This window comes from Cydia amplana, chromosome 8, assembly GCF_948474715.1.
Source record: "Cydia amplana chromosome 8, ilCydAmpl1.1, whole genome shotgun sequence".
In the NCBI taxonomy this organism is placed as follows: domain Eukaryota; kingdom Metazoa; phylum Arthropoda; class Insecta; order Lepidoptera; family Tortricidae; genus Cydia; species Cydia amplana.
This window is the reverse complement of record NC_086076.1, coordinates 10,483,984-11,015,187: the sequence shown is the minus strand read 5'-3', so window position 1 is coordinate 11,015,187 and position 531,204 is coordinate 10,483,984. Positions and strand designations below refer to the sequence as shown.

General features: G+C 36.9%; 13 protein-coding genes across 20 annotated transcripts; 10 read left to right on the top strand and 3 right to left on the bottom strand.

Moving 5' to 3' along the window:
- Positions 1 to 83,084: 83,084 nt before the first annotated feature.
- On the top strand, positions 83,085 to 230,156 carry LOC134650321 (protein qui-1). The gene is made up of 31 exons (XM_063505282.1): positions 83,085 to 83,562; positions 147,744 to 147,895; positions 148,817 to 148,896; positions 152,321 to 152,443; positions 157,359 to 157,528; positions 173,201 to 173,355; positions 178,190 to 178,358; positions 180,075 to 180,234; positions 180,581 to 181,325; positions 181,415 to 181,558; positions 182,445 to 182,645; positions 184,049 to 184,227; positions 185,352 to 185,498; positions 188,098 to 188,216; positions 197,074 to 197,252; positions 207,503 to 207,626; positions 210,662 to 210,773; positions 211,942 to 212,220; positions 215,247 to 215,418; positions 215,769 to 215,887; positions 216,568 to 216,828; positions 217,353 to 217,523; positions 222,971 to 223,165; positions 223,678 to 223,876; positions 224,071 to 224,208; positions 226,002 to 226,088; positions 226,875 to 227,019; positions 227,806 to 227,878; positions 228,431 to 228,535; positions 229,361 to 229,436; positions 230,029 to 230,156. Exons 2-31 carry the CDS (start codon positions 147,784 to 147,786, stop codon positions 230,052 to 230,054), a joined length of 4,965 nt encoding a protein of 1,654 aa, XP_063361352.1. The 5' UTR covers positions 83,085 to 83,562; positions 147,744 to 147,783; the 3' UTR covers positions 230,055 to 230,156.
- LOC134650225 (isovaleryl-CoA dehydrogenase, mitochondrial) lies at positions 156,693 to 335,317 on the bottom strand. 2 transcript variants are annotated; one of them, XM_063505171.1, is made up of 10 exons: positions 335,148 to 335,317; positions 332,812 to 332,938; positions 332,353 to 332,431; positions 331,996 to 332,101; positions 331,287 to 331,448; positions 330,795 to 330,953; positions 330,102 to 330,293; positions 328,109 to 328,277; positions 327,418 to 327,587; positions 156,693 to 156,703 (listed from the first exon to the last, which is right to left on the bottom strand). In XM_063505171.1, exons 1-9 carry the CDS (start codon positions 335,268 to 335,270, stop codon positions 327,454 to 327,456), a joined length of 1,251 nt encoding a protein of 416 aa, XP_063361241.1. In that variant the 5' UTR covers positions 335,271 to 335,317; the 3' UTR covers positions 156,693 to 156,703; positions 327,418 to 327,453. The 2 variants fall into 2 exon arrangements, with proteins under 2 accessions (XP_063361241.1, XP_063361240.1); XM_063505170.1 differs by lacking the exon at positions 156,693 to 156,703 and having other exon boundaries at positions 327,408 to 327,587.
- On the top strand, positions 275,144 to 279,561 carry LOC134650554 (27 kDa glycoprotein-like). The gene is made up of 6 exons (XM_063505510.1): positions 275,144 to 275,220; positions 276,730 to 276,824; positions 277,826 to 277,938; positions 278,260 to 278,414; positions 278,947 to 279,080; positions 279,408 to 279,561. Exons 1-6 carry the CDS (start codon positions 275,181 to 275,183, stop codon positions 279,555 to 279,557), a joined length of 687 nt encoding a protein of 228 aa, XP_063361580.1. The 5' UTR covers positions 275,144 to 275,180; the 3' UTR covers positions 279,558 to 279,561.
- On the bottom strand, positions 292,627 to 325,493 carry LOC134650057 (folliculin-interacting protein 2). Its single transcript, XM_063504880.1, has 13 exons — positions 325,238 to 325,493; positions 322,335 to 322,518; positions 317,731 to 317,843; positions 317,261 to 317,430; positions 311,266 to 311,379; positions 310,214 to 310,356; positions 306,265 to 306,374; positions 305,864 to 306,004; positions 303,570 to 303,719; positions 298,194 to 299,554; positions 297,286 to 297,412; positions 294,872 to 294,980; positions 292,627 to 293,020 (listed from the first exon to the last, which is right to left on the bottom strand). The coding sequence occupies exons 1-13, from the start codon at positions 325,309 to 325,311 to the stop codon at positions 292,814 to 292,816; spliced, it is 3,003 nt and encodes a 1,000-aa protein (XP_063360950.1). The 5' UTR covers positions 325,312 to 325,493; the 3' UTR covers positions 292,627 to 292,813.
- On the top strand, positions 325,811 to 327,096 carry LOC134650056 (bifunctional peptidase and arginyl-hydroxylase JMJD5). The gene has a single exon (XM_063504879.1). It carries the CDS (start codon positions 325,904 to 325,906, stop codon positions 327,092 to 327,094), a length of 1,191 nt encoding a protein of 396 aa, XP_063360949.1. The 5' UTR covers positions 325,811 to 325,903; the 3' UTR covers positions 327,095 to 327,096.
- Positions 335,318 to 337,541: 2,224 nt separating the features above from the next.
- LOC134650193 (bifunctional 3'-phosphoadenosine 5'-phosphosulfate synthase) lies at positions 337,542 to 375,107 on the bottom strand. 2 transcript variants are annotated; one of them, XM_063505110.1, is made up of 14 exons: positions 374,930 to 375,107; positions 363,183 to 363,357; positions 360,358 to 360,530; positions 359,274 to 359,411; positions 358,854 to 358,973; positions 356,667 to 356,807; positions 356,158 to 356,220; positions 355,549 to 355,788; positions 354,790 to 354,945; positions 352,831 to 352,936; positions 346,616 to 346,758; positions 345,651 to 345,812; positions 343,897 to 344,005; positions 337,542 to 337,815 (listed from the first exon to the last, which is right to left on the bottom strand). In XM_063505110.1, exons 1-14 carry the CDS (start codon positions 374,966 to 374,968, stop codon positions 337,706 to 337,708), a joined length of 1,875 nt encoding a protein of 624 aa, XP_063361180.1. In that variant the 5' UTR covers positions 374,969 to 375,107; the 3' UTR covers positions 337,542 to 337,705. The 2 variants fall into 2 exon arrangements, with proteins under 2 accessions (XP_063361180.1, XP_063361179.1); XM_063505109.1 differs by lacking the exon at positions 374,930 to 375,107 and adding an exon at positions 370,742 to 370,934.
- A 3,547-nt stretch (positions 375,108 to 378,654) lies between these two features.
- LOC134650553 (G protein pathway suppressor 2) lies at positions 378,655 to 389,962 on the top strand. Of its 3 annotated transcripts, none has more exons than XM_063505507.1 (10): positions 378,655 to 378,686; positions 378,811 to 378,957; positions 379,678 to 379,755; positions 380,991 to 381,129; positions 381,765 to 381,900; positions 382,951 to 383,080; positions 384,237 to 384,287; positions 385,563 to 385,813; positions 388,928 to 389,044; positions 389,815 to 389,962. In XM_063505507.1, coding segments are annotated over exons 1-10 (1,146 nt in total). In that variant the 5' UTR covers positions 378,655 to 378,685; the 3' UTR covers positions 389,911 to 389,962. The 3 variants fall into 3 exon arrangements, with proteins under 3 accessions (XP_063361577.1, XP_063361579.1, XP_063361578.1); XM_063505509.1 differs by having other exon boundaries at positions 378,660 to 378,681; XM_063505508.1 differs by lacking the exon at positions 384,237 to 384,287 and having other exon boundaries at positions 378,660 to 378,681.
- Positions 389,963 to 425,026: 35,064 nt separating this feature from the next.
- Positions 425,027 to 440,882, top strand: LOC134650199 (protein FAM13A-like). 4 transcript variants are annotated; one of them, XM_063505134.1, is made up of 11 exons: positions 425,027 to 425,180; positions 432,137 to 432,794; positions 434,121 to 434,213; positions 434,765 to 435,028; positions 436,069 to 436,237; positions 436,922 to 437,085; positions 437,748 to 438,029; positions 438,540 to 438,767; positions 439,737 to 439,850; positions 440,257 to 440,439; positions 440,644 to 440,882. In XM_063505134.1, the coding sequence occupies exons 3-11, from the start codon at positions 434,190 to 434,192 to the stop codon at positions 440,818 to 440,820; spliced, it is 1,605 nt and encodes a 534-aa protein (XP_063361204.1). In that variant the 5' UTR covers positions 425,027 to 425,180; positions 432,137 to 432,794; positions 434,121 to 434,189; the 3' UTR covers positions 440,821 to 440,882. The 4 variants fall into 4 exon arrangements, with proteins under 4 accessions (XP_063361204.1, XP_063361205.1, XP_063361207.1 ...); XM_063505135.1 differs by having other exon boundaries at positions 434,837 to 435,028; positions 440,644 to 440,881; XM_063505137.1 differs by lacking the exon at positions 434,121 to 434,213 and having other exon boundaries at positions 434,837 to 435,028; positions 440,644 to 440,881.
- A 7,520-nt stretch (positions 440,883 to 448,402) lies between these two features.
- On the top strand, positions 448,403 to 465,110 carry LOC134650248 (27 kDa hemolymph protein-like). Its single transcript, XM_063505202.1, has 7 exons — positions 448,403 to 448,558; positions 458,947 to 459,080; positions 459,333 to 459,445; positions 459,805 to 459,959; positions 460,552 to 460,697; positions 461,616 to 461,747; positions 464,880 to 465,110. Exons 1-7 carry the CDS (start codon positions 448,519 to 448,521, stop codon positions 465,087 to 465,089), a joined length of 930 nt encoding a protein of 309 aa, XP_063361272.1. The 5' UTR covers positions 448,403 to 448,518; the 3' UTR covers positions 465,090 to 465,110.
- A 12,926-nt stretch (positions 465,111 to 478,036) lies between these two features.
- LOC134650441 (27 kDa hemolymph glycoprotein-like) lies at positions 478,037 to 505,100 on the top strand. Its single transcript, XM_063505396.1, has 7 exons — positions 478,037 to 478,186; positions 485,393 to 485,514; positions 487,036 to 487,148; positions 502,695 to 502,849; positions 503,219 to 503,376; positions 503,849 to 503,980; positions 504,966 to 505,100. Exons 1-7 carry the CDS (start codon positions 478,147 to 478,149, stop codon positions 505,098 to 505,100), a joined length of 855 nt encoding a protein of 284 aa, XP_063361466.1. The 5' UTR covers positions 478,037 to 478,146.
- Positions 505,101 to 505,355: 255 nt separating this feature from the next.
- On the top strand, positions 505,356 to 506,889 carry LOC134650440 (27 kDa hemolymph glycoprotein-like). Its single transcript, XM_063505394.1, has 3 exons — positions 505,356 to 505,496; positions 506,280 to 506,392; positions 506,709 to 506,889. The coding sequence occupies exons 1-3, from the start codon at positions 505,356 to 505,358 to the stop codon at positions 506,887 to 506,889; spliced, it is 435 nt and encodes a 144-aa protein (XP_063361464.1).
- A 4,814-nt stretch (positions 506,890 to 511,703) lies between these two features.
- LOC134650269 (27 kDa glycoprotein-like) lies at positions 511,704 to 515,703 on the top strand. Its single transcript, XM_063505227.1, has 6 exons — positions 511,704 to 511,844; positions 512,041 to 512,144; positions 512,789 to 512,901; positions 513,619 to 513,773; positions 514,921 to 515,027; positions 515,467 to 515,703. The coding sequence occupies exons 1-6, from the start codon at positions 511,793 to 511,795 to the stop codon at positions 515,665 to 515,667; spliced, it is 732 nt and encodes a 243-aa protein (XP_063361297.1). The 5' UTR covers positions 511,704 to 511,792; the 3' UTR covers positions 515,668 to 515,703.
- A 10,138-nt stretch (positions 515,704 to 525,841) lies between these two features.
- LOC134650276 (27 kDa hemolymph protein-like) lies at positions 525,842 to 530,890 on the top strand. The gene is made up of 7 exons (XM_063505235.1): positions 525,842 to 525,981; positions 527,642 to 527,751; positions 528,251 to 528,363; positions 528,637 to 528,800; positions 529,059 to 529,180; positions 530,149 to 530,280; positions 530,789 to 530,890. Exons 1-7 carry the CDS (start codon positions 525,945 to 525,947, stop codon positions 530,792 to 530,794), a joined length of 684 nt encoding a protein of 227 aa, XP_063361305.1. The 5' UTR covers positions 525,842 to 525,944; the 3' UTR covers positions 530,795 to 530,890.
- The last annotated feature ends 314 nt before the right edge of the window (positions 530,891 to 531,204 follow it).

The window sequence follows — 531,204 nt, the reverse complement described above, 5'->3', positions numbered from 1 at the left end:
CAATTTATATTAGACTGAGGATGCAAATGACATACTGTAATTAGTACTTCATTATGTATTTGAGACACAATGATCATGTTCAACAACTTTAATTGATATTTTTCTGATACCTAATTGGTCGATAGCACCGTTTTTGACCAATTGTTTTATTAAAGAATAACTTCATAAGTTGTTTATGCTAAAATCATACAATAACCCAATTTAAATAACTATAGGATTCATAACAAAGTGAGTTTATGAGATAAATAATAACCAATGCTCGTGCAAACATGTGTCCAACGTCCACCAATACGCACTGATGAATAACTATACGATAAACGTAGCTTTAACATTTGTGATTGGCTTGAAGTGTCGCTCGACAGACCGTAGCCGGCCGCCGCGGCGGCAGTAGTGTGTAGTGACTACGGCGCACAGCTTCAGTTGGCTTCAGAGCGGCGGTCGCTTTGAGAGCAACTACCAGATAACTTTATGACACTAATTGTAGTTCAAAAGGTGTAATCCTTGTCCTATAATTTACGTTCCGGTTGTGAAAGTATTTCTGCGCAGCATTGCAGCAACGGGAAACGGACGATCTTTCAGTGCAATTCCTTGATACATTGTGCTGCTATCGTTGCTGCATTGCTATTGAGATTAGAACCTTCAACTGCTAACTCATTTTAAAACAGATTGACAGTGATAGTATAGTTTGTAGCTTTCTAGTAGACCCCGAAGGCTTATCCTATTGTCTATTGTTCAGTAAAACCGCACGTGCTACTTACCTGCAAAAAAGGGTCCTAATTATTCTATTTGGCACCTGAGCGCGGGCTAGTCCAACGCTCAAAAAACCAGTGTAGGTGCGCTCTCCGATAACGCGCCTTTGTTACGCATCTCGATGACTCATTTTAGATTGGTTCTGTAGCGTTCGACTCGCCGGCACTCAGTAACCGAAGTACCGATTTTTTATGCAGGTGGTTGTGGCACGTGGCACGAGCGGTTTTTCTTAACAATAGACAATAGGATTAGCCTTCGGGGTCTATTAGAAAGCTACAAACTATACTAGTATACTGCTGTAAGACTGTGCAGCAATGCTTACACATCCGGATATAACTGGTTTGCTTTAAAACAACTACAGAACAATGCAAAGAGACGAATACGACGCCATGGGAAAACGCTATGAGTAGCCCCGCATAAAGGCGCCCCACGCAGTAAAAATAACAAAAAACCCTCGTGGGAGCCCAAAAACTCAAATCGAGGATTTGGCAGACCCCGCTGGCGATGGCGGGATGGACTAGACTCCTTTTTGAAGGAGTGGCCTGACACAGCATTGGAAAGAGATATGTGGAGAAATTGGGGGGAGGCCTTTGCCCAGCAGTGGGACACGTAAGGCTCCAAACAAAAATCTATGGCTTATGTTTCTTATCTTATCTTATTGTTTTCGGGGGCCCTTGCGGATACACTTCGACCCATAGGGATCTTTTGTGCAATTACCCCCTAGGGAAGATCCGTCAATGGCTTATGTTTACTCTCTTTTGTAAACGTGAGTGACAAAAAAGAAATGAAAAGTTAGCTCTGTGTTTATATCCCATAATTATATTAAAATGCTAGTTCGATTGCCAAATTTTGGTTAATTATCTTACGAAATTTGGCTGAACTCGAATCGAACAAAACCCATAGGTTTTGTACCAAAATGACGGTTATATTGGGAAAATTTATAAACTGAACTGTAATTTTAGTATTTAGGATAAAACATACAGTGTAACTCCTTACACATTTATTCAACATTTAAACGATGATTTCCTATTCAGTTTTCTACATACATTTTCTCTGTTGGCTATTTCTATTACGCGTTTTAAATTAACCTTTTGAACTATTATTATGTGTATAACTGTATATTAGAATAATTCTTATAAAGTGACATTCTTATGCCATACTTTATCACCTGAAAGTAAAGGGGTTGAAGTCAATTTGTATAGGGTTGGTAAAGCAATATTTTTAAAAGATACGTCATAGACTAGGAATTTTCTAGACGGAGTTTAGAGCAATTATTTCATGAAACCGATGCTGCCAAAAATACTGGGGTGCGGGGGACGAGGTGAGCGAATCCCGTGCCGTGATTGGTCCGTATCTTTGAACACGTGTTCAAAGACACGGACCAATCGCGGCACGGGATTCTGACACTGACTCGAAGATGGAGTAAAACTCAGGGATCGGATACCGGTATTTTTTGTATGGGAACGGAAACGGTATTTTTTCGTTCTTTGCTAATTACTTCATTTCTAATTGAGCAATCACGAAGTCGTAACCTAAAAACACAACTGAGTCCTACATTTCGAGTATAAAATAATTCGAAAAATATGGTTATTTCTAAGTTTTTGCAAAAAACCGGTTCCGATCCCTGGTAAAACTACCGTATATTTGTGGCAGAGGGGGTAGCGTTACTATGCTCAGTCTAGAGGATGTCTTGTCTGTGAACTACGTATTCAAATAGCCTAGCTCGATATTTTTTATTATTTGGATAAATATATTAAATGGCAGAACAAATTTCTACGTTACAGTGCCACAAAGCCTTACTTATACTGATACTGACTTAAATATAAATATGATTTTACTTGAATAGTTCAAACAAAATAAAAAGTTAGTAGGTATAAATATGATTTGGGACCGTTGTTATAAAAATAACGAGTGTATAAGAAATGTAACTACTTATGCTCTGTTCACTGTAATCTTGATGATATTTATTAAAATCAATTGGAGAACTAAAAATGTAACAGGTGCAGTTTTTAGTAAAAAGTATATCAGTACCTATCACTTTGCTGGCTGCTAGCGGTAATTGAAAATTGCCTTTACTTATATACTAACGAAGTGGTGTCACTGGCAGGCAATAATATTGGAACTTACAACGTGGTCACAAATATCTAAACAAGACTCAATAATAAACATATTAAGTAGAGTTCAGATATTTTTGGACAGATATGTTCTATAGCGGCTGTAGCATATACTATATACATATAAACGACCATAATGAATCATGATACTTTGAACGGACTATAGTTGTTGGATTAAGTATGGGTGATGAAAGTAAACGTTAACTCATTAAATCTTTCAATAATATTTATAGAAAGAATTATTAAGTCGTTTTTAAATAGTGAAATTTTATTTGTAATATAACAAAATATTTATATCAAATGCATTGTAGATAATCAGTGATTATAAAGTGTCTCTCTTAGCGACGACCGCTGTACGTTTGTGTTGCGGGGCCCGCCCCGATAATATCAGTATTTCGACATTGGTAAAGTAGCGTTACTACGTGTACTTAAGGTAACGAAACGCCGCTCGTATCTGTACCGGGCGGCTGGAACACAGACGAAATAAATAATACGACGTTAAATGACTTTTATTTGCCCCAGTTAAGGCACGGCCTAAAAATAAGAAACTTACAGGTGCCTATGCCTTATGGGAAACGGTCGATGAGATAGTTCAGATCCGGAAACCGCTACCAACTTTTAGTATGTTGTTGGGCATGGTATTGGGTCTCCAAAACTGCCGGGAGACAGCGGCGCCGGCCATCTAATTCAGCGGAATGACGTCATCGAAATGACTCCCGCTTCGTTGCGAATATTGCATATTGCACCCAAACTATGCATGGCACATAATCGTGTGGGGTATTGAATGAAAGCCAGTTAAATATGCTATATTTCATTTATACAGTGTGTACCAAAATATACAGCCGTTTAAGAGCCATTTACAAAAGAATCAAAATGATGTAAAAAAATATTCAAATATTTGGGTTTTACAACCAAACCAAAAGTCGGATGTTAAAGCAATGTACTACAAAATTAAAGACGACGTCTGACGCCATACGTTGATATCAATAAAGTCAAAATTGGACCAAATATGTGGAAATTATGCATCAAAATGTAGATATTTGCCCATATAAATGGATTAAAGTTAATAAAATCCAAATTGGTAATTTTCAGGATAATCCGCGTAAGCTTCTAGTATGTTATTAGCAATATGACCTGGGTTCTAAAACTGTCGGGAGACCATCTTTATTGTCCCCCAGTCAGGAATAATGACGTCATACAAATAATCACTGCCAAATTTCGTAAAATGTAAATTATACATTGCTTTAACATCCGACTTTTGGTTTGGTTGTAAAACCCAAATAATTGAATATTTTTTTACATCATTTTGATTCTTTTGTAAATGGCTCTTAAACGGCTGTATATTTTGGTACACACTGTATAAATGAAATATAGCATATTTAACTGGCTTTCATTCAATACCCCACACGATTATGTGCCATGCATAGTTTGGGTGCAATATGCAATATTCGCAACGAAGCGGGAGTCATTTTGATGACGTCATTCCGCTGAAGTAGATGGCCGGCGCCGCTGTCTCCCGGCAGTTTTGGAGACCCAATGCCTTGCTCAACAACATACTAAAAGTTGGTAGCGGTTTCCGGATCTGAACGATATTCCCATAAGGCAGTGCACTAAGGGGCACACTTTAAAAATCAAGTTTTTAAAGTGAGCCCTCGAAAATTCCTCATGGTTTGACGGTCGAGTTCGACCGTTGCACTTAGTTAAGTGCAATGAAACTAAGTAGAACTTTATAATTCCTTGTGTTCGCCCGCTTAGCAACTTCTGCTGCTGACTGTACCTATGTGGTAGTACTAGTAAAGCGCGATAGAGTAAGATGGCGCTACTAGTAACGTAGTAGTATTTCTGTAACATAAAAGAAGAATAGGTAGGTATTGCACTGTAAGGAGAAACCGTGCATACAACGAGACATGAAACTGCCAGAGTCATGTTTAGATATGTTATTTCGAATACCTATAATATAACTCATATTAAACGAGTGTATAAAATTCATTCATAACGTTATTTTTTTTCAATTTATCTAAATTGAAATTGTCGTTGACAGTTTCATGTCTTTAATAAACACGACTTTTGTATATTTTACATTGAATTGCTGAGGAATGCTGGCATTTCACAGCCGATTTTTCACAAATTGGTAAAAGCTTAAACAAGTAAAAGCATTGTACCTTTTCTCTCAGCTCAGTAGAGCGTCGGCATGCCGCTCGCAACGGAATGAAAATATCTTCAGCTTGGATTACACGGACAGAGTATATATTTATTACAAAATCTAGCAGTCTTATTTAAAATATTTTGGATTTGTTCAGTGTTTTTTTTTATTCGTTATATTGGTGAAATTATGATAATACCTGTAGGTACGAGTATTGATTTTGTTGCATTTATAATATAATTTAAATAGGTCACACACGTCAAAAACTTAAACGAAAAAAAAACTCTGCCACCAAAATGCCGTTGGAATGACAAATAATAATATTTTAATATGTAATATATTTGACATCTAAATTAGTAGTATATAAGTATAAATAATATATTTGTCCATTTCGTATCCGTTCGTGAATCCTCGGGCTATGTACTCGTGTAAACCCGGCTTTTAAGCCGAGTAACGAAAGCGTGGAATCACGATTTAGAAAAAAGAATAAAATGAAAAAAAAAAAGATATCCACATTTTGGTAGGAAGCTTATCTGGATTATGTTAAGTATTGACTACGTTTCATGAAGTTTAATGTTAGATATGCTTTTGTTGATATGTTAAAAAAGTACATTCTGGTGATGCTTTCATATACCATTTTGAGCTACGGTTTTTTTAACATCTCACCATGATAAATCGTTCAATCTGTAATGTACTTATTTAATTGTATCATCAATATCATCATCAATCATAAGCGGTCCCCATTAGAAAAAAAAAACTTCCACTGTATTAACGAACAGCTTTTCTGCAGTAAACCGCAATGAAATTGTTTGACAGTTTGAAACTAACAGGGTGAGCCATTTCATTGCACTTGTAGAGCGCCACCAAGTTTTAGGTAGTGTAAGTTTTAGTTCAACGACACAGCGATACCTTATCCGCCCCTCTAAGTCAGATTTCGATACTTCAAATTTGCTCAACAGAGACCAACGGCGGTCATTATCTCGACACAAGAAAATTATATTGAAACGAATTAGTTGGGTTGTGCTTGCTCACTACCAAGCCCACATATGCGAGGACGTGATGAAATAATATACATATTGAATTGGTATTGAATTGGTATTGCATTGGCGTCGATTTTTGTTTCTAAATACCACTCCTGGAAAACTTCTCTTTAAGGCATATTGAAAATATTTCAGAGTAAACGAAATAGCTTTAACATTTCTTGCGTTTTGAGGGCTTCAGTTTTGTAACTGGAATCGAAGGAATTTAATTTTACGCTCATTTTCACTCTCGAGTTATTTAGTTTCTCTTCAAACGAAAATGAAATAGCCACTAAAATATAGGTACGGTACCTAACCAAGCAACGGCGTGACTTCCATTAATTTTAAAATTAAAATGTATTTTCTTCCAAAATACGATAAAAAAAGAAATAAAGTGATACACACAGTCTGATCAATATTCTAAAAGACAGTTTGAGATCAATAATGCATTCGGTATAATTTTATGTTTATAAATAAATTATATAAAAATATTTGGCCCAAATATCTAAGCAACGGCTATACGTATTGAGAATATTATGCAAGAGGTGTGTCGGGATCGTAGCAGGAAATCTGTGACCTATCTGAGAAACCAGCGTGATTATAATATTTATTTGTATGAATGGAAGAAATCTTAATAAGGAATAAAACACAACCTTTTGGTACTCATTTGTATACGTATGTATGTAAAATTATTCTGATTTCTCTGAAGTTCAATTTACTTTTATCTGGAAAAAAGAAGGCAAGTCATTGCCGCTTCTGTTTTACCCCCTTGAAGAATATATTCCGGGATAAAAAGTATTCGATCCCCCGTACCTTCGTTAATATTAAAACTTAACAAACTTTTGTTAAATTCTTTCCGTTCTAAGGGCAGGTAGGTATACGGACTGCAACTCGACTGCAACTTGTATGGGAACTACATGACGACTTTTACGAAAATGTACGTAAATGTCAGCCATCTTGGTTTCCGAAATGGTCACTATTTTAAATTGACGCCCCGAGAACCTAGAAGATCATTCGGTTCATATGTGACTTCTACAATAATTATTTTTAATTAAATTATAAGTTCAGACAATTTATAATTGTGAATATAGGAACCATTTTTTCATTATACCCTCTATGGAAATTCAGACTTGCTTATAGCTTTATCCATAATGAAGTTAGAGGGGGGTCGATAATGCCTTGAATGGTTTCGATAAAAGAGGGTACGGTTGCGCCTGCTTTTTTATTTTGCTCAACTTGGCGGAGGTACTACCGTGCTCCCAGTTTCTTAAAATAGCCGTCTTTACATTCCTATGGGACTTGTCTATGTGATTTTCTGACCTACTCAGAATTCGTCATAAGGAAGTGCTAGGAATTTGAGATTTTAATAATCTAACATCTTAGGAATTTGGATAGCTTAGAAAATGCCCTATTCATTAGCAAACCTATTTAGAATCCGAATTAAATAGAAACTGGCAACCTTAGAGTCGTACTTACTCAGATTAAGGCCTAAACCGCAACTGATTTAATACGAATCTGTCCTGGCCCGCCTAAAGGCTATGGGATTTCCCTTGGAGGATATAATCAAACGGAGACGCCATGTCTGTAATTTTCTGTACAAAACAGTCTGCCGATTTTTGCGGGGGAGGGGAACGTCAAATGTATGCGTAACGTAAAAATAGCCATGTCAGATAAACGTCAGTCCATACATTGTGTATGACCGTTGGCCGCCTATTTTCGACAGAGGGGAAAGCCTGTTAATGGCTACTCCGTTTAGTTGTATCCTCCAAGGGATTTCCATTAAACAAGTGGTAAACATTGAAGTGTCTACGTTTGCAGTAACGTATTGTCATGAATAAACTGTAACATTTATCCACGGATGAAACACACGCTACTCTTTAACCAAAGTACCTAACTCATTATAAAGTTCAATCGATGCTCTTATCTAGTTACCCTTTCAATTGTTTTTCTCAAAGCCACCGAGTAATTGCGTCTTGTTTCATGGTATTTTGAGAAAGTTTTTCAATTTAGCAACCCGCTATCGTGTCTCGTGAACTCATTTTAAAGTTTTTACTTACGGCTGTCAGGCTAGTTTCTGACGTCAAATGCTGGCGAACTGCAGAGTTTTCATCAATATTTTATTTATTTTCCTTTGCTTTGAGTTTTGCAGTACCTAACGTATAATATATGTTCCAATTTCGTTCATTAATTCTAACATTAAAATTATCAATTTAGTAATAACCAATGAAAAGCAAGAAAACAGAAGGCTTAATTTTACCAAACTACCAATTCCAATCCTCATCCCAGGGGCAATCGGTGTAAAAATCATTTCTATTTGTTCCCAGTCCATTCTATACTTGCCCGTGGCGGGGATAAAATTGGAATGATTATTTCCATTTATTTTCTATCATAAACAGGGCTGCAGGGTGTATACCTGTGTGGCCCGTTTATCAAAAGCTTGTAACTTGTAATACAAGCGGAAGTCCCTTTCTAACAAATGCTGTCAAAGTGACATTCGCTTGTATTATAAGTTACAAGCTTTTGATAAACGGCCCACTGGTCTTTATTAAACCTAACGTTACCTATTTAATACGAATGTTAATTACCTAAACCATCTTAAATCTTGAACAAATAAATCTTTGAATCTCTAAAATCTTTAAATTGTTTAAAATTCTGTTAGGCACTTAATAGGACAGTTTGAGTAGGTAATTATTGGCTGCTCCGTCATTTGTAGAAGGTGTAGTATGTAGAAACCCCAGGGTCCTTAGGAATTAGTGTAGCGCCAACTGCCACGATTCCCTAATAATTCTACCCTGCAGAGCCGATTAAAATTCAACGTCCAAAATGGCGAAATGAACGTTCCGACCTAAATCGAGCCGTGGATTTAAATAAAAAGTTGCCTCGAGAATAAAGAGAATTCGAATGAGACTGGGGGACTCAAAGAAATTACTTTTAGATTTTTTACCTTTAAAATAGCGGGGTTGCGAAAAATGAGCGATAGGTATTATTTTGTACATACTTTGCAATTTAAGGTATGTTCGATAAAAGTTACATTCACTGCCGTATTCGAACTTCAAGATATTCACAAGAGACGACACGTACTAGATCCATTCTAGATACGTTATAGTTTAGATTTCAACTAGTTCTCTTTTGCAGCGCAATTCAAGCAACCAATGTCAATTTTACGTTAGATAGAGTTAGATATCTATTAGATGTGAATTGGATCTCTAAGCCATATCTTGTGGAAATCGTTCAAGAGTATCTCCAGAATTGCGCAAATGTAACATTTGACAGGTTAGATCTTAAACATATCGTTATCGTATCTTGGCGATGTCTAAAAGATATCTAACAGATGTCTATTTCAAAATCCGAATCGGGCCATAAGTATTGTCAAGACGGCTATATTTTTTGTTGGTCGTGGTCTTTAACACATTCACCGATGAGCGACGGTCGTAGCGCTACGTCGTAGCCGATAACATGGATTTCCCGATATGTAGCGGAAATGCCTCATAGAGGCAAAACGACAACGCGTCGTGATTAGCATTGAATGGGTTATTCAAGCCATGATTAAGTTAATACCTGATATTCAACTATTAAAATAGTTGTAACTACTTAAGCTGCTTATTATAGCTACCTTGCTGGGTCTCATTCTTAAGAATTAAATATAGCGTCAGCTTTTTGGTAGAGTACCACTGTTTTTCAAGCCTGGCAATGTTTTTTTTATTTTTTAAGCCAGGCAATGTTTGGTATGGTTAGTCAATGTTGAACCAGTTGACGGTATATATTGGAACAGTGGTTTCGGAATATTTGAAAGGCGTGCGCGGAGCCCACAGACAAGGACATCCTCTAGACTGAGCATAGTAACGCTACCCCCTCTGCCATTTATACGGTAGTTTTACTCCATCTTCGAGTCAATCCCGTGCCGTGATTGATCCGTGTCTTTGAACGGACCAATCACGGCACGGGATTCGCTCACCTCGTCCCCCCGCACCCCCGTATTTTTGGCAGCATCGGTTTTATGAAATAATTGCTCTAAACTCCGTCTAGAGGATTCCTAGTCTATGGCGGAGCCTAAGCCATTATGTAGAGTTCCTTTCGACCGTTTAATGAAATGTGAGGGGCACATCGAGTGGTATCAAGGACATGGTCAAGGACTATTGAGAGTTGATTGAAATAAAAAATGTACTAAGCTAAGTATTTGGGTAAAAACGATGTATTAAATACAGGGCTACGTGGGGGTATTATTATTATTATATTGTTAAGTATATTGTAGCATTTAATAATCTCCCATAAAGTTTCCCCTAAAACCAAGAATATCAATCGGTTTTTAATAAATAAAGGAAAAACCAAATGATTCACTGAACACAAGTTGGTGCAAGTATTTTTATCAAAAGCTGAATAAAGACAGTCATTAGTTAGACGTCGTTATTTCGAACCGGTCTCAATTGTCACGAAGTCTAAATTAAAATTTGACGCATCGTGATTCCATTGAATTATATACGGTACTTGTAATAGGCAGCCCATTAAGGCAAATTGTACATTTCCGCCAATTAATCCATTTGCAATAGCGAGCTCGCTTTTATTTCTCAAATTAAACGTAGGCTGGGGCACAATTAGAAGAAGACGAATGAAGCGCTTTATATCCTAGATAGGTAACGGTTTTTTCTATTCCCGTACTTTTATTTGTCATTTAAAGGGTCGTGCACACACCTTTAAACCCCTGTCATAGTTGTCAAGACAAGTCTTTAGTCTATTCCCCAAAAAATTATTTGTGCATACACGCAGTATCTTTTTGGCACTTTTAGGATACTTCGTGTAATCACCACTTAAAAAATATTGTATGAAATACATTGTTGCCAAACTAATTTTAATTGTCATCTCTGACAGATGAGTGAACCATAGACATGTTTTTTTTATTTCATTCATTGCTACTTCTTGAATGAAAAATATTTGTTTTTACAATATTGTTTCAAAGTAAGTGCTTGGTCGTAGAAAAAGTATTGTATGCAACGTTGTTTAACTGAGTCAAAAAATACTCGTGGCGTCTTTATTAACAATTTTCGGCTTCGCCTCAAATTGACAACTCACGCCACTCGCCTTTTTTGACCTCTCTTAAACAACGGTTGCATAAAATACTATAACTTAAATTCAACGAAAGCGAAAGAAATCTTTAACATATACAATTTATATGCAGTTTGGTCAGTGATTCTTGAATGTAGGTAGTAAGTAGATGGGCGTGACGCTAAAAAAGGTATACTTTAAAACGTAATATTATACTACGTCCATAGGTGTCTCATCCACCATGATACGCTTATTTATGCAAAGCATTTCATGTAGGTTAGGTATGGCGATCTGAATAATGATTCATGGTCCTTGGTGTCATAATGAATTCATTAGCGTTGACATTAGCATATATTACCACAATTGGCTGACTTATATTAATATAATTTTAATAGTGATTACATAGCAAAGTCAAAAACTACTATCCCGGTCTTACAAGTAACTGTTGCTCACGAAGTTGAATCCGATTCTCGTGGTATTATCAACCCTATAACCATTGAGGACTACCCAAGGAAAATATCCAACGGCGGTTTATAAAATTGGGACAATCCACCGCTCCGTAACTTCATCCGTGCGACCCCGCGGGCAGCCGCTCAATTATTTTCTCTCTAGGTTGCTATTCTCACCGCTTCCTGAGACGTTTAGACAAACCAGTGTAAGCTCGAGATCCGTAACAACTGTTGGTAATAAGAGAGCGAAATGATTATGGCTGGTTTGAACGTTCAGATCCCTGCATCCTGTTCGCAAATAGAATCACACCCCAGCCCTTTGTGCTCCCCTGTCTCGCAGAAATGTTTTTTTTTTTTATCTTCGTCGTATTATTTTGCCACTGAACTAGTGTTGTGAATAACGCTCATTTTGAGGCTTAAAGACTCGACCCCTTAAGACTCTCGAGGCTTAACGCCTCAAAGGCGGCAAAGACGATTTCTTACATCCATACGCGTAAAATAAATAATTACAATTCTCAAATATAGTCGAGTCTTCAAGACTTACGAGTCTTGAGGGCTCGAGTCTTTAAGCCTAAAAATAAGCGTTATTCACAACACTGCACTGAACCCTTTATCAATTTAGCTTTGCTAAGTGGCGTTTCGGAAAATGAGGATTTATTCGTGGTTGATGAAATTCTAATTGGATTTGGGTTGCGTTAAGTGACCATGTAGATAATTAGTTTGATAATACTTAAGAATTTTTAAGGGTCTGGCCCTCAAGAGATGTTAATGAGCTAACTAAGATATTCATTCCGTAAACGGTTGGTTTTCCGGTTTGTCTGTCAAAAGGTAGTTAGTACATATATCTTAACTATTTCGTGAATATATATTGTGAAATTGTCGCTTGAGAATATATTCCTAGCTGTCGCAACGTTAGTTAAATGGAATTTGTGTTGATCAGTAATCGGGTCAACAAGTTCGAGGCGGAGGACAGGCCGAATCATTCCCATTAGTTGTTAGTTCACGTGAATCGAACTCTAGCCAACCAATCGTGACCTTTAGATTCGTAGCAACTAATGAGATCCACTTTAGAGCCACCAAATACATATCAGAAGTCACATCGTAAAGTCTATGATTCCATATGAATCTATCTAAGTAGTAGGTATATAGTAGTATATTTATTGAACACTAGACTAAAAACAACAAAAGAAAACTAATCGTAAAATATTTTCTCTAAATAACGATCTAAATTCTTATATTAACCTTTTGAACGCCAAACGGCGCATCAATTTGCCGTGCCACTGACGCCACGGGGGTAAAATTTAGTTTTGTGAATAAATAATGCCAACCTAAAAGTGGGGTGTTTTTCAGTAGTTTTTAAAAAAAAACGGTCGACGGCAAATGCCGTCTTTGGCGTTTGGCGCAGATTATAAAGAACTGACATTCTGTATTCATGGACCACACAAAAATTATAAGTCACAGGAAAAAAGTCAAACGTTACAAATGTTGTACATAAAACGTAGATTCATATTTTGTACCTCACTAATGCGCAGTCAACAGGTCTATAATTTTGGTCTTGTACGATTCTAATAAGGTGAAAATTATAAAAAATAGGCATGCTATTCGTCAGGTGACAACCAAAACTCACTAATAAAAAAAACTAATAACACAAAAATCAACCTTGTTTTATTAATAAACGCCGGCAACCGCCCCGGTTTCGCACGAATTAACAAATTATACATAAACCTTCCTCTTGAATCACTCTATCTATTAAAAAAACCCCATCAAAATCCGTTGCGTAGTTTTAAAGATCTAAGCATACAGACAGACAGCGGGAAGCGACTTTGTTTTAAACTATGTAGTGATGCTGTTCACTATTGCTGTGAACTTATAAGTAAGTAATAATTAGTATAGTGGTTGTCACCTGACGGAATATTATTATACCTAATACATTTTTAACCACAAGTGATAAGTATGGAGAAAATTCAGGTAAAATAAGTAGGATAAGTATCTACATAGTTTTATAATAAGTAGTGAGTTGATTTAGACAAAAATAATCATTTATATATTACTTGGGTGGAAGGTCAGGGTCATAGTTATAGAAATGCAAAATAAATGATTTAGTTTTAAAAATATTTAATTAAGGTTACAAATATATATTAAAATAATAAATTTAAAAAATACAAACCGCTTCATGCCCTTCTTGATGCAATGGTGCCCCTGATGCTCGCAGCATTTCCACGCTGGATCACCACGGACAGCGTTTACAAAAGGAACGACTCGGAGCGGGGGCATAAATAAAATTGTCTGTATTAATTTTTCATCTCATTATACTGACTCACTGAAATGACTCATCTGTAAACACGCATATGTACAAAACTTCTTGGAAAAAAGGGCTTCTAATCGACACTTGATTTTTTTGAAGTGTAAACTTCTTTAGCGGCGCTGTGCACTTTTTGAGGTGGGGAAGAAATGTTAAACTCGAGACAGCGTAAGACCGTAAGACGGTCACGTGACCGTAAGACGGACACGTGACCTGATCAAAAAACTGTTACATGTAATGTCATTGAGTTTTTCTTTATTGATTTAAATGCCATCTAGTGAGTTTAGCTCTAACTGGTATTAATATAACTCGAGAACTAACAGCGATGTGCTTAGGGGTTTCAAGTAATTAACGCTAACGCTAGATGGCGTTAACCTCAATTATACATAGTGCATTTTTCACTCGTCATTGAGTTTTCATTTCTGCCCGCACTCCCTGAGTGCAACCCGTTGTTTTTTTCTCAATTTGAAGTGTATGCTGACCTTAAAGAACCCCAAAAGTATAAAATTGAATGGCTCGTAATCGGGTGCGATAGTACTAAATAGATAGCCTTGCCCTTTTCCTCAAACGTTTACATTATACAGACTCAAGCCACTATAATGCGAAAGGGTTTATTCTATCCGGACTAATGCTGAATATCTAATGGCATGTCAACCATTTTAGTAGGTGCAGAGATGTGTAAATAATACAGGCTACTAATGGCAAAGCCACCGACAATGCGCCATAGCCAGTTGCATAACTTGTATTTTGTACTGCGCTTTTATCCTCACACCTACTCATATTAGCATAGGTTGTATTATAGTGTAGCTTACGGTCTGTTTATGCCAACCTAATCACTGAAGTTAGTGTATGCACTAATTTCTATATATGCGACGGCTATCTGATCTCTTAACCCAGAGGGGAAACTATACCCCGTTTTATTAAGATTAGATATTTTTCTCGTAATTAACTTTTTCTTGCGAAATGCTAGGGCTCCTATGATTATCTAATATTGCGGTAGGTACAATAATATCTAAGCGATACTATAATTCAGTGCATAAGTTACTCAGATTTAGTTTTTGAGGTTATAAAAATTCTAATCGTAAAAAACCGGACGTATTAACCTTTAAGACTGATATATAAGACATACAAAATCGGGCACATTTCACCGCTGTCTGATAAATAAGACAAAACTTCGTGTAACTTCGTACCCCCCGGCGACATGAGCACGCTTGATGACGTATTCTATGGCGGTTAAAAGGAGTTCCAAATAAGTTTTTGGCAAAAATTTCATTTTTGGTACACGCTTTTATCGCTGACTGTACTTTTCTTACGACAGACAACTAATACTCATCGAGACAATTCTAAAAACCCCTAACATAATTAGGTTGCGTTGTTTCATCACAGAGTTCCTATGGCCACCTCCTGTCTCCATCATCAGATCAGCTCGATGGTACCATAATATTGCATTGTCACCCGACTTACATGTGTATGCAAAATTTCAGCTCAATCGGAAATCGAGAATTGGATCAAATTTAACTTGCAAGATTCCATTACATTTGGTTACATACAGGTCGACCTAATAAAAGTGTGTTAAAAATAAATGGTACGAGCCGTGGTTGACTGGTCACTCACGGCATTCATTTTGGAAAATGCACACTAACCACATACCTAACTATCGCAGTATTTATGGACTCTTCATACCTATTTGCTCGTCTCTGCTAGATGGTAATATCAGATGAAGCCGCCGGATGGCGGTGGCGTGCCGACGATATTACCGGCCGGAAATTGAAATTGGGCGGCCGCTCGCTCCGTCAAAATATGTTTAACAAAATATGTTCAATATGGATTAGATCGATGAACGGTTTACGGGATACAATATTGACCATCCATCCAATCTGACGTATGTACAAAGTTAGGCTCAACTTTTATGGATGAGATTCAACTAATAATAATAAATGTGAATTTATATGCTGGTTTCCGGCGCGGCCTATTGGGTATTAAGTGGTAAGTAATACAGTCCATCAATAGCCTATCGATATCGATAATATCGATATATCGATGGGTGAATGCAAGACTCATGGTCCTCATGGAAACCAATGTATGTGCGCTAACGGATTACGTATATCTATTATAGAACTGAAATTCACTTTACACTAAAATTTCCCTGAACTCACCAACGTATAGGTACCTAGGTATATAGCCTTATCTCCGTCCAGTTGTCAGCTACCGGACACAACACAACGCTACGTTGATAGGTACAATGGGTACGGGCTCGGAGAGGTACGGGTGTCCTCTCTGTAACTAAAATTAGATATCGATTTCTAACGAATACTAAACGAGTCGGAAATTAGGTTAACCATGTTTAGTTATTTCAATATTTTAGTAAAATATCGAAGATCTGTTAATTAGCAGAAATCTTAGGTAGATTTAGTTTAGTTATATCTAATTACTTAGTTATTGAAGGGTGAATCAACTTGTAGTAAGTATAGGTACTTATTATCTATTGCCTACCTAAGATATTAAAATTTACCAAACAATTTTTGGTTCATAATAATTACGAAGTGTTTTAATTAGATATTCATAGGTATTCCCGCAATAAACCAGTAACGCAAGGGAAAATGCTCATTTTTTTCATAATGTACTAAGCCCGGGGGCAACGTGTGCTTTACATTGAAGTGTTGATTGTCTAACTTACCAACATGTAAGTAGCACTGTAAACAATCTACTCTTTGTATTTCTAAAATTTGATACTTATTGGAACATATAGAAAAATGGTGCGTGTTCTAAAAAATAATTATCCCTAAGCGCTTATCTTAAAATTATTTTCTAAATATATTTACAGAACTAATAAGTACCACATAATGTTTGGAATTTAAATTACTAGGTTTCATTTAAAAACATTTGACTCTCAAATCAAACATTTATAATGTCCTAGACTGGGATTTTATTGGTCCGTGTGCAATAGTCGTTAAAACGAATCAAAACGAGCGATTGTGTATGTGTGTGTGTATAATATGTATACCTCGGCTATAATCACTGAAATTCGCATCGAACAAACAGAAATAGAGTTTTATTCCAATTCAATTACCCGCAGTTAGCTACGTCCACCCACTCGATGAAACTAATATGTCTCTTCGATTGTCCAATAAATTGCGTGTCACTTTACCCTTAAAAATGAGCAGCTTTAGTTTCAATCTTCCATACAATGGCGCTCAACTTTATACTTCGGAAGGTTCTTGACAAATGCGTTTCTACTTAGGTACTTAGACTCATCTCCGAAATTGACACGAATGAGATTGTAGATCGAAATCCATTTCAGTTACTTAAGTAATGCACTTAGCTCAAGCAAGTCCGTTTACAATATAAATTAGGTTAATAAGATGGGCGGGTGAAACGACCTTTTTAGTAAATTAACGTAATTTTCTTGGGACGCTGCGAGTTAAGAATAAAATGTTTTTGTTTACGATTCAACATCGGGATTTATAACGTAGCATAGCTTTTTATGTGATGAAATTGCGTACATATAAAATTAAAACTCAGAAAATGTTGAACAATAGGGTCAATAGGTCATACGCGGCTACTTGCTGTAAAATCTCTCTTAGGAATGCCTCTGAAAACCGACTATACATCTATCAAAATACCCAAAATACGTTAGGACTGACATATAAAAATACCCTTACGCAATAATAACATGATACTTTACATTTCAAAGCGAAACACTAATACATATTAGTCATACAGGTATACATATAATACAAACGCTGGCAGTGGCAGAATAAACGTCAATTTGAAAGCATTTTATTTGCTCTGTCAATAACCCTTGAATTGACGGTAACTTGGTGAAAAACCAACCCAGTTAAATGGAATGGCTTTTAACAAACAAGGCAAACAATGCTGTGCAAAATAATTTCAATAGGGATGATGACACATGTTGAATTTTATAACAAAGTCTAGTAAAATAGATAGCAAACCAAGCAATTTATCACAATAATGTGGATATTAAAATAAAATATTGAAAAATTACAAACATACAGGACCTGAAAGTTTCAAAATTTAAGTTTTTTTTTAACTTCCAAAAACGATAAAAGTAAGGGTACCTACCATTCGATTCCTTACATTTCACCCAAAAAAATATTGTATAGCAACTATATACATAAACGCAATATTTCACCGACAAAAACGCAAGTTTCTTGTTTTGTCCATACTACAAGATGGGCGATGACGTCACGGCCCCAGGCCGTTTTGTATAGGGCGTTTCGCGAGTGAAGTGCGACTGTCGGTCTTTGACTACAATTTCTGACTTTTGTGTTACTTTCATGCAATGGGTCCCATATAGACATTTGATCCTAAAAACAAACCCGATCGATTGATACCATAAATGAAAATTAGTCATGTAGCCTATTACATACGTCAGCGGTTTCGCTGTATGAAAACAAAAGGGAAACTTGATATTTAATTTAATTTATTATTTGCCCTCAAATATACATACAAGGCTAAACAGTAAACGCTGTTATCGACGTGATGAAGACGCGATACCGTAAAATGGGGTGGGTAGGGTTCGCGGGGAAAGTTGGGTTATGAATGGGGAGAGAAGGGATGTAAGGGGGGTGAGATGGAATTTTAAGGCTACTGCTACAAAAATAATATATTCCAATTTAAAATGGAGCTATAGTAATACTCATAATAATAAAAAATCGAATTAAAGGTAAAAACAATGAAATTATATCGCGGTAGACCCGTTTGTGTAATTAAATATGTGTACAAAACGCGAGAGTTTAAAATCGATCCAACAATCTTCCAAAATCACCTTTGTATGAAATCATATCTCACCCCAATTACGAGGGACTACGGGGTGAGGTGGGATTTCCTGTTTATCGTCAAAGTTATGAAATGGAACTACCCAAAATAAAATAAAAACTAAAATACAAACGTCCGGAACACTTATTATATAGACCATTCAGTTTGCATATGTCAAAATAAAATGTTATCGAGGTTTGAATGTCAGTTTTGCCCCTACTCACCCCATTTTACGGTACAGCAAATGTCACATTTTTTAGACCGTGACGTAGTGGGATGCTTTATCTTTTACTATCGCGCCGCCTGCAGCGGTGGCAGAAGAGATAGGAAGGTTCCCCTTTTATCGTCTATCATGTCATGCGTTACTCTCGTAGGTACTTTCTTGTTAAAACAGACGATAATAACGCAACCATCATAAGCCCATTGATCTTTTTTTTTAACATGCTGGAATCTCATTTAAGGCTCTACGGCGAAAAACTAAATTCGAAATATCTTTATTATTAGAATTAAATTTTGATTGAGTTTCTAAATACGCATATAGTGTAGAAGACAGATGACCTAACATTTAGTTAAAACTTATTTAGAGGATCAACCAAATTCTATCTTATCTTCGTATCTTAGAAACTTGGAATACCTAATTTGATGTTCTGATTTTTGAACGTCGAGTAGGTACATACTGGAACGTGGCTCACCCACCACTCGTCGGGGATCCGATGAATCATTTGTATGCGGAGTCAGGTGCAAGTGATCATGCTGCGTCACGCCAGATGCTTAGACCAAACTTGGGAATAACAGGGGATAGTGAAGATTATTCTCCGTAATATGCACCATGCTTAAACAAGCCTAATATTAGGCTTGCTTAGTTAGTGAGATAGGGATTTCCTTAGGATTATACTGCCGTAAAATATGACTACTTTGCTCCAAAATTTGCTTCATTATTCGATATTTAATTTAAATTTAAAGTTGTTTTTTTTTTTAAGTTTAATTTTATCTGATAAGTAAATCATGTGTAATATTTGTTTCATTAATAATAAACATTTAAATTTTAAAATTATTATTTTGTCGTAGGTATGTTGACATATATGCCGATTTAAAGTAGACCATCACTAACTTGTTAGTGGTGGTATGTACTAAGTGGGTAAGTAAGTGCGAAAAGGACGCATGACATTGAGGGGGGCATTTCTATTTTAAGTTGTACCCCGAATTTGCCCCCTTCAATCACAGGATCTTTCGATTTTAACACGAAAAAATTACCGTATAATTTCCAAGAATTGAATTAGTAGATATAAATCAATATTTCAATAATGCCCTTTAAATTATAATATTTGCGCTTAAATCCTCAGGGGAACAACTGTACAAACGCGTTGAATTTGCATTTTAATGTCTAAATAAATCCCGCTGGTACTAATTTCGCTTGTTGATTTAAATTTGAAAGCGTACATATCCATCCCTGCACGGTTTATGTTAGGTTTATTAATGTGCTAATTTTGTTAATACATATTATTATTAAGGTGGTCTCATAAAAACTCAAATGCAAGTTTTTTTTTAATCTTCTAAATCACTCGTAAAAAATAAAAAGAGCATTTACATAAAATTGTGTACACATTGATGTTAGCATTTGTGTTAAGAAACTCATTAATAATTTTGAATATTTACCTATATCAGATTAAGAGTTCGGATTAAGAGAATGGGGGTGTACCGTTTTTCCATGCAAACGTGGTCCTCATTTTCCTCTCGCACGGAAAGACGCGGTTTCGGGGTGGTCGTCCACTTTCGTCTTAATAATAGGTATGTATGCTTTCACCTATTACTAAATATAAAAAAACTAAAAGGTGTTGTTTAAATTTATTTAAGATTTTTAATATTCTTTGAATGCTAACTTGCTAACAAGACAATTTCACACATTTCACGCTACAGAATTACTAAATTCAGAGATGAAAATTCATTCGCGGCGTCAATTGAGATGGAGCATTATCTACTTATCTATTGGTAACACGTGAAGCGAACATGAAAATGAAAACCTACGTTATGTAATGGTTAAAAGGTATATTATCGCTTGTTTTAACGCCAAGGTGATCTGTCGATGATCACAGGAACAGGCATACTCTTTCACAGGAATAGAACGCCGTATGTGAATATGGATGACAATGACACATACGACGATATTCTGCAAGGCCACCCTTGCATACATTATTCATGATCAGTCGGCTTCGGCGCGCAATCAGCTCATGCGATAATACATTTTCGCGGAGGACAAGTTTGAGGTACGACGTACTGCTTATAAATGTTATTAAAATTATGTATCTGTCGTGATCTGTCAAACATACATGGAGGTATATTAAGATAGTAACTTTATAAAACGGTTTTGGATGATCTGTCAGCCGATAACAGGAAATTATATGTGAATAGACCTCTTGGACATTTACCCTAAAGATAGATGAAATCTGTGCACAACCCTTATCAAATGTCAAACGGAACATAGGTGACGAAATAAAAAAGAGAGAATATTAAAAATGTCTACAAGTTATCAGCCAAAAATATGCAGTATTTTTGTTGGTTTTTTATATTTTAAAACTATGAATTAGAATGAAAGTATTTTGTTTTTCTGTACGAATTGAAATGAACTTATTGAAATGCTGGCAATGGTAGGTATAAGATGAACAATGTAAGCATTTTTATTATAAGAGTCAGATAATAATGAATAAATAAAAAATGTGTTTCTCTATTTACTTCGATCAAGTATTTAAATATTCCAGCCGCAACACCTGCCGCCAGCGCCATTTTGTAAACAATTCGGCTGTTACAAGTTTGTTTCGCAACTAATTGTCGTAGCTTCAACTATGCTCGACTTTGAAGAGATAAGAAATTATTAATAGGCTTTCAGGATAAATAAAGAACAAAGTTTTACAGCGGAAGCCGCGTGTCGGTGTTGATTGCTAAAATTCCCCGCTGAGATAAATGCGACTTTAATAAACAAGGAAAGTTAAGACATCTAAAAACCCTGGTTAAAATGACACAGCTATAGCAGGCAAAACTTCGTAATGCCGTTTAGCATGTAAAGTGTCAAGGCCCACTAATATTATAAATGCGAAAATAACTCTGTCTGTCACTGTCTGTTACCTCTTCACACTTAAACCGCTGAACCGATTTAGATGAAATTTCGTGTGGAGATATGTAGTTTGAAGCCCGGGTATATAATTTTATAATTTTCATAATTGTTATTTGGTTATGATGGTATTCATCAATCATCACCGTCGCTCTACGCAAGTTAAGTCGCGGGCAGAAGCTAGTATATATATAGTATACATCATCATCTTATATTCGATACTTAGATTTTCCTAAGGCACGTCCTAGTGGTGTTAGTATGCAAGGATAATATATGTACTAAGCAAATTATTACGTGGCTGTTACTGTCACTTAAATACGGTTTTCTATCATTTAATTTATTCATGATACATTTTTCTAAACTGTAACTTTAAACGTCCTCCATGCTTCTTCAAATATACTTTAATTTATTATTTCAATTCTAACAAATTGAATTCGTTGGAAGTGAAATATTTATCTTCTCTTTGTTTTCTCTTTATTTATTTGCAATTCCACATTGGCTAAAAACGTAACGACATCGTTCACATTCAAATGTAGAAAAACAATAGGACGGCGTTTCGTGGGGACGCAGGTCGTTTGCTATAATGGCATACCCTTTTGGTTTACTCACGCTGTAAACCCCAGCCAAGAAGTTTTTTGTCACGAAATACATATTATAGTTACCTACCTACCGATTACTATCACGTTAACTGTCTACGAGCCACTACTAACCCCCTTGATAAAACTTTACAAGCCACAATTAGTTATTTCATGTTTTATTCCTTTCTTACAAATACATAGTCAAAATGACAGATTAAGGGGCAGTTGCACCAACCACATTTGACAGACTGATCAATGTCATTCAGCAGTGAACTATGAAACTTCCCATACAATAAAATTTAACGAGCGTTTTATCGGTCACAGGCGGTTTGGTGCAACTAACACTAAGACAATTAATAGATAATTGAGGCTTGTAGCCGGTTGTGAATAACGCCATACCATATTTAGGTGTTTTTTTGTCACCCACACGCAAATACTGGTCCAAAAGTAGTACAATTTGTTTAAACGAATATCATTTTACCGATTTCTCCTCCTATATTTTTCTACCGATTTGAAACCTCTTCTCACTGTACGCTACTCGTTCTTAGCTCAGTTAAGCTTTGGTTTCCTCCGAAAGCGGTGCCGTCATATAGCGGCCGTCTCCATACAAATACTACGACATCCATATTATCCGTATTATTTAGTATGGAGACGGCCGCTATATGACGGCACCGCTATCCTAGGAAAACCGATCTTTAGTCACGGATCCGCCATCTGAGCCACTCGCGACTCACGTCACGGACGCGAACACGCTCGCACCAGCTTAAAGTAGGTACCTACCTATTCCACGACGAACCGTTCCGATGCTACAAGCACTTCGGTAACGTACGACCCATTTGCATATATTTATCCACTTTTTATTACGGCTATACATGAGTCAGAGGGGCTTACGTTTGACCCTTGAAGTCCTCGTGTCATCCCTTTTCATACAAGCGTTAAGTACATTCGGAAAGTTTATTTCTAATCATTATACCGAATTACTTATAGTGAATGCTTTACTTTCAATTAGCTGCAATATCATTTCAAGTATACAACTTATTTGGATGAACGATGCAAAGAAGACAAATTGACTTCAATAAAATATGTATAAGAATGTTTCGAGCACGAAGGCTTTCAGTTTGATGAGATTTGTTGGAACAAAGTCTGTTTTATTTTTCACGGGTCTTACGCGGCTTTTATGAATTCTGTGAGGCTGTAAAAGTTGTAAGCTCTTACAATATGTATTCTTTGAGTATATAGCCTAAGGAGATGTGATACACGGGCGACCCCCTCCGGCAAAGTAGGTACATTGGTCAACTGTTCAAACACGTTATATAAAACTACTTGAAGTCGCTTCACCGCCATTTTGCATCGTTCCGTGTCGCGAGACGTTTCTTTTAAAAAATGGTGACTTGTTCAGTATTATCGTGTAAAAGGTGATCTGATAGCTCAAATTCGCAACAAGATTGCGTTTCCTATCATAAATAAGTATTTATACTAACTATTGAATGTATATTGAAGTACAATCTCCATTTAAAGAAAAAACCGTTGCGATACATAAACGACAGAAAAATGTAAACATGAATACAGTGGTACGGGGACGAATCGGTCTTAAGGGATGTGACAAAGTCAAAAAAGCGACTCAACATTTGAATGATTGAATGAATCATTCATTCATTCAATCACTGCAGTTTGTTTAATATAGCTGATCAAGCAAATAATGTCAGTAAAAAAAAAAAGGCGCGAAATTCAAATCTATATATATAAACGTGAAAGACCTGACTGACTGACTTAAATCAACGCCCAGCCCAAACCGCTGGGACTAGAAACTTAGAAAGTCCAAATTTGGCAAGTAGGTTCCTTATAAGGTCTAGGGGTCCACTAAGAAAGGATTTTTCAAAATTCATCCCCTAAAGCACAGAATAACTAATAGTACTACCGTACAGAAAATTCACTCCTTCACAAAAGTCAGATTTAGGTATAAAATTACACCTATATCGCCGCCTGCAAGCAGAATTGAAACTTATAACCGCGCACGAACCGTGAATCTCCTTTGCGCGCCGCAGTTTTATGACCGAGCTGTGAGTGTCGGCACGGGGTTATCACTTGACAAGTTTTTATACCTAAAGTCTATTTTTTTATTCGGTAGACTAAAATGACATTTCGTAGTATGAACATCATGTGTCATTTCATACTATGAAATGTCATTTTAGTCTACCGAATAAAAAAATAGACTTTATACCCACTGATTTATTATTTTTAAGATAAATATGTAGGAATTACAAACGTTAATTATGTAAACATACATTTTTTATCCGGAGATAGTATGTCTGATTCTCAGGGAAGTAAGTTCCGAAGCCATTGTGTATTTTAAATTTTGCGCGAGCGCCACGTGACACGACTATCGTGCACGCCGAGCGGCAGCCCACTGTCATACGCCTGTCCGATGGGCGCGCCGGCCAAATGTACCTAAACTGTGGAGTGACACCCCCCTGCCTAAAGGCGTGAAATGGGGGTCCAAAATTTAAAAAAACTCTCCTGCGCGTGCGAAGCCGCGGGCAAAAGCTAGTTTTCTATAAACCCGGAAAACCCGCGGGCGACAGTTCATTCCACAGTTTAGCTGTGCGTGCGGGCTAAGACACATAGACACATAAATACAGACAACCATACATACAAACAATCATTTTATTGGCTACCTAATATCTTCAATGTACAGAATTTTCACTTTTACAATTTTATATTTAAAGAGTATAAGACAATTCAGTTCATTCATCAAACTGATTTGACTCATTCTTCAGATGTGACCCATCACTATTATATTCGTATGTATGCTGCATAGTTATGTGAAAACTCTGTCTGTGTGCGTGTAATTTTTGATGTGTTGAATTTTATTGTAGTGTGCGTTTGTCGCAACAGCAAAATCTGTGTCTGTTGAGTTACTTATCTTTTGGTGGTGTGCTGTAGGTGTTTACCTTGCCCCCCGCTAAAAGTGGTGAAAAATTTTGTTCGAAGAGTTTACGTTATAACATCTCCTTAGGCTATATACTCAAAGTATGTATTACATTTTAATCGAAAACTGCAGCGTTGGGTTCCTTTACACATATTGATCTTGAGTATATTTAATTTTCCCTCTTTCACAGATCTGACGCCCGTGGCAAGCATTCAATTTACTCTAACCTCGCCCATTAATACAAAATTATAGCTAAGGAAATTTTAATCTAGTAACTGTTGTATTTTTAATTAGGTTGAATTTCATTTGTACAGTCACCACACGGGATTGTTACGCTATTTAGGGTCCTAGCTAAATTGGTTGTTTCATACTTAATGCTATGGAATGTCCAATTCAGCTAGAACCCTAAATGGCGTAACAATCACGGAGCGTGACTGTACATGTTTTAATGAAGCTTAAAATTCCGTTCGAACAGAATGTACATCGTAATATACATTGGGCGGCACAAGGCTAGAGCACTAGACGTGTTCATATTTAATATTTATATATTATACGCCAATATTTACACTGCTGAAGTTTGTGCGAATTATGAAAGGGAAGCTAGCTTTAGGTACATAAGACATTACAACGCTTAGTTTAGTACCTACTCTTTCCTAACCAAAATGTTACTAATTGCAGTAATTGCTAACAACGATTATAATGTGATTTTCGAAAATTCCGAGTGAGCTTAATAAGCTCATATCACTAGATATGAGAATCACAGTACACATAAATGTTTGGTGAATAAATTTTGCAAGAGTGTTAGTGATGATGTGAGTACATAGGTAGTTGTCTCCATCGGCGGGCGCTCGCTGATCGGAGGTGATACGAAACGCGGATGACGCCGCTCTGATGAGTCCTTTCAGGGTACCTCCGCTGTGTAGGTTAGATTCACATCCGTAAACACACAACATCGATACAATATATATTATTTACAATATTTACATATACTATTTCATAAATTTTCGACGAAACCTAATGTCACCTGGGGCATAGTCCCCAGAACACTGGCCGCATTTCCCCGTTGTATGGTTAAGCTCAGCCTTTGGGCAAAATATGAACCTGCTCGTAGGTCGCCAGACACCCCAACAAGTTTTGGGGAAATATCCATTTATGGTGTCTGAGGACCAAGGCCCAAAAGTCTCGACCGCCAGTGCCGCAAAATACATCATACCATCACCCTAAAGACTCTTAGTTAACAAGTGTTTCTCTTGCAAATGCTTGTTTGTTGTATTTATTACTTTGTTAAGGTTAACGTAACGTAGGTAACTATGCAGTACGAAAAGTTGATATAATTATTATATTGCCAATGTTCGATACAAAATGTGTAAGGGAACTTTATTTAAACTTTCACGATTTTTACACATTATTATTATTCGACACCAAGAGGACAATGCCGTCCTCGAAACGTCGAAGGTAATTTTAAAGCTTACGTATAAGCGATTGAGCTCCGTTAAAATAAATTATTATTACGCTGCACAAACTTCTTCAATGATAATATAACTTGTAGTAGGCGCATCATGCCGCCTTCGGCCATGCTATTTAGAGAGAGAAAGTTTTTCTCAAATTCAGACTTCCGAACGCACGTCACGCAACCCACGCGTGACGCTTCTGTCAAACGTCATTGTCGTTTTCATGCAGCCGACGGCCATTACGTGTCCTAAAATAAAAAGTCTTTTTGTTTATAAAAGGACAAGAAATTCCTTAAAATACGTGGAAAATAGGATACAAAGTGACCCAATTGTAAATTGGAAGAATAAGAAGATACAAGAACGTACGCGATCAAGGCTGAATGCGACCTCTCGTCGCCATGGGCCGCTATGCGCGGACGCGGTACATATCGAGATCACGATCTTGGGCCTATTCTAGGTCTGTAATTCTATATCATCAAGATTCCTATCTCCGCCAGCGGCGTCGAGAACTAGATCTCGCTCGGTATCCACAGTAAGCCTCGCTCTCTGAATTAGCATCGAATGCCAGCATTCGAATAGTTACTTTTTTAAAACATGTAACATTCCAAAAAGGAACATAAATGGTAAGTAATAGAGTGGTAGTACCAAATGCTAATTTGTTATTTCTATTTAGTGTTGGTGATGTGGTTTTGGAGTTTTATAACTAGCCAACTCTGGTTGCTGACTGTACTTGGTGGTTGTGCTGTACACATGCATTCTGGAACGCTATTCTAGGCGTATCTGTTTCTAAATGCATAAAATGGCTGTGCTAATCATTTTGGAGTGTTAATTTAGACATCTCTGTTTGATATTCGCACTTGGCAACCTTGGCGTACTACACTAGGTGCGTTCACTGCCAGTAGCCATGGGATATTGTCACATATTCCTTGCCAACAGCACTGAGACATTGCTCATGTCCTACCTGCAAATAGGTAGTGGACCATAAGCCACCTACAAGTCTTGTTAGATAAACTTACCTACTGGGTTTTGTGGCGTGTTACACTCTAGACACAGCTCTTAACCAAATGAGTTAATCATGTGGTATGCCAATACTAGGCCGTCTCTTGATATATACTCATTTTCAAGTAGCTGAATTTAAGTAGGTACTTATTCTAATTCAAGCAAGCGAAGTACTAAGCGAGCGAGCAAATCTTGACCTTGTGGATAAAGGCACCTGAAATTCGAATATTATGGGATTAACCCTTCTAGGACTTTGCTGTTGTTTGTTCGCAGATATATAATTAAGGACATTACAAAACAAGTATGGTCCGGACAAGATTATGAAAAACTACTCCGCGCTGTAAATAATTATTGGTGCTCCGAGGTGAACCCAGAGAATTACGCTGCGGCTGGCGAGATGCTTGTCAGTAGGGAACAAGGCTAAGTATTGAAATTAAACAAAATCAACCTGTTCTCTAACTGTGATGATTTAGCTCTCAATACAATTGTGCACTGTAACAGAACCATAAGTGACTGCTCATTTTTGTGCGATTGTCATCATTAACAATCTTAGCTAAGGTAGCTGTTCAATAATGAATCCCAATAAATGGCATAAGATGTTTTAAAAAATTTTTTAAACATGCTGTTGACAAGTGATGTATGTGATAAAGTGTGCTAGCAAGAATAACTAATGACTTATAAATTATTGTAAGTCCTAAGAAATTTAATCTTACAGGGCTCAACTACCAATCATATTTTTACAATGTATGTTTTTGATGTTACTTATCTTTGTTTCATACAATAAAGTATTTACTACTTACTAGCAACCAGTGTTGGCCGTAATGTGTAATTCTAATTAACAATTAATCATTTCCATTAACCATTAAATCCGCAATTAGTCAATTGCATTACGCATCAATTTAAATTAAGTTAATTAGAATTGAATTTTGAGACGTTTAATTACATTGATTGTCAATCTAAATTAACGTTTAATGCAATTAAATCAATTTTTTCATAAACTAATAATTAATGTTACTATTGCTTAGAAACTTGGAGCTAGGTATTAAAATTAAAAATAAGCATATGAATACAAGCTTCAGTAATTATCAGGTCGTGATATTTTAAAATGAGACAACAAAATGACCCTGAAACCTGGCAGTAGGTACCTACTGGAACTCAGGTTTGGTGCAACATAGACACACGCCGTTTAGGCTATTCGACTCGTCACAATGAGCACTTGGGAGAGCAGTACCCAAGATGGAGCTGATGCTGAACCTTGGCTGTACCTAGTGGAACTCAGGTTTGGTGCAACATAGACACACGCCGTTTTGGTCATCCAACTCGTCTTGATGAGCACTTGGGAGAGCAGTACCCAAGATAGAGCTGATGCTGAACCCTGGCAGTACCTAATGGAACTCAGGTTTGGTGCAACATAGACAAACCCCGTTTTAGTCATCCGACTCGTCTTGATGAGCACTTGGGAGAGCAGTACCCAAGATAGAGCTGATGCTGAACCCTGGCAGTACCTAATGGAACTCAGGTTTGGTGCAACATAGACACACGCCGTTTAGGCTATTCGACTCGTCACAATGAGCACTTGGGAGAGCAGTACCCAAGATGGAGCTGATGCTGAACCTTGGCTGTACCTAGTGGAACTCAGGTTTGGTGCAACATAGACAAACGCCGTTTTGGTCATCCGACTCGTCTTGGTGAGCACTTGGGAGAGCAGTACCCAAGATAGAGCTGATGCTGAACCCTGGCAGTACCTAATGGAACTCAGGTTTGGTGCAACATAGACAAACGCCGTTTTGGTCATCCGACTCGTCTTGATGAGCACTTGGGAGAGCAGTACCCAAGATTGAGCTGATGCTGAACCCTGGCAGTACCTAATGGAACTCAGGTTTGGTGCAACATAGACAAACGCCGTTTTGGTCATCCGACTCGTCTTGATGAGCACTTGGGAGAGCAGTGCCCAAGATAGAGCTGATGCTAAACCCTGGCAGTACCTAATGGAACTCAGGTCTGGTGCAACATAGACAAACGCCGTTTTGGTCATCCGACTCGTCTTGATGAGCACTTGGGAGAGCAGTACCCAAGATAGAGCTGATGCTGAACCCTGGCAGTAGCTAGTGGAACTCAGGTTTGATGCAACATAGACACACGCCGTATTGGTCATCCTACTCGTCTTGATGAGCGCTTGGGAGAGCAGTGCCCAAGATAGAGCTGATGCTAAACCCTGGCAGTACCTAATGGAACTCAGGTCTGGTGCAACATAGACAAACGCCGTTTTGGTCATCCGACTCGTCTTGATGAGCACTTGGGAGAGCAGTACCCAAGATAGAGCTGATGCTGAACCCTGGCAGTACCTAGTGGAACTCAGGTTTGATGCAACATAGACACACGCCGTATTGGTCATCCTACTCGTCTTGATGAGCACTTGGGAGAGCAGTACCCAAGATAGAGCTGATGCTGAACCCTGGCAGTACCTAGTGGAACTCAGGTTTGGTGCAACATAGACACACGCCGTTTTGGTCATCCGACTCGTCTTGATGAGCACTTGGGAGAGCAGTACCCAAGATTGAGCTGATGCTGAACCCTGGCAGTACCTAATGGAACTCAGGTTTGGTGCAACATAGACAAACGCCGTTTTGGTCATCCGACTCGTCTTGATGAGCACTTGGGAGAGCAGTGCCCAAGATAGAGCTGATGCTAAACCCTGGCAGTACCTAATGGAACTCAGGTCTGGTGCAACATAGACAAACGCCGTTTTGGTCATCCGACTCGTCTTGATGAGCACTTGGGAGAGCAGTACCCAAGATAGAGCGGATGCTGAACCCTGGCAGTACCTAATGGAACTCAGGTCTGGTGCAACATAGACAAACGCCGTTTTAGTCATCCGACTCGTCTTGATGAGCACTTGGGAGAGCAGTGCCCAAGATAGAGCTGATGCTAAACCCTGGCAGTACCTAATGGAACTCAGGTCTGGTGCAACATAGACAAACGCCGTTTTGGTAATCCGACTCGTCTTGATGAGCACTTGGGAGAGCAGTACCCAAGATAGAGCTGATGCTGAACCCTGGCAGCACCTAATGGAACTCAAGTCTGGTGCAACATAGACAAACGCCGTTTTGGTCATCCGACTCGTCTTGATGAGCACTTGGGAGAGCAGTGCCCAAGATAGAGCTGATGCTAAACCCTGGCAGTACCTAATGGAACTCAGGTCTGGTGCAACATAGACAAACGCCGTTTTGGTCATCCGACTCGTCTTGATGAGCACTTGGGAGAGCAGTACCCAAGATAGAGCTGATGCTGAACCCTGGCAGTACCTAGTGGAACTCAGGTTTGATGCAACATAGACACACGCCGTATTGGTCATCCTACTCGTCTTGACGAGCACTTGGGAGAGCAGTACCCAAGATAGAGCTGATGCTGAACCCTGGCAGTACCTGCAGGTTCAAGATGTGACGGATGACCTAAATAGCGTGGGCCTATGTTGCACCAAACCTGAGTTCCACTAGGCATAGCCAGGGTTCAGCATCAGCTCTATCTTGGGTACTGCTCTCCTAAGTGCTCATCAAGACGAGTCGGATGACCAAAACGGCGTTTGTCTATGTTGCACCAAACCTGAGGTCCATTAGGTACTGCCAGGGTTCAGCATCAGCTCCATCTTGGGTACTGCTCTCCCAAGTGCTCATCAAGACAAGTCGGATGACCAAAACGACGTGTGTCTATGTTGCACCAAACCTGAGTTCCACTAGGTACAGCCAGGGTTCAGCATCAGCTCTATCTTGGGTACTGCTCTCCCAAGTGCTCATCAAGACGAGTCGGATGACCAAAACGGCGTGTTTCTATGTTGCACCAAACCTGAGTTCCATTAGGTACTGCCAGGGTTCAGCATCAGCTCAATCTTGGGTACTGCTCTCCCAAGTGCTCATCAAGATGAGTCGGATGACCAAAACGGCGTGTGTCTATGTTGCACCAAACCTGAGTTCCATTAGGTACTGCCAGGGTTCAGCATCAGCTCTATCTTGGGTACTGCTCTCCCAAGTGCTCACCAAGACGAGTCGGATGACCAAAACGGCGTTTGTCTATGTTGCACCAAACCTGAGTTCCACTAGGTACAGCCAAGGTTCAGCATCAGCTCCATCTTGGGTACTGCTCTCCCAAGTGCTCATTGTGACGAGTCGAATAGCCTAAACGGCGTGTGTCTATGTTGCACCAAACCTGAGTTCCACTAGGTACAGCCAGGGTTCAGCATCAGCTCTATCTTGGGTACTGCTCTCCCAAGTGCTCACCAAGACGAGTCGGATGACCAAAACGGCGTTTGTCTATGTTGCACCAAACCTGAGTTCCACTAGGTACAGCCAAGGTTCAGCATCAGCTCCATCTTGGGTACTGCTCTCCCAAGTGCTCATTGTGACGAGTCGAATAGCCTAAACGGCGTGTGTCTATGTTGCACCAAACCTGAGTTCCACTAGGTACAGCCAGGGTTCAGCATCAGCTCTATCTTGGGTACTGCTCTCCTAAGTGCTCACCAAGACGAGTCGGATGACCAAAACGGCGTTTGTCTATGTTGCACCAAACCTGAGTTCCATTAGGTACTGCCAGGGTTCAGCATCAGCTCTATCTTGGGTACTGCTCTCCCAAGTGCTCACCAAGACGAGTCGGATGACCAAAACTGCGTTTGTCTATGTTGCACCAAACCTGAGTTCCACTAGGTACAGCCAAGGTTCAGCATCAGCTCCATCTTGGGTACTGCTCTCCCAAGTGCTCATTGTGACGAGTCGAATAGCCTAAACGGCGTGTGTCTATGTTGCACCAAACCTGAGTTCCACTAGGTACAGCCAGGGTTCAGCATCAGCTCCATCTTGAGTACTGCTCTCCCAAGTGCTCATTGTGACGAGTCGAATAGCCTAAACGGCGTGTGTGTATGTTGCACCAAACCTGAATTCCACTAGGTACACCCAGGGTTCAGCATCAGCTCTATCTTGGGTACTGGTCTCCCAAGTGCTCATCAAGACGAGTCGGATGACCAAACGGCGTGTTTCTATGTTGCACCAAACCTGAGGTCCACTAGCTAGATAAAAATTACGGGCGCCTTTATAAAATTACGATATATTTTTGTTAATTGATAATTATCAATAATATTTTTAATTGTCATTAAAAATTGATTTAATTTTTAATGGTTTGTGAAGCATTAACCATTAATTCTTTTTAATTTTTAATGGTTCGAAATAAATTAATATTAATGCAAATTGATGTTAATGCGAATTGACAATTAATTTTCCTTCAATGGTTAATGGTTAATTCGAATTAACCTTTTCAATGGTTAATTTTTAATGGTAATTGGGATTAACGTTCGGCCAACACTGCTAGCAACATACAAAATAGCCTGGTCAAAAGCAGCAATAAGGAAGCGGAGCAACACTATCCTCTCTGCAGGCACAAGGTCGCTCCTAGTCCCAGCGACAGCACGGCCTGGATAAAAGCAGCAATAAGGAAGCGGAGCAACACTATCCTCTCTGCAGGCACAAGGTCGCACCTAGTCCCAGCGACAGCACCAACACAACAGCCTGTGTTCACTTAGAACAAATTTTTATAAAAGCCCTGGTTTAATTAAATTATATACCTTTTTTCATAGCAATGTCATCATACTTGCAAGGATTCTGTCCAGGACATCTCATACAAAACTCCTATCTTATCTGTGCCAGTATTTACAGGTATTCCGAAAAATGGATATTTCTGTAAAATTAACAGTCAAGTACTGGAAAAATATGTGACTTTGATATATGCTGTGTGTACAAAATAATATATGCCTATGATGTTCTTAATGTAGGTACCTACATTTCATACAGCTCAATATTTCGTTAAAATATTTTCTGTATAAAACCCTATGGGAAATAAATACAGATATATTGCTAAGACAAGTAAAATTATTGCATCTAAGCAGTTTTAATACAACAAGAAATTGGAACTGCCATAAAACTAATAACACAAATTGTTACATGGCACTAGCTCCAAGTTGTTTTTACCTGATTCTTGAATTTGGGAAACATCTGTGTTTCATATGGAAATATGAAATTTCAATTTTAATTCCTGTCATTAGACTATTATGTGATTATATATAGATATCTCTCTAGCTATATGTATCGGACCTTTCATGAAGTGTATAAGGTCTAGAGGTCACACTATATCCATTGTTGAAACTCCTTACAATAAATGTTTCTTATACTATGTATGTACCTATACTGTGTCAACCAAATCTTGTCAGTAAATAGGAACAAAAAAAAACTGTACTCATCCTTTTCTTTTGGGTGCTAGTACTAGTGTAAGACAAAGATAATATGATTCTCTCTGTCTATGTTTGAAATCAAACAGACCTTTGACACACTATATACAAGATATATGGAGTCATAATCAAATGGAACTAGCACCTAAATACCTCAGAAAGCTGACTAATATCTAGATTATTTATTTACCCAATATTTTATAAACTGGTTACATTTTTATAAGTTTATAACTTTGTTCATATAAATGGGTTGTTTGTATTTATAGCTATAAGTTTGGCTAAATGAATATGGCATACACATGTATGTTTAAAGAGCTAAATACTGAATTTAATATATTTTAAAGAAATATAATGCCAATAAATATCACCTAGTGTAATATAAATTGATGGCTAAATATTACGCATTTGAATTTGAAGAATGCAAGAAGAGAAAAATTGCCAAGTTTGACGCAGCTCTAAGAATTGCTTCAGAATAATCGGAGCGCGAACGGAACGTCGCTGTCACTGTCAAATCCATGGGTTGTCATTGTCAACTTATCTCTTCAGTAATATGTCGATTGTCGATCGTCTTTATGTTCAAAGACATTCCTTTCAGATTTATCAGTGTGAGATACTACTGAAAGAAGATAATACAGCTATCTCAACTAATTAAAAACCGACTAGGTGAAATGAAATACAGTATGTTTATGTCTAGGATCATTTAGCATAAGATGAGTGAGAGATGATAAACTATTCGATTTTGCTGATAAAAACCTGCCAAATATGCAAGTGAGAATCCTATAGGTATTAGAAATCAATCTGAGATTGTCATACGAGTTTCAATTCAACAGTGGTTACTCAAATGAGTACGTCTGATTGTCTGTCAAGTTAAACCAGTTTGACAGCACTGGCTTACCTCGAGTATCAAGATCTCGGAGATTTAATATAAATTAAACAATGAATATTTTGAAATGTGTTGCAACATTCTGGAACTCCTCTGATCGAGTTATTAATAGTCGTGCAGATGAAATATGTGAACGCTATACATATACTTACCCTAGTGAAGTAATTAATTAACCCAGATGTTTTTCTACATAGATGCTTTCACATTTTCATGGTTATAAAAAATATTTTATCTGTGCTTTCCTTCCATTTGAAATGAAATTCAAGGTATTAAAGTTCTAGGAAAAGCAGAAGGCACGGTCATTGTACCTACTCAGTTTTACAAAATATTTATATGTTACATACATATAATTATATGGATTTGAGCCCTACCTTCTCAATTATAAAAACTTATTCCATTAACCGGTTTCACACCGGGTTAACAAGATTCAACATCGTCTTATCCTGGTTACCCCTGTGTTAACCGGGAAGTGCCTTCAGCCATCACTGAAGGAGCGGAGGAGAGAGGAGGAACTTCCGATTGGCGCGACCAACAGTACGGTGGAGTCCCTTGCGCCCAACACCGTCAACACTGGTGTATGTTTTTGTGGAACAATTAAGCATACTTACATTAATTATTTCATAGCAGCTGTTCGAGAAGTGCTTGCTATTTAATAGAATTATGTAATGAGGAAGCTAGGTATAGAAATATTTTTTTATAAATTGCTCTTATGCCTGTATTGCGGCATAGGCTCTCCTCAAATGATAAGGTGGAACGCTTTATGAAAAACGTTTTTTGACTACACCCACCTCAACCTTAAGTGTGAGCTTGTACCTAATCTAAATCAGTATTTAATTATTTATCAATAATTTCACCATCTAATAAAAATCTTTCATTACAAGATTAAGAAATAGTAAAAAATTACTTATTATTCTGGCTATGGTGATTGCACACAGCGCGCTAAAACCCTATCCTTGATTTTAAATTTGAGAAATGTTGCTATCTTTAACATTTTGTAGGGAAAAAACTACTTAATTTGATATTTAATGAGGTTTGTTCTCAGGCCAAAACATTACCTAGCTGTATGTTACTGATATATAAGAACGAAGAATGTTATTCATTAGTTATTATTTATTGCCGGAAAAATACCTCATCACTTCCCAAACGATTCGTAGATGAATTAAGTCGACTCTTAAAGATACTTTAAGTGGTATTGATATTTCTATTTTTCAACAAACATTCAACCTGTTATGCGTTGGTGTCATATTGATGGAAGAAAAACATTACGTTGGAGTAAGACTTCTGACGATTTTGCCCAATTTCATAATAATAGGGCCATAGTTTCATCCAATGATCTTGTTAGATCCTTAGTTATTCTTTCTTCTATCTAGTTAATAAGAGAATAAGGGTTGCTAAAAGCAGCAACACACTGTTAAGAGACAGTTAAGAGTTGCTTATAGCTATTGAATTCTCTAAAACTTTCATTTTATGCCATCTTTAGATTTTTGATAGTCCTATACTTCATAATTAAGTTTTTTATTTGGTACTAAGTGGTACTAATAAAATACCCTTTAATAAGGAACAATGTATTATTTGTTTCAACTAGGTATCATATGATAAGCAGTTTGATGAAATGATGATCTCACTAGATCTCTAAATAATGTGTAAGAATTAAAATTATATTCATATTGGAAATAGACAGTTACTCATACCGAACTAAAACGGTAGGTATTTTAAAATGAAATCAAAAATCATTGCTTTCATTGTTCCCATACAAAGCCAAATCAAACTTTGAATACTTATCTCTAAACATCTACAAGTTATATTATCATTGAAGAAGTTTGTGCAGCGTAATAATAATTGGAAATTAAACGAACTTACCTGTAAGTGAAGTTCATTTCAATTATATTAGCTGCACAAACTTCGAAATGATAATCCCTCCCGCCCAGTACCCGCGTTATCCTGCGACAACCAGGGATTCTAATAGTGAAAAATCCCTGTCAAAGTTTTAGACAATTTTGGCTTTGCCGAGTTGGCCAAGCTGTTATATCTGTTGGCATATTCACTGCCAGTGCGAGCTACGAGCGAAGCTGATAATATGTGTTTTTCCGCTTTGTAGCGCCAAGCGCCTAAGAAAAGAGAACCCGCCTAGCGGGTCTCTGGCAGTGAAAGTGTTTTGACTTGGCTTGTTACTCTAAACTAAATGACGTTTGACAGAAGCGTCACGCGTGGGTTGCGTGACGTGCGTTCGGAAGTCTGAATTTGAGAAAAACTTTCTCTCTCTAAATAGCATGGCCGAAGGCGGCATGATGCGCCTACTACAAGTTATATTATCATTTCGAAGTTTGTGCAGCTAATATAATTGAAATGAACTTCACTTACAGGTAAGTTCGTTTAATTTCCAATAATAATGTGTATGGGAACTTGTTTATTTTACAAGGACATGTATTGAGCTGCGAGGGAGCTATAGTGCATCCGTGCAATATATGTGGTAAACAGGCATTAAAATTTATACGACTAGTTATAAACAGCCGAGATTGCAACGTCTAGCGGGATTGAACAAAATTCGCCCGTCAGCGCGTCTCTCTCCCCTAAGATATATAACGTCGTATTTTATTTCAAATAACTAAACATAAATCGCCGGTATCATGAAGTTCTAAAATATGATACGTGATTTCAGGAATATTACCTATCGTTCACATGTATGCAACTACGGTTGGTTAGTACAACATATCTATTGGTTGGCTAAAAACTTAAAAGTAGTGATATACTTACCTAATACTTACTGACTTGGGATTTCGCCTACTATAGCCAACTCAGATGCGCTCAGATGGTCATTAGTCATTCGACTAGTCGGCAAAATACATAAAGATTACATTCGGATGGCAACTGCAGCTGCTTTGTTCAAGTTTGGATAAATTTAAAAACAATAATTTCGTCGATATAAGTATATCGAGTTGAGAGAGGGTTGAGTAAGTACTCAACCTCATATCTACAACAATCATTTGATGGAAATGTCGCTTTTCTTTCATTCGGAATACGGGTATTTTTGTCATCAAATGAGTGTTGCAGATACGAGGTTGAGTAAGTATAGCGGCGATTTGGTCCTTGCGTCGCACTAATATTTACTTGATTTTATATTAGAGTACCTATGTTTATATGACTCATATGCATTCAAATTGTTGTTGAATATTAGTATTAATGTATTATATACAGGGATCGGAAATTCGGATGCTTTTATACTAAACTTTGGCCTCAGTACCTACACCGCGTTATTGTTGAGTAGTATGGAGGCGGACTCAATTTAATTTTGCTAATAAATTTACCGGGATTTCCCGCAATACCGGCAATTGGGATACATATACATATACACATACGAATTAAAGTATTTAAATAACATATTTCAGCTGTTTTTTTTTTACAAAATATGCGGTATGCGGTAATTTTTTTGTTACACCCTGTTTGTAGTTAAAACTGTTTACCAACGTGTAGGTATGTTAACAAAATCGCTGAAAATAGTCATAAACTAAATATTTTGACAGTTATCACTATTTCGTGATGTCTTATACGATCCCGGAATCCCGGAGCTTAAATAATTAAAATAATATTTTTAAGAAGCCGACTCCATACTTCGTGAGCTTTTCCGGGAGTTTGCTAAGTTTAGGTATAAAAGCATCCGAATTTCCGATCCCTGATTATAAAGGCTTTCTATGTTAATGCTACGTGGACTCTCCTTACGTATCTCTTATTAATCTTGTGTATTAAGTATTAGTTAATGATCCCTTTCTTTGTTTGTGTGTTGCAAGGTGTGAGTTGAGTCATTGCATGTTATATTATAAAATTCAAGATTATTATTTTTAGCTATAAGTAAGAAGGAAACACAACTTTGGGAACAAATCAAATCAAATTATTTTATAAAATATTTTCATTTGTGTTTTTATGTAATTACACTACTATAAATTATAAACTGAAATAGAGAAGAAAAAAAAACACTGGAGGCCCCGTCACTTTTTCATTAATAATATGACACCTATTTCAGCTTATAACAAGGATGCATACTTTCCCCAGCACTGCTATGAAGGCTCCTTAAGAATATAAAGCTGAAGTGCACTTGGTGCCGTCTTTGTTTGCGCAAGCAATACCAGAATGACTCGGTTTGCTGAGTGTTCTTTAGCCGGATCTCCATTTATGTATCACTTTTTATGGATTTAAGTATATGAGCTTGGATTTAATTTAAAAAAAGATTACCTACAGTTAAAATATTATTTTCATAATTAAATGCGTTCATTATTCATGAATGAATAAGGATATTTTGATTCATATATATAAATAAATAGCTAATATACATGTACACACATATTTTAAACTAAATAACATTTACCTACAGAAGATACAACGGCATTGCTTTGAAATGAACTGATATTAAACTGAAAGTAAGGTTGAGTAGGCACCTATCTATTGTCGACGTCGTAACAATGACATTCTTCGTTACACATTACACACTAATGAATTTTGTGGCAATGTATCGCTGATCTTACATAAGCTTACAATAAAATAAGGTAACGATGGAACGGGGAGCAGTTTCGCTACTAATATAATACATTTGTTGTGCGGCAGTACCTACTACAATACGGCTCACCGATTGGATATAAATAATTCAGGATACCTTTAGTTGTGCCCTGAGTACTGAGCGCGTAGCGATTCCAATCGGGTTCAGCCAAATATATCTAGGTATCAGTAATTATCTTATCATAGAGTTTTTTATAAAACATATTGAACGTACACTTACCTCACTGTACCTTTAATAAAAACCATTGTTCCTCTCCTTCTTATCTACCTCGCTCCTTAAAACGAGCAATATTTTTAATATGGCCTTTTGAAAGTCTTCAAGGATGGCAGAGGGTCGGGTAGCTAAGCGCATCTTTTACTCGGAGCTGGAGGAGGGCAAGCGAAAGCATGGCGGGCAACTTCTCAGATATAAAGATGTGCTTAAGCGCCACATGAAGAACTGCAACATTGACCCGCTTCTGTGGGAGAAGCAGGCGGCCGACCGCCCTGTATGGAGATCTTTTGTCATTAAACAAACTGATGACTTTGAATCCCGTCGACTTATCGAACTAGATATCAGACGGGACGAGCTGAAAGCCCGACCGCCAGCGGCTATTAGGTATACTTACAACAATGGTGTCCTTACCTGCCCGTTGTGTGCACGGGTCTTTGTTAATAAGATCGGCTACGCAAGCCACACGCGGGCACACGAACGTCTTCAGCAGCGAAGTTGAAACAGTCGCCGTGGTCGAAATCGGCCGGGAGAGTATATATATATTTGAAAGTCCACCCGGCATTTTGACATCAAGATGCTGGATGGATGGATGTGCGGCATCTTATACGGCACTAAAAGTATGTAAGTAATTATATTGAACCTTCAGTGTACCTCTGTAAACCTTTAATAGAAATCAGTGTATCTATGCCTAATGGCTCCTCTACACGATGGGCCAGCGCCGGCCACTCCAAGGGACGCATTTATGCGTTAGAGGGAGCAAGTGATATTGCTATCTCATTCTACCGCATGGCTGCGTCCCTTGGAGTGGCCGGCGCTGGCCCATCGTGTAGAGGAGCGATAAAACGAGAAACGCTCATAATAAAGTTCGCCCGCCGATATATTAGTGCGAACGAGATGTATAGAAAATAACTTTCTCAATAGCTTATATGTCAGTTTTGACACTGTCAGTGACTCATGGTACGGGCTCTGGGCTATAACCGCGAAAATCGAAGTTCGCAAATTGTGAGCATTTTTTTCTGTCACTCTAATTACGCCTTTATTGAAGTAAAAGAGAAAAATCCCGGCAATTTGCGAATTTCGGGTTTCGCGGTAGCCCCCCTGACGTCAGAATTAGGGCTTGCAAATATTCGAAACTTTCAGATATTCGAATATTCGACTTTTTCTGACGACGTATTCGAATAATTATTCGAATATTATAAAAAATAAGAAAAGGAACGAGAAATCGGTTTATTATCGTTTTATTCAAAAGCTTTTTTCACATATTGCTAAAACTAAGGATATTTGGCAGAAATCCACTTAATTGACTAGATTTTATCATCCTACTATTTATAAGATGCCCACATTTATAAAAACAAGTAAAACGCCAAAATTAGATGTATTTAATATTTCTTGATAAAACTTATTATAAATGCGTCGTTGCGTGAAATAATATAACTTTAACCATCCAAACACCTAGGTATGTAAGATATTTTTTTAGTAGGTAATTATTTTCCGATTTAAATTAACTTGTCACTCAGAGGCCTGTAAAAAGGCCTTTAATTTCATTGTATTTTGAATCTTTATTGACTTTATTTGTTTTGGCAAGTTATTATTCCTAATGGTCGGCTAATTACATACAGAATGACCCTTTAACTTAAAACTTACGCACCGTAAAAATAACATACTTTTTGATTTCGTTTTCTTTTAAATTGAGTTAGGTTTCACTGTATTCACGAAGTCTATCGAGAGGAATACAGTAAAAATATTATTTCCTTCGTATTGTACCCAAATACCGTACCTCATTCACTGTAAATACCCGTAAAACACACAGAAACTGTAACTACAGTGGATGACATAGATTTTTTTATAGTAATAAAAAATATTCGAATATTCGAAACCTGAGCGGCCGAATATTCGAATATCAAAACAGGTCGAATATTCGACAAATTCGAATATTCGAATATTCGAATTGCAAGCCCTAGTCAGAATGCGTTACTGATACACGCTACCCTGATACTCAGTGATAGTTTTAGCTTTGGGCCACGCCAAAAGGCATTGAGCTGAATTATATGCGTATACGAAGCAGTCCAAACTGTAATTTAACGTGAGATTGTAGGCGTTTTATTAGCTACTTGTGTTCGAAAGCAATATCAATAAACTATTTTGTTTATTTAGCTTCGAAAGATTCGTATCGCAATATTGGTTATTATTTTTACCAGAATTATTGTCATTGTTCAAGATTAGTTTCTGATAGTAAATCTTTGTTTTAGCAAGCGAAAATCGTTAGTTACTACAGAAAAGCCTCAAAATTCCTAATAATAGGTATCTAAAATAGTGCTACGATTTTTCTGCTAGCTGAACCCGCAGCACCAAGAGCGTTGAAAGATTTCGAGACCCCAGCTACCTATAAAATATAATATAATAAATAAAATAAAATATAGCGAATCATTGATAGAAAATGCCAATCGCAACTTAAATAAAGTATGGAAATAGTCACATGACTTTTAGTAGCATCTGTCATCCCGGTACATTTTTCCTTTTAGTTTGACGTTTGTCGATGTACGATTGTCATATTGGCTAGACCCCCAGGAATAACATAATTAATAGGGCACAATATTACTGCGATGAAACTAAGTAAATCAGATTCGCTAAATTTACACAAATGTAAAAAAATAAAAGTACCTAGGTCATGTTTTACAGTCGGTACATGGTACAACTACGTAAATCATATTAACGAAGCTTACTAAATAGAGTAAAATTCCTTGCCTCCACGTGTTGAGTTCGTAATGGCTAAAATTTATCCAATTTGTCGCCTATCGCACGTCTATACGTCGAATAATCGAGTTGCTTTGAGAGCTTTCGCACTTAAGTAAGTGCTTAGTGCAAAATTAGATCATACCACATGCTTCGGAGCACTTAGGCAAAATTAAGGGCTGACCTACAATTTCATATTACGGAGGCTGACCGACAACATCTGCATTAAGGCTCCGCCACATTTTATTTATTAAACGTTATTAAAGGTTTTTAATAGAATACACACTTAAATAAGTGATAGGATAGGATAGAATTTATTGATTGGATAATTTTACAATTTTCACTCATTATAAGTACATATAAATATATATTTTCAAATATGATATGGACAAGGAGTAATTAAAGTAGTCATCAACATCCAGTTCTACGAGTTTAAACCCTAGGGCTGTGAATCAGTCAGCACACAACACTCACAACATCCAGTTTTCTAACCAGCGATATTTGTTGACACTTCACCTACATTTATTAAAAACAGAAATAAATTCAAAAGCAATGTTAAAAATATATTAATAAGAATTTTAATGTAAATATAAAATCAATATCAGTTCGTTTCCTTTATTGTGAGGCGAGTTGTGATAACCATGTCAGTAATTTGAAAAATAAAAAACAATATTGAAAATTTCTCATATATCGGTCTCTGCTCACTTCACCTTAAATATGTGCTACTATCTAAGTAGTTAAGTGCTGCATCTAAAGTGAATGGTCTATGAATAATGTATATAGGTCATCGTAACTAGTTTAATAGGATTTCCTTGTTTAAATTACCTGGAGTAAAAGCGCATCGACATGAAATAAAACGTCATTTTCAAGGCGTATATTTTGTATCTATTTTTACACACGAAACCATTTTAAGATAATTTTATTATATTTGTTTCTGATATAAAAGGTCTTATCTAATATGAAAGATCTCGGAGACGTCTACACTATAGATTAATCTACTAGCAGACCCTCTAGCCACGCAGAGTTCTATTTATAAATAGGCCTCCCATTCCACTTTGTTTTGGATATACATTTTTTGGACAGATTACAATTGCATTTGACTTTAAAAGTTTTGGTTTGAGGGCACATAAATCTTCTAATTACAATACAAGCCTTGCTAATATGTATTTTGCGAAGCTAGACCAATTTGGGCAAGATCATCTCATAATGATTAGGTGTAAATAAATAAATATAAATATATATTATTGCACATGAAACTTAGCCATTAGAACCACACACCCCAGCCGAAGCTTCATCAAGGCAGCCTCCGTAATAAAGCCAATTCAACAGGTCTGTTGTCACTTCGTTAGCACCCGAGACTGCCATGTTTACTCGTAGTCAGGAAATAAAGGAGTCACGGAGATAGTGATACGTTGACAGGTTTGTTTTCATTATTTTATGATGGACGAAATAAATACCTTTTTATCTAGATGGGTAAGTATACTTCGACCGGCCGGCCCGGATCGACCGGGTCCTAAACTGAGCAAAGATTTTAAAATGTATTTGTCTTGAGCTGCTGCCGTTGCGCTGGGAGGTTCCCACGGCACCATGTTCTTAATGACATCATTAGGAGAGCCTTATTGTCAGAGTTACCTAATATCCCATGTATGCTTGAGCCGCCAGGCTTTAGCCGATCGGACGGCATAAAGTCTGACGGCTAGACCCTGGTGCCGTGGGAAAGAGGTAAGTGCTTACTGTGGGACGCCACGTGCGTCAATACTTTTGCCGCCCCGCATCTTAGTCGTACAATGCGGTCGGCAGGAGCGGCTGCTGAGCATGCGGCGTCTCTTAAAAACCGGCCAAGTGCGAGTTGGACTCGCGCACGAAGGGTTCCGTACCATTAGGTACGCAAAAAACGGCAACAAAATCACGTTTGTTGTATGGGAGCTCCACTTAAATATTTATTTTATTTTGTTGTTAGTACTTATTATTCATCTAAATAGACAGACAGACCGACGGACAGCGGAGTCTTAGTAATAGGGTCCCGTTTTTCCTGAAACCCTAAAAAGATAAATACTCGGCGCTGAGCGGGTATTTATTCGTCTCCCTCGGTGTCGAGACTTCGGGATGCTCCGGGAGCTGGGACCTCGCCTGTTTGAAAGGGGCCTTGACCCCCGCTCCGGATTTTTCCTGATGCAAAGACTGTCCATCGCAATCTAAGGCGGTCCTAGTTCCTTGCTACTCGTAAAGTCTGCAGCGATATTGATAGCCCACGCAGTGCAAGTGTTATACTTGGTCAACCAGATCTTGACAGTAGAAAAAGGCGGCAAATTTGAAAAATGTAGGCGCGAAGCACGCGCGAAGGGATATCGTTCCATAGAAAATTTGAATTTCGCGCCTTTTTTTACTGACAAGATTTGGTTGACCAGCTATATTTACCCGTCATAAATTCATAGAAGTTTGACGTTTAAAATGACGCTTGCACTGCGTGGGCTATCAAAATCGCTGCAGACTTTTCTCGGTCTGACTCTATTAACTACTCTATACAGGGTGGTACAAACCTCGATGTCCAAATTTTTATTTATTTTATCACTACGTGGGCTACTATCAATATTTTTTTATATTAAGGCTAGATTTTAGGAAATAAAGTTGTGTATCAAAGAAGTAAAAAATAAAATCCCATCAAAAACATTACATGTAAAAAGGTGCAAGTCTCGCAACGCTTTTACTACAAAAAAGTTTTGAGATGTAATGTGAAACCAAGTCGGTTATTTTAATCAGCGCCAGGGGGTGTTAAAACCGTATCAATAAGATATCTTTAATTTGTAATTACGTATAATGACTTGGCCATCGCACGGCTGCATAATGACAAAAGGATCATCGTCACCTATTAAAAATAATTCTAATTGAACATAACGCTAGCACTAATTGCAGTTTGAGCATTACACATATTTACGAGTACGGTACGAGTAAAGCATTATGTGCGATTGCCAAGTCATTATATGTATTACAAATTAAAGATATCTGATTGATACGGTTTTAACACCCCCTGGCACTGCTTGGTTTCACATTACATCTCAAAACTTTTTTGTAGTAAAAGCGTTGCGAGACTTGCACCTTTTTACATGTAATGTTTTTGATGGGATCTCATCTCTTTTTGTAGGCAGTCCTTCTTTTCAGGTACTCATACCCATACTATGTATACACATATCATAACTAAACATATCTTCATTCATACTCACATGGTACATCGTAGTGTATCTTTACCTACTATTTGTAGGAACTGCAACAGTAACTTTGTAATATCATATATTTATATGGGATTACAAACTTACTTATGCAGTTCTTAGATCTTTAAAACGTGACTGATATTGCAATATTTTTAGGTTTTCTCTTTATGTGGCCATTAAACCCTAACTCTGTACCAAATTTCAGCTCTCTGAGTTTATGGGAAGTACTAGTTCTATTCTGATGATCATGAGTGAGTGAGTGAGTGTCATAAATGCGAAACTTTGCTTTCGCTTAACTTCGGAACTAAATGACCTACAGACTTGAAATTTTGGATTTTAAGTATGTGATTATAGCTTACTGGATGACGAAAATTTCTGCGTTCTGGTCTTATCCAGAGGTTCTCAAATAGGGGCCTAAAAATGCGGCGAAATGGTTCCAGTAAAGGATGGTACGGCAGTGTTTGCTTCGCGCTCGACTTGGCGGGGGCACGGCATTCGGCACCGAAGTCAGGCACCGAACGTCATCTCTGAGAATCGCCTAATAGCCCACGATATGAGGAAACTAAAAAAAAATTTGAACGTTGTGGTATAGACCATCCTGTATAGTTTGAGTGTTGGATTGCAACTAAATTAGTACGACGCTGTCATTTTCTATTACGCGATTACGTCCGATTTTATTTTACCCGAAAAACGAAGTGCATTCTTGTAAGTATAGTTGGTCAAACCAATTTGTCATTAAATAAGAACAATACAAACTATACTCATCCTTTTCTTTTGGGTGCTAGTACTAGTGTAAGACTAAGATAGTATGTCTCTCTCTGTCTATATTTGAAATGAGACAGTGCTTTGACAAACGATATAACCTATTTGTAGTTTCGCATTTTAAATATACTTGGTCAACCAGATCTTGTCAGAGGAAAAAGGCGGCAAATTTGAAAAATGTAGGCGCGAAGGGATATCGTCCCATAGAAAATTTGAATTTCGCGCCTTTTTCTACTGACAAGGTTTGGTTGACCATCTATAGAAAAAAAATCAGCGATGTCAAATCGGCGACATGATAGATTTTCATTGTCAGTCAGGCTAAAAGTACAATGTAATATTAATTTAAAAATTCATTGCGTAACCTATACCTATAGGAAGAAAACAAACAAATAAATTGCATTAAATATATGCAGAACATGAGAACTATGAGAGTATGGATCACTCCATACGCAGAAGTGATTGATGGCTGAACATATATTCTGAAATTCGGCAACGCTATGAAGAAAAAATCCTTGGACGCCTATTCTCCACAGGTGACACGAGAGGAAATATTGTCTGAAAAAAAAACTGCAAGAGCTGATTTTATACGCAGATAAAAAAGGCGTTAGAGTTTATGGAGACATGACAGAAGACGCGGTATGCTGAAGAATATGTTGTCACAAAAGGAGCGACAGTCCGTTTAAATGTAAATATGTTGGAATGACCTTCAACTGGTGTCAGCGAGCTTGCCGTGATACCTTCACGAGCTAATCACAGCGGCGTATGATAAAATCATGGTTCCTACTGTGCGAAACATTTAGGGCGCTTGTACACGGTGCCGCCTCCGCGCCGCTGCCGCGCCGCCGCCGCACCTTCGCGCTATTTACACGAGACGCGTAAAGACCGCTGCCGCGCCGCCGCTGCGCCGCCGCTGCACCTTCGCGCTATGTACACGAGACAAGTATAGTCCGCCGCCGCGCCGCCGCCGCGGGTTTTACCAGAGATGTGAAAAATACTTTATAAAAAGTATTTAAATACAAAATACAAATACTTCCTTGATATACTATTTCAAATACAAAATACAAAATAGTTTTTGAATTTGTATTTAAAATACAAAATACGAAATAGGTATTTTCAAAATACTTTTTAAAAATACAAATACTTTGCGATAAAAGGTACTCTGAATAGTGAATACCTAGTCTGAATTAAAAAGTATTACTCAGAATATCCGAATTGAAAAGACTCTCTTTATTCTTTGAAAACAGTGTGTCAATCAGTCCTCTATCTAAAGTGCAAATTTCTTGTTGTTTGCTCATATTAACCGGAAGGATGGATCCGATGGATGATGGTTTATAACGGACAATTTTTAAAAGCATTAATTTAGATTTGTTATGTTTTACAGCTAGTATAATGCCTCTCGTTAGTGTGATAAAAACGTCTCGTTTGTGTTTCATCAGGGCAGAAAAGTTTGTTCTCTTCTCGTACCTTGAAACCCTCGTAACACTCAAGATTCCCCTTTTTTAACCACTCGCTACACTTGTGATCATGTGCGACGTTACTAAACAGATTCAACAGTTCCATGTTAAAAGAATGAGAGAGTTGCCAGGATTGTAAGATCAGAAGAGGTTGTAACTCCTACCTACATTACCTACTATAAAGTATTTTGTATTTTGAAAATAGAAAATAGGTCACAAAAACTATAAAATACAAAATAGTTTTCTTCAAAAGGTATTTAAATACAAAATACAAAATAGGTATTTTGCATTTTGTATTTGCATTTTAAATACAAGTATTTCAAATAAGTCACATCTCTGGGTTTTACGCGTCTCGTGTACATAGCGCGAAGGTGCGGCGGCGGCGCGGAGGCGGCACCGTGTACACGCGCCCTTATGTGTATGGAATCGAAGCTGTTTCCGGCCTAACTCCAATCTGTGGCTAAATGTTCCGGTGCTTGTACTTTTTAAGTATTCTGAATTAAATACTCTGATTTAAACATAATTAGATTGTTTTTTATTATTATTAATCTCTCTATTTTCACTTTATTGCACGAAACATAGGACGTTTTGCCAAATGGAATTCTCTACCAGTCAGGCGTAAGGCAAACAGAGATTGGTGTTGGTATGTAGGATATAAAAGCGACCGTATGTCGAACAGGTAATCTGGTTGCTGGCATTACATACATCTTTCGTGCCGGTATTTTATACTGTTAAATCGTACCTATGATAAAAAAGTGACGAACTCCAAATGTGACGTCCTCAGAAAGTGGCGTTCTCAGAAAGTGACGTCCTCAGTGCTACATTATATCTTTAATTAAGTACTTTAAGATGTGCCGGCAATCCTTCGCCATGTTGAGTTTGAGGTCGGCGTCTAGGTCGGCACACAAATAGAGTGCCAAGTCTTTGAGGCAAAGGCCTATATAGAGTGCTCAAAGGAGCACTCTATATATGTGCCAAAACTCCTCGTTGGGCATATCAAAAGGGTTCCATGTATCCCTTATGGCACGTCGTTGAATTTTTCTTTGTTGATGCTTTTCTTCCATGGCAGCAGCTGCCAAGAAGAAATGATATCTTTGCCATCCCTACAAATAATGTAATGATATTCTTATATGAATACAAATGGAGTTCAAATAGTATATATTATATTTGAAAAAAAAAACTAATCCGGCCAAGTGCGAGTCCAAAATTTTAGACCCAGTAATTTCGGAGATAAAGGTGGGGGGGAGGGGGTAATTTTTTGGCTATTTTCTTAAATAACTTCTAACCTATTTATTGTACTTAAAAAAATCGCTGGTAGCCTAGCGGTAAGAGCGTGCGACTTGCAATCCAGAGGTCGCGGGTTCAAACCCCGGCTCGTACCAATGAGTCTTTCGGAACTTATGTACGAAATATCATTTGATATTTACCAGTCCCTTTTCGGAGAAGGAAAACATCGTGAGGAAACCGGACTAATCCCAATACGGGCCTAGTTTACCCTCTGGGTTGGAAGGTCAGATGGCAGTCGCTTTCGTAAAAACTAGTGCCCACGCCAGTTCCTGGGATTAGCTGCCAAGCTGCCCAGGCTCCCATGAGCTGTGGCAAAATTCCGGGACAACGCGAGGAAGCCATGTCCGTCTTTGGGTGAGGGGTCACTAATTTACATATGTGTACTAAATTTCAACTTAATTGGTCTAGTCGTTTCCGTGAAAATAGGCTGTGACAGACGGACAGACAGACGCACGAGTGAACCCTAAAAATTGTATTTTTCACCACTTCTATACCATGAGAGCACCTTATCGTGCCCAGTGAGCACCACGATAAATTAATCAAAGGCTAGCCGTCAAAAATCGACTATATGTCTAACTATCCAACAAACGTAGCCATTTACCGTCTATCGCTGTCAAAGTGGACAAAACGGTATGAATGTTATAAAAATGTATAAATCTAGACAAGTGACTTTTATATCATTTAACTTATCCACTTATCAACTAAGTTTAAGTTGGAAAAGTAGACAAGTGACATATTATCCAACGAGCATGTTATGCAGTTAATCGTTTAACGACTATCGCTGTCAAAAGTGGAAAAGACGACAAATCAATAAGAACTGGATAAAATGTCAGTTTTATCATCATTTATACAACTATATCATTTATACAGTCGACCATCATAGCCCTACAGTATTGCAGCGCGACATTACTGCTGACTGCACTGCTGCCGCAAATGTCTAAAATCCGGGCAGCGACATCGATTTTGACATTTGCAGCAGTAATACAGTTGACACTGACAGTAATATCGCGTTACAATACTGAAACGTAAAAAAGGTCATATTATCGAGAAATTTACATCAAATTTGACTGTTGTGGCAGTAATGCAGTTGGAAGAATTTACTGAAAGATAAAGCCCAATTATTAATTATTATAACACGTTGCTCGTAGAGTCTTTTCTTAGAAATTTGTACAACAGAAATGATTTAAGTATTTCCCAAAACTACTGCCGCACCCCTTTATTAGTAATAGGTGACGCATGAATGTGAAACGTAAACATTATACGCTTGGAATAGATTTCCAACACGAACTTGTTGACAGTCAGTGAGCCTGAAATATTATAGTACCTAAATACAAAAGAGACGGGCGCATCGTGCTCATGTTAAACCAACCGATGAGGGAAAGATGCTTTGGTTAAGTATTATAAAGCGCAGCTTATATACTAACACTTACTCGCTGCTTGAGTTATGTTCTTCCTTGTCGTAACCTTGGATGGCTTGTCTCTATAGCCTCATGGTTTGGCACGATTGTGGGCACTCTTCACCAGTGCCCTCTAAGCCGCTCAATCCTGGGCCCAGTGCATGCTAGCCTGCAGTGCACAGTGTGGCGTTTGTCACTGACGAGTTATGTTACGAGTATGTAAACAAATAATAATTTTGATCGATTAGTCCAAGATGGGTCAGGTCGATTGTCGCATAAGTCACTTAGGGATATACAAACATGTGCCTTACAGATCTGAGCGACACATACTTTATACATCACTTGACATCATTAAGATTGAAAAAGTTTGCAGATCGGTTTGTGGCTTGTAAAAATTAACAAGCCACAAGGTATTTAAACGTTGTATTAACACAAAATACTATACTATACTGTGATACTATAAATTATTCGTATTTTCTAAGATTCCTAATTAAGGAGTGAATCGAGGAAACGATGGCCACCGAGTGCAATAAAGAATAATGATATCGCCCGGAGCGGAAAAATAACAATTTGTCATTGTTCTTCTACATCCAGTCTGGGCGAAACATTCTTATTCATTTTTTCTTTCGTAATGGCCTCTAGGGTATTTTTTTACAGAAATATTTTTAGTAAGTACCTTCCTTATGGGTTAGGGTTGTGTTATAAATGTAACGGTTGCTTTTTGTTATCACTACACCTTATAAAAAAAATGAAGTCCGCCGCCACGTCCGTCTGTCTGTATGTCTGTATGTTCGCGAGAAACTCAAAAACGACTAAACGGATTTTCATGCGGTTTTCACCTATCAATGGAGTGATCACTGAGGAAGGTGCAAGTGTATAATTTGTTAAGGTTTTATGTAAATTGGTTGAAATATGACGATGTTTGCTAATGATTTACTAACCATCTTCGCAGGGCGTTAAAAAATAGTTTGTTAAAAAATATTGTGATTTGAAATCGCTGTTTATAAAAAGAAACATGAAAATGACAATAAAAGTTTTTTTGTTAAAACATCAAATGTTTATTTATTATATTGAAAGTAAATTTACAAGATAAATATGAAACATAAAAAAAACCTAAAGTTGCCTGGGGCGTCGTAGTCAGGTTTTGTTCACATTTAAAATATCCTCGCACATACCAACTTTTCCCAACACGCCACCATTTCACAAATTCTTAAAGTAAATAGAATTAAAAAAGGTCACATTGGCCTGTTGCGTACAATGCCATGAAAAATGATGATTTATTATAAAGTTCGCGGAACCCGGGAGGCTAATGGCGTTGCCCGAGTTATTAATGGTTGTTGTACTACGTGACGTAGATCGCTCACTACTATAATAAAGGCTAAATTTGCTCCATTTGTTTTGAGCCTGTAGTAATTAAATTGACTTTGCAAAGGGAACTGTTATATTAATACATTATAATTAGGAATATACGATTCATAGTTATATTATAATAAAGTTTGCGGTCATAAAAAATACGTGGGAGTATACCTACTGCCCAGTTTTCTATTTTAACATAATTCACTGCCACGACCCGCTCGACGGGCGGCGCGATTCGGGAATTGAATTAGAGATTCACTATAAATATGAAATAGTAAAGATATGTGACGTTCCAGGGAAAAGGTACCTTATGGCGGCTGACGCTTACGCTATTATTAACGCCGCTCCAATATTCAGCCGGGGCAATGGTACCTTTTGCAGTGGAACGTCATATATCTTTACTATTTGATATCTAGTGAATCTCTAAATCATTTCCCGAATCGCGCCGGGGATCTCTGTTCGTACAGTTCGTAGTACAAAGCGAAAAAAATGTGTTAGCGACTACGAATTTGCTACGAATGTAACGCGTAGTTTGCGCCAGCCTGTCGACTACGCTGAACCACAGAATAAGTAATAGTATTATCATACAGAACGGACACGCACCGCCCCGCCCCGATTCGGATTACCTCGCCCGCGACAGGCCGCGACATGAATGTATGCGTAAGTCGCTCTACTGAGAGCATGTCAGGATTCCGTCAGAAACTCAATGACGCGTGTACAGACGTGCCGCGCACACATATAAACGCAAATCATTTTTTATATATGGCGTGTCCGCCCTGTGGCTGAACGCTACGGTGGCTATCGAGAACGTAACTTACTTTCTATGTATCTCGCTCGTACTCGCATATTAGTGCGAGCGAGATGTATAGAAAGTAAATTACGTAGACGTTAGCGTACCTATATGTCAGTTTTGACAATGTCAGTCACTCATGATAGTCATGATACGGGAACAGTTCAATTCCTTTCTAAGAGGCAAGTATATCTAAGCGAATTTGATATTTTTATTTAGAAATTAATTTAGAATACTGGCGACAGATAGAGGTTTAAAATATTAATCTTATAAAATTCAATATATGACATTACGTACTCCCATTAAATTTCATTCCGCACGCACCAATAAACACGAATGAAATTCACTGCGAGTAATGTTAAATCAAGCTTAGATAGTTCAAATAGTTTAAAGTTCAAATAAGCCTCACAGAGATGGAACACACTACGTACGTTAGTTTACATACATTCGCTGTTGGGTAATTAATGGGGTGAAGGAATATGTACTCGTAGGTGATAGTATATAGTAAGTAGGTACATAAATCAAGTAAATTTAAAGCATAAATTAAACTTGACTGCGACAGCTATACATTAATACATTTTAGATACGTTTGACTTTTTTCCTTCCTTTTTTGTTCGGTTCTCCACTTTCGTCTTAAGTATATCGCGGATTAGAAAAGAAATATTTTTTCTTATATTAATAAGAAACTTTAGTATTTTGTTTCATGTATGTAGTTGCTACTGCATTCTAGCTAGATTATAAAGTGAGAAGTAAAATATAATAAAATACATAATATGAATTTATTTTATTTTACTAAAAACCTATTATATTATCTAAAAATATATTATATATTATCTAAGATATTATCTAAAAACCTATGCCCCATTCCGGCTGCCACCTGGTCTAAAACTCCAAACGTGCCAAAAATACTAGAGGCGTTTCCACGTTGTAAGTACGGCAAGCGATATTTGCTGGCACGAGTAAGATCCGGAACATATCCGATATTATGTACTATCCTCTATTGTACCTCTAGCAGTTGGGCTTCTAGATAGCTGGAGCCTTAGTACGAAATAATCCGCGGTATTCGGAAAACAAGATCCGTTCTAGAGAAGAGAACGATACGATATGTACTAGATACCTGGTAGTTTAAAACTCAACTAGATATCTTTTGCAGCTCAATTCGGGCAACTAATGACACTTCTACATTAAATTATCGTATTAAGATCGTTTCAAAATCGTTTTGAGATCTAGAAATACATAACGAGACGTTTTAGACATTGTGGAAATCGTAAAAAGTATCTCCAGAATCGCGGAAATGTCAAATTTGACAGACTAGATCTTAAAAATATCATTGTCGTATCTTGGTGATGTCTATTATATTATATCTAGTTCAAAATCCGAATCGGGCCGAATGTGTCTCACACGATCACATACTTACGTATTTTAACTAGGTACATACCTACTTACGAGTATCTCAATAGTAGGTTACTATACCTTTATATTACCTATCGCTAGGGCTTGCAAATATTCGAAACTTTCAGATATTCGAATATTCGACTTTTTCTAACGACGTATTCGAATATTCGAATAATTATTCGAATATTATAAAAAATAAGAAAAGGAACGAGTAATCGGTTTATTATCGTTTTATTCAAAAGCTTTTATCACATATTGCTAAAACTAAGGATATTTGGCAGAAATCCACTTAATTGACTAGATTTTATCATCCTACTATTTATAAGATGCCCACATTTATAAAAACAAGTAAAACGCCAAAATTAGACGTATTTAATATTTCTAGATAAAACTTATTATAAATGCGTCGTTGCGTGAAATAATATAACTTTAACCATCCAAACACCTAGGTATGTAAGATATTTTTTTCAGTAGGTAATTATTTTCCGATTTAAATTAACTTGTAATCACTCAGAGGCCTGTAAAAAGGCCTTTAATTTCATTGTATTTTGAATCGTTATTGACTTTATTTGTTTTGGCAAGTTATTACTCCTAATGGTCGGCTAATTAGGTATATAATATTGGAATATTTAAGGGAAAAAGTTAGTTGAGTACTGGGTGGATTATTCGTCAGCTAAAGGTGCATGGTTAGATTACCAAGTTGGGCAGGTTTGGTATGATTAAATGTGAGAATTGCGATAAGTGGCAAGGTTTAGACTTCAAAAATTCGCTTAACGTACGCTTGTACTGAATAAACAGAATGACCCTTTAACTTAAAACTTACGCACCGTAAAAATAACATACTTTTTGATTTCGTTTTCTTTTAAATTGAGTTAGGTTTCACTGTATTCACGAAGTCTATCGAGAGGAATACAGTAAAAAGATTATTTACTTCGTATTTGGGTACCTACCGTTCCTCATTCACTGTAAATACCCGTAAAACACACAGAAACTGTAACTACAGCGGATGCCATAGATTTTTTTTATAGTAATAAAAAATATTCGAATATTCGAAACCTGAGCGGCCGAATATTCGAATATCAAAACAGGTCGAATATTCGACAAATTCGAATATTCGAATATTCGAATTGCAAGCCCTACCTATCGCCGACACACATTATTATCTTCAAATCCTAGAACGATTTTAATTTATATTCTATGATTTATTTGCATTAATTATACTTAATTTAAAAACAAAATTGTATGTGAGGCACTCAAAATCTCAATATAAAGGCGAAAGCGATGATTGATGAGTCCGTTTTTTTGTTGTTCGGAACACGAAACTCATTTTTCATAAATAAGTGAATGACCTAATAAACATCACTTCGCATTAGGTTTGTCTAGCAGGCTTTTATAAGCCACACCTATAATAAAAGCAGGGTTTCTATTTTTATATACGGTATAGTTTTCGGTGTTTTCTCTTTATGTTTGACCAAAACTCCTCGTCATCTCAATCGCTTTCTTGGGAATTCTAAAGGACCTCAATGTCCGCTTGACAATCTAAGGTCAAGGATAATACTTTACTTAATAAAAAGATAGACAGACAAACAGTCAATTAAAATTTGTCGATTTTTTACAGCGGCTTTTGTGCAAGTATTGATCCGGTTTTCATGTTTGAGTGCCTTAAGAGTGTTTTAACGCGTTTAAGATAAATGTTAAAGTTATGTATGATCATAATCTGTAGTTTCAATCATTTTATTTTATTTTTTACGAAAGCTGGCTATTTACTACATTATTTCATTCATTTATTTCATTTCCACTTGCCCTCAGGCGAGCCGTACGCTTGTGGGCTACCGTAAAGGTAAAAAAATAAAAAAGATACTTCAACATGAAAGTTTCAAATTATATTTAACCGTATTTTGTGTTTTCAATACCTCGTTTCGCTACCGCGACATTTTCTCCGGGGAAGGGCCCTCTTAACATGAACAGTGAAGGGCTGAAGGGGCGTAGAGGGCGCGTATGATTTTCCTACCCAGTGCGTAGCTATGCCGCACTACTCGTATTTGAAGTTTTATGAACATGACGGTTAAGACGGATATAAGTATTTTCCATAATCATCTTCATCTTCCTCGCGTTGTCCTGGCATTTTGCCACGGCTCATGGGAGCCTGGGGTCCGCTTGGCAACTAATCCCAGTAATTGGCGTGGGCACTAGTTTTTACGAAAGCGACTGCCATCTGACCTTCCAACCCAGAGGGTAAACTAAGCCCGTATTGGGATTAGTCCGGTTTCCTCACGATGTTTTCCTTCACCGAAAAGCGACTAGTAAATATCAAATGATATTTCGTACATAAGTTCCGAAAAACTCATTGGTACGAGCCGGGGTTCGAACCCGCGACCTCCGGATTGCAAGTCGCACGCTCTTACCGCTAGGCCACCAGCGCTTTCAAGTGTGTATTTATTAAGTATATTAAAAACCTTTAATAACGTTTAATACATAAAATGTGGCGGAGCCTTAATGCAGATGTTGTCGGTCAGCCTCCGTAATATGAAATTGTAGGTCAAGTATTTTCCATAATATGATAATTTATAGAGAAAAATGGGGACTACGTTTGTACGGAGAAGCGACCGTCCCCTTTCCTCTTAAATTTTATATATTGTTGTCAATTATCTGTCGAGATAAGAAACTTCTATTAGTAGCTTATGCCTAATCGTGACCAGCAGAACAGAACCAGGTGTTGCGCAGAACAAAAAGTCCAAAATTCTCTGTTGTTAATTGAACAGTTGGTGGTATTCATCCCTTTAAAAAAATTACATTTAGATTCTGTGTATAAATTTTATAATTTGGCGGTACGACTGTTATATGTACCTATAGAACTTATTTAGCTTGTTTGAGTGAAGCGAAGTTTTTTACTGCTCGCGTGATTCTACTGCCGCAGTGTACCTGTGTTTACTGAACAAACTCCGAATATTGCGCCTGAAATAAGTAAGGAGCAGTTTTCTGAGCCTTCGTTTTTATATGAATTTGTGAGTGTTTTTCATGTTGAACGAAAAAGGGTCGGCCGTTTATCTAAGGGATCTACAGGTAAAGTGTTAAGTTATTACTTTATAAAGATTGTTTCTGAACCTTTATATAATAATACGGTTGTTATTGCTTATGAGTTTGATCCTTTAATAAAAGCATGACTCATTTTAAGCCTATCAATTTCTTATGTTCTATCACAAATTTGTACAAAAAGTCGTTTTAGATAAAATTCAGTGCTCTGTTTTTAATTGTGCACGAAAACATCAATACTTACAATCCTATAGGTAGTTAAGAATGTTTCTTGTTGTCTTACAATATAATTATGTTGGCACCTAATACCTAGACTTATTGATTTCTAGAGAAAACGAAATATTACTCGTATTATCGTAAAGATATGTGTACCTACCAACAGTATAGGCGTACAATTATTATGCAATGCGTCGTTCGACAGTGTTCTGAAATACCTGTTGATAAGAATGTCGGAAATGTAGGGCGGTATCATTAGTGGCTCGTGTTCGCGCCCCATTCCGGACAACATTCCGTGGGTAGGTGCCGCTTATTGAGGCTTTTCAATGAACGCCTTACAGCCCCGCGGGCTCTTCGCTTCATATTTATTGCAAATCTCATGGATTGAGCACCCAATCATAAATAAACCGTAATTGAACGAAATTTTAATTATTTTTAGGGGACATATGACAGGCGTGAGCGCATTTCGATATAAATAAAAAAAAAACAACGGGTTGCATTCCGGGAGTGCCAGCAGAAGTGAAAACTCAATGACATTGTAACAGTTTTTCGATTAGCTCACGTGACCGTCTTACGAATTTTTAATCTGTCGAATCTGTCGGTCACGTGACCTGTCAGGAGTTTAACATTTTTCCCCACCTCAAAAAGTGCACAGCGCCGCTAAAGAAGTTTTCACTTCAAAAATAGCAAAACAGTTAACCGTTAATGGTAGTAATTTGTGACATAGGTATATGTATTATTTAAACACTGTAAAGCTCCCGTAAGGAAAGAGGGTGCAAACAAAATATAGCAATAGTTAAAATGAGGTCGACCACTGATTTTCTCCAGGGCACTTTATAGATCATGAAAAATATATCATTATAATTTATGTATGCAAGCACTGTCCTTTCCATTACCTCGAATATAATTTGGAAAATAATTTTCTTTAATATCCTCTTCATTAAATAGCTGTGTAGTGGTCTTTTTAATTTTTTCAAGGAAAACTTTACTTTGTTTTTTTTTAGCTTTAATTTATTTCAGATTCCGTTAGCCGGCTACCGGTATTACCTATGCCATTTTATGCGTGGCACATGTATGCCGTTTTGTTCAAATAGTACCTATATAAAAAAAGGAAATAACTACAAAAAAGTTACCTATTTTATTCTTATATAAATATTTATTTTAAAATGCGACACCATATGAACAAAAAACTTGGCGCAATAAAAAGCTTACAAGTTGTGAATACGCGGTGTCGCCCGTAAAACCTAAGATGAATGATATGGGCACGTTCACAATTTGACCGTAAAGAAAAAGCTTTTCAGGTCGCGAGATGGCTGCGAGTATATCAGTTGTGCGTCAAAGTCAAAATATACCGATTATAAACTGTTTTAGACGACAATGGTTTCACTCACTTGAATTTTTAGTCGCTATTGGCAATATGTCTCGGGCCCTTCGGGGGTCCTTCCTCAGGCTCGAGTGCTCGCGGCGGCTGCATGATCTATAAAGTGCACGAATTGCAGTGATTGAAACCGTTGTCGTCTAAACAGTTTAAAATATGTCTCACGAAAATTTAATATCGATTATGTATATTTGTATACAAAAAACAAGCAACAACGGTTGCACTCCGGGAGTGCCGATAGAAGTGAAAACTCACCTCACTATGTTACCGACGCCCGGTAACTCGATACATACGTTTAGCGGAGGTATTCTATTTATTTATTATATATTATTATCATTCTCAAATAAGATCACACTTTTTCATTGACATGTTTATTTACATACTGCCATGACAACGTCAAATTATTTGAACATAGGTAAACAGTCTTGAAAAGGAGTCCGCAACATAAATGTCAAATAACATTGAGTTTTTCTTTATTGGTTTAAATGCCATTTAAATTATGAGTGGCCACCTTACGGGGCTTACGGTCACGTGATCGCCTTACGCCCCTTACGGTCACGTGATCGCCTTACGCTGTCTCGAGTTTATCATTTTTTCCGCACCTCAAAAAGTGCCCAGCGCCGCTAAAGAAGTTTTCACTTCAAAAACAGATGCCCTAATTCAATAAAATGATCATAGGCGGATCACGTAGGCACTTATAGCTGCTTGAACAATGAAAAACGGACGTACAGCCAAAAAATTGCATCGCACTTCATGAATGAATGCATTCATAAGGTGTCCATGCAATTTTGCAGCTCGCTGTAGATATAAAGTAACAAATTGGCCCGTACCAGCAGCAAAGCGGAAATATGGCCGACCGATAGAAAGATAGGCCACCGAGATAGAACAGAGGAAGTTGAAAAAAAAAATTTTTTTGTTGATGTAAATGGTGGCAGATGGTGGATACTCTAAGAAGTGAGAAAAACCAAATTATGACAAACGAAAATGCGGACAAACAATACCATTTTGACTTAAAACTTTTTGGGAAACAATATTTTTAGAGAACCAAAATAAACATGTCGAAGTTTTAAGCATAGCATACAGCGCGATGTAGAGGTTGGCCACCTGGTAGCAGTTTCATTATCTTATTAATTATAAATTTTATTAGTATGTATGCTGCATACGGTGTACCCTGTTTTAAGGAATTTCTCATTTATGAATATGGAAATATAAAATGAAAAAGCTTCAGGCTAATAAATCATTGAGTATTCCTATCAAGGAATATTTAATGACCTCTGGTTACGTGAAGATAAGCATTTATGGGCTTTTATAAATGCGGAGATGCGCAGTGAACATTACGAGAATACGAACCGGTAATAAATATCTGTGTTTAACTGTGGGAAATGTATTCATTCAAAAATAACACACATAGCATTGGTTTACTATTAAACGCGTTTGACTAGAAACACCATGTTTTTTTAATTTGTTTTATTGTCTGTAACTACCCAAATGGAATTTTTCATTACTAGTCATCGTTCCTGTTGTTTCTTATTACCTATAAGAACAAGTGTTGCGATTTGGGAACAAATACCATTAAGGCAAGCGTAGGGCACACCTGCGTTGCCTGCGTTTTTAATCCAATATAAATTGATAAGTGCAATTATTGAAATAAAAATAACAAGTTTTAGCAGGCTAATATTTCGAGAATAAAGTTCATGTAAATTCATTCACTCACTCGTTTGCAAACAAACTTACCCGAGCAAGCAAATATAGCGAGTAACAAAATTTACCCAACCTTTGATGTCAGAATGCCGTCAATGAGTATGTCTGGAGAAATTTGCAAGTGGCTTCGAACGTGAAATGGGATAAAATGAGCTACATAAAGTTACAAATTTCACGTTTGAGCTGATAATGTTTTTATATCAATTTATTTTCTCGCGCCTGTTCGTGTACCTAGCTTTTTATACGTCATCGGTTCCACGATATTTTTTGAGCGTAAATTATTTTTAACCTGGAAAAAAAAATATGTTTCAATCAGAAAATTAACTCTAACTCCAGAGGTAAGTACCTACTTCTTAATACTTAGGTACCCACCTATGCATACCATCGGACTAAAGCATTTCTTTTAGACGCCTAATTGGTTAATAGCAATCTAGACACGATAAAATCATTAATCGGTACTTCTATTAACTTTTTCCACGCCGTGGCAAACACAAGCTGTCACTCAGACGCCACATCATTGAAGTGTCAAAACTGAAGTTGAACTTTATGTATATGCTCTGTGGTCTGTGACCGATTAATCGGTCTTTGGCATTGAACCTACGGGCGTCCAAAAGGTTAAGCGAGGCGTAGACTAGCAAGAACGTGCATGCAATTTACGTGACATTGCCGACTTCTAAAGTAAACTGCATTCAAAAGTTTCATCAGAAACCGCAATGTGTACGTAGAGATCGCTCTTTATAGCGATAAGGCCGCCTGTTGTTTACCTCTGTTTTCATGTATTACTTGTTTTTCCATGTACATTTATTCTGAGCTTCTGCAATAAAGAGAATTTGTATTATACATATTGTATTGTAATGACGAAAATTGCATGCAAGTTCTTGCTAATAGTCTGCATCTCGCTTTAGAACCTTAAGGCTCCTTTAAAGATTTTAGAGCCAAAATGTAAAATTGATAGATTTCGTTGTTGAAATTGTACACATTTTGTTACGTAATATCTAAATAACAAGTATTGGTTTCTATTAGCACGTCTTCTCATCTTGCCTATTAATAATGAGGTCTCGAGCGTGCGTCACCGGCAATATATGACAAGAAGGGGCAGTTTTTAAAAATTCATCAAAAAATTATAGTGGTAAATTATACAAAACGATGTGTAAGAACAGTTTCAGGAAATGTTGTAGATTGTTTAAGTATCAAAATTACGTTGAAATTAAGTCGATTTTCACGAAAAAAATTCACTTGTTTTGAAGTAATTTCTGGTGAAAATTGATTTCATCTAACTTTCATTTACTCTTGTAAATGAAGTTTTTTAACAAAAATGTAGTCTATCAATGTTGGAGTACAGGATATGTGTAATACAAAATTACCATTTTTAGCAGTCCAAACTTTACGAAATTTCCAAATAAGATCGACTAAATCAGTGCTTTGCGCGCGTTTACCTAAACGTCCATCAGAAAAAAAAAACATTACTAATTTAGTGAGTCTGTTTTAAAAAAAAATATCTGTACAAATGCAAGATAAGAAGACGTGCTAATAGATACCAGTACTTGTTATTTCTATTACGTAACAAAAGGTGTACAATTTCATCGACTAAATCTATCAATTTTACATTTTTGCGACTAAAATCGATACCGGCCTCTTAAGAGCTATTCCCTCTGTCTGTTCGTTACCGTGGCACCACCTTGACGGATTTGGGACACAAGATTTTAGACAGAGGACGTCTTCTGTCCCACGCCGTACACATGCCGTACGTTGTTTTCGCTTGCGCATCCTAAAAACATGCATATCCAATAATAATGTACCGAACTAATAGTATTTTATGCAACCGTTGTTTAAGAGAGGTCAAAAAAGGCGAGTAGCGTGAGTAACAATTTGAGGCGAAGCCGAAAATTGTTAATAAAGACGCCACGAGTATTTTTTGACTCAGTTAAACAACGTTGCATACAATACTTTTTTTACGACCAAGCACTTATTTTGAAATAAAATTGTAAATTTACCAAATATTTTTAATTCAAGAAGTAGCAGAAATGGAGGGTACGGGCGGGAAAAGAATGAATGAATGAATGAAATTAAAAAAAAAATGTCTATGGTTCACTTATTTGTCAGAGATGACATTTAAAATAAGGTTGGCAACACTGTATTTCATTCAATATTTTTTAAGTGGTCATTACACGAAGTATCGTAAAATCGCCAAAAAGATACTGCGTGTATGCACAAATTCTTTTTTGGGGAATAGACTAAAGACTTGTCTTGACAACTATAAGGTAGGGTTTTAAAGGTGTGTGCACGACCCTTTAAATGACAAATAAAAGTACGGGAGTAGAAAAAAACTATTTACGTGCCTATAAAACATTTCTTATAAACACAAACGGCGTAAACGGCGATTTTTTGTACGCTAGTAAAGCTGAGCACGTGTGGATCCGATCGGGAAACACGGTAGGGTTTCTTGAAACCAACAATGATGTAGGTTCTAAGAAGCTACAATTTTCTTTGATGCGTTAAATGCACATTGAAAAATGGGAAACTCACACATACGTAGACAATTTTATGTAGTTCTTGTTGAAGAAGTGTTGTGGCGACTCCGTTCGACACTCGTAGGTAAAAGGTCGCGACCAAAATAATCACATTTTCATTTGAGTTTCGTGATTTTTTAAATTAAAAAATACTTAACTTCCCTAACCCGATGCTGACCGAGTACGGAGTACAGTCAGCAGCAGAAGTTACTAAGCTGGCCAGGTGTTCAAAATTATCTTGACGCGACTTTATTGTTAAGAGAATAAGAGCGTGTTAAGGTAATTTTGAACACCCCGCCCGCTTAGCAACTTCTGCTGCTGACTGTACCACATCCATCACAGCTAAAAATCTTCTTCTCGACTCGACTTATGCGATTATTGTCACAAAGGCGATTTCGCGTGGCCATTATTGTTGTCCAATAGCCTCCCCTACGTGCCTCGACTGCGAAAGGCGACTCGGAAATATTATAAAACTTTACTACTATAAGAGGCAAGGTGTGAAATCAATATTTATTATGTTAATCTTCAGGTGTCCGTACCTGAATGTTTCATTTTTATAAAATAAAATTACAATATAATTCTAGGTATGTAATAACCCTGTTTATTAGCGGGTTGTAACATGAATCCTAATAGGTATACCTATTACCGCTATAAGAAACAATTAAATAATAAAAAGACTACTTAGTACCATTACCGAATTATCTCATTAAATATATAATATACCTGCATTTGTTGCAGGTTAAATGCTAAATATACTTTTCCACTTCAATATTTTGGACACCAGCACCTGACACTCGTACTAAGTACTTACCAACGTAGGCCGTAGGTAAATATTTATCCTAACTTATGGACGAAATATCATTTGATTGACGAGTAGCTAAATGGTTAATTACGTGAGGAAGCTTGACCAATTACGATAAAATATAATTAAAATTTTGGGTTGAGAGGCCGTTAAGCTAGTTTCTTTTGCAAAAAATGGTACTCTTGATAGGTACCTAACTATAGGTTACGTATACCAAACAGATGTCAGGCTCCATTGTCGTCACAAAACTGACAGTGGTCAGCTTTTCTTAACAACTCACGCTAATTGAGTACACTATTTTCTGAAAACCCCCTTCTATTTAACTAAACTAAGATCTGTCAATAAATTTGCCACCAAGATGTGAGGCTATTCCATTGAAGGCTGGGCGGAACGTACACTCTATGAAATACTATTCGGTACTTGTTCTGTGATAGAGCGTAGCTGTTATTTTGACGTGATCGTAACCGTGGGTGACTAACGATCGTCCAACAAATTTCCCCCCCGGCCTCGTAAGTCCGCTGACCAAGCATCGCAATTTTACGAAACTGGCAAAGCTCATAGACGTAGCTAACGTGAGTTACGACATACGAGTATAGAATAATATAGCCTAGAAGGTGAGTAGGTACTGTCAATCGTTATGAACAGCATTGTTTGTTACATGGATTCATTATACCTTCTTTTATTTTGCAAAAAGTACTATATTACGTATTACTGTGTCATATTTTTTATTCCATTTAAATAGTTCGGTTTTATGGGTGTAACATTCTAGCCATTAATATCCTAAAGGCTGCGAGGTGTAAATTACCGTTGGGCAGTCGGTAATCAATTAAGTATGTCTAGATACCTATATTGTTCCTTTGCACACATGTTATGCGAGTTTTAAATGTTTTATGTTTACCTAAAAAAACTAAATTGTACCATTTCCAGTCATTGGTTAATTTGTAGAGTGGTCTCTGCTTGCTTTAAGATGAGTTTGAAGGTGTCAAACCTTGAGTTACCGACAATAGGGTAAAAATATGACTTTCAAACGAAAGTTAGAAGATATGAAACGGCGGATTAACACATAATAGGTAGTATATAATAATTATAATATTTATACAGAATCGTCCTATGCGTTCCGGTTTACGAGTATTTTAGAGTTTACTTTATTGCCAATACCCGAAATCAACTACAAATTTTGACGTCACGGCATTTAACGGACGCTCAAAATATCGTTTCCTGCCAACGCTCACTGCATATTCCACTGCTTCTCATTGCATATCGATCAATCTTGCGCACGTATTGGATGTGGCATGCATTAAGCATCTCGTATCATCTGCCTAAGCCAGGGGTTCAAAACATTTTGATCAAATTTTAAAATATCCTTGAAATTAAAAAAATGAGCTTAAAAACTCACAGACTCACTTCGTACATGGTTCTGACCGTCAGGAACCCAAAAAAATATAATCTGTGTTTTTTTCTTTAAATTTGTTATATCTAATCAAATGATTAGTTTTTAAGCGATTGCAGCGCCATCTGCGTTAGCTTTCCATGTTTATCCTCATTTATGTTTTTCCTTTATCTAAATGCTTTGTGAGCCTATTCGTTGGTTTATGTCATTTAAGCATAAAGACAATTACACAACCCTTTTGATGGCACCCCTTATTTTGCTCTGTCTGTCTCCTTAATAGGTAATTATTATTTTAATTGGAAGATGGGACTCGAATGGCCAGATTTCTTGTTTTCTGATTCCGTTTGACAAAAAGGAGGCAGTTTTCGTTTTGCTCTCTTTACGAATGTACTGATTTTATGTTATTGGTGCATGGTTTGCGCGTGTAACTTTTAATACGAAATAGTGAGTCAAGCTTTTTTTTAAGCCTCCTTCACGCTTAATCGTCCTAATTTTCACAAGGTTTGTGGTTCCTGACCTACATTGCGTAATAATAAATAGACTTTCACTGAAATCATAGTACAGCATGTACACACACACACATACACACACAGCGACATGCACAATGAGGGATAAGAAAAATAGTTATATAGATAAGGATTTATTGATGTGTAGATATTTTTCTTAATTGTAATATATTTTGCTAACTTCTCTTAGATCCGTATCCCCTAACATGTATATTTTTCTTGTATTAGGTTATTTTCGTAAAATAAATAAATTGTTATTTAAATTTACTTTAAATTCATTATGCGGACCAAAAACCCAGGTTGCTAAACCCAGACCGGTTCTGATCAGTAGAACGCTCTAGTACAATATCGAGTGTCGTTTGCATATCAAAATGTCACTTTGGTAGACATCTACAAACACGTATATAACAGGGGCTTTATTCAACAGTTTCGATACAGCCAGTTATGCCAGTTATCGACGTCATTCGCACAAATTGACGTCTGTTTCATTTCGTTTATGGTTTTCAGCAGAAAAAATCCTGAAACAGGTTGTTTGGTAAATCGTTTGTTTGAACGTGACAAACGATTTACCAAACAACCTGTTTTCAGGATTTTTTTCACAGATAGTGTCAGTATTTTGCTATCTTCTCATGCCGAGAAAAAAAATTCGCGCTTTTGATAAAAATTGTGTACAAGTACTACATTAAAAAAAATAAGACCACACTCTTACAACGTTACTACAAAATACCTAAAAGCTGTTTCGGAGCTCTAGTATATCTAAACTATTAGCCAATTGGTTTGCTATTTGGGCAGAGTGACTTGAATGTGTGCGCATGGTCGTATGAGGGCCAATTGTATCAAAATGACAACTGATTCCACAAACATGTTGGCAGCGCATTGTGGTTAACCTCATCTATAAAGCCGGTCTACCTGTGTGGTTATTGTTAATATGCCAGTTTAAATAGAAATTGGAGTAAATCCAAACGTGCCATAGTGTCGTACATAAAACTTATGTATGTGCTGACTGTATAGGTATAGGTACCCCAATTAAGTATACGAGTAGAACAAGAGTCAGGTAGAATCTACAATTTTGTAAAACCTTCTTCTGAACGAATGATGTATGAATGAAATGGCACCTATGTAAAATGATGGAGATAAGATTTCTAAATGGCACAGAATGTTTTATACTTATAATATAAACAAATGTTGTTATGTGTGTCGTCTCCCTCAACGATGATACGATGACTTAATATAATACAATATTATATATAAATAAAACCATGGTTCGTGGCAACATAGGTATTTTTATATTGTAGAATTTGTTTGTCTCTGTTGTACCTACATAACCTTTTGAGATTTATATCAAATTCTCCCTAATGTATACGGTTGTGTGTACGTTTGTATATAAACTTTTGTAAGAGCTAATACGAGGGTAAAACTAAAAGTTTTTATTAGTAAATAAGAAAAACGCCGGGCATACAATTTTGGAATTTCCAGTACTTCATTCAATAAAGACTATCATTGCAATGTTTTTCTTAATATAATACAAGTATGTTTTGACCGACATATTATTTATTTAATTTAAAATAATAAAAATAGTTAGATATGGATGACTCTGCTTATAAATAGGTACCTAGTTCTGTAAATACTATCCAAAATTATACCCCAGAAGCCAAAAACTCAACGTGGATGATAATTTTAAAAGCTATTTTGACGTGCCAATTTATTTGTGATCGATACACATCCCAAGCGATTCCATTTGTCGGGAAATTTAATTTCCGAGTAAAACAATCTACCTACCCATCCCATGCAAGGAGCATGGCGGGAGCGTGACGTAAAACATAAACGGTTTTCTATAGGTGTACCGTGTACCGTTTAACTGAGGCAGTCGGTACGAGTAAAGTTGTCCTACAACAGTTTAAATTCGATAAAAAGTTCCTATTGTCAACTATGGACTTGTTGAAGGCTTGCCTGCATGAGATTGATTAGTACATATTATTATGTTAAGTAAGTAAAAATGGAATATTTAAACTAGTTTAAGTCCTATAACTCTGCATCTTCTATACTAGAAAGTTACGCAACTTTTTGCCAACCGCCTGAGATAAGTGGTAAACCTCCATTAGGCTCTCTAAAATCTTGAATTAATTTGATACCCACTGTTTTGACATTATTCGCAAAACATGTGCTTGTTTGTGCACGCGTGATGCGCTGGGGAAGTTTGAAAAGGCCTGCAAACAATTAAACCATCGGTAGGTTACTCTTTCTGCTGTTTTTTTTTTTAATTTTCATAGTATGCACTGTTCAGTTTCAAGCAAATATTATACACTTAACAATAACATGTTAGATGTATGTTTTGTAAACGTTATTTACTTGCCTAGATTAATCCATTTTCTTAAAAATATCACCAATAAAGTTAACGTATTCGTTGATACTGCTCTGGAGTCTAAAATAAAGTAGGTACTAACAAAGGACTTATAATGATTATAGCGTTACCTTTTAACTTTAAATAATTAACAACGTTAAGTTAATTAATACATTATTATTGAGTAATAACTTGTCATTATCCAGAGACAAACCAATATCACATTTCACTAAAAATAATACCGTAATAACGATTCTTATAACGAGTATTACTGAAAAATGAATTCCTTTGATAATAAAAGAAATATAAGTTGGTAAAATGTGAACGGAGAAAAGGACTTTTCATATTGAGGGTCACGTTAATTTCCAATCTTGCTTCCAACTAGACCTTTCTAATAAATGTCTAATCTTTCTATCGACCTTTTTCAATAAACGCCCGCTCGAACGAGAAATCGGTCAAATGTGAAATTATGTCATAAGGCGGCCGTGTGGAGCTTCGTGTAGTTACTGATATTAGTGGGGTCCCTTTTTTAAATTTATTTATGATTAAAAGAGAGGTTACATAATAATTGTTACTTATCTGAATTGACTAATATTAGAAGAATACCCTATTGTCCACGTTATAATTTTCAAAGTAGCATAAAAAACGAAGTAGACGTTCTTTTTTACACGACTACCCAAAAAAAGAGTGTAATGTTTTCAGCGTTCATGTTTATAATATAAACTTTAAGGAAATGCTATCCCATAAGTACATTTGGTACTGGCGTTTACTACGTGTTTGCGTACTGTGTAAAAAATATCAAAACGTAGTAACCAACAAAATGTGGCCTTGTAACAACTTGCGGTTAAATTCATTTAAATGAAATGGAAGTCCAAAAAATTTTGAATGTTGCATCCAATTTTGAGTAAGTTATGTTCATAAACAATTTTTTTTTTCAAAACTCGAAAAGCTTTTCGTCTCTGGTGAACAATTTGGTTTTTGTGGGTTACTACTTGTTTGTTTTCCGGCGTCGATATGTACGTGAGTTTTTCTTTCTGTTTTAACTTAATAATTCCTTATAGCTATATATTTCACGCAATTCGAAACCAGCTCAATGCGCATGGAAAGAAACGTCAATCTTGAAAGCGCTCTTAGTTATAATTTCATGAGTATAAACGTAGATATATAGCAGTCCGAGTTTAGACCCCTGTCACTCTCACCCTGATGTAGGCGTTGGCCGATGCAGCTGAGTGCTTTGCTTATCAGGTTTAGACGATTCCTCGGTACGATGTTACAGATAGTATCATCCACGTAGGCACGTCTCTCTCGTTATTGTTCCGTTCTAATTTGAGCTGTTATGACAGGGAGCGGGGTGGAATTTGTTAATTAACGTACTTGTAAAACGAATAAATGTAAATACATGTAAATGGATTGCAGTAAATAAATGAAAATCAAAATAAATACTAGCTGTACAAGTGTACAGTATTAAAAAACTATTCTTGTAAACAAATTTACATTAAACTTAACGAAGTATATACAGTTTGTTCTGTAGGTACATGTAGTTATAACACATAAAGTACCTACTTATAATATGGGAGTGCACTATTCGCCAACAAAATTAGTAGGTACCTACAAGTAAATATATATTCTAAAAGACACTGCACCTACTTAATCTTTCTGGTTTGACCCATTGGTTGACTGGTAGAGAATGCCTTAAGGCATTAAGTCCGCCATTTGTACCTTCATGTATTGTGCAATAAAGATTAAAATAAATAAATAATAAATAAGTAAGTAAATATTCTTTATTCCACCACAAACAAAACAAATTTAAAAACAGATTTACAATGTATCATAAATAAAAGTAGCAACAGGTGGCCTTATGTAAGCGATTTCTTCCAGACAATTTTAGGGTAGAAGGGTTGTCTTCAGTTTGGCGAAATTATTGTATACCTAGTCTTAAGTTTTTTGAAATAAATTAAATAAAAAATAAAATATTTAACTATCCGCTACAAGCACTTTTACTTAAGAAAACTGTCCCAGGGATTAGCGTCACTCGATCAATTTAGTTTAATATTTACTTTATCAGAACGAATCAGGAGTAAGATTGAAAAAATTGTAACCTCCTTAGTTTAGTAGAATAATCTTAAGGTACATATTATTCGTCATATTCGATGAGCCGATCATGCACAATATGAATAAATAGAAAACCCTACATGTTATAATAGGTATAGCCTTACCTATCACGCGAATGGAACGTCGCGTATCAAATATGCAAATTTTACACGACAGAAGAGTGGCACTTTTACTGTTCAGTTGAGTGCGACTAGTATCTTATATTTATCTGTGTATTCTGCTTACGTAGGTATAGTTATTCATGAACATATAATAATAAACAAAAAAAAATCGCCTTACGCAGCACTTACTAAATTTAATTTGGTCACAATAATTAAAAAGAAATGAATATTATAGACAATTTTACACGGATCGAACGATCTAGTCTCACAATAACGAGACGACAGTATACTCGTACATACATATAATTATTATTAAAGTTACTATTTATAAATATCCATATAAATAGTAATAGTATTTATAAATTTACATATAAATTTATAAATAAATTCCTTAGACAACGTCCCAGAGGACGTCAATCATACAGGTAGTGATAAGCATAATTTGTTTATTTCAATGTCCCCTGCGCTTCTTAGATTAAAGAAAAACAGTCTGAAACATGCATTACGTAGGTGGTACCTGGGCGTTTTCTAAAATAAAGATTGAAAACCCGATTCTCACAGATCCTGGTATTTTTGGGTTCTTTCAACTCAGAATCACTAGCATATTCAATCCTGATGATAAAAAAAATTGCCCCAAAATTTTGTATGAAAATTGTACATTCCACTACGTCACAGTGAACAATTTTCTCATACTAAAAACGTGACGTAATGGAATGGACATTTTGGGACATCTTTTTTTAATGGTAGGATGGAGAGTGCTGTCGATTCTGAGTAGAAATCGGGTTTTCGATATTTATTTTAGAAAAAGCCCACCTACCTAATAGGATTGGGGCTGCGAACTTTGAGGGAAAGTTAGTTTTGACGTGATAAGGGTTACTATTGTTAACTTTACGAGTATGTTTGTCGATAAATAAACCAATTTGGCAAACTAGCCCTCTAATGTATGTAACGCGCGTCATTCGTGATGTTACAAGTACGGCCAGGGGATTTAATTTGTGTGCCTGTTCGTACTGCGCCGTAGTGATAATAATAAGGGATCCCTAGTGGCTTTCATGAATTCATCATCATCAAGGACATCAAGTTACAAAGTGGCACAAAAATTGAAAGTCCTTGACTTTTTAGATAGGCATTTGATGATAATGGTTAGTAATATAAAATCGAAATTAGCTTTAAAGATTTTACCTGATAGGTAACGTTACATTGTAATTTCATACTGAAAATATAATATGTTATTTAAAACGTACGATGTTTATATAGCTACTTTCAAATAGTAATGGCTGTTATTATTTGCTTTACCAGTGTTAATTTATTGTGAGAGTTAATTATTATTTAAATTTATGTGTGTGTACATTCTGCGATGGAAACGGATGGTAAACCCTTTTGAAGCAGGTAGGTACTTGTACCTACACGTAGTTAAGCAGAAGAGTACCTAGTTATGGGCTGAACTAATGTCGAGTTGGCCATATTCCTTCTCAGATCCTTTTGCCTGTCTAATAAGCCATTATTTGTTTAAATTAAAAATGTAGGTAATTTTCCAGAAAATTGATGACTGCTGCTTTTTTTTCTGCATTAAAAGATTCTTAAGAGATAATTTCTTCTTTTAGGAAACTAGTAAAAAATAAGCCTCATTTCCCAAAAAACCTTTTCGATGAAATAATATTTCAGACATTATCTCCATTTCACGTTTATTTGATATTATTAGCCTTAGTCCATGTATTTTGTGATCAAAGTATATAACAATACCAGAAACCGTAATTAACGGTTAATTAAACGAACGCATTTGCTTCCGCTCCTTGCCGCGTTACTTGCATATACTTCGTTCGTATAAATATCTAAAATCATTCATCCCACTGTTGGGTGAAATGTGGTATCCGCCTAAAGCAAAACCCCTGTTTCACGAGGCTCGCCCGGAGATCGATGGGCATCGGGGGACGCTCCATCATCGTTTGTTTGCGCATTCATCGTCCCCAAACGTCAAAACTTGAGGGCGAGCCCTATTTACATTGACTATATTTACCTGCGGGTTGCTACAAATACAGTGTGTTGTTACTCGACCTTTGAAGTGTTCTGGTCACGATTGACGAAAAGAAATACATATTTCATAAAGTTGAAAAAAGCGATTGAGATTTTTTTTTAACCTTATCTTTTGAAAAACCTACTCTAGTAGTGGACGAATTTTTTATATCCAGCTAAAGGCCTAAAACACTTCAGCTGAGAAGATGTAATTTATGAAATAGACGCCATAAAAACTTTTACCTATAAACTTGGGTTGTAAACTAGTAACGGCTATCTCAGGTCAATTTACTTCGTAACCTGTTGAGGCAGTTAAGGATCATGATAAGAAAGCTTGTAAAAGGGATTAGGTACAAGAAGAAAGGGAATGGGCAAAAGTTAAAGGATTACAGTTAGAAAATTAGCGTGGATTTGATTTCACCCTAGAGCCATCGCGAAAGGATCGTCGAGGACCAAAGATCTCGAGGAGGTCAAACAGACTACGCCATCACCAGTAATTATAGTTTAATTCCTTCTAATGGTTTGACCTAATTCCTGATACAGATATTACATGTAGAAATAAATGACTTATTTAAAATAAGATACCGGTAAACAATAACCAAATATACTCGTATCTTGCTCGTATCGTTAAACAAATACTTATCAGGAAACATTGAGAATCGCCCTTACTCTCTTTAGGAGTTGTGTAAACGTTATATTGCCAATGGCCAACTTATTCAGTCAACCAAGCTATCAAAATTAATGCGGTAAGTATTACTTATAGGTAAGTATAGGTACCTAATTTTAACAATGACATGTTTGATAAGAAAAGAAGCTATAACTTTATATAATAGGTAAGTATTCAGCAGCATCTATTATTTTATATCTATGATCAAAGTTTTTACCGTTTTGTGAGAGGCCCATCAAAGGCGGTACTTTTCAAATTATTTTTGTTGGTATACTACAGTAAGAACAAAGAATTCCATAAATAAACGGTATTTCCATACCTTCGTCTTTAAAACAATAATATATTTTTCTTTTCTTTTACATACTATTTATTTATCATTTATTTTGAATACATGTCTAGGAACCTAGGGGCCTAGCTGTTTTACGTATTTATACGCTTAAACAGACATTACGAGCATTCTTTTCTTTATACAGACCTTTGAAAAATCAATGTAGCGTGATATTGTTTTCCAATACAATCCAAAGACGGAAAACGATCTCAATAAAGAGATATAGCACTTGTCTTTTTCCCGTAGTGTTTCCGAAAGCTCTTTATATCCCGGTATAATCTTTCGAGTCTCGAGAACTGGTATGTACGTAGGTAACTCCCTACCTCGATACTACTATTTCGGTATACGTATTACAATGCTTCTGGATTTCGCTTTTCTACTCGTGCAGACAAAAAATATCAATTCTGGGTGAATTATTTGCATCTTGTCTTGTCACAATGACATTGAATTCATTTCCTGACGCCTTTCATACACAACAACAACAATTATTACAACAACAACAACAACAACAACAACAACAACAACAAAAACAACACAACAACAACAACAACAATATTACAACATTATTGGAACAAGTTACAAAGTAGCCCGGAAATCAGTTTGGTTGACGGTAGTACATACATACTTTATATATGTAGATAGGTGTAGGTGTAGGCAACAATTTCGTACGATCAAGAGTCGTTCCCCTACGAACAGCGTTGAGAACTTGCTAACTTTTTGATGGATTGATTAATCTGGGTAAGTGATAAATGACGGTGTGCTGCCGTACATATGCAAGTAGATACAAATTTTGTCAAGAATTGGAAGTCTGTCTTTCTTTATATACATCTATGTATGTTTATCTTTGGTGCTCTTAGGTATTTTAGGAACGCGCAACGAGTAATATTTATCAAATATTGTTCTAAATATAAAAATACCTATCGCAACGTTCCTTATGTTGATTATGTATTTACCATAGTATATACGGACGTTTATTCTACGAGTAACCTTACCACGACTATCTTAGCGAATATGTCAGATATTCGCTAACGTCTGCGTCACTTACTTCCTAATGCATCTCGCTCGTAACTCGCATATTAGTGCGAGCACACACGCTACCGAATATGTCTGTGTTAAACTAGTGGTAGCCGTACAAAACATTTAAATTTTTAACAATTATTTAGAGAAAAGAAACACTATAGATAATAAAAATTCTCTTTTATTTTTTTCGGTAGCATTTTTTATAGGCATCGTAAAACAAGATTACTAAATAGATTTTTTAAATTATTTACTAGTTATTAGGTATCTACTTACATATTTTTTTAATAACGACGGCTTACTCGTATTAAATAAATGAATAGAAAAACAACGGGTTGCACTCCGGGAGTGCCGATAGAAGTGAAAACTCACCTCACTATGTTACCGACGCCCGGCAACACGATACATACGTTTAGCGGAGGTAGGGCGATTGTGCACTACAATGAATTTTGCTGTCCGGCAGTCCGAGTTTTCATGGTCCGATATGGCATGAAAAAAACGGATGATTGGCTTGTGCACTTGTCCGTCTTTTTACTCGCAGGTGCGGCGCAGTGGCATGAAAAAAACGGATGATTGGCTTGTGCACTTGTCCGTCTTTTTACTAAAAGAGAGGTAGCCCGCCCCCGCCCGGCCAAGTCATGAATAATACTAATTCCAGACGCAGTGCACAAGCATAAACACGTTTTTCATAGCTGTCATCTCGGACCGGAAAAAAACTGTCCGGAATGGGGAAAGTAAAATGTCGGACGGTAAAAATACGTCTAGTGCACAAGCTACTATATACATTTAATGGCGTGCCATATCGGACCGTAAAAACTCGGACTGCCAAACAGTAAAATTCATTGTAGTGCACAATCGCCCGTATTCTATTTATTTATTATATATTATTATCATTCTCAAATAAGATCACACTTTTTCATTGACATGTTTATTTACATACGGCCATGACAACGTCAAATTATTTGAACAGTAATTATTTAAAAAGGTAAGTATAGGTTTTGAAAAGGAGTCCGCAACATAAATGTCAAATAACATTGAGTTTTTCTTTATTGATTTAAATGCCATCTAAAATAATCTAAATTATGAGTAGCCACCTTACGGGGCTTACGGTCACGTGATCGCCTTACGCTATCATTTTTTCCCCACCTCAAAAAGTGCCCAGCGCCGCTAAAGAAGTTTTCACTTAAAAAATGAAGGTACTTAATGCGTATCAGTTAGTTTTCGTTTAGTGTATAAATTAGGGCATCGCATAAAAAAAAATATTGCAAAATACGTTAGGGCGCCTTAGGCCAACAACGACTTCTTAGTGAACCGTACAAAACAGCGAAATCGTAAAGTGTAGCTTCAATGGGTGGTCAGGCCGGTGGCAGTAGGTCGAGTATTTCACGGAAACGCTTAGCCGCAAAGGCTTTCAGGGTGTTTCGGAGCAACAAAAGAAACTTGCGGTCGGGTTTCTGGCCGGTGACCAAACTGCAGTTTTATAGTGGATAATCTCAAAATTTGTGGTTTGGTGATAGCATGTAAATGTGAAGTGTTCAAGAATTTGTCGTAGACATGGAGCTCGATTAAGATTTAACAACTTATTACGGTTTTGATCTTATTTATACGACCTTGATGATCGCTCACGCTGATTGGTGCATGCAAATTGAAGGGAAAGGCGTGCGTGAGATGTACGCCAAGACAATCGTCAAGATCGTATCAGCACCAGTTCAAATTCATAACAAATTCGACCTCCTTTTTAGGGTTCCGTACCCAAAGGGTAAAAACGGGACCCTATTACTAAGACTTCGCTGTCCGTCCGTCCGTCCGTCCGTCTGTCACCAGGCTGTATCTCACGAACCGATCAAGCTAGACAGTTGAAATTTTCACAGATGATGTATTTCTGTTGCCGCTATTACAACAAATACTAAAAACAGAATAAAATAAGGATTTAAGTGGGGCTCCCATACAACAAACGTGATTTTTGACCGAAGTTAAGCAACGTCGGGCGGGGTCAGTAGTTGGATGGGTGACGGTTTTCTTGCTTGTTTTTTTTTTGCTTGTTTTGCTCTATTTTTTGTTGATGGTGCGGAACCCTCCGTGCGCGAGTCCGACTCGCACTTGGCCGGTTTTTAAAAATTACATACTTAGGTACAGCACTTAAGTCTCAAAATTGGCTGGATACTCTTAAATTACCAAATAAAAATGGCCCATAACATAACTTCGTAGTGATTTTTTAGTTAATACTGGATTATAATAAGTATGGATTGCGTGTATTAAATATTCGTAACCCGAAATGACGGACACCCTAGCAGTGCAGAATAATGGTTTTAGATTTTTACGTTACAAAAAGGTAAAAGGTTTTGAGAAGTGAGGTGCGGTTTTAAGAGGAAATAGAAGGTTTTTATTCATGAAATATTGTAGGATGAAGAAATAAACCAGGATAAAGTAGGGATCCGTAAAAATCCGACGTACAATAAAGGATGGCTCACCCTAGACCGGGCCGGGCCTGAGGCATCCGACATGTAATTTTTTATGACGGCTGATCGGAGATCACGAAGTGCTTTCCATAGAAAACGAAGCGCCGGAAGCTCCGGCCCGGCCTTGGCCCGGTCTAGCGTAAGTCATCCTTTAAGCTGAGGATAAGAATAAAACGGTGAATAAAATTTGCCACTGAAAAGTTTCCTTTTATTTAACATCCTCCTGAATTTTTAATACTTACAGTGTTTTTATATGAGGTGAGGTTTTATATTATCTATGTATTGTAGTGAGGTGAGCCGGGTCTGATGCGTTATTTAATGGTGGGTGGTGTCACTATTTTGGAATTTAAAATCATATATCGACAATATGACCTTGGTAAAAGTATATCGTACCTATAATCAAAGGCTAGTAAAATTTATAAATAATATTTTATTTCGATTAGAAGAAGTATGCAAATTGATAAAAAATAATTAGGGGAGCGGGGAGCTTGTTGTAACAGTTTTAGGAAAAAGGCCTGTATTGTCTAAAATATGTATAATTTAATGATTCTGAGTATGAGAGTTTGTAAAGTATTTATCTATGCACTAATTTCGATTACAAAATAATTTTAAATGTTTACGCATCTTTACACCAGTCACTTTTTGAAAAACTGGGAATTGTTACAACTTACCCCGTAATTGGAGCTTGTTGTAACAGTTTTAGGAAAAAGGCCTGCATTGTCTAAAATATGTATAATTTTATGACTCTGAGTATGAGGGTTTGTAATCTAAGCACTAATTCCGTTTTTTTTTTTTTAATGTTTACACATCTTTTACACCGCACACTTTTTGAAAAACTGGGAGTTGTTACAACTTACCCCGTAATTTTTTTTCAATACCTGGTCGAAACAGAGTTCGTATGCACATCCACTCGCTTCGATGTCTGGCGGGGCAATGGCGGTGTTTACGTTATTCCTCGAGTTATAAGAAAGTCATTCAGCAAAAAAAAATGTTTTTAATTCCTCGTCAAATTTTAGCGTTACTACTTACCCCTGCTACATTAAGCCCCCGGCTCCCCTACTCTTGTTAATATACCCAAATTGTATCCCTCTGACTAAACCAACAATCAAAGATTGTTAAAATTAAGGAGTAATTAGTAGGCTGGCCCAGTACGGCGCTGCTCGCTGCTCCGACAATGAAGCGGCAGATAAATTACAAGCCTTCTCATTTTTGCTTCTTTTGGCAACAAGATTCGTTAAAGTGGATTGAATTATGTCTGAAGTCTTTGTGATCTTCCTCTACATTGTGAAGGGTTTTTTATTGTTAGTAAAATAGATTTTCCATAATAAGGTTAATACCTCATAAGGAGTTAGTAAATCTCTATTACTAGTGTGTTCGCGAGTCAGTCATTGTCTTTGCTTAGTTCTAAATTTGTACAATGATTGAGTTTTTAAAATATAATTATGAATTAATTACCAACGCAGTACGAGATACAGATAGATACGTATTAAGTATAGCTTATAATTATCTTTTTTTTTCATTGATTCATACTAATTTTGCTCAATCCTATTTTATGTTATAAGATTCTCTATTGTACTGGCTTGTTACTTGTACAATTGTACAGTGTATCGCTGCAAACACGATTCGTTTCGACAGCAGCCATGTGGGACGTGCCATTTTATAAGTAATCTAACTCGACGAGACAGGACGACCCGACTGGCTTGGTTAGATTCTATTGAATCATTTTTCTCTTTATTCAATTTATCACGAAATGAAATACCCGTGAAAGTATATTAAGGGTGACCATAGAGAAATAAGTAAGACAAGAGTGCTCACTCCATACATCAGTTCAGACTATTAATTTCAGTGTTTACATCTAGCATCGAGTAGCGGAACTATCAGTACTGCTACTTGACAATAGATGTAGCACCGACCGGAAAGCTTATCTCAACAGCATAAGACTTAATTTCCGGTCGGTGCTACATCTATTGTCAAGTAGCAGTACTGATAATTCCGCTACTCGATGCTAGATGCTAATAGTCTTTTTGGTACTAAAACTGATGTATGGAGTGAGCACTCTATGTATTTTTTTCTCTATGGGGTGACTCACGTTAGACCGAGCCGATCGGGCCGTGTCCGGGCCGGTGCTTCCGGCGCTTACTTTTCTATGACAGATGACAGGTGGTCACGTGATGTTTTCCATAGAAAACGAAGCTCCTGAAGCTCCGGCCCGGACACGGCCCGGTCTAACGTGAGTCATCCTTTATTTGCTAAGTAGACGTTTTTTAGTATTGTTGTAATGGAATGTTTTCCCAGGTATTGGCTGTTGTAAGTAATTTATACAACTGCGTATTTCCATGCTACCAAATGATGCTACTCTACTGTAAATGCTTTATTAAAATATTAAAAAGCCCCACGAGGCTCACGCGCGGAATAAGTGTTAACGTTTTGAATTCTTATGGTAAGTACTTACAAAGCGAAAACTTTGTCAACATTATTAGGGTTCCACGTGCAAAGGATCACAAAGAAATACCCTAAAATACTAAGCCTTCCGTCCCGTATTCATCTTTCTGTCTATCTGTCCTTCTTGTGTCTAACACTGAATGAAAAGAAATTGGACGTTTTCTTTCGGAAAAGTAAAGCACATAAAAGATGACCGTTATTCGTCCGCGCCAAAAGAAAGCTGGTTCGCACAATGCATGTTTCTTGATTGACGGACGGAGGCTTGGTGGGGTGCTGGGTTTATCATAGTGTGCGAAAGTAAGGGCCCGATTCGGATTTTGAAATAGACATCTATAAGATATCTTTTAGACATCACCAGGGGTCGGACAAAAAGAGCCGATGACGTAAAAATGACGTAATCTTGCACACAGGATGATGTTTGAGTTTGTATTTAAACTTCCGTGTGACATGTAGTAACAAAGTAGTATTAATGAAGTAACAAAATAATCGTAAATAAATCCATGGAATTAATAATACAGGTGGTAGGGTGATGTAGTGAATAAAATAAATTTCTTCGTTGGTATATCTTGATTACAGCAAGAGCAGTATACGTGTTTGTCACGTACCTCCAAAAACGGAAAATTGCCACAATATTCGAGTACAGATGACATTTTAGAGCGTTTTCTTATACATTAGTAAATATACATTTTTGCTAAATATAATCGTGAAGATACAATAGCTAAACAATAACGAAGTCAATTTATTGTTCATCTGATTGACAATGTGTCAGTCAAAAACGTACTTACTCATTTCAAGTGGCGATATCGTTTAATAAAGAGGTTGATAAATGATAAGTGATAATTGTTTATGAAAATCAAAAATACTATTTGAAATCATCCTATAAGTGGTTTGACGTCATCCGCACTTTTTGTCCGACCCCTGGACATCACCAATATACGATAACGATATGTTTAAGATCTAACCTGTCAAATTTGACATTTGCGCGATTCTGGCGATACTCTTGAACGATTTCCACAAGATATGGCTTAGAGATCCAATTCACATCTATTAGACATCTAACTCTATCTAACGTAAAAGCATAGAGAAAAAAATACATAGAGTGCTCACTCCATACATCAGTTTTAGTAGCAAAAAGACTATTAGCATCTAGCATCGAGTAGCGGAACTATCAGTACTGCTACTTGACAATAGATGTAGCCACCGACCGGAAAGTCTTATGCTGTTGAGATAAGACTTTCCGGTCGGTGCTACATCTATTGTCAAGTAGCAGTACTGATAGTTCCGCTACTCGATGCTAGATGTAGACACTGAAATTAATAGTCTGAACTGATGTATGGAGTGAGCACTCTATGTATTTTTTTCTCTATGGTAAAAGTGACATTGGTTGCCCGAATTGCGCTGCAAAAGAGAACTAGTTGAAATCTAAACTATAACGTATTTAAAATAGATCTAGTACGTGTCGTCTCTTGTGAATATCTTGAAGTTCGAATACGGCAGTAGCATTGCTAAAGAACAACTATCTAAGCACATTGTGGGTCTGTAGACTAATCATAATAGGCCTTTTACCATCTGTGTCAGATGTTTAAGGAGCATCCCGGTTACGACACTTATGTTCGTGTAGACTAAATTAACTTTTAAGGGTTCAGCCCTAGTAGCACGGTCGCATTTTTATCGTTTATCACCATGCCTGTCACGTTCTAACAAGTATGTAAGTGCAAAAGTGACGGACATAGTGATAGTCGATAAAAATAGAACCGTGCTGAGCCCGCAGTAGTAGGTACCATGAAAGTAAACAACGACCTTTTAATGGTGTGACTATCTGTCTGTCACATTGCTTAATATCTCATTAACTAGTTACGCCATCAATTTGAAATACAAAATACATTTTGATTTATGAAGGAAAATGTAAACCTAATAATAAAATATTAGGCATAACTAACTACCATGAAAAAGTTGTTACTCGAATGTGATAATATATTATTAAAGGGAACTAGTTTTGAGCGTTCGTGTAAATAATAAACGATGTGGGAATGAACAAAAATCGTTTTCAGTCCCTGGTTTATCGTCAGAGAATAAATAAATTATATCAATATTTGTCTAGATTGTGAATGTATTAATGTTTCTGTTCTGTTTTTTTTTTACCTATACGTTATATAAAGCATACAGCTTGTATTTGAATACAACAGCAAATTGAATCGAGACGTAGGTATCAGTGATATATAATTTTGTTTTAATAGTCATAATAAACAGAGTGCAATGAATTTTTGATCGTAATGTATTGCGTAGAATGTAGACTGAAGTTGCATGACAAATACGACCGTTTCCGAGAAAAAAATGATATATACTACATCTCTAGTTCAATGTAAATCAAATATTCAAAGTAACTTAACTCTCTAACTTAATTCAAAAAACGTCAAGAAGGTAACAAGGAAAGGTTAAACTTTTATATTTATATTCATCAGTACAGCATCTAATCGACCGAGCGAATGAGGTAAGGGTAAAAGTGTACACTTTTTATGTGTGTAAGTTATCTCGCTATTTTAAGTACCGTAAAGTGGGGTGAGTAGGGTCAAAACTGGAATTCAAACCTCGATAACATTTTATTTTTACATATGAAAACTGAATGGTGTAGGTATATAATAAGTGTTCCGGACGTTTGTATTTTAGTTTTTATTTTATTTTGGGTAGTTCCATTCATAACTTTGACGATAAAGAGGCAAACCCACCTCACCCCGTAGGGCCTCGTATTTAGGGTGAGAGGGGTTTTCATACAAAGGTGATTTTGGAAGATTGTTGGATCGATTTTTTTTATTATGCGTATTACTATAGCTCCATTTTAAATTGGAATACATTATTTTTGTGGCAGTAGCCTTAAAATCCCTTCTCACCCCCCTCTCAAACCTTCTCTCCCCATTCATAACCCACCTCTCCCCGCGAAACCTACTCACCCCGTTTTACGGTACCTAGGTAATCTTTAAAAAATATTCATGATATTAACTCACATTTATAGACGGGTCTAACGCGCAATTTATTCAATTACCTTTATTTACCGACGTTTCGACACAGGTTTCACTGGTCGTGGTCGTAATATGTGTACAAAACGCGAAAGTTTTAAATATTATAATGTTCATGATATTTGATAGTTTTGTACTTCATATAACACAAATTCCAAGATGAGTATGATCAGGATCACTAGCATCAGGCTGTAGGTTAAGGAGGTGGAGAGGTATCAAAACGAAATGTTGGTTTTCGCTAATAAATGTATTTTTAGAACAACTAGCAATTCACATAGGTACAAAAGAATAGGGGCCCGATTCGGATTTTGAAGTAGACATCCATTAGATATCTATTAGACATCACCAAGATACGACAACGATATTTTTAAGATCTAGCCTGTCAAATTTGACATTTACGCGATTCTGGAGACACTCTTGAACGATTTCCACAAGATATTACTTAGAGATCTAATTCACATCTACCTAATAGATATCTAACACGATCTATCGTAAAAGTGACATTGCCCGAATTGAGCTGCAAAAGAGATCTAGTTGAAATCTAAACTATAACGTATCTAGAATGGATCTAATACGTGTCGTCTCTTGTGAATATCTTGAAGTTCGAATACGGCAGTAAGTTGAATCGATCTCAACTGAATCACGAGCGCTATTTTGCTTGTCCCATTTTTTTGTTACAAAACTAAACAGATCACAAAGGCCTTACGAGGCCCAACAATATTCAATTTGCTTCTCATATCGGACAGGACCGACCGTAAAGGTTTCGGACGCTCCGTCCATTGCTCAATTTAGTAGTAAGTGTAAATTGAAATCCCATCAAAAACATAAATGTGAAATAAGAGCCAAGTTCAATAATAAGAATATACATAAGTCGTTGTTGACTTCGCCGGAAAAAGAATTGAGATCTAGGTATATGGGTGCCAAGTTCTAGTTCACTTGGGATGTAATTAAAGTTCTGGATTTGTCTTAGCTTGCTAAACTTGTTTGAATTATGATAAATTTCTTAGCAAATGAAATAACATTTAAACCATACTAATCGTTGCCGACATTTCAACGTAAAATTTACGTTCGCCGCCTAGGATCCGTTTTATCCAAAGTTTTGGCACATTTTAAATCCACCTGTAACTCTAATTGCATTCGGTACGAACGTGAACCACTCGAACGTGGCATAACAACCTGGTGCGGTTTACTAATTGCGTCAGGCCACGAGCTGAATTGCACTCAAATAGTCCGATGTGTGGTCGCGGCATAATGCCTTGGGCGGGCGGCAGCGGGCGAGTCGAGCCCCGCACCTTTCCCCCCACTCGCAGGGCAAGGGGGGATTCAGTCTACCTCCGGACGCCGGGCTATCCGCTCCCCCCTTTGCCGGTCCTCACCGCGCTGCCGCGAAAACTGTTACACTAAAACATGAATTAAAACAAACATCTAAAGCTGAAATATTGGTTTCGGTGAGTGCCGTTCGCGTTAGTGCTGTGTTGAATATTTTCTTTTTTTTTTGTTAATTGGTTTGCGAATGGTTTTGTTTCTGTGACAATTCGAACTGATACAACTCAGGATTTTCTTTTTGTTAAATTAAGGTAAGTACAAATTTATTTAAAATATTTCCTGTTTTTAGGCTGCGTCTCCACCAGAGAAGTGCGAGGATGCGTAGCAAGGGACGTGTTTGTTAAGAACTAATAGAATGATTTGACTAGGCGCTGAGCGAGGAAAACAAATGAAGTGATTCTATTCGTTCTTAACAAACACATTCCTCGCTACGCATCCTCGCACATCTCTGGTGGAATCACAGCCTTAAATTTCAATCTTCCTACTCGTAATATTATATTGTTATAACACATGGTTATAATTATTATTTATTTATGATCTAATATTAATAATGTGAACACGTTTTACCCGGACTTTACTGTTAAAGCAACGATATGAAATATAAATTATGAATATTATGATACATGTATTTTGCGTGACCTAAATTTACCAAGACGAACTGTTTGACTGGAAACACTTATCTCTTGTTTACGAAAAATACTCGCTGTCTTGCAAAAGTGTATCATGCTAAGCGTATTATCGGGACGGGCCCATGTGTACGAGCTTATGGTAAAGTAGGCCATGCCAGATATGAAACACGTCAAAAATTTCATACGCGGGTAGTCAGTAGCAATAAACATTTACATGTGGCCGCCGCGATAAGACAAATGTAAAATGAAATTAAATACGTTGTGCTTGTTATAAGCATTTTATCTAGGTGAAAACATACTAATACGAGTAATTATTACAAAATTCTCGTTGATAGTCGATTTAGCAGAATAAATCGCAATTTGTCAGATGCCAAATATCAAAATTGATTTTTCATTAGCGGAGTGTCAAATGTTCGCTTGACGAAGGTATAGCTCTACTTATAAATAAAATATTCTTATTTTCTACCTGCAATCCACACTCACTGTTGTTTTATTTTACCCACTGTAGATGTATGTTTAAAACATGTAATATAGAAACCGTGCAAAGCTTAAAATTCATATTTTCTTAAAAACTTACTAACATTAACATTAAGTTAATGGCTCAATAAAATAATACTCTGAATCTTATTATTGAAATCTTAATATTATTATTTTAAAAGGTTAGATTAAGATAAGATAAGATAAGATAAGATAAGATAATATTTATTCAATAAAACTTATACTAGTTTGATTTTTACAATGGTAATTATGCAATATATACTTAAGTAATAGGACATTCATACATATTATTTTCTAATACACTTTAATAAAGTTAGAACTAAAATACCAACTATAATTTTATTTTCAATTGCTAAATATAGATTATTCGTCAATGGTCCAAAGAAAACAGCAAATTATTTCAATCTTATTATTTTCGTCCTTAGTCTAAACAAATCTTCCTTTCTCAGTTGAATTCCACATTACTGACTAACGTGGCTCTCAAAATGATTTGTGACAATTTGTATGCCGTTTTTACGTAGCTTCACGTTCCGTAGGAAATCATTAACTATGAATTATGGCATCTTGGCATTATTTTCTGTTTCACTTCTATCACGTGTAGAGTGCCGCACGTAGATATATTCTTCAGTTTTTCAAATATAATAAACATTGACACCTAGTAAATAATAGTTGAGAAAGATGCCAGTATCTAAGTACAATATTGTCTTTACCCTACTCAAAGTCTGGCTAAAAACATGCCTAGCAATTCATCGTGGCAGAACAAGCGTAATAAGATAGCCGTGATAGATGACCATTAAAATAAAGAGACATCGTGCAGCGGAGTGTAACGAACGTATTATTTTACTTTACCTTCAACCACTCAACACCTTACAATGTGGAATGGCACTGAAGTGTGAATGAAAACTACCTATAGGTAAGTAAAGTACAATTGAACAAACTGATGTTTTGCTCGACTTGGCGGGGGCACTGCCGTGCCCCCAGATTTGTGACTCGCTATAGAAGTTTTCACAGTAAGTGTCATAATAATTTTATTTTTTAAATCAATGTAATGTCAATGACATATTAATATGAAAAGGTTTCTCAGTGGGTCAGAAATCAAGTTGTTCGTTAGTACCCATAATATTTCCCAGTAACAATGAGATGAATATAAAACCGAATTGTTTAACGAAAACCTATACTTCAAAACCTGGTAACAATTAGCCATGGGCCTAAAAAGTCAAACTAGGATTTTAAAAATCCGCGTTCATCGCGTTGAGGCGCAAAATCGAATCCGCAATCCTAAACCAACAAGCGGATCACGACGGGGCCTTTTATCAACATTAATCCATCATGAATGCCGGAATCTGCTGAAAGAATTTGCGAAATTAGCGAAAAATATTGTGAATACAGATTAACTTCCAGTCAGAGATCGCCATTAAACAATTTTTTATTTACTTAGTTACTTTACACTAAATGTATAACAAACGTGATCTCGTTTTATCCCACAAATATAGGTACATATAGGTGATACATCAATATACATATATTCCAGAAAGTATGTTTCATATATGTAATAGGTACATATACTTGGTCAACCAGATCTTGACAGTAGAAAAAGGCGGCAAATTTGAAAAATGTAGGCGCGAAAGGATTTCGTCCCATAGAAAATTTGAATTTCGCGCCTTTTTTTACTGACTAGATTTGGTTGACCAGCTATATTTAGACGTGTTTAATCCACCGTAACAGTTGGATTGATATTGCACGACACCTTGCAAATTGTGACTGCACTGACACTTGACACAGTAAGGCTGTGTTTCCATCAGAGATGTGCGAGGTAGCTGAGTGAGAGGATGCGTAGCGAGGATGTGGGATCGTTGTGAATGTTTCCACCAGAGATGTGCGAGATAGCTGATCGGTGCGATGATGCGAAGCGAACCCTGGCTTACACACTTTTCAAATAAGGAAGCGGGGTGCAGTGATAGTTTTTCGCTCGCGTCCGTATCTCGCAGCACAACACTTGTTATGTATGTACACACATTCCTCGCAACACAATGTACGAACTAGTATGTACATCAATTTCGCTCCGCTGAGCTGGTGCCACTAGAGTTGCGCTGAGCGAGGATAAGTAGGTAATTGAAGTGTTTCTATTGGTTTATGACAAACACACCCCTCGCTACGCATCCTGGCACATCTCTGGTGCCAACGCAGCCTTAATCTATATAGAGGTCGTTTTGAATGGATTAAGATTAAGATAGATAAGGGGCCAACGAGGGACAACTCGCATTTCGCGTGGGAAGGGGGGAAAAGTTCGACTCCGCCGCGCTTCCTTTGAAACCATATTTTTTTATTCCAAAATCAAACGTAATAACATGTAGCATATCATTTTAGGCTACATTGAAGACGAGGATTAAATTTTACGGACAAAAAAATTGTTTTGAACAAAAAAATGCATAAAATAGAAAAAACTGAAAAACAAATACCTACAAGTATTTTTTTACATTTAACTTTTAATAAGTTTTGAGTTCCTTAAATAAGGGTCAATTCATAACTGTAAAACAAAACTACCACTAAAACCAATGTATTTTTTTTTAATTTTCAAATATAGGTATTTTAGGGGTCGGTGCCACACTTTAAAAATTTGGACCCTACAAAATGTATTTATTTTTACTCGTTCGCCGACGCCGACATATCGGTGGTATGGTATCGTCTCGGACGCCAATATCGAATGGGGTTACGTGAATGAGTTTTTAAGCAGCCCTGTCAGAATTAATGAAAAATTCTAAGGCACCATTCCACTAACCCTGGAGTTACCATGGTAACCATTATAGTACAATTTGATGGGATGGTGCAAGTGGGCCTATGTATTTAAGTTTCCATTAGCATTGTCGGGTTAGCTCTCTTCCCCTTATCTTATCGGTAAACAGTGTCTATTTCCAAATACACAAAACATAATAGCAATGTAAACTTCATCTTAGATAAAATCGGGTAACAAAGGCCTTGTTAATACTTACGCACTTAATTCTAAGCAAGAAGGAATAATCTAAGGACCGAAGTTCAGTCGACTTTGAATGGAATCCGATTATCTTGCTGAATACAATTTGCATCTGAACCATTGAATGTGTTTTCAGTGAGAGGCGATTCTCAGAGTTTTGACCGTATTCTAACAATGCTTATAAGAAGTCACAGCGGTACGATACAAATCAGTCAGTGTCAAAAGTGTCATTTATCAACCAAAAAACGTACCGCTGTGACTTCCTATAAGCATTGTTCGAATCGGGCCCAGAGTTTGAGTGAGCGCTAACTTATATCTGAAGTTAGCAAATCTAATCTTATCCTCTGCTAAATGTTATTTCCTAGGCAACCAGCTTACTGCATAAATGATAAAGCTTGGCTATGCAGATGAATTTACTTGAGGCAACCTAAATTGAGTGAAATATTTTGTTTTTACAAGCTTTTATTTACTTTCACCTGTCCCGTTGTCTGTCAATCTGTAATCAAATCTTGCAAGTTAAATTTGACCCACTTCCCGGTTTCCGATGAAGCTGAAAATTTGCATACGTGTGTAAGTCGGGTGACAATGCAATATTATGGTACAATGGAGCTGATCTGATGATGGAGTCAGGAGGTAGTCTTAGGAACTCTGTGATAAAACAACGGAACCTAATTGTGTTTGGGGTTTTTAGAATTGTCTCGATGAGTATTAGTTGTCTGTGGAAAAAAAAGTACAGTCAGCGATAAAAGCTTGTACCAAAAATGATTTTTTTTGCCAAAAACTTATTTAGAAGTACCTAATACTACATAAATGGGTAACTCTTTTTCGTTACATGTCATGAAGTCAATAAAAAACATTGTGTACCTACCTACAGACCAATTCGAACGTACATTGACATCAGAATGATATGCGTCTCGCTCGCGATAATACATGTACGGACAAGTACCTACGAGTTGGCCTTATAGACACCCAATGTAACGCGCAATTTGCGGAGCCAGCGCTTCCCGATTTAAATAGGTACTCGTATTAAATTTCGAGACATTTGTGCAGATGACTGATGTTACTATATCTTGTAACCATTCCCCTGAATAATCATTATACAAAGAACGTTTTATTTATTTAACAGCAAAATTTGCATCGAGAATCAATCAGGAAACCCTTTGAATTAACATGACAATAGCATAAATCCGCTTTCTTAGTTCAAACGAGTCAGATCTGAAAATGCACGAATAAACTTACTAAACGGAATACTTGATCATTCAGTGGATAAAATTGGTCAGCATTTATTTAGGAAGAGGAAACGATAATCCTTTATAGAGCTATCAAAATTACGCGTTCTATTTCTAAGGATCGATAAACGGATATATTTTATAGCCGTTTTAACCTTTGTGATTACTTACGGCTACCTACTATGCGAAATTATTTGTGCACAATTTTTAATATGTGGTTCAGTATAATTAACAGAATAGATTACCAGTTATTATCACTGATGTAATTAATTATATTTACCTAAATAGATTAAAATCATATTTCAGGAGATATCCAGCCTAATTTGTGGATAAATTGTGTATTTAATAAAATGAGGGTGGGCTAATAGACCCTTATGACCAATAAGGACAAGCGATGTGTCACTAGATAGGTCATTCTAAGTTTAAAAACTTTTACTATGGCAGGTAGTCCCAAATCTTTGTGTGAAAAAAGTTATTGCCACAAAAAGTAGTGTGAGTTGAAACGTACCTAATATAGGTTTTTTTCGATACTAAGTTCCTCTGTGTTTTGCACTTGAACAGAGACTTGACAAGTCTCGCCTTACCAAAAATTGAATATAATAAAAAAAAAACTTTCCGATGGTATGTCGCTTATTATTATTGGTTCCAGGGCCAGGGTCCATAAAAATCTGCCTATCTGCAATAGTATGTGAGAAACACTAAGTATGGCACTAAAATCTCACAACTTATAACTGAACTGTAGGCTTATGTACCTACGTAGAGAGCGAACGTAGTTGAGAACAAACTTGAACAAGTTTTTGTTTTTGTTATTAATGTTCTTGTTAACAACTTAGGCAAGTACTCCTTAAGTTTTGATTTATAGCTTGTCTATTCTGTAATGTTTTAGTATTTTGTAAGATCGTGTTGTTTTATTTAGGTACTTATAGTCTAACTATTTTATTGATTGTTGAAGAACTTTTGAATATTACATTTATGTTTGTATTTACACACTTTCTTTATGGGACACGCAAAATGAAACTGAACCACCTGGTAAAATTATAGCTTATATACGGTATGTTTTTCTTGGATTCCATTAAATTCGATTTATTGACATGCACAATTCATAGAATCGCAACAGCATTTATTGAATGTAATATATATCCTACATTAAAGAAAAATTCGGCACCGGTGGCCGAGGCGGGAATCGGTGGACTTGGTCACTTTTTCTTTAGTCTATGATATCTATTTTAGTTAAAAATGTATACAAAGTAGTCGCGCTACTATAGCTGGTCAAGCAGATCTTGTCAGTAGAAAAAGGCGGCAAATTTGAAAAATGTAGGCGCGGAGGGATATCGTCCCATAGAAAATTTGAATTTCACGCCTTTTTTTAGCTATAGTAGTGCGACTACTTAAAAAAACAAATCAAATAATATTTCATAAAATAATTAGATTTTTTTTCTAGTTAGCATTTATTAAGTTTAAAAATTATAATATAATTTTTAAACTTTATACAATATTATTGTATTAAGATTATACAAAATATCACAGGAATCAATAGAAAGTCTAAGCTAACTTTCAGGAATGCCATGCACTTTTATGGCTGATTGATGGTACCTACTGGACGTTGGGAAATTTTACGATACGGTAATTATACAAGATCCGTAAAACTGATGTGACAAACGAAAAGGAAACTAATTTCATGGTCTAAGAATTGTCGGAATCCAAGAAAAACTCCCTCTATGTTATAATTAACATTTAAAATGAAACCAGCGAAATAGGGTAGCGTAGCACACGCTTAAATAAATAATTTTCGTAGTGGGCCAGCGCAGTTCATTAATAATGTATGGAGGCTCGATAGAAATGTCAACTATTTTTGGCGGATGGTGCCAACAACGAATATTTTGGGTAGATATTGAATTCACAACTGTTTTGAAATTGAGAAATAGAAGTGACTAATATTTCATGCATCATACAATGTTATTTTAGTCTAGTGAATATACCTATTCTAATTCCTTTTAGCAACAATGTTGAAATATTGGATTATATATTCTGGCATCAAGGCTTAAAAAGGTGCACCAAAGGTCAGTCAGGTCATCTAGTTCCGTCTGCCTATTTTTGGAAAAAAGGCTTTTAGTGCCCAAACTCGATGTGGTTACGAATTCCCGTCGGTTTTTTTTGCTACTTGCAGCCTACTACATCATATAATCGCTTTGTTATTGTCGTCAAAATTACATCAAATAGTACCTGCATAAAATTTCACCTGTTTATGACACCAGACACTGTGAAGTTGTTCAAATTTAATTTACACGATCTGAATCAATTAAACATAGAAACAAGATCGGAGTGAAGCTTAGGTATGGACTGAGATCCGTAGCTAACGTTGGAAAATGTTGTACAATTTTGGAAGCAACGTGCTGTCTTCAGTTAGTTTGTTATGCTATTTTTACTACTTGACCCGGGCGTCTGGCAGCTGTATATCAACTATCAGTGGAGGTCAAACAAACAGGCCACCAAAGGGGTTTTTAAAAATTAATTGAAAAACACTGTAGCTTATTTCATCGGCGCCTTAGAGATGAATCGAGTAACACTTCATTCAAAAAATGCCTTGCGTTTTCTTCAAACATTGTGCCATATTAATGTAGTTTAAAATATTGTAGATATGTCACAGTGTTGTTAAATTGTTACCTGAATAGCAATTTCCCGAGATTACCGCAGATCGTAATCCGTAGATAATTGTAAGCTGCTTTATCGGTCCTTTTCAACACTAATCCGCCAATATTTGTGTTAGGTACCGCACAGCCTAATCTGTTAGCCAATGTGTGCTTAGGCAAGAACAAGGAGTTGTTTGATTATTGCTATGGGAACAAAACCATTTGTGATAGCAGTGATATTTGTAATATACCTATCATTTACATCTTTGTGTGAACAACTCTCGCGCTGCTTGGAGCCCCAATACGCTCGGAGTGGCGTTGTAACTTACCCATAAGCCACGAAACGCACACTCAGAATGTCACAGCCCTACCGCGAAATACAAAAAACGAAATGTATTTATATGTGCCTCTCTATCATTCGAATAAATATGTTAGAGCGATAGAGAGAGATTGATTTTCGTATTTTCGCGGTAGGAGAGCGTGCTTTCAGTAGCCGGGGCATTATTGGACATACATGGACAACATCAAATTGGATAAGTAATTGATTCAAAGTAAATTATAGATCATTTACTATCCAAGATTTTTTATTAAGTAGTTACCGAATGATTGAAGTATTGTTAATCCCAAACGCGACCATAAGGCGTGACACGAGGCGGACACCGAAATATTCAGCATTAGTGGGTAACGTGGTACAAGGTTATTTAGTTGAAATTGACAAGCATCCACGACTGTTTTCACCTAAAACTGGATTTAATCTGCAAAGCCATACGAAATCGCACTGATTAAGAAATCAGCCCTTGCTTGGGAGCAGGGATGTTGCGAACATCCGCATCCGCATCCGCAACCGCGGAACATCCGCATTATTTTCAACATCCGCATCCGCATCCGCATCCGCATAAAATCGATGCGGAGCTTATGCGGATGCGGATGTTGAACAAGTCGGTACAGGAACGTCTTAGCGGCGGCATAAGTGCTAGGTAATTTCGTCATTACCTATAACGAAATCGTCTAGATCCAGAAAAGTCGGCGAAGTTACTGTTTATTAAATATAACGCACCTATATTCTTGCTCAAATACTAAACGTTTGGTTTTTTTAATTAAAAAATACTAAAAATGTAATATTTGACGTTTTCTAAGTACCTAATCTTGACATCCGCATCCGCGGATGTGAGCCTTTAAATATCCGCATCCGCATCCGCATCCGCGGATGTCAAAAAATCTGCATCCGCAACATCCCTGCTTGGGAGCCCGAATCTCCGTAAAACCAGGCCATTGTGTCCGCAATTAACTCTTGCTCATTTTTCCGGCTTCCTCATTTTTGTAACGGAGAACTTGAATGACAACAAACAAGTCACTCCTGTTCCAGAAATTTTAATGTAAACAAACCTTAATTTTGGCTAGGATATAAAAACGTTCGTAGGACAAAATTGTTAGTATTTTATGCTTTTTATCTCCATTACTAAGGGAATAAGAAAACTATATTAGCACGTAGGTTACAGTGTGATAAATTATTAATTCCTTACACGCAACATATTCGTAATAAAATGTTAGGGAATAAAATTATGTCTATGCTCAGAAACTGGCCCTAGAATAAAAAAATTATTCAAATTTACTTAACACTGTTTGTCCTTTCACTTGTTTTTTTAAAGCAGGTAATTTCCATGTAAATACAGAGATAACGCAATTCAGCTCTATGTCCTTGGATCAAGCAACTAGGTCAACAGCCGAAAACGAGCTGAGAGTCATTGTCTGTCAACTTTTCGCTTTCTGCGTTGTTTATTGAGCTTTATATTAGGTATATTTTATGACTTAATATGTACCTCAAGTACGTATATTAATAAATGGGCACATCATATAATAAAATGATTCAGTATTGTAGATGGCTCTAGACAAAAACAGCGAAAATTATACAATGAACAAAAATCTTATATGCCATTTCAAATCAGAATTTCACTCTATAGGATTTTTCGTATTTGTGGGTACCTAACCTAACCTATACCAAAGTTTCATGATTCATATTTAAAAGGAATGAAGCTATTTGCCCCTTATTGACTTTGAACATAAAACATAATGTAACATTTTTTCGAAATAATTTACAGTAGGTATCCCACAATATTACAAATTGAAGTTAATCATAAGATCATAACTGATACTAAAACAAAACATACTAAAAACTAAAGACGTATGTAAAATACTTAATAATTTCAATATTGTCTGACTAAACTTAAATTATGTACAGTCACCAGCATAAATATATGACTGTGGGCAGCCGTGCAAAAATATCTGATGCTCCATTGGAGGCATAAGTATATGACGACACTACCTCGGTAAAAATAGGTGAGGGTGGGGAGGGTCGATCCCTAGGGGACACTTGGTAAACTTCATTTTTAATCAAACCAAACGAGATACAATTTTTTGCGCTGGCAACACTCATTCATTCGTTCCTAACTTCACGTTCTGACATGGCACTGTATCGGAAAAGTCAGTGGTTCAAAAATGGCGGACGGTGAAAGATTTTCTGCGTACTATATTAAATTTTCGGTAAGCTTTAACTGGATTTATTTTATAATATGAGATGGAAATGATGTTAGTGAGTGTGCTTATTTTATTTGTTGTTTATTGAAGTGATGATTAACTTGGATTACATTGATATACGCGAACACATATTTCGAGTACGGCACGTTTTATAATCTTACTATGTATGGGGAGACTTTGTCTTTTTCTTCAGGGGAGATATGATCCGGGATCATGTCACCCCCAAAGCGATCAAGTATACATTGTAATAAATTTACTTACAAAATGATTCATAGAGCTATCATAAATATTTTCTTTTCTTTAGTAAATCATGCCGTGAAAGTACGACCAGAGAAACACTGATTTAAACTTTCAAAGTTTTTGACTCATTATTGATTATTAAAACGGAATTTAATGGCGTATAATTCAGTTTTTAATTATACAACCGGTTCCGAAAACGGAATTATCCCCGTGGCCTTTGAAAAGACTGACTAAAGTTGACATCAACATTTTACGAACTACCCGTACTTGGTCTTTTTTATCAAGTTAAACGTTTTACACACAGGGGATGTTACTCGGTCGACAAAAAACACTTATAACGATATTTGGTTTTCAACCGGCGATATTTGTTTTTATGGATGAAATGCTATTTCAATGGCTTTCCGACCTTATGTACTATAGAACCGACGGTCCATAGAAAGGATTTTAGGATTATGCAGCTCAAACACCGTCCTCGAAACGTGAGCAGTAAATTTCTAAACTTATTTATTATAGTAAACAATAACGACCAGTGATGGGTAAAAAAAATAAAATTGCTGTGATTAAAATTAGCTTGTTACAAGAAATGTTATGTTAATAACTTAGATTTTTGTTTTTTTTTGGTACAAAAATTGATTCCCTATTTTATGTTGTTTTATGGATAATACGATTACATTGTTTTTTAAAAGTATAAGACTATGGATTAATATGTGTTTGATATCTTCATATATTAATTTTCTGTAGATAAAGTGAATAAATTAATGTAGGTACTACCCTCGAAATATGACATTGCCACTTAAAATCTTTTTACCAAGTGTCCCCAAATCTGGAAGACTTGATCCCTTCGGCTTAGACATCTGATTACCGGAAATACAACTTCAAAGCATGGAAGATGCAATATATATATGTTTGCTGTGTATTTTACAAATTATAGATGCATTGCTAATAGCGATCCGAGTTATATAATCAATGAGAATCTGGTATGGGGAGACATGGTAAAAATATGTTTACCATGTGTCCCAAGAACCAGGGTCACTTGATCCCCCTAGGATCAAGGCTCCCGACCAGGGGTAAACAAGTCTCCCTTACATAGGGGACACATGGTAAAAGTCAACATTATGGGTTTTTATTAAATAATGATCTAATTTATTGCACAAATCTGTTCTAATTCAAACTATTAATGAAGAGATAAATTCTGAGTCGTATGGTCTATAAAGTTTTTCAATACTACAAATAGTTAAGAAAATGTATGCTAAAAACAAAAGGGGTGATCAACCCTCCCCAGTTTCCCCTATGTGATGCTTTGTGGCCGGCAATAATATCGTTAGTCTGTAGGTATCCGCATAAATATCGGATCGGGTCGCTTAAAAATATTTGATTACTCATAAAAATCTAAATTATCTGATTACTCTCATCTGGCATAAATATCGCCGTGTGCCTGCTATACGGCCACAATTCAAAAATTTTAATTTTCTGGATTATTGCAGATTCGTATTCAAAATTGTTCAATTTACGACCTTATTTCGAGAGCCATAGCAAAAAAGGTCTTTAAGAGCCTTTTTCTCACAAGTGGCCTTATGGATTTGACCATAAATTGTCAGACGATTCCCTGCAATACAGCCACTTGCCAGTCTGCCGTCTGGCGTTCGCACGTGAACTGACGGCCCTTTTGAGTTGTGGCTATATAGCACACGTTTTAAATGAAGCTTTTGAGTTGCGTCCTAGAAAATAATAATTAGTTGAGTGATAATTACGATGAATCACTATAAATATAAAAGAAACAAACGGCAATTGGTTGTGTCACAGCAGTAAGTATTACACTTATTATTACAAAATTACCAGCTCGCCACCGAAACTACCACAACGCAACAAAATGATTAAGCAAATCTCAACTTTGTTTTCTTACAAGTGCGGTTCAATATGGCTCATCAGTGAGGGTCGTGAGCCTAATACATATTTTTACCCGTCTGAAGAAAGATAAGTATTGAGCATGTTTTCGAAGAGTGTGTATGTATTTAACTAACATTTTATTGTATATAATATTATGTGTGTCTAATTCTATAGCACGCTTTACTGCCAATAAATAATATGCAACGGATTTTATTGTGTGAGGTAAATTACTAACTGTGTTCGGGATGGTTGTATTCGGGATGGTGTCATAATATTGGAAATTTGTTAAATATTATAATAACTGCTTTTATTTTGGGGACTTTGGCGCCAAAAATTAAATCACGTGGGAAGTCGTTACTTTAATATATTTACATTTACTTATTTGATAATGGTAAAGGCATTTTCGTGGTAATGACTGTGTTTAATGTTTTTTTCGGTGTGTGTCCTAGCTATTCAATTTATTTCCATTAAAATGCTTTTATGAAGAATGATAGAAACTAGATATAGCTATGTTTTATATGCTAGCTTGTTTTAGATCTAAAATTTCGAGGACTACGAGTAGATCTGCTAACACACGTAATGCCACCTCGGACGGTCTCTCTCGTGTGACACCTTTGTCAAAAGCGAAGGATTCACCAGAAAACAGAATTACCTATGATTAAGTTTAGTGTCCAGTAGTTACGTGTTATTGATGTGTATTGTGTAAGTACTAAATATTGGCCTTTTAAAGGAATATATACAGCAATTTACTACCTTTGTATTTTGTAAGTCTACTTAAAGAAGACTGATTATTACATACGTTGATTCTACTAAAGTAACGAAAACAAAATATTTTGTATATCAACGCTTTTTTTATTAGTGCTAAGTTGAAATACATTGTGATATTCCTTATTTCTTGTACTGATTACTTATAAGAAGTTACCTACTTGTAAGAATTAACTTACTGAATACATTATAATAAATAAATTGCCTGCAATGTTCTTAAAGATGTTGATTTCACAAATTAGCAAGGAATAGTATTGTGTTTTGATTTCTTATTTTGTAATATAGTAGGTATTCTAAATACTTTTTATTATTTTGAATGTTTTAAAAAAGAAGTTTCAAAGTTTTATTTGTTCAAATTTTATAAAGAACCTTTTAAACAATTAATATTATTTGGTAATGACATGGTATAATGTTGCTGATTATAAGCTAGTTACACATAATATCGCGTACAGTGATCTTGTTCCTATCAAAGTTGATAAAATAAAGGGATTTGAACTATTTTGGTGTTTTTATTTATATTTGCATGGTAACCTTTATCCAATAATTTTGTTTAAATTTGGCCGCATCTCAAAATCTTTAAAAAACGTTTCTGCAATACGGCCACAACTCTAAATACCTGTCTTTCGGGCCTTGTGTCTTAAAAAATATACATTTCATTTAAAAAGTGGCGTGGTCATAAGGAGGGTTATATCATTCCGAGTAAAAAAAGCTAAATTTTAAATTCATAGACCTAAAACTAAAGGAGTAAGATCCTATTAAACACCCTGAACTATACTCTCACAACTTTGAGACGCGATTTCTCGAATAACGGTTTTTTGAGATGTGGCAGTGTAGCAGGCACACGGCGATATCTCTCCACTGTGAAAGCAAATACCTACCTACTTTAAAACTTGTTGCAGACATCGTTTCACACAGAGATGTTGTCCTAATCTACAGTTTATTTTATTCTTGTGTACAAGTAATAAATAAAAGTTTTGATTTATGGCTTTCCCCTCCAAAATTAATAAAATAGCTCCAGCAATAAAGGCCAAGGGATTACCTTAATAGAACATTAATTTCAATATTGTCTGACTAAACTTAAATTATGTACAGTCACCAGCATAAATATATGACTGTGGGCAGCCGTGCAAAAATATCTGATGCTCCATTGGAGGCATAAGTATATGACGACACTACCTCGGTAAAAATATGTGATGCTTTGTGGCCGGCAAAAATATCGTTAGTCTGTATCCGCATAAATATCGGATCGGGTCGCTTAAAAATATTTGATTACTCATAAAAATCTAAATTATCTGATTACTCTCATCTGGCATAAATATCTCTCCACTGTGAAAGCAAATACCTACCTACTTTAAAACTTGTTGCAGACATCGTTTCACACAGAGATGTTGTCCTAAACTACAGTTTATTTTATTCTTGTGTACAAGTAATAAATAAAAGTTTTGATTTATGGCTTTCCCCTCCAAAATTAATAAAATAGCTCCAGCAATAAAGGCCAAGGGATTACCTTAATAGAACATTTTCGTCCTTTGATAGACGTCTATTACGTTGAAAAGATTTCCTTTATTCGAAATACGAACTTCAAGACGATGTTAATCTGAACTTCGTCTTTAAGCTCCTATAATTACTTGGAGTTACGATCAATTCTTAAGTGGTTTTTGTCTAGAAGTTTAGGCAGGAATTCCTTGGACCCGTTCTCGGTTGATTGATTATCAAGGGTCAGATAATGTGCAGCACGGCTACGCCATTAAAGTTGGAAGATGCGAAACTCGGCTAAGCAGGACTGCGGTTGTGACCCTTGTTTTCTATAGTTTTTACCCGACGTGTAGGCTTAGGGCGTTATCATTTATTTGCTTCTAGCTCATGTGTTGTTATATAAAGTCTGACGTTAATGGCCGGTTTCAGACGAAGGTCCTTGTGATTTACAACCCTGAAAAACTGTGGGCGGGTACCAACATGAAAAAACTATAGCCATATTATAAATCGTTACAGTTGTTAGTATTGAGTATCTAAATATTTCAATTTAATATTGTTATATATGTATACATATATAAATATATAATTAGTCATATACTTTATTAACTATAGCCGAAATTATATATATCGCTCAGTCTTTTTAACTAAAATTGAGCGGTTGGCTGTTAAAACTTACTTTTTTATTTATTCCTGCAAATATTTTAAATTAAATGATCGCATGAATATAAATTGGTAGCAATTTCGATACGGTCGGTTACATATGCCAGGTATGTGGCAGGTTGACACGGTCACAATAAATTGCTGAAACAAGGGAACATAATATGCCCATTTTTCACGTGTTTATTGCCCTGATGTTTTGCGAAACAATAAAAATACACAGGGGATTTAACATGCTTAATGTACTGACCCGAACCTATGACCGACTAATATGCTAACGAAACTCAGTGCATAACTCGTTAAACATTATTCATTACCTATATAAATAACATAAATGAAGGTTACACGGAAAGAACATGTCTAGTCACTTTTTTCGGAAAATGAGATTTTTATCTCAAAATGAAGAGCTCTTGATGAACTATTAGTTATATCTTTTGCTACCACTGTATAATAAATGTAACACAACTTTATTTTTAGTTAAATAATACCTGGTCACGGAATTACCATACGTTTTGACATTGTTCCAAATTTTAAAACCGCGATTATTCAAAATGTTACTGAAGTGACTAGACATGTTCTTTCCGTGCATCCTTCACCCTCTGGCTATACTGCCACCACGTATGACTTTGAAGTGACAAGTGAATTTGCCCCTAATAAAAATGTCGAATAGGTATTCAGATAAATTCGGGGGAAGAAAATCCTCTGTTATCGCACAGTACTTTTGCACGCGGCCGTTTAGGTTCCAGCGTTTATAAGGATGGACGCTCTGCCGACGGTAAACTTACTTACAGTTCAGCCTCTGTTTATTTTTATTAAATTTGATACGTTTTTGCTGGGTAAATTTACATTTTAGCTTATATTAAATTAACATTATTAACATAACTTACAATTTAAATAACTCATATTAGGTAAATGAACATTATATTTTAATTAATAAATGAAAATGAACAATGTTTTTTGTCAATTTCTTAATGAAATTAATAAGGGAAGAACAATACGGAGAAAAAGAAATATTTTTTTTTTCATGGATGAATAGGATATTTATTAGCTAGCGTCGGCCGTAGAATTCAGCGTCAGCGCCCCTCAGAGTCCTAGCGGTTTAATTTACTCTATCAGAATTCAAGATAAGGCCAACTCGTAGTTTCGATGTCTTCAAATATTGGTATAGGCGTGTTTGGTTTGCGAGCGCAGAATTGGCTTTAATGAAGCTAAACAATTTTGTCTATTGGTTTCATAACGTTGAGTTGGGAATGATGAATTAATAAGGATATGGTTATACCTCACTAACGATTTTTTTAATCTTATAAATAGTCCAATGTGCAAACTATTTTAGGCTTACCATTTTTTTAGTTAGAATAAACTGGTTAAAGTGCTAACAGATCTAATTTTAGTTTTAGGTAGTTTGTATTTGTTAGCAAAAATTGTAAATCCAAATGAAATATTATACAAATGTTAGATTATCTCCAATAATTTTGTAATAGATTTGGAAATATGTATGTAGCTTATGAAATTGGAAATGAATGAAATATATGGTTACCTTTTCTCGGCAATTTTTGGCATGGTTGCTCAAGCCATAGTAGGCCATACTTCTTAAATATTGGATGTCTAAGAGACGGAGGGGAAATGACAGACTGGGCCTTACGTGGTCGGTCGGAGCGGGACAGTTAGGTACGAAAACGAGTTTAGGTAACAGAGCACATTTATCCCGGCAGACGCAATTATCCCGGTTGACCTTACATTTTGTCTTCAGTGGCAAGTTCGGTAGCATTTTACGCAGGCTTGTTCCATTTCAATACCTAAATGCAAATACTCATTTAGTATTAAACAATCCACTGAATCCACTCCCTGCCTTAAAAACGATTTTTAAAAACTATACTCTTAGGCATGAACCTATAATATTACGGACAGAGTTTCGCTTACAACACAACTGTGATTCCAACATCCACCAGTTTCTAAGTATTTACGCGTGACACACACACATTGACAGCCCACATCCACCAGTTTGCCGTCAGACGAATCGAAACGTCATTGAAGTAAACATGTCGAAGAAAAATATAAAATATGCCGGCATGCGTAGCTAAATCCTGCTAGAATTGTACCGACCGAAAGAAAAAAAGTCACGGAATAACTTTTCATACTTAGTTTATCAATTAGTACGTAAAATCACGATAATTAGTTGTTTATAAATTATCAAACTGCAAAACAGGAGTGTGACCAGTAACATGAATAGGGTAATTTCCCGAAAGTAGGGTAATTGATACCCTTCTTATTAAATCATTATGTATAGCCTGACCAGTAATATATGATAATTGTCAAGAGGGCGCTGTTATTCTCATGTATAGGGTGACAATTCAGTGTAGTATGAAAAAATTAGTTCCAGTGAAATTCCGCAACATGGCGCACCCTCAATAGATCCTGGTTCACCTATATTAAGAGATCATTTAGGTAAATGGTTAAATTATTGATTATGCATTTCAAACTAGGTCGGTATGGTAATTTCCCGATACTAAGGAGCGATACTTAACGTTTGTTTGTTATGTATTATATTTTTTTTGTTGAAAACCAGATATGTTTCAAGTTAAATGTATAAATTAAAAAAACATGACGAACTGATTTCATTACGATGCTAAATATCATTAGGTATTGAAAATAATGTTTGCACAAAGTAATTGTGCAATATTGCGCATTTTCAAGACCTATAAAATCAGATACGTACACACCTTTTTTATTGTCTAACGTAAAACTGTCCTCATTTTTTTATTTGAAAACAAGGACGATATTAAAAATAATTGTTTCACCATTAGGGGAGAATTTGTGTTACATGGTAACACTCGTCTACACGCACACATTCAAACCGTCCGCCATTGCAGTGTCACAGTTTGTCTTAGGTGACAGTCCGTCCGTAATATTCTAGGTCCATGCTCTTAGGTCTTAATTAAGTAAATTCAGTATTTATGTACAAGATATCATTTCAACTCTTGTGATAATTTAAATAAGCTGAATAGGTAATTTTTTATTTGCATGTAAGTTATACTCATACGTTATACGAAATACCTTGTTGCATGTGGATTGTGGGGTGATTGCAATAAAATACTTATTACTCTTTTAACTTCTTTAAATCTTCTGCTAATTTTTTTTTTCAAAGTTATGCAATTAATCATTTGTCGCGGACGCTAGCCTCGTAGTCGTACTGTATGTTTTACTGAAATTAATTTGACGCTAATGTACATAGGTACAGGTATCATTAGTAAATTAATTTAAAAATCTACTTGATTTTATAGTACCGTTCTATAATTGAGATACATCTATTAACAACTTACCTATTTATAAAGATTAGCCTTTTATGATCTAAAATTACCAAATAACTAGGTTCCCAGGCACTTTAACAGGACTATTATTCTGTAATGGTTAGGTTAGGTAATAGGTACGTCAATCTAAGCTTATGTTTAGAACATTAAGACGCATTTCCGGGCACTTTGTTCAAAGGTATTCATATCCCACTATACCCACACTTATCGCAGCATTATATCAGCGGAAATAATGACACTTCTTTGTTCCTTTTCCGCTAGTTCTCTTCACGTCTGAGTCGTCTAATGATGTATAAGGAAGAGGAATAACCTCTTGTCGGACTGATTCTATTTAGCTGGTTGGCTTGTGTTCAGTTGGTCGTTATTGTATGTAATCCGTGTCGAAGTATAAGCCTAAGAAATAGAGATAGAAAAGCCTAAAAATATTATAGAAATACTACGAAAAATTATCAACTCACAAAATCATGTGAATAAAATATGAATTTCCTATCAAAAGAAGTCATTCATTTAAATGGCAAATGTTTGAGAGGTCGCTAAACTACGTCACGTCCCATTTGAAGGCTAAATGTTATGTTAAGGGGCCCACTGATTAACAGTCCGCCGGACGGTATCGGCCTGTCAGTTCTTCGGAACTGTCAACATTTTGTTCTAACTGACAGGCCGATTCCGTCCGGCGGACTGTTAATCAGTGGGCTCCTTTACACGTATTATTAGATATTTCGCCAGTAAGCAATATTACTGGTTTGTGGCGGTGTTTAGATCACAATTCTTCTACCACCATGCGTGTATCATCCACATCTAGTAGCAAGTAACATTTTGAATTAAGTATCACAATAGAGTTACAGTGTAATAATAAAGTTTCCTACATAAGGCAGAAAAGCTCTAAATAACTTTGGTTTCCAAATACAAATCACAAAATTCTCCTCACATATACTATGTAGATACCGAAGCTTATTAGGTTAAGTACCAACCAGTAGCACGTAGCTTGCGGCAACGTTCCAATGAGTTCATTGAATCGAAGCCTCGAATGCTATGCCTGATGCCTCTGGGGTTACGATCCATTTGGTTAATTACAGTATAAGAAGTTAGTGAATATTGAATTTGAATACGTTACTAGTAATTTGAAGCCCTTTTGTAGAAATCATCATCTTCCACGCGTTGTGGGAGCCTAGGCTCCATTTGGTAACTAATCCCATAAATTGGCGTAGGCACTAGTTTTTGCGAATGCGGCTGCAATCTGCCCATCCAACCTAGAGGCTAAACTAGGCCTTATTGGGATTAGTCCTGTTTCCTCAAGATGTTTTCATTCACCAAGAAGCGACTGGTAAATGTCAAATGATACACGTACGTTCTTTTGTCGTCTGGTTTTGAAGACTAGTCTGGCCTAGTGGGTATAGTGACCCTGCCTGTGAAGCCGATGGTCCTGGGCCTGGGTTCGAATCCCTGTAAGGGCATTTATTTGTGTGATGACCACAGATATTTGTTCCTGAGTCTTGGGTGTTTTCTATGTATTTGTATATTATATATATTTGTCTGAGTACCCACAACACAAGCCTTCTTATTGAGCTTACTGTGGGAGTTAGTCGATCTGTGTAGGAATGTCCTATAATATTTATTTATTATTTTATTTATTTATTCTAGAAATAAGGAAATAAAAAGAATAAATAAGGAAATAAATACAATTTGAACAAATTCTTCTATCGATAACATCCACGTTTAAATTTTCAATACCTAAAAAATCTTAACTTCACAGGCACTGAAACAGAATTGTTTGCCCAAATATGAAATATAAAAAAATACACATCTAGGACTAACGACAAAACAAATAAGCGCTCAAAGAAATCGAATGCCCTGTTTTCGTTTACAAAACAAACTTTCCTGTTAGGTATATTGGGTAACCTAAACCCGCGTTTATTTGTTCGTCTCTAACCTTTCTTTACGAGAAATAAGAACTAGTCAAATACCAGAGCTCAATACCGAACTTGAAAGTCGAACCGGTGACGAAGTCTTCACGCGCTATTATGAGTTTATAAAGGTACAATTCGAAATATGGCCGCAAATTCTGTTTTCAGTGTCGTAGTCGAGCTTTCGAGTTATTAGTCGAGGATTATTCAGGTTTCTGGTTGAATAAATGTCACTGTTGAGAGCTGACAGATCATACCCATAACATTAAGAAATTACTATCTGAACTATCTGTACATTTAATACATTTCACTCGCGGTGTGGTAGTGTCGCGGTGACAATGTGGTCGGGCCTCATTGCTGCTATGACCGCAGACTGAAAAACTAGGAGCAATATAGAAATGAATATGGTTAGTGCTCATGCCATACATCAGTTCAGTCAGTCAGTATAGGAGTTATGGTAATACGTTTTACCAATAGGTTTATAATTTTCTTAAAACCTAACACTTGAGCTTAATTTTTATTACAACTAAATTTTCGCGTAACTCGCTTAAAACTTATTATAACTTTATCTACGAGTATATATGGAGTGAGTACATATATACTTATTTATTTCTCTACCTATGCCAGGTGGTATACGGCAGCGTGGTAATGCAAAAGAAAATTACGTCCTAAACATATATATATTTAAAATAATTCAACTGTTTCAGTAATGTCCATAAAATATTACTCAGAATTTAGTTAAAAATAGTAGGTATTCTAATGAGTTATGAGTTATGAATTCTCTGATAAAAAAGTCAGACATCTTTTTTGGGCGTGTTTAAAATCAAATTACTAACGCTTGCTTAAGCGAGTAACGCGCCTTTTGTCGAGCTACGCAGTAGATAGCGACAAGCGTTGTAATTTTTAAATTAACACACTAATTCACCCACACACTGTTTTAACTAAAGTTTTAAATTTAAGTTACAGTTAATTTAAAACATGGTTAAAAGAAACATAGATAGACAATAGAAGTCCAAATTTACATAATTCCCTTTACTTTTCATAGAAATGAATACTTACAAGATAAAACCCTAGAAGTATTTTCAATAGCTAACAACTTTCTTGATGTTTTGATATATGTATTAATAATAGAACAAACTCAAGGGCACATGCACCTTAAATTGCTGTAGGTATTCCCTAACAAACACTTCTCTGTTGTTTGAAACTTGTCTCTATTTTTAAACATAATAAACGGACAGCCGCCTCAACTACCGGTTTAATAGAATTACAAAGGCGATGGCTTATTATAAGCATTTTAATCTAGCTTTCAGCTTAAATTGGTTGTGTGTTTTGTGATTATTTGTTTGCCAAATTAATTACCTTCTACAATATCATTATATCAAAATAACGCGAGAATTTCAATTACAATAAATAATGAGTAGATACCTACGATAAGTACCTACACGAATTTAAAAATAAATGAAAACACTTAAATTTATTTAGAACTCTGTTACAGTTGGTAAACCTACCTATAGGTACACTATGTAACCTAATAAATAAAATAATTGTAATTATTTAAATACTTAATGTTATGTTACGCCACAACAATTTTCGGATACACTGATAATTAACACGTCTTTACGGAAACTCGTGTTCGCTTACATAATATAGGTATACTAATGAGGACAAACCTATACAAGGTTCAAATACACGATGGAAATACAAAATCTGTATGGTTACATATTTCATCAGCCAAGCAGAGGAGAATCACTACATACTACATAGTATAAAACAAATCCGCTTCCCGCTGTCTGTCTGTCTGTATGTATGCTTAGATCTTTAAAACTACGCAACGGATTTTGTTGCGGTTTTTTTAATAGATAGAGTGATTCAGGAGGAAGGTTTATGTATAATTTGTTAACCCGTGCGAAGCCGGGGCGGGTTGCTAGTTAAATATCGCTTGATGTTCAGTGAATTATTCTAAATGGGGTAAGCCATCCGTACAGATACTGTGTGTATTGAGTTAGAACAGAGACATTAATTTTGATCGGCATGCTTGATACTGAATTAATTAACAAACGGTAATATAACCAAGACGGGATGTGGTTGGGAGATTAAAGTTTACATTTAAGGTGACGGTAGAGGTGGGTAAATTTTCAGATTCTGTCAATTTACCCCATTTCACACACAATCGCACTTCACGCACACTACCTCACTTTACTGGGACAGGTCACTGACCCATCAAGTTTTTTTTAAGATAGCGTTTTGAGTTTAGTGGCCTCCTTTTAGGAAAAGCGTTCCATTGAAAGAAGAAAGAGAAACAATACATTTAATCTTGCTTTCCTTGTCTGTTCATGTCACACGTGACGTATTTAAATTCTAATAATTCATTTGGTTGTTGACAATTTTCTACATTATGGCTTTGTCGAGATACGCGTTTTCTAAAGTTAAACCGAATAAAACCAGATGTCATTAAGTCAGATGTAAAATTTTATTGACTACTCTATACGACTTTTCATAAGGCTCAAAATCAATTAAATGAGAATTTAAATAAATAAAGTTCCGGCAGGGTGCAAAATTTAATTAAGGCGGACAAAATAAAATTTGAAAATATATGGAAACAGTGTTGGCTAATGTACCCCTAATATCTTACACTACTTACTATTAAATTAATACAATTAAAATAAAAAATATTATACCGGTATTCCACCGGTATTATTTCAGTGCTGAAGCGATTATCTTCGATCGTAGCCTTGATAATGTAGGTGTTGATAGTTACTTACGGCGGTAGGAGCGGCAATGAACCCCGTGCAGAGTAGAACGTGAGGTGCGTTGGGATAAGTGCATATATCTACTTATAATTCTTTGGCTGGTTGGTAACCCTCTATATTTTATTTTTTGTTTTACTGTTATTAGGTTAAGGGAGTTTTAGGGAGTGAAAAAAAAAATGATTTTCGTTTTATGCGCTCGCGTGATTGCCGATGGATTATAATTAGACAAAAGAACTTGTTTTCCACGCATCGAATGTAGATCCCTATGACACTTCCTCCAAGTCTTCTCCAATAAAGTTTATACCGTATTTTAATTACCTACCTTAAATGTTACATTTCTAAATATTTTTTTTGTGCTATACATACTTCAAAAAAATCGCTGGAGGCCTAGCGGTAAGAGCGTGCGAATTGCAATTCCGGCTCGTACCAATGAGTTTTTCGGAACTTATGTACGAAATATCATTTGATATTTACCAGTTGCTTTTCGGTGAAGGAAAACATCGTGAGAAAACCGGACTAATCCCAATAAGAGCCTAGTTTACCCCCTATGGGTTGGAAGGTCAGATGGCAGTCGCTTTCATAAAAATTAGTGCCCACGCCAATTTATGGGATTAATTGCCAAGCGGACCCCAGGCTCCCATGAGCCGTGTCAAAATGCCGGGACAACGCGAGGAAGATGATGATGTGACACATACTTCCAAAAAAATCTACAAATATTTTACGTGACAACTGCTTATAAGTAAATATTATGTAGGTACACTTATAAAGTATAAAGTAGAAAATATCTTATAGGTACATAATATAAAAACCGATCATGTACGAGTAGGATTCACTATGGGTTCCACAGTTACACATTTTTATTGCATATTTTTTGTTTAAGACCAACTCACCTATTATAGGACATAGGTCTTCCATTAATTTTTTGGCGTTGAACTATTTTTTGTATATGTATTTATGTAATACAATTCTGAGTTAGGTTATGGTACATTTTTGCTCACCTACTTATAGTTATGTATTATATCTGATATGTGAGATACCAAACCTGATACCAAAAATCGCCGCAAAGTTAAAAGTTCATTTATTTACGTTACTCATCTTCGGATCACCGACTTACTACTTCCTTACTTGACATATGTGTACTAAATTTCAATTGAACTAGTCCAGTAGTTACGGTGAAAATTGGCTTTAACAAAATGGCAGACACACGAGTGATCTTATAAGGGAGATTATTTTCCTTGAGTGAATGGTATGCATTTACCCCAATGCACCTCACGTTCCACGCGGCGCGGCGTAATCTGGCCCCTATTTCACCACGGTGACAGGTACGACAAAAACATCACTGTTATTGACGCCATAGGCATCCATGGACTACAGTTACCGCTAACACTGATTTAAACTTTCACGATTTTTACACATTATTAAATTGTACAACGGAACCGCAAAACGTTCAAGCGGATAAACAAGACCAAGTGCGGGTAGTTCGAAAAACTCGCGCGGTTAGAAGATGCTGATATCAACTTAAGCCAGTCTTCTCCGAGACCACGGGGACAACGCCGTCCTCGAAACGTCGGAGGTAAATCTTAAAACTTAGATACGCGATTAAGTCCCGTTGTACAATTTAATAATACAGTTACCGCTTACCATCGGGCGGGCCGTATTCGTGTTTGCCACCGTCATTGTACCTATTATTAAAAAAAAACTTTATTATATCGGATAAAACAGACATTTCTCTCGCGAAAAAATCTTGTGACAATTGTCACAAGATTTTTCAAAGAATTTTCGGTAAGTCTTGACAGGAAATGAGTTCTGTGTCGCAATTTCGATACAGTTGCCGTGTTTCTTGTGACAATTGTCATTAGCTTCGCAAAATAAGAATTTTTTAGTGGCAATATAATGGAGTTTATTTATTTATTAAAATGTTGGTGGCAAACAAGCACATCGCCCGTCCGATGGTAAGCGGTTACCGTAGCCTATGGAGGCCTGTGACGTCAGCAACAGTGATGTCGACAACTGTCGCACCTGTCACCGTGGTCGTAGTGAAATAGGGGCCAGTAAGTACCTAATAATCGCAGTGGTCTTAAGTGTCACAGACCCTACTGGCGCTTAAGTCCTTTATGACAATTTCTGCCTATTTTAAATTGTTCAAAAAAAAAAGAAACCGAATAATTATATCGGACTACCGAATTTTCACGAGAATCAGTTGAGAAATGTGATATGCAAAGGAGAAGAATTCGGACATACGAAAGCATTTTTGCCCAAGTTGAAACGGAGACCTTCGCCAACGCTCGGTCAATGATGGTTTAGGTACAGCTAGCTGCAGAGAAAAGGTACCACCCCTGCATACAATTATCTATCTGGTCGTACCTTTTCTCTGCAGCTGACTGTACACCTATAAAAATGGTTGTCCCTGCTGTAATTTTATACCGGTACCGTACTTTGTATTTCAACCGGTATAGTTTTACCTTCAAAACGAACCGGTATTGATAAATAATAACGGTACCATACCGCTTATACCGTAAAGAAAGCATGATGCAGTCTCTGCTTTGCACAATTATTGTGTGGACAAAATTCTTATAATCACCGAAACATACATACCTACGCACATAATGTCATTGAAATAAAACATTGTTATTTTATAGTAAATTTATATAATACTCGATATATACACATAACAATAACCAGACCGCAGCGGTATTAGCCTGTAAGCTTCATCTCTTGTCTCCAAATCCGCAAAAACTAGTTAGTACTAAATGCTGGTCTTGCTGTTATTTTATTCTTGAAGATTATGGCTTGTTTCTTGATTATTGAGAACAGCACGTAATCGCACACATATAGACGGAACGAACGGCAACAAAGTAGGTGTAGACACTAAGACTTTCAGGTATTAAACGAATTACGCTTCGTATTAATAGGTAAGTAATATTTAAATGAATATATAATATTCTCTAACGTAAATACAAGATTACAATTGACATCAAATGTCATTGACGTACAGAAGTCATATACTTTTTTTTAATGACGCAAAATTGATACCAGCATAATGAAAATCAATCCCAATCAGTAAAACGAGTCTTTAAACTTTTTTCATTTTAAGCGGGTTTTGAAGGAACAAGTTACTTAAATTCAATTGTAATCGTATTGTTTTAGGATAGTTTACTGCTGTTTTCGATCGTTACGACCTGTAAATAACAACAAATCAAATTTTAAATAAATTTATTTACCCTGTTTTTTGAAATACAATTTATCTACTGGTATACATTTTCGTATGCGTATATGATGAAATGTCTAAATAATGCCAAAAACGAGCTACGACGACGTACACGTCTGCTTCGATCCAAGGCCAGCGGCCATCTGACTCGAAGAAGAATTTTGAGTGATGTCGTCAATGTATGGAAATTGTACGAAAGTTTACATTTGGTATTGAATTTCTGTGTTGTATTTGTGAGTAAAAATATAAGTAGATAATAATTTGCTAGTTTAGTTATCTAGCTTTCAAAATCACACAACAACTCAATTACTGTTAAAGGCAAAACTGTAATGCGTGTTGCTCAAACGGAACTCCATATTTTGATTTTTGGATACTTTTAGTGTCGATTTGTAGAGAATTACAGCAAATAAAAAATATTATGCCGTGAAGGGCCGGTACACGGCTTCTTCGTGAACAAATTTACGTATAATTTAATGCAGTTATTAAACATTTCTTGAACAAATTGATTGCACAAAGTGAGCTCTAAATCGAAAACGTCATATACCGTCCCCTTAAGTTAGTGATGTCGCCAATTTATGTAAAATATGTTTCCACGGGCTTAACATCGAAGCAAGGAGGCGTGTGTAGGTACATTTAGATAATTAAGTCCATAATATTTTTAATGATGATAATATAAAAGTGTGGTTCCATGTCATTTCATATTTATTTATACAAAATTATTTACTATAAATTCGTAAATAATTTCCAAAAAACCGTTCGTGTAAATTCGTATTGTTATTTAAAATTAGAACACAAAACAAAAATTCAAAGCGAAACAATTACGTCGTAACCTATAACAGCGTTTCCTAGCTATTTTAGACTTTATGACCGTTACATTGGTTGAGCTTTGTTTTGATAAAGAACGTTTTTCTCAGCGAATGCTGACCCAAATTACTGTAGAATGCATGATCACCTTTACGATTGCATAGAGTCCGTCTAAGCTAACTGTGCACTGACTTGAACCGAACAAAGTGTGGGAGTGTCATTATAAACGTCATATTTTCATAAAAGTTTGACATTGCCTCATTTTGTCATTGCAAATGCTATGCAAATTTAGCTTGATCTGGCTGTGGCCGTGGATGAAATGAAATGGTAGAAGATCTTGCATTCCGGACTCGAATGATATTAATTAATGAAAATGTACTGTCCAGAATATATTAACCAATTACTTAAAAAGGTTTTCCTGTAGAGATTTACTTGAGATACTTTTTATAAGGGACCTTCAAAAAAATAACGTCTGTCACGTGCTGCAAGTATTCAGGCAAAAGAGCAAAGTTTGCTATCGATGTGACATAAGTACCTAAAAATATAGTACACCTATATCGTGTTATAATAATTCAATACCCTGTGTTTTTAATTATCCTAGGTAATTATTAATTTCAAAAATTGCGAAACTGTTTGTCGATCTGCGCCTTATCATATCAAAAGAGAACGTTTTAAAATTAATTTAAGTGAAAAACAGTTACAACTCTGCGGGTGGCTCGTGAATTCGTTCTTTAATGTACCTAATTAAACTCGCGTAACATACGCGAAACGTGGTTTGCGGAAAATTTAATATTATTTAAGACATTTTGTATGTGAATATACTATTAGGGTGAGCCTAAAACAAGAACAAATATTTAAACGGGTGACTCCCTAGACCAGGGGTCTCAAAACTTTTTTACCTGAGGGCCGTATTGCGCCTCAGAATTTTCGCGCGGGCTACCGTCGGCGCCGAGGGGGGGGGGGGGGCTTGTTAGACTATTCTCCTTTTCCCCCTCGAATGGTCCCATTGTATTAAATTTTTCTAATGCAGTGAAATGGCATTGTATGAAATATTGCAGTAATTTAGAGTAAGGTATTTAAGGCATTTGCGTACCTATTTAATAGTGGAACTTATGAATAATTTCATTTTAGTTTTAGTTTTTACAAAAAAATAAGACTGTTAATCTCGACTTTGAAATTGATAATTAATATAATTATGTAAATAAAATTAATTGATATTAAATTTAATAATTTCAACAGCCTAGTTTCACCAACAGATTACAAATCAAAGGTAATTGTAACAAACTAACGTTTTACATATTTTATTTTGTTATTTGTTGCAATGAAATCTTGTTTAGAAGATTAAATTATGTTTAAATACATTAGGTACCCGTTTAGGTAACGGGTACCTAATGTATTTAAACATAATTTAATCTTCTAACACAGTATCCTTACGATACAAATGCGAAAAATAGGAAATTCGCAACAAGTGGCGATAAATTAAAACACGACCGAAGAGGCAGAATATACATAAGAGCAAAATCATTAATTGAATGTTCAGATTCGCATGTAAGCTAACCATAGCCGGTGTTCTGCGAAAAGGTGCACGGATTTACAAAATATTATGTAAATCCGCGATGTTGCATATGCCATCCAGACATATGCAGTTATTATGCAGCTTAATGACATGTTAACGTAGTAGTTATGTACACCAACAAAGCGCTTGTATGTCTAGTGTCAATTAGGGGCGGAATTGGGTCATCTGCGGCTTACTCTCTAAATACTGTCTGGTTCCATAAGCTCGCGTGAATAAATTGTGGCTGGAAAGGTCACGCCTGAACTTAGACGTACGAGTATATATATAATGTAGGTCTATCTCGGTTGTGCATGCAGGTGAAAAATATATTTCGGGGTTAGCGGATATTGGGGAGCTTTGCATTTTTAACCGAATTTCTAGTCGCTCAGTACTGTAACAGAGTTAAGATGTATTTGGCACACTTCTGAAACATGGCTTTGAACCTTTGATGCTGGCATTTTACTTCGCCTAATATTTTCAAATATTCGCGGTATAGACAAAAAAAGGAATTTGGGACCGAATGCTGTATATGAGCATTAAAGTAACATACACATACATGCAAATTACTTAGTATCAAAACTAAATCAATTTATAAAATGCAAGTAGTCGCCAAGCCTCCAATCATATAATGTTATAGGTGCTCGTCTCGGCGAGTTCCAGTGGGAGTACCGCTTAAGCTGGAAACGTGGAATTTAATATTAGCTCTCAATGCAGAGAACTACGGATCTTATTGCAACCAAGTCAAATTCAAGTATGCAGGAACTTGAATTTTAAATTCGACTTGGTATTTCGGGACTTGGAGAACATCAGCTTTTAGGAGCTCAGTCGCATTTTCAATTTAATATAACTTTAGCATCGGAATTGTAGCTAATTGATAGTAATGTTTTATTCGTAATTGCGATAAATGTGCTAAATAAACGTGCGCAAATATGAATTAGTGAGAGATTTTTTTTTTAAGTGTCATCATATTAATATCAATAATCATAAATAGGCTAAATACAAGAAAACTGAATTCCTCTTGGATTTACTTGCCCTTAAGGCTAGACTAAGTAAATTTTAAAAACATGTGCCAACGGAAAATACAGGAAAATTATTATGTAAATAAGTATTAAGTAGTAAGTAATACTATTTAACTTACAAGGAAAATAACCCAACAAGGATGCTTTTTTTTCGGAAAATATGAGTTTGAGCCGATATTACAAAACACGAGCTCATTATTCTCTCATGTTCTCAAACGTATAATCAAACCAGTAGTAACTAACGAGCAATTTCCTTGAACAAAACTCTATACAGAAGTTAGATGATTTTGGCACGTTTTTCAGTTCATTAGAGATTGGGTAGCTAAAAAAAATACGTGTCTGTTATTTTAGACCTACTCTCTAACATATATCAAAATAAGTCAAGTAGGTAGGGTCGTATAATTGAGTACCTTTCCGTGTTAGATTAGTAAAGTAGTTTTGCTGTAGTTTAATTTTTGAACTAAATCTAGTACGAACTAAACGTACTTATTTATTATTTACTAACTTATGAAAATAAAACTTCTTATCAACCGCCTCATTTTAAAGGGTTTGATGAGCGTAAAGATCATTTTTAAAGGCTGGGCTACGGAGAAAACAGCCACGAGGCGTAAGCCCGCGTTTTATTTTTGATTCCTTCATCGTGCTGACGAAATTTAGCAGTAACGGTATTTGCTTTTTATTCAATACAATTCTAGATGTATATTTTGGATGTTTTGTTTGCATTTTTAGGGTTCCGTAGCCAAATGGCAAAAAACGGAACCCTTATAGATTCGTCATGTCTGTCTGTCCGTCTGTCCGTCTGTCTGTCCGTCCGTATGTCACAGCCACTTTTCTCCGAAACTATAAGAACTATACTGTTGAAACTTGGTAAGTAGATGTATTCTGTGAACCGCATTAAGATTTTCACACAAAAATAGAAAAAAAACAATAAATTTTTGGGGTTCCCCATACTTCGAACTGAAACTCAAAAATTTTTTTTTCATCAAACCCATACGTGTGGGGTATCTATGGATAGGTCTTCAAAAATGATGTTGAGGTTTCTAATATCATTTTTTTCTAAACTGAATAGTTTGCGCGAGACACACTTCCAAAGTGGTAAAATGTGTGTCCCCCCCCCTGTAACTTCTAAAATAAGAGAATGATAAAACTAAAAAAAATATATGATGTACATTACCATGTAAACTTCCACCGAAAATTGGTTTGAACGAGATCTAGTAAGTAGTTTTTTTTTATACGTCTTAAATCGCCTAAATACGGAACCCTTCATGGGCGAGTCCGACTCGCACTTGGCCGCTTTTTTTAATTATAGGTAGGTTCGTCCTATTTTCGTAATCCATCGAAGATTTTATAGTTACCTAACTATAATTTTAATTAAGTATTCTAACATTACTAACCTTATAAAGGGTACATGATTGTATACATAATTTTGAAAACTTACTATTAATTTATCAAAAGAATAAATTATCACACCTTTAAACACATATTTACTTACTAGTATTTTACTAATCGAGGTTTAGTAAAGTTTTTTTTTATCAAGTTCAGCACTTTGAAAGGATTTTTGCCTGTTTTCGCAGCAGGCAGAGTATTATCTCATCTCTAACTCCAGCCCTCGCATAAAAGACACTTTTACGCCTGTGTTTATATTTCATGTCCCTGACGGATCTTCATAAAATTCATAAATGTTTCTTTGCTCATAGGTACTCGTATACCTACCTACTTATATTATTGCGACATAAAAGGAGAGACCTGCCCTAGTAGCACGGTCGCATTTTTATCGTTTGTCACCATGCCTGTCACATTCTAACAAGTATGTAAGTGCGAAAGTGACGGGCATAGTGATAGTCGATAAAAATGGAACCGTGCTGAGCCCGCAGCAAGACTTCAAAGCAATAGTCTCGGGGTCCCGGTTTAACAGTATATATGTGACATGTTCAAAACAATAATGCTGGTATATTGTTAAGGATGTTACGTTTCTCAGGTGCATCTTATCAAGTTATCAGTAATGCCTGAGGCAAACCACGTTTTGAAAAGACGTTGCTGAAATGTCGCTTTGAAGTAAATACAATAGTTATTTTTGATACAAGTGCGAAAAAGAGGTAATTCGAAACGAGTGGCGATAAATTAAAATACGACCGAAGGGAGTGTTTTAAATCGACACGAGTTGCGAATTACCTATTCGCACGTGTATCGAACAACGTTTTACAGTACATATGGCACTTTAAAGTTTCGACATACGCACGAAAAGTGCTATTTTACGCACTAGTGCGTAAAAGTAGCCCCATATGTACTGTAAAATATATTTTAACGTTGTCTACGTCTATCTTTAATATTTTTTCTGATATTATTTTTTTATTGACTTGTACAATGTGTTCTAAAATTATCTATAGTTTATATATTAACACGTGCGGGAAAGACCGCACACAATCCTTATTAATCCTTAAGGATATCGACTAAGCTAAAAAAGGATAAACAACTAACTATACAACTTATATTACCCCGATTTGTACCCGTAATTTGCTCTAACTTTATTAATAGCGGTGGAATACTTGTTGTAAAGAAATGCTTTAATGAAATAGTTGATACGCTGGATTTAATTTCGTGACAAAACTACTAAGTCGAGTTTTTGAATTAGATAGGTATAATCATAATGTGTGAGCAAATTCGAATATGAACCTTTATTTTGACTAAATTTATTAAGTATTATCATAAAAATAGACCAGTCTTAGGTAATAAGAATTTTGGAGCATGATCTGTGTAGGATTCCATCATTCAAAACTTACTTAAATTGTCCTTTAAATACTTGTAGGAATAGTGTATTAACGTATATTTTCTTTTGAAGGTAATTCGATATTGGCAGGATTTTACATCTACGGCCTAAGACTTTTTCAAGTACAGTCATTAGCAACTAATATCTTTCATCATGTAAAATAAAACTGAACAAAAGTAAGCTTAATCGCAACAATGGAAGTAGTTATGTACGGAGCATAGAGAAAAAAATGTATTTTTTTCTCTATGGTACGGAGTTGCTATTTTTCCTCGCCTCGAGTGGCGTTCGCATACATAAATCTGCAGTAATACGCAGAAACAGGACCGATTTTATTAATCCAGAGTATATATATTATGTTACATGCCTACTAATACTTTCTCATATTTTATTCAGTGTGACAAATTATATCATCATAATATGTAATGTTTACGCGGCAATTACCAACATTTTCTGATAAATTGTCGTGTGTCATTGCTATAAGTATACCATAAAATAGAGTTATAAACGCAGTCTAATAATATGAATATATATATTTCGGCGATCTCGGAAACGGCTCTAACGATTTCGATGAAATTATCCGATTTCGGTGTATGGGGGTTTTTGGGGGCGAAAAATTGATCTAGCTAGGTCTTATCTCTGGGAAAACGCGAATTTTTGAGATTTTATATGTTTTCCGAGCAAAGCTCGGTCTCCCAGATATTTAGTAATTATGTGATAAATGTTATATAGCCATAAAAGCAAGGCTGCTTGCTATGTTAAAGATATGAGCTCAGGCGGCGTAGCACGGTCGCGTTTTTATCGCTTGTCACCATGCCTGTCACGTTCTAACAAGTATGTAAGTGCGAAAGGGACGCGCATAGTGATATGCGATAAAAATGGAACCGTGCTGTGCCCGCTGGACAGGTATTTCCATCGCTTATCTACATATTGCGTACAGTCTCAAGTGAATCAATTGAATTGAACATGATTGATTTCCTAGTCAGACCAAGCTAACTCAGCACCGACTTTTCAGAATGTGGAAGTGCCAACATAAATGTTAAATCCCTTTGATCATATGAAGTTTGTAGTGGCACTCGTACTTTGTTACTTTGAAATAAACATATAGGTAGAGGTAGCTTAAATTGACTCTTTTATACAATCATGAACTCCGGGTCATCTTGTAGTGATTTTTCTTTCTTTTCTTCGCCACTAGATACAAACCTTTTCTTGTGAACGGATTAACACCGGCCGTGTTATCAAAGTTTAAGTTGCGCAGGCTAGCACTAAGTATTATAGGATGAACCGATATAAGTTTGTTACTCAAGATCCCACAGACGTGAGAGATACTGCCGTATTCGAATTTCAAGATATTCACAAGAGACGACACGTACTAGATCCATTCTAGAAGCGTTATAGTTTAGATTTCAACTAGTTCTCTTTTGCAGCGCAATTCGGGCAACCAATGTCACTTTTACGATAGATCGTTTTAGATATCTATTACATGTGAATTAGATCTCTAAGTAATATCTTGTGGAAATCGTTCAAGAGTATCTCCAGAATCGCGGAAATGTCAAATTTGACAGGTTAGATCTTAAACATATCATTATCGTATCTTGGTGATGTCTAAAAGATATCTAATAGATGTCTATTACAAAATCCGAATCGGGCCCCTAGACAATGTATGATCGCTCAGAGAAAACTGTGACTTCAAGGAAAGCCGATTCTGCACGCACACGTATGTAGGTACTCACTTATTCACTGCTCATTTCTCGATTTGTGAATGTCTGCGTGTCGCACTTAAGGTGACGGTAGAGGTGGGTAAATTTTCAGATTCTGTCAATTTACCCCATTTCACACACAAGCGCACTTCACGCACACTACCTCACTTTACTGGGACAGGTCACTGACCCATCAACTTTTTTTTAAGATAGCTGGTTGAGTTTAGTGTTAACCACTGGCCTCCTTTTAGGAAAAGCGTTCCATTGAAAGAAGAAAGAGAAACAATACATTTAATCTTGCTTTCCTTGTCTGTTCATGTCACACGTGACGTATTAAAATTCTAATAATTCATTTGATTGTTGACAATTTTCTACATTATGGCTTTGTCGAGATACGCGTTTTCTAAAGTTAAACCGAATAAAACCAGATGTCATAAAGTCAGATGTAAAATTTTATTTACTACTCTATACTCTATACGACTTTTCATAAAGCGCAAAATCAATTCAATGAGAATTTAAATAAATAAAGTTCCGGCAGGGTGCAAAATTTCATTATGGCGGACAAAAGAAAATTTGAAAATATATGGAAACAGTATTGGCTAATGTACCTCTAATATCTTTACCGATATACTTTTATGTCGTATATTCGCCTTTTGTTTCGCTATTAAATTAATAAAATGAAAATAAAAAATATTATACCGGTATTCCACCGGTATTATTTCAGTGCTGAACCGATTATCTTCGATCGTAGCCTTGATAATGTAGGTGTTGATAGTTACTTACGGAGGTAGGAGCGGCAATGAACCCCGTGCAGAGTAGAACGTGAGGTGCGTTGGGATAAGTGCATATATCTACTTATAATTCTTTGGCTGGTTCAACCTTCAGCGACAGTTCTAATCTCGTATTGTAGCAAATTTAGTCTTCTTTAAAAACGTTTAAGAAAGGTACTATCAAAAACTAGTCCTTTAGGGTTATAATCGCCCAAATCTAAAAGAAAACCGAAATTTTCGCGGTTTTTTCGATTTTTGACAAAGTTGCGTTCGGCGCTCGAGGTCACAAACCTGGATTATTAATTGGGCCAACATCATAAATAAGTCTGCAAAAAATCAGAACTACCGGATTTGACGCAGAAGAGCCACGTTACAAAATTCTACAATTTCACTGGATTAAAAGCGGCCAAGTGCGAGTCGGACTCGCCCATGAAGGGTTCCGTATTTAGGCGATTTAAGACGTATAAAAAAAAACTACTTACTAGATCTCGTTCAAACCAATTTTCGGTGGAAGTTTACATGGTAATGTACATCATATATTTTTTTTAGTTTTATCATTCTCTTATTTTAGAAGTTAAATTTTACCACTTTGGAAGTGTGTCTCGCGCAAACTATTCAGTTTAGAAAAAAATGATATTAGAAACCTCAATATCATTTTTGAAGACCTATCCATAGATACCCCACACGTATGGGTTTGATGAAAAAAAAATTTTTGAGTTTCAGTTCGAAGTATGGGGAACCCCAAAAATTTATTGTTTTTTTTTCTATTTTTGTGTGAAAATCTTAATGCGGTTCACAGAATACATCTACTTACCAAGTTTCAACAGTATAGTTCTTATAGTTTCGGAAAAAAGTGGCTGTGACATACGGACGGACAGACAGACGGACAGACGGACAGACAGACAGACAGACAGACATGACGAATCTATAAGGGTTCCGCAGCGCCTAGTCGTCCCGCAACCCGCTTCTCAGTCGCCGTCAGCGATAGTCAAGAAACGCGCATTTAGCCGTAATAATATGAGCTCATTCGTTCGTTCGCTAGAGTGCATGGATTGGCAGATTTTAGTAAACAAACACCAAAGCGACTGTGAGCTGTTAGCGACTAAAATAATCAATATCTTAACCAATCTACAAGATGTTCATATGCCAGTCAAAACTGTGACCGTACATCACAAAAAAAGCCCGTGGATAGATGCCGAACTCATCGGCTTAAAATTACTTGCTTTCGATTTTATTACCTTAGCTAAAAACGATCCAGGCAACACACAGCTAAATAAAGCCTCCACAAAATTACTCAATACCTACAACCAAAAACTACAGACGAAGAGAACGGGGTACTTTAACTCGATTATTAGCGGTAGCTCAAATAAAAACAAGGCGATGTGGCGAGCTATAAACACGGAAATTGCCAGAATCCCACGCGAGCGGATAGATTATACAGACCTACTTACTGACAGCGACGGAAACCCATTCGCGTCTAAACAACACCTGGTCGATGCACTGAATGAGGAGTTCATATCAGCGGGCGCCGCATGCGGCGCTCCCGCCGCGGATCGCGCGCAGTGTCTGACCTCTTTATCCTCCCGCACTTTACATAGCAACACCTCACTGAGATTAACCCCCTTCAGCCCGGCGGAAATAAATGTTATACTGTCCTCAAAAATAGCAGCCAAAAATACCACCGATGTCTACGGACTGTCCGCGAACCTCCTTAAACAAGCAAGTCCAGCAATTTGCTATGTACTCTCGCAGCTGTTTAACAACTGCATGCAGTATGGTTTGTACCCCACTTGCTTGAAAAAGGTTAAAATCTGCCCCTTATATAAAGGCAAGGGTAACAAAAAAGACGCGAAATCGTACCGACCTATTGCACTAGTACCGGCTCTGAGTAAGTGCTTTGAGGTAGGGTTGAACCTTAGGCTACTGTCGTTCTGGTTCCCAAGGAATGTTTTATCTGATAGCCAGTACGCGTACCGCCAAGGCCGGTCCACTACCGATCTCGTGCGGGAGGTGATCAGCTGTGCACTGCGCGCACGCGAGGCAGGCCGTCACGTAGCCATCGTCTGCTGCGACCTCTCACGCGCATTCGACACCGCTGATCACGCGCTCGTGGCAGACAAACTCGACCACTACGGTGTTCGAGGCCCAGCTCTTAAACTGTTGCTCTCGTTTATGAGTGGGAGGGCGCAAGTAGTCGTTGGTGAACGCGGCAGCGTGGCATCCTCGGAGCGCCACAACTTAATGGGGGTGCCCCAGGGATCCTGCCTCTCAAACACTCTCTTCAGCATACTACTTAACGACTTACCGGCTACAATTACCGGCGCTGATATCTACATGTACGCCGACGACGTCACAGCAGTAGTAAGTACGCCCACGAAAAACCAGCTCGAAACAGCCCTAAATAACGTTGTCCGGCAGCTAAACGAGTGGTTCAAGGCCAACGGACTGGCGCTTAACAAAAATAAAACCTGTTTTATGACAATAAAACTCAACGGCCATCCCAGTGAGAGCCTACAAGTGTGTGCGGACGGTGCCCCTATACAGCACGTGTCCTGCACACGCTTGCTCGGGTTCCACCTCGACAGTGCGCTTACTTGGGAGAGGCACATAGACGAGATGTGTAATCGGCTTGGCCGTGCCTGTTTTGCACTGCGCCGATTGGCGCGCACCGCCGGGAGGGCCACGGTGCGAGAATGCTATTTCGCGACGGTCCACTCCGTGTTGATGTATGGTGTGGAGCTTTGGGCCCGAGCCGCAGATTGGTATCGCGTTTTCTCTATGCAAAAGCGAGCACTCCGCGGTATGGCAGGTAAACCAAACGACGCTCCAGCCCGGGAGTTATTTCTCAAGTTCCAAATTCTACCCTTACCCTGTATACTAATACAGCAGGTAGCGGTGTTCACACACACCAATCGAGATCAATTCAAACGCAGGGGTACGAACTCTAGATATCCACTGCGTAGTAACAAGCACGGAGACCGGCTAGTAGCAGAACGACATACGTTAGCAAAATCGTCGAAGTCAGTCTATTGCTTCGGACCTTCAGTCTATAATCGATTACCTGATTGCATTAGAAATGCAACTTCCACCGAAGGATTCAAATTCAAACTAAAAAAGTGGCTTCTTGAGAAGATGTTCTATGATTACAGTGAGTTTTTTGACATTCCACTAGCGATTTAAGAAATAACATCTGGCTTGAGCGTAACGTTTGTATATTATATAGATTATTCTCATAGTTTAATAATAATTTGGTGTATATTGATAATATAATTTAATGTTGATAATTTTAATATTTAATTTCATATAGACAAATAGCAGTATGTAAAAAAAAAAAAAAAAAAAATGACATGTAACAATTGTTATCAATAAAATTTTCATTTTTCATTTTTTTCATTTTTTTTCCGTTTTTTGCCATTTGGCTACGGAACCCTAAAAATGGCAGACACACGACTGATCTTATAAGGGATATTTTTTTCCTTGAGTGAACGGTATGCACTTACCCCAATGCACTTCACGTTCCATGCCGCCGCCCCTATTTCACCACGGTGACAGGTACGACAATTATAAAACATCACTGTTATTGACGCCATAGGCATCCATGGACTACAGTTACCGCTTACCATCGGGCGGGCCGTATTCGTATTTGCCACCGTCATTGTATTATTTAAAAAAACTTTATTTTATCGGATAAAACAGACATTTCTCTTGCGAAAAAATCTTGTGACAATTGTCACAAGATTTTTCAAAGAGTTTTCAGTAAGTCTTGACAGGAAATGAGTTCTGTGTCGCAATTTCGTGACAATTGTCGTGTTTCTAGTGACAATTGCCATAAAATAAGATTTTTTTAGTGGCAATATAATGGAGTTTATTTATTTATTAAAATGTTGGTGGCAAATAAGCACATCACCCGTCCGATGGTAAGCGGTTACCGTAGCCTTTGGAGGCCTGTGACGTCAGCAACAGTGATGTCGACAATTTTCGCATCTGTCACCGTGGTCGTGGTGAAATAGGGGCCAGTAAGTACCTAATAATCACAATGGTCTTAAGTGTCACAGACCCTACTGGCGCTTAAGTCCTTTATGTCAATTTCTGCCTATTTTAATATGATAGTTATTAATTTAAGTTTTATTTTAAGTTAACCTTAGCTATAAGTTTTAAATTGTTAAGATGTACTAACAAAATATGGACCATGTTTGTCTGAAATAAACGTTTTTTTTTTTAATTATTAAAAAAAAGAAACCGAATAATTATATCGAACTACCGAGTACCGAACCTCCTTACAAATGTTAATCAGAATCAGTTGAGAAATGTGATTTGCAAAGGAGAAGAATTCGGATATACGAAAGCATTTTTGCCCAAGTTGAAACGGAGACCTTCGCTAACGCTCGGTCAATGATGGTTTAGGTACAGCCAGCTGCAGAGGAAAGGTATATACCACCCCTGCATACAATCATCTTTGCAAGGGTGGTACCTTTTCTCTGCAGCTGACTGTACACCTATAAAAATGGTTGTCCCTGCTGTAATTTTATACCGGTACCGTACTTTATATTTCAACCGGTATAGTTTTAACTTCAAAACGAACCGGTATTGATAAATAATAACGGTACCATACCGCTTATACCATAAAGAAAGCATGTCTCTGCTTTGCACAATTATTGTGTGGACAAAATTCTTATAATCATCGAAACATACCTACATACCTACGCACATAATGTCATTGAAATAAAACATTGTTTTTTTATATTAAATTTATATAATACTCGATATATACACATAACAATAACCAGGCCGCTGCGGTATTGGCTTGTAAGCTTCATCTCGGTCTCCAAATCCGCAAAAACTAGTTAGTACTAAATGCTGGTCTTGCCGTTGTTCTTGATTCTTGAAGATTATCAGAACAGCACGTAATCGCATACATATAGACGGAACGAACGGCAACAAAGTAGGTGTAGACACTGTAAGACTTTCAGGTATTAAACGAATTACGCTTCGTATTAATAGGTACGTAATATTTAAATGAATATATAATTCTCTAACGTAAATACAAGATTACAATTGACATCAAAAGTCATTGACGTACAGAAGTCATATACATTTTTTTTAATGACGCAAAATTGATACCAGCGTAATGAAAATCAATCCCAATCAGTAAAACGAGTCTTTAAACTTTTTTCATTTTAAGCGGGTTTTGAAGGAACAAGTTACTTAAATTCGATTGTAATCGTATTGTTTTAGGATAGTTTACTGCTGTTTTCGATCGTTACGACCTGTAAATAACAACAAATCAAATTTTAATTATATTTATTTACCCTATTTTTTGAAATACAATTTATCTACTGGTATACATTTTCGTATGCGTATATGATGAAATGTCCAGAAATGTCTATAATAATGTCAAAAACGAGCTACGACGATGTACACGTCTGCTTCGATCCAAGGCCAGCGGCCATCTGACTCGAAGAAGAATTTTGAGTGATGTCGTCAATGTATGGAAATTGTACGAAAGTTTACATTTGGGATTGAATTTCTGTGTTGTATTTGTGAGTAAAAATATAAGTAGATAATAATTTGCTAGTTTAGTTATCTAGTTTTCAAAATCACACAACAACTCAATTACTGTCAAAGGCAAAACTGTAATGCGTGTTGCTCAAACGGAACTCCATATTTTGATTTTTGGATACTTTTAGTGTCGATTTGTGAAGAATTACAGCAAATAAAAAATATTATGGCGCGAAGAGCCGGTACACGGCTTCTTCGTGAACAAATTTACGTATAATTTAATGCAGTTATTAAACATTTCTTGAACAAATTGATTGCACAAAGTGAGCTCTAAATCGAAAACGTCATATACCGTCCCCTTAACGGCTTGTTTTGAAATCACATTTCTGTCTAGTTCTGACCATAACCCATAATTTAATAATGATTTTACATTATCAGTAATCGTAATTGCTTTGGTTCGCTCGCTGTGATGCTATGTAGGTATATGCCACGGTAATACACAGCAGGGAGAGCGGGTCGATATTAACGACCCTGCAACAGGTGCCCGCGATACGCCCAATACGGAGCGTGGTATTTCGAAGCCTTGATCTGATATGATTTTGGATTACAAACTATGCGGCAGTTATAAAGCACTTTTATTACAACTACATAACTTCATTTTTTATAAAGAATATTTTTGAGTAACCCTTTTTATTAGAAAGAATAGATGGGTCATCAATAGATAAGGTACATGTAAAAAGAGAAATATCCCGATTTTGTATCAATGTTATGACGGTTTAATAAATATAGGTAGTAGAGTAGTATGTGTGTGTGAGTAGTATGTGTTTTTGACATTTATAAGCTTTGTACTTTTGTATGACTTATCTTGAAGGATTGTACATATGCCAACCTTACACTTTTTGAAGGTAGAAAGATAAGACCTGTCTTTAATCACTCCGCCGCGTCTGTCTGTTTGTATGTATGTATGTTCCAGAAAAACCTAAAAATCTATTAAACACATTGTCATGCGAATTTAAAAGTGATGGAAAAAATACTGTCCCGGGTGAGACTTGACTTGTCGGGGGCCGTTTCTGCTTGTTAAAAAATTAAAAACATTTTCATGTGGTTTTCATCTATCACTAGAGTGATTCTTGAGAAAGGTTTAATAGGTGTATAATTTATTAAGGTTTTGTGTAAACCCGTGCGAACCCGGGCCGGGTCGCTAGTATATCATATTCTCAACAATGCCACAATATCTACACAGTATAATGATGTATTTTTATAACACTATAAGTAATAAGCATTTATAGGAACTTACAATATACGAAATCCACTAATTACGTTACAACCAACACCGTACACGTAGTCACGTACATACAAAATACACCCACCATTAACGTACATTAACTACATTAAGATATACCGCATCGGTGTGCAAATCCGGTTTAATTACCGTCTATTATGTGGTATGTAAGATGTATATTTAACGTATATGTCAATACATATACTTAGTAAGAGCGCAATTCAATTAAATAACGAACAATATACATAATTATAATATGCATCGAGTTTAGGCTTTCTTAAACAATTTAATCCATAATTATTTTCTTAGTCTTAAACTTTGACTTCTAGTTTTACGTTTACGTTTGGGTTTACGTTTCAAATTCACGTCGTGAGTTGAAAAACACTATCGTAGTTCATAACTGATGAGGACTCTTTCATATATCTGATCATACTAGTTAGGTATAAGGCTACAAATGTGTTATTTAAGACGTTCTTGCGAGTCTATCTAATTATAATACTACTGTAGTATCGAATTATAATGAATATTATGCGAAATTACTATTATGGCAAGTATATATTTATGCTAAATTATCATTCGACTAAAAGTTTTTTTGCGATACGTGTTATGCGAAGTGTGTTTCTGACAAATACCTTATTTTCTGCCAGATGAGGGTAACCCATCAATGAGAGGTTAAACAACAACTTTGTCCCTTTGCAAAACAAATAATTATTATGGTTGTATTTTGTATTAAACATAAACTTCTTCAGTTTAACATTACTATGCCTATTGCCTATTATGTACTTAGCGAGGTTATAACAGTTCTGCACATACACGAGTCTGTAAATCGCAGGTTGATATATCTTATCAATCCATATCTGTTAGGTAATTGCTATAAACCAATATTAACCATGTAAACATTGTAAACGTGAGTGTCGCTGCACGCTGTTGATATATCACTTACTCAAGTAGTATTTAGTTGAAATGTAAATTACAGTTCAAATACAAAATACTCTGAAGAATCTAAGTATATCGAACAAAATATTCCATTGCGTAAGTATTTTTTGTCGCATTTGCTCATTAACTCGTACACATTTTGTATGTTGTGATAAAATAAACATTTAAAGGAAAATCAGTAAAAACCAGAGTTACCTAGTAGTAAGTAGCCATTTTACTTTTTGTTGGATTAGATTTCTCAAAAGACTCTGATTGTAACAAAGACCTGAGGGAAACCCGATAATCATTAATTTTTCAAAAAAAAAAAAAATCAAAAATGGTTTATTGTTTAACAGTACAAGTTTTACATAAAAGAAATGTCTGGCGGAACCCAAACTAGGCTGAGCCTGTATCATGGGGCCCTTGAGTGCAAACTGCTGCAAAGCAAGTTTGACATTAAGATTATCATTAATAAGGTGATTTGACATTTAAAAGGTGATATTTTACAGCATTACAGCTATAGCGCCAGATAAAAGATATCTGGGCGCCAATGCGCTGTAAACTTAAATAATATGTTATAGTAAAGCCAAAGTAATAAAACTATGGGCCCGATTCGGATTATGAACTAGATATCTATTAGACATCACCAAGATACGACTACAATATTTTTAAGATCTAGCCTGTCAAATTTGACATTTCCGCGATTCTGGAGATACTCTTGAACGATTTCCACAATGTCTAAAACATCTCGTTATGTATTTTTAGATCTCAAAACGATTTTGAAACGATCTTACTACGATAATTTAGCGTAACAATGACATTGGTTGCCCGAATTGAGCTTCAAAAGATATCTAGTTGAAATCTAAACTAGTTGGTATCTAGTACATATCGTATCGTTCTCTTCTCTATACGGATCTTGTTTTCCGAATACCGCGGTACATATATGACGAATATGGCAATAATTAAGCTATAGTAATTATGACTATGTTAAGTTGTACGAATGTAGTACGACCTATAAAAAATACCGTTACATATTTAGTTATTTAAACTGTATTGCAGAAAAGAAAAACTTAAGTAATGTAAAAAATTAACTTATTGCCATCAGTAGACGCATTATCCGCATTATTACGTTAGGATAATGGACGGCTTTGTTAGAAAAATTTCATCAGTTTCCATACATTATTTAAGGCTTTGCTCCCTATCTATTTAAGGAAATTGTAATTTGTTTTACTTTTTATTTCTTTGATAATTGATATTTCAACCATATTAATTATGGAAACCCCATTTGTTTCACGGTTAAACGCCCCAGTTCATACGAATTATGTCATCGGGTCACGCAAGCAAACGTGTGTAGTGTGTACCTACGTACAAATTACGGTGCCATATAAATTATACAACATTTCCTTTATGCGGGCTAGTATTCGATAACGTAGTTTACTGAACGTCTGAATTCATATTTCATCCAATTATGTTTACTGCAGTGTTGAGGGTAGCTGATTGAAATGTGATTAACCTAATGAGGGGAATTTAGTCACGTTTAATTGATAGGAAGGGGTTCTAAAAAGGTTCATTTGTAACATTAAGACGAAGTAACGTAACCGCTTTTCCATACAAACTGAGTTTTTACTGATTGTGATCCCAGTGAGTTATCTTGAGTGATTAAATTAAAGGATTATATATTATTACAGGGACTATAAGAACTACAAAGTTCGTTGTTTAGAGTTCCGTACCCAAAGGGTAAAAAACGGGACCTAATTCCGTCCGTCTGTCTCCAGGCTGTATCTCATGAACCGCGATAGCTAGACAGTTGAAATTTTCACAAATGATGTAGGTATCTCTGTTGCCGCTATAACAACAAATACTAAAAATAAAATAAAATAAATATTTAAGGGGGGCTCCCATACAACAAACATAATTTTTTTGCTCTATTTTTTGTTGATGGTGCGGAACCCTCCGTGCGCGAGTCCGACTCGCACTTGGCCGGTTTTTTTAAATAAAATCATAGAACATAATTAATACGACTCAAAATACGTCAGAAATAAAAGAATGCGTAAATAATTACGTAAATGGTGGAAAATTGTCGTGCACCTTCGGCATATTAAACATGCATTACCAACTCAAATGGATGCTTCATGCAAAATTTACATAAAGATTTTACGTGTACGCGTTCAAACCGGAAGTGGAGTAAGCTAATGTGAGGTTTATACGGTTTCCGAGTAATCTAGTGATGCTTTTTACTGCTAAATTACTGAAATACGTTCTTGACGTGACTATCAAAATCAACGTTATAGGTAACCCCTATGAGGCGACGTTCTTTCAATATCAATTTTATATCACGTTCTTAATATCGCGAAGAAACGCTTTTAATGTATGTAAAGGTTGCGCTGCTTTTTGCGGTGAGCTAGCAACCTCAAATAAGGTATCAAACATGCTGGTCAAACATTTTTGCGCTATTTATTCAATGTAAGCACTGTAGGCAATAATAGATATCCACTTGCGCAAAATAAAAACCATGTTACTTTCAATTCCAACGCACGTAATCCTTGTTACCTATGCCGCCATTTTGGCATCTTATTGGATTATGGGAATATAGACGTCTCACTGTGACAATCTGAAATCCGGCTGAATTAGACCTAGATTACACTGCCTTGCCGCTAAAACTTTCGTCATGCATAAAATATTCGCCCTTTAGCTTGAAACGAAAACTTTCGGTCTGAGATAAAAATTACGTAAATATTTTATAGGGGCCCATGTTAAATGAATATTGGAACACTTACTACCTACATGATGTCTGCCTGTGTTGTGTCTTTCTTATTTCATTAGGATTTTAAAAGGTGATAACCGATAATAAATTATTAATAATCTTTGGTGTTTACGTACAAACCGAAGGTTGTTTATTAAACATATGTAATCTAGTTACAATTTTTTTTACCTTCTCAATTGGATTATTTTCTGTTCACTACTGGGACTAGACGGACCGATGAAAGGAACTATTACTAGTAGTTCGCCCCGAACTGAAAACTCGCGGTTCGCCAAAAAGATCAATTTTATTGAATGCAATGCTACTTAGCAGAGATGGGCATTTCATAATTGATTCCTGATTCAATGATTACTCGAAATTACTTTGTAATCTGATTACCGATTCCCAGATTACATTGTACGTAATCTAATAATACCGAATTACTAAGTATAATTCCATCTGAGGAATCAGGAATCATCTTTTCTAATATTACAATTACTAGTAATTGGAATCAATGTCGATTCCCCATTTCAGGAATGCATTACTTGATTCCTTTCAGATTACATTTCGTACTACTAATATCAAATAGTACATTTTAATACAAGTGTGGATTGTGTGTTATTATTTACGTATCCCGAGATATATTTTATGACATACTGCATGGTCGCCATCTAGGATTCCAAAATGGTCATCATTTTCTAAATCTGCGCCCCCTAAAACCTATAAAACGAGCACTTTCATTTGACACCAAACTCGACCATACTTTCTTGCAATTAAAATGACCAGAATAGCAAGACCCCTCACAAATAGCTTTTTAGTATTTTAAACTCTTCTAGCTCAATAACCTCTTGATCGAGCCTGCTCAAAATTTAATGACTAAAATAGAATGCCCTCAACTATACGTTCACCCAATTTCATTTAAATTAGAACATATTATTTACTTAAGTTATTGTGTATCAAACTATCCTCTGATAGTTCAGCTTAAAAACATCGAAATGCCGGGTTGTCCCCCTAGCCAGCCGTGTGTTCCAATTCCAAGTTGAATGTAAGAACTTCACTTCGCTTCGCTCGCTTGTTCGAAAAGGTACAACTCATCCTTACTGTGTACCTACATGTTCAGTGTCTACCAAAAAGAGTTTCTAAAGTATGGAAAATTTGTACTACCTACAAAGTAAAGTTATAATAGCAGTAAAATAATTAAAGGCAACTTAATGTTACTTTAATAGTTCGGCAACTAAGTACAAATGTCCATTGTTGACGTTGCCATAAACTACCACATTGTACCTAATGATAGAGCCACAACCTACACTTACCGGTTTGCTGATACGGTAAAACGTCCGTGACTCAGTAACTTGGGGCACGCGATCTTACAATTCGTTCGTTTGTATTATTGCAATATTGCATTAACCTTGGGTGAATATTTCACCTCACGAGAGAAGCCTAGTACAATAATAAAACATAAAATCATAATAATAAGGATCAGGCTCATGTTGTCGTGAGGTGAAGTAGGTACCTACGCATGCTGACCGTACAGGGTTACAAACCGGTCTTGTTGAATTATTATATATTATGCATGGTAACTTTACATTTAACTTAACCTAAGAATAGTAGGTATATATATATATACAGTTTGCTCTGTACTCTGTAGGTATAACGCATAAAGTACATACTTATAAAAATAATTGAGAGCGCACTATTCGCCAACAAACTGTCTACAGTTTGGCGAAACTTTTGTATACCTAGACATAAGTATTTTTTGAAAAAAAAAAATGATCTCAATTACGAGCCTAGAGATATATTTATAGCTACGTACCTTACCGATCGGGGAATAATCGTTCCACAGTGTCGATCGACAAAAATATTACAATGAGTACAATAACCTTTTGATAAAAAAAATCTATATTTGGTACCTACATTTTTTAAATAGGTTATTATACAGGGTGTAATCTAAAACGTGATACAAGATAATCAGACCTGAATCTTTTCATGATTTTGAACAACTTTTACTATGGGGTCCACTTTGTAAATTAACAATAAAAAAAATCTTTGCCATACATTTTTGTCTACCTCTCCTTGACCATGTCTATGGAACAGCTCAATTTTTTTTTTATATTACAAAATTGACCCCATAGTAAAAGTTGTTCAAAATCATGAAAAGATTCAGGTTTGATTATCTTGTATCACGTTTTAGATTACACCCTGTATATTATTATTTTTAGTGTAGCAGCTTCCAAACTAAAAGTTTCTGGGAAATATTCTACAGATTATGAGTAGGTATATATTTATTTATACAAGGCATTTATACATATTATGCGAGATAACAAAACGTAAATTATTATTATTACGTATTTCAGCATTGGGCTAACCTGGCAACTGTACTCCAAAACTTTCTATAGGTTCCACTAGAGGCGGTATATGTCCAATAGTTACGTTTAAGTAGATATAGGTTGCTAAATTGTGGGCAGAACTATTTATCTTGCAGTTTATAGTTATCATATTGTTAGCTACAAATTCTGCAAACTGCTGACAACGCAACGCGACCACCCAACGGGACCCCTTCCTCGGGCAGCGAGGACTGAAACTCACGGCCATATTCGAACTTTAAGATACGTCAAATACTAGAGATTGAAACGATATGGAATGGATATGTCAGTGTCAAAAGTGACGTTTCTTCAAACAAACGCGTCACTTTTGACACTTCTTTGACACTGACATATCCAATCCATATCGTTTCAATCTCTAGTATTTGACGTACCTATCTTAAAGTTCGCATATAGCAGTCAGCCTGTTTGGCCGTAGACGCTCGCTCGATTAACATCTTACATCATTAAATACTAGCTCTGAGAATTTTTATTTTAAATTTCATTTAAATTTGAAAATGTGTACTTTAAAATCTTATTTTTATTAAATTGTATTTAATTTTGGTTTCATATATCATTTTCACAAAATAACCGAATAAATTTATTCAAAGTTCTTCCCTAAGAACTAAAAATATACATATTCTTATTATTTCTATGAAGAATTAATACTACAATTTTTTTTAAATTTTATATTCCTACCTAAATTATTCACGAGATACCTATAGTAGCAGGTTGTAATATTTATTCTCTATTTATTTGTTTTTATTTTATTTTAATAATGCATGATATCACTATCACATTAAGGCAACGAGGAACCTTAATCATATAGAACTCATTTATCATTTTATTAAATAATATTTAATATAATGTATGTTACATTGTATTAAATATTATTTTCTGTCGACCCCTTTGCACGAATAAATTAGATACTTGGGATTAAATACAAAATAGACATAGACAGAAAATATTTATTCAACATCACATGAAATGGCAAAGTTAACAGATAGTGTAACACATCAATTTAATTTCAAATTTTTACTGCTCAAAACAGGTTATCTGGACAGATTATTTCTAGAATATTTTATTGGAAACAATGCCATCGCAATGTTTGTAATAAATTAAATTTTAGGTAAGTTAATTGGATCTCGTCGTGGGTTCTGTCGCAAGCACTAATTGAATTCACGAAATATGAAGGCTTCGTCACACAGGCGCGTTTTCAGGGCGGAGCGTGAGCGGGGCGCGCCGCTTTTACATATAAAACGCTCACGCCGCGCTCACGTCCTGAAAACGCGCCTGTGTGACGAAGCCTTAAATGATTGCGATTTGCCTGCCGGGCTAGCACATGATTGGCGCGACAGTATCTCGCGGCGAGATAGACTACCCGTCCCTCTTTTATTAACATATTTAGAAAAAGACGGGTAGTCCATCTCGCCGCGAGATTCTGTCGCGCCAATCATGTGCTAGAGCTAGGTGTTGAACTTTGCCCGCCTCGCTATTTTAGCCTTGGTTCAAGTAAGGATTGCCACTGGGTATTTCCAAATCCGTTGTGTTTTGACAGGTTTCCATGGATTTCCCGCATAGCTCAATTACATATGTAAAAGATTTTTTTTTAAATGATAGGTACCATACTTCCATACGTATGCCTACGGATTTATATTCATGGGAGGATTATGTTTTACAGTAACTATAGTTTGCGTAATAGGAACGGGTTTGACTAATAGTTACTTCGTGTAATTATTAGATTTTTGTTTATTGTTGTATCCACAAATAAATTCTTTCCTATATTGTTACAAAGTATTATATCACTTAATAGTTTTCCCAAATGTCAATATTTTGGCCGCCTACCTAATTCTTGTGTTGTTTTGTGACAGTTTTCATATATAATAATATAACGAAAACGTTAATAATTCAAATATGAAGTTTCTCGCGGCGTTGTATGACGGTTATCACTGATCAGAGTGAATTCATCAAAGCTTATGTTGCAAGTACTAGACGACGATATATTCAAAAGAATACGAAAATACTTAAATACAGTCTTAACCTAGGTAGTTACTAGATGCCACTACGCTAGGGTTGCCATACGTCCCCTTACACCGAGACATGTCCCCGTTTGAAGCTTGGTGTCCCGGTGTCCCCGCTATTAAGCAAAGTGTCCCCATCAATGCTCATAATTGCTCAAGGGTTGCCATACGTCCCCGTTTGCAGCTTGGTGTCCCGGTGATACTCACCTGTCGCTAAATCAAAATGAAATAAAAAACAATAGTCCTACACTTATGGAACCCCACTACGCTAAATAAAACAAGTAATGGAAAGGTACCTTACCTTCTTAATTATAAACAAAGAATTGGCGTCGTCCTTTGCTTCTATCCTGAGCATCCTTCGATAACATTGACACTCTGAATTCCCCGAAATTTGTTAAGATTTTCACAATTTATTTTTAAATAGCTTTGAACTTCTTTAAAGAAAAATATTACTTATTTAATAAGAAACCCATTAGAATATAATGTTTTTTATTTTGAAACGTTAAAATTCATGATAAGAGGATTATTTAATAAAAACAACAACATTTTTTGTTACGGTATTTAAATCCATTACTGAATTACTAAAGCAGGTTAATTTTATTGCTCTAAATACGATGCCTATTAATATTAAGCCAGCTTCAAACAGCTTTGTTCCTTTTTTCAGATTACCAATAATTATTTACGCATTCGATTACAAGATTTGTTATAAAGTGAAGAGCCTATAAAACACGTCTGTTAGAGGATCTTTTACCGTTTCCCTCCAAGCTTTTCGGCAGTATTATTCCGTTTCACACTGCAGGATGTTACCTAATCTTATGGTAGGATTTTTAACTTTAAATTCAGAAATCTCTATCAAAAAGATGTAGGTAAGGTCAATCTGCGGTATTCGGAAAACATGATCCGTTCTAGAGAAGAGAACGATACGATACTCGTATGTACCTACTAGATACGGTAGTTTAGATTTCAACTAGATATCTTTTGAAGCTCAATTCGGGCAACCAATGTCATTGTTACGCTAAATTATCGTAGTAAGATCGTTTCAAAATCGTTTTGAGATCTAAAAATACATAACGAGACGTTTTAGACATTGTGGAAATCGTTCAAGAGTATCTCCAGAATCGCGGAAATGTCAAATTTGACAGGCTAGATCTTAAAAATATTGTTGTCGTATCTTGGTGATGTCTAATAGATATCTAGTTCAAAATCCGAATCGGGCCCAATGTGGCTAATTCCGTAATAGGGATTCTAATTCCGCAATGCCGTCCACGAGCGTATATTTCTCTGATTTTCAATCGTAGGAAAAAAATACCATCTGATTGCTGAAACTAAAAGCAATCGCTGCTTTGTCGGTAAAATTATCAATATTGTTCGTTGTTCGAGAAAAACGCTAGTAGACGAAATAGCCACTATGACGGAATTTGCCACATTGACTTTAACTTAAAACAGTTTTACACAAAAGAATATATTTATTTATTATATATTTCATAAGCTTAATATTGGTGATAGAATACGGTGCCTTGCAGGCAAACACGCTAAAGGAATCTCAAATTATCTCAATCTGAATTAAAATGAACATACATTCCATTAAGGGGTCATAGTTATTAGGCACCCACACTGAACTCTGCTAAGGCTCTAAAGTGTACATTTACAAATCGTCCCCTTCGGAGGGATAATGACGGGTGCGGCTTGTGTGGCTACGGTGGGCGACACAGGTCAGCATTTTTAAGCAGCAGCGCTTCATGCATGAACGAGGAAAAGTGTCGCCGCCGGTTGTATCACCGAAGGTCCTATGTATAACCATAACACCAGTATTTAGAAACAACAGCCCCTTAACCTGGTTCGTGCGGGTGACTACACATAACACGTTTACTGAGTAGATATGCGCTCACTCGGAATTGTGCCGACAGCAAGATTAGGTACCCGGATAGATAATGTGTGCACATTAGACGGATGGAACAAAACTCGATATACTGGGTCAAACAAATCTTGTCAGTAAATAGGAACAAAAAAAAACTATACTCATCCTTTTCTTTTGGGTGCTAGTACTAGTGTTAGACAAAGATAGTATGATTCTCTCTGTCTATGTTTGAAATCAATCAGACCTTTGACACACTATATATATTTTTTTAGGGTTCCGTACCAAAAAGGTACGTAAAGAACCCTTATGGTGCGACTCTGTCTGTCCGTTCGTCCGTCCGTCCGTCTGTCTGTCATATTGCTAAATATCTCGAGAACTACTTAATACACATGGGATGTATATATTTATTTTAAATCTAAATGATTATTAAATAAGAAATATAAATACAAATCAAGTTACAATATTCGGATAGCACGAACCACGGAGCACCGACGTGTTTTAGTCACTCATCATCTCCCATCACTTCGGTTCGGACAAAAGAATACAATACTCACTAGGATACAACGGGCAACTTATTAGATAATTGTCATGATTTGACATAATCTTTGTAAAAACCATACGCAGTGAATAAACAATTTAACCGTGAAATAATACATAATGACTGTAGCATTACTAAATTGATATTAAAAACCGTGATGTGCCAACCGTGCTCGTAGTGAGCGCAATTTCATAATGGCGCAGGTGCGCCTCATCAGTCTCATCACGTATCAGGCGTCCCCTACGCATGCCTGCCTTGCTCCGCTCTCCGCTACAAAAGTTCGCCGAGTGTCCTTTGGGTTATTTCAGTTCTTTATCCTTTTTACTCATTATAAGTTCAAATAGTGGTTTTGTTGGTTATCCCGTTTTGAATGTGACTGGGTAAATTATTTACGTTAGGTACGTAGTACGTCTACGGTCTGCACGTGTAGACCGAATACTTCTTATCGCACATAGATGCAAAATTCCCGCTACATTTAATAAATCATACGTACCTAACCGTAACGTAACCATTCGTATACCTCTCAACTACTGAATTAATACTTATGTGTGGATCGTACATAACCATTACTTTATCGGGCATTCAAGAGCAGAGCTAAATCAGATGAAGAATTGAAACGCTTTTTGAGGCGGAATAATACAGGATACGGGTCAATACGGTGAGAGATAATTTATTCCGCAGGTAGTATAAAAATACCGCATTTCAAATAATAAAATAAACTTATCCCCATTTTTAGGTAACAGAAAAATGTTTTGTAATTAATTGATGGCGTAGCACGGCGTAGCTGTTCGAATTTTAATGTTATTATCATGCAAAGATAAAATATGTCGTTTTAATAAAAATATACCAGATTGACGACTGTCTAAATCGACATTATTATTCGGTATCCTACCTGAATAGTGAATAACATTAGGTTGACTTTGGTCACATGATTTGCTTATTGCAACGAGCGCTATGATCGATTGACTTCATCTCTATATGCACTTCTAGTTGTAATTAGTAGTAGGCGGTTACATGTTTATTATTTCTACCTATATACTTAATTCTATATATTAGAGGTAGTATACAGTCAGTGTTTCCTTCGTATATTAGTGTTACATCATTAGATATGTTCATAACATAACATTATTCTACACTCATAGACAAATATCAAGGAACGCAATTATATTTTAATTAATTACTAATTTTGAAATTACTGTAGGTGCTGTAATCCAGTATTATTAAAAGCTGCTGCGTAGCGTAGCGTAATTAAAGCTTTTACGTGAGCGTAGGTATATTGTTTCTATACGTAAGCAGTCAATATAAAGTTAAAGTTACATTAATTGCACAGTCAAATGTTTCTACACGGGTGAATTATATATCATATTGAATACCCGGCTGCGAATTAACAACTTGATATCTGTTCCTGTTTTTGAGAAAAACCATTTTTTTTATTTTATATTCTATACTACCTAAACAGTAATTTCACACTAGAGATTTTTTGAAGAATGGGCTATGAAGCTTACACGACTACACGGTCAGAATTTCTCCCGACAATAATATTAATTATAGATTTAATGAAAAAAACAATAACTTTGTAAGTTTTTCATGACCGAGAATATCCCACACTGAGAGAAAAGTTTACTATTGTGGTTAATAGTATTTGTTTCGATCATGTTTAATTTATCTGCCTGAGGAACTGCTATATTCGCAGAATAGCAGCATGATATTGGAAACAAACAGCAAATAATGTTCTACACAATTAATGGACACTTCTAGTTTTTTGGCAGTAACTGTACAAGTTATTGAAGAATAACATACTTATTTTTCTCGCAATAATTAAATCAATTTCCAGCATAAAAAGTCAATGAAGTATGCTGTATTTCCAGGCTTCCACAGAGGCCTTGGCTGTTTGACTTGTCAAACTTTGTTTAAGATGTCAAAAAGATATCATTTTGTTATCATTCGCCCAACCGTCTCGCTCGCACCAATACATATTTCATCTAGTACGAGTGAAATGCACGCGCGAATAATATAAAATGACATCTTTTATAACAAAGTTCGAATTAGCATCAAGGTATATTAGGAAAATATACCTTATGACTTATGGCATTGCGTTAAGGTTTAATAATTCAATGCATAAAGTGTCTGTGTTTATGTGAAAAATGATAGGTGTCAATTTTTATATCTATTCACAAAACGTTTAGAATACAGGATGCACAGTCAGATATAAATAGACCCTTGAAGTCTTACAACGATCTATGATACTGGATCTCAAGCTTATTTGGTTAGTAAGTACCGTCCACCAAGTTATACTTCGAATAGCCACCCGGACAAATTCCAAAGCTAATTTCGAATTTTAAAATTTGACAATTCACGAGAAGAGTAACGTAACGTCAAAGGATATGTTTGTCCCTTTTCAACGATCCTGTCATCCGATGCTTGAGTAGAGTGAAACTAAAAGAAGCAAATGTCAGCAATTCGTAACGCTTAGTTTTTGTTAGCGTTAGCGCATCGCGACATGAGAACTAGTATTAGCCTGGCCCTCGATTACGTATAATTGCAAGGAAACTTGGGATCAAGTTATCTTAGTCAATTTAGAGCAGTTGGAAATCAACTCATTGTGAAATTTTTGAACGTTTTCAAATAATTTGTTGGATTAAGTAGTAAAAGTTTTACAGTATGTTATATATTTGTGATCTACTCACAAGGCCCTTTCATTTGGTACCCCACATGGTATGTTTAAAAGAAAAATGGTAAAAACTTTGCGTCATAGCAACTACCCTCACCACTTTCGCGCTTGTCATCTCATATATTTGTGTTCAGGATATTATATAATGAATGCACTGATACCAAATATACTCATATCCGAGACGACATGAGCGTAAATTTTTCTAGAAGACTTTTCGAGAAAAGGCCAGGCTACAATATCTTTACAGGTTGATTGATACTGAGTGTATTAACACCATGTTCACCCATATCCAAGACGATATGAACGAAAAGTAACCTAAAGCCACCCTACCAACATTTTCGTAACAATGAGAGATTATTTCTTGGAAATAATGTTGTAATATAAACTCCTTGTAGAGCACCTACCTGCGAAGAGATCGTGCTGTCAAAGTTGTTAATGATTTAATATAATATTGTTAATTAACTAAAGTTTTATTAATGCATCATTTCATCTTATACACCGCGGGATTTAATAACCCGAATGATTTAAACCACGTATTTTTGACTACAGTACGAGTAAATAATGTTATATCAACATGGGTCCAATTATATATTTTAATTAAACCACTATTTCAGTACAAATTAAATCATATTAATTTACCGCTTCTTTGTGAACAAACCTTTATTCAGAGAGTGAGCGAGTTTAATTAATCTCAAGTAGAGAAACAGAGAGCGAGCATGAGATTTCACGAATCACTCCGATATCATACGATGCACGGCGAATGCAGTGACATGTGTTCCATGACAAGAAGTGTCAAGTTATGTCTAGGATCATGTTTACGTTGAAATTATTTCAATTGATTGGCACCTCAAAATACCACAAATTGTATCAAAACTTTATTAATTACTACAACAGTAGGTACAGTGCAGTTATTATTGTTGAAACTTTGCCATACAATCTTTTCCTTTGAGTGAGGTAACCAAAGCCATTAACCATGATTATATCCGAAAGAATTCATGCCTCTTATTGTTTTAACTCATACTACAGCTGGAAAGGGATGATTACTTTGTTAAAATCAATGAATGACCTTTTGTTAAAATATCGATCATGCTTATCAGTACGTATTTTAAATTCTCGATGTGTTGATTTATACTGAGTAAAGTAAAAAAAACAACTATGTTAAACAATTACGCTTTTTTATTAATTTAATAAATTAGGTTTTCGAAGTGTGTACCACCGTTTTCAGCACAAAGATTTAATTTTAAATGGATTTCATTATTTAGGTTTACAAAAGTGTTCTTTATTTCTTCGGAAGCCGTTCGAATTTTTATTAATAATTCTTCTCCAGAGTTCACTGGTGTTGAGTATTCCTTCCTTATCTTTCAGAGTTCCCCATAGAAAAAAAAACAATGGCGTTAAGTCGGGTGACCGGGCGGGCCAGGTTAGGACGTTGCTGCCACGGCCAATCCACCTCTCAGGGTATTGTTCGTCTAGCCAATTTACGAACTTCTAGGCTGAAGTGGGTCCGTCGTGCCGGAAGCACATAGTTCTTCGGGTTTCCAAATCCATACACAAAGTGAATATCCGCTAAATGAATTTTATTTATTACAGTCAATCAAATTTAAAGATGTTATCTTGCGCATATCTTGCGTGACATATGAAATATGTCATTTTATTGACATCAATTTCGTCATTTTCGTCAAACTATCAGCCAGTTATCGTGAAGGTAAATAGTTTGTACTCTCGTGATTGAGAACAGAACAAAATTTCGGTAGTGAAACCTTTTTGTAGGATAGATACCAAACTTAATTAAGTGAAACTGGCTAATAACCATGTAGTTAGTGCGTCAGCGTGTAAAATTAGTTGGTGGCTACGTCACGCATAAGGTTGTGTTAGAATTGAGATTTTTTAACTTGTGATTTGTTTTAAATAATTTATATCTCTTAAATTAAGGGTTTTTGGACTATGTGTTATATAACTTTATATACTCTAAATAGGCTCTAAAATCGTTGGTTTAAATCTTTCGGGTTATTAAATCCCGCGGTGTATATAACCCTATTACCCTTTGAATGACCTTTTTCACGTTTTCTACAGCAATGCAGTCGACTGCAGCAATTTTGAAGCGCGACATTGCTACCGACTGCATTACTGTGGTAAATGTCAAAATCGAAGTTCCTGTCTGGATTTTGGCGTCCATTAAAAATAAATAATCAAAGGAGGTCATCGATCAAATGACCCGGAGGACAAGCCATCGTTAACTGGTAGAGAATGCCTTATGGCATTAAGTCCGCCTCTTGTACTATAAGGTTTTTCTTTTGTGCAATAAAGATTAACCACTTTATTCATAAACTTTACGGGCCTGATTTAGTTCAATTATGTTTATCCCTTACTTACAAATACATAAGTTAAAGTGACAGATAAGGACAAACGATTATTACTATTATTAGATAATTGAGGTTTGTAGCGCGTTTATGAATAAGGGGTTAAAGAAATAAAATAAATACAGATGATGACAGTAATTATATACGCATTTTATTACGGAAAAAGATTTAATATTGGGTGTAAATGAAACGGGAATTGGAAATATAAAATAAAATGATATTATATTATTCATTTCCGTAAGTCAAACCATCATCTTTATTAGCATTGACATAACGCTCAACTTCGCACAAACCGTATGGTTTTTCACTAAGGAGTGATATATTCTCTTTACGCTAAACTTTATGGTGGGTAGACAAGTCTGTATACTTGTTTGGAACTAACTGCCACAGTCTGTCATAGCCATGTCATAGCCTCATAGCTGACATATGTGACATATAGAAGATACCGCAATGTATGCATGCATTGCGCGTTTTATAGGAGCTTGGCCTGAGGTGTGTTAAGTAAGCGCGCAACGCATACCGATGAAACTGGGTAAGATAGTCATGGGAGAATTAACGGTCGACCGGATCGCGAACTCTCGGCTGTTGAAGCGGAACGATCGTCTGCCGCGAACATTGAAGTGAGACGGAGATATGGAAGTCGATAAAACGTTCTCTACAGTGAATCAGTACCCGCCATTTAGGGTAATTTAAATAGCTTGGATGATTTAATAATGGTTTTATTCCATACAATATTACATATACGTGGGAGATTTTTTGTTGTTACACTAACATGAGAAAGAGATTTGAGAAAGTGAAAAATAAACCCACTGTCCATTTTCTCGAAGCAACGAAAACATTTTCAAAACAAAAATGGTTAATAGTAATTAAATGGATTAATTTACGTGAGAGATTTTTTTGTAGGATATAGTAAATATACAGAGCTTAATTAACATGTAATTGTTATGTACACATAGTTGTTATTTTTATATAAAAAAAATATTTTTAATAAAGAAAATTATTGGGAGCTGGTTTTGGTGTCAAGCTGGGAGAAAATATAAATACATAATGAGTATATGTTTGAGAACTGCATATTAAAAAATCTCGAGTGTCGGATTCATGTTTTGATATATTTTTTCTATTTTAATAATAGTTTGGATTTATTAAAACCATGTGACATATTTTGTGGAGATTTTTTTTTAATATAGTATTTGCAACATAGGTCAAACATCTCAAAAAATCTCTAGTGTGAGAATTCATGTAGAGCTCTCATACATTATGAACTGTGCTGACCCGACTATTGAGGAATTTGAGGATGCTTATTAAGGGGACTCAAAATCTCAGGAGAATATCAAACTTTATACAAAATGAGTATCAGACATATCAGAGTGTGAGAAATCGTTAACTGATGCGAATACGAATACGTATGCGTCACGCATAATGCGTGCGTTACTATGCGAGAGCTACCCTGAAGACTATTGCAAATAGACGCGGAAAAATGATTGAACATTTAATACGATACTATACGATCACTTCTTTAAAACTATTCTTGAGGGGCGGATAGGACGCAAGCAAGGATAGGGTAAAGGAAAACCCAGACGCAGCTTTTTAGAGTAAGTGAAAAAAAAAGTAGGGGTCGTGTCGTGTCGTATCAAAAAGTCAAAGAGCGGGCGCAGGGTAGGGAAAGCTGGAAGATACACCACCGACAAGAGAATAACTCTTAAGAGCCAACAGGAGCTAAGATTTAAATATTTTAGGTAAATATACCCGTCTCGCTAACGGAAGCGGCTCCTAAAACTAGTGCGATAAAGACAAGGCGAAAAATCCTGCGTAAAAATATCAAAAATCGAGGTTTCTTACTCGACTGTTTCCTCCTCCAAAACTTAACCAATCGTAACCAAATTTGAAAATCTAAATGATTATGACATTATCTGTGTCGGACCGTTTTGCTTTTTTGACTAATTGATGTCAGTTTTGAATAGCACGCCTCTCATTGCGGCATAGTCAATTAGGCCGCTTTGGCCATTTTTGAAGGGCTCTAGCGCCTTAAAAAACAAAAAAATCAAAACGGTCCGACACAGATATTGACAATATTAATCTGTGTTGAAAAAATCATTGCTCTAGCTTCAAAACCCACGGAGGAAACAGTCGAGTACGTTTGTATGGAGAAATGACCACTCCTGTTGGCTCTTAAGTTGATGATGATGCTGTACTGTTTTGTCGCATGCCGAAATGTAGCGAGTTATACATTGCTCTAATGGTAGGTGAGTCTAACTTAAAAGCACTAAAAACGTGTGCTAGTAATAAATTCGCTTCCTGCGTGATGCCATTAAAGCCAGCTTTAGTATATTGTATGGCTTATAAATCTCACCGCCTGAATAGTCTCCACAGGCTAGTATAATGGACACTCGGCGTGTCGCCTTTGATTAGACCGCCTTTGTGTAAAACCAGCTGCTCGGAAATGTTATCATTTTAGGATTACTAGTCGATGTATTTTTCAATAAACAAAGGAAATATTTGTGATTTAAGAGTCACACGGTCAATACAATCGATTGTATGGTAACGGCTATTCGGTAGCGGGTTCATGTGACTCTTAATAGGAAATATGTTATATGAATTAGTAATTAATACACAATCGAAGGGATAAGAAAAGTTACAGTATTATGGTATTTATAAACAGATGATGGAATTTTGCAACAGCTACTTAAAATTGCTACACAAATAAAATAAAAACACAAACCAACTAGACATTAAAAATCATGAATAAAACATTAAGTAAAAGTTTATTTAGCCAGTTTTGTAAATTACGCCGAGACAAACCAAAGTAAACTTAGTACTTACGTATTTTTTTGTTTACTTTGGTTTACCGGCGCTATATTTGGAGATTTTAAGAAATTATTTTTAAACACCTTTAAGTAGGTTAACTTATTTTACAGTACCTAATGGTACCTAACTAGTAGTTAGTACTCGTATTTAATGAAAAGCTAGGTGTTTGTTTCACAGCATAATTTAAGGATTAGGTACCTATTGTTATTTCAACAGGTAACAGGTTTAAGGTACCTATAACATATCAATTCGTCGGGATTTGACAACGAATTGCAAATGTTATGCTACAATCATTGCAGCAGGCTGGACCCGCATGTGATTTACATAAATGAGCATGATTTTTAGTTTCGGCCGTATCGTAGAGTTAGAAACGAAGTCGGGCACGGGGCACCAGCTGCCCGTCAGTCCCTTCCATTTGTGAGTGAATCCAATTTATTTTCATTTATGCATTTATGCTTTGTTGCGCAAACGTTAGGCCGCTCAAATAACAAACTTTCAGTTGTTTGGTGTATTTTAGGCAGAATTTGCAGATCGTTCGTAGATTGTTGTAATAATTTTAAGAATTATTTTTCACAACTTGCCCTAGTAGTAGTAGTCAAGAATCATTTCCTGACATTCGATAGGGCAGAAATTTGGTATGGTAAGTGACAATGTTTATTATGTTGAAGAAGTAAGAGATGTTCTTGCCGAAACTAATTGTTTTTTAAATTACACTTAAATAAATAAAATAAAAAGCTTTTATTTCAGGCAGTACCCATATACAAAGTACTTAAGAGTACCTACGTAAGACTTACCTTATAGAAAGTATAAAATTTCAATGTATTTTTTCCCCAAACTATGATACTTACCTACCTTATAGAAAAACTTTGACCTATCCATTTCAGCAAAAAATGTGATGTTGGTACATTTATTATGCATTGAATGAAAGTTTCTACTACAAACTACTAAATGTAATAAGTTACGAAGTTCTGAAACTTTGAAAAATAAACTGAATTCAAATGAGACGATCTTTCAGACTTCGACGGGAACTAATGTATCAAAGAAAAGTTATTACGTTGTTCGGAAAATAAGCAGTTACGCGTGATTGTGAGTTGTGAACGATGATAATCTGAAAGGTTCTCGACACAAAACTTGTCGCATGAGAGATTACGAAACACGGACGTGATCAAGTTGTATATACAGACGTTACGAGGGGTATTCAAAATATTCTCGGTATGAGAATGAAAACAAACAAGTACGAAAAGTTTGATATTTTTATTTTTCAATATACTCCCCCCCTATGTTCATACACTTAAAAGATCGATCAATTATTTTTATTAATCCTGCATAAAAATATTTTTTATCTTTGGTGTAAAAATGCTCCTCCACTGCCGCCTTCAATGCTTCATCATCGGAAAATTTATTTCCACGCAGATCCTTTTTAAGATTGGGGAACAAAAAGAAGTCGCTGGGGGCTAAGTCCGGACTATACGGTGGGTGAGTAACAGTTTCAAACCCACATTCAACAATAGCTGCCTTGGCAATATGAGCAGTATGGACGGGGGCGTTGTCATGCAGAAGCATAACACCTTTGGTTAACTTTCCTCGCCTCTTTTCTTTGATTGCATCCTTTAATTGACGTAGAATGTTAGCGTAGTACTGTCCTGTGATATTTACACCTTTTTCTTTATAATCGATCTGTAATACTCCTTCACAATCCCAAAATATCGTGGCCATGACCTTGCCAGCTGAAGGGATGACCTTGAACTTCTTGGGATGAGCTGAACCCTTAATGTGCCACTGCATGGACTCTTGTTTACTCTCTGGGTCATAATGATGAACCCAGGTTTCATCTCCAGTAACTATTCTTTGCAGCACCTCATCAGGATTTTCACCGCACAGGTCAATAAAATCGGAACAACAAGCTACACGCATGCCTTTTTGAAGCCGAGTCAGCATTCGCGGAACCCATCTTGCACTTACTTTTGACATATTAAGATGGTCATGGATAATATCATGTATGGTACCAATAGAGAGATTGGTTACTTGTGCTATAGATTTTACCTTCACTCGACCATCTTCCAATATAAGTTTTTCCACTTTATCAATATTTTCTTGTGAAGTAGCTACTACAGGCCGGCCAGGTCTAGGGTCGTCTTCAACACTCTCCCTTCCACGTTTAAACTCGCTTGACCACTTTTGAATGGTAGATAAAGAAGGAGCAGACTCACGGTAAACACAATCCATTTCCTCTTTTATGGTTTTTTGATTTTTACCCTGTTTTGTCAAGAATTTTATCACGCATCGATGTTCTAATTTAGTTAACATTGTCAATTCCCACATGATGTTCATGTTTGTTCAGCAATTGCAGAAAAACAAAAGAACATCTCGGTTCGAATTATACTTTTTTTTAATGTCAATGAATAAACCTTAGCGGCCAGTAACGAAAGAAATTTTAGAAGAGGTTGTAAGATATCAATACCGAGAATATTTTGAACGCCCCTCGTATTACATCTCATTTAAGTATCAAAATAATTACTATATTGTATTGCAAACTTTATATTCTAAGAGTATTCCACTATTAAGTATTTCTTGTAATTATTATGTCGTCATGAAATAGGAATAAATAAAAATTGTAAAAAGTTAGGAAAGGGACATATAGGTAAAACCTACCCTTATTAATGTGAGAATTAAGTCCAAAACTTAGTCCAGTTTATATTTACTTAAAAATTTGGAAATCTAAATGATTATGAAATTATCTGTGTCGGACCGTTTTGCTTTTTTGGCTAATTGATATCAGTTTTGAATACCACGCCTCTCATTGCGGCATAGTCAATTAGGCCATTTTAGCAATTTTTGAAGGGCTCTAGCGCCTTAAAAAACAAAAATATCAAAAAAAGCAAAACGGTCCGACACAGATATTGACAATATTAATCTGTGTTGAAAAAATCATGCTCTAGCTTCAAAACCCACGGAGGAAACAGTCGAGTACGTTTGTATGGAGAAATGACCACTCCTGTTGCCTGTGAGATTTAAGTCCAAAACTTAGTCCAATTTATACTTACTTAAACCCATTTATGATTCACAAAGGCTAACTAAGGATATTTGGGCAACAATGGCAAGAACTAAAGCAATGGTAAATGGCTTTGTTCCGGTCTTATGCTCCGTTTTAGTACATTGTTTCTCAGCATAATTTAACTTATTTATGTATTTATGGTAGCAGTTATTTTTTATAATTACCTATTTAGTGAAAACGAGTATCTGGGGAATTATTTTAAGCGGTTAGAACTGTTAATTATACATGATTTTGGTAATCAATTCCGTGGAACTAGGTAACTAAAATATTACGTTTTATAGGTATTCCGTCCTCATTGGCTTTTTCGAACATTCCACAAACATTCTATTCAAAGCGTGTACTTAGTATGTGTTTACTGTGTATGTAAAGGGATTATTAAATCTATATCCTTTCACACATTCCGCTTTGCTTAGTACAGGAAAACAACATATACCTTTCTCTGTCATTTATTTCTCAACAGAAAGGGTCCTGAAGAAGGATAGATTTGATGTAATAATCCCTTAAAAGTAAAGTAAAACTGGTATAACTATGCTAAATAAGAAGGTTCGGTCCAATACGAATTTCTTTACGATATTGAAGTCGTTCATCTGGACGCATTATTTTCTGAGAATATTTCCCCTACTCGGGATTCTATTTGCTACATAAACAGACCCGTCGTGAACTCCGTCGCAGTAATAAGTTACGATTTCTTTCCCAATAAAGAGGACAGATAAAAGACATTTTTTAGAACTGTTATCTTTGTTGTGTGCGTACAGTCAGCATGAAACAGATAGGCCAAATATATCGTAACGCATCTTTGTTACCATAGATTAATAATGTCTTTCATTATAGTTATTTTGCCACTTTGATTGCCCCTTTACAAAAATCAGTTTACGTCGAATTTCAGAGTATTAATGTAAACATATGACTTATATTGTTATTCGCGCTACCCATTTTCGTGCCCTAGGTAATATTTTATAAAATCACTGTATTCATTCACATTATTTTCGGATTTTAAAACAGGACATTTAACTGAAGTGCTGTCAACAGAATGCGGTGGGTCGTCTCAAGCGGCGGGTAGAGCGTCGCGATGAGCGCGCCGGAGCCGGCCGTGTTGCAGGCGCTGCAAGGCCACACGCAGAACTGCGACAAGTGGCCCGGCCCGCGCGCCTGCAAGATATACGTCGCCTCTGTCTACAATGGTACAGTACACTATCTATAGCGCCGAGCCTTGCTACAGCTGCTCACAGGCAGAACTGCGACAAGTGGCCCGACTCGAGCGCCTGCAAGATATATGTCGCCTGTCTACAAAGGTACAGTACACTATCTATAGCGCCGAGCCTTGCTACAGCTGCCCACAGCAGAACTGCGACAAGTGGCCCGACTCGAGCGCCTGCAAGATATACGTCGCCTCTGTCTACAATGGTACAGTACACTATCTATAGCGCCGAGCCTTGCTACAGCTGCTCACAGGCAGAACTGCGACAAGTGGCCCGGCCCGAGCGCCTGCAAGATATACGTCGCTTCTGTCTACAATGGTACAGTACACTATTTATAGCGCTGAGCCTTGCCACAGCTGCCCACAGGCGGAACTGCGCCGCGCGGTCACGCCTTTATTTACCTCTAGACTCTAAAGTATTAAGTACATCACACATCACACACAAGCGCCGCTTGTAAACTTACGCAGGCGCTATCGAATAATGGTAAACTCTTGGTAAAGGTACGGAATATAATTCCTTTTCATTCAATATTATCTCCTCTGTTGTTGGTATTATTACTAAGCGCTTAAGTCATAAACATTATTGTTTTCCCCATCATAACAATATATCGATTGATTTCTGATATGATCATTACACTATTGTCTTTTATCACCCGATAATATATTTATTGAATTGTTGAGTAACATTAAGGGTAATAAATAATACTAGGTACCATTGTACATTCCAGCCATGAGACATTGTAAAATTAGTTTAAACTTGGAATTTATAGCGCGAAACATGAACAAGTCCTCGACTGTCTTTTTACAGTTGTTACCTATATATAGGTAGGTACATGGTGGGGTACAATAGTTGAAGTAACTGCCGTAACCTGGTAAAAATTCTCACATTTTGTTTCTTTTACAGACTTTCGCGAAGAGAGACGTCAGATCTTGGAGATGGTGGGGCCGGAACTGCAAGCAACATACGACGATCGGTACATCGAGGTAGTATTTGCTTACTAATCGTTTGTAATTATGTTACATGAAATTTAAAAAAGTCAACACAACCAGTTTGGGTTTCAAACAACATGCATGTGCGCAGTACGCGCAACATTTACGAGTAAATACAACGCATTCAGATTGAAAAATATATGAAAGGTATCCTATTGTACGTTTCTGAATAAGTCCCTTGAGTAATCCCATCCTTTATTAAATAAATAAATGAATTTTATTATTTCGGATATAAATACTTACATAGTTGTTAGTCAAAAGTCATAATAGTTAGTTGGTAGTAGTTGTTGGATTTAGTCAAAAGTTACAACTAACGTTACGAGTACATGTCTAAAGTTTCCGGATCGTGTTAAGTATGGTAACATTCGGCTGAAAGTTGGCCAGAAAAAGGTTGGGCACAAAAACAGAAGTGTTACATAAATTTATAAGGCTGCCTCCACATTTTAGCAAACTCCCGAGTTGGTTCTATTAAACTACAGTATTTATTTAGACATCAACTAAGCCCGAATAAGTGGCGACCTCCAGAAGGTTTACTTATACAAAGAACTTTGGTTGCGGCCTGCGGGTGTCTTCTGCAAACTTATATGGCGCAAGAGCTTGTAAATACTCACCAAGGATTGTTAAAATATAATGCGAAACTGTTGGATTAAATTTCAGAGTCCTGCTAAATACTTAGGTACATGAACGTAGGTATCTTTTATAGGGTTCCGTAGTCCACTTAGAAACCCTTATAGTTTCGCCTTGTCCGTTTGTCTGTCCGAGGCTTTGCTCCGCGATCGTTAGTGCTAGAAAGCTGCAATTTAGCGTGGATATTATATAAATCAATCATGTCGACAAAGTAGTAGAAATAAAAACCAAAAAATAATTGGGTAGTATACAATCGTGAAAGTAAAATTAAAACTCTACGTTAAGCCGTTTTTGAGTTTTAGTAAAAAGTCTTCCCTTCTTCGTAAGGATACGTACAAAGTGCTGCGAGAACGTAAGCACTTTTGCTCCCTCGTAATGCACATATATGTAACATGATTCTAAAATCTCCCATTCAAGGCAGCCTATTGTGACAGAAGGGTAGCTACAGAACCCAGCACTGAGCAAAGATCATAATAATATTATATTGATTTAAACTAACACGATTCTCACTCATACTTTTAGAACTACCACGGGACTTAATCATATTATTTGTAAAAATAGACCAAAATATATAGGTAGACGCCTATAATGTCTACATCAAGGGACGTCTTAATTTTATTAGACATACCTAAATTAAATATTTTTACTGCCCTACATGGAGTATTTTGTCATTCTACCTTAAATGTTCTAGTTCCCTCACCTCTGGTACAAATATAATAATTATGTAGATAATAATAATTAGAGATGCCACGAATATTCGGCAACTATTCGGTATTCGGCCTATTCGGCCACTTTGCCGAATATTCGGTTTTCGGCCGAATACCGAATATCTGTTGCACCTACTTAAAAAGAAAAATTGCACAATAAAAATAACCAAAAACTTTGTAGGTATATTTAGAATGTGTTCTTAGAAAATTGTTAAATACGAAGACCCGTTTATGAGCATTTGTTGATTAAAAAACATTTTATTTTCATCATGAGTCTGTTTTGTTTGACTCTTTTCATTAATGCTGTTCAACAAAAATATATCTTAGCTAACGTCATCTAACGTTGAGCTTTGTTAGCAATCAGTTTTCATAATAATTGTGACTCAAAATGTTCGCATGTCATGCCGAATATTCGGACGCCGAATATTCGGTATTCGGTATTCGGTTAAAACCACTATTCGGGGCATCTCTAATAATAATGCGTCGAATGACTAAAATCCATTTGTTCTCTATTGTTTCGTCATATAGGTACCAACACGTACAATCAAGTTTATTTGATCTATGTATGTAAAAGTATGACAACGGCTGAAAATAGCCTTTTGTTGCGTGTCAATACGCAGATTAGAGATCACGAGATCTCTGAAAATGCCCGCATCGCGTGCGAGTTGTATTTTCGGGAGCCGAGGACTCGTTTTGTTCGGCTTATAACAGATGTAGTCACGGGATTTAGGTACAGGCAGTATGGCTACTCGTTGGAATTTTTGATTAGTTTATTACAATGCAGTTAATTGGCACTGTTGCACACGCGTTATTAAGTAACATAATTATCATTATTATTATATAATCATGTTTAGTGTATGTCGTTTGCTGACTTATTCTTGTAGTTCAAGTACATTGACAATCGGCTGGATACTCTCATTTACATTTACGTAGAGTAGTAAATTTGATGTATCTAAAATATCTAAATCGAAAGTATTTGGCAAAACTTTAGTTAGACGAAACGTGACATTAGCCATTTCGTCAGAGTACCTCGCGAACTTCGCCAAAATGCATTAAATAAATTAACCCTCCAACACATAAATACTTCAGCAACGCGGCTTCACTCGGAAGCGTCCCAACAACTCCAAACAAAAGTAGTAAAGCATGTGTGTTTCGAGCCTTATTTGCCGACGAAATTCGAAGCGCAGTCACCGGCGACAGATACTGTCGACCGAATTCTGCCAAACTCCGCTTCCGTAAACGGATTGACGCGTTGCGCCGAACACTGCAGTGAATTGCATTCAGTGGCTTCAGTCGAGTGGGGAGGAAGTTTATAGATTATATGTACAGTAAGCTGCAGAGATACTTGACCCCCCTACATAGAAATTTGTTTGAAGGGGGGTCAACTATCTCTGCAGCTGCCTGTTCGTCTGAAATGCGAACAACTTTTAATAATATCGAGATTCTGATTAGTATCTTATGATACAGCAAGTAAAATACGCGAACAGGTTGAGATTAGAGTTATGTTACATTATTGTTAAAGTTTTTACCAATTTGTACCGAAATTCACTGACACTAACTGTAAACTAATCTAATAAATGGCCGTCCAGGGATATGGGTAGTCGGAGATACGTTTAACAGATTATGCATCTATTACATTTGTATACTTAGGTTTGTTATGGTCTTACAAAAAGTTTGCATCATTTATTTGTAAAATTTGTCAAGTTTAGTACTATGACAATAATAGATATCAAGACTATCTTAGGCTTGGAGGATACAACTAAACGGAGTAGCCATTAACAGGCTTTCCCCTCTGTCGAAAATAGGCGGCCAACGGTCATACACAATGTATGGACTGACGTTTATCTGACATGGCTATTTTTACGTTACGCATACATTTGACGTTCCCCTCCCCCGCAAAAATCGGCAGACTGTTTTGTACAGAAAATTACAGACATGGCGTCTCCGTTTGATTATATCCTCCAAGATCTTAGGCGAATCGCCTAGCCGCGATACCTATCTTCTGCATCCATATAAGTACCGTGCTTATAGAGGAATATTGCTATATAACCATGGAGTACCTACAAACGAGCGTCGTGTTCTAGATTGAGTTCCTGGACATGCACTACGGCACGGATGGCGGCGACGAGAACAGCCCAGCGCTGCTACGACACCTTCTCGACGAGATACGCTGTTGTAACAACACTTCCAAGGCTGGCTACTTCCTCGTAAGTTCACATTTTAGATTAAAAACGTTGCTGCGGCGGTAGAACGGTCGCATTTTTATCGCTTGTCACCATTCCTGTCACGTTCTAACAAGTATGTAAGTGCAAAAGTGACGGGCATAGTGACAGGCGATAAAAATAAAATAAATAAAAAATAATTAAAAAATTTAAAATAAACAAAAATAGTTTTTAATTTTAGTTTATAATTTTTCTTTCATATTACATTATTGCATAATAGCAAAATAATAATAATTATACATCAACAATTATTAAATACAACTACAACTACCAAAACAAAAATAAAATAACTTAATATAATATCTTTTTTTAAAAAAGGGAACCACCTTCAAAAAACCAACCCACTGAAAAGTACAAAATAATTTTTATATGGCACCCCTTTACGTGTCCAGTCCCTATCCCGTCGTAAAGCAAAATTTTGTCAAAAAGTAATGAATACCTAATAATAAGAAAATCAATAATCATCCGGGTAATTACTTAGTTTTTGAAGTCGGTGCCAAACCAAAAATTTTGAGAACCGATATTTTAGACAACGAAGAACGCTGCACTTACTTGCATTATAAAGACATACTCAGTTTACTCATTAATTTAGTTCTTGTAGGTACTACGTAATCGTATTTTTTTTCTGATTGGTAGTAAAGACTGTTTTTGTTGGTTTGGCACCGCCTTCAAAAACTAAGTAATTACCCGGATGATTATTAATTTTCTTATTATTAGGTATTCATTACTTTTTGACAAAATTTTGCTTTACGACGGGATAGGGACTGGACACGTAAAGGGGTGCCATATAAAAATTATTTTGTACTTTTCAGTGGGTTGGTTTTTTGAAGGTGGTTCCCTTTTTTAAAAAAAGATATTATATTAAGTTATTTTATTTTTGTTTTGGTAGTTGTAGTTGTATTTAATAATTGTTGATGTATAATTATTATTATTTTGCTATTATGCAATAATGTAATATGAAAGAAAAATTATAAACTAAAATTAAAAACTATTTTTGTTTATTTTAAATTTTTTAATTATTTTTTATTTATTTTATTTTATTTTTTACTTTTTAGTGATAGGTAGGTACTTCATTTATTTTAGGTTTTGGGCTAAAATACTAGTTAGGCTCTCCATTTAGTTTTGGGCTAGTAACTGACTGTTGGTGATGGCCTAACTTGATGATAATCGCGACACAACATAATATGACGTTTTGGTGCTAAACGATATGTATGTATATTGCTCCCGCTCCCACTCCCATTCCCAGTCCCAGTCCGAGTCCGACTCCCACTCCCACTATTTTATCTAAATCGGTTTCAGCAACATAAATTTGTTGGTAGGTATACCGATAGCATCGCCACCTACCAGGTCCAATTGGTTTTTCAAACCAGGGATGTTGCGAATATCCGCATCCGCATCCGCAACCGCGGAACTTCCGCATTATTTTCAACATCCGCATCCGCATCCGCATAAAATCGATGCGGATTTAATGCGGATGCGGATGTGGAACAGTTCGGTACAGGAACGTCTTAGCATCGGCGTAAGTGCTAGACTGCTAGGTAATTTAGTCATTAGCCAATAAAACCTATTAGAAATTAGCAGTCAAGCGTGAGTGGGACTTAATGTACGGAACCCTAGGAACGCGAGTCCGACTCGCACTTGGCCGGTTTTTATAAATAAAAATTACTAAAATGTAATGTTAGACGCTTTTTCTGTACCTATCTTGACATCCGCATCCGCGGATGTGAGCCTTTAAAAATCCGCATCCGCATCCGCGGATGTCAAAACATCGGCATCCGCAACATCCCTGTTTCAAACCATCCATGTACTGTACACTAAAACCTTCTCCAGAATGTAACAAACACTTTTCTGGAAACCGCATCAAAATCGGTTCAGCCAAACGCGAGATAATCACGAACAAACATACACACATACATACGTACATACGGGTCAAACTGAGAACGTCCTTTTTTTAAAGGCAGTTAGAAAAAAGTTCATCGACCCACCTAGTGGAACTCTGCAACATAGGCACAAGACAACAAGTCGGTTAACCAAAACAAAGTGTACCTATGTTGCACCAAACCTAAGTTCCACTAGGTACAGCAAGGGTTCAGCATCAGCGCTATCTTGGGTACTGCTCTCCCAAGTGCTCATCAAGATGTGAAGGATTACCAAAATAGCGTGGGCCTATGTTGCACCAAACCTGAGTTCCACTAGGTACAGCAAGGGTTCAGCATCAGCTCTATCTTGGGTACTGCTCTCCCAAGTGCTCATCAAGATGTGACAGATGACCAAAATAGCGTGGGCCTACGTTGCACCAAACCCGAGTTCCACTAAGTACAGCAAGGGTTCAGCATCAGCTCTATCTTGGGTACTGCTCTCCCAAGTGCTCATCAAGATGTGACAGATGACCAAAATAGCGTGGGCCTATGTTGCACCAAACCTGAGTTCCACTAGGTACAGCAAGGGTTCAGCATCAGCTCTATCTTGGGTACTGCTCTCCCAAGTGCTCATCAAGATGTGACGGATGGCCAAAATAGCGTTGGCCTATGTTGCACCAAACCTGAGTTCCACTAGGTACAGCCAGGGTTCAGCATCAGCTCTATCTTGGGTACTGCTCTCCCAAGTGTTCATCAAGACGTGACGGATGGCCAAAATAGCGTTGGCCTATGTTGCACCAAACCTGAGTTCCACTAGGTACAGCCAGGGTTCAGCATCAGCTCTATCTTGTGTACTGCTCTCCCAAGTGCTCATCAAGATGTGATGGATGACCAAAATAGCGTGGGCCTATGTTGCACCAAACCTGAGTTCCACTAGGTACAGCCAGGGTTCAGCATCAGCTCTATCTTGGGTACTGCTCTCCCAAGTGCTCATCAAGATGTGATGGATGACCAAAATAGCGTGGGCCTATGTTGCACCAAACCTGAGTTCCACTAGGTACATCCCGAGTTCCACTAGGTACATCCAGGGTTCAGCATCAGCTCTATCTTGGGTACTGCTCTCCCAAGTGCTCATCAAGGCGTGTCAGATGACCAAAACAGCGTGAGCCTATGTTGCACCAAACCTGAGTTCCACTAGGTACTGCCAGGGTTCAGCATCAGCTCAGATCTATGTATACTAAAACCTTCTCCGGAATGTAAGAAACACTTTCCTGAAAACCGCATCAAAATCGGTTCAGCCAAACGCGAGATAATCGCGAACAAATATACATACATACATACATACATACATACATACATACATACATACATACATACGGGTCAAACTGAGAACCTCCTTTTTTTTTTGAAGGCGGTTAAAAATGGGACCATGCTGCGCCCGTTGGTATAGGTTTGGGAACTAGAGAACGCGCACACAACAACAAAATCATGTAATGGCGGGGAGTTTTTGAAATTAGTATTCTTTTTTCGTACTGATAACAAGTTGAACCGCCAACTGCAAGACGGACCAACAAGTTTTTTCAAGTTTTTATTTAAGTAATGTTTTAGCTTAACATTGTCCGCTTAAGTCACGTTCACTCATTCATTCGATACGGTTTTTGCGATTATTACTCTGTGTAGCTATGTGTTTGTGTGTAGGTATAGTCAAATCTCCTGCCGATACCTATATAGGCGAACATATAGATTAGGTATCTATCAGAACTGCGTGAGTCTGTGGGGTGGTACGAGGATGTATTTCAATTGATGGGTTTCGGTTGGCGTTCCTTTTGTTTTATTTTCCCTTTGAACCGCTCCGCTATTTCACTCAGCTCTGGTGATTGCTCAACCTAACGACCTAATTCTCCATGCATTGCGATCGATTCGCCGCTGCTCAATACATATAGGATTTCTTACCCTATTTATTCATACCTACTCGTTATGATAAAGATTTTGAAACGACAAAATTGATGCTCGATCACTACATAGTGCATAGTATAAAACAAAGTCGCTTCCCGCTGTCTGTCTGTATGTATGCTTAAATCTTTAAAACTACGCAACGGATTTTGATGCGATTTTTTTTAAATAGAGTGATTCAAGAGGAAGGTTTTTGTATAATTTGTTAACCCGTGCGAAGCCGGGGCGGGTCTCCTAGTATTAGATAATATAACTTTAACACAACGGGGATTCGATATTTTTGTAGCGGTCTATTTACTATAAATGGAAAATTAAACGGATACGGAATAAATGGAAAAGGTGCACATTAAACTGTTAATACTAACTGACCCTGATGCAATAAAAACGGGCCAAATAAATTCAGTTGCCACGATCTCTTTGTGTAAAAAGTCAGCTGAATAAAAATAAATAACACTTAAATTGTATTCTTCCTACTTTTGCCTTATAATAAAATGAAGTCCGCTTTGTTATCTGAGCCGCGTCCCACGAAGATACGATTAATTTAAATGAGCTACACTAAGGGTGGAATCACATCTCTCAGCATCGAGCCGCATTTTGTATATGAGAAATCGCTCGTTAGTATGAAGATGCGTACGCATCGGAAAGCTGAAAGCATGCGTACGCATCTTCATACTAACGAGCGATTTCTCATATATAAAATGCGGCTCGATGCTGACAGATGTGATTCCACCCTAAGCCGAACGACACCATTTTTACTGCTCTTTTTTAGGAAATTAAAGAATAACAAAGCGTTTTTTTTTCAATATTTATAGCAATAGCCAAATAAATCTAAAGTCAGTTTAGCTTTATTTGGCTTAAATCTTCAACCATTTATACAATTCCTTATATACCTAACCGCTAAAAATCTATCTGATATAAAAATAAATCAAGGCTAGACACGGCACATAAAAAAAAAGTTTTATTTTAACACTTCGACTGTTCGAAATTTTATTTATTGGCAGAAAATAATAATTCTAACGATGTATCTATGTTACCTAAAGAATTAATATTTATTTTGTATAATTTATCAGTAAACATTTTTTTCTCAGTGTCTGATTGGCGGCGATGCATCATCCTACCTGCCAGTGCTCCCCTTCTCGGTCAAAGAGGGCACGTTCGAGCAGCTAGTGAAGCCCGGGTGTCCCCAGGCGGCGCTAGTGCAGGCGTGCTACCGGCTCCACGCAGACGGTCTTTATCACCTGGAAGGAGACGATAAATGGTGAGTACCTACCGTAAACTCGGCTTAGGTAGCAGTGGCGGCGCGTCAAACATATCCATAGGCAAGCCGGGGCTAATTTGGCTAACATATTTCCTTTACAACTCTGCTCAAACGTCCAACACAGGTAAGCCGGTGGGAATCGGCTTTTATGGACGCGCCGTCACTGTTAGGTAGTCAGTCCACAACTTACAAATATGGGTAAAATTCAATTTCGTGTAAAATTTGTATACCTCCATACATTATGTTGAGTATGTGATATAGAAAAAGTATTAGGCGGGGGAAGAAAAAATTTTGCTTGCATTAATTCGTACAGTTTCGAAAGCTTTTTCTAATCAATATTTAGGGTTTACAGATGCCCACGATACGATTATCTCCAGTACCGTAATTGAGCTCTTCATGAAATTAATGACCCTAGGGTCAATATCTAGAACACTATACAGACTAAGTCATACAGTCGGGATAATGTATCAATTATATGTCTTAAGTTAGTTCATGATCTGCATGAGCTGTGTACAGTAAGCTCAATATATAGTTTTTTTTTAAATAATCGATATAAATGTAACTTAAAAATTCCTACACAATTCGAAAATTTGATGATTAGGTCATAATATTAATCTCAATTGATATGGAAATTTGCACCACTCGGATACCGTGAGATCTATTTATTATGATTTTTTATTTTTTATTTTATGCTTAAAAAATATGTTTATTCATCCTACACTCGAAAATTTTATATTTCTACAATTATCTGTTTATTTAACACGTGTTATCAAAAAAATATTGGAATAATAACAAGTGCTTTGCGAGAAATCAAAATAAATAACAAATAATTTGAGACCAATACTTTTAAAATTGCTACGCTCAAAATAGCTACGTTCAAATAGCCTAATGACAATACTTTGAAAGTCAATATTAATAAAAAAACGTCACCTTTCTCACTTGTTTGACCCTGACATATCACATCCATACAAGTGTCAAGAGTGACGTTTCTTCAAAAACGTCACTTTTGTCACTTGTTTGACACTGACATAGCCCATCCATATAATGTCAAAAGTGACGTTTCTTTTAAAAAAGTCACTTTTGTCACTGACATATCCCATCCATATAAGTGCCAAGAGTGACGTTCCTACAAAAACGTCACTTTTGTCACTTGTTTGACACTGACATAGCCCATCCATACAAGTGTCAAGAGTAACGTTTCTAAAAAAAAACGTCACTTTAGTCACTTGTTTGACACTGACATATTCCATCCATACAAGTGTCAATAGTGACGTTTCATAAAAAACGTCACTTTTGTCACTTGTTTGACACCGACAATCCCATCCATACAAGTGTATTAGTGACGTTTCTTAAAAAAAATTCAGCTTTCTCACTTGTTTGATTGACCCTGACATATCCCATCCATACAAGTGTCAAGAGTGACGTTTCTTAAAAAACGTCACATTTTCACTTGTTTGACCCTGACATATCCCATCCATACAAGTGTCAAGAGTGACGTTCCTACAAAAACGTCACTTTTGTCACTTGTTTGACACTAACATAGCCCATCCATACATGTTAAAAGTGACGTTTCTTTAAAAAAAAAGTCACTTTTGTCACTTTTTTGACACTGACATATCCCATCCATACAAGTGTCAAGAGTGACGTTTCTTAAAAAAACGTCACATTTTCACTTGTTTGACCCTGACATATCCCATCCATACAAGTGTCAATAGTGACGTTTCATAAAAACGTCACTCTTGTCACTTGTTTGACACTGACATAGCCCATCCATATATGTCAAAAGTGACGTTTCTTTAAAAAAGTCACTTTTGTCACTTGTTTGACACTGACATATCCCATCCATACATGTAAAAGTGACGTTTCTTTAAAAAAAAGTCACTTTTGTCACTTGTTTGACACCGATATATCCCATCCATACAAGTGTCAATAGTGGCGTTTCATAAAAAACGTCACTTTTGTCACTTGTTTGACACTGACATATCCCATCCATACAAGTGTCAATAGTGACGTTTCATAAAAACGTCACTCTTGTCACTTGTTTGACACTGACATAGCCCATCCATATATGTCAAAAGTGACGTTTCTTTAAAAAAGTCACTTTTGTCACTTGTTTGACACTGACATATCCCATCCATACATGTAAAAGTGACGTTTCTTTAAAAAAAAGTCACTTTTGTCACTTGTTTGACACCGATATATCCCATCCATACAAGTGTCAATAGTGGCGTTTCATAAAAAAAGTCACTTTTGTCACTGACATATCCCATCCATACAAGTGCCAAGAGTGACGTTCCTACAAAAACGTCACTTTTGTCACTTGTTTGACACTGACATAGCCCATCCATACAAGTGTCAAGAGTAACGTTTCTAAAAAAAAACGTCACTTTTGTCACTTGTTTGACACCGACAATCCCATCCATACAAGTGTATTAGTGACGTTTCTTAAAAAACTTTCAGCTTTCTCACTTGTTTGACCCTGACATATCCCATCCATACAAGTGTCAATGTCAAGAGTGACGTTTCTTCAAAAACGTCACTTTTGTCACTTGTTTGACACTGACATAGCCCATCCATACATGTCAAAAGTAACGTTTTTGAAGAAACGTCACTTTAGTTACTTATTTGGCACTGACATATCCCATCCATACAAGTGTCAAAAGTGATGTTTTTGTTTGAAGAAACGTCACTTTTGACAGTTAATGAACGACCAAAAATCGTGATATTAAATAAAATTATCAGTTTCGTACGGTAGTTCCCACGCTAGCCCAGTGCGGATTGGGGACTTCACATACACCTTTGAATGTCTTCGCGGTACAGTAGACTTTTTAAACTTAGGTCAGCTAAACGTGGGACACATGTCGTTAGAAATTTCGCAATTTATACATTTTAAACTTAGGTCAGTTGAGATACGTCAAATATTAGTTATAGAAACGATATGGATCGGATATATCAGTGTCAACAAGTGTCAAAAGTGACGATTCTTCAAAAAAAACGTCACTTTTGCCACTTGTTTGACACTGACATAGCCCATCCATACATGTCAAAAGTGACGTTTATTTAAATAAAAAAGTCACTTTTGTCACTTGTTTGACACTGACATATCCCATCCATACATGTCAAAAGTGACGTTTCTTTAAAAAAAGTCACTTTTGTCACTTGTTTGACACCGACATATCCCATCCATACAAGTGTCAAAAGTGACGTTTCTTAAAAACAAACGTCACTTTTCTCACTTGTTTGACCCTGACATATCCCATCCATACAAGTGTCAAGAGTGACGTTTCTTCAAAAACGTCACTTTTGTCACTTGTTTGACACTGACATAGCCCATCCATACATGTCAAAAGTGACGTTTCTTTAAAAAAGTCACTTTTGTCACTTGTTTGACACTGACATATCCCATCCATACATGTAAAAGTGACGTTTCTTTAAAAAAAAAGTCACTTTTGTCACTTGTTTGACACCGATATATCCCATCCATACAAGTGTCAATAGTGGCGTTTCATAAAAAACGTCACTTTTGTCACTTGTTTGACACTGACATATCCCATCCATACAAGTGTCAAGTGACGTTTCTAAAAAAAAACGACACTTTAGTCACTTGTTTGACACTGACATAGCCCATCCATACTTGTCAAAAGTGACGTTTCTTTAAAAAAAAAGTCACTTTTGTCACTTGTTTGACACTGACATATCACATCCATACAAGTGTCAAGAGTGACGTTTCTTAAAAACACGTCACCTTTCTCACTTGTTTGACCCTGACATATCCCATCCATACAAGTGTCAAGTGACGTTTCTAAAAAAAAACGACACTTTAGTCACTTGTTTGACACTGACATATCCCATCCATAAAAGTGTCAAAAGTGACGTTTTTATTTGAAGAAACGTCACTTTTGACAGTTCATGATCGACCAAAAATCGTGATGTTAAATAAAATTATCAGTTTCGTACGGTAGTCCCCACGCTAGCCCAATGCGGATTGGGGACTTCACATACACCTTTGAATTTCTTCGCGGTACGGTAGACTTTTTAAACTTAGGTCAGCTAAACGTGGGACACGTCGTTACAAGTTTCGCAATTTATACATTTTAAACTTAGGTCAACTGGACGTAGGAAAAAAGGTCGTTAGTATTTTCGTGCACTAGCAGACATTTAATTGCTGGTGACTGTACGCGTACGCTCGTATAAAACGCTACTCTGTAACCGCCCTAAGATACCTTCATCCTATCCAATCCGTTGCTTTGCGGCCGTGCGGCCTTGAGGTATCGCCATCGCTTGCCCTCCCGCCCCGCGCCGATCATTTAAATAATTTAACGATAGCCATTTTTACAATTGTGACAAAAGCTCATTGTATTAATAGGAGATTCTTTGACGTTGTGATAACATTAATTACAGGCTGTATGGTGCATTAAAAAAATATACTGTAGAATTAATGCGCGTGGGGTAAAATACGTTATAATTGTTTAAAAAATAGTAAAAATAAAATCCCCTGGTTTTTTATTTTATTATATTGAGTAGAATAATTGGCGAAACAATATAGTGGAAAATCACCAAGTGTTTAATTAATGTTGTATTGTAATTATTTATTTCAAACATTTTTATTGCTCGTGACGTATGCACCACTAAACAAGTGGTGCATATTTTACTTACAGTGTAAAATATTTAGTTATGCCTTTTGAACAAAAAATCGCTACTGTAGAATTTGATGTTTACATCTTTTTAAAACTAAATTTTTAAAAAAATTTTTTCCAAAAATCTCAATATATTTTTTAGAGATTACTTTACACATACATTCACAAAATAGTGTTCTATTATATTCCAAACACAAATATACTGTAGGATATAATGTGATGCTCTCGAACAATTTAAAGTTTAGTAACCGGCCTATATTAGTAAGTACATATATCTAAGCTAGATAAATTTCCTGTCGAGTATAATTCAAGTAGGCTATAGTCAATAATAAACGTCAAAAATTGGACCATAGTTGTAGTTTAGGACTATAGTGTTTCATTTTAATACTAACTTAAAAATGGCTATCTTAGTAGTCTTCGGCAACACAAAGTTAGCATTTATGAGAGATCTAAACTAATTAATATTAATATTAGCGAAACAGAGATATATTATAGGCAAATAGGTAACTTTTATTCTACCCTTTGAGTTATTAATATAAGTTTTGATATTGATACTATTTAATAAGATCATGGTTGTCCGAAATTACGAAGTACCTAATGAAGGTAAATGGGTTCGTTTACATTATTTGCAAAATTTTCTATTGAACTCTAATTGGGTGGGTTAAAGGCAGCTGTTAAAACTTTTCGCTCTTAAATATTTGCCGAGTGTGAATTCCTCGAAAACAAGTTGTTAGGTAGGTACAGTTACAGATAGAAATTATGAGTAAGTACATATCGAATATCAACACAGCTTTTTTTATGAAGCTCAAATGTTAATGGGACCAGGGTTCAAAGCAGTACAAAGCCAGAAATAAGTGTCATACTTAGTCGTACATTTCTATAGAGAGTTCAAAACACATATGTACATCACACTGATTTTTATTAAACGAAATGAATGTTTGGAAAATACCTAAGTAAATTTTGAGCATTCAAGCATAAATTGAGTTTAAGTATGTTTCTTTATCAAAGTACCTAATTATTACCAGAATTTAACTAAGTATTTAAGTAATTTAATTTTTCAATTCTAACAAATAGCTATAAATTACGAACCGTTGTGAATTGTGATACTGTAGTTTTTTAGGGTTCCGTAGCCAAATAGCAAAAAACGGAACCCTTATAGATTCATCATGTCTGTCCGTCTGTCTGTCCGTCTGTCTGTCCGTCCGTATGTCACCCACTCACTTCACTTTTCTCCGAAACTATAAGAACTATACTGTTGAAACTTGGTAAGTAGATGTATTCTGTGAACCGCATTAAGATTTTCACACAAAAATAGAAAAAAAACAATAAATTTTGGGGTTCCCCATACTTCGAACTGAAACTCAAAATTTTTTTTTTCATCAAACCCATACGTGTGGGGGTGTGTATGGATAGGTCTTCAAAAATGATATTGAGGTTTCTAATATCATTTTTTTCTAAACTGAATAGTTTGCGCGAGAGACACTTCCAAAGTGGTAAAATGTGTGTCCCCCCCCCCCCTAACTTCTAAAATAAGAGAATGATAAAACTAAAAAAAATATATGATGTACATTACCATGTAAACTTCCACCGAAAATTGGTTTGAACGAGATCTAGCAAGTAGTTTTTTTTAATACGTCATAAATCGCCTAAATACGGAACCCTTCATGGGCGAGTCCGACTCGCACTTGGCCGCTTTTTTAAATATTCAATAATTTGTAAAAATGCAAAAATCAAGTGATAGGTACTTATAAAAACTTTTTTACCGACACCATGAAATTATTAAAAAGTACCTCACAATAAGTACTTGACAGACTAAAATACCACTGCGGCAGAGGCCTACGTCGAAATTCACGTTGAATACTATGAAAGTCGGTGGTTAAACTTATCATAATTTAAAATTTGAGGCAAGAGAGCATAATAGGAGCTATTCGCTTGGGGGTGGTTAGAAACCCATTGTGCTAAAACTATTCAGAACTTTGGCAGCGAGCGGTGACACTGAGAGTAACTCTGATAACAAACTCCTTCTAGTCCCTGGAGGGTAATAGAGTGAATATATCTCTAGTGATTTTAATCGTGAAACATTCGATAATATAAAATAATAATCGTAAAAATTTCATCAATATTTTAAAAGGCCATGAGGAGGCTTATTTGAACTTACGAGTAAAACATATCTCTTGTGCTTATTGCTAAGCGGAAAAACACGTGCCGGCACTATGAATAGTCGGAGACACCCGGGAAAATAGGTAGTAAATCGCATTTAGTCGTTTTCTCGCTATCGATTGGGTACCTGGAGGTCGATTCTAATTTAACAATGCGTTATGATTTTGAATTGGTTTTGGTATTGGCGCGTATATCACTCACGATTTTTACTTCAATTCGAATACACCAATTAGCAAGCGATCTTCAAGGTCGTATCAAAATAAGATCAAATCCGTAACTACATAATAAAATTGTTAAATCATAATCTGGCACCTGGCTAAGCGAAGACACGGTGCTAGTAACCGCGGCCCGTGCGAACCCCATATAAGGTCTAAATAACCCACAATGTTCATATAGGCAATTTATTAGGATAAGGATAAGGACCTCAGTAAAAGGGCCATCGAGTATTTGAAGAGTGCAAACATCAATCTCTAGAATAATAATTAATTTAAATCCAGTAACTTTAATGCCATACGGTAAATAAAACAATAGGATTAAATTAAACCCTATTTGAACCCTATTAGAGTTCAACTCGACTTGGGTGGATTTGTTTTTTGGACATATATTATATGGTTCACTCTTTATAATCATTTGATTTTTAACACTACCTCTTCGTTGACGGAAAACATCATGTGGAAACCTGCATACTTCCGCGAAGAAATTCAAAGGTGCATGTGAAGTACCCAACCCGCATTGGGCCAGCGTGTGGACTATAAGCCCAAACTCTCTCGCGCATGCCTAACAGTGAGACGTATATAGGCTGATTTATTATTTTATTAACTAAAGAATTAATAACTAGGTGCAACCTTGTAATACTTTATTTTAAACTAAGGGTCCTGAAGGGGATAAGACAAACAACCCGATAGTGGACAGGTACAATTTATTTGCCAGCCTGGTTAAGTTTACACTTTTGAGCTTAAACACTACTTAACGACTTATTGGTAGTAAACTAGATTTATATTTATCTAACCGGGTTTTAATTATTTTTTCTACTCCAGCACTTAAATGTGTCAATTAAATGACTGACAGTGATATCTAAAGCAATGTCATTTGAATGCTTTGTCTATAGGCTCATAAGATGACTGCTAGCAGTCATCTTATGAGTATAATACAACTGCTTTATTTTTTTTAAAGATACAAGTTCCGATCATCTTGATTGAAAGAGGTATGTTTTCATTTACAATAATAACTCTTTTTTTTTTTAAATAATAACTCTTTTTTTTTTTAAATAATAACTCAATTTTTTTTAAATAATAACTCTTTTTTTTTAATAATAACTCTTTTTTTTAATAATAACTCTTTTTTTTAATAATAACTCTTTTTTTTTAATAATAACTTTTTTTTTTTTTTTTTGCTGCAGCTGTCATAGAAAAAGTAATGTATGCAACAGCTCATAATTGGTTCTTAAAATTCTCGGGTATTTTTTTACAAAACTCGACTACGTCTCGTTTTGTAACTTCGACCCTTGAATTTTAAGAACCCTTATTATATCACTGTTGCATAAACTACTAGTTGGTGATACTTGGTCGATTGCGCTATTGGATAGTTAATACTAAAAGGTGAATAGTCCAAAATCGCAGTTTAGGAAAAAGTAGTGAAAGGCTTAGCTGCACTGTAGCGACAGTCGACGGCTCTCTCTCGACCAGATGGCCGGAGGTTCCAATAGCTCCGACTCTGGCGGGGCCAGCTGCACAGGTCGACTCGCACAGAATCTGGCCTACCAAAGGCCGCGCCCCTAGTAGACACCTCCTGTCGGAGGAAAATCGTCTTGCCGGGGTTTATGAGTGATCGAATATCAACTCCGAAGTGCCCAGGACGCTCCTGGTTCGCCCTTTCGGGAAACGGTTAACCTCAAGGCACACCTGAGGGCAGGCAAAGATGAGAACGTTGTCCCAATTATTTAATATAAAGCCGACCCCGGTTAGGTCGGGTCGGGAAAGAAAAAATCCAAGTCCCCAAAATGGCGGAATCACTCCCTCGGGGCCTCCTCTTCGATGTTGCCAGGGTTACAATCCCAAGGCATTTAACAAAACTGACGTGAAATTCTAAATACGGAAATTAGACCAGAGCGTGGTAAACGCTGCTGGACAAGCACGGTATGATATTTTTTAAGAAAGGGAAAGGAAGACTCGACAATCTATACATTCCTACCCGTTCATCGAGAATGATAATAATTATTTTGGTAAGAACTAGTTGTCGACCGAACTGGTGTCGAAGGGATTCAGACCTATCTCCCTGGCAACACGGAATCGCTGCCAACTTGACAGTTCATCGACACTATTCGAGACACAGATTTAATCGCCCGTCCGGCTTCATAGAAGTATTTTGTTATCTAAATATTTTTCCATTACAACCTGCGTTCCCAACATCTTAAACAAGTTCCAACGACCTGGCAATAAAATACCTTGTTTCTCTACTCTGAAGGATATATCCCTTGAGTGCTTAAGGAAAACCTTTACACTTCTCTATCTAGGCTATGACAATTTATGGCTGTTTCCTTGAAACGGGATCCGGACACTCAGTAGGATCGTAAAATAAATAATTTAGCGGATGGAAAGAGGCTACCTCGCACATAAATATTGCTACATCTAAAAGGACCAGCAGGTTATCATTTACGAGATCGGCCTCTAAGGGAATTGATGGAATGAGTAGGTAAATCGATTCAATCTATTTACATTATTGTAAACGATATTTGGGATCGTTTTTTGGCAGATTTGTAAAGACTCAGAAGGGCAAGTGTTTCACGATATTCTACAGACAGTCAGTCAGCCAGTTTTTTTTTTATTATTGTAATCTACAATTGCTTGTCACGAAGGAAATTAATTTTAAATTGCTGCGTACGCTAAATTACATAATTTTATTAAATTGTTTGCGCTACCACAAACTTTTTAACTGATTAAAAATATTAATTAGATGGAAAATAAAGGAAACTTAATTACGTTAATTAATTAATCCGAAGTTTTATTCAATAAGGGCCCATTTAGACGATGCGAGAACTCACATGCGAGTTTCATTACATTGCGGGTTTTGATGATCGGTCGGTCGAATTGGACGTAACCTGTTGGTTGCGGACTGTTGTCCGCAATGAAACTAAAATCGCATACGAGTTCGCTCGCCGTCTAAATCAGCCCTTAAACGGCACGGCAGTGGCAGTCTACTATTAATGGATCACAATATCGTTACTTCTTAGTCTCCTTATACTCGTATTTACATACTCGTATAACTTGATAGATTAGTTACTTAGAATTGTATCTACTTTGTTTATTCCTTTTTGCATAATATATTATCAACTTAAATATTTTGTGTTAATTTTAAAAATATAGAAAAGAAAAAGAAAAGAAAAGAAAATTGGGAGACCGAGCTTTGCTCGGAAAACATTATAAAGACTCAAAAAGATGCGTTTTCCCAGAGATCAGACTTAGCTAGATCGATTTTTCGCCCTCGAAAACCCCCATATAGTAAATTTCATCGAAATAGAACCGTTTCCGAGATCCCCGAAATATAAATATAAATAAATGAATAAATAAACAAGAATTGCTCGTCTAATGGTATTAGATTATCTATATATATAAATGCAAGTGTCCTGACTGACTGACTGACTGACTGACTGACTGACTGATTCATCAACGCAGAGCCGAAACTACAAAAGATAGAAAGTTGAAATTTGCACACTAGGTTGCATTTATAAAGTGTACAAGAGATAAGAAGCGATTTTGAAAAATTCAACCCCTAAGGGGGTTAAAAAGGGGATGAAAGGTTGTATGGGGAACAAGTTTTATTTTAAGCTAAGAATTTGAAACTTTGTACAAATGTATTATATTAAAAAACAAGAAAACTAATTTCAGCGTTTTTGAAAATTCATCCCCCAAGGTGGTGAAAAAGGGGTTAAAAGTTTGTATGGTGATCAAATATTTTTGTGAGTGTGGGACTTGAAACTTTGCATATGGGGATATTATTATAAGACAGGAAAAGTAATTTCAGCGTTTTTGAAAATTCATCCCCTAACAGGGTTAAAAAGGGGTTGAAAGTTTGAATCCATTACAAATGCTTTGAAACTTCTTAGAAAGGCATAATAGCCGATTACAAAAAAAAATTAATTGCAACGTTTTTGGAAACTCAACCCCTAAGGGGGTTAAAAAGGGGATGAAAGTTCGTCTTGGGGTGCAAATTTTATTTTGATCTAGAAACTTGAAACTTTGCAAAAAGGTATTAAATTAAAATACAAGAAAACAAATTTCATCGTTTTTGAAAATTCATCCCCCAAGGTGGTGAAAAAGGGGTTGAAAATTTGTATGGATATCAAATATTTTTTCGAGCGCGGGACTTGAATCTTTGCATTTGGGGATATTATTAGAAGACAGGAAAAGCAATTTCAGCGTTTTGTAAAATTCATCCCCTAACAGGGTTAAAAAGGGGTTGAAAGTTTGTACGGGTTTCAAATTTTATTTTAAGCTAGGAACTTGAAACTTCGTAAAAAGGTATTAAATTAAAATACAAGAAAACTAATTTCAGCGTTTTTGAAAATTCATCCTGTAAGGTGGTGAAAAAGGGGTTGAAATTTTGTATTGATACCAAACAGTTTTTCGAGCACGGGACTTGAATCTTTGGATTTGGGGATATTATTAGAAGACAGGAAAAGTAATTTCAGCGTTTTGTAAAATTCATCCCCTAATAGGGTTTAAAAGGGGTTGAAGTTCGTATAGCGTTCAAATTTTATTTTAAGCTAGGAACTTGAAACTTTGTTAAAAGTTATTAAATTAAAACTGCAAAAAATTTGTATTGATATCAAACATTTTTTCGAGCGCGGGACTTGAATCTTTGGATTTGGGGATATTATTAGAAGACAGGAAATAGTTATTTTCGATACAAGTGCGAAAAAGAGGAAATTCGAAACGAGTGGCGATAAATTAAAACACGACCGAAGGGAGTGTTTTAAATTGACACGAGTTGCGAATTACCTATTCGCACGTGTATCGAACAACGTTTTACAGTACATATGGCACTTTAAAGTTTCGACATACGCACGAAAAGTGCTATTTTACGCACTAGTGCGGAAAAGTAGCCCCATATGTACTGTAAAGTAATTTTAGCGTTTTGTAAAATTCATCCCCTAACAGGGTTAAAAAGGGGTTGAAAGTTTGTACGGGTTTCAAATTTTATTTTAAGCTAGGAACTTGAAACTTCGTAAAAAGGTATTAAATTAAAACTGCAAAAAATTTATTTCAGCGTTTTTGAAAATTCATATTTCAAGGTGGTGAAAAAGGGGTTGAAAGTTTGTATGGAGATCAGATATTTTTGTGAGTGCGGGGCTTGAATTTTTGTACAGAGGCATTTATTAGAATACAAGAAAAGTAATTTCAACGTTTTTAAAAGTACATCCCTTAAAAGGGTTAAAAAGGGGTTGAAAGTTTTTATGGGGTTCAAATTTTATTTTAAGCTAGGAACTCGAGACTTCTTAAAAGGGTATTTTATTAAAAGAGAAGAAAACTTATTTCAGCGTTTTTGAAAATTCATCTCTCAAAGTGGTGAAAAAGGGTAAAAAGTTTGTATGGAGATCAAACATTTTTGTGAGTCTTTGTAAAATGGCATTTTATTAAAATACGCGAAAAGTAAATTCAGCGTTTTTAAAATTCATCTCTTAAAGGGTCGAAAGGGGGTTGAAAGTTTGTAAAGTTGCAAACAAACTTGAAACTTCGTAAAAAGGTATTTCATCAAAAGAGAAGAAAACAAATTTCAGAGTTTTTGATAATTCATCCCCATGGTGGTGAAAAAGGGGTTGAAGATTTGTATAGAGGTCAAACATTCATTTGAGTGCGGGACTTTAATCGTTGTAAACTTTGTATATGGGCATATTATTAAAATACAAGAAAAGTAATTTTAGCGTTTGTAAAAATTCATCCCCTAAAATGGTTAAAAAGGGGTTGAAAGTTTGTATAGGGTTCAAATTTTATTTAAAGCTAGGAACTTCAAACTTCGTAAATAGGTAGTTAAGTAGTAGGTTTTATTAAATAGAGGACATGAAAATCTTCTGGTTGAGAGGGATTATATCGAGAACAATTTTATTCAGTTAGGGGCTTGAAGCTTCGTAGGTTGTGAAAGACAAGTATCATAGTCATAGTCATAGTCATATATTTATTCAATAAAACAATACAGGTATTGTGTTTGAAATACATACATGCCTTAAAACTAAAATTATTAAAAACTTAATAATATGTAGGTAATATCTAATATTAGGTAGGCTATAATTTTCCTAAATCTTAAAGATTATCAAACATTTCATCTACGGTGTAAAAGCAACCTCTCAATAAAAATCTTTTCAATTCCCTATGAAACAGCGAGTGATCTGTAATGATTTTCAGTTCAGTAGGCAATCTGTTATAAAGGGTTATGGCTTGATGACTAGCGGAATGCGCCGCAACCTCGAGTCTAGGACAAAACTTAACTTTCATATTTTTGGTGCGCGTCAGTAAGCGTTCATATTGCTCTTCACAAGACTCGTTCTTAAGAAGCTTTGTGAGCAGCACCAAGACATACAAACTGGGTACCGTGAGAATTCCTAAGTCTTTGAAAAAATGCCTACATGAAACCCATGGAGGTATGCGAACCATTGTACGAACTGCTCTCTTTTGTATTATAAGAGCCCTGTTAATATTATACTGGTAGCTGTTTCCCCAGAGTTTAATGCTATATCTTAGCTTAGATTCTATCAAAGCGTAATAGACTGTCTTGAGCTGATCTATTCCCATGACCTCCCTAAGACACCGTAAGGCATAACATGCTGATGCAATAGAGCTCTCGACAACCTCCAGCTCAGGTTTCCAATTTAGATGGGAGTCAATGCGTACACCGAGACATTTTATCTGGTCTACTACATCTATGACAGCTCCATTCATTGATACTTCAAGTTTGTCTGTCTTTTTCGAGTTATATTTAAATAATATTAATTTAGTCTTATCAGGGTTTACACGTAAATTATTTTTGGAAAACCAGTCACTAAAGGTTAAGATAGCATCATTCGTAATTTTATTTAGCTCATCAATACTATCAGCACAAACAGTTGCATTTGTATCGTCTGCATAAACCGTCAACTTACAATTTTTAACTGTACTATTAATATGGTTTATGAGGTCGTTAGTAAACACGAGAAATAGTAAAGGACCGAGAATGGACCCCTGAGGGACACCTCGTTTAACATCCACTACGTTAGAAGTAATACATTTTTCGTGATAGTTCTGAACGTTCTTTATTTCTACATATTGTTTCCTATTCTCAAGATAATTTAACAGGAGCCGGTATGCATTGCCTCTGATTCCATAGAAATCGAGCTTTTTCATAAGAATCGCATGATCGACTAAATCAAAAGCGGAACTTAGGTCAATAAAAAGACTCGCCACTCTTTTTCCTTTGTTAAGCTCTTTCACAATATCATTTACAAGAGAGTCAATGGCGTCAGTGGTCCCTATGTTTTTTTGGAATCCAAATTGCTGAGGGCTGATGATATCATACACTATGAAATGGTCTAAAAGGCGTGATTTGATCAGTTTCTCAAAAATTTTAGATAGGACTGGAAGTAGCGATATCGGCCGATAATTTTTAAGGTCAGTTTGTGATCCTTTTTTATAAATGGGTAGGATCTTAGCCACTTTTAACTGATCAGGAAATACTGCAAAATCGAAGCATTTATTAAAGAGAAAAGCCAATGGTTCCGCCAGCAAGTCTATACAATCATGCGTTGTAATATTAATAATTAACAAATGATTAACCGTCTTACTGCGATCTTTTGCTGCATAATGTTCTAAGCTAATGTAGAATATATAACCACCAATATACAAATCCACGCGTACGAAGTCGCGGGCAACAGCTAGTATACTATAGTTCGTTTTTTTAGCATTAGAAAGAACTCCACAGAAGCAAGCGTGCAGTTTTTATCAGGCTCTTTAATTGTTAATAATTATTGAATTATCTAATTGACCGAAGCGTAGCGAAGGTCTACGTTTTGACTCGGGCATTTTGTTTTTGTATGTCCGGATGTTCTCCTCTACAGGTCGCAATTCTTACCCGATTTTCGTGAAATTTTGTGACCGAATTCTATGACTAAATAAAAATTTTTTGTCGATCCGGTTTTTGGAAATTTTTCAAAATGGCGGAGTCGTGATAGCTCCCGCCTAAACAAATAGTCGTATCGGTATCATAAGAGTTTTTTCTTTTTGAGATATGTTTATAGATTAAATGGCCAAAAATTCAGAAAATTTGTATCGCTGGTTTTGGCGGTATTTAGATATTTAGTTTTTACTTGAGAATGAGTAGCTAAATTTCATCAGATTTAGTAAGAACTATAACGGCGTATTTTGCAAACGTTCGCTTTTTTTGTTTGCATCGGCAGGTCCCTGGTTCCATCCCCAGTAATTGTATACTGCTACATACATAACTTTTTGTATTTTTTTTATACTTAAATTTCGTATAGTTGTTTTTTATTTTATTTTTTATTTTGAAAAAATGAAAAATTTCGTATTTTTTATTTATCAAGCGCGGGTTAAGCGTATTCGTTTAATTTTTGTTTGTAGCTTTAGGTAGTTTTTAATTTTTTGTTTATATTACATGTACTATACCTACATTTTAATAAATATTTTTGCCATACATTTATTCAGTTTTAAGCTCTGCTCGCGAGGTCTACAGCTCACAGAGCCACTAGTGTAGTATGGTCAATACATATAATTTACTTCAAATTTTTACCGCTAAAAGTGCCGGATTTGGAACCACAAGTTTGCTTCTGCGATGTTCTTTCTAATGCTAAGAAAAACGAACTATAAGCATGCATTTATTTTTTGTCGGTCAGGTTCAGCAACTTGGTGGACAGAGAAGAGCAGCGCGGTCGGCTGGCCGAGGTGCAGAAAGCGTTCAACTCGTTAGTGTTAGAAGCGCACGCTGGAGGCGCTGACGTCACTCACCTTCTGCGCAGTCCTGTCGAGATCCAATGCGAATTAGCTTTAGGTAAGTACGACCTTAGATATAAATAGACCTTAGAACATTTAGTTGCTGAAGCCACGACTGCCGAAAACCAGGGATAGATAACGCCGCATATTACGTTGTAACGCTACAATTAGTGGATATTATACTATTATTCATGTTTTAATAATGATATTATCGATACACTCGTACTAATTACGCGGATACTTGCAGATACTAATTGCAACTAGGTACATGTCATCGTAATTAGTACGAGTGTGAACTAGGGTACCTATATATATTATAGTATGTTGATTTCGAGTCACGAGAGCTTTTACTTAAAGAATACCTTTTACTTAAAGGTACCTACGCGTTTATAAGTATAGGTCGTTAAATTTGCAGTATAGGAGAGAGAGGATACATTTGTGAAAAAAAAAATTGTTCAGCATAAATCGAGAATCGCAAAAAATGGCACAGCGTTAACCTGAGTTTATTAATGCGCTGAGAAACAAAGTTTTCTTTTGAACTACCTACTTGATATTCGCTGTGCTAAAGTATGCTCAGAAATTATGATCTATTAATTCAACAATAATACGTGTAGGTAATATCCTTCAGTTTTATAGCGTAATAGTAAAACTTTAGTGAAACTGGAAATTCCGCCTTTTATTATGTTCTAGCGTAGAAAAATGTAACGACCTATAAATTCCTCGCTTGTTAGCATAAGGTAGTTACCATAACTTTGACCTATTAAAAGTTTTCTAACGCGCTTCCTTCGCCTCATCACGTGATTCTCTTTCAATATCCAAGTGTACCTTTTGTCATACAATTTCCTCGCGGAAACTTTGTAATTATCCTTTTTTGATGAGTTGCAAATTGTTCAAGAGATATTAAAAGGTTGACGTTTCCAGAGAAAAAATACGACGATGGATTTCTAATTGTATTTTTATGGCAGTAACGCCTTACTGACTTTGGACACTTACCTTACGAAATCTGTAAATATTTTCATAAAATAACATTATTTAGGTAGGTACTTTTTGGCCACCATTTTGGTTGATTAATAATGTTACACGATTAGGTATACGCATTGTGAAAGTGTCACTTGTTTGCTACTTGAGCACTGAGGCAGTTGAACGACGTCCACGTGGGGAAAGCCGCGGGCTGAGGCTAGTCAACATTAAATCAATGACAGTAATAATAAATATTATAATTGACAGTAATGAAGTTTCGAATTCTTATAAGATAATGCTTTTTGATTTTCTTTTAAATATAATATTTTTAGCTTGGGTGCGGTGACAGCTGCTATTTCCATACAATTTATAACCCTAAAACGAAAAATATGTATGGAAGAACCGTTGAATGTGCACTGTCTACTCGTATGTATCTAGTTTCAATACCGACCCATGAAAGGATTAATAGTGGCTGGTACAAAATGAGGTTAAAATGGAGCTACATTATGGCAATATTATGTGATAAATGAGGAAGCTCTACCGCCGTCGTACTTATTTTTAATGAAGGAAGAAAATAGGTAATGTCCGTTGGGTCAGGGCTAATAAAAAGCATATTAAGAAGGATAGTAACACGTGGGTTAAATTCATTGTGCAAGCTAAATATACTTTTAGAATATAGCTATAAGTATATTCTTATATTACCTAAAAAATATTTGAGATGCGTAAGTCATAATCCAAATATGTATATTTTTACATTCCTTAAATTTGTACTTATACAGAAAATTGTTACCTATCTTTAAAAATACTTACAATCTTTTTGAGCACATTAAGTAACATTGTCGGATCGTGCCTCCCCATAGCTGTGCCGTTAAAAGTGCATAAAATTTCGATGTAATATCACTAAACATTTTGTGGGATCATTCATCGCACAAGAACCCCAAGTACCCTTCATTTGTAGTAAAAATTTAAATCGTTCTTTCATTATTGTTTTGATTGGAATATCAGAAATTACGGATATAAAGGAAAATGTATGCACATTATTTAAAACCACGTAAGTTGTGAGTTATTCATAGTTCCTAATTTCCTAAGGTAGTTCTACTCCTAGTAGTATTATTTCCTAAGTTAGAAGCATCTAATTAAGTCAGCGACGGGAGAAAGAGATTGTCTTGTATATTTTATCACTTTCCCTTTACAAATTGTTTCACCTAGGTATGTACATTACGGATAAACTATGTAGTGTAGCACGTAGCTGTGGATGAATTAATTAATGAATGCCTTGTTACCAAGTCATAATTTAAGAAAACAAATCATAATTTAGTATCCATTTACTCGTACTAGTCGAAAATGTTCGTTTACGGTCATGGGATTGTAAATATTTAATCGTTGTCATTGGTATAAAGAAGTCTGTGTTGTACGGAATTGAGTAATGTTTTCAAAATGACGGGCGTTTTTCCGAGCCCTGCTTGTTTGTTACTAAAAGTTTATTTTAAGGCCTCCGAAAGATTAAAATTCAAGCATATTACAATATAGGGGAAACTGGGGAGGGTTGATCACCCCTTTTGTTTTTAGCATACATTTTCTTAACTATTTGTAGTATTGAAAAACTTTATAGACCATACGATTCAGAATTTATCTCTTCATTAATAGTTTGAATTAGAACAGATTTGTGCAATAAATTAGACCATTATTTAATGAAAACCCATACTGTTGACTTTTACCATGTGTCCCCTATGTAAGGGAGACTTGTTTACCCCTGGTCGGGAGCCTTGATCCTAGGGGGATCAAGTGACCCTGGTTCTTGGGACACATGGTAAACAGATTTTTACCATGTCTCCCCATACCAGATTCTCGTTGATTATATAACTTGGATCGCTATTAGCAATGCATCTATAATTTGTAAAATACACAGCAAACATATATATATTGCATCTTCCATGCTTTGAAGTTGTATTTCCGGTAATCAGATGTCTAAGCCGAAGGGATCAAGTCTTCCAGATTTGGGGACACTTGGTAAAAAGATTTTAAGCGGCAATGTCATATTTCGAGGGTAGTATCTACATTAATTTATTCACTTTATCTACAGAAAATTAATATATGAAGATATCAAACACATATTAATCCATAATCTTATACTTTTAAAAAACAATGTAATCGTATTATCCATAAAACAACATAAAATAGGGAATCAATTTATGAACCAAAAAAAAGTTAAAAAAAAAACAAAAATCTAAGTTATTAACATAAAATTTCTTGTAACAAGCTACATTTTTTAAAGTTATTATGAAGGTACCCATCTCTGGTCGTTATTGTTTACTATAATGAATAAGTTTAGAAATTTACTGCTCACGTTTCGAGGACGGTGTTTGAGCTGTATAATCCTAAAATCCTTTCTATGGACCGTCGGTTCTATAGTACATAAGGTCAGAAAGCCATTGAAATAGCATTTCATCCATAAAAACAAATATCGCCGGTTGAAAACCAAATAAGTTATAAGTGTTGTTTGTCGACCGAGTAACATCCCCTGTGTGTAAAACGTTTAACTTGATAAACAAGACCAAGTGCGGGTAGTTCGTAAAATGTTGATGTCAACTTTAGTTAGTCTTTTCAAAAGCCACGGGGATAATTCCGTTTTCGGAGTCGGTTGTATAATTAAAAACTGAATTATACGCCATTAAATCCCGTTTTAGTAAACAATAATGAGTCAAAAACCTTGAAAGTTTAAATCAGTGTTTCTCTGGTCGTACTTTTGCGGCATGATTTACTAAAGAAAAGAAAATATTTATGATAGCACTATGAATCATTTTGTAAGTAAATTTATTACAATGTATACTTGATCGCTTTGGGGGTGACATGATCCCGGAATCATATCTCCCCTGAATAAAAAGACAAAGTATCCCCATACATAGTAAGATTATAAAACGTGCCGTACTCGAAACGTGTGTTCGCGTATATCAATGTAATCCAAAATAATCATCACTTCAATAAACAACAAATAAAATAAGCACACTCACTAACATCATTTCCATCTCATATTATAAAATAAATCCAGTTAAAGCTTACCGAAAATTTAATATAGTACGCAGAAAATCTTTCACCGTCCGCCATTTTTGAACCACTGACTTTTCCGATACAGTGCCATGACAGAACGTGAAGTTAGGAACGAATGAATGAGTGTTACCAGTGCAAAAAAATGTATCTCGTTTGGTTTGATTAAAAATGAAGTTTACCAAGTGTCCCCTAGGGATCGACCCTCCCCACCCTCACCTACACGTCGAAGCTTCATGTTTACGTATACACCATGTGCAGTCGCTTGCATTGCCAACTTCTGTGCTTGTGGTGAGAAGTTTGACGTTTAAGCGAAGTGTCGGGTGCTGGAAATCCGAGTTTTAGAGCTATGTGCGGCGCTAGTGTATTGGAATAGGTTGCCAAATAGGCATAGGCACATATTATTTTCTTTAGCGAAAAGTGTGTGATATAAAGTATTGTATGACACAGAATCATTTAAGTTTAATGTATATTTATTTATGGTATTTTCCTCCTCCTAGTAATGGTTTTCGTTGCAAATACAACGGATTTTATGGTTAGAAGTTGTAATACTAAAGTCTATTTTTTTATTCGGTAGACTAAAATGACATTTCATAGTATGAAATGACACATGATGTTCATACTATGAAATGTAATTTTAGTCTACCGAATAAAAAAATAGACTTTAGTAAATGTGCTAGTATCGTATGAGACATTTCAAACTTAAAACTGTGCAAGGAATACCTACTTATATGTATAGCTGGTATTGTTTTTAACAGTAAAATGAATATTTATTTTTCTATTTATAAGAAATACCTTTTGTAAATATGTAACTATTTCTAATGCTCTTGTCTTTACATGTTTCGGTAAGTACTTCTAGATTATTCAATCCATTATATTTTTCACAGACCTTCTATCAACCGGTAACCATCCTAAGGGCGTAATAGCAGTCTTCAGAGACTGCCCGGCGCTGGAGGCGGATGACTCGAAGATCGCAGTTCTAGCGCATTCTAGGTTAAAAGCACTAAAAAGAAAATTAGAAGATACTTTACCTGAGAATCATATCATTAGGCTTGAGTAAGTGAATTTTTAATATGTAACTCGTACTTATAATAGTCGAACCGCGATAGTATACTACCACTACTTTTCCAATAATCCTGGTACCTAGATATACTTGCTTGGTATCTGTTACATTATAGGTACTAAATGGTATTTTATTAGTCGCTGTTAGACCGCGAAAACAGAATTGGTGTCTGACTATAAGACTACAAATCAGAATCTTATTATTAAATCAAAGAGCCGATACTACTACTACTTTAGTTCTGGATAATGTAGCTAAAGTGTCATTCAATAGAACTTGCTAACTATGTAAACAAAAGTTACTAGTAATTTGACATTCAGTGTCAATTTTAGTATGGCGGTTTGTTTACATAGTTAGCAAGTCCTATTGAATGACACTTTACATTCGTAAGTCTAAGCAACTCACTTGTACTACGAGGTCACTTGCTGGAGCTAGGGCGGTTGTACTACGAGGTCACTTGCTGGAGCTAGGGCGGTTGGAGGAGGGCCATTTTTACGTGTCCGGGGTAAAAATTTATTGAATTTACTGTTCAATAAATCTGAATTAATTCAGGCATGATCTCCAGCATATATTCTGTCTGGGACACTATCAAACTAATTATTTATTATTTATATAATACATGAAAAAAATATCCAAATGCGAAAAATGATGGTCGGTGGGCGTGTCCCGCACCCAGATTTTTTGAAACAAAAAATTATTACTCAAGGTGGGGCATTATATCGGAGTTATTATCGGTATTCACGCATAAGGTATTAGTTAACTGATCATATTCTTTATACCAAAATAATGTGTTAGCTCAACACATTGAATAAAACTAAATTTGTGTAAAAGTGCCCTTGTGGCCTATTTGCTGAATAAATGTTGATGTTTGATGTTTGAATAGGTGATTAGATCTTTAAGAATTAGTCAACAGATTCAAATAGTTTTAAATTGAGGGAATACACGCTTTAAAACTCTGTCATTCAAAAATGCTACATATTTTTAAGTCTAGCAAAATACTTGTTTTCCGTATTGTTTACATTGTTTTATAAGTGCATTAAATATTTTTGAGCATTGAACACCACTCAAAAGTATCTTGTTTATCGGGTGTAGGTAACATAAGTTTCTTTTTGATGAGTGTGCCGTTGGATTGTGTGAAACAAACATTTTCTTCTTTATGGCACTTAAGTATGTGCGAATTTGTGGTCGACATGTCTGCAACTCGTTTCGGGACCATACTTCGCCCTATTGTATGAGGATAATCAATTAGTGTGGGATATCTTCTAGAGATGTTGTTTCATAAGCCGCAACTTGGTTATTTTAAAATCTTGAGTAAACAAAGGTACTATATATATTAAATTTATGTAAGCTATGCGATATAATTAGCCTCGCCTCGCTACATCACTTATCATCAAATAATAATGAAAAATATGAATAGATTATAATATAATTTAGATATAAAATTGAAGTATGATTTCTGTGTAAGCATTTTTGAATTCGGTGAGGCAAATTGATTTCAGTGCCTGCACATGATTTCGGTGTTTTTTTAAATCTCAAATATCATAAAAACTATAAGGTTTTAATGGAGGCCTCCGCTACCAATATTTTTTATACTAAGGCTAGATTTTAGAAAATGAAGTTGTGTATCAAATAAGTAAAAAATAAAATTCGGCACCGAAGTCAGGCACCGAACGTCATCTCTGAGAATCGTCCATAGATGTTGTATATTCCAGGTCGTCATCAGCAGAGTCGTCTCGGACGGACGCTGCATCCGACAACGAGGAGAGACTGGCGCCGCTGCGGGAGGCGGTGCAGGCGTGCGTGAGCGCGCTGCTCGACGACAGCCTCAGCACTGAGCCCGACCAGGGCAAGGGAAGGAAAAAGACTGTCCAGGTAAAATACCCTCTAATAACACCGTTATTTCCCTGTCCAAGTAACTTAACACACTCTTTTTTAGCTGGCAATCAAAACGGCTTAGTATCAGTTATAGAAGTTAAAGGAAACTAATCCCGTGAAATATATTATTAATTACAGTCTTTACCGCATTGGCGAATTAATTTGGTTAAATTCTTCAACCTAACTCGGTTTAATTCCTATTGAACAAAAAAATTATTACCGCCAAACGTAAACTAATTGATAAAGTTCGAGTAAAATTCAATCAAGTCAATTTGAAGTTCTTTGAAAGGCCGTCGATTTAATTTATCAATAACTTCACTTCGTCCCGTCCCTCTTGTTTCAGGAAGTTTTCTTGGAACACATCACTCATCTTAGAATATGTATAGAACATAGGCGTCAGTATAAGGTAAATGTTAAGCAAATCGAGGATGCAGCGAAGAGTATACTAAGCAACGCAACAGAAAACTACGAAAACCGGACGCGACATCCTCCAGTGTTAATATATGGGCCGGATGCATCTGGGAAAAGTACTTTATTGACACATTTGTACTATAAATGTGAGGAAGTTTTTCCCAAGCCTGTTCTAAGAATAATAAGGTTCTCGGCTTCCACTCCGAGATCGGCCTACAATTTGGAACTTTTGAGAGTTATGTGCCAACAGATATCTATTATCTTGAACATTCCGGAAGGCTACTTGCCAAAAGACGCCAGTTTTGATCCTTTGTATATTAATAATTGGTTTCAAAGTTTATTGAGAAGATGCGAGGACATGGAGAATGAGATTTTGCTTATATTTATTGACAACGTGCATAGGGTAAATCCGCTGGAGTGTGACATAGTGACAGGGTTGTCATGGCTACCGATGTCTTTACCTCGGAACGTGTTTCTGGTGTGCACGAGTGCAGTCCCGCTCGAGCAGCTGCAACTGACACCTGCGCAGAAGGAGAAGTTCAAGGTGCAGCAAAGCTACCATCTCCTCGATGCCATCGCCGAGACACCAGAGAACAACAGCTACGGAGACTACATCGACAGTGCCTTTGATAAATTAGAAGCCGTCTTCGGATCTAAAGCCTTTAGTAAATTAGCAGGTACATAAACTAATCTACATACCACTGTACTTACGCATACTCGTGTTCCTAATTTGTTAAGATGCAATTAATTCTGGTCGTGATTTTAGGTTATATAACTTGTTCGGAGTTCGGTCTCACGGAACTCGAGTTGCTGGAACTTCTCATGCCAACGAGTAACAGCGACGCGGTTATTACTCTGAAGGATGCCAACTTTAACTTTTCTACTTTGTGTGTCGCCAAATATATGATGAGTAAGTGACAATCTGACGTTAACTTTCCTAAGAATCTTGGAAATACTTATTCTGTATCTTCTACATTAAAAGTTTTGGGATACTGTATCAGTTTATGAAATGTTTAACGAGGATACTTTGAAGCGACAAGATGGAGAATATACGAATTAACTTATATCTAATTTTGCAGCTTTGGCATATTTAGCATGGTTCATTTAAATGTAGTTGAGCATAAGCTCAACTAGTAGCTGAGCATAAATTTGCAAGCGGCATCTGTTCCAATTAGTGGATTTAGGTATTCCGCGACGCACGCGTTGCCGCAATATATGATAAATTAATTTCGAGGGAAGGAAATTTCACAAACAAGTTTCATCGCTTACACAAATAAATACATACAGTATCTTACCAATATAGTTACTAAGTATAACTCTTTGATCTTGCCGCTATCTAGCTTATAGAAAATAAAACAAATGAATGTAGTTTATTAACGAGTCAATGTTGATTTATTTCCGAACCTATAAATTATTTAACTGTGCTAAGCTGTAAAATAAAAGATTGTAACATATTTATATCTGCTTTATAAGTATTATCACGATTTGGTTGCCATACTGCGACTGGTACCTACCTACTAAAGGTAGGTATGTCCGCGGTCATTCAAATAAAAAAGCTGTCAATATCAACCATTGAATATGTATTGTAGCTTATCCCAGTACGCATTAGGAGACGGTGCTAGTAATAAATTAAATGAATTTCCGAAAATTACATACGGTTGTTGTTCGTAGTGGCCCATTACTAGTGGAGCAGAATACTTATTAGGTACCATATAGTACCATAAAGCGTAAATAATATTATATTTATAATTTAAATAATTAGGTAGTGTCACTTTACAACACCATTTCTTTGTCAGAGCCTCTCATAGCAGAGAACGTAGTGTCGGGTAGAAGCACGTGGCGCTGGCGTGCCGCGGCGGCGGGCGCGCGCGCGCGCAGGCGCTACGTGCGCGTGCAGAGCGCGCTCAGAGACGCGCACTCCGACCTGGCGGCGTTGCACTTTGCGAATTTCCTGCAAGACCCCGACGACACGGATACTTCGGAAACTCAAGAGCCGGGTAAGCTGTTGTTCTTAACACGACCCGTATATGGGTCACGGCAAGCCTCTATTACAAAGCCGTAAGGTTAACAATCCAGATTGGGACACTGAAGGTGTTAACTCGGGTGTCCAAGATGTAGTCGTGGCTCGGCTACGTGTAAGTAGACAAAGCTTGCAATAACAAAACAAATTAAATGATAACCATATATCCTAAGGGAATTATACTATGCCTTCTTTTTTGTCGATATATTGTGAGTCAAGTTACATTCATTATACACCGGTCGGGTGACTCGGGTGGATAACTACTGTAGATCGTGTTTAATTGCGCTTCCATAATTACAAAGGTACGTTAAGCTGTTAATCCCGGTGGTAGGCAGCCCACACCAATTAAAAATGGATTAAGGCTCGGTAGAAAATTATTTAAAAAAAATCATTATAATTTTGATTTCTTTCCCGTGAGGGTTTAGCCCTGAATAACCATACATCAAAATACCATATATTAATAAGTTTTTACTATAAAACATCATAATAAATTACATTGCACAATTTACCTGCACGGTCTCATTGCTCCCGGGCAAAAGTTGCAACGTAAATTTAAAATGTCGTTTGAACATCCGTAACTAAAGCTCCTTTGAGTCACATGATACCCGATCCCGAGAGTCGTAGTGAGAGACGTAGAGTGGCAGTCGAGTAAATCCGATATCGGTAAATTGTTCTTCATTTTTGCAACGCAATTGCAAATTGAATTAGTTGCTCGAGATAGCGTTCCAGCGTTTCAAGCTCAACTTTCCAAACTATCTACGTATTACATGATCTCGATGAATTTATGCAGCAACGTGTTCTTTAGCCGCTGGAATGTTTTACGTAAAGCAAACGTGTTTTAGTATTTCGTGGAAGTACAGTTCATAAATTATGAAATTACAAGATTTCTGGTGTATAACCAGGGCTAGAACTTGTATTTTAATTAAAACATTTTTAATTTCGTACTTCACTTGTATACGATTTTTTGATAGCGGATGTAACTAAATTCTGTGTTAAAAAAAGGTTTACAAGACTTAGTTTATCTCTAGTTTTTAAATTGATTTTATAAATTGTATTAAGTACGTAAAATTGTAGAAATGTTCAAAAATGTTTTGCAGATCCTCATAATAGTTATGATCCGTTAGTGCTTCTGCCTGTGTGCCTGTGGCCAACTAGCCAGGTACCTATTTTTGTTGACAGAGTGGTAAAATGCGTTACGAATTCTCTGGCCTGGGGAGCCATTGGGGAGGGACTCCCTCCTGCTGCCGTCCTCTCCTATTGAGAGGGGTGAGGAGATATACCCACTAAAAGCCACTCCGGCGTCATCCTTCTTACCGTTTTGAAGGAGCCTTGAGAACCAACTATAACATACATTATTCATCCTACTTCTACTTGTGTCAGGTTGCGCAGACGAGGACGACGCGCTGCTGGACTCGACGCCATTCCACTCGGGCACCCGGACAGCGGCCGCGTTCACGCAACGCCACGTCGAGGAGTCCTGGCTGCATCTGCTGCTAGCTGGCGACTTCTCTAAGCTGAAGGATCTAACTGTCTGCAATTTCGACTTTCTATTGGCAGCGGTAAGTGTCTGAAAGATAAAAATATCCTGTAGTTTCTCAGTACGCTAATCCCTACTAATATTATAAATAGTAATCTCTCTGTCTGTTACACATTAATTTAAATGAAATTCGGTGTGGAGATAATTTTCTCTGTCTGTTACAAATTAATTTAAATAGAATTCTGTGTGAAGATAATTTGAGGCCCGGGAAAGGACATAAAATAGTTTAGATCAATCGTTTTAAAGTTTACTTTAAATTTTATAGGCAGGAATGTTTTAATTAGACTAACAATTAGTTTATAGGTATAGTTTAAGTAATACATACTAACAATGGAATTATAAATCTGAATTAAATAAATCGTTTTTATTTTGCTTTTTTAGGCACCTTTTGAGTAGAAATCCTAATGAGCAACAACAAAAACAAGAGTATATATTTTTTGCTGCCATAGGTAACTCTGTCTAGGGCTCAATTAGGCTTAAACATTAAGACAAAGAGCTCGCTAAGATTGGACTCTCTAGAGGCAAGTCAGCAATGTCACATCTTTGAAGTAAATTTCATTAAGCTATGCAAAGCTAGGTTTTGCTACGCTCTAACCAGTTCGCTCGTAAATTGCCGACGTGGACCCCCAGGGGCATTCGATGGCACTCAATACGTTAAAGAAAGAAAAAGGTGCAAACAATCTAACAAATTAATCAGTTTTATCATGTACCTAATAGTAGTTTGTGTTACAAGGGATCAAAATGATATATTTCCGTCAAGGGCGTACGTTGTATTCTGAATGAAGCGATGGATTCTACAATAATAATTAAAAGGATTCTAAAGTAGAATCCTGAGCGTAATGAGGGATTCAAGTGTTAACGCCCAAGACGAAATAATTTTGAGATACCGTGTGACACATACTGCTTTTCACATCAACTATGAGGAAAATAAAAAATCTTAGTGAAGACACAATCTGATGCTTAAACAGATTATTTAAGCTAAGAAAATAATGTGCAAAAAAATGTAAAAATAGTGTACTAGAACAGTGTTACTTTGATCCCTCCTAGCAGGGAGGAAAAGTGCCACTTTGATCCTTCCTAGCAGGGAAGAAAAAGCTCTTTTCTGAATAGGAGGTGTGAAAACCATATTATTCTGTCCTTACGCAGGTACAAACCGTGACTGTGTCCTATCTCCGATGCATTTTGGAACACGTTCGCTGCTACATCCTCGACCGGGACGTGGAGCTAGTCTACGGCGCGGTCAAGAAGTCAAGCGATATCCTTACTCGCGATCCCATGCAGTTAGGAGCCCAGGTAAACCCTTACTGAACCGAGAAATATGTATTTTTTATAAAGGAAATATTTCCTAACAGCAGCCTATTTAACTTAAAGGTATAAAAAAAAACATTCGGTTTCATCCTACTTAGGCGTGAAATGTGATGTCGTCAGCTTTGTTACCTACGTTCTGATTGATAAATTCTGCGTTTGTGACGGCATTTCACGCAAGCCAAATTCACGCGGTTGACGGGAACTGAATACATACGTACATATCTCTCGCTTTTCTCGCGTGACTGAAGAAAATATCGTCATCGATTTATATATGTACATTATAATAGTACCTATGTTTCATTTTTAAAACTCGTACGTATAAAGTATCTCTACTAAATATAACAGACAGTAAATACATACAAGTAAAATATTATATATTCTTATAAACACGAATTACCCAATGTCCTATAACTAGCTCAGAATATATATATATCATTACAAGATCTGTATCTTTAGAACATGTTATCTTCGTGGGATGGGCCTTTTTTGATAAAATATTTTCTGTCCTTAATAAAGGACCCTGGGCATTTCAAGTATGAACAACAATTTTTGTATAATTAACAAAAATATTATTCCTGTTTTAATGGTTATGATTATCACAGTTTCTCCCAAGTTGCCGTCCGAAGAGACCGTCAAAATTATTTCTTCACTAATTTAATATCCTGTATAAAGAATGTTGCCCCTCAAAAAGTTATGATTCTTACCCCCAACCGTCCTTATTCCGTACCTTTTTAAACACGTAAATCTAATTTACCGAGAAATAAACTCTTAATTAACTTCCATACAAACTCAAATATCAATCAGCATAGAAAGGGTTGACGTTAACAAAGACATTAATTCCATCAAAACGGGCTCGCCGAAAGGAAAACTTTTGGAGCTGTCAAAATTAGGTTTTAGGAAAGCCGCCGGCTATAACAAAATATTGATAATAGCTTTATGCAGTTAATTTGGTATATAAAACCACGTAACTTCAGCATTTATTTAATTTACAAATTACATAATGAAAACTTGCCCGCCTCAAACCTATCGTCTTCTATATGTCTTCGGCGGGCAACCCCTTTTGTCCCGGCCTCTGTAGTAATGTACTATTTCTACCTTCGAAACTAAGCCCGTATATTTATTTAACATAATATGTACACGTATATATTAAGCTTTTAACCGCCAGCAATTTTTGATCGAGCGTGCTCGTGTCGCCACCGACAGTAATTGTACCACGCAGAGTAAGCTTGGCATAGTTACGGGAGTTATAAATGTGCTGTAAAAACCAAATCAGATCTTTGTCTTATTTATCAGACTGTGGCGAAATGAGCTGGATATGTAATGTCTTATATATCAGACTCTGGCGGGTAAAGGGTTAATTTGATCGAAATCGCTTGAGGTGCTTCCGAGATAATATACGAATACTTTTTTATTTAATAATAGGAAAACGTAGAAAAAAAATGTTAAGGACGGTTTAAGATATTTAAATTTATTTATTGTTAAATACAAAAGTGGTCCATGGTTTAAGTATATCTAATAATATTAAAAAAATTAACTTTTCATGTAGGTTAGGAGAAATTAAATCTTTTTTGAATATCACAAGTGCATTGATAAAACTTTAACTCAAAGATTTTAATGCTGGAGCTTTCAAGATGTAAATCTTTTTTAAATGTACTAACACCTACTTTTATGTTGTCACGTAAAAGGTAAATAAAGAAACATAATATATGTGCACATCGTGCACGCTCGCGCACTGATATAAGACGCTACTTTATTTCAGTCGAGGAAAACAAACATCTCTCTAAAGCTCGGTGGAGTGTAAAAAGAACTGTCTTTACAACACTTTATTCATACCAAGCTGTATATCATATCCAATTTCGGGTGAAAAAGGGAAATAAATGCAGTACTTACATGTTCAGCTTTAGAATGCGATTTATATACACAATATAAAATTATTGTGTTAAAATCTGAACACGACACAATTTTACTAATTTATACAAACATATCGCTTTATTATTTTTACTACATTGGTATTAATTTTACACCATTCAAAATATTGTCAAGAAGTTTAGAAGAACGCACATTAAACTAATTCTAAAACAATAGTAGTTTAAACATCTATTAGACGTTGATGAATTAATTTAGGTTTAAAGAACTTAATTTTCTCAAAGAATTGTCGCTTAATGAGAAAAATTACATATAATACAAGTATATTTATATTTGTTTAGGACTGACTAATCTTTTTCGGCAAACATAAGATGGGCGTTTTTGTTTTTTGTTATCCCCTACACTTTTTTTTCAAATTTGGGATTTTTTATGTTATTTCTACTCAGAATCACGAGCTCTTTCTATCCTAATAGGAGAAAAAAAGTGATCTTTCCATTCCGCGACCGCCATACAAAGTCTATGAAAAACGGTGACGTAATGGAAATAAAAACCTTAGGACACTTTTTTTCTCCTATTAGGATAGAAAGAGCTCGTGATTTTGAGTAGAAATAACATAAAAAATCCCAAATTTGAAAAAAAAGTGTAGGGGACAACAAAAAAAATGCCGAGATACAAATGATATAAACCAGGAACCAGCTATTTCATATTGTTTGTTCAGATCATAGCCTGGCTGCGCCCGGCGGTGGCGCGGCGCGGTGTGCTAGCGACGCTCGTCACCGCCGCGATGGCGTGGTGCGATGGTTATGACAAGCCGCTGCTAGTCCCACTCAACGGATGGTAAGGACACTTTTGACATTCGTCACTGTATACCTACAGTAGCCATTTTACTACTTCTATCTTACGTACAAAATATGATGAAACTTGTATCGATGAGATAAGAAAACTAAACTAAACATTGGCGATACGTATTTTATGTTGACTATTTCAACGGAACGGAATTTTGTTTATTTGTGATGACGTCTGCAAAGTAATTTTACATACTTGTTAGCAAGAAGAATAGGTACACAAGAGTTCAGTATCTGTGTGATAAATGAAGAATATAACGTCACGTTATATGTATAAAAGTACTAAATAGATAATTCAAAGCGTACGCGATCCGAGTTAGATATTTTACATGAAAATAATGTACGAGAATTGAAAAAGTATGTAAAAGAGAGCATACTTATCGCGGATAAATTGTTAAAGCCGGTTGGTTTTATTTTTATCTGTAAGGGAGATTGATAAAGATAGATGAAGTAACTAAATTAAAACCTAATGGGTGTCTACTTTGTAACTTTGTGTACTCGTAGGTACTTAGACGAATTTTCTTTTAACTTTAGGTACAGTTGTTTTCAACTTTCGACAGTTTAAAAAACTTCGTTTTACAAGTTTAGTCATTAAAGTTGTTGGTTAGCAATTGAGTCATAGAATACTAGCGCTATTATTAAACCTGCAGCCGTCTGTCTGTCTATCCTAGTTTTAAGAAATAACTCTTTTGAACCTTAATAGGTAGGTCATTTGCGTTTGCGTCGTAACGTGTTCGAAAAAAATAATGAAATTGAAAAAAATATATGCTTGGCGGTTAGAAACGGTTTTCATCTTTGAATTACGTGTTATGTTATTATACTCACAATCTTTCTTAGGCAACTTTAAGTTCCGCTCGATCGATATTTTCACAACGACGACTAAGACGCAATTGTTATAAGCGGATTAACGCGCGTAAAGGTTTGATATAAGGATACCTCTGTCTAATTCCACGTACCAGTTTATTCAATTAGCTGCCAAGAGCACACCGCCCCGGGCCCCGATACACAACACACCGTAAACGGGTTACCCTGTACCTATTGTGTGCCTAGGAAATGCAATCACAGCTTCACGGATGTGTTTTACGTTCGTTTGGGGTAAAATCGCTTTTGGAATTGGTTTTAGGTTACGACTCGGTTACGGGAACTTCATGACTTAACCGGTTCTTCTGGCTTGTGGCTGGATTTCTGGCGCTTTACGAGTAAATACGAGATACCTACCAGGGATCGGATACCGGTATTTTTTGTATGGGAACGGAAACGGTATTTTTTCGTTCTTTGCTAATTACTTAATTTCTAATTGGGCAATCAAATAATACGAAGTCGTTACCTAAACACACAACTGAGTCCTACATTTCGAGTATAAAATAATTCGAAAAATATGGTTATTTCGATGTTTTTGCAAAAAACCGGTTCTGATCCCTGATACCTATACAACGCTACATCGTATAGTTAATGAAAAAAACTACTACGTCATTATGAAATTTCTTTGTTTTAAATGTCTTTATTTATTTATATTATGTTTACGATTTTCAAGTTGATAAAGCGTTGGTAGCCTAGCGCTAAAGAGCGTGCGACTTTCAAACCCCGGCACGTGCCAATGAGTTTTTCGGAACTTATGAACCTACGGTATATAATTTGATATGTGCTTGATATTTACCAGTCGCTTTTCGCTTAAGGAAAAAATAGTGAGGAAAGCTGACTACTAGCATACAAAACTAAGATTAGGGTAAATGTAGATTAAAATCCACGTAGAATGACAATAATGTTATCTTATTTTATGCTGTCGTAAATCGTTTTTCATACGTTTAGTTATACCATACAACGTTGCACTATGTTCGCCAATGTCTTCTAACGTCCATAAATTTATCGCAGGCATTATGTAAGATACAAAAAGAAATGAGAAATAAAAGGATAACAAGCACAGAAACGGGCGAGATTGCGTACACAGAATTTAGTGTTCATTAGTCGGCCGTATCCCGTGTACTGATCGTTGTGTTTATCTACCCCATTAACTTCCTGACTATATATTATTGCGAAGTTTCGAGACCCTACACCGCTGGGTCCCGACAAATGTTATCTCTAATGAGGAAATCCGACAAATGTGCCAACTAATTTGGCTTTCGTATCTTTTCACTACAACCTTTGTGATGTTAAACCAACTGTTATGATTAATTAGCAAATAATAAGACATACGATAATTATTTAACTGCTTTTATACCGTACTTGGCTTGGACAGGTATTTGACCTTTAAAAAAATGTTGTGGATATGTATGAGCACAGAACAAGTTAGAATGGCGATGCGAGCAGGGTACGTGTCGCCGCCGGTTTTGAGCAAACGCTCGCATGCTACTCGCCCGCGCTGACCGAAAACGAAGCAAACATGCCTTTTTGCGCCACAATAACCTTCAGATTAAGAAGCCAGACATCAAATCTGTCTAAAGGAGGCGTATCCATTCACCAGGCACACAAGTGTTTACTACCGTTGCGCGAGTGTTAGTAAATGTGGAGAGGAACGAGCGGCGACACTGGTTCCGATACTAACTGCGCGCGATAGCCATTCAACCTCTTTAATAATGTTCTGTGTGTATGAGCATTCAATTATTCGTTCGAATCGGTCTCCAGTTCAATGCCTACGTAATATTATTACTACTATTTAAGTAGGAAAACGCTGCCGCTACGAGCTACACAACGTAGCGCACGTCCCTATGTGGTTCTTTTTTTTTAATTAACTCATTTAGTGCTAATAAGCCACGTTCGTGGTGCTACGTCGGTAAGAGTCTCTAATTCATAACCTATTATTAAAATCAGAATACTTACGCCTTTCTGTCTCCGTAGTATGGATGTAGCTAATATACTTCGTAGAGGTTGTAGTGTATAGAACTATACATGCTTATATACGTGTATTTCAATGCTATATAATCAATGATCTTATGAATAAAGAGTAGTCTTATTTAGAATCTGGTTGTGTCAATACACCTCCCGACATCCATCCTCATATGGCGATCCTGCCATCGCAGCGCTTTGCGCGCTGCCTATCGCGACGTCCGCGACCGTGACTACCGCGCGCGAAAGTGTTACATTTATTTATCAAGGACTAAATCTTTGGCTGTGAAAAACAAAATTAAAGACGGTGCTCGACATGGGACTCATTGCAAATATGAAATTATAAGTGTGGAACGAAGATGGGGTCTTCGCAAACAAAAGAAGAGGTCGTTATAGCCCAGACTGCTGCCGGGGGCTCCAGCAACAGCGCCGAGGTGGTTAAGAGTATAAATACCACAAATATTCTGCTCGTCGTGGTGGTATGCATCTTTGGTATCATATGCTTGGGTGCTGCATACTACTTTTATAGAAGATGCCACAAAAGGTGGATACGTGAGGAGATTCGCGGGCACGCATTGAGGAGCTCGATTTTTCGCCGGACGCCGAAATCGGAAAACGAGGTTTAACTACGTGCGTGTTTGAACTTTTGTAGCGGAATACGGACTATATACAGCTCAATGAACAAAAGCGTCGAAATAAAAAGTGCAGTGTAAAGTGTAGTGCGCGTTGTAACCGTCTGTGCCATGTGTAGCCGTCTGTACCTACTCACCGGACAATGAGTAAGATTAGAACTTAATTGGTTTATAATTAGCATATCACGTAGCAATAGCTTAAGGCGAATATATGTTTTAATTTTAATTATGAATTAGTATGGCAGATGAATTATTAGATTTAATTAAGCAGTTAACTGTTATAAGACAATATTTAATTAAAATCGGTCCTAAGAGAAGAGTAGGACAAATTGTTAAAAATAAGTTGATTGAAGCACAAGCTGTGCATGCTGATTATTCTACTTTTTTGGATAGTTTAGAAGAAATTGAGGAGAGCATAAAAAACGACGATCTTATAACTATAAAGAAATTTTGTAGCCAGTTTGATGCATTGTATGCAGAAATTTTAGAATTGTGTAGTGATACTAATATGTCCGAGATGGAGAAGTTTAACTTAAAAACGGCTTTGAGTTTATTACCAGTAATGAAAGATGATATTAATGAAATTCAGAATTTAATTGACGGTATTGAGTATTATCAATCACTTCTCGATAACGATTCAAAAATGAAACTGGTAACCTTCGTCTTAAAAAGTAGGCTTTCTCAGTCAGCTAAACTAAAGCTGCTACCAGAATATACTACCGTTGACGCTTTAATCACGGATATGAAAAATGAGCTTTTACCAAAAAAGTCAGTGCCATGTTTACAAAAACAACTCTTAAGTTTAAAACAAAACGAAATGTCTATCGATGACTATGGTAAACAATTAGCAGAAATGTTTGTCGATCTTACTTTGTCGCAGGCGGGTGATAATGCCGATAATTATAAGGTATTGCGACCCTTAAATGAACGCCAGGCTATTCAGAGCTTCGCTGATGGGCTGCGAAATCGCAGACTCAGCACTATAATCGCTGCGCGGAATTTTACCACCCTAAAAGATGCAGTTCAAGCTGCCATAGATTACGACCGGTCCACTCCAAGTACGTCTGAAGGGATTTTGACAATGGCACGTAATCATAATTATAATTCGAGATATTTCAGAGGCCCATCATCCTCATACTCTAGGGGACACCGTGGAAGGTCGTACTCAACACGCGGCCATCAACCGGCAAGGTACGGGTTCAGTAGCCGACAGCGAGGCACGGGACGTGGCTTCCAACCTGCGGCTGCCCGAGGAGCAACGAGGCCTTACCAGCAGAATAGAGGTAGGTCCCAATTCTATTCCAACAGAGCTAGGAACAATGGGATACGCAGTCAACAGCAAGTACATGTAATGACGGATAGTAACGTGTCGAATAGTAACGAGAATCAGTTTTTTCGTGACTGAAGAATATATTTTAATTAACAGCAATAAGAAACATAGTTATGTAGAATTATCTTTTGGTAACGGTATTTCGACTCAATATTTAATTGATACGGGTTCTACCATATGTGCTATAAAATATAAGTACATACATAATCAGAATATTCCAATCCATAACGATAATGTAGTAGTCAGCGGATTGGGCGGCAAAGTCCAACCTATCGGATATGTTTACTTAGACCTTAATTATGGAGATCATAGCCTTAATCAAAAGTTTTATGTTTTCAATTCTTTGCCATGTACGGCTGGCGGCATCTTAGGACATGACTTTTTCAGAAAGTACACGTCAACTATAGACTACTATGATAGCACTTTGACTTTAAGGAATGGCTTAGATTGTAAAATAATATTACCGCTATTTATAGAGGATAGCAACCGTTTGACGGTACCGGCTAGGTCGGAATCTATACGTTACATAAAGACGAATATGGAAGAGGAATGTGTGGTGTGCGCGAATGAGATTCAACCCGGATTGTTTATGGCTAGTGCATTAGTGAAACCTAACAATGGAAAGATACCTATTCGTTTGCTTAATACGACTGAAAATGATTTGACTATTAACAAATTAAACCCGACTATTCACAAAGCAAGTGATTACGATGTATGTATGTTTGGCGAAACGCATAAAAATGCGGAACGGGTTAAAAATATGTTTTCTTATTTAAAAATTAGTCACTTAAATAGAGAGGAACAAATTTCTATTGAGAAATTGTGTGCTAAATACTGCGATATTTTTTATTTGCCAGGGGACAAATTAACGACAACGAACATTTATAAGCATAAAATTACTTTAAAACAGGATGTACAACCAGTGTACTCTAAACCGTATAGGCTGCCATATTCCCAACAAGGTGAAGTACAAAGACAGTTAGATAGTATGTTGGATCAAGGTATTATAGAGCCGTGTAGAAGCGAGTGGTCAAGCCCAATATTACTAGTGCCTAAAAAATCGGATAGCAGTGGAAACAAGAAATGGCGATTAGTAGTGGACTACCGTAAACTTAATGATTGTATTACAGATGATAAATTCCCGCTTCCCAATATTACAGAGATTTTAGATTCGTTAGCCGGTAGTATTTACTTTACCCATTTAGACTTAAATCAGGGTTATTACAACGTTGAGTTAGAGCCAGACAGTAGAAAATATACAGCTTTCTGTGGGGGTAGATGGCAAATGACTCGCATGCCTCAAGGGTGTAAAACTAGTCCGAATTCATTTTCCAGGATGATGACCATGGCAATGGCTGGATTAACTTATCAAAAATGTTTTGTTTACCTAGATGATCTCATAATTTTCGGCCGCAATTTAAATGAACACAACAAAAATTTACAGGATGTTTTTGAAAGACTTAGAAGCGTAAATTTAAAATATATACCGATCATAAACCTCTCGTGTACTTATTCAATATGAAAGATCCCTCGAGTAGATTATTAAAATTTAGAATGGCATTAGAAGAGTACGATTACGTGGTTGAATATGTGAAAGGCAAGGACAACGTGGCTGCAGACGCATTGTCCCGGATACGCATTACGTCAGAGGAATTGAAAGAAATGAATGAACATGTAATTAACGTGATGACTAGAGCGCAGAAAAGAAGGATGGATGCGGTATCCCCGGTTGATATGGTTTCTACTGACGACAGGTCTGATCAACCAAGAGTTGTAGCAACACATAGCAAACCGAAGGATTCCGTAGAGTTGAGATTTCTAGATATAAAAAGTATAGATAGGTTAAAAAGAGAAAAACGAATTAATCACGAGAGTAAAACATTATGTTATAGCCAGGAAAGAAAGACAATTTATATTAAACAAGTATCTCAATCACAACTGACGCGAGCCGCTTTTGTGAGAGAACTTAGTGAGTTATGTAAGAAAATAAAAGTTGATGACATATATTTCATTAAAAATAAATATAATAATATATTTGTCGAGAAATTAGTTAGCGAAATACAAAATATGGTGGATTGGTCCGGACCACAACTACATATATTAAATGAAGTAAAGCGAATATATGACAAAGACGATAAAAGAGTCATACTTAATGATTTTCACCTTTTACCCACGAGTGGCCACGCGGGTATAAGGAGAATGTATAACAATTTGAAAAAGTACTATTACTGGCCTGGCCTTGAAAACGATATTAAAGAATTCGTAAGTAAGTGTGAAAAGTGCCAGCGCCAAAAATATACGGTTCAGATAAAAGAACCTATGGTCGTGACGTCAACAGCGCACTCTGCGTTTGAAAAAATATTCTTAGACATAGTGGGCCCTCTAGATAAGGATAATTATAATCATTCATATATTCTAACTTTACAATGCGAACTATCCAAATACGTTTGTGCATATCCCCTTGTTTCTAAAACTTCTACAGAGGTTGCAAAATGTTTTGTAAACAATTTCATACTTCAACATGGCATACCAAACACCATAGCGACTGACAGAGGCACAGAATTTATCTCCACAACTATGAAAGAGGTATGTAAAATTTTAAATATTAATCAAATTAACTCTACCGCTTATCATCACCAATCTATTGGATCTCTGGAAAATTCACACAAACATTTAGGTGCATTTCTACGCATACAGACCGACAATCACCCCGAGGCTTGGAGTGAATGGCTTCCCTTTTGGAGTTTCGCTTATAATACGTCAGTGCACTCGGAAACGCAGTTCACCCCTTTCGAATTGGTCTACGGTAAGCAATGTAATTTACCAAATAACTTAGTCATATCCATAGACCCGCTTTATAACTATGATGATTATCCAAAAGAACTAAAGTATCGTTTACAAGTTACACAGAGAGAGGCACGTGACAACTTATATTCTAGTAAATTACAGCGTAAATTCAGGTACGACTCCTATATAAATCCAGTTACTTATAAACCCAACGATCAAATTTTAATAAAAAACGAGACTGGTAATAAACTCCAAAGCTTATATTCAGGACCATATATTGTAGTAAAAGACATTCCACCCAATGTAAAAATAATTAAAAATGGTAAATATGATCTAATTCACAAAAACAGAACTAAGCCTTTCATACCATGATGCAATGTTAGCATACTGTCTATTTTTGTTTTACTGTGGTTGATGCATTAAATGTATTTGTAATTCGATCTGCATTGTCTGTATTATTGTAAACAAGAGTTGTAACTCTTAACATACTAATTAGTTTTAAGTAATGATAAGATCAGATAGGTAATTTCATTGTTAAAGCATGATAATTTCAACAAAAAAAAAAACTTGTACTTAATTTTTTTTTTTCCCCTCCGTGGGAGATGTAGTGTATAGAACTATACATGCTTATATACGTGTATTTCAATGCTATATAATCAATGATCTTATGAATAAAGAGTAGTCTTATTTAGAATCTGGTTGTGTCAATACACCTCCCGACATCCATCCTCATAAGGTTTAGAATGATATTATACAAACTATACGCCTGTTAATTCATCCTCATCATTATCATCACAATTTAAAAGCATGGCTCTTGTGGAGTACACGCCAGTTTTAGCGGTCCTCGGCCCAGTTCTTTAGATCTCTGTAAGGCACGATATTTGTTTTTCCTTTTAGTTGCTGTTTTAGCCTGTTCGTGGTTTTCCTCTTCTTCTTTTGCCTGCTAATATAGTTGTAGAGAAAGTTTCGTGTCACTCGTGTCTTATCAAGCGACCTATCATTTTGCCTCGTCTATTCTCTATGGTCCACAGTAGGTTTCTCTTCTTTCCAACTATTCGTAGCACTTCCTCGTTCGTTTTTTTCTGCGTCCAACTCATTGAGATTGAGATTGAGATTGAGATATTTATTTATAATAAGTAATTTTACACGTCACAAAGCTATATCTCCATTCTTTTCCACAAACATTGTTTTCTAAACAAACACAAATTTGATATCCATATTATTGTCCGCCACTGTACTTTATCTATTAAAAAGTTATCATTTCCCGTTGCGGCCAGGCTCCAACCGCCGATAGCGTCGACGGTGCGGGTGCTGTCCGTGGGGGCGACGAGCCCCGGCGCGGGCGCGCGTCTGCTGCAACTGGCACCATCCGGACAGCATCTGGTGCTGGCGCCCGCCGCCGGCGACCCGCAGCTGTGGCACGTCATGTCCAACTCTAAAGTACATACGTTTAAAGGTTAGTTTCGCTTGTAAGATATTGTGTAGAGTTAGTTATATAGTGAACTGTGTTGTGAATTTGGTTTGCTGAAATGTAACCGTGCGATATTGCGTTTTTGGAGCCTGAAATTGAAATTGGAATTGATAGTATAGGTACTTGTGAATGGTTAACTCGTTTCTATGCATAGTACGATTTATGGTGTCACCCTATTTCACAGACAGAAATTTCATAGAATATCGTTTCTCAGAAATTATTTCATATATTATTTGGTTCATATACTTTCAGTTTCAATATTATTGTTTCATAGACTATTTACTTGGTTGAAACATATTTCACAGAAATTCAGTTGAATGAATATTACTATCAAACTTTTTAAATTTAGAAACTTATCAAACAGTAGAATTATGTTTCGTGTATTCTTGTTTCGTAGACACAGATTTCATAGATTGTTATTTCATAGGAACTGTTTAATATAACATTTAATTATTTTCTTTTCAAATATTATTATTTCAGAACTTATTCACTTCATTAAAATTTATTGAAAAGAAACTCAATGCAAAGAATTGTAATATTAGAACTGCGACCCCCGCAGAAACAAATTGTTGCTAGAAAAGTAGGTTAGGTTAGAACTGCGACCCCTGCGGAAACAAACTGTTGCCAGAAAAGTAGGTTAGGTTAGGTTAGAACTGCGACCCCCGCAAAAACAAACTGTTGCTAGAAAAGTAGGTTAGGTTAGAACTGCGCGCCCTGCGGAAACAAATTGCTGCCAGAAAAGTAGGTTAGGTTAGGTTAGAACTGCGACCCCTGCGGAAACAAACTGTTGCCAGAAAAGTAGGTTAGGTTAGGTTAGAACTGCGACCCCCACAGAAACAAACTTTTGCTAGAAAAGTAGGTTAGGTTAGGTTAGAACTGCGACCCCTGCGGAAACAAACTGTTGCCAGAAAAGTAGGTAAGGTTAGGTTAGAACTGCGACCCCCGCAGAAACAAACTGTTGCTAGAAAAGTAGGTTAGGTTAGGTTAGAATTGCGACCCCTGCGGAAACAAACTGTTGCCAGAAAAGTAGGTTAGGTTAGGTTAGAACTGCGTGCCCCGCAGAAACAAACTGTTGCTAGAAAAGTAGGTTAGGTTAGGTTAGAACTGCGACCCCTGCGGAAACAAACTGTTGCCAGGAAAGTAGGTTAGGTTAAGTTAGAACTGCGACCCCCGCAGAAACAAACTGTTGCTAGAAAAGTAGGTTAGGTTAGGTTAGAACTGCGACCCCTGCGGAAACAAACTGTTGCCAGAAAAGTAGGTTAGGTTAGGTTAGAACTGCGATCACCGCAGAAACAAACTGTTGCCAGAAAAGTAGATTAGGTTAGGTTAGGTTAGAAAATTAAAATATTAAGTTTAATAAAATGAGAAACACAATTCTATGAATATGCAGGCTTGGAAACAAGTTTTATATAAACTTAATATTATAAGGAATAATAATATATGACCTGAAATTTCATAAAATGAATTTCGAAACATTAATTTTCTAAACTATAAAAAATATACAAATAGATCTTCTACAATGTATGTGCACTGGAAGTTGATCATTCTATGAAATGATAATATGAGAAACATTTTCTATGAAGCGCAATTCTACGAAAATGTAGTATATGAAACAACGTACAACCACGATTTATCAACCACACACGCGCCAAAAGTATTTTAAATTAAGCATTCCGATTTAAGGTTCAAATTAGATTGCATTTTCGGGAAATGTGACTTGTCTTTAAATTAATCACCAAAGTTGGATTACTTATTTGTTTGGATGTAAAATTTGTTTTTCTCTTTTGAGAAAATATTATAGGTTTGTACGGCGTGGAAAAGGGTTAACTTTTACGAATTATATACGCTTAGAATTCCAGTCTACAAACGATCATTCCGATAACAAATTGCCAGTTTTCATAATTATAGCTTATTTGTATCTAAATAAAGACAATCCAATTTTAGTAATCACGTAGCATGAAAGTAACATTTGCATGCATATGCAATTTCATTATTACTTGCCTAAACCAAAACAATATAGAGTGTTTCCATCATAATAGTTAACACTGTATGCGGTGAGTGTTTACTTAGTTACACCGAATTTCATCGGAGTTTGTTTTCAAAGATATATTTAAAGTATGATACTGTGGTTGTACGTTGTTTCATATACTACATTTTCGTAGAATTGCGCTTCATAGAAAATGTTTCTCATATTATCATTTCATAGAATGATCAACTTCCAGTGCACATACATTGTAGAAGATCTATTTGTATATTTTTTATAGTTTAGAAAATTAATGTTTCGAAATTCATTTTATGAAATTTCAGGTCATATATTATTATTCCTTATAATATTAAGTTTATATAAAACTTGTTTCCAAGCCTGCATATTCATAGAATTGTGTTTCTCATTTTATTAAACTTAATATTTTAATTTTCTAACCTAACCTAACCTAATCTACTTTTCTGGCAACAGTTTGTTTCTGCGGTGATCGCAGTTCTAACCTAACCTAACCTACTTTTCTGGCAACAGTTTGTTTCCGCAGGGGTCGCAGTTCTAACCTAACCTAACCTACTTTTCTAGCAACAGTTTGTTTCTGCGGGGGTCGCAGTTCTAACTTAACCTAACCTACTTTCCTGGCAACAGTTTGTTTCCGCAGGGGTCGCAGTTCTAACCTAACCTAACCTACTTTTCTAGCAACAGTTTGTTTCTGCGGGGCACGCAGTTCTAACCTAACCTAACCTACTTTTCTGGCAACAGTTTGTTTCCGCAGGGGTCGCAATTCTAACCTAACCTAACCTACTTTTCTAGCAACAGTTTGTTTCTGCGGGGGTCGCAGTTCTAACCTAACCTTACCTACTTTTCTGGCAACAGTTTGTTTCCGCAGGGGTCGCAGTTCTAACCTAACCTAACCTACTTTTCTAGCAAAAGTTTGTTTCTGTGGGGGTCGCAGTTCTAACCTAACCTAACCTACTTTTCTGGCAACAGTTTGTTTCCGCAGGGGTCGCAGTTCTAACCTAACCTAACCTACTTTTCTGGCAGCAATTTGTTTCCGCAGGGCGCGCAGTTCTAACCTAACCTACTTTTCTAGCAACAGTTTGTTTTTGCGGGGGTCGCAGTTCTAACCTAACCTAACCTACTTTTCTGGCAACAGTTTGTTTCCGCAGGGGTCGCAGTTCTAACCTAACCTACTTTTCTAGCAACAATTTGTTTCTGCGGGGGTCGCAGTTCTAATATTACAATTCTTTGCATTGAGTTTCTTTTCAATAAATTTTAATGAAGTGAATAAGTTCTGAAATAATAATATTTGAAAAGAAAATAATTAAATGTTATATTAAACAGTTCCTATGAAATAACAATCTATGAAATCTGTGTCTACGAAACAAGAATACACGAAACATAATTCTACTGTTTGATAAGTTTCTAAATTTAAAAAGTTTGATAGTAATATTCATTCAACTGAATTTCTGTGAAATATGTTTCAACCAAGTAAATAGTCTATGAAACAATAATATTGAAACTGAAAGTATATGAACCAAATAATATATGAAATAATTTCTGAGAAACGATATTCTATGAAATTTCTGTCTGTGAAATAGGGTGACACCATGATACTGTATTTATATAATGTAATAATGACTCCATTGCCATCGAGTTCTTATAATCCAGTACAGTACCAATATAACAAAATACCTTAGTGGATAAGGTTTTGATCCAGTATCACTGAATAATAACAAATAATATTTTTCTCTCTGTTATCCTAGAAACGGATATTATGTTAGCAATCACCTGCGCACGTAGGTAGATCGATAGGCATTTTATGGGAGAGCTCGATTGGCGTTTAACGACCGTGCCCTTATAACCCCGCTATCACTTATTTACTAACCCGGAGATAATAAAACTGATTCTTTATGAAGGGTTTACGATATTTTTCTTATGTGTTGATTACGTTCATGTGGCCGGCTAAAGCTTAATTAAATAAATAAGCTTACATCCCACGAGTACTTATCTGGAGGGCTAGGTACCTATTCTATGATAATTTGATGTGTTTTAAAAGGATTCATAGTATGTAAAATGCAATATTTGAATGCACTTGTTTAGGCATTAGTGGTTGTGACAAAAAAGCACACACAACGGGTTTATGTGTCCTTTAGTAAAAACATTTTTGCTTGAATTGGAGCAACTGTTTCAGTAATGTGTCAGAATTCTAAAGTTTGTAGTTTGTAAACATTATCCCTTTTGTTTTATAAGTAAAGAGTATTTTATTTTGTTACTCTTTTAATCAATTTCACACTGATTGATGATCGGAACGTGCCCTGAATCCCCACGCTACATTTTTGATTACCCCGTTGAAGCGTTATTTGTTTATAGTATAATGGTTTCTCGATCAACAATGATTCTTCGCAAAATGAAACAATATCCCTCATGGCAACATTCATCGCTCATATTTTAATGAAAGTCCTATTGAAAAAGGAAACGCTAAACAATTTTCAGTGCTAAGAGCTTCGGCATTATTTTACTACGACAAAAGATCAACACAGGCTGTCATTTCGTCTGCAGTAAAAGTAGCGACAAAGCGTTCGTTCAGGGTTTGTAGATTATGTTCGTACACGTTTCTCTGGCTCTTTTCACGTTTCTTTTTTTTTTCATTTCTTATGTTAGATTGTCCCTTATTTTAAGATTTTCTAAAAATTAATAATGCATACCCCCTATTGGTCTTTTTTATTATTAAATAAATTTGAGGTGCTTCCTGTAACTGTAACCCGTGCCAACTTTCAAGCGATTTTCCCATACAATGTATGAAAATTACCAAAAAGGTTTATTTTTATTTTTCGTATGGAAGGTACACTTTTCGTATGGATTTTGTATAATACTGCCTTATAAACATTTTTTAACAAAACAATCTCGATGCAAACACAAAACCAATGAAAAATTATCAAATTACTGTCTGACACATTTCTCCATAGTCATTTGTATGGGAATTTCAGTTGCACGGGTTCCTGTTACAGGAATGCCCTGATTTTTTTTCGGGGTGTTTTGGGGTAGAATCGTTTTATTTAGAGAGTATGCATTAATAAAGGACACCCTACTTAAGTATTGTCTACTAAAATGAGATAGGTACCTATTTCACAATTAAGTACCTAAGTGCAATAAATGACTAGCCTTATATTACCTTTATTACGTGTATGAGATTGAATGCAGGATGATGATTTTTCCGTTTAATTTAAACTTGTTTAGCTTCCGCTTCACTCGGAAGAATGTTAAGACGTACCTAACCATTAAAAACAGATAAATATAATTTATTCCGATCGATTAACATCTCAATTAATATATAATTTTAAACTTATTATTTATTACATAATTACACCATAACAGTTATAAACTAAAGCACTATACAATTCAAAATATAATTAGAGAAAAAACAAAATATTTCATAAAATAATTTTATTCATGTATAAAACACCTTTTTTATGATATTTAAAAGTTTGTTATGTTTGCCTATCTGCATAAAAAGTTAGTCATGTTGGGTAGGCTGGCATGTTCAGGTAGCAGGTATTAAAATATGTGTGTTTTAATTAACCTATTAGATATAAAATAAATGCATTCTATTTTAGGGAAAATCAATAACTACTTTTACCGTTTTTAAATCGCTGTTTGTATTAATAGAATTTTTGTTTTTTACTCTTATATAAGTAGTACAGTTTCGTGTTACGGGAATACCTTCATACTAACAACATTAAGATTCCAGCAGTGGATCCAATGCGCATGATTTATGTTTCCATCGCGATCCTCTGATGTTGATTAATGATTCATCTCGCCAGCATTGAGTTGGGTTAGTATTAGCTTGATTGCCTAATTTCATCAAATATCAGGAAATTATAATTATTTACTACGTATTTAAATAATATATTGTTTTATAAAGTTAGGAAAAGCAATCGGAGCTTGGATAAATAGGTTTCATATAGGTATTTACAATTTGTCTTATATTACATAAAGTTCGTTTTGTCATTATTGATTCGGCTAAGAAACTTGATGAATCCTGTCCATTCATTATTTAGTTTTCATGAAACAGAAACAGTTGTCAAATTCAAGTAGGTAAATTATTTCATGCGTTTTTAAAAACTGTAAACACTATGCAATAGGGGTATTGGTTAAGTTTTTTACCTTCAAATTACTTTTTTAATATGTACCAATAAGAATTTTAGTACTATTGAAATATCTACGTTGGAAAACCGCCATATATCGGTAATCGGGAAACTTATTCAATTTTTTAAATGCCAAATTAAAACTGATTTTCCAATGACTGCTAGGGCGTTATTTCCCTCGTAGTTCCGAAACACAAAGTATTTCCACTTTTTGCCTTCTAACTAATATTTATGCAGATAAAGCCAGAGTTCGTGAAAACTTCTTTATATTCAACGAAATGGGAGAACACAAGAGGAAATGCAAATTGTGCGAATGTCTAAGTGGATAGAGGATAAATTTCGTATCTGTGTTTGCAGTTTATTGTAACGTGAAACTTTGATTGGTTTAGTTCCCGTTTAACTACGAGCCATTTGCGTAGTGGTGGCGCAATTTAATTTGGAGATCAACTTTTGCTGTAAATTGTCTTCGGTACCGGATGTTCCGGAACTGTTTGCATAGGGGGGTTAGGTACCTATTCCGGTTAATTACTACAGACTAGTTGATAAATAAGGTTCCATGAAATTCTCTCTCGATTCTCAGTTGCGACTACCTACTTAAAATTCTGCTGTAATTCGAAATATCCCTCAAAGAGGTATTTGTGTGAGTTTGTTGTCAGACTGCTAGCGATGTGCAACACACTGTAAGACTGTGTTTGACTCTAAACCTGTGTAGTTCAAGCACATTTAGGTATTTATTATGATTTATGATACATACTTTTACCTTAGGTAAGTATATAATTTTCAAATTAAAAGCAATAAAAAAATAGAAGAAATATTCCAATATAATCATTATAAGCGTTTATTGGAAAACGGTTATTTGATTCGACTGACTGTCGATTTAAAAAGGAAAAAGTGTCCCGAAAAAAGTCATTTTTGTTTCCTGACCTGGCAACCAAAATTGGTATGAAAAACTGGAGACACTTTTTTTCTTTCTTTTAATCAATAGTCCTAGTGATTAAGAGTGAGTCGATATAACTGAAGAGGTTTTCGAAGAAAAGTGCACGATACACTTTTTTCTGAAAAATTGAGAGGAATATATGATACTGGCTATTCGTACAGATTCCTGCTCCAACACAAAAGCTGCAGTAAGTGGTAATTGCTGCAATTAAGTAATGGAATCGGATTCGTATTGCTGATTGGATTTCCTCGTATTCTCTAGTTATTGTTTTCCAATAAACTGTTCTTGTTGAAGTTGCCGTATTCGAAATACCTATATCATTGAATAAATTTGGTTGTTGTTGTTGTTTGTTATACAATAAAAGTTTATTTGTTTGTTATTTTCAAGTGTTTCTATATTATAAAACGATTTGTGTTGTTTTTTGATATAAACAAATATCGTCCCGTTATTGAAGCTAATCTACATTTTTCACGTCACTTAAGTTATTAGTAGACTTGCCGAATCACTGTAACAAGTGTCAATTTCAGTTGCGCCGGTCATTTCAATAAAGAAAATTAATTTTACCATTAAATATGAAAATCCATCAAAATAATGAAACACTCGAATAAAAAGCAGTTCACGTGAATTGAACAGAATTTGTAACGTCATTAGATCGGTAGCATATGAAGGGTCCACGGAAAGAACATGTCTAGTGGCAGAGGGGAAGCTTTACTATGCTCAGTCTAGAGGATGTCTTGTCTGTGATGTCTAGTCACACTAGTGACATTCTGAGTAATCGCGGTTTTAAAATTTGGAACAATGTCAAAATGTATGGTAATTCCGTGACCAGGTATTATTTAACTAAAAATAAAGTTGTGTTACATTTATTATACAGTGGTAGCAAAAGATATAACTAATAGTTCATTAAGATCTCTTTATTTTGAGATAAAAATCTAATTTTCCGAAAAATGTTTCCGTGGACCCTTCATATGCTACCGATCTAATCACGTTACAAATTCTGTGCAGTATCAATTATAAGTACCTATGTACTTGTATATACAAGTACATAGGTACTGTCAATTTGAATTGCATGATAAAGAAAATGAATAAATATATGTTGTATAGCTCTAATTATTTTATGCTAGAAAGCCAGTGGCGGATTTCCCATAAGGCACAGTAGGCACGAGCCTAGGGCGGCGAGATATTAGGGGCGGCAAATTGTGACAAAAAATTCGCTGATTATAACAAGAAATAACTCAAAATTACGCCAGGTAACGAATTCTCAAAAAAGGTACCTATACATAGAGGGAAATGCTTGGAACACAATTTTTGACTTCGTAACTTTGTTTGAACTAGTTAGGAGGTGAACATATCAAAAATTTTAAGTCCCCGGCCGTATCCCTTGAGTCAGGGGTAGAGGGGGGTTTGAAGGTCCCATTTATCAGTTTTTCGCTTATATCTCGGAAACTATGCGTTCTAACGACATGATCATTATACAAAATGAAAGTTGATTAAATTTGCTATAAGTTTTTCGATATCTTGAGGGCCCTCCACACTTGTGCGCGAATCGCGGCGCGAAGCCGTCGACGCCGTGGCGTCGATTTCGCAGAATGTTCACGCCTTGTTAGCCGTCTTTTGTCGGTTTTTCGGCCCGCGTCAAAGGAAGCGCGAACTTGCAAGACTCCACATTACACACTATTTTGGCTCATCAGTTGCATTGCAAGATAAATATTAATTAGGTACTTATACCTATTATATATAGCGGCTATATTTTACGGTTTACAACAAAACAAAATGAAAAAATAGCTACAGCAAGTATGATGCCATAGATAACTAAATGACGTTAAACTTGATCAGCTGATGCTATTCAGCCATCTTGGCGCGAACTAAACTGCGAAATCACCGTGAAGTTTGCGAGTGTGGAGTCATACGTCAACGTCGCGATATGTTCGCTCCGCGAAGTCGCGCCTCGATTCACATAGTTTAGAGAGGGGCTTGTATAGTTTTCGAGATATCCGCTCTTAAAAAATGTAATTTTGCATTGGTTTTGCTTTAATAATATTCACGGTGCTTACGAAGAAAGGAACCAGAAAGATTTTAACAGCTTATTACTGATCATATTTAAAGACTAAAATGTCCTTTCAAAGAGGGAACAAATGTTAGATATTCTTGTTTCTTATTAAAAAAAACTTGAATGTTTTTGTACATAAAAAGTAAATTTTATGTATGTATATGTATGTATGTATGTATGTATAAACTTTTTATTGTACAAAACACAAATTTAATTTGTTATTGGTAAAACTGTCACTTAAAATGAATAAGTAAGTAGTTGTTTTTTTTTTTTAAAACCTATTTTTTTGCAAAGCGTTACTAGGTACATTCTGACATTTATCAATAAGGATAATATAGCTTGTCAAGCATATCTTGTCACTAAAAAAAGGCGCGAAATTCAAATTGTCTATGGGACGGTATCCCTTCACGCCTACATTTTTCAAATTTGCCGCCTTTTTCTATTGACAAGATCTGCTTGACCAAGTATATGTACCTACACTACGCTACGTCGCAAAGTGGCAACATCGCTATCGTAAATGCGTTTTAGACGTTTTGTTTTTTAATTGATAATAACTGGTTAAAATCTCATAGCACGGTAAATACATATATACCTATATTATGTATTGAAGTAAATTGAATGCAAAATTACAGACATATAACGATCATGTCACAAGGACGCATAGTTGCTGAGATATAATAAGCGAAAGACCGAAAAAATGGGACCTTCAAACCAAACCCCCTTAACCCCCCCGCTTAAGGGCTACGGCCGGGGACTTTTAATATGTTCACCTCCTAACGAGTCCAAATAAAGTTACTAAATTAATAAAGGGGGCCCAAGCATTTCCCTCTATATCTTTTCGTTGCATGACCTAAATGTACTTAGTCAATATGATGGGGGCTGATGCTGAGAAAGGGGGAAAGAGGGGCGGCTACAAGGCCTGGAGCCTAGGGCGGCAAAGACTGCAAATCCGCCACTGTAGAAAGCTTTCAAAATAACCAAAACGCACAAGCGCGTACACAAAGAAAAATAAATTAATATTTCTAACGTCTCACACATAGGACATATTAACACGATCCATCATGGCGACGTTTCATTAGACGTTAGGTGAAATAATGAATATGTATGAGGGCAATTTTCCAGGTCACTCGGGCAGGATCCTTTGCATGTGCGTCACGAGGGAGTCGCAATACCTACTCACGGGCTCCGAAGACACCAGCGTCATCGTCTGGGACCTTCACACGCTGGCGGTGAAGGCCAAAATGACGTGAGTTACCTATACATTTTTATTGGCTATTGCTGTTGAGGAGGCCAACTTTTGAACGCAATTAGAAGGTATGGAAAAGTTGCATATGTGTATTTGTAAAGCAGCTCTTTCTTATGCTCGCGTGTAATTAATCGTGTCACTTATTATCAAATTTAAATCTAAATCTCTAAATATACGAGTATTTACGATGTTATTGTTTTTCATATTTTCAAAATTAAACTTTTCATTACATTCAATAAAGTAATCTAGGAACCTAATACATTCTTTGTTTCACAGTATTTACAGAAAAAATACATAATATATTACGGTCTTTTATTTATAAAATAAAATCAAATGTTAATGAGCCCTTGTATAAACTTTGTGAAAAACTCTTAACAAAAAAGTTTCGCTCATCTGATGAATATAACTGGCAACAAGTGTTTTGGTAGAAAAACGCATCATTCAAAGCGTTTATAAACATTCATAATACGTTTTCAAAATTCTATCATTATCGTTCTAGTTAATCTTAATGTTTGTTTACCAAGAACCAGGGATCGGATACCGGTATTTTTTGTATGGGAACGGAAACGGTATTTTTTCGTTCTTTGCTAATTACTTCATTTCTAATTGGGCAATCTAATAATACGAAGTCGTAACCTAAACACACAACTGAGTCCTACATTTCGAGTATAAAATAATTCGAAAAATATGGTTATTTCTAAGTTTTTGCAAAAAACCGGTTCCGATCCCTGCCAAGAACTACTGAAGCAAGCAAACACACTACCGTACCAAGTTACTAAATGATGTTTACATAAAATGTCTATTTGGGGTACCTACATTAAGTCTACGAAACTGTAATTAATTTCCGATTACATTTAGTTTTTGTGTACATTGTGATAACCGTCCATTCCGCCTTTTATCTGTTTGGAAGGATTATATTTAACAATAATAAATATTTTAAACTGAAATAAAAAGTGTCCAAGTCCACCGGTGGCCGAGGCGGCAATCGAACGTTTTCAGACTATAAAAACAAATCAAAAAATATTTCAGAAAAAAATTGGATTCCGTGCAACATCTGTTTTCACATAATCTGGATTCCACAGTTAACGCTATTACTTTAACAGAATATTACATAACACAACTAATTGTTAACAACTGTTAAACATTATTCGGTTAACGGCATTTATGGCGGTTTACTAATGAATGGGCCAAAAACGTTTCCCAAAGTATCACATCCCAAACTATGTTTCCCAAATTATCATTTCCCAAAAAAATGTTTGGCAAAACAACTTATCGCAATTTTTCAGTTAGCAATAGTCTTTTTTGGCAAGTTATTGTTTAGCAAATAATTACTTGGTCAAGTTTCATTTTACCAAGTATTATTTAGTCAAATGTATCATTAAGCATAACTTACATGTCCCATAATATTACATGGCATACAATTTACATACCAATAGAGGGCCTGCAGTATTTTTATTTTTGCTTTCATTTGAAATACTTTATCATTTTGGTTATGTTTTACGCAAACGGATGTAATTTGTTGAACCATGAACACATCTGCAATAATATTTTAGAATTATATAAGGACCTAAAATAAAAACCGGCCAAGTGCGAGTCGGACTCGCGCACGGAGGGTTCCACACCATCAACAAAAAATAGAGCAAAACAAGCAAAAAAACGGTCACCCATCCAAGTACTGACCCCGCCCGACGTTGCTTAACTTCGGTCAAAAATCATGTTTGTTGTATGGGAACCCCACATAAATCTTTATCTTATTTTGTTATTAGTATTTGTTGTTATAGCGGCAACAGAAATACATCATCTGTGAAAATTTCAACTGTCTAGCTATCACGGTTCGTGAGCTACAGCCTGGTGACAGACGGACGGACGGACGGACAGCGGAGTCTTGTAATAGGGTCCCGTTTTTACCCTTTGGGTACGGAACCCTAAAAATTAAGTAATTCAGATTCGGTAATCAATGGGATTGGCTGGTCAAAGTATTTAGCAGATGGCGCCAGCATAGATTGCTCTGTCAATCCTTAGAATTGTGTCAAATTCTTGTTTTTTATATAGAATTTTATGCCCTAGATGCCAGCCCTTTAAGCTAAATTTCATAGAACTCAACTAGAGAAGGGGCAAGCCCCGGTGGCAAGCTATGATGGTGCCATCTATGCAAACCATTGACAGTTGCCAATCCCATTCAGTGTAGTGTAACTGGTAAAGCGGTATCCAGACGGGATGATCAAATCGATCGATTTGATCAGAAATGAAATTGACTTGATTTTGAGATTTTGATGATTAAAAATTTAATAAACATAGGAATTTTTTTGGTACTGCATTGTACCTACTATAACTTAATTTATGAAGATTTACCCCCAATCTGCATTACACAGAACTGTGATTTTTTGTATTATTTCCATTATTGTCAGAATCACGAGCTCTTTCGACCCTAATACGAGTAAAAAGTGGCCCCATACAAATGCATACAAATGCACCAAAAACTTGTGGATATTTTTTCTCAGTAAGAATGGAGAAAGCTACTGATCCTGAGTAGAAATATTATATAAATTCAAAATTCTAACAGAACGAATTTAGGTTCAAATTTAAATAGAGATGCCTATTTGCCAAATTTGCGAAGTGACAATTTGAGCAAACATCTTTTTGGAATATAATATTAGCCAATAAAAAACGTTTGCTAAATAAGTTTTTGTCCTAATAACATTTGACAAAGTAAAATCATGCCAAATGATAATTTGACCAAATAAGTTATATGCGAAGTGTAACTTTGCTAAAGGTTCCTTTGGGAAATGAAACTATTGCGATAAGTTTGTTGGGAAGTGAAATTTGGCGAAATGTATTTGGGCCAAACGGAAGTACACCATTTATGGCCATTAGTATAACAAGCCAAACGTAACAAAATCTAGTCTGATAATTAAAGGTTCCCCTTTCAGAACACGTCTACTTTTGGTTGTAAATGTTACGTTTTATGTCAGTCTATTTTAGGAGTCTGGCAGTAAAGTGAAGCTATTTGGACGTGATTGTATGCTTGGACGCAGGGAACACATCGCACCTGTACTGTGCGTGGCAGCTGTCGTGAATCGATCGCTGGTGATCAGCGGCGGGGAGGACTCGGCTGTCATCGTTGCTTCGTTGGTTGACGGCTCACTTGTACGTACTTTATTGTATACAATTTTATTGTCACTAAAGGTGACAGTCCATTTCCAACCGCAGCTGCACTACTGTTCATTTTACTATGAAAATTGACAGTAACAGCGGCACGTTCAGTACCAGTAGTGCAGCTGCGGTCAGAAATGGAACGTTACCCTTATCATGCGAATGTACATATAAGCATAGGTTATACAATACTATCCCACATATATTTAAGAGATGGTGACGAAGTGGTTCAGCTGTACGACTTTCAATCCAGAGTTTCGGATTCAATGAGTTGTTCGGAACCAGAATGTCATTAAACTAACAAACAGTCAGCAGCAATAGTTGCTAAGCGGGCGAGGTGTTCAAAATGATCTTGACGCGACTTTATTCTTAAGAGAATAAGAGCGCGTCAAGGTAATTTTCTGTACCTACCCGTATGACCCGTATAGTGCTGTAAAAGTAAAATACGAAAAAGTTCTCAGAGAAAAATGAAAGCTAAACCCATTTCAAGGAAAACACGGCATAATACAGCTATGACAAAGCAAACCCCATTTTTGCTGACCTGAGTCTCTGTGGACCGATTTCAATTTAGTACGTTTTCCGCTCTCACAAAATTCACTGAAAATGTGGGTAGCGGTTAAAATTAAGGGAGACCAGCTTTTGTGTCTTACTTTAAATTTGTGCTAATAATTGTTAATTTGTTCTTTGTCGAAGTTTAACTTCAAAGAATATTTTTCTTTATGATAATAAAGCCCGCATTCGAAAGTACTGGATAACCGCATTTAACAAAGAGTTTATGTATTTATTGCATTTGCTACAGTTCTTGTGTTTACTTCTGATAAAATTATATTAATTTATGCATTGCAAATGGAGAACTTATAAGTTGTTATAGTTTTGTTTAGGTACTTTCTAATAACCGCATAACCGTCCTTTTACTCGTACAGCTGATTTTGATTATATTATTGAGATTTGTGTAATGAAAGAATAGTAAACTTTACTTTCTCATTGTTTGTCTATTTCTAATAAAAAGTGAACTTCGTATAATAAGTAGATATCCAGTGTCACCAAATTTGCTGTACGCGAGATGTAATACCGTAATGACTGAGTGTGTCTTTTATTAAAATTTATCATAAATACCTAATCTGTTGAAAGTATTTTGAAATGAATGAATGAAATGATTTAGGTGACAAAACTTGACCACCACCGGGGCTCCGTCACGGGCGTGAAGGTTCTCCAAGACGGCGAGATCGTGGTCACGTGCTCCCAAGACGGGACTATCTGCACGTGGAACGTGGACAACTTCACGTTGCTCAGCACCGTCACGGCTGGCATGCCCGTGCATGCAATGGAGATCACGGATGACAACGTGTTCCTCGTTACCCTGCAGGGAGAAAACGAGCTGCATGTCCGGACGTTCATCACTGGGACGTACCTGCATATGTTGAAGAGGCATAAAACTAAGGTTAGTTTCGTAATGTCTAGAATGTGGGGTAGAAATTTATGCCTTTCTAGCAGAGAGGCTGCCCACTGCCTGAGGGCCTACCGCGAACCACGTTCGACGTGTTATACACTTTACGTACGAATTTACAAGTGCGACAGAGAGGCAACACGTCGAACGTGGGTCGCGGTAGGCGCTCAGAGCGCCTACCGCTTCAATGAGCTAATTGAGTGCAACAGCGTAAAGAATCACATGCAACCGTCGTCGTTGTGATGTTTTAATACTGTTAATAGTGAGAAACTTCTGCGAAGTTTCAGATGAAAGAGTTCGGTATCTTTTATATAAATATGTAAAACAAAGCATAATCCACTAATCCGTATCTTACTTATCGTAAAAATAACATTATAAATGCCCAGTTCATACTTAGAATCCATCACTTCTCATGCATATCAAACATTGTACAAAGGTACATACTGAGCAATTACAATTACCTTGAGATTGAAGATAATCTTCTCCGGGTGGACCAGTAGAAGAAGCTCAAAACAATTTATAATTTCTGTTCCGCTGTGTAATCGCTGCACGGGCGGTAAAATAATTGTTTTATCTCGCGCACCACGGCTTATTTGATTAAATTGCAAACCTGCTTTTGTGAACCCAAAATGCTTTGTTTGAAAATTCTGCTCGGATCATGAATTCTGTTCATACCATGCTAATTAATTACTCAAATCTGAACGACTATTATGCAACGCATAACAATAGTTAAAATTTTAATTGAAAAAAAAAATCGTTTATTTACGTGTCAAAATGACTTGAGGGTTTTTTACATAAGCATATTTTTTATTAAATTACACTTCACTCTTTCGAGGTATATATGTATTTCGTATATCTTCATGTTATACCAATACCTAAATATAAACCTTAGAATAAGTAATATTATTAGTTAAAGTGTCATTCAATAGAACTTGCTAACTATGTAAACAAACCGCCATACTAAAATTGACACTGAATGTCAAATTACTAGTAACTTTTGTTTACATAGTTCGCAAGTTCAATTGAATGACACTTTATGTAGTACAGAATATTCATTAACCTTTCTTATTGTTGAGAGTTAGGTATTGCTTTGTTAATGGTTATATGTGACGTTATCTATGAAAAAGGATCTTATTGTTGATGGCGCTTACGCCATTATTAAAGATGCTCCGATATAAACACAATGCCGCGCGACGCTGTGCGGCGTAAGCGCCATCGACAATAAGGTCCCTTTTCATAGATAATGCCCCATATGCTTGTCGAATGCACTAGGCTAGGATTGTCGCTATGTTACGGATAATCCCCAGTTACAATTAAATTAATGTTGTTGTTACTTGTGATTTATTGAAGTAATGAAAATGTATTATAATAAATAATTAGTTATTAGATACTTTCTATAAATATAATCATTGAATTAATATATGTATCTAATATGATAGATTCTGAACTCAACAGTAATTCGAACCACATAAAGTATACAACTAAAAACTTTGAGAAAGGACCATCCTTCCTCTCTAACTTTATCTGGAAACACTGCCGAACAATTACCCCTAAACTTGCCTCGGCTCGTTAAGTATTCTCTGCACTGCACGACTAACTTTAGAATTAAATGCATCCGCACAAAAGGCACATTAATTAACTGACCGTAGTAACCAGATAGCGTAACACTTCGCGACAATTTCCAACTAAAATGTTGCTTATTCAGGTTAATAGCCGGTATTGCTTTCTTTGCGAGTTGTCTACAGAGATAATGTTGAAAATCTATAAATTTATCATAATTTCAAGATAAGTTAAGTAGAATGTTAATCTGTGTATTTTTATTTACTTATTCCAGAAGTAATTGTTATTTTGATTTAAAAACATCACACCAAAAATCAACATTATATCAATTGCAGAACGATTTACTCGTACTAGTATTTCGGTGACAACATGCTATATGCTGTTATCATATAAAATATTATAATTAATACATAACGAACAGAACTTTTAGTAAAAATATTTTTTCAATCAAGGCTTCTCTTCAATCATGTTTTAATACTCAAAACTTATACTTCAAAAGACTAATACAGGGCCAGGCTTTAATCAAATGGGTATATCAATTCAACCAACCCTTCAACTCTTCAGTGTGGCTGAAAGGGCCAACCTTCAACCGCTATAGGGCTGTATCACGTATCTTACTCCAACTTCTCCGGGCGAGGTAATTGAGGGTCTCTAAATTGCTTTAGCCTTTAGTTATTCTCGACTAGTGGAAATAAAATACAGCTGATTTGTTGTAAGTGGCTCTCGAGCTCTGCCTTATTGCATTACTGGCAACGTCGTGCTAACTGCTCACGTTTACAGACCTATCCATCTATTGGGTACGTGTGAAGTGGTGTGTAGATTTTTTGTTTTAGTTTAGGGCATAGGCGTAATATATGTACAATAAATAATTACAGTTCAACGTTTTTTATGGACAATTATTTTAGATATATGATGTTATTAATATTCAGTAAGTTTAGAACAATTGCTCCCCGACAGAATCTCGCGCGCAAGACTCAAGAAGTTCCTCTCAAATTGTTCATTTAGTTAAAAAAAACCGGCCAAGTGCGAGTCGGACTCGCGCACGGAGGGTTCCGCACCATCAACAAAAAATAGAGCAAAACAAGCAAAAAAACGGTCACCCATCCAAGTCCTGACCCCGCCCGACGTTGCTTAACTTCGGTCAAAAATCACGTTTGTTGTATGGGAGCCTCACTTAAATCTTTATTTTATTCTGTTTTTAGTATTTGTTGTTATAGCGGCAACAGAAATACATCATCTGTGAAAATTTCAACTGTCTAGCTATCACGGTTCGTGAGATACAGCCTGGTGACAGACGGACGGACGGACGGACGGACGGACGGACAGCGGAGTCTTAGTAATAGTGTCCCGTTTTTACCCTTTGGGTACGGAACCCTAAAAACGACCGGTAGTCTATCTTGCGCACGAGATGCTGTGCTAAGCCTGCTGTGATCTTTATATTTGTTCCTTTCCCAAAACAGTTAAAGTGTTTCTGCGTGGCGCATGACTCGTCGCGCGCTGCCGTGGGATGCTCGGACCAGCGCGTTTACGTGTACAGTTTACACACGGCGCAACTCCTGCGTACTATCGCCGTAGCCCATGATCTGTCAGCGCTGGCGGTGGCGGACAGGGATCACTTCCTACTGGCTGCTGGTGAGATATTATGACGACAATCCGGCTAACCAAAATCTTCACATGAAGATTGAATAGCACAAATAGCGTGCAGGATTCAATCATCTCTCATAAACTACATGGGAGAGCCCAGCGAACATCTTTAATCCACATAAACTTAACATTATTATAACAACCAAAGTAAAAAGGCGACATTACTTAATATATTGATAATGTTTTTTTAAATCGCTATACACATAATAATCCGTGACGTACCTTTAGTTTTATTATGTAAAGTTTTCGCCATACGCATCTCAGATTTTGAATTGCTAAATACTTAAATATTATGCAAATCGATACTTAACACATTTAATACCTTTCTTTATTTGCAGGTGGAAATAGAGTAACAATATACTCATTTCATACAGAAGATAATTTAACAAATTTCCGCCCAACGAAACAACTAAAACGACGACAGACGAAATCAAAAACTAACATCAGCTTATTACAAGTAAGTTTTATAGGTATAGGTAGATAGGTAGGCGTATTACACTTTTAACAAAAATCACGACTCAGCAAATCTACTTATGAAGCTCCTTTTAACCAGTTTACTTACTACTAAAATCTTATTTTCATGTTAATTGTACGACATTGAACCATATTAGGTATAGCTCTTCTTCTAAAATGATTATGTCTCTAGAAATGGGGCACAATTTAAATGTGATTATAAACAGACCTAACCCTCACAGACATGCTACATCGCCAGCTGCTTTCAATCCTTTTACTAAGCCCGTTTTATGTCTGAAGCACCAAATTAACTGTCAGCAGAATTTCCACCATACCGAGCACGCCTTTGCGTTGACTAAGTCACCTCTGATCTAATTTTTGCATTTCACTTTTTACATTATATGTAAATTTAATGATTTCGTTATTTTATCGGCCGCTAATCGGATAATTTCAATACAAGAAATCAAGTGTTTGGTACAAATTGGTCACAATCTACTTTAAAGCATCGGGCAACGTTATATCTCTCCACAAACAATGTTTAGTCATGATTAAGGTAGGTAGTTTATTGGAGAATATTTACGTACAGCTGCGCTCTGTCTAAATTATAACACATTATACTGCATACAAACTGAAATAAGCATCAACTACGTATCTCTAAACTACTCTACTACCTTACCTTACCAGGCAGAACAAAGTGAGTTGATCCCGATCAGTTGCCTCGAAGTGTCCCGAGACGGGCAACTGGCGGCGAGCGGGTGCGCGCGCGGGCTCGTGCGCGTCTGGCAGCTGTCCACCCACCGGCTGCAGACCACGCTCAACGGCCACATGGGGCACGTGACGTGCGTCACGTTCTCGCCCAACAACCTGCTGGTGCTGAGTGGCTCTGAGGATAGGACTGTAGTCGTTTGGCAGCTGGCGGACAACTCCCCTACGTTGACCTATAAGGTAATCATTTTTATTATTCTCGCTACGAGTAAATCATCTCTTCAGTTTGAGCTCGAAATTGTTATAAACTTCTAGAAAATTGACCATTGCAAATAGCTCATTTGGAGCATTTAGATACATAATTAAAAACGAATGGAGCGACATTCAAATTTCCATATAAATGTAATTCATTTGATCATCTCTAACGCATCTCGCTTGTACCAATATATAAGCACGAACGAGAGGCATAGTAAAATAAGATCAAAATATACAAATATATTTTTTTATGTACAAACAAGATATATACAGTGTATTAATAAAAGAAATTAAAAACTAGCTTAAATCTAAAGTAGGCCCTTGAGGCATTGTACCAAATATACAAATGTTGCTCAAGGACTTTTGAACGAAATTTTATGAATACAGCCCTATTCAAGGTGCCTACTTAAGTTTCAAAATTATATGCATTAATTACCAAAACACTAGATTATTTATATTAGATAGTTTATTTCCGATGGGACAATCAACACAAAATATGTATTTGATAGGGTCATTCAGCCGCTCTGCAGTCCTTACTGATGATGTCTGACAACCGGCGCGCGATGTCGGGCGACCGGGCGCGGAACGTGCACGTGTGGCTAGTTGACTCCGGCATCGTTCTACATTCCACCACAGGACCCTCGGCGAGTCTTGAAGTCACTCTTAATATGAAGTTTGCTGTAAGTATTGATGACATAGTCTAATTGGTTGTTTGGTTACAACGCACTAAATGTTTTGGGTCATGAACTCATAAAGTCATTCAGTATTTGACCAAATCAATAGGTATAATGAACCTTTTAAAAATAAAAAACATAAAACAAATGTAGAAATGTGTTTAAATCTCTATTTTCCTCTCTACTTATCATCTAATTAAAAATGTATTACAGTTCTAATTTCCAAAACACCTCAACTGCTGTAACCTCCCACTACCAACTTACTTACTTACTTAACTAACCATGATATAAACACCCTCTTTAGACCTACCCCTAGAATATGGCCATGTGATTTAGTCGTGATCGTCTAGTCTAGCGTTAGGACCCCTCGAAGTGAACCGCGGTACCCTAAGTTCTTTAATGAATATCAGCTATATTTTGGACTCTGATTTAATATACAATTACCTGGACTTTAGGATAAATATATTATGAAATTGGAAGCACGTTTATTATGATGTTAACGAATAACTTACTAGAAAAATTTATTAAAATACTAGAATTTAGCACCTAAAGTCAATAGATTTTATTAGTGTAATGCCAATGGCGTTATATTTTACTTCAAATGATATTATTTAGGTAAATGCAGCATATATGATAATACCAATATAAAAGAAATATATTTGATAAAATGAGTTTAAAAATGGGGTTGGTAAAAGCCTGCTACAATCTATTAAGCCTCCGGGATAACATATGAGTAGCACTCCTGGGGTAAGCCCATTGACATCTAGCATTTCAAGTTAATATTATTAACTATCAGCTTCTATACGAAATATGCTACCCATACGCTCGATGCAGGATTGGGGGCTCCTAGTCCAATCAGCAAGGTCAATTGGAACTCCTACCCTACCTTTTAGCCAGACGGGCTATGACCAACACTTCCGAACCTATGCGTACCTAGATGGCTATGGAAAGAAGTGTCAAAGTATCCATCAGTCATCAAAATTACTATTCTTTTTTATTTCAAAAACTAGGGATGCGAATCCCATTTCCATTCCCCAGAACTAAAATATAAACTGTATTTCTAGTATTTTAGAAGTATAAACGAAGTACTAAGTTTATTTGTTAAAAATATATTATATTTTACGAGACTGAAATATCAAGATGAGCATTATTTCACTCAAATTATCCTTTGGATTACTCTTGCCTGCCAAAGGTTCCCTAAAACAGCTAGACGTCGATTTTCTATCTCCGAATAGACTGTGTTCCTAATCCCAACTTGATATTTAAGATTTAATTGTGTAAATACCTTAGAAACATGATTGTAATACTCAGTACCTCGTCTTTACACCAGAAAACCAGAATTTCATAAATAAAAATGGAGATAAGATTTTACATTAATTATTTTCCCCAAATAAATGAAAATATTGGAAGATTTTAGCAGTTGAAACCCTTTACCTATTAACGCACAATTTTAGTATAGTGAAACCGTAGTTGAAGTCCCTTAAAAAGAAGAAATATATCAGTTTTACAGACCAAGACTAAAACGAACCCTAAATTCCGAATAATTAGTGTGTGATTTTACCCTAAACCTACCCTTGTCCCTACTCTAGTATAACCAAAGCACAGTTCGTACTTACCATCGACCTGGTACTTTGGAATATACGCAAGTGTATCCCTACTAAGAAGCTGTAAGAGTTCGGCGAGCGATTCCGAGAATGCAACCTAACAGCTCGTGGACTTGTCTCCCCCCATGGCGGGTTGCACAAAGGCAGGGTGGCAACATGGGTAAGACAGGGCCCTATTATGTATATAAGTGGTATAAATAAATATATTTAATATACGAAGCCTCCAAATACTGTAGATTTCAAATGGGCCCAGATTACTCCGGATGATGCGCACGTGACATCCCCATTATTCATCTAACAGCTGGACATTGGAGAGCTAAGGAGGGAGACGTTTTTCACCTTCTATGTTGGTAAAGAGAAGGTGCCAAGATAACCCTCATCTTGGAGCAAAAAGACTCCTAGACAGCTCACATTTAACACCGCAAGGGGTGAGCGGTCCAGTCGGACAAACAGTCAGTCCAAACAATGATCTGGTTTTAAACTATATAGCAAAAGACCCCATAGTAAAACACTAAAAATAACTAGGTTCAATTTTTACGAACCAAACTACTCACAAAATCAAACTAACTAAACACAGAAGTGAAATTCCCTTAAACACCGCTATCTAAGTTCAGTTTTATGACGATATTGTCCCCACAAAACCAAACACAGACACGCTTTCCAAGCCCCTGTTATGCAACGATATTGTCCCTGCATAACGTGACGGCACTTAGAAAACACAGTGTAGAAAACTTCACTATAACAACACACAGCAGCAAAGAATCCCCGCAATAGCCTGAGTTCAGTTTTACGACGATATTGTCCCCGTAAAACTAAACACAGACACGCTTTCCAAGTCCCTGCTATGCAACGATATTGTCCCTGCATAACGTGGCGGCACTTAGAAAATCACTGCGTAGGAAACTTCACTATATTTAAATCCCGTACACGGTAACAAAGAATCTCCACAAAAGTCTAAGATCAGCTTTACGACGATATTGTCCCCGTAAAACCAAACACAGACACCATTTCCACGTTTAAATTCACCAGGATAATTCCCGGCAAAAACAAACATAGTAACAGTAGTAGAGGAACTTTGCTCACCGAATATTTAAACGCCCGAGAACCAGAGTCACTGCTAGCCGATGGTTGAAGAATGAATGAAATCCCGGCGGTCCGCTCCTGCCTTTTATACTCTTTTACTGGCGACATACTGGCGACATAATGGCGACATACTGGCGACATACTGGCGACATAACGGCGACATAATGGCGACATAATGGCGACATAATGGCGACATAATGGCGACACAACGGCGACATAATGGCGACACAACGGCGACATAATGGCGACATACTGGCGACATAATGGCGACATACTGGCGACATACTGGCGACATAACGGCGACATAACGGCGACATAACGGCGACATAACGGCGACATAATGGCGACATAATCGCGACATACTGGTGACATAATGGCGACATACTGGCGACATAATGGCGACACAATGGCGACATAATGGCGACACAATGGCGACATAATGGCGACATAATGGCGACTGGCGACATACTGGCGACTGGTGACATAACGGCGACACAATGGCGACATACTGGCGACACAACGGCGACATACTGGCGACATAATGGCGACATAACGGCGACATACTGGCGACATAACGGCGACATAACGGCGACATACTGGCGACCTAATGGCGACATAATGGCGACATACTGGCGACATAACGGCGACACAACGGCGACATAATGGCGACATAACGGCGACATAACGGCGACATAACGGCGACATACTGGCGACATAATGGCGACATAATGGCGACATACTGGCGACACAATGGCGACATACTGGCGACATACTGCCGACTGGCGACATACTGGCGACTGGCGACACAATGGCGACATAATGGCGACATAATGGCGACATAACGGCGACATACTGGCGACACAATGGCGACATAATGGCGACACAATGGCGACATACTGGCGACATAACGGCGACATACTGGCGACATAACGGCGACATAATGGCGACATACTGGCGACTGGCGACATACTGGCGACTGGCGACATACTGGCGACATACTGGCGACTGGCGACATAATGGCGACATAACGGCGACATAACGGCGACACAATGGCGACACAATGGCGACACAATGGCGACATAACGGCGACATAATGGCGACATACTGGCGACATAATGGCGACATACTGGCGACACAATGGCGACATACTGGCGACATAACGGCGACATAACGGCGACGTAATGGCGACACAATGGCGACACAACGGCGACATACTGGCGACATAATGGCGACATACTGGCGACATAACGGCGACATAATGGCGACATACTGGCGACTGGCGACATAACGGCGACATAATGGCGACATACTGGCGACATAACGGCGACACAATGGCGACATAACGGCGACATAACGGCGACATAATGGCGACATAATGAGACAAACATTAATCAGAAAGTACCAGGATACCATGACTGAGGAAGAGGTCATTTGCCCCGTACCTATTAGCGATATGCAACCGACGACCAGTGATTTATTAAGACAAATGTTTACCAAAAGTACCAGGCTACCATAACCGAGGAAGAGGTCAAAAGTCGTAAAGTTCGATGCTACCCAGATCTATCCCTTTCACGCTTGCGTCTTAGAGAAAGACGGAGATATTCTCAATGACGTCTACGCACACATTCACAGGCAATAATCGGGTAGTCAGTTTGAGTAGACTAAATTGTAATAAAAAGGAACACTTTATGGCCCCTCTACACGCACGAACCTGCAAGCATTATTTTACTTTGGGATACTTTTAGTCTCTTTCCGAAAAACACTCCTGTGTGGAAGTATTCTACGTTCACCAGTAGCAAACATACTCAAAACATAGCGGGAAGTTTAAAATCTTAGGAGTTTTGGACTGTTTGTATTAACGCTGTACTAGGAGTTCAGACTTCAATACGACCGAACGTCACGCTGTCAATGTCACTGTCATTCTAATGCCAAAAGTTCACATATTTGGGTTAGTTTCAACTTGTAATGGTTATTTTACGCAAGTTATTAATCTAAATAGCAAAAAATTTATAGTGGGTTATATATTTAATGAAACCACAAGTGGTGAAATACGAAACGTGCACTTCAAGTTGTAATTGTGACATTATTCATTGGAATCATGCATGAAATACGCGACTGAAAGGGATTTTAGTATTCAAGGTATTTCTTTCTAGTTTGTGTGTTTTGTAATGAACAAATTAGGTTAATACTAGGTATGTAATAGGCATACGACCAGTCACACTGCAACCCTCGTGAATCTTTTACGAAATAACCTACATTATTTTAGATGGATTAAAAAGTAATAAATACCGATTAACCGACCCATAAGTGGAAAACTAAATCAAAACTTTCATTGACAAACACGTAATACTACTTAAACTAGTGAAACATTGCCCAGAAGTTTTGTCATTGAATCCAACTTGGCTTTTAAAACTTTTGACATGTCTTTTTTGTGGCTGATGCCAAACATGAGAGACACAGATATTTAATTGGTTCTCAAGATAACAAAAGTAATTGTAAGAGGTGTTTCACTTGCCAATTGCCAAGAAATGTGTGGCCATAGTAACTTGTAGACCTACCTACCACACGTAATTATTCCGTCTTTTATACGTATGGTATGAAGGTTCCCGGCGGTAATGTGATATGATGCGTGTATATGACTGTTCCAACAAGCTTCTATACTTTTTCTCAATTTTCTTTTTAAAATCTTGATATATTAAATTTACTTTCCTAGGAATGAGAAGATAAATTTGTTTTAGGAATACACAGACATATTTTCCTAACCAGGTGCTGTCGGATGGTGATAACTCAGTCCGCATTTGGGCGCTGACGGGCGGTGAGGGCAGCGACGAACGGCGCACGGTCTCCCACGCTGAGCGCGTCACATGCTTCGCGGTCACCGCGGACTTGCAACATGTCGTCACTGGCTCCATGGATATGTCGCTTAAAGTGTGGAAGCTGGACGGCGGGAAACTCTCCCAGGTTGGTTTATTTCAGGCGTGCCAGTTTGCTGTGTGGCGATTACAACTCGGTCCGCATCTGGACTGCTCTCTGGACTGGACTCTGCTGGGATCTGGAGGTTGTGAAGTATACACAAAGTTAAAAATATTATACCGAAGGTCTGATCGTTTACATATGTACTATACGTACCTATACAATGTAACATTTATGGCAACAATTTTTATAGTTTAACAAGGTTGATAGAAATATGACATTGCACTTCAGAGATAACTTACAGAAATATGACATTCAGAGATAACTTACAGTTCATACGTCTAGCGTACTGAGGTTAAAAAAGTCGCTTGGTTATTCCAGTATCATTTTACTGGTTTTTGAGTTTCATATAAAACTGAATTCAACATGTGATTATTCATCTTCCCAAAATTATTTTTTTACATATATTTTTCTGGCGTGGCATTTTAATGCACGATAAATTGTAAATTCTTTTGAAACTATTTTATCCTTCTTTATACTAATAAGTTCTTCTTGTTTAGGTCCTAGTCGGTCACTCGGACATCGTGACCTGCGTAGCGGTTGCCATCACGAACAAGACACAAGTCGTGTCCGGCTCTTGGGACTGCAACCTCATCGTGTGGGATATGAACACCGGCTCCGACCTGCACCTGCTGTCCGGACATTTGGGGAAAGTCACGTGCGTCAAGGTCACTGGGGACGGGTCTATTGCTGTATCTAGTGAGTATTGTCTTCCTACTTATTTAGCTTTAGTGGTTAGGGTTTATGTGTTTATTTGGCTGTTTTTTTTTAGTAATTTGTATATGTATAGTTTTAAAATTATGAACAGACAATAATACAATAGGATATTTTACCAAAGCATGTTGGGAAGTACCTAATTCTAATACTATATATCGATTTGTTTTGTTTGTAAGGCGCCGAAGACAAAACGTTGATAATCTGGGAGACAAAGCGCGGGCTCGCTCTGACGTCCCTCGCTCTGCACGTTCCAGTCCTTGGATTGCAGATCACAAGCGATTGCTCTCGCATCGTCATACACCTTCTAGACAGAGGTATTTGTACTTCATTTTTATCTTACACTTTTTATAACTATTTAAAACTATTTCATACCTTTTTTGCAGCGGCATTCAAAAATTAAACTATATAATTAAGTATCTCATAAATCGACATTTACTCGTAGTTTGAGCTCGGCCAATATGAACATTATTTTGTACTATAGAAGGCATATAGGACCGTTAATTGTCACATTATTAGAAAAACTGTTTTAGTGAAGATAAAATAATAGGCTACATGACTAATTTTTTTTTATGGTATCAATCGACCGGGTTTGTTTTTAGGATCAAATGTCTATATGGGACCCATTGCATTAAAGTAACACAAAAGTCAGAAATTGTAGTCAAAGTCCGACAGTCGCACTTCACTCGCGAAACGCCCTATACAAAACGGCCAGAGGCCGTGACGTCATCGCCCATCTTGTAGTATGGACAAAACAAGAAAATTGCGTTTTTGTCGGTGAAATTTTGCGTTTATGTATATAGTTGCTATACAAAATTTTTTTTGATGAAATGTAAGGAATCGAATAGTACCTTTACTTTTATCGTTTTTGGAAATTAAAAAAAACTTAAATTTTTTAACTTTCAGGTCCTGTAATTTTGTAATTTTTCAATATTTTATTTTAATATCCACATTATTGTGATAAATTGCTCGTTTGCTATCTATTGTACTAGATTTTGTTATAAAATTCAACATGTGTCATCATCCCTATTGCACCTAAAAATGTTAATTTGTTTTTTTCGAAACTGACGAGAACTCTTAACTGCCTCGTGAGAAGATATATCATTTCTTCGTCTAAACTCATAAGTACTTAGTTAAGAGTTGTTTTGTGTTCTTGTCTAAATAAGTACAATTTCTTAACAAAGCAAAGTTTATTCTTCGCTGGCAGTCTTACAACGCAACGTAATGTTAAACTTGAGTTATCATAATTAATATTTTATTCAGTGATATTCCTCCTCGCTTTTTGTTTGATTTGTACAGGCAATAGGTGCCTGTTTATTTTAAATATCACTTTTAAAAAAATATTAGAGTCTGGCTAGCCAAAAATTGTTGACAGATATTTCGTTGTTGTATCACCAATTGTCTATGATTTAAAAAAAAGCTAAAAGTCTCTTGTCAATTTATTTATGTCATTCATTCAAATTGTTCGCGGTTTATAAGGGGTTTATTTTAAATAATATTAATAATGTCTATACTGAGTGAAGTCCGCAAACTATTACATATATAAGCCTGTAAATAATTACGACAATGTGCGAAGTCGACGTGTAGCGTTGTATAACGAAAAACTGCAATGTTTACAAGTTCTAACTAAACAAATGTGAACAAATTAGGAGGTTGGTGCTCTATCAATATTTTGATACTTAGCATTTAGCATATTTGGCATAGTACTTATGTAATTTTTTTGGTGATGGATTAATATTACGTTATTATCGAGCTAGGTCTTATTTACACTACATTTTATTTTTCGCCTGGTTACAATGGTATATGGTGACAAAGTGTAAACATATGTGTTTATCGTTGACTGTATTTTACATAGTGGTAGAAATTATGTGAGCTGACTTTGAGTGCACGTCAACGTATATTTAACTTACTTATATCCTTAGGTACCTTACGTGTGCACAGAAAATCAAAAATATTTTCTAGTATCATAACTATAATTCCTACTACACAAAGTGTGACCAGCCCAAGATTTTTTTAATTTCCCGCCAAACATTTGTGTAATATTTTAGTAGCCAGTCTTCTACCGATTCTTACATTGGAGACCTATATAACATGGATGTGACTTCAACAGGTTGTCTCCCAATTATTTGTCTACATAATACACCGGCAACGTACGTGAAGATTCCAACGTATGCAGCCCCAACGAAGAATGCCGATGGTATGAAAAAAAAAATTATCTCCTGCAATAATTTAACATACCATAGGGCATAGACCATTTTTAGTAAAGATTGCGTCAAAACAAGTATACAATTACCAATTGAAAAAAAAACTACATGGTATCAATTTACATGTAAGGAATCTCACGAAATTATAACAATTCAATAACATACTAAGCACCCTAAGCTAAAAGTTTTTAAATATAAACCCAGGCTTTTGGTCTTTGCATAAACATTACACATAATGGTATAATTGCAAAGTAAGAGGTACTGTTAGCCTGGTAGGACATAGCAAATATACTAACATTAAATTTACATATTAAAGTGGACTTTATGTACTGAGTGCTTCTGCTGATTAGTGATGGGTAGGACACCAATTTAAAAAGAGTTTGTATGAGTACCTCATTTTCTAAAATGAGGTGTTACAATGTCTTACTTCAAATGAGGAGAGGTACTAGCATATTTTCAGCGTCGCCTATTCCATTAATTCCAACGGCGACAAATATATTTAATGTATATACATATTTATGTATTCATCACTTTCTCTATAAATAAATAAATAGTAACATTTAATTGGAGTGCAATTCTGGAGGTTAAGAATAGAACTTTTAGGAGAAAGATAATTTTAGAATCAAGTAAAATTAATAGAGGAGTGAAGTAAGACATTTTTGCGGTACGAAGTACTGCGACAAATTAACAAAATGAGTGGTACAAATGAGGTGACTCACGAGTGAGCGACTCAACACTACTGCTGATTTGGTTAGTTTACACCATCGTTGTTTGTACAGAATTAAGACCATTGGCTCCAAAGCGGCCGATGAGAAGACTGCTCAAGAAAGAGGTGTCTTTAGACACCTACACGTGGCAGAAAAAGTACGGACATCTCACGTCGGCGGCTATGATGGCGCAAGTAGACGAGCGACTCAAAAGAAGGCGAGATAACTTTAATTTTTGTACAATGAATTCTTTTCTTGAGCAGAAATTTTATATTTTATAAGTAATCATATTTAAAATTTTAAATTTCATGTGTATTTCTGTATATATCATTAACCTTGGAGTATCTTTGATTTAATTGATGATTTAATATAAGTATTAAATTTTTTAATTATTTGTCGAATTTGCACCAAATATTTATTTTCATAATCTGTTTCACTTTTACTATATCGATTTTCTACTATATCGACACTAATTTACGATTACGTCAAAAACTAATTAACATTGTATCAGAGATTGTAACACTGAAATTTACAGTAAACTTAATTATTAAGATAAGTTTTGTTTTCGAAGAAAGGCTTGATTATTTTTGTTGAAATTTAATTAGTTTTACTCGTAACAAGAGATAAGTGAAAAGTTGATAAATGCTGGAGATTACAGATTATTTTATGTAAAGTCTATTTTTTTATTCGGTAGACTAAAATGACATTTCATAGTATGATATGACACACGATGTTCATACTATGAAATGTCATTTTAGTCTACCGAATAAAAAAATAGACTTTAGGTATGTTTCAGCAATAAAATATAAATTGCGCTGTTTAATTATAAAACTTTATAATTGAACATTTATTAATATACAAATTATTTACACATGTAATGAACTTTTATTTTATTAAACTATAATTAAACTATAAATTGATAAGTTAAAATGTTGAGATTTGCTTTATAGCCATTTGCTTAAAATTATCTTGAATAAATGAAAACTGACTTACTTATTTCTAGGTTTTCCGTATCCGCTTCCATGGAGGAAATCTCAAAAATACAAGAAGCGAAAAACAAAGACTTGGGCTCACAGGTAAACATTTAGTAAAATATTACCTAATTATATGAATCTCTTGTAACTCTACTACTTGTCCTACTTCTTATGCGCCGCGAAATAGTTTTTATTATTATACTAGCGACCCGCCCGCTTTGCACGGGTTAACAAATTATACATAAACCTTCCTCTAGAATCACTCAAAAACCGCATCTAAAACCGTTGCGTAGTTTAGAAGATCTAAGCATACATACAGACAGACAGACAGACAGACAGCGGGAAGCGACTTTGTTTTATACTATGTAGTGATAGTGATACGTCATTTTTTAGGCTTGTCTCGAATATTTATTTTTAAAAAATTGGGGTTTTTAACTACAATGCTGCTAGAATTATTAAAGAGTTGTACCGACTTACTTTGAGAGAAATGTATGTAAATAAAAGAGCTGACATTCAGCTAAGAAAATATTGACGAATAAACCGACAGACACTAACGGTTGTACAAGTTTGAACCTCTTTGTAGGAACACATTAAAAAAAATATACCAATATGTATATATATTCTCGCAAATTCAGCCATAATTCTAAATTATAGGTAAGCCTGGGGCCCGAGGAGGCGGCGATCGCACAGTCGCAGCACTTCGACCAACTCGAGGCACTCTGGAACAAGGTGTCGCCGCCGCGGCGGCGCTCGAACAAGGTACCTATCTAAATTTTTTTGTTATCTAAACTAGACTCCGTTAGTAAAACTTTAATTACAGCAACGAGTGGTTGACAATACTGTCCTCATAGATAAAAGAACGCCGCGAAGTTATTTCACTTGGCGCCATGGCGAAAAGTGTGCTTTGCAGCATGTTCCAGAAAAATACCGAAGCGAGAAGTTTAAACAATCAAGGAATAGGTACTAAAGTAAAACATGGTAAAACTAAAGAACGTAAAAGTTAGGTTGATTAATTATATAATGTAAATTTATAGGTTATAGGTGCAAACTGTACCACAAGACATTCCCTCGAGGCAAGAGGCACTTTGTCAAAACTAAATTAATCCAGCTGGGCAATTAATGTAATTTAATGTAAATGATGGTGAAATACTCTAGAAATTACAATAATACCAACTGGGCTATACGCTATACATAAATTATATACCCATATTTCACTTATTTCTATTCCACTTTGCAGTTTGATAAAAACTAAAAATATGAACTTTACCTATTTCAAGACTCAGTCGTATTTTCTCGTTAATATAAGTTAGTAAATTTTTCATTAGACGCGCCAGAGTTAATTTTCTACTCTTCCAACAGAACCTTAGTGTCCTTTGAGGATTACAAGCTCCTTGCAGTATTCTGACTTTTCTAAGCTGATAATATTAGCTAGCCTTGATAATTTTCATTTTTAAAGAATGATGAACGTACCTATACTTACGACATTGAGTAACTTGCAAAACGATTTACCGTTGTTGATTTTATTATTCGTAAGGTCGTAGGTAAGTAAATACTTAATTCAATTATTGAATATGATTTTCGCAGTCATTATCAAAACAGAGCTCCCTGATAGAGAGGTTAGACTCTTCCGACGAAGAACACACGCCTGTTGAAGAACAAGGTTTGTCGTAGAAATCTGTCAATTTTTATTTCGTGATTTTGAGGTTCATCCCTTAGTATAAGTGGTTTAGAACCACTGTTAAATACCTAGCAGCCATGAAACTAACAGTTGAAAAATACACTGAAATTAAATGTTTTTTTTTTATTTGCATTTGCTATTTTTTTGTCAGTTGCATGGCTTTGATTTTATTGAAAATTTAAGTTATTGAACTTACCTACCTTCTACTTTGGCGCTACATACACGACGCAGCGATTTTTTATCAGCTTTTGCAAGGCAAATCGGTTTTAACTTACAGGCGTATTCTGATTTTAATAAAAAGTTAAGAACTAAATCTGGATTAGATCAGGATCTGAAATGTCAGTGTCAAAAGTGAAGTTTTTGGTTGAAGTAATGTCACTTTTGACACTGACAAATTAGATCCATATCCATATCTAATCCAGATCTAATTCGTAACCAGTTATTGAAATCAGAACACACCTGTTACTCCAACTAACCCTACAAATCTCTGAACTAAGTAGCATTTAACTAGCATTGATTTTACTCGTATTTTTGTGACATAAACAATATTATTAAATTTTATTTGTTTGTGTAGTTCGTTTCCGGAAAGCCACAAATTAACCAGAGCATATTCCCACAGAGCATATGGTGGAATGAAGAAGAGGTGCACAGGCTTAAATCTACCTTCTAGTCATCTTTAGCACAAAAATTACGTTACGTTACTTTACTGATTTGTTCAATTATAGTTTTAGTTCCTTACCTATTTAAAGGAGCTGGTCTCCTATACAAAAATATTGTGTTTTAACATATTTTAAGCAAATTATTGTTTTTGCAGTATTATATGAAGAGTTTATCCTATATTTATTTATTACACGTAGCTATTTAGCGTTATTTGAAAGATAACTTGATAAACATAGTTAGATAAGTACCTATTTAGTACGTAGAACTCCTGCCTCTTGCAATGTGATCTTCTAGGTGTAGCTTCTATTATTTCTGGACCAGTTTCTATTGTACATCGAATTATAAACATACGTAGGTAACTTTACCGGTATGCCTGTTTTGTAAGTATACATATACACTTAAAAGCGCACTACACACACACTAAAAAGAATAAGTACCTACATTTAGTAAAACATTCAATGCGCTAATTTTCTGATGAAAATTTCTAGCAAGAAATGATACAAAATGTTTTATGTTTTTCATCAAGTGATCATAGCCAAACTATGCCTTCTTTTTTAATTTGTTAGCTGATTAACACGCAACCGCAATCTCAAGTCTCAATTCTCATTATAAATATCTTAGATTCGTGACGAAGTTTGTATTAATGGTAATCCTTATTAATTCCAAATCTTAATGAGAAACTGGTCCATATTAAAATAAGTCTAACGTAAATTTAACATAATATTATATATTAAAACCGAACGCAGTGTGTTGCGCTTCGTGTCTTTTAAGGGTAGAATTCATTTCACGTTGTGATATTTTCTGTTGTTAATGTATAACGTAAAAATTATATCAATTTAGTGGTGTAGAAATAACTTATCGAAACATTTAGAAAATTTTGTAATACCTACTTATAATATAGGTAACTTTTCACGTATAAAAGCAATTAATTTTGTTAAATGAAAATCGAAAAGATAAGATGCACAGTATTGTTGGTATTACTGTTTTTTTCAACAAACCTACACATACCTACTCAAAGCCATATGTTAAGATATTGTTGTAATTAAAAATTAGCTTTTTAGAGTAAAGATTATACCCTTCAATTAAACGATCCTTGATCGAAGGAAATTATAGCAACGCCATTAAATTAACGTATGAATAATTTACAAAATGTTATTTAACTACCTGTTAATTTCATCTAAAAAATGGAACGTTTGAAGCTGGTTAAATTCGTTCTAATATCCCAAACATATGTGCTATAATTTCCTCTATCAATGTAGAACTAGTGTTTTCCAAGCTGTGATCCCTTATAAAGACTTCTACATAAGTACACATTATATTCAACATACAATAGATATATTTAAAGTGTATGAAATTAAAAGTAAGAAGAAAATATCCACTTATCTGGAGCGCTGAAAGCTAGCTTAACTCGTCTTACAGTGACTTCGGTTGCCGCGATAGTTACACATGAAATAAAATTATTAAAACGAATTATATCGCGTATAAGTAATCCGTTTAAATAGTTTTATTTCGTCTTACAGTGCTTTTTACACGCCCCTGCAGGTATAGCTGTCTGTGTGACTACACCTTTTAGAACTAGCGCCGTGCTTGTACTACACCAAATACTGGCGAGTAGACCTAAATACAATTTGCGATGTTAAAGCTAGAAATTCAAAGTGGATTTGCGTCAGCACTACCCAGTGACGCAAGGCGTTTATGTTAAAGTTTACAAGATCTTATTTTACCATCAGAACATACACGTGTATTTAAAAAAAATGGTAACAATTTATTGAATAAAATATGTTAGGTTAGGTTAGTAATTTCCCCTCTTACTAACCTAACCTTAATAGGTGGTTAATACCAATTTTTTTCACAGCTCCTTTTAAAGGGTCTCATTATTGAAATTACAGTAACTTATTCCAGGCTTTTGTTTAAACATAGAACAGACTAAGACCAGAACACATAAAGGTAATATAACGGACGCTCATAACTTTCAGACCATGTAATTTTGCTGCGACAAAACTCTGAGCTAGAATGGCTGAAATTTAAATATATCTAGCAAATGGTCTGAAAATTGTAATTTACACGTGGGACGAATGTTGAGTACCGACAGTTGGTTTGTAGAGATACATGTCAGCTCTTAGTGCTTTATTTATGCTTTTTATAAAACCTGACTGGAAATACAATAAAATTTGTGGTGGTGGGTGTTTTAATGAAAAAAATATAGGTACCGTCAAAAAAATCATATGAATATGAATTACGTGGATATTTATTCCGTTACGTTCTGGCCAACAAAGCATACTACCTTCCATAACTTGTGACAAATCTTTGGCAGTGAATCTTCACATTAGAATAAATTAAAAATAGACTTAGTTGCATTTACATAAATGTGTAGTGGTTAATAGTATTTCTACAGTTAATTAGAAAATGCAATAATATCTAATAAGTAGTTGCACTTATTTGTAGAAACAAAACTTAGACTTTCTACTTTAAGAACCGAATTCTTCATAAATTTTCAAATGGATACAAATTGTAGGATTGCTGCTAACGCACATTAATTTGATTTAATTGAAAACGTTTTAAAACCCTTCTGATGTACAGTCAGCATCAAATGTAGCGGAATAGACTACGCGTCAAAAGTATTATCTAATAGCGAAATAGCTTAGCAATAAAATGTATCTGTGTATGCAGAACATTTAGATTACTTTTACTTAATTGCGACCGCAGAGATAAATCTATATTTGGAAAAGTATTCCAGAGGGGCTACCGCGAAAACCGAAAATAGCAAATTGCGGGGATCTTTCTCATTTACTCCAATGAAGGCGTAATTGGAGTGACAGAGAAAAATGTCCGCAATTTGCGAACTTCGATTTTCGCGGTTATAGCTCAGGGTGGCAGATACGTTTGGTGCGTTGTGTCATCCGCTACTATTGATGCTGACTGTACCATATGTATACATGTACCTACCTAGCATTCTAATGTAGTAAATTATTGTTTATTGTATCAAGTCAAGTGAACCTAATAAAATGAGGAAATCGACGGCAACGTGGCAGCAGTAATATTTTAGCAAGTTTTTTTTTATCTGCAAGAATAATCTCTGATGTGCCCTACGCAATAATGTAATAATTATAAAGATCGTTTGACACTTTCACCTTGTTGACTAATTGTATGTAAAATTTTATATATTTATTGTTTCTTATTCCTCCTATATGAATTTTATTTTTGACCTGTCGTGGTGTTATATCTGAAAATATATTCTCTGTGTTTCTAAAATGCATTTTCATTAAATAATAATAATACCTACAGCAATATACAAAAGTGTTCGATAAAACTACCGTCATCTTGGATTTCTACAATTTTCGCCGATCCTAATATTGGTAGGTAAATGATATCTGAGGATTTGAGAGGTTTTTTAACATAAATCTGACATTAAAATAGTAAAAAATATATAAAACGTCTTATATTGTGTGTTAAACGATATCTGAAACTTCTAGAATTGGCCCATCAAATTAGATAATAAAAAAAATGATATTAGAAACCTCAATATCATTTTTGAAGACCTATCCATTGATACCCCACACGTATGGGTTTGATGAAAAAAAAAATTTTGAGTTTCAGTTCGAAGTATGGCGAACCCCAAAAATTTATTGTTTTTTTTTTCTATTTTTGTGTGAAAATCTTAATGCGGTTCACAGAATACATCTACTTACCAAGTTTCAACAGTATAGTTCTTATAGTTTCGGAGAAAAGTGGCTGTGACATACGGACGGACAGACAGACGGACAGACAGACAGACATGACGAATCTATAAGGGTTCCGTTTTTTGCCATTTGGCTACGGAACCCTAAAAAAGCGTTTTGAGGAATTAATTCCCAGCAAGCTGAAAATCGTTTTAATACCTTCATTTGGTCCTAAATGCGTGTAATCCGAGTTTCCTCAATCCCAGGTGGTGTGCATACATTTTTGCTATTTTTCAGATTTTTGCTTGTAGCCCGAAAACAGGACGTCCGACGGAAAATTGGCTGTAAACATGATAAAAATTTATACCTATTATCGTCGTCGTGTAATCAGTTCACACGTTTAGGACCAAATGTAGGTATTAAAGTAATTTCCAGCTTGCTGGGAATCAGTTCTTCGAAAAAATCTTATTTGATTGGCCTAGAAGCCAAGCCTAAAGAGGCTTAGGAGGGAGGTTTATATAAAGATATATATTTTTTGAATACGTACGTATTTAAACTTGTTGTCTATTCATAATATGTGTCCTATAACTTTATTGGACTTTATTATCTTAGATTTCCATAAATTGCGATACACTACTAAGTAGGTATGTCTAGTTTATTGTTAAGATAATAATGACTATACTAATTGATAAATACTCGTACCTACTATCGAAAATAATATTATGAACCTATAACTCAAGTATATCCCTCCTAATGAAATAGCTAATCTTATCACTACATGATAAATTATACAGCTATCAACCAATTGCTTTTTATATAAAACTAGCTGTGCCCGCGGCTCCGCCCGCGTGGAATTCGGTCTGTGTCAGTAAGCTAATTCATCCCTAATTTCTCTTTCTCTCCCCTGGAGGCGGAAATTGAAGTAAAGTTGACAGATGGATACGATTAGCGGACTGAAGTCCAGATAAAATATTTTACAATTAGGTAGGTACCTACCACTAAACAAAACTACACTCCAAAACCAATAGTTTTTTTTTCGCCCTTATTCCAATATTAGACGTGATTTAAACGACACAGAGTAGTAGGTGTATAACGGACAATACATTACTACTTTTGTATTTTTACGTCCTTGACTGTATATACCTATCCAAATCATGTCCATGGCAAATATCACCCAATTCTGTCCTCCAGTCAAATCAGTCTAAGCATGAAAAGTTAAGAAATATACACATAGAAATTCGTACTTCCTAACAAACTTTCGAATTTAGGTCCAATATTATTTAATAAATAACACTTAAATTAAAAACTTATAATTAAAAAATTTGGCCTAAGTCGTAGTCGCTTGGTAGGGTGCCCAGAATGCCATCTTTATCAAAGTAGGCTTAATCCTTAAAATCGTATAAAAAACGCGAGCGCAGCGAGCGCGAAATTTTTTTTGATAGAAAAATAAGTCAGATCAGCCGCAATGGTTTACGTGAAATTTTGGTGTGGATATCTAATGCGAAAGCCGAAGGCCGAGCTCCATGTAGGGCCGAAGGCCCGAAGCATCCAGACTGTCAGTGCTTAAAAACAAAACAATAGTATAAGTGTTTAAAAAATGCGAAGGCCGAAGGCCGAGCTTCGCGTAGGGTCGAAGGCCCGAAGCGTCCAGGATGTCAGTGCTTAATCACAGAACAATGGTATCAGTGTCTAAATGCGAAAGCCGAAGGCTGAGCTCCGCTTAGGGCCGAAGGCCCGAAGCGTCCAGGATGTCAGTTCTTAAGTCGTAGTAGTAGTCGCTCGGTAGGGTGCCCAGAATGCCACCTTTATCAAAGTAGGCTTAATATTAAAAGTAAAAAACGCGAGCGTAGCGAGCGCGAATTTTTTTGATAGAAAATAATTGAAAGGCTATGTCAGGGACACAGCCGTAATGGTTTACGTGAAATTTTGGCGTGGATATCTAATGCGAAAGCCGAAGGCCGAGCTCCATGTAGGGCCGAAGGCCCGAAGCGTCCAAGCTGTCAGTGCTTAAACACAGAACAATAGTATGTGTCTAAATGCGAAGGCCGAAAGCCGAGCTTCGCGTAGGGTCGAAGGGCCGAAGCGTCCAGGCTGTCAGTTCTTAAGTTGTAGTAGTAGTCGCTCGGTAGGATTCCCAGAATGCCACCTTTATCAAATTAGGCTTAACCTTTAAAATCCTATTAAAAACGCGAGCGTAGCGAGCGCGAAATTTTTTTGATAAAAAAAAATGTAGAGAAGCTATGTCAGGGGCACAGCCGCAATGGTTTACGTGAAATTTTGGTGCGGATATATAACGCGAAAGCCGAAGGCCGAGCTCCATGTAGGGCCGAAGGCCCGAAGCGTCCAGGCTGTCAGTCAGTGTCAGTGCTTAAACACAGGACAATAGAATAAATTACAAGTTCCAAATTGTTTGACATTTACAAAGACATATAATATTTAAAAGCTTTCGCGTTTTGAACACATATCAACTCACATTTATAGACGGGCCTATCTCGAAATTTATTTTATTACCTTTATTTACCGACGTTTCGACTTCGACACAGGTTTCACTGGTCGTGGTCGCGGCTAACTGATGTCCCAACAAAATGTCAAAACAGAGATTTGTGCAACTACCCGACGAAAAGTGTATGAAAAAGTTTGGGGTAGACATCATATTTTCAAACCACCTACTTCGCATAATGTTAATTATTGTCAATAGACCCGCGCTGGACCCGTCTATAAATGTGATTTAATATGTATTTGTAAAGACGTTTGACATTTACTAAGAAAAATTTTGTTTTTTTTACAAAGTACATACACAAAAAAAAAGTTTGCACCACTTTCTTAAGTTAGCGCCATAAGATTCAGGTGCAAACATAACTTAATTGAGTGTAGTGGCCACCCCCCCTGTTAGGGGTTGAATTTTTCTAGCCTAAAATAGGGCCAGGGATTTTCTTGACAGATTAGTAAAGTTTGCATCAAAATCCATTCAGCCGTTTTCACGTGATGCGCGGTCAAATAAACAGATAAACAGACAAACAGATAAACAGACAAACAGACAAAAATTCTAAAAACTGTTGGAACGTGTTCTGTTATCGATTCTAAGTATCCCCAACCAACTTTTTTTCGAATATCTTCCATGTACAGACTTTCGACCCTCTTCAGCTTTATTATATGTATAGATTATGGCGAGGAACGTCAAAAACAGAGCAGTTCATAAAATGTGTTGTTACTGTTCAGGAACACAATCATACATAGTACACGTGATAAGTGAATAATTATGAACATAAACAGCTTAGAAGACTGGCAGAAATATATGAAAAAAAGAAAATTTGTCTTACGACAGTGACAAGGAAAATATCGAAGTGGCGTTACTGAGTGAGCTGAACAATGCAGACGTATTTTTCAGGAACTTGAGTATGTGGGATTTAGACCAAGGGCAAGTCATATATGCTCCAGAGAATGAAACGACCGTTGTCACCGTTGTAACACTAGTGGCCAGTAGTTTGGGGATTGGATTATCAGCCACTGCCCTAGTGCTGTTGTTCCTTACTGCCCTGCTCTTTCCAGAATGGAGACATTCACACAAGAACCAAGTTCTGATTCAGTTTATTATAGCTCGATTTATCTACGTTCTTTTGAGATATTTCAACAATGTGCGCAATGTTTTTGGACTCTTAGCGATAGACGACGAAGATTTTTATTTGCGTCGGCAGATGACAATGTCGTATATATTCATGTACACAGAAATGTCGTTCATCATCTGGATGACGATGTTTAGTAAGCAGATATATGAAAGCATGGTCAAAGTATTTCATACTCGCAAGGGCAGTATTTGGAAGACAATTTTACTAGGCTGGGGAGTCCCCATTTTGTCGGCGTTTATATTCAACTTTGCAGTATTTTTTTTCAAGAATTCGTACATGGAAGTGCATCTAGCGTATTATGTTTTCATGAAGTGGCCTATTTTATTTGCCAACGCTGTACTTTTGTATATCAGTTTACGAACAGTGTTAAAAACAAATGTAAGGGTTAGAAATAATCGCAGAATAACTATTGTAATGGTTTGGTTGATATATGTGTTTTCTATTCAATTATTGTTCATGGACATATATAGGATCATTCATATTACGCTTCATCAAAGGCAGTTGAGGGCCCCGGCCGTTGTACAAGGAGCATACGTAGCATCTAATATTGCCTCTCTTTATCAGTTCGCGTTTTCTGCGTCATTTTGGGTATTTGGAAATGCCAAGACGAGGCAATATTGGAGGTTCGCTCCAAAGAACGAAAGAGTTATAAGTCAAATAAGTGCTCGTTTTAATAGTAGAACATCAACAAAATTATGAAAAATCATGTCATCATGCATATACTTATCCAATAAAATATTACACTTAGATACTTTTGTTTGTTTTATCTTTTATCAGCCCTACAATTAAATGATAACGCCAAAATACGTGATGGCTGAGGTGAAATTATAAGTTTCAATACCTGGGTGGCCAGAAACCTGAATAACGATAGATTCCCATGCTTAATTACCTATATTCCAAAAATATATTATAACATATCTCGAGTTTAATTCATGCTTATCAATCGAATGTCGTAGAATTTTCAGTGTCAGTACTGTAGTGTTGTATTATTACAAAAAACTACGGAACAAAATAAAAATGTTTGTTTAAGAAAAATAGTAGGTAAGTTATGAAATTCGAGATAAGATAACTGTTGTAAGAACAACCGGCTTATATTGTTTAAAATGAGTTGCCGAGGAGGATGTATACTTAGGAAACATAAGGAGGCCAATTTTTTTTATTGTTTTTTTTTTATATTTTGTTTAGATACGAATTTTAGTCGTGTATCAATATTAGCAGCTCACGCTGTCTGGTGCTTGCGAAGCGCGACAAAGAGTCGTCTTGCTATTTTTGGTGCGAGTGAGATGCCTAATGATACGACTCAAGGTTGTACCTATTTAACAAACTTGAAAGCGCTAAGTACCGTAAAATGGGGTGAGTAGGCAAAACTGACTTTCAAACCTCGATAACATTTTATTTTTACATATGCAAACTAAATGGTGTATATGTGTTCCGGACGTTTGTATTTTAGTTTTTATTTCATTTTGGGTAGTTCCATTTCATAACTTTGACGATAAAAAGGAAATCCCACCTCACCCCGTAGTCCCTCGTAATTGGGGTGACATGGAATTTCATATAAAGGTGATTTCGGAAGGTTGTTGGATCGATTTTTTTTATTATGAGTATTACTATAGCTCCATTTTAAATTGGAATACATTATTTTTGTAGCAGTAGCCTTAAAATCCCACCTCACCCCCTTTTCATCCCTTTTCTCCCCATTCATAACCCAACTCTCCCCGCGAACCCTACTCACCACAGTTTACGGTATCGAATTGTTACAAAGTAAAATTAGCCTCCATATTTTTTAGTTAAAGGGTTATTCAGGTCAAATCAGGTCCTTCCTGTGTACTAAAGCACACTAAATTTATTTAGAATAATTTCAGTGTGCATCCTAATTATTTAAAACATTAGCTTACATTATACATAACTAGCTGTTGCCCGCGACTTCGTACGCGTGGATTTGTATATTGGTGGTTATATATTCTAATTGCATTTTGCTTGAATAAATTGAAATTGAATTCTACATTAGCTTAGAACATTATGCAGCAAGAGATTGCGGTAGGACGGTTAATCATTTCTTAATTATTAATATTATACAACGCATGAGACTTGTCTTTCACAACCTACGAAGGTTCAAGCCCCTAACTGAATAAAATTGTCCTCGATGTAATCCCTCTAAACCCCCTTAGAAGATTTTCATGTCCTCTATTCAATAAAACCTACTACCTAACTACCTATTTACGAAGTTTAAAGTTCCTAGCTTTAAATAAAATTTGAACCCTATACAAACTTTCAAACCCTTTTTAACCATTTTAGGGGATGAATTTTTTAAAAGCTGAAATTATTTTTCTTGTATTCTAATAATATGCCTTTATACAACGATTCAAGTCCCGCACTCAAAAAAATGTTTGGCCTCCATACAAATTTTCAACCCCTTTTTCACCACCTCGGGGGATGAATTATCAAAATCACTGAAATTAGTTTTCTTCTCTTTTGATAAAATACATTTTTACGAAGTTTCAAGTTTGTAGCTTTAAATAAAATTTTAACCCTATACAAACTTTCAACCCCCTTTCGACCCTTTAAGAGACGAATTTTTATAAACGCTGAATATACCATTTTACAAATATTCAGTTTTTGTATCTTTGTGTTTTTTTTTCAATACTATTGTTATTGCGTTTTTTGTAATTCGACATTTAGAGGCTTTATACATCTCTATGTTAGTTTGATTTGATATTTACGGCTTAGTTGTATTTTTTTTTTGCTGTATGTAAATTCCATATTGACGTGTAAAAGTGCCCTTGTGGCCTATTTGCTGAATAAATGTTGATATTTGATATTTGATATTCAAGCCTCGCACTTACAAAAAATGTTTGATCTCCATACAAAATTTTAACCCATTTTCACCACCTTGAGGGATGAATTTTCAAAAACACTGAATTAGTTTTCTTCTCTTTTAATAAAATACCTTTTTGCGAAGTCTCGAGTTCCTAGCTTAAAATAAAATTTGAACCCCATACAAATTTTCAACCCCGTTTTTACCCTTTTAAAGGATGAATTTTTAAAAACGCTGAAATTAATTTATTGCCCGTTTAAAATAACACCTTTTTACGAAGTTTCAAGTTCCTAGCTTAAAATAAAATTGGAACCCCATACACACTTACAACCCCTTTTTAACCCTGTTAGGGGATGAATTTTATAAAACGCTGAAATCACTTTTCTTGTATTCTTATAATATACCCTTATACAAAGATTCAAGTCGCGCGTTCGAAAAAATGTTTGATATCCATACAAACTTTCAACCCTTTTTCACCACCTTAGGGGATGAATTTTCAAAAACGCTGAAATTCGTTTTCTTGTATCTTAATTTAATACCTTTTTGCAAAGTTTCAAGTTTGCACCCTAAGACGAACTTTCATCCCCTTTTAACCCCCTTAGGGGTTGAATTTCCAAAAACGTTGCAATTACTTTTTTTTGTAATCGTCTATTGTGCCTTTCTAAGAAGTTTCAAAGCATTTGTAATGGATTCAAACTTTCAACCCCTTTTTAACCCTGTTAGGGGATGAATTTTACAAAACGCTGAAATTACTTTTCCTGTATTTTAATAATATCCCGAAATACAAAGATTCAAGTCCCGCGTTCGAAAAAATGTTTGATATCCATACAAACTTTCAACCCCTTTTTCACCACCTTATGGGATGAATATTCAAAAACGCTGAAATTAGTTTTCCTGTATTTTAATAATATCCCGAAATACAAAGATTCAAGTCCCGCGTTCGAAAAAATGTTTGATATCCATACAAACTTTCAACCCCTTTTTCACCACCTTATGGGATGAATATTCAAAAACGCTGAAATTAGTTTTCTTGTATTTTAATAACATATATCTTTACGAAGTTTCAAAGTCCTAGTTTAAAATAAAATTTGCACCCCAGGACATAGTTTCGTCCCCTTTTTTACCCCCTTAGGGGTTGAATTACCTAAAACGTCCCAAATTACTTTTTTTTGTTTTCGGCTGTTATGCCTTTCTAAGAAGTTTCAAAGCATTTGTAATGGATTCAAACTTTCAACCCCTTTTTAACCCTGTTAGGGGATGAATTTTCAAAAACACTGAAATTACTTTTCCCGTCTTATAATAATATCCCCATACACAAAGTTTCAAGTCCAACACTCACAAAAATATTTGATCTCCATACAAACTTTCAACCCCTTTTTCACCACCTTGGGGGATGAATTTTCGAAAACGCAGAAATTAGTTTTCTTGTTTTTTAATATAGTACATTTTTACAAAGTTTCAAATTCCTAGCTTAAAATAAAACTTGCACCCCATACAACCTTTCATCCCCTTTTTAACCCCCTTAGGGGTTGAATTTTTCAAAATCGCTTCTTATCTCTTGTACACTTTATAAATTCAACCTAGTGTGCAAATTTCAACTTTCTAGCTTTTGTAGTTTCGGCTCTGCGTTGATGAATCAGTCAGTCAGTCAGTCAGTCAGGACACTTGCATTTATATATATAGATAAGGTTGGGCTCAAATACGAGAGAAAACTGTTATGCTAATAGAAAAAGATGTAAGGCCGATTCTGATTAAACAATGTGTTATTATTGTTGACCTTGTTATGATACGACCTTAACACGGCTCGCTGTGTGTATGTGAAATGACACGCGCGCGCGGGGTCCAATGCTGAATGCCACGGTGCTAGTGAGCGATTGTCACGATCATATCAAAACAAGATTAATACCTTAACAAACTGGTAAATCAGAATCGGCCTCTGCGTCTACATAATCTGGCGGATGAATGTGCTCAACTCTCCGAAGGTTGCTGCGGCTCGTCACGTCTGATTGCTCAAAGGCTCATTACACGCCTTCATCCTATACTTCAACATTTATTTTTCACTTTGCCTTTACAAGTAATATCGACGACTTTTGCGCCAAAATGAGGAGCCCTTTTGCTAACTTTTATACATTATTGAATGTTAGTGAATTTACTTCTTTTGAGTCTTAACATTTTTAATATGAACTGAAATAGATGTCATATATTAAAGAAAAAGTGACTAAGCCCTCCAGTGGTGAAGGCCGGAAAAAAAACACATATCGAAATATGTAATAAATAATTTGATTTGTTCCCACAGTGGTGTATTTTTAATATGGTATTTCATTTAAACTGATATTTGTTACAAATACATTATTTGCGAATTGCTACGCTCTAACAGTTTCCATTAGAATAATACCTTTTTACCAGATCCTGGTATCGGACCTGTGGATGCAATAAACGCTATGACTATGGTTTATATATTATTATACATAAGCAGTATTCCATCGGCGACTAACGTCCTGCGATAAGTGTCGACAACCATGTCAAACAAAGTGGTTCGACTTAGCAAAGCGAAAGGAAAATGGCAATGTTACTTGGACAGCCAAGTGTCGCATGACATGACTTATCAATAACAGTAGGTTCCCGTACCACGAGTCACTAACAGTGTACCTACAGTTCATAAAATCGTGATCAAGTGATCATAATACATATACCTACCAGTTTTTTTCAGCGATATTGTTACAATGTTGCTCGTATTAAAATTAATATCTGGGAAACCGAGCTAAGCTCAGAAAATATAAAAATCCGCATTTTCCCAGAGATAAGACCTAGCTGGATCGACTTTTCGCCCCCGAAAACCCTCATATAGCAAATTTAATCGAAATCGTTAGAGCAGTTTATGTTAGCCGTTTAATCGGAATAATATCTGGGTGACCGAGCTTCGATCGGAAAACATATAATAACTCGGAAATGCGCGTTTTCCCAGAGATAAGATCTAGCTAGATCGATTTTTCGCCCCCGAAAACCCCTATATACCAAATTTCATCGAAATCGTTAGAGCCGTTTCCGAGATCCCCGAATATATATAAATAAATAAATAAACAAGAATTGCTCGTTTAAAGGTATTAGATACATATAAATAAATAAATATACAAGAATTTCTCGTTTAAAGGTATAAGATTTTATATCATATTTGCTCCACTTAAGTACCATGTATACTTTTATGGGAAAAATATTCTTCATAGAATAGTAATAAGAGAGTAAATGGTACAGATGAGCGCCATGAATACTTTTATAGCGCTATGGTTGAAGTTCTCTTAAAGAACCATCGACGCTGGATTATGGCTCGTAAAAATAATGATAGGGCATAAAAAGCATAGGAACAATAAAAACGGGTTACAGTTTTTTTTATTGGTCGTAGATTTTGTGACATGGAATAGTGTCTTTACGCTAATTGTTTAAAAGGACATTAAATAAATATAGGTTTAATTATGGAATATAGCCCGAGTGCATAGGTGTGATTGGACTTATTGTAGGTATTGACCATTTATCTAAAGAATATTTGACTGAATTTTTAAAAGCAGTGGTTTCTGAAATAGTTTTTATAATACATATTTAGATACTTCCTAAAATGTCCTTAAGAGGGAAAGGAGTGTCTCATTTCAAACATAGACAGAGAGAATCATACTATCTATCTATCTATCTATCTTTGTCTTACAGTTACACTAAGTAGTACTAGCACCCAAAAGAAAAGGATGAGTTTGTTTTCCTGGTTCTTACTGACTGACAAATTGGTGTGACCAACTATTATATATCAGTTTGACATTGCTAAGGCAATCGTGGTAAGGCAACTGGTAAAAACATTCCAGTCAATATTTGACTTTGTGATTTTGATTTCGGATCTCTCGTGGCGCCCACTCGTGTCAAGCTGGCGCGTGGAGGATGACGTTGATTGGAGATTACGACGAGTTTGGCCGAGGATTACGCGGTTTTAATAGGTTTCCGACTTCGTTAACGTTAAGTATCCGCGTTTGATTGACTAATAATGCCAACGAACGATTATTTGACTCGAAGTATTCGAAAACTAACTTACCTATATACCTACTTTTTACTGAAACTTTTCAATGTTTACATGCGATTTATAGTAGTAGATTGTGTCGCAACTCACGAGAGAGCAAAATGACATATTTACGGCGAGAGCGTAACATAGCGAAGGAGTCTATAATAGAATAGGATTCAAATGTTATAACGCCCAAGGTGGAAATAATTTTGCTACTAGGTGTGACACGTTACGTTACGTCACCTATTAGGAAATTATTATGCTTCAAAATATTATGATGAAAAAACTGAAATAGATATCATAAGTACACTAAAGAAAATGTGACCAAATCCATCGGTGACCGAGGCGGGAATCAAACACGCGTCTTCAGCTTACGAGGCTAATAATCACTAGACCACCCGACCACGGCGGCCGGAAATAGGTATGCGCGTTATTGGCCCTTTGTGGAAATGTTGGATACAGCTGCTCGTGTAAAAAGTTTGACAATATGCCCGGAAGAGCTTTATACTTTTTCTTTTAAGTTTGACAATATACCCGAAAGAGCTTCATACTTTTTCTTTTAAGTTTGACAATATGCCCGGAAGAGCTTTATACTTTTTCTTTTAAGTTTGGCATTGACAATATGCCCGGAAGAGCTTTATACTTATAGTTCGTTTTTTTTAGCATTAGAAAAAAGGTAAACAAACTTGATGTGTGTTTTAATTGAAAAACATGTTTTAAAAATAAGTCACGGCAAATATGTAACAATTATGAATCTAATACGATCATTTATATTCTTCTGCTTTCATAAGTATAAGTTACTGATTTTTGAAATTTTTGAAAACGCGTTTTTCAATTAAAAGACATGTCAAGATCGCTTACCTTCTTTCTAATGCTAAAAAGCGGCCAAGTGCGAGTCGGACTCGCCATTGAAGGGTTCCGTAGCAGCAAGTAATTGAATGAAAGGTAAATTGCGGTTTACGATTTATGACGTATTAAAAAAAACTACTTACCTACTACTAGATTTTCTTCAAACCAATTTTCAGTGGAAGTTTGCATGGTAATGTACATCATATATATTTTTTAGTTTTATCATTCTCTTATTTTAGAAGTTACGGGGGGGGGGGGGCGGGACACACACATTTTTTTACCACTTTGGAAGTGTCTCTCGCGCAAACCAGTTTAGAAAAAATATCATTTTTGAAGACCTATCCATAGATACACCACACGTACGGCTTTGATGAATAAATTTTTTTTGAGATTCAGTTCTAAGTATGGGGAAAAAAACTACTTACTAGATCTCGTTCAAACCAATTTTCGGTGGAAGTTTACATAGTAATGTACATCATATATTTTTTTTAGTTTTTTCATTCTATTATTTTAGAAGTTACAGGGGGGGGGACACATTTTACCACTTTGGAAGTGTCTCTCGTGCAAACTATTCAGTTTAGAAAAAAATGATATTAGAAACCTCAATATCATTTAAGAGAATTAAGAATACATCTACTTACCAAGTTTCAACAGTATAGTTCTTAGAGTTTCGGAAAAAAGTGGCTGTGACATACGGACGGACAGACAGACAGACATGACGAATCCATAACGTTTCCGTTTTTTGCCATTTGGCTACGGAACCCTAAAAACGAACTATTAGGGCAGTCAGGGGCATTATAAAAAAGAATTAAGAGAATAAATAAGTAACTGATATTTGACATTTATTGTTTTTTTTTGTAATGAAAGGTGTGTAAGAATATATTTACATAAAATGCTTTTAAAACTTCCTGTGGCTTTTAAATAATGTACGTGACCTACTTTCTGACCTACCTAAATAAAGGTTAGCTTGGATCTCACGACTCTCGAGGGATACGTAAAATATTTTTTTACTCGAAAAAGCATGAGTTTTGCGTAACGCAAAACGTTATACAGGATGCTTCCTATAACAGGAGCAATAAATTAAACTGTAGGCTGTATACTGACTAATATCTGTTCAGCAACTTTTAAAAATAACTTAATATGTTTTCATTTTTATTACACTTTAAAGTTTATTCTAAGACGCAATGTATTGCAAATTTTGTTATGTTTGAAGCGTGACAAGCAACGTCAAACACACTGATGTCAGCGTACATTGAAGGTAATATTTATTTTGTATGAAAAAGAGGAAGTCGGAAGAATTCATAATTTTAAATAAAAGTAGTTTAACAAAAGTTTGATAGTTTGAGGAGTATAATATATGTTTTAATTATTTGCTCGTGTTACAGGCAACAGCCTGTATAAGGATCCCATTGATATTTAAACAAAAGCAAGCCAAGTCTCGAGAGACGCGTATGAAAATATACCTAGCGTACCGCTATCATGCATATAGGTATCGCCACATAATTATAAAATCAAAGATGAATCGATCCCTCATTGCTCTTGATTAAATTAAAAATGATGGTGTATTAAAGTTGAATAGTAGAAATAGCTTTCATCATCAAAATCATACCGGTTGATCACTACCGTGTCCGCTTACCGTCTCATCCAGTCTTACTACACAGGTACATGATCTAGACTGTAGTCAACCAAAAGATATAGTTCCTCCTTCCACACTCATATATAATTATATTTTAAATTTATTCCCGTTTTAATCACATAAAAGAACCCTAAAACGGTAATAAATATAAAATATAAGAGATAAATAATACTTATATAATAATATAAGTGATTTGTGCATGATATCACTATCGACAGCTTTTTCACAGAGGCAAGAATCTTGCGGAAGCAATCGCTTTACTTTAGCAACTTGATGGCTAGAAGTTTCAAGTTAACCAAAGGTCAGACGACCAGTATCCAGTATCAACAACTTAGCTCCCAAAGTAAGGCAACGCTCAATTATTAAGACTGTGGACTCTATGTCGGTTTGCTATGCACATCGAGGGCAGGCTAGATAATATTTGAGTAATATAGGAATTATAATATGTGTATATGTATATTTTTTTTAATAAGTATATTTATTTTTTTCTAATTAGTAGATTGACATACATAGTTGCTTTTTTCCTATTATTGTAACATATTAGTTTTGAATTTTTGACATTACCTAGGCTAGTCGTATATCTTAAATATTTTTATAATTATTTTGGACATTTTTATTTTTTATATTCTTAATTAATTTGACTGATTTTTACTTTACTGTATACTCATTACTATTTTATAGAAAGTGGTCGTTTTATATTATATTACTGTTTTATTTTTTAGATTATTATTCTATTAATTATTTTTATTGATATTGTGTTGTGACGATCTTTTTTGTGAATGCATTTTATTTTGACATGTAAAATTTAATGTACATTTTCAATAAGAAATAAATGAATCTAATCTAATCTAATCTATAGGAAAGGGGCATATTAAAACCATAGAGAAATATAGTAAGACAAGACTTATAGGAGTATGTTGTTGAGCATAAGACTTTCCGGTCGGTGCTACATCTATTCTCAAGTAGCAGTACTGATAATTCCGCTACTCGATGCTAGACGTGGACACTAAATTAATAGTCTTTTTGGCACCAAAACTGATGTAAGGAGTGAGCAATCTATGTATTTTTTTCTCTATGGTAAAACTGGCTTCCATGTGACTTCGAACGTGCACCTGACATCACTGATATGATTCCAATATCATTTAAATATCGGTTTGATGACAGGTGCACGTTCGAATTGGCATGGAAGTTAAAAATGTATAATTATAACTAGCTATACTGACAAGATAGTGTTGTTAGAGTTAAACCAAGAGAAGACTGCAAAGATTTTGATAGCACACGCAGTGCAAGTGTTATTTATATTCAATTCAATTCAATTCAATTCAATTATTTATTCATAAAATTTACATTTTATACGTCATATACGTCACTAGCGTACGTGATTATCACTACATAGTATAAAACAAAGTCGCCTCCCTCTGTCTGTCTGTCCCTATGTATGCTAGATCTTTAAAACTACGCAACGGATTTTGATGCGATTTTTTTAATAGATAGAGTGATTCAAGAGGAAGGTTAATGTATAATTTGGGTCGCTAGTTTCATACAAGTGTGACGTTAATCAATTTCATTGCGTTGGAGGTTACATTTTTAAATTATTCATAACTTATTAATAATTACCTAGGTAAGTACCTACTTAATCTCAATGTCACTGATAATGATGTTTATTACATGTACTTATCACTAGAGTTGACATAAATAAATCGTAGCGTAATTATTTGCATTCTGTATTTCCCAGAAAACAACAAAACATGTTACAAAATAATAATTCCAGGAATCGCACTGAGGCCAATTCGAACTTCCATTCTGATATCAAAATTAGGTTATCATTCGTGCATTCGCTCGTTGTACGTCCGACGTTGACATGTACTCGTATTAGCACGAGTGACATGTACGATCTATTGATAACAAAATGACATTATTTTGATATCGGAACGTAAGTTTGTATTGGCCTCACGGTGTATCTCCGATATGTCTTTGAGTGGATAGATTTTTTAAGACACCTAATAAAAATACTCTTGCGAGACTTGTAGAGTTCAGATGTCCTTAAGCGAATTTTAATATCATTGACTTTGTCGGGGAATGTTCCAAAACGACGGACTTCGTGTAACATAAAATCTCAAACTCTACGTTTTAAATTCCGATAAATAAGTATAAGATAAGTATAAGAAATACATTTTTTGACAACACGACATGCGTTTAATTTAAACACTAAATACTACAATAGTATAATAACAACAAAATCGGTTCATTTCTTTATTAAGAGCCTACTAATGTTCAGTTATTTTTTTAACCGACTTCCAAATCTAAAAGGAGGAGGTTATCAATTCGGTTGTATGTTTTTTTTTTTTTTTATGTTTGTTACTCCATATCTCCGTCATTACTGGACTGATTTTGAAAATTATTTTTTTGATTGTATGTATATGCATACAGATTGGTCCCGTTTTTGTCAAAACCCAGTTCTGATGATGGGATCCATGAGGAATCGAGGGAACTCCTCAAATCTTAAAGGCACACATATAGTGATTTTTGTATTTTTATCAACAAATCAAGCATATACATTCAAAAAAGTGACATTTGATGAAGTGGAACTGCTGATGATGATCAGAACGGAACTCTTCAACGATGCATAGCACACGTCTGACGATTTGTCCTCTTCGTTATGTTTGTTAAGCAAGTTAAGTTTTTAAGCTACATTTTTGTCAAGCTCGAGTGCTGATGATGGGATCCATGAGGAATCGAGGGAACTCCTCAAATCTTAAAGGCATGCGTATAGAGATTTTTGTATTTTCATCAACAAATCAAGCATATACATAAAAAAAGTGACATTTGATGAAGTGGAACTGCTGATGATGATCAGAACAGAACTCTTCAACGACGCATAGTTCACGTTTGGCGATTTGTCCTCTTCGTTATGTTTGTTAAGCAAGTTAAGTTTTTAAGCCACAATTTTGTCAAGCTCGAGTTCTGATGATGGGATCCACGAGGAATCGAGGGAACTCCTCCAATCTTAAAGGCATGCGTATAGAGATTTTTGTATTTTCATCAGAAAATCGAGCATTTTCATTAAAAACTGTCGCATTTGATGAAGTGGAACTGCTGATGATGATCATAATGGAACTCTTCAACGACGCATAGCTCGCATTTGGCGATTTGTCCTTTTCGTTATGTTTGTTAAGCAAGTTAGGTTTTTAGGCACATTTATGTCAATCTCAAGTCCTGAACATGGTATCCATGAGGAATCGAGGGAACTTCTCAAATCTTAAAGGCATCCGTGTAGAATTTTATATATTTTCATCAGAAAATCAAGCATTTACATTAAAAACTGTGGCATTTGATGAAGTGGAACTGCTGATGATGATCAGAACAGAACTCCTCAACGACGCATAGTACACGTTTTGTGATTTTCAATTTCGATTTTGACTTGGATTGGGCCCCGGACTCCGGACTCGGGCCCGTACTCGGACTCGGACCCAAACCCGGACCTTGACCCGGAAAACCACTATGATACCTAAACTAAATCAACCACTATGATTACCATAAAATGTATACATATTACCAAATAAAGTATAAGCACCGTTAAGTGGGTTAGGCTAGTAGTTAGAGAAGTCGGTTTTTTTCTATTAAAGATTATTTAATCAACCAATACTAATGTCGCCTAAAATAAAGTTCATAATTATACCTACTCGTAGGTATCTACATCAATAGAAAAACCAACCTTACCATCAACCAATAAGTTCGGCTAATTAGTTTTTTCAGTGTATAGGTGTGTATCTTTGACTGTGCCGTATAATATTTTGTTTATATTGAATAGTACCTACTTTAAATTCAGATAGATATCACACACAGACTTCGTACTACAGAATTATGATATTTCTTGTTAGGCTCTTTACTTAAGTACCTATATTCCTATACATAGATACGTCAAACCATTTACAGTTCACGCCGCGCCGCATTCAGCTTCCAATATAGAGCGGAAATAGGTACGCCTATACAATACAATGCTTTGAAGCACAAACTTATGTACAAATATCTATTATTGAAAGTAGGTATGCATAAATGAAAATGGATGAAAAAAAATCATTATAAGTACATGAAACACCCGCTAGGTGCGAGTTGGGCCAAATATGAAGGTAGTGGACGGTTTGCTAGCTTCATGCAATACAATTAAAGCAACCAACAAGAAAACTGTAATAGAAAAAAGGCGATCGATCCTGGACAATTCGTCGCACTTTTATTAAAATATGTTATTAGGAAAAGAGGAAGTGTGGCGCGTTTTTTTTTTTCAAAAATATTTACTTACTTAATAAAACTTCATAAGCTGACAATTATTCTTAAAGGCCTATGGAATAATGGGCCTCGCGTTGTCTTATACATAAATTATATGTAGCTAAAACGTTTTGACATTTTCTTAAGGTCCATACGGATAAGTCTGACGTTCGATCAACACGGGCTTCCGACAGGTCGGAAGGGATAGGCCCAAGCGATATCTTGACATTCAAATCATTCTGCCATTTTTCGCGGGGGGGAACGTGCACACAGTCGCACTTCTCACACACTTGCATACAAAATCCAATCTGTAATGACGACAGAAATACATAGAAAATGACACCCTACACAGACAAATCTTGCACACCTCGATCTGTTTTTGTGTACGGACGAGTCACAAGTGTCACAACACGCACACTAACACATTTTCGTCAAGAGATGAGAAGTCGGATTTGTTGCTCGACCGATCCGCAATTTGTACTGGGCGAGAAAAATCGATAAATCCAGCAATTACATGAGACTAAAATATAACAATTGTGTTTAAATATAATTAAACGTATGACATGTAAAAAAAATATTACGTGTGAAATATAACACCTTTTTGTAAATTTGATGTCCCCGACCTCTTTTTACAACAAAAAACCGAGCAATTAGGCATTTTTTCTGCTGCTGTGTTCACTCGCGCGTCTGGACTCGGTCTAGTTAAAAATCCGAGCGCAACTAGTTTTATTACCCGCGCTAGATCAGTTGATCTTGTACCTAGGCAGAGGGGAAATAGTGCGAATGCCGCATCCCTTCCGTGTTGATCGAAGAGTCTGACATACGGATAAGTGTGGCTAACCTTCACATTGGGGTCTGTTTCCACTAAACATAAGTAGCAAGTAGCAAATGTATGTTCTCGTAATAAACACTAATTAATGTGAAGGGCCCATTGTGAAGGTCAGCCACACTTCACCATACAACACACTTATCGTTACTTCTACCTTACATGTATAGAGTTATTAGAGTTAGAGTTGTATATGTAGATTTATAACCATATAGGGGAACCATGTAGTTTCATTTTCAGTACAGTGTCAGTACCCCACGTGACCCACGTCAGTAACAGCGCGCAGTCCGTAGACTCGTTTTGGTCTTGTTGCACTGGCCGGATATTCTCATTGGTATCACAACCGTAGGTGAGTCGCGTTCTTGGGGTAAACCAGTATAGCACGCTCCAGAATTATATAGTAACCAATATACTTAATCAGACAGCGCACTTAGGACTAAATAGCGGGTATTACTGCAATGTTCTGCCGCCAGAGAGCAGCATAAACCATAGAGTAACTTATACATACTGCGCCTTAAACTGTTTTTTGACAAGTTTTCACAGGCAATAACATATGATATGACATTGATACATCAAGGCGGTTTGTTTACAAATGGTCTACCGGGAAACGCGAAAATCGAAACACAGCTATCTGCCTCTTTATCGCTCGAATATGCAAAAGTAATAGAGAGGTTAGATAACAAAATTTCGAGGCTCTCGTTTGCGGTAGACCCTTAGATTGTGACGATTGTGGTAGTGGCGCCCCCTACGCAGAGTTTCGCGTAATATTCCCTTGTCTAATCTATCTATCTATCTATCTAATACCTTTAAACGAGCAATTCTTGTTTATTTATATATATATATAGGTATATATTTCGGGGATCTCGAAAACGGCTCTAACGATTTCGATGAAATTTGCTATATGGGGGTTTTCGGGGGCGAAAAATCGATCTAGCTAGGAAAACGCTTTTATCTCTGGGAAAACGCGCATTTTCGAGTTTTTATATGTTTTCCGAGCGAAGCTCGGTCACCCAGATATTTTATATGAAACGTCATATTTATATGTAAGTGTTTGGAACAACACCACAACACGCCCGCACATGGTTGACGGCTGGACGTTTCCCCGACAGTAGCCATTTTGTACAGATTGCATCGCCGTCAAATGGCGGAAAAAAGCTGCTCCCGGTGTTGCTCGTTTGTAAATAGTTGAAGTATTAAATTTTAGCTACGCCTGAATAATTAAAAACCTGGTACCCGATTCAACCTAAACAATTAGTTGTGGTTTTGATCTTATTTTGATACGATCTTGAAGATCGCTCACATGGACACAATAAAAAGATGTTTAACACAAAAAGGGTCAGCAACCCGCGTGGTGTTACCACTAGAGTTGCATTGCAAGCGCCCATATAGGCTGCGGTGCCTGCCTACATAACATTTGGCGGTCTACACGTTTGTATAAAAAAAAACAGCGTCGCCGTCGTAGTAAAAAATAAATAATCAGGTAAAGTAGGTACATTTTCAAATTATCCGATTTACAAATGTGTGTCAATTTTATAGGAGAACCTTACGAGCCAATCGAACCTGTTTGTATAGGTGTTTGTGCTTCTTGGGGTGGTCTTGACTAGTGAGGCAAGGTTGCATTATTATTATTAGTCACAATATCCATTTTCAATATCTCTTAAGTCGCCCACTGATTAACAGTCCGCCGGACGATATCGGCCTGTCAGTTGTTCGGAGCTGTCATTTTTTAGGGTTCCGTACCCAAAGGGTAAAAACGGGACCCTATTACTAAGACTCCGCTGTCCGTCCGTCCGTCCGTCCGTCTGTCACCAGGCAGATGATGTATTTCTGTTGCCGCTATAACAACAAATACTAAAAACAGAATAAAATAAAGATTTAAGTGGGTCTCCCATACAACAAACGTGATTTTTGACCGAAGTTAAGCAACGTCGGGCGGGGTCAATACTTGGATGGGTGACCGTTTTTTTTTTGCTTGTTTTGCTCTATTTTTTGTTGATGGTGCGGAACCCTCCGTGCGCGAGTCCGACTCGCACTTGGCCGCTTTTTTTGTTCTAACTGTCAGGCCGATATCGTCCGGCGGACTGGTGATCAGTGGGCTCCCTAATCAGTGTGTTCAGTTGTGTTCTTCGCTCGTCATTAGCATACTTTGCGCCTCAATCCTCAGTCTGTAAACTTATTTTTAAAACTCGATAAAAATGCTAACGGGAGATAAAACCTCTTTAATAAATGTAACTTACAAAGGATTCTTTTATGAAGTTTATTAATTTGTTGAGCTCGTCTAGAGAGATAATCTGAGTGCAGTGCTGAAGGAAATGAGAAAAGTTCGTAATTACCGTGTAAGCACCCACGGTGGTCGTCGAAGTTTTAATTGATCAGGTCCTTATTAACAGAATCAGTGGAGGTGGAACAGCAGGGTAGAGCAAGCCGTCTAATCGCACCAGCATTCTCGAGCTTATTTACCTACCTTTATGATTTCATCGTAACGATAACGAGGTTGATCGTGAAGGCGTATTTAGGTGTTTGTCACGTAATAATGAGATGATTAACTGCCGTATTCGAACTTCAAGATATTCACAAGAGACGACACGTACTAGATCCATTCTAGATACGTTATAGTTTTGATTTCAACTAGTTCTCTTTTGCAGTGCAATTCGGGCAACCAATGTCACTTTTACGATAGATCGTGTTAGATATCTATTAGATGTGAATTAGATCTCTAAGTAATTCTTGTGGAAATCGTTCAAGAGTATCTCCAGAATCGCGGAAATGTCAAATTTGACAGGTTAGATCTTAAACATATCGTTATCGTATCTTGGCGATGTCTACAAGATGTCTAATAGATGTCTATTACAAAATCCGAATCGGGCCCAAAGTGTCATATAATTATTGTCTTGCAATCGAACAATGCTTGCTTCAACTTGTCGTTATCACGCTAAGTATATGTCGTTGTTCACTTATAAGTGACAAATTGATAAATACTGCTTCATAGACAATAAAATTGATTGATGAAAGGAATGCTAGAAGAAATCAGTGGGCAAGATCGTCCACTGATTTCTCACATTCCTTTTCATTACATACCTTCCGCAATAGGTAACCATGTCGATGTAAGGCTGTATGATGAAAGTAATTTATTTCCATTCTCGCCAAGACATGTTCCACTGTCCACAGAGTGGAGGTAAATCGGGTCCCCGGGCGCACCAGTGTAAGTGTAAACGTGAAATGTGTGACCTCTAGTATACGTCCTAGAACCTGCTTACTGGTTTTCTTGACCTGTCTTCTCTAGCTTTAATAATAACACCTTTGGTAAGGGGATCGAAACGTTTTCCTTTATGAATGTTCCTTTGTTAGATAATGCAAGTCAGTCTCTATTCAGCGACCGGACCCTAGGAATGGGAGCGGTAAATGATAGGTATCACAAAAAAAACTGAGGAAAAATATATCGGTATTTTTGCAAGAATTCACGGATGTGGCATTTCATAAGATATGAATTTGTAAAACCCAACAAATATATAAGATTGCGTTTCAGAGATCAAATATATTCCATACAATATCAATATTACATAATATGTGTTTATTTGGCAGTTTATTATGTTTGCTATTTATTTATTATACCTATGTAGTTTTTCAGTATTTGAGACTTAATAAGAAAAACGTAACGCCGGTGTAGGAATACGTAAGTAGTACAATACATAATTTTATATATTTAATCTAATGGAAAGATACGATGAACGAGTTCAGTAGATACAATAAAATGTTTATGAATGACCCATACGTAATTAGTTTTTTATTATGTTTTGATTAAATTACTGCAATCGTCGTTGTTCAGAAGGCATTTTCTGTCATCAACTATCCGGGGCACTTTTTGACAGCTTTTGTAGTTTTGTTAGAAACGGACATCCGCTTGTATTACAAGTTACAAAGTTTGTAAGCTTTTGAGAAACGGGCTCCCTGGCCAAATATACACTTACAATAGTTATTTGTTTTAAAAGGGGGCAAAGTTGTTGTTAAGCCCCTCGGGCCTCGTTAGTATTGATACCCTGGTCGTTGTGAGGGTTTCACGGCACTAGGATTAAACAAACATTGCCACCGAGTGAAACAGAAAAAAATTCACCACCCCAATCAAAAATCCAAATGAACGCTATTTAATACCTATTTAGATATCATTCAAAATCATCACTTGATCAATTTTGCCTTAGGAAACAACTCAAAATTTGCATCGAATTAGTATGCCACTCTTGTGGATAAAGTGCAACCATTGAACTATGACTACGTATTATTATTTCTATTGAACCAGTACAGAGAACCAGTATTTTGCGCCATGAGTTGTTGGTGTTTTGACAACAAACCATAGAAGCGGAGCGTGAATCTCGCGACCTAAACGCGTAAGCGTCATGAATTTTACGGCACTTACGTCGTTTTGGTCGCTGGTACAGGTTGCGATTGCGACAATTACATTGTTTGGTCAAGTTTGGTATGGCTGCTCTATAATACTATGATCAATCAATGAGTACAACTTTCTCATTCGTTTTTAATAAATAAAGAATGCCTTTACGAGCTGGTGTGGTGAAAAACATTTTGTTTTAGGTATTTGAGTCAGAAGAGGTGTAATATATAGGTATCGTTAATCAATAAACACTTCCCAGCTACATGCACTAAGTCAGTGGTTCCTAACCTGGGGCCACCTGGGGGTAATTACCCCCGTGGGGGTAAAACTGGTATTTTACGGGGGTAAATAAGCTAACCTAATATAACAATACAACAAACAAACGTACACGTTTTATTTTTTATTACCATTGGGAGGAGGGGTAAAATCAGGTTCCCTAGTTAGTCATAGGGGTGACCGGACTGAAAAGGTTAGGAACCACTGCACTAAGTGCTCCTCGTTGCAATAAAATTGCTCAAGTGGCCCGACATGTGAAGTTGTGAACCCTTTTACCTCGTCGCCACAGTAAATATTCTGCTCCCGTATCAACTTTAATAAAAAGATAATTAGTAGAGTTACTGGAATTAGGCTAAAACAATTACTTCTATAAACAGGAGGAAGTCAGATGTTATTGACATTTATTTGCACTACTTATAGTTCAATTGAATATTTTTCTTTTTGTCGTCGATTTCCTGATGGACTTTACTCGCGTTTGTAATATTCTTAGCCTCCGAGTTAATACATTTGCGAAAAAAATATCACAAAGTTAATTACAACAAAAATGATAAACAACGGTCCGCTATTTTAATAATTCTTAACGGGTTATTCCCACTAGTTACCACCAAGTTGTTACCAATGGTAACTACTGGGATTTTTTTTTTCTAATTAAAATTTTTTTTTAAAGTAAACCACTGGTAACAACTTGGTGGTAACTACTGGGAATCCTTCTTAACAAGAGACAAGCAAGCCAAAGACCCACTCTGCCTCTGCAAAAATATTGCCAGTAGTTACCACTGGTAACAACTTGGTGGTAACTAGTGGGAATAACCCTTCTTAACAAGAGACAAGCAAGCCAAAGACCCACTCTGCCCCACGCACGCGAATACAGTAAAATAATCGGATGAATTTCCCTATGGTTCCCTACGGCCAAAGGGAGGGGTGGCAGAGTTATCGTTCCGTCATGAGCAACGTCATAACTACCAATGGTGTAAAGTACCTACGTCAAAGTGCTTTTCTTGTTCAGTGACCTATTTGCGAATCTTGCAGAGCTTCTGCTACGTACTTCAACTCTATATCTACACTGTACTAGAAAACCGTAAGACTCTTAAAAGCTTTTATCGCATCGCGCTAGAGCGACAGAGTGCTAGGTTTGTAAATAATGTTTTTTTTGTATATTTCTCATTCATAATTTTTTGTAGAGTGTACTTAGGTACCTTAATTTCACACATAAGTAACTAAAACTTTTACGAGACGTGTCTAATGAGTCAAAACTTAATGCAGACATAATGTTTTTTTTTTGTTATCGATTATCGAAAAGCAAACAAATAAAATAACCGTATTTGACTCCGCTTACCTAAATTATTTTTAAAGATAAGTTTGTATAGACGAGAACTTAAAAACATATGTAAATGGTACCAAATTAGGTCTACCAACCAGATTAGTGGTGGTATATAGTTAGACAGACCAAGTTAACTTTGACTTGACTGACCGGCTAGAACAGAACAAAGTGAAAGAGTGTCATTATTAACGTCACGTTTTCATAGAAATTTTACATTGATTATGACATTACCACACTTTGTCAAATCATTACAAATGGTATGCAGAGTTAAGTTTGTCCTACTCTAGTAATGGTAGTATACTGGGTCAACCAAATCTTGTCAGTAAATAGAAACAAAAAAACTATACTCATCCTTTTCTTTTGGGTGCTAGTACTAGTGTAAGACAAAGAAAGTATGATTTTCTCTGTATATGTTTGAAATCAAACAGACCTTTGACACACTATAATATAGTAGGTATCATTTGCATGCAAATGATAGCAAAAAGTTGCAAAATTTTTTGGAAAAATCCTACAAAGGAAAATGCTTTCAATATTTTATTTCCACATGAGAAAAACGATTGTTGTCCTCGGCCCAATTTAATTATAAAACGATGGATAAGTATAATTAGCATCTAAATTGGGTGTCATGAACAACTCAAAGCAGAACAATCCTGCGTTAAACATTCAAGCCCCATTCAACAATCTTTGCTTCCGATCTGAGTAAATTACAAACTTCGCCCATAACGGTACATAACACCGAAATCACGAACTGAAATATCTCGGATGAGAGTTGCAAATGATCTGTATTTTATTTTAAGACGAAACAGGAGCTGAGATTTAAATATTTTTGGTAAATATACCCGTCTCGCTAACGGAAGCTACTCCTAAAACTAGTGCGATAAGGACAATGCGAAAAATCCTGCGTAAAAATCTCAAAAATCGAGGTTTCGTACTCGACTGTTTCCTCCTCCAAAACTTACCCAATCGTAACCAAATTTGGAAATCTAAATTATTATGAAATTATCTGTGTCGGACCGTTTTGATTTTTTGGCTAATTGATATCAGTTTTGAATACCACGCCTCTCATTGCGGCTTAGTCAATTAGGCCATTTTGGCCATTTTTGAAGGGCTCTAGCGCCTTAAAAAACAAAAATATCAAAAAAAGCAAAACGGTCCAACATAGATATTGATAATATTAATCTGTGTTGAAAAAATCATTGCTCTAGCTTCAAAACCCACGGAGGAAACAGTCGAGTACGTTTGTATGGAGAAATGACCATTCCTGTTGGCTCTTAAGCATTCGGTCGATACCGTAAAATGGGGTGAGTAGGCTTCGCGGGGACAGTTGGGTTATGAATGGGGAGAGAAGGTTTGAAAGGGGGGTGAGATGGTTTTTTAAGGCTACTGCCACAAAAACAATGCATTCCAATTTAAATTGGAGCTATAGTAATACTTATAATAAAAAAAAATCGATCCAACAATCTTCCAAAATAACCTTTGTATGAAAACCCAACTCACCCCAAATACGAGGGACTACGGGGTGAGGTGGGTTTTCCTGTTTATCGTCAAAGTTATGAAATGGAACTACCCAAAATAAAATAAAAACGAAAATACAAACTTCCGGAACACTTATTATATACACCATTCAGTTTGCATATATAAAAATAAAATGTTATCGAGGTTTGAATGTCAGTTTTGCACCTACTCACCCCATTTTACGGTACTAGTGGAAGCGAGTGGCCCTGTCACATTCTTTTTTAGTTAAATTTACAAAACTTTGGAAAATTTTATTTCTAGAAATACTTAATGTTATTTTGGTGTGCCACTCTAAACGTTTTAAAATATGGATGTGCCGTGTCCAGATCATAGATTTTGACCATTTCATAAAATGCCATATTGTGACACTTCTTGATACGGTTAAGTTAGGATTGACTTTTTCATGATGTGGCCAAACTGATCATCAGTAGGTACATGAAATGAAAGCCACATAATTAAATGGTCAGTTCTAAGATAGCCACGACATATTTACTTTAAACAGCAAAATACTGGTTAGGTAACTAACGTAAGGTAACTAATAACTAATGTACAGGCAGCTGCAGAGGTGCCTGTGTATAAAATTTTATATACTTACAGGTGGGGTTAAGTATCTCTGTATAGCTGACTGCATACCTACCTATTTCATAAATATCGAGAATTTTGTTTAAATTCATTGTCGTCTCTAAAGCAGTATTTGCCATGAGTGAAAATGTCTTAATTGTCCGCCATTTCTCCGGCGCGTCACCGTCGCGTCCACCTGCGTCGAAGATACGGCCCCTTTGATTGGGACCCGTAATTAGTATAATAAATTCCACTAATTTGCAATCAGTGTCGACTCGGCAACGATTCTCAGTGATTAAGGCCTCCAATTGCCTTCGTGTTTGCTAGCAAAACGCACGGGCGGTTAACACGTTCCGCACAATTTTGAACAACGTTAACTGCGTCTAATTGGAGCCGTAAATTACTATTGTTACTTTATTGCCAGTAAATTAACGCTATTAAATAAAATTATCTGGTTGATAACATTTCTGCTATTAAAGTTGTGGGTCTGTACGAATTTCTACGAGTGCAGGATAATTGACTTTGTTCATATATTATACCTATAGTATAGGTACCTATTTATGTGGTTATTTATTAGTATTAAGGTTGCGCTATACCTCTAAATGAAAACAGCGAACGAAAGGTCGAAAAGAACCTGAAGAACGAGTATGTCCTGCAGTGGACGTTTTTGGTTATTATGATGATCCGATACGACAATGCTTATAGATTGTAACATCTTTAAAATAAAGTAGGCACCTACCTACAAATGTATAAAAAACGTACTCTTTTTGGTAGTCAAATTATGTTGGTCGTGAATTTACTGTGTTACTCATACATATAACAGTAAAGTTTGCAAATGCTGCAATGTTCAAAAATTGCCTCAATATTGCCTCAAATTGTAAGCGTAATCCTATTGGAGGCTTAGAAGCGTGCAAGTTGCCAGGTTTATTACTGCATAGGTCGGTATCTCCCCAATATGTCCACACAGGCCAACGACGTAGTGTGACACGATATAACGCGAACGAAGTACTCTTACACTGGTGCCATGTCACAGAATAATAAATAGTATTATCATGCAGAACGGACACGCACCGCCCCGCCCCGACTCGGATTACCTCGCCCCGCGACTGGCCGCGACATGAATGTGTGCGTAAGTCGCTCTACTGAGAGCATGCCAGAAGTCCGTCAGACACACAATGACGCGTGTACAGACGTGCCGCGCACACATATAAACGCAAATCATTTTTGATGTATGGCGTGTCCGCCATGTGGCCATGTTTTGTGTCTCATTTATGTCAATTAAATTTTTTAATATTTTGATTTATTTGTAAGGGCAATAAATACGAGCGATCTTATATACTCATTTCACACTTTTATTACTCATATAACACGGTATTGTATGATTTTAAATGTTGTGTGTCATCATTATTTAATTTAGTTTTACTGATCATGTAAATACTCTGAATAGTGTTAGATGGGGTAATATTCTATAAGTTGATAAGTTAATTTACGTTTGCTTCAAGTCTAAAAAACATAAACTTATGGCTACTAATCGACCACATGCAAACGGAAACTAGCCATGTTTCCCCTTCCTCTAATATAGTTCAGCCCGCTTCCTTAAGGGCATTTAAGACTTTTCTTCAATAGAGTTACAACTTATCTATAATCATTCTGGACAACAAAGGCGACTTTATTTTGAGGTGCAACGCAACGGTACCTCTCTCGCCAGCGACGTCATCCGGCAAATGGGGCAATGGCAATACGTCATCTGTGCGGTTAATTAAATCTGGAGGTGCGCGCTGCGAGCGCGGCAAATTAAGGGAGCCAAGCAATCAATATAATATATAAACACGCTACAGGTAAGGTACACACAAAATACTTCAGTCCTTTCAAGGTAATTAGAGTTTTAGTTAAATGTATACTATATAGGTACATCATAATCAACATACTTACGTACCTGGGGCCTGGGTTTAAAGTATGTCGGCTTGACTTTTTCCAAATCTAATTTAAAACTATAGCACTAAGTATAAACAGGGCTACTCAAACCAAGTACAGTCTACTCCTATATTACAAAGGAGTAGACCGGTGCAAAAGTGTTAACATATTTTTGACTTCACATTACTTTACAATAGACGAAGCTCCGGCCCGGACACGGCCCGGTCTAACGTGAGTCATCCTTTAGTTGCAATCCAACACTCAAAGAGTGCAGTCGTCTTTTCAGCCTTAAACTACATATATAGAGTAGTTAGTACCACCATAACTAATAGGTAAATATTTAATTTCATATTAAAATATGTGCCTGGTATACAGCTATACCAGTCACATATTTTAATATGTTATTGGTGTAGTTGTAATATCAGTAAGTATATACGACTATGCATAATTTTCGCTTAAAGTACTGTGACGTTCTGTTTTCAAATTCTTATTCTATTTTATTTAGATTATGACAGAGGGTCAAATCGCAATACAGGGTGGTTCAAATATAGACGTCCAAATTTTTTTTTTTAGATTCCTCACACCGTACTATCAGAATATACCCCATGTATGTTAGCCGATTTTTTGTAGTTATCGAGTTATGAATTTTTAAACTTTTAACTTTTGTGAAGAAATTACCGGGCGAACCAATTAATTTATTAAAAAAAAAACTATTGAACTTTTTTTATTGTTTCTTTTTTAACATAATCCTTTACAAACGGCGCAGTTCCTAAAAAAAATCAGCGTCCTCACTTGGCTGCGAGTTGGAAAAAGGAATGAGGAATCTAAAAAAAATTTTGGACGTCTATGTTTGGACCATCCTGTATAGTCATCAACTGAATATTAACCTTTTGGACGCCAATGACCGATATATACGCACCGCAGGTCCAACGCCAAAGACGTATTAATCGTTCATAGACCACAGAGCAACATAGACCTAGCTAGGTGCATATGCATAAAGTTCAATTTCAGTTTTGACACTTCGGTGACGTGGCGTCTGAGAGACAGCTTTTGTGTTTGACACGGCGTGGAAAAGGTTAAGCATAATGTCATTTAATGGCTTATTTTACATTTGAGACAATAGGTACCCTTAACTTTTTGCGGTAAGTTTAAAACTTTTTGTGAGTTAATAAGAAAGCAGCACAGCAGTATCACCTACGCGTGTATGTATCTTTCTAAAATCCGAAGGTCATTCTGAGAGTTAACGTACATAGTGTTGAGTCGCTCACTCGCGAGGCACCTCTTTTGTACCGCTCATTATGTTAAATTGTCGCAGTACTTCACACCGCAAAAATGTCTTACTTCACTCCTCCATTCATTTTACTCATTTACTCGCGCGCATCACATACACCTCTTGCCACACAAATCATTCACACACTTCAAATTTCAATAAACTCTTATCCTTTCAAATTCACTCGCGGGCCTCATAGCTTACACGCCCCTCACAACCAACTCTGGCGCGAGCCGCTAGGTGCTCGCCGGCTCACTGACACTCAAATTAAGAAACGAGTAACCGTCCACACTGTGAACTGCCGAACTACAAACCTTATTGCAATGGCAAAAGGTCCACCGAGAAATGCGTTGAGTTTGTACCATTCACCGCGTCACTGTGACATTGACATGAACACTTCAAATTCTTCAAAAAGAAACAATGAATTAGAAATACCAAAAGAGGGAGTGAGACAGTCGAGACAGACACTTCAATATCACGCTTCACCACCGAAAATACGTTAAAAATTAAACACGAAAGACAACAAGCGTAAGTGCTCATAAGTGCTGCACGCTTTCATACATCTTACGTCTTTTTGATCCTAACTCACTTGTCAAAATGGCCGAATGGCGCGGGAAATCTAAGTCATCAGAACGAAGTTCGACATGTTGTTTCTCTGTCGCACTTGTAAATTCGTACGTAAGTGTGACAGGGCGGCAAGACGTCGAACGTGGTTCGCCTCTGACTGAGCATGTGACGTGAGCATTTACGAAGCATGCTTAGAAACAGTAAAGGATTACTGAACAAAATATTATTTAAATTATTGCAATATAATACGGTGAATACGGTCGGTGGTTTACACAAAATGTCACAATTTACGTTAGTGTAGTAATTAAATAGTAAGTATAATTTACTAAGTGTAATAAACATGTACTTTACGTAATGATTTGAATTTGTATTACTTTTTGTTACCGTTCTTCGTAAACAACGTTGAAATAAGTGGTATCCAGACAAGACAATTTTTCGCCAATCTGATGAAATTCTCCGATCGAATCGGCAGGTGCGGACACATATAGCTGGTCAACCAAATCTTGTTAGTAAAAAATTCGCGCAAAATTCAAATTTTCTATGGGACGATATCCTTTCGCGCCTACATTTTTCAAATTTGCCGCCTTTTTCTACTGTCAAGATCTGGTTGACCAAGTATAAATGCCAATTTTCATAGACTGTTTCATAGTAATTATCTATGGAATGCAAATTTCCTGTTATTCTATTTCTTCACTCGACAATCTCAACAATCAACACATTCCGAGAATCAACCTTGGAGGATACAACTAAACGGAGTAGCCATTAACAGGCTTTCCCCTCTGTCGAAAATAGGCGGCCAACGGTCATACACAATGTATGGACTGACGTTTATCTGACATGGCTATTTTTACGTTACGCATACATTTGACGTTCCCCTCCCCCGCAAAAATCGGCAGACTGTTTTGTACAGAAAATTACAGACATGGCGTCTCCGTTTGATTATATCCTCCAAGGAATCAACATGATAAAAGTAAGACTGAATTCGCAAAAAATAGTGCGAAATGAAACGCAATTCATAGGCAGCTGACACTGACAGTAGTGACAGTGACGGAACAAAGAAAAGTATGAGTGTTTGCAACTTTGCAACAATTCTTCGTTTAGTTTTGTCTTAATAGTGATAATACTAATATATATAACACCGAAATATCTAAACTCTCGGCTCGTGGCTCTACCTTACCTTGGTGTCTTTTGCATGCGAAAATGTAGTCAAAAATATTGCCGCCTGCGTTACCGGCGGCGCGAATGTTTTTACTATCACATTACTGTTAAATGATCTGAGTAAGTTAGTTATTTTTATCTATAATGATACCTAATTAGAAGAAAATATGGAATTTGTTCTCCTTACTTTGCTAAAAAACAGTCGTGCAGTTTTAAGGCTACTATTCTTATTGAAATATATTATTATTAAACCGTAAATAATATCAAGTAGCAAGGATTGAAATTGAATTGAACAATCCATAAAACAGCTAAATTAGAACAAGTTTCATAAAAGCATCAAAGTTTCTATGTAGGATGTGGGTCACTAGGTCCTTGGTTTGATTCTGAGTTCTTAAATTGATCTGTCTTCTGTTGTTCAAGTTCTTTTCTTCACCTCGAGAATTGCATTCAAATTAAATATTTATGTGTAAAGGATAATAGGAGTATAATTATATTATATGGTTTGGCCCAGGACTATCTCATACCAAACAGAGAGAATCATATATATCATACTGTCTATAACTCTATCTTTTCTAGTACTAGCACCCAAAAGAATGGGATGAGTATAACTTTCCTGGTTCTTACTGACTGACATGTTGTGTTTGACTAAAAATTCGGTTTAACTAGTTTTTGTTGCCGATAACTCCGATAAGAACATCGGAGAAAATAGCCGATGCTGATGCTGAAAATATGAAAATATGCCAGTACCTCACCTCATTTGAAGTAAGACATTGTAACACCTCATTTTTGAAAAAGAGGTACTCATACAAACTCATTTTAAATTGATGTCCTGCCCATCACTAAACGTACATGGCCATAGCAATTGTATTGGAGCGGCGTTGATAATAGCGTAGGCGCCAACCGCCATAAGGTACCTTTACCCGTGGGACGTCACATATTATTATAAGCTTCGTCACTTCGTCGCTGTCGGACCCGCCGGCTTATCTGTTGAATGTTGATTGTCCTGTCAGATGAGATTTCTACGTTAAAGCTAATATTATACAACGTTACATTGTACACCCGTTACTATGATTATTCCTGCATATAATATAAGGCTTACAATGTTGTAAATATGTACTCGTACTGTTAATAGTTATTATTTAGTAATTAGTAACTCTGAGTGTAAATAAGTAGGTAAGTATATAAGGTATCGGCCTCAAATGTCATTGCGGTTTGCTTAAGATCTGCGGAGGTATTTAAATTTCTACATATATATATGTCGGAGCGAGACGCCAGAAAGACGTATTGCAGCATTACAGTTCATAGTTGGACGCCTGTATAAAGTCGATTAGCAATGTTTGGCTACGTATTATTTGCTTGTAACGAAATAATAAAGTTGCGTAGTGAATAACGCCACCATCTATTGGCGTATTCTTGAACTAAGATGACAGGTAGAAGGCTTTGGAACGTCAAGAGGTGTATCTTGAGTGAACGTAGGCACGAACTGGCATTTTTGTCGTTATGTTGGTAGACTGGTCAGGCAGGTTTGCCAACTTGATTTGGAGGCGGGAGCAGTTGGCTCCGCCGCGGGGACTTTCTTCCTTCTTCTTGATCGGACCGCGCTAGAGATCGGACGTTAGCCAAGCTCGTGCCTAATTCGCTACGTTCCTGAAGGCTTATACCTGAAGGATTATTCTGAAAGCTTATAGATTCTCACGTTCTTTAACCGTTTAGCTAAGTGTTTTATTCCAAGTGTTATTTTGATTTCTTATGTGCCATTAGAAGCTTACTTTTGTAAAATAAATAAACTATGTGTTGTTTTGAAAAGATGTGTCCCGCCGAGTTTGTTGCCGGGTTAAATCTTCTCGGGTCAGAGGTGTAGGGTTGGAGCCGGTGTAGTTTGACTTAAATAAAGAATTGAACGATTTCATGTGATCTTTTTATTTTAAATCAAATCCAAATAGTGATTGGTCGTTTTGATTATTTAGTACTGAAATATAGTAGGCACTAGTATGGTTAATGAGTCCGAATGTTTATTTCATGCGTTGGTAGCATACCTGCTATTTTGGCTGTGAAGTAATACATCGAGGTACCATGCCCACCACCCGCTATCAATAGCCCCTATCAATAGCCCTCTCCCTCTTCGACATATAATGTGTGAGATGAGCAATTGTAGGTATATATACGTATACCTATATATATACGTACACCTCATACACACATCATATATCATATGTATATTGCTCATCTCACACATTATATGTCGAAGAGGGAGAGGGCTATTGATAGCGGGTGGTGGGCATGGTACCTCGATGTATTACTTCACTTCACTTCATATAATGTGTGAGATGAGCAATTGTAGGTATATATATATATATTTGCTCTTCTCACACATTATTATCATCAAATAGGAATCTATTTTTGCTTTTGAAAATCAAATTAACTTTTGTAGGAAGGTACATACTAATCCGTAATATGGGTTATGTCAAACATCACACGCCATGTTTTCGTGAAATATTTAATTCGACTTGTCCCATTTTCCGGGACGGTGGAATAAGCAAAATACCAAAACCGCTTTGTATCGCTGCAAGCATGTTTAATGCTAATATTTGTTTGGGACACAATAGAAAATGACTTCAGCAAAAAGCCATCTTCGTGCCGTCTCGCGGCCGTATAAATAAACTCCTTTGAAGACGAATTTTGTAACTTTATTGGGGAACCGCGTAATTGTGAAAATATATAATATACTTAGCAATGTTTGACTTATGTATTCTCAAAGAAGAACTTGGTATGGTCATCATTTTAATTTTTCGTGGCGGCGTTGACAAAAACATTTGTGATTATATAGTTAGAAGTACCTAATACGTTAGGTTGAATGAATAAATTATGTAGGTAGGTACCTAATACCTACATTAAGAAAGAGTGAGTTCATAATTAAAACTAACACGAGACTTAATCGCGTAAAACCCCCATATTAGTTTTAAAAGTATGAGTGAAAGTCGTGTTAGTTTAAATCAATATAAGAGTAATCACTCATTAGAAGGTGGACCCAAGTATGATTATTTTAAACAAGGTACATAACTAACATACTACTTACATATGTATAAAGGACGATTCACACTAGAACGGTCTGGGTCCAAGCCGCTATCCAAAACTTCGTTTTTTAGGGTTCCGTAGCCAAATGGCAAAAAACGGAACCCTTATAGATTCGTCATGTCTGTCTGTCTGTCTGTCTGTCTGTCTGTCTGTCTGTCCATCCGTCCATATGTCACAGCCACTTTTTTCCGAAACTATAAGACCTATACTGTTGAAACTTGGTAAGTAGATGTATTCTGTGAACCCCATTAAGATTTTCACACAGAAATAGAAAAAAAAAAAAATTATGGGGTTCCCCATACTTAGAACTGAAACTCAAAAAAAATTTTTTCATCAAATCCATACGTGTGGGGTATCTATGAATAGGTCTTCAAAAATGATATTGAGGTTTCTAATATCATTTTTTTCTAAACTGAATAGTTTGCGCGAGAGACACTTCCAAAGTGGTAAAATGTGTGTCGTCCCCCCTGTAACTTCTAAAATATGAGAATGATAAAACTAAAAAAAATATATGATGTACATTACCATGCAAACTTCCACCGAAAATTGGTTTGAACGAGATCTAGTAAGTAGTTTTTTTTTAATACGTCATAAATCCCCTAAATACGGAACCCTTCATGGGCCAGTCCGATTCGCACTTGGCCGCTTTTTATAGAAAGTCTCACGTGATCACCGATCACCCGTCATAGGAAATGACGTGTCGGACGCCTCGGCCCGGACCCGGAACGTTCTAGCGTGAATCATCCTTTGTAAACATAAAGGATGACGGATGAGAGTAAACACTCTAAAATATTTTTTTTTTTGTGTTAAGTAAATAAGCCCTTCTCAAGTATTAGGATGGGACACTCTACAAAGAGACACTTGACAATAAATGGATCACAGAAGATTATAATTGGATGTAACGGTTAGACTAACTACCTCGCTATTGGATGAAAAACCGAAAGTCTACACTGCCTAATAAAACAATCACAGAACATAAAAGAGGTTAGAATGGCTATCGCGCGCAGTTAGTATCGGAACCGGTGTCGCCGCACGTTCTTCTCCACATTTACTAACACTCGCGCAACGGTAGTAAAAACTTGTTTGCGTGGTGAATGGATACGCCTCCTTTAGACAGATTTGATGTCTGGCTTCTTAATCTGAACGTTATTGTGGCGCAAAAGGCATGTTTACTTCGTTTTTCGGTCAGCGCGGGCGAGTAGCATGCGAGCGTTTGCTCAAATCCGGTGGCGACACGTACCCTGCTCGCATCGCCATTCTATAACTTGTTCTGTGAAAACAATATTAAATTTGCCCTGATCAATATTGGCTTCTACAAAAATCTACGTCAAATATGATTCAACAGTACATACTGTAGTGTCACTGTGTTAAATATTTAGCCAAGTTGTTTATTTATATTTTCGCATCTACGCTCAATAACTCAGTTCTTACGACTCCATTACACATTAACCGTCAATGAGTAAGCAATAATCAGTGAGCTACGTTAAAGTTTCAGTAGGGTCGCTTCTAAGGGTGGTATTCCACGTGTCCAAGATTTTTGTCCAATGTGTATTTGCGTCTCACATTTTGCTTCAAAAAATGTGAGTCGCAATGCATATTGAACAAAGATCTTGGACATGTGAAATACCACCCTGTTGCAAGGGGAAAATCGCCTTGAGCTATAAGGTTATAGGTAAAATACATCGCTAGGCAAGTGTTATTACCATAGTAATGGCCGTTACCTGGGAAATTGCGATTCCCGTCGAGTTAACACCTATTTTAGTGACACTTAACTTAATCACATACCCTAGAATAATCGCCTCCGAGTGCTGCTTGTAAAACCTTAAACCTAGGCTGACCGTAGTTAGCGCAGACTATTTATTACTATGTAAAGACGTATAGTGGTAGTACTATTAGTTATTCTGTGCCTTCGTTTCTTCCAACAAAGTAAACATGATGTATATTTTTAACTTTATAAGGGTCAAGGCAGCAAAATTTAGTTTTCAGCCAAATCTAAAATCTTTATTTGCTAAGTTTTTCTTTGCTTGTTCGAATGCTTGCATTACTGAGATCTATAGAATCATCGAGTTAAAGTACAGTCAGCAAAGTTATTAGCTTAGCATCTCTGCATACAAAATATGTATACTTAGGTACAAATAGGCTAAGACCTAACACAAAAACAAGATGAAAAGCTCCTCCTATTTGAAGTAAGCTGTTAAGATCTGCTCCGACGCTATCGGTTCGGATAACTCAAGTTGCCAAAATTCCAAAAACCCTTATTGACATGTCCGAGAGACATGGATGTAACAACGATTTTGCGGCTAAAATACTTTACTATCTATGTCTCCATAGTGTATGCACCTCGCAAATAGATAAAGATACATAATGCGGTCGAAGTCAAGTCAAGGCAGATAATAAATATGTACAAATTTTGCACAGTAATACATTTCGTGTACAGTTTTTTTGATGTCTAGTTGTTTAGTAACACTTATTGAAATTCTGTAATATAGAGTCACTACGGAGGCCGACATGTCTCATTGATAAAGGCTTCTTTTAAATATGTAGATTAAAAAAAATTGCACAATTCGATATAGTCACACTGTAAGTTCGATGAAGCGTCATATTGCTGTCATATTGTGTTGTGCTTATAGTAGGTACAGTAGTAAATTCACTAAAAAGTACTTACTCACATTTTAACTGCGGCTGGTGTAAAAATATACATACTCGTACATATGTTACGTGGTTGAATTTGAGAAGTACAATCTTACATATTTTGGTTCTGCAGTGTTTCCGCATGATAACCTAGTGTGTCATGTGAACTTGCGAGCGAGCACTTACGCATGCCTAACTGATAAAAGTGATAATTAGGGTTCCGTACCCAAAGGGTAAAAACGGGACCCTATTACTAAGACTCCGCTGTCCGTCCGTCTGTCACCAGGCTGTATCTCACGAACCGTGATAGCTAGACAGTTGAAATTTTCACAGATGATGTAATTCTGGTGCCGCTATAACAACAAATAAATACTAAAAACAGAATAAAATAAAGATTTAAGTTGGGCTCCCATACAACAAAGGTGATTTTTGACCGAAGTTAAGCAACGTCGGGCGGGGTCAGTACTTGGATGGATGACCGTTTTTTTGCTTGTTTTTTGTTTTGCTCTATTTTTTGTTGATGGTGCGGAACCCTCCGTGCGCGAGTCCGACTTGCACTTGGCCGGTTTTTTAAATTGACATATTTATGATACAGATAGGTAAAATAATTTAATAAAGGCCATAGGAACTCTGTGATAAAACAACGCAACCTAATTGTGTTGAGTTTTTTAGAATTGGCTCGATGAGTACATATTAGTTGCCTGTTGCCTGTTGAAATAAAAGTAAAGTATCAAAAATTGAATTTTGGACAGCAAACTTATGTATTCTTAAAACACTTCACGGTTGGAAACTGATATTAACTTAAAACTTATAAAAGGTCCTGGCATTACGTTAACACTTTGAAAGTAGAAGTGAAGCGATGCTCTACTCTAAGCTTTGAGAGAGCCCGCGTTGTCCCTAAAGTTTCCTTGCTTTAGAGACAAGCATTCGAGAGCGGTGTTGAAACTGATTACTCGAACCTATAGCTACCTGCTGGGGTAGCTATAGGTTCGACAAGCGAGGTGCGACATCGTGTTGAACTCCCATTAAATTGGAACAATCCTGTGTCAAAATTTGACATTAGCAATCCACAGGGTGACAATGACAACCAAACCAAACCATTATAAACCTTAAAGTAGTAATACCACAAAGTAGATTTTTGTTGAATTATTTGTTGTACCAAATGATCCGCAGTTGATGAACATGCGATTCAATCATAAGAAAATTGTTTCAATTAAGATAACTTAATTATTAATTAGGTCTTTAATATTATATCCTCCAAGATGGTATCTAGGATCCTAATAGATGTGGTATACGCGTGCGTTCGTGAGGGACAAAACATAGGCAATGCGACACTATGATTGGTCGAATTTATTTGTTGCCCACCATAATCTACTTATACTAATTTATGACGGGAAATAAAAAAAAAAGTGAGACTGTAACAAGGACAAACAATAATAGCGCTTTCGCTGCTAGGTACTCCTACTGAAAGATACATAAGACTATCCCGTTCGGTCATTTCCCCCCACCCCTCATAATTGGTCCAGTTAAAATACTAGCTAGATTCATGTATTCAATCAACTGTTGAATTGTGGACGCGAAATCTGACAGTGGTAGGTACATATCGAATAGGGGCCCTAAACCACAGAATAACTAATAGTACTACCGTACAGAAAATTCACTCCTTCACAAAAGTCAGGTTTAGGTATAAAATTACACCTATATCGCCGCCTGCAAGCAAAATTGAAACTTATAACCGCGCAAGAACCGTGAATCTCCTTTGCGCGCCGCAGTTTTATGACCGAGCTGTGAGTGTCGGCACGGGGTTATCACTTGACAAGTTTTTATACCTATACCCACTGATTTATTGTTTTTAAGATAAATATGTAGGAATTACAAACGTTGATTATGTAAACATACATCTTTTATCCGAAGATAGCATGTCTGATACTCGCGGAAGTAAGTTTCGAAGCCATTGTGTATTTTCGATTTTGCGCGAGCGCCACGTGACACGACTATCGTGCGCGCCGAGCGGCAGCCCACTGCCATGCACCTGTCCGCTGGGCACGCCGGCCAAATGTACCTAAACTGCGGAGTGACACCCCCCTGCCTAAACTGAATCGCTAAAGGACGGAGCTATATAATCAGGATTGCTTCGTGCATGACTGCGCCGCTGCACCGACGGACGTGGGACACAGACAGTTGGCAGCTAGCAAATAATAGTAGTTTATGCAACAATGATATAATAATAAGTCTTTTTTTACAAAACTCGACTACGTCTCGTTTTGTAACTTCGACCCTTGAATTTTAAGAACCAATTATGAGCTGTTGCATACATTACTTTTTCTATGACAGCTGCAGCAAAAAAAAAGAGTTATTATTAAAAAAAAAAGAGTTATTATTTAAAAAAAATTGAGTTATTATTTAAAAAAAAAAGAGTTATTATTGTAAATGAAAACATACCTCTTTCAATCAAGATGATCGGAACTTGTATCTTTAAAAAAAATAAAGCAGTTGTATTATACTCATAAGATGACTGCTAGCAGTCATCTTATGAGCCTATAGACAAATCATTCAAATGACATTGCTTTAGATATCACTGTCAGTCATTTAATTGACACATTTAAGTGCTGGAGTAGAAAAATAGTATCAAGATGTCGTCCCATGAAAGTCCACACTTTTCCCACGACATTGCCATTAGTCAAGTACCTATATACCCCCATATCAGTAATAGACATAGACCATGCTTAAAAGGAAAGGGGACGGCCGTTTCTCCATACAAATGCAGTCCCCATTTTCCTGTCATTTCATACATTGACATTTTGGAAAATATTTTTACGTAGGTAATTTATTATGATAACTTATTGTCAGTCCAGCATACGCGAGAACTCGCTCAAAAGTTCACACTAGGTTATCATGAGGAAAGATCACACAGTAGCAAAAACGTATTTTAGAACTCGGACACAACATTCTATAATAACTAAGTACTTATACCGGGGTGGCCTATAATACGAGCAAAAGAATAAACTGTAGGCTGTACTCCTAAATCTGACCAACATTTGTTCAGCGATATAATAATTACAAATAATATTAAAGTTGGTGCCTTAGTTATTATGAGAGAGCCTAACTCTCCCCCCATGACATAGCCCATGGCCAGAATTGTTCAAGTATAACCTGGTGATGATGATAAGGTGCGCGTTGTAGACCTCTTGGCCAAGAAAGTTTGTATGAAACATTCCTTTTTTGTTACCAAATGTGTAAGGAAATCTGGTAACAAAAAAGGATGTTTCATACAAACTTTCTTGGACATTTTGGGAAATATGGTGGAAATTGTTCAGCTTCATGTACTTTACCAGCATACCAATTTTTATAGAAATACCTATAAGATGTGTTCGAAATGTACAAATTATTTGAGAAATGCTCACAAATTAATTTAAACAAATATTACAGTTTTTGTTACACGTTAGACGTATATTTTAAAAGATTAATGATGGATTTTTTTTTCTTCATTGCAATATTACTATATATTTTTTTATACTACATCGGTGGCAAACAAGCATACGGGCCGCCTGATATGGACGCCTGCAACTCCAGACGTGTTACATGCGCGTTGCCGACCGTTTCAACATAATAAACAATTTAAATTATAAAATATATATATAATTTAATTTTAATTTCAATTTTTTTGATAATTAACATATATTTTACCTAGTAACTGATATAAACAATATGTTTAAATATAAAGCGCGAGATTACGAAGAAATAATAAACATGAATTGGTTTGTTTATATATTATTATTTGTATTTTCTATTGAACTCTACTGGTAGGTAAATCCCTTATTGATTCGTCTTTGTTAAACTAGGGCCTAATCGCTAACCTATTTGTTCTTTCGTTCATCTTCAATATATATGACATCGTAAGATTGTGAACCCGTTAGTTTATAATCTAACGTAGGTTAGGTTAGGTTAGATTATAATCTCCCTACCGTCAGTTTATAATGTAACTAGCGAGATTATAATATGACGAGTGTTTACAATTTTACGGTGACATATATAAATATTAAGTAAATATTATTAGTGGGTCTGTGAGCTGTAGACCTCACGAACCCCTATGGCTCTGCCACTGCAATCCCTTTCGAAACCATAACAAATAACATTGAAAATATTAATATTTTAGCCTTCTATTTTTCGTATTTTTTTTTTACTTTATTTAATCTTTTAAAGTCTATTTTTTTATTCGGTAGACTGAAATGACAGTTAATAGTATGAACATGAAATGTCATTTCATACTATTAACTGTCATTTCAGTCCACCGAATAAAAAAATAGACTTTACATCCCATCAATTATACTCGTGTAAAACTGAATCTGACAATAATCAAAATCTATCCCTAAATAAACTCGATTCAACCGTTTGTGTGGGAACATAGGGATTAGGGACATGCATTTATAATTAGAAATTGGGTAAGCATATATCCTTTATTTTTTTTGTTTCACCGCAGTCAGTCTACAGAGTAGGTAGGTAGGTAGGTAATAATTAAACGATATCGCAGCACTTGCCCCGCAGGGGCCGCAGGTCAAATTACGCACAGTAGTCTGTATATAAGCTGTCAATAAGCGAATTCTTTCGTAGTTGTCGTTTATTTTTGCTTAAATACTTAAGTATATTATTTTAAACTTATTTAGATTCGTGTGACGATATGTTGGTGAAACTCGTTCTCGCCGCCGTAATGGCAGTTGGTAAGTTCTATTTTTCTAGTAAAATACAGCTGACCAAGGTCTAATCATCAACAAACCACACCTACCACTTTCTGCTTTCATTTTGAATTTCTTGCAAATATTATATTAGAAACTAAAAGTTTTCTAAAATGGGGAAGTGCGGGGCATGCATTTATTAGGTACTTTAAATTTTTTTTATGTTAAAATATATTTATTCTAAAAGCTTTGTTCCTATATGACGGAAAGGTTATCATCGGTATTGTTTGGCGATTTTGTGTCCCAGCAAAAACCGTAGGTAGGTACCTATTGTGTCTTAATCTCAGAAAACATAAGAAAAATAAAATCTAGGGACCTAAAATTAAAAAAAGCGCTAAATAACATTCGTGCGTTTCTTTGATACGTAAACTATATTATAATACTGTAATTACTAGGTATTAATTCCTTTGTCTAAATTAAATTATGTACTTATGTCTAATTCTCGTTTAAATTTTATATAATATTTGGTCGATGGGCCCATAGTAAGCTCAGTAAGGCTTGTGTTGTGGGTTATATTTACATACATATAATACAAAACTTTTATTGCACACCCCTCACAGTTTACACTTAAGAGGCAACAGGAGTGGTAATTTCTCCATACAAACGTACTCGACTGTTTCCTCCGTGGGTTTTGAAGCTAGAGCAATGATTTTTTCAACACAGATTAATATTGTCAATATCTGTGTCGGACCGTTTTGCTTTTTTTGATATTTTTGTTTTTTAAGGCGCTAGAGCCCTTCAAAAATGGCCGAAATGGCCTAACTGACTATGCCGCAATGAGAGGCGTGGTATTCAAAACTGATATCAATTAGCCAAAAAAACAAAACGGTCCGACACAGATAATTTCATCATCATTTATATTTCCAAATTTGGTTACGATAGGTTAAGTTTTGGAGGAGGAAACAGTCGATTACAAAACCTCGATTTTTGAGATTTTTACGCAGGATTTTTCGCCTTGTCCTTATCGCACTAGTTTTAGGAACCGCTTCCGTTAGCGAGACGGGTGTATTTACCTAAAATATTTAAATCTCAGCTCCTGTTTCGTCTACTTACATGGAAAAAAATGCATTAGTCAGGAACAAATTGTCAGGTGACAAGCAAAAGTCACTAATTACTAAAAAATATTTAAACAAAAATCAACCTTCTTTTCGTACTAATATGGTTCACTATAGCTATGAACTTGTGGTGGTACTTTGCTTGAGTGTTTTTTGCTTGTCACCTAATGAAATATTTATGATACCACAAAATAAATGCCTTCGTAGTCAAGGTCGCTAACTCGCTACCGACTACGCTAGGACTCCTATTAGCCTAGGAGGCCATTTAAAAAAGGCATTTCGCATACCTAATCATTCACATTTTTTAAATAGTTACCTACTGACTGAATTATGCATGATTTTGATCTTACGATGACTAGTATTGCTTTAATTAATTATTTACCTTAATAAAATAATAATATATCGTACCTATTGCAAATTGTTATTTCAACTTCAACAGTAGTTCTGGGGCACACAGTTCCTGAGGAGGACAAATGGATTACTGCGATCATCACGACTGACTTTTGCGAAAGTGGCAAATTCCAACAAGTGCAGGTAAACCGTAACGTAGACGAATTGCAAAATATTAAGTTATTTTTTTACAATTTACAACACAACACAATCAGCTTACTTTCGCCCATCCCATGTACAGGGTGTTTCCTGTAACAGGAGCAATAAATTAAAAAGTAGGCTATACTCCTCAAACTGGCCAACATTTGTTCAGCAACTTTTAATAATAACTTATGTTTTGATTTTTATAACACTTTAAAGTTTATTCTAAGACGCAATGTATTGCAAATTTTGTTGTGTTTAAAGCGTGACAAGCAACGTCAAACACACTGATATCAGCGTACATTGCAGGCAATATTTATTTTGTATGAAAAAGAGGAAGTCTAAAGGATTCCTAATTTTTAAAAGTTGTTTAACAAAGGTTTTATAGTTTGAGGAGTATAATATATATGTTTTAATTATTTGCTCGTGTGACAGGCAACACCCTGTATAACTAGGTAGGTACTAAAATTACATTACGATTAAATATTTTAGTATGTATTGGGTTTTAGTATAAAATCAAGGATAAAGACCTGTGCTCACCGCATGTGCGTGCGTTGACGTGCACGTGCACGTTGTAATTTACATTGATAGGTTCTGTATATATATGTAGAATTATCTAATCTAATACCTTTAAACGAGCAATGCTTGTATATTTATTTATATATATATTTCGGGGATCTCGGAAACGGCTCTAACGATTTCGATGAAATTTGCTCTATAGGGGGTTTTTGGGGGCAAAAAATCGATCTAGCTAGGCCTTATATCTGGGAAACGCGCGTTTTTGAATCTTTATATGTTTTCCGAGCAAAGCTCGGTCGCCCATATCAGATCCTAATGAGAGACGGCACACCGCTTGTGTGATGTTTGCGTGCACAGCTCCAACATTTTAGCGCACACGCATGTGCACGTCTACGCACAGTACACGTAACCGGTTTAGGGAAGCTAATGGTATATATATACTAGTATTAAATATAATATAGTCATATTATTTTTATCTTTTCCAGGCTTCCATGTCAACATTCAAGCAATGTATTACAGACGTGTATTCTGACGAGAATTTCAGGGATGAGGTTAGAGTGGCGAAATACTTCGAAAACCAGGAAAAAATTGTTAAGGCGTAAGTACTTATAGTATAGTTATATCAAGTGTTGATATAATGTCTCATACCTACTTCCTTATACCTATATTATAACCAGTGATAAAAACTCTCTCTAAAATAAATATAATATAGCTAAACCTAACTTGAAGAAAAAAACTAAAATCTACCCTTCAACCCTTGGCCTCTCGGCAAGGTGCCCATCTCGCAGGCAGCATTCCCGCGCTGTAGCTTAGTCTTTGCGTGAGAAAGTGTGAGGGTGTTGCATCCCTAATCGTCTCCCGAGGTCCTTGTGGAGCCTATGCCGAGACAGCTATAAAGTATTAAAATGTATTTCTGTAGGTTCTGCGACAGATCAGCACAGGTGAAGGCCTGCGTACGACCACTTGTTACAAGCATGACGCCGTGTTTCACGGCTAGTGGGTTACGCACTACACAAAAAGAGTTTGATAAAGTAATCGACTTCTTCTGCCTTAACGATGGAGCTAACACAAACTGTAAGTATGAGTTTCACGGTAAAAAGACTATCTAATAGGAGTAATAGGTTCCTTGCCTTTTAGTAGTATGGTTGAGAACCACTACATTAAGGATGACTCACGCTAGACCGGGCCGAGCTCGGGCCGACGCGTCCGGCATGTCATTTTCTATGATGGCTGATCGGTGATCACGTGGTGCTTTCCATAGAAAACGAAGCGCTGGAAGCTCCGACCCGGCCCGGCCGGTGAGTCATCCTTTATCTAGTACCACGGTACATGCCACTGAAAAAGAAAAGTAATACTATAAGGGTTCCGTTTTTTCCTTTTGAGGTACGGAACCCTAAAAATATATCCGAATGACAGATTCAACGAAAAGTCACGTGATCATTTCCATACATTTTTCACTTTTGATTGGTGTTTTCTATCAACGAATGTCACTTGGCTAATAGGTCCCCTGAGCGCTTGTTTTGTGGCCCTCAGATGAAAATTGACTCGAGTCTTCTATTTCTTTCGACTGTTAAAGATTATCATACTTTTTTCACGTATGTTACAGCGTTCATAAAGGAAGGTGGTTCAGAGTGTCTGGAACAGAAGCGAGTAGATTTCGCATTCTGCAAAAATAACAAGACACCCGAGATCACTCGGCTCATTGGTGTATATGGAAGTGGGCCGGCAATTCCTGAAAAGGTGAGTGTGCTAGTATGATAATACTATTACTTATTCTGTGGTGCTAGCTAAAATAAATAGGGCACTGGTAGCTTCCTCAATGTATCAGTATGATAATACTATTACTTATTCTGTGGTATCAGTCTAAGCTTACTTCATCCATGCTACTCTTAAGGGGCCCACTGAAATATAACAGTTCGCCGGACGGTATTGGCCTGTCAGTTGTTCGGAACTGTCAAATTTTTGTTCTAACTGACAGACCGATACCTACCGTCCGGCGGACTGTTAATCAGTGGACCCCTTTATTGCCTATCTCTTTCAATGCAAGTTTTAATTTTTTTTTTACAGGAGAGATGCAAACTAGACAAACAAGAAAACGAATGCGAGTTTACCGCAGTGAAAGCCTGCGGGAAACCCAAAGTCGAGAAACTTTTGCGAGAGCTGCTTAATTCTATCGATTTGAACTGCGAAGAATGTAAGTGGGGTTATGAATTTTAAGAAGTAACTAACGATTTTTACTGAGAATTTCTGGAAACAATATCTAATAAATTATTCAGTTGAGAACTTTTTTTGTATTATAATATATTATTTTGATGGCAACATTTTCATAAATTCTCACTAAACTTCTATTACCACATGTATCTAGGTATATCATGAACCTTACTATATATCAAATAACAAACAAATTTTCCATAATCGTTACAGCAATACCTACATAAAAATAAATCAAACAAACCAACATTATTACCTATTGGTAAAGTGGAACTGCTCATGAAGACCATCCAATGATGGCATTTTGAACTGAAGTTGTGACAACGACTATTTTTTTCTTAATTGTTACATCGTCATCAATAAATAATGCTGATACAATTTTTATAGCTAATTTTATTTTTTTACAGAAATTAACAAACACCTAACAGGAACCGGCGTGGACTAGAAGAAAAGAAGCAAAATTTCCCTTTTAATGAAAATTTCCATTAAACGTGTCCCATATTCACTGTTCTTGAATGTACGTTAGTTCTAGTTATAAATGAACTTACCTACCTAACTTTACAGATCGAATAAGTAAAATTGGAATTGGCCAGGGTCAACTCTCAACAGTCTCAACCTTGCCTAGGATAATAGAGTAAACCAGGAGGCAAATGCCAACATACGTTGTGACTTTTTCGAGTTGTTCGTTAGGTGCTTGGTGTTTTAATATCGCGGTTTGATGTCAGTACATGTTCGAATTAACCTGTTTGTCACTGCACATCCACATGCCATGCAAAGTTAGCTTGGTCCGACTCTTATTTGTTCAGATCACTAAGACTTTTATTATAAGTCTGTGGGAATGCAAGAATTTCGTAAAAATCAATTCCCGATAAAACACCTATCGAGGTATTAAATCTAATAACAGTCAAGCTGAAAAGCTTCGATAAGATGAATAACATTACGTGTAGAGCAGTAAGTTAAAACTATGATAAAATGACAGTCAATTCTTCCAAGTTTCGTTACTTACTATAAGATCCTTTAGGCAAAAATTAAATACCGTAAAAGGGTGAGTAGGGTCAAAACTGAAATTCAAACCTCGATAACATTTTATTTTTACATATGAAAACTGAATGGTGTATATAATAAGTGTTCCGGACGTTTGTATTTTATTTTGGGTAGTTCCATTTCATAACTTTGACGATAAAGAGGAAAACCCACCTCACCCCGTAGTGCCTCGTACCTATTTGGGGTGAGAGGGGTTTTCATACAAAGGTGATTTTGAAAGATTGTTGGATCGATTTTTTTCTATTGTGCGTATTACTATAGCTCCATTTTAAATTGGAATATAGTAACGGCACCAGTCATGGGACATTTAAGAGGAAATTTGGAGTATTTGTGATATTTCCCTGATACATGTAAAAGTTCTACCGCTTAGCTTGTTAAAGATGAATATCCTATCCTTCTTTCATGTTTCAGGCGTGTTGTATCAAAGATACTGCAGTTAGTTTCCACATAATTAATAAATTAAAAGTATGTTTTTTTTCTCCAGTCATGGACACCAAAGCTCCAGTAATGGAACCCCGGTAATGGACGTGGATCCAGTAATGGGCCCCCTATAATGGGCATACCCTATCAGTATAAGATATTGGAATAGGGAATAAGTTTCTGGCAAAAAACTAGTTATTAGTCATTTTTGTCACCCGATTGCATTGTCATCCGATTTGCATACGTATCCAAAATTTCAACTCAATCGGAAATCCGAAAGTGGCTCAAATGCCATTTCCAAGATTTGAACCACACTAACTAATACAGGGTGGATTTTCTTTTTGGGTCAGTGAGGGCAGCTACCAGATCCCGTGCTGCTACGAGAAAACGGTCTTAGAAGACCTTCCCTCGATTTTAAATTAATGAAGATTGGCTTTTACAGATTTTGGAAAAAACATACAGGGTGCGAGGAAAAGGTAATTTTTGACAAACTTTTTTTTTGATGCCAATCGATCCCATTCCTATTGAGGATCAAAAGCTTGTATGGAACAAAAAAAAATTCCGGCTAGAAAAGCCACAAATCGAGGAAAACATTTCCCATACAATTTGTATGAAAATTAAAACTTATATTTTTCACATGCTATTTTTGTATGCCAATCGATTCCATTCCTATCCAGTATCAATAGTTTTTTTGGGGTCAAAATTAAATTTCACATTTTCTCCATAGTAAATGTACCTATGGAAAAAGTTTTTATTAATTTGTGGCTTTTTAGTACATTATCGTAAACTGACCCCAAAGAAACTATTGATACTAGATAAAAATGGAATCAATTGGCATAGAAAAATAGCATGTGAAAAATAAAAGTTTTGATTTTCATACAAATTGTTTGGGAAAAGTTTTCCTCGATTTGTGGCTTTTCTAGCCGGAAATTTTTTTTAGTTCCATACAAGCTTTTGATCCTCAATAGGAATGGGATCGATTGGCATCAAAAAAAAGATTGTCAAAAATTACCTTTTTCTCGCATCCTGTATGTTTTTTCCAAAATCTGTAAAATCCAATCTTCATTAATTTGAAATCGAGGGAAGGTTTTCTAAGACCGTTTTCTCGTCGCAGCACGGGATCTGGTAGCTGCCCTCACTGACCCAAAAAGAAAATCCACCCTGTATACAAACTAACAGGGCAAGTTAAATAAAATTTTGTAAAAACGATATTAATTTATCCGAAGTCCGAGAAGACCTCCTGACATAGTTCGTACGAGTAACTACATTATACTTCTGTATTGTTTAAACATGAAATTACGCCATGGCAAGCATCATTATGTAAATTATCCCATCATAGGAGGTATGCAGTTTTACAGCTCCTATAATGGGATTGGGTAAAATACCACTATTTTTTATACATCTCTAGAGTCACAACATAATGTGTTGTATACCTTATCTCATGGTAAATGCAATTAACAAAACACATTCTAGTTTACACCAAGTAATAATTAATTACAATTTAATATATGAACTCACCTCTCTTAGCGAAGTTGTTAAGAATTCTTACTGGTTATTTTTTCCAGTGACACGACAACTTTTGGGTTGGCGCCAATTTCTTAAAAATTAACCGAAATTAATAAAAAGTCAAACTTAAACAGCTCAATGACTCTTATTTATGGTAAAATATTGCCAGTGTTTATAAACTACTTTTACGTACTTATTTTAGAGGATTTGTGGTTTTATATCCCATTACCGGTTCCACGTCCATTATAGGGTCCATTACGTTACATTATTTTTGTAGCAGTAGCCTTAAAATCCCTTCTCACCCCCCTCTCAAACCTTCTCTCCCCATTCATAACCCACCTCTCCCCGCGAAACCTTCTCACCCCGTTTTACGGTAACACACCCAGTACACCCACACAACATTAACTTGAAATGCCCGTTTATTCATATCAAGGGAGAGAACTCCAAAGGAGTTTTAATTAATTTACGTAGTTAATGGCGGGCGTGCGTGACAAAGATAAGCATAAAAACTCTGAAGCGCCAAATTACCACGCTCTATCTATGCATATTAACTTCTCTATTCCTCTTATTGTTAGTCCATGGGAAATGTAAGTTTACAAACAAGCTGGCAATAACGAAATAAAGTTATCAATGACTTGCACACTAAAACGGTAATGACCTGGCGATAGTGGCACACAAACATTATAGCCTATTATTAGCCTAGCAACTTTTATAAATTTTCTATAATACAGAATTTTATACAGGAAAAATTCACCACCTCCGGTAAGACTCAAACTTGCGCTTGCGACCTCTTGGAACTTTTCAATTTTTCCTTTAATACACCTAAAAATTTGAAGTATCGCTCGCAGACGTTTCTGCTTGATAAAACATAATTCTGTATAAGATGAGGATATAATGAGTTTACTCGTAAGGAACGAATGCAGGTCTTAGATATAACGAATATTAAAATGCGAATCATTAATAATTATATTAAAAAAAATTATGTCACTCCATTCCAATTTAATAGAACAATATCATAAGAATTAATAGGGTATATGTATGAAAACAGAATATGAAAAGGAGGATGAGTGAGAAGACCATATGATTGACGATAGTATATATGTTTTTACTATTATTTTGGTGCAAGTTTCATGTTTTCTTCCAAATATAACTAAATATTTTAAGGCGTTATCCTAGCCTGGAGTGAATTGATTCGTGTCCATGGGTTGCGTCTCCTGCGTGTTCAGGTTGCTTTAATACCTGTAACATTAATTAATTAACATTACGGATTAAACACTTAAATTACTAATACAATATGTTAAAATACGCTGTGTACGTATGGTTAGGAAATTCCAATTCAAAGATGTATATATTCAATCACCTACAATAATTTTATGCAACAGTGATATAATAAGGGTTCTTAAAATTCAAGGGTCGAAGTTACAAAACGAGACGTAGTCGAGTTTTGTAAAAAAAGACCCGAGAATTTTAAGAACCAATTATGAGCTGTTGCATACATTACTTTTTCTATGACAGCTGCAGCAAAAAAAAAAAAAAAAAAAGAGTTATTATTAAAAAAAAAAGAGTTATTATTTAAAAAAAATTGAGTTATAATTAAAAAAAAAAAGAGTTATTATTGTAAATGAAAACATACCTCTTTCAATCAAGATGATCGGAACTTGTATCTTTAAAAAAAATAAAGCAGTTGTATTATACTCATAAGATGACTGCTAGCAGTCATCTTATGAGCCTATAGACAAAGCATTCAAATGACATTGCTTTAGATATCACTGTCAGTCATTTAATTGACACATTTAAGTGCTGGAGTAGAAAAAGAATATAACACGCTCTTATGGTTATGGCTCTACAAATTGTGCTAGATATTCTACTCGATTCGCTGAGCAAGATATCAGTATAATGTAATGTAAACATAGCTCACAGGAGATGATAAGCAAATACACTAATATGTGGTTACTGACACGGTAGCATGTCAATATCAATACTGTTTCTATTTTAAGTTCTATAACGAAAATAATTCTCTCAAACGCAAACCCAAAAATGACTGATGGTAAAAGTTGTTCATTAAATCATTATGACCCAATATATATTCACATCGCAAAATATTGCAGATTATTAAATAAAACACCTATATAAATTCCAAGCAATTCGTGCCGCAGCAGGTACTTATTTATTACCTACTGTGGAAGTCGATATCGACGCTATATAACGCCCTGTACGGCTACCATCAGTTTGGCACTGACATAAACGCCGTCGAGAACGTAATTTACTTTGTATAGGTACATCTCGCTCGTACTCGCATATTTGTGCAAACGAGATGTATAGAAAGTAAATTACGTTCTCGATAGCGTAAATGTCAGTTTTGACACTGTCAGCGACTCATGGTACGGGCTCTGGATTGTTTTGACAACCCTTTGGGGCTCAACTTAAATTATATAGGGCACATATAACTTTGTATTACGTTGTGTAAGTAACAGTGTAATAAATAAACTATAGTTTTAGTTCCAAAACTCGGCTACCTTCCATAAGAAAATTACTGCGCACTTTCTTGACCTATTTACCAATCGCCTGAGATACCTAAATTGTCGACCTATAAAAATGACTACCAAAAGATGTGACTCGTACAATGCATGCATGTCTGAGTATGATAAAATATTGTAGGCACTTAACAACAAAAACATTCGTTGTTTATGTACACAACACACAACAGTGTGTTATCTGTTATTTTGGCCAAAGCAACAAAAATATACTAGAAGCTGACATAAGACTCGACCTCAAGCCATTTCATGGACTTATTTATCATCACACCACACCGCCTCAAATGTAATACTCGTCTGCCACTTAAATAGCTTTTGGATGAGATTGGCCCAAGAGGTAAAAATCAACAAAAATAAAATAAAATTACTGCTGCAGCATTTGCAGCACTGCTGTGACAAGAATTCTATAAGAAATTAAATAGATTAGAGTGTCAAAGAAATGCTAGGTACTAAATGCTACTACAAATACATATTTTTCTACTCCAGCACTTAAATGTGTCAATTAAATGACTGACAGTGATATCTAAAGCAATGTCATTTGAATGCTTTGTCTATAGGCTCATAAGATGACTGCTAGCAGTCATCTTATGAGTATAATACAACTGCTTTATTTTTTTTAAAGATACAAGTTCCGATCATCTTGATTGAAAGAGGTATGTTTTCATTTACAATAATAACTCTTTTTTTTTTTTAAATAATAACTCTTTTTTTTTTAAATAATAACTCAATTTTTTTTAAATAATAACTCTTTTTTTTAATAATTTTTTTTTTTTTTTTTTTTTTTTTTTTTTTTTTTTTTTTTTTTTTTTTTTTTTTTTTTTTGCTGCAGCTGTCATAGAAAAAGTAATGTATGCAACAGCTCATAATTGGTTCTTAAAATTCTCGGGTCTTTTTTTACAAAACTCGACTACGTCTCGTTTTGTAACTTCGACCCTTGAATTTTAAGAACCCTTATTATATCACTGTTGCATAAACTACTATTACATGGCATGCTTAATTATTTCATGGATAACGTTCTATTACTACCTGCCTACTACAATCAGTATACTCATCAGTATACCAAGTAATAGACACAACAATTGCACGAATTTTAGATTTGTAAATAAATAATCTAGATAAGTTTTTTTAAAGCTAACCTTGGGAAATAACTACTTTAGCGGGCGATCGCATTAAGTATATAAATATTACATTATTGTGTATGTTAATCTTTAAAGGTACTTGTAATTAGAGATGCCACGAATATTCGGCAACTATTCGGTATTCGGCCTATTCGGCCACTTTGCCGAATATTCGGTATTCGGCCGCATATTGCCTACTATTCGGCCGAATACCGAATATCTGTTGTACCTACTTAAAAAGAAAAATTGCACAATAAAAATAACCAAAAACTATGTAAGTATATATTTAGAATGTGTTCTTGGAAAGTTGTTAAATACGAAGACCCTTTTTTGACCATTTGTTTATTAAAAACATTTTATTTTTATCATGAGTCTGTTTTGTTTGACTCTATTCGTTAATGCTGTTCAACAAAAATATATCTTAGCTAACGTCATCTAACGTTGAGCTTTGTTAGCGATCAGTTTTCATAATAATTTTGACTCAAAATGTTCGCATGTCATGCCGAATATTCGGTATTCGGCCGAGAGAGGGGCCGAATATTCGGTATTCGGTATTCGGCCAAAACCACTATTCGGGGCATCTTTACTTGTAATATCGGCCTTGTTGCCTGATCGAAATTTTAAATAAGTACCTACTACCTAAAATTGTAAATGGGAATACCACTTAAGTTCGACCAAGTGTTTGGCGTACTATCGTACAATCACGTGAAGTTTACGTGAAAACTATACTCATCAAATTAAATGGGTCGTGTTATTCGCGAAATGTATTCGTAACAACAGCTGCGAAACTTCACCCGGCTCGACTGAAGCCCAGCCGCATTCAACTTTTGAGAAACCAAACAAAGGCAAACTTTTAACGACAGTTAAAAAACGAATAACAAATAAAGTTGCGTCCTGCGTATAATGGACATAACTGTTGCCTTAACAATATCTATATCTATATCATATAGATGATCTCTGATTACATAGAGATTAGGTACACGTATTTTAAGGTTCAACGTATACTAGCTACCCTAAACTTAGTGCGGGGAAAACAGAAACAGGTATTTTCCCTCGATGTGCAGAGGCTACTAGGCATAAACTAAAGTGACTAAAGAGTAAGTATTATTCTGTAAGTACCTATTGGCAATGTGCAAGCTGTACCTACAGTGTGGGGTAATATTAACGATTGCACCGTAACATCTAGAAATAAATTAATAGTATGGATAACATCTACTCTTGTCCAACCAAGTCGCAAGTGTGGGGGAGCACGGAACTCTAATATGTAGCTGTATTACGCTGGCTGTGTGCTACGACAACGTAACACGTCTCGCCGCGTACGTAGCATGCTTTAAACAACTTTCTCATACGTAGGAAATTGGCAAAATCGAACGTACGTTTTAATATCTAAATTTTAATTCTAAATGATGTCATTTACTTTTAATTGGATTATTTTGACGTCGAAATGTAAGTTTTAATTGGCCTCCTATTTGAAGTAGGTATAAAAATCTCACTTTAGTTTGTAGCACACACCTAGGTACATCTCGCTCGCACAAAGAGATAAGTAAGTACATAAATATCCTGAGTATTCAATATGATAAATTATTACTTGCTTGCAGTATTTATTAATTTTTCCCGGACAATGGGTCTGCAAAAGCCGTTTTTCCTTAGCCCTCGTTACCTGAGCTTCGTTAAAAATTCAATATCCACCGGCAAGGACCTACGCTCGTTGAATATTATGAAACCACAGACCCTAGGATTAAAACGCGCTCATCATAAATTTAGAGCGGTAGCGTACATTTTCAGACGCATTTTATTAAATAGCTGGCCGTATTATAATTAATTAATTTCGAACAAGAAATATTTCTAGTTGCTCAGTGAAGGCCATGAAAATATTGATATAGGAGTTGTATTTTTTTATTCGTTACACTAAGCTTATATTTCTGGAACATTATTTGTTATTATTAAGACATATTATTTATCTTCATATTTAAATACATCTAACGTAGGTAATGTTTCGTTTATAACTCCTTAGTTCGCAGTAGGTATGTACATAAGTAGCACTTTAATTTACAGCCATTGTTATAAGAAACAAAGTCGTCTTCTACAAGTAGGCAGACATCTTGACGCGGCCGAATTAAACAATGTCCTCTAGTTAATTAAGTAATTAAGGTCGGACGAATTTATTCTTTTCGCTAAACAATTGTCTCTTATCGCCTGCCTCGTTGAGCACGAAGGCCTCCACGACTCACGACGAGGGGTGAGGAATCTTGTGTTAGTGGGAAACTGCTACTTGTATACCACCATACTTTTGATATCCTTAATAAAAGGCAACCTCTACGTAGCCACCTGAGTTATTTCTACAATTTTTGCAATGCTTTTACTTGACTTTACGGGCATAGCCGGCAGAGGACGTCTACTGTAAATTGTCATGTCAATTGACCTTCCGTTTATATTTAAATATTAAGGTATTATAACAATAACTTAAGTTTAAAAGAAAATCTCGCGTTTTATAGCTGAAAACCATTTTGTGGCCCCACCTATTATTAGGTCTGTAAGTATAGGTAAGTACCTACGTTACTGGAAGTTTGCAGGTCAAACAATTTCTGCAACCACGCTGTAGGTACTCCACAACTTCATGGACAAATAGTTTCAGATCGACTACGTTATTCAGTTAAAGCTTAACTCAGTCTATTGAAACATTCAGTAGAATATAGTTGAAAACTATGTATATTATATCATAAGAAGTATGACAGTAGTAAACCATATATATTATGTAAGTATCTAGGTGTAGTACCTTACCTAGACGAGTAACGAAGCTGTAAAAGTGCTATAAACTTACCTCATCCACGCTTTTAGTATTTAATGGCTCGAACACTGAGCTTAAATATACCTACGTATCACATACATTACATAGACTGACATTATATGTTCCTAGGTATAGTCCTAAAAAGATTAAATATAAAAGAAATTATAACTGATTTTGTCAACAAAAAATAGTTATTTGTACAACAAGAGATCAAAGTTTGATATTCCTTCGAGTGCTTATTTTGAGTCCCGTGCAAGCGAAAGATTCTATAATAGATTCACGAGCGTAGCGAGTGATGAAAAATTAGATATCTGAAGGTGCCAATCATGATAGCACACTTATCTAGCATAGGTTTTCCTGTCAGTCGTAAAAAAGGGTCATATTCATTAAAGGCAAATCGCATAGAACCAAACTAGAGACAGGTAAAACCTATGATAGCGCCATCTATAAAAACCTTTGACAATTGCCAACTCCATTGACAATGACATCGCTCATCGCTCGTTTCCCGCTGCGCCGCTTTCACAACCGGGCTGTAACTGTAACCTTGTAGCCTTTCCGTAATTAGGTGTCTGAGAGAGTCCATTAGTGGGATTAAGCAGGTCACGCCCTCTAGCCGGATAAATAATGCACAGAAATATGATCTACATGTGCTAACCCTCAGGAACTATAATAGGTAGCAGTAAAGATTTATCTACGAAGTTAATAATAGAATACGCTTACATGCTGGTGGTATTAACACATTTTTTTTATATGAACCAACAACTAATCCATATAGCATGCAAATTTCGTCTGCTAAAATTATCAACAGCAACTTTGTCAACGTACTCGTTTACATATTTTTGAGACATCTGCATTGAACCGTATGCATTTGGATGTGTTTGCTAATTTTAGAAAATATCGCAGATTCCACGAGATTTGGTACTGTATAGAAGTCAGTTTTCTTTTTTATAGTATGCATGAATAGACCAATGCGTAAACGTTACCTTTTCCCATTTTTTACAATACTTACCTAACGCTTTTCGGTGAAGGAAAACATCGTGAGGAAACCGGACTAATCCCAATACGGGCCTAGTTTACCCTCTGGGTTGGAAGGTCAGATGGCAGTCGCTTTCGTAAAAACTAGTGCCCACGTCAATTACTGGGATTAGTTGCCAAGCGGACCCCAGGCTCCCATGAGCCGTGGCAAAATGCCGGGACAACGCGAGGAAGATGATGATGACTTACCTAACGCTAAACTGCAGTTACACCAATCTAGGTACAAAACCAAAATATATATTCCAAATAGTTAAGTTTTATTACTTTTATTATTAAGTCCCCAACCCATTTTGGGCTAGCGTGCGTACTGTATCCCAAACCTCTTGTCCGGCAGAGGAGGCATGTATCCAGCAGTGGTACAAATATAGGGTAAAATATTATAAATTATATTTTAATGTTTTGCGCAACCGTACCTTCGATGAGGATTTCATGTACAGTCAGCGTCAAATAGATAGTGAAGGCCAAAGTGGTCATTAATATAACGGGACTCATCCTTATTTCTATGGTAAAACAGGTGTATATGAGTATAAAGTCTTTTAACCTTTTAACCGCCAGACGGCGAAGGAATATGCCGTGCTCCCGACGCATCTATTTAAGCGAAATTGAACTTTACGGAGTCCCGCGTAAATCCCTATTACATTGGCGAAATTGTCGGCTGTACCCATCGTTGGCGTCCGTGGCAAGACTTCGATGACGGCCACAGCCGACTGTGGCGGTCAATGGGTTAATAAAAATAATCACTGACCATGAGAGAAATAATTTATTAAGGTATAAAAAAAGCATTACATTTGGATACGAAAATGGCCTCGGAACATGATTGGGCGTTTTTTTTTTAAAGTTGTCCCCTACACTTTTTTTTCACATTTGGGATTTTTTATGTTATTTCTACTCAGAATCACGAGCTCTTTCTATCCCAAATTTGAAAAAAAAGTGTAGGGGACAACTTTAAAAAAAACGCCCGATTATGATTATGACTTGAAATACAAAGTCAGGAAGAGCAAGTTAAACATAGTACATAAATAAACCGACTCATGTCAAAACGTTTATTGATTATTTTAGATGGTTATTTTTCACAACCCGGTCCCAACCCAACGCGTCTCTGCCTTGATAGTAACTTGATATCCAACTATCATATTCATGTCATAGTTATACAAAAAAAAAAACAAATAAAAGTAGGTACATATTTATCTTGCTAACCTGACTTTACACTTCGTCTTGTTTTGTAACAATTATAATTATAACATTAACTATAAAAAAATAACATGACTAAGCCTGACGGGACACGACACATGTGACAAAAATTATATAGGTAGTATACATTTAAATGTTTAACATTTTTAAATTTCATAGTCATATAAAAGCTGATAATATCTCAATTTTATTTTAAGACTAGGCATTTTGAAAATGCTAATAAATAATTTCCTAACATGAAGCTTAGCTACACGTTTTGCATACTTATACATAATATATTTTGCATGATTACTGTAAATAGTTTTTATGGAATTATCTCGTAAAATTCAGTGATAATAATATAATAGACCTTTGATTTTCACAGGAATATAACTGTGATGCTAGCAGCGTTGTGATGTAGGAGTTAAATAGTTAATTGATAAACGATCTTAAGTGTTTTAATTGAACTAATTAATTTTCATAATTTGGGTTGCTAACATTTTCATCAACAACATTGTGAGTTAGTGTCACTTATCTTTCTAGGCCTTCCATGATTTAATTACAATAACATATACATATATCCGTTTTATATACAAAAATAAACTTTAATAATCACAGATCCCATCCACCGCATTCACCTCGGTTTTTATTTCTTATTTCAAAAGTTGATAGAACAGTCTTAATAGTATTTAATCCAACATATGAACATACCTTCTCTACTACTTAACTCAGACGATCTGTGAAACCGAACTGAGCGAACTGAACTAACCGTCTGGGTCGAGCGGTCGAGCGGTTATAATACACATTCTAATTTCCTACAAAAAGATCAAATTTGAATTTTCGAAATCGCTGGAAGTCATCCCAAAGAAGGCTCACTATTAAAACGTCTTTTCAGTCTTAAACAAACCCATTATAATTTTTTTCTACTCCCGTACTTTTATTTGTCATTTAAAGGGTCGTGCACACACCTTTAAAACCCTACCTTATAGTTGTCAAGACAAGTCTTTAGTCTATGCTCCAAAAAAAATTTGGGCATACACCCAGTATCTTTTTGGCGATTTTACGATACTTCGTGTAATGACCACTTAAAAAATATTGAATGAAATACAGTGTTGCCAACCTTATTTTAAATGTCATCTCTGACAAATAAGTGAACCATAAACATGTTTTTTTTTTTTTAATTTCATTCATTTATTCATTCTTTTGCCGCCCGTACCCTCTATTTTTGCTACTTCTTGAATTAAAAATATTTGTTAAATTTACAATTTTCTTTATAAGTAAGTGCTTGGTCGTAGAAAAACTATTGTATGCAACGTTCTTTAACTGAGTCAAAAATACTCGTGGCGTCTTTATTAACAATTTTCGGCTTCGCCTCAAATTGTTACTCACGCCACTCGCCTTTTTTGACCTCTCTTAAAGAACGGTTGCATAAAATACTATAATAGTGAGACCTCTTTTTAAATGAAGCTTATACTAAATATTTAGGCAGCCTTGTAGCATATTAGATATGAATTTAATGACAAGACAGTATTTAAACATCGAGCGAAATCGAGTTCTATATCATCACAACACTTAGTATAATCGGCCACATAGCAGCTTACTGAAAATTGAGCTCTATAGTAATCAGACACGTTCCTATTTCGCTTGCTACCTGTAACTGATGCCGTATCTGGCGGCGACTTGGGGTGTGTGCGTGGTGGCGATGGCGAGCAGCAGCGGCACGTCGTTGACGTCGATGTTGAGGGTCTTGGTGAGCGTGGCTATGTCGCAGAAATCCGTCGACATGAGAATGTCGGCGAGCGTCTTGGACAGTACGCAGAACTCGCGCAACTTACCCTCTAGATATGATAGGCACTGAAACGAAATAAGTTTCATATATAGATGGTCAACCAGATCTTGACAGTAGAAAAAGGCGGCAAATTTGAAAAATGTAGGCGCGAAGGGACATCGTCCCATAGAAAATTTGAATTTCGCGCCTTTTTTTACTGACAAGATTTGGTTGACCAGCTTTAGTAACTAATTTTCATAATATAACAGTATATGTCATAGGTCAGTTTCTAAAACAGTCAGTTCCAGTTACAAAATGCTATAAAATGATACATCTCAAAAATGACTTCTATGCGATGTCCAACAACCATGAATCTAGTATTAAACTGGATTGGGCATGAGTGGTGGGGATAACTGACAGAACGGGATAGTTTTATGTATCTTTCAGTAGGAGTAGCAGCGAAAGCGCTATTATTGTTTGTCCTTGTCACAGCCTCACATTTTTTTTTATTCCCCACCATAAATTATGGTGGGCATTGCGTATGTTTTGTCCCTCACGGAGGCACGCGTAGACCACTTCTATAGGATGCTACCTTCTATGCCAACAACAGACATCGGATATTACAGACGGTAAATTTCCCTTCATTTCTATCCATACATCCAGCCTTAAGTCTACAATTATTACAATAATCGAGTGAGAGAAGGAATGGCTAAGTTTAAATGGGCTACGGACGCCCGGACATATTGAATGATAACGTGAGAATGTTCCGTCGGAGCCTAAAGGCCTTTATCATATCGAATACGCTGACAGATGTGTTGCATGTGTATTTCATTTAGATAGGAAGTCTCTTTGCTATTCGTTTAACCCTTAAATGCATGGTGTACGATGCAGCGTACACAACATAAACATCAAATTTTATGCATAATTAGACAAATTCTATTTGTTCCTGTATATTATTTCAATAGTTAATCTAATCGATTTTCTGAATTTTTACTTAAATTTACGGAATATTTTAATTTATAAAAATTACATTTGTTTTAAGACGAAATGTGGGAAAACTTGGAAAAACCGAAAGTTGATGATTTTTTAGTGTGTGATTTAGGGCCGATTTTTCGGGGTTTGTAATTATTTTATATTTAAAAACTTTATCATAGGAATATCACAAATAGTGTACCTTTCTGATGGCAGTAAGATTTTTCCTATATATCTTACTAATAATTATATATTTACATAAATATGATTTAGCCTATGCAACTTCTAACACTGATTTCGCAGCGAAAATCGATGTAATATTTTTTTTACTATTTTTCCTAGAACTAGCAAAGAATTATATGATACATATATTAATTTCGGGCAAAAAGACAAAATCATGCATTTAAGGGTTCAGATTTCGTCACACCGCAGCGGGAATGCGAGAACGCCGCACCACGCGATAGTGCGAGTGTGACTGACGATTCGGCCGCGACAGTCGGCGTCCATCGAACGTGCACGCTCGGAATGTTCCGTGGCCCTCAGTGTTGACACCGACCAGTCGCGACTGGCGATAGAATTTTCCCCCGGCTGGATTTATATCTGAATCCCTAAAGTCTTTTTTCCTATCTTTGCATTCCCTAATATTGTTTGTCATAATGATCAGTTGTCTTAACACTAAAAATCCTAATTTTGGTTTCCCTAATTATTGATTACTTATCCTAATGTTATTAAGCATAATGTGAAAATTAATCAAAAATAACAGATTTCTTCGTAGGCTCAGAAATAAATATGGAAGTATTTTTTGTGCTCCTCATGTATGAGTATAACCTATCTATGATTATATAATATCATTGTACGTCAATTGATCGTTAGGGCATTGTGTCCATTAGAACAAACCAGTTAGGGCAAGTGACTTTAGGACAAACGTTGTTAGGAATTCAGATTGACCCCCCCCCCCGGCTCACCTGTGCGGCGGGTACCCTGGCGCGGCGCATGGCGGGCAGCGCGTCCAGCATGGCGCCAACCAGCGCCGACATACCGCCGCCCGCCAGGCGACCCACCACGCGCACTTCCCTGCCCAACACAACACTAACATTTATACAAACATACTTTTTCTCAATAAAACCGGCCAAGTGCGAGTCGTACTCGCGCACGGAGGGTTCCACACCATCAACAAAAAATAGAGCAAAACAAGCAAAAAAACGGTCACCCATCCAAGTACTGACCTCGCCCGACGTTGCTTAACTTCGGTCAAAAATCACGTTTGTTGTATGGGAGCCCCACTAAAATCTTTATTTTATTCTGTTTTTAGTATTTGTTGTTATAGCGGCAACAGAAATACATCATCTGTGAAAATTTCAACTGTCTAGATATCGCGGTTCGTGAGATACAGCCTGGTGACAGACGGACGGACGGACGGACGGACGGACGGACGGACGGACGGACGGACAGCGGAGTCTTAGTAATAGGGTTCCGTTTTTACCCTTTGGGTACGGAACCCTAAAAATAGACGGCAAAGTCGACGTTGCCGGTTAAAAAATAGAAAATAGGTCGCGAAGTGCGTAGTTTATGGTCATTCAAAAAATTAAAAAGTTAAAAACATTGCAGTCTCGATTTCGGGACTGCAATGTCGCATACAAATTCCATTATTTAACGAGTTCCAAACTTTTTAAAACTTCAAATGGCCATATCAAATGAAGGCATAGGTCCCTTAAACAGCCAAACAGATGATCAGCACTTATTATTATAAAGCCTATAACAGACTATCGCACCGCACCGCGACCTTGGAGCGTCGCACCCATAAGTGAGAGCGAGAAACAGATATCTCTTTCTCGCTCTCACTTATGGGTGCGACGCTCCAAGGTCGCGGTGCGGTGCGATAGTCTGTTACAGGCTTAATGTTGGTACCGCGATTATTTAGGTGTCTCAAATAGGTTGGCGTATTTTCAGCAGAAAAATACACTTCTTTTTTTTTTAAAGGCGGCAAGCTAATTTTTTTAATGATTGTATTTTTTTCTGTGAAAATTAATGGAAAATTAGAACGTTGCTTCTGTAAGTTCTGTAAAATATTTCTATTTCTTGCACCATTTTTGAGAAAAGCACTATATATGACTCGGCTGGAAGGCTACTTGCTGGCTTCGGATTCAATTAAACGGACTCCCAAGGTCGTCCGTTTAAAACGAATCCTCAGCCTGCAAGTAGCTACTTCCGAACCTCGACAATAATGTAGTATTACATCAGACTCTAACCGATTCGGTGCGGATGGCACGACAGGCGTGTCATCAATGTTTTTAACGTGTGGCGTATGACACGATAGGCGTGCCATCATATTCTATGGCGTAAGGCGCGCCTGTCGTGTCATGAAATAATTGTTCGAAAGGAAAGCCAAAAGTTTTCGAAAATGGAACACGCAACGAAACGGTTAAAATACAGATTCTAACAGTTGGAAGCCCCTCGGCAAAGAAGGGTCAGTACTGTGTGTTATTGATGTACGTAACATTTAACAAGCGAGTTTTAACATTGCGGACTATTGAGGTTATATCACAAAGGATATAAATCTAAATTGTCCTTTACTTTATCTAAAAGTTAATTAACTTATAACGATATTAATATTGTTAAATGTATCCTTTGTGTGGTGAAAATAAATATATTTTATTTATTATATTGAATTCAGCCAACTGATCAAATACCGCAATGCAATGTAATTAAATAGCGAGTTTCAATTTGCATGCGAATTCTCGCACTCATATTTCCTGGGAATGGGATCTTGATCAAATTATCGGTATACATTATTGAGGGCCTTCGGCCATAGGCTCTACGAGCAATATGCCGTTGTACCCCGCTCCCTAGTCACTTAAACCTGACACTTGACGTCAAAAGGGTAGGTTGTAGCTATTCTAAATAAGGGCTCATTTAGACGATGCTAGAACCCGCATGCGAGTTTCATTACATTGCAGGTTTTGATCGGTCGGTTGAATTGGACGTAACCAACAGTCCGCAATGTAGGTAACTAAAATCGCATGCGAGTTCGCGCGCCGTCTAAATCAGCCTTAAGGAATCCTCCGAACGGTCATAGAGAAAAAAATACATAGAGTGCTCACTCCATACATCAGTTTTAGTACCGAAAAGACTATTAGCGTCTAGCATCGAGTAGCGGAACTATCAGTACTGCTACTTGACAATAGATGTAGCACCGACCGGAAAGTCTTATGCTGTTGAGATAAGACTTTCCGGTCGGTGCTACATCTATTGTCAAGTAGCAGTACTGATAGTTCCGCTACTCGATGCTAGATGTAGACACTGAAATTAATAGTCTGAACTGATGTATGGAGTGAGCACTCTTGTCTTACTATATTTCTCTATGGAACGGTAAACTTACCAAGCGTCAGTATCCCCCACGATAGCGACCGGCATAGCGCCCGCGTCGCTGCCCTTGCTGAGGTACGACGCCAAATCCAGATCGCGCCGTAAGTCCGTCTCCCACGTTTGAGGTTTCGATATTGTTCCTAGAATGACAAATATATACTTAAAAAAAAAAGTATTTACATTCTACAATATACAGGGTGGATTTTCTTTTTGGGTCAGTGAGGGCAGCTACCAGATCCCGTGCTGCTACGAGAAAACGGTCTTAGAAGACCTTCCCTCGATTTCAAATTAATGAAGATTGGCTTTTAAAGATTTTGGAAAAAACATACAGGGTGCGGGAAAAGGGTCATTTTTGACAACCTTTTTTTTTTGATGACAACTATTTTCTTTCATAACTATTGTATATTGTTAATCCAAATAGATAATATCTCAATTTTTAAATAAAAGATACCTGCTCTACAAGACGTAATAGAAGTTTATTTAATGTCATAGGTTTAGGAGGACGATATGTATTTTACTTTCCTTCTTCTGTCAAAATGAAAATTATAGTGTTCAACTCTGGTAACAGTGAAATCACCGATTTCACCCTTAGAGTATTAAAATATTTCGAATATGTAGGTACTTCAACTGGGTCATTTACAACCCTTGTACTATATTAAGATCTGTGTAGGTCACTGACAATCCAACCTCTAGACTGAGCTTAGGCCAATTATTTGATGAAACCGATGCTGCCAAAAATACGGGGGTGCGGGGGGACGAGGTGAGCGAATCCTGTGCCGTGATTGGTCCGTTCAAAGACACGGACCAATCACGGCACGGGATTGACTCGAAGATAGAGTAACGCTACCGTATGTGTGGCAGAGGGGGTAGCGCGACTATGCTATGTCTAGAGGTTGGATTGTCTGTGGTGTAGGTACTAACCTTGTAAAACTAAATCAGGTACATAATGGTTGGTCACCCCGCAGAGTAGAGAGCTGTCGAGGCCGGCCGCCAGCGCCGGCCGCCGCACCAGCCGCGGCACAGAAAACTCGATCACCTGCCGCACCTCGCCTCTGTCCCGCTCGCTCCCGCCCCCACACCCATCTACCCTGCTCACTTCCACCGACACACTAGGTTTAACGTTCACTACTAAAGTCGCCTCCTTTTTTCTCCTAACAAAAGTCTTGGGGGACACTTGAACGCTATCGCTCACTGTAGACTCCTTCGCGTACTGAGGATCGGACTGCCGCGGTACGTCGTTCATGTATTCCAACTCGGAAGCGTTCGTGGGAGTCTGAAGCATAGATTCCATCATCTGACACTTGTAACACGCCTCGCAACGCTCCTCTTGTATCGGGGGGACGATCGTCGGATCGAACTGGAAATTGTCAAGCTTCAGATTTCCCGGTTTCCCGATATAATGCCTATCTAATATTTCTAAGTTCTTGCTTTTCATATAATTAGTGACTATCTGAGGGTATTTATCGAACTCGAACTTAAAGCCGGAATGTTTTATTGGTTTGGAATGTTGAAGTGTTTGCGCGCAGCATTTGGACGGGCTGTCGGGGCTCCGGGAGCATTTCTGCTCGCAGGGCTTCTGGTCGCATGCTTTCTCTTCCTCGTCGCCAGCTTTCTCTATCGCGTCTAGATTCAGCGGCTCGTGTTGTATTTTGGAGGACCGTTTTACGCTTTTTCCGCCGTTCGATTTGTTCTTCAGCCCGACTAGCCTCTCATCGTCGCCGAGGACGAAAACGACCTTCCTTTCCACTTCTTCCTCGGACGCGGTGGAATCGAGACTGGAATCGGAAGACTTGGCCGCGAGCATCATAGTGGGGTTCCTTCTGATCCCGCTGGACCTGCACCGTTCGAAATCTACACTAGTAGAGAGCTGCCGATTTAGATTGGCGAGGGTCGTCGACCGCCCGAAGCCGCGACTCGGAGCGGGCGTCGCATCGTCCTTGGCACTATCGCACTTGGCCGGCGCGGTCCGTTTGAGCGTCACCGTTTCACTTTCCCTAAGAACACTGTCATCGAACTCGAAGTCGTTGCGGACGACTTCACCGCAGCGCACGAAGTACGTGAGGACGAGTAGGAGCTTGTTGACGAAGACGGTTTCGGCGCCGCTGATGATGGTCTTGGCCTGGCGGACGGGGAAGCCGACGGCGCCGTGCAGGTCGGCGAGCTGCGCCCACAGCGCGTTGTGCGGCCGACGCACCGGCGGCGCGGGGCCCTCGTACGGGCTCACCGTGCTGACCCAGCCCAGGTGGTACGTCAGCACGTGCGTCAGTAGCGTGCTGATGAAGCTGGAAATATATGATAACCATAAGGACCTCAGTAATTTTTCACTGCCTTTACAAGCCGAGTTTCTCTCTCTCTATAAGAGCAACAAAACTTAATCCAAACGGATTATGACTTGACCTAATATTGGCTGGTAATATAACTGGCAGGTTAACTTGTCATATCCCATGGCTCATATATGAGCCGCAACGCTTATGGGTGACGTCACACGTGGGAATTGACAGGTTAAGGCAGAAAACGTCATTTGTTCAAGCCGATTCCGCATTTCGAAAAATCGATAATTCTCAAAGTACCTATTCGAAGATAGAAGGCGTCATTTCACTTATTATACACTTATGTATTAACATAATTATTGAAGAAGGCAAATAGAAACTTTTTAAGGTCATAATTGCGATACGCACGATTATAAGTAGGTAGTGTAACCATTTCTACGTTATTTCTGCTCAAACAAATCCTTTTTTAGGATGTCTAATTTTAAAAGCACCCCCACGTCACTGAAACTAGTAAATATATAAGGGACATCCTAAACAGTAAACGCTAAACAGATAAATTAAGTCATTCATTAGTTGCACAACCGCTCTGCTTTGTAAACATCGATCGAAAATAACAAAATCACGTGAAATACCTACGCAAATAATTATTGTTCGCGAAAATAGAGTAAACGACTCTCACCTACGATACAGTGACTATGCCAAAACATAGAGAAAAATACATAGATTGCTCACTCCATACATCAGTTTTGGTACCAAAAAGACTATTAATTTCAGTGTCTGCATCTAGCATCGAGTAGCGGAACTATCAGTACTGCTACTTGACAATAGATGTAGCACCGACCGGAAAGTCTTATGTCTTATTAGACTTTCCGGTCGGTGCTACATCTATTGTCAAGTAGCAGTACTGATAGTTCCGCTACTCGATGCTAGATGTAGACACTGAAATTAATAGTGTTTTTGGTACCAAAACTGATGTATGGAAGGAGCACTCTTGTCTTACTATATTTCTCTATGGCCAAAAAACAATATTGTCATGAAGAAAGTGATTCATTTAATATAGGGATTTTATGGGCCTTTGAGTGTCGCATCGACCCGGCATTGATCTTATGATCCATTTATTGATCCCTTTAAAGTTCATTACTAATGCCTGTTGCATCCAGAAAATTACATATTCTTTGGCCCGTAATGTTCTGTACCTAATAGGGTTGCAATACCTGCCGCCCTAAGTAGGTACTTCTTTTTGACATTAATGGTCCACACGAACAGACAATGTGCATTGCAGTCTCAAAGCAAGAAAGTGATGGTTACGTAACATACTGAAATTACTCGGTAAATAATTATTGTATTTAACCCGCATCATAGTTGCAAGAATAAGAGTTTTTCGGAACTTATGTACGAAATATCAATATAATTTGATATTTACCAGTCGCTTTTCGGTGAAGGAAAACATCGTGAGGAAACCAGACTAATCCCAATACGGGCCTAGTTTACCCTCTGCGTTGGAAGGTCAGATGGCAGTGGCTTTCGTAAAAACTAGTGCCCACGCCAATTACTGGGATTAGTTGCCAAGCGGACCCCAGGCTCCCATGAGCCGTGGAAAAATGCCGGGACAACGCGAGGAAGATGATAGTTGCAATAATAACAACAACACCCAAAAGTCCTGTCCATAGGTTCCAAGAAGGTCCAGCCGCGAGAATAGGCCAATAATTATTGTTTTTCACCTCGCATCGTAGTTTCAAGAATGACATCACCTAAAAGTCCTGAAGGGGCCCACTGAGCCACTGATTAACAGTCCGCCGGCCGGTATCGGCCTGTCAGTTGTTCGGAACTGACAAATTTTTGTTCTAACTGACAGGCCGATACCGGCCGGCGGACTGTTAATCAGTGGGCCCCTTTACAGTCCATAAGTCACAGAGCAACGAGAACAGAAGACAGCTCGTCACTCACACGTCCCAGGTAATTATCGGTCAAACGCTAACGAGCCAAAACGTGTATTTACTAACAGATCACTTTCCGTAAACATTCCATCCAGAATTAGATAGTTAACTGACGTTTGCGGGGGTGTAATTTGGGAGCGTTGTATATTAAAATTTTAAATCGTATATTTTTAGATTAACCGATTATTACATTTTAGGCATTAGGCAAGCATGGAATGGACCAACTTTTTAATAAGGCAAGATATTACAGTTAGATTATAACAAAAGTTTTCATTGGATATAACAAAAAAATAATTCAATGTTAATTGTCCGTGCGCAATTTAACTTGCGCAATTAAACTGTGAATATTATCTATCAATTATTTCTTATCACAAATACATAACAGTTGAGGGTATTATATTTCTTATGCCGTAGTGGGTGCAATGAAGTAGTGAATCTGGCAGCGTAATTTTTGACAAGTATAAAAGAGTATGAGTGGTGGCCGCGAGTCTATGTAAACGTCTCATAATGCGGAGTCTAAGGTAAATGATCCACATTTTTCTAAGTCATCAACCGGAGCTGCATGGAACTTGGATCAACTCCAGGTGACGGTCTATTTGTAAAGCTCTCAATATATTATCACAGAATTAACGGACTATAATTTTATACTCGCTAGATAAGATAAATGTCTGGTCGACGACATCCACATCCACTGAAAGTTCTTGAAAAATCATGTGATTATAATCTTTGGCAAATTAAACAACAATACGTTGCACAACTGGGGACTAGCAAGAACCTTGCGTTATGGTAACAGGGTGTATATTCGAATGGCAAGATTTCTGGGCAGTATTTCGAGTGTACGGCCATAAATTTAATTTTAACTGCGAGCACGCATTAGCATGCTGACGTCTAAATGAACCGCTAAAAATTACGGGGATGTTAAATTATTGTTGTACTACTATGTGCAGAGTATAAACGGTAAAATAATAGAATTTTTTTTATAACTTAATCCCCTTTCAAAACAGATATAAATTACGTGTAAGCATCCGACAAACAGGTATTTGTACAAGACTAATTTTACTTTTAATGTATTCGAGACAAGCTGTACTTTCCTACTTGTACAATGTACACAGTAATAAGACGCATACAGCCAACAGCAAATAAAACACTAATCGTTATTATACCATTTAGGTAAATTAGTGCAAAAAATATATAACAGCACTCATTAACTGATTATACAGTATCCAATGCCAAACATGTTATTGTATCACGTGAGTAGAACAATGTCAGGACATTAAATTGTTACGATATTATATAGTTTGACTTTTCGAGGTGAGATGTCTATTCATTTAGAGATTGAGAGACCAAATATTGGCGTCTGTTCAAACGATTAAAGACGCCCATGATATTTTCTTTGTGTGTCGTTCTTTTAAATAATTGACAAACATTCGTTACAGCAAAGCCGTAAATTTTTTCACGGTGTCTTCCGCGTTACGAATGTCATGAATAACTAATACGTAACGAAAATAAAACATATGTCTGTGAGAGTCAATTAGGAGTAAATGTTATGGTGCTCGTTAAACTACGATATTAATCATCTATTAATCAAACTTAAGAAGTGCTTTTTAGTTTCGCTCGATGGTTTTGAATAGGCTACATGACAAATCTTCATTTATGGTATCAATCGATCGGGTTTGTCTTTAGGATCAAATGTCTATATGGGACCCATTGCATTAAAGCAACACAAAAGTCAGAAATTACAGTCAAAGTCCGACAGTCGCACTCCACTCGCGAAACGCCCCTCACAAAAGGATAAGTGAACGTGACGTCAAGGTCACTGAGATCCCTTGTAGTATGGACAAAACAAGAAAATTACGTTTTTGTCCGTGAAATATTGCGTTTATGTATATAGTTGCTATACAATATTTTTTTGGATAAGATGTGAGGAATCGAATGGTACCCTTACTTTTATCGTTTTAGGAAGTTAAAAAAAACTTAAATTTTGAAACCTTCAGGTCCTGTAATAATTGCTCATTTGCTATCTATTTTACTAGATTTTGTTATAAAATTCAACATGTGTCATCATGCCTATTATACGAAAGCACACTCACAAGTTGGTGTCCTTGGTGTCGGCGTGGGCCAGCACGGCGCACAAGTCCGCGAGCAAAGAGTCGGCGAGCTTGTGCGAGCGCGGAGGCTCGCTGGATACGAGGCGGAGCCATGCTGGTTGGAGTCGTGGCCCGGACAGCAGTTGAGATAGCCTGCAAATGTCATCATCATCAAACTATAATCTACGCATAGACAATGTTTAGACAGTCTTTGAGTAATAACAGTTGAACTCGTACATGTCAGATATTAAAATTAATATGAGCGACATATATCAAAAGATGTAACTTGCTGCATAATGTACCAATAGAGGTACATTATGCAGCAAGATAAGAAACATGTTTAAATTTTTTCACAATAAATCGCGGTATATAAACTGCCACCTAACATTATTAAAATACATTATATTTGATTATTTATTTTTAATACATTATATTTAATTATTTATTTTTAGTGGCAGTAGATCTGAGGTTCGATGTCAATTGCTACAGTTTATTTATGTAAATCAAAGCACAGATCTAAATGCTGATTATTAATAGTAGTGATATTTACAAAATATCAACCGCCATAGTGGCCAGCCGAGACACCATGCTCTGCAATAGGGGGAACATCACCATTTCTGTAAGGGGGCGCTACGGATAGGGAATTATCAATTATGTAGTTACCATCCAGCAGCGTCATGTGCGGCCTGATGCAACGTTGCGACGAACTTGCCGCCGGCGCCGGCCGTCATAGTGGCCAGGCGTAGCCGACACACCATGCTCTGCAATAGGGGGTACATCACCATTTCTGTAAGGGGGCGCTACGGCTAGGGATAATTGTAGTTACCATCCAGCAGCGTCATGTGCGGCCTGATGCAACGTAGCGACGAACTTGCCGCCGGCGCCGGCCGTCATAGTGGCCAGGCGTAGCCGACACACCATGCTCTGCAATAGGGGGTACATCACCATTTCTGTAAGGGGGCGCTACGGCTAGGGATAATTGTAGTTACCATCCAGCAGCGTCATGTGCGGCCTGATGCAACGTTGCGACGAACTTGCCGCCGGCGCCGGCCGTCATAGTGGCCAGGCGTAGCCGACACACCATGCTCTGCAATAGGGGGTACATCACCATTTCTGTAAGGGGGCGCTACGGCTAGGGATAATTGTAGTTACCATCCAGCAGCGTCATGTGCGGCCTAATGCAACGTTGCGACGAACTTGCCGCCAGCGCCGGCCGTCATAGTGGCCAGGCGTAGCCGACACACCATGCTCTGCAATAGGGGGTACATCACCATTTCTGTAAGGGGGCGCTACGGCTAGCGATAATTGTAGTTACCATCCAGCAGCGTCATGTGCGGCTTGATGCAACGTAGCGACGAACTTGCCTCCGGCGCCGGCCGTCATAGTGGCCAGGCGTAGCCGACACACCATGCTCTGCAATAAGGGGTACATCACCATTTCTGTAAGGGGGCGCTACGGCTAGGGTTAATTGTAGTTACCATCCAGCAGCGTCATGTGCGGCCTGATGCAACGTTGCGACGAACTTGCCGCCGGCGCCGGCCGTCAGTGGCCAGGCGTAGCCGACACACCATGCTCTGCAATAGGGGGTACATCACCATTTCTGTAAGGGGGCGCTACGGCTAGGGATAATTGTAGTTACCATCCAGCTGCGTCATGTGCGGCCTGATGCAACGTTGCGACGAACTTGCCGCCGGCGCCGGCCGTCATAGTGGCCAGGCGTAGCCGACACACCATGCTCTGCAATAGGGAGTACATCACCATTTCTGTAAGGGGGCGCTACGGCTAGGGATAATTGTAGTTACCATCCAGCAGCGTCATGTGCGGCCTGATGCAACGTAGCGACGAACTTGCCGCCGGCGCCGGCCGTCATAGTGGCCAGGCGTAGCCGACACACCATGCTCTGCAATAGGGGGAACATCACCATTTCTGTAAGGGGGCGCTACGGATAGGGAATTATCAATTATGTAGTTACCATCCAGCAGCGTCATGTGCGGCCTGATGCAACGTAGCGAGAACTTGCCGCCGGCGCCGGCCGTCATAGTGGCCAGGCGTAGCCGACACACCATGCTCTGCAATAGGGGGTACATCACCATTTCTGTAAGGGGGCGCTACGGCTAAGCTTAATTGTAGTTACCATCCAGCTGCGTCATGTGCGGCCTGATGCAACGTTGCGACGAACTTGCCGCCGGCGCCGGCCGTCATAGTGGCCAGGCGTAGCCGACACACCATGCTCTGCAATAGGGGGTACATCACCATTTCTGTAAGGGGGCGCTACGGCTAAGCTTAATTGTAGTTACCATCCAGCTGCGTCATGTGCGGCCTGATGCAACGTTGCGACGAACTTGCCGCCGGCGCCGGCCGTCATAGTGGCCAGGCGTAGCCGACACACCATGCTCTGCAGCTGAGGGGACATCTCCACGCATCGCCGGATGAAGTCTCTGCAAGGGGGCGCTGCGGTTAGGGTTATGGTAGGAGCCTAGTGCGACGCATGGAACGCACGCATTGTTTCTATTGTTCGTCATATTCATATTGTTGGTTTTGTGTCGTAATTTAGTTGTCATCGACTGACTGTCATACTCACAATATAAACGGAAGCGAAGGTAAGATGTATTGAGGCACTCGGACAGGTTTTTGAAATAGTTAAAAGTATTATTCGTGATTGTTTAATTTTATATACTGGTCAAAGCATTATACTCACTTCTCAGCAGCATCAGGGACACTGATGAGCAGTGCCAACCCCAGCTTGTTTTTTTTCAACGCCGCGCAACTACTCGCCAGACTGTCGCTCGTCGAGCTAGTGCTGTATACCTGTAACAACATGCTTCGATATAGACAACTAGAGACCGAGATAGAAGGCTATAGACCACGTGGTACAACGCGCCGGGTCGCTAGCTATCTTGAGAACCAATATTGCTGTACGCCGATCCGTCGCGCGGATCAAAGGCGGCTGTATGGGCTGCTAGTGTCACATACACCAATTGTATTCTGTTGGTTGCTTGACATAATGATAACTCACAATATAGCCGAAATTAAACACTTTATTGATAACTAACTATAAAAGCGCGACATTATGAATGATAGTGCAAATGAGGACACGCGTGATAGGTTCTAATGCTGAACGTGTACTGACTCGTATTATATTGCTTTACGCAATTGTAAGTAATTTCGCTGAGATGGCAATGTGCGGTATGTGGACCGTACAGCGGCCCTTCCAATCCCACCCGAGAAAAGTATGGACCGTGACAGCAACAGTAGCCACAGTGGCGTAGCTTGAACAAATCTATCCGTGGGCGAAGTCGCATCTACGAGGTCTTTTCCTTCAATGTGTATTCCAAAGGTAATAAAGTACGAGCTACGTCACTGAGTCCATAAAAGTTAAGTTTTGGCCCCGATGAATTTATCAAACGTAACCCTCGAGGTAATAATATTAACGTAACTTCAATTATAGCGCAATTATCAGACTTCAGCCCTAACATACACTGATTAATATGTTTGTTTGTTTGGAATTACTAATTACATAAATAATGTGTAGCTACATTATTTACCCCAGTGTTATACTCCAAAGAAAACTAAGACTTAATAGCTTTGAACCACTAGGTATGGGGATCAAGACCGGGATTAAATAGTGACACTAAACCAGGTACGCTGCTCGGTTATATTGCTATTTCATAACCTGCGGGCTCAGCACGGTTCCATTTTTATCGACTATCACTATGCCCGTCACTTTCGCACTTACATACTTGTTAGAACGTGACAAGCATGGTGATAAACGATAAAAATGCGACCGTGCTACTAGGGCTGCTGTCAAATAGTAATTTAGCGACACAAGAAAGGATATTTCTAAAGGTCATTCGCATTGAGACTGTGAGAAACAATGCATCTATTCATTCAAATGGTCATTCGCATTGAGACAGTGAGAAACAATGCATTAGCATGTATTCATTCAAACGACCGGCAATTTAGAAGGCTGCAATCACGGTTCGAAACTAGCGGTACTTACTCAATCTCTCATACCGTGCAAACCTAGCGGTCTATCACAAGACAGTGACTCACAATAAACCTGTGGCATAATGAGCCGTCACTTATCGGGTTACTTGAGAATTTATGTTAATAGCAGCTATTTGTCATCACCTATAACAAGTCATATGACTGAACGATAGCCGCGGTCACTCATATCATGTGACGGATCACGCGTTTGTCGATAAACTGTGCACAAACAGTGCATGAACTGATTTGTGTGCCTTCTGGCTTTCACCAACTCTTACCGGGCGAGATAATGTGCGAAGCGCCGATCGAATCCGCCGTTATGTACTAACATTTAGTATCGTATACCTTTTGCTACATGTAAATACAAATGCTACGTCGTTTTTTTAGGGTTCCGTACCCAAAGGGTAAAAACGGGACCCTATTACTAAGACTCCGCTGTCCGTCCGTCCGTCCGTCTGTCACCAGGCTGTATCTCACGAACTGTGATAGCTAGACAGTTGAAATTTTCACAGATGATGTATTTCTGTTGCCGCTATAACAACAAATACTAAAAACAGAATAAAATAAAGATTTAAGTGGGGCTCCCATACAACAAACGTGATTTTTGACCGAAGTTAAGCAACGTCGGGCGGGGTCAGTACTTGGATGGGTGACCGTTTTTCTGCTTGTTTTGCTCTATTTTTTGTTGATGGTGCGGAACCCTCCGTGCGCGAGTCCGACTCGCACTTGGCCGGTTTTTAATGTTAGATCTAAGCAACATTATAATAGGTAGGTACATGCGAGGTAGGTACATCTTGTCGCGTGTCAGGTGTCATCTGTGCCTAATCAATTCCGTATGTTACTGTCACATTTTTGTTCCGGTGTATTTTTAGACGAAGGCTGAAATATAATTATGCCATGGTCAATGCTATTATGTTGAACAGAAAATTATTGTGAGATTTGGACTTTATCAACGGGTCACTCAGGTTGTTTAAGTCTAATGTACCTAGTTCGACATGTTTCTGTCCCTCTAATATATTTAATGTATTCTATATTTTGTCAGGCACCTTGTCTACATATTGTTTATATTGTACCAATAAGCATAAAACCGTGGTGAGGTCACATGGCCTAACCTTCTCTGTACATATATGGCGACAACATGACGACGATTATCCGATAGATAAAGCGAGCGTTGACACGTAAACAAAACGATTGGGCAAAAAAAAACATTATCTACCTAACGATTTTGTACGGATTATTAAGATAAAGGAAATAAAAAACTTAAAATTAACGCATAAACAAATATAGGCAAGGTGTTTTTGTCGATATTCAGCCGCTGAGACAAAATGCTACGGACGCCTAGTAAGTTTTTTGGCAATAAATTTCCTATAGATGATATTTTCGTACAAACTTTGTAAACACATAAACATTTTACAAAACTACCTACCTACCTTACAATTTACTAAATTAGCGATGCGAGGAGCAACAAAAACACCTTTAGATATATAGTTTTAATAAGATACATGTACAAAGTTAGTTACAAAAGTACATATTAGTTTCTCATCACATGACTAGATTGGCTGGTAATCTTCACATCACAATAAAACCGCATATAATGAAGACCCATTGTATTCTTAAGATGACCTCCTAAAGGTCAACCAGTGTGTCAGTGTCCGATGAGGCATGTACTTGACTTTTAGACGAGACGGAAAGTACTGGATGCAACAACGGGTCAAGGGCACACTGACCTTAAAAGTGCAGTTGCATATTGCTTCATGATTTTAACTCTCAGACAACATCGAATATATACTGAATATAATAGTTGCCTAAACAGTATCGAAATGAATATTATAGTTGAGTTGGGGTCCCATAGTGAAAAAAGTATGCGATTTCACTTTGGTATACGAAGTCTTAATTCAAGCATTGCAGTCGACGAGTAGAAAAAAAACATATTAACAAGTTACATGTGCACATGGAGGCCAAAACTAATCACTACATAGTATAAAACATAGTCGCTTCCCGCTGTCTGTCTGTCCCTATGTATGCTTAGATCTTTAAAACTACGCAACGGATTTTGATGCGGTTTTTTTAATACATAAAGTGATTCAAGAGGAAGGTTTATATATAATTTGTTAACCCGTGCGAAGCCGTGGCGGGTCGCTAGTAATTTATAAACGGGTTTTCAATTTTTACTTCTATGCACAGGACCCCTGTTTATTGGCGAGAAGTGTGAATGTCAAGTTCAAGGATCAGATTTATGGCACAAGATGGCAAAGCCACCAAGTAAGGGAGTGCGTGTGTAAGCAGCAGCAGTTATCGATTTAGGCTAAAAGATGGCAGACCCTGCTATGCGCACGGTTCTTATATTTATATTGTAGTGTTATTACACTGAGAGTCGCTGTAAAACCGCTGGCACGGTCAGCAGGTTCGAGCTGTTGCCGTGAAACGCGACACTAGATTTCAGAACGTGCGCCGCTGCCAGCTGTCATTGCTTAAAGCCTGATGGGGCCACGATAAGTTAACATGTGACGTTATCTATGAAAAGGGACCTTATTGTCGATGCCGCATACGCCATATAAATACTCCGATATAAATACAATGCCGCGCGACGCTGTGTGGCGTAAGCGCCATCGACAATAAGGTCCCTTTTCATAGATAATGCCCCACACATTGTACTGTACCTGAGAGTCGGTGGTAGTGGAACCGCTGGGTACGGCCAGCAGGTTCGGGCTGTTGCCGAGGTCGAAGCGCGTCGCCAGATTTCTGAACGTACGGCGCTGCCAACTGCCGTTACTCGACGTGCTTAGCTTGCGGCCTGGTGGGGCTGGACCGAGAATAAAATAATAAATAAATAATAAATAAATACTATAGGACATTTTTACACAAATTGACTAAGTCCCACAGTAAGCTCAAGAAGGCTTGTGTTGTGGGTACTCAGACAACGATAGATATAATATACAAATACTTAAATACATAGAAAACAACAATGACTCAGGAACAAATATCTGTGCTCATCACACAAATAAATGCCCTTACTGGGATTCGAACCCAGGACCGCGGCTTCACAGGCAGGGTCACTACCCACTAGGCCAGACCGGTCGTCGAGAAACATACGTTAACTGGAAGGTGTGGTGGTGTTAGGTGTGGTTGGTTTAACTGTGTTTGACTGGTTTGAGTAATGGTCAGCAATCTTCTGCTAGAAAATCATCACGAAACTTCCAAAAGGATCGTCTAAATCCCTCTATTTTTATTAAAGCTAGTCTCCTGACAAATTGGTATAGAGTATCTGTTTCTAGGTTTATATAGGTATTTATGTTCATAGCAGAACGTAATTATCTAACATTAATCGGGATAAGTGGCGTACTAGAAGAGAGGCCTATGCTCAGCAGTGGGCGATAAAGGGCTGAGATGATGATGATGTATCGTAGTCCACTACCGACAACATGAGACAAGCTTAAGCTTACTGTGGAACGTCGATTTGTGTCATGCATGTTTCCCTAATATTTATTTACATATTAACTCGTGGTGAAGAAGGCGTGATAATCCGGATACATCCGAAAACTATAGACAGAAGATTGAGACAGAGACGTGGAAATTCAGGAGAGTAGCATTTGCCTGTGAAATATCTCTTGAGGACTACTTTCAGAATATTTTTTTGCATTGTTGCCCAGCAGTGGGGCACTTAAACATGCTAATAAAGAAATCATGAACAGAAATATGAAAGTAAACTTACTGTGAAAAGAGAACATGTCGTCCTGAGTATTGCTGCCGTCCCAAACGTCAAACATAGAGAAATAATCGTAAGTAGATCCAATGCTGCTGTGCGGCGTTTGATCCCCGTAAAAACCTGCAGGATGAAATAAAATTGCATTAATTACTTAATGATTATACATTAATTTTATATTTTACTTAGACAAAAAGGCTGATAAATGGGCATTTCTATTTAAAGTTGTACCATGACTCAATTGACGAGTTGAAAATATATTTTGCATTATTTGGTACTTTTTCATGTAATTCTATGAGTAAATATATTCTAGTTTACCAAACACCAAAGAGAATCGTCATATTTTTAGGATAAACCAGTTAAAATTAATATTTAATAGGATGAGGGAGGTTTTTTGTGGTCCGTTTGGTTACAAATGGTTTTTGATGTAGTAAATAAACGACATACTTGAAGCAAATGTTTTTATGTTCAAAGCTTAGAACTGTTAATAAACAAACTAAAAACAATCATCGTTGACCGATTAAGAACCAACATTTTTCATAAAAGGGAACTTTAGGTGGTTTGGTTACGAGGTGACCCCAAATCGTACCTTATTTTTAGGTTTATTAAATAGTTATTGGTGTTACTGCCGTGTGACGAATAACAATCATTAGAATTAACAAAACATGTGATTATTGTCAAAAAAATTAAATATTTTAGCTTTTAAACGTTAAATAAACAATAAAAATACTTTTGAAAACAAGGGGACATTTCCAAATGGACACCCATGTAACTTAATGGATAAAGTAAAGACGAGATCACAATAATCAAAAATTTACACAAATACTCAGTGAATAAAAAAAGGACTACAATATATGTACTAAAATCAGTAGATAGAGTTTTAAACATAAAAAAACTTAATATTACTTCATAAAATATTACTTATTAATTGCACATGAATAAAATAAGTACAGACAAAGTCACGGTAAAAACTACATATACTCAATGTGCGTGCGACTTTACCGTGTCCGTTTGGTTACATTTTTCTAGTCCGGCTATATGTTACGCTTCAAATTGTTACCAAACGGACGTAACGATTTGTCTGGGCCAGAATTAAATATATTCAAAATAATACAAAACTAACCACAATATTCAACTTATTTGCTTGACAAATAACTGTATGAGACATAGTTTTATTTAATATAAACAGTATTTCAGTTACTTAAGGTTTAAGCTGCATAAACTCTTGAACAAAACGGACAAAATATTGAGTAAAATTACATGTCAACAACAGCAGGTCACTATGGTCGCGATTTTGACCGTTTCAAATCAAATTTAACGTTTAAATAAGCTTTATCTGTGGTCACAGGTTTGCCAGGATAAAATAAAACCTAAAATGTTGGTAAAAAATATTTCGCTACTTGGCGAAAACTGCGTAACCAACCCGGACTATGTCCGATTCGCGATTTCGGCGGGACAACGGTTTTATCGAATTTAGACCCTATTATTGATGTTTTTAGAGCTGTTTTTCATCAATTACACATTTTTCAACATTTAAACTATGCCAGGAATGCATTACTTGGTGTTGCCTTCATAGAAAAAATATGTGTAAAAGTCCATCAAAAGTTGAAGTCGGTGAAGGGGACAGTACTACGGGGTGATTTTATCATATCTAAAAACCCGATTTTAAGTAAGAAAAAAGTGATTTATTGAGCAATCAACTTAATAAATGATGTGTCCATATAATATATTTCAATAAAAAACATCATTTGTCCAGTTAAAAAATTCGTCTTAAGAGTAAATCGCAAAAAATGCAAGGGGACATGCGAAAAACTCAAGGGTACAACTTTAAATAGAAATGCCCAAGTGATAAATATACTATTTGCTTTTTCATCTAGTCTAGTCAAACGCGTCAGGATTATACCTAAAAGCGAACATCGAAATCTAGATTCGTCAATCTCCTTCCCCATCATTCATTCATTCATTTCATTTAAACTTTATTGCACAGTAAAAAAATGTACAAAAGGCGAACTTAATGCCTGAAGGCATTCTCTACCAGTTAACCCTCGGGCCAAACAGAGAGCAAGCAGTAATAGGTGCAAGAAAAATTTAAAGTACGAACAGTTTAATATTAAACATAATTTTTATGTTGTACAACATACTATTTCAAATATACATATTATTATTGCTATAATATACTTACTTATACATACATGTATATATACAAATATTATATAAATAAATATATACCTGCTTTAAGATTTTTATGAGACTTAGCTAAGAGACTTTTCTAAAAGATGTCTGCGCAACTTGATTTTAAACAGAGTTTTGGTCTGACTTTGCCTTATCTCGAGAGGGAGGGAATTCCAAAGACGAATCGCATGTGCAGTGAAGGAGTTGGTCATGGATCCGGAGCGATACAATGGAACTGACAAAGTGAGTTTTCGGGAGGAACGTAGCTCACGGCCTGGCTGTGCGGTAACAAACTGGAATTTAGACCGCAGGTACTCCGGTATCGCTGGATCGTTTAATATGCTGTAGAGCATGGTCTAATAAAACATGGTCTTCTCTTCCCAGAGTGTCACTTGCCTACGTCACAATAACATTGCCACTTTATTTCAACATAACATGTTACATGGGTACATTATATCTATGGTTAATAAGTTAATTTACTTCTTTATAATTTAATAATTTTCATTTATATGTATTTTATCTTAAATTTTACAATAACACGTCATTTTTAATTATTCGTTAGCAATATCTTCCGATTCACGAAAGAAATTTCAGACGTTCGGGTAATTCTGTTTACACTACTGGCAACACAGGATAGCGCTGTCACATTTGACAATCCGCCATTTTGTCCCTGACTGACCGTCCTTGTCGAACGCGTGTTAATTGTTATTTCCTTCTCGCTCAGTGTCAGCAGTCGCAGTGTTTTCCAAACTTTTCACGTCGTAAGCTTCGTAATTAATGTTTTGTTACGAAAATGGTTGGCTGCTCTATTCGGAACTGTAAGAGTAGGAGTGAAAAGTGCAGTATAGATTTGTTTTATTTTACTATGTTTCTACATGAATAACTTAAAATTAATGCCGTTAAAATAATTTTCACTGTTGGTTAAAATTCTCCCACATTTTAAAGTTTGAGAACCTGTAAACAGCATGATGACGTAGGCAAGTGCCAGTTAGGTCATTCGCGAATCTCGGAAGAGAGTACCAGGCGGAGTATATTATTATACCATGGCTGTAGAGCATACACAAAACCCTGAGACACCTGCGTTCCCGTACACGAAGCCAATTAAGTTTCCGTCGAAAGGCAGAGACATGGTCGTACTTGCGGAGGCCGAAGATAAATCTAATACAGCTGTTTAAGAGTCTATCCAGTCTGTCTAAGAGTCCTTGTGAAAGGTTGGTAAGGCACACATCACTATAATCTATCGAATATGCAAAAGCATAAATAGAAGAAACTATTTTTAAGGTCCGTAGGTACAAGGATGGCACGCAAAAACAAGGTCGTTCGATGCGCATAGGAAAATAAATACAAAAATTGCGGACCGATGATTGCATTCGGTGACGTCGTATTCCATCCGAACGGGCGGAGTCGGAACGCATTTAAAATTTGTACGGGCGCAAGCCAATCGGCGTCCGCAAGGAGACGTCCGCATCCGCGAGGACGCCATCGCTTTTGCCATACATAATATATATTAAGCACATTGAAAATGTGCCACACTCAAGCCGATCGGTGAGATTCGTACAAGTGAGGAATATTTTCCTTATAAATATGTGCCGTCTTGCCAAGTGTTTAACTAGAGACACTTCACTGCGATTATGGGGGCGAATTCGCATGTTTCTAAAATAGCTTCTAACAAGACACAAGCCTATTCACGTGATCGACAAGAACATTTCGCAATGCGGACCGAACCGTAAACGGAACCTCGTCTGGCGGGTTTACGTCACGTGGTTTGGTTTGTTTACATTCAATAACAACGCCGAGAGGTATATCCGTATCCGCAAACAAATGAACTAACATACCTACGCCAATACGAATCACTAGATCTTGAAGTGTCCCTCATATTATTATGTAAGTAGGTATATACCTATGAAATACATATTCTGAAAATGTTATAGTCGTATGCAAGATGTATTGAATATGCAAGATTTGCTACTATGTCATATTATAATAAGTTGTATCTGATCGCTAATAGCGTTTCTCGGCAAAACAAATTACAATCAAATGCAATGATCATTATGACTACAATGTGTCATTCGACTCAAGACGTCTATTTATGTTGTATTTCACTGCAAAAGTGGTCGTGTGTTTAGTTCGAATTGGCAACAAGAGGTATCAAAATACTTACTAGTTTCTAAAGTGTAGGTAGTATGTTTCACTGGTTTTGAAAACTTATGTTGATCGTTACTGCGCAATTTTGTTTAATTCGCAGCAACGCGTCAGTTTAATGCAATAACAGAACTAATAAGATGTAAAGTGCAATGTTGGCGTTATTCACTTCAATCAGTATCAATACATCGATACCCCTAATAGTTGATAATTTAATGAGCAAAGCGTTTTCCTGTGATAACAGAGGCAAGATAAGGCGTATAGTAGCAACGGACGGGACGGGGGAATACTTTTTACACTTTAGTGACCAAATTTGAACTCTATTGCAATGCCATAAGACTTAAATGCATCGGTTGTGCAATATTAGTATAGAAGTGTCTAGTGTCGTACTGGTCGCGCTCTATTTACTTCCCCAGTATGTATCTTATATAATTAGGACATTTACTATACTTCGTTTTTTTAGCATTAGAAATTTGGTAAACAATCTTGATGTGTCTTTTAATTGAAAAACACATTTTAAAAATAAGTTACGGTAAATATGTAACAATTATGAATCTAATACGATCTTTTATAGTCTTCTGCTTTCATAAGGAATAGTTATTGATTTTTAAAAAGTGTTTTTAAATTAAAAGACATGTCAAAATCGCTTACCTACTTTCAAGTTCTTTCTAATGCTAAAAAAAACGAACTATAGATAGAGGGCAATGTCAGATGTAACTAATCAAATACAAAACTGATACATATTCGACGGCTCTAGCTACATAGTTTATTTTTCTCCTTTTTTTTCACCTCTGCCCGCAACACACTTTGATGTGTTATTTGCGCTAATCTGGACGCGTCACTTTCGTTTGCGCTATTTATGAAAAATATACACAAGTGTTCAAGAAAAATTCCTGCTAGACGTAAATAGTCATTAGGAGACATCAACGCAGTGTTCTAACAATTAAGAAAGCTGCAGACTTTCCGCAGTCATTAAGCCTCATTAACCACTCCCACGGTTCTCGAGCTAAAAATAGTATAACAATGAATTGACCTTCCTTTACGAATAATGACTTAAAATGTGTGTACACTTCTGTGACATAAGTATGAAATTTCATCTTACTGAGTTGAGTAAATGACACCTAACGAGCGATTTCAAGGCAATATGGAACGGCATTTAGTTTTACTGTTTCTGGATTCGTATTTGCTTAATGTGCACATATCGGCCTTTGTATATACTGATATAAGTCACATTAGGATAATTATATCTGTAACATTTAGCAAAGCATTCTAAAAAAAATCTGGCGAGGCCAATATGGCAATAAATTTATTTTTATCCTTGATGACATCAAGCTCAGTCTGTGATCAGTCTGGCAAAATAATCAACACAGAGTAGCGAGTTACAGTACCCAAATTCACCTGACTTGAGCACAGAATATGTCGGGATATCCGTCACATTCGGCAGAACGTACGCGAGTAATTTATCTAAATGGAAGCTAATTGTTTTATCCTCCTAAGGCCCAAGGTCCTACCTATAGTACCTATTCAGTTCGATGTAATTTAAACCATGTTCAATTGGAACAGTGTCACTTTTGCTTTGTTTCGTTTAATTTTCAAACAACACAAAATCAACTGTATTTCCTACAATTTAGGTTCAAATTTCAGTGGCAAATTTTGGATGTTTCAGAATTAATGATTGAGTACGACGAACCTGAGTCTCCCCTGTCGATGGAAAAGCTCAGCGAGACCTCTTCTTTCTGCAGCGGCACGTTGAGAGGTTTGGAACGCTCCCTGAGCTCAACAGAGCTCGGCTCAGCTTTGCGCTCAACTCTGCTTATGCGCCGCGATGTTGGCACGCAGAACACTTTCGTACACATTAACCTGGACAAATAAAGACATTTCTTTTTTAATAAGCAATGAAATTCATTTACCAATCCAATCCACTCCAAATCCAATGAACTGCACTTATTGAAATAAAATGCGTACAGTATAATGTAGCTAAGCTAATAATGGCGTAGTTTTCATGAAATCGTACTGAAAGTGACAGAGTCGGACTACGCTAAGTTTCATGCAAAGTGCTAGGTCAAGTATGGTTCTTATAGATATATGTATATATTTGCCGAGTTTGTGCTAAGTTAGCGTAGTCTGATTTTATTTTACAGTAGATATGTATGTGTTTACCTTTTAGGTTCATCCATGATGTGAATCTTCAATGAGACGCCTTTGCAGCTCATTGCAACTGCGCCGAATATCATCTCACCGAGTACGCTCGCATCTGCCGCTGGACCTTTATACTGGGCAAAACAAACAATTACTAAACAAGAGCAATTAATAGAAACTAAAAACTATTATTCTCGTAATCATACAATGTAGTACATTATCAACTATACAACGTAGTAGTAGCTCCTTGCTGCTCATATATAACAGAAACTAAAATAACATTATACATCCAAGAGATTCCATAATCATTTCCGTACGCGAAGGCGCCAAAAATCTGTCCATCTAGTAAAGAACACGACATTTTTCCGTAAAAAAAATTTGAATACAAATGATAGCTTGTCATAAAGTCATTGAGTCATTTGTTTACAGAAATAAATTCGTTGGTCAGACAGAAACAAAGAGTTAGTGGTTGTAGAAGAGTAGTAAGGTCTAAAAGCCTCGAGTTTGACAGGTGAAGTAGTGTGTGATATACTGGGGCAAATGATTTGCGGTACCTGGGGCCTAGCCAAGATGACAAACGTTGATAGAAAACAAACGGAAATCGAAACTCAAGCAATGTATGAAAATATTCACGTGACTTTACGTAGGTAGGTATCATCTGCCATCCCGATACCTGCATTTTTTCTTTTGGTTTTCCAACTTGGCTCGGCTGGCCCCGTAGACAACATGCCAATCGCTATAGCTACGTAGCGAACGAAACGCAACTGTCATACAAATATGGAAGAGTGATAGAGAAACACAAAACGATTCGATCAATTCGATGGCGAAGCGCAAGCGTTCGTCACCTTGGCTAGACCTGCCTGGACCGTCAACTTTTAACGAAACGTCAACTTTTAACGATTCGTAGCGCAAATTTTTCTTAGCCTTTACAACTCTTTTAGAATGAATTACTCCTTGGCCAGAGCTGTCCAAGTCGTCCAACGTGGCACAGATAGCCACCTAACAGATTTCCTTATAATAAATCGTTATTGTCTTGGCATCAGAGTATAACGTTTATGCTACACAAATATTTGGAAAAGTAATGTTAACAGTGGCATAACGACTATTTTTAGTATTCACGTGTCCCGTGTGGTAATCAATTGCGTAAAGAAGTCCATAAAGGTGATGTTTTCGTGAATTTCGAGTAAGTCAATATTTAAAATTTGATTGAGTATGTTAAAAGAGTTATCTAACAAACGAGTTGTGGGTCGAAGTGGCTGCTAATTTTATAAGTATTCTTGGTACCCAAAGATCAATATTTGTCACTTTGCATTACTTTGCGCTTTTAAAAGCATTTTGATATTTTTATTAATTTTCATTTAAATTAAAGAACGCGCGTACCCTAAAAAATACATACATAGGCATGGATAATAACTATGAAACGTGTATATGAAATATGAAAGATATGCGTAATTCCGTACTATTTTCATCACATGGAAAAGTGTCGCATTGGCGTTTCACTTTCACCTTTCACAGCGAAACGCTTTCCTTATTTACACTAAAGTGTCAATAACATTATCAACTTTACATTGACGTCAATGAAATCAAGTCAAGCTTGTACAAAACAAATATACTTTTGAGTGGCGCACATGCATTAGTATTCTTAAAGCATATTAGTACTTACCTACGAACAAAGAGTTCACGTGGTCCGCGTTCCGTGATGCGAGACGGACTTTTATCAAGGAAAACAAACCAGTTCCTCATGCCAGCAGGGCTGCCAGATCGTAGAATTGGATACGAAATTCGTATAATGAATTTTTTTTCGTATCCATTACGTATAGGTGGTCAATCGGTATAATTGGATAAGAAAAAAACCACCGATGTCAAACGACTGACAATACTTACTTCAAAAAACTGTGTCAATACTGTTATACAATTTAACGGAACCGTACGTCAACGTCAGGGTTATAATTGCGAAAATCGTAGATCGCAAATTGCGGGCGTCCCTCTCTGTCACTCTTATTACGCCTTCATAGGAGTAAATTAGTAAAAGATAAAGTGTCCTCGTATAATGCAATCGAATTTCGTATATGTAATTGCAGGCACTGGATCGTATAATAAAGATTATGTACTGGCAGCCCTGCATACCAGCTTACATGCACATTATCAAGGATTAACTACGTTATCAAACTCATGGGTGTGCCATTTGTATAAGATAAAGATTGCAGATATTAACATCACGTGCAACAATATTTGCACGCACAATCAAAAAAAAAATATTTGCTCGTTAATTCTGTAGATAATGAAAACTAATCTAAGTTTAAGAAGGAGAATTTTCAAGTAAACTAACCATAAAGTTTGTTGTTGTCCTGAAATAGTTAAAGGACAGAATGCAATGAAAATAAAACGGGTTATTTTTAGCGAATAATGTGCTATCGGCGCAATTATTAATTATTAAATATAGAACGACTTAATTGATCCATCACGAACATGTGCTGTTCGTAATTGCAACCAGTCTAAAATTACAGTATCCCACGATGTAGTTCGTTAGTCCCACTTAGAGCAGCGGCTTTAATCAAAAAGGCTAACAACGGAGTCGTTCCATAAATAGAAGCCGTAAGTGAGAATAAACCCAGTCTAATTGAAGTCTCGTGACGCCATATCGACCAATTGTAATGTTATTTTTATATCGGTGTAAGCCATTCATACGAAGTCGCATGCGCTATTTCGGACGGATAGAGTATTATATGGTCCAATCGGCCAAAGATCGCACGTGTGGCAGGCGAATCCATATCGCTCGGCATATAAACTTGGGCCAAAGCGCACGTACTTACGTAGGACTACGTAAACACGCATAACTAAGGGGGTATGTCCTACGTCATGCAATTTTTAGGCTTAGCTTACCCAAGTGGATGCTTCCTTCTGATACAAGCATGAATCAAGGTTATTTGATGAAAGCGCGACCATAGACGTATTAGTGTCCTATTGATGCGCCCAAGCAAAGCACAAACTAGTTAACCCACATACCAATAAACCTAAATGTCCTGTCACAACCGGCTCGGCTGTACTCATCCGTATATAATCTTGTTATGCAAATAGATCGTCTCGTGATACAGCCACGTGACGGTAGTATTCGAGCAGATTAGCATAATTCAGTTACAGTTGCGGCTTAAATATTACGTAACGGTTCGACTGCCTACGCTACGAGTCGTGAATTATTAATTTCCTGTGGAAAACATTTGTACGTAAACGACTACCGTACCGATAAAATAGTAGGCAATTTATAGGTCCGTGCCGCCAGGCGGGGGTAAAGGAATTTGTGCGTGACAGTATTAAATCCAACATAAACATTTATCTTTTATTTTATTTGATTAACTTGTCACAAGAGTAGTATTTTAGTAAACCTATAGTAAGTCTAGTATCTAATAGTTTCTGTCCCTAATGCAACTGAGAAAAAGCAACTAAAAACCAACGAAGAACCGCCAACAACAAGCATGCAAAAACTAAAGCTATGTCATAATCACACTTAATGCAGTAGCACAGAATAAATAATAGTACTAAGTAGGCAGTAGGCGGGTGACGACAAAATTGCACAATACTTGACGCATGTCATATAAGAGACAGCCTAGTAACTACCTATACTAAAACAAAAGAGAAAACGATTTAATCTCCGATTCCAACGTTATATGCGTAAGCAAGAAAAAAATATCAATATTTTCATCATAAGCTGCAGGATTTTATGAATCATACGGAGTGATGTGTTATATTCCAACAGTTTTCTGATTCTAAAATTTTACTGATATTACTCGTCGTTATGTTACCAATTGTCGCATTAATTTATTTTGTATGTAGAATTTAAATGCTAAAATATCCTTTGTAATTGTAAAATTTGCATACTGTTTAATGTCTAAAACGGTCGGAAAAGCTGAAACATACTTATTTATTACACTAACACATGTAATCTTTACCCTTTTTCTGCGAATAAATTATTGTTTGTCTGTTTGTTTGTTATTTAGTTGAGTGACAATAAGATAAAAGTCAAGTATCGATATCGGTTATCTGCAGAGATTGTCAAAATGATTAATTATGACAAAATAATAATTGAAATCATACTCTATGCACGACGTCATTTTTGCGTCAACGGCATGAAAAGTACGGGCCCTGATGATGATGATATATGATCGGATCTCTGTCATTGGTCTTCGTTTAATCAATACTGAACGCGGCATCCTGTATTGAATGGCAACTAACAATTATTTTACAAGCCTTTATTTATCTCACAACCAGATAGAACCGTTCCCGATGTCTGATCGGCCCCAAATGTTGTTGTTTACGTGACCTATACTCTGATACCGATTTCTATAGGATTATATACATTTACGTAAGTATATGTATATCTCAGGACGTGACTTGCGGGCAGTGAAAATGGTACTAGTTCAACGGTGCCACTCACGAATTCGAGCCAATCGTACAGTGTAACGCAACTAATTGCGACACACGCGCGCGTAATGCGAACTCATCAACCAATCGCGTTATAGCGCTGTCACACCGCTGTACTGGTCCCATTCATGCCCCATTCTTATTGCCCGTAAGGCCAGTCTTGAGATATACGTCAATGATTCTATAGTTGTCACATTATAACTTACCACATAAGCGAATCCTTCTGCGACTTCCACGACGCACGGAAACGTATTGGTCTGCTTCGCGTCTGCATCTTTGCCAGCTGGAACTTTCTCTATAGTCGAAGAATCAAACAGGAGTTTCCTCCCTCGCCAGTCGCACTCCTTGAACAGAAGCAATCGCACTTGCTTCGGCGTTATCTGGCAAGACCTGTTGACATGTTACATTTAAAATTAAATTATTTCGAAGATATCGTGAACATCGAAAATGATATTTCGTTATCTATCTCTCTATCGCTCTTGCATATTCGGGCGATAGAGGCTTAAATATAACGAAATTCTTGTGTTTGAATATTAGCGGTAGGCCATCAAAGAGTAAATACGCTTCATTCATTCATTCATACAATTACAGTAAATACAGTAAGTACAGTTAGTGTTGTGGATAACGCTCATTTCAAGGCTTAAAGACTCGAACCCTTAAGACTCGAGGCTTTAACGCCTCAAAGGCGGCAAAGACGATTTCTTACATCTATACGCGTAAAATAAATAAATACAATTCTCAAATATAGTCGAGTCTTCAAGACTTGCGAGTCTTGAGGGCTCGAGTCTTTAAGCCTAAAAATAAGCCTTATTCACAACACTGAGTACCTACAGTAAATGGTGTTGCTTTCGCATATTATATGTTAATAAAATCCGAAGTGTCCCAAGTAAATCATCGATTTGTATTGTGGTGTACAATTCCATAATCAATCGAAGATCTAGGTGCATATGTTATATACAATTTAATTATCTTATAATTCTTTAATGACGTAAATATAAAACAACACTTATACTTTCTTATCTTGTTGATTTGAGTTTATGTTTAACTTCAACTTCTTCATTTAATTAACCCCTTGCGTATCACGGACGCGATATCGCGTCAACCCACAATTAAAATCAAAATTTAAATAAGTAATTAAGGTCGTTTTTTGGTTAGCAAATTTAGAGACCTGGAATTTTAAAAATAAGAATAAGATTTATCTATGGTTAATTGGTGTAAGTAATGTAATCAGTATACTTTTCATTAATAAAAACCAAGTTCATTATAAGATAACCTAATGAACATGTGAGTTGGTTGCTAGGTACTGATAATTGATAATTGTTATCCTACTAATATTATAATCTTAATTGCAAAAGTAACTCTGTCTGTGTGTGTCTTAATTTTCACACTTTTATGCTGAATATAGGTAGAATTTAGTAAGATAGTTTAAAATCCAGGAAATGACAAAAGTTTTAATCACAAAAATGTCTTAAAGGTCCATATGGGGTGAAATTTACAATGGAAATGGGATATAGAAGTACTTTTTATGCAGACTAAGTCACATGATGCAGAAGCTAGTAATTTAATATGCAGTATACTATTATGTATAACAAACTCTAAAAATTATTCTAATAATATTCTGACTTATGCAAAACTTAAAACATAAATCTGATTTGACTGACTTATTTATAATTTATTGTTTAGTAGATTTTGTTCAGTATTGGTATGTATTTGGATAACATACGTATTTGTTAATTAGAATCCTATAAGAAATGTTACCACTACTTGTAACTAACATTCGGAATCTTTAACCGTAACATTACATATCAATACCTAATCTTATTCAGACATTATAAACTTTCTAAATATTTAAATCAAAAATTACACTATGCGGAACCGTGATTCACTTTTATATATCAAGGTCATGGCTACACCTGATTGTAAGAAAGTTCATTATCAAAAACATATTCATGTCAGATCTTAAGCAGAGCACGCATTTAATATACTTTTTTGGTGACGGGAATAAAAATATTCATTAGACACTATACAACTGACTGACATTGTAGAAGAGATGGTTTTAAATATTTTTTTTAAGTTTTTTTCTCGCGGAGCCCCACCCCAGAGGCTTTGCAGAGCCCCTGAGCTCCGCGAAGCACACTTTGAGAATGGCTGCCCTAGAAGATTTTTAACAAGCATTCGTGTAAGTTTTTTTTTTGACATGTTTAATGAAAGCAAACATGTTTTCAACCATATCACTTTAAGCATACTGTCAAGAGTGTCAAGCATTAGAGATGATAGTGAATGATAAAAATATGCTAATATTTAGCATTAGATTGATAAATATTAGCATATTTTTATCATTCACTTACTAAACATTCATATGGCACAACCACTCACACATGTAAAAAGATTTGAACTACATAGTTTTAACCAAAAACTAGCCAGGATATAACACCAGATCATATTAGAAAGCAACCGTTATTGCGATCCTGTATCCAAATGACAATAAAATAAAAGCAAGCTCACACTGCCTCAGACTACTCCAGCACAATGGCAAGACAAACATTCCTCTTATTCCAGACCTAACCAGATTGGCAGCCTGTTAAGAACTAATCAAAACAACACAAGTAGGTAATCAAATTACCTAATTTTCATTTTATTTCATAGTCGCTTGTTATATGAGCTCACTTCTGTACAAGCAACAACTGTTATCACTCAACAAACAATGTATCACATTCACTGAAAGAAATGCAATTTTGGCATAGATTTCACTTTAAATGCAGATCGTAACGTAAATGACGAGAGGCGATCGACCGCGCCGAGTGGAATGTGGTGGTGTACTAAGTCGGCATGTAAACAATGATCTAGTGTCGGCGTTGCCCCTCCCGGCGGTGACGCGGCGGCCTGCCCGCGCGCCCCGCACAGTCGGCGGTGTCACATGCTCGCTGATGCCGCTCTGCCAGCTTCGCGTGCGTCAGCCGAGCCTCCCGCACTACGCGCGAAGGTCCACAAAGTGCCCTCCGCGTCCGCGCGACCGGCAGCGGTCCGCGCTCCGTGCGTCAAACAAATCCGCATGCCACGATACTCAGAAATAGATTTACATGAATGAAAAGCATTCACTCTGACGTACCTGCCCCAGTCTCGTGATTCACGGTGGCCGTCGAGTTTTCTCTTTGTAGAAAAGAGTTTTTTGAACAATGCCATTGCGTCACATGCAACTTTTATACATCACGGTGACATCGTGACTCGATGCACCTGACATCTTGCGTATCAAATAACTCGTTTTACGGAAACATAATGGATTAATTTTATCTTTTTTATAACACTTTCGCAAAGTAAATAGAATAATCTGACAGATCACGTGCGAAAGTCATATGATTAACCATAGACAAACTAGTTTCATTTTGCAAAAAGGTCAAGGTCAATATGAAAAGTTGTTTCTCGAGAAGTTCACGGATTATTGCAGCGTTTTTGACTTAACAGGATTATTTTAAACGAATCGTGTTAAATCATATATTTATTGTTACACTTTATTGCGTATTCATTGCAACAAAACGGGTCCAAATTAACCATAGCCTATAGAATATACCTTAAGATTCCTCATTTCGGGGTAGTTTTTTTATTGATCTTGAACAGCTCCAGCCAGAAAATGTCACTGTCAAAACTGACACTGACAATCTCAACAAAAAACAGCAGAACAGCAGTGTGGTTTTTAGTCAGTTTGTTGTGTATTTATTAAAATATTACCGCTAAACTTCATATTTTGTGGAATGTTCTACTTTTGACTGAGACTACAATGGCACTGTTAAAGGATGTTCTGCAAAAACTCGACGACTTCAAGGTAAATATATCAATAAGTGAGCTTCAAGAGCTAAGTTTAGCTTGTAGGGCAACATTAAAAGATTTACTTAATGATACCAAGGCAATAGAAAAGTCAGATGTGATACAAATTCAAGCAATACTTGACTACATGCATGAGCAAATAAACGTCGGAAATTGGAAAGATGTAAAGCCATTCTTACGAAGAACTATAACAATAGCATCATATTTAAAGCTCCTAGCCCATATCAAGTTCTCAGATGAACTTACAGAAAATGTACTTAGAGAATCCTTAAAAATAATAGATCATGGTATAATTTTTGGCTGTCCGTTGGAGAAAGAACCAAAGTTACTTCATAACTGTGCATCGTATCTAAATGAAATATACACACAATCACATACAATCAAAGATATTAAATTACCAAGTAGTCCTCAGATCTCAGTAAAAGAATATAATGCTAGTTCATTAGATATATTAGACCGCCCAAGCATGGAACACTTTTTTAAAAACCATATCTTAGCAGAGAAGCCTGTTATTTTAGACAACTGCATAAGTCATTGGCCTGCATTGACAAAATGGCAAGATCAAACCTATCTGATTAAGCTAGCTGGGCTGAGAACAGTTGCAATAGAAATTGGTAAAGAATACACAGAATCTGATTGGACACAAAAACTCATGACAGTTGAAGAATTTATAAACAACCACATATATAATTCAAATGGGAGTACAGGCTACTTGGCTCAATATCAGCTGTTTGATCAAGTTCCAGAGCTAAAGAATGATATAACCGAACCAGAATACTGTTGCTTTTCTGATACCAATGACCCTGTAGACATTATGGCTTGGTACGGCCCTAAAGGAACTGTGTCTCCTCTTCACCATGACCCTAAAAGAAACCTGTTAGCGCAAGTTGTGGGTGAAAAGCAGATCTTCTTATTTTCACCTGAAGATTCAGAATTCTTGTACCCTCATGAACATGAATTACTCAGTAATACAGCAACTGTGGACCCTAGAAAGCCTGATTTGGAAAGTTATCCTAAATACAAAGATGCTAAGCCCTATTATTGCATATTGCGGCCTGGGCAGTTATTGTATATCCCACCAAAGTGGTGGCATTTTGTGGAGTCACTATCTGTAAGTTTTTCAGTTAGCTTTTGGTGGACATAACTTTAGCATACCTACCAGTGTTGGCCGAACGTTAATTGCAATTGACCATTAACCAGTACAAATAGAACCGTAAACCTTAATGGACGATTACAGTTTACGGTTCAATTTATACTGGTTAATGGTCAATAATAGTCAATCGCATTAACATTTTGGCCAACACTGATACCTACAAGACCTACCCTACAGTGTTAGTAAGTGACATTCTTTTTCAACATAATTTACATTGTTGTTCACATTGTATATGGCTGTGACAATTTATTTTATAAATACTGTTAAATAACTCCATTCACCAAATTAAGTATTGTACAAAGTTAAAACTCAACATTTTAATATAAAATTTATTAATAACAAAACAGCGTTTATTTATATTCATTGTTCAAAGCTCGCCCAATCAACATTCTTCTGATTTCCGAAGTCCCAGCACCAATTTCATAAAGCTTGGCGTCCCTTAGAATCCTTCCAGTTGGGTAATCATTAATGTACCCATTGCCACCTGAACAATTAAAAGTATACCATTTAGTTATTGGGTTAAAATGCATTTTTTTTGTATGCCTGAAACTTATTATTTACCTATTTAATTTATTACAGCATACATATAGACAATTAAACAAGTCTATTCAATCATGAATTGCGTTTTTAACCGACTTCCAAATCTCAAAGAAGGAGGTTATCAATTCGGTTGTATGTTTTTTTTATATAGTAAGTACTATCCATTTTACAATCTTCGTATGTGAGCCCAAGAATTTGACAAAGTTAGAGATTGCTCCTCTTAGTCCTCTTTAGTGTAAGGCCTGAGTGGACGCTCGAGTTGGGCGTGCAGCGGGGCGGTGCGTGCGGCGTGCATGTTAAACAAATGCAAACGTATAGGAGCGGCCTTAGTGCACGCTGCTCAAATCACTTGCGAGCCCGACGCCACGCTGCACGCCCCGCCGAACGCTCTGCACTCAGGCCTTACACTTAGAGGCAGATGCCAGTTGGTAGATCTTATTTTGTTGCAATAAGATTCAAACTCACCGAGTATCTGAATAGCGTCTAGCGCAACTTGCGTCGCCTTCTCTGCACAATAAAGGATGACCCCGGCGCAGTCCTTGCTGTTCACGTGGCCCGCGTCGCAAGCACGGGCGACGCTGTACAGGTAGCTGCGGCACGCGCTTAGCGTCGTATACATATCAGCCATTTTGCCCTGAAACATTTATAAATTGGTCCCCTTCTTTGCTTCTGTTGATAAAAAAAATTGAATATAATTCTGATGATGATGATGATGATGCTTTCCTGTTATCCCTCATTAAGGACATAGGGCTTGCAGAAGAATCCTCCATTTGTCGCGATCTTGAGCGGCGACCTCCAGCTCTTTCCAAAATTCTTTTAGAAAGGTTTATTGATACGATTGTCCACCTCCTACTACATACTTCTTGTGTACAATATCAGGTCCACTCTTTCACAGTTACCTTCATTGCTATCACATCTATTAGTCATCCTTAACTAATCCCTCTTCGGCCGTGTACGTAACCGACCTTTCGTAACTGGTAACGAAGGAAGAAAAAATGATCTTTGTACGATACTGGTTTCGAATAAAGATTATTTTTTCCTCGTACGTAATCAGTCACCATCTTTCGAAGGTGGTTCGTAACCAGTTACATAGTAAGAATTAATTTTCTTAATACGATCCTTCGCCTAGACTAAGCGAGCGATATAAACATGCATCAATACGTGCACATTATTGTTTACGTGTTAGTGTATACATAAATTTGTAACATTGGGCGTATACTCGGCACTGTCACCTTATTTGGACATATATTATAGTAACCAAATATGGCTACAAACTTAAATGGATACATAATTTTGTAACTTCCAGGCGTATACATATCTTTGTACTCGACTGTACAACCAGTACGTGTAAATTTTGAAACAGAACATGTACAAGACATTGTCAATATTATGAAATTATTTTGTTACATGATAAAAACTGTTTTTCATGTGTATAAACTTGTTTATTAGTGTTAAATTTAGAAATAGAATAAATAAAAGAAACAATACATATTATTTTCTAGTTTAATTTTTAGGATACCTAAGTGAACCATTAAACATAAGTAAGGGCTCTCTAGTCCAACAACAAAACCAATCAAGTAAAATAAAATCTATTATAAACATTCTACTTTGCCATTTACAGGCATGTGTCGAAGAATAAAATATGAATATTTATACGTTGCGTAGCACATATTTACCCGGAACATTTTGGGCATATACTGGAAGGATAGGGTCACGAACGAGAGGGTGCTTGAGATTTCTCAGCTGCCCATCAGCCTCTTTGCGCTGCTAAAGCAAAAACGCTTATGCTGGACCATGTGCATCGAATGCAACCACAATGGAACCTTCTCGAGTTTGAAGAGGTTTCATATCAGTATGTTACCTACGCTCAATGATGATTAAAACATTTTGACTCAGTTACGTATGAGGAATAGATGGAAATAATACCTACTAAATTAAATTAACTAAAAATATCTACCTATAGATAGATAGTCTTTTTTCGTAATTTCAAATAGAAAATTTCTTCTCTCGTAACTATGGTTACGTACGAAGAAAAAATAATCTTTATTAGAAACCAGTATCGTACAAAGATCATTTTTTCTTCCTTCGTTACCAGTTACGAAAGGTCGGTTACGTACACGGCCGAAGGGACTAATCCATAAAATAAGATTACGTATGTATGTTAATCAACAGTGATATCCGTGTGAACTTTGGTGTTCTCCTACCGATATCACAGAATAAATAATAGTACTAAGTACAGAAGACTCACTCTCTAACAAAACGCGTCTGTTACGATCAGCACAGATATGGCCGCTAGGTGGCGACAGCGCCACGCGCGGCTTATGGCTTTCCCCAAAATTGGGGCCGAACGGATGTACTTTTAGCTGCCTGTAGCAAAGCGACGAAATCGCGGAGTGAGACACGCCTGCCGATATCTTAATTTAGGAGTTGGAAAACTAATAATTCTTATAAATCTCACCTGCATCAACTGAAACTCGCCAATATTCCGTCCGAACTGTTTCCTAGTGTGCGCGTATTCGAAAGCCGCGTCAATAGCAGCCTGCATTAGCCCGACGGGCCCAGCGGCCAGCACCAAGCGCTCCAGGTCTAGCCCAGACATGAGCACGTATACGCCTTTGTTCAGCTCGCCAAGAATATTCGTGGTTGGGACCTATAAAACGAGCAAACCAAACGTGTCAGTCTGATGCGGATTCACTAAATCCACTTGCAATCGTGCATGCCTACGGATACGGATATCATGGGATATGCACGTAGGTATTGCACGTACCTAAGTACTCGTATATAGCGATGTGAGCGATGTTCCGCTGGCGCACTGGAGCGTCGTGTGGATACGTGTGTGCATGTACCTTATGTGTGCAATTGTGTACATTTCATGGCTTCTAAGAACTGGTCACATACATACGATCAGTTTTTACTGACAGAATTCACTAAACAGTTTTCACCGTCGGTTAAGTCTGACCATGGGAAAGATAAAAACTATCAGGGATAAAAGCTTTCGAAATTATAGTTTAAACTTATCGCAAGGCGCCCATTATTTACTCTTTAAGTAAGTAACCTATGGCGTCGTTCGGTAAGAACTGGGGCCTGAGATGATGATCATATAAAACTTTATATTTACACAGCTGAATAAAATGTGTGTTAAATTTTTCACCTTGCAGTCTTCAAACACCAGCTCGCATGTATTGGAGCCTCTCATCCCTAATTTGTCCAGTTTTTGGGCAGTTGTAAATCCGGGGAAGTCCTTTTCTATTAAAAATGCCGTTATGCCGTGCTGCGGTTTGGCTGTAGTTGTGTCGGTTTTAGCATATACCTGGAAAGAGAAAATATGTAGATGAAAATAAAGGCAAAAAAGTAGATAGGTTAGTATAAGAAGTTAGTTACAATACAAGTGCGGAAAAGTGGAAATTCGAAACGAGTGGCGATAAATTAAACACGACCAAAGGGAGTGTTTTAAATCGACACGAGTTGCGAATTACCTATTCGCACGTGTATCGTACAACGTTTTACAGTACTATGGTACAGTATATGGCACTTTAAACTTTCGACATATGCACGGAAAGTGCTATTTCGCGCACTAGTTCGGGAAAGTAGCACCATATGTACTGTGAAGGTTTTTTCTCGTAAAAAGGTAGGAATTAAGTACCACTAAAACGTCAGCGTCCGGCCCATTAGTAATCCAGAACTTGTTTCCATTGAGTACGTAGTAGTCGCCCTTCTTGTCGGCTCGCAGCTTCATGGAGACGACGTCGCTGCCGGCGCCGGGTTCCGACATGGCCAGCGCGCCTATGTGTTCACCCGAGCAAAGCTGGAAACATATTGAGATATAAGTATTAACACATTCAGTACCGAAAACCCGACTATCTGGTATTTTATGATTTCATTCCCAGGCCAAACGACCCGATAGTCGGGATCGTGGTACTACAGCTTTATATGACAACATTTTTGTGGCCTAGATGGCGGGGATGTCTTGTTTGGCTGGGTGGCAATGAATATGTTAAGGTGTATACATATAAGAATAGCAAATGACAGTCGAATCTCCTTGCAAAGTTGCATTCACCATCATAGGTACTTGAAATGGAGGTCTCAGTAAAATGAGTTCTTCGTTCTGTTTTTATGTAACATACTTATTAATAAGCTTGCGTATTTAAGGCTCGACCACACAGGCTGCGCCGCGCCAGCAGGACTGTTGGTTGACGCTTAGATAACTACCAAACAAAACATCCCGCCGGCTTTACTCAGTCAATCCTATGAGGAAAGTAATAAAAGGCCTCAATAAATAAATAAACTAGGACAGCGGTGTAAAATTTGTCTACGGGTTTCTCGTTATTGGTAGGTACTGTGTAGGTACTCACTTTGGGCAAATATTTGCTTTTCTGCTCATGTGTGCCATTTCTGTTGATTTGGTTGACGCACAGGTTTGAATGGGCTCCGTACGACAGCGCGATGCCACCTGCAGCTCTGTAATTTATTACCAAAAATGTATTGATTTTGTACCAAAGTAAATTATTAGGTACCAAAAATGTATTGATTTTGTAAGATGCTGTACAACTCCTGATTGTCAAAAGTTGAAGTTTGACGATTCAGTGGCCGCAACACATGGAGCGCTATCTATTTCAGCTGCCAAAATAGGACTACATATAATGTTCCCAAGAAATTACTTACTCTGAGATAAGGTACTATGGTGGGTGTTATTATGATGAGTGAAGTACCTGGAAATTTCTTCCATAATAACACAGTGGTCGGAGTATTTCCCGCCGGTGCCGCCATAGTCAGGACTGGCCGTTATTCCTGAAAAATAATAAGTTATGATCAAGTGGTCATTGGTAAGTAAATACCTATAAAAATTCTGCTTAGTATCGAGAATAGAACATAGTTCTAGGTGGTTTTCCGTATACTTTATGGATACCTACCTATAACTTTTCTATAAGGATGGTACCATCAGAAGTTGCTATTATTCTCTTAACAATAAAGTCGCGTCAAGATCATTTTGAACACCTCGTCTGCTTAGCTACTTCTGCTGCTGACTGTACGAGTACCTAGTGCATATTATCATCAAAATCACAGAGTTAGAATCTCGGGTTGGCCCTTCTAAGACAACGCGACAATTGTCTTTAAAGGGTTTGCATTAGGCAAACCGTAAGCTTCTTCGTTTTAGAACGTATACTTGCCTAAAACTCCTAAATTGCCTAGTTTCTTCCAAAATTCCCTAAGTTCTGAGAATGAGTTATTCTTGTCGATTTCAGCTGCCTTTGGTGCTAATTCCTTTTGGGCGAAATCGAAGACCGCTTGTCGCAGCTACAACAAAAAATGCTAGTAACTTTAACAATATAGTTGTTTATAATATAATTATTAATGGCGTAGGTACATACTTATCGGTTTAATGTAAAATTTACCAACGAAAGACTTAGGAGCCCACATAGACTAGGAATCCTCTAGACGGAGTTTAGAGCAATTACCTATTTCATGAAACCGTTGCTGCCAAAAATACGGGGGACGAGGTGAGCAAATCCCGTGGCGTGATTGGTCCGTTCAAAGACACGGACCAATCACGGAACGGGATTCTGACACTTTGACTCGAAGATGGAGTAAAACTACCGTATATAGTGGCAGAGGGTGTAGCGTTACTATGCTCAGTCTAGAGGATGTCTTGTCTGTGGGAGCCCACAAATTAATCTGGTAATTACCTGACCTATTACACGATAAGCTATTGCTGTGCCTTAGAGTAGTGAAGACGATAACTTTAGGATGGAACTTATTAGTTCTTATGGGAAAGTCTTTATTATTAACTGTCTCTAGTGTTATATATATTCTATGTAATTTAGTATAGGTACTTATGTGATACGCCTAAGCCATTCATGATCACGCACAATGTTTTTTTTACAGATATTTGCTATTCGTTTTCAAGTAGGTACCTATACCTAAGTATTCTTTCGTAAATTCGGTACCTACCAAAGCATGGTACTACATAGCATTTTAGATTTATAAGTAATACCTGTATCTATCAAGTGTATTTCGTCTGTATAAGTTTAGAAATTTTAAGTATTAGTCTTGTACGTACTTTATCTACGCCGGCCTCACGGATTTAGAGTTAATAAACTGGATCGAGTACATTGACCAAAAAGTGTGTCCACATGAGAAGTCAAACTAGAGCCCTGCATCTCGTTCTAATTAGGGTGACCATAAGACATCTGTATGTGGGATATTAGGATAACATGGAATATATCAGTAGGGTGTGTCATTTTCTAAATAAAGTGAAATTTTAAGTGGTCAGGTTTTTTTTCATTTGTAGTCGGCCTCTTTCGCACTCACTCATGGTATGTTCATAAGGGTAGGCTTCCCTTTTGTCCACTTCAGCTTTTTTTTAAGTGTAAGCGTCATTGAAGATCTGTTTAGCAAATATGACGTTTTTTTAAAGTTGGTGCCTTTTTTCTATTGACGGAAATGTGTCCTACCTATAAAGAATCGATGTCATATATCAGTTTGACACACCTAACAAAATATTATGTATAAATGAGAGTCTGTAATGTTTAAGGAGTTAAGCACTTTGGTTTTAAATTTTGGCAATTGAAGGGATGTTTACAAAAACAACATACCTGACTACACTGGTTGACATCTGAAACGATTAACAATGTTCTTAAAAAAGTGTCAACCGGTCTAAGCAGTTATGTTGTTTTTGTAAACATCCCTTCAATTATTCTACAACAAATCTTAAATTAAACATGCCGAAATAAAGACATAAGGTACCTATTATGTTAAACTTACTTTTACATTACCTACGTTAATAATAAGAATTCTGTGAGACCGATTCAAAACGTGCCGACATCATAGTCACCCTAATGAGTTTGACAATGTTGTCTTGTATTTTTATAGTATAAAATGTAATAATTGTGGCTTTCTTGTGAAACAATATTCCACAATTAGCAATTATTTCACTCCAACAACCTTTAACACAACATTTCTTCACAATTTTTAAGAAATTTCGCATTCACGTGTTTTGAAGAAATGTCATCAAGTTGGGGATACCAATTAATATTTAAAGTTACTACAAATTCTACCATACTAACATTTAGTTTTTTTTTGCTGTGTATGCGCTTGGTTTAATTAGTTAATAATATTGGCATCATAATTATTTACAAATTACTTAAAAGATATCGGAACTGTAGTCTGAATATAGCACTAAAATTGTATAAGAAGGTAATTAAATTCAGTAGTTTATTGATATAATTTCTACCACAATGGTATCTTTTTAACATTGGCAACATGTGCGAGTGAGACACAGGGCTCGGGTTTTTCTATCTCAAGTGGACCATTTTCTCTAGTCTGGTACGAACAACTTTCTGTCTCGGTGATAAGGTTCAAATTAGTATGGCAAAAAAAGTGACAACTCGCTCCAGTTTAAAAAATATAACTTCATGGCCGGCCCATACGAAGTTAACTTAATTCATTACGAACAATGACTTTTAATGAATAAACTGTTTACCTAAATAAATTGTTTTTTACATACCTGTTGCTGCTCACTAGATAATCCAAACACATGTTCGTCAATAGGATAATGCGACATGCATCTCAAACTAGTTTTACCAGCACATTGACTCAAAACACGTTTCACACACACCAGCGCGGCCATCGCTACGTCCGTACCTTATCAAAACTAGGCCCACACTGAATTGAACCAGAGTTACTTGACCTTGGTATTGGTAAACAAGTGCCTTATCTATTGTGCTGTAAGTTTGATAATGATAATATCTTGACAATGAAGTGATGTTATTATGGTAATTATTTCGTAGTCGTACGAACATAGACGAAATAAGAATAAAAACGATTCATCCTCATCCAAAAGTGATGATCCTCCGACAACACAGAGATTTTTTGTAGATTAAGGATTTCGTTGCGTGTTCCATTTTCGAGAACTTTTGGCTGTGGCGGCGATTCCAGTATTCGTTGCGGATGGCACGCCTATCGTGTCATACGCCACACGTTAAAAACATTCATCGAAACTGTTAACTAAGTTATTTAAGCTATAAAGTCTCGTCCAATATGCATGCAGCATCGTCATGCTGAGATGGGGCCATTTCGTGACACTTTATTTTTCACTATGTTATTTCTATGTATGTCTTTTGTCTGTGTTTACGAATAAAAAATTATTCTATTCTATTCTATTCAATAAAGTGTCGACATCCACTTAATAATCTAGAACCCCCATCTTGTAAATTATCTGAGATTTTATAGCGTCACATTAAATCCGTAAATCAAGGAGCCATAAAAATACTTAGGTACTTCGTATATGAAGCCGATGTGTCGTAGTAGGTAATATAGGTAGGTATACCACAAATGTAACGATGGCGACTTAACGGAGAATTAGATTAGCAATCCTTATTTTTATTCTTGTCTCTGGCAGTAGGTACAATAGAATTCAGGAATGTCATATTGATTTTATACAAAACAAGGTAGAAAATGTATGTATCGGTGACTTTCATTATAAGGTTAATGATAATATAATGTGAGATTGAGGATTAAAATTCAAAATAAACAAAACAGAGTCACATTTATTCCATAAATTTATTGGGTTTAAAAGCACCATAATTATTAAATTACATTTAAACATCTTAACAATTTAACATCAACGTTCCGTCAAACAATAATAAAATAACTATTCTTAAATAATCTTAATATATAATATGTATAAACTAATAAAATACTCAAAATAATTTGATTGACTTTAAAATAGAATAAAAAAATAGTACTTTATGAGTACGTTATTAATACAAGCATTGTAATAAAAAAATATGGCAGGAAGAAATAAATGTATGTACAATAATTTACTCCAATAAGGGCCACTTGCACCATTCACTAACCCAGGGTTAACCGGTTAAACCTGGAGTTACCATGGTTACCAGTACAATTTCATACCGTGTTAGCGGTTTAACAAATTAACCCCGGGTTAGTGGGATGGTGCAAGTGGCCCTAGAAGTCACTTTACGGAATGTAAAGAGTAGAAAACACATTTTGAATACACTATATCGGAATGCACAGCACTTATAAAAACAAACAACAAAAAACCACAACATTTATAATACTTAAGTACATGTAAAAATAATATATTTATCTTGATTCAATCGGAAGAAATTGATTGGAATTAATAACTACACCTAATTTCTCAAACCGTATTCTAATATACATAATGTTTCGATCAATCACTTATTGCAACAAGCAACAACCACAAAATAATTTTTTTTTTTTAGAATATTTTTAACCCGGCTTACAACCACCAGACTAGCGTCTCCCGAGCGTCGGCGCCTAGTCAACTATATGGATGCTGTTCGACGCAACGTTGGCGCAACTGCGCGAGACGCCATTTTCCATAGCGCTGACTAGACGCCGACGCTCTAAAGACGCTAGTGTGGTGCGGCCCTAAGTGCCTTGAAATTTTTCATCACGAAACGAAAGTATATACAAGGCTATTTCTTAAATAAAATGGTAGTAGTCACCCATTATAACATAACAGCTGTACTCCTTTCTACTTATGTAACTATAGCTGGTCAACCAAATCTTGACAGTAAAAAAAGGCGCGAAATTCAAATTTTCTATGGGACGATATCCCTTCGCGCCTACATTTTTCAAATTTGCCGCCTTTTTCTACTGTCAAGATCTGGTTGACCAAGTATAAATACAATATTATTATATTTTTAATTCCGAACTTCCCTCATTTTTCTAAGTTAGGCAGTGGCACGTTATTTGAGTTAACGTATACTAGATGGCAGAAGTTGAGGTCCATTTTACGACCAAACCTTTTCTATAGCTTGAAAACCAAGCGCAGGAATTAATGTAAAGAGTTGTCAAAGAGCTTTTATTCCTATTAATAATTGTCATTAGTGTCATTACTACTAGTCGCATTAATAAAAAAAAATTGTGCATAGGCTCTTTGAATGATAAGTTTTCTAATCAATCGTTGCATTATATACTTAGCCAATAAATCGTTAGCTGATTTGATATGAGCTTAAGCTCATTTATTTGGTCAAAATTTCGATAGTTCTATGACTAATTAGATAGGGCGGAAAAAACTTAATTTGTGTCCATTTTAGCTTTGAGCGACTGATAATATTCGGCAAGGACTCTCCAGGCTGATGGCGCCATGAAACCTTTGGGTGGCTCCTTTCCAGTCTTTGCAAGACCTGTGAGAAAAAGTATACATAGATTAATCTAAGCCTTAGCTACTAGCTACCATAAATCCAGCAACTTTTTTAAATAATCAAGTTCTTGGGTGATAAGTGGATAACTCGTAAAGAGGTTAAAGGAAATGTATGATATTGTTGACTGGCATTTGGTCAGACTTCTTGGCTCTCTCACTTAAGCAAGCTCTTAGCAAGTTTTTCCAGTGGGTCGATAAGGGTTCATCCACAAATTGCGTCATCATGCCAAGTGTGACAGTAGGTACGTATTAAAGACCTATCTCTTTCATGAAAAAGTGTGACAAGGAGGGGGGGAGGGGGGAGGTTTATTAAATCGACATTTTGTGTGATGTAATTAATGGACGACCCCCAATGTGCAAAATTAGATTAAGAAAGTGTTAAACAATTTAAATCGCAAAGCGCCGCTATACTTACTCAACCTCGTATTAGTGGAGTCAATATAAAGTTAAAGTTACATTAATTGCACAGTCAAATGTTTCTACACGGGTGAATTATATATCATATTGAATACCCGGCTGCGAATTAACAACTTGATATCTGTTCCCGTTTTTGAGAAATAACATTTTTTTAATTTTATATTTTATACTACCTAAACAGTAATTTCACACTAGAGATTTTTTGAAGAATGGGCTATGAAGCTTACACGACTACACGGTCAAAATTTCTCCCGACAATAATATTAATTATAGATTTAATGAAAAAAACAATAACTTTGTAAGTTTTTCATGACCGAGAATATCCCACACTGAGAGAAAAGTTTACTATTGTGGTTAATAGTATTTGTTTCGATCATGTTTAATTTATCTGCCTGAGGAACTGCTATATTCGCAGAATAGCAGCATGATATTGGAAACAAACAGCAAATAATGTTCTACACAATTAATGGACACTTCTAGTTTTTTGACAGTAAGTGTACAAGTTATTGAAGAATAACATACTTATTTTTCTCGCAATTATTAAATCAATTTCCAGCATAAAAGGTCAATGAAGTATGCTGTATTTCCAGGCTTCCACAGAGGCCAAGTCAAACTTTGTTTAAGATGTCAAAAAGATATCATTTTGTTATCATTCGCCCAACCGTCTCGCTCGCACCAATACATATTTCATCTAGTACGAGTGAAATGCACGCGCGAATGATATAAAATGACATCTTTTATAACAAAGTTCGAATTAGCATCAAGGTATATTAGGAAAATATACCTTATGACTTATGGCATTGCGTTAAGGTTTAATAATTCAATGCATAAAGTGTCTGTGTTTATGTGAAAAATGATAGGTGTCAATTTTTATATCTATTCACAAAACGTTTAGAATACAGGATGCACAGTCAGATATAAATCGACCCTTGAAGTCTTACAACTATCTATGATACTGGATCTCAAGCTTATTTGGTTAGTAAGTACCGTCCACCAAGTTATACTTCGAATAGCCACCCGGACAAATTCCAAAGCTAATTTCGAATTTTAAAATTTGACAATTCACGAGAAGAGTAACGTAACGTCAAAGGATATGTTTGTCCCTTTTCAACGATCCTGTCATCCGATGCTTGAGTAGAGTGAAACTAAAAGAAGCAAATGTCAGCAATTCGTAACGCGTAGTTTTTGTTAGCGTTAGCGCATCGCGACATGAGAACTAGTATGAGCCTGGCCCTCGATTACGTATAATTGCAAGGAAACTTGGGATCAAGTTATCTTAGTCAATTTAGAGCAGTTGGAATTCAACTCATTGTGAAATTTTTGAACGTTTTCAAATAATTTGTTGGATTAAGTAGTAAAAGTGTTACAGTGTGTTATATATTTGTGATCTACTTACAAGGCCCTTTCATTTGGTACCCCACATGGTATGTTTAAAAGAAAAATGGTAAAAACTTTGCGTCATAGCAACTACCCTCACCACTTTCGCGCTTGTCATCTCATATATTTGTGTTCAGGATATTATACTGAATGCACTGATACCAAATATACTCATATCCGAGACGACATGAGCGTAAATTTTTCTAGAAGACTTTTCGAGAAAAGGCCAGGCTACAATATCTTTACAGGTTGATTGATACTGAGTGTATTAACACCATGTTCACCCATATCCAAGACGATATGAACGAAAAGTAACCTAAAGCCACCCTACCAACATTTTCGTAACAATGAGAGATTATTTCTTGGAAATAATGTTGTAATATAAACTCCTTGTAGAGCACCTACCTGCGAAGAGATCGTGCTGTCAAAGTTGTTAATGATTTAATATAATATTGTTAATTAACTAAAGTTTTATTAATGCATCATTTCATTTTATACACCGCGGGATTTAATAACCCGAAAGATTTAAATCACGTATTTTTGACGACAGTACGAGTAAATAATGTTATATCAACATGGGTCCAATTATATATTTTAATTAAACTACTATTTCAGTACAAATTAAATCATATTAATTTACCGCTTCTTTGTGAACAAACCTTTATTCAGAGAGTGAGCGAGTTTAATTAATCTCAAGTAGAGAAACAGAGAGCGAGCATGACATTTCATGAATCACTCCGATATCATACGATGCACGGCGAATGCAGTGACATGTGTTCCATGACAAGAAGTGTCAAGTTATGTCTAGGATCATGTTTACGTTGAAATTATTTCAATTGATTGGCACCTCAAAATACCACAAATTGTATCAAAACTTTATTAATTACTACAACAGTAGGTATAGTGCAGTTATTATTGTTGAAACTTTGCGATAAAATCTTTTCCTTTGAGGTAACCAATGCCATTAACCAAAATTATATCCGAAAGAAATCATGCCTCTTATTGTTTTAACTCATACTACAGCTGGAAAGGGATGATTACTTGAATGACCTTTTGTTAAAATATCGATCATGCTTATCAGTACGTATTTTAAATTCTCGATGTGTTGATTTATACTGAGTAAAGTAAAATAAACAACTATGTTAAACAATTACGCTTTTTTATTAATTTAATGAATTAGGTTTTCGAAGTGTGTACCACCGTTTTCAGCACAAAGATTTAATTTTAAACGGATTTCATTATTTAGGTTTACAAAAGTGTTCTTTATTTCTTCGGAAGCCGTTCGAATTTTTATTAATAATTCTTCTCCAGAGTTCACTGGTGTTGAGTATTCCTTCCTTATCTTTCAGAGTTCCCCATAGAAAAAAACCAATGGCGTTAAGTCGGGTGACCGGGCGGGCCAGATTAGGACGTTGCTTCCACGGCCAATCCACCTCTCAGGGTATTGTTCGTCTAGCCAATTTACGAACTTCTAGGCTGAAGTGGGTCCGTCGTGCCGGAAGCACATAGTTCTTCGGGTTTCCAAATCCGTACACAAAGTGAATATCCGCTAAATGAATTTTATTTATTACAGTCAATCAAATTTAAAGATGTTATCTTGCGCATATCTTGTGTGACATATGAAATATGTCATTTTATTGACATCAATTTCGTCATTTTCGTCAAACTATCAGCCAGTTATCATAAAGGTAAATAGTTTGTACTCTCGTGATTGAGAACAGAACAAAATTTCGGTAGTGAAACCTTTTTGTAGGATATCAAACTTAATTAAGTGAAACTGGCTAATAACCATGTAGTTAGTGCGTCTGCGTGTAAAATTAGTTGGTGGCTACGTCACGCATAAGGGTGTGTTAGAATTGAGATTTTTTTACTTGTGATTTGTTTTAAATAATTAATATCTCTTAAATTAAGGGTTTTTGGACTATGTGTTATATAACTTTATATACTCTAATTAGGCTCTAAAATCGTTGGTTTAAATCTTTCGGGTTATTAAATCCCGCGGTGTATATAACCCTATTACCCTTTGAATGACCTTTTTCACGTTTTCTACAGCAATGCAGTCGACTGCAGCAATTTTGAAGCGCGACATTGCTACCGACTGCATTACTGTGGTAAATGTCAAAATCGAAGTTCCTATCTGGATTTTGGCGTCCATTAAAAATAAATAATCAAAGGAGGTCATCGATCAAATGGGCCGGAGGACAAGCCATCGTTAACTGGTAGAGAATGCCTTATGGCATTAAGTCCGCCTCTTGTACTATAAGGTTTTTCTTTTGTGCAATAAAGATTAACCACTTTATTCATAAACTTTACGGGCCTGATTTAGTTCAATTATGTTTATCCCTTACTTACAAATACATAAGTTAAAGTGACAGATAAGGACAAACGATTATTACTATTATTAGCTAATTGAGGTTTGTAGCGCGTTTATGAATAACGGGGGTTAAAGAAATAAAATAAATACAGATGATGACAGTAATTATATACGCATTTTATTACGGAAAAAGATTTAATATTGGGTGTAAATGAAACGGGAATTGGAAATATAAAATAAAATGATATTATATTATTCATTTCCGTAAGTCAAACCATCATCTTTATTAGCATTGACATAACGCTCAACTTCGCACAAACCGTATGGTTTTTCACTAAGGAGTGATATATTCTCTTTACGCTAAACTTTATGGTGGGTAGACAAGTCTGTATACTTCTTTGGAACTAACTGCCATAGTCTGTCATAGCCATGTCATAGCCTCATAGCTGACATATGTGACGTATAGGAGATACCGCAATGCATGCATGCATTGCGCGTTTTATAGGAGCTTGGCCTGAGGTGTGTTAAGTAAGCGCGCAACGCATACCGATGAAACTGGGTAAGATAGTCATGGGAGAATTAACGGTCGACCGGATCGCGAACTCTCGGCTGTTGAAGCGGAACAATCGTCTGCCGCGAACATTGAAGTGAGACGGAGATATGGAAGTCGATAAAACGTTCTCTACAGTGAATCAGTACCCGCCATTTAGGGTAATTTAAATAGCTTGGATGATTTAATAATGGTTTTATTCCATACAATATTACATATACGTGGGAGATTTTTTGTTGTTACACTAACATGAGAAAGAGATTTGAGAAAGTGAAAAACAAACCCACTGTCCATTTTCTCGAAGCAACGAAAACATTTTCAAAACAAAAATGGTTAATAGTAATTAAATGGATTAATTTACGTGAGAGATTTTTTTGTAGGATATAGTAAATATACAGAGCTTAATTAACATGTAATTGTTATGTACACATAGTTGTTATTTTTATATAAAAAAATATTTTTAATAAAGAAAATTATTGGGAGCTGGTTTTGGTGTCAAGCTGGGAGAAAATATAAATACATAATGAGTATATGTTTGAGAACTGCATATTAAAAAATCTCGAGTGTCGGATTCATGTTTTGATATATTTTTTCTATTTTAATAATAATTTGGATTTATTAAAACCATGTGACATATTTTGTGGAGATTTTTTTTTAAATATAGTATTTGCAACATAGGTTATCACATCTCAAAAAATCTCTAGTGTGAGAATTCATGTAGAGCTCTCATACATTATGAACTGTGCTGACCCGCCTATATCTGCAACACTCATTTGATGACAAAAACACCCGTATTCCGAATGAAAGAAAAGCGACATTTCCATCAAATGATTGTTGCAGATATGAAGTTGAGTAAGTATAGCGACGAAAGGTTACTTATAATTATTTTTCACCTCAGCAGCTCGAACAAGGGTACTTTGCTACTTAAAAACAGTGAGAAAAATCGCATTTTGCTCACTGAGTGGGACAAAATGAGTAAAATGCGATTTTGCTCACTCAGTGAGCAAACGGCGATTTTGCTCACTGTTTTTAAGTAGCAAAGTACCCTTGTTCGAGATGCTGAGGTGAAAATTTAATTGTTGGTATATCTTAAGAAAACATGAGTGAATAGAGGTAAGTGATGAAGAAGGAATACATTTTTCGGGTTCTCTAATATGTTCTCACTGCTGAGGTGAAAAGTTTTGTGAACTACACGAGATCAAAGTTATTTACATCTCGTGCGCTTTTGAGTCCCTTACTACGCTCAAGATTCTAAATTAGATTCACGAGCGTAGCGAGAGAGTATTATAGAATCTTTCGCTTGCACGGGACTCAAAATAAGCACTCGAAGAAGTATCAAACTTTGATCTCTTGTTGTACAAATAACTATTGATCGGTTAGGTCAGTTTTTATTTTACAATAGTTACCTCGCATCCGTGTTCCAGATATGAAGTCGAAGTCCTCCTTCCGTGTGGGATCGAAGAACGCCATCTTCCCCACGGACGTGTCGTACGCCGCCACGCGGAACGGGATGATCTGTGCCATAGAGAAAAAAATACATAGAGTGCTCACTCCATACATCAGTTTTAGTACCAAAAAGACTATTAGCATCTAGCATCGAGTAGCGGAACTATCAGTACTGCTACTTGACAATAGATGTCGCCACCGACCGGAAAGTCTTATGCTGTTGAGATAAGACTTTCCGGTCGGTGCTACATCTATTGTCAAGTAGCAGTACTGATAGTTCCGCTACTCGATGCTAGATGTAGACACTGAAATTAATAGTCTGAACTGATGTATGGAGTGAGCACTCTATGTATTTTTTTCTCTATGTCTGTGCAAACATTTATGGGGTTATGGGGTTATTGACGACCGGCCTGGCCTAGTGGGTAGTGACCCTGCCTGTGAAGCCGCGGTCCTGGGTTCGAATCCCAGTAAGGGCATTTATTTGTGTGATGAGCACAGATATTTGTTCCTGAGTCATGGTTGTTTTCTATGTATTTAAGTATTTGTATATTATATATATCGTTGTCTGAGTACCCACAACACAAGCTTTCTTGAGCTTACCGTGGGGCTTAGTCAATTTGTGTAATAATGTCCTATAATATTTATTTATTCATAAACGGCTGCTAACTTAATCAGTTGATGGTCCTCGTTTGTCCCTTTCTGTTGTTATGCCATAGAGAGGGACAAACGGCGATCATCAGCTGATTATAACTTAGCAGACGTTTATGAATAATGCCGTTTAGGGTCTGTGCGGAAAGAGAAGAGTCGTAGAATGTATAGGCTCCCGTACATTTCACGACTCTTCTCTTTCCGCACAGACTCTAATAGGCTAGATGACAAATTTTCATTAATATAATGGTATCAATAGATTAGGTTTGTTTTTAGGATCAAGTATCTATATGGGACCCGTTGCATTAACCCTTTAACCGCCAGAGTCTGATATATAAGACATTACATATCCAGCTGATTTCGCCACAGTCTGATAAATAAGACAAAGATCTGATTTGGTTTTTACAGCACATTTATAACTCCCGTAACTAACGTAACTCGGTGGCGACATGAGCACGCTCGATCAAAAATTGCTGGCGGTTAAAAGGTTAAAGCAATACAAAAGCCAGAAATGATAGTCAAAGTCCGACAGTCGTACTTACTTCACTCGCGAGACGCTCCTTAAAAAAGATATGTTAACGTGACGTCACGGTCACTGAGAGCCCATCGTGAAGTATGAACAAAACAAGAAAATTACGTTTTTGTCGGTGAAATGTTGCATTTAAGTATATAGTTGCTATACAATCTTTTTTTGGACAAAATGTGAGGAATCGAATGGTACCCTTAATTTTTCCTTTTTTTTATTTAAACTTAAATTTTGAAACTTTCAGGTCCTGTATTTTTGTATTACATACTTCCATATATTATTTTAATATCCACATTATTGCGCATTTGCTATCTACTTTACTAGATTTTGTTATAAAATTCAACATGTGTCATCATCCCTATTATTAACCCTTCGTATGTCTAAGCACTGATCAGTGCGAATAAATTTAAACCTATTGTAATTAAACAATTGATTTAAATTCATGCGCACTGAACAGTGCTCAGACATACGAAGGGTTAATATGGTCGTCATGTGAACTGGGTACAGGCTTCTGTATGGGTCTTTTTTTTGTGTTGGTACCTCGAGATCGTTAAGGCCGGGCGCCATCTTGAGCACTATGGCCCCGTAGCGCGGGTCGTACAGGTCGCCGCCGCCGGCCGGGTGCGGGAGCCCCGCCGGGTCCCGCCCCACTATGTAGTGGTTGGCGCCGGCGTTCATACGGCACTTGGCGTGCCATTGCACCTACGAAAAAAAAAATATGAGATTCAATGTATAGCTGGTCAACCAAATCTTGTCAGTAAAAAAAGGCGCGAAATTCAAATTTTCTATGGGACGATATCCCTTCGCGCCTACATTTTTCAAATTTGCCGCCTTTTTCTACTGTCAAGATCTGGTTGACCAAGTATATTAAACAGTTCTTTAGATTTGCCAAAAAAAAAGTTTACAGGTTTTACTTAACCTAGGAGTCCTATGACTGCCAGTCTGCCACACTAGGCTACGCCTGTATTGTGGAGTCAGATTGAAAACATTACTACATTGAGTTACCTACATCCTACGCTGAAGTTTTATTTTCTAATAAGCATCTAGTACTAACTTTGACAGATTTGACATGACAATCGATCGATTTTGTGTCTATAATGGTACTATATTTTAATGTATGAACCTTTGATTCAGTCGCGAGCCATGATATTATTGCGTTTACTTTTATGAATATGTACTTATATAATAAGTAAAGGATAAAATAACACTTATATTTGCATTTTTAATTAAAGTAACACGCAATAAAATAGTGACTCGCGATACACTTGACGTGAAATAGCCCTTTTCAGCTATCCTAAAATAAATCTTAAAAAAGTGTATGTTTTAAATGAATTCAAGCGTTTTGCTCACAAATACAATGCATGCAGGAAACATGACGAAGTTATCTAAATACAAAAACACAGTGTATATTTTTGGCTATACCTCAGTAACACTGATTTAAAGTTTCACGATTTTTACACATTATTAGATACGCGATTAAGTCCCGGTGTACAATAATAATATACCTCAGTAGGTCCAGCGTACATCATAGGCGAGGGGAAGATAGCCAATATAGTAGACTGCGGGTCCAAAACGCCTTCACTGAGCACCGCCTTGTGCTGGTTTATCCGGGTTTCCAACGGCACATCGTCGTCTTTTGTCCATCCACCTAGAATTTAAAAAAAGTTAATTTAAATCCTATTATTTACTTCAAAAGGCTGCTTTACGGTCTTATATGTAAAAAGCTACATACGCAAAATCGTAGCGATTTCAGATTGCATATGTATATTTAATTTGTGACACAATTTGAGCATGATTAGAAATTAACAATCCCTCGCCGCCATCTACAAGTTACAACAAAACTGGGCGCATAGCCAACGTGCCAATCGTTAACGCTCCGTAGCGTATCGTAGTCATCTCTCTCTATCACTATTTCACACTAGTGCGACAGTGACAGTTGCGTTTCGTTCGCTACGGAGCGTTAACGATCGCAAGTTGGCTACGCACGCTGTGCAGTTGAAATCGACCACGATTATCAGATAGAAATTGCAACGATCACCGATGCACCGCGCAGTCGAGAAATCTGCAAAAAAAAATCACAGTACAACACCGAAAATAACATAATGGGATCCACAGACGTTACCGATATTTGATGCGATTTGCGTTATATTGCGGCAACAGTTGATCGCTCTGTCGGCGGCCGATCGTAAGATCAGGCAGATCGTAATGTTCCTGTGTAATGTTTTGACGATAGTGACATTAAACCAATATATAGGTAGGATAGGTTCGTTAGGTTGCTTTAGATGCCCGAAGGGCAAACTGCCCAGAAATAGGAGCCCCGCGTAGCGGGGCTCCGTCGACTCAGGTAACGGCTCAAAGATTTTCACGTTTCACGATATGCCTAGGAATTTCACGATATGCCTGATCTTACGATCGGCCGCCGACAGATCGATTGAATCTAATTTAATTATAGGAGGCGCTTTCAACATAGATCGTACATAGACCCGCCTAAAGGTCTGTGCACACCGGCTTGCGTGTGCGTGACGTGCACGCAGCGCTAAAATGTTGGAGCGCTAAAACGTCACGCAAGCGGTGTGCCGTCTCTCATAAGGATCTGTATACTACAACGCTGCACGCGCACGTGCACGTCACGCACACGCAGCCGGTGTGCACAGGCCTTAATACTATTTATTTTTATTGTACGCGCATAAATTATATTGCTGTCCCGCCCATGATGCCAGTTGCCAATGTCACTGTGCGAGCTTGACAGCAATATAATTATGCGCATGCACTAACTCGCTAGCAACCATAAACAAATGCACGTTTGTTTTTCACTGACATTGTTCATATTTACATCTACCTCCAATAGTCAGTTTTGGTGCAGTAACGTTTTTTTCTCAAACATGCAATGAAATGTCGTCGCTCCGGGCGTTATATCAGGCTTCGAAGTATCACGTTTAGGACGGAGCAACTCCAGAGAACTGTAAAGGAATTTCATACGAAATTGAAGGCCTAGGCCGGGAAGTATTTTTTTTTTAATTCTAATGTAAACATGGGGTCTGTGTCCATGAACAGACTAAACAGCCGAATTATATATTTTTTTTTTTGGTGAATGAATGGTTTTCGGACCAAAATATCCGTGTTAACGCCTGTTATACACGAACGTACTGATATTAAGAATACGAATCTGTATGATTCAATGTGTTGATGAATAAATTTAAAATTTTGTCTATACGTAAGTCACCAGAGACCATAGACAATATTTAAAATCCTCTGCATTTATTTTATTTATAGAAATTGAGATTCTTATTATCAGATTGTGTATAATGGCCCTAATAAGGTCTATTCGAACACTACACACGCGAAATACGGACGACTTCCGTAAAAAAAAAACAATTATGGCGGGATTGGAAGGAAAATTAAAAAACTTTTGTTGTGAAGTTGGATTTTTATTATAAAGATTATAAATTTGTTTTTTTTGAGTGGTGTATTTTTTATTTCATTGCATGTTTGAGAAAAGCACTATACATGCCTAGCCGTGAAAAGGTCTTGCCGGCTTCGTATCACTATACGGCCTCCCTACGGTCGGCCGGCTATACCTACTCACCCGGCAAGCCCTTCTTTCCCGGCGTCTGCAGTAATCTACTATAGATCATTTTCAGACAAATCTTTGTTTGATCTCCCAGAAAGGCAATATGCCTTAAATTAAAAATCGTGAGTATCTATTTTGTTGTTGGTCGTAGATAAAAGCATATCATGGGTTTGCACAAGTAAAGTTGATACAACTTATTTGTTTATTATTTAAGATTATTTTTTTCGACGGTGTACTCTTAAAGACTGTACTTTAGGTACTCGTATAATATTGATAAACAAACTTTAAACTGACTTTAGAATTCGGGTAGACATACAAAATATTAATGTAATATAATGTAGACATATAAATTTAAGAAGATCGAGGACAGTGTATTACAAACACAGATAAACGTAAATAAGTATGTATTTTATTATTTTTCAGATCAAGATGTCTATAGTAAAGTTTCTGGATGCACAGATAGGTGATATTGTGAGACCGTCTATATTTATAAAATATTTGAAATCGATCGCTCCACGTGGTACATCAGATGAAGAAATCAAGTATTTAAGCCTAACAAACCAATACGACAAGATAGTACCAAAATCAAGATTTGTAATATAAAAATATATACTTATTACCCACTACCCACGCCCACTACAAATAAACTAACTAGTGCCCACGCCAATTCCTGGGATTAGTCCCATGAGCCGTAGCAAAAATGCCGGGACAACGCGAGGAAGATGATGATGATATAGGTACTTATTAAGTTATTATAATTACAAACATATTGCGCGTTTAATTTAATATTTAAGATAAAGTTATTTTTACAGGCTTGTTAAATCAACCGATAAAAAATAGTAAACCGGTACCTGGGTAGGTATATCACCATAAACCATTGACGATTGATTGATTGATTGAGTTTGACAGTGATATGTTTTCGTTGCGCCTACCCTGCCCGGCTAGCACATGATTGGCCCGACAGTATCTCGCGGTGAGATAGACTACCCGTCCCTCTTTTATTAATGTAGTTAGCAAAAGACGGGTAGTCTATCTCGCCGCGAGATACTGTCGCGCCAATCATGTGCTCGGCCTACTGTTGTCTAGATTAGTGCCTACCGACAGTTTCGCTTGCGTGTCTGTACGTACTGTTAGCCTTAGTTTAATCGTAAATAAAGGCATTTTATCATTGATACATCATCAAAACCGTAACTTCTTCTCTTTATCAGTATTTTTTATAAGTGCATTCACCGTTTTGTAAGTATGTTACTTTGAATTGTTATGTGTATTTGAAGATACAATAATTAAATAGAACTGAATGGATTATTAACGTTTTGTGCAATGAGAGAGTCTAAATAGTCGAGTTATCTTGACGTACCTACTACCAGTCCAATTTGTTAAATATGTTAGACGAAATTGTTTATTATTTACGATAATGGGTTAATACCTAATATTAACCCGCTATTATAAAAAATAATAAACCATCAATGAGTTTAACAACAGGTTTTTGAGCAGATCAACCTTCAAAAACAAAAACATACAATAAAACCAGCCTATTTCATCATAAGATTCATAAACCATTTATGTTTTTATCCAATTTAAGGAAGAAAGGAATGTGATTGTAGGTTTTCGTATATGTGGGTGTATAGAGATCTCCATCAATTCGATTTTATGACACTTGGTCTACGAGTATGTCACTTGTGATATAGAGTTCATTTTTTTTAACCGAATCCCACATTGGAAACAATTAACCCTAATCAGATAAATACCTAGATTTGAACTGTCAATTTCCTTATTATATTTTTTCCAGATACCATGTTTCCCTTCACAAGCTTTCTCGAAGCAGAAATAGGTGACATGACACCATCTCAATTCATGCGTCACTTAAAATCACTATGTCCAAAGGGTACATCGGACAACATGATCAAGTATTTGTGGCTCAGGCGATTGCCGGAACAAGCCCGTATCATACTTATAGCTGTGCACGACAAGAGTCTAGAAGAACTAGGGAAGGCTGCAGATGCTGTGATGGGTGTTTTAGAGCCACCCAAGAAACAAGATTGTAATGAATTGCTTATCAAAAAGCAGCTTGATCAGTTGAGTGATGAGGTGAAAAAGTTGAGAGTTGCAGTGGAAAAGCTGTCTCAGTCACACAGTGGGCAGAATGAAAAGAATCGCAACCGCAATCAAAATCGTTCGGGGAATAGAAGAAGGAAAAATACCACTAGCGCCGTGTCTGAGTCGTCTGTTAATACTGACATAAAGTTTTGCTGGTACCATTTTCAATATGGAGAAAATGCATTTCAATGCATTCCTCCGTGTGATTTTGATTCTGATTAAGATTATAACAACATAAAGTTTACTTTATTTTAAGTATCTTTCCTTTCGTTGCTGCTTAATAAATAGGTAGATAGGTTAATTTGTTTTGTAGTTAGCTCGTAAATTTTAGTTTAAAGTCATGTACTCTGTACATAACATGCATATTTACTTACCTACCTACTCTATTATTAAAGTTCAAATTTACAACTTTGTTTTTATTTCATATGCATAGCAACATTCATAGAAAATCCCAAAAATCATACAAGATTTGAATTTAGCATCATTTGCGAAAATATTTTTTTACAGTTAACAGGTTAGCGGTTGATGAAAACGGAGAACTACACCAGAGAAGGTAGTTTTGAGCTATAGTTGTTTTTTTTTTTCTGAAAATAATGATCGGTTAATGGAGCTTTTATTGAAAAAACATACAACCGAATTGATAACCTCCTTCTTTGAGATTTGGAAGTCGGTTAAAAACTGCGCGGACTGATTGAAATATTCAGGGTCGGTCATTTGGTCAATAGATGATGCTAAGCAAGTGGTCGTTCTGGCCCCTATTTCACCACGGTGACAGGTGCGACAATTGCAAAACATCACTGTTGCTGACATCACAGGCATCCATGGGCTACGGTTACCGCTTACCATCGGGCGGGCCGTATTCCTGTTTGCTACCGTCATTGTATTATTAGAAAAAACTTTATTATATCGGAAATAAACAGGTATTTCTCTTGCGATGTTTATGACAATTGTCACAAGATTTCAAAGAATTTCGTGTAATTCTTGACAGGAAATGAGTTCTGTGTCGTAATTTCGGGACAAGTTTCGTGTTTCTTGTGACAATTGTCATTAGCTTTGCAAAATAAGTACTTATTTATAGGCGATATAATGGAGTTTTATTAAAAATAAAATGTTGGTGGCAAACAAGCACACCGCCCGTCCGATGGTAAGCGGTTACCGTAGCCTATGGAGGCCTGTGACGTCAGTAACAGTGATCTCGACAATTGTCGCACCTGTCACCATGGTGAAATAGGGGCCTGGCTTGTTATTCAAATGTCAATATATTATTGAAGCCGTCGTGATAGTGATAAATAACGTAAAATAACAATAGAAACATAATAAAAAAGCTAGGGGAAATGGTGTATTCTCATCTCTCCCCGCCCCACGTGACCGCCGCCATAGATGAGGGACAAATGGGAATGAAAACACCTATTCCTACCCGTGTGCCCGGCGGGTACAAATGGGATTATGCCGGTGCCTCCGGGGCATGCAAGTGTTCGGCTTTCATGCGCGAATTGAATCTGTATTTGTAGCTGTTTAAAACTCAAATAAACGGATTTTTGTTGAAACTCTCTTTTGTTTAACAGATTAGGGGTTGGGCTGTAAAAATCGCCAGGTGACAAGCAAAAGTCACTAAGTACCACCACAAGTTCATAGCCATAGTGAACCATATTAGTACGAAAAGAAGGTTGATTTTTGTTTAAATATTTTATAGTAATTAATGACTTTTGCTTGTCACCTGACGAAATGATCTCAGAAAATTTCTACTATACTTAAGAAATTAGCTGACCAATGGCCTAAAATTTCGGGGTAAAGTCTAAACATACCACAGACAATCCAACCTCTAGACATAGCATAGTCGCGCTACCCCCTCTGCCACACATACGGTAGCGTTACCCCATCTTCGAGTCAATCCCGTGCCGTGATTGGTCCGTGTCTTTGAACGGACCAATCACGGCACGGGATTCGCTCACCTCGTCCCCCCGCACCCCCGTATTTTTGGCAGCATCTGTTTCATGAAAGAATTGGCCTAAGCTCAGTCTAGAGGTTGGATTGTCAGTGAAACATACATACCTAATGGATGGAGCAGTAGCACCGGCTTTTTGAACCCCCTCTCGACCAGCTGCCGCTGCGTGTCTTGCATCAGGAGCGCGTGACCGTTATGGATCGGGTTACGTAACTGTTTAATAAATAAAGAGGTACTCATTTCTTGTTATTGTAAGTCTACAAGGCTTTGAGCTACACTATACTATGATACTACGTTTGTTTTAGAATAATTGTAAATGGAAGTAATTAGAACCCTCAAAAAACTTCAACTTTCTGTAAAAAGAAGTCATTCATTTAAATCAATGAAAATAAATTTCAGGAGGATCCTTTCCACTAAACAAGCAATGTTCGCTGACTAGATAGATGGCACTGCAAGCTAAGCAACATATGATTAAAAACGTACTTTCGAAAAAAAAATGTAATGTAATGCTTCGTCATAGACTAGGAATCCTCTAGACTGAGTTTAGGGCAATTATTTCATGAAACCGATGCTGCCAAAAATAAGTGGCAGAGGGGGTAGCGTTACTATGCTCAGTCTAGAGGATTCCTAGTCTATGTGCTTCGTACAGTCGACGTCAAAGATATGTTTACATTTTGCACCTTACTCCTTTGTAATAAGGCGAAAAATGTAAACATATCTGTGACGTCGACTGTACAAACATCAATAACGACATCCTGGATAAGAGCGGTCTATAGGTTTGTTGTGTGTTTGTGTGCAATCTCTACGTGAATGCACCAGGCTTCCGAATCCCGGAACTTGGTTCGCAGTAAGAAGACTAGTGCGTCATGACAGCGCCAACAGCGGTCAGGGAACTTACTCCCACACTACAATGTTACCACCCATTAGGCAGACTCCAGACTCTATGTGGGTCTTAAACGTGACATACCTGGAATGCGAACACAGCATCGGCTCCTAGTTCCCGGAACTTGGTACGCAGTAAGAAGGTAGGAGTCTACGTCCGTCATGACAGCGGTCAGGGAACTTACTCCCACACTTCAATGTTACCACCCATTAGGCAGACTCCAGACTCTATGTGGGTCTTAAACGTGACATACCTGGAATGCGAACACAGCATCGGCTCCTAGTTCCCGGAACTTGGTACGCAGTAAGAAGGTAGGAGTCTACGTCCGTCATGACAGCGGTCAGGGAACTTACTCCCACACTTCAATGTTACCACCCATTAGGCAGACTCCAGACTCTATGTGGGTCTTAAACGTGACATACCTGGAATGCGAACACAGCATCGGCCCCTAGTTCCCGGAACTTGGCTCGCAGTAAGAAGGTAGGAGTCTACGTCCGTCATGACAGCGGTCAGGGAACTTACTCCCACACTTCAATGTTACCACCCATTAGGCAGACTCCAGACTCTATGTGGGTCTTAAACGTGACATACCTGGAATGCGAACACAGCATCGGCTCCTAGTTCCCGGAACTTGGTACGCAGTAAGAAGGTAGGAGTCTACGTCCGTCATGACAGCGGTCAGGGAACTTACTCCCACACTTCAATGTTACCACCCATTAGGCAGACTCCAGACTCTATGTGGGTCTTAAACGTGACATACCTGGAATGCGAACACAGCATCGGCTCCTAGTTCCCGGAACTTGGTACGCAGTAAGAAGGTAGGAGTCTACGTCCGTCATGACAGCGGTCAGGGAACTTACTCCCACACTTCAATGTTACCGGAACTTGGTACGCAGTAAGAAGGTAGGAGTCTACGTCCGTCATGACAGCGGTCAGGGAACTTACTCCCACACTTCAATGTTACCACCCATTAGGCAGACTCCAGACTCTATGTGGGTCTTAAATGTGACATACCTGGAACGCGAACACAGCATCGGCCCCTAGTTCCCGGAACTTGGCTCGCAGTAAGAAGGTAGGAGTCTACGTCCGTCATGACAGCGGTCAGGGAACTTACTCCCACACTTCAATGTTACCACCCATTAGGCAGACTCCAGACTCTATGTGGGTCTTAAACGTGACATACCTGGAACGCGAACACAGCATCGGCCCCTAGTTCCCGGAACTTGGCTCGCAGCTCGTTCGGCGTGAGACGGTACGAGTCGAGTCCGTCGTGCCAGCGCACTCGCTCGAACACTTCGATGTTGCCGCCCACCAGCCAGTCGCCGGATTCCTCGATCATCTGTCAACAGTGTAACCTTGTTAAATTCTGGTTTTTAAAAAAAAAAAACATTTATTTCAGGCTTTTAGCCCATAAAACACTGAGACAAATCTGTTTATTTTGAATCAAAAACCGATATCAAGAATATCTCGTTCGAAATACCAGTCTATACGTCAATAAGGTAGGTAAAGCCGTGAGCTACTAACGTAAGCATATGCGCCGAAAATTACAACGAAATTACAGACACGGGAGCAGAAAACCTTATTTCTAAGCACACCAAGTTATAGTGGAGCATTTGGTGGTACCTACTCGGTTTTTTTTCCCAGTAGTTACCACTGGTAAAAGGTGGGATTTTTTTCCCACCTTTTACCACTGGTAACTACTGGGAAAAAAATCCCACCTTTTACCAGTGGTAACTACTGGAAAAAAAACCGAGTAGTTACCACCAAATGCTCCACTACCACTAGTAGTTACCACTGGTAACACCTTGGTGGTAACTAGTGGGAATAACCCATTTGACTTAAGTAAATCGTTCGCACGCGCGTAAAATTGCGACTGGTTTGCCACCATAGACCAGCGCTCACAATCGAATTGAAACCATATCTCTATGCTAATAAAGTTTACCTTAATATAAGGATGTCCAGTGTGTTGAATAGTGAATTGCTTCCCACACCTATACTCCTTCCTGTGCGGGTAGAATTCGGGAGCGCGTAATATGGCGACCGGCTTCCCGCCATACACAAGTGCGATGGCCTCGGAGCCGGACAGGTTGTCTTTGATTTCGGTGGTCACTGGTAATACGACGGGCACTGACTGGTTGACCACGGAACCCTCGGCGAGGGTTAGGCAGTTGAAGTTTAAGGCCTGTATTAGACAGGAAAGAAATTAAGTATAATTAAAATAAGTTAAAGTAAAAAAGTAAACATAGTAGTTAGAATTAGTTAGAATAAATTAAAAAATTTAATTCATTAATAGTATGTACCTAAATGATAAGTCTGTAAGTAGTTGATAAGAAAATAAAGAGGCTTTTTATTATTTATTTATTTTATTATAAGACAGAAGTTTATTAAAGACTAATTATAATATCTTATGACAGTGCAAGTCCTTTAGAAATACAATCCAAGCTTAACATAAATCTATATGGATAAGGAAAGTATAAAATTAAATTTGGTAATTCTAGAAATATGCACAGGTATAGGCATAATAATTAGTTATTATTATTTATGAACTTACTTGAAGATATTCAATTTCCCGCATGAATCCTTTGAGAGGATAAGCCCATCCTTCTGAGAGTACCTAAGTATAAAAAGAACAATGTTTTAGTATTATGTACTTCTAAAATATATTTTCCTACTGCACGTGTCTAGGTATACTTTTTACCAAGCTTATTTAAGATTGGCATATTAAAAAAGCTACCTACTCCTGACTACTGGTCAGGATCAAAGGAAGATCACCGTTGAAATAAATGGGCAAGGCTGATAAAAACTAAACATGATGGCTATCTCGACTATAATACACATTATTGTAGCACCAATTGTAGATGGCGCTCTCGACGATGATACAGTTTTGTATGGAATTTGACAATGCCATATGCAATCAAATTGGCAGTTGCCTTCCCCGTTCGATTAATCGGTCTAGTACCGACCACAATATTACGTAACAAACACGCCAATAAAATACAACGATTTTTTCCTTTCAAAATAGTCAGGTAAGCTAATCAAAACAGGCGATTTTGAGCATACCTGCACCCACATAAGGTCCAAAGTGGTAATTTCGACAGACGGCAACCTGGCCGCCTCCTCGATAGCGCTGGTCAACCTGTTCCCGTATATGAACAGCTCTTCGACGCCAAGCTGGTTGCCTTCGAAGCTTGGAATAATGCCCTGCAAAAAAAAGTACAATTTACTAACTTAACGAATATTCCAATAAATTGTTCAATCGCGAATTTCATAAACTTCTAGATAGAGTATGTGCGGAAAGAGAAGTCGTGAAATGTATGGGGCCCAATCGCCCATGAAGGGTTCCGTATTTAGGCGATTTACGACGTATAAAAAAAAACTACTTACTAGATCTCGTTCAAACCAATTTTCGGTGGAAGTTTACATGGTAATGTACATCATATATTTTTTTAGTATTATCATTCTCTTATTTTAGAAGTTACAGGGGGGGGGACACACATTTTACCACTTTGGAAGTGTCTCTCGCGCAAACTATTCAGTTTAGAAAAAAATGATATTAGAAACCTCAATATCATTTTTGAAGACCTATCCATAGATACCCCACACGTATGGGTTTGATGAAAAAAAAAATTTTGAGTTTCAGTTCGAAGTATGGGGAACCCCAAAAATTTATTGTTTTTTTTTTCTATTTTTGTGTGAAAATCTTAATGCGGTTCACAGAATACATCTACTTACCAAGTTTCAACAGTATAGTTCTTATAGTTTCGGAGAAAAGTGGCTGTGACATACGGACGGACAGACAGACATGACGAATCTATAAGGGTTCCGTTTTTTGCCATTTGGCTACGGAACCCTAAAAACACTAAATAAATACTCTAGTAGTTTTTAAACAATATTGATAACTTTATTTGGATTTCATTCTGATAAATAATTAAATAAACTAGGTGATAATTACTAAATTCCGTGATAGGAACTAGAAAAAATTGTTACTTTGCTATTCAGCGGAAAATATATTAAAAATAAATACTCCGCTATCTATTAAATATCTATTACCCAGCAAAAAATAATAAATAAGATTAATTTACGCAGAGTTGTAATGTTATCATAATTTTATTTGCTTGTGATATAACTATGACGTAATATTTTACAGTCAGATTAAAGTTAAAATACGATTGTGATTAACTGCGATTGGCTAATAATGATATCAAAATCAACAATTGTATTTGTTACCGTACTAGTAAATAACTTTAGTTATCGGGGCAAAATTCATTTAAATTGGATTATCATTCCTCAATGTCTGCATGGTTAAATTGGAAATCTGCAAGTTCAGTATGGACAGCCTCTTATTTTATTGTATAAAAGAAGAACCAAAATACAAGTGGTTTTTACATTAGCCTCCAATGGGGATGGCAGCTGTTAAAGGATTTCATATGTGACGCGAGCATAGGTTTCCCCTGTTTCTAGTTTTATTCTATGTGGTGCTGGTGCCATCTTTCTGCATGCCGCTCGTACTCTTAGTGTAAGGCCTGAGTGAACGCTCATGTTGGGCGTGCGGCGTGCATGTCAAACAAATGCAAACATATAGGAACGGCCTTAGTGCACGCTGCTTAAATCACTTGTGAGCCCGACGCCACGCTGCACGCCCCGCCGAACGCTCCGCTCCGAGCGTCCACTCAGGCCTTACACTTACGCGGTGCCCTGAACCACAAAACAGATACAGTACAGAAATCAATCTACATACAAAGTGCGCTCGAGCAACGCACACATAGACACTGCTCACGGACACGATATATCGGACCGGTTGGGACCAGTCCGAGCGCGAGTGCCATCCGCTTGAGGCACGCGTCTGTGAACTTTTTTGTGCAATAATGGAGAAACAAAAATAAAGTTATTATAACTGTTCAGTGTACGGTTTCGACATTAAACGGTGAATTGTCGTTTTTTAAGCTACCAGTGGTTTACGAGAGGTAAGTTGGTATCTGCTTGTATTTCGATGGTTCGTTTTAACGTTAAACAGACAGTTAGGTAGGTAGGTAAGCACCCCGCCCGGCCACTACTAGATACGAGTGCCACTACCACGATAGTTTTTTGTGCATAAGTCATAGTTGACAACCCTAGAGCGACCGCCGAGCGTAGGTATGAAAAGTGAAGTACATACATGTGATTGACTTCTGTACTGTATCTGTTTTGTGCCTGAACTCCACCAGTGGCCATGTTTGTACCTAAAGAAGTTCGATCAATGGTATTTACATTAGCCTCCAATAGCCGCACGACTTGCATGGTGGACTCCTCTATGGAGTTGCCCACCGTCTGCACCACCAGCTCGGGCGCTTCGGGCCGCTCGTACTCTTGCGTGATGCCAGTGAAGCCCTGAAACGACAAACAGATTAATGGTGTAAATACTTAACTATAATGCGATAAACCCTTGTCTATGATATGTGGCTGTTAAATATTTACGCCGTGTTTCGTAGTCAAATACATACACCAGGGGCGTGTCGTCTACGGAACTTATTTGAGACAATTGAGGACCGTGTTTGACAGATGTCATGGTTTGATAGAACGTACCGCCACTGTTATAGCTATAACTGTATGTAAGGTCTTATTTGCGATATTAAATACTACAGTTCCAATATCATACTTTTGGCAAATACCATAAAAAATTAAGTTTACCTTAATCTGTCCATCTCTGGCTTTCTTATACAGTCCCTTGGTGTCTCTCTGCTCGCAAACTTCTAACGGGGTGTCGATGAAAACTTCGAAGAACGGGAAACCAGAGTCCGTATGTGTACGGCGCGCGACTTCTCGATCCTGAATGTAAGAAATATGTATAATTACATTAGTATATAAATCCTACACTTAGAAGACTATGATGATTAAAACTGTAAAGTTTGAAAGGAATTGGCATAGAAAGAGCCTATACCTACCTAATTTGGCCAACAATTAATTTCTTTCAGTAACAAAACACGACAAAAAGTTTCAGTGACGGAAAACTCGGAAAAGGTTAGACCTATAGGTATTTAGGGCACAATCGCATGTTTTGAGTCGATATCGAATTGGCATTGAAGCGATATGGCAAGTGAAGGTAAAGATGCTGTATCGCGGTATTCGCGATTGTAAGCTGAGTATTAGAAATTGAACCATACATATATTTTATCTATGTATAATATGACGTTTATACTAACACATCGTCAATTTGTGAAAAATCATATTATTACCCACTCGAGTCACATTTAGATAAGCGAGCGACGACAGGGTAAAGACCCTGCATACCATAGCAGTATAACTTTAGTATAAAATAGCTAGTGATATAGGTGAGGGATCTGGCAAGCTAAATTTTAAACATTAGTATATTTTCGGAGTTATTTCCTGGCTTTACGCCCCTCTTAACACATTCAGTGCCGAAAACCCAACTGCCGGGTATTTTATGATTTCGTTCCCAGGCCGGTCGACCCGATTGTCGGGATCGTGGTACCACAGCTTTATATGACGAAATTTTTGTGACCGGACGCGGATGTCTTGTTTGGCTGGGTGGCAATGAATGTGTTAGTGAAAGGCCTGAGTGGACGCTCGAAGCGGAGCGTTCGGCGGGGCGCGCAGCGTGGCGTCGGGCTCACAAGTGATTTGAACAGCGTGCACTAAGGCCGCTACTATACGCTTGCATTTGTTTAACATGCACGCCGCACGCCCCGCCCCGCTGCAAGCCCAACTCGAGCGTCCACTCAGGCCTTACACTTAAGCTCTTACCGAGCCTTACCTCAGCAAACGGCGACACGAAACTGCAAAGGCAGACATGGCCGCTGTCCGCAAACAGTTTGGCCACCTCCGCGACTCGCCTGATGTTCTCCTCGCGGTCCTGTTTCGAGAACCCAAGGTTCTTGTTCAGGCCCGTGCGGATGTTGTCGCCGTCTAGCGCGTATGTGGGGATGCCTGTCAATATAATAATTAAACTATTTGTAAGAGACAAAGGGCTAAGAAAAAATCAAGTAACATCTGACAACCGCCGCAGAAATCAGAAGTTTTACGAAGCTCGTAAAGCTACTATTGATTTTTTCTACTCCAGCACTTAAATGTGTCAATTAAATGACTGACAGTGATATCTAAAGCAATGTCATTTGAATGCTTTGTCTATAGGCTCATAAGATGACTGCTAGCAGTCATCTTATGAGTATAATACAACTGCTTTATTTTTTTTAAAGATACAAGTTCCGATCATCTTGATTGAAAGAGGTATGTTTTCATTTACAATAATAACTCTTTTTTTTTTTTAATAATAACTCAATTTTTTTTAAATAATAACTCTTTTTTTTTAATAATAACTCTTTTTTTTTAATAATAACTCTTTTTTTTTTTTTTTGCTGCAGCTGTCATAGAAAAAGTAATGTATGCAACAGCTCATAATTGGTTCTTAAAATTCTCGGGTCTTTTTTTACAAAACTCGACTACGTCTCGTTTTGTAACTTCGACCCTTGAATTTTAAGAACCCTTATTATATCACTGTTGCATAAACTACTATTATTTAATCGGGGAAAATACTTTTAGTGTACCTACCGACGTTTAGGAGGCTTTTACTCTTCAAAGGCCGCAATCATACCTATGTGACACGCTCTTATGGCTTCACAAATAAGACCATGTCAGATATGTTGTGGCCTTCGTTGTTTAACATATTATCAGGTGACAGTACACCAGCACAGTAATAGGAATAAAGAAGACGTTTAGATCAGTACCTAACCTATTTTCGAAGATTTTAAAAATTCACGTTGCAAAAAAAAAAAATATGAACTAGGAGGGTCAGTAACAAACTAACATACATAAGTACGAAAAACTTCCAGCACTTAGTAATCATGGCTCATTAGTAATCACATCGTCACTCGTGCATATATTTTTTTTGACCGAAGTTTGTCTCCTCGTTGTAATGACGAAATAAGGTAATAATTTATAAGTACCATTGATTAGAAACTACTATCATGTAATGACTATTAGTTCAGGCACATCATTGTTCGATCATCGTTCATCGTTTGAAATTTGACTACTCGAAGAAATATCTAAGTGAATAATGTATATTTTATGAGAACACAAGTGCCTTGATTCACATTTTGACACATTTCCCTATTAATCCATACTACACAGACGCCGATAAGAAATGTGGGTTTCACAATAGTCTTTGTTTTTGGTTATCTCTAGTTTACAACACGTTTATAGTAGACATTATCTTAGCTGTAATGAACTAAATTGTCTTCATTATCAGGTAAATATTTTGATACCTGAAATAAACGACGAGTTCGCGCCCTTACACTAATTTAACTTTATGGTAAACCAAAGTGACGCGCGATGGACGCGAGCATTCGGTTTTAAAATACTTAGAGAGAGATATATTCAATGTAGATGTAAAACAAGCAACAACGGTTGCACTCCGGGAGTGCCGATAGAAGTGAAAACTCACCTCACTATGTTACCGACGCCCGGTAACACGATACATATGTTTAGCGGAGGTATTCTATTTATTTATTATATATGATTATGATTATCATTCTCAAATAAGATCACACTTTTTCATTGATATGTTTATTTACATACTGCCATGACAATAACATTGAGTTTTTCTTTATTGATTTAAATGCCATTTAAATTATGAGTGGCCACCTTACGGGGCTTACGGTCACGTGATCGCCTTACGCTGTCTCGAGTTTATCATTTTTCCCCCACCTCAAAAAGTGCCCAGCGTCGCTAAAGAAGTTTTCACTTCAAAAAAATGGGTATACATAAATGATCTTATTCTTATAGTCAGTGTCTCCATTTTCAGCCTATTACAAACATACAAGTAAATTAAATAACCTTACAACTATATTTACAGAACTCATATCTATATTTATTTTTTATTATCGTTTCGTTACGGAATGGCAAAATATTCTGAGTTATCGTAATACATTTTTTCTAAACACCGCCTAAATAGTTTTAATTTAAACTGCGGTAAGTCCAATTGCTTCAATTCGTTAGGGAGATGGTTATACATTTTTGTGCTACATAGTATAAAACAAAGTCGCTTCCCGCTGATCTTTAAAACTACGCGACGGATTTTGATGCGGTTTTTTGAAGTGAAAACTTAAGGGGAAAAAATGATAAACTCGAGACAGCGTAAGGCGATCACGTGACCACAAGGGGCGTTAAGGTTTAGATGACCACTCATAATTTAGATGGCATTTAAATCAATAAAGAAAAACTCAATGTTATTTGACATTTATGTTGCGGACTCCTTTTCAAGACTCTTTACCTATGTTCAAATAATTTGACGTTGTCATGGCAGTATGTAAATAAACATGTCAATGAAAAAGTGTATTTTAGAATGATAATAATATATAATAAATAAATAGAATACCTCCGCTAAACGTATGTATCGTGTTACCGGGCGTCGGTAACATAGCGAGGTGAGTTTTCAGTTTCACTTCGATCGGCACTCCCGGAGTGCAACCGTTGTTACTTGTTTTAATAGAAAGAGTTTTTCAAGAGGAAGCGTTATGTATAATTTGTTAACCCGTGCGAAGCCTACCTACCAACAAAAGCTACTTATAAGCTAAAACCAACCTTTAGACACCAAGTAAGCTTCAAGCGCGAACGCAATAGTGGTCTTGCCAGCCCCACTGAGGCCGGTCAGCCAAACGGTGCTGCCGCGGAAAGCGCGGCTGCCGAGCGCGCGGCTCCGCTTCGCCCGCGACACCGTGTGCTTCTGCTCGACCACATTCGTAGCCACTTGAGCGCACTGAAACAAGACAACAATATATTATAATTTATAACTAAACATCCACCTAATATAATCCATAACTAAAATAAGGGCTTATTTAGACGGTGCGAGAACTCGCATGCGAGTTTCATTACATTGCGTCATTTGATCGGTCGGCTGAATTTATGTAACCTCAATGGTCCGCAATGTAACTAAAATCGTATACGAGTTCGCGCGCCGTTGTAATGAGACTTTTGGCATCAATTTCTCAGACTGTTGAACTAAACAGTTGTTAAATTATTTGGTGAAAAAGTCCCACCCACTAACCCACGTAGGTATTACGAGATTGTATTACGAGTATATATAGGCTGGCAACGCACTTACAACCCCTCTGGTATTGCGGGTGTCCATGGGCAACGGTAATAGCTTACCGTCAGGTAATGGTAATTTTTGGCCTATTTTCTTGAATAACTGCTAAACTACTTATCTTAAAATTATAAAAAAATACATTTGTGATTCTTAAGGAGGCCCACTGATTAACAGTCCGCCGGACGGTATCGGCCTGTCAGTTGAACAAAAATTTGACAGTTCCGAACCACTGACAGGCCGATACCGTCCAGCGGACTGTTAATCAGTGGGCCCCTTTACAATGAGCTCTTTCATTTGATATGTACTTAACACGATATAATTTGAAAAACGTTATTTTTAATTTTTCTCATTTACCCCCCAAAAATTCATATTTAAAATTCATTTATTTACGTTACACGTCCGTCGTTGGATCACAAATTTACATATGGGTGCCAAATTTTAACTTGATTGGTCCAGTAGTTTCGGAGAAAATAGGCTGTGACAGACGGACAGACAGACGCACGAGTGATTCTATAAGGGTTCCGTTTTTTCCTTTTGAGGTACGGAAACCTAAAAGCGGCCAATTGCGTGTCTAACAACGCATAAACGTACAAACAAAAAACCGTACAAGCAAAAGGTCTTATCTGCGCTGCACATATGACCTTTATAAAACGGTTACATGTACGGAGGTCCTCCGTAGCGGTACCTACACTGACTGTGTCCTGAGCTTGATAAATAGGTGAATACAAGTAAACAAACTATTAAATATGTATAAGCTTATGATGAAATAGAGGCATAAGTTGCATCTACTTAGTTGAAATTACCCTTTTTGCAGCAGCTGTACTCATTTATTCTGCACACTTTATTCACTGGAATATCATTTATGTCTCATACTGCTCCATAAACTAAGCTAAGTCAATTATTTAGGTACTTATTTAGGTATTAGGTACGCCAGCCATAAATATATTTTTAACGGAAAATATTGATTGCAATGGAATGAAAATTAGCTTCATTCAATTTTAAAATTGGTAGTTACGTCTTTGTGTGAACGTTTTTTAAATATTACCGTAGGTTAACATTGAGAAAACGATTAAATATTCGTTTGTTAGCTATAATAACTTCCGTGCATATAGGCTATGCATTTAATTATTGTAAGTGTAATTAAAGTGTGACGTTGCGCACAATAAAGTGACCTTAGTCAAAGGTTGCACTCAATCTATTATCTATAAAAACTATAAGGTTATATTTATATTTTTCAACTGCTATCAGTTGTTTTCTTCCTCTTCCGTAATAAAAACGAGTTTCAATATTTATTATAGTATCACCAGAAACTATAGTCTGGTATTTTGGAACTCCCCTAGAGCGACATTAAAATTTCATAGTAAGATCAATGTGGATAAGACCGTCTACCTACAAGCTATGTCGTCGTTTATAAAGCTGTATCCAGACGGGCTGGGCTAATCGACCGATTTGATCAGGAAAATAATTTGCGTCAATCTCCAATTTAATCACCAATTTAAGATTTATAGTGATTTGAGCCCTATAAGTTAAAAGAATGCTCCAAAACGAAAATTTCGTCACAAATTGGTATTCTTGCGTCCGCACCCCATTTTATCGGTAATATCGGTCATAATCGGCAGTCGAATTCGGCGAGCCAAATTGGCGTTTGCGTCCGCACGTCCTGATTTGATCGGAAAATTTCATCAGATTGGCGAAAAATTGTCTCGTCTGGGCACAGCTTAACTCTGCCATTTGTACACTTTGTACACATACTCATACTCTACTTACTCGTACAGTCGGTAGAAAAGGAGCGAAGAGCTGCCATTCTGAATATGTTTGAGCGACGTATGCTCGTATACGAGTTTTTCCCTGGATGACGGTCTTTCCATTTAAAAAATAATAATAAGTCTTCACCACCCAATTTGACATTAATAATAAGTGTAAAGTGTAAGATTACGATATAAAATCGGACGGATATTATGTCACGTTGGTTTTACATGTCACGTCTAAAAATAGTAAAAACATAGATACGGACAAGTCGGACAAAGTGCCAACAATATGCATACACGACCATAAGGTAGTGTAACATACATATTTTTGGCACTTTGTCCGTATCGATATTTTTAGACGTGACTGTACTCAGTGTACATACTTGTAAAGGATCACTTTGAACCACGAACCTTTATATCACGAAGAATACATGGCAAAGCACCTACAAATTGACGATCACATGAAATTAGTTGGATGCACGCAATTAGTCCAATTAAAGCACTAGTCAGGTGACAGATGCGTAGTGAAGGGTTACCCATTAAACCTTGAGAGCGTTTCCATATACAGAAAACGCTTGGCTTTCAACAACTAGTCCGTCCCTTTGAGTATATAGCCTACTAGTCCCGATTATGTACCTACAAGAATTTAATGTAAATGAAAATGCATAAATTTTTTGGAGTGCTAACACATACTGCATAAAGCGTGTTTTTTGTAAAAAAACACATGCCTAAGCCATTCGTTATTCATTGCGAGGTAAAAATGTAGGAGCGGTATTTAGATTTTACAATTCGTTTAAGTTTTGATATTCTTTTGATACGACACTTTTGAACAGTGTTTATGATGGCACCCTACATATTATTATTATTTTGTTGCGTTACCATGAGTGCCGTGTAAGGACATAACATGTGCCGATGTGTTTAAATAAAATACACACGCTATATTTAAATCAAAGATAATCTGTTTTAATTGTTTCAGTCTAAGAATAAGTAATAAATGTCGAGTATTTCATTAATTGTCTTATTATTTACATACATTTGGATTAATGTGTCATTAAGCGCTCAAGAGAAGACATATTAATTTACTTGTTTAAAGTCTTATTCAACTGCGAAGCGTGTTTACTTATAGAACCTTGATATACTTTTTATCTACGATTATTATGGAGATTACACCAAGCAGCAAGGTACTTGGTCTGTTCTAAATATGCAACGAACCCAATCAAGTATTTAAACTAAGTAGTTCATAACCGAAGGTAATTCAAATACTTGTTACGCAACGAGCCCTTGATACTCTCGATTCGTCTTTTATAAGACCTTAGTAGGTAAAGGGCATAATGCGGTTGGTGTATGTTGTATGGACCTACTTACATTTTGTAGGTAGGTACCTATTTTATGTAGTTGTTATTAGTAACAAATTATTTCTGCTAATAAATATTTAAGTTTAATTAGAATAAGAACATTACAAAGATTAAAGATGCAATTATATATGCAAGTTACGATAAGGGTTTACATTTTTTTTTGTATGTTTTATCTCGGTTGCTGTACATTTTTTGCATGTAAGAAAGTCAATTAAGTAGGTAGAGGTACCTAACATTATAATCTAAAATTAGAAAAGACCTACACATTTTTTTTGTTTCTATTAAGAGGAGGAATATACGTAAAGCATGGGAATTAGACGGAAATAAAAGATAATTATGGCGCAAAAGAAACTTGCGACGGAAGATATGGGTATCGCTCGGGTTTTACCTTTTATATCTAATTACCTACTCTGAAAATGTAAATCCGTTTAAAATTTTGCTACTATTTTATATGTACTAACATTTTACTGCTATGGTAAGGGTAATAATATAAGTACCTACCTACAACTGATATTACAAGAAAAATATACAGGTACATAACAGGTTTCTAATTAGAACGCTGCCTGTGGTCCTGGTATGGATCTCTCGGGACGCGAGTTGGACCCGCACCTCTGTGTGTTCGACTTTTCACAACGTATCGAACTTGGAGTTCAAGTGATAAGTTTTTATTATTTTGTAATTTAACTGGTTAAATACAGTGTAGAAAAGGTAATATGTTCCTTACGAACTCGTCCGTAACTCTTCACATAGGAAATGGAGAAAGTCGGTAAGTACTTTACGTAAAACCGGCCAGTCTCATAACAAGTGAGATAATAGCGTTATTTTGTGTTGGCTATTACTGCGGCAAGTATGGACGTCACTTGCTCAGTTGTTACGAGGTTGGTTAATTATTCCAAGAATATTAACGTGCATGTACCACTACAATTAAAATTATCAGTGGCGTTCATAGAACTTGTTTAGCCACCAGACACTAGATTGCCTATTTTGGAACAATTTAGCTACAGCTACAGTTTTACAATTACGGAAAATGACATTGATCTCTATCGAGCGAAGGAGGACAGGCTAAAAATAATGTTCTTGGGATAATATTACTTGAAATAGATTATTGATAAAATATGTATTATGTACCTACTACCTAGTGCCTTAACTGGAGGCGTAGGTATGTGAATATACTCTAAGAACTATATTTCGGTGTATGGGGAATATATCAAGAAAAATATTAAATACTAATACCTATCTACTATCTACTATCTACTGGTGAATCTATCAAAAACAACTAATAAAATGTATGTATATAGGTACGAGTAGGTAAGTAAATATAACTTAAACAATGGTGTACAGAAAACACTGTTACGGACGGATTAACAGCAAAATTAAAAGTCCCTCAATTAGGTTTACGCTCAAAATATCCACTAGATTTGCGGATATACACAAATGGCTTGAGCTAGTAATACCAAACTCTAATAACATAATCACATGACTAAATCGGCATGAAATAGAATGATGCGGATGTGTCTCGTTAACTCTAATTCCGCATGGTGAACTGCACTTAATAACTTAGAACATTCAACAACTGGAATACTTGGCCTTATATCGTATTTGCGTACAAAAATGTCCGTCGAATTTTGCGGGGAGGTGAAGAAGTAACACATCATGCAAAAGATTACTCACACATGTAAAAAAACATCTGTGTCGAAACACGAAGAGAGACAACACACGCACATATGAATAAACACTAACACATTCTCATTTTGACGCACACAAACGTTTACACACAATTTTTTTCACATTGTGCAAGTATTTTGACAGAGAGGAAAGTTACTGAAAGGCTAGTCCAGTAATCTATGGAGACTTATTAGCATAAGTGAACCATAACTATTAGCGGCCGTATTTCTCCAATAATAATCTTGACTACAAAATGGACTCCTCAAAACAGTCTAGCATGCCACCATTTTATGGTCTTCATTGGCAGTTATGCCTACTTAATCAAAAGTTGATTACCGAGACCAAATGTCTAATAACCAGATAAACAAATCATCAGTCAGGATAATCAACCAGCATAATATTTGAAGGGTTCCCTCAATTCCTCGCGGAACCCATCGGCAGGACCCCAGCTTTTGATAGGAAGGTAGATACTCATTTCTTCGTGCAATGCAATCTAATAAATTCATAGTGATAAAAAGTAAAAAAAACATAGGTACAATTGTAAATTTATTGGAAATGAGAACATTATTGTTAATTAAGGTTTGATAACAAATCATGTTATTTTCTAATTACCTCCTTATTAATTAGTGTTGCGAATATTACGATAAGCATCATAAGCGTAGCTGTGAATAACGTCGCGTTTTATCGGGCTATTTGGAAGCGATGGAGACATTCGTAATCATATCAGTGAAAGAACAAGATCAAAGTGAAATGGCGTTCTAAAAGTTAAAGCTAGTATATTTACTGTGACTACAAAATTTAATTTGACAATACGCCTCTACACTAAATTCTCTTTGATCTTAGGTATACGAAACCCTTTATTATGCATAGTCCTATTTACATGCACTTAACTCGAAACAGTGTGTGTATTAATTAGACCTCTGCGTCAGGTATAAGTAGTATAATATAGTTGTGAAATAGATATGTAAGTCTTCTGTTTATTTAGTATCATATTTGCTCTGATTTCAGGTCATTTACCACAGAATCCACAGATTATCAAATAAAATTGTAGTGGTCGGATCAGACCGTTTTGTGATAATTTAAACTAATGCCAACGTAAAAAATATAGAGGTGAATATTTTGTTTATACCAAAAGTTATGAAATTTTATCACGATTAGGGCGTTTTATTTTTACGCTTGGGCTTATCGTTCACCTGATTGGTTCATACATAGGTGGAGGTACTATTACTCTATGAAACACAAAATAGTATATTAAGTAGGAAGGTAGTAGGTACCTATATGATTCCAAAGTTCATCATTTATTAAGATGGATGTCCGTAGGATACTGTAATACCTAACGACATGAGCTTCGTTATGCGTTTCAAGTGATTGTTATTGAATAATTTATTAACAAAAATGATGATCGCGCCATCGAATTGATATCGATATCGTAATTGAATCGATATCGTTAAAAAATTGCACACTGTAGGCATGTGGATGTGATCCTCATATTTCAAGGTACCTAATCATAATCAGGTGGTACAGATGGAAGAATATGTCGAGTCAGTATCTAAATAAATTATTTAACAAGTGTTGACGCATGCGGATCAATTTTCAATATTAACAAACCGGAGAAGTGCGAGTTGGACTCGCCCACCGAGGGTTCTGTACAAATTTAACTTTTTTTATTGTGTACAAATTTATAGTTTTGCGATTACCTAACCGCATTTTCAAGAGTAACTCATGAAATAAAACTATTTTGCCGGATTAAGTATATCGCATATAATGAATTTAACCAATTAAACAATTTTTATTAATTATAGCGAGAATTAATGATTTTCAGTGGCAGCCAGAATGATTTAAAATTGCGACACGAATATTTACACCATTAAGATAAAAAATAATACTCTGTTGATTGGATACAGTCATTCGTAATTTACCTATGTAAAAAAAAGTATAAAGGATTTTAAATAAAAAGTTTATGTAATGCAAAGAATAGGTATTACCTACCTACACGAGTTGTTATCAAACGAGTCTCAAATTAAGTTTGTTTACCACAGAAAAGAAAGTTATACAATTTTATAAAGGAAGCGTAGTGAAAGTGATGATTCCGTATGTATAACTGCATAAAAATCAGAGTCGCATATATTTTAAACCATGTTCGTATATGTTTTTTAAAATAACTAATTAATGTTTGATTAACACAATGTATTGTGCATTAAAAAGTTCTGTTTTGAAATTAGACCCGCGCAGCTTTTGTTGTCATAACTTTACATAAAGGTATTAACAATATTGAATAACACTAACCGTTCTCGTTCCCCATTCAGAAATTTTATACTTCTCAAAGGTATCGGCGACCTTTCTTTCTCTCGCTTCGCGATTCATTTTGCTAATTGTATAATTTGCGAGCACTTTCCCGTGTACGATGAACTGGCTACACTGCGGGCGCGGTGGAAACGTTAGCGCGCGCGCCACTGAATACACGACTGGCGCGTTCGCGCACTGATCGTGTATTTTATTTTACTCACGGGCGGCAATTGTTTCGAATTCGAAAAAAAAATACTAAAAAAACGTTTAGCGTTCTCCTATACGTGTATACCAGTTAAAAACTAGCTTTAATCTTTATAGTTTTAGCAGCTTCAAGGAGGTTTACATTTCTTGAGTGGAATAAATTTTTTTTGTTTGATTCTTAGGCTTACGCACTTTGTTACTTATATATATTTTTATGTATTATTCGCTTTAAACTTTCCGAGTGAATAAGACTTCAGTATACACAGGTTGTATAGGTAGGTATATAAGAAGGTAAGAAAAATTCAAGGGTGAGGGGTGCACAAACTTTTTTCTGCACCCACATTATGTTTGTCTATATACTTAAACACAATATATGTATTTCTTAAGCCTTTATAAGGCAAAGGGAATATAATATATTTACCAACTGATTTTGAACTTTATTTCAAAATCATATGGTTCAGTTTTGCATATGCCTTGCCTTATGCCATATTTAGCATGCAGAATACGATTTTTTTTAATAAGTATATTCAGATCAGATACAGGATTGCCAGTGCCTTAAGTGCAAATGTTTTATAGAGACTGCAAAACAATAAAAAAAAACCTATCAATTAAGGCGACTTATATCAACCCAGGAAGTTGCTATGTTTTACCTTTTTAACTTTAGAGGTCAACCACTATGAATTGAGAGGTCTATTTCAATTCGTTTATGAACCTGGGATCATAAAGGAACGAAAACAAATAAAGAAGTATTGAGATAAGTTAGTAGGCATCTGATAATGCTGGTGGTCCTGGGTTTGAATCCCAGCGAGGGCATTTATAGATGTGATGAGCGCGGTTAAAAGAAAGTTTTAAGTCATAATGTATTGTTTGTCATATTATCATTAGTCATAAAACTGAAACAGTTAACTTTTCAGGATCTTCGTAAGGTTATCCCATAGATAGGTTAGGTTAGGTTTGTTTTATGGCAATCCTGAAAAGTGACGCATTTCTGAACCAAATCAATTAAAACTTTTCCGGAAACAATAGAGACCCGTGATGAACAAATTCTGTGTTATGAATGTTTTTACATATTTATCTTCATATCTAATCAATGTATATTTCGTCATCTAATATCTACTCGTACATAAGCCTTAGTAACTGTGGGTAGGTACAGATTGTAAAATATTTCTAATTTTAAAATATGTCCCTGATTCAACAATTACTTGAATTTTGCCAACAGTATTTAAATATTCCAAACAAATAAAATCCAATCCCGGGTTTCTAATTAAACCCCTGGCAATTATTTTATTATTATTTGGAGTCTCAAGCTCAAGTGGGATTGGGCGGGACATATCTGTTGGATGCACCCGGACAGATGGGCCAAAATAGCGACCGACTGGGCACCACAGATCACCCGAGGCAGAGGCAGATCAAAAATGAGATGGCGAAACGACCTGGACTCATTCTGTGGCGACTGGCGGGAGCATGCACAAAGCCGTGACGAGTGGCGAAAGACAGGGGAGGCCTTTGCCCAGCAGTGGGACACAATATAGGCTAATTTAAAAAAAAATTAAAAAAAATTTGGAGTCTATAGTGTCCCACTGCTGGGCAAACACCTTTCTCCACTTTTTCCAGTCTTCCCAAAACAGTCTCTGGCCAAAAGTAGTCTTAACTTGTTTCGCCATTCCTATTACAATATTGACTAAGTTTTATTAATATAAAATAATAATATTTTCTGTGTAATAGAGGGTAAGGGCTGTTTTTCAGGGTAATAGAGGGTAAAGCCCCGTCTCCATATTGCGCGGCAAACTATCGAAACATTGGCTCGTGAGGCAGCCGCGCGCAATGGATACCGGGTTGGCTCGCGAGCCAACTCGATCAGAACGCGTTAGCTCGCGAGCCAACCCAGTATCCATTGCGCGCGGCTGCCTCGCGAGCCAATGTTCGATAGTTTGCCGCGCAATATGGAGACGGGCCTTAAGGCTTTACTTGTATTTAATATTCTTGATTTATTCATGGGTCACACCAAAATTATATGAAGGCCTCAGTTATCTTTATCTGAGCTTATTACCATTCACACTAAACATACCTAGATAATAGATATTCTCCTTAATGAAGAATATGATAGACATACTCTATTAAAGTTCATCACCAAAACCAGATTGAGCAAATTTTATCAATGTGTGAGCTAGTGAGTAACATGTAGGCAGTATAGTTTCGTAATGCCCTTTGGTTGGACTGTAGCAAAGGGGGGGCTGGGACTTAGATTTTTTTTTGACAAAGTGGTGTCATTATGACACTATTTTTAAATGATTGTAATGTGTATATCACGTCAAAATAAGCATCTTTTATTGGAAAAACTTTTCTCTAAAATAAAAAATGGCCGAGTTAGACGCCTCCAAAGATTGATATTTTTAAAGGGAGCTGGGACTTAGAAAATTTTCATTGAGAGTGGTGTCATTATGACATATATTTTAAATGATTTTAATGTATAGAACACATCGAAATAAGCAACTTTTACTTGAAAAACTTTTTACTAAAACTGAAAATGGCGGAGATAGAGCTTAAGGCAGGCCAGGCTTTTAAGGCAGGTCGGAGTAGGTACGACGACGAGCAAAGCGAGGAGGAGTGTTAGGTAGAACTGCGACCATACAGCGCGCGAGCCGAGCGAGCGAAGCGAGCGTGCCGCGGCAGCGGCCGGCGAAGCGCCAGAACCGACGTTTTTATAATAATACAATTTTACAAGTCCCAGCTCCCTTTAAAAACATCAATCTTTGGTCGCGTCTAACTCGGCCATTTTTTATTTTAGAGAAAAGTTTTTCCAATGTAACGTAGATACGTTACGTAACCTAGGTTACATTTATAAAATTAAATTAGATTTATAAATAACTTATAACACTTTAATATTATTTATACAAAACTGTTCCTTTTAATTGAGACTCACTGTACTTCGTGCAACACTCTTTTGTTCGAAGTAAACCGGCTAGCGGCGTTCCCGTCCCGCGGACCCTCTCTCCGCGCGGGCCCGCGCGCGATTCGATGTCAGGAGAGATCTAGCTTTCGAAGCCGGCGCACGTTCGCTTTGCCTCCGCGCAAGCGACTTTAGACGTAGCCGGCGAGTTTTAAATACGAATAATATATATTCGTTTTTCTTAAATCTGTACTCGTTCAGTACTAATTTATTAAATTCAGTTTTGAAATCCCCTTTGGGGAGCCTAGTTACGGCTAGAACCGTAGCCGAGAAGACCGGTCCGGCAGTTCCTGAGCGGCCCCAGCTGACGTCCCTCAGCTCGTCCGTCTCCGTCTCCCAACCCGCAGTGGCTCCGGCAGCTTCAGGGGAGTACTTGCGTGGTGGAACTGTCCTCGGAGCAAAATCAGTACCGGCCTAGAATGTACCCTACCCTACGACGTATTCGTGTGCTTGCGGCGGAAGTTAAGGGAGAATAAATTTAGTTCGTTATTTTAAAAACTACAGTTTCATTTATTCTCACCGCCAACCCGTAGCACCAATAAAAGATGCTTATTTTGACGTGATCTACACATTACAATCATTTAAAAATAGTGTCATAATGATACCACTTTGTCAAAAAAAATTCTAAGTCCCAGCCCCCCCTTTCGTACAGTCTGACCTGCCCTTTTAGTCATAAGAGTATGTATAATGCAGTATTGTTTATTCTACATACTTTAGTACAATTTCAAGGCTATTTGTGTTTGGTATAACATAAAACCTGTTTATTGCTTTGTTAGGTACCACCACTTTTATTGAACAACAGTGTTTTGGTTTCCTGCAATATCTGAAGTAAAGTAAACATTTTAAGTACCCAATAATGTAGAAGTTGAATACGTGGACGTAACCGCTATGTTACAAAGGACAGCCTTATTAAAGCATATTACGTATCTTTCAAACAATATTTTGGTCAAAAACAAAATCGTTTACTGTGAAATAATATAATGTAAATTTTAATTAAGTACCTACTATACAATTATTGCACTTGTTATTCTTACCGTTTTAAGTTTCTTCTTTGCTCCTGAAGGCTCATCCATGTCTGTAATTATTGAACCACGCCTAGCAACACAAATTAATGGGAAGATAAATATAGGTTTATGTTACAATAAGAATTATATTACGTGTGGATTTCATTGATTTTGCGTTATCATTTTACTAATATCGTATCATTTGATATCAATTTCACTATCACCTATCACTGTTCATACAAGAGAGGGGGTGAAGGAGGGGAAAAGGAAAACATTAGTTTTGACAGCTGACAGCAGCAGTGACATTTGTTATTCGTTTAGAAATGGAATGGAATGTACACAGGGGGGGGGACAGTCACATATAAAGCCCTTTATTCAAAAAAATAGCGCCACCTTTATCATTGAACACTAAACTTTTTTTTTAAATATGACTACATTTTATATCCTCAGAACGTTTTAAAAGTCTTGTATCTAGGACATGCAACAAACAAAAAACATTTAATAGAACAGAGTATTTTATGGCCATCGTTAAGTTCCACGAGAGGGCTCTCTTTCTCATATATATACTAGCAAAAAGCAGAGCTTTGTAAGGGCTCGCGGAGTATTCCTACCTAAACGTACCGGACCGCGACATTGATCCAGTCCGAGGCTTGTTCCATGATCGATCGAGTGGGTACCTATGTAATAAGTCCGTTAAGAACGCAGCTATAAGTGAGAGCAAGAAAGAAAATATACTGACCGGATTCCGGTTGCTGTCCGGTACGCCTGTCTGTTACAGCTTTTACTTTGTCCATTAAAAACGTGTCCAGACGACAAAATCAAATTGCCAATTACATCCACATGTAATATACAATTTCATAAGCGCTTATTATTACATCCTACACGGTCGCCCAGTACTTTTGTACTGGCTTTCCTACATAATGTTAGGTCAGCGAGCCAATGTCCTTGAATTAAATTTTTGCGTCCACACCACACAATTGAGCGAAAAACTATCCCGTCTGGACACCTACTGGCGGTAATCACGCTGCTCCGCACATAAACACACACACACAGTTCCACTAGGTACACCCAGGGTTCAGCATCAGCTCTATCTTGGATACTGCTCTTCTAAGTGCTCATTAAGACGTGTCAGATGACCAAAACAGCGTGTGCCTATGTTGCACCAAACCTATCTTGGGTACTAATCTCCTAAGTGCTTATCAAGACGAGTCGGATGACTAAAACAGCGCTGACTAAAACAGTTGCAACAAACCTGAGTTCCACTTGGTACTGCCAGGGTTCAATATCAGCTCTATCTTGGGTACTGCTCTCCCAAGTACTCATCATAACGAGTCGGATGTCCAAAACAGCGTGTGTCTATGTTGCACCAAACCTGAGTTCCAATAAGTACAGCCAAGGTTCAGCATCAGCTTTATCTTGGGTACTACTCTCCTAAGTGCTCATCGATACGAGTCGGATGACGAAAACAGCGTTTCAGCAACAAACCTGAGTTTCACTAGGTACAGTCACCAGCAAAAATATATGACTGTGGGCAGGCGTGCAAAAATATCTGATGCTCCATTGGAGGCATAAGTAGGTATATGACGACACTACCTCGGTAAAATATGTGATGCTTTGTAGCTGGCTAAAACATCGTTAGTCTGTATCCGCATAAATATCGGATCGGGACGCTTACAAATATTTGACGACTCATAAAAATCAAAATTATGTGATTACTCTCATCTGGCATAAATATCTCTCCACTGTGAATGCAAATACATCGGACGGCAAACGGACCGCCTATATATCTGACACGAAATTATGAAATATGTCATCAATCGGCAAAAACAAACCATACCAGGATAGCATAGAGCCTTAAATTGCAATGAAGTGATTTGACAATTCACGACAAGAGTGCAGACTTGTCATTGCATATGTCTTCGTGAATTGTCAAATCACTTCATACAATTTACGGCCCTATACCAAACCTGTATGATTCGTTTTTGAAGGTCGATAACATATATGTGATTTTCCAACGTGTTTCTTACATAGGTAAGAAATAATAAGAATATACTGACCCCCTCCCCCTACCCCCCTACCCCCCTACCATATACATATTACGTAAGAATCTAAAGGAAAAAACGAGTACGCGTTTGATTTGTTTTAGTGTTTATTTTTCAAAAAAATATTTTTATGAAAGTTTATTTGTACGTACGTTTGTACACTGACTGAGTGTAACACAAAGTCAGGAGATGATCCGCTATACTTGGAACGTGGTATCATTGCATGCAAACAGGACAAAGGTACTTGAGCTCGTTTAAGCTAACTCTGCACCGTGTTTGATAGCATAGAGTGTGGAAGTACTATTCTTATTTTAAACGTCACAATTTCATAGAAATAAAAAAAAATCGCATCTTTGTGATCTTACGTAAGAACTATAAAAACCCCCTCCCTCCCCCAAGTAAGAAAAAAATTGAAAAAATAAGATATCTACGACACCCCTCCACCCCAAAATCGTCTTACGTAATGAATGAATGGCGCCAAAACTGTTTCTCGAACTGAAAATACCCGATTTATGTTTGCTAACACAACATGACTGATCAGTTCCTCAGCGTCACAAAACATACGAGTAAATTGACCTCCGCCAGGCGTGTCTCACTCCGCGATTTCGTCGCTTTGCTACAGGTAGCTAAAAGTACATCCGTTCGGCCCCAATTTTGGGAAAAGCCATAAGCCGCGCGTGGCGCTGTCGCCACCTAGCGGCCATATCTGTGCTGATCGTAACAGACGCGTTTTGTTAGAGAGTGAGTCTTCTGTACTTAGTACTATTATTTATTCTGTGCCTCCGCAGTGAATATACAGCGAGATTGATTGTTCTAGTAGGTATTCACAGAAACTTAATTGCTAAATTAGGAATCAAACCAAGCGAAGCGAGGTGGGTCTGAATCCAAAATTTTAACCCACTTTTGTATTCATCGTTGTTAATGGCATAAGCGCCATCGACATTATTGAAATTGAAAACACCACATAGGTATCTTTGTCTGAGTACCCACAACGCAAGCCTTCTTGAGCTTTTCTGGGGCTTAGTCAATTTGTAAAACAACGTCCAATATTTATTTATTTATTTACTACTAACGCCATCTGTTAGAGAAATATAACATTACCACGAATGTTAATTCATTGTTTTGCCAAAAGATGGCGCTAGTAGTAATACAAAGTGTTATTACATTATTTTATGTTTTTAGGTTTATAAAATGATATTTTTATGTTTGATAACACATCTAGACATGAATTTAAATTACTATGTTAAATCTCAAGCCTAACAGTGCAGTAGTTTTTCCGTAAAGTGTACCACAAGAATGCATAGTTTGTCGAATAGTGATAGGGCTCGCTTCGCTCGCCCTAATTATACTACTCTTTGAATGTACATCGGATAAAAGTAATAACACACTATCGCACCGCATCGCGACCTTGGGGCGTCGCACTTATAGCGAGAAAGAGATATATGTTTCTCGCTCTCACTGGTGCGACGCACCAAGGTCGTGGTGCGGTGCGATAGTGTGTAAAGGGCCTAAAACCAAGTGAGATGTTCGCTTGCTCACCGATCGCTCGATTCCTGTCCGGTGGTGCAAAAGCCACTGAAGTGACTGAAGTAGCTTTAGAATCTATGGTTATTTCAGACGTAGGAATGGTTTTGCATCTGTGCTAAATTAAAAAGTTTCTGTTGCAAAGAAAATTGACGACGGCAAAAGTAAAAAAAATAAACCCATAAACCCTAAACCGCAGCTACTGCAGTTGCGCAAGTAAAGTAAAGAAGTTTCGATTTTCTTATTCCTACATAGTACATACTATAAGTTTATTTTATAATTTATGTTTACTTTTGCGTGAGCTGTTAAGTGAAATTTATTTTTATTATACTTTCTCTTGATCAGTGGAAGCTACAAGCAGTACAAACACTGTAAGCAAAATGCCTGCAGTAACATCTACGACTACAGAACAACAGAATAATGATCCTGATCAGCGAATGTGGAATGCTCTCAAATGGTATATCACCCGTGAACGACAAAGGAAAAAGCAAGGTATGTGTTATGATAATTTCAGTAAATATTCTGTGATGTTTGTTTATGTTGATTATGTGAATTTGATAAGAGATCTTTGTTGTTATTCGTCTCCTTTGGAACATTTATTCGATTATAATTGTATCTAAGACGGTGTCACCGTACTTTATCAATAAAATAATGTATTGATGGTTGTGAGAAAAAGCTTATCTGCACCATCATATACTCTTTTTTTCAGCTAGGCTTGCTTATTTGCATCTTATGACTGGTAGTTGCTGTTTTGGATGTTTGATATGCTTGCATTGGGTTTGTTGTAGCAGGATAATATTGCTTGCTCTAAGAACAAAAAATCAATTGAAGTTTCATCTAAACTCAAATCCAAGTTTAAGTTTTCTTATGCGCACTGCCAAGGAATGGAATTCTTTGCCGGTGTCTATATTTCCGAGCTCTTATAACCCGGCAACCTTAAAATCAAGGGTGAACAGGCACCTTCTGGGCAGGCTCGCTCCATCGTAGGCCACGTCTTCGCCTCGGCTAGTTTGTGGCCATGAGTAAGCCCATTTATTATATAAAAAAATAATAATATCATTTTGAATTTTGTTTCTCTTTACTGACCTGACATTGAGTCTGCTGGAAGAGAGGGGTCCTCTATTTCTTTAGTACAGATGAGTTCTTGTCATATACTGATAATACATACTGATTTGTTACATGTTTAGAATTCTGTGGTTTACTGTATTTCAGAGTATGAAGCTGAAGTAGAAGAGGAGAGATTAAGAAAAGAGCGGGAGGCAAGAGAGAGACAAGATGTCATGACATTGGGTAAGGCAGACTTGTACTCTAATTTAATTATAAACTAGAACCCTGCTGACTTTGTGTGGAACTTGTGTGTAATGTTACTCCCACAAATGACCACTGAGGAAGAACACAAAAACCGTACAACCATAGAGAAATATAGTAAGACAAGAGTGCTCACTCCATACATCAGTTAGACTCTTAATTTCAGTTTCTACATCTAGCATCGAGTAGCGGAACTATCAGTACTGCTACTTGACAATAGATGTAGCACCGACCGGAAAATCTTATGCTGTTGAGATAAGACTTTCCGGTCGGTGCTACATCTATTGTCAAGTAGCAGTACTGATAGTTCCGCTACTCAATGCTAGATGCTAATAGTCTTTTTGGTACTAAAACTGATGTATGGAGTGAGCAATCTATATATTTTTTTCTCTATGGTACAACACAAACTCAACAAATAGATGATAAAATGAATTGACCAGTTTTGCAGGATAGGTCAAATGTAATTTTTTAGGAGTTATGAAGGTAAATATTGTACTGATTAGCTATAAAGGAAATCTTTGGTTACTCTGGCTTGTTGAGGTGAATGTTTCAATGTATGGAGGTTTAACCTTTTCGACGCCGTGTCAAACACAAAAGCTGTCACGCTGACGCCACGTCACCGAAGTGTCAAAACTGAAATTAAACTTTATGCATATGCACGTAGGTCTATGTTGCTCTGTGGTCTGTGACCAATTAATCGGTCTTTGGCGTTGAACCTACAGTGCGGATATATCGGTCATTGGCGTCCAAAAGGTTAAGGCTTTGCAGGGAAGAAAATAATATCTTATAACATATTAACAAGGACTGTGCCTTATTGAGTCAACAACATAGTAAATATTTAATTGCTACTTTGTCTTGCTAGTTCATCAATATTTTTTATAAGTTCATAAATATTTTTTACTTAACAATAAATAAACTTCTTTTTCTTTTGCATAAGTAGAAATCAGTGGAAATCTCCTCCAAAGCATACCAGGATTCTCTGTTTATAGCTGTTTACATCTAAACAGCATTCTGTATTTTTTTTAAATACTTTTAATTTAATGAGACTTAAAATGATCATTACATATCCTCACACTGACCTCAATTTTTGCCACGGCTCACTACGCTTATGCGGCGCTTGGCAACTAATCCCAAAAACTGCCATCAGACCATATTTGAGGTGATACTCACCATTAATAGTCTGTGCGAAGCTAGATTAAACACAAAGCATATTTCAGAGGAAACTAAGGAACAGATTGAAGGGCTAGAGCAGAAACTGAAACAGCTGGAGAAAGAGAAGCAGCAGTTATTCATGCAGTTGAAGAAGGTGCTTAATGAAGATGAGATTAGGAAGAGACAACAGCAGAAGGAGTCCAAGTGAGTATGGAATCACTTTTATTTTGTTGCAATTTACACAAATAAATGTAGAAATGATTGACTGTCAACTAAAGGGTCAAAGAAAGAGACAGATGGTTACAGTCAAAGAATTAAATTTCCGACCCATTTTGTACCTTGTCACAGTGACAATAGTATGAGGTCTTTAGCGACTTTCATATTTGTCACTGTGGCAAGGTACGAAATGGGTTAATTAAATTCTTTGACTGTAGAATAAAAAGACTAAAGAATATGACTGTTTCATTGTGCAACAGAAATATCATGGTATTGGTGCATGTAATGAAAATATATAACAAATGGACGGTGTGAGAACCAATGCAGTTTACTTCATATTCATTTGATTCAATAGATTTAATTACCGAAAATTCGCATAAAAGGTCTCACACCATCATAATGAGCCTTATGACTTAATTACAGTATTTCAAAAAGAAGTTCATAAAAAGCTTTCTGTTCACATAATAGTGTTATGTTTGTTGAGTGATAACATTGAATACTCGGGTACATACCATCACATTAAATTATTATTGTTCCTCATAATATTCTTCTCTGCTGCCACTTTAACATAATTTATTTTTGATTTCCTGCTGCTATTTTAGCATAATTTATTTAATTAACAGTGAAAACCAACCGATGAAGATGCCAATGGGCAACATACAGATTCCGATGTTCCCAATGTCGACATCCACGGGGCAAGGCGAACAAATACAATCACAGGGCAGGCCCCCGCCTCTCAGTTCTCACATGCTGAACAAGGTACCTTTATAATTTATTTTCTTACCTTCTAAATTCCTAAGATCTTACAGTTAAGTGGTTTTTTTTTATAATAAAATTTGTAAAGCTTGTATTTAAGATGGAATGGTGCCTGTATATGCGTTTGTAGAGGTTTTTATTATTATACCAACACAAATAAATATTCCTGATTAACTCCAGAGAAAAGATTTTGAGATACATCAGCAATGGTTCTTAAATAAGTTTGAATTCACTAGTTCGCTACCTTTATTAGTTTTTCTAACACAGTCACAGCCAGCGACCCGCTAGGCGGTGTAAGTTTCGCTTAAAAGCGGGAAAACCGTGTTATCGGCTACGCTTGTAGCGCGTAGCTCGCGCTGTCAGTGAATATGTTCAGGGGTTTTCAAAGTGGGGGGCGCGACCACATTTTAAAGGGAGCGCGGGGCCTCGGGAAATTTGAACACGATTACCTAATAGTTCTCCGTTTCCTTGCATCGAACCTTAAGGGGGGCGTGGGAACTTCATTTTAGGCATTTTAATTTAGCTTTTGTTACACATGGAATACTAATAGGCTACATGCCTAATTTTTTTTATGGTATCAATCGATCGGGTTTGTTTTTAGGATCAAATGTCTATATGGGACCCATTGCATTAAAGTAACACAAAAGTCAGAAATTGTAGTCAAAGTCCGACAGTCGCACTTCACTCGCGAAACGCCCTATACAAAACGGCCAGAGGCCGTGACGTCATCGCCCATCTTGTAGTATGGACAAAACAAGAAAATTGCGTTTTTGTCGGTGAAATATTGCGTTTATGTATATAGTTGCTATACAATATTTTTTTGGATGAAATGTAAGGAATCGAATGGTACCCTTACTTTTATCGTTTTTGGAGGTTAAAAAAAAAAACTTAAATTTTGAAACTTTCGTCGTGTAATTTTGTCATTTTACAATTTTTTATTTTAAAATCCACATTATTGTGATAAATTGCTCGTTTGCTATCTATTTTACTAGATTTTGTTATAAAATTCAACATGTGTCATCATCCCTATTATTTACTTCATTTTTCCAACAGCAGACTATAGTCCGCGGGCCCATCCAAGCCGGAGCGAAGCGAGCCCGCAGTCCCTCCCCCACATACGCGCTGTACTCCCAGCGCCTTCATCAACCGCCCATGAAACACCAGCCGGTCTACTCCGATCACAGTAAGTACCGTTGACAACTAACCATTTGTAAACCTTATTGCAAAGAGATAAGGTCTAATAGCGGTTAATTAAGTGAGTTGCTCTAATTATTTGAACTTGTTTGAATCTTTAGGACTCATTTAGACGGTGCAAGAACTCTCATTGCGTCATTTGATCGGTCGACTGAATTGATGTAACCTCAATGGTCCGCAATGTATCTAAAATCGTATACAAGTTCGCGCGTCGTCTAAATGAATCTTTAGTCTTGATCGAAATAAGTGCAAACTGCACTATTAGACAGGTCAGAGAGGCTTCCAAGGTTTTAAATATACTAAATTATCTGGGTTTGACAATTAAAAACTAGCCCATCCTTTTTTGAGGCAAATGTCATTGTATATCTCTGTAAAAGTATAAGTAGCCCCATAATGAAATCCTAGTAACTATCACTTGTGTCTCTAAAAATATGAATGGCACAGTCAGAAATAATGTATCACTAACTTCAATCACAGAGTTGAAAGATAGGGCGAGATAGTCTTACATTTAACACATTCATTGCCACCCAGCCAAACAAGACATCCGCGCCAGGTCACAAAAATTTCGTCATATAAAGCTGTAGTACCACGATCCCAACTATCGGGTCGACCGGCCTAGGAACGAAATCATCAAATACCCTATAGTCGGGTTTTCGGCACTGTATGTGTTAATTTAATAACACGCCGATTTCCTCGTGTTTACGCGTGACACGCACACATTCATAACTCTATTCTGAGCGATGAATGGCTCAAACCCTACAAGTGACACAATGTCTGCGTGCGAAATCAGCATGTTATGAAGTCACAATTTTGTCTTAACCTCGTAAGACCCACCATATAAATTTTTTAATTTGAACCTTATCTATAAGTAAATTAGAACGAATTTCGTTTGTTTTAAAAAGCAATGAAACAAAAGAAATGCTACTTTATTTGGTTCATGAAAGGTTCAAATTAGATTACACGAATATCTACATTGTAATGTACATTAAGTCTCAGGAGGTTAAGTGACCCTACCTTAGTCTGTTAACTCTGTGATTCTAAAAATGTTTTTTCCTTAGACACTATATATATTAAAATGGTTTTATTTTAGTTCTCAATACAAAAACATAAATTTACGCCAATATTCGTGTGATAATCTTTTACAGAAGTAGAAGACGGCCGCATGGGCCGGCAAATGCGCGCCGTACTTTGGAACAGTGAGTTTACAAGTAGTCGCCATCGCTTGCTCCGTTTCATTTTTATTTCCTTCCACATTTCATTTTTTCCCCATTTTGTTAACCTTCACCATTTTAACTGGTTATGGCGTCTTTATTATTTTGACAACTCTTTAATGAGCCGTTCATTTTGTTTTACACATTTTTGTTCTCTTCTTCAATTTGACTCTAATGACTTGGCAATATAATTCTTATTTCACTGAAATCCTTTGGCGGTCGGATCTATTCAAGGACATTACTTCTAAATCTGTAATTCACTTTGATGTTGTGTTTGCCCAAATTTAACTACATCTTTTTTGTTTATAAAGAGATGCAACACATACATTTAGGCAAATGTAACTAAGTGAGATACGACCTAATAGCAATATTAAGCCACATTAGATATTTCATAATCGTGCAACTAATAGCATGTTTCTTCAGTCTTCTTAAGATTTTATAATAATTATCATTAGTTTTATTTCTTTTATACACTTTTTTATTTGTCACTGTTGTGTTGTCTCGTGCTGTAAAAGCTTGATGTGAATGGTACTTTCTTTTAAAAAGTAAATCAAAATATACTTAAATTTCTTGCGCTTCATTTGACAAAAATAACAGACTAACTATTTAAGTCAAATTCTGATTTTTAGCATTAACAATTTCGCTTAGACATTTAACTTTTCCATCCAACTGATAATATATTAGAAATTCCTTTTTATTGCAGTCAAAATAAAGGCGTGAAGATAGATTATATATAAAATATTTTAGTCTAGTCTAATTCCCGTCATTCGCGCTGCTATGCGGTTATAAACGCAGACATATTTTTTTAAATGGCTGTTAAATTTGGAAAAAGTGCTCTGGTAGTAAATAAAAAAGTTTAGATATCAATCCCCTTCACCTTGATTAAGTACAAAAAAATTAAGCTCAATAAATTAAATAATATGTATTTAAACCTGTTTGCCGAATTATAAATGAAGTTCGAATTATAAATGAAGTGAGTTCAATTTGTGTCAAAAAAAGTCATATTCTGACACAAAATAGGTACTGATATCACAGGTATTTTTAAGCGGCGGAAATCATTGCCAAATTGACAAATATCGCAATGTGCATTCTAATCTAGCGTATGCGCCGCTAGCGCGTCATTTGCGAAAGAATCTGTAATTTCATTGTACGGTTGGAACAGCGCGCATTCATGTTGCATTCGCCAGATTTGGCCAACTCTTTAGGACACTGGTGTTCTACATTACTGTACAGTAGGGCTCATACAACGTTTAATTACAGAGCCGTCCCAGTACGGGGGCAACTCTGGGTCAGTGACCTCGGGCGCCTACTATGCCATGCCGACATCGGGCGTAGTTGTAGGCGAGCGGCCGCCGCCGCTGCTGTACGCGCACCACGCGCACACGCCGCACACGCCACACACGCCGCACACGCACCACGCGGGGCTCATGTATGCCGCGCCGCAGCCACAGCTGTACCTGGATATGCTGAACAATAGAGAGCAGCATCCGGAGCCTAAGAAAGAGGCGCAGGTAAGTTATCTATATCATCATTCTCTTGCCCTTTGTTGAGTAATTGACTAGCATGGGTTATTCCCACTAGTTACCACCAAGTTGTTACCAGTGGTAACTACTGGGAATTTTTTTCCCACCTTTTACCACTGGTAACTACTACCACCAACTCGGTTTAGTGGTAACTACTGGGAATTTTTATTCCCAGTAGTTACCACCAAAATTATGTTATAGTTAAATACTAATAAAAACAGTATAAATAGTAAGAGTATAAATACAGAGTGATTCTGAATTACCTAATAAAATGACTAGAAAAATAATCTAAACGGATTATTAAATTTATTCTTACATATATCATAGTTTTTGTACTAGTACCGGTTAAACTGTTTCTATATTTTTAGTCACTTTTAAGGCAGTTTACTAAAACACTAATCGACTAACAATTATTTATTTAAATCACTCGATATTTATACTATACTATACTATTTATAGGTACTGTTTTTATTAGTATTTAACTCTAACAAAGTTTTGGTGGTAACTACTGGGAATAAAAATTCCCAGTAGTTACCACTAAACCGAGTTGGTGGTAACTACTGGGAATTAGTTACCAGTGGTAAAAGGTGGGAAAAAAATTCCCAGTAGTTACCACTGGTAACAACTTGGTGGTAACTAGTGGGAATAACCCACTAGCATAGACCGTGGGGACTCACCTGTGATGTGGTATGCAGCTTCTGCAGGGGCCCCTGGTCTTAGTTCCTTCCTAAATGTAGAAATCTCATAGGCTGACGTCGACAGACGACTTCTATTTGTGCTGAACACTTATATGTTTTGATTTTGGGTTTAAAAGCTCAAGCTTCCGAGGGAGCGAGCAGATGCGGCGCGTTTCGATTTTGAGATCGTTGAGAAGAGTATGGCAACACTCGAGCTTCCAGTGTTGCGCGCTTTTAGAAAAGCGTTCCGTTTTAGGCTAATCCCGTTTGGAATATGCTAGTGGATTAAGTATATTTGTGCGTACATATACAAAAGTACCGAACACCCTTGTCCCATTCACTTGGGGTCGGCGCAGCATGTCTTTCTCTTCCATACCTCTCTGTCACCCGTCATCTCATCATTCACTTGCGTTCGTTTCATATCATCTTTCACACAGTCCATCCACCGTACTTCTCTCCACATTCATTCGTAATACCTTTCTCGTCATATGACTTTCATCCCTCCGCATCACATGCCCGCACCACGCTAGGCGGTTTGCCCTTACTTTTTCTGTGAGTGAGGTGAGTTATCTATATCTGGGAGCAGAGGCGGCTGGTAGCTATGTATTATGGGTGTTCACTCACAATAAAAAACAAAAACTAAACCTACACATTCAATTAACCGTCGCAAAGTACCTAGATGTCGGTTTCCGTCCACCCGGTCATTGAACTCTCTCATAGATTTTCGGTATTACGAATATCTTGACGACCGATAGACGCCAACTGCAGCTCATTTTACAAATGGATATAATGTTTTTATTTAAATTTTATGGAAATATGTGCTAAATTGTTAACACACCTGTTTCGGTCCAAACAAACTCACCGCACAGCCGTCGCCCGCACCCGCGTCCGCGCCAAACACAAAACATATAGGTAATTAGGTAAATAGGTTTTTGTTTTTGACTAACATTGCTACGAAAGTTCAAGGTCGTCCATAATTTAACTCGAGTCTATTTTGTAAACTTTTTCACATTCTCATGTTAAATTCATTCATTTTTAAACACCTCACAACAAACAAATTATGTGCTTTAACTGTTTAAACTCTTGTTTCATTATTTAGAATGAAAAATAAGCCAAATTGCATTCCCGCACATACTTTAAAATTGACTAAGGTCTGTTTAGAAACAAGTGACAACAATATCAACATGGCGCGCGGGATGCGCGCGCAGATCAACCGGGCTCGGAGCGCCGCACCGATTTTGCCTCTTCCCTCATAGAAAATATTTTGTTTCACGTGCGGAGCTATGGTGAAACTTCTCTTTCGCTCTTATTGAATTTCCTATTGATCGAATGTACTAAATCTTTTTCCATAGGAGCGCAATCCAAAGCGCTCCGCTTCGCGCGTTACCTTTGATTTCTATGAAATTATAGGAGTACGCCGGGTAGGTAGTGGTGAGCTGTCTATAAACTTATAATGAATAAAGGTTATTATTTAATTGGTATTGAGTTTTTTACGATCGATCTTAAATAGTAATATATTAAATAGGTACCATAATTTCATTTTGAATATATATGGGAGTGCACCGCACAAGCGCTCCTTAAGGCGGGCCGCGCCTGTCTGGGAGTTTTTCAGAAAAAAGCATGTTTAGATTTGTGGGCGGCTAGAGGCTGTACGTATAATACATGGTATAATAATATACTCCGCCTGGTACTCTCTTCCGAGATTCGCGAATGACCTAACTGTCACTTGACTACGTCATCATGCTGTTTACAGGTTCTCAAACTTTAAAATGTGGGAGAATTTTAACCAACGGTGAAAATTATTTTAACGGCATTAATTTTAAGTTATTCATGTAGAAACATAGTAAAATAAAACAAATCTATACTGCACTTTTCACTCCTATTCTTACAGTTCCGAATAGAGCAGCCAACCATTTTCGTAACAAAACATTAATTACCAAGCTTACGACGTGAAAAGTTTGGAAAACACTGCGACTGCTGACACTGAGCGAGAAGGAAATAACAATTAACACGCGTTCGACAAGGATGACGGTCAGGGACAAAATGGCGGATTGTCAAATGTGACAGCGCTATCCTGTGTTGCCAGTAGTGTAAACAGAATTACCCGAACGTCTAAAATTTCTTTCGTGAATCGGAAGATATTGCTAACGAATAATTAAAAATGACGTGTTATTGTAAAATTTAAGATAAAATACATATAAATGAAAATTATAAAATTATAAAGAAATATTTTAACTTATTAACCATAGATATAATGTACCCATGTAACATGTTATGTTGAAATAAAGTGGCAATGTTTCTGTGACGTAGGTAAGTGACACTCTGGGAAGAGAAGACCATGTTTTATTAGACCATGGTATAATACATGATTGCTATTTTTATAATATGATTATAATTATTTGATTGTTTGAACGTGTGTTACCAGGGCCAGCAAGTTGTGATTGGTCTGAGCGAGGCGGTGCACCCGTCCGTGAGTACCGCCGTGGTGTACGCGCCCGCCGGCCGGCATCTCGTACATCAGCCCAACCACATGCAAGTGCAGGTTGGTATCAATAGAGTTAAAAAAAAAATTGGGCGCCAATATACTGGTATACGGAATTATAAATACATAAAGTCTCCGTCAATAGAACTTGCTAACTATGTAAACAAACCGCCATATTTAAATTGTCTCTGAATTGTTTTTTTTTACATAGTTAGCAAGTTCTATTGACGGAGACTTTAGTAAATTGATAACAGTATCTTAAAAAAAACTTTATTCAGACGTATTTATGTAACGTAGTTGCGTAAAAAATTGCCTCTATCCGCGTTATCGTTTACGTAGAATGTTAATTTCGTGATAAAAATATCCTGTCCATCGGCTCAAACCCTTTCCATACCAAATTTCATTTAAATCGGGTCAGTGGTTTAAGCGTAATGAACAATAATAATATTATTAGCGATACGATTGAGAAGGTATGGAGCCATGTAAATAAAAATAACTATAATCCATACAAAATATTTGATATGTACGATAACGCGGTATTCTCAGTGAATACAAGTTCACAACTGTCAGTTAACTCAATGACATGGCGGAATAAATGCCTCATAGCATTAGCTACCAGTCAACCGTCGGGTTAAACGACCAATATGCCTTGAATCGTAAAGATAGCTCAATTTTCTAAAATAAATTCCCTTCCCTTTTAAGGGACCCATTGCACTTAACGAGTATGTATTGTAGATTAAATATAAAAGTAGAAAAATTACTGTCTTGGATTGGGTGGGGTTAAATTTATTCTATATATAGAAGTAAACAATCTTGTAATATTTCCTCAGACATCGAAGCCCGGCAGCATAACACAAGGCTACCCGGTGCAGTCGAGCGCCAGCGTGCAGAACGCCACCATGTACCCGAGCCGCCACCGCTACTAGCTAGTGCTGCTGCACCGGCAGCCCGCCCAGCCGCCCTAGCAGACTCACTACGGGCCAACACTGAGACGAGAACGTAACATGTGGCCACACTTACATAACGCAAGGCTACCCGGTGCAGTCGAGCGCCAGCGTGCAGAACGCCACCATGTACCCGAGCCGCCACCGCTACTAGCTAGTGCTGCTGCACCGGCAGCCCGCCCAGCCGCCCTAGCAGACTCACTACGGGCCAACACTGAGACGAGAACGTAACATGTGGCCACACTTACATAACGCAAGGCTACCCGGTGCAGTCGAGCGCCAGCGTGCAGAACGCCACCATGTACCCGAGCCGCCACCGCTACTAGCTAGTGCTGCTGCACCGGCAGCCCGCCCAGCCGCCCTAGCAGACTCACTACGGGCCAACACTGAGACGAGAACGTAACATGTGGCCACACTTATGTACATAACGCAAGGCTACCCTGGAAAACAATTTAAACCGTTTAAGGGTGGGTGGTATTCCATCTGCCCAATGTGTATTGTGTCTCACATTTTGCTTCGTGAGAGAGTGAGACGCAATGAGATTGGACAAAGAAATTGGATAGGTGGAATACCACCCTAAAGCTTTGGATTCCTCCGAAAGCGGTGCCGTCATATAGCGGCCGCAACAGACAGCCGTCTTTACGGTGACGACTGTGGAAAGTACCACGGCGTCATAACACACCGTCAGCCACCAAGGTCAAAGCGCCAAATTTGAAAAATGTAGGCGCGAAGGGATATCGTCCCATAGAAAATTTGAATTTCGCGCCTTTTTCTACTGACAAGATTTGCTTGACCATCTATAATTTACTTGGAGGATAAAATATCATCAGAAGAGGAAAATAATCGTAGTACGGAATCATTTATTCAAATCTCGTGTCATTTATTCAAAATGGCGTCACCGCCATATAATAAAACGTTCACGAAACTATCGACACCGTCATGACCACAGACTTGTAATTTTCGCGCTCGCGCTTGACAGACAGCTGAAGTGTGCGAAAGGGAAGCCATCACGTATATGAACATCCCATGAGTGCGAAAGAGTCAGACTACCAATGAGAAAACGTGAACACTTTTGAGTTTGATGACGGCCGCAGACGGCCAAGAGCGTATCACGGTAATTTTCAAATTGAAAAATACACACGGATTAGAACGAAAAGTATTAAATAAAGCAATTCAGTGAAGATGGTGTCTTGTAGTGTGCCGGATTTCAGTGTCACAGGGCCAAATAATCCAAGCAAATACTCATTTCAGAGGATTTATGATATTCCGAGCGAAATTTTCTTAACGATATTTTGTCAAATTAACAGCGTAAAAAGTGTAAGAAGCCGGTTTATACAGTTCATTATAAGTTTTTCTTCCGTTGTGTGCTAATATTTTATCATATTAGTCTATAATTTAAAATATTTTGTGTAAAAACATAACCTGTTACTTTACGTTAGGGCTTGGCAAAATGTTCATATGACAGTATCGATAACTTGTCGGTATATTAATAGCTATGTAATTATTTCTTCACAAGACATCATTAAGATATTAGCTTTTATAACCGACTTCAAATAATAATAATTGTTATACCTTTTTGAAGGTGCTCATGTTTAGTGGTAAATTTAAACTTCACTTTCCAATATAGTAAGAGTTACATTAAGATAAGTCTGCAACGATTTTGATAGCACACGCAGTGCAAGTGTTCTTTATACGTCATAATGTCGTAGAATCTTAACGTTTAAAATAACACATTTGAAAAAGTAGTCGATAAAGCAATCAAACATCGACAGATTATTAATATGTTGTAACATGACATCACTATTTTTGATCTCACATAGACAATTTACGCACACACTTGCATTTCATTTTTGGTCGCACTTTTGAAGATTGACAGTTCTATTACATTTTATTTCTATGGTCATGACGGCCGTCATCCAAATGACGGCACCGCTTTATTACGTTACGTTGACAATCAACGCCGTCTAGGAAACCGCGCCATCTTGTTTACATAGATAACGTTCTAGTGACGTCATTCACCGCTATATAGTGGCCGTCATATGACGGCACCGTTTTCGGAGGAATCCAAAGCTTAAGCTAACTTTGCACTGATTCGAACAGAACAAAGTGAGGTGGTGTCATTATAATCATATTTTCATAGAAACTTGGCATTAATTATGTATGACATTGCCACACTTTGTAGTTTGATCTGTCTGTGTTTTAGGGCTAAACATCTTACATTTTTGTTAACCTTTTCGACGCCGTGTCAAACACAAAAGCTGTCACGCTGACGCCACGTCACCGAACTGTCAAAACTGAAATTGAACTTTATGCATATGCACGTAGGTCTATGTTGCTCTGTGGTCTGTGACCGATTAATCGGTCTTTGGCGTTGAACCTACGGTGCGGATATATCGGTCATTGGCGTCCAAAAGGTTAATCTCATTCAGTGTTGTAAACCCTTAATACAAACATGGGTACGTGCCGTGCTAATCAAAAGAACTGTTAAACGAACAGAACCATACAAGTGCTCTAAGACATTGTAAGTGATATACACTCACGAACAATGAAAACTAGTGACTTCCTGATTTATTTGTACAATAGTAACGCGTTTGGATTGCTCTTGAGTGTAAAATGCAATTAATACACATAAAATATCAAATATCAAATATCAAATAGTATTTTAGATTCGGTAAAAATGATATCAGAGATTATAACTTTGTCACCGACGCCGTTGCAGCGCGAAACGATCACTCGCTCACTTTGTACAGCCGGGTTCATAAATATGTATTACATTATATTGCAATAAGGGAAAAAAGCGGCCAAGTGCGAGTCGGACTCGCCCATGAAGGGTTCCGTATTTAGGCGATTTAAGACGTATAAAAAAAACTACTTACTAGATCTCGTTCAAACCAATTTTCGGTGGAAGTTTACATGGTAATGTACATCATATATTTTTTTTAGTTTTATCATTCTCTTATTTTAGAAGTTACAGGGGGGGGGGGACACACATTTTACCACTTTGGAAGTGTCTCTCGCGCAAACTATTGAGTTTAGAAAAAAATGATATTAGAAACCTCAATATCATTTTTGAAGACCTATCCATAGATACCCCACACGTATGGGTTTGATGAAAAAAAATTTTTTGAGTTTCAGTTCGAAGTATGGGGAACCCCAAAAATTTATTGTTTTTTTTTCTATTTTTGTGTGAAAATCTTAATGCGGTTCACAGAATACATCTACTTACCAAGTTTCAACAGTATAGTTCTTATAGTTTCGGAGAAAAGTGGCTGTGACATACGGACGGACAGACAGACGGACAGACAGACAGACATGACGAATCTATAAGGGTTCCGTTTTTTGCCATTTGGCTACGGAACCCTAAAAATGGAAACATGTATGAACTCGAGTGTACAAGATTTAACGGTTTTTATTTTCTAGCTGTCAAAAACCGCCATTTTTTTTTTTTGAAATGAGTGGCGCCTCGCACTGCAGCCGCGTGAGTATAAATATATTTAATTTCACTTTAAAGGTATTTGACTAATAATAATTGTTACGTTTTGTATCTATAAATATACTTACACACATAGTCTAATAAAACATGGTCTTCTCTTCCCAGAGTGACACAAGCCTACGTCACAATAACATTGCCACTTTATATAGCGCTATTGCACATTATTATATAGCGCTGTCGCATGATGACGTAGGCTTGTGTCAGTCACGTGGTCGGAAGAGAGTACCAGGCGGAGTATATTATTATACCATGCTTACACAGCATTATTGAAAATTAGTAATTTTACTAATACTGATACTATTAGAATATTCAGTAGAATATATTTTGTTTACTTTTAGTCGAATACCTAAACAAGTAAAACAATGTTTATATTATATCGACCTAGGTTGACAGCTAAGGTCCTCTAAATAAAATTATGTGTAATAAGTACACTGCTGTTTTAGATTCAGCTTGAGAAACCTAAGGTTTGTCAATTTTCAACTGGATTTGGGGTGCGTAATGTCAAACTCGGGTAAATCCAACTGTCAGATTATGTGATTTTGGTATTAACCTTTTCCACGCCGTGTCAAACACAAACGCTGTCACTCAGACGCCACATCATTGAAGTGTCAAAACTTAAGTTGAACTTATATGTATATGCACGTAGGTCGATGTTGCTCTGTGGTCTGTGACCGATTAATCGGTCTTTGGCGTTGAACCTACGGTGCGGATATATCGGTCATTGGCGTCCAAAAGGTTAAGAAAAGGTAATAGGGTAGATATTTGCTAAGAGGGTCGAATGAATTTACCCGAGTTAAGCGACACATTTCAAAGTCGCGAAGATTCTAAAATGGTAAAACCTTTAATTTCTACGACTGTATTTTAATAATAATAGCAAAAATAAGGACAGTATTATGTCGCGGGCTTTCTTAACTGTCAATCTGTCTTTGAATATTAATGGATTTTTAAAACAAAATTGTATAATTATAAAATAATGGACACTATTAGATGCTCTTCTCAATCATGTAAAAACACAATAGATACATCTTCTGCTTGTGGTGGTACATAAAAAAGAAAATCACAAAAAATGAGGTTTTTTTTTAACCTATACCTACAGTTTTGTAATGTTTGACAGTTAGTATTCCCTCGCGTTGGTGTGTTGAAAAATTTGTGTTTCACTAGAGAGCAAAGTTTGTTTAACCCTCGTGCCTTGAAACCCTCGCAACGCTCAAGACTCCACTTTTCGAACCTTCAATTTTGGAGACTTTCGCTTGCTCGGATATCAATATTAGCACGAAGGGTTAAACAATAACTTTACACCCTTGTAAAACAAATAACTAATAACTAATATTTTTCACCACACCAATGCGAGGAAAATACTAGCTGTAAAACATTACAAATCGAATACAAATGGATGCTAATGAATATGAATAATTAAAAGACTAATCTACCAGCCAACAACGTGAGGAAACAACTCAAAAATTGCATCGAATTATGTACTTTGCCACTCGGAGAATAACCGTGCATGCTATGCTGGTGTGGTGCAACATTAATTTCGGTTTAATGGATAGCATTTAATAGTTAATATCCGGGAAACCGAGCTTTGCTTGGAAAACATAAAAACTCAAAATGCGCTTTTTCCAAAGATAATAAGACCTAGCTAGATCGATTTATCGCCCCCGAAAACCCCCATATAGAAAATTTCATCGAAATCGTTAGAGCCATTTCCGAACTCCCAAAAATATACATAATATATAAATAAATTAACAAGATTTGCTCTGTTTAAAGGTAATATCTGGGTGACCGAGCTTCGCTCGGAAAACATATAAAAACTCGAAAATGCGCGTTTTCCCAGAGATAAGACCTAGCTAGATCGATTTCTCGCCCCCGAAAACCCCCATATAGTAAATTTCATCGAAATCGTTAGAGCCGTTTCCGAGATCCCCGAAATATATATATATATATATATAAATAAATAAATATATAAATAAACAAGAATTGCTCGTTTAAAGGTATTAGATTAATTTTAATATCTGCAAATTTTGTTAGCAGCTTAATATACGCCTATTTATTAAAACATTTAAAACTGTCCAAAACCAATTAGAGTGCTCCCATGTCCGTGGGTGATGTAAGCGGCTCGGCTCGCTCATTACGCGGGGTGAATGGCGAGTTCAGGTCGGGGAATGCTGTTGCCATTGCCGCTTGCGAGCATTCAACTCCAGTGAACCCTAATAAGTGTAATCTCAGTCAGGTCTTCAGTTGTGCTATTTGCGTCTTTATCCTTATTATAGGTAAGTATGTATGTTAAACGCCCCAGGCGAGCACTCGACTCGGGAGAATCCATATAAGTGTAGGTAATCTCAGGTCTCTTGAAGGTTACAAAAAACGCGGTTGACTTGCCTTAATACAATCTATGTTAAAACTGTTAAAAGTGACGCACGGATTAACGCAACTAAAAATCACAAAGTGAGCTGCCGGCAAGTGAAAATTAGGTACCTCACTACCGTATCGTTTGCCACGGAGCGAACGATTGTCATCTTGGCTAGGTATATCAGTTAATACCTAGTCGAATCCGAGTTGCAATAAGCTGTAGCGGCACAGAATAAATATTAGTAGGTACTAAGTACAGAAGACTGGCTCTCTAACAAAACGCGTCTGTTACGATCAATCAGCACAGATATGGCCGCTAGGTGGCGACAGCGCCACGCGCGGCTTATGGCTTTCTCCAAAATTGGGGCGGAACGGATGTACTTTTAGCTACCTACCTGTAGCAAAGCGACGAAATCGCGGAGTGAGCCACGCCTGGTAGCGGGACCGCCTGGCGGTATAGGTAGGTACCTAATGCAAACCTTGGACGCTGCGTACCTATACTAGCGTTTACCGGAGACCTACGCTACATTCGGATGGCGGATGCAGCTCACTGAGCTTGACCTTACATCAAAACGCAGACGGTTCACCTGGACATCACGTGATTATATTTTGCCTTTATTTTGATCAGCCCCCCTGCTACCTCCTGCCCCCTAAGATGCAAGTTCTCAAGTATATTTTCGAGAGAGAAACTATAAAACCGAGCTATCACATTAGGAGCCATTTGACACCAAATATTAGCATATAAATAGTGTTAACACTTAATTACACATTTTAAAGTGGCATATAATTTCTGGCTGAACTTACGTGGTGTGACAGACCTCAAGGTTATTTATATGCTGTTTCATCACAGTCGAACGCACGGCAAGTTAGGTGAACACAGTGCCTGCGGTGACCTGCAAGTAGGTCGCTGCAGCAATCGATCGCATCTTGCAACGTTCGCGTTAGCGAAATGTTACGGGATACTTTGGGAGAAGCAAATGTGCTGATACCGAGCGAGGGCGCTAGCCGCTATGAATATTCAATTAAATGTATTTACTCAATAAAGATAACTACTAACCAACTAATATAGATACTATTGTCACCACCATCAATGATGTTATCATTTCAATTTAGCAATGACATTACTCGTAATAAAGCAGGAACTGAATTCGACTGTTTTAAATGCCAACTTAAAATACCTATACTGCATGTGGCCTGTAACACGGGCGAATAATTAAAACGTAGATTCTACTCCTCAAACAATATAACTTTGTTCAACAACTTTTTGAAATTATGTAGTCTTAAGATTGTCCCTTTTTCAAATAAACTAAATAATATTTTCAATATACTTTAAATTCCGTCTAATTGACATTGCCTGACAGTCTTGTCACCGTACAGGCATAATCATCAATTTCGTAATACATTGCGTGTTCGAATAAATTTAAAGTGTTTTAAAATCCAAACCACAAGTTATTTTTAAAAGTCGCTGAACAAACATTGTCTAGTTTGAGGAGTAGAATCTACGTTTTAATTTTTCGCCCGTGTTAGAGGCCACACGCTGTATATGTAGGTACCTATTGTCCGTAAGTGGTAAGTATTTACTTAGGTGTTTAACTTTTTAAAGCGATGATGCCCCTGCCGAACTGTTGTTACCACTGTTTTAAACGTTGGGCACTTTGGCCGTTTATTTTCTAATGCTTTGTGTAATTCTTTTGCTTTCCTGGTTGCATCCTAAAGGAGCCATGGATACCCCTTTGACAAACAAATCCCAAAAACTAGAGATGGCACAAAATTTTGTGCTGCCATCTGACTTCTGACATTCATAGCATGACGCTCCAACTGCATCGGATAGATTTATAACTAGTAGTTCGCCCCGAACTGAGAACTCGCGGTTCGCCAAAAATATCAATTGAATGCAGTCGTCAAAGGATCGAAAACCGCGTACGATTTATTGAAAGGTCTGGTGGAGCCCTTAACTGATACTGTATCTGTGGTAAGCCGAAATATTTCCTGTCAAATGTCAAATACCTATATTATGTTTATTTTATTTTATTTTTATCTTGCTAATTATTTCAAAATGGTAAATTTAAAAACGATATTAAAAAACTGTAAACCGAGCACTTTCATTTGATACCAAACTCGACCATACTTTCTTGCAAATAAAATGACCAGAATAGCAAGACACTTCACAAACAGCTTTTTGGCCTTCTAAGCTCTTCTAGCTCAGTAACCCCTTGATCGAGCCTGCTCATAATTTAATGACTAAAATATAATGCCCTCGACTACACGTTTACCCAATTTCATTTAAATTAGAACAAATTTACTTAAGTTATTGTGTATCAAACTATCTTCTGACAGTTCAGCTTAAAAACATCGAAATGCCGGGACGTGCCGCTAGCCAGCCGCGTGTTTAAAGTTGAATGTAAGAACTTCGCTTCGCTTCGCTCGCTCGTTCGATAATTTTTAAGAAAAAAAAACCGACTTCTATGCGGCCCGGTGAAAGATTATTGTAGATGGTGCGCTATGTAGAAAAGGAGGTAAAACCACCCACTTTTCTAGTAGCATTTCGTTTCTGTAAGGCTCGCAGTTCTAACCTAACCTAACCCACTTTTGTTCGGTTCTGTGAGGATAGCAGTTCAAACCTAACCTAACCCACTTAACGGCGCATGCGGTGCGGTGTACGGGGGTTTGAGCGGGAGGGGTTTGGCCTCATCATACTTTATACCTACATTTTATGGTAGGTAATCATAGTAGTTTGTTTAGTTTAGGTATCATAGTGGTTTTCCGGGTCAAGGTCCGGGTCTGTGTCCGAGTCAGGGTCCGGGTCCGTACCGGATCCGGGTACGAGGCCGGATCTGGATCCGAGTCCGGGTCCCAGTCCAAGTCAAAGTCGAAATTCGAAATCACCAAACATGTACTATGCGTCGTTGAAGAGTTCTGTTCTGATCATCATCAGCAGTTCCAGTTCATCAAATGCGACAGTTTTTAATGTTAATGCTTTATTTTATGATGAAAATACAGAAAATTATATACGTGTGCCTTTAAGATTTGAGGAGTTCCCTCGATTTCTCATGGATCCCATGTTCAGAACTTGAGCTTGACATAAATATGGCTTAAAAACCTAACTTGCTTAACAAACATAACGAAAAGGAAAAATCGCCAAACGCGAGCTATGCGTCGTTAAAGAGTTTCGTTCTGGTCATCATCAGCAGTGACACTTCCTCAAATGTTACTTTTTAAATGTATATGCTTGATTTGTTGATTAAAACACAACAATCACTATATGTATGCCTTTAAGATTTGAGGAGTTCCCTCGATTCCTTATGGATCTCATCATCAGACGTCGAGCTTGACAGAAATGTGGCTTAAAAACTAAACTTGCTTAACAAACATAACGAAGAGGACAAATCGCCAAACGTGAACTATGGGTCGTTGAAGAGTTCTGTTCTGATCATCATCAGCAGTTCCACTTCATCAAATGCGACAGTTTTTAATAAAAATGCTTGATTTTCTGATGAAAATACAAAAATCTCTATACGCACGCCTTTTAGATTTGAGGAGTTCCCTCGATTCCTCATGGATCCCATCATCAGAACTCGAGCTTGACAAAAATGTGGCTTAAAAACTTAACTTGCTTAACAAACATAACGAAGAGGACAAATCGCCAAACGTGAACTATGCGTCGTTGAAGAGTTCCGTTCTGATCATCATCAGCAGTTCCACTTCAACAAATGTCACGTTTCTGAATGTATATGCTTGATTTGTTGATAAAAACACAAAAATCACTATATGTATGCCTTTAAGATTTGAGGAGTTCCCTCGATTCCTCATGGATCCCATCATCAGAACTGGGTTTTGACAAAAACGGGACCAATCTGTATGCATATACATACAATCAAAAAAAGAATTTTCAAAATCGGTCCAGTAATGACGGAGATATGGAGTAACAAACATAAAAAAAAAAAAAAAAAACAACCGAATTGATAACCTCCTTTTTTGAGATTTGGAAGTCGGTTAAAAATTAACGCATTCACGTGCGTTTAATTTAACGTTATTTAATCGTTTTTAAAGTTTTGTTTTTATCGCCTGGCCATTTTATGTTAGTGTTTATTATATCAAATAAAACGCAGGATCTATACGTAGATTTATATTAAGTGCCTAGCCGCACTTTTTGAGTTCCGATTGAATTTAAAATTATCACATTAAATATACGCTCTCACAATAGAACTATGCAATAGCGCTGATATTGAAGCGCTGGTGGCCTAGCGGTAAGAGCGTGCGACTTGCAATCCGGAGGTCGCAGGTTCGAACCCCGGCTCGTACCAATGAGTTTTTCGGAACTTATGTACGAAATATCATTTGATTACCAGTCGCTTTTCGGTGAAGGAAAACATCGTGAGGAAACCGGACTAATCCCAATACGGGCCTAGTTTACCCTCTGGGTTGGAAGGTCAGATGGCAGTCGCTTTCGTAAAACTAGTGCCCACGCCAATTACTGGGATTAGTTGCCAAGCGGACCCCAGGCTCCCATGAGCCGTGGCAAAATGCCGGGACAACGCGAGGAAGATGATGACAATAGAACTATGCAATATTACGGTAGGTGCCATCAATGGCTGATATATAATGATGGAGACCGAAGATATATTATACTTAAAAATTAAATTATTAAATTGGTTATACCTAACACGACATGAGTTTAGTTAAAGTGTTATTATATGGAACTTGCTAAATGCTAACTATGTAAACAAACCGCCATATTGAAATTGTCTCTGAATGTTAATTTACTAGTGACACTTTAGTTTATTAGGCAATACCGTAAAACGGGGTGAGTAGGTTTCGCGGGGAGAGGTGGGTTATGAATGAAGAGAGTGTGGGGGATAATCCTATCACTGATTTAGCAGAGATATATAGCACAGTTAAACTACAAAAGTGTATATTAAAAGTATATTCAGACTTTACATGAGGACTGTTATTGATCGACTGACATACAAAAAGTAAACAAATATTTCATAGAACCGTTGCTATACAAATTATGAATTTGACAGAGTTGCATTTACTGCCAGTACTAATGACCCTTAAAATAAGGCGCAACTAGATTCTATAAATATCGCATTAACATAATATTTCAATAGAGAGAAGGTTTGAGAGGGGGGTGAGAAGGGGTTTTAAGGCTACTGCTACAAAAATAATGTATTCCAATTTAAAATGGAGCTATAGTAATACGCATAATAAAAAAAAAATCGATCCAACAATCTTCCAAAATCACCTTTGTATGAAAACCCCTCTCACCCCAAATACGAGGCACTACGGTGTGAGGTGGGTTTTCCTCTTTATCGTCAAAGTTATGAAATGGAACTACCCAAAATAAAATAAAAACTAAAATACAAACGTCCGGAACACTTATTATATACACCATTCAGTTATCATATGTGAAAATAAAATGCTATCTACGTTTGAATTTCAGTTTTGACCCTATTCACCCCATTTTACGGTAGTTAACTTAGTAGGCCAATAAATTTAAACCACTATATGTAAAAGAGTTTATGCAAGGCTAGTTTCTGTCCAATAATCTGGATATTACATGTATGTTTACATTTTAAGAATAAATTTAAGTACCTAAATAATCGTGCATAAATAAATATTGTCATACTTATCTTAAAAATTACAATAAATTGATACCCTCTATTGGGTAAATTGGGTTTAACGACTGCGGTAATAAATAAATCTTTGTGAAACCTTAGCAGTACCTAAGTAAAAATAGAGCAAGTAGGTAGGTTTGTACTCGTAAGTTTGCAGACAGTTAGTGAAGTAGTTTGTTTGGCTGCTGTAGCCAACAAAGTTTCCAGGGCTCCTTTCATTGTTGAGAAGTTTGTGGTGAACTCGAGATTGTCAAATGTGAAAGTAAGAGCGGTTTCGCACTACGTCCGATCCGAATCCGATCCAAACCCGTGAAAATATGGGTCTAGAAAACTCGGACCGAATTCGGATATTCGCTTACGCACTAGTCCTATCCGAACCCGTGACAATAAGGGTCTAACTCGGACCGAATTCGGATATTGGCTTACGCACTATTCCTATCCGAATACCCCGCCCGCCCCGCTGCCTCTCTGCTCGTATGCAGCTCGGCTTTAACTCGGACACAGTGCGCGAGCGTTCATAATAATACTAAGGCTACTTCGGTCCGTCAAACATCTTCTCCGGAATGGAGATTCTAGAATGACGGAAAGAAATCGGACGACGGTGATCGGATGTAGTGCGTAACTTACCATAGAAATAGTTCTACGGCTATAACGGCCATATTTTCACGGGTTCGGATCTGATTCGGATCGGACGTAGTGCGAAACCGCCCTAACGGATTAAGTATTTAAGTAATTTTAAACGGGTTACTCGTGTAATTTTACGTCGAATAATCTACATGTTTATCTATATATATAAATGCAAGTGTCCTGACTGACTGACTGACTGACTGATTCATCAACGCAGAGCCGAAACTACAAAAGCTAGAAACTTGAAATTTGCACACCAGGTTGCATTTATAAAGTGTACAAGAGATAAGGAGCGATTTTGAAAAATTCAACCCCTAAGGGGGTTAAAAAGGGGATGAAAGGTTGTATGGGGTACAAGTTTTATTTTGAGCTAGGAATTTGAAAGTTCGTAAAAAGATATATTATTAAAATACAAGAATACTAATTTCAGCGTTTTCGAAAATTCATCCCCTAAGGTGGTGAAAAAGGGGTTGAAAGTTTGTATGTAAATTAAAAAAAAAATCAAGCGCGGGACTTGAAACTTTGTAAATGGGGATATTATTATAAGACAGGAAAAGTAATTTCAGCATTTTTGAAAATTCATCCCCTAACAGGGTTAAAAAGGGGTTGAAAATTTGAATCCATTACAAATGCTTTGAAACTTCTTAGAAAGGCATAATAGCCGATTACAAAAAAAAGTAATTGCGACGTTTTAGGAAATTCAATCCCTAAGGGGGTTAAAAAGGGGATGAAAGTTTGTCTTGGGGTTCAAATTTTATTGTAAGCTAGGAACTTGGAACTTCGTAAAAAGGTATTATAATAAAAGAGATGAAAACTAATTCCAGCGATTTTGAAAATTCATCCCCGAAGGTGGTGAAAAAGGGGTTGAAAGTTTGTATGCACATCAATGATTTTTTTGAGTGCGGGGCTTGAATCTTTATATAAGGGCATATTATAAGAATACAAGAAAAGTAATTTCAGCGTTTTTGAAAATTCATCCCCCAAGGTGGTGAAAAAGGGGTTGAAAGTTTGTATGCACATCAAATATTTTTTCGAGTGCGGGACTTGAATCTTTGTATAAGGGCATATTATAAGAATACAAGAAAAGTAATGTCAGCGTTTTTGAAAATTGATTCCCCAAGGTGGTGAAAAAGGGGTTGAAAGTTTGTATGCACATCAAATATTTTTTCGATTGCGGAGCTTGAATCTTTGTATAAGGGCATATTATAAGAATACAAGAAAAGTAATTTCAGTGTTTTTGAAAATTCATCCTCCAAGGTGGTGAAAAAGGGGTTGAAAGTTTGTATGCACATCAAATATTTTTTCGAGTGCGGGACTTCAATCTTTGTATAAGGGCATATTATAAGAATACAAGAAAAGTAATTTCAGCGTTTTTGAAAATCCATCCGCCAAGGTGGTGAAAAAGGGGTTGAAAGTTTGTATGCACATCAAATATTTTTTTGAGTGCGGGACTTGAATCTTTGTATAAGGGCACATTATAAGAATACAAGAAAAGTAATTTCAGCGTTTTTGAAAATTCAACCCCCAAGGTGGGAAATAGGGGTTGAAAATTTGTATGGAGATCAAACATTTTTTTGAGTGCGGGACTTGAATCTTTGCATAAAGGCATATTATTAGAATACAAGAAAAGTAATTTCAGCGTTTTTGAAAATTCATTCCTTAAGGTGGTGAAAAAGGGGTTGAAAGTTTGTATGCACATCAAATATTTTTTAAAGTGCGGGACTTGAATCTTTGTATAAGGGCATATTATAAGAATACAAGAAAAGTAATTTCAGCGTTATTCAAAATTCATCCCCCAAGGTGGGAAATAGGGGTTGAAATTTTGTATGGAGATCAAACATTCTTTTGAGTGCGGGACTTGAATCTTTACATAAAGGCATAGTATTAGAATACACAAAAAGTAATTTCAGCGTTTTTGAAAATTCATCCCCCAGGGTGGTGAAAAAGGGGTTGAAAGTTTGTATGCACATCAAATCTTTTTTGAGTGCGGGACTTGATTCTTTGTATAAGAATACAAGAAAAGTAATTTCGGCATTTTTGAAAATTCATCCCTCAAGTTGGTAAAAAAGGGGTTGAAAAATTTTATGGAGGTCAAACATTTATTTGAGTGCGGGACTTGAATCGTTGTATAAAGGCATATTATTAGAATACATGAAAAGTAATTTCAGCTTCTTTAAAAATTCATCCCCTAAAAGGTTTAAGAAGGGGTTGAAAGTTGGTAGAGAATTCTAATTGTAAGCTAGGAACTTCAAACTTCGTAAATAGGTAGTTAGGTAGTAGGTTTTATTAAATAGTGGACTTGAAAATATGCTGGGGGTTGAGAGGGATTATATCGAGAACAATTTTATTCAGTTAGGGGCTTGAAACTTCGTAGCCAGGTTGTGTATAATAATTAACAAGGGGCTTGAAACTTCGTAGCCAGGTTGTGTATAATAATTAACAAATGATTAACAGTCCCTACTGCTATCTTTTGCTGCATAATGTTCTAAGCTAATGTAGAATATATAACCACCAATATACAATCCACGCGTACGAAGTCGCGGGCAGCAGCTAGTGTGTTATAATGCGTTGATTAAGGTAAGTAGGTAACACGTTGCAATAAATTTAATATGATTTATGATCGAGTGACTTAATAAAACAAGTGAGTCAAAACCGTAAAATCCGTCTATATCAAATTTAATATGTTCGAATCTCACGGAAGTTTTATATCTAGTTGAAATAGGTAACGGATTAAGTATTGATTAATGTTTAAATGGCAATCAATCATGCCTAACAATAGGAACAATTGCTGCGTAATATTTGAATAATGAATTTACCTATACGTACACGTGGTTCCGGACGCACGTCATAAAGCAGGGTACACTACATAATTCCGAAATATTTTATGCCGAATTTTAGAATATCGAATTTTATTATTCCGTTTTTTAAATGCTCGACCCATCAAAATTCCGACTGTCGTAATTACGAACGACGAAAATCACGAAAGTGTATATTTCCGAATAGCAAGAAAGACGATTTTTTTAAATTCCGAACCACATAATTCCGAATATAAAAATTCCGATAGTGATAAACACCGAATTTAACATTTACGATTTTTGAAATCACGAATTCCGAAATGCCATTATTCCGAAAATTTGAATTCCGATTCCGCGTGACTCCTATTTTAAATATCCCCATTTTTTTAATTCCGAATTTATCGATTCGTGCTCCGCATCTGCTCCGGCGCTACGGGCAAAGCAGCCCCTTCGCCCTTGCGTATCAAAGCGCAGGCACAATAAATGCTCGCCTCCGCAGCTTCGGCTTGCTGGTTGCCTTCGGCGACCAACAGTTTGTTTTCGAGGGGTCGCAGTTCTAACCTAACCTAACCCACTTTTCTGGCAAAAGTTCGTTTTCTTGGGGGTCGCAGTTCTAACCTAACCTAACCCACCTTTCAGGCAACAGTTTGTTTTCGTGGGGTCGCAGTTCTAACCTAACCTAACCCACTTTTCTGGCAACAGTTCGTTTTCTTGGGGGTTGCAGTTCTAACCTAACCCACTTTTCAGACAACAGTTCGTTTTCTTGGGGGACGCAGTTTTAACCTAACCTAACCCACTTTTCTGGCAACAGTTTGTTTTCGTGAGGTCGCAGTTCTAACCTAACCTAACCCACTTTTCTGGCAACAGTTCGTTTTCTTGGGGGTCGCAGTTCTAACCTAACCTAACCCACCTTTCAGGCAACAGTTTGTTTTCGTGGGGTCGCAGTTCTAACCTAACCCACTTTTCTGGCAACAGTTTGTTTTCGTGGGGTTGCAGTTCTAACCTAACCTAACCCACTTTTCTGGCAACAGTTTTTTTGTTGGGCGGTACGGGCATCTACGGAGCATCTGCTCCGGCGCTACGGGCATAGCAGCCTCTTCGCCCTTGCGTAGCAAAGCGCAGGCACTAATGCTCGCCTCCGCAGCTTCGCCTTCGGCGACCAGCCTCAGCCGCTTCGGCTCACATTGTGCTCTGCGCTTTGCTACGGCGGGCGAGGGCTGCTTCCCCTCTGCGCCTCCGGCTTTTTACATACACTCTAGGGGTAGGACAGACAAGACCACGTGGATAGTGGAGTGCTCCGATTCGGATTTTGGTTAGTTAGACTTAAAAAAGTGCGTTTAAGTCTTATTTTGAAATCACGAATTTCATTATTCCGAGTTTACAAAAGATCGAATTTCTGAATACCGAATTACTTTATTTCCGATCGGTCAATGATTTTTCGGAATAGACAAATTCGGAAAAAATATTTTCGGATTTTTTCTAAATCGGAACCTTAAGCTTTCGTCCATATGAAAATCGGATTTTAAGTATTCGGAAATAACACAGTCGTGATTTTCTTCTTTCGTGGTTTTCAAAGTCGTAATTTCGATATTTCGGACATATAAAAAATCGGGATTATGAAAATCGAGGTTATGAAAGTCGGAAAAACATATTTCGGAATATTTGGGTGTTCCCCATAAAGCATTGTAAGAAAGCCTATTACAATATATTCGCTAGGTGCACGACTGGTGCTGCCCTCATTTTGGCACACTTTCTACGTTAAATCTTATGGAGTAAAATTAGTTCAAGCGGCTGCCGCTAGTACTAACGGCGGCCATTCCATAAGATTACCTGTGTTTGTGACGATCAGCGCCACTTCCCCCTCCACCGACTTCGCACCTTGCCAATACTTAGAAACTTCGGATTCATAATACGTCAGAGGAGTGTTACGGAAATTCTTGTTCTGAGGGTCAGACCAAGAATTTCCGTGACACCCTGCATAAGTCCCTAGGAGCTGGTAGATTGGAACGTGGCACAATTATATGGAATCCATAATCCATAACCCCTATGAAAGTAAATAAGTAGGTAGGTACGTATTAGGTAGGTATAATTTATGCTAAGTAATTCCAAAAAGTTTTCAATTCAATGATACGGTAATCTCTCTCTATCACTCTTTTATATTAGTGCGACAGAGACATTTGCGTTTCGCTCGCTACGGAGCGTAAACGATTGGCATCTTGGCTACGCACACTGCATGGTGTGCTGGGTTCAATGGGACTACCAGTCACCAGGTAGTGGTGGTGCCTCGAGGACCTCGACGGCGTGCGACGTATATTTTTATGTGTTAATGTTTCGTTGTCTGTACTTACTGTCTGTGAGCAATGAAGTCAGACCAGCTATAAAGATACATACAAATACAAATTAATCAATTACCTACTTAAGTACGTTTTCGTTTTATTTTATTTTTATATTGATAACTTTATATTAGGTGTTAATTTGATAAAATATTAATGGATATCATTTATTTAACATTAAACAAATACTTACCTTAAAGAAGGGACTTTATTGTGCTTCGGTGTAATGGTGTAAAACACTTACTTAGGTATTTAAGTTTGTTTCTGCCTTCATAATATATTGTTATTTATTCTTTCATGTCAATAAAATATAAGATTTACAGTAACGTACAACTTTATTGGTAAATATAATTATTGTTATAACTTTTTAAATAACTATTACTTATCTATTAAATGTTACAATTACCACGAAGATTCAGCAAGAGATTGTCGAACCTAAACTAGCACCTTACTATCGGAAACTTAAGGAGCGCTTAATGTCTAATTTCAATGTCCTGTTTCTAGAATTCATCTACTCCTTTGTGTTATTTACACTCACGCATTAATAACGCACCAAATGTAATCGTAGTCAATCGTATTAAAGTTTACATTCCATTGACCGAAGAATACTACGTAGAATGATAGACGTATAAGGCGCGTGCGCGGACCTATCGACTTCCCCCACTTCTCCCCTGAAACCTCAACGTACCTAGTGCTTGCAGGCTCCAAAGGACATATTGTATAAGTAGTATAGTACATAACCCAATTGTCATTCTAGTAATAAATGAATGTCGTTCATACGTCGAAATATTATCTAGGTTGGGTAAATTATAAACGTCGATAAATGCAATACTTTTTATGGTTTTATGATATATACAGCAATACAGATATTGAAAGTTTGATGTACCTATTTACTGTCACTAAGATAATCAAAAACTGTCAACATACACTACTACCATATATCATTTCACTGTCAACTTATCTGCTTTGCCCGAAGGTTGACTGGTAGTAATTGCCTTTATAGCATTTGACCTCTAGCTGCCCACACGACAACACTTGCCATTCTTGCCAAGACAAATGCAATTTTGACTTGTCAAAATAAAGCTTTAAAATTTATTGAAATGGAAAACTATTATTATTACTTATTATATGTCTCTGGGCGGCAAGGCGGTGTCCGCCTTCTGTACGATGCATCTTCTTTTGTGCAATGAAGATTAAATAATTAATAAATATACCTACTGGTAGAAAATGCAAAAGACTATGTTATGCATCAAAGTTTGAATAAATAATCTCATGTTAATAATAATTAACATGACTTAAGATGTTCCTAAGGTCGACTGAGCTATAAACAGTAAGTACCGTAAAACGGGGTGAGTAGGTTTCGCGGGGAGAAGTGGGTTATGAATGGGGAGAGGTTTGAGAGGGGGTGAGAAGGGATTTTAAGGCTACTGCTACAAAAATAATGTATTCCAATTTAAAATGGAGCTATAGTAATACGCATAATAAAAAAAAACTATCCAAAAATCTTCCAAAATCACCTTTGTATGAAAACCCCTCTCACCCCAAATACGAGGCGCTACGGGGTGAGGTGGGTTTTCCTCTTTATCGTCAAAGTTATGAAATGGAACTACCCAAAATAAAATAAAAACTAAAATACAAACGTCCGGAACACTTATTACCTATATACACCATTCAGTTTTCATATGTAAAAATAAAATGTTATCGAGGTTTGAATTTCAGTTTTGACCCTACTCACCCCATTTTACGGTACAACACTCTCGGTTAGGTACTTGTCGTTTATTCATACTTGAAAACTCATCTCTTTGTAGGTGCACGCCTACGCGCGCTCTACGAGTGTAGTTAATTTACTAGCTATTTGCGTATCTCTGCCTGTTACAGATATACTCTCTGGAACAGGAATCATCTCTGGAACTAGGTAATGCGGGGGTAGACTCGCGGCTCGCGGTTAACACGGCTTCGCACACAATGTATATATTACTACTTTATTAGGACCGTCAACGAATTGCATTTATGATGAATGGGATTGCAGTTCGTTGTATTTATTTTTGGAGGAGTTGCAGTTTTTGGAGGTGAATCTACCGATACTAATATCCATTAAATGATATTTTCGTGGTTTAAGTAAAAACACACAGTTTATGCAGTAACTTTAACCTAACCTAACGACCGTGCGCTGTTCTCACCACCGGTTTCATGATATCTTGACCAGGTAGTCTGTCCACCCACCTTGAATCTAGGTAATACTGATAGAATATTGCATAAAATATAGGTACTTATGTATAATATTTAACCGGAAAATTGCGTAACAGGAACACAGCTCTTCCTTTTGAATACAGTTTATGCAAGGATGTTTGCAGAGGCAGATCTATTTCAGTTTACAGCCTACAGGCTAGAACGAGCTAACCCGGATATCGATTCAAATTGTTTACTTGCCTCTAATAATGCTAGGCACGATATTCATTTACCTACCTACTCTGAAAACACTATGATAGGAAATCACTAGGGTGAACTCTAAGCTCTTTCCCTAGAGTGTTTTTTGAAAAGTTTACTCGTGAATTAAAATTTACATTCTGCTTGTTACAGTGGTATTCAGAATGATGAAGAGTGACAGCAGTCTGGAAAATAAATATTTACGAGATAAACTGCTTATCAGTTTATTGTTTATTAATTTTATTTTTTATCAATCATCAAATGCTCAGTTAGTTTATTTTTAATGTCTAGTCATGTCATCTTTAGTCATCTTTATACTATATACCAATTTTTACTGATTTTAGTTTTAAGTTTTGACATTTTAATTAAATTGGACTGCGCATATGTATTTACAGTGTTTAACCTTAATTTTTAATTTCTATTTTATAGTTTTAAATTTTAATCTTTTAATGATCAATGAATTGTATTATTACCTATCAATATCAGTTATCAAATAACTTATCTGCGAAGCCTTAGGCAGACACGCATCGTCGAGTGTAGGTAGGTATACAGGATGGAACATTACTAGAGACTGAGCTGAAAGGATAGTGTTAATAGTGATGTACAATCGAGTTATTATAATCGTAAAGCTGGATTTAATTGTAAAATAAAATCATTAAAATGAAATATTTTAATATCAGCGACAACCCTAGAAAGGTATTTACATTAAATTGACACAATGTCATATCATTCATAGGATCTACTTGCTAGGGTTGAAACATACAGATTTTTGCACTAATGTTTAACAAACTGTATCTCAAAAATGGTTAAAAATATTAACATGCTTAATTAAGTGAAAAATAAAGTAAGTACGTAGCCTAAACAATTCCCCGTTTGCATGAAATTCCTTCGTTCTGTTCCACCCGATATATCATACACGCTTAGAAACATAACATAGGTAGGCACCTACTGTCGTATTTCGGTAAGTCTCTCTATAATATCCAGATTTTTCAATCTACTTATTAAAATTACAAAATGCCTACTACGCAGTTTATGAAAATACGCTCCCATTTTTGCCTCCGCCTAATGGGTCCCCAGTGTAGGTGATGTACATAGCTTTTAGAATATAGTTAATGTTCCCAAGCCACTGCCAAGGTCACATCGATCGACGACGACAGAGAAGCTACTATCTGGGGTTATTATTATCCCTTTCTAAAAGGGAACTGCGATGGAAAATTTAGGCCTAGTCTGGGCAGACTGTTGGTAAACAAGGAGGCTTGGTGTCTTATTGTTTATATACCTACATATAACAGGCTATCGTCGCGTCGCTCTCCTACAAATTGCCTTTTTTGTCTACACCGAATAGTTAATGGTTAATTTGTCTTTCCATTTCTCCCCGTTTTATGAAGCGTAAAAATATTGCTGCCAGCAATAACTATAATTATTATGTATGTTAGCGATATTTTTGTTTCTACTTAAGTACATAATTATATCGCACTAAGATATAATCCATTGTTATTTTGATGTACAGCTTCAAAAGTACGTAACAACTTAGAATGGAATTCATTTATAAGGTGGTATGCAATTTTGCAGCTGGGTATACATATTTTATTTTATAAATTCTTAGTTAAATACCTAACTAATAATTTCACCCCTAACTGAGCACGCTCTCTCGAGTTACTAACGATGGTATAAAAAATTCAAAGATACCGTTCTGTATAGATATAAGAAACCCGGTAACATGTAGATGAACAACAATTTTTTTAATGTCATAAGTAGTATGTTATGTAGTAGCAAACTCGATCATACTTTCTCACAATCGAAGCGACTTTATAACTAACTGCCGCACTAACTTATTTTGGTCTCCTCAGTCACCTGACAACATCACTTTGATCATTTCCTCTCATGTTAGAGCTTAAACAATAGGAGTACCTAATATATATGTCACCGTAAAATTGTAAACACACGTCATGTTAATAATCTCGCTAGTTACATTATAAACTGACTATAGTGTTTGTTGAATATGTAATTATACAACACCTATTGCAACACCGGCTCGGCAATGCCCTCGTAAGCTCATTTAACTTCACTTCCACTGGCGTAACCGGACAGCCTCCGGCCATAGTACCATAGACAGTGACAGTTCTTATTCACGGCTTTGCCGCCAACACAAAGACACACGAGACGGCGTATGTATGCTATTTAAGCCACTCGCATAACCGCATACACTACATCCCTCCCTTGAAGTTAAATTAGATAAATAACAACAAGTATTTTGTGACCAAATCAATATATTCTACTATACTAGAATCAGTCTCCAAGTTAACCATTAACAGTACATGTTATATTACTTTAACAAGACTTTAACCAGCATTATATTTTTTATAAAGTAAGAATGTAATTAACAATAACAAACTACAAATAAATGAAATCATGGCACAGTAAATCACAGCTCATTATTACTATCACCGTGCTCATCATCAGTTCCTTCTTGCTGTTCTTTCCTCTGAACAGCTTCCCACTGTCCTTCTACTCGCTTCAGGTGAACTACATTTCTCCTCAGTACTTGCCCTGTTACGTCATTCTTCACTGAGATATCACCTCTATTAGAACTCTGCACGGTATGTGGTGTTGGATTGTAGTTGGAGCTCAGCTTATTGCCTTTGTCCATATTCTTGACATAAACTTTATCTCCTTCAGTTATACTAGCCTCAGTAGCACCTCTTCTTTTGTCTGCATATTCCTTCCCTTTTTCTTTCTGTATCTTATCACGCTCTCGCACCTCCAGGTCAACATTTGTGCTTTCCATTCTATCAATTGATGGAATTTTGTCTCTACTCTGCCGTCTAAAGAACAGTTCTGATGGTGACTTGCCTGTGGATGAATGAGGCGTACTGTTATACATTAATAGGTACTCCATCAAACTTTCTTTAATGTCCTTTTTCTCCAAATGACTGATCTTGAGGCGTTTCATTATGTCACGATTCTGTCTTTCGACCTCACCGTTCATTTGGGGCCAATACGGTACTGTTTTGTGAACGATGATATTGCACTCTTCGCAAAACGATCGAAACTCTTCACTCACAAACTGCCGGCCGTTGTCTACGGTTATTGAGACAGGGTAACCTAGCCTGCTAAAAATTTCTTTAAGCAGCTTTATAATTTGACAACTGGTTACTATCTTGCTGATTTTTACTTCTTTATAGCGGCTATAATAGTCTACAACAACTAGCAGGTAGTCATTATTGGGTAAAGGTCCTAGAAGATCCATCGCGACATCAACCCACGGAGCTAACGGAAGTTCGCGTCTCTTCAGGGGCATTGGAGGATTTGGCAGTCCTACTAGGGTGCAACTCTTGCAGGATTTGACCAAATTTTCTGTATCCTTGTCTATTCTTGGCCACCATACCTTTGACCTGAGCCTACCCTTCATCGCGACAATCCCAGGGTGGCCTTCGTGTGCCGCGTCCAGTACTCCCTTCCTCAATTTCTGGAGTATCACAATTCGGTTTCCTCGAAGTAAAATATCACCATAGAAACATAGTTCATTTTCAAATATTTTATAACCTTTGACGGCTTCATTCCATTCTTTCTCATAGATTCCCTTTTTAACGTCTTTTACTTCTTCATCATTCACAGAAGCTTCAATAATAACAGACATCGAGGTCGCATGTGGTCTTGCTCCCTCCACAATTTGGTGAATGTGTTCGTCTCCTTTAGATTTTGTATCTATCAATTTGCATAGGCGAGATAGCGGATCAGCGATATTTACCTTTCCTGGCCTGTAGGTTACGTTATAATCATATGATTGGAGTCTCAGCACCCAACGTTCAATGCAACGCGCACAAGGCTTTGATTTTGGTCCAAACAATATTTCCAATGGTTTGTGATCCGTAATGAGATCAAACTTCTTGCCGAAAAGGAAAATATTAAAGTGTTCTACAGACCAAACTAGTGCAAGAGCCTCTTTCTCGGTTTGACTGTACTTTCTTTCGCAGTCTGTCAGTGTCCTGTTCCCGTAGGCAATTATTCGCGGGCCATTTGTATCAGTTTGTATTAAAATAGCTCCAAGGCCAACAGGGCTCGCGTCTGCAATAACTTGGGTTTTGTCATTAATATCGTAATATCCCAGCGACTGTATTTTGCTTAATGCCTCTTTCAGCTCTGTAAATGCCCTGTCTTGCTCATTTGTCCAATATGGTTTGAGGTTAGCCTTTTTTCCCAGTTTTTTCCTTAACAACTCTTTTAAAGGTTCTGTTCTGGTGGCTAAATTAGGTAACCACTTGTTTACATAATTCACAAGTCCCAAAAAGCTCTGTAGTTCTTCTATTGTTGCCGGAAGCCTGAAGTTAGAAATGCTCTCCATATACTTTGGCAATGGTTTCACTCCATTTGCTGACAGTTCGTGTCCTAAGAAATGGACGTTTCTTACCTTGTATATGCACTTCTGTTCATTGAGTAGTATGTCATTCTCCTTGAGCACTTTTAACACCATTGCCAATCGCATCTCATGTTGTTCTTCGTCATCTCCAAAAACTAAGATGTCATCAATGAAGTTTAACACTCCGTCACATTTAACTAAGAGTTTTTCCAGAACTTTTTGAAATATCTCCGGAGCACAAGAAATTCCAAACATGAGTCTTTTATACTGATATAGCCCTTTAGCCGTTATAAAGGTGGTTATGTGTCTACAATCCGGGTGTAATTCCAGCTGGTGGAAAGCGTCCTTGATATCAAGCTTGCTAAAATATTTAGCTTTCCCAATTTCTGGTAATAGTTTATCCATACATGGTAAAGGATGATTTTCCCTTAAAATAGCAGTATTGGCACGTCTCATATCCACACACAGCCGCAAATCTCCATTTTCTTTCATAATGGGCACCATTGGAGACACCCATCGTGAAGGTCCATTAACTTCTTCAATGATGTCTCGTGCAAGTAAGTCTTGGATCTTGTTCTCAACTTTTTGTTCTATAGGCAATGGTATTCTCCGGTATGGCTGTGATACTGGTTGGATATTTTTGTCAATAGGAATTTCTACCAGTACATCCTTGAGCTTAGGAAACGGTTGTGACATGACATCTTCATCAATTTTATTTACATCTACACCAATTTTCAAAACACCCAGACGTGTTGCCGTTTCTCTGCCCAACAAGTCTTGCGTGCCTCCCGCAATAACATAAACTGTTGCGCATTCTTCACGGCCATTTGCCTCAATTGTAGTTTCAAATGATCCTTTAACATTGAGTGGAGTGTGACTGCCATATGCCATAAGACATCTGGTCGGGTTGGGTGTTTGGTTGATTGCTATAGCTCCTAAACTTTTCAAAGTTTCCCAAGTTTCTCCTGTAATAAGGTTGGGTCTGCAACCAGAATCAACCAGCAATTTAGTTTTGATTCCACCCAAGGTGCATTCAATTATGGCATCGTTGTCAATATTAAAAACATAATCCACTTCAACTCTTGTTTTTTTGTTTCCTTTTGTGTTTTTATTTGGGTGATTATCCAATTTCCTTTTCATGCCACTTGTTCTGCAGTATTCACGGAAATGTCCTATCTTGCCACATACAAAACAGGTTTTACTTAATGCAGGACATTCTTTATCTGTTTGATGATTCTTCCCACAGCGCCCACACGATTTTATATTATTTTTTCTCTGTGTTTCTTCCTTCTTAGTTCTGTAAGTACCATCCTTCTTATTTCTATTGTAAATGGCATTAACTTCTTGGTTTTCTTGCTTATTATCTAGGCTTCCTTGTTTTTTATCCTCATATATTTCTAATTGGTCATTGACCACTTCTAATGTATTCGCCTCCGTCACTATCTTTTCTAGAGTTATGCTGTCACCTATTGTGAGAATTTTCTTGCGTAGTTCAGCTGAATTACACTTTTCAGTGATCTGGTCAATCAAGTGGTCATCTTTTTTATCAAAACTGCATTTTTCAGCTTGTTTCCGAAGTCTCACTAAAAAACTTTCAAACTTTTCTTTATCCTCCTGTTTGATCAGTCTGAACAAGTGACGCTCAAAAACCCGATTAGTCCTGGGAACAAAGTATTCGTCAAGTTTTTTTATTGCTGTGTCGAAAACATCTACACCCGCTGCAGCTTGAACTTCTGCACCAGGTAAGTTGTAGAAAATATCTTGCAGGCTTGTTCCCCCGAAGTGCAGTAATGTAGCTCGTTTCTTCACGTCTGTTTTGACATCAGCCGCGTCAATATATATGTACAATGACCTCTTCCATCTCTCCCATTTACTGCCGATGGAACTTCTGTCACCATCCAAGTCTAACCCCTCCAGGGTCAGCGATGGTTGTTGAATCATAGTAGTAACGTAATCCAGGCAACCTGAAAATTCAAATTAGTTGGTAACCAATAGGTGAATCACCTGACTGTTTTCAATTTAATGAAGGTTGTCAACCAGTCCCAATTTAATGGGGGTGTTCCTTTGAACCACCAGACATTTTCCAATTTAATGGAGGATATGCCGACCAATTCCAATTAAATGGAGGCATTCATTTGAATTACCAGACATTTCCCAATTTAATGGAGGCTATGTCAACCATTTCCAATTTAATGGAGGTGTTCATTTGAACCACCAGACATTTCCCAATTTAATGGAGGCTATGTCAGCCATTTCCAATTTAATGGAGGTGTTCATTTGAACCACCAGACATTTCCCAATTTAATGGAGGCTATGTCAGCCATTTCCAATTTAATGGAGGTGTTCATTTGAACCACCAGACATTTCCCAATTTAATGGAGGCTATGTCAGCCATTTCCAATTTAATGGAGGTGTTCATTTGAACCACCAGACATTTGCCAATTTAATGGAGGTTATGCCGACCAATTCCAATTGAATGGAGGTTTTATCAACCCGGTTCAACTTAATAAAGTATTTATTAAAGTTTGTACTGAATTAAACAACCCACAATAAATATGCTTATTACTTGAGATGAACTTTGACGCAAAATAAAAACTTAATATTTGAACTTAGATTTTTACTGGACCTGCTAAATTAATGACACTAGCAGTTAAAATGTAACACTCTCATGATAAATTGCAATAACCTATAAATTAATTATAATTTATAACAACCCGGTAGCCATTTCGTATATGATCAATGTGAGCATCCTTATGAGTGAATATGTACAACTTTTATTACTTTATAGTAGAAGTTTGGTAAAGAACACATATTAAATGCAATGCTAACATTGAAATATAATAACATTGCAAGAATCCTTACTTTGTTTATGTAGAAGCCGGATGCCGGGTAAATAAACCAAAAAATGTTGCATTGAAAAACTCACTGACATAATGATGTATGGCATTTAATGATAAAAACGATCAAATATGTTGGCCAAATAGTGTTTTGTATACGAAATTTGGCAATATAACGATGTTATTTTGATTTTGGAATGCAATCATAACCTAAGTTTTCTCTACCGAAACCGATCATTATTTTCCTTGAGATTTTAGCAATAAAGCTTACCTTTTTCTCGTCGCCACTTATAGTGTTTGTTGAATATGTAATTATACAACACCTATTGCAACACCGGCTCGGCAATGCCCTCGTAAGCTCATTTAACTTCACTTCCACTGGCGTAACCGTACAGCCTCCGGCCATAGTACCATAGACAGTGACAGTTCTTATTCACGGCTTTGCCGCCAACACAAAGACACACGAGACGGCGTATGTATGCTATTTAAGCCACTCGCATAACCGCATACACTACACTGACGGTAGGCAGGGGCGGTTTAAGCTGGTGCGGGGCCCGTAGCACATTCGTCCGCGGGGCCCCCTGATGGTTTCATTTAGTTTCTTAGGTTAAGAGGATAAAAAAAACAAAGTTGTTATATAGCCATTCACTTTTCGGATTTTATATATTTGCAAATTGATGTAATTAGGTATGGGGTCTGTGTCAATTTCTTCAAGGAGATCATGTTCTATGTTCATCAAAAACACATGATTCAGACGTTTTTGCCCCATTGTGTTCCTCAACTCGTTTTTAGGGTTTCGTAGTCACCTAGAAACCCTTATAGTTTCGTCACGTCCGTCTGTCTGTCCACGGCTTTGCTCCGTGATCGTTAGTGCTAGAAAGCTGCAATTTGGCATGGATACATATAAATCATGCATGGCGACAGAACGGTAAAATGAAAACAAAAAAAAGTTTCAGTGCCTCCATAAAAATTTTTGTTTTTTGAAGTGAAAACTTCTTTAGCGGCGCTGTGCACTTTTTGTGATGGGGAAAAAAATGTTAAACTCGCGAGAGCGTAAGACGGAACCCTCTCTACCTACCGCGTGGCGAAAATGTATGCCTGAGCCTGCTGTTTCATTTTTATTCACCAAAGAACTTTAGTCATAACGTATCATAATCAGGTCAATTATTTAAAACTGGACTTTTATATTAAGCAATAAAGCTCAATGTTCTAATCTTGTACGGGCTGAAATACGAGGATCTCACAGTTACATTCTAACTTTATATCACTCAAATATAATTCAATAAAGCTACATCTTGATGAAATCGCTAATAAAAGTGAACTCTAGTACTGGTGAATAAAACTCAAAATACCATGACCAAATATATTTAGATGCGAGGTCTGCAAGGTAACTTTACAATTTCTATTCGAATTTTAAACAATTAACGCTACAAATTTAAGCTCACTGACGAGCAATTTCGGAACTAAAGTTTTTCAATAGAAAGGAGGATGACTCAATTATACATAGTGCTGCAGACATTTTGGACTAGTCATTGAGTTTTCACTTCTGCCGGCACTCCCGGAGTGCAACCCGTTGTTTTTTTTTTGCTTCGATCTAATAGTGTGGGATAATAAAATAAATAAGTGTGGGATAATTAAGTCTTTAAAAACGAATAAGGGTATCCAAAAACCATTTTAACTAAAGTTAATATTTTCGGAAATAATCGCTCCGAAAGAAATAAATATATGCCCCCTCTAACTTTTAAAATATGAAAGAATCGTTAAACAAAAGCTTAATAAATATACAGTAGAAAAAGGCGGCAAATTTATAAAATGTAGGCGCGAAGGGATATACTCCCATAGAAAATTTGAAATTCGCACCTTTTTTTACTGACAAGATTTGGTTGACCAGCTATACTTTTAATGAAAACTATAGCGAATATGATCGGCCCTGCCGTTTTTGGGTTATTGCAAAAAATCTCCTCTTCTTAGTAAAAAGACGTACAAAAAGCGCTGCGAAGGTACTCCCTTATGCTTGTAAATCTTGTAATATACATTATATATGTACTTACTACTAGCCCCCGTTTGGCCTATTCTGACAGAATGGTAACTACGAAACCCTACACTGAGCATGGCCTGACATGCTCTTGGCCGATTTTTTAAATTCTTTTAGCCAACCGTTGGGACGTAGACCGTGACGTTGGAAAACAAAAAGTCGTATGTGACTATTAACTTCCTATTATGACATGACTATTTACCATTCACCGATAGATATAAGGAAAGTTTGTTACCGTATTTAAGTTTAAATATCTGGGAGACCGGGCTTTGCTCAGACAACATATAAAAACTCAAAAATGCGCGTTTTCCCAGAGATAAGACCTAGCTAGATCGATTTTTCGCCACCGAAAACCCCCCATATAGCAAATTTTATCGAAATCGTTAGAGCCGTTTCCGAGATCCTCAAAAAAAATATAAACCAATAAATAGGTACACAAGCAAGAATGGCTCGTTTAAATGTATAAGATAAGGTCCTTAAAATTTTGTATGATATTACAAGCAAATATCAGCCTTCGTGAATTAAGTATTGTATCCGTGATGTTCGAAAACAAAAAGTCGTATGCTTATTTTAAAGTATATGAACTCTAAGTACTTATTAGAAATAAAGTAGAATTTTGCTAATGCTGTCATTATGTAATGCGACATGCTGATAGACAGTCGAAAAATTTGGGGCGATAGAATAAAAGTTTCACATTAAAAATATAGGTGCGAATCGTGATTATGGCGAAAGGTTTTGAAGGCGATAGGTTTTGATTTTGTCACGCGCCTTTTCGTTATTTAGTGTAGGTAATTTTTTTTTGTTTTTCATACAAGTCAATTTCAAAATCGCTTGGTCAGGGGGTCAGGGTCGAAGCGCGGGGCCCCCCCTAGGCGCGGGGCCTGTAGCATATGCTTTTTCTGCTGTTAGGTTAATCCGCCTTTGACGGTAGGGAGATTATAATCTAACCTAACCTAACCTACGTTAGATTATAAACTAACGGGTTCACAATCTAACGGTGTCATATACATATTTCTCCCAATAACGCTTTTCTTCGTTTTTTTTTGTTGTCCCAAACACTTTTTTTTTCAAATTTGGGATTTTTTATTAGGGTTCCGTAGCCAAATGGCAAAAAACGGAACCCTTATAGATTCGTCATGTCTGTCTGTCTGTCCGTCTGTCCGTCTGTCTGTCCGTCCGTATGTCACAGCCACTTTTCTCCGAAACTATAAGAACTATACTGTTGAAACTTGGTAAGTAGATGTATTCTGTGAACCGCATTAAGATTTTCACACAAAAATAGAAAAAAAAACAATAAATTTTTGGGGTTCCCCATACTTCGAACAGAAACTCAAAATTTTTTTTTTCATCAAACCCATACGTGTGGGGTATCTATGGATAGGTCTTCAAAAATGATATTGAGGTTTCTAATATCATTTTTTTCTAAACTGAATAGTTTGCGCGAGAGACACTTCCAAAGTGGTAAAATGTGTGTCCCCCCCCCCTGTAACTTCTAAAATAAGAGAATGATAAAACTAAAAAAAATATATGATGTACATTACCATGTAAACTTCCACCGAAAATTGGTTTGAACGAGATCTAGTAAGTAGTTTTTTTTTTATACGTCTTAAATCGCCTAAATACGGAACCCTTCATGGGCGAGTCCGACTCGCACTTGGCCGCTTTTGTTATTTCTACTCAGAATCACGAGCTCTTTCTATCCTAATAGGAATCCTATTTCTATCCTGTCCCAAAATTTCCATACATTTTTCGATCTTTCCATTACGCGACCACCATACAAAGTCTATGAAAAATGGTGACGGAATGGAAATAAAACCTTAGGACACTTTTTTTCTCCTATTAGGATAGAAAGAGCTCGTGATTCTGAGTAGAAATAACATAAAATAAACCCAAATTTGGAAAAAAAGTGTTTGGGACAAAAAAAAAAACCCCTTTTACCTAAATAAACTAAGATTCGAACGAATAAATACGTGTCGATATGTGTCGTATAATATACATGCCGTTGTAGCGATAACATGAAAGCACTCATTAAAACTTTTTCTTTCCTTTTCTACCCCTTACTTATACGTGTACATATTCAAGTTAACTCTGTCGGTAAGAAATCATACACAAGGAAAGTTATGATTAAATGAATCCCCGTAGGTACTATCGGCACGCCTAATTAATTATTGTTTCACAAAGTTAGAACTAATAACATTTAACATCGCATGACATCATCCTAGTTATACATATACATTAATTCTTATAGGGGTGCACCCAAGGAGTTACGTGAGGAAACACAATACTTATTCTAAAAGACTCTACACGATTACACAGAGTTTGCGCGATGAAGTATCACAAATCAGCGGACTTGAGTTATATTTTATAAAAAAAAATTAGGTATATTTGTGATGTCATGATGTGATCGTATTAAGGTGGAGTAGCTAAAAGCTATTTTGAGATCAATAACTATATATAGTGAAGGCGTCTATTAGTTAGTACAATATACTTAATATGAAAAGTAAGAAGAAATTGTACGAATATTATGCAAATTTTCGTGGAAATATTTATGTGAAGGAGTAAAACCATGAAAATAAAAGTAGTTTCTACGCATAATTCTCATAAATGCCGTGTCGCAAACATAAAGTTACTTTTGCTAGTTTTGAACATCAGATTACGATGCACAATTGTAGTTGAACTGCGGCCTTCATGATTGCATAATAAATGCACGTACGAAAAGTTTATCGGTTAGCTATAATAACCACGTAATGTTTGGATCTACCACGACCCTCTTCCCGCGCCCACGCAGCGGCCGTTTGACCTCAATATACATAATTGTCGAGCCTGTACCTATTACTACATTAAGTAAACGAAATATGAATTGGATGTTTCTTACATAGATGAATTAACCAATACAAATGAAATCAAACGGGTCACCCGCGTATTTTAGTCGAAGATTGCTCAACATGTTTCTTTCCATAACGGGAACACGCGTTGGCGGACCGACGCCGACTGTCTTTTTATATACATGTAATTTAATATACATAATACATATCTGTGTCTCACGGAAGTTTTGTTATTAAAAATACCAATCCAATTCAAATATCATTAACGACTTTATGGAATTAGGGCGGCTCTTTGCAGTTCCGGTAATCTCAAAGTTTATTTCAACTGCCAAGTTTACTTCAATTCATGAAAAAAGTTATGTAGGATGTAACTTGTAAGCGAAGACTTATAAAATACTGGCGAAGTTTGATTCGCGTGATCACGTTATTGAGGTTACACTTACACCTACCACCAAATAAAGTTAGTCGTTAGCTAAATGTTCGTCATGTTGACGTAGATTGACGTGGACGTAGATTTTTACAAATGTTTGTAATAAAAGTAACATTTCTTAATTACGTCACTACTAATTTAGAATACGGACTTTCCCTTTAACTTGTGTTATAAGGTACCACCTCTTGCCATAACTCATATTTTTACTTCAACTGGAAGATATTCCGTTTTTGTATTTTATGTACAATGCACAAATCAATAAATCGATTTCAATATTTTTAACCCTTATTAGCGCACCCTTAAAAGCCCTGGAGCCCTCAATGAGCCTCTTAAAATGCGTTTTCGGTTTTTGCTATAAGCGGACGCTCTAAAATAACTTATTTCCCGGCCTATATCGAATGAAGGCCCTACGAGAGCGTGGGACGCGTGGCCCGTAGCCGCTCTACGGCGTAGGCCTGCGTTGAGGCACTACGGTTATATTGGGTGATATAGGGGCCGTATGTTAAAAATGTATTAAGATGGTCATACCGAACAAGATTTCCCATGGGACGAAAGCCATTGTTTTCGACTTTGGAATGACATAAATGTTTACATTTAATTTATTTATCGTGTAAAAGGTTAAACAAACACAAAAAAACAAATGTTGTTGTCACATTTTCTTTTAACTAAGTTGGAGCCTATATAATTCCCGGCCCGGCTGTGAATAATGGTCCATGGAATAGCTTTGAAAAGTCATAGCAAGATGACTTTCACAAACTGAAACGACCGCCTCAAAGCAAGCCGTTTAACAAATTTTAATGCTAAGTTAGAGCCCGATTCAGTTTTAACATTTTGTTACAGGTTTGATTTTTATTTTGATACGACCTTAATCATCGCTCACGCTGATTGGCGAATGCGAAATTAAGTGAAAGTTGTGTGCGATGCGCTCTAATCACCAAGACGATTGTCATGCAGAGTCGTGTCAAAACCGGTTCAAAACCATGACAAATTCTAAAGTTCCAATCGAACTCCTTACCACTGCCAAGCTGTATTTTAAGCTCAGTAACGAAAATCTTCCACAGAGGCTTAACAAAACGTGCCCGTTTTAGCAGTGAGTGGGTGTGTTCACCCAAGTTTTATTTTCAGCGTCTTAAATTCGGATTGTTGCGTGGACCTTAGAAGGAATATATTATTTCTCTTTGTATAAGTATATATGTATATGTAAATGTATGATAACATTGATAAAAGATAATATATACTTTGCAGTTAGCAACATCTTACTGTTTTCTTAAGGCTGTATCTGCTACTGATGTGTGCAATAAAGAGTATTCTATCTATATATTAGCACACACAGCTAATTTATATGTAGGTAGTAATGTGTATAGACCAAAGGTATTAGACAGAACCACTACAATGCTAAAAGGTTGCGAACTTATACCATAAGCGATTAGGAAGAACAGTGGGGTGCAAAAAAGTGAATATTGCTGACTTTGCATCCATAAGATATAAGACTCATGAATATAATTATAAACTTGCATTACTAACATACTGACATCTAGCTGACAGCCAACGAACAGCCTAAAACATTGAAGGATTTAGCCTTAAAAATTTTAAGACAATTTGTCTATTTTGTCTGCCATACTAAAAAAAACTTTTTTTTTTAATTCTTTAAAGAGCTGAAAATGAGCTTTAAATTCGTCTTCGGACAAAGTCGCGGGCGGTGGCTAGTATTTACATATTTAGTGTATGACGGAATGTTCTGCGCTCGGCAAGACTCGGTGATCTGTAGGCACGGCCCGAGCCTCGCCGGCCGGCAAGCGTGCGCCAACTACATGTTTACATACTAGTGATGGACGAGTGCTTTATCGATAACGTCGACGTTTCCTCTAACATTCATATTTATTGTAATATAAGTACTGCTAACTAACATGTACAATAAATAACTAAAACGTTTAACGAAACCGGTTAAAGTTTAGACCATAAATATGAGAATAAGTACCAACATATTTCATTTATTTATTCAAACTTTATTGCACAAAAGAAAAACTGTACAAAAGGCGAACTTAATGCCATGAGGCATTCTCTACCAGTCACCCTTAGGGCAAAACAGAAAATATTGTAATGTACCTATTTAGATTCGGACATTATTTTCATGAAGTCTAAATTAGGTAAGTATCTAAATTTTTTAATATTTTGTAACCCCACTTTAAGTATTAATTTGTTTATCAATTTTATAAATGACATCCCCTAAAATGTCACCTAACTGACATGCGTTAAACTTTATAATTATAAGTTCCATATTCCGCTTAGTTAGGTACATATCGTCACCCTAGTTCACAATCGTACTAATTACGGCGATTCTACTAATTATCGTACTAATTTAATTTGTTGTAATTATGTAGTACCATAGTGCGTAAACAAAAGGACTATATTCCTACCAAATATTTCGCGTAATTACACGATTATGAACTAGGGTGACGATATAATAGTCCCCGTAAATAAGGCTGTCGCCGTTAACCAACTATGAATCATAGTAACTTGAGAAATGTATGTTATGACACAAAAAAGTTAAGAACCTAGTAAAAACCATGTCACTGGGGCTAAGAGATATTATGGATACCTATTATTCCATAATATCTAGGAAGACTGAAGACAACCTGGAAAAACTTACATGGTCACTGGATTGGTAGAAGGAAGAAGAGGAAGAGTCCGCATATCTGTCAGCATATCTTTATCCATCAAAGTCCATGGACATGTAACTTTATAACACCTCTATGTAAAACCCTTTTTATGTGCAAATAAATGATTTGATTATGATTATGATTATGCCTCCGAATTCACAAGAGATCGAAAGGCCTGGAAATCTGCCATCCGGAATCATGTAATCAAAGTATCTACATAGAAGGTCACGACTCTGCAATGAGGAAAACGTAGCAAGGAAGAGGATTAATATAGGTACTTAATTTCCCTATCGATGTAAATATTTACCGGCATCACTGCGCCCGTTGAGCCCAGCCCCTCAGTCGGTGAAGCCGGGAGCGCGCGCGCGGACGTCCGCCATTTTGTTTACCCGCCACCGTGCTTCAATCAGAAAACGCACAATCAATCAGCAATATTTACCCACGGATATAACTACTGACAAAGGTAAGCTCGTTTTAGGAAATTTTGCGCCAGTTTTATTATTTAATGAACCTTGAGACTCAAGGACGTTTCTTGTGCGACACTCACTTCCGGAGTAAATAGTCTGCGCGATTTCATATTGTTATTTATTACGAGAGACTTTCATAAATACAATAAGTCTGTTTATTTACAATATTTTTGAGTTGGTATACAATGATGGTTCAGATCTGTTAATCCATGATTTTGAAAAAAAAGAACTTACTTAAGATATTTTTTTAATCGCTCAAAAAACATGAAGGTCAGTTTGGTGTATGTTTAATTCTTAAGATAAAAGTGTTATTCATACAGTAGATATAAAACAATCGATCTTAACAGACATAAGCCAAGGGTTATGTGAGCTTCGGCAACTATGATAAGAGACACGCCCCGCGCCGATGAAACCGGGTCAAGCCACTACCGGTTCATTGAATTTTCATTTTCTATACCTGACTAAATATTAAACTTACATTTTATTAAACTAACAATACAACTGCGTTAGAAATCCATGCTGATGCAAAGAAATTGACAAACCGAGGCGGATACAATTTTATATGCATATTTACATAGGTATGTGAATACCCTATACTAATTTTTTGCAGTTTTTAAATTGTAACCGATTGTTAATAAATTCTAAGATAAATTAATTCTAACGCTATTAAAAATTGGAACGTCAGCAGTTAATTGCCCAATACGTAATTAATTTATATACCTATAAATATAAATATTATTAAAAATATGGAGATTTTATTATTTAAGACACACAAATATACATGGAACATTAAATAAAATAATAATATAAACTATCTATAAATAAACGCCTTATATATGTCACCGTAAAATTGTAAACACTCGTCATATTATAATCTCGCTAGTTACATTATAAACTGACGGTAGGGAGATTATAATCTAACCTAACCTAACCTACGTTAGATTATAAACTAACGGGTTCACAATCTTACGGTGTCATATACAAATCCACTTTGATATGTTCACATAAATTATATTTTCACCTCAGCAGCTCGAACAAGGGTACTTTGCTACTTAAAAACAGTGAGCAAAATCGCATTTTGCTCACTGAGTGAGACAAAATGAGCAAAATGCGATTTTGCTCACTGTTTTTAAGTAGCAAAGTACCCTTGTTCGAGATGCTGAGGTCAAAATTTAATTGTTGGCATATCTTAAGAAAACATGAGTGAATAGAGGTAAGTGATGAAGAAGGAATACATTTTTCGGGTTCTCTAATATGTTCTCACTGCTGAGGTGAAAAGTTTTGTGAACTACACGAGATCAAAGTTATTTACATCTCGTGCGCTTTTGAGTCCCTTACTACGCTCAAGATTCTAAATTAGTAGAATAGAATCTTTCGCTTGCACGGGACTCAAAATAAGCACTCGAAGAAATATCAAACTTTGATCTCTTGTTGTACAAATAACTATTTACTTAAAAATAACTTAAAAAAGAGCGGTGGTAGCCGAGTGGATATGCCATCCGACTTTCAATCCGGAGGTCGCGGGTTCAAATCCTGGCTCGTACCAATGAGTTTTTCGGAACTTATGTACGAAATGTCATTTGATATTTACCACTAGATTTTCGGTGAAGGAAAAACATCGTGAGGCTGCATACATCTGCGAAGAAATTCAAAGGTGTATGTGAAGTCCCCAATCCGCATTGGGCTAGCGTGGGGCCTACAGCCCAAGCCCTCTTGCGTATGAGAGGAGGCCTGTGCCCAGCAGTAGGACGTTCATAGGCTGAAATTATTATTATTATATATTAAAAATAACTCCAGTATGATCATTTTTTGCGAATAACAAAGTAACTTCTAAATTGAAACAAAAATAAAACTATAGGTTTCACAAATTACTCAGGCTATTGTTAAAGTAAAGTTGCGCGTTGGTTTACTAGCAGATAGTTGTTTAGTTATAATCTAAAACGAATGGAAGGATTTTATATATTTGCTTGCCTTCTTATATAACATAACACGAAACAGTCGCACGCAGCCAAGCTCTCTGTTATCAGTCCTTAGTTGCCATTATTACAAATATCTGGGTGACCAAGCTTTGCTCGGAAAATATATAAAAACTCGAAAATGCGCGTTATCCCAGAGATAAGACTTAGCTAGATCGATTTATCGCCCCCGAAAACCCCCATATACCAAATTTCATCGAAGAGAGAGGAGCCGTTTCCGAGATCCCCGAAATATGTATATAAATAAATAAATAGGTAAATAAATATACAAGAATTGCTCGTTTAAAGGTATTAGATTAGATTAGATATGTAAATGTCAAAACAAGGTTAAATTATACCGAAAGAGCATGGTCAGTCTCCAAAAGTGCGTGGTACGGAGTAGGTAAATTGGTATGTATACTTACAATTTTTAAAATTTCCATCTAAACATCGTCCTTAGTTCCTTACTAATATTATACGTAATTATAAATGCGAAAGTATCTCTGTCTGTCTGTGACTGCTTCATGGCTTAAACGCTGAGTCAATTAAAGGAGCCCACTGATTAAGAGTCTGCCGGACGATATCGGCCTGTCAGTTAGAACAAAAAGTTGACAGCTCCGAACAACTGACAGGCCGATATCGTCCGGCGGACTGTTATCAGTGGGCCCCTTAAGATATAATTTGGTATGGAGATAGGTTGAGGCCCGGGAAAGGATATAGGGTTAGTGTTTATCAATAATTCCAGATGAAGTTGCGGCAGAAGCGAGTATAGTATAAATACGGTTATAACATCGGCATTTGCCTGTCCGTATAGCCAGCCTTGGTCATGGCGTTTATCCGAGGTCAACGATAGTTGAAGAGCGAGAGGTCGTTAACATGGACTTCCAATCGATCATTGTTACTCTTGCAACCAATAATAGGCTACATGACTAATTTTTTTTTATGGTATCAATCGATCGGGTTTGTTTTTAGGATAAAATGTCTATATGGGACCCATTGCATTAAAGTAACACAAAAGTCAGAAATTGTAGTCAAAGTCCGACAGTCGCACTTCGCGAATCGCCCTATACAAAACGGCCAGAGGCCGTGACATCGCCCATCTTGTATATAGTTGCTATACAATATTTTTTGGATGAAATGTAAGGAATCGAATGGTACCCTTACTTTTATCGTTTTTGGAAGTTAAAAAAAACTTAAATTTTGAAACTTTCAAGTCCTGTAATTTTGTAATTTTTCAATATTTTATTTTAATATCCACATTATTGTGATAAATTGCTCGTTTGCTATATCTATTTTACTAGATTTTGTTATAAAATTCAACATGTGTCATCATCCCTATTATTTGATATACATACATACTTACCTAGTTATCTGAAATATAGCTTTATATCTGAAAAGTCATAGAAGTAATATTAAATCGTAAATATTTTCCAAACAACTACATATATGACCTCGGCAGTCTAAGCTAACTTTGCCCCGACTTGAGCAAAACGAAGTGAGGGAGTGTCCTGCTGCCGTATTCGAACTTCAAGATATTCACAAGAGACGACACGTACTAGATCCATTCTAGATACGTTATAGTTTAGATTTCAACTAGTTCTCTTTTGCAGCTCAATTCGGGCAACCAATGTCACTTTTACGTTAGATAGTGCTAGATATCTATTAGATGTGAATTGGATCTCTAAGTTATATCGTGTGGAAATCGTTCAAGAGTATCTCCAGAATCGCAGAAATGTCAAATTTGATAGATTAGATCTTAAACATATCGTTATCGTATCTTGGTGACGTCTAAAAGATATCTAGTAGATGTCTATTTCAAAATCCGAATCGGGCCCCTAATGTTACTTATGGTTGGTTATACGTGATGAGGCAAATACCCGGTTCTGATTTTTTAAATGTAATTTCAGTATGATATCACGCGTTCACGCTCATGCCAAGTGCGACAAAAACACACGTAATTTGGTACGATATCAGCATCTAATTTTTAAAGTCTGAATACGGCTTTTAGTCGAAATTTTCACTCCGGTGCTACGTACGTGATTCGTAGCACGTTCCTCGGGCCGCTACGCTACGTCTCGCCGCTACGCAAAAGGCTACTACGCAGTTGCTACGCTTATGTAACAGCGTCTAGTCTTTTGTTTGGTGGAGCGGGGCCTACGGTTAGGTAAACTATTTTAGTAAATTGTTTGAAACAAAAGCATTTGTAAACTAAAATGGGCTTGCTAATTTGTTTATTGATTTTTTGTCTACTGCGAGCAAAAACAAGCAACAACGGTTGCACTCCGAGAGTGCCGATAGAAGTGAAAACTCACCTCACTATTTTACCTTATCGACGCCCGGTAACACGATACATACGTTTAGCGGAGGTATTCTATCTATTTATTATATATTATTATCATTCTCAAATAAGATCACACTTTTTCATTGACATGTTTATTTACATACTGCCATGACAACGTCAAATTATTTGAACATAGGTAGAGTCTTGAAAAGGAGTCCGCAACATAAATGTCAAATAACATTGAGTTCTTCTTTATTGATTTAAATGCCAAATTATGAGTGGCCACCTTACGGGGCTTACGGTCACGTGATCGCCTTACGCCCCTTACGGTCATATGATCGCCTTACGCTGTCTCGAGTTTATCATTTTTTCCCCACCTCAAAAAGTGCCCAGCGCCGCTAAAGAAGTTTTCACTTCAAAAAAACATACTTACCTATACATGAAACTGAAATATTAGCAAATACAATTTAAAAGAGTGAGGCGTTGTTTTTATTGCACTGTATGAAGGCCTACAAGATAAACTTTGTTTCATTTACCTACTTTAAGATACTTATAATTGATGGTGGGTAAGGTACAATGCTCTACAATTCAGTCACACAACAGTTGTTTGTGAGACTGAATTGTAAAAAGCCATGGCTTTAGCTGAGTTTTTACCAATATCATTCTGTACCTTAGATCTAACATAACAATATTCCATGGACTCGGGGCCCGATTCGGATTTTGTAATAGATATCTATTAGATATCTTTTAGACATCGCCAAGATACGATAACGATATGTTTAAGATCTAACCTGTCAAATTTGACATTTCCGCGATTCTGGAGATACTCTTGAGCGATTTCCACAAGATATTACTTAGAGATCTAATTCACATCTAATAGATATCTAACACGATCTATCGTAAATGTGACATTGGTTGCCCGAATTGCGCTGCAAAAGAGAACTAGTTGAAATCTAAACTATAAGGTATCTAGAATGGATCTAGTACGTGTCGTCACTTGTGAATATCTTGAAGTTCGAATACGGCAGTCGTAGGAAACGAGCCAATTTCATTAGGTTAGGTATTGATTTGACTTTCCTAGCTTTAGCCTTGAACAGACGCCAAACTCGGAGCCAAGCTTTTGTTAAGGCTTTCAAACGTAACCTAGTGTATATCTCAGGCCATAGCGCGTAGCTTTCTAGGTCACAACGGATCTTTGTTCTCTGCCTTTTGCTTTGTATGAATTCATAAAGTAAAACAGTTTTAAATATACTTTGTGTAGCGCTCGCAAGATCTGCTTGCTCAAATATTTAGTAGGGTACAAAAAAGAACATTTTGAAGATTTTTCGAGTTGTTATATTATAACAACCGTAACAGCAGAAAAAAAATGTTGAAAAACAGTAGCGCTATGAATTCTTAAATTCAGACTGGTTTTCTAACGATCACAGTTATGTGTGATAGGGCACAGTTCCTAACTCTTCCGCCAGTAGCTACATAAATAACTACATTCTTGAACCCCTCAGTTTATTGCTCTCATCAACGTAATTTTGCCAAATACTCAACAATAACGTTACAAATCGCGGGCTAGCATGTCGTAGACCCGATCTGAAATATTGATCGCGTGCTGGTGGCAAATTACCGTATTGAATGACACCTTTTAATGATTTATGGCGTTTTCGGAACTAGAAGTTCAACAACGTAATTAGTTTTACACAACCTTTGGTATTTGAGGAATAATAACATGAGCTAACTCGTTAACATACTATTTGATATAGAAAAGATAAATAATTACACAAGTTTTGTGTTTTATTTTGGTAGGTTAGGTTAAGCCGAAGATCATCCTAAATTCCTGATAGCTTACTTTTTCACAAAAAAGATTGTAATTTTTATATAATTATATTTTTTTTATTTGTTTTTTGTTATATTCTGGAAACTCTCTTACTTAAAAGTAATTGTAGCTTTTAGTGGCACTATATATTCTGGTGAAATACAGACAACAATGTTAGATGTCGCTTGTTGCGTTCATTTTATTAATGCCAGGTATTGGTGAATAGATTTGAAGGCACTAGAGTCAGACCAAGAAAAGTCTGCAGCGGATTTGATAGCCCACGCAGTACACGTGTCATTTTAAACGTCAAACTTCTATGAAATTATGACGTATAAATAACACTTGCACTGCGTGGGCTATCAAAATCGCTGCAGACTTTTCTTGGTCTAACTCTAAGTAAGTACGTATACATATATGGACCTGCCGGCTAATTCAAGTGATCAATGGAAAGTCGATAAATGCGCGATTGGCTATCCATCAAACTAAACCAAACTGTCGGCCGAGACGTACCTATAGCGTCAGCCGCTAATGGATTCTAGCTGTGTGTACATACCTCTATGCTAAGCTATACGTGATCGGCAGGCCTATGAATCGTGTGATAAACGTTGATATTTGGTTGATAACCACGCGATAAAGCAACTGTCACTCTCTAGCACCACGCGATTTAAAAAGACGGACACTGTTATTATCACGCTGTCAAAATAAAAAAGTGACCATTTGTTATGATATGATAGGAGCCGATTCGAACTTATAAATTGACGTCACGGCACTTAGTGTGGCCCCGGCATTAGGAAAAAAAATTACTGTTATTTGTGTGTGTGTGTGTGTGTGTGTGTGTGTTTTCTTACAGTTTCTTACACGATGTAGTATGAAAGCTATGAAGCTAAAAGATCTTTATTTTTGTTTCAGAATTTGCCAGCAACCTGGAAGAAAAAATAATCAAAATTCTGCCTCTTCTGATATTACTTTTTTGTCATCAGTGTCAGTGTCAGAATCACAATAATATCAAAGATGATAGACGATAATTGAGCAAAATCGTCAGCATTAACTTTTCTTTTTCAAAACACCTGTGAAAGTGCCACGCTTGTAACCATGGAGAGGATTCACTAGCGTTGTGAGCTAACAAGCTCCCAAACCCACGCTTATCCCATCAATGCTAAATTACAGACTAGTCTCAACACATTTCTTGAAGCAGCCGTAAATCTTATAAAAACAACATATAATATTGACTGTTTGTGCCGTACCAATATGTGCCGCGACCGAGACATGTCGGTGCAAAGGAGTGACATCATCAAATAGACTGCTCGAACCTTTTAGACTATAAAGATATAAGTTAAGTGTAAAGTTTCCGTCAAAACGGCGCGGGTTTCCGCCCTGCCGTTTCGTTTTGTTTATTTCCGTTTATTTTATATCAAAGGATAAGCAATAACCCGGTAGTTAAGCGTTTGGTTTTGGATTTCTGGACGGGGTTCAGCCCGTAGGGGCCCCAAGCGACCTGGCCAGCCGCAGTCGCGACAACATTTCCAGGATATTGGACTCCATAGTTGGTGCTGCAAGATACTGCATTGTAAGTAAACCTGAATAATTTTTACTCGTAAGTGACAGTATTGTTTTGGTGCGCCCAATTTGAGCCATGAAGCTATCTCATAAACATATTCATATGATATTGAGCTCGCTTTTCACAAATTTAGAACATTTTAAATGGCTCCAGAAGTTTATTATGAGTAAAAATATTTGTGTTACACGCTAGCCATGCGCTGGTCAAATGATTCCCGAAGACTAAATGTTACCATGTAGGTATTGTAGGTACCTACTGTTCGCGACAAGCCGATTTGGCATTCGGAACGCCAGACGAGCGACTGGGTGTAAGGTATATAAGTTTATTTCCAGCATGCCGCTCTGGTTGGCTAACGATCATAACTAATTTAAATGATTCCCGTCCAAAATATACTGAGTATAGTCAGGTTTTACAGCTTTATTCGTTACATTGCAACCTAAAACTTAAATAGATTATTATAACATCACAACTCATAGATCATAGATGGCGTTATTTAAATTCAAATAGTTAGTTGATCCTTCTCGGCAAATGCGACAAGGCACACCAAAATTGTAACGTTTGTAATCGCTCTATACATGGTGATTCAATTCTTACAATATAATTGGTACAGCTAGAAATTTGTTCGCAATTTTATTTTGAGATGCAAATACACTCCGTAATGTGGGTGGTATTTTGATAACGATGTTGTCTTGTTTTGTTACAAAACAAGTGTATGCTCTGTACTCGTCCGTGTGTGTCGACGCTTGCCTTGAAGAATCTTACTGTAGCTTAGACAGGTTTCTTTAAATTTCATTCAGCACCTGCTGCAACTATTAATGTATGGCAGTAGCATAGATTTATTAGTGAAAGCATGACAGTAGCGTAGTGGGTTTACATTTCAATCAATAGTTGCATTGATGGATAATTTGGCCAAGTAAGAATAAAGTTAAATAAATTTTCAACAATTTTTGCCTCCCTGGAAAACTTGTTTATTAACCTACACCGCGAAGTGCAATAAGAGTAAAGTCTCATTTTGATGTTTAGCAAATATTCTTGATATAGTCTCTATTCACGTTTGACTTTAAAAAGACGGCAAATTAAAAAAAAAGCCTCTTAGGAAGTTGCCATTTTTATTATTTGATGCGTTCTTGTAGTGACAGAATGGGTTGGGCAAACTAGGCACGTGTAGATAGGTACATTTTGCTGTTATCGGTTACAATTAGTAATATAATTTTCGGCAAACAATAGAAACAGCCAGTTCGAGTTGTCGCAAACAGTATCAATTGCCTAGTATCTACGAGTAGATATTTATATAGTATATCAGTTGCACTAGATCCATACATGGTTTAATTTCAGAATCCTCACATAACGGCCTTTGGAAATTGGGGATTTTATTTCGAGTAAAGTTTTAAGTGAGAAGCGAACATGGTACAATTGGAAATTCAGCAGGTACTTTTAAATTCATAGGTGGTGGTGGGGCTTCACATTGTGACATCATATGTAGAAAGTAGTGAACCTATTCTATTTACCAATGATAGCTTTATATTCGCTTCAATTTTTGTCTTAATTGGTACGGGAAAAGTTGCTAAAAAGTAGTCAGTAATATACCTGATATTAATTGTGTTATTTTTTTACCTAGTGCGACACTTTTCCTGTAACCATTTGTTTCAAAACTGAAATCTTTATGCGTAGGTACGTAAGAGAGCCGTATTGGATGAAAACGCTTTATAATCAAATTAACTGTAGTTTTTTGGAACAAGTTGCTTTAGACACGTATGCATCTAAGTAAATTATATTAGAGATACCTACATATACCTACTTACGTATAATTATGTATATTACCTTAATAGTACCTAATTATAATAACACCAAATCCCAAGCATATAAACACCTGTTCATTCACAAATCTGAATCCTATTTAAAGCCGTAAATATCAGCTTTAACCCACCTCGAGATTCACATTTGCGCACATTACACCAATACATTGTAACAACTGGTAGGGTTACGGGCACGAAAGCGAGTGCTCGAGCGAGCGGCCCGTTGTTATAACTGGCCCCGGGTGGCGTGCGCAGTGCTGCGAGCGGGAGCGAGCGCGGAACGCGGACGCGATGGCAGCGCCCGAGTGCGAGCGGGAGGCGCGCAAGCGACGCGAGCGGCGCGACTCTGGCTGCGCGCACGAGCGGAAAGAGAGACGGCCGCACAGCGAAGAGCGAGCGCCACCACCGCCACCTCCGCCACCACTACACGACCATAATCGCCTTGAGGTTAGTTTTAATAATATTTACCTACTTACACAACTTTGTGAACAAATCAAATTATTTTATTAAATATTTTGATTTGTGTTTTTAAGTAGTCACACTACTATATATACTAGAGATGCCACGAATATTCGGCAGCTATTCGGCATTCGGCCTATTCGGCCACTTTGTCGAATATTCGGTACTCGGCTGAATGTTGCCTACTATTCGGCCGAATACCGAATATCTGTTGCACCTACTTAAAAAGAAAAATTGCACAATAAAAATAACCAAAAACTATGTAGGTACCTATATTTAGAATGTGTTCTTGCAAAGTTGTTAAATGCGAAGACTCTTTTTTGAGTATTTGATGATTAAAAAAAATATTTTTATCATGAGTCTGTTTTGTTTGACTCTATTCATTAATGCTGTTGAACAAAAATATATCTTAGCTAACGTCATCTAACGTTGAGCTTTGTTAGCGATCAGTTTTCATAATGATTGTGACTCAAAATGTTCGCATGTCATGCCGAATATTCGGTATTCGGCCGAGAGAGGGGCCGAATATTCGGTATTTGGTATTCGGCCGAAACCACTATTCGGGGCATCTCTAATATATACCTAAATAATAATTTAAAAAAATCTTTAATATATGACATCTATTTCAGTTTATAATTTACTTACTTACTAACAATGAAGAAACGATTACAGATTCATACCATATGAAATATTTATAAACCAATTAAGAGCGATTATTAACGTTCATAGGGATGTTAATCATAAAGTAAGCCAGAGTACAAATATTCGTCAAAAACAAATAAACCTCATAATATGAATGATAATTTATTCGAAACACACATACACAACAACACTAAAATAGGCTTAAATCTAGGTAAATTAGTAGGTAAGTAACAGTGCTGCGAGGGGTTCCAGAAAAGGATAACACTCAGCAATAATACTCGGTACCACGCTAAGTTTCCACCAATTTGGCTGTGAATATGCATACTCGTCCCATATCGTGGCCTGACTCTATTCTCTGTATTGATCGAGTACCTACTTGTGTTTAGTCGGAGCGCCGCGCCGAGCGGTTATCGCGCGCTCGGCGCCCGCAGTTCGGCGGCAAGCGGCGGCGCGCGCCCGCCCGCCAGCACAAGCAACCCAAAGAGAACGAGCTCGAAGACGTGCGGACCGCCACCCCGCCGCACTTCGACTACACCCTGTTGCAGAAACCACAACGTATGTATAATCCGTTTTATTTAAATTCCTAATGTACTAGAGGATCTACTAAGTACAGTCACTGTCATGATTCATACTAACATTTAATTAATTTTACGGTCTATTTAACGTGCGACGCGCGAATACTGGGAACTGGTTCTCAGCACTAGCATTTAGCAGTTACCGAGTGCCATCTAGTTCATCTACGGGGCGTCACTAAAAATCAGCATCTCGGAGTGTGCCATGAGACTATAGTGGCTCATACTGTGGCACCAAGCCATTACGCGCCACTCTTAATTTTATGTAGGATGTAGGTAATCATTTTTAGTTAGTTTTAAGTTTTAGTTTAGTTTTAGTTTTAGTTCATAAGTTTTCTAACACAATGTATTATTGTTAAAGAAATAAATAAATGAAATGAAATGAAAGTTAATGTTATGTTATTTTGCTAAGAAAGATATCTTCTTTCTTTCTTTCACCATTGGTGCTTGAAAATGTAACCTACTTATTAGGCTCTTCGAAATATATCGCGCGAATTAATAAAAAGAATAAGATAAATCGTAAAACTATCTTAGATAATCTCCGTTATCTTTTCCATTTTTATATCACCTTAATCCTTCCCCAATATATTTGATGTCACTAAAATATAAAAGTATAAAATAAACAATATAAAAACAATATTGGTAAATGGTTGGTACCACGTTCTAGTATGCGAGGAGCCAGAGACACTAGATGCGGGCGCACTCGGCGCGTCGGCCGCGGAGAACGCCGCGGCAGCCGAGCGCATGCGTCGGGACGAGCGCAGCGTGGCGCCGCACTCGCGCCGCGACCAGCCGGCGCCCGACCGCCGCCTTGACAAGATCAACAAGAAGGTATGGCGGCAGTGGCGGCAAACCAAACAGGCTTTTTGTTCATATCGCTTGAACGCACTACTTACCTATTGCTAATAACTGTATACTAGCCCATCTGAGCGAAGCTACCATTGGCATACTGTTTGCAAATTTTACTTGAAGATCACAGGTTATATCGAAGTTGAAAATTGTCCAATGATGTATTGAAACAGATACCAAGGCCACTGGAGGCTTTCCTCCGTTTTCCTTTTCAGTCAGACGTTTATATTATTTGACGACCGGTCTGGTCTAGTAGGTAGTGACCCTGCCTGTGAAGCCGCGGTCCTGGGTTCAAATCCCGGTAAGGGCATTTATTTGTGTGATGAGCACAGATATTTGTTCCTGAGTCATGGTTGTTTTCTATGTATTTAAGTATTTGTATATTATATACTTGCATCGTTGTCTGAGTACCCACAACACAAGCTTTCTTGAGCTTACCGTGGGCGTAGTCAATTTGTGTATAAATGTCCTATAATATTTATTTATTTATTTAAATAATTGTGTTAAACAGTTCCGTTATTTATATAGATACCTACCAACTGAAAAATTTTACCCCTAAGAGGGTGAAAATGGAAATGAGGCGAAAACTAACACTCATAAGTCATGAAAATATCAATAATTCACGTTGAGCCTTAAAATTTCAGATCAGCGTGCTCAAAAAGAACATAACGAAGCACGAGGCCGAATACGAAGCAAAGCACGGCTACGCCATCACACCAGGCGAGCGCATCACCGACGTGCAACTCACGCGCATGTACGAGACGCTGCGGCGGCTCCAGGCGGAGAAGCGGTGCATCAAAGCGGACCCTGTCGAGTACGCGCTCAAGCTACAGGCCGCTAAGCAGCAGAAAGAGAGAGATGATAAGCTGGATGAGGCGCTGAAGAGTGAGAAAACTATGACTGAGGTTGTGAGAGATATTGAGGAGGTGAGATATTTCACACCTTTGGAAGTTTTTGTGTAATTTTTCGTTTTGCCATTCACTCCTCGGCCTAATTATGTATGCTCTGATATTCATCCTACCTCTGCTGCAGATGGAAAAAACTTACCAATGAATATTCGTACAACGATTGCGGCGAGGAGCGTAACTTTATTATTTGGTCACAAACTATAAATTTTAATTTTGTAACTTCTCTGCAAGGCAGCTATCGAGTCCGTATCAGTAAATGTCTCTGGAAACATTCATATCTTTATTTAGAAGTATTCATCATTTATACTTGGTCAAGCAGATCTTGTCAGTAGACAAAAGGCGGCAAATTTTAAAACTGTAGGCGCGATGGGATATCGTCCCATAGAAAATTTGAATTTCGCGCCTTTTTCTACTGACAAGATTTGCTTGACCATCTATATCTCTTTTATTCTACCTACCTACTTGATGATTGGCTGACACCATATTGTAGCGAGTTTTTATTTAAAAACAAAATATCCTTTCTTCCAGTGGTTAGAAGGTTGTCGCCAAGCAGCAGGACGTCTCACTAGCGCCGAGGGTTCATGGTCGAGCGCACAGTTGGCGGCCGAGAAGTCGTGCGTGCAGCGAGCACTGCTGCGACTCGAGGCGGCGCGCGGCCGCCCGCCGGCGCACTCCGCCGAGCGCGGCGCCGCCAGGCACCTCTACGAGAGGTATAGGGCCGTCAAGCGGTCGCTGGCCTCCTCTAGGCCTGACGCGGTGAGTCACACTAATATGACAAATCCCAATTATATTATATAACCATGGATAGGTTATACGCATACTTGAGGAGCACAAAAAATACTTCAGTTTCAGTTTCATTTATTTTGTTAAACATAGGTAACATGAAAGATGGTAGATACATTAATTTATACATTTGATCTCTATGTTTTACCCACTATGCAGGTGTACAAAATTGTCTCGTGCGGTTATCAAATAAACGCATGCTTATGTCTAAAAAACCTACCTACCTGAAAGCATAGTCATACATTAATATTAATACTACTACAAATTTCACTTCCATATTTATTTCTGTGCCTGCGAAGAAATCTGTTATTTTTGATTAATTTTCACATTGCATCCATCTTTGTCACCCTCGTTGTTAAACATAAGCTCGTCTCTTTCTCTTTCGGTGTGCGGGTGCTAATTAGCACGTGCACATTTCTCGCTTGTCCAGCCGCGACTAAAGGCAACTTGTCCAATTTATCACAAGGTAAGCGCTTTAATTTTAGAACGCCTATAACATATGGCAAATCCCAGCTACTTTTCGGTCATATAAGAACACATTAGAGATTAACAAAAGGTTAACACGAGACCGTCTCATTAGCGCCAAGGGTATGAACCCTTCATGAGGAAGGACTACTAGCGACCGACAATTCATGTGTGCAGCAAGCGCGAGACCTGTCTGAGAAATATAGAACAGTCAAGATTAAGAAAGCGTTGGCTTCCTCTAGACGTAGGTATTAGGTAATACGGCGTGCGCCTTTAATACGTAAATTTCCATTCACATTTTCTATAAATGATTGCCTCTTGGCTAACCCCTGTTATCTGCTAGGTCCGTACGTTGGCTTTCTCTTAACCTGTTGAATCCCACGATATGACGTCACCATAAGCGTTCTGGCTCATATATGAGCCGTGGGAGCTGACAGATTAATATTTAATTACAACAGAACCTCTTTTATTTCACAGGTATGTGGAACAAACGGGGAGTTGGCGACAATACACGAGCATGAGGCGATGCTGTTCAACACCAGCGTGGACAGCTCCAGCGACAGCCAAGAGAAACCTTCCGACTCTTCACATGTGAGCCAATTTTATAGTACATACCTATTTATGGCTTCTGCCCGTGATATAGTCGGCTTAGAATCATGATTGCCGTGGTAAAAAGCTTTTAGTAGGTACCTACAAGCTTTTGTGTATTTTTTTTAACAGGCTTTTGTTTTGTCATCTAGTTCCTATTTTTCTAGGCGATTTTCACCTTCCATCATCAAATCAGCTCGATGTCATCTTAATATTGCATTGTCACCGATCATTATGTCAAAATTAATTTGAATCCGATTCCAAGAAATGGTCAACATTTGGTTTGAAAGTTTTGAAGACATTTTACATAAATTGTTATACTCGTGACAGATGGGCATTGCAACTTAAATTTAAAGCTTGTACAAACCTGATTGTATTACATAAACAGGTACCTTTTGACTATTTACAGGAAACAACAGAAACGCCTCTCCAGTCGCCACCCACTCGCGACGGCGAAGAGCCGCCCTCCTCCACCTCGTCCGCCAAGTCTGGCACCACCAGCGAGGAAGCCACACCGTCCAACGAGGGCCTGCACTGCCTCGGCCTCGAAGACTTGGCCAGAGCTCTTGGCGAAGCGAAACTGCAGAAATGTGTAAGTATAAGACCTGAGTGGACGCTCGAAGCGGAGCGTTCGGCGGGGCGTGCAGCGTGCACTAAGGCCGCTCCTATACGCTTGCATTTGTTTAACATGCACGCCGCACGCCCTGCCCCGCTGCACGCCCAACTCGAGCGTCCACTCAGGCCTTACACTTACCATGCATAAATTGATATGAACCTTTTATACCTTGTCTTTTAGGTATTGCGAAGGAGCATAAAAGAATACGAAGTAAGCTTCGAACTCCAAAACAGTAGGAAGGTCCAGCGCGACGACAAGAAAGGCCGCGAGGAGGAATATCTCCGCTACAAGGCAGTGAAGGCAAGAATCAAACTAATCAATGCCCTTATAAACAAACAAAAGACTTTAAACTTTTGAACCTCGAACTGAAGCTACACTCGAGAAACGCAAATGCTACAAGCCAAACTTTTGTCATTGCAATGGAGAGCGTAGGTAAAAGAGTTCCAAGTTTTGAACCCCGACGAGGGTTGATCGCTCAGTTTTGTTGGAGCAGAAGGATTTATACACCATATAAACGCAAGAGCGTCGAGGATGTGCAATATGAAATCGTTAATCGTTTAATATTAACCAGATGCGCAACACTGAGTTATACTGCGAAATTTAGTAATAGGTATTATAAAGAATAACGAAGCTTGTTATGAGTAGGGTTAATTTTTCTCAGAACGAGACTTTGTCAGTAACCAAACAGTTTTGTTACTTTCTATTATATACCGAAAGTAACCGAACGGTATCTTAATTCTGCGTACTATAAGTCTGATCTATTTAAAAGGAATATATATATTTCATTTAAATACTAAATTCTATAATATGAACATGACACCATGAGTAATTTGGTGTTTGACTTTGGAATAATGTAGCTAATCTCAGCAACGTACCTAATCTTATTTCTACTTACCAATATAATTATATGTAAAGTGTGTACAATACGATATAATTGTACAATGTTTACCTAATCATTGTGGATTCGGTATTTGAAGTACCTAGGTACTTAATTGATAGAAAATTCTGGTTTAGTTTGGTTTTTAATACATAAATGTAGGGATGTCATTGGGACACTTATAATTAATGAAGTGGATCAAGGAATTGTGTAGCCCAAAGGGCAAATAGGTATTCAAGGAAAAAGTGCTTCCCTTGATCGATGAAAACCGATGTAAAATATTGGTATAACGGTTGAGGGTCAATGTACGATACTCTATGTGAAAAGCGTCTCATTTATGACCCATTTTTGTACCTTGTCACAGTGACAATAGCATGAGGTCTAGCGACTTTCATATTCATTATCACTGTGACAAGGTACGAAAATGGGTCATAAATTAAAACATGTGACTGTACCTATACATATATTAATATAGGTATTTATTACTGTCCGTCAACAATAATGGATAATTATTTCACTGTGGCATCAAAGTAAAGGTATTATGGGTTCTGGACATGATTAAATAATTAATTCTAGTCCTAGTCCTCCATTTAAACGAATCCTTACCAATATAATTATTGACATAGGGGAGGTTTAGTTGCCATGATTTAGGCTGCTAGATACGTTGAGTCTTCTTTAAAAGAGGAACTTACTTAAATAGAATCGCTAATAATTAAATTATTGAAAGTAATAAAAATATTATATAGTGATAAGCTACTTACCTGTGATTTTTTATTACGAGTACGATTGTAATGTTCTTGTAAGACAAGAATGTCTTTTGGTTAGATGTTTTTAATTTATTGTTATTATGACTCATCATTTTAATGTCGTTTTTAACTGTTTGTGTTGTATTTAGATATATTGACAATTTTTGTGTTTATAATTGACAAGTCAAAAGTGACCTGAAAGCAGAAAGATATTATTAAAAGGTGTCAAACAGGCGTCCGCACCTTCTGTGTTATATCTAAAATCTTATAAGCTGCGCGGTCAGATTTATATAAATTGAATATTAGACAAATCAAATCACTTTTTATAAAGATAAAACATTAAAATGTATCCGGACTGCAATTTTATACTAATAAAGAATATTATTATTATAATAAAATAATGTGTAGTTTGTGGTAGATGCCTGCAAGGTATCAAGGTACCAGTGAAATTTGTACATATACATATCTTTATAAAAATGATAGTAAAATACCACTTTGCTCTGTAAACCATTTAATATCAAACGAAGTATTTTAAGTTTATGTGCTACAAAAAGATCCTTCCAGATATCAAGAAAGCTCTGGTACCTACCTAGCTCGAGAGAATACTTTGTGTGGTTGAACGCTGATGTTATAAAATAATATTGTTATAAAATAATCAACCAGTAATTAGGTAGATTTCTGTAAATTGCCATGATTATCCATATGCGAATATGTTTAAAAATAAAATACTGATCTATCCGACTGCGTATTATTGGAAACTTATTCGTCTTTACATAGTCCATGTAACAAGAGGTAAGTAGATACCTACATATCTTGTGTATACTCAAACTATACATAATAATTTAGGCATTAAAAACGAGGGTTTTACGGTTACAACTTACAAGTTACCTACTTTAATTTAATATTAAATGGGTATGTACAGTCAGTATCAAATGCTTTTAGGTTACTACCTACCTACGCAAACACAACCTACCTCTACATACCTAAAGAGTATAATTTGTTATTTTAATATACGAATATTTATTTTTATATTTTTTATATACCCACTTTAGGTATTTGGTATCGATTTGAATTTGCAAATGTATTGATAATACTATTTGTGGGTTTAATGCAAAATATATAAATACAAATTATGTGCATGAAAAAACCTCTAAAAAAACAAGCAACAACGGTTGCACTCCGGGAGTGCCGATAGAAGTGAAAACTCACCTCACTATGTTACCGACGCCCGGTAACACGATACATACGTTTAGCGGAGGTATTCTATTTATTTATTATATATTATTATCATTCTCTAATAAGACCACACTTTTTCATTGACATGTTTATTTACATACTGCCATGACAACGTCAAATTATTCGAACATAGGTAAAGAGTCTTGAAAAGGAATCCGCAACATAAATGTCAAATAACATTGAGTTTTCTTTATTGATTTAAATGCCATTTAAATTATGAGTGGCCGCCTTACGGGGCTTACGGTCACGTGATCGCCTTACGCCCCTTACGGTTACGTGATCGCATTACACTGTCTCGAGTTTATCATTTTTTCCCCACCTCAAAAAGTGCCCAGCGCCGCTAAAGAAGTTTTCACTTCAATAACCTCTATGAGGGAATTGTTTTAAATAATTATCAAAGTTAAGTACTAAAGTGGTATGTTTTTGAATGCATTATCAACGTGGGTGCAAGAGATAACCTCTGTGCCTGATATGTCGTACCGTTCTTCAAATACAATATCAAATTGTAGAGTCAGTGTCGCTGTCTAATCGTAGCATCGGATGAGAGGTTCGGTAAACAACGAATGTTTTTATTGTGATGATACACAATCTTAAATAACTATTTAGTGTTTACATTATTTTTAAATTGTTGATTTCACATCACGTCTTATCAGCTTATTTTTGTTTACGTGTGTGTCCTATAAGTGGCTGCAAAAGCTTCTGCCCTTGAATTTGGGCCCGATTCGGATTATTTTTATTAGATGTGTTGAATTCGCGCCATCGTCTTTGTTTGTAGATAGGTATGATATACCCCCTTTGCAGCCTTTTCCGACAGTGGATGATGCATATTTCTTCTTCTTTAACTTTTAACTTTGGTTGATCAAAGAATTCAGCGATATTGGACGTGTTTGATTTTCGCTTTACAGACTCATCTAGCAGCTACTGATGTGCCTAAGGAAACTTTCCAAAATTGCTAAATGTTTCGGAAATTTAACGTAGGAAAAATTCGGAAAATTTCTTACATTTTTGTATGAGAATTGAAACTTTCCAATTTTAAATTTAAATTTCCCATATTTCCTAGTGAAAGTTTCATGAAATTTCCGACAATTTATAGAATTTTATGGAAACTTTCCGCAACTTGCACATCTGTATCTAGCACACATGTTAGACTGTCCTCTGCATCTGACGTTGCATAATAATACTGCTTGAATGTATAGTCTTGTCCATCGAAGACATTTGAGGGCGAACTCTGCAACAGAAAACATACGTTTTAAGTTAACATGTTTACACACAAGAGTATATATTTATAATTTTATATGATTAAATTGTTTACTACAGTTCATAAAATCTTTAGATTTCAGAGATAAAATGTTTACATTAGACAACCAAATGTAATATTTATAATAAATAATTGAGTAATTACCGACATAAGTATTGATACCTTCTGATGAAGTGCAGCGTGAACAGTTCGAACAATAGTAGTTAAAACTAAATCGGCATAGGTCTTTATATACCATTCTTGATCATTAAAAACCCTGTTTGAAGTCCTGTTTTATAATTGTAGGTAACAGTTATGATAAACCTAATTACTAAGTAAATCGTACATACATTAAAAACACATTTAAAATCCATTGCACAATACAAATAATTATCAATAAACTTTCTGCGATATTCTACAATTAATCTCCAAATATCTGCCTACCTATTCCTTAAAGTTAAACGACATCAGATTTATCCGTTAGGTTAGGTTAGGTTGTATCCCTCAAGAATCAACATCACTCACATAATAATAGGATAGGTTAGTTGTACCCTTCAAAGCAGAAATAGGAGGCAGAATAGTCTCTAGTAAGGTCTCGATCAAAATCACTCACATAATAAAAAATTAAGTTAAGCCTTATCTAATGTCGTCTAGACTAGGTTTCATCATCATGAGAAAGTTAGACTAGACTAGGTTGATGAAGGTCAAGTTGTTTTTTTTTTATCGATTTAGGTTGATCGAAGCTAAGTTAGCCTACGTTAGGTTCGCCGAGGCTAAGTTACCCTAAGTCAGGTTGACCGAGGCTAAGTTACCCTACGTTAGGTTAATCGAGGCTAAGTTGAGCTATAATAAAAATAGGTCAGGAGGCTCAACGTTTGAGCCAGAACGCACGAATCCCTACTACTCCCGTCCTCTCTATTGAAATTTGGAAAAGGTGTTTTTTTAATTTCAATCGCCTCTCTCACGATCCGCGAATAATAGTGTCGCTCGTTGGAGAGGACTTTGGGTTTATGTAGCTCAATCCACTGATTCGTTCCTGTTGTCAGCAAGTGCTCAGCTATTGCGGATTTGTTTACATAGCGATTTTTAACAGCTGCTATGTGTTTCTTCACCCTCTCTTGAATGATGCGTTTAGTTTGGCCAATGTACGCACTTCCACAACTGAATTCTATCTTGTAGACAACCGGATTCCGGAATGACATCCTTTGGGCTGCGTAAAAGACTTGCTACTTTAGATAACGGCGTGTATACAGTCTTAATGGAGAATTTCTTCAGTACTGATCCAACTTTGTCCGTTATCCCTTTCACATACGGCAAAAAGGCTGGTTGTCTTCTAACCTCCGGATGCCTTTCTTTTTCCTAGTTGTGCGTGGGATTTTCTGCAAGTAGGCATTTTTCTTTAGCGCCTCCTGAACATGGGCTAACTCATTATCTATGTGTTCCGTGTCACATAAGTCTCGTGCTGATCACGGATTGTAGATGCCTCGGATTATGATGGGAAGATGCTTGTAGGTACATGTCAGTATGTGTGGGCTTCCTGTATACGGAGTGTGCCACGGTTCCATCTGGTTTCACTCTTAACTTCACATCCAGAAAGGGTAAGGATCTATCGCACTCCATCTCAAATGTAAACTTTACCTTTGGGTGTATGGAGTTTAAATGGCCGACGAAATGCTCCACTGTCTCGGAGTTGCCTTTTAAAATGCAGAATACGTCATCTACATATCATATATATAATTTAAGGTAAAAAAAAACAACGGGTTGCACTCAGGGAGTGCCGGCAGAAGTGAAAACTCAATGACAATGTAACAGTTTTCGATCAGGTCACGTGTCCGTCTTACGAATTTTCAATCTGTCGAATCTGTCGGTCACGTGACCTGTCGCGAGTTTAACATTTTTTCCCCACCTCAAAAAGTGCACAGCGCTGTTAAAGAAGTTTTCACTTCAAAAACAATGAAATTATATCGCGGTAGACCCGTTTGGGTAATTAAATATGTGTACAAAACGCGAGAGTTTAAAGTGTTATAAAGACTTGTATGTTTATATTTGGCAATTTTTGCTGGTAATATCATAGTAATATGTGATGCTATATCCTATATACAGGATGATGCCTGTAACACGAGCAAATGATTAAAACATATATTATACTCCTCAAGAAGAAGCGGTGGTGGCCGAGTGGATATGATATGACGTCCGACTTTCAATCTGGAGGTCGCGGGTTCAAATCCTGGCTCGTACCAATGAGTTTTTCGGAACTTATGTACGAAATATCATTTGATATTTACCGCTAGCTTATCGGTGAAGGAAAACATCGTGAGGAAACCTGCATACATCTGCGAAGAAATTCAAAGGTGTATGTGAAGTCCCCAACCCGCATTGGGCTAGCGTGGGGACTATAGCCCAAGCCCTCTCGCGCATGAGAGGAGGCCCGTGCCCAGCAGTGGGACGAATATAGGCTCACATTATTATTATTATTATTATATACTCCTCAAACTATAATACTTTTGTTAAACAACTTTTAAAAATTATGAATCCTTTAGACTTCCTTTTTTTCATACAAAATAAATATTGCCTTCAATGACATTTGACGTTGCTTGTCACGCTTTAAACGTAACAAAATTTGCAATACATTGCGCCTTAGAATAAAAGGTAAAAAAAAATCAAAACAGAACTTATTTTTAAAAGTTGCTGAACAAATGTTGGTCAGTTTGAGGAGTGGGTACAGCCTACAGTTTAATTTATTGCTCCTGCTACAGGAAACACCCTCTATATAAATACCTACTTAACCCCTCGTATGCTTAGACACGGATCCGTGCGTGGGAATTTTAATCTATTGTTGTAAATGTCAAGGTCACTTTTTCAATTATCAAATTTGACAGGCACCATACGAGGGGTTAAGTAATGTAAGTATGACACAAATTACTTATCTCATTTACTCGGACCTGATAAACCAATGTCGGTGACAAACAAGTAAAATCCATATACCTAATAATATTGCCTTAATTAATCAGTTGTTGTTGTTAGGTATTTTGCAAAGAGGAAACCTCACCTTTTATTTGCCTTGTATAGTATATTATGTACTTACTACTTTGGAAATTTATATAATAAAATAACTAAGGTACCTACTAGTATTACTTAACTGTTTATACTCATCATCATCATCATCATCATCATGTACTTACTACTTAGGAAATTTATATAATAAAATAACTAAGTTACCTACTAGTATTACTTAACTGTTTATACTCGTATGTAGGTACTTTTTAAGTATGATTAATTAGGGAAACAGTCAATGATGTGTTACCTACTTATTAGGTATATTTTGAAATAACCTATGCTAGGTACTGCGGCATTTTCTGCTGCCGCAGGCAAATTTTGTTATTTTGTTATGCGATGTATTTCATTTCATAAATTTATGTAGGTATTTAGTAAAAATTGCGCGATGTATTTAGTAAAAATCATATCAATATCCAATCAATGATAGATTACGAAATTCAATCCATTCATTCCAGCTGATTTAAAGGGGGAGGGGTTGCGTCAATGAAAAGTATGTTTACATTAAGGTCCAGGCACTATATGTACACCTACTTCCATAATCCTAAGCTGTACAAAACTAACCTTTAATAGCTGATCTATAACCCATTATCTAAGCTATAATATATGTAGGTATATATAACTTTGAAGTGGTTTATAACGTCTAATGTACAGAAGTCACAGTTAGCTCACATAATTTCTTATCACTCTAGCGAGTCTTCTGTGTGAATCATTCATATATTAATTGGTACTTAACTGATCATCGGTAGACTTTATCCCGTAGCAACAAGGTACACAAAGGGTTAGTTAAATGTGTGGTTGATGGTACGTAAGTACGTATATAAGGTGCCCTCGGGAGCAGATTCTTTAGTATCTCTGCCACTGCGAAGCCGCATAAAACGTACTCGAATATTTGGAGCTATAAAATGTTGTGGAAGCTTTTCTGCGTTGCTACACTAGCTGTAGGTAAGTACAACACCATTTACACTATGTACTCTACTTGAATACAGTAATATTAATTATAAATATCCTTGGTACGATGCCTCTGGGCCTATTTTAGATTTAAGCTTGTTATTAATTTAGTTTAGTAGTACCACTCTAGGTATATATATTTTATGTAAATAAAGGCTTACATATATAAAATTAGTACCACTGTAGGTATATACAGTGTGTTTGACAAGAGCGTGACCAGTGTTTATGTATATTTTAAAGATGTGGCACAGAAAAAAAAGGTACTGGCTGAATAGAATGTTCTTTTGTCTAAAATGCTTCGTAAAAAATAATAAAAAACTTTTGACAGTTTCCCACTTAAAGTTCAATAAAAAAAAGAATGCCGCTTACGATTCACGTTATGAAGCAGTGTTCCTCTGTACGTACCCGAAAGGGCCCAAAATGTCACGTTAACCTGCTGATTGTATATAAATAAATCGAAGGCGTTTGTAATTAAGTGGATGAAGCATTATATGGAGTATAAAAATGTTTACGACTTACCAGAACGCGGGAAAACAAAAAAGACCTCCTACACAGAGGATAAACGGGTCTTGCAGATGTTTTCAAAAAATCCACTTCTATCATTGCGTTCTGGCGGTTCTGGGCAAGTAAAATTGGAGAAAAAAGGTTTGCAGATATCTCTAGATACAATCAAAAGGTGTTTGAATGAAAATGGTTTAAAATATCGCAGTACGATGAAGAAGCTTCTCCCTTACTGAAAAACATATGAAATAATTTTTAAGAAAAAAAAAACCGACTTCTATGCGGCCCGGTGAAAGATTATTGTAGATGGTGCGCTATGTAGAAAAGGAGGTAAAACCACCCACTTTTCTAGTAGCATTTCGTTTCTGTAAGGCTCGCAGTTCTAACCTAACCTAACCCACTTTTGTTCGGTTCTGTGAGGATAGCAGTTCAAACCTAACCTAACCCACTTAACAGCGCATATGCGGTGCGGTGTACGGGGGTTTGAGCGGGAGGGGTTTGGCCTCATCATACTTTATACCTACATTTTATGGTAGGTAATCATAGTGGTTTATTTAGTTTAGGTATCATAGTGGTTTTCCGGGTCAAGGTCCGGGTCTGTGTCTGAGTCCGGGTCCGAGTCCGGGTCTAGTCCAGGTCCGAGTCCGAGTCCTAGTCCAGGTCCGGGTCCGGGTCCGAACCGGATCCGGGTACGAGTCCGGATCTGGATCCGAGTCCGGGTCCCAGTCCAAGTCAAAGTCCAAATTCGGAATCACCAAACGTGTACTATGCGTCGTTGAAGAGTTCTGTTCTGATCATCATCAGCAGTTCCAGTTCATCAAATGCGACAGTTTTTAATGTTAATGCTTTACTTTATGATGAAAATACAGAACGTTCTATACGTGTGCCTTTAAGATTTGAGGAGTTCCCTCGATTCCTCATGGATCCCATCATCAGAACTCGAGCTTGACATAAATATGGCTTAAAAACCTAACTTGCTTAACAAACATAAGGAAGAGGAAAAATCGCCAAACGCGAGCTATGCGTGGTTAAAGAGTTTCGTTCTGGTCATCATCAGCAGTTAAACTTCCTCAAATGTTACTTTTTTTAATGTATATGCTTGATTTGTTGATAAAAACACAACAATCACTATATGTATGCCTTTAAGATTTGAGGAGTTCCCTCGATTCCTTATGGATCCCATCATCAGAACTCGTGCTTGACAGAAATGTGACTTAAAAACTAAACTTGCTTAACAAACATGACGAAGAGGACAAATCGCCAAACGTGAACTATGCGTCGTTGAAGAGTTCCATTCTGATCATCATCAGCAGTTCCACTTCATCAAATGTCACGTTTTTGAATGTATATGCTTGATTTGTTGATAAAAACACAAAAATCACTATATGTATATGCCTTTAAGATTTGAGGAGTTCCCTCGATTCCTCATGGATCCCATCATCAGAACTGGGTTTTGACAAAAACGGGACCAATCTGCATACATATACATACAATCAAAAAAAGAATTTTCAAATTCGGTCCAGTAATGACGGAGATATGAAGTAACAAACATAAAAAAAATAAAAAAAAAAACAACCGAATTGATATCCTCCTTCTTTGAGATTTGGAAGTCGGTTAAAAAAGGCTACCGTGGGCGAAAGAAAACAAAAACCGAGATTGCAATCATATTTTTTTTTCCGATGAAGTTTCTTTTTGGGCAGTTAATTACTTGACTTAGGCTTGTTCTACGACAAATAATAGAGTGCACGTGGGACCGAGAATTACCCAGTAGAGGAACATGTTTGGGGATGTTTCTCGAAGCAGGGTTTCGGCCATTTGTACTTGGGCACCGATACACTGGACGCCCATAAAATAGTAAAAATTGATGAAGAGGCATTGTTGCCTTCCGTTATCAAAAGTTCCCAAAGGATAAGGCTTCTTGGATCCGGCAAGAGAATAATGACCCTAAATGCCGAAGTCAGCACTGTACCTACTGCGTGAAAAACTGAAAATGGCGCCGATGTTTTGGATTGGCCCTCACAATCACCCGACGCCAACCCAGTTCAAAATGTTTGGGCGTGGATGAAGTTTAAATTACGAGGAAATAACACTCTTAGTATTATTGACATAACTGGAGAACTGAAGTCTGTGCGTACGTCTTTACCTTGCATTTTAGCTGAAAATTTGGTCGAAATTATGCCTCAAAGATACCAAGGTATTATTCATAATTCAGGAGACTGGACGTCTTATTAAAAATAAAGCATGAATATGTAATTACAATCTATATATACTAGCTGTTGCCCGCGACTTCGTACGCGTGGATTTGTATATTGGTGGTTATATATTCTACATTAGCTTAGAACATTATGCAGCAAAAGATCGCAGTAAGACGGTTAATCATTTGTTAATTATTAATATTACAACGCATGATACTTGTCTTTCACAACCTACGAAGCTTCAAGCCCCTAACTGAATAAAATTGTTCTCGATATAATCCCTCTCAACCAGAAGATTTTCATGTCCTCTATTTAATAAAACCTACTACTTAACTACCTATTTACGAAGTTTGAAGTTCCTAGCTTTAAATAAAATTTGAACCCTATACAAACTTTCAACCCCTTTTTAACCATTTTAGGGGATGAATTTTTACAAACGCTAAAATTACTTTTCTTGTATTTTAATAATATGCCCATATACAAAGTTTACAACGATTAAAGTCCCGCACTCAAATGAATGTTTGACCTCTATATAAATCTTCAACCCCTTTTTCACCACCATGGGGATGAATTATCAAAAACTCTGAAATTTGTTTTCTTCTCTTTTGATGAAATACCTTTTTACGAAGTTTCAAGTTTGTTTGCAACTTTACAAACTTTCAACCCCCTTTCGACCCTTTAAGAGATGAATTTTAAAAACGCTGAATTTACTTTTCGCGTATTTTAATAAAATGCCATTTTACAAAGACTCACAAAAATGTTTGATCTCCATACAAACTTTTTACCCTTTTTCACCACTTTGAGAGATGAATTTTCAAAAACGCTGAAATAAGTTTTCTTCTCTTTTAATAAAATACCCTTTTAAGAAGTCTCGAGTTCCTAGCTTAAAATAAAATTTGAACCCCATAAAAACTTTCAACCCCTTTTTAACCCTTTTAAGGGATGTACTTTTAAAAACGTTGAAATTACTTTTCTTGTATTCTAATAAATGCCTCTGTACAAAAATTCAAGCCCCGCACTCACAAAAATATCTGATCTCCATACAAACTTTCAACCCCTTTTTCACCACCTTGAAATATGAATTTTCAAAAACGCTGAAATAAATTTTTTGCAGTTTTAATTTAATACCTTTTTACGAAGTTTCAAGTTCCTAGCTTAAAATAAAATTTGAAACCCGTACAAACTTTCAACCCCTTTTTAACCCTGTTAGGGGATGAATTTTACAAAACGCTAAAATTACTTTACAGTACATATGGGGCTACTTTTCCGCACTAGTGCGTAAAATAGCACTTTTCGTGCGTATGTCGAAACTTTAAAGTGCCATATGTACTGTAAAACGTTGTTCGATACACGTGCGAATAGGTAATTCGCAACTCGTGTCAATTTAAAACACTCCCTTCGGTCGTGTTTTAATTTATCGCTACTCGTTTCGAATTTCCTCTTTTTCGCACTTGTATCGAAAATAACTATTTCCTGTCTTCTAATAATATCCCCAAATCCAAAGATTCAAGTCCCGCGCTCGAAAAAATGTTTGATATCAATACAAATTTTTTGCAGTTTTAATTTAATACCTTTTTACGAAGCTTCAAGTTCCTAGCTTAAAATAAAATTTGAAACCCGTACAAACTTTCAACCCCTTTTTAACCCTGTTAGGGGATGAATTTTACAAAACGCTAAAATTACTTTTCCTGTCTTCTAATAATATCCCCAAATCCAAAGATTCAAGTCCCGCGCTCGAAAAAATTTTTGATATCAATACAAACTTTCAACCCCTTTTTCACCACCTTACAGGATAAATTTTCAAAAACGCTGAAATTAGTTTTCTTGTATTTTAATTTAATAACTTTTAACAAAGTTTCAAGTTCCTAGCTTAAAATAAAATTTGAACGCTATACGAACTTCAACCCCTTTTAAACCCTATTAGGGGATGAATTTTACAAAACGCTGAAATTACTTTTCCTTTCTTCTAATAATATCCCCAAATCCAAAGATTCAAGTCCCGCGCTCGAAAAAATGTTTGATATCAATACAAACTTTCAACCCCTTTTTCACCACCTTACAGGATGAATTTTCAAAAACGCTGAAATTAGTTTTCTTGTATTTTAATTTAATACCTTTTTACAAAGTTTCAAGTTCCTAGCTTAAAATAAAATTTGAAACGCGTACAAACTTTCAACCCCTTTTTAACCCTGTTAGGGGATGAATTTTACAAAACGCTGAAATTACTTTTCCTGTCTTCTAATAATATCCCTAAATACAAAGATTCAAGTCCCGCGCTCGAAAAAATATTTGATATCCATACAAACTTTCAACCCCTTTTTCACCACCTTAGGGGATGAATTTTCAAAAACGCTGAAATTAGTTTTCTTGCATATTAAAAATATATCTTTTTACGAAGTTTCAAGTTCTTAGATTAAAATAAAATTTGAACCCTATACGAATTTTCAACCCTTTTTTAACCCTGTTAGGGGATGAATTTTACAAAACGCTGAAATTACTTTTCCTGTCTTCTAATAATATCCCCAAATGCAAAGATTCAAGTCCCGCGCTCGAAAAAATATTTGATATCCATACAAACTTTCAACCCCTTTTTCACCACCTTAGGGGATGAATTTTCAAAAACGCTGAAATCAGTTTTCTTGCATATTAAAAATATATCTTTTTACAAAGTTTCAAGTTCTTAGCTTAAAATAAAATTTGAACCCTATACGAATTTTCAACCCTTTTTTAACCCTGTTAGGGGATGAATTTTACAAAACACTGAAATTACTTTTCCTGTCTTCTAATAATATCCCCAAATACAAAGACTCAAGTCCCGCGCTCGAAAAAATATTTGATATCCATACAAACTTTCAACCCCTTTTTCACCACCTTAGAGTATGAATTTTCAAAAACGCTGAAATTACTTTTCCTGTCTTATAATAATATCCCCATATGCAAAGTTTCAAGTCCCACACTCACAAAAATATTTGATCACCATACAAACTTTTAACCCCTTTTTCACCACCTTGGGGGATGAATTTTCAAAAACGCTGAAATTAGTTTTCTTGTTTTTTAATATAATACATTTGTACAAAGTTTCAAATTCTTAGCTTAAAATAAAACTTGTTCCCCATACAACCTTTCATCCCCTTTTTAACCCCCTTAGGGGTTGAATTTTTCAAAATCGCTTCTTATCTCTTGTACACTTTATAAATGCAACCTAGTGTGCAAATTTCAACTTTCTATCTTTTGTAGTTTCGGCTCTGCGTTGATGAATCAGTCAGTCAGTCAGTCAGTCAGTCAGTCAGTCAGGACACTTGCATTTATATATATAGATAGATAGATAGATAGATAAATGCAAGTGTCCTGACTGACTGACTGACTGACTGATTCATCAACGCAGAGCCGAAACTACAAAAGCTAGAAAGTTGAAATTTGCACACTAGGTTGCATTTATAAAGTGTACAAGAGATAAGAAGCGATTTTGAAAAATTCAACCCCTAAGGGGGTTAAAAAAGGGATGAAAGGTTGTATGGGGTACAAGTTTTATTTTAAGCTAGGAATTTAAAACTTTGTAAAAATGTATTATATTAAAAAACAAGAAAACTAATTTCAGCGTTTTTGAAAATTCATCCCCCAAGGTGGTGAAAAAGGGGTTGAAAGTTTGTATGGAGAAGAAAAATTTTTTTGATTGCGGGACTTGAAACTTTGTATATGGAGATATTATTAGAATACAAGAAAAGTAATTTCAGCGTTTTTGAAAATTCATCCCCTAAAAGGGATAAAAAGGGGTTGAAAGTTTGAATCCATTACAAATGCTTTGAAACTTCTTAGAAAGGCATAATAGCCGATTACAAAATAAAGTAATTGCGACGTTTTTGGAAATCCAACCCCTAAGGGGGTTAAAAAGGGGATGAAAGTTCGTCTTGGGGTGCAAATTTCATTTTAAGCTAGGAACTTGAAACTTTGCAAATAGATATTAAATTTAAATACAAGAAAACTAATTTCAGCGTTTTTGAAAATTCATCCCCTAAGGTGATGAAAAAAGGGTTGAAAGTTTGTATGGATATCAAACATTTTTTCGAGCGCGGGACTTGAATCTTTGTATTTGGGGATATTATTAAAAGACAAGAAAAGTAATTTCAGCCTTTTGTAAAATTCATCCCCTAACAGGGTTAAAAAGAGGTTGAAAGTTTGTATGTGGTTCAAATTTTATTTTAAGCTAGGTACTTAAAAGTTCGTAAAAAGATATATTATTAAAATACAAGAAAACTAATTTCAGCGTTTTTGAAAATTCATCCCTTAAGGTGGTGAAAAAAGGGTTGAAAGTTTGTATGGATATCAAACATTTTTTCGAGCGCGGGACTGGAATCTTTGTATTTGGGGATATTATTAAAAGACAGGAAAAGTAATTTCAGCGTTTTGTAAAATTCATCCTCTAACAGGGTTAAAAAGAGGTTGAAAGTTTGTATGTGGTTCAAATTTTATTTTAAGCTAGGTACTTGAAAGTTCGTAAAAAGATATATTATTAAAATGCAAGAAAACTAATTTCAGCGTTTTTGAAAGTTCATCCCCTAAGGTGGTGAAAAAAGGGTTGAAAGTTTGTATGGATATCAAACATTTTTTCGAGCGCGGGGACTTGAATCTTTGTATTTGGGGATATTATTAAAAGACAAGAAAAGTAATTTCAGCGTTTTGTAAAATTCATCCCCTAACAGGGTTAAAAAGAGGTTGAAAGTTTGTATGTGGTTCAAATTTTATTTTAAGCTAGGTACTTGAAAGTTCGTAAAAAGATATATTATTAAAATACAAGAAAATAAATTTCTGCGTTTTTGAAAATTCATCCCGTAAAGTGGTAAAAAAGGGGTTGAAAGTTAGTATGGATATCAAACATTTTTTCGAACGCGGGACTTGAATCTTTGTATTTGGGGATATTATTAAAAGACAGGAAAAGTAATTTCAGCGTTTTGTAAAATTCATCCCCTAACAGGGTTAAAAAGGGGTTAAAAGTTTGAATCCATAACAAATGCTTTGAAACTTCTTAGAAAGGCATAATAGCCGATTACAAAATAAAGTAATTGCAACGTTTTTGGAAGTTCAAACCCCTAAGGGATTTAAAAAGGGGATGAAAGTTCGTCTTGGGGTGCAAATTTTATTTTAAGGTAGGAACTTGAAAATTTGCAAAAAGATATTAAATTTAAACACAAGAAAACTAATTTCAGTGTTTTTGAAAATTCATCCCCTAAGGTGACGAAAAAGGGGTTGAAAGTTTGTATGGATATCAAAAATTTTTTAGAGCGCGGAACTTGAATCTTTGTATTTGGGGATATTATTAGAAGATAATACAAGTAATTTCAGCGTTTTGTAAAATTCATCCCCTAACAGGTTTAAAAAGGGGTTGAAAGTTTGTACAGGGTACAAATTTTATTTTAAGCTAGGAACTTGAAACTTCATAAAAAGGTATTATTTTAAAACGAAAAAAAAAATTCAGCGTTTTTGAAAATTTATATCTCAAGGTGGTGAAAAAGGGGTTGAAAGTTTGTATGGAGTTCAAACATTTTTGTGAGAACGGGCTTGAATCTTTGTACAGAGGCATATTATTAGAATACAAGAAAAGTAATTTCAGCGTTTTTAAAAATTCATCCCCTAAAATGGTTAAAAAGGGGTTGAAAGTTTATTATAGGGTTCAAATTTTATTTACTTCAAACTTCGTAAATAGGTAGTTAGGTAGTAGGTCTTATTAAATAGAGGACATGAAAATCTTCTAAGGGGGTTGAGAGGGATTATGTCGAGAACAATTTTATTTAGTTAGGGGCTAGAAACTTCGTAGGTTATGAAAGACAAATCTCATGCGTTGTATAATATTAATAATTAACAAATGATTAACCGTCCTACTGCAATATTTTGCTGCATAATGTTCTAAGCTAATGTAGAATATATAACCACCAATATACAAATCCACGCGTACGAAGTCGCGGGCAACAGCTATCTATCTATCTATCTATCTATATATATAAATGCACGTGTCCTGACTGATTGACTGACTGACTGACTCATCAACGCAGAGCCGAAACTACAAATGCTAGAAAGTTGAAATTTGGACACGAGGTTGCATTTATAAAATGTATAAGAGCTAAGAAGCGATTTTGAGAAATTCTACCCCTAAGGGGGTTAAAAAGGGCATGAAAGTTTGTATGGGGTTCAAGTTTATTTTGAACTAGGAATTAGAAACTTTATCAAAAGGTATAATATTAAAAAACAAGAAAACTAATTTCAGCGTCTTTGAAAATTCATCCTCTAAGGTGGTGAAAAAGGGGTTGAAAGTTTGTATGGAGAAGAAAAAATTTTTTGATTGCGGGACTTGAAACTTTGTATATGGAGATATTATTAGAATACAAGAAAAGTAATTTCAGCGTTTTTGAAAATTCATCCCCTAAAAGGGATAAAAAGGGGTTGAAAGTTTGAATCCATTACAAATGCTTTGAAACTTCTTAGAAAGGCATAATAGCCGATTACAAAAAAAAGCTATGGGACGTTTTTTGGAAATTCAACCCCTAAGAGGGTTAAAAAGGGGATGAAAGTTTGTCTTGGGGTTCAAATTTTATTGTAAGCTAGGAACTTGACACTTCGTAAAAAGGTATTATAATAAAAGAGAAGAATTGGCATGACGTTGGTGCCTTGGCAGAAAGGGAAGTGCCTGCTTTGGGACGCAACATGCGTCAGCACTTTTGCTGCTTCGCACTTGAGTCGCACAGTAGGTCTAGCGGGGGCAGCTGCTGAGATAGCTGCTCTTAGAAAGCGGGAAAAGTACGCGTGCCTAGGTGGTTATTTGTTTGTTCCGCTCGCGGTGGAGACCACTGGGTGTTGGTGCTCGGAGGCGCGGTCCTTCTTTAGGGAGCTCGGGAGTCGCTTGCGAGAGAGGGGACTTGATCCCCGCTCCGGGTCATTCCTGGTGCAAAGGTTATCTATTGCGATTCAACGCGGAAACGCAGCGAGCGTGTTGGGGACTTTTGCGCCTGGAATGACTCGGGGTGGGTTATTTGATTAGTTACCTAGTACTCTCATATGATAGTATTTGACATGATAACTCTTTAGTTTTTTTTTTTCAAAGTTTTACCGGTCACGCTCTTATCGTACATAGTGTATATTTTATGTAAATAAAGGCTTTTTAAAGTTTTTAAATTATTTAAAATTAGAGTTGCAGACGTGAAAAAACTATCAGTTTCGTGGTGGTACTTAGACAGGTGGGATAACTATCGCAACCTAATTTTATTTTTATCCTCGATGTTTCATTTTGTCAAATATTCATTTGACCGAACGCGTCTTTAAAAAAACCGTCGAATTAGAAGGGTCACAATTCTAACTTAATACCGTTTTCAAAAGTTTAAAAACAGAAATCGTAACAACTCGAACTTGACATTTCAGAGCATGAGAACTGAAAAATAGCAATTAACCTTTTAACCGCCAGCAATTTTTGATCGAGCGTGCTCGTGTCGCCACCAACAGTAATTCTACTACGCAGAGTAAGGTTGGCATAGTTACGGGAGTTATAAATGTGCTGTAAAAACCAAATCAAATCTTTGTCTTATTTATCAGACTGTGGCGAAATGAGCTGGATATGTAATGTCTTATACTTATATCAGACTCTGGCGGTTAAAGGGTTAATATTGTACCAAGTGGGTAGAACTAATCTTTTTTTTATAGGTGTGTTCGGACGCACGACGTTCGATGGTGTTTCCAACCACTACAACTACGACCCATATGACGAGTACAGTGAAATACTCGCCACAGAATATTGTAAGGCCAGTCATGCTGAACAAAAGATCCCAGAAGTTAAGGTAAGCTAGTGTAATATTAAGAAAGAAGAATCGCGAAACGCGGCAAATTTAATTATATTTTTAGTGTAATTTTATTACTTAATCCCTGTTCCTAAACAAATTATTGTTGTAAATTATAATGTATTGGTTTTTCGGACGTAACGAAAGCTGATATTTTTGATGCCGGTTTTTGATTCAAAATTAAACATATGTTTGTGTGTCTAGTACCTATGTTTAATTCGGTGTAATGTACCTAACAAATGTATTTTTCAGACTTCCATAAAAACTTTCGCAAGCTGTTTGCTCGGCTTGTTTGATACCTCAACTATTACCGCCGAAATTGAGGTGGCACAGGCTAATGGATCTTATGACACATTAATCAGGAAGTAAGTGAATACGTTGATTTTTAAAGCTAACAAATCCCTAGGCATCGGAAACCTTTTTAAGAAAAGGACATTCGTGTAAAAATTGGTTAAGTACTATTCTTTTGTTTATGGAAGTTATAGACTTTAAAACCCAAATTAAGTAACTATTGGTGTACAAATAAAATTAGGCATTTCAATATAATATTATCAGAAAAAGGCAATACATAACCTAAACCTACTACATAATCATCATTATGTATCCTTATGTGTTTTTAAAATAAGTTTTATGAAGATTAAATAAGGTTTTTAAAGATGTCCATGTATAACGGCAATTCAAATGTTGTAATTATGTAATTAATAAACATTGACTGGTTTTCTAGGTACTGTACTAAAGCACCACAGCTGAAGGAATGTGCTCGCGGCCTGGTTGAGGGCATGTCTCCATGCCTGCCGGTCGAAACTACTGCCACGGGGCTAAGGAGCACCAACACCCTTATCGACTTCGTTTGCGACAACGATGGCGCGAGGGTTTCCTGTACGTACCGCCGTCTTATTGGCTATTACTTTACAGATCCTTTTCCATAAAATAAATAACCTAAGACCATGTTAAAGAAAATGTTTTGAAAATAATATAAAGCCAGTTAGTTGGCATAGCACAATAATTTACCCGGCATAAATAGATAAAATAATGAAATTTAAAACTTTAAAATCTTTATATTTTCTTTGGTTACCGCGATAGTTACTCAAGAAATAAAACGATGTAAATTTGTATAGAGGCAAAAATATATATACTTACTTAAATATTTCTCAGTCATCCGTCGACCACGAATGCTGTAAAGTGTTCGAAACGTCGGGATGTATTACAAATTCATTATACGCGATATTATAATCCGTTACCATCGTTTTATTTCGTGAAAATACTTCTTGAAGAATTTCCAAGTCTTATTAAAATTTACTGTTTAATCGAGTCTGTAATCATAACTAGAGCCTGTTCGGAAAGAGAAGAGTCGTGGAATGTATTGGCCCCTTATACATTCCACGACTCTTCTCTTTCCGCACTGACTCTAGCTGGACATCAAATTTTAACTTTCGTGTCATCTTAAGCTATGTTTGTATGTATTTTGCAGCTTTCGTTAAGGAAGGCGGCCCTCAGTGCATTAAAGAGAACCAACTTGATATGGCATTGTGCCAGCAAGCCATGAAATCCAACGTCACTAAACTTATGGACACACATGGAGGTGGAGTGGCCGGTTCACTGGCAATCTCTGAAAAGGTAATATCTCTTTTCCTCTCGTTCTTATCCTTAGTAATTAATCAATTTGTAACTCACTGGTGGCTGATCGATAAGACTACCAAAGTATAGGTCGTGCTGGGTTCAAACCATTCAAATCTTATCATTCTTATCAATGAGTTTCTCCGTACATACGTAGTACGTACCAAATCTCATTACTTCGGTGATAGAAAACATAATACCGTTTTCACCACACCAGCTAGTAAATGCTCTTTGACAAAAACTGATGAGAAAGTTGCATTTTATGCACAAGATTGAGAAAGTAGTTTACTGCAAATTTTGAGTTGTTTGCAAATATTGGCTAAAATAGAAGCATAGGATAGACTTTTAAGTGATGGTATGGAATGACAAATATTTAATAGCAATTATCTGAATTTGATTTGTTATTATGTTTTACAGCTAGTAGTAGTAGCTAGTATTTTCTTCGTGTTGATATGGTGAAAAATATTGTGTTCACCCGGTAACATTCTTTGTTTAAATCTTGTGCTTTAAAAATAAAAATAAAAATAAAATAAAAATCATTTATTTCAGACTAAAGGTCCATACATGGTTAGTGAACGTTAAAATTAAAATCTTATTATTAGTGTTAGTGTTAGTATGACATAAAAATTGACTAACTAAAACTAAAAACTAGGAAACACTCGCAATGCTCCACTTTTCAATTTAGGAATCTTTCGCTTGCTCGGATATAAATATTAGCACGAATAGTTCAACAACAACTTTGCCCCCTTAGGGGTCATTTAGACGGCGCGCGAACTCGTATACGATTTTAGTTACATTGCGGACCATTGAGGTTACAACAATTCAGCCGACCGATCAAATGACGCTATGTAATGAAGGTCGCATCCGAGTTCTCGCACCGTCTAAATGAGCCATAAAACAAATAAATATTGATCGCAGGAGAGGTGTACTATCACGGACGAGGGTTTGATGTGTCTGGTGAACGTGCTGAAGGGCTGCTCAAACCCCACCCCCGGGAGATTGGGTCAGGAGTTCCACGATGTCTACATGGACAGCATGTCCTGCTCTGAGGTGAGAAGCATTGCTGAATAATCACTAGCTGTATGAAGTTAGTTTTGCTTTTTACGTAGGAACGTCTGCAAACGATGCTATTAAGCTTAGAAATCTCGCAGTCTTGCTCGGGTGAAGCTCAAACTCGCGACTCTGGATCACTAGCCTGTCGCTTTGGCAACTGAGCTAGCTCTACAGAGACCTCATCCACTTTTAATTAATTTCTAAACTTACTAGCGGTACGGTCCCGTAAAACGTTCATTAATTTCATTTATTAAAGTTACCAGATAATTCTTAGTATCAATGTTTCTTGGCTATTTAATTTTATTTAGCCAAATAGCGTAATTTAGCGTATTGATCAACTAGCGAAATTAGATTGTTCTTATAGAAATATAAATATTTATTGACACCTATGGGTTCTGAGCTAGGATGTCCTGTGTTACAGAACCCAGTGTAATAGGTAATAAGTGTATTAGGGTCAATTTCACCAAACGAGCATTTTTGTCTAATTCCCATGGAATTTTGAAATACCAACATTACACAAAAAAAAATATGCTGATAATTTGATAAAAAATATAATAAACATTAATTTTCTTATGGGGTAAAAAAATTCATAAAACTATAAAAGTTATTTCAATTTAAAATTTTGGTCAGGGCACGGGAATTAGTGTGTCCATGGGAATTAGATTTTACTAGCACGGAAATTAGAACATGGCACAGGAATTGTTTTCTTAGCTTATTTTGGTAGTTAAAACTATTATTTATATATATTTTAATCTATAATAATATACTTCAACCATACTGAAGCGGCATCGAACATATTTATCTTCTTTAATTTTAGTTTCGGACGACAAATCTACGAAAGTATGATACACTAAAAACTACGTATTTGACTAATCGTTTCCTTGATTTTAATGGCAACTAATCTCTCTTTCTTAGTAAAATATACATATTTCAAAACAATACTTTGAGTATTGCGTAAACATGTCCGCCTTACATACAAAACTATTCATTAAAAAGTGTCATTATGTATCTGCATGTAGATAGGTACAAGGTGTATGATCTGGTATATGGCCTTATAGGAAATGATACTAAGAAATAAATAGGGGCACAGAGAGAAGAAGTTATTGTGTAAGTTAATCTGAAGAAATCGAATATGCTGCCTTCATAAATTCATAACACAAAAAATTGTTTAACCACATATGAGGTAAGGTGGGGTAAGACTATCACCGGGGTAAGACTATCACAGACAGACAGACATGACGAATCCATAAGGGTTCCGTTTTTTGCCATTTGGCTACGGAACCCAAATAAGGTATCTAATAGTATTACGGTTTAATTTATAACAACTAATCTATTAAACGAGCAATTCTTGTATATATTTCGGGGATCTCGGAAACGGCTCTAACGATTTCGATGAAATTTGATCATATATGAGAGTTTTCTGGGGTGAAAAATCGATCTAGGTAGGTGTTATCTCTGGATAAACGCGCATTTTTGAGTTTTTAGGTAGGTAGGTATATGTTTTCCAAGCAAAGCTCGGTCTCCCAGATATTTAAACTTTATACGGCATACGCTGTCAGCTGTCAAATTTACAAAAACAAAACATTGCAAATGTGATTCATTTTGTTTCATGTAACTTTAGGTACAGGTATTATAATATGTAATAATTCCAGAAATAGTTTTATGTTTATATAATATTTTAATGTTATAATATGATCAATGAATAAGGTAAGGTGGGATAAGACTAACAGTACAAGGATTCCATACAAGTGATAGTCTTACCCCGGTGTCGTCTTACCCCACCTTACCTTACGTATTAAAATTGCCCGGGTTATTCGGGTCCATCCTGTATGTACTATAGTACTTATACTAAAAAACTATACACAGATTTTTGTGCATTCTTTAAGATTTCCTTAAATGTAAAATAGACAGATATACGTCGTATTATTATTACATATAATATATATTCAATGCCAATATATATATATATGTAATAATAATATGACGTAAACATTGCCAATTAACTTACAGTGCCCCCAATAAAAGATTTGTTGACAATATATGTAATACTTTCTAATTCCCGTGCCACTTAATCAGCTGTTTTAGGTAAATTTGCTATGGGAATTAGGGCACGGAAATTAGAATTCGTAATAAAAAAATTCGCCAAAAATTTAAATCGTGTTTGACCAAACTGATATGTTATCGCTTACATAAAGATACATAAAGGGCTCCTAAATATGACAATTGTCATTGAAAAGCTATGTGGAAAATAAAATTTATAAGGGGCATCGAAATTAGAAAAAAATTGTCGCCCACCCGGATTCCGAAATACTTACGCGATTTCCTCGAACACGCCGCGGCTTGACTTACATCCGCTTGCTTTGAGAGACAGCCGAATACTGCCAGTACAGGTGAGGCGGGACACGAGGCGGTTCAAATACAAACGTCGGCTGTCAGAGCCCTTTGAGTTTTGCCGACGAAATTTTACTCGCGCGCTCGGACAAAATTTAAACATCGATCACAAGTTATTTACCACAATTAAGTTAATAGTATATGTGCTCAGTGATAGTAAATATCATCTAGTTTAAGTATTTGACACTAAATTAGTGATACTAATGTAGAATTTTTCGTAGGATTTTTCATTATGCTTAAAAGTAGATTCCGGACAGGGCACGGGAGTAGTAATTTGAGCCTTTAGGTATTTTTATGTGTACTCTAAAAACCAACTAATCAGTGAATTCATATGGAACTCGGTGTGAAAGTGTGACTTCTTTATGTAAAAAAAAAATGGTAAGTATTATCTGATGCTAACCCGCGATTTTCATCACGGACAGAAAAAAAATCGTGTTCAGAAATTGACCCATTAATTTTATACCTTTAAACCAGCAATCCTGTATTTATATATATATTTCGGGGATCTCAGAAATGGCTCTAACGACTTCGATGAAATTTACCATTTGGGGGTTTTCGGGGGCGAAAAATAGATCTAGCTATTAGGTCTTATCTCTGGGAAAACGAGCATTTTCGAGTTTATATAAGTTCTTCCAGATATTGAGAAATAAATTATCATTAATAAAACGTCTTGAAAAATTAGGTCTGCTATAAAAACTTGTCTCGAAAATTAAATTTTAAACATAAACTTTTTTACAGGTAACACAAGGGCATCAAACAGAAGTTGTAGTAGGGAAAGTAGATGTTGTTCAGACGTTATCGGGTCCAGTAACAAGTGAGGACGTGGAGCAACTGAAGAAGAAGAAGCTGGAATTAGAAGTACGAATTGCAGAACTAGAGATGTGGAACAGAGAGAACGAACTGAACGTACAACACACTGTCCTCACTTCGGACATAAAGAGGAATTAAAGCTATAGCTTATACATATACTTTAAGCCCCCTTCTTTGTTGAAGTTCACTACAAAGTGGCCTGTCTGTGCAGTGTTTTTAATAAGGTTTTTTTGTATTTACGTAATGTTAACAAAGCCCAAATTAATATTAATATTCCTATAATGTCTTTTAAACGAAATGATTCCATTTTTGTAATACTTACCTACATATTATTTTTGCAAAGTAGGTACCTACATAGAACGTATTGAAAAATAATTAATAAAAGCTATTAAACGAAATATATGTATATTGTATATATTTTTAACATATTGAACTCCGTACGATTTGCAGTCCCAGTCTAACCGTACTTTTATGCATTAAAGAAAATGGAATACCTCTATTTATTTTTTCTACTCTAGCACTTAAATGTGTCAATTAAATGACTGACAGTGATATCTAAAGCAATGTCATTTGAATGATTTGTCTATAGGCTCATAAGATGACTGCTAGCAGTCATCTTATGAGTATAATACAACTGCTTTATTTTTTTTAAAGATACAAGTTCCGATCATCTTGATTGAAAGAGGTATGTTTTCATTTACAATAATAACTCTTTTTTTTTTTAAATAATAACTTTTTTTTTTAAATAATAACTCTTTTTTTTTTAAATAATAACTCAATTTTTTTTTAAATAATAACTCTTTTTTTTTTAATAATAACTCTTTTTTTTTTATAATAACTTTTTTTTTTTTTTTTTTGCTGCAGCTGTCATAGAAAAAGTAATGTATGCAACAGCTCATAATTGGTTCTTAAAATTCTCGGGTCTTTTTTTACAAAACTCGACTACGTCTCGTTTTGTAACTTCGACCCTTGAATTTTAAGAACCCTTATTATATCACTGTTGCATAAACTACTATACTTTTATTTCATATCCTACTAACTGTCATGTTTATAGAAAATTTTAGTGTAATTTGTTTTTCTAGTAATTTCAATACTAAACCTACAATATATATAGTGCGTCAAGCAAATCTTGTCAGTAGCAATGTACTGCAAATTAAAGTAGGGTAACACCATGTAACACTCAAAGAGCAGAATTGCGCTAAGAAAAGCAGCAATGTACATCGAAAACGTGTTTATTTTTCCGCCCTTCATACGTCAGTTCGAGTGAATTATCATAACCTCAAATTTTTGTAATGTTTACCGTCAATGTACATTGTAGGCACCTTAGCTTTGCTTGAGGTCATGCATAATCTTCGTATTTAATGGTGACAGCAGAAATTTCTCTCGAAATAGAAACGATTCAGAATGTAAACAATAAGATGATGGCTGTCATTCACAATTCACATTCCACAGATAACACACAGATGACACGCGATTTTAGAATTATTCGAACAGTGTTGCTAACCCGCGATTTTTCAAATTTGCCGCCTTTTACTACTGACAAGATTTGGTTGATCCAGTAGTCCGTCAACCAAATCTTGTCAGTAGCAATGTAAAGCAAACTAAAGTAGGGCAACACTCAAAGAGCAGTATTGCGTTAAGAAAAGCAGCAATGTACATCGAACCAACAGATTTTTTTTTCCGCTGAGCGCGCCCTGCGTACGTCAATTCAAATTGTCACTCGCGGTTTATTGAAAAAAATTGAAACATGGACGGGCAATTTAAAAGCGATGTTAAAACAATGTTAATTAAAATGATGAACAAATTTGAAGATATCAAAAACAACTGCTTATATTCTCTTTGTTCCCTATCTATGTCTTCTAAGTTTACTAAAATAAAATCATATCAAAATGCAGATAATTAGATAGTGCATATATTTGTTATTTACAATATAATATGCCACTTGTTAATGTAAATTAGTGTACTGTTCTGGATGAATATGACATACCTGTGTAATTTTTTTGATTGGTATATATTGTACAATATACATATTAAAAATAAAACAACTGATATTTAGGTGTTTATTTAATTTAAAGGTAAATAAGATAAGGGTCACTTTTCGACTTGGTTGCGTTGTACACGTACATAAACCGCCATAGGTAAGTATTGTCTGAAAAGATACTACCTACTACGAACGCCTTATATTGGGCAAGATTTAATCCTGCAACAAACATGTATAGATTAGGTAGATATTGCGAAAGAACGGCGATATAATAATGGCTCTTAATACTGTTTAAAAGGTTTACCTTTGTAAATAGTCACAACTGATTGCTGAAAATATTTGACATGTGGGCCTATGGACGGTTTCCAGGACACAATTTATGGTCTTGTTGGATAGATTTAGGCATACGTTTTAATTTTATTTATGCCTTTTAACCCTAAAACAAAAAAACTGAACATAATCTTAAAAGTTCGAAAGAGTTCTTCCAATACTTGTCATAACCTCAATTTTTAGTAATGTTTACCATCAACGAGCATGATTGTACATTGTAGGCCCCTTAGCTTTGCTTAATCTTCTTTAATGTATTGGTATTTAATGGTGACAGCAGAAATATCTCTTGAAACAGAAACGATTCAGAATGAAAACCAAATGAAAACAAATAAGGTGACGGCTGTCATTCACGATCCACATTCCACAGATAAAACACAGATGACACGCGTTTTGGAATTATTTGAACACAGTGTTGCTAACCCGCGATTTTTCAAATTTGCCGCCTTTTACTACTGACAAGATTTGGTTGACGGACTTTAGCAAAGAATGGAGGGTGCGGGCGGAAAAAGAATGAATGAAATTAAAAAAATGTCTATGGTTCTCTTATTTGTCAGAGATGACATTTAATTAATAAGGTTGGCAACAATGTATTTCATACAATATTTTTTAAGTGGTCATTACATGAAGTATCGAAAAGTGCCAAAAAGATACTGCGTGGATGCACAAACGCGTTTTTGGGAATAGACTAAAGACTCGTCTTGACAACTATAAGGTGTGGTTTTAAAGATGTGTGCATAACCCTTTACATGACAAATAAAAGTACGGGAGTAGAAAAAAATACTTTTTCTACTCCAGCACTTAAATGTGTCAATTAAATGACTGACAGTGATATCTAAAGCAATGTCATTTGAATGCTTTGTCTATAGGCTCATAGAGCCTATAGAGTATAATACAACTGCTTTATTTTTTTTAAAGATACAAGTTCCGATCATCTTGATTGAAAGAGGTATGTTTTCATTTACAATAATAACTCTTTTTTTTTTAAATAATAACTCTTTTTTTTTAATAATCTCTTTTTGTTTAATAATAACTCTTTTTTTTTTTTTTTTTTTTTCTCGACTACGTCTCGTTTTGTAACTTCGACCCTTGAATTTTAAGAACCCTTATTATATCACTGTTGCATAATAGTAGTTTATGCAACAGTGATATAATAAGGGTTCTTAAAATTCAAGGGTCGAAGTTACAAAACGAGACGTAGTCGAGTTTTGTAAAAAAAGACCCGAGAATTTTAAGAACCAATTATGAGCTGTTGCATACATTACTTTTTCTATGACAGCTGCAGCAAAAAAAAAAAAAAAAAAAAAAAAAAAAAAAAAAAAAAAGTTATTATTAAAAAAAAGAGTTATTATTTAAAAAAAAAAGAGGTATTATTAAAAAAAAGAGTTATTATTTAAAAAAATTGAGTTATTATTTAAAAAAAAAAAGAGTTATTATTGTAAATGAAAACATACCTCTTTCAATCAAGATGATCGGAACTTGTATCTTTAAAAAAAATAAAGCAGTTGTATTATACTCATAAGATGACTGCTAGCAGTCATCTTATGAGCCTATAGACAAAGCATTCAAATGACATTGCTTTAGATATCACTGTCAGTCATTTAATTGACACATTTAAGTGCTGGAGTAGAAAAACTATTATTATGCAATTACGTTCCTGTTAATGTACCTACACACATGTGCAAAACCGCAACCCCACTCTATGAATGGAATTAATTCATCAAGTGCACGGACACTTTATGAGTGGCTCTCATCTCACTCATAATGCATCCATTAAGTACCTTTTGCAGCCGGGTACGAGTAGAAATTATGCGATTAATGTTTGTATGCATTTCCAGTGTTTGTTAAGGAAGGTGGCTTTCAATGCATTCAAGAAAAGAATCGTGATATGGAATCTTGCTCAAACGCCTTGACGTCCAACTTAGCTAAACGAATGGCTACTGATGGACGTGCAGTGAACGGCTCACTGGAATTGTCTAAAAAGGTGAGCCACCGCCGCCGTCTTTTCCGTTCTATTATCCTTAGGGACTATCCAATTTGAAACTCACTTTACTCACGGTGGCCGATCGATAAGACTACTAAGCTTATAGATCGCGGGTTCAAACTGTTATGCTTATAAATGACTTCTTCGAAACTTAGCTACATACTTACTTAGTATCGTAAAATGTAGCTGATTTGCTCCAAAATTTCCTTCAAATATCGAAATTTAATTAAAATTTTATAATTATTATATTGTGGTAGGTGTGTTGATATATCACTACATAGTATAAAACGAAGTCGCTTCCCGCTGTCTGTCTGTCTGTCTGTCTGTATGTATGCTTAGATCTTTAAAACTACGCAACGGATATTGATGCGGTTTTTTTATAGATAGAGTGATTCAAGAGGAAGGTTTATATATAATTTGTTTACCCGTTCGAAGCCGGGGCGGGATATAAGCATACATACAGACAGACAGACAGCGGGAAGCGACTTTGTTTTATACTATGTAGTGATTATGCCGATTTGAATAAAACCATCACTACTATCATGTTTTAACACTTAAATGAGGTTGTGATATAGTTTCCATATAAAAACTGTTGGAGCATTGTTACCCAGTGGGGAGTAACATAGGCACATTTTTGGGTACCATATATATAACTACTGCTACTAACAATGTATCGTTTGCTCACAGGAGGAGTGTAGCATCATGGACCTGGGTTTGACGTGCGCGGCGAACGCTCTGAAGGGCTGTTCGAACCCCACTCCCGGAAGATTGGCTCAGGAGTTCCACGATGTCATCTTAAAGAGCATATCCTGCTCTGGGGTGAGAACTGATCTAAATAATCATTAGCTGCACGGTTCTGGTTTTGAAGTAAATAAACCTTTATTTTATTTTATTCAAGAATAATTAAGTTACCACGTAGTTTTTACAAGTAATGATAGCAGTAGTCATGTATTGTATACTGTGTGAAGGGACCATAGAAGGTAGGATCCTATAGAAGTGGTATACGCGTGCCTCCGTGAGGGACAAAACATAGGCAATGCGACACTATGATTGGTCGAATTTATTTGTTGCCCACCATAATACATAGGTACTTACTAAATTTACGGTGGGGAATAAAAAAAAAGCGGCCAAGTGCGAGTCGGACTCGCCCATGAAGGGTTCCGTAATTTAAGACGTATTAAAAAAAACTACTTACTAGATCTCGTTCAAACCAATTTTCGGTGGAAGTTTGCATGGTAATGTATCATATATTTTTTTTAGTTTTATCATTCTCTTATTTTAGAAGTTACAAGGGGGGGACACACATTTTACCACTTTGGATGTGTCTGTCGCGCAAACTATTCAGTTTAGAAAAAAATGATATTAGAAACCTCAATATCATTTTTGAAGACCTATCCATAGATACCCCACACGTATGGGTGTGATGAAAAAAAAATTTGAGTTTCAGTTCTAAGTAGGTATGGGGAACCCCCCAAATTTTTTGTTTTTTTTTCTATTTTTGTATGAAAATCTTAATGCGGTTCACAGAATACATCTACTTACCAAGTTTCAACAGTATAGTTCTTATAGTTTCGGAAAAAAGTGGCTGTGACATACGGACGGACAGACAGACAGACAGACAGATTGGGTGCATGTACTTTGATTGAGAAAGCTCTAGACAAAGAACTAGTTTGGATTGCTTGTCGACACCATGTTCTCGAAATAATTCTTTCTGATGTTTTCAAAGCTTTGTTCGGATCGAGCAGTGGTCCTGATATTGGTCTGTTCAAACGTTTCCAAAAGAAATGGCCGGAGATAAAACAGGAAGAATTCTCAGTTGGCAGCGAAAATTTGTATGAGAACGCGGAACTCATTGCATTACACCAGGAAATGAGTCAATACTACAATGAGGCGATAAACCATCAACAACCCAGAGATGATTACCTTGAACTGCTGAATTTGTGCCGTATCTTCCTCGGCGGCTCGTAGATAACTGCTGAAGCTAAGTTCCGCAAGCCTGGGGCTTTACATCATGCTCGCTGGATGGCGAAAGCTATTTACTGTCTAAAAATATATCTATTTCAAGACCAATTCAGACTGACAGCAGCAGGTGGATCGATTACACAGCTATCCCTGTTTGTGAGTCTCCTCTACGGGCGATATTGGAACGAAGCTCCGGTAGCAGCAAAAGCACCTCTTAACGATGCAAACTTCATATCACAGCTTCAAGACTATCCTAACAAGAAGATTAGCACCACTGCTCTGAAAGCATTTCGCCGTCACCTCTGGTACTTTTCAGAGCAATTGATCGGTCTTTCTTTATTCGATCCAAGAATTACACCCGAGAAAAAAGAATGATGGTTCAAAATCTCCAAAAACCGCCAACAAAAAATCTTTGAAAAGACCAGAGGGAAAAACCTTTCAAATACAGCAGCCATTGCCATTAGAGATTTTTTTTACTCAAAGAACGAAAACTCTGTTTGACTTGCTTGTCAATGAGGGCCAAGACAAGTCACAAGCATTTCTAGTGAAAGATCCTTCAGAGTGGCATACTGATGAAATTTACACTGAAATGCAGGAAAAAGTCCACCAATTGAAAGTGGTAAATGACTGCGCAGAGCGAGGTGTTGCTTTAAAATACAATTCTAGCATCACAAAAAATGAATAACAAAAACAATATCTTCTCCGTGTCTTTGATACCTATTCACAGAAAGAAATATCCAGTTGCGTCGAAATCTAACGTATTGAAAATGAGCTCGGGAGAAAAGGAAAAGTAGGGTATTGAATTATTGATTTATCATTAAATCATTTAATCATTGCAATCATGTACAACATTATAAGTATACAAGGTACACATATGTGAACATGAACCCGGACAGGGTATAGCAATTAGTTTTAATCTTATACTAAAGTCTTATTACAATAAATGGTCGTAGTTTATATAAAAAAAAAAAATTGCATTGCATTTAAAGATAATATGATTATAATGCAACTTTGTTATATTCTACTAATTTTACTTAAATGTTAATAACATAAGTTGAAAATTTGCAATAAAAGTACCATATACAAAAAAAATACTGCTTTTCTTTGTACTCGAAAAAGTATCATTTCATAGCGACCCCTAAATATTATTCAATTTCGTTTAAATTTTGCATAGGGATATAAGAGGTGATATGGAACAAAAAGAGCCTTGTGGAAAATACAAAATCAAGAATTTTATTTTTTGAATCACCCTAATGTACATTACGTGCGGGGTGAGGCAAGGGGGGTTAAGTTCGCCCCGCCTCTTCAACCTATATATGAATCAACTGCTCGAGGAGCTCAGCAGTGCCAGTGTGGGATGTTCCATAGACGGAGTGCGCGTTAATAACATCAGCTACGCGGATGATATGGTGCTGCTGAGCCCCTCAGTGGGTGGTTTAATTAGTTTATTGCGCAAATGTGAGTCGTACGCGGAGGCCCATGAGATCAAATACAATGCTAGCAAAAGTGAGATCAAAGCGGGTAATAAGACCTATAATGTGCCCCCTGTGAGTCTTTGTGGCACTCCTTTAGCACAAGTGAAGCATTTTAAGTATTTGGGCCACTGGGTCACTGATGACATGTGCGACAATATGGACATTGAGAGGGAACGCAGAGCGCTGGCTGTGCGCTGCAATATGCTTGCTCGTAGGTTCGCACGATATACAGAGAAGGTGAAGGTTACGCTTTTTAAAGCATATTGCCAGTCCTTCTACACGTGCAGCCTATGGATCAGCTATACGCAGCGAGCATACAGCGCTCTGCGGGTCCAGTACAACAATGCGTACAGGGTGGTGTTCGGGCTGCCGCGACACTGTAGCGCCTCGAGTATTATATGTTCACGGAGGGACGGATCGATGGCTTCCACGCGATCATCAGCAAGCGGTGTAGCTCGCTGTTGAGGCGGTGGCGCGCCAGCTCCAATACCATCCTGTGCACGTTGGCCGACCGGTGGGACTAACTGGGTGCAGCTACATGCCCCAGTGTGTCAGAATTTGTTTTAAGATTATGTTTGTACTAACCCTAGCTTTAAGAATTAGTATTTATGTTACTAACACATTATGGACTTTTGTTCGAAATAAATAATTTCAATTTCAATTACCATGCAAACTTCCACCGAAAATTGGTTTGAACGAGATCTAGTAAGTAGTTTTTTTTTTATACGTCATAAATTCCCTAAATACGGAACCCTTCATGGGCGAGTCCGACTCGCACTTGGCCGCTTTTTTTTTTATTAGTGCGACAGTGACAGTTGCGTTTCGTCGCGTATAAATCGAATCCCCGAAACATATAAATTTACAATATATGGGATACCGCGAGCGTTGTTCGAAAAACATATAAAAACTCAAAAATGCGCGTTTTCCCAGAGATAAGACTTAGCTAGATCGAATTTTTCGCCCCCGAAAACCCCCATTTAGCAAATTTAATCGAAATCGTTAGAGCCGTTTCCAAGATCCCCGAAATATATAACCTTTGCAGGGGGCCGATTTTTGAATTTCGACCACTCGATTTCGTGTATTTCATTCAATAATATCTCCATTACTAGTCATGTAAATTCTACTACTAGAATTGAAAACGAGTAGTCAATAACACTAGATTACCAATTTCAATCGCTCGTATTAAAAAAATCAGCATTTCAGCGTTTTCCACTGATTTTCGAGTGACGAAATCGAATGATCGAAATTCAAAAATCGCCCTCCAGCACTTTGTACATTTTTTTACTAAGAAGAGAAGATTTTCTGCACTAACTCATAAACGACTGAACCGATAATGTTCGCTATAGTTTTTATTGAAAGTATTTATTAAGCTTTTTCTTCACGATTCTTTTCATATTTTTGGACCAAAGGTTCTTTTGAGGTGAGGCCGACACATATTTTTTTTCTTTCGGGGTGATTATTTCCGAAAATATTAACTTTATCAAAAATGCTTTTTAGAGACTTATTCGTCTTGAAAAACCTATTCAACGATAAAATAAAAGATTGTGTATGGGAGGTACTCTAAAAAAATATTTTTTATAGTTTTTATTTTGCCGTTCTGCCGCAATGCACGATTTATATAGCCATACAAAATTGCAGCTTTCTAGCACTAACGATCACGGAGCCTCGGACATACAGACGGACGGACAGGGCGAAACTATAAGGGTTTCTAGGTGTCTAGGAAACCCTAAAAAGTAGGCAAAAATATTCACTTCTTAAAAAAATACCTCCCTTTCACGTTATTAATAACATTTAAATTGAACCATAGGTCCAAAAATATGTGAAAATTCATGAAAGTATAACTTTCAATGAAAAATATAGAAACGCGGTTTTTGAATTTACGCAAAAAGGCTCCCCTACCTACAAATGCTGCAAAAACACGCGTTTTTGCTTATCATGTAAGTAGGTACATAATTATAATTATCAACTATACTTCGTTTTTTTAGCATTAGAAAGAAGGTAAGCGATCTTGACATGTCTTTTAATTGAAAAACGCTTTTTAAAAATCACTAACAATTACTTATGAAAGCAGAAGAATAATATAAATGATCGTATTAGATTTATAATTGTTACATATTCGCCATTATTTATTTTTAAAACATGTTTTTCAATAAAAAGACACGTCAAGATTGTTTACCTTATTTCTAATGCTAAAAAAAACGAACTATAATAGCCCCCCGTTCAAGGCTGTCTAGACGACGGGTTAACGAAACCCTACACTGATCCTGCCTAACCTTGGAGGATACAACTAAACGGAGTAGCTATTAACAGGCTTTCCCCTCTGTCGAAAATAGGCGGCCAACGGTCATACACAATGTATGGACTGACGTTTATCTGACATGGCTATTTTTACGTTACGCATACATTTGACGTTCCCCTCCCCCGCAAAAATCGGCAGACTGTTTTGTACAGAAAGTTACAGATATGGCGTCTCCGTTTGATTATATCCTCCAAGTGCCTAACCAAGGTGACCATCGCTATCGCTTCGCCATCGAATCGCTTTGTGTCTCTCTATCACTCTTCCATATTAATGTGACATTGATAGTTGCGTTTCGTTAGCTAGGTAGCGTTATCGAATGGCATTTTGTCTACGGGACCAGGGCCCGACATCATGCTATAAGGGTTTTTTTTATTTAGAAAAACACTCCTAAACAGCAATATTATGTTTTTTTTACAGGCAAGCAAACACAGCACGCACAATTCGTTGACAGGTCTCTTCATTGTATTGTTTTACATATTATATGCCTTTGGTTGTATGTCGTAATTTCGAATAAATAAATACATTTATATGAATTTTATTGTTTTTCATTACATTTACATAAACGTTTAACTAAAACTTAACAGTACGTAATTAAGTTTATGGTTATGGCTTTCTGTCAAGCATTGTTTAGCAAGTTTACAGTATGATTGCACTCTCGAAATCTCTGACATCAGGCCGTGCACCCAAAAGATTGGCCGCATTGTCATGTACCTATATGTATATGTATGGCCAATGCATACGATATCCGTTGAACCAGAGATATATCAATATCACTATCACTATCACTACATAGTATAAAACAAAGTCACTTCCCTGTCTGTCTGTCTGTCTGTATGCTTAGATCTTTAAAACTACGCAACGGATTTTGATGCAGTTTTTTTAAATATCTATTATATTATATATCTATAATGATTCAAGAGGAAGGTTTATGTATAATTTGTTAACCCGTGCGAAGCCGGGGCGGGTCGCTAGTTAATAATAACTGGAAATCTCCATACAAGTCACTGTCTTTGCATGGCGTAGACAGTGATATAATTAGAGTCGGCCCAAGCTAACTCTGCATCTGCATTAGCAATGTCATAACTAACGGCAAATTACCATGAAAATATGACATAATTATAATGACACTCCCACACTCTGTTCTGTTCACTTATTATGTGTAAAGTTAGCTTAGACGGTCTTTAAAGAGATCTTAGATTACCTACGTATTGACTCACCAATTCTTTTATTATGTCATAATGGTAAGTATTTAATATGTTTTACTTACCATTATGACCAGGGGTCGGACAAAAAGTGCGGATGACGTCAAACCACTTATAGGATGATTTCAAATAGTATTTTTGATTTTCATAAACAATTATCACTTATCATTTATCAACCTCTTTATTAAACGATATCGCCACTTGAAATGAGTAAGTACGTTTTTGACTGACACATTGTCAATCAGATGAACAATAAATTTACTTCGTTATTGTTTAGCTATTGTATCTTCACGATTATATTTAGCTAAAATTTATATTTACTAATGTATAAGAAAACGCTCTAAAATGTCATCTTTACTCGAATATTGTGGCAAGTTTCGTGAAATTTATTTTTCACCTCAGCAGCTCGAACAAGGGTACTTTGCTACTTAAAAACAGTGAGACAAAATGAGCAAAATGCGATTTTGCTCACTCAGTGAGCAAAATGCGATTTTGCTCACTGTTTTTAAGTAGCAAAGTACCCTTGTTCGAGCTGCTGAGGTGAAAATTTAATTGTTGGTATATCTTAAGAAAACATGAGTGAATAGAGGAAAGTGATGAAGAAGGAATACATTTTTCGGGTTCTCTAATATGTTCTCACTGCTGAGGTGAAAAATGTTGTGTACTACACGAGATCAAAGTTATTTACATCTCGTGCGCTTTTGAGTCCCTTACTACGCTCAAGATTCTAAATTAGATTCACTCGCTACGCTCGTCAATCTACTATAGAATCTTTCGCTTGCACGTGACTCAAAATAAGCACTCGAAGAAATATCAAACTTTGATCTCTTGTTGTACAAATAACTATTATTCACTACATCACCCTACCACCTGTATTATTAATTCCATGGATTTATTTACGATTATTTTGTTACTTCATTAATACTACTTTGTTACTACATGTCACACGGAAGTTTAAATACAAACTCAAACATCATCCTGTGTGCAAGATTACGTCATTTTTACGTCATCCGCACTTTTGTCCGACCCCTGATTATGACATTATAAAAGATACTATGAGAGTTAACAGCACAATAAAAAAAGCGGCCAAGTGCGAGTCGGACTCGCCTATGAAGGATTCCGTATTTAGGCGATTTATGACGTATTAAAAAAAAAACTACTTACTTACTAGATCTCGTTCAAACCAATTTTCGGTGGAAGTTTACATGGTAATGTATATCATATATTTTTTTTAGTTTTATCATTCTCTTATTTTAGAAGTTACAGGGGGACACACATTTTACCACTTTGGAAGTGTCTCTCGCGCAAACTAGTCAGTTTAGAAAAAAATGATATAAGAAACCTCAATATCATTTTTGAAGACCTATCCATAGATACCCCACACGTATGGGTTTGATGAAAAAATTTTTTTGAGTTTCAGTTCTAAGTATGGGGAACCCCCAAAATATATTGTTTTTTTTTTTCTATTTTTGTGTGAAAATCTTAATGCGGTTCACAGAATATATCTACTTACCAAGTTTCAAGAGTATAGTTCTGGAGAGTTTCGGAGAAAAGTGGCTGTCACATACAGACGGACAGACAGACAGACAGACAGACATGACGAATCTATAAGGGTTCCGTTTTTTGCCATTTGGCTACGGAACCCTAAAAACTTAAGCAGGTCTCTCACTAACTTAGTAACGCCATTATTAGGTTTTTAAATTTGACTTGTCTCTCCTTCAACAAACAGGTTTGAAAAATTTAGGTTTAACGTTTTTATTTTTTATCTGGTCAGCGCCTCATCCCAATACCACGCGAAATTATTATCTCTTGAATGAGATAGAAGCGTGTGTGTGTGAATACACACATGATTGGTATTGTAGCAGTATTGTTGTGCTTATAACGTGCCCCGCAAGAGTAGGGCTTCAGTTGCAGATGAATATTTGGCACTTAAAACATTATCAGAGGTTAATTTAGGTCTTCGATATGTTGTGGAAATTTCTAATGGTTGCTTCCCTAGCTTTGGGTGAGTTCAAAAAAGCTTACTTCGTAACACTACGAATGCAACATTTTTATTTTATTCATCTACTTATGTACTTTTTTTAAATAGCGGTTTCATCATCATCATCGTTTAATCATTAATCTATATTATATTTCTTAAACGTAGTTGAAATATTTATAACTAATTAAACTAAGCAATGTGAAGTACTTATGACCCTAGTTTTACATTATAATATGTTTATTATATTTGAGCTTACTAAACTATATATTATACTAGCTGTTGCCCGCGACTTCGTACGCGTGGATTTGTATATTGGTGATTATATATTCTACATTAGCTTAGAACATTATGCAGCAAAAGATAGCAGTAGGGACTGTTAATCATTTCTTAATTATTATACACAACCTGGCTACGAAGTTTCAAGCCCCTAACTGAATAAAATTGTTCTCGATATAATCCCTCTCAACCCCCAGCACATTTTCAAGTCCACTATTTAGGAAAACCTACTACATAACTACCTATTTACAAAGTTTGAAGTTCCTAGCTTTAAATAAAATTTGAACTCTCTACCAAGTTTCAACCCCTTCTTAAACCTTTTAGGGGATGAAGTTTTAAAAAAGCTGAAATTACTTTTCATGTATTCTAATAATATGCCTTTATACAACGATTCAAGCCCCGCACTCAAATAAAAGTTTGACCTCCATACAAATTTTCAACCCCTTTTTTACCAACTTGAGGGGTGAATTTTCAAAAATGTCGAAATTACTTTTCTTGTATTCTAATAATATGCCTGTTTACAAAGATTCCAGTCCCGCACACAAAAAAATGTTGATCTCCATACAAATTTCAACCCCTATTTAACCCTTTTAAGGGATGAATTTTTAAAAACGCTGATATCACTTTTTTGTATTCTTATAATATGCCCTTATACAAAGATTTAAGTCCGGCGCTCAAAAAAATATTTGATGTGCATACAAACTTTCAACCCGTTTTTCACCACCTTGGGGGATGAATTTTCAAAAAACTGTGAAATTACTTTTCTTTTATTCTAATAATATGTCTTTATGCAAAGATTCAAGTCCCGCACTCAAAAAAATGTTTGATCACCATACAAACTTTCAACCCCTATTTAACCCTTTTAAGGGATGAATTTTTAAAAACGCTGAAATTAATTTTGTTTGTATTCTTATAATATGCCCTTATACAAAGATTCAAGTCCCGCACTCAAAAAAATATTTGATGTGCATACAAACTTTCAACCCCTTTTTCACTACCTTGGAGGATGAATTTTCAAAAACGCTGAAATTTGTTTTCTTCTCTTTTATTATAATACCTTTTAAGGAAGTTTCAAGTTCCTGGCTTACAATTAAATATGAACCCCAAGACAAACTTTCATCCCCTTTTTAACCCCCTTAGGGGTTGAATTTTTAATAATGTTCAATAACATTTTATTATACTCATACTCATGATTAATTTTATTTAATATGAGAACAGATTACTAAATAGTTACAAACAAAGATATATACAGACAGTGTATTACTAAAAGAAATTAACAACTAGCTTAAATCTAAAATAGGCCCTTGAGGGTACAATGCCTCAAGGGCCTATTTTAGGATGCTGGCGACATTTCCTCGCTGTATCGCAATGCTGATACGTTGTGCGAGGTAGCCGCCAGCTCTTCGGTCACCAGTTACGTCAACCAGACGCTTCGCGATTTCTGCGAACAACTTATGCGCGCTGGGACCCCATGGACCTAGAGTTTCAACTCCAAATGGTACAAAATGGTACTCTCTATCGAGGCTCTTATATTTGTTACGTTTTAAAATTTCGGCGCTTTCCGCCGCCCCGCCCGCTTTTAATAATTAGTCCGTTGGAGGTGGGACGGTGCCAGTGTGTCTACGTAGGTAGCATCCCACACTAACATCCGTCCCAAGCTCCAAGGAACTAAGGACACCCCATCGGGCCTCTTGCCATCGTCTCTGAAAATGCCAGTCGGCTCAAGAAGAGCAGGCACATTGATGTATTCAATTAATGTTATTTTATTATTTTATGTTACGCGTTTATAAGAAGTTTCAAAGAATTTGTAATGGATTCCATCTTTCAACCCCTTTTTAACCCTGTTAGGGGATGAATTTTTAAAAACGCTGAAATTACTTTTCTTTTATTTTAATTATATTCCTATATACAAAGTTTCAAGTCCCGCACTCAAAATTTTTTTCAATCTCCATACAAACTTTCAACCCCTTTTTCACCACCTTAGGGGATGAATTTGCAAAAACGCTGAAATCTGTTTTCTTGTATTTTAATAATATATATTTTTACGAAGTTTCATTCCTAGCTCAAAATAAAACTTGAATCCCATATAATACATTAAAACATTAAAACATAAACTTTCATCCCCTTTTTAACCCCCTTAGGGGTTGAATTTCTCAAAATCGGTTCTTAGCTCTTATACATTTTATAAATGCAACCTAGTGTCCAAATTTCAACTTCCTAGCATTTGTAGTTTCGGCTCTGCGTTGATGAGTCAGTCAGTCAGTCAATCAGTCAGGACACGTGCATTTATATATATAGATAGATAGATAGATAGATATAAGATATATAGATTACAATAAAACCCAGCTCTTTTATTTTATATAATTTTATAAGAAAGAACGGAATAGAATAGTGTAATAAAAAACAGTGGAATTACTTCTCTCTGACAACTGCAAAGTAATCAATCATTCACCAAACTTGAAAAGTTGTACCTACCTAATTCTCTGCCAAGTTTTTTGTCAAGCAATGCCGTATAATCACGGATCTTATTTGAGCGTCTCAACCGTTTTATATTCGCATCTACATATTTTTTAATGCTGTACACTGGTTATACCACCAACATTTATGCAATTATTTGTAAATATAATTTGTAGCAAAAACTATGCAATAAATATATGCATTTGAGTATTCATAATATTATAATCACTCGATAGACCAAACAAGTAGAGTAGGTAACTTAGTTGAGCTGATAACTTATTCGTCCTTAATATGTTATCTTCCTTAAACATAATAATAGATTTCTTGGTCATAATCTTAAACTTATCTGCTTTGTCTGAAGGCTGAGTGCTAGAGAATGCTCCATGACATTGAGTCCGCATGTTATTGCATAAAAAAGATTAAATAAACAAATGGGTAAAAGCGTATATTTTGTACATGTAAGAATATGTTCCGACTAGAGGATGACTCACGTTAGACCGGGCCGTGTCCGGGCCGGAGCTTCGGGCGCTTACTTTTCTATGACAGATGACAAGTGATGCTTTCCATAGAAATCGAAGCTCCGGAAGCTCCGGCCCGGACACGGCCCGGTCCTTTATGAGCATGACGCAACTAATAGTAAGCAACTAACGTAGCGTATGGACAAACCAGGGGTATCGTATGCCCGATGCCGACCCTTGTAAAGCTGCATACCAACTCAAATTATTTTACTTGATATGGGGTGGAGCGGAGGACCGCAGCCCTACACCCCAGCAGGGGGTAACAGGATGAAAAAAAGAAGTGGTTGATGACTCACGTTAGACCGGCCGTGTCCGGGCCGGAGCTTCCGGCGCTTCGTTTCCTATGGAAAGCACCACGTGATCACCTGTCATTGTCATAGAAAAGAGAGCGCCGGGAGCTCCGGCCCGGACACGGCCCGGTCTAGCGTGTCATCCTAACCTATTACTTTACGCGTCGCTCTATTCGAAACTTCCACATTGATAACAAGACTATAGAGTCCGCGCTTAAATGAGACATTACAAGAGTCCTCGTGAAATTTTCAAATTTCAATAGATTTATTATCATAGTACTTATCCAAAGGCATATATTTTCAAATAATGTTACATTTAAGTATAGCTGCAGTTCAATAATTATTGATTATTGATATGAGTATTGTATTCTTTGTCATTGATGCACCAAAAGTACCTACCTATTTAGTATTTAGCCGCGTACCTATAATGTTCAATTTTAACTTTTGAACAAACTTACATAAGTAGATTTTGGTCCAGAGATTGAAAATTTCAAAATATAATGAGTAGGTATAGGTACGTTATATTAGGACACTGGGTCGTTATTTAGTTTAAAAAGATAGTTTCTTACCAAGAAGCAAGTAGAATCGGTAGTAGGTACCGCCATTGTGTTAAATTCAAACAATGTTATGAAACTTGCAAATCGTTTATCACTTGTTTCCTGTGGTCAGAGTAGGTACCTATAGTGATATGAAATTGAAATCAAAAATTTAATTTAGGTATTAGGTATACTAAATATTTACAATCATTTTTTTAACGTAGGCGAACCGTAGTAAAAATCTTTTACCGTAATAATTATTGAAACACGTTTCAATATTAAATATAAGTACATATATAACATATGGTGAGGTAACTATTTTTATACATAAAAGTAACATTCCATTTCCGACTGCAGCTGCACTACTGCTCCGACACTACTGCAGCAGCCTGAAAGCGTCGGTGTTATTGTCAATTTCCATAGTAAAATCAATGACAATACCGACTGCACGTAATATGGTAATTTTAACGTATTTCCGACCGCAGCTGCACTTAGATATGAGCGCCGATAGGCATTTAGCCGGCGGCGGCGCGCCGGTCAAAATTGGTCGGCGGCGGCGGCGAATCGGCGGCGTGGCCTTGAAACACCTTCGATTAATGAAAAAAGAATTCAAACCAAAATTTTACCGAAAAAACATGTTTTTGCTGTAAGAAAGTTATGAAATGATGCATTCTTTATTTTCAAGGATAATTTATTCAATAATGTTACGAAAAAAATTGATATCCTATAAACTGTGGATAAGCAGTATCGCGCGGCATCAGAGGCGGTCTTAATCTTGGCGAGGCTCTGGCCGGAAGATCTTAGCGAGGCCCTTATCTTTTGTGCTAAGTTAAAAATTGCGGATTGGCTGTATCAGGGAAAAGTCTTATCGACAGTCCAAAGAAAATCGAGCTCCGTCATTAACCAATATCGATTCAACAAAACCGATTTATATCAAAAAGTGAGGCCCAACGCCGAGCTCCATGTAACACCGAAGACTTGATTTCGACGCCTCCCAATGCGAAGCCAGAGGGTGAGCTGCAGGTAAACATACAGCTAAGAATCGAACGCCAAGTGTAAGCTTGGCTGACGGCCGAACGCCTGGAGCGCCGATTGCGGCACGCTTCTGCGCGAGGCCGAGCTGCAAGAGAGCAGAGCGAGGGCGCAGGCCGATAAAGACTGAAGCCATAGTGTTAAGATCTGGAGCTTTCCTGCGGGCGCATTCGTGCGACGCCAAAGGCCGAGCTGCAATGGAGCTAAGTTCGGATAAGGACCAATGCTCAAGCGTTTTAAAACAGGCCGAAAGTTGAGCTTCAAACAGGGCCAAAAACTTGCAGGTTCAGATAGCGGCTTAATTCCATGCGAGCGATGCAAGGCCAAAGATTGAGCTACGAGAGAGCAAAGCTTGAAATTTGAACAGTGGCCAAGTTTAATTGAGACCCGACTCCGACGCCCTTCCGTGCGAAGCCAACGGCCGGACATTTGGACGTGGAAACGTTTAATATCTCAAAATTAACCCCATTTTATACCTTTTAAAGACGTTTAACCATGCTTGCAATGGTTAAATTCGCGGTAAATGACGGATGGTTAGCTGGAAAAATTAATTATGCATTGGATCGGTAACCCATAGATGTGGGTACAAATCTCACGTTAGCTAGAGTTGATTTTTTTTTTCATTGTGATTGACAATATGTCTAGCTAGTGTATATATACAATCTATAAATTGTAATGGAAGGTTCCACAATAAAAATGGAAGGAAATCAGTATGTTTATTACAAGCATATTGAGTCGTGGAATGTATTGGGCGACATACATTTCACGACTTCTCTTTCCGCACAGATTCTACCTACTGTTAATTTTTTGCTAATCTATATTGAGCCATATCACAAAGCAAGGTAGGAAACGAGAAAGAGAGCGTCAAATCCGGAGAGTTAACTATAGTCTGACAAACCCAATTTGCCAGTAAATAAGAACAAAGAAAACTCTACTCATCGATTTCTTTTGGGTGTTAGTACTAGCCTAAAACAAATATAATATGATTCTCTCTGTCTATGTTTGAAATGAGACAGTCCCTGGCCAAACTATATTTTCCTAGGTATGTGTTTTACTGCAATTTATTTGTTTTATTATTATGGACAAAGCTTTGTTTAACACCAAATTGATTCACGAGAGAAGCAAATGGTTTAAAAATTAAAATATTGACAGTTGCGGTGGTTTCAAGGATACTTTTCTGTTAGGTACCTGAAGAAAGTAAAATTGCTTTAATATTGAACCTCAGAAAGATAAATCTATAATATTTTGCTAATACCGAAAGATGTGTCGCATCGCGTTCTCCGGAACCCACGAATCACATTGCAGAAACCAATGAAAGACCTGACAAAAGAACCTACCTGGGGACGTTTATCGCAGACTTCTAAATCCAGCCGGCAGTGTCCGCACGTTTCTGACGGCAGAGTACCTACTCTCCACTGACTGACACTGCCGGCTGGATTTGGCTGGATCACGTAGGTACCTACGTGATGCGGGTGGATCAAGTGTACACCCCGTATACTTCACAAGCTACATAAGTCCCGCTCACGTCGGGTTGCTGTGTGTATGCTGTTGCGGTCGTCACGCATTTAGCCAAGAAGATGGGGAAGATAATTTCAAAATGTTAGCTTACCTTAAGTAATTTTTCCTCTTCATTAATTTCATTTGGGTAATTTGGGTGTATTTAGTCAATAATTAAGCTTCAAACAACGTTGAATTGCTTTTCATTTAATCGGTAATATTCCCTGAATTACAACGACAATTCTATATTAGATTTTTTATTAATTTTGGTAGCTGTCTTCGACTGCCTCTGACTCCCGTAGAAAGGCAATCTGGTCTTCTTTTTCGTTAGCATGTAGCATTATTGTAACTTGCTTTTTCTTGTAAAAATATACGAAAGTAAATTAGTATTTTTATTTATACGTCTGACACTGACATTGACAAGCAACTAACGAACGCTGCTGCGACTGCACGACGCAACAGCAGCAGTCGCCGCCGCTATTGCCGCTGCAGTAATGTCGCACCAGTAACGTCGCAGCGGTAGTGCAGCTGCAGTTGGAAATGGACTGTCACCTTTACAGTGATGAAAACTTTGAAAGCAACCTCTTTACTTTTTAAAGTAACTTCTATTTTTTTAATTGACAGGAGTATTTGGCCGCTCCACGGTCGATGTTACTGACAATTCGCCTTTTGACGAGTATAGTCAACTAGTGATTAGGGAATATTGCAACGCCACTCATGCCGAAGACAAGACGTCAGAAGTCAAGGTATGTTCATAAGAAACGTAAGAAGGTAAAGATCGTAGTGATGGACGTTTACATTCCGTTAATTTATTTCAAAAATATAAATACGTACAAAACTTAAGAACTAAAACCCGTTCTGAGCCATGCCGGGTCCAAAGGTCCCCATCACACTTGCAGCGTTACCCCCTATTCCGATTGTCACCTAGCTCTATTCCATATTCTTAAACCTTTCTCAATAATCATTCTATTAATAGGTGAAAACCGCATGAAAATCTGTTCAGTAGTTTTTGAGTTTATCGCGAACATACAAACAGACAGACGCGACGGGGGAATTTGTTTTATAAGATGTACCTATAGATTATATTATAAAACAGATATCATCAATATCCCTCCAGTACCATCGGTCCATTTTCCCAATCTGTCTACTTTACCAAACGGTCTACTTTCCCGATCTGCCTAATTGCTTTTCTCAATTCGTCTAATTACTTATCGGTCCACTTTCCCGATCCGTCTAATTACCGATCGGTCCACTTTCTTCATTGGTCTACTTGACCAAATGGTCCGCTTTTCCGATCCCATGAAAAACATTTCATGTAAAATGTTGCCAAGACGAAAGTACAAGGCTCGGACTGTCAAAAAGTTATCAGATATCTTGTAGAGCCAAGCTTCTAACTCTACAAGCCCTAACATCACTAACTCTACACCTTAGTCAAAATACGTGGCTTGGCCGTTTTGTTACTACAAATATTGTATAATAAAAAATAATGAATAGATTTCACCTTCCGCAAATGTGACGGTAGCGAAACGGCCAAGCCACATATGTTGACTAAGATGTAGAGTTTGTCATGTTAGGGCTTGCAGAGTTAGAAGCTTGGCTCTACAAGATATCTGATAACTTTTTGACAGTCCGAGCCTTGTGGTTTCGTCTTGGCAACATTTTACATGAAATGTTTTTCATGGGATATTGTTTACTGGAATGATCCCAGACATTTTGTTCGTTGTAGTCACAAAACGGTAATTTGCTGCCACGCAATCAGTTATATTTGATTAAATACTGTCAGAACAATGACGGTGTCTCACTCGCATCTGTTACAATACTGATATGTCGGTCCTCCGTGGTTGACACATATTGACTTGGCATTATGCTGGCACTAAGCGTTTTTGGTATTCTGAGAAACTTGTGGTTTGCGTGTATAAAAAATACATTTCGCGAATCGCCAAATCAAAGTTCGCGAAGTTGGTACTATGCTACGAAATGAGTGAACCAATGGCGAAAGTAGACAACGTGCTCAAGTAGACAAATCGGGAAAGTGGACCGTTTGGCAAAGTAGACAGACCGGGAAAGTGGACCGATGGTAAAGTGGACACATCGCGAAAGTGGACCGTTTGGTAAAGTACACAGATCGCGAAAATGGACCCTTTGGTAAAGTAGACAGATTGGGAAAGTGGACCGATGGTACTGGAGGGATCAATATCATCATAGAAATATATATAACTTATACATCAAACATTCTTTGTCAAAACGTACATGTGTCTCTATTTCAGTCTGCAATGATAACATTCGCAAAGTGTTTGAACGGCGTGATCGATTTTGAAACTTTCGCGAAAGAAATGGAAAAAGCGGAGAGCAGCGGAGTATACGACGAAGTCATCCTAAAGTAAGTACTTACTGTTTTCACACAAAAATGAATTTTTGTAAGTAGTAGTTGTTACGTTATGCCTAGAAAATCCTGTCAAAAGAAATTCACTTAAAACAGTCTTAGCTTCTCGCAGTCTCGTATAAAATAGGAATAAAATTAAGGACAAAAATATTTACGGTAAAATATATAGGTACTCATGTAAAATATGGGACAAGTTAAACCTATTTAAACCGTTAATATAGTTTGAAAATCCAGGCACAATACCTAGGTGTACTTGCAAGAATGTTTGAAAAATGTTTAACTAGACTTGTTCATTGACTTTTGATTCCAAGTTGACTTATTATTTAGGTACTATGTAATTAATTATTATAGTCTGTAAAAAGTTCTTATCTATACCACAATGACCTTGACCGCTTGAGTAATAAGGTAGGTACGAGATAACAGGCAAACCAAATCAGTCTATTATTATAAAATAATATATACCTACACAGGCCCGGATCTAGGGTAGAGCGAGTGGAGCGGCCACTCTAGGCGCCGGATGGCAAGGGGGGCGCCAAAATGGCAAATGAGAAAAAAAGTTTTATAAGACGCGAGTGTGGCGAGGGGGGGGGGGGGGTGGAAAATACGCTTGGAAACTTCAACGAAGGGCTCCAAAACGCTCTACCCTGATCAAGGGCTCGGGCCGGCACTGTTAAATAACCTACTAGTAGGCAGTTTTTTCAGGATTTAGGTTAGTTTTCGTTCATGTCGTCTCGGATATGGGTGAATATGGTATCGATGCATTCAGTGTAATGCCCTGAACACAAATTTATGAGATGACAAGCGCGAAAGTGGTGGGGGTAGTTGCTGTGACGTCATAAAGTCGGCAGTACAAACTTTTTTTTATTTTCGTTTAAACATACCATGTGGGGTACCAAATGAAAGGGCTTTGTGAGTAGATTACAAATATATAACATACTGTAACATTTTCAATAATTGGTCTAACAAATTATTAGAAATGTTCAAAAATTTCACAATCCACAGTTGACTTCTAACTGCTCTAAATTGAAAATGGCTGAATGGATAGTCCAAAATACATACCAAGTGACTGTGAATATCCTCTATGTAATGATAAAAAATAATTAACCAGATATATCAAAAAATAAGAAAAGTACATCAAGTTGAAAAAAGTATAATTTTCTGTTACATTAAACTGTAACTATTATTAAATCAAACAAAAAAACCCGACAGTTTACATATATTTTTGAAATGGTATTTTCACTAGCTTTCATTTGGTACCCATTTTGCTAGTGTAAGGGTAAAAACACCAGAGCACCATTTTAAACAATATTTATTAGGGAATCACAATAATAATCAGAGTTTTGGACTTAGGTAATACGCGACGCTGTTCACGCGCATAAACCGATCTCTAGATGACAGACGTCATAGTGTTGCTCTATTCCCGACTCGTAGTGATGTCAAGACCGCTGTTTGACGATGCCGCCTTTTAGCTCGGCCATCGCCTGACCCGACCAGCGCCCCGCAGGTCACTGTCATCAGTGCAGCCACTGAAGTCTGCCACAGCCAACGCAGTCGCAGCAAGCTGGGTCTTCACCAGGTGGATGTAGCCTCCACCAGTTCAATATTCTGCAAATTGAACAAGCACCTTTTACGCTCAGCCGATATACAAGCCTTGGTCCTTTTGAGTAATTCGACTCGAGTTTCGTTGAAACGGTCTATTTCGTTATTGTTAACTTACACCAAGATATTTAGTTCTATTTCAGTCGAATTGGAGTAAGGGCTTAAGCCGACTGAACCAAATGTAAGAAAGCATGACCAGGCTAGGTACCAAATAATCCGTGGTATGAGAGGTGTTAGGATATGCAAGTCTGCTCAGCACTTGCTTGAAATACACAAAAGGCTTAATTCACGTGCATATGACACCAAGAGGATATAAATACCAATTAATTAATTATGCAAAATAATAAAATATTGCGATGAGCGTGACATCTAGCGGCAGGTAGATAAACCACCCCCTTTTTTTGTAACACCATTTAACATAAATTATTTTCTTGTGAATAACGTCATATAACTTTGAAGGATTTATTAGATTTTGATAAATTTCTAGCATGTATACCCATGCAGCTAACCCAAACCTTCCATTGAGCGGTGCGTTCATACTGACCGCTTAACGTAACAATGACTATTTGTGTCGTTTTAAAAGCAAAGACTTGGAACAAACTCACAATTGGCTTCTCCGTTGTAGGATGTAAGACTCCCTCGCATGCACGCACAAAAATGCGTACAACTCGTGAGAGGCTAACATGGGACCCGTCTCATGACATGATATTCTTCGGTCAATGTTCATTAGCAGTGAATGGGTTAAAATAGTTATTTGGAAAGCTTTAACCAAGCTATTTACCTTCGTTTAATATTCACCCATAAAACACTTATCGGACTGGAACGTTTAGAGTCCAGTCGCACTTGTATGTAAAAGACATGTATCATGTAGACCGTCAATATCCATATTGACTCCTGAAAGTATTTACCTCGCTTACCATTAGCAACAACCTGCTTTACCAGTGTCATACTCAGCTCAGTAAATATCTTGTTCAATATGTCCATCTCTTTGACAAGATTTTAACCTTGGAAATTCATCAAACTTCATCAGTAATAAAGTTTTGTTATAATGAAATGCATCTGAAACATACTGTTAGAACACAAATGATTATCATTGTTAATAACTCAAACACTTGACAATGTCATGCCAATAAAACTTTCATTAGTTTGGTAAGTCTGTTTAAATATATGTCTTTGGTTCATTTTATAACATGACATTTTGTGAAAAATATTTGCAATGCAAACTTTAACCAACATCCCAATGAACAAAACAACAACCACAACATACTATAAGCTGTATGCAATTAATTTGTATAAACATTCATAAGATTTTTCATACATAGAACCAATCAATAATATGTACAGACAGAAATTTTCTCAACATCTCAAATGATTTACTGCCTTATTTATCAGTATGTCTGCAGCTTAATGTTAATTGCAAAGATGCAGGAGGTTATATGTGAAATGAACTGTCTTTTAAAATATTCAGTCCGAGGAGGCTCCGGAAACATGGAGCGACTACTTTTGTCACAGACAATACTAACCAGCTACAAATAACTGTCACCTTTCGCTTATTCACAAAGCGCACTTTACCAACCCACAGTCAATGTAACACATACTAACCGTTAGTATACATGTACAACATGAACAAGCATTTTATTTCTAAATAAATACCTCATTCTCCATGACATCAGAGATTAAGTATCAACATATTTTCTCCATATAATGAATTAGTTGAACACTTGGACATATTATACCTGGCATCCATAACCAACTAACTTTGAAATATTATCCATGTCCATCCAGGCACATTATAGAGGCCTGACCCAATAGCCACTCTAGTACCTTCAACGACGGTATGGTCGTTCAATTCAAGAATCATTGCTGTTAAATTTCTGGAAATTACACAAACCAAAAACACACCAAAAAAAACATTATTTCAGTTCCAATAAGCATGTGTAATATCACACACACACACACATATGAAACAACGAGTAATTTCTCCTTATTGTTGTTGTAACCAATATTCCAGTGTTTTTGAAAACTTGTAATCTATTTTAATTTGACTGAAAGGATAAAGTATTAAATAGCACTCATTGTTAATCATGAAAGCATAATACCACCATACATATAGCATCAATCAAGGCTAAATTTACATTACCAAACTTGTTTTATAATATGCTTTTTACTTGAATGTAAATTTCACCACGACACAAACTTTAGAAAATGTTCATATCAATTTGTTAATATGTCATATAGACATACTTAATTACATTATGTTATGTATCTGAAAGCACATGAATTACCAAAATAACACAACATATAAGTGAGGCAGTGAATATTTACCACTATGGCCCCGGAGCATTGTTAGGTGTTGGATCAACAAAGACTTCTTACCTGTAAGATTCATAAAAATAATATGTTAAAAATTGGTGGAATTTATGTTATTGATGTATGAAATAGCATGTTTTGTCAATTAAATATATATAATTAATATTATATTCGAGTAACGACCAACTTATTACAGCATTATTGTTATCAAAGTGAAAACAACCTTAATGTCATGGAAATAGAAATAAATGTTTTTTTCGGCAGAATCTCAATATTCTGGTCTATGCCAATGATGGTATGACTTTAAAAAAAAGTTACAATTGAAAATATTTAATTGATTGACTAAATAATATAGATATACTTAAATGTTAGAATGTATAAAATACTGTTAATATTATTATTTCAGTGGATTTAATTTTATTATAAGTTTGTTATTTCTTATGCTATTTTATTGCCAGCGAGAACTGTTTAACTTTTAAAAAAAAAGTCGGTTTGCTTTGGCGCCAATTTGGAATGTTTAAAAAGTTAGGCTGAAGTTTTTTCACTACTGATTTTGGAATTGTCATGTTTCATTGTATCGATACATATTGCATTAGAATTAAATTGTTTTAAGTAATACAAACTGAAGTTTTTAATTGGAATCTGTTTCAAACTCCGAAGCGGGAACACTACGTGCGGTTTTCAAAGGCCGGAGCCATCTTTTTAAGGAATAAACACCAAATTTATTACAGAAGGTCCGTGAGTTCCATGACCTAAGTAAGGTAAAGGTAAAAGATTGTTGGTGAATTGTTCAAAAGGTGAGTTATTTTTTATTTACAACTGTAGCCGTTTTTTTTTGTCAGTGCATTATATCAAATAAATATATGTATTATTACCTAATTGCTTGGTTTATACATCAAAATGTGCATTGAACCAAGTTCTTACCTATATTTTGTATTACGATAATGTCGAATGACGAGTTATTTGGGCTCTTTGTTAATGCATAATTAGCGTTTTCGATAGGCTATATAAAATAATTAGGTACATTTTCTCAATATTATATATGAGAGCGTGTGTTGACAAACGTAATATTTTGCTTTATTATGAAATTAAGTAGATATATAATTAACAGACCCATGATAATACACGTTTTTTTTTAAAATGACATATATATTAATGAAATGGACGTTGATTTCAGAATAATATTTTGACAAGATGCGTAAGCAGCGTGATCGACTGTCTTCGCGCTCCCGGTCAAGGACCAGGCAAAGGCGCGTAAGACGGACACGTTCGAGATCCGAGAGGCAACATCGCGGGCGGTCGGGGCGTTCGCAGTCCGAACGTTCACAGCCGAATCGATGCCTGAGGACGCCTTCGCGGTCGGAGCGACGCCGTGGCAAGCGGACACCGTCGGAGCGAAGCCGGCGCGAGCAGTTGCGGTCGGAGCAACGCCGTGAAGAAAGAACGCTGACGGAACAAAGGCGATGCGAGCTGTCGCAGTCACGTCGAAGTCGACGCGAGCGGTCGCACTCACATCGGAGTCAGCGCAAGCGGTCGCTGTCTGAGCGGCGCGGGAGCGAGAATAAGCGCGACAGAGCTTCCAGATCAACAACGCGGCGGCGTTCGCATGCAAACCGAAAAAGGTATTCAAGTCGGTCGAGAAGTCGTGCTTCACGTATGACAAACAAATATAAGAGTATTGACCGTAGTGTAACACGATCTAGATCGCGAGTACGATGTTCTCGATCGACTGAACGCTCAATATTGAAGTCACGCAGCACGAGACGTACTGCGTCACGTCGATTTAATTATTCAAGATCTGTTTTATATTCGCGTGGTAGAAGTTACTCTAGATGTGCACGTAATAGTAATCAAGGCCATCACAAGCGTTCTGAATGTAACATGCAAAATAATCGTTCATCTCCTATGCCTCAAATTGAATATACTTCACGGGTGCCAAGTCCTGTTCCAGAGAACAACGCACATTTAGGTAAAATTGATACAAGTTTAAATGAAAGTAAAGAGGTTGCAGCTACTGGAACGGGATCAATGGCAGCCGTGTCGGCTAATGAGATGGAGCAATGTTCTTCTTTGACAAACAACCAGTTATTAGAAACCCTTAATAAAACACTGCAAACTATGACAACTGTCGCATCTATGTCACATTCTAAAGGAAAATTTACTAATCTGAACGTTGTACCAGAGTTTGACCCAAATGTAAAGCACCAAACCATTATTAACTGGCTCAATAAAGTTAAAGAATGTGCAGAGATATACGGTTGGAATAGTCAACAAACTGCACATTACGCTCTCCCAAAACTTACTGGTACTGCAAAACGATGGTACGAAGGGCAACCAACGGTTTTACATTCATGGGAAATTTGGGAAGAGAAATTGAAATTAGCTTTTCCGTGTAATGAAAATTATGGACACTTAATAAATGAGATGATGAACATAACGGCTAAGTTTGGTGATAATTTAGAGGAATATTTTTATGAGAAATTAAATGCGCTTAATCGTTGTCTAATTGCAAATAGAAATGCCGTAGATTGTATTGTTTATGGTATAGAGGACAGGTCAGTTAGGTATGGTTGTGAGGCTGCTAGCTTCGATACTACTGACAAATTGTTAGGCTATCTTAAAACTGTCAAGCACGAACGAAATAATAAATTTAATAAACGAAATTCATTTAAAACAAGTATAGATTTAACACGGAAAAATCAAAGATTCCTTTTGAAATGTTACAACTGCAACGAAACGGGTCATACTATACCCCAGTGTAAGAAACCAAAAATAAAATGCCAGAAATGTTTGCGTTATGGTCACGATGATCCAAGTTGTACATTAGACATTTTAAAGAAATCTAAGGTTTTAGACGTAAAAACATTATGACTCAATCAAACTACCGTTGAACAAGCTGATCAGAAATTCAGAAAACCAATCCTAATAAATGGTTTACAATTAAACGGTTATATTGATTTCGGTTGCCAAGGCACTTTAATACAGGAATCGGCGGCTTGTAAAGTTAAAAATCCAATAGAATGGGCATTTGATAGTCTACCTTTCTTACGGGGATTTGGCAGTAAACTTATAAGAGCAATAGGAAAGTATACAGTTAATTTAAAAGTTGATAAAGCTGATTTAGAGGTTGAATTATTTATAGTGCCGGATTGTTATTTAGACTATGAAATATTAATAGGGCAAACTACCACTGAACAGCCACACGTTGAAGTTTATAAAACATATAAGGAGCTACTAATACAATCTACCAATTCCTGTGAAATTGATAAGCTAATAGTTAAATGCGCGTCAGAAGTAACCATATTTGGAGATGCGTCTATCAAAGTTTATGTTGGAAATAATTTTACGGGTAGTATATTTATTGAAACAGGCCATCGTTTAAATTATAAGCTCCAAATAGGGTCGATTAAGATAGTGAATGGTTTAGGTTACGTTACTATCATAAATACACGGAATGAAACTACAAAATTTATAAAGGATGAACTTTTACTGCGAACTTGTATAGACGTAAATCTAAAAGTGACTCAAGCACAAATTATTGATGTAAGAAAAATTGAAAAGAGCGCGATTACTTTGGATGAATTAAATATAGGATTAGAACTTGATGAAAAGCAGAAAAGTGTTTTACTAAAGTTAGTTAATGAATACCGAGACTGCTTTGCAAAGGATTTATCGGAACTAGGACAAACTCATGTTACAGAAATGGGTATAGTACTTAAGGATACAGAACCAGTAGTTTATCGCCCATATAGACTAAGTCAAATGGAACGATTAGAAGTGAAAAATATGGTTGATGAATTATTACAGTATGATATAATAAGACCGTCAACATCACCATACGCTAGTCCTATAATTGTCGTGAAAAAGAAAACTGGTGATAAGAGATTATGTGTCGATTATAGAGCTTTAAATAAAAAAACTGTTAAACAACATTATCCACTGCCTAGAATTGAAGACCAGATTGATCGATTAGCTGGAAATCAATTTTTCTGTGCTTTAGATTTAGCGTCCGGATATTACCAGATTCCTCTTTCAGAGGACGCAAAGCCTAAAAGTTCATTTGTCACACCCGACGGACAATTTGAGTTCAACAGAATGCCCTTCGGTATGGCTAACGCACCGGCGGTATTCCAACGAGCAATAAATTTAATATTAGGAAATTTACGATTTGATACTGCGTTGGCATACATGGACGATATACTAGTACCATCATCTAATTTCGATGAAGGCATAAAAAGATTGAAGTTGGTATTCGAAAAACTAAGATCAGCTAACTTAACACTTAAACCTCAAAAGTGTTTTTTTTTTCAAAAACAGGTTGATTATTTGGGCTTTGAAGTTTCAGGAGAGGGTATTAGGCCTGGCTCTAGAAAGTCAGAAGCCGTTTCAAATTTCCCTACTCCTAAAGATGTTCACAACGTAAGGCAATTTATAGGTCTGGCAAGTTTTTTCCGAAGATTTATAAAAGGATTTGCAGATATTGCCAAACCATTGACAATGTTGTTAAAAAAAGAATCTAAATGGATGTGGGGTAATGATCAGGAAAATGCATTTAATAAGTTAAAAAGTGCCCTTACATCAAGACCAGTATTAGCTTTGTATAACCCTAAAGCCGAGACTCAGATTCATACTGACGCTAGTAAGTCAGGCATTGGTAGCGTATTACTTCAGAAACAAGACGATGGGCTATTTCGACCAATAGCATATTACAGCCGCCAGACATCTCCAGAGGAATCACACTTCTCATCGTATGAGTTGGAGACACTAGCAGTGATTGCGTCATTGGTCAAATTTCGCCCCTATGTCCTAGGATTAAACTTTACAATAGTAACTGATTGTAACTCTTTGAGGGCAACATTTTTGAAGCGTGACATGATACCTCGAGTGGCTAGGTGGTGGAGCCTAATTCAGGAATATGACTGCGATATAACATACCGATCTGGGCAAGGAATGTTGCATGCCGACGCTCTAAGCCGCAACCCAATTTCAAATGACCGTGGAGTGGTTAAAACCATAGAAGCGTATGACGTCATGAACATTGATAATGACTGGTTGGCAACGGTTCAATATGATGATACTGAAATACGTAGAATTAAGGATATACTAACAAATAAGGACTATGATGATGTAGTAGATATTCGTAAAAATTTCACAGTGAAGCGAGATCGTGTGTATAGAAATACGGATGAAGGATTAAGATGGGTTGTGCCAAAAGGTTGCCGATGGCAAATTATGCAAAAGAATCATGATGATATTGGACACCTTGGCTTTGAAAAAACATTTGAAAGAATAAAACAGCACTACTGGTTTGCTCGCATGCGTCAGTTTATTAAGAAATATGTTACCGCCTGTCTCGAGTGTGCACATAATAAACTACCATCAGGAAAAAAACAGGGCTATATGCATCCAATACCAAAAGTATCCAAACCCTTCCACACGATCCACATAGACCACGTTGGTCCATTTGTTACCAGTAAAAAGAAAAACACACACATATTAGTAATTGTTGATGCCTATACCAAATACATAGTACTGAAACCTGTAAAAAGTACAAAATCGAAATATTCAATAGCAGCGTTAGAGGAATATTTCAATTTTTTCTGTCCACCGTTTAGATTAATAAGTGACAGAGGGAGCTCATTTACTAGTGCTAGTTTTAAAGACTTTATGAAAAGAAAAGGAGTGAAACATATTTTAAACGCCGTAGCCTCTCCACGTGCCAATGGACAAGTGGAGAGATATAATCGGACAATATTAGCTTCTCTTGCAGCGCAGAATCACGGGAATGATGAAAGACTCTGGGACGAAAAACTTTCTCAGGTGCAATGGGGATTAAATAACACCGTAAACAAAGGAACAGGTAAATCTCCTTCGGAGATTCTTTTCGGTCTTACTCTAACAGGCATTAATGAGGGTCCATTAATATCAGAAATATATCCAGATATTGCAGAGAACGATGCGCAACTAGATGTTTCTAACAATCTGGAAAATATTAGAAGTGAAGTAGACGCGCACGTTGTTAGAATGCAACATAAGCAAAAATATCAGTTTGATAAAAAAAGAAAAGATGCCCCCAAATATCAAATAGGAGATTTAGTTCGTGTTGAGAGAGCTTCGCACGTAACGGGAAAGAGTAAAAAACTTCTTCCTAAGTTATCAGGTCCATACAGGGTTACTAATGTATTTGACAATGATCGATATGAAGTGACGGACACACCTTTAACAAAAAAAGGATCAACCACATACAAAGGGGTTTTTGCCGTAGATAAAATTTTTCCCTGGTTATGTTATAAAAATATTTCAGAAGGTTCGGACTCAAATGAGAGTGATAATGAGCAGTTTACAGACTAAGTTAATTGTATTTCATATTTCCTTAAGCATAGAAAATAATGCAATAGTAAACAAAATGTATACCTAAGTATGTAATAGTAGACACGGCCGTCAGAGACGTGTACGTGTATAAGTATATATATTACCAGGCACGGCCGTCAGAGACGTGTACGTGTTTATCTATTATCAGGCACGGCCGTCAGAGACGTGTCCGTGTATATCTATTATCAGGCACGGCCGTCAGAGACGTGTACGTGTATATGTATAAATTTTATGAGGCACGGCCGTCAGAGACGTGTACGTGTATATCTATTATCAGGCACGGCCGTCAGAGACGTGTACGTGTATATGTATGTATGTATAAGCATATCTATTTTCAGGCACGGCGGTCAGAGACGCGTACGTGTATATCTATTATCAGGCACGGCCGTCAGCGACGTGTACGTGTATATCTATTATCAGGCACGGCCGTCAGAGACGTGTACGTGTATATGTATAAATTTTATGAGGCACGGCCGTCAGAGACGTGTACGTGTATATCTATTATCAGGCACGGCCGTCAGAGACGTGTACGTGTATATGTATGTATGTATAAACATATCTATTTTCAGGCACGGCGGTCAGAGACGCGTACGTGTATATATATTATCAGGCACGGCCGTCAGAGACGTCTACGTGTATATCTATTATCAGGCACGGCCGTCAGAGACGTGTACGTGTATAAGCATATCTATTTTCAGGCACGGCGGTCAGAGACACGTACGTGTATAGTTTAGTTCATTATTTTACTGTAAAGTGCAGTGTACAATAAGCTAACAGCACAGTAAAGTTACTGTTAATAATACTAATTGGTCTATGTTCATTTTCTCTGAAGTACTTGTTTAGAAATATTAGTTATTTCTACTAGACAATTAAGTTATATCACGAGGGCGTGATATTTTCATCAGGATGGGCGAACTGTAAGATTCATAAAAATAATATGTTAAAAATTGGTGGAATTTATGTTATTGATGTATGAAATAGCATGTTTTGTCAATTAAATATATATAATTAATATTATATTCGAGTAACGACCAACTTATTACAGCATTATTGTTATCAAAGTGAAAACAACCTTAATGTCATGGAAATAGAAATAAATGTTTTTTTCGGCAGAATCTCAATATTCTGGTCTATGCCAATGATGGTATGACTTTAAAAAAAAGTTACAATTGAAAATATTTAATTGATTGACTAAATAATATAGATATACTTAAATGTTAGAATGTATAAAATACTGTTAATATTATTATTTCAGTGGATTTAATTTTATTATAAGTTTGTTATTTCTTATGCTATTTTATTGCCAGCGAGAACTGTTTAACTTTTAAAAAAAAAGTCGGTTTGCTTTGGCGCCAATTTGGAATGTTTAAAAAGTTAGGCTGAAGTTTTTTCACTACTGATTTTGGAATTGTCATGTTTCATTGTATCGATACATATTGCATTAGAATTAAATTGTTTTAAGTAATACAAACTGAAGTTTTTAATTGGAATCTGTTTCATACCTGAGTTAACTTTTACCTGAGTTACTCTGTAATCCCAAGGATTTATTTTATTCATACCAATATCAAAATTCAATTGTACCTAATGGTATCTGTCAGCTTATGTCTTGTGATCTTCTGCTGTGAATATTGTAATACATACATGCCAGCAGCTTTATTACACTGTCAATATGTTTTATTTTTGACAGTCATGATCATTGATGTACATAAACTGAAATAGGTATCTGTAATCAAACACAAAACACACAAAACACACGGCAAAGGTACGATACGCCAGCCAATAGCCGGCACAGGTTAGTTTTGTAGGCTATTCTTGTAGGTATGATTTTGACACCAATCTTGGACTTTGTATATTTAAGTCCCTAACTGATGAGTGGTGTTGGTGCATTTACTCATTACAATCAGATTAACGATCAGAACAATGAAACAAGGAAGGACTACGCGCGGTAAATTTCGTAATGTCAATTTCGACAAATTATATCGTAGTAGGCGAGGAATCACTATCGCACTTCTGAAGCTGTAAGGGTAAAAACACCAGAGCACCATTTTAAACAATATTTATTAGGGAATCACAATAATAATCAGAGTTTTGGACTTAGGTAATACGCGACGCTGTTCACGCGCAAAAACCGATCTCTAGATGACAGACGTCATAGTGTTGCTCTATTCCCGACTCGTAGTGATGTCAAGACCGCTGTTTGACGATGCCGCCTTTTACTAGAGTAAGAAAAAAAACAGAATTTGTCAGAATTGTTGTAGTGACGTAGAGGTGCGCGCCGCGCCGCCATTCATACGCGCCGCCGCCGCCGGCTCGTCCACTCGGCGCGCCGCGGCGCGACCCGGTTATTGATAAGGAAAAGGTAGATCAGGTCCAGCATCAGAACCAAGCGATCTAAGTTCTTAGAATGACGAGTTCGGTAGAGTAGAACATGTGCCTACCATTAAAACATCTTCTCCAACACGCTGGCATCTTCTTCAGTCGGTCCCTCAATACTGAGGATCGTGACATCATGTCCTTCTGTGGAAGACCAGGTTCCTCCATAGGGTTCTGTTCCCCGCCAAGAGCATGGCCTCGTGCAGTTTTAATTGCATATGTGCCGTGATTTGAGAACACCTTCTAGTAGGGGGAGGGGCCTGAGCTCTCGCGCCTTCAACTTTGCCCGTCATTATTACTCTTTCCAGGCTACCCGGAGAGCGACATGAAAGGTGTCCGAAGTTTGAAAGCATTTGATCCTGGCATATCGTTGACAACCGGCGTTTAATACGTAGCTCCTCCAGTATGGACCGATTGGTACGTATTGCCGTCCATGGTATTCGTAGAAGCCGGCGACAACACCACATCTCAAACGCATTAATACGGTTGGTCAGAATGGCTCGGTTAGTCCATGTCTCCGAACCATACATAAATATTGGGAAAACCAGAGAACGCACGTCTAACCTTCGTCCGTCTTAATATGCTACGATCCTTCCAAATCTTATCAAGCCGAGCCATCGCTCCCTTCGCTATTTGAATCCTCCGGATAATTTCTCCGTCAGGTCCGTCCGTCTCCGAGGTTTTTTGCGTTACACAAACATCACTTGGTCTTTGCATGGTTGACGTGAAGTCCTAATTTAATGCTTTCGTTTCGGCTTCTATTCGTCTGAACAGTCGACTCATCTCCTCCTCATCGGAAGCCAAGAGTGTTGTGTCGCAAGCATAGCGCAGGTTGCATATCGTCTTCCCGCCAATCGATATGCCGCCGTCCCAGTTCTCGGTGGCCTTGCGTACAATGTATTCGCCGTAGATATTGAAGAGCTTAGGCGACAATATACAGCCCTGCCTCACTTCTCTTTCCGGCTTGAACTGACCTGACAGCGCATTCTCGATGCGGTCTCTGGCAGTACTTTTTTCGGCGTATAGATTTTCTATGAGATGTGCCAGAGGGCCTACCGCGAACCACGTTCGACGTGTTACCTCCCTGTCACACTTACGTACGAATTTACAAGTGCGACAGAGAGGCAACACGTCGAACGTGGTTCGCGGTAGGCGCTCAGATCAGCGGGGACACCCATCTCAAAGAGCACGTTCAGCATGTTTCCCCATCTGACACAGGCAAATGCTTTGGCATAGTCTATGAAGCATAAGACTAGCGGTTTGTTCCATTCACGGCATCTCTCGATGATCTAGCGCACGTTAAAGATCTGCTCCCGTGTCCCCCGCTCAGGTACAAAACCAGCTTGCTCAGTAGGTATTTGCCGCACCTAGAACCACGCTGGGATAGCGTGCTTGTTATGCTGGAAAGCCTTGCTCACTTTTGCAAAAGAAATCCGGTCAATAATTGCAGTTTTTAGTAGGTAACACCTAAATGAAAAAAAACCGGCCAAGTGCGAGTCGGACTCGCGCACGGAGGGTTCCGCACCATCAACAAAAAATAGAGCAAAACAAACAAAAAAGCAGTCACCCATCCAAGTACTGACCCCGCCCGACGTTGCTTAACTTCGGTCAAAAATCACGTTTGTTGTATGGGAGCCCCACTTAAATCTTTATTTTATTCTGGTTTTAGTATTTGTTGTTATAACGGCAACAGAAATACATCATCTGTGAAAATTTCAACTGTCTAGCTATCACGGTTCGTGAGATACAGCCTGGTGACAGACGGACGGACGGACGGACAGCGGAGTCTTAGTAATAGGGTCCCGTTTTTACCCTTTGGGTACGGAACCCTAAAAATTGCTACACGCCGGCGCCGCCGCGCTGCGCCGACCTAAAATGCCGGCGCGCCGCCGCCGGCAAATTTTAGGTCGGCGCGCACGTCTATAGTGACGTAGGCTATACAAATAAATTTTGAAAATGGCGCCCGCTAATAAAAAAATTGAGGGGGGATTGTTTTTTTTCTTTCTCTAGCAATATGGGTACCAAATGAAAGCTAGTGAAAAGACCATTTCAAAAATATATGTAAAGTGTCGGGTTTTTTGTTTGTTTTAATAATAGTTGCAGTTTAATGTAACAGAAAATTATACTTTTTCAACTTGATGTACTTTTCTTATTTTTTAATATATCTGGTTAATTATTTTATAACATTACATACAGGATATTCACAGTCACTTCGTATATATTTTGGACTAATCCATTCAGCCATTTTCAATTTAGAGCAGTTAGAAGTCAACTGTGGATTGTGAAATTTTTGAACGTTTTATAATAATTTGTTAGACCAAGTATTGAAAATGTTACGGTATGTTATATATTTGTGATCTACTCACAAAGCCCTTTCATTTGGTATACTGCCGACTTTATGACGTCACAGCAACTACCCCCACCACTTTCGCGCTTGTCATCTCATATATTTGGGTTCAGGGCATTACACTGAATGCATCGATACCATATTCAACCATATCCGAGACGACATGAGCGAAAATCGATTTCTAGAAGACTTTTCTTTCGCTGGCCGGGCCACTATACATTCTATACAATAAACTTTAGATTTTTACTAACCTCTACTTATATCATAAATACGTAAGTAACTTTTGCCAGTTACCTCTTCCCACTTAAACCACTGAACCGATTCCGATGGAATTTTGTGTTTGACGCGAAAGTAATTGTCTGTCTGTTACCTGTTCGTGCTTAAACGCTGAACGAATTTAAATGTAAATGAAGATACTTTGAAACCCAGGAAAGGGCACAGTATTGTTTTCATCAATCATCGTCATCATTCCATGCAGACGAAACCGCCGGCAGAAGCTAGTAGGTACTAGGTAATATATGCCCGTAAACACGGTTTTCTAGGTATTGTGCTATAGCTCCGCAGCTAAAGGAATGTGCCGGCCACCTGGTGAAAGGAATGGCTCCATGCCTGCCGGTCGGGTTGGACCACACTGCGGTGACGAGCACCAACGTCCTGATCGACTTCGTTTGCGACAATAATGGTGCAAGGATAACCTGTAAGTACCTTCCGACTGTATTAGACGCCTATTTCACGAACTTGAAAATTGACACTTGACACTAACAATTTCCTGTACATTCCAAATAAATAAATAACATAGCAATGTACGGTAAATTTTCAATGTCAAGACAATTGTCAGCGTGGTAAAACAGGGACCTGCCCTAGTAGCACGGTCGCATTTTTATCGTTTATCACCATGCCTGTCACGTTCTAACAAGTATGTAAGTGCGAAAGTGACGGGATAAAAATGGAACCGTGCGGAGCCCGGGGGCCTATTGCAGAGATATTTCTATAGTGCATTATTTTATTACAACTGTCTGGCTACCAAAAATGACTTAAGGTTTATTGCATTTTACGTTTTTTGCAGCATTTCTTAAAGAGGAGGGTCCACGGTGCATTAGGGATAAAATGTTTTATATTGCATATTGCCAAGATGCCATCACGTCAAACCTCACGAAGTTTACAAATGGCTCCGGAGACGGAATATCTGCTATAGCTAATTCACTGTACACTATATCTAAAAAGGTAAGTAAGCCCGACTCGACTAACCAAACTATACCTCGCGAGTCTGAGGGCCTACCGCGAACCACGTTCGACGTGTTGCCTCCCTGTCACACTTACGTACGAATTCACAAGTGCGACAGAGAGGCAACACGTCGAACGTGGTTCGCGGTAGGCCCTCTGTTCGGAAAGAGAAGAGTCGTGGAATGTAATGGGCCCCATACGTTCCACGACTCTTCTCTTTCCGCTGTTCATTTTTATATGGAGTAGCTGTCTCCCAAATGTGTATAAGTCTCCCAACTGGTCAAGTCTCACTCCCTCTGGTTACGAAGATCATGCACAACATTTTTTCGAATTACAAACAAGATATATACAGTGGTATTACGAAAAGAAATTAAAAACTAGCTTAAATCTAAAATAGGCCCTTGAGGCATTGTACCAAGGATGCTGGCGACATTTCCTCGCTGTATCGCATTTCACATTTTTTTAATAACAGGACAGGTGTATCTTGCTGGACCAGAGTTTGGACTGTTTGGTGGACGTGATAAAGAGTTGCCCGAACCCAGCCATCGGAAAACTGGGCCAGGAGTTCCACAATGTCTACTTGGAAAGCCTGTCGTGCTCTGAGGTTAGTACCTAGCGCTGATTATTATGGACGTAGTTTAGCGTAAAAGATCCATCCTCTAAAATTTGTCATTTAAATGAACGACTTTTCCGTTTGACAGAAAGTTCAAATTTGACTAACAGATTTTTGTGGATTGGATCTTTTACCCTAAACTACGTCCATATCCTGGAATTAATGAATTAATGAAATGTTTATTTCAGGCAACTAGTGGCCCAATTAAATTATTAATATAAGTATATAAATAGTTAGATATATATATAGTACGTACCTATCTGTAAATTGGTAAACCAACTAAAAAGAGAGTGTCTTTAGAGTTTCCATTCGCTAATAATTACTTAACGCAGGAAACTTTTCTTACATGTTTTTCATTTTCTGTAGAAATATATAATGTATACTTACCTATATTTTCATAAGTAGGTAATTCAACATACAATTCGTTGCTACGTGTAGTGTTTTATTATATACCTACATCCAAATTATCCCTTGGTATTTTAGTAGCCAAAGGATGACTCACGCTAGACCGGCCCGTGCCCGGGCCAAGGCGTCCGACACGTCATTTTCTATGACGGCTGATCGGTGGGCGTTTTTTATTTTTTGTTGTCCCCTACACTTTTTTTTTCAAATTTGGGATTTTTAATGTTATTTCTACTCAGAATCACGAGCTCTTTCTATCCTAATAGGAGAAAAAAAGTGTCCCAAAATTTCCATACATTATTCGATCTTTCCATTACGCGACCGCCATACAAAGTCTATGAAAAATGGTGACGGAAGGAAAATAAAAACCTTAGGACACTTTTTTTATAAAAAATCCCAAATTTTAAAAAAAGTGTAGGGGACAACAAAAAAAAAACGCCCCGGTGATCACGTGGTGCTTTCCATAAAAAAACGAACCGCCGGGAGTTCCGTCTAGCCCCGGCCGGCCCGATCTAGCGTGAGTCATCCTTTACACGTTTTTAATTTTCTAATTACCGTCCTAATATTTTTGTAGGTAACTCAACATGCAAATACAGAGGTGGTCGCAGGAACTGAAGGAACAGTAGACACTACAACTGGAAGCTCTGATGGGGGTAAAAATATCGATCAACTTATAAAAATAAAACTTCAATTAGAACTTGAGATTTAGAACAGAGAAAACGAACTGAACGTACAGCGTACCTTCTTCACTCCACAGACGATTTTTATACAAGTTTTCTACTTAAGTAATTAAATAAAAGTAACACCTGATTTATGGTTAGATTTGCAGCATTGCAGCAGCATGCAACGGAATCGACATTGATATTTACACTTCATGCAGTTGACAACTTGACAGTAATCCGGCGCTACAAAGTTGTCGTAACTGTAGGTACCTACTTAAAGGTGCGATCCCTAAAGTTGCATTATGTATTTTCCATTGACAGGAATATTCGGCAGCTTCACGTTCTCTGTTCCTGATAATTCTCCTTATGGTAAATACAGTCAACGAGTGGCTACGGAATTATGCAAAGCGTCTCATGCCGAAGACAAGACGTCAGAAGTCAAGGTACCTATGTTCTTAAAAAATGGAGAATTATACGTCGTAGTTTTTGACATACTGAGATAGTTTATAGTTTACATTCCGTTTGACTCCTCTATTATACAAGCTTTTATTTACCTTGCCCTGTTAGTTAATAGTACATTATTGTCGAGGATCGGAAGTAGCTACTTGCAGGCTGAGGATTCGTTTTAAACGGACGACCTTGGGAGTCCGTTTAATTGAATCCGAAGCCAGCAAGTAGCCTTCCAGCCGAGTCGTATATAGTGCTTTTCTCAAAAATGGTGCAACAAATAGAAATCTATTTTTTAATTCGGTAGACTAAAATGACATTTCATAGTATGAAATGACATTTTATGTTCATACTATGAATACTATACTATACTATTTCAGTCTACCGAATAAAAAAATAGATTTTTAGTTACATTTTGTCCCAGTTCCTGACATTCGATATACCTACCTATAGGGCTCAATTCAGGTATAATTATGAAAGAGCGGCCGGCACGGCATCGAGCCGATCTTATGATGGAAACCGAAGGTGGCCAAAGGGTAGTTCTCCTAATGGTAGTATTTAAAATAACGTTGGTAACCTCGCGATACGTGATACTATCAAAGATTATTTATTTATAATATAAGGTAAACGTACTGGTGCTCGACGCGGTCCCAGTACATGTCATCTTGAAACTTAAGTCATTGTCAATAGAGGTGACAGCAGGGTGTCATCTATTGGGCATTAGCATGTCGAGCACTAGTACGTTTACCTTACATACATGTAATTTATTTCTATTTCAGTCTGCAATGATAACACTCGCAAAGTGTTTGAACGACGTGACCAATATTGAAATGTTCTTGTATGAAATAGAAAAAGCGATGAAAAGCGGAGTATATGACAAAGTAATTCAAAAGTAAGTGCTATCGTGGTGCTATCACACTAAAATGTATTTATATATGTAGTAGTTCTTGTTCTTACTTATGCCCATGTATATGGAGGGGCACGCGGGGTCCCCTACTAGGGCCTCCATTATACACTCACGGTGTGAATCCTCTCCATCATAATCGAACGCCCATCTTTGAGAAGGCGTGGCGTCGGACGCTCACGGTCGTGCCTTGGCGTCGTCAACAGAATTTCACAGACTGTCTAAAACAGTCTCAGTTCAGCCTCCCAGTCTTGTAACTACAAAATAACAATAAACTTAAAACTAACAAAACCCCCTTTTCTAGGTTCTGTTCTAAAGCTCCGCAGATAAAGGAATGTGTCAGCGACCTGGTCGTAGGAATGACTGCATGCCTGCCGGCCGGATTTGACCGCACTGCGGTGAAGAGCACCGACACTCTGATCGACTTCGTTTGCGACAATAATGGAGCCAGGATAACCAGTAAGTACATACATACCGAGCTCTAGGCCTTTTCGTTAAGTAAAGGTTTTCTTACAAGCATGGTCACCCTTGAATGCCTAATACAAAGCAGTACCTTATCATTGATATTGATTGATATTGATATTTATTGAAATCCAATTTTACAGCTTTACAGCTAACACCAATGCACTGTAAAACTAAGTAGTAAAATTAAGTAAGTAATAATAAAGCGATTAATAAGCTACCTATTGCATGTTTGATTCGCAGAAACGTAAAAAATCTTTAAAAAGTTTACGACTTTGGTCGGCAAACAAGTCGCAGTCAGGTGCAAAAGATAAAAGATTATTAAGGAGTGTCCGGGAACGGACAATTGGAGAGTACTGGTGTGCAGTCGTGTGAAAGGTTCCATTATCTAGGAGGCGATGGCCACATCATTTACTGCGGGCGCAGCATGGTCTAATTTTTGTCGCCTGGCACTATGCCCGTCACTTGCGCACTTACATACTTGTACGAGCGCACGTGACAGGCATGGTGACAAGCGATAAAATTACGACCGTGCTACCGCCGCTGAACGCGTAGCGCTCACTATTTTATTTACGAAGCAAAAAATAATATTTTCGTGTTTTTTTTCAGCATTTGTTCAAGCGGGTGGTCCACGGTGCATTAGTGACACGATGGTTAATATCTCATATTGCGAATCTGTATACGGAAAAGCTAGTTCACTATTCACGAAGTCTGAAAGGGTAAGTAAGTCCAATTCGACAAACCGAACTAGAAATACGCTTGGGGGGTTAGGCTACGTAAACGAAATGAATTTTCGTATCCCGGACTCTTTTTAACCCTTTGTACGCCACGTCTATTAAGACGAAAGTGGAGCTCCCGCGCGAAATCGCCTTTTCATACAAACGTAGTCCTCATTTTCCTCTCTGGATATTAACATTATCCTCTTAATAATTATAGCACACCATTGTAAACCTGCAGGGCAAATTCACTTATTAGCAGACTTATATAGTGCCCTCCGTCCGTGCGCTAGTTAGTTTAGTTATAATAATGCCCCATTTACACGGGGCGTGAGAACTTGCATGCAATATTCAACTGACTACAGAGTACAATGAATTCAGTCGATCGACCATTTGCCGCAATGCAAAGCAATTTTCATATTTTGTGCAAAATTTGTTACAAATTTTTAAAGAGCATTATTTAAACCTATGTTCGTATTTTTTTTTTCTATCGAGCGAAAGTCAAAAACTCAGGATTCCCATCGATTAAGAATCCCTCGAAGAAAGCATCAAGATGCCCAATTAAATTTATGCCAGCCGTATTGGGATCCAAAAAAGCTTTACGACTTTTTTTTAAACTCGGTGATCTGAAGCAATGTACGAGTAACATATTATAAATATTGTGTTTCGGCCCTTTTTAGGGTTCCGTATCAAAAAGGTACAAAATGAACCCTTATGGTTCGACTCTGTCCGTCTGTCACATCGCTATTTTAATAAAATGCTTCAAACCTCTCAGACTCCAACTGCTTACGAAAATCTTGCATAATACTTTTTTAGGGTTCCGTAGCCAAATGGCAAAAAACGGAACCCTTATAGATTCGTCATGTCTGTCTGTCTGTCTGTCTGTCTGTCCGTCTGTCCGTCTGTCCGTCTGTCCGTCTGTCTGTCCGTCCGTATGTCACAGCCACTTTTCTCCGAAACTATAAGAACTATACTGTTGAAACTTGGTAAGTAGATGTATTCTGTGAACCGCATTAAGATTTTCACACAAAAATAGAAAAAAAACAATAAATTTTTGGGGTTCCCCATACTTCGAACTGAAACTCAAAATTTTTTTTTTCATCAAACCCATACGTGTGGGGTATCTCTGGATAGGTCTTCAAAAATGATATTGAGGTTTCTAATATCATTTTTTTCTAAACTGAATAGTTTGCGCGAGAGACACTTCCAAAGTGGTAAAATGTGTGTCCCCCCCCCTGTAACTTCTAAAATAAGAGAATGATAAAACTAAAAAAAATATATGATGTACATTACCATGTAAACATCCACCGAAAATTGGTTTGAACGAGATCTAGCAAGTAGTTTTTTTTTAATACGTCATAAATCGCCTAAATACGGAACCCTTCATGGGCGAGTCCGACTCGCACTTGGCCGCTTTTTTTTATTATAGGAAAGATGTGTCTTGCTGGACCGGAGCTTGGAGTGTTTGGTGACGGCGATAAAGATTTGCCCGAACCCAGCCATCGAACAACTGGGCCAGGAGTTCCACAATGTCTACTTAGAAAGCATTTCTTGCTCTGGGGTCAGTGACACTGAATTGTGTTATATCCTGAAACTAATGGGTGGATTAGAGAATCCCAAGATTTGTAGTTGATACATAGTACACAGTTTATAAAGTTTAATGAAATTGAACACTACCTACCTAATACTTATTACTCGTAGGTCGTATTAGTCGTACCTATATTATTATGAATACTTACCTACCTACATTTCAACGCATGGAATATACCGACTTTGGTACTAGACCTATATTATGTATATATAGAGCACATGAACCGCCAGCTTTATACCTACATATAAGTATTTGTATTAATCTCTCTCTATACAGATACATAACTACTTAGATTTCAAACATCTCAAGTTTCCATCCGCAAATGACCTACTGAATTCAAGTAACTTTTGTTCGAACAAATTAAATACAAAATTTACTTATCTGTAACCATTTCTTACACGTTTTCATATTGTCTAATACCTGCCTAATATGTTTATAGGTACAACATGCAAATATAGAAGCAGTCGCACTCGCAGGAACTGAAGGAACAGTGGACACTTCAACTGGAAGGACAGATGCGGGTAAAGATATCGATCAGCTTATGAAAATAAAACTTGAATTAGAAGTGCGGAGTGCGGAACTCGAGATTTGGAAGAGAGAAAACGATCTGAACGTACAGCATACCGTCCTCACTTCGGATATAAAGACGAAGGGTCATTAAATCTACAGACCTGTCGAGTCTTTCTTCATAATGATTTAAAATATGTATCCCAATTATGTGGTGTTTCTGTAATGTACCGCCAAAGAATAAATATATTGCATGCATTTAAAATAGTATCCCCTGCCTTGCTGGGTAATTGTATAAAATATAAAAGCTAGATTTCCTAAACTAGTATAATTATATTCCAACGTCTGATTGAGCTGAATAAATAAAACCATAATATAAATAAATAAATATAGTATGTTCAATATAAAATCATAAAAATTCATACATACATAGTACATACACAAATACTATAGTTATTTGTACAACAAGAGATCAAAGTTTGATATTTCTTCGAGTGCTTATTTTGAGTCCCGTGCAAGCGAAAGATTCTATAATAGATTCACGAGCGTAGCGAGTGAATCTAATTTAGAATCTTGAGCGTAGTAAGGGACTCAAAAGCGCACGAGATGTAAATAACTTTGATCTCGTGTAGTTCACAAAACTTTTCACCTCAGCAGTGAGAACATATTAGAGAACCCGAAAAATGTAATCCTTCTTCATCACTTACCTCTATTCACTCATGTTTTCTTAAGATATACCAAGAATTAAATTTTCACCTCAGCATCTCGAACAAGGGTACTTTGCTACTTAAAAACAGTGAGCAAAATCGCATTTTGCTCATTTTGTCTCACTCAGTGAGCAAAATGCGATTTTGCTCACTGTTTTTAAGTAGCAAAGTACCCTTGTTCGAGCTGCTGAGGTGAAAAATATATTGTTACATCCATCAAAAGTTGAGAGAAAGATGTTAGTACCTATGTTACCCTATGTAGTTATCCAGTTTTGCACTCTTATTTATTATTTAGGTATCTCCTAAATACTTTTTGATGGTGTTTAATGAGCCGAAACCAATAAGCCAATTTCAATGTCATTAGACTCATTAGCGAGGTCAAACATTTGTATTAGCTCAGCACCATAAGTATCATGTTTTCCAGTTATGAAATACCTACATACAAAAGTATCTACATACCAGTTCATACAAATGTATGAAATCTACCTGGCATGTGTCCCATTTATTCATGTTCAATTGACATCTCAATCGGTTTGATGTCAAGTAGCGCTCGGCAGAGTCTGGGCGTCGGTCTAATCCTATTTTATGTAGCGATACTAATCGTGCATCAGGAGATTTGAATACTGTCTGATAGTTTTATTAGTGTAGGTACGACCGAAGTTTTGGTTTTAATATAAAAAGTCATGTTTCAGCCTCAGCCCAAAAAACTGCCGAAACATTTGGCCGCGCGGAAATTGTATTTTTGGTAGTGTCCAAAACTTCGGTCTCGGTTTTAGCAGGTTTCGGCATAAACATGGACTAAGCCGAACCTCGGTCTGACACTAGTTTTATTTTGATGGATACTAATGAGTAGGTGATGGCGGATAGAATAAAAGAAATCAACCGTACGCGCTTGCACTAACGCGTAGTATTAACAGAAGTGTACAAGTTCGTAGGCCCTGGGCAATTAAGCCTGGGCCTGTACCTATACCTATACCTGCCTACAGCGATAAATAGTACATTGTTTCGAATGTTTCCTATTCAATTTGATTACATATGAGACCACAAAATTGACATAAATAGAAGTAGGGTATCCAAAGACACTATGATCAATACCATTATAGGTACCTATTAAAAGTACCTACTCAGTTACCACTGCTTGGGCCGATTGTTCAAAAACCGCTAAATTTTTAGAATTAGCTAATAAATTTAATGCGAGGCAATGTATGGACGTACGTACTTTTGTTGCTAATGTTGCTATTACCTATAAACTAAGCAATAATTGGGCAACTCTTAAAATGCCTGTATACGGAATGATAGAGCAACACAGGTACATTATACGTGTACAAGGACTACTCGGGACAGGACCACTCAGTTGCCATCTGTCTGCAGAAGCGAATCACAGTGCGCTCAATTGTGCTTCACAATGATTTGGATACTTTCTCTACTTGTAGCTCTAATTCCTGTTTTAACTGTCGGTAAGTTTTTCTATATTGTATTTAATTCTTAAAAACAATTTGGTACCTATACATTATAAGAATTAACAAGTGTCCTTAAGAATAAGTACGAAATCGAATCAATCGACGGTCTTGTGATAAACAGTTTAGTACCAATTTAGTTATTGAATGATTGGCTGTCGTCCTAGTTTGTTATTTGGAAACAACTGCTTTTCAGACGCGTGGGGGAAGTACAACGCCTTTGACCAGAAGCAAATAACGGAGTATGTGACCAAACTCTGTACGAAAAGTGGCGCTGAAGACAAAGTTCCACAAGTTCTGGTGAGACCTATTAAATTTTAAATTAAATGAGCGCAGTTTCTTTATCTGAAACTCGCGACAGTGACACACCTTTCTTTACTTGTACCTATTATAAGCGTATCTGGCGTGCTTGCTCAATGAGCGTAACTTCCCCGGGGACCGTAGGTTTACAGCAGCGGTCGGCAACCCGCGGCCCGCGGGCCGCATGCGGCCCGTGAACCTGTTACTTGCGGCCCGCGAGTCTCTCTGGCTATTTTGTTTGTAATATTGACAAACGACAATGTCTAATCTAGTCATAAATATTAACAAAGTGCGGCCCGCGTCAACTTCGTTACCTACTATGTGGCCCTTGGTTGCTAAAAGGTTAATTGCCGACCGCTGGTTTACAGGAAACTTGGTAGGGTGGGCTGCTGAAGAGGCAAATAGTCTTATAAGAGCATACGAGTAGTTATTCTCAGAACAGAACTGACAACTGTGTCCCTAAGTGGAGGCCAAACCACGGATCGACTAATGGCAGGGATCGACTAATAGGTAAAAACTCAGTAGTGAATTACAATAGGTCCTTCATGATCATTTATTTGTACCTAACTAAAGAGAGAAAAATGGTATAAAAAATTTACTTTTGGTGCGTTATAATAGGTAATCAGACGTTAACTATCTTACAGGATGCAATCGAAAACTTCGAGAAATGTTCCGTGAGCCTGTTCAAGGACGAAGTCCTGTTGGAGGAAGTGGCGACTGCCATCCGCAATAATGACCTCAATGGAGTCTTCAAAAAGTTAGTACTTTTATTCTTTGCCATTATACTTCGTAGTACCTACGTACCTAATTCCCTGCTCATCAAATTTATATCAAAGATCGGAGATCAACAATAAAACCCGTTACCCCACTCTTGTGTCCATGCACTTATAAGTAGGTATATAAATTAGCCTCCTGTTTTACCTTGGCCGCAGTCGAGTAAAAAATGCGTAGACTTCAAAGGACTTATTCGATTTCACGATACAAATCTATCACACGCAGCCAAACTTCCAACAAATCCGTTTTTAGGGTTCCGTACCTCAAAAGGAAAAAAGATCACTCGTGCGTCTGTCTGTCTGTCCGACCATTCCCCCCCTTATCTCCGAAACTACTGCGTTTAAATTTTTGAAAAAAATACACAAAATAGCTCTGTACCTATAGATGACAGGAAAACATATTAAAAATGTGCAGTCAAGCGTGAGTCAGACTTAATGTACGGAACCCTTGGAACGCGAGTCCGACTCGCACTTGCCCGGATTTTTTACCATAATAAGTTATTATCCCCTTTATCCTATACTTAGCCTACACTGGTAAAATTTGTCAAAGAACTGTCTTATTTCAGACATAGACAGAGAGAATCATACTATCTTTGTCTTAGACTATTAGCATCCAGAAGAAAAGGATGAGTATAGTTTTTTGTTCTTATTTACTGACAAATTGGTTTGACCAGCTATAGTAATTAGTCGTTTGGTCGCAGGTACTGCGCACGCACAGGCCGCTTGGCCGCGTGCACTTACTCTCTGATCGACAGCGTGGGGCTGTGCGTGGCCGGCGCCGACCTGCCCGCCGCGCACAACTTCATCGACCAGCTGCTCGGCTTCGTCTGCCACAACGACGGCGAGAGGATCGCACGTAAGTGTTGTCTACACTTACTCTCTGATCGACAGCGTGGGGCTGTGCGTGGCCGGCGCCGACCTGCCCGCCGCGCACAACTTCATCGACCAGCTGCTCGGCTTCGTCTGCCATAACGACGGCGAGAGGATCGCACGTAAGGCGTAAGGCCTGAGTGGACGCTCGAGTTGGGCGTGCAGCGGGGCGGGGCGTGCGGCGTGCATGCAAACGTATAGTAGCGGCCTTAGTGCACGCTGCTCAAATCCCTTGGGAGCTCGACGCCACGCTGCACGCCCCGTCGAACGCTCCGCTTCGAGTGTCCACTCAGGCCTTACGACACACTGTTATCTACGCCGGACCAAAGAGAAATATTGTAAGACAAGAGTGCTCACTCCATACATCAGTTCAGACTATTAATTTCAGTGTCTACATCTAGCTTCGAGTAGCGGAACTATCAGTACTGCTACATCTATTGTCAAGTAGCAGTACTGATAGTTCCCCTACTCGATGCTAGATGCTAATAGTCTTTTTGGTACTAAAACTGATGTATGGAGTGAGCACTCTATGTATTTTTTTCTCTATGGCCGGACTCTGTTACTGGCGGCTTAGCCAAGGTGACTATCGCTTACGCTTCGCTATCGAATCGCTTTATTGTGTGTCTCTCATCACTCTTCCATATTAGTGTAACGGTGATCGACAGTTGCGTTTCGTTCGCTGCGTAGCGTTAGCGATGGGCATTTTGTCTACGGAGCCTACTTGGAGGGCACTACCTGTCATGTGCTCTTTGTATGGGGCCCAATACGTTCCACGACTCTTCTCTTTCCGCACAGACTCTACGAGAGTTCAAACAGCTGAGACTTTAAGCCTAGTTAAAATTACTACCAATCCTGGTTTTACCTAACATATACATCCCCCTGTATTTATATACCCTCGGTAAACAGTATAAACACCTCGATCTTAATAATACTTATAATGTAAATATCCATATTAGTATGACTCACGCTAGAACGGCCCTGGTCCAGGCGGAGGCAACCGACACTTCATTTTCTACGACAGGTAACCGGTGATCACGTGACGCTCTCTATAGGAAACGAAGTGTCGGATACCTCGGCCTGGACTCGGGCCGTTCTAACGGAATCATACTTTAATTGGTTGCCTTCGTTTTCAGTGTTCATTCAAGAAAGCGGTCCTCAATGCTTCCAGCAGAACGCGGGCTCCCTGAACGGCTGCGCCGCGAAAGTGTTGAGCGAAATGGACGGCGTGCAACCGGTTAAAGTAAGAATTCGGCCCAATTCGAACAATGCTAATAAGATGTCACAACGATACGATACCGATCTGTCAGTGTCAAAAGTGACGGTTTTGGTTGAAGTAATGTCACTTTTGACACTGACAGATCGGTATCGTATCGGCGTGACATCTTATAATAACCATTGTTCTAATTGAGCCGACAGCTTCATGAAAGTGGGGGACCCGTGCGAAATCGCCTTTTCATACAAACTTAGTCCTCATACCTATATGTATGATATTAGGAACTCTCAAAATGATTCTGCAACATCTAACTTCATCTGTAAGCTTAGCACTTGAACACATCAGCATCAGTATATCGCCCACGAGATAGACTATCCGTCCCTCTAGTCCTATTAGTCCTAGTCTATCTCGCGGGCGAGATACCTCCTGTGGTGTATGTGTGTGTGTAGCCTATTGTATTCTTCAGGAACGCTGCACGAAGTTCGACGAGCTATCAAAATGCCTGGTGGAGACTGTGAGCACGTGCTCTCCCGCCGCGCCGGGCGACATGATGCGCGCGCTGCTCGCGCACGTGCGGCAGGCCACGCCGTGCGCAGCAGACGACGACACCTTCCGCACCTACATGCGGTGGCTGCAGGACCGCAAGGACCACACCGACCACCATTAAAATACTCGTCACGCCCCGGCTATGAAATGCACGCTCTGAGCGCGGACAAAACAAAGCGTGCGTTCCGTGACCCTCGGGGCCTAGCAAAGATGACAATCACTATCACTACATATGCTTAGATATGTAAAACTACGCAACGGATAATGATGCGGTTATTTTTAATAGAGTGATTCAAGAGGAAGGTTTATATATAATTTGTTAACCCGTGCGAAGCTGGGGCCGGGCGCTAGTTGAAAAATAAAGCGAAACGAAGCGCTAAGATAAACGTAAATCATGTATGCAAAAGATAGCGTATCGTTTCGTTTTCTAAAAGCGATTGTCATGTTGGCTAGGCCCCCAGGTCAGGTTTAATCAAGTTTCAATGCAGTAAAAGCTAGTAGCCGGATGCCCTGTTGATTTGCCAACTTAATGTCTTGGCAACGTTAAAGTTTGATGGAATATCATTATGATTATGATTTTTTTTGAATACCATAGTTTTACAACTTGTCACGATTACTTGAAAAACTTTTGACTTAAAAACGTTTGAGTGCCAGAAACTAAAGGCTGTTTGTTTTATACACCTAATAATGTATTTGTAAACCTAGATGTATTTAAATATTTTATATTAGCCATAAAATGTGATACCAACCTACATAATAGTAGAGAAACCATTTTATTCCGTCATTAGGTGTGTACACAGGGAAAATAGATTTTTTTTTATTTTTTATTTTCATACCAGAAAGTGTACATTATTTATTTGCAAATCACACGTTAGTATTTCTAATGAATAGTAATGTCATAATATTTTTACATAGGTAAATTTCATAATTTAGAATCCATTCGTTTTGAGGTTTTAAAGAGTTTTAAGTAAATAACTGACTAAATTATTGTAGTACAATTTGACATGCCTATAATAGTTATTCTTGTTATGATTATTATCTGAGAATTGTATCTTTTTTTTATAATTAAGTGAAATACATTAAATACTTATACCTCTTATCGTATCAGGATCCAAAAGTATTGTGTTGAATTTTCTTTATCATCTGCCTGCCTGATGCGAGACGGCTACGACCTTGCTACGACATACCGCGAAAATCGAAAAAACTATATGACTGGTCATCTCTATCGCTCTTGCGACATTTGAGTGACATGAGGCAGATAGACAATTTTCTCCTCCTCCTTCCTTCCTCCTTCGTCGGTACAAAGTCTACGACGTCCCCTTCCCATTCGTAATAACAAGTAATAATAATAATGTTAGTTACATAGGTACATTCACTGATTTCGGTGACAACGACCCTAGGCGATGAACCTCCCATTTTTCCACTAGAAGGTAGGAGAAATTATGGAAAAATATAGGTACATTAACGGATAAAATGTTAGTTTCTGAACAAACGATTAAGGTACGTTATTCGGTCTTTTTCGATACGTTTGATACATTTATCCTCCACTGAAAAATAGAAGTTTGACGACAGACAAAATAAAACTTAACTCGTTTAAGCGGTTTTTAATTGCCAATTCAAACTAACAAACAATAACAATGGTTTGAATCAAATTATGCAGTTTTATAAATACTATAAACGAAAACTCTCTTCGTCGACCGAATAATCAGTAGATACCCACAATTAACGCACGACTGTGCCGGGGTCAAAAAGTTATCAGCCATCGGTATGAAAACCATTCAACTCATTCGTGTGAGACACCGATAAGTAGATTTATTTCTTAACAAATAATATTTTATTAATACCATATCATTACATTCATCACAAAATATTAAAGATTTTAAGTTAATTTTAAAGAACTTTAATAATTTAAAACGTTGTGCCGCCTTCCTGCAAACTTTTTGATTCTGAACGCTGGTCCTCGAGTTGTAGTAGTAGATCCTCCGTGCTTCGTATACAGGATATCTGATGGCAGCATTCTTAGTACAAATCTCTCTTCTACGGGTTTTTCAGGGTAAATACCCATAAAGGTATTTAATGGTGTCGTCTTCTCGTATGGCACGCTACCTGGCACGTCGGGCAACGCGTCTCTGTCCTCGAGTCCCGTGGGGGCGCTAGAAGCTATATCTCCCAGCACGAACACAGCCAACACATATATCACAGCAACTTTGGTTACACACGTTATAAACGACCTCATTTTCTATTATTTATTTAAAGATGACACAATTTACTCTGCTGCTTGCTTGAGACACGAGATCCCAGACAGTCCGATTATATTTATATGCGTAGTGTCGGACGGATTTACTAATAATATGTAAGTATACTACATTACGTCGGTATTTGTAATTAATTAGCTCTTATCATTCGTCCAAGCCGCGACAGGCGTATAAATTAAGTCGTAGTAGGCAAGTGCGATTGGCAAAACAGAACAATTATCGGAAAAGCAGAATATGCTCATGAAGGGATAAACAAAACAAATGATGTAACTTTTCCAAAGTCGATGTAACAACAGGAAGAGTTAGATGGGCGTTACTAAAATAAACACTTTTTGCAATAAAAACAACTAGGAAACATCAAATTATTTTCTAAGAACAATTTTTTTTTTCTATGATAATCTATATATATAAATGCAAGTGTCCTGACTGACTGACTGACTGACTGATTCATCAACGCAGAGCCGAAACTACAAAAGCTAGAAAGTTGAAATTTGCACACTAGGTTGCATTTATAAAGTGTACAAGAGATAAGAAGCGATTTTGAAAAATTCAACCCCTAAGGGGGTTAAAAAGGGGATGAAAGGTTGTATGGGGTACAAGTTTTATTTTAAGCTAGGAATTTAAAACTTTGTAAAAATGTATTATATTAAAAAACAAGAAAACTAATTTCAGCGTTTTTGAAAATTCATCCCCCAAGGTGGTGAAAAAGGGGTTGAAAGTTTGTATGGAGATCAAATATTTTTGTGAGTGTGGGACTTGAAACTTTGTATATGGGGATATTCTTATATGACAAGAAAAGTAATTTCAGCGTTTTTGAAAATTCATCCCCTAACAGGGTTAAAAAGGGGTTGAAAGATTGAATCCATTACAAATGCTTTGAAACTTCTTAGAAAGTAGTGTTGAGTCGCTCACTCGTGAGGCACCTCATTTGTACCACTCATTTTGTTAATTTGTCGCAGTACTTCGTACCGCAAAAATGTCTTACTTCACTATTCATTTTACTTGATTCTAAAATTATCTTTCTCCTAAAAGTTCTATTCTTAACCTCCAGAATTGCACTCCAATTAAATGTTACTTTTATTTATTTATAAAGGAAGTGATGAATACATAAATATGTATATACATTAAATATTTTTGTCGCCGTTGGAATTAATGGAATAGTCGACGCTGAAAATATGCTAGTACCTCACCTCATTTGAAGTAAGACATTGTAACACCTCATTTTAGAAAATGAGGTACTCATACAAACTCATTTTAAATTGATGTCCTACCCATCACTATTAGAAAGGCATAATAGCCGATTACAAAATAAAGTAAATGCGACATTTTTGGAAATTCAACCCCTAAGGGGGTTAAAAAGGGGATGAAAGTTCGTCTTGGGGTGCAAATTTCATTTTAAGCTAGGAACTTGAAACTTTGCAAATAGATATTAAATTTAAATACAAGAAAACTAATTTCAGCGTTTTTGAAAATTCATCCCCTAAGGTGGTGAAAAAAGGGTTGAAAGTTTGTATGGATATCAAACATTTTTTCGAGCGCGGGACTTGAATCTTTGTATTTGGGGATATTATTAAAAGACAAGAAAAGTAATTTCAGCCTTTTGTAAAATTCATCCCCTAACAGGGTTAAAAAGAGGTTGAAAGTTTGTATGTGGTTCAAATTTTATTTTAAGCTAGGTACTTGAAAGTCCGTAAAAAGATATATTATTAAAATACAAAAAAAATACTTTCAGCGTTTTAGAAAATTCATCCCCTAAGGTGGTGAAAAAAGGGTTGAAAGTTTGTATGGAGATCAAATATTTTTGTGAGTGTGGGACTTGAAACTTTGTATATGGGGATATTATTATATGACAAGAAAAGTAATTTCAGCGTTTTTGAAAATTCATCCCCTAACAGGGTTAAAAAGGGGTTGAAAGATTGAATCCATTACAAATGCTTTGAAACTTCTTAGAAAGGCATAATAGCCGATTACAAAATAAAGTAAATGCGACGTTTTTGGAAATTCAACCCCTAAGGGGGTTAAAAAGGGGATGAAAGTTCGTCTTGGGGTGCAAATTTCATTTTAAGCTAGGAACTTGAAACTTTGCAAATAGATATTAAATTTAAATACAAGAAAACTAATTTCAGCGTTTTTGAAAATTCATCCCCTAAGGTGGTGAAAAAAGGGTTGAAATTTTGTATGGATATCAAACATTTTTTCGAGCGCGGGACTTGAATCTTTGTATTTGGGGATGTTAATAAAAGACAAGAAAAGTAATTTCAGCCTTTTGTAAAATTCATCCCCTAACAGGGTTAAAAAGAGGTTGAAAGTTTGTATGTGGTTCAAATTTTATTTTAAGCTAGGTACTTGAAAGTTCGTAAAAAGATATATTATTAAAATACAAGAAAAATAATTTCAGCGTTTTTGAAAATTCATCCCCTAAGGTGGTGAAAAAAGGGTTGAAAGTTTGTATGGATATCAAACATTTTTTCGAGCGCGGGACTGGAATCTTTGTATTTGGGGATATTATTAATAGACAGGAAAAGTAATTTCAGCGTTTTGTAAAATTCATCCCCTAACAGGGTTAAAAAGAGGTTGAAAGTTTGTATGTGGTTCAAATTTTATTTTAAGCTAGGTACTTGAAAGTTCGTAAAAAGATATATTATTAAAATGCAAGAAAACTAATTTCAGCGTTTTTGAAAGTTCATCCCCTAAGGTGGTGAAAAAAGGGTTGAAAGTTTGTATGGATATCAAACATTTTTTCGAGCGCGGGACTGGAATCTTTGTATTTGGGGATATAATGAAAAGACAGGAAAAGTGATTTCAGCGTTTTGTAAAATTCATCCCCTAACAGGGTTAAAAAGAGGTTGAAAGTTTGTATGTGGTTCAAATTTTATTTTAAGCTAGGTACTTGAAAGTTCGTAAAAAGATATATTATTAAAATACAAGAAAACAAATTTCTGCGTTTTTGAAAATTCATCCCGTAAAGTGGTAAAAAAGGGGTTAAAAGTTTGAATCCATAACAAATGCTTTGAAACTTCTTAGAAAGGCATGATAGCCGATTACAAAATAAGGTAATTGCAACGTTTTTGGAAGTTCAAACCCCTAAGGGATTTAAAAAGGGGATGAAAGTTCGTCTTGGGGTGCAAATTTTATTTTAAGGTAGGAACTTGAAAATTTGCAAAAAGATATTAAATTTAAACACAAGAAAACTAATTTCAGTGTTTTTGAAAATTCATCCCCCTAAGGTGACGAAAAAGGGGTTGAAAGTTTGTATGGATATCAAAAATTTTTTCGAGCGCGGGACTTGAATCTTTGTATTTGAGGATATTATTAGAAGATAATACAAGTAATTTCAGCGTTTTGTAAAATTCATCCCCTAACAGGTTTAAAAAGGGGTTGAAAGTTTGTACAGGGTACAAATTTTATTTTAAGCTAGGAACTTGAAACTTCATAAAAAGGTATTAAAACGAAAAAAAAAAATTTCAGCGTTTTTGAAAATTTATATCTCAAGGTGGTGAAAAAGGGGTTGAAATTTTGTATGGAGTTCAAACATTTTTGTGAGAACGGGCTTGAATCTTTGTACAGAGGCATATTATTAGAATACAAGAAAAGTGATTTCAGCGTTTTTAAAAATTCATGCCATAAAATGGTTAAAAAGGGGTTGAAAGTTTGAATCCATTACAAATGCTTTGAAACTTCTTAGAAAGGCATAATAGCCGATTACAAAAAAAGCTATGGGACGTTTTTTGGAAATTCAACCCCTAAGGGGGTTAAAAAGGGGATGAAAGTTTGTCTTGGGGTTCAAATTTTATTGTAAGCTAGGAACTTGAAACTTCGTAAAAAGGTATTATAATAAAAGAGAAGAAAACTAATTTCAGCGTTTTGGAAAATTCATCCCTCAAGGTGGTGAAAAAGGGGTTGAAAGTTTGTATGCACATCAAATATTTTTTTGAGTGCGGGACTTGAATCTTTGTACAAGGGCATACTATAAGAATACAAGAAAAGTAATTTCAGCGTTTTTAAAAATTCATCCCTTGAAAGGGATTAAATAGGGGTTGAAAGTTTGTATGGAGACCAAAAATTTTTTTTTAGTGCGGGACTTGAATCTTTGTATAAAGGCATATTATTAGAATACAAGAAAAGTTATTTCAGCGTTTTTGAAAATTCATCCCCGAAGGTGGTGAAAAAGGGGTTGAAAGTTTGTATGGAGATCAAACATTTTTGTGTGCGGGACTTGAATCTTTGTATAAAGACATATTATTAGAATACAAGAAAAGTAATTTCGGCATTGTTGAAAATTCTTCCCTCAAGTTGGTAAAAAAGGGGTTGAAAATTTGTATGGAGGTCAAACATTTTTTTGAGTGCGGGGCTTGAATCGTTGTATAAAGGCATATTATTATAATACATAATAAGTAATTTCAGCTTTTTTAAAAATTCATCCCCTAAAAGGTTTAAGAAGGGGTTGAAAGTTGGTAGAGAGTTCAAATTTTATTTAAAGCTAGGAACTTCAAACTTCGTAAATAGGTAGTTAGGTAGTAGGTTTTACTAAATAGTGGACTTGAAAATATGCTGGGGGTTGAGAGGGATTATATCGAGAACAATTTTATTCAGTTAGGGGCTTGAAACTTCGTAGCCAGGTTGTGTATAATAATTAACAAATGATTAACTGCAGTCCCTACTGCTATCGTTTTCTGCATAATGTTCTAAGCTAATATAGAATATATAACCACCAATATACAAATCCACGCGTACGAAGTCGCGGGCAACAGCTAGTATAATATATTTTCAAGTAGGTAAGTAGTTTAATAAACTATAAACCGAAATAAATTTCATATACGAAGGAAAAAATTACCAAAGCCTCCAGTGTCCAAAGCTGGAATCGAACCAGCGTCCCCCGTTTACCGGACAGGTGCCAGGTGTTTTTTCCTTCGTATATGACATTTATTTCGGATCAAATTATTTTATTAAAATATTATAATTTCTGGCATTTGCCGCAAATGCAGAAGACGCTCGTTCGATAGATACCACCCTGGGTACCTGGGTAAGCGGATGAAATATTTTTTTTCGAGTAATAAAAAATATTCGAATATTCGAGAATAGAGCGGCCGAATATTCAAATATTAAAAGGTCGAATAATAGAATTGCAAGCCCTATCAGGCCGCGTAGCCAACATGATCGAAACGCAACTGTCATCATTATCGCACTAATATAGAAGAGTGACAGAGAGACACAAAGCGTTTCGATAGCGAATTTAGCGAAGCGCAAGCGATTGTTACCTTGGCTAGGCCGCCTGTACATCCAGAGGTGTTACATGCGCGTTGCCGATCCTGACTTTACAGCCCACGGAATCACAAAATTACTCATTTACCTAATCGTCAGCAGTAATGTTTTTTATTGGAAAACCCTTGTTACTACCTATTACCTGACTAACAATACAAGGGATTCTTGCTTCGTTCGTAGGAATTATACTTATACTGTGTAATTTTTATTTTAAATGAGTTCATGTAAAAATATGTAGGTAATGACATTTTAACTAATAAATGTTGATTCCTTTCAATTTATGTTGACATTATAACTACTTGCAAGAAATAAAAGGCTTTTTTGGTTTATTACTATGTAAGAACGCCTAAGATCGACATGATGTACCTATCATTGTATTTCATTAGCATATTTAGTGTTTAGATGTGACAAGTGACGAGTTATTTTTCATCGGGAAATCTAAAAAAGAAATTATATTCTCGAATAAAAAATATAAAAAATTTATAAACATACCATGTCAAAAGAGATATTCCGTGCAGCTAGAGTCGGACCAAAAAAAGTCTGCAGCGGATTTGATAGCCCACGCAGTGCAAGTGTCATTTATACGTCATAATTTCATAGAAGTTTGACGTTTAAAATAACACTTGCACTGCGTGGGCTATCAAATCCGCTGCAGACTATTCTTGGTCTGACTCTATCAGAAAGCGACGTCGGGTCATCGTCAGATCACAATACAGTCGTTATGCTGCCGTCGATGTGGGGGTGTATTCCTAACGTAGGTGATAATGGTAGTGATAAATAGCTAGTGATAAAGACAATATGAGAACAACAAACTATAGATTAGTATAGTTCTTGGAATATTCAGACGCTATTTGCGCTTTTTAATTAAGTATCGTTGGTTTTTTTATCGTTGGTTTTTTGGTCCGAATTTAAGGAAGGAAGTATGTGGGAAACCTTAGAATATTCCTACTGTAGATAGTTGGGTACTTAATTACTTTAATCATAAAGTGTATACATTCCACGACTCTTCTCTTTCCGCACAGACTCTAGTGACAGCCAAACTGGACGCCTTTATTACGGACCTTTATTAAGGATCCTAATATATTTGATAACTTTGGCCGTCACTATTTATTTGATGCTGATTGTAAAATAAACTATTACACGCTATGTCGATAAAATGTAAATACCCAGCTAGGTAATAATGATGATTATTTGATTATTCACTGGATGATTTATGTAGGTATGGTGTATTTGCTTTGCAAGTATGTGGACTGGCAACTGTAAGGCATGTTCAGCGTTTCTACTTTAAGAATGACGCACGGGCGAATGATAAAAAATTACATAATTTTGATGCCAAAAATTTACGTTCGAATCGGCCTCCAGATTAGGGCTTGCAATTCGAATATTCGAATATTCGAATTTGTCGAATATTCGACCTGTTTTGATATTCGAATATTCGGCCGCTCAGGTTTCGAATATTCGAATATTTTTTATTACTATAAAAAAATCTATGTCATCCGCTGTAGTTACAGTTTCTGTGTGTTTTACGGGTATTTACAGTGAATGAGGAAGGGTAGGTACCCAAATACGAAGGAAATAATGAAACAGTGAAACCTAACTCAATTTAAAAGAAAACGAAATCAAAAAGTATGTTATTTTTACGGTGCGTAAGTTTTAAGTTAAAGGGTCATTCTGTTTATTCAGTATAAGCGTACGTTAAGCGAATTTTTGAAGTCTAATCCTTGCCACTTATCGCAATTCTCAAATTTAATCATACCAAACTTGCCCAACTTGGTAATCTAACCATGCACCTTTAGCTGACGAATAATCCACCCAGTACTCAACTAACTTTTTCCCTTAAATATTCCAATATTATATAATTAGCCGACCATTCGGAATAATAACTTGCCAAAACAAATAAAGTCAATAAAGATTCAAAATACAATGAAATTAAAGGCCTTTTTACAGGCCTCTGAGTGATTACAAGTTAATTTAAATCGGAAAATAATTAGGTACCTACTAAAAAAAATATCTTACATTCCTAGGTGTTTGGATGGTTAAAGTTATATTATTTCACACAAAGACGCATTTATAATAAGTTTTATCTAGAAATATTAAATACGTCTAATTTTGGCGTTTTACTTGTTTTTAGAAATGTGGGCATCTTATAAATAGTAGGATGATAAAATCTAGTCAATTAAGTGGATTTCTGCCAAATATCCTTAGTTTTAGCAATATGTGAAAAAAGCTTTTGAATAAAACGATAATAAACCGATTTCTCGTTCCGTTTCTTATTTTTTATAATATTCGAATAATTATTCGAATATTCGAATACGTCGTCAGAAAAAGTCGAATATTCGAATATCTGAAAGTTTCGAATATTTGCAAGCCCTACTCCAGATCTTGATGCCTCTTCTACCATAATGTTGTAGAAGCAAAGTAGAAATGAGAACGTCAAGAAATATTATGTTTGGGACTATGTTAAAAAGAAGGATTTAGTAAACAATTTTAAACAAAAGGGGATTGACATTTTATAAGTAGTTCAGGTACTGAATAATTTCAACACGACCGGTATCGCGGGCAGGGACTAGTATGCATATAAATTAGAAGACAGACATTGTTGTCAATATGAACACAGGAAACAACAAATACGGACAAACATTTCTGCATTCATTATCTCAGATCATTAAAAGTCTAACACGGTTATTATTATATTACCTTTTAAGGTTCAAATTGATTAGCTATTTATACAAGAACTCACAAACATTCCTTATCGCGCGTCAGAATAGTCACCCCCGTGACTCAACGCGCGTATATAAAGTGACCTAGGAGCCACTGAGCTTCTCAGTTGTCACTAATAAGTCTTGTCTTCATCATACGCGTGTTCTAACCCTACAATAAGATGTTGAGATACGTTTTCGTTGTTGTCCTGGCCGTGGGTAAGTTTAAGTGAATATATAATAGGATTATTAGAAAGCTATTTCGGTTCCTTTGTAGATTGCATGTAGGTACTTAAAAGTTTTTGAGATCTGCAAAGGGCAAAGGTTTAGTACTTAATCTTAAGAATTATTACCTATCAAGTCGAAAAACTATCTACTAGTACCTACTAAAGAAACCTAATTATTCTTCTCTTTTACAAAAAGTTAAGCATTTATGTAAAAAAATAACACTTTGAAACTATGTTTCGTTTAATATTTAACAGAGAACCGTACAAAAACAAGTGCTGGTGCTGCCACCACGTATAACAACTAAATAATTATTAATTACCGAGGAAAGCCGTTGAAAGACAATTGTAGACGGCGCGCTTCTAGATTACATAAAAGCTAATAAAAATCCAAATATGCCACCAACCTATTTCTCTACACATTAGCACCAAAAAATGCGACTTGAATTAACTTTTCGAATCGAAACTAACATCTTTTTTTTTAATGTGAAACCTTTCTATCTTTCAAAACTGTGACCTATATTTGCTTATATCATAATAATGCATAATGTCTTCCTCAATAGTTTAGTGGGTTAGAACTTAGAACATTTTAAAAATAAACTCGAAGATGCATAATGTGGATGCATGGCTATCTAAAGCCACTCAAGGCGTCCCCTCTTCCTGTCGCCGGTCAACCTATTTACCAATTTACCTTGTCAAGTCGGCTTAACGCCCGCCACAACTGTTTTTTGATCCCATTTCTATCATACTTTATAATTTAGCAGGCAAATTCGACTTGTTTTGATAATAATTCGTGACATAGTGACATTTTTAACTATGTACCTAATACCTGATTCGCATTCGTAAAAGGTGACTAAAATACAGCAGTGAACTATTTATTTTCTCTTTAATAAGTGATATGAGTGATATGTAAGTGCGAATTGAAGTGGACGTACAGTATATGATGCCTACGTATATACCTTCTTATACTCAATTCGTGGCAAATTATGTTGTCTGCGATATGAAGTACAAAAAAAAACGGTCCCCATGAAAAATTTCATGTCTGCCAAGACCGCCTGGGTCTAGCATGAGTTGCGTTCTCGCGTACTTGAAGTCGCGCCAGATGTATGGAGTCGCGCGCGAGAACGCAACTCATGCTAGACCACCAGAGAGGGACCGCTTGTTGTATTTGTTATTTTATACCTAACTTATGGAAATGGATATATGTAGTCCATTTGAATCCTAATGACTGAGGACTAATCGGAATTTCTATCTTCGTTATTTGCAGTAGGGTCTCTGTTACCTGGCTACTTGCTTTGAAAAAAAAAATACATGTCAACACATGTAGGGTTGATGACATCCGGACTCCGGTTGGCACATTTCACTAGATAGGGGTTGCGAGGTCAAGTGATATCGCTTAGGTTAGCTGGGATTGTTATGAGTTATGACAGTAAACAATGCGATAACGAAGTCGTTAGTAACAATATAAGTGCATTAACAAGCCAAATTGAAGTTTATGATAACAGTGGCGTGATAGTCATGTTAAAATGCTAATTTATAGCAAACATAAATACCCAACTATTTGTGTTTGCTTCGGTTCGGTCGTCGGTTCTTAGCGTCTAATAAACGGTTTACTATGACGAATGACTAAACTAACAAGTCATCAACATTGACAGGAGTGCTCGGAGAATACCAAGTCACGGAAGAACAGCGGCAACAAGTTAGAACTGCCATCGGCGAGGTCTGCAAGAAAGCTAACGCTGAAGACAAGACGTCAGAAGTCCAGGTAATTACTTATTATAATTATAATTATTGATGTATTATTATTATTTGCTTGTATGTACCTAAATTCAATGTTGACGTGTAAAAGTGCCCTTGTGGCCTATTTGCTGAGTAAATGTTGAAGTTGAAGAATTTGTCTTACAAAGGCAACATTGTTTTAACTTTACGTTAACTTTTCGTGCTAATATTGATACCCGAGCAAGCGAAATATTCCAAAACAGGAATCATGAGTAGGTACTAACCGTAAAACATTATAAATCAAATTTAAATGAACGCTGTTAAATACATATATTTTATCATTCAAAATCATCACTTAAAAATCCTTCTACCACCGGCCAACATGAGGAATTCAAATTTTGCATTAAATTACTTTGCCACTCTCAAAATGAAACTGTCTCATCAGCTTTTGAAGAATAAAGAGAGCCTCTACGAGTCTTACGTGTTGGGATGGTGAAAAATCAACTTCATTGAAAGCCTTAAATGTTTAATTAATGTTATTTCAGGCTGCCGTTCATACGTTCACGGAATGTCTGAAGGGCCTCTTCAACATTGACCAAATCAAAACAGAAATCGAGGAGGCGAAGCCTAATGGTGCCCTCGACGAGGTCTTTAAGAAGTAAGTAATGACTCCAGCCTCTTATTAAAGCACGGCGTACGAGCACACGGCATGCCTTGATGGGTTTTGTTGTATACTGATGGCCTACCGCGAACCACGTCTGAACCTTCAAGAGAGTACTCCCATCTTAAAAGCCGGTAATGCACTTACAACAGTTACAACCCCTCTTGTGTTGCGGCATCAGGCGATCCGTCTGCACTCAATGCAATACCGTCTCAGTTCAGGTTAAAAGTGATCCTTCTACAAATTTGTCTTGATTTTTCCTTTCTGCAGGTACTGCGCGAAATCTTCTCAGCTGAAGGCGTGCATCAACACCGCTATCACCGGCGTGACGCCGTGCGTGCCGAACGACCTTCGCGTCCATCTGCCTACCGCCTCCAACGCCACCGATCAGATCATCGACTTCGTTTGTTACAAGGATGGCGACAGGATCGCTTGTAAGTACGAATGAATCTATTTTTGGTGATTTATTTTCGCATTGCACTCATTGTTGAACATAAGCTTGACTAGCTCTTTCGTTGTGCGGGAGCTAGTTAGCACGTGCACATTTCTCGCCTGCCTAGGCGCGTCTAAAAAGCAACTGTACAATTTGTACAATTTAAGTGCTTCAATTTTGAAACGCCTATAACCTACGTATGTGGAGTTATTATATCACTGATAAGGGCCAGATGTTATTGTACAGTTGCATTTTGCAGTGTTCATCGCCGAGGACGGCCCCAAGTGCTTCCAAGAGAAAGCGGAGGACATCAAGGCTTGTGCTGAGAAGATCAAGGGAGGCATCAGCTCTGTCGACGAAGCCAAGGCACTCTCTACTGAGGTAAGACTACCTATAGTTTGGATCGTGCATTAATTACATCACAAAAAAAAGCGGCCAAGTGCGAGTCGGACTCGCCCATGAAGGGTTCCGTATTTAGGCGATTTATGACGTATTAAAAAAAACTACTTACTAGATCTCGTTCAAACCAATTTTCGGTGGAAGTTTACATGGTACATCATATATTTTTTTTAGTTTTATCATTCTCTTATTTTAGAAGTTACAGGGGGGGGGTGACACATTTTACCACTTTGGAAGTGTCACTCGCGCAAACTATTCAGTTTGGAAAAAAATGATATTAGAAACCTCAATATCATTTTTGAAGACCTATCCATAGATACCCCACACGTATGGGTTTGATGAAAAAAAAATTTTTGAGTTTCAGTTTTAAGTATGGGGAACCCCCAAAATTTATTGTTTTTTTTTCTATTTTTGTGTGAAAATCTTAATGCGGTTCACAGAATACATCTACTTACCAAGTTTCAACAGTATAGTTCTTATAGTTTCGGAGAAAAGTGGCTGTGACATACGGACGGACAGACAGACAGACATGACGAATCTATAAGGGTTCCGTTTTTTGCCATTTGGCTACGGAACCCTAAAAACGATTTTTTGGAGATCTTGGAACCTAACCCTAAATAATACGAACAAAGCTCTCGAGCTGTGCACTCACCAGATCTGACCCACCCTTGTAAAACAAGCTAATTCGAAACAGGCACCTGGCCAGGAGGCGCCATAAGCCTTAAGTAAAAAGTGCATATACTTGGAAAAATTCGACCTATGCCGCTGTGGCCCGGTGCCCGAGTGGCAACAGGCACCTACCGCGATAGCAGAGGACGCTGGTTCGATTCCAGCCTGGGGCACTGGAGGCCTGGGTCACTTTATCTTAGTATATGAAATTTATTTCAGTTTATAATAAGCTAATTCGAAGACTTTTATTCACACATGTAATCAAAACTGTTTGTGTGCAGAACAAATGCAAGAAGTTGGACGAGCTGTCATCGTGCGTGGTGTCTAAACTGGAAACCTGCGAAAACTCCACCCCCGCGAACATGGCCGAGTCACTGTTCAAATTCGTCAAGAAGGCATCACCCTGCAACACGGTTAGTATCAACTTATTTTTACCGTTGTGAAGCCAGTCCAGACGGGACAATTATTGGCCCAATCTGTCCGTGTGTGGTGTGGACGCAAAACTGAACCGTCGGCACGTGATCGATTGATATGTCGCTCCGGTCACAGAGGCAGGGTCACGATAAAAGTCCTAAGGTTCATGACTTGCGATACAAAGGAATAATTTCTCGTTCTTGTTAATCTTTGTTACAATTTCATTTAAAGCCTGGCCAGTAATATATGATCATTGACAAGAGGGCGCTGTTATTTTCATGTATAGGGTGACAGTTCAGTTTAGTATGAAAAAAATAGTTCCAGTGAAATTCCGCAACATGGCGCGTGATCATTGATCATATATTCCTGGCCAGGCTTTACTCAGGCCTTACTTATTTGCTGACTGGTAGAGAATGCCTAAAGTCCCAATTTGGTAGGTAGTACCTATGTATTATGCAATAAAGATTAAATAAATAAAATATTAATTTTATGCAAATTCTTCCGCAGAAATAAGGAGAAGCCAACGAGGCAGGCTGTGATACGCGAGAATGCAAAGACGTGCCATGAAACACTAAATGACAATTTAATAAGAATATTGCATTTTTATAATGTGTTTTATTTGATGACAAACAGTGTAGAAACTGATTTTAATTTTTAACAAGCAGAAACGATGCTATTAAGCTTAGAATAAATTTAAAAGTGGAAAAATTACTGTCTTGGGTGAGACTTGAACTCACGGCCACTGGATCGATACTCCAGCGCTCTGCCATCTGAGCCACCAAGACCTCATCCATAGCCAGCAAATCTTTCCACCTTGGAATTTTTAAGGTCAATGATGTCAGGATAAAAAGAGTAAAAAACAAACTTGATTGTAACCATCCCATTTATTTATTCTGAATTTTCACTTTCACCTACAATACAGG

Bases quoted from the DNA above. Each gene is read 5' to 3' on its own strand.
- LOC134650248 (XM_063505202.1), top strand. From the start codon at position 448,519: ATGTTGTGGAAGCTTTTCTGCGTTGCTACACTAGCTGTAG. The intron at 448,559-458,946 runs GTAAGTACAACA...TTTTTTTTATAG, and splicing joins CGTTGCTACACTAGCTGTAG to GTGTGTTCGGACGCACGACG. The intron at 459,960-460,551 runs GTACGTACCGCC...TGTATTTTGCAG, and splicing joins CGATGGCGCGAGGGTTTCCT to CTTTCGTTAAGGAAGGCGGC.
- LOC134650554 (XM_063505510.1), top strand. From the start codon at position 275,181: ATGTTGGTGAAACTCGTTCTCGCCGCCGTAATGGCAGTTG. The intron at 277,939-278,259 runs GTAAGTACTTAT...GTATTTCTGTAG, and splicing joins CAGGAAAAAATTGTTAAGGC to GTTCTGCGACAGATCAGCAC. The intron at 278,415-278,946 runs GTAAGTATGAGT...CGTATGTTACAG, and splicing joins CGATGGAGCTAACACAAACT to CGTTCATAAAGGAAGGTGGT.
- LOC134650193 (XM_063505109.1), bottom strand. From the start codon at position 370,819: ATGAATCGCGAAGCGAGAGAAAGAAAGGTCGCCGATACCTTTGAGAAG. The intron at 363,358-370,741 runs GTTAGTGTTATT...GTCTTGTTTCAG, and splicing joins CTGAATGGGGAACGAGAACG to TGCGCTCAAGTGGCTACGAA. The intron at 356,808-358,853 runs GTAAATACCATT...TTTTTTTTGCAG, and splicing joins TGCGGCTATTGGAGGCTAAT to GGCATTATTCCAAGCTTCGA.
- LOC134650269 (XM_063505227.1), top strand. From the start codon at position 511,793: ATGATTTGGATACTTTCTCTACTTGTAGCTCTAATTCCTGTTTTAACT. The intron at 512,145-512,788 runs GTGAGACCTATT...ACTATCTTACAG, and splicing joins ACAAAGTTCCACAAGTTCTG to GATGCAATCGAAAACTTCGA. The intron at 512,902-513,618 runs GTTAGTACTTTT...GTTTGGTCGCAG, and splicing joins CTCAATGGAGTCTTCAAAAA to GTACTGCGCACGCACAGGCC.
- LOC134650321 (XM_063505282.1), top strand. From the start codon at position 147,784: ATGAGCGCGCCGGAGCCGGCCGTGTTGCAGGCGCTGCAAGGCCACACG. The intron at 147,896-148,816 runs GTACAGTACACT...TTTCTTTTACAG, and splicing joins CGTCGCCTCTGTCTACAATG to ACTTTCGCGAAGAGAGACGT. The intron at 148,897-152,320 runs GTAGTATTTGCT...GTCGTGTTCTAG, and splicing joins ACGACGATCGGTACATCGAG to ATTGAGTTCCTGGACATGCA.
- LOC134650276 (XM_063505235.1), top strand. From the start codon at position 525,945: ATGTTGAGATACGTTTTCGTTGTTGTCCTGGCCGTGG. The intron at 525,982-527,641 runs GTAAGTTTAAGT...CAACATTGACAG, and splicing joins CGTTGTTGTCCTGGCCGTGG to GAGTGCTCGGAGAATACCAA. The intron at 527,752-528,250 runs GTAATTACTTAT...ATGTTATTTCAG, and splicing joins ACAAGACGTCAGAAGTCCAG to GCTGCCGTTCATACGTTCAC.
- LOC134650056 (XM_063504879.1), top strand. From the start codon at position 325,904: ATGGCACTGTTAAAGGATGTTCTGCAAAAACTCGACGACTTCAAGGTA.
- LOC134650553 (XM_063505507.1), top strand. The intron at 381,901-382,950 runs GTACCTTTATAA...TTTTTCCAACAG, and splicing joins GTTCTCACATGCTGAACAAG to CAGACTATAGTCCGCGGGCC. The intron at 385,814-388,927 runs GTAAGTTATCTA...GTGTGTTACCAG, and splicing joins AGCCTAAGAAAGAGGCGCAG to GGCCAGCAAGTTGTGATTGG.
- LOC134650057 (XM_063504880.1), bottom strand. From the start codon at position 325,311: ATGGCATTGTTCAAAAAACTCTTTTCTACAAAGAGAAAACTCGACGGC. The intron at 303,720-305,863 runs GTAACTACAATT...TGACATTTGCAG, and splicing joins GCACATGACGCAGCTGGATG to GCTATCTCAACTGCTGTCCG. The intron at 293,021-294,871 runs GTGAGCCGGGGG...ATTTCGTTTCAG, and splicing joins CCAGGGTACCCGCCGCACAG to TGCCTATCATATCTAGAGGG.
- LOC134650225 (XM_063505171.1), bottom strand. From the start codon at position 335,270: ATGGCCGCGCTGGTGTGTGTGAAACGTGTTTTGAGTCAATGTGCTGGT. The intron at 331,449-331,995 runs GTGAGTACCTAC...ATATGTTTCCAG, and splicing joins AAAGCAAATATTTGCCCAAA to CTTTGCTCGGGTGAACACAT. The intron at 327,588-328,108 runs GTGAGTTTGAAT...TTAATTGTTCAG, and splicing joins AGACGCTATTCAGATACTCG to GTGGCAATGGGTACATTAAT.
- LOC134650441 (XM_063505396.1), top strand. From the start codon at position 478,147: ATGTTGTGGAAATTTCTAATGGTTGCTTCCCTAGCTTTGG. The intron at 502,850-503,218 runs GTAAGTACCTTC...CGTTTTTTGCAG, and splicing joins TAATGGTGCAAGGATAACCT to CATTTCTTAAAGAGGAGGGT. The intron at 503,377-503,848 runs GTAAGTAAGCCC...TTTTAATAACAG, and splicing joins TGTACACTATATCTAAAAAG to GACAGGTGTATCTTGCTGGA.
- LOC134650440 (XM_063505394.1), top strand. From the start codon at position 505,356: ATGTATTTTCCATTGACAGGAATATTCGGCAGCTTCACGTTCTCTGTT. The intron at 505,497-506,279 runs GTACCTATGTTC...TTTCTATTTCAG, and splicing joins ACAAGACGTCAGAAGTCAAG to TCTGCAATGATAACACTCGC. The intron at 506,393-506,708 runs GTAAGTGCTATC...CCCCTTTTCTAG, and splicing joins TATGACAAAGTAATTCAAAA to GTTCTGTTCTAAAGCTCCGC.
- LOC134650199 (XM_063505134.1), top strand. From the start codon at position 434,190: ATGGTACAATTGGAAATTCAGCAG. The intron at 437,086-437,747 runs GTATGGCGGCAG...TTAAAATTTCAG, and splicing joins TTGACAAGATCAACAAGAAG to ATCAGCGTGCTCAAAAAGAA. The intron at 438,030-438,539 runs GTGAGATATTTC...CCTTTCTTCCAG, and splicing joins TTGTGAGAGATATTGAGGAG to TGGTTAGAAGGTTGTCGCCA.